A 576716-nucleotide genomic window follows, 5' to 3' on the forward strand; every position below is an offset into this window, starting at 1 on the left:
TTTGTGCAGGATGATAGATATAGATCTATTAGTATTGAGTTTTGTGCAGGATGATAGATAAAGATCTATTAGTATTCTTTACATGTAGATATCCAATTAGAACAACACCATTAGTTGAATATACTTTTATTTTTTTGGTATGGGGAACCACTAGAAAGTCCCATACACAAGGGACATGAGAAGCTCCCAAGACCCAATAGGAATGATATTAGCTGAAATACCCAACAGTGAGGATATGGAACCTGAAAAGACCACTTCCAGTAGATAGACATGGTCCCCAGGTGTAGGATGGGGCCACCAACTCATCTCAGAATTTTTGACCCAGAATTGTTCCTGTGTAAATGAAATTCAAGGACAAAAATGGAGCAGAGACTGAAGGAAAGGCCACACAAAGATTGCGCCAACTTGGGATCCATCTCATGCACATGCACCAAACCCCTACACTATTGCTGATGCCATGTTGTGCTTGCATACAGGATGTTAACATGGTTGTCCTCTGAGAGGCTGTACCAGTACCTGACTGAGAGAGATGCAGATACTTACAGACAACCATTGGACTGAGCCAGGGGACCCATATGGAAGAGTTAGGGGAAGGACTGAAGGAGACAGAAGATTTACAACCCCCAGAAGAAAAAGTATCAACTAATTGGACTTCTCAGAGCTCCCAGGGAATAAACATAATCAAAGACCATGTATGGGCTGGTCTGTAGCTCCTGATAAATAAATAGCAGAGGACTGCTTGGCCTCAGTGGGAGGGGATGCACAGAGTCCTGTGGAGGCTTGTTGTGCTTGAGAAAGGGAATGCTATAGGGGTAAGGTGGGAGAGGGTGGGTGAGAGAGCACACTTTTAGAGGAGAAGTGGGGTGGGGTGGTGTAAGGGGCTCATGGATGGAGGACCAGGAAAGGGGACAACATTTGAAAGGTAAATAAAAATAATAAAAAATAGAAAGTTACTTTAGTGCAGCTTAGCATATGAGTCTTCAGAAGCAAGTTTTAATCTTTTTATCTTTCTCACATTAAAAAATGTCATAATTCAGTAGGTTCTAGAGAATTATATTAGTCTTTTAGGTTTTTCTATTTTAGAATACATTGTTTTTATGTATCAAATTGCCAAATAACAAAATTAATCATTAAAATATAATTTGCAAATCTCTTTCATTATCCTTTCAAAATAGTAATAGCTAGCTCTCATAAAGTTTGATAATTGACAAAAGTATATATTTTATTATGTGGTATAATTTTAAAACCATTTCTTATGTTCTTTTATGAGAGCTTTACAAAACTTCATGATCAGGCCAAGAAAAATAGTATTAGTGTAATTGAGAATTTAGAAGATACAGATGAGATAGAAGTGTGTGCCAGACGTTACTGTCAACTTGATTAAGATGAGAATATTGATTCCTGTAGGAAGCAGATTTTTAAATTTCTTGTAAGAGTAATGTGAAATGTTGAACACTATTCTCTTTAGGTCATTTCAGTCATTGTGGTGAGGGGCTGATTTAAAAAATCTAGAAAGTTTCAGCTTTCCCTTCTCTATTATGTGCCCAGTGTCCCCTGACTGAATACTCTGTTGACCATTTATAGTTTTACTTGCCAGTTCATGTTGGCTGCAAAACCACTCATGCAAATAGCCACCCAATGACAATGGCTTCCTGGGGATCTATTCCAAGCTTCCTTTCACATGTCTAAAAAGATACAACGGTAATTCATTTACCAATCCCAGAAAAGTCATCTGGTTTCCTATAAATCCCAGGAAGAAATGATTAGATTCTGAAATTTAAAAATCAATTCTATTTACCATAGCACTCAAACAAATGAAGAAATTACATCCAGCCAAATACATACAGGATCTATGTGATTACATTCTTTTTTTAATGTTGGCCTTATTTATAACTACAAATAATTTTATTTCATATGTTTTTGGTATATTTCCCAGAGAAAATTTTGTGTGAATAACTTAGTTTTTATCTTTTAAACCTTTATTGTTTTTATTTTGCCTTAGTGAAACAATCTTGAATTCCTAAAATCAAAGTTCTAAGATATTTCATTTCTCTTTTTTTTAATCTTAGAGAGTATGTAGTCATCCAACACAGAGCCAATGCTAAGTACAGCTGTTTGTAGATTTCTTTTTATAATACTGAGGACATTTTCTATTCTTATCTGGATGCAATAAAAGATTTTATAATTAGTGGATGTCAGATTTTGTCAAGTATATTTTTGATGCATAATCATATGATCTTTTTAAATTTTGTTAATGGGGACTATTACATTTGTAGCTATTTTAAATGTTAAAAGAGCTTATATACCTGGCGTTAGTCACATTTGAGCATGAAATTATAGAAATATAGAATTATATTATTGTAATTATAGAATATAATATGCTTTGAATAAATTAATCATCAATCCATCCTTTTCTACTCCTTCTTGGTCTTTTCCCCACATTTACCACCTTAGTTTATGTGGTTTTTTGTATAGACCCACTGAGATTACTTAATGTTGCCTGTGTGTGCCTGGGAGGAGGACCATATTCTGAAGTGTTATTAACCTCTAGGAACCTGCATCCTTGAAGAAAACTGACTCCCTTTATCATCATTTATCATTTGCTAATAGCCACTCAACTGAAGGTCAGACTTCATGAGCTGATTACCCATCCATGCTAGGACTTTGGCAAGTTTGATCCTGTATCGATCCTATTATGTGTACAAGGGCTCTGTCTTACATGGCAAATATTTCCCCTGCAAGTGTCCACTACTTCTGGCTTTCATAATGTTTCTACCATCTCTTCCTTCATGGTCCCAGAGTATTGGGAACAGATTATGATATAAATGTACCATTTAGAGCTGAGCACTCCATAAATCTTGTTCTCTGCAAACTGACCAGCTGTAGGTCTCTGTATTAATTTCCATTTCCTGTAAAGTTTCTTTGATGAGGGTTGAGAGATATACTGCTTCATGGGTATAATGATGAAAACATTGGGAGCAATCTATTAGTATGTTCATGCAGCAGAAGAATAGTATTCATTCCTCTGGGAGACCTATACCCTAGCCAGTCTTGAGTTTTCAGCCAGTTAATGGTACCAGGAATGTGTTTTACTTGTGGAGCATGATATGAATCCAATAAAAAAAAACTATGTGGATTCATAGCTGCTTAATACTGCTGATTACTTTCTCTGAATTTTGCATGCATAGCACTATGAAAGCTAGCCAGCTGGGATGATGCTTTTGGGTTGGTACCAGTTTGATTTCTCTGTGTACTATGTTTAAAATGTCTGTGTTTCAGAATAGTAACTAAGAACAGTGACAAGGGCCTATACAGAGACTAAGAAACCAAATTTGGTCTACAGAAACCAAATATTCAACTTCTGGAAAAGAAGAAACTCATACATGGAATATTATTTGATAGCCTATGATGTCTGGGAGAGGCATTGCCAGCATTATATATACATACATGCACACACACACACACACACACACACACACACACACACACACACATATATATATACACATATATGTGTGGGTATGTATGTATTTTAAGAAGATTCTACAGTAGGTTGACACAGGGAATTTCAAAGGACTTTGCTTTTCTTCCCTATACTCTTCTTTAGACTCTCCTCGTGTCGCCCTCCTCACCTAACCCTTCTAGTTCCATTATTCTCCTTATCTCTTCATACCACCCAAGTCTGCCATCCTTCCTGCTGACAGTGACACTCATTAGGTTCCTGATTTTATGGTTACTCCAATTTAAACCGACATATCTAAATGTTCAAAGCCACCATGCACACATATAAAATGACTGTGATGTTTGTCTTTCTGGATCTGAATTACTTTTTTTTTTAATTTTATTTTTCTTAGGTATTTTATGTATTTATATTTCATATCCCCTCCCACCACCACCCCTGCTTCTATAAGGATGCTTCTACTCCCACCCACCCACTCCAATCTCAACACATTGGCATTACCCTACATTGGGAAACAAGCTATCATGGGCCCAAGGGCTTTTCCTCCTATTGATGCTGGACAATGCCATTGTCTGCTACATATGTGGCTGGAGTCATGGGTCCCTCCATCTGTACTCACTGGTTGGTGGTTTAGTCCCTGGGAGCACTGGGGCGGGGAGGGGTCTGGTTTGTTGATATTGCTGTTTTTCTTATGGTGTTGCAAACCCCTTTGGCTCCTTCAGTCTTTTCTCTAACTCTTCCATTGGGGTCCCCTTGTTCAGTCCAATGGTTGGCTGCAACCATCCTCATCTGTATCAGTAGGGCTCTGGCAGGGCATCTCAGGAGAACCCATATCTGGCTCCTGTCAGCAAGCACTTTTCAGCATCAGCAATAGTGACTTGGTTTGGTGACTGCATATGGGATGGATCCCCAGATGCGACAGTCTCTGATTGACCTTTTCTTCAGTCCCTGCTCCACTCTTTGCCTCTGTATTTCCTCTTTTGAGTATTTTGTTCCCCCTTCTAAGAAAGAATGAAGCATCCACATTTCGGCTTTCTATCTTCTTGGGCTTCATATGATCTGTGAATTTTTCCTTAGGTAGTCTAAGCTTTGGGGCTAATACCCACTTATCAGTAAGTGCATACCACGTGTGTTCTTTTGTGACTGGGTTATCTCACACAGGATGATATTTTCTAGTTCCATTCATTTGCCTATGAATTACATGTAGTCATTGTTTTTAATAGCTGAGTAGTACTCCATTGTGTAATGTACCACATTTTCAGTATTCATTCCTCTGTGGAAGGACGTCTGGGTTCTTTCCAGCTTCTGGTTATTATAAAAAAGACCATTTGTGTTTCTTCTTTGGAAACTCTCACTTGAGTTCCATGCTTCAAGTTTTTTGTCTTTTTTAATTATTGGTTATTTTATTTATTTACATTTCAAATGTCTCCCTTCCTGGTCTCGCCATGCAAACCCCCATCCCATCCCCCCTCTCCTCCACCCACTCATCCATTTCCGCCTCACAGTTCTAGCATCCTCCTACCCTCAGGGTCTTCCACAGGACCAAGGGCCTCCCCTCCATTGATGCCAGATAAGACAACCATTTGCTACAATTGTAGTTGGAGCCCTGGTTCCCTCAGTGTATACTCTTTTTTTTGTTTTTGATTTTTTTGTTTGTTTGTTTGTTTTTTATCTTTATTAACTTGAGTATTTCTTATTTACATTTCGATTGTTATTCCCTTTCCCGGTTTCCAGGCCAACATCCCCCAAACCCCTCCCCCTTCCCTTCAAGCTCTACCAGTTCTTTCTCTGATTCCTTCAACGGGGGTCCTATTCTCAGTTCAGTGGTTTGCTGTTGGCATTCGCCTCGGTGTTTGCTGTATTCTGGCTGTGTCTCTCAGGAGCAATCTACATCCGGCTCCTATCGGTCTGCACTTCTTTACTTCATCCATCTTGTCTAATTGGGTGGCTGTATATGTATGGGCCACATGTGGGGCAGGCTCTGAATGGGTGTTCCTTCAGTCTCTGTTTTAATCTTTGCCTCTCTCTTCCCTGCCAAGGGTATTCTTGTTCCCCTTTTAAATAAGGAGCGAAGCATTCACATTTTGATCATCCGTCTTGAGTTTCATTTGTTCTAGGCATCAATTCAAGCATTTGGGCTAATAGCCACTTATCAATGAGTGCATACCATGTATGTCTTTCTGTGATTGGGTTAGCTCACTCAGGATGATGTTTTCCAGTTCCAACCATTTGCCTACGAATTTCATAAAGTCGTTGTTTTTGATAGCTGAGTAATACTCCATTGTGTAGATGTACCACATATTCTGTATCCATTCCTCTGTTGAAGGGCATCTGGGTTCTTTCCAGCTTCTGGCTATTATAAATAAGGCTGCGATGAACATAGTGGAGCACGTGTCTTTTTTATATGTTGGGGCAACTTTTGGGTATATGCCCAAGAGAGGTATAGCTGGATCCTCAGGCAGTTCAATGTCCAATTTTCTGAGGATACTCCAGACTGATTTCCAGAATGGTTGTACCAGTTTGCAATCCCACCAACAATGGAGGAGTGTTCCTCTTTCTCCACATCCTCGCCAGCATCTGTTGTCCCCTGAGTTTTTGATCTTAGCCATTCTCACTGGTGTGAGGTGAAATCTAAGGGTTGTTTTGATTTGCATTTCCCTTATGACTAAAGATGTTGAACATTTCTTTAGGTGTTTCTCAGCCATTCGGCATTCCTCAGCTGTGAATTCTTTGTTTAGCTCTGAACCCCATTTTTTAATAGGGTTATTTGTTTCCCTGCGGTCTAACTTCTTGAGTTCTTTGTATATTTTGGATATAAGGCCTCTATCTGTTGTAGGATTGGTAAAGATCTTTTCCCAATCTGTTGGTTGCCGTTTTGTCCTAACCACAGTGTCCTTTGCCTTACAGAAGCTTTGCAGTTTTATGAGATCCCATTTGTCGATTCTTGATCTTAGAGCGTAAGCCATAAGTGTTTTGTTCAGGAAATTTTTTCCAGTGCCCATGTGTTCCAGATGCTTCCCTAGTTTTTCTTCTATTAGTTTGAGTGTGTCCGGTTTGATGTGGAGGTCCTTGATCCACTTGGACTTAAGCTTTGTACAGGGTGATAAGCATGGATCGATCTGCATTCTTCTACATATTGACCTCCAGTTGAACCAGCACCATTTGGTGAAAATGCTATCTTTTTTCCATTGGATGGTTTTGGCTCCTTTGTCAAAAATCAAGTGACCATAGGTGTGTGGGTTCATTTCTGGGTCTTCAATTCTATTCCATTGGTCTATCTGTCTGTCTCTGTACCAATACCATGCAGTTTTTATCACTATTGCTCTGTAATACTGCTTGAGTTCAGGGATAGTGATTCCCCCTGAAGTCCTTTTATTGTTGAGGATAGCTTTAGCTATCCTGGGTTTTTTGTTATTCCAGATGAATTTGCAAATTGTTCTGTCTAACTCTTTGAAGAATTGGATTGGTATTTTGATGGGGATTGCATTGAATCTGTAGATTGCTTTTGGTAAAATGGCCATTTTTACTATATTAATCCTGCCAATCCATGAGCATGGGAGATCTTTCCATCTTCTGAGGTCTTCTTCAATTTCCTTCTTCAGTGTCTTGAAGTTCTTATTGTACAGATCTTTTACTTGCTTTGTTAAAGTCACACCGAGGTACTTTATATTATTTGGGTCTATTATGAAGGGTGTCGTTTCCCTAATTTCTTTCTCGGCTTGTTTCTCTTTTGTATAGAGGAAGGCAACTGATTTATTTGAGTTAATTTTATACCCAGCCACTTTGCTGAAGTTGTTTATCAGCTTTAGTAGTTCTCTGGTGGAACTTTTGGGATCACTTAAATATACTCTCATATCATCTGCAAATAGTGATATTTTGACTTCTTCTTTTCCGATCTGTATCCCCTTGACCTCCTTTTGTTGTCTGATTGCTCTGGCTAGAACTTCAAGAACTATATTGAATAAGTAGGGAGAGAGTGGGCAGCCTTGTCTAGTCCCTGATTTTAGTGGGATTGCTTCAAGTTTCTCTCCATTTAGTTTAATGTTAGCAACTGGTTTGCTGTATATGGCTTTTACTATGTTCAGGTATGGGCCTTGAATTCCTATTCTTTCCAGGACTTTTATCATGAAGGGGTGTTGAATTTTGTCAAAGGCTTTCTCAGCGTCTAATGAAATGATCATGTGGTTTTGTTCTTTCAGTTTGTTTATATAATGGATCACGCTGATGGTTTTCCGTATATTAAACCATCCCTGCATGCCTGGGATGAAGCCTACTTGGTCATGGTGGATGATTGTTTTGATGTGCTCTTGGATTCGGTTTGCCAGAATTTTATTGAGTATTTTTGCGTCAATATTCATAAGGGAAATTGGTCTGAAGTTCTCTTTCTTTGTTGTGCCTTTGTGTGGTTTAGGTATAAGAGTAATTGTGGCTTCGTAGAAGGAATTCGGTAGTGATCCATCTGTTTCAATTTTGTGGAATAGTTTGGATAATATTGGTATGAGGTCTTCTATGAAGGTTTGATAGAATTCTGCACTAAACCCATCTGGACCTGGGCTCTTTTTGGTTGGGAGACCTTTAATGACGGCTTCTATTTCCTTAGGAGTTACGGGGTTGTTTAACTGGTTTATCTGTTCCTGATTTATCTTCGGTACCTGGTATCTGTCTAGGAAATTGTCCATTTCCTGAAGATTTTCAAGTTTTGTTGAATATAGGTTTTTATAGTAAGATCTGATGATTTTTTGAATTTCCTCTGAATCTGTTGTTATGCCTCCCTTTTCATTTCTGATTTTGTTAATTTGGACGCACTCTCTGTGTCCTCTCGTTAGTCTGGCTAAGGGTTTATCTATCTTGTGATTTTCTCAAAGAACCAACTTTTGGTTCTGTTGATTCTTTCTATGGTCCTTTTTGTTTCTCCTTGGTTGATTTCAGCTCTGAGTTTGATTATTTCCTGCCTTGTACTCCTCCTGGGTGTATTTGCTTCTTTTTGTTCTAGAGCTTTTAGGTGTGCTGTCAAGCTGCTGACATATGCTCTATCCTGTTTCTTTCTGCAGGCACTCAGCGCTATGAGTTTTCCTCTTAGCACAGCTTTCATTGTGTCCCATAAGTTTGGGTATGTTGTACCTTCATTTTCATTAAATTCTAAAAAGTTTTTTATTTCTTTCTTTATTTCTTCCTTGACCAGGTTATCATTGAGTAGAGCATTGTTCAATTTCCAAGTATATGTGGGCATTCTTCCTTGATTGTTATTGAAGACCAGTTTTAGGCCGTGGTGGTCCAATAGCACGCATGGGATTATTTCTATCTTTCTGTACCTGTTGAGGCCCGTTTTTTGACCAATTATATGGTCAATTTTGGAGAAAGTACCATGAGGAGCTGAGAAAAAGGTATATCCTTTTGCTTTAGGATAGAATGTTCTATAAATATCTGTTAAGTCCATTTGGCTCATGACTTCTCTTAGTCTGTCAACATCTCTGTTTAATTTCTGTTTCCATGATCTGTGCATTGATGAGAGTGGGGTGTTGAAATCTCCCACTATTAGGGTGTGAGGTGCAATGTGTGTTTTGAGGTTTAGTAAGGTTTCTTTTACATATGTAGGTGCCCTTGTATTTGGGGCATAGATATTTAGGATTGAGAGTTCATCTTGGTGGATTTTTCCTTTGATGAATATGAAGTGTCCTTCCTTATCTTTTTTGATGATTTTTAGTTGAAAATTGATTTTATTTGATATTAGAATGGCTACTACAGCTTGCTTCTTCTGACCATTTGCTTGGAAAATTGTTTTCCAGCCTTTCACTCTGAGGTAATAATGTCTGTCTTTGTCTCTGAGGTGTGTTTCCTCTAGGCAGCAGAATGCAGGGTCCTCGTTGCGTATCCAGTTTGTTAATCTATGTCTTTTTATTGGGGAGTTAGGCCATTGATGTTGAGAGATATTAAGGAATAGTGATTATTGCTTCCCGTTATATTCATATTTGGATGTGAGGTTATGTTTGTGTGCTTTCATTCTCTTTGTTTTGTTGCCAAGACGATTAGTTTCTTGCTTCTTCTAGGGTATAGCTTGCCTCCTTATGTTGGGCTTTACCATTTATTATCCTTTGTAGTGCTGGATTTGTAGAAAGATATTGTGTAAATTTGGTTTTGTCATGGAGTATCTTGGTTTCTCCATCTATGTTAATCGAGAGTTTTGCTGGATACAGTAACCTGGGCTGGCATTTGTGTTCTCTTAGGGTCTGTATGACATCAGTCCAGGATCTTCTGGCCTTCATAGTTTCTGGAGAGAAGTCTGGTGTGATTCTGATAGGTCTGCCTTTATATGTTACTTGACCTTTTTCCCTTACTGCTTTTAATATTCTTTCTTTATTTTGTGCGTTTGGTGTTTTGACTATTATGTGACGGGAGGTGTTTCTTTTCTGGTCCAATCTATTTGGAGTTCTGTAGGCTTCTAGTATGCCGATGGGTATCTCTTTTTTTAGGTTAGGGAAGTTTTCTTCTATGATTTTGTTGAAGATATTTACTGGTCCTTTGAGCTGGGAGTCTTCACTCTCTTCTATACCTATTATCCTTAGGTTTGATCTTCTCATTGAGTCCTGGATTTCCTGTATGTTTTGGACCAGTAGCTTTTTCCGCTTTACATTATCTTTGACAGTTGAGTCAATGATTTCTATGGAATCTTCTGCTCCTGAGATTCTCTCTTCTATCTCTTGTATTCTGTTGGTGAAGCTTGTATCTACAGCTCCTTGTCTCTTCTTTTGGTTTTCTATATCCAGGGTTGTTTCCATGTGTTCTTTCTTGATTGCTTCTATTTCCATTTTTAATTCCTTCAACTGTTTGATTGTGTTTTCCTGGAATTCTTTCAGGGATTTTTGCGATTCTTTCAGGGATTTTTGCGATTCCTCTCTGTAGGCTTCTACTTGTTTATTTTGTTTTCCTGTGTTTCCCTAAGGGAGTTCTTCACGTCTTTCTTGAAGTCCTCCAGCATCATGATCAAATATGATTTTGAAACTAGATCTTGCTTTTCTGGTGTGTTTGGATATTCCATGTTTGTTTTGGTGGGAGAATTGGGCTCCAATGATGCCATGTAGTCTTGGTTTCTGTTGCTTGGGTTCCTGCGCTTGCCTCTCGCCATCAGATTATCTCTAGTGTTACTTTGTTCTGCTATTTCTGACAGTGGCTAGACTGTCCTATAAGCCTGTGTGTCAGCAGTGCTGTAGACCTGTTTTCCTCTCTTTCAGTCAGTTATGGGGACAGAGTGTTCTGCTTTCGGGCATGTAGTTTTTCCTCTCTACAGGTCTTCAGCTGTTCCTGTGGGCCTGTGTCTTGAGTTCACCAGGCAGCTTTCTTGCAGCAGAAAATTTGGTCTTACCTGTGGTCCCGATGCTCAAGTTCGCTCGTGGGGTGCTGCCCACGGGCTCTCTGCAGTGGCAGCAACCAGGAAGATATGCGCCGCCCCTTCCGGGAGCTTCAGTGCACCAGGGTTCCAGATGGCCTTTGGTGTTTTCCTCTGGCGTCCGAGATGTGCAGAGAGCAGTCTCTTCTGGTTTCCCAGGCTTGTCTGCCTCTCTGAAGGTTTAGCTCTCCCTCCCACGGGATTTGGGTGCAGAGAACTGTTTATCTGTTCTGTTTCCTTCAGGTTCCGATGGTGTCTCAGGCAGGGGTCCTGCCGCTCCTGGGCCCTCCCCCACGGGAGCCCAGAGGCCTTATACAGTTTCCTCTTGGGCCAGGGATGTGGGCAGGGGTGGGCAGTGTTGGTGGTCTCTTCCGCTCTGCAGCCTCAGGAGTGCCCACCTGACCAGGCGGTGAGGTCTCTTTCCCACGGGGTCTGGGAGCAGAGAGCTGCTGCAGGCCGGGATCCGAGGGTGTGGGACTTCCGGTAAACACAGGACGTGCCCGGTCCTAGAGGAATTCTGCCTCTGTGTGTCCCGATTTCACCAGGCAGCTTTCTTGCAGCAGACAAGTTGGTCTTACCTGTGGTCCTTTCCGTGTCTCTCTCCCTCCTTCCATCTTCCTCAATCACTCTATAGAATTTAAATATCTTAAGAACTCAGGAGTTCTCTATTAGTGGCTTTTCACAATTTTGGAAAATTGTGAAAGACACTTATTTTAAATATTTCTTTTGTTTTATTCTCAATTCTTCTTTAGAGCTGCAGATTATGTGTGCTATGCATGGTGAGATTATTCCACTGTTCTTAATGTTTTATGTTTTCTTTCCTGCTTAGGTTTATTTTGGGAACTTTAAAAAATTATTTTTACTTATTTATATTTCAAATGTTGTCCTCTTCCAAGTTCCCACTCCAAGAGTTCTTCATCTCATTTCCCCCTTCCCCTTTGCCTCTGTGAGTGTGCTCTTCCCTAGCTCATCAACCTCTCACCTTACACTCAGCTCCTCACCTCCCTCCTGGCATCAAATTTTTATAGGATTAGGCACATCCTCTCCCACTGAGGTCACACAAGGCAGTCCTCTGCTACATATGTGATGGGGGTCACGGACCAGTCCCTGTTTGTTCTTTGGTTGGTAGCTTAGTTTCTGAGAGGTCCCAAGCATCTGGGTTAGTTGATACTGTTGATCTTCCTATGGGATTGCCATCCCCTTGAGCTCCTCCAATTCCTCCCCTAGCTCTTCCAAGGGGTCCTCAATCTTAGTCCAATGGTTGGTTGTAAGGATCTACATCTTTCTCAGTCAAGTGCTGGTAGAGCTTCTCAGAGGACAGCCATGTTAGGCTCCTGTCTGCAAGTACAATATGCACAGCTACATATTTCTATTCATTCTCCTGGGCCTTTGGGCTTGTCTCCTGTTTCCCCCGCCCCCAGACTTTTGGAAACTTTATATGCATGAGTAACTTTCAAATTCACTCTTTTATAACTTGTGTCCAGTTCTGAATATTCCATAAAATATAGTCTTCACTTCTGTAAAACAGTTTTTTTTTTCATTAACAAGTTACCGATTTGTAGATTATTCCCAAATATAACTAGGGATTGGATTGCCTTTGAAGTCTGTTGTAGCTGTGGGTACTAAATACATTTGAATTGTTTACTTCCCTTGGAATTTTATTGTTGCTGCTTAATTTGATTTTCTTTCCTCATTGACTTCAGGCTTCTGTTGTCATTTCTCCTCTTTAGAGAGACTGCCCTGATTGGAGGTTCTCTCTTGCAACTACAATTTAGTTATTTTGAAGCCTTCTTTATATATTGGTAAGGTGTATGGAAAGGGAAGTACTTTATGATTTTACAGTTAAGCATTAGGCTTTCAGTGTGTTTAGAAAGTTAACAAAGACATTATTACTTGTCTACCACCACCGTGCTTTCTCCAACTATCACGACTGCAGCATTTCTAATCGATTTCCTCCAGAGCCTGACACTTAGCTTCAGAATGCAAGATTTCGAGATCTGAATGCAAGATCTGGGGAGTGTCTCATAAAGTTTTTTCCTTACAGCCCACCCCTGCTATAAAGAAGACTCTCCTCTTATTATTCACTGGGTATACTTTTTAGCCATTGCTGAAGCTATGAAGGGATTATTCCCAGATTCTCATGAAGAGAACTTGATCCTTCTGGCTCTGCCTCCTTACTGCTTGAATCACACAAACTCATGGATTTGTCCACAATAAGAAAGCACTCGATTGATACAAATCCCTAGGACTGTTTTTTAACTTGCATATTTGATAAGTTTTCTCCCACTGAACTTTGTTCACTTCTTGCCTTGTTATAACTTAATGATGGTTCCACTGGGAAGATCTGATACTAGCATTTATTCTATCTGATTTTATTTAGTTTATGCTGAACTTCAACTCATTTTAGTGAATGCCTTAGTATTTAGGGTTATATAAACTGAACATGTACATTTTAAAGAATATAAAAATTTTGAGAGAATAACTATAGAATATGAGAGAAAATCTGAAGGTCAATTTAAATAATACCTTTCAGGTTTCCTGATTATGCTTAAGCCTTCTTTGAGATTTATAAAACTTTCCAAATCCAAAACAAGCAAAAGGTTACAGGAATATTTTGTGTCAATGTACACAAAGATCGAATGCCAAGTCTACCCAATTAGCTAATACTGGAGCAGATGAACTGTCAGTCATACTTGTTCATCACTGAGTCAGTCTGATCTGAGATGTCAAATTTTGAGAATCTTTTTGTTTAAACTGCCAAAATAAAACAACATTAAATGTCAGAAAAATTCAACATTAGTTCTGCTTTGTTTTTTAAAAAAAACTTTAAAGTTGCAAAAATGTAAACAGAAGTAGAAGACGTTAAGGTGAAAAGGGGCTAAAAAGGATTAGTCAAGAGTTTCACACACACACACACACACACACACACACACACACATACACACACACACTCATTAGTTTTCTAAAGAACAGAAAGAAGGTGTCCCCTGTGAATTGATTTTAAGTAGAACTTTCTTTTTATGCATATGTGAGCAATTTTTTTTCTTTTCTTTTTTTCGGAGCTGGGGACCGAACCCAGGGCCTTGCGCTTGCTAGGCAAGCGCTCTACCACTGAGCTAAATCCCCAACCCATATGTGAGCAATTTTAACTTAATATGTGGACACAAGTCTGTAGACTTGACAGAGATTTTTCACTGTAGATGACCATGCCTAAGAATACTGCAAAAGTTTAATAAACAAGTCACTGAATAATTACTTCCTATGCTGTAACCTACATAGCAGAAGCAACATTCAAATAGACCGAGTTCTTTAATTGCCCATTACATATTACTCTGTTTTCCAGGCTAAAAGAATTACTAGTGATCATAGAGTAAGAATTACATGTCATCAGGGCAAATAATGTCTAGGGATACAAATAGACAAGAATAATCTTTAGTATACTACTTAATAGCAATGACCTGAACTATTTGAGACTGTGTAGTGTTTTGGTGTACTATAAATTATATTGTATTGCTTACAATTCTTGCCTCACTCATAAATATAGAAAACAGCATAAAGTGATATTTTGGAATCTCTAGGCCTTTTGGTATTTCCCCTAGAGAGTTAAGGAAGATAATGTCACATGAAGGGTAAAGTTATGTTTGGTTCACAAATGAATTGAACATTCCATATTGTATGCAATACAATAATAATTTTACCTGAATTTTTAAAACTAGCAAAAACAGTTTAATATCTGAACTTTTCAAAAATAGCAATGGACATTCCTTTGCATTCAAATTATTCATCCAGTGTGCAAATTCTAAAACATATACAAATTTTACTGCTGTTACATTTCCCAGAAAAGCCTCTTAAAGGACCATGAGATTTTGAATTTAAAACGCCATCCCCTCCCAATGTTGAGGAAGTAGGTCAGGTATGAGGAGTACAGCTCAGAAGGAAAGCTGAGTGAAACATTCCAAATACATTCAATGTAACATTTTTCCCCCATTACAGCATGAAAGTGAGGTGATTTCCTTAGAGTGAATGAAATAGGTTATTTCTAGGTAATGGCCTTAATAAAGTATACTTAACCCTCTGAATTGTTTGTTAAAAAAAAAACAAAACTACAAAGCGAGGAAGCAGCAGGGTTCTCACAAATAGCACAATATGTATTGAAACAAAGAAGGAATGAGTAAACCCAACTGTTCTCCAGGGACACCCAGTGAATAAGACCAGACTAAGCTACCTGCCTCATGATCTCTAGGTGATGTGCTCTGGAAAAAAATGGCATCACATTGTGCCTTTCAAGTTCAGCTGTGAGAAGATTCCATTAAGAATTCATTTTATTTTATTTATTTACATTCCAGTCATTGCCCCCCTTCCAGTCCCTCCTCCCACAGTTCCTCATCCCATTCACCCCCCCCAACGCTTGACTCTAAAAGGGTGCTCCCCCTCTCATCCCTCTCACCTCTTATCCCTCTTTCCCGGGGACTAAAGTATTTCCAGGATTTGGTGAATCTTCTTTCACTGAGGTCAGACCAGGCAGTCCTCTGTTGTGCCAGGGACCTCAGACCAGCCAGTGTATGCCGCCTGGTTGATGGTTTAATTTCTTGGAGCTTCCAGGGGTCTGGGTTAGTTGAGACTTCTGGTCTTCCTGTGGGGTCACCCTCTCCTTCAGCTTCCTCAATCCTTTCCCTAATTCAACCATAGGAGTTCCTGACTTGAGTCTAATGGTTGGGTTTAAATATCGGTGTCTGAACGTCTATGCCCCCACCCACATTTGCAAAAGAAAATTTACTAAAGCTCAGTTCAATTTAAAATTGAAGTTTGAAGCAACCATTTTCACAATTGATTACCTTAAAACTAGAGTTTACATGTATTCAAAGAAATTTGGAACATATAGTGCAGATCTCTGTAATTGGCACACATATAGAGAGTGATAATGATGTTGGAGAATCTTCATGGACACATTAATGATTTTGTCAGAAGAAAAATTAAATATCAAAAATTCGAAATAAAATACAATTCCAATAGTGAGAGATGATTCTGTGTTAATATTTAATTTTGTTTTCTGAAAATATCTGTGACTGAAAAAATAAGTCTGTTTGGTGAAAGGGGGGAGGCAGAAGGAAAACAAGTGATGGGAGATGAAAAGAAGGAACTGGAAGAGAAGAAGGGAAGAAGAATGTAAGGAATAGAAAGGTGGAGGAGTTGGAAGAGGAAGAGGAGGATAATTAAGAAGAGGGAGGAGGAAGAGAAAAAGGAGGAGGAAAAATGGAAGACAGGAGATAGATACATTCAGAGATGACTTTGAGAAAGTTGACTTTTAGTAATCTGTATTTCTAGCCATTTTGTGATCTACGTTGCCATAAGAGCTGATTTCTAATATTGGCACACAACAAAGGAATTAAAAGTAGGAAAGAACAAAGATCAGAAGATATTGCATGTCCTTTATTTGTGTTTTGGAGGTAGCAAGAACTCAGTAAGCATTTAGTGATTGACTAGACTTGGAGATCATATTCAGTATCAGTCAACAGCCGGATAGTCTAAAATACCTAAATAGTAGAACGATCCACACTTCCATGAATGTTAAATATTCTAGCCAGTTCTTGCTCAAACATTGATTTTAATAAGTCACCATATGGATACCAAAATTAGATCAATTTGCTAACATATTTTTTTAGTAGCTTGGAAACAGAGATAGCTGGTTTGTATGTTACAAAAATAGCAGAGTAATTGCTTTGGGGCTGTGCCCTGTGGCATGTATTTATTAAATATTGTCTTTGATGTCAATCCTAAGCTTATATAAACCATTACATTATTCATAAAGATTTTTTCCCAGCAAAAAATTCTGCATGATCTTAATTGTGACAAAAGGGAAAGAAACACCACAAATTCACATCATTAATTTCTTATGAAAATGACCCAAAATTAATATTCAGCATAAATTATTTCATTCACTATTTAGAAGAAATGAATATTTTCATTATCATCCCACTATTGAACATTTTTCCTAAACCATATAGCATCAAAAGGTCCTAGTCATTTTTTTATTGTTTTCTTTTTACAAGTATGTGTGGCTGTACTTTTCCATCAAGGGAACTTCAACACTACTGACTGTGTGACCTGGGTATACAATCTGGTTTAGTTTCTCCAGGATTGAGAAATTTTACCCTTTTTTAGGGGTCTGTTTTCTTAAGAAAGGGAAATATTCATTAAAAAAATCATTTGGTAAACTAACCAGAAAGGCTCAGTTGATATTTAACCACCAAGTTTTGAGAAAGAGGCTCAGCAAATGTTTATCTAGACAGATCTACATTAAAATGACAAAGACTGTTGTATCATGAGAAGAAATGTCAAATGGAATGTCATGGATCACATACATCACTGCGGTGATTGAGTAAATTCCAATTTTGATATCCAATCTTGATGCCAAATACTCATTTTAACTAATTTTCATTACCATTAATGGTTGGATACAAAGATAAAAGAAAACCTCAGATTTAATTATATCACATTGTATAAGTCACTCATGCCTTCTGTGTGTCTTTTCACTTGAAAATAGACATTAAACAAATTGGTTGTATGATATCATCAACACTAATGTGCTACAGTGTATTCCAATCATATTCAACCCAAGAGAATTCAAACTCAAATGTGATATTAGGTAAATACTTGAAATATGTAATAAATTCTCAGTAACCTTACAGTTAACAAAGGGCTCTCTTTCACTTTATTTTGAAAATTGCAAGCTCATAAGTGATGGAAGAAGTTAACATTTATAAGTTAGCAAGATATGATTGTCAGAATTATGGTTAGTCACACAGTTACATTCATCACATAACAAAAATGTAAGGAAATCACTTACTATTACAGTGCTAGGAAAGTCAACTAACCTATGGGTAAAACCATTGAATTGGCTCAAAACTTCATTCATGCAGGGCTGTAGTGTAGAGCAATACTTTTGGCTTTTTTAAAGTAACAAGGCAAGTTTTAATGTGCAACCATGTTCTTCTTTGTAGCAATTCCACTTGTGAATTTCTTGGACTTATAAGACATCAACACCAATAGATTATGTATACTATTTAAAGATTGAATTATTATAAAAATGAGAAATTTAGGAGCAGCAAACTCGACTATGCATTTTTACTGAAGGGTAAAAAATCACACACAGATTTAAAACAACTACATTTCTTAATTTTATTATTGCCTCATTATTACTTTATGCTCTGTCAGAAATTCAGATTTACTTTCTATGGACAATGTTTACTTTGCATTTAATTCAAAAGTTGTGTTTCAAATAGTATTTAAATCCAGATTTCCCCAGACTATTATTAATTCAGAATAGATTGTAACTAAGAAGAAGATGGGGTAGGTCATATGTTTTCCCACTGAAGCAATTATGTCATAGGTGTTTCATTTCTTAGTCAGAGCTCAATGTCTGGTGAATTTTATCAAAATTCTAATTGATTATCAACAAATGCTATCCCTTTAAAATGCACAGTAGGACAACTCACAAAGTACATATAAATTGCTTAAATAAAGATTTACAGGAAGCAAACATACAATGTATCATTTAGTATATTTTGAGCTTCACAGGGATAAATATTATGTAATATATGAGTTTCTCAAAAGACAAGTGATACTTCACTGAAAATAGAGTGGTCAAAAGCCAAAGGTAAGCGTGTGTCTGTGAATGTGAGCATGTGTGCTGGTTGGGGTACCTGAGAGGGGGCAAGGGAACCATTATTTTTTTGTCATCTGCAGTGAAGGTAACACTGGCCTTCATTCCCAGGAGTGGAGAGATTTGCTGGTGCGGTTCATGTACTGCGTCTGACAAAGTAACAGTGTCTAAGAAAAGGAAAGAAGTAAAGTATGTCATGATTGCTCATCTCCACAGTGTGGAGTCTCAGTCTCCTTGTCTCCTTATCTAGCCACCATTAGAGCTCTCTCTCTCTCTCTCTCTCTCTCTCTCTCTCTCTCTCTCTATATATATATATATATATATATATACATATACATACATACATATATATATATATATTCCATATCAAGCAGTGTTTCCTGAGCTATACAATAAGTTTGTGGATCAGGAGTAGACTGATCAGATTTCTAGCTCATAGTAATTATGTGCGGTTCTGACAGAAAAGTGCAAACATCACTGTTCTGCATTTTGCCATCATTCTGTCAATTTCTCACATACCCTTTGGTCTATGAGACATGTTCCTCTCAAGATGGTTCTTCTGAGAGAAATCCTGCAGTGGTTTAAAATTAAATCTTTTTTTTCCTGAATTTTGGTTTATAAAATTCAAATAAATACATGAGTTTTTTTGAGACTATGGGTACTTTGAGTGACTTTAAACGGCGATTGAATTTCAACATTTGCACGCCTGCTTACAGCTAGTCTAGTGATATACAGTTCTGTTTACAGAGAAGATTGGTTTTCTATGCTTAGCCTAAAACCATCTTGAGAGTGATACATTTGTACATTATTTGTGTTAACCAACATGAGGATTTCAGATTAATGATGTTGGCAGAGAAAATTAAATACATTAAAATAAAGCTTAATGTGAGCCTAGCCTGTAATGGCTGAGCCATCTCTCTAGCCCAAAATAAAGCTTATTATATATGTGCAATTACTACAGGGGATAGTTCTCTTACATGTGAATTTTTCCTATACAAATATTTACAGGATCATAATAATTAACCTTGAGGAAAAGAGTCTGAAACTTACAACTAAAAGGTGATTTTTTTAAAATGGTTTTCTGATTCATCTAAATTTCAAATAATGTAATAATTTCCAGTTAAATTTATAAGGGAAAACAGGATGTATATGACATCTGAATATAAAATTCTAATCTTTAATATTTTTGAGAATGGAAACTGTGTGGTTTTCATGAAAGATGATGTAGCCATGATGTCATCAGCTATCTAATACATTGTGATAAAAGTTACTGATAATGGTGTAGTAATGTCCTCTGGAGAGATAAGGACCCCTAAAATAATAATCATGGCTATCATATGAGGTGTTAGTGGGCAAAAAGAAGAATGGTAAAAAACAAGCAAAAACAAACAACAACAAAAACATTGCCTTAAGTTTTAGGTTGCTTATTATTTGAGGTAATTAAGTACTGGTTGACAACTAATAAATGAAAAAGTTTATAGCAATCAATGGAGTGAGTTGCTTGCAAGAAAGGTTTTGGGATATCTTGGTGATGAGTCCAAGACAGAAAAGAAACTGTGTAAAATTGAAAGGAGAGCATTCAAGGTACAAGAGCTTAGGTATTCTAAGCCACAGGCCATTTTTCGTTTTCCTCCACATCCTGCTGAGAGATGGGTGGGGCCAGGGAACACTCATGGGGCCTGGAACAGGAGGAAAACATTCCCAGCTGTTTACTGCCTCTGAACAAATTACAAAACCCTTAGGTTTCAGTTTTCTTCCTGGGGAATATAGAATGAACCTTTCACTGTGTATAACCTTTCGATTGCTGCCAGGGTTTAAGCCTATCTCAAAAATGTGTCTGGTTTCTGAAGATTTTTGCACAAAACTTATAAAACCATTTAAGTCATCTTCTCTGAGAATAACTGTAGAAACATTCCAAGCTTCACAATCTTGAATAAGAAAGAATGGGTTCATAGCAGATCCATACACAAAAAGGCAGGTGACCCTTCTAATTCATTTAGAGTACATAAATATCTGTTTCTCTGTGCATACTGTGCATACTGACCAAGTAGTCATTCTCACTGATAACACAGCTTCATGGTGAAATTCCAAAGAAGTTGCTCACAAAAAGCAATTCCAGCATTACAGAATTGTGGTTTACATACCTTCCTTTGTGTTAATTTTTTCACAAATCGAAAGAAGCACATTTGTTGGTAATGTGTTTTCTATGCGAATTATTAAGACATAATATGATTGTTTTTCAAGTGCACATAATGCTAGATGAATACTAGTGAAGAAGGCAAAATCTACCACACAGAAGAAACTCCAACTGTCGGAAGAGTAGTGTCCAAGTGTCATGCTGGTTGTATCAATGGATTCTTTATCATTTTGCTTAAATTATCCAACAGACTAATCATTTTCCATTGACTCTACTTTTTCCATGGGCAATTTCCATAAATTTTATAACCTAAGAATACATCATAAATTTCACAGTCTAGAAATTAATTTGTGTAGCATATCACTTAATTTTAAAACCAAGATTACATACACAAGAAACACTCTTTTTGGGGGGTCTATTTTTGAGAAGGTGGTAATCCAAACATTATAATGATTGTAAAAGGAAGTTATCAATACACTATACTGATAGACACATTAGTAATTAGGAGAGTATACATAATTTTTATTTGGAGCAGTCATAACATTATATGTGTACTTTGTGAAATATTAAGTATTAAAGGCCTAAACCTCAGGACCACTGAATGTATACTGCTCTTTTATTGTGCTGTATTAAAATCGTCAAGACAGGAATATACTTTTTTTAAAAAATAATAATGTAATTACCTTAGTTTGCTTTCACTGTAGCACTAATGGTTATTTTGTATGTGGTTTCAATACTCAAAACAAATAAATTATACATGCTTTCTCAAAACAAAATTTTGTGAGACCTTGGCCAAAAAATGAAGGTTAGACATTAACCTTTATGATAAGATTTTAATATCCACTATAAGGATACCACATGCAAAAAATTGGATTTTAAAATCTACAACTAACAGCGTGTAGGTATTGATCACTCCACGGCTTCTATGTTAGATGGGAGATATGAATGGCTGGTCATTTTATAAGAAGGACGAATGATTTTCAAACAAAATTTCCCAGTGAAGGCAGAAGAATTGCACAGTGGAACTAATAGTCTAGATACTAGAATGAGGAAAGGTTTAGTTCTAATAAATATGCTTCTTTTCATCTCACATGCTCTATCAAACAGCATCTTCCCTAAAATATGAAACAATGGCTTCATTCTGCACCAGCAAAAGGCTTGCTCTAGATATCTATTTAAATTTTATTAAGTTCAAATTGTGGCAGGGGCCAAAAGCTACCAATTCAAAACCACTTCCAATTGGTTTGAGTAAATTAGCTCTAAGTGCAAAAAAATAATTTTGTTGTAGTTATTCAATCATTTAGCAAAAGATGTGGTTTCGTTCCAACCCCCACCCCACCAGAATAGTAAAACAGTGGTCCAAGATCATTTACACTTTTCTGCATATTTAATCCAACATCATGTGTCACAATTTGTATGTATAATAATATTATCACTAAGGTACTAAAACCAACCCCTCCTCATAAAATATTTATGTGAAAACATGTATACCTCCAGACTTTGAGAGACTTTCTCATGCACATCAGCCTCTTTGATCATTTTTTTTACCAACTTGATATTGACAAGGTAACCATCTTCATAGCTCTGTATAAATCTGAGTGGAAGCCCAACTGAGTTACACTCAGAAGGAGAGCAAAGATGTCTTTGGTGCACAGCAGTCTGTCCCTCACAATGAGAAAGTCACATATATATTAAAGGTATAATACAAATTTCAAAGGGAGAACAGTTTGCAAAGTATAGAGGCATCTTAAGTCAAGAACTTACAGGTTTTGGTGAGCTAATACATGCCCACAGCTGTAATTATGGTGGAATGGGTTTTATGAGGCTCTAGGAGACTGTCTTTCCATCTTTGGTTTTTATAGGTTCATCTGTTTGTCTCTTTTTATTACAATAATCACTGCCTCATGTCAAGCGTATTAGGCTACTATAAATTCCCTTACTGTTTTTCTGAGTGTGTTTTGACTTAGCTGAAAATTTTAAGTATACTTGGAGGAGTATGCTAGAATAAAGCTCCAAAAGTATATCATGAAATATTTTACAGTATTATTCTCACTATGGTGAGATTGGTTAAAAGACTAAGGAGGTATGTCTCTCACATACTCTTTTTGTGACACTATTTTTAGGAAAAAAATTACTGGCCTAAACTTATGTGTGATTTGGTTCCTTCTCAATGAAACTCATTGTTAATGATCAGAACCAAATGGTGAAGCTACTTTATGTGGGTACTTGTCTCCCACCAAAGAGACACAAGAGCAGACTCATAATTAGCAGAATCCCACTGGACTTGCTATCTGTGCTTCTGGCACATTGATAAAGCTGAGATGTGAATCAAGACCCCTCAGGGCCTTTCCCCATAAATTCCTTGTAGAAACTTGGGGTGTCTAAGCAACAGCTCGACTCAGTGAGCCAGCAAGAGGCTCGCTCTGATGGCCACACTAGGAACCGTGCTAAAACAGTCTCAGCTCAAGAGTTGCTCTGGAGTATTTACTAATGGCATTTCCTCAGTGGATGCCATGTGTTAAAGACACTCAGAGGCATTAACCCTGAAAAGTGTGATCCCAGGGAAGGCTGTATCCTCTCTCCTCAGAAGGACCCAGTCATTTTCTCTTCTGCTGTGTTAGCAAAATCTATAGTGCAAAGTTTGGGCATTTTTCTTTTTATTTCTGAAGGCAATTATTTTTCACAGCCACATTAACTTGGGGTTTTCATACCTATCTCTGTGTTTTGGGGAGTGTAGGTAGTTGCAGTAAGTGCACATTTATCAAAGAAGGATGTGTAACCACTTCTACTCAGTAGTAATTCACTGAAATGAGTTGTCAATCTGCTCTCCACCTATGAATAAGGATGAAGGAAATCCAGATGGGGATCAGAAAAAGGTCCCTTTGAATAGACTAACTTTGATAGAACATTTTTCTATTAAAGAAAAAAATCAGGTTTTCTTCTTGCTTGATCTTGGCTTGTTCTTTGAACATGATCTGGATTCCTTGATGGATATCTGATTTAGCCACATGACATCAGGTAAGTCAGGCTAGTAATTTATATTTTTACTCCCTAAATGGTCAGCAAACATTTCTATTTTGACCTGAATTAACCAGACCTTTCTTCTTTGAGTGGTATTTCCTATTTTCCTTCAAACTTGGTAGTTTGTCATATTGTCATAGCTGAAAAAAATTTACAAGTAGAACATTTTTTCCTTTCATTCCAGCCGAATAAGTTCAGGACAAGAAAAATTAAAGCCAAGCAAGTTCTGATCCCACAGTTAATGCCAAGCCCCCAATGACAATGGCCTTTGTGAAATACTTCTGTGAAATTTAACATCCTAATATCTACTTTTGTGTAGCATTTGTTCCTCCTCTCTTGACCACAAGAAAGCTGAATTTACTTTAAGTACAGTTTTGTGTCATTCTCAAACATTTTGGAGTTCCCTTTGGAGTTGGAGATTACATCAATTCTTCAAGTATTTCTGATGGATGGCCAAGGGAAGAAGCAATCAATAACAAGGCAACACAAACTAGACACACAATATGACAACCAACATAGAGGACAGCTAGGTTTGTTATCTTGCTTCCAAAATACTTCCCTCTTGTGTTTGCACTCATATTCCTTATAGGATCAGAGTGGACTACAGAAATACTGTTGCTAGTAGGGGGCCTTTTTAATTTTCTAACATTACTATGTTAAAAATAGCTATTTAACATAACAATCTTAATTTTAATGCAACAAATTAGTTTTCAATAATTTAAGTGAGCATATCTTATCACCCTCATCACTGATGAAGTATACTTATTTCTAAATTGATATAGCAATATCCGTGGCTATACTTACACACACACACACACACACACACACACACACACACACACACACAACTACAGGGCCATTCTTAATGGAGTATTCTATTTTTATACCCCCTCAATTGTCATTGGGTGTTTTTACATTGAGAGTTAAGATGCCATCTGTAAAGCTTGCTTGATTTGTTTCTGTCAAAACTGAAAAAGCCACAGAGCCTACAGTGGGTCATCATATGTTTAAAGTCAGGCCCTATGTTCAAACAAAAGCACCTAACCTTAAGGACAAATGTCAGTGCCACCCAGGCTCAAACTGGAGTGGAAAATTTCCCAGTACCAAAACTTCTGCTAATGTCAGACACAAAGAATTTTTCTTATTTAGATGAGTGTTCATATTATTGGATTCTATTTTTTGTAAAACATAGATTTTTCCCCCATAGAAATTCAATAAATAAAGGACTTAACCACTGAATCAAGGAAGCAGAACTCCAGTTTTTAACCTTCTAGTTGGGGCTATGCCCTACCAATGTTAAATTGTACTGCAATTGGTCTTCCAGGAAGCATAGGGCGAAATGACCCCATGGCAGGTCCAGGGTAGACTGTCTTGCTGGTCATTGGTGGCCTCTGTGTGTCATTGAATGAGGCTGGAGCTATAGCTGAATCCATAGCTGCTGGACCGTGACAACGGTGGCTGAGCCTCTTCACTCTGTTCTGGAGCATAGCTGGGAAATGTCTGTGCCCTGGACATCTTTGATGAACCAAACCCATGACCTGAAGAAGAAGAAAGGACAGCTGTACTAAGAAATACACTCAGAGGAAACAAAAGTACATCTTAGTAATGACAGCAAATAGATCTAATAAAAGACTTCAAACCCTGAAAACAAAACTTGTAAGGAAGTGGGCAAGAATCTAGACTTTGGTATCCTGATTCTTCCTTTACCCAACTGGGAACTGAACCCAGGGCCAACTACACAATAGTCAAATCTCCTCTCCTTTTACTTTTTAATTTGAGAGTGAATCTTAGTAAGCTATCAAGGCGGATGTTGAACTGTCTGATTCTTCTCCTGCAGCTTCTCAGTTAGCTTTGATTACTGTCCGAACACCACATCAGGCCTGATTTCTTGATCATTTATGATGTAAAAATATATTCAGACATCAGTATTTTCCCCATATGTATCTTTCCTAGAATTCTGGATACCTATAGAGCTGGGCTAATTTTTAGGACTCTCAACTTTCCTGTCTTTAACCTTTAAAATAAAGGCAGGAAATACTTTCCCTGGAAAACTATTTCTTCTGGAAAGCATAATTTATTTCTTTTCTGTTACACTCACTTTCTGCAACTCAAAGATAATGAAATACTTTATTTAGAGCATCTGTGAACAGGCAAACTGAATTTTACCCTGGTCAGTAATAGCTAATTATCAAAGAAGGTTTTACAATAAGTTAGGGGTTCTGGTTTCCCCAGGAATTTTGTGAGTTCTCCCATAACTGATTGTATATACTGGTTCACCAAGGTAATATGCCTCAATGGTCACTAAAATGCTTTAAGAGTTGAATATTATAGCTAAGATCAAAAACTTCGGTGACAGCAGATGCTGGCGAGGATGTGGAGAAAGAGGAACACTCCTCCATTGTTGGTGGGATTGCAGACTGATACAACCATTCTGGAAATCAGTCTGGAGGTTACTCAGAAAATTGGACATTGAACTACCTGAGGACCCAGCTATACTTATCTCTTGGGCATATACCCAAAAGATGCTCCAACATATAACAATAACAAATGCTCCACTATGTTCATAGGAGCCTTATTTATAATAGCCAGAAGCTGGAAAGAACCCAGATGCCCTTCAACAGAGGAATGGATACAGAAAATGTGGTACATCTATACAATGGAATACTACTCAGCTATCAAAAACAATGACTTTATGAAATTTATAGGCAAATGGATGGAACTGGAAAATATCATCCTGAGTGAGGTAACCCAATCACAGAAAAACACACATGGTAAGCATTCATTGATAAGTGGATATTATCCCAAAATGCTTGAATTACCTTAAATGCACAGAACACATGAAACTCAAGAAGGATGACCAAAATGTGGATGCTTCATTCCTTCTTTAAAAGGGGAACAAGAATACCCTTGGGAAGGGATAGGGAGGCAAAGTTTAGAACAGAGACTGAAGGAACACCCATTCAGAGCCTGCCCCACGTGTGGCGCATACATATACAGCCACCAAACTAGATAAGATGGATGAAGCAAAGAAGTGCAGGCTGACAGAAACCGGATGTAGATCTCTCCTGAGAGACACAGCCAGCATACAGCAAATACATAGGCGAATGCCACCAGCAGACCACTGAAGTGAGAATGGGACCCCCATTTAAGGAATCATAGAAAGGACTGAAAGAGCTTGAAGGGTCTTGAGACCCCATATGAACAACAATGCCAACCAACCAGAGCTTCCAGGGACTAAGCCACTACCCAAAGACTATACATGGACTGACCCTGGGCTCCAACTGCACAGGTAGCAATGAATAGCCTAGTAAGGGCACCAGTGGAAGGGGAAGCCCTTGGTCCTGCCAAGACTGAACCTCCAGTGAACAGGATTGTTGGGGGGAGGGTGGTAATGGGGGGAGGATGGGGAGGGAAACACCCATACAGAAGGGGAAGGGACGGGGCTGGGGAATGTTGGCCTGGAAACTGGGAAAGGGAATAACAATTGAAATGTAAATAAGAAATACCCAATTTAATAAAGATGGAGAAAAAAAAGAGTTGAATATGATATAAAATATATCCCAAGAAAATTCTTCCCACGATTTTGACTGCTTAGCTGATATATTGTGATACAAAACTGTCTATTGCAAACCAAAGCACAGTGATGGCTTAAAATTTCTCAGGATGTTTATAATGTGTAGAAAGAAGTGTACATATTAAGGCTTTAGAAAGACTTTCCAGTAATTGTCTCACATGTTTTTATAGCAGTGATTATTCTTTGTGCTTGAGAATGGTTTGTACCTAGTGGAAAGGCTTAGAGAGACAGAAGAAAAATAGATACTATGCACTTTCCCTTAAGAGTTTATATTGTTATTAAGGGATGAAATAAATTTAATTTAATCTGTGTTTTAGCTGATCTCTTGAGTGTGGAATCCGGAGAAAACTATCTGCTAACACAGAAACATGGGACTTCCACTGTCATACCTATCAGTGGCCTTGTCCTTTTCAATGTCATAGGCTCAAAGCCAGTTTCATTGCCACATGCTTGATGACTCCAAAAATATCCTTGCAGTGTGGAAAGCTTGAGATCCAAGGAGAAAACCCACAGGAATTGTGTAATTAAAGGCTTATTAAAAGTGGTAGAACTGCTTAAATTTAAAAAAAAATGTGAGAAACAAATCTTGCTTTCTATCAAGAAATGGTTTTAACTTTGTTGTTGACCTGATTCTCTTGATGACCAGGGATGGGAGAAGACTATTGACTATTGCTGCAAATCTCAGTGGAGGAAGAGTGTGGGACATCCTTTCTGTCCTTCTCAGGTACATTTGAGCTTTTTTAATTCTTTTTGTTTCTGTAGTTCCTTCCTATGACTGAATCTGTGCTGTGGTGTGATACACAAAATTAATATACATTAATAGTTATTAAAATAGTCTGAAAGTTAAATGTGGACCTGAAAAGTCCTTTACTCCCATTTTCCCCACTTAGTGTCTTTGTGCTTTGGAAGAGGCATATCATTACTCTTGTGTTGTTGTAAAAATATAAAAAATAAAAAGAAGTATTGGTTGTCTTTTATCCTGCTTGGTCTGTTACTGCAGTTCCCCAAGATATCTGCTAGATATCTTGGCAGGAAAACATCCCCACTCCTCGGCGGCCCAGTGTCTCCTGCTGCCTCACACTTTCCTACACTCAAACCGTCACATAAAAGAACACACAACACAATAACCTTTGACCCAATTGGTAAGATATAATTGCCCACTTAAACATACAAAGCCTGATACCATTCATCCCTTAAGAACCTTAATAATAACCTGTGAATACACAGAGCGGAATCTTTACATCAGCCTCCATTGTCCTGCCATGGCTTCTCTGCCTCTCCTCTCCTCTTTGTTCTAGTCTCCTCCTCTTCCTTCAAACTTCTCTCCCACCCATCCTTCCTTCTCCTCCAATGACAGGCTTCCTTCTATCCTGTACCTGGCCCTCACCTGTATTTTACAAATTCAATGGGGAGACGGTTCTGGTGAAGTCACCTGATTCCTGAGTATGTGACTAGGCAACTGTCCTTGGGACAGTGGAATTAGCATCAAAATACAGATAACTTCAGAGCAAACCACAACACTCTTGCTCTTGTGCATCTGGCTTTCTCACTTCCCATTAGCTACCATAGCTTTTCCTAGTGGTCTATATGCAGTCTCTTCACTAAATTATTTTAAATTTTCTGCTCTTTCATGAGGACTCCGATGATATAAAAAGGAAACATGAAAATGAAGCAGAGAAACAGGAAAAGGAGGGATAAGTAAGAGACTTGGGGGCCAATAATGGCAATGCTAAGGTGATATTAAAGAGGGGCTTTGAAAAGGGTAAGAAGTTAAAGGAGTGCGTAGAAATTAAGGGAATGTTAAAAATCAGAATCTCAGAAGTGGAAACACCAGGTATACACATGCTGCTTCTGGTATTTTCTTTTTCTTTTTCTTTTATAGTTAACTTTAAGGGATATTACTTTGCTATGAGATTTTAGGATTATTGATCTGAAATCAGATGGTGATAACAGAGTTACTCAGCTTGTATTTTGGCTTTATTTTGCATGTATTGTGGTTTTAAATGTTAAGTCAGTGAGTTAGTCTACAAATGTTGGCATTCAATCGAAGGTTGTGATTCCAATGTAGTCTCCACGGGTTTCACTGTCCCAGAGAGAAGATCACACTGTCTGCTGGCTGTATGTGCACTAAACTCAACAACACATAGGAGGAACCTGAGACAGCTGTGTGTACTAAATGTTAGCTAGAGCAGTTAGTGAAGGCCTGTAAGGAGGCAGCATCTTGACATGACAGTGATGGTGAAAACTATTGATGTGTGTATGTGTAGTGTGTGTGTGTGTGTGTGTGTGTGTGTGTGTGTGTGTGTATCTATCTGTGTATGTCTTCTGTCTATCTTACCATTGCACAATGAGAATTCATGATTCTTTTAACAAGAAACATTGTGTTTATTAACAATACCAGCTGGAAGTATTAAGAACTTGCTCTTATGGCTAGAGAGATGCTCTGTAGTTAACGTTGTGCACTGCTTTTCCAAGGGACCCCAGAGTTCATGCCAAGAAACTTAATAACTATCTCTAATTTCAGTTCCAAAGGACCTGGTGACGTCCTTCAGGCCTCCATTAGCAACAACGCTCATGTGCACCCCCACACTACACATATACATGTAATTAAAAATTAAGTTTTCTTCAAAAATACACTTTTAGTTTTGATTTTATGCAACTGCTAATAAAATATAAAAACATCTGAAGAGAAAGGTGAGACATATCTTTAATTCATATTATTTGTTACCTGAAAGTGAAGACTTAAGTTGAAAATTAATGAAGATTTTTCTTTTGAACATAGTTTTTTTTAATTCTATAATATTGAGCATAAAAGAGAAGATAATGCAATGTTAAAGGCAGTTTTTAATTTTCTTGTTATGAGTTCTAGGAACAGAACTTGAGTCTCCTGGAAAATAATACAAAGAACATTTATCAGTCTTCTACTCAAAAAGTCTTCAGGAAAGAGTCTTAGAAATGGGAACTCTTACTTTATAGTTCTGATCAGCTGCCCTGAGAAATATAGTCAGGCAAGGACAGCAAACTACAAACAGCAAGTGAATGGTTTGCTCTACCTTTGTTGAGTAGAACCAGAGGACAAGTGGGTGATAAACCCATACATATCATTTCAGCACCCCCACAGTGTGAACAGTGAATCTCACTGTGCATTTCACCACTACAATGAGCTTCAGAAACAAATTGGACTTTGCTGTACTTTTGTGGTCTCATCATCCCATGTTGGGGGATCATATTCTCTGTACGTAGAGTGGAAATTAAACAAATCAACACATAAAGTAGTTAGCAAAAATCCGTAGGTGTGTGCTTAATTTCTTTTCTGAGCAGAGTGGGCTCACAAGCTTATCATTCCCCGCTCAGCACCTGATTTCTCCTACCATCCTAAAGTACTGCCTCTCTCCACGATGATTTGAATGTTATTCTTTTTCAAGGTCATCAGTATATTTTTTCATCTCCTCTGTGAATCATTTTGGTTTAATTGGAAAGTAATTTATGACTTTGTTTTACTTCAACTATTTATTTCAGACAGTTAATAAATTATGCTGTTTAATGCAAATCTGGAAAATAAAATACCTCAATCAGAACTGAATATGTGAAGGCTGTTTGATCAAGAAAACAATAAATGTGAACAAAGGGAGAAAAATAATCAAGCCCCTTTCAGCATTCACTGGAGCCATGCCCTTAGGCAGTGTTGATGAAAGCATGAAACAACAAAAATAAACGGTGAGGCTTAAATTAAAACACTCAGTGGAATAGACTCGTTCACCCTTCTGACAAGCAGTCTAGTGAAATGCTCTGTCAATTTTTCTCCACTTGGCCATATAGACAGATATGGCAAATACACACACAGATCATCTGCACAATGCTATTAATTAAAACAGCAAATATGTTAACAGCAATAAGTCTGTTTAAAAAGCCATCTTAAATTTTGTATTTATAGTCTGCTGTAGTCATGTCTGCTTCAGTAGAAATGATACTTTGCTCAAGTGTTCTGTATGTTCCTACAGTGTTGATGACCATCCTTACCCAGTGGGTTCAAGAACCCTCTGACATGGTAATTGTATGTGTGTCTACTGAACCTAAGCTTCAGATTTTCACTCTGAAAGGAAGATAATATGCTAGGTGTAGAGTCATTTAGTGCATTTGTTTATTCTAACAAAATTATTCAAGGAACTGAAGAACAGCACATAACAATAAAGACACAATGAATGCTTACTTTAAAGGGAAACTTCCCTGCTGGATCCCAAAGTGCCCAAACTCTATGAACTGGAAAAAAATGCAAATGTAGTTGAAAACAGCAGCCAGGCTGGAGTGCTAGAGCAAGGATTCTTACATAGAGAAGGCAAGAGGAAGAGGGAACAAGAACACAGACGCAATATCCTCTTCTCTCAGTAATTAAGAGTGTGTTAGCATTTATTGCAGAACTCCCTCAACCTGATTGGCATCTGGTTTTCTACTTTTACTAACTAATTTTATTTTCAATATAGATTCTAAAGGAATCCCATAAAAGCCAGACAGATTCCCCTAACAAAACTCTTGGACAATAGCTAGTGAGAGGAAATGGCCCTAAGGAAGGCATTTAATAGTCATGTGCTTAAACAATTTGTCAGACTCTGGAGGAACTGAAAAGGTGTGGTTCCTTTAAATACTAAAACAAAAGTTAGTATTACAATAAATTAAGTGAGGAAGTTTCCTGATGAGGAAGAAAACATGTGGAATAAAAGCATTAATAAAAGTTTAGGCTGAATAGTTAGGAGATATGTCTTTAACAAGTACCTTCTTAGTGCTAGCTGCAAGAAGAGTGGGCAGGCTGTACCCATGCACTGGATAGGAAAGGAGATAGTAGAAAAATGGGCGTTACAAAGTTAGGTTGGTTGAGTGAACTCACCACAGTGTCTTGTTGGCAGAGGAGGAGTTTTGCCGTGTTTAATACTTGAATGCTAATCTTAAATGTAGATGAAATTTGAAACCATATTAGACAGCCACAGCTCTACTATATCTCAATAATTATCCATCGGGGATTAATTACGCATTGAAATGCCAACATGAATTGCCAAGTTTTTCCCCTACAAAATGTATTTGAATTTTATTCAATTTTTAATAGTTGAAATTTAAACTGGCATTCTAAGTGAGCTTCTGAGTTTCTCCTGGAGATTCAAGGGTGGAGCTTTATGACCTTGAGAAAACTTTGGGGTTTATCAAGGTTCAGGTTCAACATATTTGATCCATTGGGGAAAATGATAATTGGTCTAATTTACATAAAGAATGATTAAAAAGAATATATAAGCCTCTGCTCATTGAGTACAAATTTCATGACAATCTTATACCAATTACAGAAGAAATGCTGTCCTTAATAAAATCTTCCTATCAGCTTGAGAAGAAGAGATCATGAATAATGTGTTATCTTGACATGATTGATAAACATCCAGATGCTGGTAAAATAATTATTTCCCAGTATATCCTTGGAGGTGCTTTAAGATAGTCAGTAGGTTAAATAAATAAGATCTCCCATCAACATGGGCAGACCTTATCCAGTTCATCTGTATAAAGCAAAGGGAAGGATGAGAGTAATTTCTCTTTCTAAGCTGAGGTACCCATATTTTCTGGTTTTGGATATAGAATTCTTGATTCTCAGGTTTTTGAAGAAATATGTTACTGGTTTCTCTGAGGTTCCAACTTACAGATCCCAGGTTAAGGGATTTCCCTCTTTTAATCAAACAACCAAATTCTTAAATCTGTGCAGAGTGAGGTAGATCCAAGTCCAAGGCCAGCTTGGTCTATAGTGTGACTTCAAGGATACCCAAGGTTACACCATGAAACCATGTCTCAGAGAACCAAAATCAACCAACCAACCAACCAACCAACCAACCAACCAACCAACCAACTACACAAAACACTCTTAGGCATCTTGGGACATGAGCTTTTTTACCTAAAGTATCACTAATTTACACCCTTCCTTTTAGGGTAGGAAAGTACTTTTCTAAAGTTCAAGTATGAGAAATTACATACATCTCAATGATGTTTCCAGTTTTTCTTTTAAATATTTAAATGTTTGTGTTATGTCTCTTTGTGAGTTTCCCAAGTGTGTAAGAGTGTTATGGAGAAGAGAAGATATTAGATCCCCTGAGGTTGGAGTTAAAGGTCCTTATGAGTCACTTAGCTTGTGTGCTAGGAACTGACCTCATGGCCCTTGGAAGAAAAGCAAGTACTTATAACTGCTGCACTATTTCTGTTGCTCCATCATTGATGTTTTCTTAATTTTCTTTTGTCACAAAAAGTTCCTAAAGCTAGACTTAAAAAACAAAAACAAATACAGTCAGGTCTGTTTTTAAGTTTCCTAGGTTTTTGACAGGAGTGTGGCCCTCCCAGAGTCTGACCAATCAGATGAGGATGCTCATAGCCAACCATTAGACTGAGCATGGTGACCCCAATGGAAGAGTTAAGGAAAGGACTGAAGGAGCTGAAGGGGATTGCAGCACCATGAGAAGAACAACAATATCAACTAACTGGACATCCCCCACCAAAGAACTTGTAGGGACTAAACCACCAACCAGAGTACACATGAAGGAACCCATGGCTCCAGCAGCATAGGTAGCAGAGGACTGCCTTATCTGGCATCAATGGGAGGGAAAGCCCTTGGTCATGTGGAGGCTCAATGCCTCAGCATAGGGGGATGCTAGGCAGTGATGACGGAGTGGGTGGGTAGGTGGGGAACGCCCTCATAGAGACAGGGAGAAGGGAGATGCAATAGGAAGTTTGTGGAGGGGAAACCAGAAGGGGAACAGCATTTGAAATGTAAATAAATAAAATAACCAGTAAAAATCTTCTCTTTATAAGAATATTAAAGTATTTCCTTTACCTTTTCCCCCAATATTTGTATAAATTCATTTTCTCTCTTTATCTCTTGAACATAAGAGATTTACCTTGGTTAATGCTCTACATTAAATGTCTTATCATGTAGTGTTCAGTGACTTGAGCTTGAAGGACTACTTGGTTTGAGTGTGCCTAATGTTTCCTAACTACCCAATCCTTCAAGTTTCTCAGAATTGTCTTCATAATAGTTTCTTAAATAGAATATGTAGTAAGTTAGCATGCTGTGCAGTCTAATAGCTAATTACCATATGCTAATAAACAAAGAGCAGAGTCAATACACATATTGGCTCTTGTTTTTTAAAACCTGTTAAGTAGGCCTGTGCCTAGAGCTGGAAGACAGTCTCCAGGAGCACCGCCAAAGCTGAGAGCAGAGGTAAAATCCAGTTTTCTGCTACTAAGTGACTTGCCTGGTGGATTCAGGATACAAAGAGGCAGAAGTCCTCTGTGTCAGGGCACTTCCTGTTCCTGGCTCTGCCCGGAAGTGAACTGACACCATCCCACAGTTCCCTGCACCCAAATTCCATGGGGAAGAGAGCAGACCACCCAGGAGTACAGACATCCAGAGGCCTCAGGGCAGATTGCCGCCTCTGCACACCTCGGCCTACATCACTGGTCCACAGGGAAACTGCACAGTGCCTCTGGACAGAGGGATATAGGAATAGACAGCCACTGGTACCCACAATTCTAGTCTGTGCCCAGGACGACGAACCAATCCGTACAAACCGTTCCATGCACCAATCCCATGGGAGAGAGAGCTGGAACCTCAGAAGTGTGGGTACTCCTGAGAAGTCAGAGGAGAATACCCTCTGTCCACAGTCCAGACCCAAGAGGGAATCACTTAGTGCCAACTGCGCCTGCTAGGTGCAAGGACCTACATGAGCAATCAGGGGCAGGACCCTTTGATTCCTGTCGGTGCGGTGCCTAGAGCAGGAAGACAGTCTCCAGGAGTGCCACCACAGCTGACAGCAGAGCACCTGTTCTCAGGAAAGGCTGAAAGAAAACAGGAAAACAGTTCTACAGTAGTGTTGACACAGAGACTTACAGCAGGGCCAAGTCACTCCCAGAAACAGCAAGACAAGCAAACACCAGAGATAACCAAATGGCTAGAGGCAAGTGCAGGAACCTAATCAACAGAAACAAAGACTACTTGGCATCATCAGAGCCCAGTTCTCCCACCAAAGAAAATACTGGATATCTAAACACACCAGAAAAGCAAGGTTTAGATTTGAAATCACATTTTTTGACAATGATGGAGGACTTTAAGGAAGAAATAAAGAACGCCCTTAGAGAAATGCAGGAAAGCACAAGTAAACAAGTAGAAGCCCTTAGAGAGGAAACACAAAAATCACTGAAAGAATTACAGGAAAACACAACCAAACAGGTGAAGGAACTGAAAATGGAAATAGAAACAATAAAGAAAGCACAAAGGGAGAAAACCCTGGATATAGAAAACTAAAGGTAGACACAAGGAGCCATAGACACAAGCATCACCAACAGAATACAAGAGACAGAGGAGAGAATCTCGGGAGCAGAAGATTCCATAGAAATCATCCATACAACTGTCAAAGATAATGTAAAATGCAAAAAGCTCCTAGCCCAAAACGTACAGGAAATCCAGGACACAATGAGAAGATCAAACCTAAGGATAATAAGTATAGAAGAAAGTGAAGACTCCCAACATAAGGGGCCAGTAAATATATTCAACAAAATTATAGAAGAAAACTTCCCTAACCTAAAGGAAGAGATGCCCGTAAACATACAAGAAGCCTACAGAACTCCAAATAGATTGGACCAAAAGAGAAATTCCTCCCATCACATAAGAGTTAAAATACCAAATGCACAAAACAAAGAAAGAATATTAAATGCAATAAGGGAAAAAGGTCAAGTGAGATATAAAGGCAGACCTGTAAGAATTACACCAGACTTCTCACCAGAGACTTTGAAAGTCAGAAGATCCTGGACAGATGGCATACAGACCCCAAGAGAACAGAAATGCCAGCCCAAGTTACTGTATCCAGCAAAACTTTCAATTAACATAGATGGAGAAACCAAGATATTCCATGACAAAACCAAATTTACACAATATCTTTCTACAAATCCAGCCCTACAAAGGATAATAGATGGAAAACTCCAACACAAGGAGAGAAACTACACCATACAGAAAGCAAGAATATAATTTCCTTGCAATGAAACCAAAAGAGAGACAAACAAACATAATTCCTCCTCTACAAACGAAAATAACAGGAAGCGAAAATCACTATTCATTAATATCTCTCAAAATCAATGGACTCAATTCCCCAATAAAAACACATATACCAAAAGACTGGATATGTAAAGAGGACCCAGCATTTTGCTGCATGCAGGAAACACACTCAGAGACAAATACAAACACTACCTCAGAGTAAATGACTGGAAAACAATTTTCTAAGCAAATGACCTGAAGAAACCAGCTGGAGTTGCCACTCTAATATCACATAAAATTAACTTTCAACCAAGAGTCATTAAAAAAGATAAGGAAGGATACTTCATATTCATCAAAGGAAAAATCCACCAAGATGAACTCTCAATCCTAAATATACATGCTCCAAATGCAAGGGCAACTACATTCATGAAAGAAACCTCACTAAAGCTCAAAGCACACATTGCACCTCACAGGATAATAGTAGGAGATTTCAACACCCCACTCTCATCACTGGACAGATCATGGAAACAGAAACAGAGAAACTAACAGAAGTTATGAACCAATTGGATTTAACAGATATTTATAGAATATTCCATCCTAAAACAAAATGATATACCTTCTTCTCAGCACCTCATGGAACCTTCTCTAAAATTGACCATATAATCGGTCACAAAACAGGCCTCAACAGATACAGGAAGATAGAAATAATCCCATGCATCCTATCAGATCACCATGTGTTAAGACTGGTCTTCAATAACAACAATAATGACAGAAAGCCCACATATATATGGAAGTTGAACAATGCTCTACTCAATGACAACTTGGTCAAGGAAGAAATAAAGAAATAAATTAAAGACTTCTTAGAATTTAATGAAAATGAAGATACAACATTCCCCAACTTATGGGACACAATGAAAGCGGTACTAAGAGGAAAACTCATAGCTCCTAGTGCCTGCAAAAAGAAATAGGAGAGAGCATATATCAGCAGCTTGACAGCACACCTTAAAGCTCTAGAACAAAAAGAAATAAATAAACCCAAGAAGAGTAGAAAGCAGGAAATAATCAAACTCAGAGCTGAAATCAACCAAGTAGAAATGAAAAAGCAACAAAACAGGAGCTGGTTCTTTGAGAAAATCAACAAGATAGATAAACCCTTAGTCAGAACAACGAGAGGTCACAGAGAGTGTTTCCAAATTAACAAAATCAGAAATGAAAAGGGAAACATAACAACAGAATCTGAAAAAAATTTTTAAAAAATCATCATATCCTACTACAAAAGCTTATATTCAACAAAACTAGAAATTCTGGAGGAAATGAACAATTTTCTAGACAGGTACCAGGTACCAAAGTTAAATCAGGAACAAATAAATCATCTAAACAACCCCATAACTCTGAAAGAAATAGAAGCAGTTATTAAACGTCTCCAAACCAGAAAGAGCCCCAGATGGGTTCAGTGATTCCATCAGACCTTCACACCTTCACAGAAGACCTCATACCAATACTGTTCAAACTATTCCACAAAATTGAAACATATGGAGCACTACAAAATTCCTTCTATGAAGCCACTATTACTCTTATATCAAAACCGCACAAAGACCCAACAAAGAACGAACTTCAGACCAATTTCCCTTATGAACATTGACACAAAAATACTCAATAAAATTCTTGCAAACCGAATCCAAGAACACATCAAAGCGATCATCCATCATGATCAAGTAGGCTTCATCCCAGGGATGCAGAGATGGTTTAATGTACAGAAATACATCAATGTAACCCACTATATAAACAAACTCAAAGATAAGAACCACATAGTCATTTCATTAGATGCTGAGAAAGCATTTGACAAAATTCAACACCCCTTCGTGATAAAAGTCCTGTAAAGATCAGGAATTTAAGTCTCATATCTAAACATAGTAAAAGCAATATACAGCAAACAGTAGCTAAGGTCAAACTAAATGGAGAGAAACTTGAAGCAATCCCACAAAAATAGGGACTAGACAAGGCTGCCCACTCTCTCCATACTTATTCAATATAGTACTCAAAATCCTAGCCAGAGCAATCAGACAGTGAAAGGAGGTCAAAGGGATACAAATTGGAAGAGAAGAAATCAAAATATCACTATTTGCAGATGATATGATAGTGTACTTAAGCCACCCCAAAAGTTCTACCAGAGAACTACTTAACCTGATAAACAACTTCAGCAAAGTGTTGGGGTATAAAATTAACTAAAACAAATCAGTAGCCTTCCTCTACTCAAAGGATAAACAGGATGAGAAAGAAATTAAGGAAATGACACCCTTTACAATAGTCGCAAATAATATAAAATATCTTGGTGTGACTTTAACCAAGCAAGTGAAAGATCTGTATGACAGGAACTTCAAATGTCTGAAGAAAGAAATTGAGGAAGATCTCAGAAGATGGAACGATCTTCCATGCTCATGGATTGGTAGGATTAATATAGTAAACATGGCCATTTTGCCAAAAGCAATCTACAGATTCAATGCAATCCCCATCAAAATTCCTACTCAATTCTTTATAGAGATAGGAAGAGCAATTTGCAAATTCATTTGGAATAACAAAAAACCCAGGATAGCGAAAACTATACTCAACAATAAAAGAACTTCTGGGGGAATCACCATCCCTGACTTCAAGCAGTATCACAGAGCAATAGTCATAAAACCTGTATGGTATTGGTACAGAGACAGGCAAGTAAATTAGTGGAACAGAATTAAAGACCCAGAAATGAAATGAACCCACACACCTATAGTCACTTGATCGTTGACAAAGGAGTTAAATCCATTTAATGGAAGAAAGATAGCATTTTCAACAAATGGTGCTGGTTCAACTGGAGGTCAGCATGTAGAAGAATGCAAATTGATCCATTCTTATCACCATGTACAAAGCTTAAGTCCAAGTGGATCAAGGACCTCCACATCAAACCAGATACACTCAAACTAATAGAAGAAAAAGTGGGGAAGAGTCTCGAACACATGGGCACTGGGGAAAATTTCCTGAACAAAACATCAATGGCTTATGCTCTAAGATCAAGAATTGACAAATGGGACCTCATAAAACTGCAAAGATTTTGTAAAGCAAAAGACACTCTCATTAGGACAAAATGGCAACCAACAGATTGGAAAAAGATCTTTACCAATCCTACAACAGACAGAGGGCTTATATCCAAAATATACAAAGAACTCAAGAAGTTAGACTTCAGAGCGCCAAATCACCCTATTAAAAATGGGGTACAGAGATAAACAAAACATTCTCAGCTGAGGCTTATCGAATGGTAAAAATCACCTAAAAAATGTTCAACATCCTTAGTAATCAGGGAAAAGCAAATCAAAACAACCCTGAGATTCCACCTCACACCAGGTAACAGCAGATTCTTGCAAGGATGTGGAGAAAGAGGAACACTCCTCTGTTGTTGGTGGGATTGCAAACTGGTACAACCACTCTGGAAATCAGTCTGGAGGTTCCTCAGAAAATTGGACATTACTATACCTGAGGACCCAGCTATACCTCTCCTGGGAATATACTGAAAAGATGGTCCAACATACAACAAAGACATATGCTCCACTATTTATAATAGCCAGAAGCTGGAAAGGACCCAGATGCCCTTCAATAGAGGAATGGATTCAAAAAACGTGGTACATCTACACAATGGAGTACTACTCAGCTATCAAAAACAATGACTTCATGAAATTCATAGGCAAATGCAATGAACTAGAAAATATCATCCTGAGTGAGGTTACTCAATCACAGAAAAACACACTTGGTATGCACTCATTGATAAGTGAATATTAGCCAAAAAACTCAAATTACCCAAGATGCAATCTACAGACCACAGGAAGCTCACTCAAGAAGGATGACCAAAATGCAGATGCTCCCACTCCTTCTTAAAAGGGGGAAGATATTCATAGGAGGAGATATGGAAGCAAAGTTTAGAGCAGTGACTCAAGGAATGGCCATTCAGAGCCTCACACACATGTGGCCCATGTATATACAGTCACCAAAACTAGAGAAGATTGATGAAGCTAAAAAATGCATGCGGAAAGGGACTGGATATAGATCTCCTGAGAGACACATTCAAAGCCAGTCCAATACAGAGGTCAATGCTAGTTATTAGGAGTCAGTTTAATACTAAACTCATTTAGCTGAGTGGTAGTAATAAGTTTTCTTTAGGGCTGAAAATTTGTCTGTTTACAAGTTCTTGGTCCCAATAATGGTGTCAGATATGGGTTACGCTTTGTGGAGTTCACCATAAATTGAAGCAGAAAGTGGTTAGTTATTCCATAACAGTCACACTATTGCCCCAGTGGATGTATCTTGACAGACTGGTTTCAGATACAGCTCATAGTGTTTTAAATGTTTTTGAGTATTACTCTCCTCTACCTATCCTTTTCCTAGACTTAAGTTGTTTAAATATTTGAATACTGTATTTAAAATGCCAGAATCTAGTTTCACATTCTATTTTTGTTGCCTGAATTTGTTGTGGGTTTTAATTTGTTTAACCTTTACTTCCAAACTTAACAGAATTAGTTAAATTGTAACGCTTTAGTTTAAACTTGTAAAAGTCTCATCTTTTTTTTCTTGTCTTTAATGTGCAAAGATAGGGAAATATAACTTATTGATATTATTAATGGTGCTGTTATCTTTGAAGTTATGGTGTTGTCTCACAGGTAAATATCTGAGTATTCTTTATGCATATCTCTAAAAGTTTTATAAAATACTTAAATTCATAACATTTAGTTTTATGTAGTTCTTAGTTCATAATTAGACTGGCAATTTAAAAAGGATAAGATACTGAAAATCAACATAATGTAGTTTTATTACTACTAAAGATGCTCTAATTTATTAAAATAGAATTAGATTTTAATAGTCATTTCGTAACATTTTTCATAATAAAAATAGTTTTACAAATTTTCTGGTTGATGTAACATCCATTTATTCCTGTTGCTTGGAATTAATTTGTCTTGTATTCTGATTCCTATAATTACCTACCAGGATATTAATTTTCTACAACTGCAATCGCTTTGTGAAAGCCAGCTTAACTCTTTACTATTAGCAGACAGAGAATCCATTTGAATAATTATAGGCTTTACAAACGGTGTATGGCAGCCAATAAAATGACGGAGGTTAAAAAGGAATATTTTAAGTTGAAACAACATGAGTATAGAATACGATGAAAATCCATTGGTGTTGATGAACAAAAGGAAAAACAAACAACCTACAACAAAAAATTCAAGTGGTTTCAAAAGTTTATTCTATCATCATTTTCAAAGTTTATTTATAAAACAGTAAAAAATAAAGTATGTTATATATGTGCTCTTATTTGTGAGTATGTTAGCAGTTTTGGCAAGCAATGAATTTTCTATGATTATAAATATACCAAGTTCAGATAGAGACCTGAACACTATATTCAGTTGTTTAATGCATTCATTGAAATATCACATTAAGGCCAAGCAAATTAAGGACAAGAGAATTCATATTAGCTAATGATCCTCAAAATTATAATTAATAAGTAATGAGAATAAGTAATGGGAAATACTGTTTGCTGCAATCCTTATCTTAAATTAGGCAGATAAACATCTCTTTTTTTTTCTGAGATGGAGACATCCTATGCAATATCTGCTTAGATTTGATTTATGACGGCAGTACTATCTGCAGAACTGTCAAATGTCAAATTTTTACATGGATGGGCTTTCAAGAAGTCATTCTAAATGTGATATCAGGATACTGATTTTCAAATAATAGTTCCGGTTTTCAAACAATGCAGCACATTGTTATTCTGTCGCAGACTGAAAACAGTTTCCACATAGCCTAAAACCTTTAGGTACAATTCATAAGCTCTGCTGCAAAATTTGGTAACACAATAAGTCTAGATTATTCCCCTCACTGGTTCTAGAAGTTTGATATATGATTATTAAAATAATTGTTGGGGTAGAATCTTGGTTAGGACACATGTTTTAATAATTTATTAGTTTGATTTTTTTCTGAGATTTGGGAAATATTGTGATAATCACAAACAAAATCCTTAACTTTGCAAATATTTAACCTAAACATTGTATTTTAAAAATATGCTGCTTGTCAGTTTGAGTGTGTGCATGTGTGTGTGTGTCACAAGTACAATTGCATAGAGCAAGCACCAGGAAAAGTAACATGATTTTGAAAATATTTCTTAGAGTTAAAGTTGCACAATAGAGATGGTAATTATTTTTATGTAAACTACAGCATAATCTAAAATGTTTGCATAACAATCTGAATTGTTTGTATACTACTTAAATATAAATGTCCCCTCCTAAGAACTCTCTCTTTCTATTTTTATTTCCATTTCATAATTCCAGCAGATCTATCCATAAAGGTTTTTAAAAATTTCTTTTTTTATAAGTCATAATTATTTAATTTTTACAACTATTAGAACATAATTAGAACATGGACTGACCCATGGCTCCAGCTGCATATGTAGCAGAGGAAGGCCTTGTTGGGCACCAATGGAAGGAGAAGCCCTTGGTCCTGCCAATGTTGGACTCCCAGTGTAGGGGAATGTTGGGGGGGGCAGGAAGGGGAGGGTAGATGGGGAGGGGAACACCCTTATAGAAGAAGGAGAGGGGTATGGGGTAGGGGGCTTATGTCTGGGAAACCAGGAAAGGGAATAACATTTGAAATGTAAATAAAAAAAATACAAAAAAGCAGAATCACAGACTGGATTTAAAAACAAAAACAAAAATAAAACAAAAACAAAACAAAACAGAATAGAACAAAATTAATCAGCCATTCTGATACATAGTGATGCAGGTAATAACAGTCCTGAGAGGCAGACATGTGTATGATACAGTAAATTCATGGCCTATCTGTGCTACATGATAACCTGCCTCAAAAATAGAGCATAATTTAAAAACTTATATTTATATGTCAGAGTTGTTTTTCCCATCTTTATTAAATTTGGTATTTCTTATTTACATTTCAAATGTTATTCCCTTTTCTGGTTTCCATGCCAACATCCCCTTAACCCCTCTCCCTCCCCTTCTAAATGGGTGTTCCCCTCTAGAGTTAATGGGTTATCTCCACTGTTCTGAATTTTAGACAGAACATGTACACTGGTTCCTAGCTGGATTAGCAATAAAATTAAGATGTTAAAACACTATTTTTTAAAAAGAAAACTTTAACAGAAACTCTATGGGAAATACAACAAATTATGACACAACATCATTTGAGATGCCACTGATTTAATTTTGCATCCTGATGCTGTAACTACATTTTATCTCATGTGCCTCAAAAATTGTGATGGTTGAGATTACATACATAAACTAGTAGATAGAGCAAAGCTTTTATTTCATGAATGTATTTCATTGTTTTCTTGTATCTTTGATTTACTTTGGATAAAATTTTCTCTAAGGAACACAGAAAGGGAAAATGGGCAAGCTTATCAGCTGGTGCTCATGCAGCCATATCATTCTTTTATTACCTACTGGCAAAGAAGAGTTTTCTGAAATGAAGGAAATCTTCATGCTTCTTCAGTTTGGCACTTATCAATGGAATAGTAACGCATGGCCCAACACGAACTTGGCAATTACAAAGTGTATATCACAGATGTTACCATCACTCTTTTCCACAGTTTGCCCTTTCTTCCATACTCACTGATGTGGGGTATAATTCACACATTAACCCTGCAGTCCTGTCTCATGCCTGGGAGACATCTGTGTCCTGGTCTTGTCCTCATCTCTTGTCATGCTGCCAGTCATGTCCTGTGGTGTTTACCTTCTTAGCACCTCCTTGATCCATACATTTTCTTTGTGTTGTCTCTACCTTGATTTTACCACCTAGCTTATTGCTAATATTTATGAAACCCAATTGCTTTCCTTATCAAGTTGGCCACATAAACAATGTATTCTTTGCCAAAGTAACTTCTACTATTGTACTTCTATTGAGAGAATGAAAACTCCCTAACATAGTATTTAAGTTTCTTAGTACAGTCAGAAACATAATTTTGTAACTTTGGGGTTTACAAAATTTTAACCCATAAACTCTACTTCTCTAGCAAAATCTATGTTAAAATATTGTATTTGCTGTGGAAATAATGGTTTATATTAAATATGTCAGGTCTCTTTTCTATGAAAATCGTTATCTTTAGCCAATTCTGTCATGTATATTTATGAACGTGTATTTCATAAATGTATTTATGAACATGTATGTGTGTGTTGTGTATATATATGTATGGATATGTATATATGTGTATGTGCATATATGTGTGTGTATGTAGGTGTGTGCAGGGTTTATGTGTGTGTTCTGTGTATATGTATATATATGTGTGTATGTATACATGTTGTATATGAATATATATGCATGTATGTGTGTGTATATATGTGCATGTTTTATGTGTCTTGTATATGTGTGTATATACATTCTATATGCATGTGTTTGTTGTGTATGTATATGTATATGTGTATATGTGAGTGTGTATCAACTAAAGGTTCTTTAGAAATTTAAATGTGCATACTCTTGTACCCTGGTGTTTTTCCAGTGTCTGTCATACACTCATCTGAACTTTAGCTCTCACCAAGCTAAAGTCTGTATTTTTCTTCAGGAATTCATTTATAAGGGACTGAAGGCCTGCCTGGTTTACTTAGAGAGACTCGGTCTCAAATAACAAAAAAGGGCTGACAACGTGGACCATAAGGTAAAGGTGTTTGCTTCCAAGACTGATGTGCTGGCTAGTTTTATGTCCACTTTACACAAACTAGAGTTGTTGGAAAGAAGAGAGCTTCAACTGAGAAAAATGCCACCATAAAATCAGGCTGTACAGTGGCCTGTAGGGCATTTTCTTAATTAATTAGTGATTGATGTAAGAGATCACAGCCCAATGTGGAAATGCCATCTATTATTGTTGGGTCTGCATTCTATAAGAAATCAGGCCAAGAAAGTCAGTAAGCAGCACATCTCCATGGCTCTGTCAGCTCCTGCCTTCATGTTCCTGCTCTGTTTTCTGAATTATTTTCCTGACTTCCTTTAAGGATGAACTGTGATGTAGAAATTTAAGCAAAATAGATTGTTTCTCCCCAAGTTTGTGGTGTTTCACCACAGCACAACAATAGAACAGTAACAGTAGCTGAAAATCTGGACATGGACCTTTGAACATAGATGATGAAAGGAGAAAACCTTCTCACAAAGTGCATCCATTGACCTGAATATGAGCATTGTGTGCACATGTGCGCGAGCACACACACACACACACACACACACACACACACACACAATGTTTGTGTGGTTTCTCTATCTTTTGGCTAATATTGAGTATAAAATATAATATCTGAGAAGCCTAACTCTGTAGCCTGAATAAGAAGCCACAAACACCTTCCTGTGTTCCTTTAGCATCTGCTACAAACCTCATTGTATCTTTTATCTCTCATGTAGTTTCTCCTTTAAGGTGGTGAAGAGGAAGCTTATTTACCTTTATGTCTTCCCAGTCTTGTAAAATCCCAGGGACATAGCACTCAATAAATATTAATGATTAAAACCATGAAAAATGCATGTGACAGGTCAGTCCTGTGTACACGGAAGAATAGAACATGCAGGGATTAAAGCAGCCACACATTTTGCTTTGCATACTTTTGATCATAAAAAATTACATGTTGAATCAAAGTAATTAAATGATGTGACCTGGTCCTGACTAATGGGGAAATAACAATGAAATTTTTAAAATGAAAATTTAAATCATAACACAAAGATAAATGGGATTGTCTAACATGCATTATAGGTATAAATATTGTAACAGTGAAAACAGGAGTGAAGATACTTTTAAAGGGACACTTGTCCTCTTCTCTTGGCCATCAGACTATAGAAACAATGGTATTCAAGGATTATAAGTTCTCTAGTTTCTTAGGTTTCAGTTGCTATTATAAAACAACATGATAAAAAGCATCTTGAGAAGAAAAGAGTTTCTTTTACCTTACAATGTTCATGCCAAACTCTACTACAGAGAACTCAGGAGTAGAAGCCTAGAGGCAGAAACTGATGCAGATTCCATGGAAGCATGCCGCTCAATAGCTTGCTCCTTATGTCTTTCTCAGCTTACTTTCTTGTAGAATCTCGTACCAGCAGTCCAAGTGTGGCAATGCCAACAGTGATCTAGACCCTCCCATACCAATCATTAATCAAGAAAATGTGTCACGGGCTTGCCCACAGTCCAATCTTGTGGGTCCAATTATCAATTGAGGCTCCTTTACTCTACCCAATGACTCTAGCTTGTGTCAGATTGACATAAAACTAACTAGGACACCTAGGAATTTCGTTCTGGAAAAGGAAAAGACAGGGTGAAACCTGTTGTCATCCAGAGGAAGAACTAAACTTATTTGAGCCCTGTGCAGGGTAGTCTTGAGACTACACAGTGATGGGCAAAACACCTTGACCAAGTCTGTTCAGCTGTGTATACCTCCTGTTCTCTGTTTAAACCTAAACCTTAGTTAAGGCCCCAAACATGGACCAGAGTAGGTATCATTGGATCTCTTTAGTTCCTTTCCATAATGTGGTCAAGTTGAATACATTTCCTTTCTTTACTTTTCATCATCATTTGTCTCTTTTATTGACCTGTTAAGGACAGGTGCCTGAGTCTAGTCTGCTAGCGCTAACAGGGCACAGGCTTTGGCCCTTACAACTCTGATAACAATATAGGAAAGTGCATGTTTGGTTTGGGCTTCTTATAATGAATTCTCTAGCAATGCTAGCAATTTAAAGTATTTTAAAAATTGAAATGGAAATTTATTTGGTGAGAAAATGAGAAAACAAATCTATGCTGCTGCAGCTTGCTCTTAGACAGCTCTGCGGGCCTTTTGCATCTCTGCCTATTTTCTGAGTAGAGACACTGATTATTTTCATTTACCTTTTCAAAGGATTTTTAGAACTCAAAGATTTAGATTTGGTTCTTATAGTACAAGAAAAAATGTCTCCTGGGGACTTTTATGAAGATAGATATAAAATGTAGAGATGTCCCAAACCTCGGGTTACATATCTGTTACATATTTCATTTCCTATACAGGCCGCCGGACCCCTCTTTACGTCAGCCACTGGTAAGAAACAGAACTTTGAAAAACATCAAAGGTACTGATGTAGTGGTTAGTAACAATGCTGTGAGCAGAACATCATTGGATGTCTCTATCCTACATGTCTCAGAGATTCTACCTACAGCCTTGAAATTATGAGTTTACTTTCAATATCATATGTAGACTATGATAGAGATTTTCTTTTTTTTCATTTTTATTGGATATTTTCATTATCTGCATTTCAAATATTATCCCTTTTCCTGGTTTCTTCTTTGGAAACCCTCATCCCATCCTCCGACCCCCTACCTCCATGAGGGTGCTCCCCCACCTACCTAGCCACTCCCTCCCACCTCCCTGCCCAGGCATTGCCCTACACTGGGGCTTCAAGTCTTTCCAGGACCAAGGGCCTCTTCTCACATTGATGCCTGACAAGGTCATTCTCTGCTACATATACAGATCATACTATTTATGATTTTTATGCTAAAGGAAACACTTTCAAAATTTTGATAGATTTTACATTTGGCATTTAGTAAGGTTGTACTTAAGTCCTTCCTGTATCTGAAATAAGCACCTCAATGAGGTAATTTATACAGCAGTGTCATATGGATGGTTTCATACAGCAAAATGAATAACTCCAAGATACAAAATACAATAAATGAATATGGACAATGTTTTTTCCCTTTTTTGGCTCTAGAGAACAAAAAAGCAAGGTAAGTGGTATTCTTATCACTTAAATCTACAGGATTGAAATAGACTATTAATTTCAAGTCATTTCCAATACAGTCAGTTCAGGCACCTCTAAAGAGTTGTTCAAATTATCTCTTATAAAGCAAATTGATTTTGTTATTGTTGCTGCTATTGTTTTGTTGGTGAGAATATCTGTTCTTTAGATGATTGTTTTTTAAAGAATAGCATGCTGTCAACGAAAAGATGAAACAAGAAAAAAATCAGGGAGCTCATTTGATTTTTCACAGGAAACATTTGAGTAGTAACACAAAGCAGAGAAAATGAATGATTCCTATGGTTTTTAGAACTAAGCTTTTATCCTGTTAGAGCCATTGTTAAAAAGACTGAAGCACGTTTTCATTCTGAATTTGGTAAATTGTTCTCAGAAATTTGTAGCTCCCCTGAGTTCCTCTAAGATACGATTGCTCTATTACAATACAGCCATTTGAAAGGTGGAAAATAAAGTAATTGGAGGGTAAGTAGCCTACAAGCTGGGATAGTTACCATATAAAGGACAACTCACTTCTGAATAGATCTCCCATCAGAGCATTATTGTCAAGATCAATTTCTTTCTGTGCAATGTAACAGAAAGTTGAACTGAATGGACAGAGATACCAAATGCTTTGGATGTGCAGTGTTTTAGAATGTTCCATGAAAAGCAGAGAAATGTGGCCACCTAAAGACGTGGATGAAGAGGGTTGCAGCAGCCAGCAGAGACACATCTGCTTAACTCGATTTTCAATCTCCTGCTTTACCTCCGGATTGTAGACCGTCACTAAACACTGTGTGTGATTTTCACAGCATGACAAACCTTGGTTTTATTCTCACAAAAAGTGATGATATGTTTAAGTGGCTTACGTTTCTGTCATTCTGATAGTTAAACATATTTGACTGATTTCACTATTTTGTTTAGTAATAATGGGCTTCAATGATATTCACACAGTACATTTTATATTTAAGTTTATTGTTTAAAATAACCTATTTCTAGATATTCTGCCTTTTGCTTCGCAACCACATTACTATCTTGAAAAGATTCACATAAAGTCTGTATAGATATATAAATCAATTTATAAGTCCGTGTAGTAGCAGCTTGAAAGCTTGTAAGTTTGCTCATTTGGGTCACTTGGATTTGGGTTTTTCACGTACACATTAGTATAGTAAACTACTTGGTTTTTTTTTAATATTATTGGATTTTTTTAAATTTACATTTCAAATGTTATTCCCTTTCTTGGTTTCCTGGACATAAGGTCCCTATCCCATCCCCCTCCCCTTCTTCTATAAGGATGTTCCCCTCTGCATCCATACCCCCCCATTCGCACTCCACTCCTGACATTCCCTTACTGGGGTCCATCCTTGGCAGGCTCTAGTTTTGGTGGAGATCTATATCTATATCTATCTATCTATCTATCTATCTATCTATCTATCTATCTATCTATCTATCTATCTCTGGGGCAGGCTCTGAATGGCCGTTCCTTCAGTCTCTGCTCCAAAATTTGTCTCCATATCCCCTCCTATGACTATTTTTGTTTCCCATTTTAAGAAGCGTGGGCAGCCTTGTCTGGTTCCTGATTTTAGTGCAATTGCTTCAAGTTAGCTACAGGCTTGCTGTATTTGCAGGTTAACTATGTTTAGGTATGGGTCTTGAATTCCTGATCTTTCCAGGATTTTTATCGTGAAGGGGTGTTGAATTTTGTCAAATGCTTTCTCAGCATCTAATGAAATGATCATGTGGTTTTTTTTCTTTGGGTTTGTTTATATAGTGGATTATATTGATGGATTTCTATATATTGAACCATTCCTGCATTCATTGGATGCAGCCTACTTGATCATGATGGATGATCACTTTGATGTATTCTTGGATTCGGTTGGCGAGAATTTTATTGAGTATTTTTGTGACTTCATAGAAGGAATTTGATAGTGCTCTGTCTGTTTCTATTTTGTGGAATAGTTTGGACAGTATTGGTATGAGGTCTTCTATGAAGGTCTGATAGAATTCTACACTAAATCCATATGCTCCTGGACTCTTTTTGGTTGTGAGACTTTTTTTTTTCTTTTTTTTTCTTTTTTTAAATTTTTTTTATTATTATTTTTTATTAACTTGAGTATTTCTTATATACATTTCAAGTGTTATTCCCTTTCCCGGTTTCCGGGCAAACATCTCCCTCCCCCCTCCCCTTCCTTATGGGTGTCCCCCTCCCAACCCTCCCCCCATTGCCGCCCTCCCCCCATAGTCTAGTTCACTGGGGGTTCAGTCTTAGCAGGACCCAGGGCTTCCCCTTCCACTGGTGCTCTTACTAGGATATTCATTGCTACCTATGGGGTCAGAGTCCAGGGTCAGTCCATGTATAGTATTTAGGTAGTGGCTTAGTCCCTGGAAGCTCTGGTTGCTTGACATTGTTGTACTTTTGGGGTCTCGAGCCCCTTCAAGCTCTTCCAGTTCTTTCTCTGATTCCTTCAACGGGGGACCTATTCTCAGTTCAGTGGTTTGCTGCTGGCATTCGCCTCTGTATTTGCTGTATTCTGGCTGTGTCTCACAGGAGCGATCTACATCCGGCTCCTGTCGGTCTGCACTTCTTTGCTTCATCCATCTTGTCCAATTGGGTGGCTGTATATGTATGGGCCACCTGTGGGGCAGGCTCTGAATGGGTGTTCCTTCAGTCTCTGTTTTAATCTTTGCCTCTCCCTTCCCAGCCAAGGGTATTCTTTTTCCTCATTTAAAGAAGGAGTGAAGGCCCAGGAGCGGCAGGACCCCTGCCAGAGACACCGCCAGACCCTGAAGGTAACAGACCGGATAAACAGTTCTCTGCACCCAAATCCCGTGGGAGGGAGAGCTAAACCTTCAGAGAGGCAGACAAGCCTGGGAAACCAGAAGAGACTGCTCCCTGCACACACATCTCGGACGCCAGAGGAAAAAGCCAAAGACCATCTGGAACCCTGGTGCACTGAAGCTCCCGGAAGGGGCGGCACAGGTCTTCCTGGTTGCTGCCGCTGCAGAGAGCCCCTGGGCAGCACCCCACGAGCGAACCTGAGCCTCGGGACCACAGGTAAGACCAAATTTTCTGCTGCAAGAAAGCTGCCTGGTGAGCTTGGGACACACGGAAGCAGAATTTCTCTAGGACCGGGCACGTTCTGTGTTTACCGGAAGTCCCACACCCGTGGATGCCGGCCCAAGCACCTCTCTGCTCCCAGACCCGGTGAGAGAGAGACCCAACCCCCTGGTCAGGTGGGCACTCCTGAGGCTGCAGAGCGGAAGAGACCACCAACACTGCTCACCCCTGCCCACATCCCTGGCCCAAGAGGAAACTGTATAAGGCCTCTGGGCTCCCGTGGGGGAGGGCCCAGGAGCGGCAGGACCCCTGCCAGAGACACCGCCAGACCCTGAAGGTAACAGACCGGATAAACAGTTCTCTGCACCCAAATCCCGTGGGAGGGAGAGCTAAACCTTCAGAGAGGCAGACAAGCCTGGGAAACCAGAAGAGACTGCTCCCTGCACACACATCTCGAATGCCAGAGGAAAAAGCCAAAGACCATCTGGAACCCTGGTGCACTGAAGCTCCCGGAAGGGGCGGCACAGGTCTTCCTGGTTGCTGCCGCTGCAGAGAGCCCCTGGGCAGCACCCCACGAGCGAACCTGAGCCTCGGGACCACAGGTAAGACCAAATTTTCTGCTGCAAGAAAGCTGCCTGGTGAACTCAAGACACAGGCCCCCAGGAACAGCTGAAGACCTGTAGAGAGGAAAAACTACACACCCGAAAGCAGAACACTCTGTCCCCATAACTGACTGAAAGAGAGGAAAACAGGTCTACAGCACGCCTGACACACAGGCTTATAGGACAGTCTAGCCACTGTCAGAAATAGCAGAACAAAGTAACACTAGAGATAATCTGATGGCGAGAGGCAAGCGCAGGAACCCAAGCAACAGAAACCAAGACTACATGCCATCATCGGAGCCCAATTCTCCCACCAAAACAAACATGGAATATCCAAACACACCAGAAAAGCAAGATCTAGTTTCAAAATCATATTTGATCATGATGCTGGAGGACTTCAAGAAAGACATGAACACACTTAGGGAAGCACAGGAAAACATTAATAAACAAGTAAAAGCCTACAGAGAGGAATCGCAAAAATCCCTGAAAGAATTCCAGGAAAACACAATCAAACAGTTGAAGGAATTAAAAATGGAAATAGAAGCAATCAAGAAAGAACACATGGAAACAACCCTGGATATAGAAAACCAAAAGAAGAGACAAGGAGCTGTAGATACAAGCTTCACCAACAGAATACAAGAGATGGAAGAGAGAATCTCAGGAGCAGAAGATTCCATAGAAATCATTGACTCAACTGTCAAAGATAATGTAAAGCGGAAAAAGCTACTGGTCCAAAACATACAGGAAATCCAGGACTCAATGAGAAGATCAAACCTAAGGATAATAGGTATAGAAGAGAGTGAAGACTCCCAGCTCAAAGGACCAGTAAATGTCTTCAACAAAATCATAGAAGAAAACTTCCCTAACCTAAAAAAAGAGATACCCATAGACATACAAGAAGCCTACAGAACTCCAAATAGATTGGACCAGAAAAGAAACACCTCCCGTCACATAATTGTCAAAAAACCAAACGCACAAAATAAAGAAAGAATATTAAAAGCAGTAAGGGAAAAAGGTCAAGTAACATATAAAGGCAGACCTATCAGAATCACACCAGACTTCTCGCCAGAAACTATGAAGGCCAGAAGATCCTGGACTGATGTTATACAGACCCTAAGAGAACACAAATGCCAGCCCAGGTTACTGTATCCAGCAAAACTCTCAATTAACATTGATGGAGAAACCAAGATATTCCATGACAAAACCAAATTTACACAATATCTTTCTACAAATCCAGCACTACAAAGGATAATAAATGGTAAAGCCCAACATAAGGAGGCAAGCTATACCCTAGAAGAAGCAAGAAACTAATCGTCTTGGCAACAAAACAAAGAGAATGAAAGCACACAAACATAACCTCACATCCAAATATGAATATAACGGGAAGCAATAATCACTATTCCTTAATATCTCTCAATATCAATGGCCTCAACTCCCCAATAAAAAGACATAGATTAACAAACTGGATACGCAACGAGGACCCGGCATTCTGCTGCCTACAGGAAACACACCTCAGAGACAAAGACAGTCACTACCTCAGAGTGAAAGGCTGGAAAACAACTTTCCAAGCAAATGGTCAGAAGAAGCAAGCTGGAGTAGCCATTCTAATATCAAATAAAATCAATTTCCAACTAAAAGTCATAAAAAAAGATAAGGAAGGACACTTCATATTCATCAAAGGAAAAATCAACCAAGATGAACTCTCAATCCTAAATATCTATGCCCCAAATACAAGGGCACCTACATACGTAAAAGAAACCTTACTAAAGCTCAAAACACACATTGCACCTCACACAATAATAGTGGGAGATTTCAACACCCCACTCTCATCAATGGACAGATCATGGAAACAGAAATTAAACAGTGATGTCGACAGACTAAGAGAAGTCATGAGCCAAATGGACTTAACGGATATTTATAGAACATTCTATCCTAAAGCAAAAGGATATACCTTCTTCTCAGCTCCTCATGGTACTTTCTCCAAAATTGACCATATAATTGGTCAAAAAACGGGCCTCAACAGGTACAGAAAGATAGAAATAATCCCATGCGTGCTATCGGACCACCACGGCCTAAAACTGGTCTTCAATAACAATAAGGGAAGAATGCCCACATATACGTGGAAATTGAACAATGCTCTACTCAATGATAACCTGGTCAAGGAAGAAATAAAGAAAGAAATTAAAAACTTTTTAGAATTTAATGAAAATGAAGATACAACATACTCAAACTTATGGGACACAATGAAAGCTGTGCTAAGAGGAAAACTGATAGCGCTGAGTGCCTGCAGAAAGAAACAGGAAAGAGCATATGTCAGCAGCTTGACAGCACACCTAAAAGCTCTAGAACAAAAAGAAGCAAATACACCCAGGAGGAGTAGAAGGCAGGAAATAATCAAACTCAGAGCTGAAATCAACCAAGTAGAAACAAAAAGGACCATAGAAAGAATCAACAGAACCAAAAGTTGGTTCTTTGAGAAAATCAACAAGATAGATAAACCCTTAGCCAGACTAACGAGAGGACACAGAGAGTGTGTCCAAATTAACAAAATCAGAAATGAAAAGGGAGACATAACTACAGATTCGGAGGAAATTCAAAAAATCATCAGATCTTACTATAAAAACCTATATTCAACAAAATTTGAAAATCTTCAGGAAATGGACAATTTCCTAGACAGATACCAGGTATCGAAGTTAAATCAGGAACAGATAAACCAGTTAAACAACCCCATAACTCCTAAGGAAATAGAAGCAGTCATTAAAGGTCTCCCAACCAAAAAGAGCCCAGGTCCAGACGGGTTTAGTGCAGAACTCTATCAAACCTTCATAGAAGACCTCATACCAATATTATCCAAACTATTCCACAAAATTGAAACAGATGGAGCCCTACCGAATTCCTTCTACGAAGCCACAATTACTCTTATACCTAAACCACACAAAGACACAACAAAGAAAGAGAACTTCAGACCAATTTCCCTTATGAATATCGACGCAAAAATACTCAATAAAATTCTGGCAAACAGAATTCAAGAGCACATCAAAACAATCATCCACCATGATCAAGTAGGCTTCATCCCAGGCATGCAGGGATGGTTTAATATACGGAAAACCATCAACGTGATCCATTATATAAACAAACTGAAAGAACAGAACCACATGATCATTTCATTAGATGCTGAGAAAGCATTTGACAAAATTCAACACCCCTTCATGATAAAAGTCCTGGAAAGAATAGGAATTCAAGGCCCATACCTAAACATAGTAAAAGCCATATACAGCAAACCAGTTGCTAACATTAAACTAAATGGAGAGAAACTTGAAGCAATCCCACTAAAATCAGGGACTAGACAAGGCTGCCCACTCTCTCCCTACTTATTCAATATAGTTCTTGAAGTTCTAGCCAGAGCAATCAGACAACAAAAGGAGATCAAAGGGATACAGATCAGAAAAGAAGAGGTCAAAATATCACTATTTGCAGATGACATGATAGTATATTTAAGTGATCCCAAAAGTTCCACCAGAGAACTACTAGAGCTGATAAACAACTTCAGCAAAGTGGCTGGGTATAAAATTAACTCAAATAAATCAGTTGCCTTCCTCTATACAAAAGAGAAACAAGCCGAGAAAGAAATTAGGGAAACGACACCCTTCATAATAGACCCAAATAATATAAAGTACCTCGGTGTGACTTTAACCAAGCAAGTAAAAGATCTGTACAATAAGAACTTCAAGACACTGAGGAAAGAAATTGAAGAAGACCTCAGAAGATGGAAAGATCTCCCATGCTCATGGATTGGCAGGATTAATATAGTAAAAATGGCCATTTTACCAAAAGCAATCTACAGATTCAATGCAATCCCCATCAAAATACCAATCCAATTCTTCAAAGAGTTAGACAGAACAATTTGCAAATTCATCTGGAATAACAAAAAACCCAGGATAGCTAAAGCTATCCTCAACAATAAAAGGACTTCAGGGGGAATCACTATCCCTGATCTCAAGCAGTATTACAGAGCAATAGTGATAAAAACTGCATGGTATTGGTACAGAGACAGACAGATAGACCAATGGAATAAAATTGAAGACCCAGAAATGAACCCACACACCTATAGTCACTTGATTTTTGACAAAGGAGCCAAAACCATCCAATGGAAAAAAGATAGCATTTTCAGCAAATGGTGCTGGTTCACCTGGAGGTCAATATGTAGAAGAATGCAGATCGATCCATGCTTATCACCCTGTACAAAGCTTAAGTCCAAGTGGATCAAGGACCTCCACATCAAACCAGACACACTCAAACTAATAGAAGAAAAACTAGGGAAGCATCTGGAACACATGGGCACTGGAAAAAATTTCCTGAACAAAACACCAATGGCTTATGCTCTAAGATCAAGAATCGACAAATGGGATCTCATAAAACTGCAAAGCTTCTGTAAGGCAAAGGACACTGTGGTTAGGACAAAACGGCAACCAACAGATTGGGAAAAGATCTTTACCAATCCTACAACAGATAGAGGCCTTATATCCAAAATATACAAAGAACTCAAGAAGTTAGACCGCAGGGAAACAAATAACCCTATTAAAAAATGGGGTTCAGAGCTAAACAAAGAATTCACAGCTGAGGAATGCCGAATGGCTGAGAAACACCTAAAGAAATGTTCAACATCTTTAGTCATAAGGGAAATGCAAATCAAAACAACCCTGAGATTTCACCTCACACCAGTGCGATTGGCTAAGATCAAAAACTCAGGTGACAGCAGATGCTGGCGAGGATGTGGAGAAAGAGGAACACTCCTCCATTGTTGGTGGGATTGCAGACTGGTAAAACCATTCTGGAAATCAGTCTGGAGGTTCCTCAGAAAATTGGACATTGAACTGCCTGAGGATCCAGCTATACCTCTCTTGGGCATATACCCAAAAGATGCCTCAACATATAAAAGAGACACGTGCTCCACTATGTTCATCGCTGCCTTATTTATAATAGCCAGAAAATGGAAAGAACCCAGATGCCCTTCAACAGAGGAATGGATACAGAAAATGTGGTACATCTACACAATGGAATATTACTCAGCTATCAAAAACAACGAGTTTATGAAATTCGTAGGCAAATGGTTGGAACTGGAGAATATCATCCTGAGTGAGCTAACCCAATCACAGAAAGACATACATGGTATGCACTCATTGATAAGTGGCTATTAGCCCAAATGCTTGAATTACCCTAGATCCCTAGAACAAACGAAACTCAAGACGGATGATCAAAATGTGAATGCTTCACTCCTTCTTTAAATGAGGAAAAAGAATACCCTTGGCAGGGAAGGGAGAGGCAAAGATTAAAACAGAGACTGAAGGAACACCCATTCAGAGCCTGCCCCACATGTGGCCCATACATATACAGCCACCCAATTAGACAAGATGGATGAAGCAAAGAAGTGCAGACCGACAGGAGCCGGATGTAGATCGCTCCTGAGAGACACAGCCAGAATACAGCAAATATAGAGGCGAATGCCAGCAGCAAACCACTGAACTGAGAATAGGTCCCCTATTGAAGGAATCAGAGAAAGAACTGGAAGAGCTTGAAGGGGCTCGAGACCCCAAAAGTACAACAATGCCAAGCAACCAGAGCTTCCAGGGACTAAGCCACTACCTAAAGACTATACATGGACTGACCCTGGACTCTGACCCCATAGGTAGCAATGAATACCCTAGTAAGAGCACCAGTGGAAGGGGAAGCCCTGGGTCCTGCTAAGACTGAACCCCCAGTGAACTAGTCTATGGGGGGAGGGCGGCAATGGGGGGAGGGTTGGGAGGGGAACACCCATAAGGAAGGGGAGGGGGGAGGGGGATGTTTGCCCGGAAACCGGGAAAGGGAATAACACTCGAAATGTATATAAGAAATACTCAAGTTAATAATAAAAAAAAAAAAAAAAGAAGGAGTGAAGCATTCACATTTTGATCATCCGTCTTGAGTTTCGTTTGTTCTAGGGATCTAGGGTAATTCAAGCATTTGCCTAATAGCCACTTATCAATGAGTGCATACCATGTATGTCTTTCTGTGATTGGGTTAGCTCACTCAGGATGATATTTTCCAGTTCCAACCATTTGCCTACGAATTTCATAAACTCGTTGTTTTTGATAGCTGAGTAATATTCCATTGTGTAGATGTACCACATTTTCTGTATCCATTCCTCTGTTGAAGGGCATCTGGGTTCTTTCCATTTTCTGGCTATTATAAATAAGGCTGCGATGAACATAGTGGAGATGTGTCTCTTTTATATGTTGAGGCATCTTTTGGGTATATGCCCAAGGTTGTGAGACTTTTAATAACTGCTACTATTTTTTTAAAGAGTTATGGGATTGTTTACATGGTTTGCCTGATCCTGTTTTAACTTTGGTACCTGGTATTTGTCTTTAAAATTGTCAATTTCCTCCAGACTTTCCAGTTTTGTTGAATATAAGCTTTCATAGTAGGATCTGATGCTTTTCTGATGATTATAAGAGTGGTATTTGGAGATTTTGGCATAAGGAAGGGGAATGGGGAAATAAATGATATAGTTTTATTATAATCTCAAAATTTCCAGTGATAATAACACAACTGAGGGCCAAGGCACTTTCCACACAGCATTTACCCTTGTAAATATTTCAAGCCTATTAGTTACTGAAGTTCATTAGCACAGGTATAAGATCCATCCTTTCTCATCACAACATGTCTCTCACCGAAAATCTGTCTAAAGTCCCTGTAGTCAATTCATTACTTTGCTTATAGAAAACTTAGATTCATTGTGTATACTTCTTGTTATTTAGAAGACAGATAAATACATCACCCAAGAGGTATTAAAAAATGAATCCTATTGGCAGAGTGGAATTCAGGACCATATGCTATGCTACCAGGGCTCAGAGGATCAGGAAGTTTGGAAATGAGCCTGGTAAAGCCTCAGGCCTTTCTTGTCTGGAATTTGACACTGTACAAATTGAGAGCAATTGGGTTGGGGAAGGCTTCCTAATAGATTAATGAACCTGCTTTAATGTTTTAAAAGATATAACAATGTAGGGCTTGAATGAAGATGTTTCTCTGTACCTGTATATTTGGCTCCTTTCCTTTCTCTTAAGTCATAATGGTTTATTTAAAACATACATTTATTTTTATACAAATTAGTATTTTCATAAACCTTAGAAAATATTAAACATAGAATGCAAAAATATAGCTCTATCTTTTCATGTAAGTCTATCAACCAATGAAACAAAACAAAACAAAATTTTAGTCAAATAGTGATTACTGTTATGCTCTATTTTGTGTTCTATCTATCTGTCTATCTATCTATCTATCTATCTATCTATCTATCTATCTATCTATCTATCTATCTATCATCTATCTATGATCTATCTACCTATCTATCTATCATCTACCTCTATTATCTATCATATATCTATTTATCAGCTGTCATCTGTCTCTACTGTTATCTATCATCTATCGTCACCTGTCTTTTATCACCAGTCTATCATCTGTCATATTCTAGCATCTAATATCTACCTACTTTTTATGGTGTATTTAATCTTCAAAACTTCAATTTTAGAGTCATCAACTGAAAAATATTAAATATTTCATTTGGAGTTTAACTAAACAAACATTTATAAAGAAGAACATGTTTAGTATCAGGCTTTCTATCACCTGTCATTTTGCTCCCTTGTATTTAAATTGTTTATCCCTGCAGCCATGTTCTCTGTTAAGCATGACCTTGTATACAGAATGATTGTGTAGCACTAAGTGTATCAACACTTCAGGTGTGTCATGCTTTATACGTAGTTCCACTTAATTGCTTTACCACAATTTATAGAAGGTCTTTCTGTCATATATCATTGCTTATTATTTTGTTTTCTCTTTTAGTTTTAAATGACAAAAAGGATACAAGTCTGTTGAAACAAGTGATATGATACAGCACATGGGAGAGTGATGTAAAGTTCTTGTTCATTCTCATCCAGGCTCACTGAGACATCTATTTCCCCGTGTATTTTCACTTGTGTAGCTATACTTCTCAGGCTTGGGCTACCAGCCCACCTACCTCCTCTCTTCTACAAGAGCTGCCAAAACCTTTGTCACACTTTACCCTGGTATATTCCATACTATAACTACTGCATTTGAATCTTCGTTCTGGTGGCATGAAATAGGCATGAAATGAGCATTTCATTTCTCCTTTCATTATCACGGATGTTGGACTTGACTAAATTGACTTCGTAAAAATTTAGAAATATGAATCACCTTTCTTTGGAAAGTCAGAAAATCTGAGATTCCTTTTGACACTGATAATCTGTAATTGCGTTAATGTCACCCACAGAATGGATAAATAAGACTTAGTTGTCTATAATTCAGGAACACAGAATAATTATCCAGAGTTTTTAAAATATGGACTTCTGGGAAGGGAAAATGATTCAATGGGTATGGCATATGTCATATAGACATGAAGATCTCAGTTTGAGTCTCAGGACCTCATGTAAAAGCAGGGTTGGTCATACTTATCTGTCCATTATCCCAGTGCACCTATGGCTGCTGTAGAGAAAGAGTAGAGGGGGGGGGGGTGTAGAGAACAATCTCTAGAAACTGGAGGCCATAGTCTAGGGAGTCTTGTGGCAAACAATATAATGGCAAAGCAACTCTGGCTCAGGCAAAGTAAAGGACAAGAGCCAAAATCCAAGGCCGGTCTCTGACTTGCACCATGAAATGTTTACCAAAGTGCATGCATGCAGCCCCCATACATTCATACACAAATAAAAATAAATAAATACATCTTTCTATTTCCCCTTCTAGAATTTCTGATTCAGTAGGTTAGGGTGTTTGCAGGGCAAGAACTGGTGTTTCTCATAAGCTGTGCAGAGGTATGTTGATGAGAGTAATTTGAGGTCTATGTTTTAAGAGCTACTGGCCTAGATAATAATCTGAATTTCTATAAATTATAGTGATTTGTGACCAGGAGTAAGAGAATGATCCTTATCAACATACTGCCAATAAACAATGGAGCTTGACACTTCTCATAATTAACAATGAGATGGAGTACTCTTTATATGTCCCCTGGCATTTTCTGACCAGCTTTACATGAAACATTATAGGACTTATAGGAATTTATTATAAGAATTCAAAATTTAATACATGATAGACCTGGTCAGCTAGTGTTTACATTTTAGAAATTTATAAGGCTGTAACAACAATCCAATTTGTGAATATGTTTATCTCTAAACATAAAGAATTTATATAAAAATTATTCCAATGGTGTCTATTTTACCTAGTGTGCCTTGAAAAATACAGATCTTTAAGGTTGATGGTCACTTTCATGATTGGTAAATGAGATTTATACTACAGTCTGGTTGTCATAAATGTAAACTAAAATGTGTATATTTGACCAGAAATTCTTCTTTGTATCCAGGTAAGCACCTGTAAGATTTGTTTCTTAACTATTATTGTTTCAAAGATCATTCACATTGAATATTTGACCTTTTACATTATTAAATGTAATAGGCCAACATTGTTAAGTATTGTGTTGTATAACATACAAAAATAGAAAGAATATTTTATTTAGTTGCCTTCTAGCAAGAATTTAGGCACCCTAATAACACTACTTTCTAAACTGTACGGATTTCATTAATGATAGAAATTGTCCTGCTAACTGTAAACAGAGCAAATAATTATTTTTAGACGAGCCTGTGCTGAACTTGCTGATAAAATGATCCCAGATAGGAAAGACATTTAAAAGAGCAGAATAACATCTTTCAGCTTAAAACCTTGAAATGGACTGAAAAATTCTTGAATATTAGAGGCTATCAACTATCATGTAGCAAGTAGGGGGATATGGGAGGGGTTTGATGGATGATAGCTGGGAGTGCCTGGAGGGAGAAAGGAAAGAGTATTTTAATAAGTATAATACTGTTTACTATTAATTTAAATATTTAAGACAAAAATATAAAAAACTTACTCTCCAAGGTCAAGTAATGAACAGTTAATGTAAGTTGTCAGAACTATTTTTCCTTAATAATAAAGAAAATGTGTTTGCAAGGCCAGATGATTATAATTGCTTTTCTTATAGCTTATTTTGTAAAAAAAATCAGTTAATCCTTCAAATATATAACAACATTTTCACTAAACCGTGACAATTATTAGCTGATAGTTATTAAGTATTGTATATTTGCATATTGCAATGGTTTATTTTAATATCATCTTGCTACACATGAGAATAACTGGAGTAGGGAGCCTCACCTGTAGAATTATCTTTATTGTCTTAATTGATGAGGGAGATCTAACCCCTGAGTGTAGAGTATGATTAGTCTGGTAGGAGCCAAGATTGGAGGGGATGGTACAAGGGCAATTCTTCACTTCACTTTTTGCTAACCTGACCTTCCCTCTTTCTGATGGGTCTTCCCACTTCCCACAGAGATAATTCTCCCTGTTGTTGCTGCTTCCTTTGAGGGTATCAGAAGCAGGGTTTCTAGGCTTCCATCCCCGACTAAGGACCAATGGCTCTTCAAAAACCTCCCAAATTTTGGTTCTAGAATAGGAATGCTGTGGCATCCATCCGTGTGAACTGAGCAAATACCCATTCAGTGTGAGATAGGCTCTGTGGGACTATTCCAGATGATAAGGACACAGCCTCAAGGACTGAGAAACTACAGTGCTCTCAATCTTTCAGATGAGACACAACTTGTTAATACTTTAATGAAGGACTAATAATTCCTTGCCTCTATCTGTCTGCCTCTCTCTCTGATTCTATCTCTCTTTCTCTCTCTCTCTCTCTCTCTCTCTCTCTCTCTCTCTGCCTCTCTCTCTCTCTGTCTGTCTCTGTCTCTCTGTTGCTCTGTTTCTCTGACTCTCTGTCTCACTACACACACACACACACACACACACACACACATATGTATATATATGTATACTTATCCACATAGTAAATTGTTTTATATTCTATCATATTTTATGTGTGATAAAACTGCTGAGAAACAGTATGGCCTGCTATGCATTTTTCTTTTATGCATGAGAAGTCTTAATAGTGTCATATTTTTATGGAATATTAAATGAAGAACACACACCTACAGAAACAGGTTTAATTGCAATTAAGGCACCATCTACTTTGTATGTGGCTATGTTATTTTAAAAATACCTACATTTCTTTCACCTTTTCAATCAGCGTTTTATTTCTTGGGTCATGGCTTGTTGTTACTCATTTTTTGTGACATCTCTCAATAGCTGTCAAGAGTACCTTTAAACCTTGTGCTTTTTGTTCTACCCTCCACTAAAGAACAGGAGAAAATAAACTACCTTACACATATTCATGAACTTTTACCCCTTGAGATAAAAAATACTTTTTCAGTGATTATCTTAATGTCTCCATTGGTTGTTTAATAGTTTAATTATTTTAATAAAGACAGCAGTATGTATGTCTCCTTCATAATCTACAGAACAGGGGCTGTGCCCTTTTATGTCCTGTGCAGCTTCTGACTTATTCACGTCCTTGGTCATAATAGTTGTTCATTAGTAGGTGTCTAACCTCTCATCCTACGACTCCATTTTGGTAATGAAACTTTATTAATCACAGCTTGCTCACATATGTTACCCTACAACCCTTCACTTTCATAGTACAAAAGTATGCCTTATTTACAGAATAGAAGTTTATTTTTACTCCTTATGTCCATCCCGTGGCTACTTCCCTTGGTAGTTAACTCACCAGAATCAAAGCCAGAGAGAATTTAATTCATGCACACCCAAAAGCTGTTAGCAGTCTGGGTGTGATGAGCAAACACTTATTTATGTTAATAGGAAACATTTGATATAAGTTTTTATGGAGTGCTAGGACTGGAATCCAAGGTGCCATGAATGCTAGGCAAATACTCAAAAATAAAGCTCTGTCCACTTATTGCCTTGGGGTTTTCCAAGAAAGGGTCAGAAGTAGTAGAGTTAGAGGCTGAACCAGTTCTGCCCTAATTCTCATACTCTATGCTGTAATTGTGGTCACAGGTTGCAGATAGAAGTAGCAACCACAACAGAAATTCTCCTGCCAAGGGTTCATATGAGGAAAACACATGAACATTAGAACAAGTCACAATTCTATGTGTTCAGGCCACTAACTTTCCAGTGTGCAGACAGAACAGAGGAAAAGTTCAATCAATGAGTAAGGAATTCCTTGGTCTCTCTTTTAAGTCTCCTTGTTTTTAATTAAAATCAGGACTCAAAGGAATAAATGAGAATGTATAACTCTTATTATAGAATATGAAATTCCACAGACCCACAAGTTGTTTACAAAATTTAACTGTTAATAAAGGAACATTTTCTAAACTCCTAAAACATAGACTTTACTTCAATGATCCCAGAGCTGACTTGCTTAGAAACCTTAATTAAGCTGCCATGGGTATCTGGCATAAGGAAACACTAGTCTGCTCACTCGTTGCTTCTCTGAAAGCACTCTAAACTCTCAGAACCTTAGACCTTCATTCACAAAGCTGAAGCAACAGACAAGTTCTCAAAAACTCTGATTTTGTCATTTGGTTTGTTCTCTTTGAGCAGTTTGTCATAAGAAAAGCAACCCATGAAATTTTGTGGGGAGAAGAACAATCTTCTCTCTGAAATCCCTCTGTTTTTATTTGGCTGGATGATTTTTGATTGTTAGAGTTTTGGATAATAATTTTATTTTATTTTAATAGAAATTTTTCCTTAGAAATTTGGGACTAGGTCATATTATAACAAGTATTTGTTAGAAGTAATCTTTTCAAAGGGAAGAAAAGAGTATAATTACTGCCTCTGAGAACTGTGCTCTAGTGTAGAAGTTGGTAGGGCATAGTTAGATATATGTCTCTATCAAGTATAATGTGACTCTAAAAGGGAAAAAAAGATGTGGGTGCCAGGAAAGATCCTTTGGTGTGCTCAGACCATGGTAGTGGTACACAGTGATAGACGGGCCTGCAAGAATTATATTGATGAAGGTGGTCTAGAGAGGGTATAGCTTCAAAGATGGGGTCTGGCAATGGAATACTCTCCTTGCTTTATTTATAATACATCTTGTTATTAGCTAATGGAGAACATTTCTTCTATAAGCCCTGCTGTCTTTAACTTAAATTTTATTTTAAAAATTATAATCATTTTTATTTGCAAAAGGAATTCCAGTTGGAGATACATAATTTTGTTTGTGTGTAGGGGTGTGTGTGTGTGTGTGTGTAGGTATGTATGCGTGTGTGTGTGTGCATGTGTGTGTGTGTGTTCGTGTGTGTGTGTGTGTGTGTGTGTGTGTGTGCCTGTGGAAGCCAGAGAATAAACAGCTAGACACCTAAGGTATTGTTTCTCATGTGCTATCACCTTTAATTTTTTCATCTATCTATCTATCTTTCTATCTATCTATCTATCTATCTATCTATCTATCTATCTATCTATCTATCTATCAGCTGTATGTTCACATGGTGTATGTGTGTGTGTGTGTGTGTGTGTGTGTGTGTGTGTGTGTGTTTTCAGAGGAAAGCTTATAGAAATCAATTCTCTCCTTACACTTAGTGGGTTCCAGGGATTGCAAGTCATCAGCCTTGACTACAAGTGCTTTTACCTGATCTATCTTCCCAGTCCCTTATCCAACTTTTTCTTGAGTAAGTGCTTCTTATTGGCCTAGACTTACATTAATTGGTTAGGCTACTTGGCCAGTGTGCCCAAGCAATCTGTCTATAATTCCCTTACTAATGTTCTAGGATCCCAAGCATCTACCACCTTGTCTAGCTTTTTGAAAGTGGATTCTCAATTTGGAGCTCGGGTCCTGTGGTTGCAAAGCAAGCAATATATTTTCTGAGCAACCCTGTTACCACTGGACAGTGTGACTTATAGGAATTAAGGATTGATGATTGGCATTGGTTAGACAGGAAGCCAATGTGAGAAGACAGGAGGATGAGGGTTGGAAGAAAAATATGCTCCCCAAATGAAGTTTTCTAAGTCCCACAGAGCACATGGGACTTTAAATAGGGCCATCAGTGGATTTTAATCAGTGCTTTAGAGCAGGCAAAATTACTATTACCAAAATTAAACAGACTGGGTGTTGTTGTTGGTGGAGGGACAGATCACAGCAGGGTATAGAGAAGAAAGTTAATTAGAGAGATGCACTATTTGGGTGTTTTAACAGTTCACATCACCCATAAATGTTTGAAGAGCCTGAAATGATCACTTAGCTCTAGAAATTTTGGCTAAAAATTAATTAGATTCATTGCAATTTAGGTTTGCTAGCAACCAAGTCAAGCAAGTCCCCAAAGACAGGAAACAACACATATACCTGACTATGGGTGCTGATTATATTAGGGTAGATATATATTGCATGCAATGTTGTGTAGCCATTATGAATGTTGCTTTATGAGCATTAACAATGCAGGTGCACTCCCAGGACATATTGCTAAGACAAATGCTGATTAAAATGCAGCCTAAGAGATGTGTCCTAATGAGTAAAGTTCTAGATGTGCACACATGAGTACCTGAGTTCCAATCTTCAGTACCCACTAAAAACAACAACAACAACAACAACAACAACAACAACAACAACAACAACAGCAACAGCAGCAACAGCAACAGCAGCAATAACAGCAAAGGGATGCCAGTAACCTCCACACTGGGGAGGGGAAAGCAAGTGAGTACTTCAAACTCACTGGCTATGCACTAGCTAATCGTTGAATAGCAGTTGCATTGTAAGACTCTAAAAAATAATTAAGTGGAAAATGAAATCTGTCCCCACAAAAGATATCCACACGTATAAAGCATGCATGTACACACACACACACACACAAACACACAAACACACAAACACACACACACACACACCATACACACATATATACACACTAATAAAAAAATTTAAAAGTCAGCATTAAGACAGTTTAACATACCATAAATGAATAACTGAAAACAAATCCCAAAAAGATGTTATAACATGCTACCCCCAAGCCTAACACGTTGTCTTTTGAAATTAATTTGAAAATACAATATCTCATTCTATATTTTGTATTCTTTTCCCATATTTTCTTCAATAGCCATATATAATTTTCTATCATATATATACATTTAATACATTTAAAATGGAGTTTGCTTAGACAATGTCACTTATTCCTTCTTTATACTCAGGATAAAAGAAATTATTTAAAGGAATAATTTGATCAAAATAGGATTCTCTTTCAGTTGAAAGGGTAGATAACAGATTTATAAACATAATCTTTTTCAAATTTGCAATTTATGTTCCTCGACTCTTTGCAGACAGGGAAGACCATATGTCAAAATCATGGCATGAGAAAAGGAAATAGAAGACTATATAGAAATCTTGGAAAGATTTTATTCAGTAGTTAAGGAAAACAGGCCCTTTAATGAAAAATATTTCTGCTCTTTCTTTCTTTTTTCTTTTTCTTTCTTTTTTTGTTTTTTTCGGAGCTGAGGACTGAACCCAGGGCCTTGCGCTTGTTAGGCAAGCGCTCTACCACTGAGCTAAATCCCCAACCCCTCTGCTCTTTCTTTTAAGGATGATGTGATGTCTTGGGTTATAGCAGCCATGTTGTGAGCATTAGCTGACAAGCTTGAAGACAAGAAGAAAGTGGAGGAAATACAAAGAAAGACCTTGAGCCAAAACATCATCACTGAATAGCCCACTCAATAGGATCGGACAACTAAATTTTTTCTTAAGGAAAAAGCAAATAAATATCTTGGTGACATAATTTATTTTATGTCAGCTGTTCTTTATGTTAGTTGTAGAAAAAGAAAAAGGAAGGAAGGAAAGAAGGAGGGAGGAGAGAGGGAAAGGTGAAAGGAAGAAAAGAAGAATTTAGAAAAAAATTAAAGAAATCCTTATTATGAGGTCCACTAACAAAGTAGGCTTCTGGGATCTTAACAACTATTTCTTTCTGTACTGTTGTAATTACTTTGCTTCTAAGTTCTTTGTGCAAACAAGCTTGGGAAGTGAGAACAGCTTCCCACAACTTGCCTACCAGAACATACACAGGCATAAGTTATATTTTCTTATACGGTTTCTAAAGTGATGTTTCTCCTGAAAAAGAAAGAAATGTGAGAGTTAACTTATTTTTGCTGGTTTATGAAAAGCAGGAAGTGGCTTACAGTGCCTTCTGAATCATCTGAGGGAGCTATAGCCACTGTGGGCTGTGTTACTGTCAGAGTGTGGGCTCTCCTCAGTTGCTTGGCTGCAGCATGTTGCCTGCTGCTAGGGTACACTTGAATGCCTCTTTTGATTAAATCTAGGACCCCATCTTAATAGTTCAGGAGGAGACTCATTGTCTCAGTGCTCCCACACTCAGATTTGGATAACAAAGCTTGGAGTTCTTTTTTTTTGTTGTTGTTTTTTGTTTGTTTGTTTGTTTGTTTGTTTTTGTTGTTGTTTTTTTCCGGCTAAACATGATAACTTTAAGAATTGAATGTCATGATGTCATAATGCTGAATTTCTATTCTGGGTCATCTTAAGCCTTGAAAACAGGGGAGAACATCTATTTAGAAAAAAAAATTAAGTCACCTGTTAGATTTTGAATTTCAAAATGTCCCCTGAAGACTTGTTAAAGGCTTGGCTGCCACCTGGTGGGTTTTTGAAATGTCAATGGATCCTAGGGGCTCTGACTTCATAATGGATTATGCACTGATGGATTCATAATTTATTGCTATTACTGTGAGAAGCTGAAAGCCAGGAGGCAAGGCATAGGTGGAGAAAGCATTTTTTTTCCTATAACTTATGTCTCTCCCAGAACCTTCGATTTAAATAACAATAACATCTGTGAACATTTTTAAATGGGACAAATTATCAAAGGTATCAAATGTTGGTTCAGAAACCCAGGGTGGCTAGGAAAATGGATACATGCTACCAATCATTATAACAGTTTTATGGAAGTCACTTTTAAAATGTAAAAGAAATGGGATTCAACTATTATGGGAAAGATGGAAAAAATGTGGAGCTTTTGCAGAAGACTTTTTTTTCCCAAATGATCAGATCTGACAAAATACAGTAAGAGGTTTTTGTGTGATGGCAAGCCTATTAGACATGTATGCAAGTAAACCACAATAGATGAATAGTGTTTAATGATAGTACTTAATAGCCTTCCCTAGAACACATGCATAATTTCTTCATGTGATTTCTGGAAACTGGAAGCAAAATAAATGTAGGATGATTTAGCTTCTTTGTATGAGAAATTTGAAAACATGATAAGGAAAGGCAGAAATAAATTGTAATATAGAAAAAATAAAAATCCCATTTAGTGAAAAGCTATTTTGTTAGTTGAATATATAAAAGAAAATGTTAAAATACTTTGAAATTTAGGAAATCTATATATCAGTGCCATTAGAATTGTTTTAGCATTTTAGTGAAATAGAAAAAGGAAATTAAGTTGAATGATTCTGATTGAGTGTCTTTATATAGCATACTAAAAATTAAAAAAAATTAAGAGGCATAGAAATTTTTATCCAGAAACATGGCTGCTTTTGCAATGGATCAAGTCCAAAGACCTTCTAGGTCTGTGTGATCCTGCTGAAATGCACACATGCCACCTACCTCTAATCCCTTTGGGTGGAATACAGACACCTTTTGCACACCTTTAAATCAAAGAAAAAGGGGGGGGGACGGTTAGTTTATAGAAGGAAGCAGTCATGTTTGAAAGTGATTTCTAATTGAGGGATAGACAAAGTGACAAATCAGAGAAAGATTTGACAGAGTGAATCAGAGATGGGATATTTCCAACTCACCAGAGAAGTACACAGGAAAGATTTTACCAGAGCAGTTTTACAGAGACAGATTGCAGATGGAGACAGAATGGACCAGAGAATAAGAAGGAGCAAGAAGATTAAAATAAACTGTGAGAGTAAGTTTGAGGACAAGCAGAGCAATTCAGTGAGAGGCCAAGAGGAGCCAATTTGAAGCAGTCATCTTGAAGAGGGGTTTGGTCCAGAACAGCTGAATTGAACTTGCCACTCAGAGTTCAGAAAGAATTAGAAAGGGTGAGCTTAATGAGCAGCAAGTCTCAAGGATGTCAATTAATCTGATGAATAAAAGTTACTTTTACATAGAAACAGTAAAAGGAAAACTCCAAAACAGAACTCCATATAAATGGTAGATCATAGTGTTTCTTTTCTTGCTGATTGTAACCTATTGTCTTACATTTTATATGCTGGGAGATGAGTATTGTACTTCTTTTTTAAATAATTTTATATTAAAGTTGACAGCTTGGGCAATCAATCTGTGCAGCTAGGGTTAGAGGATTTCTCAGATAAATGGCATTTGAGTTTCTTTTTTAAAGAGCATTTTAGAAAAGACCAGAAGAGCCACACCTTGAGTATATTAGCCCACATTATCCCTAAATGGCTGAGGCAGCCAAGATATACCAGACACAGATTCAGTGTCTTTAAATATTGCATTCATAGCCTATGACATAAAATTGACAAAGCCATTTCATGTAATAGTTGATTGATTTGATAGGAATACTTTTGTCATCTAAGATGCATATTAGAGGAATGCTGAAAGTATTAAAGCAGAGCTGAAGAACACAGTTCCTTTTTTCTTTTTATTCGGAACTTCTTGAAGAGATACTTTATTACATTTAGTAGCGATGGACAGTCTCAGTGATTTTAAAATAAAGGTTTCTTTTCATAAGCCATTTTGTCTCAGGGTCAAGTAAGACTTCATGATTCCATTTGCTTAAGTATAGATTAGGTTTCCAGATTTGTGAATTCTTAATCTCATCACACGACTGTTAGCAAGCTGCTGCTGAGAAAATCTTTATTAAAATATAATAATTTCTAATAGAATGTGGAAAATAATGAAAAAAACAGTTAATATATCAGGAAATAGTTTTGTTTGATTTACAACTACAGTATCTTGTTTTCATGCCAGTAATGGATAAAGAGCAAAACTCTTGGTAACTTTCAGTGAATATAAGTTTATTATATACTAAAATTTTTGATAGTTATATTAAATTCTCCTTATAATACAGTGACTTACTAACAAATACTTGTGTTTTGCACACTAATAAACAGCATCAGCGCTGACATTAAGCTTCCTGCTCACAATTACACTGCCAGCACCAGGTAGAGAATTTCAACAATGTCTACATGGCCAAAACAAGTTCCCTTTACAGTAACAGTATAATTAAGTTAAACAAAATGGCATATCATTAAGCTACTTGTATTTATCACCTTAAAACTTATGTATGTCAGTAAGCTGATAATTCACTCCTAAATTCTATTATTTTTAAAATAGCAGCTATTATTTTAATTTCCTTAAGAGCTTCCAAATTACTTAAAGTTAAAAGAAAATTCTTTTCTCCACAAATCTGGTAAGACTGACTTAAGTTTTAGATAACTAAATTTGTACAGAGATGTGAAAAGATGTAGTTACTTTCTAGCTTTGTGTTAACAATTTTTAAAATGATTACACTGTTTTGTATGTAATACTATACTATAAGTTTAAACAGAATAACTATTTTATTGTATAATAAAATATAAATACAGATATGATGCAAATAAGATACAAAAAGATTCATGAAAGCCTAGCTTCATCTCATAGTTAATCACTGTCAGTTTGAATGAATTTGAAGTCACCTAGGAAATATGAATGTTGATGATGTGCCTAGGGAGTTTTGAGGAGGAAAATGCTTCCTATCTTATCTGCTGGAGTCTTGGACTATATAAAAAGAAGAGAAGAGAGAAAGGAGCTCTCTGATTCTTGGGTATGGGTATAGCTGTCCCATGTCATATATCCCTACCATACCATACCAACATACTGTTAGCCAAAATACTCCCTTCCTTTTTAAAGTTGTTTTTGTCAAGTATTTGGTCATAGCTAAGAGAAAAGCAACCATTATACTCAATAACTTGTTTTAAGCTTATTTATTTCTGTAGTCTTTGAGCCCTTGCAACTACCATTCATATCAAAGCACAAAACTTTGCTTTCCTACCTTGAATACCCTCAAAATGCTCATCCTTACACATTTCACTTTTTCATTTAAAATAAGTAGTCTTCTCACTTTTGCAGTAATCACTTAATTATCAATCTCTATATTTACTTTAGTCTGGCTGCAACCTACTCCCAGGACCTTCTTCTCCTACTCACCACACCACCTACCAACTTCATCTCTTGGTACAGTTCCAGAGCCCCTTACTTTTTTTCTGGTGGCCCTTCCTGTCTTTCCTTCTAGCCCATCTCTATCACTTGTGACTCTGCCAACTGATAAAACCTCTTTCTACCAGAAACTCAAAGCTACCATACGAGGCTGCTACTCTGGTAGTAGACCTTCATTCTCTTTCCTATCCTTCGTACTAATCTCCCCAGGCTTACCCTTAGCTCTGCTGCAGCCTGCCTGATTGAGCTCGCCGCACCCTCCTGAACCCATTTCCATCCCCTTAGAATTTGTTCTCTTGCTTCTGACCCAGGATCTCCACAGCTCTTTCTTATCACTTCTCTTAGCCTTTCCTCTTAGTCTATCTCCCATTCTTTGTGGGTACCTCATGTTCATAACTGTTTTCTACAAAGAAAGCCATGTCTACTATCTTGGGTTAGGACGCAAGGATTCGACAACTGCCATGCTTGACTAGGGACCCAAAGTGAGCATCAGCATTCAAAACACAGAATAACAACCCAACAATGAGACTGGGTATCCACACCAAAAAAAAAAAAAAAAGATTTCAAAAACTATAACTTCAGGTGCCTAGTTCACAACACAAAGCCCAAAACATGAGGAAACTAAAAAATACACCTCCTCTAGAAACTGCAACTGTATTTCACCAGACTCCAAAAGAAGCAATTTAACCAAAGTATGAGATGGGAATTTCAAAATAGCAATTATGGATATTTATGAAGTCCATAAAAAGGATATAAATAAATACCTTGATGAAGGTCATGAAAACACAGAGTTGAATGACATAATGAAGACGATTCAGAACATAAAAATAGGATTTAATAAAAAATAAAATTACTAAAAAAAAATCCAGACTGGGATACCTTCCCACACCCTATAGCCTGTGTGCCTTCCAGGAAGTCCGCAGTAATGAAAGACACAGTGGGAACACACACAGAGCTGAACTGATGAGGAACCTACCCACCCATCTGAGCTCCACCTTCCTTCAGTTCTGCTTCTCCACCTGGACCAGATCATCTGTCCCAATACCCTCCCACCCACTACAGCCTGTCTGCCTCCCTAGAAGTTTGCAGTTACCAGGGGCACAGGAGGTCCACAGTAACCAGGGACACAAAGGGACTGCCTCCCAGGAGGTCCACAGTAACAAGGGCCACAGGATGCGAAAGACCAACCTAAGCAGAGACAGCAGTTCCTGCTGCCAGGGAGGCCAGCTCCAGTCAGAGACAACCAGGTCAGTTAACACCAGAAAAGCAGATGGCCAGAGACAAACGCAAGATCATAAGTGATAGAACACAATGCAATTTAGTACCACCAGAAACCATTTCTCCCACCACAATAAGCCCTAGATAACCTAACACGCCAGAAAAACCAGTGAAAGAAAAGCAAGATAATGAGTCAAAATCCCATCTCATGAAGATAATAAAGGCCTTCAAGGAGGATATAGAGAACTCTCTTCAAGAAATTCAGCAAAACAACCAAATAGGTAGAAGCCCTTAAAGAGGAAACAAATAAATTCCTTAAAGAATACAGAAAATTACAATCAAGCAGGTGAAGGAATTGAACAAAATGGTTCAAGAACTAAAAATGGAAATAGAAACATTAAAGAAAATACAAAGGAAAACAACCCTGGAGATGGACAACTTAGGGAAAAGATCCAATACTACAGATACATGCATCATCAATAGAATACAAGAGATAGAAGAGAGACTCTCAGAAGTAGAAGATTCCATAGAAAATATTGACACATTCGTCAAAGAAAATACAAAGTATAAAAAGCTCCTAACTCAAAATATCCAGTAAATTCAGCATACAATGAAAAAATAAAACCTAAGAATACTAGGAATAGAAGAGTGTGTAGAATATCAGCTCAAAACTGTAAGGAAAAAAGGCCAAGTAACATATAAAGGGAGATTATCAGAATTATACTAGACTTCTCAATAGAGGCTCTAAAAGTCAAAAGATCCTAAAAAGATGTCATCCAGACATAGAATACACAAATGCCAGCCCAGGATACTATACCCAGCAAAACTTTCAATCACCACAAAAGGAGAAACCAAGCTATTCTATGACAAAACCAAATTTAAACAATAAAATTTTATGAATACTGCCCAAAGGAGGATACTAAAAGAGAATCTCCAACACACAGAGGGTAACTACACCCAAGAAAACACAAGAAATTAAACATTTCACTTCACACTCAAAAGAAGAGAATCATACATAAATAATACTACTTCCAGCAACAAAATAACAGGAACTGACAATCTTCTGTCTTTAATATCTCTCAACATCAGTGGACTGAGTTCCCCAACAAAAAATACACAGGCCAACAGACTGGGTACATAAATAAGATCTAGCATTTTTCTATATACAAGAAATATAACTCAGTGAAGACAGATACTACCTCAGAGGAAAATTTTAGAAAAAAGTTTTCCAGGCAAATGGTCACAAGGAAAAAGCTGGAGTGGCCATTCTGATTTACAATAAAATATACTTTCAATCAAAAGTCATCAAACAAGTGGGGGAGGGCACTTCATATTCATCAAAGGAAAAATACACCAAGAAGAAGTCTCAATTTTGAAGATCCATGCCCCAAATGGAAGGGCAACTACATTTGTAAAACAAACTTTGCTAAATCTCAAAACATACACTGACCCTCAAACAATAATAGTCAGGGACTTCAACACCTCATTGTCACTAACAGAAAAGTCATTGAAACAGAAACTAACAAGAGACACAGTGAAGCTAACAGAGGTTATGAACCAAATGGATTTAACAGATATCTACAGAACAACATTTCACCCCCAAACAAGAAAATATACCTTCTTCTCAGCAACTCATGGGACGTTCTCTAAAACTGAGCATATAATTGGGTAGAAAATGTACCACAACAGATACCAGATGATTGAAATAATCCCATTCATTCTATCAGATCACCACAGACAAAGGCTGGTCCTTAGTAACAGCAATAACAACAGAAAGCCCACATACTCATGGAAACTGAACAAATCTGCTCAAATGATAACTTGATCAGGGATGAAATAAAGAAAGAAATAAAAGACTGTAAAATTCAATCAAAATGAAGACACATCACTCCCAAACTTATGAGACACATTGAAATAAGTGTTCAGAGGAAAATTCAGAACATTAAATGCCTTCATGAAAAAATTGGAGAGATTACATACAAGTAACATAACAGCACACCTGAAAACTCTAGAACAGAAAGAAGCCATCATACCCAAGAGGAGTAGACAGCAGGAAATAGTCAAACTCAGGGCTGAGACCAACCAGTTAGAAACAAAGAGAATGATACAAAGAATCAACAAAACTGAGAGCTGGTTCTTTAAGAAAATCAACAAGATAGATAATTCCTTAGCCAAACCAACTAAAGGGCACAGAGATAGTATCCAAATTAACAAAATCAGAAATGAAAATGGAGACATAAACTGAAACTGAGGAAATTTTAAAAAATCATTAGAAACTACTAAAAAAGCCTATACTCTGGAAACTGGAAAATCTGGATAAAATAGATAATCTTTTAGATAGATACAATGTACCAAAGTTAAATCAAGATCAGGTAAATTACTTAAACAGTCTCATAACTCCTAAGGAAATAGAAGTAGTCATCAAAACTTCCCAACCAAAAATGTTCCCATGGCCAGATTGTTTTAGTGCAGAATTCTATCAGACCTTCAAAGAAGAGCTAATACCAATACTCTTCCAAATATTCCACAAAATAGATACAGAAGAACACTACCTAATTCATTCTATGAAGCCACAATTATTCTGGACGTTAAGCAACACAAAGACCCAAAAAAGAAGGTGAACTTCAGGCCAGTTTCACTTATGAGTAGTGATGCAAAAATACTCATTCTTCCAAACAGAATCCAAAAATACCACCAAAACAATTGTTCATCACAATCAAGTATGTTTCATCCAAGGAATGTAGGGATAGTTCAATAAACCAAAATCCATCAATGTTTGTTTATCGAAAAAGTCACACAATCATCTCATTAGATACTGAAAAGGCCTTTGACAAAATATAACACCCCTTTATGTTAAAACTCTTGGAGAGATCTGGAAATCATGGCACATAGCTAAACAGAAGAAAAGCAAGATATAGCAAACCAACAACCTACATCAAATTAAATGGAGAGAAAATAAAAGAAATCCCACTAAAATCAGGGACAAAACAAGGTTTTCCGTTCTCTCCCTATATTTTCAGTATAGTACTTGAAGTTCTAGCTAGAACAATTCAACAACAAAAGGAGATCAACAGGATACAAAGTGAAAACCAAGATGTCAAAGTATTACTACTTGGAGATATTATGATAGTATACATAAATGACCCCCAAAATTTCACCAGAGAACCCCTACAGCTGATAAACAACTTTGGTAAAGTGGCTGAATATAAATTTAACTCAAACAAATCAGTTTCCTTTATACAAACAAAAAACAGGTTGAGAAAAAATTTAAGGAAACAATACCCTTTACAATAGCCACAAATAGTGTAAAATATCTTGGTGTAACTCTTACCAAGTGAGTGAAAGATCTGTATAATGAGAACTTCAAATCATTCAAAATAAATAGAAGACCTCAGATAATGGAAAGATCTTCCATGCTCATGTTTTGGTAGGATTAAAATGGAAAAAAGTGGCCATCTTACCAGAAGCAATCTACAGCTTCAATACAATCCCTATCAAAATTCCAACACAATTCTTCACAGATATGAAGAGCAATTCTTAACTTCATATGGAAGAACAAAATACCCAGGAAAGTCAAAACAATTCTCAACAATAAAAGATCTTCTGGGGTAATCACCATTCTGACCTCAAGCTGTACTACAAATCAATAGTGATAAAACTGCATGGAATTGGTACAGAGACAGAAAGATCTATTAATGGAATAGAATTGAAAACCCAGAAGTAAACCCACACACCTATGGACACTTGATCTTTGATGAAGAAGCCAAAAATATGCAGTGGGAAAAATAAAGCCTCTTCAATAAATGGTGCTGGTCTAACTGGTGGTCTGTATGTAAAAAAATGAAAATAGATCCATATTTATCATCTTGTACAAAGCTCAAGTCCAAGCGTATCAAGGGCCTTTAAATTAAACCAGATACACTGAACCTAACAGAAGAGAAAGTGGGAAAGAGCAGTGAACTCATTGGCACGGGGGAAGTTACCTGAAAAGAACACCAATGACTCAGGTTGTAAGATCAACATTTGATAAATGGGTCCTCATGAAACTGAAAAGCCTCTGTAAGGCAAAAGGCACTGTCAATAGGACAAATTCGCAACCTACAGATAGGGGAAAAATTTTCACTAACCCTACATCCAATAAAGGGTTAATTTCCAAATATATAAAGAACGTAAGAAGTTAACCTCCAACTCCTATATAACCCAATTAACAAATAGGGTACAGAGCTAAACATAATTCCCAATTGAGGAATCTCAAATAGCTGAAAAGCACCTAAAGAAATATTCAACATCCTTAGTCATAATGGAAATGCAAATCAAAATGACCCTGAGATTCTTCCTTATACCTATCAGAATGGCTAATATCAAAAACTCTGGGGACAGAGGATGCTGGCAAGAATTTTGAGAAAGAAGTCTCCTTCGTAGGTAGTGGGATTGCAAGCTGGTAAAATGGTAAAACTACTTTGGAAATCAATCTGGCAGTTCCTCAGAGAATTGGAAATAGTTCTACCTGAAGACCCAGCCATACCACTCCTGGGCATATACCCAAAAATGCTCCACCATACCACAAGGACACTGCTCCACCATGTTCATAGCAGCCTTATTTGTAATATCCAGAAGCTGGAAACAACTCAGATGTCCCTCCACTAAAGAACAGATATAGAAAACGTGGTTCATTTACACAATAGAATACTATTCAACTATTAAAAATGAGAGAATCATGAATTTTTGGATTTAAACCCACCGGTAGAAGAAGTATAAGAAGCAGACCAGCCTAAGTGGGGATACTTCAATCCCACTTGGGGGAAGAAAATAATCATGGGAGGCAGAGGTTGAGAGGAGGGGAAGGGGAAAGGGGAAAGGGGAACAGGATCAAGTAGAGTGGGGGAACAAGAGTAAAGTCCAAAGGGCCAGGAGAATGAATGAAAATAAGCAGCCTCAGAGGCTGTGAGATGGGCATACCCTCTAGAAGGTACCAGGGAACTGGGTTGAGAGACTATCATGTCTCTATTAGGGTAGTCTTAGTCAAAATACCCAATATTAGGAGAGGGAACTTGAAGAGTTTACTTACAGTTGATACATAGGGCCTCAAGTAGAGAAACTGGGTTACTAACCCACAGTTCAAATTTCTGACCCAGAATTGTTTCTGTCTAAAAGAATTTCAGGGACAAAAATGGACTAGAAACTAAAGGATAGGCGATCCAGTGACTGGTCCAACTTGGCATCCATCTCATGTGGGAAGTGGAGGGACCAAGGCCTGACACTATTACTCCTGCTATGATGTGCTAACAGATGAGAGCACAGCATGACTGTCCTATGAGAAGACTATCAGTCACTGACTGAGACAAAGGGAGATACTTAACACCCAACCATTGTACAGAAGAAGCTGAATAACTTAAGACTCCAGGGAGTTCCCAGAGACCGAACTACCAATCAGGTGCATACAAGGGCAGGTTTTAGGCCCCTGGTACATATATAGCAGAAGTCTGCCTGGTCTAACCTCAGTGGAAGAAGATGTGCTTAATCCTCAAGAGAGTTGAAGCCCCAGGGAAGGGGGAAGTCTGGTAGAGGTGGAGCACCCTCTTGGAGGCAAGGGAGAGGAGAAATAGGAAGGGGAGCCGTGGGAGGGGGAAACCAGGAGGGAAAGCAATGAAAAACCTTACTGGTAAATCAAACCAATAGCTGTAAAGATATATAAAGAGTTAACTTCAGGTCTTGAAGACAAGGTAAAAGAAATGGGACATCTTAGTTAAAAAAATTAATATTAAAAACATCCCCACACAGAAAATCAAGAAAATCTGTGAGAATATTAAAATACCAAACTTTATTTGAAGAAGTTATGATTTAGTACTTAAAAGACACTAAGAATGTACCAGAAAACTACAACTGATAACCAGCTTCAGCAACATAACAGGGTACACAATTAACATAGAGAACCCAATATTTTTCAAACTTGCTATTTACAGACTATGAAAGAAATCAGGGAAATAATACCTTTCAAAATAAACTCGAACTTGCATTGTATGACCTCACTTATAGAGGATACTAGCCATAAAATATGGAATACCCATGCTACACTAGACAGACGTAAATAAGCTAACCAACAAAGAGGGCACAAGAAAAGATGTTTGGATTTTACTTAGAAGGAGGGAATATATAGTCATAAGAGGCAGATGGATGGAGGGAACTGGGTGGGAGAGGAGATGTGGAGAGGAATGGGGAGGGTTCTAGATTAGGTATAGGGAGGAACAGGAGAGATGGTCAGATGGTCTGGAAATATACAACTGAAGGGGGTGGGGAGGTGGCAAGGGCATCTCCCAGACCTGTGATAAGGGAGGCACCCAAGAATCAATGGGGGTGACTTTACCTGTGACTCATAGCACTGGCAATAAGGACCTGAGTAGGCCACCATCTTCAGGCAGGCAGGAACAACCCCACTTTCAACACAAACTTTATCTTGTTTACAAAATTGCAGGGACGAGGTATGAAGCAGAGACTGAGAAATGACCAAGCAAAAACTGGCCCAACTTGAGGCCCATCCCATAGTTAAGCACCAAATCTCTGACACTATTTATGATACTCTGTTATGCTTGCAGACAGGAGTCTAGCATGGCTGTCTTCTGAGAGGCCCTACCCAGCAGCTGACTCAGACAGAAGCAGACATCCACAGCCAAACTGGATGGCGTTTGGAGACTCTTATGGAAGAATACAGAGAAAGAGTATGGTCGAGGGAGAGAGGAAGACCAATAAAGTCAACTAACCTGAACCCTTGGGGTTCTCAGAGACTGAACTGCCAACCAAAGAACACACAGTGGCTGGACCTAGGCCTCCCTGCACGTATATAGCAAATGTGCAGCTTTGTCTTTATGTGCGTCCGGAACAACTGCAGTGGGGGCTACCTGAAGAGCTGTTGTCTATCTATGGGATACTTTCTTCTAGCTGAGCTTGTCTGGTCTCAGTGGCAGAGCATGTGCCTAACTTCGCAGAGATTTGATGTGCCAGGGTTTGGGGGAGGGGAGATACACAGGGGAACCCTACTTGCTCAGAGGGGTGAGGGGTAGGGGAAGAGATGTCAGAGTGTGTGACAGGAGGGAGGTCATGAGTGTGATTTAAAGTGAATTAAAAAATTAAGTATAGTTTTCACATGTGGCACAACAGTGGTCATATTACTGATATTTTACAGCACTAATGATATTTCAATTCTGTCAAAGAATGCTAGTTAGATGCTAAGATATTTCGGGAAAGACATGGAATAAACCTTTCTGAGTGGATAACTTTTTTACTTAAATTCAACTTTCCTTGGTATTATGACTGTTACATTTGTTTCTGTCATAACATAATTTGAGTCAATGTAAGCTCATATGTTTGATTTTGGATGTTTTGAATATTTTGGACAATATTATCTCATGTAAATTGTATAAAGCTTATATTTAATAAGCTTTAATATATTTAATAAATAATCTTTAACTTTAAAATAATAGCCTCAAAATATCTTGAGGTAACTCTAACCAAGCAAGCGAAAGACTTGTATAATAAAATCTTTAAGACATAGAATAAAGAAACAGATAGCACCAGAACAGATGAGTAGGCTATCCATGTCCACGTGTCAGTAGTAGTAATGTTTACAGGTTCAATACAATCTCTGTCAAAATTTCAACCCAGTTCTTCATAGGAATTGAGAAAGAAATCCTATGGAAACACACACACATGTTCATATACATACATACATACATACATACATACATACATACATACATACATACACACTATATTAAATTAAATGAATTAAATTTAAAAACCAAGAGAGTCAAACCACTCCTGGCAATACTGAATAATGAAATTGTTGGAGGCATCATAACACTAGCTTTCAGGTTTGCTTACAGGGCTATAATAATAATAATAATAATAATAATAATAATAATAATAATAGTGATAAGCCAAAACAACATGACAATATGTTACTGGCACAAAAGCAGATGCAGACACACTGATCAATGGAATGGAATTGAAGATCTAGACCTCCTAACTATGTATAATAAGTAAATATATATACATGGATCTGATTTTTGACAAAGAATCCACAATGAAGGTAAGAAAACCTTTTCACCAATGGTGCTATTCTAACTGGATGGCCACACATAGATGAATGGAAATAGACTTGTATCTATTTCCCTGAAGAAAACTCATCTCCAAATGGATCAAGGACTTCAGCATAAGAACATGTACCATGAATCTGATCAGAGGGAAATTGTGGGATAGGTTTGAACTCACTGGCACAGGAAAGAACTTTCTAAATAGGATACAGAAAAATGATTAAGCTAAAAAGCGTCTACAGAGCAAAGGACACCATCATTCAGGCAAAGTAGCGGCATACCGAATGGTCTCTTACCCACTATACATCTTATAGATAGTTAAATTATAGAACAAAGAACTAAAACTAAAAAAACCAACACAAAGAAAACAAATAACTCAATTAAATAATGATGTCTAAGGCCAGAGAGTTGTCAAAAGATGAAACAGAAATGACCAAGAGATAGTTAAAAAATGTTCAACATCCTTAGTCATCCGGGAAACACCAAACAAAATTGCTTTAAAATTCCATCTCACTGCAATTAGAATGGCCAATATCGATAAACCCAGTAACAGCACACTGACAAGGACACAGTGAAAGGAAACCCAATTTATTCTGGTGCGACTGCAGGTATGATGTCTGTGGAAACTAGCATGGAGGCTCCTTTAAAAAGCTGAAAATCACATACCACATAATCTAGCTTATCCACATTTGGGCCTATATACAAACAGCTTACATCTGGCTACAGAGATAATCTATTTTATTGTTGGTCTATTAATAACAGCCAGAAATTGGAAACTGCTTAGATATCCATTAACTGATGAATGAACGGTGGAATGTAGTACATTTACACCATGCTAAATACGAAGGGGTGAAGCTCAAGATAAATTGATGGAACCAGAAATGATCCTCAGTGAGGTAACTCAGGCTTCAAAAGACAAACATCGCATGTTTTATCATGTATGCAGAAGTTAGCTTTTAAGCTTTAGATACGTGTTTCAATCAGAACAACCACAGAGGTTAGGTAGCTACTAAGGTAGCAGGCCTTCCAAGGAAGGAGAAATAGAACATAGTGCTATTAAGTTGAATTTTGCTTCATTATTTTCAATGTTTGTGACCTTCTTTGGTTTGAAACTTTTTCTCTTTTTCTCCCCTTTCCTTCAATCAACATTGTGTCTTATTTCTAATTTTAAAATTTCTACTTTAAAAAATTATCCTTTTATTTCTGCTTCTTCAGTTTTGACACCCAAATTTAAAGATTTTCTTATCCTAAATTTAAATTGTTTTTCAAGTATAGCACCATTTTCCATATCATATTTGAAAGTAGAAGTTTAAAGTGTTACTATTAGTAGATACCTTCACTGTCTTTATGGTTGAGGATTCTCTGTTGCTTATTTAAGTTTGCTGAAGTTACACAGGAAGAGCGAACCAGATACCCCAGTGTATGGATGGCCATCTTAAGTGGACTGTCCTACAGAAGATCACAGTATTCATCCTCTTGGTTTCTAAGGTTTTCTGACTTCAGTATATTTTCTTTGCTCTGTATCTTTACTTCTCACATGCTTTCTGATCATTTTCAGTATTAAACCTCATATTCATGCTTTGTTCATTCAATCTCAATTACATGATCTCATGATACACATGAAATGTGAGACTATTATTAAAAGTTAAAAGGAAATAAATATTCCTTGGCTTTCAAGGTTTGTCCCTGCCTAGGTGCAGCTCAGTGATTAGGCAATGATTGTGTTCTCTATTTTAAACCACCAATAAAGCATCTGTTTTCTGTCATTGGTGGAGATTTGTGTGGTGAGAGAACCCATTTAGAATTGATTGGATACGAAGTCTTGCTGGTTCGTTGTACTCTGACATATGTTTTGATGAAAACATGAATAAAAAGAAGGGAATATGAAAACCAGTGATAGGTACCAGGAAAAAATAAACACCAACTTATTAGAGTAAATAATTTTGTAATATTATTTGTAAAGACATCAGAAAAGTAGGATAAGAAAAAAAGACTAAATATACTATCCGTTTGGAATAGAACAAAATAAAACCCTGGTGTGGAAACCAGCAATAAAGACCTGGAAGAACTAAAAGACAACCTGTGCTGATATTTGCCCCAATAACTTCTTGCCTTAATATATGCTTTATATTCCTTAAATTTTATTATATTAAAAATTAGTTATTCTGGTCAAGTGTTTTGTGGTACCTTTAATACTAGTACTTGGGAGGCAGACACAGGTATATCTTCGTGAGTTCAAGGGCAGCCTGATTTGAAGAGTGAGATCCAGAACAGCCAGGCTTGTTAGAGAAAACTTGTTTTGATAACAAACAAAACTAAACTAAAACAAACAAAAAAAGAAAAAAGAAAAAACTAACTAACCAACCAAAAAAAAAGGTATTTCCCCCTAGAACATACAAAATAACCCTCTTATAATTTTATGTTCAGCCTGAATGTATAGGGTTATTTTTGTAAAGGTTAGTGCCATTTCATACTTTAACATCTTGAGTCAACTTGCTAATATTTGTCAGCTTACTGAATAAAAAAATACTTTCTCACAGCCCAGTGGGATATAGCTTTTGAATAGTAATGGTATTTCAGTCCCATGAAATAAGAAGGTAGATTAGTTGCAAGAGATTCAGACCTGTAATCCCAGCACTCAAGAAGTTGAGGCAGGAGGACTGTTAACACTCCTAGGCTACAGTTGGAGACTCTGGCTCAAAAGAAAAAGCAAAACAATGAACAATTTTAAAAAGAAAATTAAAACAACCAATGTATGTGCTTCCCTATTTGTTCATGTCAAGTTTTCTGTGCTCGTTTTTGCATTTTCTTTGTGTAAAGGTATTTAATTCCAATGGTGCTGGGCATTCTGGGCAGATGTAAGTTACAATTTCTTAATTCATTCATTATAAACACATAATTTTGTCCACAGAGAATTAAGACTCTAACATTACATCAATTTCTATGAAACTGGTCCATCAACAGCTTCAGTTTCCATATAAAGGAGTCACTATAGCAGGTGACTCAGGTTATCGGATAGAAGAATCTTCCTAAAAAACAGAAAATTAAAACTGAAACAAAACAGATGTCTGTACAGGCTGGTGCCGTTTTTATCTCTGTCTTAAGACATCCTGCCAGGAAGTAGTTATGAAGCATCAAATAGTTTTAGTCACAGAGACCAATAAGTACCATCACCCACACCTTCATCTAGATGTACAATGTGAGCTTTGGACTGCCATTTCCTGTACTAGACATGTACCCTAAGTCCAGCACCTGCACACCCATGGAAAATGGTTATGGGATACACTTTCAAACGAGAGAGAGAGAGAGAGAGAGAGAGAGAGAGAGAGAGAGAGAGAGAGAGAGAGATTTGTTTTACTTCAGGAGCAAGATTGGTTCTTTGAAATCAATATGTGTATGCTTTGCACATGAAATGTAACTTTTAAATGTATGCAAATATGTATGTTTGTGTTTAGGGGGATGCACACCTGTACACATGTGTGAAAAGCACTAGATGATTTTGACTTTCATTCCTCACGTGCTGTCCACTTTGGTTTTCAAGGTCGTCTGTCCCTGGCTTTCATCTCAACAAGAGGGGTAGTTTGCTGACGTGAAAACTCCAGGTTCACCCTGTCTCCATGTCCAGAGATCTAGAATCATAAATCTTTGCCACAATAGCCAGTGCTGCTCTCTCTCCCTCTCTCCTTCTCTCCCTCTCTCTGTCTGACAGAGAGGCTCTGTCTCTCTGTCTCTTTGTCTCTCTGTCTCTCTGTCTGTCTCTGTCTCTGTCTCTGTCTTTGTCTCTCCCTCTGTCTCTCCCTCTCTCCCTCTCTCCCTCTCTCCATCTCTCTCCCGTCTCTGTCTCTGTCTGTCTCTGTCTTTCTGTCTCTGTCTCTCTGCCTCTGTCTCGGTCTCTGTCTCTGTCTCTGTCTCCCTCTCGGTGTTCTAGAGATATCTTGAACTCAAATATCATGCTTGCAAGGCAAGAATTTTGCTGATGGATATATATGCTTAGCCCTTACCCCCCAAATATTCTAGTGTTAAGGACAAAAGTGTGGCTATCTAGCATTTCTCACCCAGCAGGTTTTCCAAGGGAGTGAAATATCCAATTACTTCCTTAAAAGTCTGACATGCATGTAAAAGCCAAAACAGATCACTGCTATTTTTGCTAGACTCAAGTAATAGACCTTCATATATTAGGAAATTAGCCAGAATTGGAAAAGGAATGGTGTACTCTGTCTATCTTATTACAGAGAAATCCTTAGCCACACTTTTTCATTATGTGGAATTACAGAGCTGGTGATTGGAGGCACCACTTGGGAATATGAACCTCTAAACATTCCCACAAAGGGTGCCAGGCTTGCTATTGTGTTTCCAGGAACTTTCTCAGGAATTCTCACCCTCATCTCGCTAAAATCACCTTGAAGTGACAAGAGAGAGTTGGATCCACCTTCGTCTAATCCAGTAATTGGAACTCTGGCCACGGCAGCTCTTCCTGCACTGTCCACTGCCCGGATAATTGCTGTGACATTTCATTTCTCTCTCTACTGAAAGGAACACTCAGGCAGAAAGCTCATTCTTCTAGAAAGAGCTCCAGGCCCTCAGTTACTGTCTGATTGCAGTTCACAGTTCAATGCCTTGCTCTTTACTTCACGGTCAAGGGCTGCTATCCAGTTTGATTACTTTGAGGTGAAATAAGTCTAGGCAGATACAGCACTTTTTCTTCTTTTCTACTTGTTAGGATGTGGTTAAATGCAGATAAAGCTTCTCATTAAAGGCCTTTTCCTTTGAGTGTGGCAACACATTCTGCCTGCTAAATGGATAAGACTCCCAAATGGGCCACCATTAAATGAACCCATCTGAATAATGAAGAAACTCTGTTACAAGAAAACTTGGTATTTTGTGCAGCACAGAGCCAGTGCTGTTTAAATTTGTAGATGAAAAACACAATGGTAGAAAATGTTCTTGTAGATTCAGAATAAATATTAATTTTCTATATAGTTTCTTTTCCTTGGACCAATGAAAACAAAATACACTCTAAACTGGTATAGAAAAACCAGATATTATCAGAGAAATGTAACAATTATAGATAAGGATACTTGATAGAATTATTTTTAAAAATTAATTTTATGGTTATTCTTTCTCTCACAGAGAGCGGCAAAGATGGAGTCAAAGGCAGATACAGAGACAGAGGCAGAGAGCAAGGCAGAGGCAGAGAGGGAGATAGAGACAGAGATGCGGACAGAGAGGCAGAAGTAGAGGTAGACAGAGATAGTCAGAGGCAGAGGCAGAGACAGAGTTAGATTCAAAGATAGAGACAAAGACAGAGTCAGAGACACTGACACAGAGAGAGGCAGTCATTTATTGTATGTATTTGGAGGTCAAAGGACAAGGTCTGGGGGTCAATTCTATTCTACCAAGTCTTCTGTGAATTTAATTCAGGTCCTCAAGCTTGCGCAGCTTTTCACGGCTTTTGTACAGCCTGTACTTCCTGAGTTCTCTCCCTGGCCCTTGGTAGGACTCTTTACAATTGAATAGTACTGAATACATGATGAACACATGATGGATATTTTATATGAAGGTATGACCTGAATGTCTTGAGAAGTAGGGAAGGTCCTGGTGACAATGAAGGAGACACCTTAGCAGTCTGGGTTTAGTTAAAACTTCATTACCGTTTGCCATGAAATATCTAAGAAAGTGTATTTGTTTGAATTTAATGTCAACGATACCATAGCTTCTCCAAAACAGAAAAGAACTTCTTAACTGCAGTCAATGCAGCTTTTACTTTCCAGTCACATTGCTCCTTAATCCCCTAATTCTCAATGTGGGTGTAAATCTTTTCTAGGGATGCTGAAAGTGTCATTTCTTCCTGGATTCCTTGTTTTTGCTCTCTAACATATGGGGAAGATGATAAGAAAGTGGTGTCAATTCTAGGAAACCTTGAATTTAGTCTTCAGCTGTGAAAGAACTCAGAAATTTTCTTTTGTTCTTTCACTGACCAGTTACATCATTTGTATATTTGTATTTATGTGTATTATGAGTATTTGTGTGTGTGTGTGTGTGTGTGTGTGTGTGTGTGTGTGTGTGTGTGTGTGTGTGTGAAATTAGAGTTCCTGTATCAACTGCCTAATAGTTAAAATGTCCATCTGAAAGTAAGTCTGCATCTTAATGCAAAAATGATCTCTTGTCTTTGGGTATTCATACAATTTTAATTACACTGGAGTTATGTGCAAGGAATGTAATCCCATTTCATGTTTTATCCACTTTTCTTCATCACTGTTATCAAATACCCAACAAAAAGCAAAATCAAAAGAGAAAAGGATTATTTGAGAATTAAGTCAAGAGAAGGATTTGAGGATATTGCTCTGTGATTCTTTGCTTCCTTAGACTTTGTCTGAACAGAAAGCAGGAGGTTGAGTCAGGCTGTAAATCTTAAGGGACTTGGGATCCACTACCTCTACCTATACCCTACTTTCCAAAATTTACATAGTTTCCCAAGACAGCACCTCTGGCTGTCAAATCCCCCATCAGAGTGTTTGAATAATGCTCAAAGTTTAGAGTTCATATGGGATGCTTCACTTCCAAATAATAAAAGTTCAAAACTCTTATGCAGTAATGAATCTGCTTGCTTTTCTGCCCCATCATTATGCACAATGAATACACACTAATACAAATTTTATGCAGAAAAAGACCTTATAACAATTTCAACTTAAATGAATACCACTGCTACTATTTTGCATTTGAAGGAATGTTAATCTTAAGTGGCAAGTTTGTTAAGATGTTGAAGTGATGTCATGTACTCTGTTGTTAGTGTTTTTCTATCCCTCATGCATAGGAAAACATTACCATTCTTCCATGATACCCTCCTGTTAAAAGGGTAGGACAGCTAAAGCAGTTTTTATATTGTTAATTTATAAATTGGGACATATTAAGGAAATAAATGAGACAGTCATTTCTCATCAAGTTGTCTGGCTTCATTACCTACTACAGACCAGGGTGTGTTTAAGAGGCATTATGATGACAATTTACACATTCTGAGTACACTAATGCATACTGCCTTGTGCCAAACTCTTTTGCCAGTGTTCCAAATAATCAGTTATGCCCCTTAGATAGCTTTACTTGCTGTTGGTTAAGTGCCAAGTTTAAATGGATCATATGCTAAACATCAGCTTGATATTGTGATCTTCATCTAACCCTTAATTTTTATTTGTTTCATATCATGGGTAATTTCTATTCTAACTCTCTAATAATTTACACAGTGAAAATGGAACTGAGCCTCTCATTGCTTCACATTACAGGGGTACTGTTTATAGTTTGCGGTGATAGCCACAGTCCCTGGAAATTCAATCACTTGAGTGACAGAGAGGAAGGTATGAGCATTTCTATTACTGATGATTTTCCTATGCGCAGTGGGTCTTGTGCAAGTTTCAATGACCTGATGAGTGTTCACCCTGCTTCATGAGGAAGGAATGCAAATGATTTAATCTAGAGGAGTCTCAGTTTATAAGCCAGTTAATTCTTAGAAGCAGGGCAGATAAAAGTGCTAACAAATGTAGATACCACATGTTTTCAGTCAATATACTCTCTCACAAAAGACATACTCTCCTTCTTGGGCCCCATGATTTTGTAACATTGGAGAACTTGAAAATATCCCAGGCATACCTGGAGACTCAGTAGCTTCATCAGAAATAGTCAGTCTGATGGTGCCAAAGATCTCAATAGAAGTGAGTCAGGACTGGGCTGAATTAGCATAAAGTACTTGTGGGCACAGCATGGAGAACTCAGATTATTTATTATTTTTGTTTGCATTTTAAGGTATGTTTTTTAAAGTTATTTGCTTTTTGGGAGTTCTTTCATGAAGTATATAAGTTTATTGAATTGAATCATTTTTCTCATCTTTCCCTATATTATAGCTCACAAGAACAAATATTTCTTAGATGCCATTCATGGACTTTTTGAGTATGTTTGGAACTACAAATTGTATCTCCAAACTGGTAATTTGAGACTTGCCATTACCAGATAGTTACACTCCCTAGGCAACATTGTATTCAAGGCATGAGCAAATACATTGATGTATCACTCAAATCCCTCGTCACAATGTATGAATAATATATTGTTTTGCAGGTATACCATTCCACATTTTGAAACAGACTTCTTTGTAGAAAAGATATATGTCCACTGAAAAAGAGACAGCATCTTCAACAAATGGGCACTACTTCTGAGTGCAATCCACAGAGGAAGAAATCATGATTGCCAGGTGACAACATTGAAATAGAGGGCTAAAGGGAGAGTAATACAAGAGGCTCTGAAGTGGTGTCTTCCTCAAATACAGCAGGATATTTCTCTGTAGGCATCATAGCTGTAAAACATAGCTGGGCACAGTCTAATTGCTTGGCATAGAAATATAAGAAAGTACAGGTTGAGGGCAATGTATTCTAAAATCTCAAATACAGAATACCTCCTTTACAAGTTACTGTTTTGTGCCTCCATTATTTTCTGAGACTTTAAAAGTCAATAGCTTTTTTATTGTCTAAGTGTTGCTATGACTCATATTTAAACCTGTTTAAGACATTTAAAATTTATGTTTGGGTATTTTTACTAATTTTGTATGAATACTTAAATATTAAATGAATATAACAGGAAAGTAAATGATAAGCAGAAAAATATGTTAACTCTTTTGCTTTGGTGTCTAAACAATTCATCAAATTCACAGCTAAGTATTATGTAGGCCTCAGCTTAGTTTCTTAGTGGGTCCAATGTTCATTAATATGTCCACTAGTGTGTGCATGTGCATGTGCTGACACAGGATTTTACTACATAGTCTAGTCTGAAATGAAACTTAATTTTCCTGACTCAGTTCCCTTAGGCTGGCAATATGGGCACATGCTACCACACTAATGCTTCTGATGTGGTTTTGAGTGGCTTATAAGTTATAAACATGGCTTTAAAAAACCCAACTCCCTATATTCTAAAATTAAATCTCCTTGTACCTTTTCTATTTCAGAAATAAGCTTCAGGATAATTGATGGTTTTCTTTATTAGTGAACAGAAATAGAAGTAGTTTATGAGTTGAAGATTTTGGTTATTTAAATTTCTGATGTGATTATGCTTCCAATAGGAGGAGAAAGGGAGGTACCTACAAACAGGATGAGTTATATTCCAGTTTCCTTTTATTTATCCCCTAGGAGTTACCCTGATTTTAGAAAAGCCTCAAGTTTGGGGACATACATCTTCATATTGACCACTATATTTTTATTAGAATTACAAACTACCATCCAGACTCTTCAAAATGACTCACAGCAACAAAAAGACAATAACAACTATTGGGAAAGATATGAAGCCAATGAAGTTCCATGCTCTTTCTGATGGCATAAAAATTGATATGAAGATTGGGGGAAGCTACCTATACCACTTAAGGCTGAGAGTATAAATACTTGATCACCAAGATGGTCTAGTCCTGAGATACACAATGAACATTCCCAAAAAGAAATGATTGTAACAGGCAAGTATTCTATATACCTCAAATGTCAATTCTTAGTAAATGATGGATAATTAATGTGATATATTCACAGGTACAGTACAATATTATGTAGGAGTTAGAACTAGCCAGTTTCTGCCATATTGAAGCACATAGTAAATATCTTTATTGATCAAAATATCAAGTAATATAATTTGTGTTCTCATGTTGGTATTTACTCATATTTAAAAACCAAGAAGAGGTAAATAAAAGTTGGGATCAAAGCTACTGTCACAGAGAGGAGCAGTAATTGGAGGAGGACTGGAGTAACATGCCTTAGGTTGAATTTCAGTTTGGGTGTTGTTAATGAAAATTCATAGACCTTCAGTGCAGATTTCCTCTCTTTACTTGTTTATAAGATTTTATTTTATGCATTGTATTTTTTTATAAAAATTGAATGACCACTGCATAGCATTTGTCTCCTTATTTGATTTGTGGATGAGTATGTCCAACGTTCAGGTTATATTTTATTTTATTATAATACTAGACTAAGAAACAATATTCTAAACTGAGAAATAACTTGGATTTATTTCATGCAATGTTCTTCTGTGTATTTTTTAAAACATAGAAATGGTCTGCATTTAGTTGAATGCTTGATCCACAATTAGTGACTGTTTGGGAGGTTGTGGAAACTTTAGGAGGTGCAGCCTTGCTGGAGGAAGTGTATTGCTAGGAATATGTTTTGACACTTTGTAGCCTAACCCCACCCATACTTGCTTTCTCTGATTCATGCCTGTGTATGAAAATATGATCTTTCAGCTTCCTCCTCCTGCCACCTGCTGCCATTTTTTTAACCAGGTGTTAAAAGGAACCATAAGCCAAAATAATCTCTTTTTCAAGTTTTTTTTGTCATGGTATTTTATAACAACAGAAAAATAACAAATACATCACCTGCAAAATAATAGAACAGTTCTTACTAGTTACTCTTCCACATCTCCATAAGATGTGAGAAAAATATGTATTTCCTAAAAGTTTGGAAATCATTGTCCAACATATCTGGAAACTGTACTCTGTATTCAGACAATGGTTTGATCTTTTTACTTCCATTACTCTGGAGTTTTGCCTTGGTTAATTCTCAAAATATCAGTGTATGTGTCTTGTTTGGCAATGTGCAGCCAGTATCACCTGCATGACATTTGGTACAACTTTGGCCATTAGTTTAAACATGGTGCCCAATAGGCCTTATCATATCCAACAATAATGAAACTCCAGTTAGAAGAAGTTTGACAAGGTCCTAATCTTCTTTTTCCTTATACATCTGTTCTTAAACTTCATTTTCATGTAGAAAGCGGTCTGTTTCTCTATGTTTACATTATTTCTGATTTATATTATCCCTTTCCTTCTCCCCAAACTGAAAACGTTGTTCCCTTATTTTTACTCTGTTTATACTTTTACCCAGCCACCATGGTTGGCTAAAATTCCGCTCCAAATTTATTTGATTTGGCTTGATTTGGTCAATATATCATTTTTGGTAGAATATGAAAATAGACAAAGGCAGCATATTTTGTTATACACACTATGCATGTTTTTAGTGCTTTTCTTTTGAAAGTTTTGTAGTGATTCAGGGAGTGAAATATTGCAGATTTCCTCACTCCTTCCTAGCTACAATAATTATTACTTCCTTTGATGTTTGAATAGACACTATTGCCAAGATAATCTCTTTCCAGAGTGGCTATTATCCAATTTGGCAATGTTCTCAGTATATATTTAAGCACTTTAGTCTCTATAATTCTATAATTCATAAAGTATTCCAGGTTTGCCTAACTTTTCTCATTAAAAAACTGGAATCATTCTCGTTGCAAAAATGCTTTTTGTGGGAAATAGTTCCATAGGCATAAACAAGTGGCCCATGCCTGCGTTAGATCACTTCAATTGACCTCATAATGACCATTTAATGTGACTTCACAAGCCCTACTAGAAAGCTTTTATCTCCCTTCTTTCTCTTCCTTTAATATAACAAAACACATTATTGACTGCCTTCCTTTTCTTGTATAACTTGTTCTCTTTATTGCTAATTTTTGGCATAGTAAAGGAAATACAAGGAAGTGTAAAAATATTTTCTTAATGTTTAATTTATTCCAATTACATAAAAACAGTCAAGTTGCTGGAAAAGTTCATATATATATATTTCATATGTGTATATATACATATATTTATATTTGAGATAATAGAACAATGAAATAGTTTCTTATAAAGCAATAGAATATAGTATGATTGGTTTAAATATTATATAATTAATAAATCAGGAATAGAATGATGAATGATGAAATTGTCATATATACCAACTATTCCTGTGTGTTCGTTCCTATTACATATACATACTCATGAAGCTTTGGTGCACTTTATTAAGATTTAATTCTTCATGTTAAAAAATACTTCAATGAATTCAAACCACCTTATTTTTTATTATCAATGCTTAAAATTTCAATTGGCAACATATGTTATCCTTGAATTAAAATTATGGATTCTTGAGTGGTTTTATAACCATGACAGGTAGAAGACCATTAAAAATATTAAAGAAGATTTAGTATTTTTTACTCTAATATATAAGGTTGAATATTAGAGCTAATGAAGTGTTAGTGTCCCATTATATTTTACTCAAGATATCTTACAGTATGTTTAGATTGAGTATGTACAATTATGAGGGCTTCAGTCAGGGCCTAATACAAAAAGACACCAAGTATTTTAATGATGTGCTCTCTGCAGTCGTATTTAATAACTGTGTTATAATCCCCTGACTAAGGGATGTAACATGACAACACAGATCATGCAGCAGGAAACAAACCAATTATGGACTGGAAGAATTATTTTATTGTGTAAATGTTTGCTCCACAAGTGTGAAGATCTGAGTTAGGATTTACAAAAACTCTAGACAAGTAGGTCACAGTAGGATGTGACTTAATTGTAATGCTTTCCTGGGGAAAAGAAGTCCTGATATTTGCTGGCCATCATTCCAGCTCAATGATTTAACTCTAGGTTCAGTAAGAGACCTTGTCTCAAAAAAATAAGGAGGTGATCTGTAGGGGAGATGACCTGACCTGATCTTGATCTTTGGAATCTATAAATATGAAGATACATGAGCAAACACACACACACACACACACACACACACACACACACACACACACACACAAGCATTAAGTGAAGTAATTGAAAAATAAAGTAATGAATAAAATTTTGTCAACAAATTGGAAAAAACATAATTAATGGCAAGAAAGAACAATCCAAATGTTGTGATCAAATTTTAAATTTGGCAACTGAGCAGAAACAAGCTTTGTAAGTTACTATATCAGTTGTGAGTAAATATATTTAAAGAAGAATCTCTTGCAGGGAATAATTTAGGAAGAATATTTGTCTATCTTTGATTGAATGTGTTGAGTAATTTCATTATTTTACTTGGCTATCCCTCTCTGTGCTACATTACAGTGGCTTCTACTGCAGAATAAGAATCATTGAAGTGTTTGTTAGAATTGAACAGAGACCACCATAATCAAGTCATCTGAAGAAATAATCATAAATTACCTGGAAAACAGAATCAATTGAATTTTAATGCACAATACGCATAAGCATGTTTATTGTTTATAATGCATAATTATAGGCCTATAGTTTAGAAGTAAATTCTAGGCTTGATGAATGAGTTGTTCAACAAGACATCACCGGAATAACCTTTTCCTTTTGTGACTCCACACAGGTAATCTTCTGTTCCATAATATGTCAACAAAGTTTTACTGATGTTGGGCTGTTGTTATACACAACAAGTTCTAGGAAATGATAGTGCTTGGTGAATTACATATATCATATGGCCTTGATAATGGAAAGCAAACCAGCAACCCTATCATTTTCTATTCTTTCAAAAGGACACTGAATGTACTTTAATTATAGTGAGTAGAATGAAATTATGCTTTTCATTTTAAGTATTTGCCTTCATGTTTATAGAATCAGGTTTTGAATTATTTTCACTGTCACCATGGTTGATAAAACAGTCTGGCTGTGGGTTTCATAATTATACAAAAGAAATAATAAAGTCACTTTTACCTGCATTATGTAAGGTTAAAAAATATGACCACAAAATGAAAAATCTAACGAATATGCTAATACTTCTAAGATACTATTTAAAAACCTTTTAAAAAACCCCAAATGTCCTATTTTGTGGAAATAAATCTTTTTTCTACAGAAAAACTGTTGCTATATTTGTTGTATCCAGAAAAATCTCATAGATTCAAAGAAACAAGTTAATAAAAACTTCACCGGAAAAAATGCAGCCAACCGCAGCACGATGATTGATAGTCATATCAATCAATCAATCAATCAATCAATCAATCATCAATTAATCAATCATATTTTAGGAATAATCATAGTGATGTATGCATACAAATGCACCATGATATTTAATAGTAAGCTAAAGGAGTATGCTTTTAATATTAAAATGCCATGGCAATATGTTTTGCATAGTTAAAAAGATTGCAAAATAGATGGTATTTTATCTAAGAAATCACAATACAATGCTACCGGCATCTATAGTTCATGCCTAAGGATCATAAGATTATCACTTTTGATTTAAAATTTGCCACATGTAAACATATTTTGTCATTTTGTATAAAAATTAACTTATGTTCTGTCATATTAATAACAGTAGTAAAATGATAGAAATAGATTAATAATCCTTTTGAACATCTGTGTGTGTGTGTGTGTGTGTGTGTGTATGTGTGTGTGTGTATTTTTGAGATGGATGTCACACAATTCAGGAAACTTTGATGTAACTGTGTAGCCAAGATTAGTCCTAATCTTGCTTTTCTTCTCACAGGCTCAGGCTCAGATATATACTACCATGTCTCATTTGAATATTTATTTGAAATAAAAATGTTTAAATAATGAAATTTGCATTCTCTCTGAAGCAATGAGTAATATTAACTGAAGAGTATAATGCTTTGGAAACCTTCAGGCTTCATATTTTTCAATTACATCTAAAATAATTCAAGTACAGAAATTAAAAAAAATCATAGTATTAGTTTGGAACTTTTGTAAATAACTAAATTCTTAGAATATTTAAAAGAAAAACACTCAAAAATATGCTGCAAGATACAGTTTAGGTCAGCTTCAGAATTCATTGCCTCAAAACAAAAATTGCATTTGGCTTTGAAGGACAAGGCTGATTGCCAAATGTTTTTGAGCCATACATGTCATAGACTATCTACTTATGCCTCAATACAATCAATAAAAATGCTGAAGGAAGAGATGGTATTGATTTCACCATCAGATATTAAAGGTGAGTGCGTCCGTGGGTGCGTAGGTGTGTGCATGTGTGTGTGATAGTCACAAAAACATTTTGGAGCCCCTGGAGCCTGAGTTCCTGGTGGTTGTAAAATGCCCAGCATGGGTGTTGAAAACTAAATCCTGGTTCTCTGCATTAGCAACAAGTGCTCTTAATTACTAAGTCATCTCTCCAGCCTTGGCAACAGATTTTGACCCAGTCATGTAAAAATATTAGTTCAACATATTATTAATATAAATTTTCTAATGAGATATGTTGTTTATGGTTTTTTTCTCTTTTTTTAAATCTTCAAATCTTCAAATTACAAATATTTTTTAATTCCAACAAGTCAGTGTTTAAGTGCCCAATAGCCATATTGGTTATTTATTGAGTATCACACCCATGCGGCCAACTTCCCTATGCTTTAAACACACTTGGGAACAGAGATAACATTTTCTACCTTCTACCTGGTAGGTTTAGGATGTGGCTTACTTTATTGTCTAGGTTAAAAGATGTTCCTAACCCAATGTAGATCTCTCTTGAGAGACACAGCCAGAACACAGCAAATACATAGGCGAATGCCAGCAGCAAACCGCTGAACTGATAACGGGACCCCCGTTGAAGGAATCAGAGAAAGGTCTGGAAGAGCTTGAAGGGGCTCGAGACCTCATATGAACAACAATGCCAACCAACCAGAGCTTCCGGGGACTAAGCCATTACCTAAAGACTATACATGGACTGACCCTGGACTCCAACCTTATAGATAGCAATGAATATACTAGTAAGAGCACCAGTGGAAGGGGAAGCCCTGGGTCCTGCTAAGACTGAACCCCCAGTGAACATGATTGTTGGGGGGAGGGTGGGAATGAGAAGGATGGGGAGGAGAAGCCCATATAGAAGGGGAAGGGGAGGAGTTAGTGGGATGTTGGCCCGGAAACCGGGAAGGGGAATAAATAAGAAATACTCAAGTTAATAAAGATAAAAAAAAAAAAACAACGAAAAAAAAAACAAAAACAAAAAAAGAAAACAAGAAAAAAAACAAAAAAAACCGGCTGAGTCAATAAATGGGCAATTGTTCTAAACAGTTGCTTTTTAAATGAAAATTACAGATAGCTAATAAGTACATGAAAACATTCACTATCCTTACCTGTTTAAAAAAAAAAAGATGTTCCTAGATCAGTTCTTTTGGTCAAGAAATATGCCACGTCAGGATTGCTGATGCTGAAAAAGAGGGTCTATTTATTGACACATTCCAAAGTTCATAGGCAACAGGATGTATAGAAACTACTGAAATGGGCAACAGACATCGCACAGGGGGTCCCTCGGGTACAGATGCTGGAGAGTATTTTAAATCACTTGTGCCCTATTTTGATGTGTTGACAAAACAAATTATCTTTGCAAGTGGCTTAATGAAATGCAACTTGATATTTAATCTCCCCACAGCTAACTTTCTAGGAGTTTGTTCAGTAAGATACATGACACTTAAGAAAATCAGATAACGAGTTTTTCACTTAGCTTCGGATTTTTTAACTTCCTCATTACTTATAGCAGAAGAGAAACTAACTACCTTCTTTAAAACTGCACTCTTTCTAAATTTTCTCTAACTTCTTGGCATTCCCTTTTCACAGGAATTTCTAAAACTATAGGTCACAACAGAACTATCATTACTTTCTGATTTCTTTTTATATTCCCCTGGCTTATTCACAATTATCAAGAATGAACTGATTTTGGTGGAGCCAAAACAACAACAAGAATAAGAACCTTCTATTTCCCTTAATGAATCCCCTCTCTGTTTTGTTAGTAAGTATATTTTGAGTTGGGGTGATAACTTAGCAAGTAAAAACACTTTCTATCCCTTCAGACAACCTGAATTCCATCTCTGAACCAACATGATGAATGGAGAGAACTGACCTCCTTAGAGTATGCTGTGGCATGTAATACTCACATATACATACAGCACACACACACACACACACACACACACACACACACACACACACACACACATATTAAAATAAAATTTAAAGCATTAAAAAGGAATATCTATGTATTGCGAGCCTTCATTTAAAAGTACATAACTAGGTAGTGTAGGCATCTCAATGCACAGGTATTTTTTCTTTCATTAGCTTTTTTTTCTTTTTTTTTTGATAGAAAGAATCTTATAATTTTTGAAAATTCTCTTCAAGATTTGTAAGATGACTTAAAGAGAACACCTCACATGCTGCCTCAGAATACAGTCTTAATGACTTGAGTCTGATATTACTTGAGTTTAAGTTCATATAAAGGTAGGAGACTGCAAGCATCCGCATCTGTATTGGTAAGGCTCTGACCGAGCCTCTCAGAAGGCATCCATATCCAACCATCGGATTGAGCAGGGGGACCCCAGTAAAGAAGTTAGAAGAAGGACTGAAGGAGCTGAAGGGTGTGCAACCCCATAGGAAGAACAACAATATCAACCAACCAGACCTCGCCCCTCCCCCAGAGCTCCCAGGAACTAAACCACCAACCAGAGAATACACGTGGAGAGATCCATGGCTCCAGCTGCATATGTAGCAGAGGATGGCCTTATCTGGCATCAAAGGTTGGGGGGTGGTACAGTTGTAAAGTTTTGTTTCACAAGTACATGAGGTCTGGAATTTGTTATAGGGCAGACACTTGAAAGGTAGGTGTAGTACTGTGTGTTTGCAATCCAAACACCAGGGAGAAGGAGACAGGTGGATCCCTGGATCTAACTGACTGACAGCCAACCACAATCACCAATTCAAGATTCAGTGAAAGATCCTGTCTCTAAAACTGAGGTGAATGATTAAGAAACATATCTGCCTCGATCCATGCTTATCACCCTGTACAAAGAATCCAAGGTAGTTGACTCTGTAGGTCTTCCTGTGGACTTTCTTTCATCTCTGGAGTTCTTGATCCTTTCTCCAACTCTTCCATAAGACTCCCCAAGCTCTAACTCCAAGTGGATCAAGGACCTCCACATCAAACCAGACACACTCAAACTAATAGAAGAAAAACTAGGGAAGCATCTGGAACACATGGGCACTGGAAAAAATTTCCTGAACAAAACACCAATGGCTTGTGCTCTAAGATCAAGAATCGACAAATGGGATCTCATAAAACTGCAAAGCTTCTGTAAGGCAAAGGACACTGTGGTTAGGAAAAAACGGCAACCAACAGATTGAGAAAAGATCTTTACCAATCCTACAACAGATAGAGGCCTTATATCCAAAATATACAAAGAACTCAAGAAGTTAGACCGCAGGGAGACAAATAACCCTATTAAAAAATGGGGTTCAGAGCTAAACAAAGAATTCACAGCTGAGGAATGCCGAATGGCTGAGAAACACCTAAAGAAATGTTCAACATCTTTAGTCATAAGGGAAATGCAAATCAAAACAACCCTGAGATTTCACCTCATACCAGTGAGAATGGCTAAGATCAAAAACTCAGGTGACAGCAGATGCTGGAGAGGATGTGGAGAAAGAGGAACACTCCTCCATTGTTGGTGGGGTTGCAGATGGTACAACCATTCTGGAAATCAGTCTGGAGGTTCCTCAGAAAATTGGACATTGAACTGCCTGAGGATCCAGCTATACCGCTCTTGGGCATATACCCAAAAGATGCCCCAACATATAAAAAAGACACGTGCTCCACTATGTTCATCGCAGCCTTATTTATAACAGCCAGAAGCTGGAAAGAACCCAGATGCCCTTCATCAGAGGAATGGATACAGAAAATGTGGTACATCTACACAATGGAATATTACTCAGCTATTAAAAACAACGACTTTATGAAATTCGTAGGCAAATGGTTGGAACTGGAAAATATCATCCTGAGTGAGCTAACCCAATCACAGAAAGACATACATGGTATGCACTCATTGATAAGTGGCTATTAGCCCAAATGCTTGAATTACCCTAGATACCTAGAACAAATGAAACTCAAGACGGATGATCAAAATGTGAATGCTTCACTCCTTCTTTAAAAGGGGAACAAGAATACCCTTGGCAGGGAAGAGAGAGGCAAAGATTAAAACAGAGAATGAAGGAACACCCATTCAGAGCCTGCCCCACATGTGGCCCATACATATACAGCCACCCAATTAGACAAGATGGATGAAGCAAAGAAGTACAGACCGACAGGAGCCGGATGTAGATCGCTCCTGAGAGACACAGCCAGAATACAGCAAATACAGAGGCGAATGCCAGCAGCAAACCACTGAACTGAGAATAGGACCCCCGTTGAAGGAATCAGAGAAAGAACTGGAAGATCTTGAAGGGGCTCGAGACCCCATATGTACAACAATGCTAAGCAACCAGAGCTTCCAGGGACTAAGCCACTACCTAAAGACTATACATGGACTGACCCTGGACTCTGACCTCATAGGTAGCAATGAATATCCTAGTAAGAGCACCAGTGGAAGGAGAAGCCCTGGGTCCTGCTAAGACTGAACCCCCAGTGAACTAGACTGTTGGGGGGAGGGCGGCAATGGGGGGAGGGTTGGGAGGGGAACACCCATAAGGAAGGGGAGGGGGGAGGGGGATGTTTGCCCGGATACCGGGAGAGGGAATAACACTCGAAATGTATATAAGAAATACTCAAGTTAATAATAATAATAAAAAAAGAACAATGACTTTATAAATTCGTAGGCAAATGGTTGGAACTGGAAAATATCATCCTGAGTGAGGTAACCCAATCACAGAAAAACACACATGGCATGCACTCATTGATAAGTGGCTATTAGCCCAAATGCTTGAACTACCCTAGATGCCTAGAACAAATGAAACTCATGACGGATGATCAAAATGTGAATGCTTCACTCCTTCTTTAAAAGGGGAACAAGAATACCCTTGGCAGGGAAGAGAGAGGCAAAGATCAAAACAGAGACTGAAGGAACACCCATTCAGAGCCTGCCCCACATGTGGCCCATACATATACAGCCACCCAATTAGACAAGATGGATGAAGCATAAAGGACAAGAGGCTGACATAAAGATATACAAGACATTTCACTTATAACCAATCACAAGTAGAGGGATGATGGTATCAGTGGAGTCAATGAAGTAAAGATAAGGTAATGGGAATGGACATTTCTCCTTGAGACAATCAAGGCCTGAATATCAGAGTCATTGAAAACACTGCAGAGATTGGTAAGAATAGAATAGTCAACATCAGTCTCACTTGAGAAGAATGTGTAGAAATGCTTTTACAATCAGCAAAGATCTAATGGTTAACTCCCATGTATTCTCAGTTGTACACTGTCACTTGTTAACCTAGAATCCTTTAGGGTATTTAATTTAATGTGTTATTCACACTGCTAATTGACAATGTTTTAAATTTAACTTTTATTTTTAAAATATTTTTATATTTGAGTACTGTATTTGGATCATTTCTACCCCCTTATAAATTGTTCCAAGCCTCTCCAAATTAATGAAATACTAAAAATCACACACACTGTATATGTATGTGTGTATGTGTATATGTGTATATTCATAAGGAAATATATAGATATTGAATAAATATTATAAATATAATATATAGTGAAATTTTCTCAAAAAATAATACAGTAGTCCAGACAAATATAATGAAGCAAGATAACAGGGTCCACCATTGTATTAATTTTTTCTTGGCAAAGTTTCAGAAATATTATGCAATAATATTTTAAGTTAAACAATGAGCAAAGAGTAAATTGGAACTGGCGTATGATAAGCTAAGGAAATGACTCAATAAGTAAAAGAGATATGAAGTATTGAATGGGAAATTATAGCATATAATTCAGTGTATCAAGAATTTTGTGGGAACAAAAGGAAGAGCAAAAGTAGTATTTGAAAGTATGTTCTGGAAGTTTTTCAAAATAGTAAAAAAAAAGACTTCTCAAGTACAGCAATAATAATAAATTTTGATTGAAATAGCTACTATTTTTTGACAGACTTAGTGAATTAAGAATGTTTAAAGATAGTGTACACTTGTAATCCTGGCATAGGGAGGCCAACAGACATTTTGAGTTCATGAAAAAATATCCACAGGGAAAAATATGTATTTTCTGAAAAATAAAACAGGAAATACAGAGAGCATCATAAAATCATCCATTTGAGATTACATAACCTACTAAGGAACTTATCCCTGGTGAAAAATTATTTTCTTTTCACAGCAGACATTAATTCCCTGTAGCTTATCATTTAGGGACAGGACATTGTGAATTTTCCTCCAAACATTAGTGGGTCAACCGGTTCCACTATACAGGTTGTATAGGTAAACGTATTGTTGAAACTTCATCTGAAATTTCCTTGTCATATCTAAGAGATAGCAGCTGACATATTAGTCCTCTGTCTCTTATAATTTTCCTGCTACATTTTTGAACCTTTCTTGAACTACAGGCATAAAAGTTATGTTGTAGTTGTCCTTGTGGGATGGTGGAACATCTCTTGGGTACATATGCGCAGGAGTGGTATAGCTGGGTCTTGAGGTAGAACTATTCTCAATTTTCTGAGAAACCACCAAATTGATTACCAAAGTGGCTGCACAAAGTTTGCACTCCCACCAGCAATGGAGGTGTGCTCCCCTTGTTCAACGTTGCAACCAGCAGTTGCTATAACTTGAGTTTTTGATCTTAGCCATTCTGACTGGTACAAGATGGAATTTCAGAGTTGTTTTAATTTGGATTTTCCTGATGACTAAGGACTTTGAACATTTCTTTAAGTGCTTCTCAGTTATTTGAGAGTCCTCTATTAAAATTCTGTTTGGCTCTATCTTTTTTTTTTTTATTAACTTGAGTATTTCTTATATACATTTCAAGTGTTATTCCCTTTCCCGGTTTCCGGGCAAACATCCCCCTCCCCCTCCCCTTCCTCATGGGTGTTCCCCTCCCAACCCTCCCCCCATTGCCGCCCTCCCCCCAACAGTCTAGTTCACTGGGGGTTCAGTCTTAGCAGGACCCAGGGCTTCCCCTTCCACTGGTGCTCTTACTAGGATATTCATTGCTACCTATGAGGTCAGAGTCCAGGGTCAGTCCATGTATAGTCTTTAGGTACTGGCTTAGTCCCTGGAAGCTCTATCTTAATCAGGGTTTCTATTCCTGTATAGAACATCATGACCAAGAAGCAAGTTGGGGAGGAAAGGGTTTATCCAGTTTACACTTCCACACTGTGGATCGCCAAATGAGGTAAGGACAGGAACTTACACAGGGAGGAACTCGGAGGCAGGAGTGGATGTAGAAGCCATGGAGGAATGTTGCTTACTGGCTTGCTTCCCCTGGTTTGCTCAGCTTGCTTTTTATAGAACCTAAGACTACCAGTCCAGGGATGGCACCACCCACAATGCGCTAGGCCCTTTCCCCTTGATCATTAATTGAGAAAATGACTTCTAGCATTTCTTTAAGTGAGGCTCCTTTCTCTGTGATAATTCCAGCTTGTGTCAAGTTGACCCACAAAACTAGCTAGTACAGCTCTGTATTCCCCCTTATTAAAATCGGGCTCACTAGAAACCCATCCCATAGGCAAGTACCAATCTCCGACCTTATGCTTGCAGACAGGAGTCTAGCATGGCCCTCTGAGGGGGTCTACCCGGAAGCTGTGTCAGATAAATGCAGAGACTCACAACCAAACAGTGCATCAGGTTTGGGAACTCATATGGAAGAGTTGGGGTAAAGATTGTGGACCCCGAGGAGGATAGGAACTCCACAGGAAACTAACAGAGTCAATTAACCTGGAACATTAGGGGTTCTCAGAGACTGAACCACCAACCAAAGAGCATTCACGGGTTGGACCTAAGCCCCCTACACATATGTAGCAGATGTGCAGCTCAGTCTTTATCTGTGTCCAGAACAACTGGAGAAGGGATATCTCAAAAGCAGTTGTTTTTACGTGGGATATTTTATATGAGGTGGGCTACCTTGTCTGGTCTTGGTGGGAGGTAATGAAACTTGCCTCCCAGAAATTTGATGTGCCAGGGTTGGAGGACACCACCCTCCCAGAATAGAAGGGGAAAGAGGGGTTCTGTGATCGGGGTTACTGCGGGAAGGGTGGCCAGGAGGGAGGGCATTGATCGGGATGTAAAGTGAAAATAGAAATAAAAAAAATAAAAATAAAAAAGAGAAGACTTGAAAATATGTTATGAAGGAAAACTACATTTTTTCTACAATAAATAAAATGATTTCCTATTGATTAAAAAAAGTCATGCAGAAGATGTATCAGTTGGAACTCTGTACAGTAGGGCCACTCATCTCCATTTTGATTAGTGTAGATCAAGAGGACATAGACCCTAGAACAGACCCAACCACAGCTACTTTTTTGAAACCAACACAATTTTCAACTATAATCTAAATACTTGTGCTTATACACACAGATAAGTGTATCTCTTACCCCTCATCAAAGTGATTTCTTTTATTGCAACAGATGGAGACTTAATGACAATGTTTTAAAGCTGCAATGTGTAGTTTTCATTTTTACCCACTATAGAACTTCCTTTTTGCTATAAAAACATAATGAAGACATAAAGTTTTACTATTCTTAACCATGACCTCTCTTCTCTACCTTGCATGTACTTCCCTGGGCCCAGGCCCAGAATGGTTGCAACATCTTTAAGGCCGTATTTAGCATACGTATTATTTTCACCAATCCAAGTAGTGCCAAGTCAGTTATCTAGTTTACAGTGATTGTGTGTGTTTTTCTCAAACTTTTGACTTCATTTTTGAATTTTGTTGGTGTGCTGGCTTGTTTGCACAGTTTCATGATGTGTTCTGCATTGGCATTGGTTTTTCTGGGATGCTTCTTATTGGACGTATTTGGTGCCCTCTCCATGTTCTTTTGTACAGCTTCTTCCAGTGTGAACATTGCTTGGCTAACTGCTGCATGCCTCGGTACGTCTTGCTCTCTCATCTGTTTCTTCAGGATCTGAGCTGAAAACTAGGTTTCTTTTTGTTTGCTTTGTTTGTTTAAGTATTTTTATAGAGACAGCATTTATTCTTTATTTTAGGAATGCATACTCCCTCAACTTCTATGTCAAACACATCAAGGCAAATTTATTAATCTTTTTTTTTAGGAATTCATTTCTTAGTTATTTAGTCAATGTTGTTATTTCCAGAAACTTGTTCAGGTTATTTTCACCTACAATTTTCTGAACTACAGACTGCTCATAAAACACTTTTATGTGTATGATTCATTGTTCTTTTCAACTGTGATGGACAAGTAAGCTTAATCTATGCCCTTTCCATTGCCTACATTGTCATGGATGTAATAACTCCTTTGACCCATCCTTATAAAGCATATTATTTCCACAATTTTCTACATGTATAAAGATAAAATTTTGGTTTATTTATATTTTCTTTGTTACTTTTTTCTCTGTCTACAAGCAGGAACCATGCTAAATACAGACTGCAAATATTTATTTTTTAGAGAACTGGCCAGCCTTCATTATAACTGATACTTCTGAAGTCTGGGAAAGGAGAAGACATGAAGATGTTTGAATTGGACACATGATCAATCTTTTCAAATTGGTTGGTCCTTTGTGGTAGGTGCTGGACTAGTCTTTGGTGACATGTGGAACAAGTATGGAAGGTGGGTTATCCATGAGGCCCTTAATGACTATAGGTGGAAGATTTGGTCAGTTCTGTTATTCAATTCTCTCTGGTCAATTGTTGCAAAGCAGGATGAGTGTTCTTTTATCATTGAAGACAATTTTAGCTAGGATCATGCAATTCCAAAAAATAATAGATCACTGTCTGCTGTATCATGTGTCTTAATTACCCCCATAGTCCCATGAGTCAAGGCTTGGGGAAGTGGCAGAAATTTTAGAGTTGGGGCATAATGAAAACTCTTTAGTGCATTTGATTCATTATTTTGAGTGGGACAGTTGGAATTTGAACTCCTTATAAGTTTTCCTGTTATGTATTATGGTCACAAGGTGAATAATGATATTCTGCCATACATTTCAGTAATGCAGTGCTACCTAGCCATAGGTCCATAGCAATGGGTTAACTGAATGATTGATTACACCTCCAAAACTCTGAGTCAAATGAACCCCTTCTTTTAATCATTTTAAATATTAACTACATATAGTTATCAGGTACTTTATACAATGGTGAACAATTGATTGAGTCAAAGTTTAGTTACATCAGAGGAATTCTATGTACAAACTGCCAAAACACAGTTCTACCATACTGTGATATACACTGTTCTTGCTACCGGGAGCTCAGAGACTCCTTGATCCATCTTCCGTCATCTCCCATGAGACTTACTAAAATGCTTTTGATAATGGTCTTAAGAAATATTTCAAGGAACCTATATTCAATGGTCAAGATAGAGGTCTTTGTTTTAGGCTTTATGTCTACCACTAAAACAGAGCACAAGTGTTACTAGAAGAAATTCCTTGCTCTTGTGGTACTAGGGATTGAGCTTAGGGCAGCAAGCATTCTTTTACTGCCTTGTATTCCTATACTCATTTTGTTACCATTTATAAAAAATAAAATATCACTAAGTTGCTCAGTATAGCTTCCATTGAACCAGGGTAGCCTTGAGCTTGCCATCCTTCTGTTCAAATCCATCTGCCTCAGTATCTCAGCAAGTTTTATGAGAATCTGTGACTAGGCCAGACTTAGCAGTATTAATGATCTGATTTTCATAAGAAGTAAGTTCTTACCTTATTTGATTTAATTGCTTCATTTGGGCATGTTTTCAAGTTATGGCATGGGTTTTGAAGGATTTTTCTTGTTATAATTTGCCAAGGGTATGCGTCTAGAGTCTTTATCTGAGGAATGATGGGATTAAATTGGTCCTTAGACTTCAAACCAAGAGAAGAGGATGAATTGTAATCTGTATGATATACTGGATTACAATAGCCAAGAGACATGAAGAATGAGAGGCTGCTATTGAGATACATCATGACAGTGGCACTTGACATGAGAAATATTGGTGATCAATACCAGAAGGACTAGACAGAGATAACTACAAGCAATTCTAAGACACACAATACATCATATTCATCTTTATTACTTAGAGCCTGTCATAAAATTGGCATTTATGTGGCATTTAATGATTTTTAAGTAGATGAGTTAATTTGGGGTTAAGAGAATCTGAGAGTGTTGCCAGTTTTGAAATATGGACACACAAGAATTTGGTGATATCAAGAATGTTGCTAAGTAAATAACACAGATTAAAAACTTTACTATGCTAACTACTTTATGGATGACTTATCATAAGTAATTAGGCTTAATAAGATCATCCTAGCTCAAGTTCATGTAACTCACTCAAAATTATGCTTCTGCAAATATGAAATCTTAAGAAGAATAATTGATTAAAATAAAACACTTGTTAATTTACTTACCTTCTGTGATTATCTACAGAAAACAAATTAGCACAAAATGCTGGAATAACAATGGTTCAAAGACATTAATTTTATTTTCATCTTTTTTTTCTAAAGATCTAAGACGATATAAATAGGAGTGAAGTGAACTGATGTGTACCTTATGTAGATTTTACAGGAGTGCTTTCCTCAGAATGGTAGGTTTGATCATTTTTTTTTTCTGGATAATTCTCTCCTCAAATATTGACATCAGGCAAATATATGAGATTAGTGTTCCATCTTGTATAATTTCATAGAATTTCAACAAAGCCCATGAGCTGTATGATGCCCTACTCTACTCCCACCTAGACAGATGCTCTGGACATCGTATCACCTGCACTGTGGTCATGGTCATGTGATATGGAGTCTCCCTCCTTCCATCATAATGCCATAGTTTCCTTTGTGGGAGATGTTAACATATTATGGACCAGTTTGATTTTTTTGTTGACAAACACCATTATGAACTACTTTCTTTTCTGGCCTTCTTATTGTATAATCTTCAGTTCTATTCTATAGAAGGGACAGATTGCATGGTCACATATCTTGGGCTGGTGTGTTTGGCACAGATTCCTCATGAATGCTAAATTTCAGAGGTAAGAGGCCATCTATGAGCATTGTAGTGCATGGAATAATTTTAAAATAATGTGTATGAGTGCTTGTCCTGAATGAATCTGGAAGAGCAACTAGTGCTTTCAACCACTGAATCATCTTTTCAGTCCTACACACACCTTAAAACAGTGAGTATTGTTTTGTACAAAACATTTGTTTGTGTTTGTTGAGATCATTTGGTAGCATTCAGCTTCAAGTCCTTGATATAAAGTAGTTATCTGACACATTATTATTAGACTAGCCTAACCTTCTTGAACTAAACATAATAAAGCTGTGATGTGGGAGATTGACAATATACGTTTTCTTTTTCTACTACTCTCATTTAAATGGAGATCAATGCTCAGGTAATTAATTTTGCTTCTTTAGTCTCCGATAAAGATGCACATTTGTGGTTATAAAACTCCTCCAACTGGTACCTTAACTACATTCCATAGGCTTTGTGTCATGGTCTTTTCATCTTGTAGTTCAATTTTTTTTCGTGAGTTCACCATTACATTTTTGATTAAAGATCATAGAACTAGAAGAGAGAACTAGAATCAGGGGTGGGGTGGGACATCTCTTCAATGAGCTAGATACCTAGAACAACAGAAACTCCCAGGACTCTATGACTATGATCCTAGCTAAGACTCCTAGCAACAGATATGGAACCTAAAATGATCACCTCCTATAACTAAGCAAGACTTCCAATGGAGGGACGGGGACACCAATGTAGCCACAAGACCTCAGATCCACAATTTGTCCTGCCTACAGAGTATGCAGAGATAAAGTTGGAGCAGAAATTGAGGGAATGTCCAACCCTAATTTGAGATCCATGACATGAGAGAGAGCCCATACCTGACACTATTAATGATATTCTCCTAAAATTGCAGATAGGAGCCTAACATAATTATCATCTGAGAGGCTTCACTCAGCAGCTGATGGAAAAAGAACAAACATTAGGCAGAGCTAGGGAAATCATGTGTAAGAGGGTGAGGAAAGATTCAAGGAGCCAGAGGGTTAAGGACACTACAAGAAAACTTACAGAATCAACTAACTTGGGCCCATAGAGGGTCACAGAGACTGAATCACCAACCAAAAGCATGCATGGAATGAACAGACATAGGCCCCCTACACATATATAACAGATGTACAGCTTGGTCTTCATGTGAGTCTCCTAACAGCAGAAGCTGTGGCTATTTCTGACTCTATTGCCTACCTTTGGAGTCCAATCCCCTAACTGGGCTGCCTTGTCTAGTACCTTGATGCACCTAATCCGTCTGCAACTTGATAGGCCAAGGAGGGTTGAAATCTATGGGAGTCCTCCCATTCTGTGAGGAAATGTGGGAGTGGAGAAGAGAGGGGTGGGGGAGAGAAAGGGAAAGCTGTGATCAGGATATAAAGTAAATAATTAAATCAATTAATGAAAAAATACATTTATAAGTTTCAAAAGTTTACACTTTTGATTTTCGATTACCATATTCCCATTTTACCACTTTATGAAAAGAAAACACAAATACATGACTAACCAGTTATCTTATAGATGCTAAGTTATATCTGTGGCTTCATGTATGTTAAGTTTATCAACTGTTTCACACATGTTTAAAATTAAGTAGTCTCTAAGTTTGTTTTTATTGAGCTTTATAATGCTAATCAGTTATCTATTTCTCTGCACATCTTTTAGAGTGATGTAATAATAATAGTTTGGCTATAGAAGAATAGTCTTAAGGGTAAAAGACATAAGAATTATGAGAGGGGTTTATAAGGGTAATAAGAAAAACCAATAGAAAAGATTCTGAAAGATTGGGTCACTGTATTAGTCAGGGTTATCTTGAGGAACAGAAGTGGTGGAATTAATGTGTGTGTGTGTGTGTGTGTGTGTGTGTGTGTGTGTGTGTGTGTACGTGCGTGCGTGCGTGTGTATGTACATATATATTCATGTGTATATGTGTGTATATATATGTATATAAAGGATATTTATTAGAGTGGCTTACAGGCTGTAGTCCAGCTAGAACAAAAATGACTTTTTACCAACAGAAAGTCAAATAATACAGCGATACAGCAATTGTTCCTTAAGGCCTCAAGGTTCTAGAAATTAAATTTAATCATAATCATTTCTGCCTGCAGATGTGGGAATATATTTGGTTAAATTTTATATATTGATTCTTTACTATTTTGTCAGATTTTTCCAAGTTCTATTAAAGACTAGAATAACCACTTTTCAATAGACAATACAAAAATATATATGTAAAGGTACTGCACCTCAAGAGTATTTGCACCTTGGCTAGAGAAACCACTTGAAAAGGCAACGGAGAATACATTGAGACCCTTCTTGTCAGCATTAGTACTTAAAACAAGGTAGAAAATATGCAGCTGGATAAAAAGTGTATAGAAATAAGGAGTGGAGATTGGAGAGTGATTATGAAATCTCCAAAGTAGGACACTTCTAAAGAAGTTGAGAGACGCATTTGAACTTGCTGTCAAGCTTAGTTAAAAGCCTGAAAGGTAATAATGAAAAGTAATTGTAACCCTCAAGGGTCATACCAACTAGTCTACATATACAATGTGCTTTAAACTGTTTCCCCAAAATGAGGCTATGCCCAAACCAAACAAAACTTATCTTTAAACACTAAGGACTTTCCACAAATTGCTTAGATGGCTTCCATCTGGGTAGTCTCATTTAAAGCCCATTTGAGAATAGCTGTTGCCTGTTCTTCAGAGAAATAATTCTTGTAAACCTTGATTATGGTTCAGAAAGAATGTACCCATGCAGAAGGATGGCGACTATAAATGTTTACTTTGTCCTGTCTTTAGTTCTGACAACCCTGGGGTTAGTCACAGAACCACAAACAAGCTAGACAATCAAGATGGCTTGTTTGACAATCCAAATCTTTGTCCTGAAGGAGTTCTTTTGAAATTCTGTCCGTCTGTTTTCTTACTTGTAAAATGGAGACACTAATTGTACCGTTGTCAGAGAACTGATAGGAAGATTAAATATCATGACACAGTGCAAAGTGATCAATGAGTGAGAATAAAGTATAAACATATGACAAAGAAAACTTCAGTCTTTCTTTTTAATTTAATTTAATTTAAACGTATTCCCTTTACATCCTGCTCACTGTCTGTCTCCCTGTGGTCACCCTCTCTCACTCTCCCACAATCCTTCCTCCATTCCCCCTCCCCTTTTCCCCTAAGCAGGTGGAAACCTTTCATTATCCCCTCCCACTCCCACTCCCCACTTCACTTCAAGTCTTTGTGAGGCCAGGCACTTCCTCTGTCACTGAAGCCTGACAAGGCAGCCCAGCTAGAACAAATTCTTTATACAGGCAACAGCTTCTGGGATAAGCTTGCATATCTGTTACATATGAGCAGGGAGGCCGAGGTCCAACCCATGTATATTATTTTGTTTGGTGATTCTGACTCTGAGAGCCCCAAGGGTCCAAGTTAGTTGACTATGTTGGTCTTTCTATGGAGTTCCTTTCCCTTTGGCCTGCAATCCTTCCTCCTATTCTTCCATAAGAGCCTTCAAGCTCTACCCAGTGTTTGGTTGTGGATGTCTGTATCTGTTTGAGTCAGCTGCTGGGTGGATCTTCTCAGAGGACAACATGTTCCTTTCTGTATAACTAACCTTGCCATGTTAACCTTCCCCTGAACTAGTAATATAACCTGTTATTATGTAATTGTAATTTTGTAAATGTAATAATGTATTATGCAAAAAACCAAAGACAATATATGTAATTTCCATAAAACTCAATTGACATTGACTATATGTGTTACTTATATTTATTATAGTTAATTCAGTGTGGGAAGTTTGGTTGGGAAGAAATAAAATTAGGAGCAAATTTTGATTTTACATTTTTTATTTGAAATAAAAATCATAAAACGATTTATTGCAATCATCGTTGGATTGTGCTAATAAAATCGAACACCTGGAAATCCTTAATCTTTTATATCTGCTGAAAAGTGACTTAGTGTCTGTCATGTCTTCAGCATATGCCTTGTGCTATTCCAGCAGAATTCTGCCGTCTCATCCTTAGGTTCAGATCTGGTCTAGTCAGTACTGTGAGACTCCTAAAAATAAGGTCAGCAGTGTCAGATTCAGCCAAGTGAGTACTTGCCAGAGGAAGTATGGCCCCTCGCCACCTAGAATAAAGTGGTCATCAACACTCAAAGATTTTTTTGTTGGATGCTGGTGAGGCAACGTTGTCAGTATGCAGAGAGCCTCTGTTCAGTGATAGAGTAAAGTCCTAAGTTTTGGAGCTCATTGGCTCCAGGAGCTTCTAGATTCCTTAGGCAACCGGACTATATGCTGTAAGGCTAGTAAGGAGTGCCTTCTTTGTTAAGGATGCTGTTCTGCACTCGATGGTGAGAAGAAAAATGATTTCAAGAAGAATCAAGACTGTATTTTTCGGCAGTAATATCCTGGAGTAGATGAGGCTTAGAAACAGTATTTGTAAATTTTAAAGTCAAGAATATTTTTCACAATATGAGATTTTTATGAAGTCTTCAGGGGGAAGAAAAATTCTTTATGCATAAAGGAAATTATAATTCTACCTGGAAGTGAATATTAGAAATACTGTTGTTATTCTGGTCTAAACCAGTGCCCTGAGCAGACCTTGGGCGCTGGCTCTGCATCCACTCCCACAACACCAAGAGGGAGCACGACTCCCAGGTGCTCTAACACACTCAGGATCAGAGGTGAGGAGGCCACAACAACTGCCCCAACACCCAGAGTAACTGGGATACCCGGGATCCAGGAACTGCAGAAACCCCTTCGCAGCCAGTGGCACCGGTTCCTTCCAGTTTGAACCAGTGCCCTGAGCAGACCTTGGGTGCTGGCTCTGCACCCAATACAACGACACTCTGAGGAAACCCTATTCTCGGGGGTTCTAACAGATCCAGAATCAGAAGTGCTCTGAAATGTCCGGGATCACAGGATCACAGGATCACAGAGGAAGCTGGACTCCCAGGAGATCAGACACAATCAGGAGCACTGGACCTCTGACAAACTCAAGATCTCAATTGAGGCCATGTTATCTTTCCCAAGAGTCAGCATAACTGGGACCCCGATAGGAACCAGAGAAACCTAAACCCCACCAGACAGAGGCAGCCGGGTTTCTTCCAGCTTGTATACCTGTGCCCAGAGCAAACCCAGGGCTCTGGCTCCCCGCCCAATCCTGCAACACCCTGAGAAACCTTGACTCCCAGGAGCTCTGACAAAACAGGATCTTAGGAGTATGGTTACACCAGGATTTCAGGATACCAGAGGCAGCTAGACTCCCAGGAGCTCTGACACACACAAGATTTTAGGATCCTAGGAACCCAGAATAATAGGATCACAGAGACAGCTGGATTCTGAGGAATTCTGACACAACACAGGAGGAACAAGCTCCAGTCAGAGATAGAAAGGGCAGGCAGCACTAGAGATGACCAGATGGCAAGAGGAAAGTGCAAGAACATAAGCAACAGAAACCAAGACTACTTGGCATCATTAGAACCCAGTTCTCCCACTAAAGCAAGCTCTGGATACTCCATTAACTGGAAAAGCAAGATTTGGATTTAAAATCATACCTCATGATGATGGTAGAGGACTTTAAGAAGGATGTTAAAAAATCCCTTAAAAAAACACAGGACAACAGGTAAACAGGTAGAAGCACTTCAAGAGGAAACACAAAAATCCCTTAAAGAGGAAAACACAACTGAACAAGCGAAGAAATTGAACAAAACCATCAACGATCTTAAAATGGAAATAGAAACAATAAGAAAGCACAAAGGGAGACAACCTTGAGATAGAAAACCTAGGAAAGAGATCAGGAGTCATAGATGCAAGCATCACAAAGAGAATAAAAGAGATAGAAGAGAGAATTTCAGGGGCAGAAGATACCATAGAAAACATTGACACAAACATCAAACAAAATGCAAAATGCAAGAAGGTCCTAACTCAAAACATCCAGAAAATCCAGGACACAGTGAGAAGATCAAACCTAAGGATAATAGGTATAGAAGAGAGTGAAGACTCCCAACTTAAAGGGCCAGTAAATATCTTCAAAAAAATTATAGACAAAAACTTCCCTAACCTAAAGAAAGAAATGGCCATAAACATACAAGAAACCTACAGAACTCCAAACAGACTGGACTAGGAAATAAAATCCTTACACCATATAATAATCAAAACACCAAATGCACAAAACAAAGAAAGAATATTAAAAGCACTAAGGAAAAAAGTTAATTAACATATAAAGGCAGACCTATCAGAATTATACCAGACTTCTCACCAGAGACTATGAAAACCAGAAGATTCTGGACAGATGTCATACAGACGCTAAGAGAACACAAATGCCAGCCCAGGCTACTGTATTCAGCAAAATTCTCAATTAACCTAGAAGGAGAAACAAAGATATTCCATGACAAAACTAAATTTACACAATTATCTTCACACAAATTCAGCCCTACAAGGGATAATAGATGAAGAACTCCAACACAAGGAGGGAAACTACACCCCAGAAAAGCAAGAAAGTAATCTTCTTTCAACAAGCCCAAAAGAATATAGCCACACAAACATAATTCCACCTGGAACAACAAAAATAAGAGGAAGCAACAATAACTTTTCCTTATTATCTCATAACATTAATGGGCTCAATTACCCAATGAAATGTAAAGAAAATATCCAAGAAAAAATAAAAAAATAAAAGAAATACTCTTATCAGGTAGCAAAACTGCTGCCAGAGAAAGAGAGTTAAATTCTTTGTATGAATTTAACTTACTATTACCCACTGACGTTCACTCACATTTATTGAACATCTTGCCTTAAATAATCCTGTTTATTCAAGGTGATAGGTTCTAGTATGCTTGTTTTAGTGACAAATAAAATGAAGCTTAGAAAAGTTAAGGATATTACCCAAAGTCAAACACTTAAAAGTGGCAAAGTTACCATTAATATCAGGTTTATTTGACTTCAAAATTCAAGAATGGATGCTGCCCTTTTACAAAATTGATCTCCCACCATAGCATAAAAAGGAAACCATCTACAATGTCACTAGATGATAACCCAAGGCATGTAGCAGTGCTTAAGAAAATACTTTGATATGAGTTATGCATTAGTACCTCAGAGAGCAGGAGAGGGGCAGTGCTTAATCATTATTTCAGGGGATAAGAAACATTTCACAGTAGGAATATTTTGTGCATTTTTGTGATGTCCACTTTGGGGTACAACGTATTCATTTGTCTCAAAATAGTGACATGCATAGAGATACCTTTTGTTTTTTACTTACTTCTATTAAGGTAAGGATATTCAAGAAGTTTCCATAAGTATGGTTTAATAGACAAAAAGTGTTGCTTCCAGAAGATAAATCTATTTTGAAGAGCTGTTTCTCAATTGCCAGGAGCATGCTGGTGCCCATGGGGAACACTGATGTATTTAGCTACTTCTAACTGTCCTGCCTTCCAAAAACATTCAGTCTCAACATAGGAGTGAAACAATGTAGACTGTTCTTTACTTTTGCCGCAAATTTATGTATTAGTTTTTAAGCTCAAGAAGCTTTTACTTCATAATCTGGAAAAGGTGTCATGGTGAAATTTTAAATAGAAAAATACCAATGGGAAAATTATACAGAATTGAAAAAGCTGAATGAGCATTAAAGAAGGACAGCGGGTCACAGATAACTGAAGAATAAATAAAGCCTTTGATTCACCTCAAAGTCTATGCTGGAATTCTCTCTAGCATTTTCTGAAGGTTATCTCTAATTCTAATTGTGTGTTTCTGTCCTGTCCTTCTGAGAAATTAGAGCTACAGATGCCCTTTCCATGAGCATCAAATGTCTTTGGTGCAATTAGGTAAGCTTTCGGTGCTGACACCGGTGGTCTGTAGCTTAATTAGAGGCACACAGAGGGCAGAAGAGGGCATGCAATTCAGAGCTGGCATTTGGATATTAATCGGTGTTAATGAAAACAGAACTTCTATAGCTCCCACTTTTACAAAGGATGGAGCCTCAATCATATTTGTTCTAATTGCTTAGAAACAGTGCAAACTGTACCTATCCCATATAATTTTGTATAAAATAAAAGCTTACATATATAAACAACGTATGAATGCCCCCTTGTTAGCATTTTATCTGAGACCATTTCAGCTCCTTTTCCACTACAGTTTATGGAGAAAAGCTAATCTCAGTGGAAAAGCAGCAGATGAAGACTGATGAAATTGAGCTAACAGGTTAAAGGGACAGATTTACTGCATTTCAGAACAGTTTGTGTGCTTACTAAATTAATGACTAGCAATAGGAAATGTCTGTGCTCAATAACAATGTCCCTACCCAACCTTCCCTGCCAACTCCTCTTTCTCCTCTTTACCTTTACTTGAATAACAAGTACTGCAGCTAAAAGCAGCTTTTGTTTGTATGAGTGGTTACCAAGTAACCAGTAGCAGGCTGATCCCTTTCCTCCAATCTTTCCTGATTTTCTTTCCTCTCTCCCTTCTTCCTTATCTATATATACACCTCATTACCTTAAGATTAAATTTACAGTTAATTATGAGAGTAATTTTTAGACATAATTTCAGAGTCAAAAGTTCAAAATCAAGTTTTCCTTCCTTCAACTGTTTAGGATGCTATGTAGGGTGGAGGTGGTAAATAGCTATATATTACTCAGGACAACAGGGACTTGTTAGAAGCTAACGATTTCTTCTCTCATTCATTTGATCCAGACTCCATAAGATCTCATTCTGTCAGAGCACCCTCTGGGGGTAGCACGGAGAGACCAGATTATTCTACTGCACTTATTCTCCAATCACAAAGTCAAATTCTGCTTCTCATTATTGACAGATTTGTCTTTAAAGGGGTGTCTGGCAACAGATAAAGAAATGAACAGAGCAAAACTTAGCTAAGTGCCAAGTGTAGGTGCCGACAGGCAATCGAAGTTTTATGTAAGTTTAATATAGATTAGTTTGTTTTCAGGTCATGAATTTTTTTCAGCTGTAGTACATGTGCTGCTTATTAATGAATACAATCTATCAAACTTGGGGCACATAAACTTTTCTCCTTTTTCTTCTGAATGAAATTTCAGTGAATTTAGTTCACATTGTTCCATAGCGTCTTAGCTCAGATATAAAAATAGGATGAGAATATTTTGAAACAAATTTGCATTCCTAGATCTTTCCAGTGGTTTACTTGAGATGATATCTAGTCTTCATTGCTAGCTTTACTGGGTTTAGAATTTTCATGGTAACACAATCTCTGACTGTGCCCATGACAATGTTTCTAGAAAGGGGTAACTTTAAGAGAGAAGACCCGTCTTGGATGTGTATAAACTTTTCATGTGCTGGGTTTCTGTGCTGAGAAAAAGTGGAAAGCCAGTTCAGAGGAATCTTCCTCTTGCTCTGCATTCCAAGTGAAGTCCCATGTGGCTAGCTGCCTTGTCACATGGTGAATGCATTTCCTTGAACTGTAAATCAGAAGAACCCCTCCTCCCTTCTTACCCTTCTTCTTGTTCACATTCAATGAGATACAATTTACACTGAATAGATCCTATTATTTAGGGTGCAGTAAATTACCTTAGTTAATGAATAATCAGATTATACAAAGCATTAACAAACCATCTAACCAGAAAATAGTGTGATATGGAGATTGTATGCATGTAAGCTTAATGATATACTTGACACATAACATTCACATTGCTAGAGTTTTGTTTTAAGTCTGCAAAGTGCATAATAATAGTCTAGTATTTTCTCATCTTTGTGGAAAAGGAATGATGCCATGTCAGGGTCACAACTAAGGGATGCAAGGAAACCAGATTCGTCTGTGAAATTTTAGTAAAAATTATAGGCTCACAAAAGGATACTGAAGTACATTGCTTCTATTTAATTTCTTCTCCCTTGTTTGAGTAATTTTATTTAACACTGATGCCACTAGAACTTTCCCAATGGGGAAAACTGCCAAGGATTCCTGTTTCCTGCTTATGTATACTGCTTCTACACAATAAGTCATTTCCTTCGAGTGTCCCTATTCATATCTATAACTGTTACCTGCTATCTAACTTCCTTTTGTGTGCCATGTTTGTATCTAACTACCTATTTTATCACTGCCTGAATATCTAAGGTAATTATAACCAATTAAATGTATGATATAATCATAAAATAGGGTTTTACTAAGTGCTAAGTGTGTATTAGTCTATGAAAAGTGCAGTACAGCAGTCAACCCACAGCTAATGAATTGGAAACTATATTGAAAAGTATATTTATTTATGTATATAGTATAAAATAATCAGATAATCAGAAAATAGAATATCAAGGTCATATACATAGATTGACTGACCCTGGACTCTGACCTCATAGGTAGCATTGAATATCCTAGTAAGATCATCAGTGTAAGGGGAAGCCCTGGGTCCTGCTAAGACTGAACATGATTGTTGGGGGGAGGATGGGGAGGGGAACACCCATAAAGAAGGGGAGGGGGAGGGATTAGGGGGATGTTGGCCCGGAAACCGGGAAAGGGAATAACACTCGAAATGTAAATAAGAAATACTCAAGTTAAAAAATAAATAAATAAATAAAAATATGCATTATAATATAAAGATTTTTAAATCCTAACTTTTCTAGAAATTAGTATTAGAGGGATAAAACATGTAAATTGTTGAACACTTAATATCTTGATTTTAGAATGCAAATAAATAGTGTCTTTCAAAGAAGTTTGTGTTTAAAGAGATTTCAATTTACCTTTGTAAATTTAATTATATGAAATTATTTCTTAATTGCTTCTTAGTTGCTTTCCAGTCTAAATATTAACTCCTACAGTGGAAAAAAGCTTTAGTTATATGGTCATGAAAACAACTATTATTCTTATAACCAAATCCATAAACAAAGGGAAGTGTTTATATACTGTCGTCCAACAATATATAATTATTATTAATCGCTTACATTATTTTACTTAGAAACTTAATATCAATTGTTTAATGCAAATATTCCAATTTCCTCTAGAGAATAGCATCTGCATAGACATGTTTATAACCTTAAAAGCATGTTTTCTTCACTAAATAATACTCCATTGTGTAATGTAACACATTTTCTGCATCCATTTCTCCTTTGAGGGACATCTGGGCTCTTTCCAGCTTCTGGCTATTATAAATAAGGCTGCTATGAACATAGTGGAGCATGTATCTTTGTTGTATATTGGAGCATCTTTTGGGTATATGCCCAGGAGTGGTATAGCTGAGTCCTCAAGTAGTGGAAGGTCTAATTTTCTGAGGAACCTCCAGACTGATTTCCAGAGTGGTTGTACCAGTATGCAATCCCACCAACAATGGATGAGTGTTCCTCTTTCTCCACATCCTTGCCAGCATCTGCTGTCACCTGAGTTTTTGATCTTAGTCATTCTGACTGGTGTGAGGTGAAATCTCAGGGTTGTTTTGATTTGCATTTCCTGATGACTAAGGGCTTTGAACATTTCTTTGGTTACTTCACAGCCAATCAATATTCCTCAGTGGAGAATACTTTGTTTAACTCTGTACCCCATTTTTAATAGGGTTATTTGGCGGCTAACTTCTTGAGTTCTTTACATATTGGATATTAGGATGTAGGGTTGGTAAAGATCTTTTCCTAATCTGTTGGTTGTTGTTTTGTCCTATGGACAGTGTCCTTTGTCTTACAGAAGCTTGCAATTTTATGAGGTCCTATTTTTCCATTCTTGATCTTAAAGCATATGCCATTTGTGTTCTGTACAGGAAATTTTCCCCTGTGCCTATGTGTTTGAGGCTCTTGCCCACGTTCTCTTCTATTAGTTTGAGTATACTCTGGTTTTATGTGGAGGTCCTTGATCCACTTGGACTTGAGCTTTCTACAAGTACAAGATGATAAGTACAAATCGATTTGCATTCTTCTACATGGTGACCTTCAGTTGAATGAGCACCATTTGTTGGAAATGCTGTCTTTTATGCCCACTGGATTGTTTTAGCTCCTTTGTCAAAGATTGAGTGACCATAGGTGAGTGGGTTTACTTCCGAGTCTTCAATTCTGTTCTATTGTTCTATTTGGCTGTCTCTGTACCAAAACCACAATGGAGTACTACTCAGCCATTAAAAACAATGACTTCATGAAATTCTTAGGCAAATGGATGCAACTAGAAAATATCATCCTGAGTGAGGTAACCCAATCATAAAAAAACACACATGGTATGCACTCATTGATAAGTGGATAGTAGCTTGGATTATGCAAGATACAATCTACAGACCACACGAAGCATAAAGAAGTTGGAAGACCAAAGAGTGGATGCTTCAGTCCTTCTTAGAAGGGAGAACAAAACATTCACAGGAGGAAATACAAAGACAAAGTGTGGAGCAGAGAGACTGAGGGAAAGGTCACCAAGAGATGGCCCCATCTGGGGATCCATCCCATATACTGTCATCCGACCCAGACAATATTTCGGGTGTCAAGAAGTGCATGCTGACAGGAAGCTGATATAGCTGTTTCCTGAAAGGCTCTGTCAGAGCCTGAGAAATACAGAAGCAGATGCCCTCAACCAACCATTGGACTGAAAACAGGGCCCCCCAGTGAAGGAGTTAGAAAAAGGACTGAAGGAGCTGAAGGGGTTTTCAACTCCATAGGAAGAACAACAATATCAATGAACCAGACCCCCAGAGCTCCCAGAGACTAAACCACGAACACATGGAGGGACCCATGGCTCCAACCACAGATGTATCAGAGGCTGGCCTTATCGGGCATCAATGAGAAGAGGGGCCCTTGGCCCTGTTGAAGGCTCAAGTGCCCCTGCGTAGGGTAATGCAGGGTAGGGAGATGGGAGTGAGTGAATGAGTGAGTGGGTGAGTGGGTGAGTGGATGAGTGGGTGAGTGGGTGAGTGGGTGTGTGGGTGGGTGGGTGGGGGAACACTATCACAGAAGGAGGCAGAGGGGGATGTGATAGTGGGGAAATCAGGAAAGGGAATAACATTTGAAATGTAAATAAAGAAAATATTCAATTTAAAAAGAAAAAAGAAAAAAAAAGGGGGGGGGAGCATGTTTTGTTGTCTTTTTTTCCCCTCTCACAAAGACTGTATTGCCAAACAGGGAGCCTTCATGGGCTTGATGTAGGCTCTGTACACATATGTTATAGCTGTTTAGCTTGGTTTTCTTGTGGAATTCCTAACAGTGGGAGCAGGAACTCTGTGTCTCTGTTGTCTGCCTTTGTAAGCTTCTCCCCACACTGGGTTGTATTCTTAATAAAAAAAAAAAGCAGGTGCCTAGTCTTCCTACAACTAGACATGCTCTGTCTGGTTGATATCCATGAAGGCCCAGCCTTTTCTAAAGAGAAACAAAGGAGCGAAGAAGATAAATTGGAGGAGGTATGGATGGGGTTGTGGGAGAGAGGAGGTATGTGGTAGACTAGGAGGAGAGGAGGGAGGGAAAACTGAAGTCAGTATGTGAAATAAATAAATAAATAAATAAATAAATAAATAAATAATAACAAATATGGAACCAATCTGTAGTATCTTAAAAATACAAACAAAAATAAACAAAAAAAAGTTTTCTGTCCTTAATATGATAAATGCAGACAAAGAAAATCATGAACTATTTTATAGGGCAGTGGTTGGTACTTGATGAATGTAGATATAGGTGAAACTCAGTTACTCATTTTCATCTCTGGACTTTTCCTTTTAAATAACACATTCTTATGCTGTATCCCTGGCTTATCTAGAACTCACTTTGAAATCAAGCTAGCCTCAAAGTTGCATAGATCCTTCCTTCCTTCTGCTGCTGATTGTATCTGTGTTCTATCACATCTGGTCCTTTTCTGTACATTTTGTTTGTTTTTGTTTTGTTTTGGCCAGAGCAGGCAGAGTCTGGAACATTCTAGGCAAGATTTTGTGTACTAAGCTGTATTCATGTTCCCTTTCTCTGATTTTTAACATCCCTGTTTTGTTTGCTTCACATAACTATCAATCTTTATACTCTTGAATGTATTTTCTCATCTAAGTAAGTGACACTAAAAGACATTATATTAAGTACAAGTGTCAAGTTACCCGTACATTTCAATAGCTATTTAAAGTATAAAATGCAATTGTATTTTATGTATGAAAAAAATGAAAGTGAAACAAAGCCACCATACTAACTGCTGATGAATTTTTTTACAGTATTCTGATGTTTAATAAGGTATTATTCTGTATATTTATCAACTTGGTCACATATTCAAGAATATCATTTTTAAGGTTTCATAGCAAACTTGGAATAAATTCAAGATACCAGTGATATTTACGAATCAGGCCAAAATGATTATATGTTTTATCTCACTGTAAAATTGAAAAACCACAAATAAGTAGTTATGCATTCACTAGGTATGTTCTGGGTTCCTGCTACATTCAAGCTGAAGGTGCTCAATAAATGCTTGTCGGATGAGTGTATTTTCATCTGTGTGTGTGTTTCAGTATTATTCTTCTGTGTCTTACTTTCTCTGGGGTGTTCATTTTATTTGAAGGATAAGAGTATTTGTTTAAAACAAAAGAGAAAGGATGAAAGGCTGATGACAGGAATTCTGTGGCTATTATCTCTTATCTGATAACCATTCTAGCTCTCTCATCCCATGTTGGTTAGGTGGTCATTGGGAAAACCACAACGTTTATACATTTATACTCCATCCCTTTTTACATTGTCCCTCCTCAATGAGCCCCTGATAAGACTTGGGCTACACTTGAAAACTTCTGTGGGTAAGTTTGTTAAGCATTTTAGTACCAAGCCTGAAATCAGACCCTGAGCAGATGCTTAATCCTAGGAAGAATGAAGGATGTTGAAAAAAAGTCCTTTGTGAAACATTATAGCATGTATGTATGTATCAAACAATAGCTTTTAAAAAGTAATGGTGAATGTCAGAGTTCTTATTGTGCCCTGAGAAAGTTGATAAGTGGAAATATAAGAAATCAATGCAAATGCACAAGAATTTGCAGGACTCTCCCACAGAAGGAAATAAATGACAGACAGTGAGGCATTGTCACTATGAAGCTACTTGCCTTGCAAGCTGTAGATTTCTCCAACGCTGTTCTGACGTGTAATGTGATGCCAGTATGCACTGCGAGGAAGAGAGATGGATTTCGATAACGTCATTGGTTCAGTCAAGCTTGTCTGAAGCTAAAAGAGAAGGAAAAGGTTTCTTAAGCCTTCTTAGAGATATCAAACTCAAATCAACCCTTTAAAATGGCAAGGATTGCATGTGAATGACAGGAAACAGAATATGTTAGAGATACCCAGATAATTCCCTCTTCAAGGATAGCTGTGTCAAAAGTGAAAATGCCACTGATATGTTTGCCATGCTCCACAGGATGGGCTCCAAAGATGTTCACATATGGACAGCACAAGTAGACTGTATGCAAGAGAGAGAAACAGAGAGGGACTAGGGAGGCAGGAGGTGGGGCACGTTGGAAAGGGCATGCAGGGAGTAAATGGAGAGCTTTAGAGGAGGAAAATAGAGTAGATATAATCATATTTCATTCTGCAAATGTATGAAATTATTTAAGAAAAGGAGACCTCTATAAAAGTGTGAAAGGAGGCAGGGAGAAAGGAAATAGCTAAATGTGTAAAAGACCTTCCTGCATAAGAAGGGATAAATGCTTGAGCAGAATCTTCGGGTCTTTTAGTCTGCTATTGTTCTCCAGGTTTATTAAGCAGCCCTGTCTCAAGGGGATAAATGTGATAAAGCAGGGTACCTGATAGTCCTTTGGCCTCCACACACAGGTGTTCACCTTGGAACACATGTGTATACACCACACACACACATGCACACACACACCATGTGCTACTATAAACATATTAATATTATAACACACATGCAAAACAAAAGGAAAGTATATGAGAAGAATACTTGTTGAGAAATGAAATCTGACTCATTAAGTCAGGGGGGCATTAAGAATCCCAATGGCTTCTTGCCAGTAGAGAAGGAACACTGGCAAATGCCCAGGGGAAAATCAGTCACAGGCCACCTTTGAACTGGTTTGTATTTCAATGATTGAGAATTATTTACATTGCCCACAGTATTTTCCAATGTATAGAATAGCAAACTAATTCAAGGCATGAAGAAGCAGGCTGTCAGAGTGACATGTCCTAGAAAAGGTGACACAGAGAGCCATTTTCAGACTCCTCCTAACACCTCCTCCCACTTTTGTGCAGAGCTGCTTTCCTTTACCGCACCATCCTCTTGCACATACTGAATGAATATTCTCCCTGAGAATCTCCATGATAGGAGAGCTAAAGTTTGAATGTATTGTTTTTTATCTTAGCTGACTACACCACTCCCTGGGGCATATGAGTAACAACAACAACAACAACAACAACAACAACAAAACCAAAAGTGGTATACTTGGTCTTTGAGCATGTTACTTTAACATAACCTGAGCAACATATAAACAGACCGCTTAGCTAACGCCATCACAAAGGCTAAAATGCCATTAGTTAACTTCTGAGGTCTATACCAGAGATATCTCTGCTTTGCTGTAACTTTTCCATCTGACATTACCTACCGTTACATATTTGGAAAATGTCTTAATTTATGCTGTTCTTGGTTCTGTTCCTATAAAAGCTTCATGAAGTGTTATCACACTGCAGCTTGGAATTTGGAGTGATTTGAATTTGCAGTTTTGTACAAGGCCAAAATTTAATGACATTCAGTTTATTGACCAGCTTTGCAGCTGATTCTTATGTATCTCAAATGATAATTTCAAGTTCTCTTTCCTATTTACACATGCGTTCAACCTCCACCTTCTCTATATGCTGGTATCCATAGGAATGTGAAGGACAACGGATTGTGCTTTGTGTGCTGGGGTTAAATAGAGCTTTTTGCACCAACAGCATCCTTGATATGAATGGACATGTTCCGTTCTGCTGCATCCCTGACAGCTAGGAAACAGCTATGTTTAGGGTGAGGTTCATGTTTAAATACCATAAAGTGTGCCATGTAGATAAATTTCATCTTCTACTCCTATAGGAGTAGAATCGGGTTTCATTCATGATGTTATTAGGAGAGGAAGCGAACTTCTCATATAAAACATGGAATTGATTAAGCACATACATCTTTATTTAGTTGATGTCAGCAATGCTCATTAATAACATCAAATAAACTGAATTCATATTCACCATAGTCTTGCTCATTGTCTAATCTTTGTTTTTTCTTAATCTAGTATAATTTATTATTTTCATAAAATAGTTACTGAAATTTGATGAAAGTGATTTTCTTCCTATAATTTTAATTTTGGTAAATATATTTTATACCAAAATGGTCAGTCTTGAGCACCATGGAAACACAATAAGCGTATGGTAAAATTTGAAAATAAATTCCAGGAAATCAGCAAAAAATCCTTTCCCTAAACATCTGAGGCATCACACCTCCCGTTGCGCTAATGCTCCGCCGTCTCCATGGCGTCTATGCCTTCCGTGTTCAATTTCTTCATTCTTTGCTTTTACATTACTTTCTCCTGACTAATAGAAAGAGATATCTGTGCCTGAAAGTTGGTTATGGATTGTTCTGAACCTGTTCACAGATCTTTTTTCTGTACTTTATAATTGCTTTCCTGTACGTCACTACTCACCATCCAAACTATAAAGTACGGCTGTAGAGTGCATGGTTATTCTGTTACTATGCCGACACATGGTAGATATTTAACGTCTGGCCCCAGTTGGTTCGAATTGTCCTTCAGTGTCTCTTACATTCTAGGTGTTGGCATGGCAGCTTTGCAGTTAGGACCTTATTTTGTCGTCAGCACTCACCTAGGTACAAATATTGCTGTCACTGTCCCCAGGACAATAACACTAGCTTTCATATTTGGAGTCCTGTGAGCTATTAAGTAGGCAGTATGCTGAGCACAGTATATAACCCTTCATGTTTGCTTTCCCACTGGCCTAGTGTAGTGAGTTTTGTTATTTTCCCCTGACTGAGTAAAATAAGCATCGTGGAAAAAGATGAATATTATCTTTTCGTTAAAAATGGGAAAATAAGAGAACACGCATTTGTGGTTGTTTGATTTTCATTGTAAAACATTGGAAAGGTAAAATTTAAAAATCTAGCAAGATAGCATAGCCTGCTGAGGGTGGGGGTGTGGACAGAAGAAATATGGAGGTAGTGACTTCACAAGAATACTTCTGTATATTGTTACTAAAGAACCTCATGAGACTATAACCCCTCGTGAAAGTGAACTCATTTTAAGTGCTACTGAATGACTAACATGGCTAGTGTCAAGGAGGCTGGGAGGCAGAATTTCAGTCTAGTTTTCTTGCAGTGCAAACATTGTCTGGGTTTTGGATTTTGGTTTGGGGGTTTTTGCTTGTTTGTTTGGTTTTCATTGTTGGTTTGTTGTTGTTGTTGTGTTGTTTTCTGTGTCAGATCCAAAGAAAATGCCAAGTTCTGGAATTAGACAAAAGCCAGCATTCCTCAGGGACTTGAAAAACTGGTTCCCCTTTGTCAAAGTGATGCTGACCACCAGGCTTCCTCAGTATCAAGAGTACCTATCACACATCACAGAGAAATGACTTGTTCTTCTCACCTCCTCCCCTTCCCTAAACTCCTCCAGCTTCCCTCCCCTTAGGTACTCCCTCTCCATAGAGCCCTGCCTTCTTGGCCACTTTCACTCCTTTGCTTGCTCCCTCTTGCCTCTCTGTCTCCCTCCTCTTCCTTTCTCTGCTCTCTCTTGTGTAGCCTACTATCTCTCTCTGCTCTGGATGCGTCCAGAGGCCTCTGGCTGTGCTCCCTCTCATTTGTACAATAAAAACCTACTCCTTAACTATGTTATGAACTGGTCGTATCATCAGTTTATACATCTTTTTTTTCCCCCCCGCAGCTGAGGACCGAACCCAGGGCCTTGAGCTTGCTAGGCAAGCGCTCTACCACTGAGCTAAATCCCCAACCCCCAGTTTATACATCTTGATACCAGAAACTCTTTCCCAAAGGAGGAGGATTTTCCGGTGACTGTTTTTGTTTTGTTTTTTAAAACAGCATCCCCTCCCTATGATGCATTGCAACTTTTACTAGAGGATAAGGACAGTTGTCTTGTGTACTTATGAATAAGGACTTGGAAGGTCTCAACTCCTGCTGCAGCTCTGCCTAGCTGCATGTATCAGATTGAATGATTTTGCAAACAAAAGCTGAAATTAAATCACACTGACGTGTGCTTGTGGTCACACTGACTTGGACTCAGTGTTTTATGGTTTCAGGCTGATATGGATTGCACTCATGGTCCTCACATAGGTTTTCCATGGTTGCTCCATTTAAAGGGAACAGAAGTCAGTTTGCATAGAGAAACTGTTGTATGTTTTTTATCAAAAGAGGCAACCATCTTAGAACAGAACTACCCACACTTCTCATTGTGAAGTCCAAGGGAAATTCTAATTTCCCAAACTCCTAAAGGCTGTCCATACACATGTCCAGAAATGGCAGTCTAGTCCCAGCTCAGGCTTGAATACAGAAGGATTTCTGGTGGTTAGATAAAAGCCAGCATTCCCTGGGAACTTAAGAAATTAGTTTATCCCCTGCCAGGAATCATTTCCCTTTTCTCTGGCATATAGGACACATGGTACTCCATTAATATACACCATGGTTATATATTAGAGTCCATGCTGCTCTCCGGGCTCCTACAGATGTTATTCATAAGTACATATTACACACACACACACACACACACACACACACACACACTCACACACACACACACACTCACACACACACACACACACATTCACACCCACACAAACCCTCCTTAATGATAGAGTGACTCTTTCAGTGGTTTCTTTACTGTACTCCTCAAATACATTCATTAGGACCACTTAAGGTCCTGCCTTACAGTCTGAATCCCAAGTCATATGTGGACAGCACCTCTATCCAGGAACCATGTTAAGGGTCAAGTCACAGCTCCAGACTGTAACCTCAAGAAATACCACCATGCTTCTCTGTACCCTAAAACAGGAATGGCATCACTGTGGGCATCCAGAAATGCTGAAATGACGTTGAAAGCCCTGTAGGCTGGTTGTGGAAGACTTTGGGCCTCTTTCCTTTGTCTCAGTCTGATCAAGGACTCATTTCTCATCATCAGGAGCCTACCTTCTTTAATCAGATATTTTGGGGTTGCTACCACTGTCCTAAAGTTCAAAAGGTACATCAGGATTCATCAGCAAGGAGAGAAGAGCTTGACTAGGTTTATAGTTATGGCTGTATTGTTATAGTTGTTTAAACCCCCTTCTGCCAAATTTCTTCCTTCCCTGATCTTTTAGGTAAATACCTACCTCTTTCTCCTCCTCATCATGGTATTTAGCAATGAGGTTAAAAGGCACGGTATGCAATATGCTGGACATGACACCAAACAGAACAGAGGACCAGGGTAGAGTACACATTTGGAAAGAGTCCTATGAATCCTGTTCCCAGGCCAAAGAGCAAGTATCCCATGAAATAAAGGCCTTTTAATCCAATGTAGGAAACCATAGTTTTCTGAAAGTAAGAATTTTTTGAGGAGGCTAACTAAGGTTAAAAAAGGCCATAGGGTACAACCCTAGTTCAAGAGGATGATACCCATATAAAAGAAGGAAGACACTACAGGGAATAATATTCATTAAAAAAGAGGCCATAGGATGACACAACTATGGAATGGACATCTACAAGGCAAGCATTGAGACATCAGAAAAAGTAAACCATTTCAGTATTGACTTTGAACTTTTAGACTACAGAACTATGAAAAAGTAAATTTCTGCTGGTTAAGCTATCCACTCTACAATATTTCTTATAACCATACCAGACTAATATAGAAGACTTTAACCAAACAAGGAGGTTGTGTGTTCTCAAATATGATCTTTCCAATAATTTTAAATTTTCTTATTGTCTTTAAGCATGCATTGGAAATTAGCCAATGGATAATCATAGTGACCAAGACAATGCATTTATGGTTCAAGTACTTTTATTAGAAACTACTGCTGATTCTAATTTTAAACTTTTGGTAAAACTTCTTTTGATGATAGAATTCAGCAATAGGATAGAAAGGCATAATCCTCAATCCTGAAGGTAAAAATAGGTCTTAAAATGCTATGGTTGTGTCTTAACTAAAAGAAACTTGACCGGGAAGACATTATGGTAGTTAGAATAAGTGTATAAAAACCATGTAGGGAAAATAATATTTATATTAGAAAGAAAGAAATATGTACATTTGCATATGCATGTAAAAGAAAAATCATGAGACCGTTTGTCTTAGCTCAGGTTTCTAATGCTCTGATAAAATACCATGAGCAAACACCAAAAGCAACCAAGGGAAAAAGGGGTTTACTTCATTTTAAAATGTTTCATCACTGAACTAAATTAGGGCAGGAACTCAAGGCAGGAACCAGAAGGCAAGAACTAAAGAAGAACCCATGGTGGGACACTGCTTACTGACTTGCTGTCTATGGCTTTCTCAGTCTGTTTTCATATAAAACTCAGGACCAATTGCTGAGAGGTGTTGTCACTCCTGGTGGCCTAGCCTGTCTCACATCAATCATTTATTAAGAAATTGTCATAAAACTTGGCAGTAGACAATTTGATGAAGACAGAGGTTTTTGTTTGTTTTTGTTTCTTGTTCTGCTTTGTTTTGTCAGATAATGCAAGCATCTTCAAGGTGAAAGAACAACAAATAAACAAACAAAACATGATACCATTTCTATTATAGGGTTTTAGTACATGAAACAGTATTGATTCATGTTTTCCAGTACTTTTGTTGGGAGAATCTGCTGTATTGCTGTTTATTGTGTTTTATCTAGTGAGAAATTGTTTAAGAATACTTAACTATTAACACTCCAGCAAACAGCATTCACCTGATTCTCATTTTGCATAGGTAGGGTCAGGATAAAAAGGATGCTTAAGCGCAGATGCAGAAATAAATTCGACAAAGGAACAGTTAGTTCAACCCTTGAAACACTTTCCAGTGCTTTCTGCCACCTTCTTTTTTTGTTGTAGCCATTTGAAATAACATTTAGTTCACCGGGAGCCTGAGCAATGAACCAGAAAATGCTTACTTAGTGTCTGAAAAGAGTGCAGGTCGCAGTTCAACCAAGTGTGAAGAGTAGTAGAGATGTCTGTGTTCTACCTGAGAGCACAGCCCACAAGATAAAGCCAAAAAGCGTGACTTAAGTCCAACATGATCTATACACAAATGAAGTTTATGCCTGCCTGAGCAAGTTACCTTAGATCTTATCTAGGCAAACAATTTAAAGAGTTATTTATTCGTATATTTTTGAGATCCATGTATAGGCAATACAAAAACTGATCCTAGTACTATATGCAAAACTGAGCAAGCAAAGCAATGATGCTGGAGCTGAGGACACATTTCTGTTCCAAGTCAAGGTGTCAAGGTGATCTATAGAAGTACAAAAGCCAAGAAAAAATGAAATATTTAATCAATGTGGATGTGTGTGTGTGTGTGTGTGTGTGTGTGTGTGTGTGTCAGAGATGAACAGACCTAAGCAAGCTGTGTATATTCATGGATGTGCATGCATGCTTATGTAAGTTGTTTTGTATACACAAGAATAACTCAAACTAGAAAAGAATAGACAATATCTTAATTTCTTTTCCTATTGATATGATGAAGTATTCTGACAAAAGCAACTTTTAAAAGGAGAAAAGATTGGCTTATAGTTCAGAGGTACAAACATCATGGTGAGAAATTGAGTTATAAACAGGAGCTTGAAGCAGCTGGCCACCTCACAACCGGTCCGGAGGAAAGAGAAATGAATGCTCCTACTTATCCTGCAGTGTATTTATAAAGCCCAGGATCCCAGGCAGGGAACAGTGCCTCCCACATTAAAGAATATCTGGGTGTGTGTCTCTCCTCAATTAATGCAATCAAGAAAATATCCCACAGACTTATCTCTCAGGTGATTCTACATCTGTCTAGTTAACAATTAACACTACCTATCACACCTGTCTGATGAGTTAAATGCCTTAAGGAACATGTGTCAGCATGTGTGTTGGTATGTCTAAACATACATAACAGGACAGAATTAAGAACAATGCTGTAAAAAAGACAAAAAACTAACAATTGCAAAGATACCAATAATCCAAACATAAACTAGTATAACATGTGAAATGTATGTTAATTGTAAAAAGAAAAATATTGGGCTGTGTAGTATAGAAACATGTACCTCCAGTTGAGAATACCACATTTTATTTGTTCTTAGCAAGTTCATAAAACTTTAAAATTGTATGTGAACAGAGACTCCAGGGACAATAAGCCAGCCATGCTTGGCACTGTTTGCAGTCATTAAAACAACTCTGAAGTTTGATGGTTTATGGGCAATTGGTTTCTCATGGACTTGGCTTAATTTTCAGTAGGGGACACCTCACATTTAATCTTCCATTTTATTCAAGATAAATGGGAAGGGATTAGAAGACATTTTGCTGAGTTTGTGCTAAGGTAACAAATAAAATGTGATTTACACAGTCACTTAATAAAAGTTGTTCAATGTCTTTCATTTGATCTTCATAGAATATTATTTAATTTACCTTGAAACAGTGATTGCTACTACTGTGTGTTTTAATTATATGCTAACAAATTATACTTAGGTAACTTTAAAAATACAAAGCAAGCCCTAGAATTAGACTAACGACATCAAAACAAATAATTTTTACAATAATCTTTTATTTTTATAACCAATGGTACCTTTAAGAATGTATGCACATTCAAGGCAGGCTTGGTGCCTGCTGCAGGCTTAAAATCCTAGTATTCAAGGGGCTGAGGTGGGAGGGTCCTAAATTCAATACCAGCCCAGGAAAATTAATGAGACTGTCTCAAAATAAAAAGAAGGAATTGTCACCACCACCAAGGACAATGACATCAAAAAACCCTTGAGATAAGGGTTGGCATGGTGAATTTAGTTCTTTCTCCAACAGAAGACATTAAAGAATATCTGCACATCCTTAGAGTATTTCACATTTGAGGATTAGAGAAAAAATGAATTTACAGATCTACTCTTTGTACATAGGGATGCTGATGAACACATGCTAAACAGTAAAGTTCATGGTTGTTTTACATAGCAAATTTCCTCCTTTAAAACTTTAAGTATACAGTGTTTTATTTAAGTAATGTTCATGTATGCTAAAAGCTTGGATCTATGCATTTTTGTCACTTATGCACAAAACCAATTTCTCTTTGTTAGCCTCTTTATGAATTAGTAATCCCTGAGTTCTCAAGGAAGCCATGCTTTCATTCTAACTCTCTGAAGTAGAGGTTATTGCCAAGTTCCACATAGCCCCTTCTAGGATGAGGCTATTTACAGAGGTAGATAGATTTGTTCATGTACTTGTGAATACCCATGGAGACCAGAAGGAAGTACCAGAGTCCCTGGAGCTGAAGTTGAAAACATTTGTGGTTGCTGGAAACTAAACTCTGGTCTTCTGCAAGAGCAGTAAGTGCTCTTAACTGCTGAGCCATTTCTCTAGATACTGCATTTAGTTTTATTGGATATCATTTACCTCCTGTATATGCATATGATTCCTGGAGTTTTTAAAGCTTCTGTGACTGTATCCAGAGATATCAGTTAAAGATGTTCTGTATATTAACACAGTAAGATGCTTCCAAGTTCTTCATATATTTTTCTGCAGAAAACCTTATCTTTTCTCTGATAATAGAACCTTCTGCATAATGTGTCTAAGAAGCATGTTTTAATGGAATCTTGCAGTGAAAGTCAAAATGCTAAGAATATAAACCATCTGGGAGGCCGTTTAGTTTCTTCAAAAGTTATAAATGAGTATATGCTTACCAGTTATAAAATCATCATTATATTTTATATGCTCTAAATTTTTATCCATTTTTTAAGACAAGAACACCATCATACCAAGCACTGCAAAGGACTGGCTCTTCTAGTCAAATGTTACCTGCATTTGAGTGAGAGCTGCTAAAGCGCTGAAGAAGAAGAGGAGGAGGAGATGACTAGAAGGAGAAGGAGGAAGAGGAGGCGGGAGGGAGGGAGGGAAGAGGGAGAGAGGGGGGGGAGTGAGAGAGGGAGAGAGGGAGAGAGGGGAGAGGGAGAAAGGGAGAGAGTGAGAGAGGGAAAGAGAGAGAGAGAGAGAGAGAGAGAGAGAGAGAGAGAGAGAGAGAGAGAACCAAATCTGTCACCTTGGAATTAATGCAACATGGTAGTGTGTTCTCATGAGTCTGACATGCTATTTAGGTGCTGATAGGGCAGTCCATGTAACTATTTATACAAAAAATTGTTTTGTAGCTGGGCAGTAATGAGTGATTATTAAGTGCTGTAGTAAGGTGTAACTAGAGAAGGGTGAATTCATTAAGTTTCTATTACTTTTTAAATGAATTCACTGAAAAGCTATCTCACTTCTCTTGCTATCTTTTCTTTAATGTTACATTCAAAATCAGATTTCAGAAAAAAGTCTTAGATTTTTTTTTACAAAACATTAAAGTATACATTTCTGTATAAGGAGATTTCAAATAGGATTTTTAGTTACCCGTGATATCGTAAGTTTAAAAATTATAATGCCTGTCTTTTTATTTACTTATTTCTGACAATGTATCAGGAAACCATATTTTTCTTTCACACCTGATTTCTCATTTATTGTTTAAACCATCAACATTTTACTATGACTATAAATTCCCTAACACCATAAAAAGAATTAAAAAGAAATTTTTTTCATTCCTCTTCCTCTTGCTCTTGTTGAGATCTCCCTTCCCCCCAAAACATGTCTGTGTATCTAGGGACATTTTGGCTTCCCTGTCTATCATAGTTAGATAAGTATTCAAATTCAACAAGCTAGAACACAGGGTATGTGTGACTGAAACTCTGATTAATGGTTTCTATACAAGGAATGCAATTCTTGGCACATTCTTAGCATAATATTCTTGGCAATATGGTGGCTTGATAGCACAGCCTCTCTAAGCAATGAAATTTGCTAAATTTCACTAGTTTTGTAAGGAAGAATGTTATCTATGAAACAAAAATGTATTCTAGACATGCCATTCTCTTTAAATATCTAAGTTAAATAATTTGTATATTAGCAACCAGTAATAGCTCCAGTTTAAAATGTACTACCATGCTTAATTCTCCAATGTATCCTAAACGAAATTCTTCTTTTTCTTCCTGTGTTTAAAGATAGTTGCACTAATTCTTTGGGCATTTTATACAATATAGTTTGACTATATTCACACTCAAACTCCTCCCACAACCATCTCCTCACCCTTACCATTCAACTTTGTGTTTCACCACAAAAATAAATAAATAAATAAATAAATAAATAAACTCCACCTTATAAACAAACTAAAAAAAAAAAAAAGATCATCTGATCAAATGTGGAAAAGGCCTTTAATAAAAGCTAACATCCCTTCATGATGTTTTTTAAATCCACCAGGTCCAACTTATGTTGCTCAAATGCTTTTAGGAATGGAGTCTGTCTAAGAGCATGGTAGATCTACCAGGTTACACCTTAAAGTAAATTGATAGCTCCTGTTCCTAGAGCTATCAAATTGCAGTAGCTCCTAAGCTAGGTGTATCGTTTTCTGTTCAGGTTTCTACCTCATGCTGGAATTTTTCTGGCCTCAGCTTGTATAGATTTTTGTGCCTGCTGTCACAATTATTAGTTCATTTGTACAACAGACCAGCCGTATCTAGAATACAGTTTTCTTGTATTCATCCACCAACCACTTTCTGATTTGATTTCAGTCTCCCTTCCTGAGGTGGAAACCAAAAAACTTTACTTTTCTGTATAATACATATTTGGGTCTAAAAACTAAAGAAAATGTTGAAATTACCTAAGATCACCATTTCTACAGAGTTCTTTCTTTTCTTAACAGCAAGGTAGGGCTCAGGAGCAGTGTGAATGACAATGGAAGGAAGCCCTCTTATCTATAAAGAGCATTCTTTCTGAAAGGCCCACAGTCTTCTAAGAAGTTTATTATCTAGAAACTCACTTTGACTCCATTGCCATGACAACATGGATAACCAAAGGTAATATTTTATTGCCCTTTATTAAAATTTTCATGATCATGATGTCCTATACATAGTTACTTAAGACTTGGGCCACTTGTATTTCAAGAAGTAAAAGGACTTGATACATCTCTGGATAGTACAAATTATTTAATCTCACAAAACTGTACACAACCTGAAAGAGAAAACTTTTTTCTTCTCTTGTACACATCAGTACTATTCATTGTGTACCAAATAAGTGCATAATGAGATTGTACCAGTTAATAAGTAGTTAACCTGTATGAAAAACATTATAATTGAGTTAGTCAATATTAATTACTTCATGATCTTTCTCAGTGACTGAAATCAAAATATACATCTTTAATTGTCTTACCAATTTAGAAGGTGTTTTTGTATTGATATTCAATATTACTTAATAGAAAATATATAGTATTTGTATGGCTGAAAGTTTTCTAGATATCAGATTGTTTTTTTTAAAACATTTAACTTACATTTATTTATTTATTTGTGTGTATATGAGTGTTTAGATGTGTGTAAGTATTAGGACATATGCGTCAGAGGATACATTTTTTTTATTAACTTGAGTATTTCTTATATACATTTCGAGTGTTATTCCCTTTCCCGGTTTCCGGGCAAACAACCCCCTACCCCCTTCCCTTCTTTATGGGCGTTCCCCTCCCCATCCTTCCCCCCCTTGCCACCCTCCCCCCAACAATCACGTTCACTGGGGGTTCAGTCTTAGCAGGACCTAGGGCTTCCCCTTCCACTGGTGTTCTTACTAGGATATTTATTGCTACCTATGAGGTCAGAGTCCAGGGTCAGTCCATGTATAGTCTTTAGGTAGTGGCTTAGTCCCTGGAAGCTGTGGTTGCCTGGCATTGTTGTACCTATGGGGTCTCGAGCCCCTTCAAGCTCTTCCATTTCTTTCTCTGATTCCTTCAACGGGGGTCCTATTCTCAATTCAGTGGTTTGCTGCTGGCATATGCCTCTGTGTTTGCTGTATTCTGGCTGTGTCTCTCGGGAGAGATCTACATCCGGCTCCTGTCGGCCTGCCCTTCTTTGCTTCATCCATCTTGTCTAATTGGATGACTGTATATGCATGGGCCACATTTTATGAATTAATTCTTTCCCTGCACCATGCGGATTCTAAGGATTGACCTCAGGTCGTCAGACTTTACACAGAGCACCTTTACCGCTGAACTATCTCATCATCTCTGTTAAATGACAATAGAAATAAGGCACAACCTAGATGATAGAGACATATCAAAATAAAAAGAAATGTTATTAGTAACAGCAAAACCAGGTTTTACAGCAATGTGCTATTAGAAGATCCTGTTGATTTCTTTTTTTTTTTTCAGAAAAATAGCAGTTGACACACAAATTTTACTGTATTTCACACAAGTCTGTAAATCTACAAAGAATGTCTTACTAAACTGGTAAAAATAAAGGCTTTCAGTTGCTTGTAAGCTTATGTTTAGGGCATTCATTGCTATGGGAGTCTTTGGTTACTTACTTATTTAAAAGTATTTTAAAGCATACGAAAATGCCTAAGCATTTAAATATGAGTATCACACGGCCTGGTTTGAAAACTAAAAAGACAAAACATAACATGACAACAACAAAAAAACAATCACCACTGTCATTTTATACTTTTTAGTAGATATATACTGAATACACTACCACGTTTTTACATCTTAGCGGGTCTTATTTTAACCTCCATTTTTTATTTTTGCCTAGTTTTCAAATGTAACTTCATATTGTTTTAAATTGAAAACAGGAATCACACAGAGGGCACTGAAGTGCTCTTTCACTCTTGTTGGAAAGTTTTCCATGAATGGAGGAGGTATATTAAAAAAGAGAGAGGAAACTTCTTCCATGGTTTCAAATCTTAGTGTTTTGAGAAATTATTAAGCTCAGGTAGACTGCTTTTATAAAATTGTTAGACTGGCTTATTTTGAAGAATGGACTAGAAAGTATTTTTATTTTACTAGCATTAATCTTTAGAGATCTGCAAAATTTGTATGGAATTTATCAAAATGTTTCTCTTTACATTTTAATGGTGAATCCCACTGTTGAGCCTTACAAAGTCCATTGTTTGAGCACCCGAACCTCTTAGAGCAGGAATGCACCGCAACTTTAGAGTATCTGGGATCCTTGTACAGGTACCCGTCATCTCTAAGGTTTTAGGGATAACTGTCTGACTCTTGCCCCAGGTTTGGTCCAGACTGTGATAAGAACACAGCAGCCCCAGCTGATGTGAATGAAATTTTATTTATAAAACACAGCTCAAGATTGTTAGACATCTTTGAAAGAGTACGCGTGATAAGTAGTCACTACATCTGTGCTCAATATCTTGCTTTCTTCACGGACATTCGAAGCTAAGTATTCAAAAACACCCTGTATGTTCTGTCACAATCATAAGATGAATGGTGTGTATGTGCCTGACAGCTAAATGGATATTAGGGGTTTAATATTCTGGCTAGGAGTACAGTCTGTTGAACAAGGGTTTGGAATCCAAACAGGATGCCATGTTTCATGGGCAATAATTGTAGTATACTGAAATGACTCTTGACAGTTTTTCATGAAAATATACTTAAAATTCCTCTGTGCTAATCTGCACACCTAGAACAAGAATAAGTAACAAAGTTCAACTTTTGCCTCATTCTCCAAGCAACCCACACAGCTTTGAGTTTCCAAGGTCACATACATATCTATGGAAAGCAAGGCTTCTAAGTCCTAGCCAAAAAGTTGTTTTGGTGTTGAACTATGTATGGTATTACAGAGCTGAGATTGTCCTTTACAGGTTTGACAACAGAGACAGAGCATGGGTTTGCACTATATATTAGACAAATGGACTAGAATATTTATTCACAAGCATTAGGATATTTATTGATTACATAGGATGGCTTCTTACCCGGGCTTTCTGCTCCATTTCTAGCATTAGTCTTTCGTGTTGCTCAGCGATAGCCAGTGTTGCAGAGTGGACCTTCTGATAGATCATTTCTCCTTCCCTTGTTTGAAAAGTGAATAGTCCTTCTCCTGTGTCACACATTCTGTGCGAGAGAGAGAGAGAGAGAGAGAGAGAGAGAGAGAGAGAGAGAGAGAGAGAGAGAGAGATGGGTCTTTGTGGGTTCAAGTGTGTTAACAGTTTTCATAACAAAGATGCCCTTACTCTCAGGTTTCCTCCTCCACGTTACTTCATTCTCAGAAAATCCATCCAATACATGCATCTCTAGGTTGTACATGAGAGGAAACTTAAGGGGGAAGTCTATGTGTACTATGATATGTATCTATGCTTACTACTATGAACTATGTTGAATCATTAAAAATGGCATGCTTAATGCAGGCATCAGAATACTGAGGTTTCCATACTGTTAGAAATAACTACCAAATAATCTACCCTTTGATCAAAGAACAGGAGTTTTAATGTCTGATATACGTACTGTATTTGAATTTAAGAATATTTGGTTTTAACATAGTTTCTGCCAAAACATGGGTAAATTTAAGCAAATTGCTCTCTGCCTCTCTCTGTTTGATGTATTTCCAAAATAGGAATAATAAAACCACTTCATACAACTTTTTTCCTTTTTCTTTTTTATTCTTTTATCTTTTTTTACAGTCCAGACTTTATGCCCCTCCTGGTCCACCCTCTAACTGTTACACATCCCATATCTCCTCTCTCCTCCAAAATGATGTCCCCAACTCCCACCTCACCAGACCTTCCCAATCTCTGGGGCCTAATATCTCTTGAAGGTTAGGTGCATCTTCTCTCATTGGGTCAAAACCTGGCAGTCCTCTCCTGTATATATGTTAGGGGGCCTCAAATCAGCTGGTCTATGCTGCCTGGTTGGTGGCTCTGTGTCTGAGAGGTCTCTGGATCCAGGTTAAGTGAGACTGCTGGTCTTCCTTTAGGGTCATCCTCCTCCTAAGCTTCTTCCAGCTTTTCCCTAATTCAACCACAGGGGTCACTAGCTTCTTTCCATTGGTTCAGTGTAAATATCTGCATCTAACTCTTTCAGCTGCTTGTTGGGTCTTTCAGAGAGCAGTCATGATAGACCCCTTTTGGTAAGCACATCATAGCATCAATAATATTGTCAGGCCCTGGGACCTCCTCTTGAGCTGGATCACACTTTGGGACTGTCGCTGGACCTCCTTTTCCTCAAGCTCTTCTCCATTTTTGTCCCTGCAGTTCTTTCAGACAAGAACAATAATGGGTCAGATTTTTTGACTGTATAATGGCAACTCCAACCTTCCCCTTGATGTTCTTTCTTTATTCTGGTGGCTGGCTCTCTAAGTTCCCTCTCCCCACTATAGGGCATTTCATCTAAGGTCCCTCCCTTTGAGTCCGGAGGATCTCTCATCTCCTAGTCTTTGGTACATTCTAGAGGGTCCCCCACCTCCTTAAGGTTAAAGACTTGGAAAAGAAACACTTTACAATGCTACTTAGCACACCCAGAGCGTTAAAAATTGTTAGGTACTTTCATCCCAAAGTTTGGAACTAATCATGTTTAAAGGTAGTTGAATAAATATTTAGAGAAATAACTGTGTTGATATATGGCTGTAAGATGCAAACAGTTATGCTATTGGTATGATATTAGGAAGAAGTACAATGCAGTTAGTACTATAGGTTATACATATAACAATATTCAGCTTCTTACTAAAAATTCTAGCAAAGATATCAAAATTATTTCATTTTCAATTATTTAATCATAATTAATTGATAGGAAAATCTTCATTGACAAATTGTTAGACAAATTTACAGATCAGTTTTATTAGTACATGTTAATTATAACATAAAATATTATTTTAAATGGTATTATAGCCCCCTTTAATCATAACTGAAGATTATCTATATTTAAATGATATTGGTATTCTGATATGAAGAACTGGCTGGGTTTCTGTGCTGCAGGTTTTTAGGTAATATCATTGAAAGATTTACAGGTTACAACATCAAAATATTCATGAGGTCAAACTATTGGACAATTTGGATTCTTCTGTGTGACTCTCCAAGGGAATTTTAGTAGCAAAGAAATGTCTCAAGAGACTTCTCACATTGCTCAGATTGTGACTGCCATCCCTCAGGGTCCCATCCAACCAGTACTTAGCTTCTGTGAAAGCGATCTTAATAAAATTCACACAGCGTGAAATGGAAAGTCTTTGGAAAAATGAAGACTTTTCACAAAGTGAAACAAATGAGCTATCTTTGTTGATGCAGGGGTATTCGGAAATGCAAAATCCATAGAAAAACCATTGATAAGTCCTGAGCACATCTTGTTTGAGGTGTAGGGTTTGTTCATTGTCAAACATAGAATACTGCTTATTAGCCTCAGGATAGAGATAATGAAGGCAAAATTGTTATTTCATACTCAGTCATTGAGATGTGAAGTGCTGATGCCTGTCCAGTTCCTGAGACTTAATTCTGCCCAGTGGGGGACTCTGAATGCTTATTGGAGTGTTTTCCTAATCTTAAAATAGCTACCATTCACTTTCTTTGAGCCAGGAACAAGGCATTTGAATGTATTATAAAAACTAAAGAAACATTAACTGTAAGAAGCTGCTTCTCCACAGTGATTATATCAAACAAGTTGAAGGTTCATAGTCTCGAATGATAGGCTCATGACTATTGCTTTTGTCAGTCATGTTAACTGGAGCAATTTAAGGCTTCTTGTCTTAACGTGTGCTGTCTGAAGGAGGATAGGGAACAGAAATGTAGACTTTTTCCTATCCATTTAAGCAGTGTCATGGTAGAAAGTCAATAATGCAGGACAGAACAAGGAAGGAGGATGAATAACATGGATGGCTTTTGACTTGCTTTTCAAAGGAGTACCCAGATAAAGCATATCATGCACCATTGCAAAATTATTCAGGTCCTGAACTGTAATCTATATCTTAACAATGTCCCATGTGGTTCATTTGAATGTTAGAAGGCTCAACTTGCTTATCTGAACATACTCTTTCCTTAACATGGGAAGAGCACAAGCAGGGGTGCTCATTGCATTGGACCATCCTGCCTTTATGTGTGTCAACTTGACATTAAATTAAAAACATTCAGTGAATGCATTTATCTTGTGAAAAGGTGAAAACATGGATGGGGTGTATTAGCCTAACTCCGAACCATGATTGTAGGTATATATATTTTTCCAACCTACTTTAATAAGGGTTGAACTTCTCTTCCAGACCACCACCCACCAGAGGCAGTGGAAGGCCAAAGTTATTAGGACACAGGGGAAGTAGGCCTGTTTAGAAATAGTTCTTTGGGGGTGTGTCTAATCCTCACTGTCAGGATATCAGCAGTCCAGTCTTATAGTAAACACCAAATAAGACCAGCAGCTGCAGTCCAGTCCTCTTGGCAAGCAGCCATCACACAAGAACCAGCAGCTACAATTCAGTTCTAAAGAAACTGAGTGGAAGCCCTACAAAGCCTCAGAAACCTTACAAGAAGTTCTTTGGTGAGTTTTATTCTGGCTTCACCACAAGCAGAGCTCAGCAGCACAATGTAAGGCAAACCAATACATGTATGTTGTTAGCAAAGAATAACTAGGAGGAGCAAACCAAACCAATGCCTGAGCTCCCACTGCCTGTGGTGTCATATTTATATTCCTTTATCACATGTCCTTTTACACTTCTGTTATAGCAAGGCATCCTTTAACCTGTGTCTGCTTCAAGAAAACATTTTTTCATGTGTCTTCTTTAGCAAAAAATCCTTTCATCTTTGTGCCCCAATAAAACGTCTTTGACATAACTGACTAAATAAAGATATGGTATCATTTCTCTTTACAGTTAGGATATTTGTTCAGAATATAACTTTTACTAACCAACTTTTAAAAATTAAAAAAATTATTCATATGGGTGTATCTCTGTATAAATATTACATGTTTGCATAGAGGCCACAATGCACATAGTACAAAAGAGGGCATCACCAACGTATAACAAAGACACATGCTCCACTATGTTCATAGCAGCCTTATTTATAATAGCCAGAAGCTGGAAAGAACCCAGATACCCTTCAACAGAGGAATGGATACAGAAAATGTGGAACATCTACACAATGGAATATTACTCAGCTATCAAAAACAATGACTTAATGAAATTCATAGGCAAATGGAGGGAACTGGAAAATATCATCCTGAGTGAGGTAACCCAATTACAGAAAACTACACATGGTATGCACTCATTGATAAGTGGATATTAGCCCAAATGCTTGAATTACCCTAGATACACAGAACACATGAAACTCAAGACGGATGATCATAATGTGAATGCTTCACTCCTTCTTTAAAAGGGGAACAAGAATACCTTTGGCAGGGAATAAGGAGGGACAGTTTAGAACAGAGGCAGAAGGAACACCCATTCAGAGCCTGCCCCACATGTGGCCCATATATATATAGCCATCCAATTAGACAAGATGGATGAAACAAAGAAGTGCAGGCTGACAGGAACCGGATGTAGATCTCTCCTGAGAGACATAGCCAGAATACAGCAAATACATGGGCGAATGCCATCATTAAACCACTGAACTGATAACGGGACCCCCGTTGAAGGAATTAGAGAAAGGACTGAAAGAGCTTGAAGGGGCTTGAGACCCCATATGAACAACAATGCCAACCAACCAGATCTTCCAGGGACTAAGCCACTACTCAAAGACTATACATGGACTGACCCTGGGCTCAACCTCATAGGTAGCAATAAATAGCCTAATAAGAGCAGCAGTGGAACGGGAAGCCCTTGGTCCTGCCAAGACTGAACCCCAGTGAACATCATTGTTGGGGGGGAGGGCGGTAATGGGGGGATGATGGGGAGGGGAAGCCCATAGAGAAGGGGAGAGGGAGAGGTTAGGAGGATGTTGGCTGGGAAACCGGGAAGGGGAATAACAATCGAAATGTAAATAAGAAATACCCAAGTTAATAAAGATGGAGAAAAAAAAAAAACAGGCCATCAAATCCCTTGAACCTGGAGTTACAGCTGGTCGAGAGATGCTGACATGGTTTCTGGGAACTGAACTTGAGTCCTATAAAACAAAGCAGGCACTCTTAACTACTAATTCATCTTTACAGCCTCCCCTTTATCTAAATTAAGCTGTTGAATGTCCCTTAATCTCTGAGGAATATTCTGAGACTTTATAAAAATTCTAAAATGTTAGTAGAGTAGACATATTTGCTTCCTGGTTTGCTTTTTTTAAATATGGACATTGTTTAGAAGCAAATTATATCAGTCTAGGACTCTGGAGATGGTGGCATAAACTCGGATCTTCAGACCATGGCCTGTCATACAGATTTATCATGTATTTTAAGGTCATCCTTGTAAATCAGACCCTGTTTCATGACTGAGGAATTAAACGAGAGAAAGTAAACATAATTAATTCCTAGACTTTTCAAGTAGCTCAGAAAGAAAACCATTGCTTAAAAAGCCCTATAATGTTTTTCCATATGAAATTAAAAAATTGCTCTTTCCATGTCTTTGAAGACTTGTGTTGGAATTTTGATGGAGATTGGGTTGAATCTGTAGATTGTTTTTGGTAGGATGGCCACTTTTACTATGTTTATTCTACCAATCCATGAGCATGGAGATCTCTCCATCTTTTGAGGTCTCTTTTGACTTCTATCTTGAGGGGTTTGAAGTTCTTGTCATATAGATCTTTCACTTGTTTGGTTAGAGTTACCCCAAGAAATTTTATATTATTTGTGACTATTATTGTTGCCTTAAAATTTAAAAAGGAGGTTTCTTTTGTCCCACACGAGTACCAGAACCATGTGACCACATGGCATCTGTTAGATATTTTCATCTTAGTCAACAAGGCATCTCACCCGCTAAACTCTATCCCATATCACACTGCCGATGGCTACTCTCTGAGCATGGCAACAATTTTTCTACAAATCTAGTTCCCAAGGCAGGCTGCCACCATGCCAGACATACACATCCTAATTCCGTGGTGGCCCAGTGTGTCTAGCCACCAAATACTCTCTTGAACTCAATTAAATAGTCCCATGAAAAAACACAGAATAACCTCTGATGCAATTGATAAGATATAATTGCTACCTAGATTAGATGTAGTTTGTTTTCTCACCTAGACACACAAAATCCTGTACACATACATCCCTTAGACACAGAAGGAACACCATTCAGAGCCAGCCCCACATGTGGCCCATACATATACAGCCATCCAATTAGACAAGATGGATGAAGCAAAGAAGTGCAGGCCGACAGGAGATGGATGTAGATCGCTCCTGAGAGACACAGCCAGAATACAGCAAATACAGAGGCGAATGCCAGCAGCAAACCACTGAACTGAGAACGGGACCCTCGTTGAAGGAATCAGAGAAAGAACTCGAAGAGCTTGAAGGAGCTCGAGACCCCTTTTGAACAACAATGCCAAGCAACCAGAGCTTCCAGGGACTAAGCCACTACCTAAAGACTATTAATGGACTGACCCTGGACTCTGGACTCTGACCTCATAAGTAGCAATGAATATTCTAGTAAGATCACCAGTGGAAGGGGAAGCCCTTGGTCCTGCTAAGACTGAACCCCCAGTGAACGTGATTGTTGGGGGGAGGGCGGCAATGGGGGTAGGATGGGTAGGGGAACACCCATAAAGAAGGGGAGGGGGAGGGATTAGGGGGATGATTGCCCGGAAACCGGGAAAGGGAATAACATCCGAAATGTAAATAAGAAATACTCAAGTTAATAAAAAAAAAGTTATATTGAGTTATCCAAAAGAAAAAAAAAAGAATAGTCATAACAACCTGTAAATGTGCGGAGAGAAATTTTAACATCCACCTCCACGTTTGTTCTCCTCAGCTGCTTTCTCTCTCTGTCTCTGTCTCTGTCTCTGTCTCTGTCTCTGTCTCTGTCTCTGTCTCTCTCTCTCTCTCTCTCTCTCTCCAGTCTCCTCCTCTCTCAAACTTTATCCTTGCCCTCCTTGCTTCTTGTCTAATGACAGGCCTCATTCTATCCTGCACCTGCCTTCACCTGCATAATGACATCAACCTACTTATCATGAAGGGTGTTGTTTCCTATTTTCTTTCTCTGCCCTTTTATCATTTGTATAAAGGAAGGCTACTGATTTGTCTGAGTTAATTTTATATCCAGCCACGTTGTTGAAGTTGTTTATCAGAATATCAGGTCATTTGCACAAGACTGTTCTTCTCAGAATTTCAGAAGCTACATCTTTAAAGTTTCATCAACATGATCACCTAAACAAGAGATGAACAAGGACAACAACAATGGCCATGTGGATGGAGAGGAATCCAAGAGGCCTCATCTCTACAGAGATTTTTTTCTTTTGGCTTAGATGAGCACTAAATTCTTGAAGAATATTTAAAAAAATCAATACTGGTGTTTTGTAATTATGAAGTCTTGACATGGCACACAGTATAGAAAAGAAGCTTTTACAGATAAACCTTCGTATTAGTTGTCAAACCTTCCTAGGGGTTGCAAATGAATTGAATTAGTGAAAATTTATTTACCACATAATTTTCAGGCAAGTTTACTCAATGTTGTCTTAGGAGTGTGGTGTAGCTGTTGGGTTTATAATGCTTAGCTCATTCTCTGCTCTTAGAAGATACTTTCACTATGAAACTTGAAAAGTACTCTGCAAATCATCTTAGGAGTCTTTAGTCATTTGAAATTTTAAATCATCTCTCTCTCTCTCTCTCTCTCTCTCTCTTTCTCCTTCTTTTCTCTCTTTCTGTCATTAGTTCTTGGACTTGATTCAGCTGTAAACATACATTCTTACAAGTATTCAGGTGAAATAATTCTTCCATGAATTTGGCCAGAAAAATACTTCTCTTCAATTGCCACACATTTTTTTTCTAATCATCCACCATGTTGCTCCTGGTCTCTACATTTACTTATGTGTTTGAAAAAAATGGATTATATTTTATTCTAATGATATTATCACTAAAGAGACTCTTGGTGCCACCAGAAATTCATAGAAGGAACCAAAGCCAAATGTTAGTTACTCTTAGATGCTGAGCTTGTTAGATGATATACAATATTATGAGCTCTACTAACTTCAGTTTCTTTTTTTTTTAATTTATTTTATTTTATTTTTTTATTAACTTGAGTATTTCTTATATACATTTCGAGTGTTATTCCCTTTCCCGGTTTCCGGGCAAACATCCCCCTCCCCCCACCCCTTCCTTATGGGTGTTCCCCTCCCAACCCTCCCCCCATTGCCGCCCTCCCCCCATAGACTAGTTCACTGGGGGTTCAGTCTTAGCAGGACCCAGGGCTTCCCCTTCCACTGGTGCTCTTACTAGGATATTCATTGCTACCTATGGGGTCAGAGTCCAGGGTCAGTCCATGTATAGTCTTTAGGTAGTGGCTTAGTCCCTGGAAGCTCTGGTTGCTTGGCGTTGTTGTACTTTTGGGGTCTCGAGCCCCTTCAAGCTCTTTCAGGTCTTTCTCTGATTCCTTCAATAGGGGACCTATTCTCAGTTCAGTCTAACTTCAGTTTCAACCCAGAAAAGAGTCCACTGAGGTTGAAGATCCATGCTCCCATAAAACATTTATGTAGGACTCTAATGCACAATTCAACAGAGTCCAGTTTTGCTACTTTGAGTCCATCACCACAAGCTGAATGAACACTGGTGGTTTGAATATGCTTGACCTGTGGAGAATGGCACTATTAGGAGGTGTGGCCTCACTGGAAAAAGTGTGTCACTGTACAGGCAGGCTTTGAGGTCTCCTAGGCTCAAGCTCTGCCCAGGGAGGGAGAGACCATCCTTTTGGCTACTTTCAGATCAAAATGTAGAACTCATGGCTACCAGAGCATCAAGACTGTCTGCACAATTCTGTTTCCCATCATGATGATAATGGACTGAACCTCTGAAACTGTAAGCCAGCCCCAGTTAAATACTTGCCTTCTTAAGAGTAGCCTTGATCATGGTTTCTTTTTACAGCAATGCAATCCTAACTAAGACATGCACTTTTGTAAGTATGGCTCATAAAAGCCTATTTGTCCTTCTGTCATGTGAGAAAATAACACTAAAGGTATCTGCTATGACTGAACTCTCACTTTGGTCTTGGACTTTCTATGCTTCAGAACTGTTAGGAAGAAACGTTTTATATGGTTATCAGGTTAAAATATTTTCATATAACTGTCATAATCATTAAAGACAGAATCCAACAGTAAATAAGAGACATTTATACCAAATTTATCTGTGCACTAGAAATCTTTCTGCTCCAGTCATTTCACTCAAGATCAAGGGAGTTTGAATTAGTAGGTTAAAATCATTTTATGTAGGTGAAATTCATGCTTGGCAAGAAAGCAGAGGAACAGTGTGGGCTGAGATACAAGAAGTAACAACCAAGCAAGAGGTTAAGGAACAGAAAGACAAATGAGAAAGGCCATTGAGTCAAACGGTATTAAATAATCAATAAGAAGTAGAGAGAAAGCGATTATTCAAAAATGAGAACCTTAGCAATATCCTTAGTGCCAGAAAGTTTGTGGGAGTCATTGTGAAGGGAATAAAGGTCAAACCCAGCAGAGAAGGCAAAATCAAATTCAAATCTATGATTTAGTTTTAAGATCCATTCTTTCAGAATATTTTATGTATCTCTCTTATTGTGCATCCTGTCCACAGTCCTGGCTGAGTGTACTGACTGAATTCTCATGAAAACCTGTGCTAGTGGGAAAATTTAATTATCTTCATTGGATGACGTAAGGTAAAGGACACAGGTGCCCTGCATTAGATACTCAGCTGTGAAGGTAAAAATCAGAAGGTGAAGACTTTAGTGAGGGCAGACAGGCTTTTCTTGAGCTCTTGTCTACTCTGATTCATCTGGCAGTCATATTTTGTTTCATGCATTCATAGTTTATAAGATACTCTACCATCACCAGATCATGATATCTCTGTGAGTGGACTAAAATATATTTCTTTAATATCTCCAGGAATACTTGGGATAAAAACAAGGAACACCTGGATAGCGTAATACTGCTAATTAGAATCAATGAATCACTTCTTTAGCTTAGAATTATTAGCAGAGTGAGCAATTTAAGACTTGAATGGAAGACAGCCTTGACAACTTTGGTTTCACAGGCCAATGGAGCCTCATGAAAATATTGTAGGGAGGTGAGGAGGGGGAAAGAATATACAAATTTGCTAAGAGGGGATGACATCAGTATAACATTCTTTGGTATTCTGGCAAGAAATTTGTGAGTTAGTTCAAGCAGCTGGATAGATCCCTTCACATACCTCCTATTGGAGTAGCAAAGCAAGAGTGAGGGAACATAAAATGGTGGGTGCTCCTTTTTCTCTCCATCTACAAACCTTGTACAGAACACAGTTCTGCAAAGGCAGAATGTAAGCAGGTCTCACTGGGACCTTTCTGTTGTTTACGTCCCTGTGCCATGCCAGCTGTTATAAAGAGAACAAAATGCTAAAGGAAAATTATTGCGAGAAATTTACTCTTTTTACCCTTGAGACTTAATGGAAATTCATGTGGTATTACATTTTATCTTATTTTTCTTAATGGTCAATGCCCTTGGCTGTGTATTGTAAATACCTATCAGGGATAAAAGCAATCTTGGTGAAAGATATTCCTTCAGTGTTGCTGGCTGTTAAAGCTCCATGAAATGTTCATTTTAATCTTCTCTGTGAACAAAAGAGTCAGCTGTTAGGTAGTACTGCAGGACTTCACCTTTTCATGGAATATAAAGATGCATTATAGAATCATAGTTATGAAAAATCTTGCATCACTCTGCTGTCTAGGATTCTAAGTGCTAGAGGTGCAAAATTATTTTGTATTCAGACAATTCAAAACTATATTTTTTCTATATCTAGATTGATTCAACAATTCAATTTCCAGTTACTGTCAAAGTTAGTGATGTCAAAAGAATAACTTTGTGTTTCTTTTTAATTGACATATAGAGAGGAATATTAATGGGTTTGCAAGCAGGGTTAACTTGTTTGCTGTACTAGGTTGTATAAGAATAAGACTAATTATGAAGTTAAAATGATGCCCCTGAAAGGTTTGTAGAATCTCAAGGAATGTTGATGAGAAGTTGAAAGATTGGGCTGAGCATTGTCTGCCCTGGAAAAGTCATCTGTAATCCAATTTGAAACTCTGTCTTCTATACTTCAGAGAGTTGTTTTGAGGCACAAAAGTAAATACATGTTGATGTTACCAAGCATTCAGTCAAGACAGATAGCAGCATACTTATGCGACGTGGCTTGACGAAGGCTCTGTACCACATGGAAAGAAATTTTTCTCCAGTGTTTTTTCTTTTATGAAAAATGGTGTGTGTGTGTGTGTGTGTGTGTGTGTGTGTGTGTATTTGTCCATGTATGCATATGGCTATGTATTTGTGTGGAGATATAGTTATATACCTGTGTATATGAGCATGGTTGTCAGAAGACATCATTCCTCAGGTACCTTAAATTTTTGGTGTGTAGCAGGCTCTCTTGTGATCTGGAATTTTGCCAAGTAGGCTAAGCTAGCTGGCCAGCAGTTTCCAAAGATGCATCTGTCTCTGTCTCCCATCTTACTTTTACTGGGGATATAAGCGTGAATCATCCATCCCAGCTTTGCATATGGGTCTCAGAAAACCCATTGAGTGACAAAACTTTTCTTGTGGAGATGCAACACCCACATCCACTCAACCCAGACTGGGATTCTACAACTGACCAAAGTACAGATACCACTGAAGTTCGATTTGGTAAACCAATGAATTTTATTGTGGTTACTTACAGGAATATGGATGAGCAATTACTTTCAGGAGCAAAAGTGACTCAGAGAGAGCTGAATCAATAAGGCCGACTACAACTTGGGTAACAGCACACAAAACCTGAAACCTAGAGCATGCTGCATAGGCCTGAAGGCAGCTCAGTAGATTAGAGAGTATATTTTCTAGGTGCCTCAGTGGTGCAAACCTTTTACAGACAGCTTGACTGATTTCTTTTTTCTTTTTTTCCATGAATCTGGTCTTATCTCTGAGTCTTCTTTGTATTTTAACTCCTCTGTGAAAACAGTTCTATCTGGCTCTATGAACTGGGCTTCAAACACAGCTTCTCTTATTCCTGGTCCTGCCTCTAGCATCTGTCCTTCCTCTGGTTTTTCAACTCTTGATATTTGTGGAGAACTCAGATGGAGATAATCAGGGTTTTAATGGTTTTCATAAGCTAGCCCATCAGGGCCTCATTGCTCTCATACTATCTTATGTTTTGTTGCCTTTGTCATAAGGTGAGATACATAGTTTTATTACTCAACTTCAGTGTCTCTGCAGCAGTCAGACTGATCCCGTCCCCTCCCATGTCCCACAGCCTCACAAGCCAGGCTGGACAAAACTCTTTTATTGCTTGTTTAACAGTTTTCTCTAATTCCAGCAATTCAAGCACAGAGTATTTCTTAATGGCCCTGGTTTCCTGCATTGGACCATGGTTAATGTCCCATCTACAAACTACAAAAGGGATTACAGATTTCCCTCTGTTTTTTCTTTCTATTAAAGTTCAGACATGTCTGTTTGGGGTGTTATCTGTTGCTTTTACCATATTCTCCTCCTCCTCACTCTTCGAATTTTCCTATGGGTTAAGATCTTGGATCATGGGAAGGGACTTTGAGCATCTTTTCTCTTTTCCTTCCCACCCCCAGGCTTTAAAAAACAGCAAGCCAACTCCTCCATCTTCTTCTCTTATTTAGATAATTAACTTGCCAAATCAGTCACTAGCATGGAGGATGCTATCTGTATTTCCCTTGTTGCAATGCCTGCTTTAAACAAACAAGTTCTTGCTTTGACCCCATCTAAGGCCTCAGGCTAAATTTTACACACAACAAAGGCCAGGCAACCTCTGCTGCTGCTTGTTGGCAACCTCAAACCTTATCTGCTAATCTCAAATACTGTAAATTTTCTCTAGACTTTTAACTGTTTTATATCATCTCTGTATTCAAATGGTGAGCTCCATTTTTGAACAGGCTGTGTTATTCCATACCACATTGATGATGACTGCCATCTGGAATTCCTTCCACTGACACTCCTGATATTGATGGCTTAGCTTCAGTTACAGATCTCATTACTCATAGCAACAGCCATGCAAGAGCCGTTGTAGCACAATGGTATACTAATATACTCCATACAGGTGTTGAGGATGAGCAGAAGAAACGTATTCTATATACTACCATTTCATTTTTAGAGTCTATTTAACCTTAAGGAGAAACTAAATTTGAGGTCCCAGGCTCTAGGGGATATGCAGACTTCCTGATAGCTGAACAGCTTCTGTTATAAGGAAACAGATATCTGAATTCAGACATCTCAAGGACAACTTCTCTATTTTGCTTGCAGGGTCAAACTTAGGTCATGTTCCCAAGTCCAGGAACCTACTTTTAACCTGATTGATGAAAACTCCCTTGCTCAACCCTATGTAAAAATTGGACAATTCTACAGCATGCCTCACTCCCCTCAATTTGTGGTCTTATCCTTTAAATATGCTGTGCAATTTCTCTTCAGGGTAACAGTTCAGCTACTGATTGATAAGTAGCAGCTTTATTATGATAAACTTTGGTCATCTGCATTGACCTTGTGTTTGAGTTATACCAGATTTATGTTGGATTTAAGTGGACCCAAAGGAAAGCACAATGCTATCAGAATTTCTCCCACAGACACTCTCCCTTCAGACTTCCTAGGCTCAGTTCAATGCTTTGCTACCCATAACCATGACCATGCACTCACTCCTTCCCAATTTATCTTTGGATCTGTCATGGTCTTGTTCAAATGGCAATTATGTTGTGCGACAAATGTTCCCTGCAAAGATACAATAGGCATATCTACTCACCTCAGATAGGGATAGTATGACAACCAAAGTACAGATACTACCAAAGTCCATCTAGGCTAGCCAGTGAGTCTTATTAGGGTTGCTTACAGGAATATGGGTGAGGAGTTACTTACGAGAGCAGAAATGACTCACAGAATTTGATCATCAAAGTTTATCCCTGCATGGAAGACAGCTCACAAAAGGTGGGGACCTGGAGCACACTGCACAGCTAGCAGGCAGCTCAACAGATTGGAGACTGTTCTTTCCAACTGGCTCTTATCCAAACCTCTTTCAGTTAGTTCTCTAGTTTCCGCTTTTTCCAGGAAGATGGGATATCTTCTTTGCACTTTATCTCCTTTGCAGCTTGACTCACTGAAAGGGATGCTCAGCTTTTATTGCTTATCCTGGCAGGAAAGGACCTACCAAATCTGGTCAGTTTCAGAGACTTCCTGTAACTATTTTGAGTAGTTTACCCTCCTGTTTAAGAAGTGTTCCTTCAGGATGAAATGTTTCAATCTAGGAGGAAACTGTTACACCACAAACTAACCTCAGGTTTTCAAGACAATTTATTTGACGGAGCCATACCTCAACCCCACTCTCTTTAATCCTTAGCAAGACATACTTTTGAAGCCTTGACTAAGTCAGTGCTGCTGGATTTTGTGTTTGGAAATAGCTTCTGTTCTGGGACTTTGACTCACAATGACTCTGATAGGCCCAGTCATAGTGTATGTTTCATTAAATTAGCCCTTTTGCCTTTTGGATAATTCGTCTCTGAAAAAGTATTTCCCCTGGTAGATAGAGAGGGAGCTTTCCACAGAGGCAGCTTCTCTGGGATTCTACTAGTTCACACAGCACTTGAGAAGGGAGCAAAAATACACTATTTCACCAGCTCAGGAAAAGGTCATTTATCAGTGTGTCTTCTGCCCATGATTGTACAGCTCTGGTAATGCTTCTTTTTCAAAATTCAGTTTTGTTCTGGGGCCCATGCTTTCTCCCCCTGCAGCCAGTTTCATTATATTTAGAGCAGCAGAGCGTGCAGAAGATGTAGTTAGAATTGCAGGCAAAATAGCCCACCCCTATTCCTATTGTCAGTTTTCCACATGTTTAATAGAACTGTAGTATGAAAAGATATTTATAGCTGATCAGGATTGAAGGAAACGGAAAGACTTAAATCCTGCCTTTAGATTTGTGTAGCTTTATTCATTTTTCTCTAGGGTACTCTTTTAAACACGGCAATTTTCTTTGGCACAAAGAGTAAGGTAACAATTTCTTTTAGTGAATATACTTTCTTCAGGGTCCCTATATTATTATAAGGTTCAATTCGAACAAGTTTTACTAGTGAATAGAACGATGATCTGTATCTCCTCAAGATCCTATGCTATCATTTGTGCTTTGGGTATCAGATGTTTATATGTAAAGTCTTAAATGAACATACATGAGATAGGATTTTAAACCCACAAACATGATATTTTTTCTAGTTATGCATATATTGGCAAAAAAATAATGCAATACTTTACAATTTAAATCTTGTAGCTTTGTTTGTTTGCTTGCTTGAATCATCACTATAGATTCTATATCTCTAGTTCTACTGATAATGACTTACATGACCTTGAATGTTTGGCTTTCTCCTTAGCTGTGCCTTGAAGTCTGTTCTCATTGTCTTCCGTCTCTCAAACTGGGCTCAGGGAAACTAACCTGTACAGGTTTCTGTTTTCGGATTTGAGCAAAGGAAGACTTATGTACTCAAAAGGAGTAAGAAATTAGGATGTGTTCTCCTGACGTCCATGTAATTACCCTTCAAAGATCCAGGTTGTCTGTGGGTTTTGGTTTCCTCATACCTTTAGACATGGCTTTAGCAAGAAGAGACATGTAAATGTCCCTCTTCTGCTGTCCAGTGAAGATCATTTATACTAAGACTATTTCTTTTCTTTCTTTCTTTTTTTTTTTGGCTATTTTTTTATTTACATTTCAAATGCTATTCTCTTTCCCAGTTTTCCATCCATAAGACCCCTATCCCAACTACCCTCCCACTTTTTCTATGAGAGTATTCCCCCCTCTTCAGTCACCCCCTTCCTGCCTCCACACCCTGATATTCCCCTACACTGGGGGGTTCAGCCTTGGCAGGTCCAAGGGCTTCTCCCATTGGTGCCCAAAAAGGTCATCCTCTGCTACCTTTGCAGCTGGAGTCATGGGTCTGTCCATGTATACTCTTTGGATGGTAGTGTAGTCCTGGGAGCTCTGGTTGGTTGGTATTGTTGTTCTTATGAGGGTTGTAAGCCCCTTCAGCTCTTTCAATCCTTTCTCTAATTCCTCCAATGGGGGTCCTGTTCTCAGTTCAATGGTTTGCTGCTAGCATTTGCCTCTGTATTTGACATGTTCTGGCTGTGTCTCTCAGGAGACATCTATATCTGGTTCCGGACAACATGCACTTCTTAGTTTCATCAATCTTATCTAGTTTTGGTGGCTGTATATGTTGGGGCCACCTGTGGGGTAGGCTGTGAATGGCTGTTCCTTCAGTCTCTGCTCCAAACTTTACCTTCATATCCCCTCCTATGAATATTTTGTTCCCCCTTTTAAGAAGGAGTGAAGCATCTGCACTTTGGTCATCATCCTTCTTGAGCTTCATGTGGTCTGTGGATTGTATCTTGAGTAATTTAAGCTTTTACCTTTTATTGATTCTTGATCTTAGAAAATAAGCCATTGGTGTCGTGTTCAGGAAAATTTCCCCCGTGCCCATGTGTTCAAGGCTCTTCCCCACCCTTTCTTCTATTAGTTTGAGTTTATCTGGTTTTATGTGGAGATCCTTGACCAATTGGACTTGAGCTTTGTACAGGGTGATAAGAATGGATTGATTTGTGTTCTTCTACAACCTCCAGTTGAAACAGCACCATTTGTTGAAAATGCTCTCTTTTTTCCACTGGATAGTTTTAGCTCCTTTGTCAAAGATCAAGTGACCGTGGGGGTGTGGGTTCATTTCTGGGTCTTCAGTTTTATTCCACCGATCTACCTGTCTGTCTCTGTACCAATAACATACAGAGTTTTTGTTTTGTTTTGTTCTGTTTTGTTTTGCTTTGTTTTTTATCTTTATTGCTCTGTAATACAGCATGAGGTCAGGGATGGTGATTCCCCCAGATGTTCTTTTATTGTTGAGAATAGTTTTCACTCTCATGGGTTTTTTTTTTTTTTTTGTTATTCCAAATTAGTTTGCAAATTGCTCTTTCTGACTTTGTGAAAAATTGAGTTGGAATTTTGATGGGGATTGCATTGAATCTGTAGATTGCTTTTGGCAAAATGGCCATTTTTGCTATAGTAATCTTACCAATCCATGAGCATGGGAGATCTTTCCACTTCTGAGATCTTCTTCAGTTTCTTTTTTCAGAGGCTTGAAGTTCTTGTCATACAGATCTTCCACTTGCTTGGTTAGCGTTACACTGAGGTATTTTACGTTATTTGGAACTATTTTAAAGGGTGTCATTTCCCTAATTTCTGTCTCAGTCTGTTTAAGCTTTGAATAGATGAAGGCTACTGATTTATTTGAGTTGATTTTTAACCCAGCCAATTTGCTGAAGTTATTTCTCAGGTTAGTAGTTCTCTGGTGGAACATTTTGGGTCACTGAAATATACTATCATATCAGCTGCAAATAGTGATATTTTGACATCTTTCTTTCAAATTGACATCCTTTTCTTGTCTGGTTGTCGTGGCTAGGACTTTGAGTACTATGCTGAATAAGTAGAGAGAGAGTGGGCAGTCTTGTCTAGTCCCTGATTGTAGTGGGATTAGTTCAAGTTTCCCTCCATTTAGTTTGATGGTGGCTACTAGTTTGCTGTATATTGCTTTTACTATGTTTAGTTATGGGCCTTGAATTCCTGATTCTTCCAAGACTTTTAACACGAAGGGGTGTTGAAATTTGTTAAATGCTTTCTCAGCATCTAATGAGATGATCATGTGTTTGTTTGTTTTTTTTCCCTTTGAGTTCGTTTACATAGTGGATTATGTTGATGGATTTTAGTATATTGAACCATCCCTGCATCCCTGAGATGAAGCCTACTTGATCATTGTTTTGATGTGTTCTTGGATTGAGTTTGTGAGAATTTTATTGAGTATTTTTGCGTTGATATTCATAAGGGAAATTGGTCTTTGTTGGGTCTTTGTGTGGTTTAGGTTTAAGCATAATTGTGTCTTCATAGAGAGAATTGGATAGTGTTCCTTATGTATCTATTTTGTGCAATAGTTTGGACAGAATCGGCCTGAAGTCTTCTATGAAGGTCTAATAGAATTCTGCACTAAACCTATCTGGTCTTGTTTTTTTTTTTTTTTTTTTTTTCTTTTAGTTGGGAGACTTTTAATAACTGCTTCTAATTGTATGTGTAATGGGACTGTTTAGATGGTCTATCTGATTCTGATTTAAATTTGGTACCTGCTCTCTGTCTAGAAAATTGTCCATTTTCATTTCCAGGTTTGTTGAATAAAGCCTCATGTAGTAGGATCTGATGATTCTTTTGAATTTCTTCAGTTTCTGTTGTTATGTCTCCCTTTTCACTTCTGATTTTGTTAATTTGGATACTCTGTGCCCTCTGCTTAGTCTCATTAAGGGTTTATCTATCTTGCTGATTTTCTCAAAGACACAGCTCCTGGTTTTGTTGATTTTTTGTATAGTCCTATTTTTTCTACTTGGCTAATTTCAGCCCTGAGTTTGATTATTTCCTGCCTTCTACTCCTCTTTGGTATATTTGGTTCTTTTTGTTCTACAGCTTTTAGGTGTGCTGTAGAGCTACTAATGTATCCTCTCTCCAATTTCTTTTAAGAAGCACTCAGATCTATGTGTTTTCCTCTTAGCACTGCTTTCATTGTGTCCCATAAGTTTGTGTATGCTGTGCCTTCATTTTCATTAAGTTCTAAAAAGTCTTTCATTTTTTCTTTATTTCCTCCTTGACCAATTTATCATTGAGTAGAGTGTTGCTCAACTTCTATGAGTATGTGGACTTTCTGTTGTTTTTGTTCTTATTGAAGACCAGCCTTAGTCCATGGTGATCTGATAGGATGCACAGTGTTATGTCAATCTTCTTGTATCTGTTGAGGCCTGTTTTATGACCAATTATATGGTCGATTTTGGACAAGTTACCATGACATACTGGGAAGAAGGGGTTTTTTGTTTGTTTGTTTTAGGATGAAATGATCTATAAATATCTTTTAAATCCATTTGGTTCATAACCTCTCTTATTTTCTGTATGTCTTTTGTTTTTCATGGTCTGTCCATTGATGAAAGTGGGGTGTTGAAATCTCCCACTATTATTGTGTGAGGTGCAATGTATGCTTTGAACTTTAGTAAGGTTTCTTTTATGAATGTAGGTTCCCTTGCATTTGTAGCACAGATAATCAGAATTGAGAGTTCATCTTGGTGGATTTTTCTTTTGATGTATGAAGTTCCCTTCCTTATCTTTTTTGATAACTTTTGGTTGAAAGTCAATTTTATTTGATATTAGAATAGTTACTCCAACTTGTTTCTTGGGACCATTTGCTTAGGAAATTGTTTTCCAGGTAGTGGCTGTCTTTGCTACTGAGGTGTATTTTTTATGTGCACCAAAATGCTGTGTCTTCTTTCCATTTCCAGTTGGTTAGTTTATGTCTTTTTATTCAGGAGTAGAGTCCATTTATATTAAGAGGTATTAAGGAATAGTGATTGTTGTTTTCTGTTATTTTTTGTTGTTAGAGGTAGAGTTTTGTTTGTGTTGCTCTCCTCTTTTGAGTTTGTTGCAAGGAGATTACTTTCTTGCCTTTTCTAGGGTGTAGTTTCCCTCCTTGTGTTGGAGTTTCTCATCTATTATCCTTTGTAGGGCTGAATTTGTGGAAAGATATTATATAAATTTGGTTTTGTCATGGAATATCTTTGTTTCCCCATCTATTTTAATTGAGAGTTTTGCTGTATATAGTAGCCTGGACTAGCATTTGTATTCTCATAGGGTCTGTATGACATCTGCCCAGGAACTTCTGGCTCTCATAATCTCTGGTGAGAAGTCTGGGGTGATTCTGATAGATCTGCCTTTATATGTTACGTGATCTTTTTCCCTTACTGCCTTTAATATTCTTTCTTTTCTTTGTGCATTTGGTGTTTTAAGTATTATGTGAGGAGAGTAATTTCTTTTCTGGTCCAGTCTATTTGGAGTTCTGTAGGCTTCTTCTCTGATTATGGGTATTTCCATCTTTAGGATAGGGATGTTTTCTGCTATAATTTTTTAAAGATATTTACTTGCCCTTTAAATTGGGAGTCTTTGCTCTCTTCTATACTTAGAATTCTTAGGTTAGATCTTCTCATTGTTTCCTGGATATCTTGAATTTTTTTGGCTTAGGATGTTTTTGCATTTTACATTATCTTTGATGGTTGTTTTCTATAGTATCTTCTGCCCCTGAGAGTCTCTCTTCTATCTCTTGTATGCTGTTGTGATGCTTGTGACTATGACTCCTGATCTCTTTCCTAGATTATCTATCTCCAGGTTTGTCTTCCTTTGTGATTTCTTTATTGTTTCTACTTCCATTTTAAAATCCTGTATGTTTTTGTTCAATTCCTTCATCTTTTTGGTTGTGTTTTCTTAAAATTCTTTAAGAGATTCTTGTATTTCCTCTTTAAGGGCTTCTACTTGTATACCTGTGTTGTCCTGTATTTCTTTAAGGGAGTTATTTATGTCTTTCCTAAAGTCCTCTATCATCATCATGTGATGTGATTTCATATCCAATTCTTGCTTTTCTTATGTATTTCGATGTCCAGTCTTTGCTTTCGTGGGAGAACAGAGCTCTGAAGATGCCAAGTAGTCTTGGTTTCTGTTGCTTAGGTTCCTGCCCTTGCTTCTTGCTATCCAGTTGTCTCTGATGTTAGCTTGTCTTGCTGTCTCTGACAGTGGCTTGACCCTCCTCTAAGCTTGTGTGTCAGCACTCTTGTAGACATGTTTTCTTTCAACTGGTTCTGGGTACAGAGATCTTTAGGATACATTCAACTCTGGGCACAAGCAGAAACTGGAAGGGTCCTTCACCTGACTGCTCCTAGGTTGCTGTTTTCAGAGGGCCCTAGGCTCATGGGCCAGGAATATGAGCAGATGTTGTGGTCTCCTCTGAGCTCTCAGGATTGTCTGCACTTCTGAGAGTCCAGCTCTCTCCCCCATGGAATTTGGATGCAGAGCCTAAGACTATTTCTTAATCATACTCATACCTCTTGAAATAGTACCTATGTTGGGTTCTTCTTGATTAATCTCTCTGTGTAAAGCCTTTATATCTTCATGAACTTGAATACAATTACTAACAATTTACTGAAACACTCTAAGTCACAGTTTGCTTCTATGTAAAACAGAAAAATAGTAGCTGTTCAGAGGCTGCACTGAAGTGCTATAATAAGAATATTAAGAGTAATCTAATAGTAGATGGCATCTGGGGAAAAAATCCTACTTTGGAGTTCACATTTATACACAGAACCTCACTGAGTAATTCAAAATTTCTCACAAACTACTTTTCATGTACTTTTGCTGTGTTTTTCCCTTTCCTCTCTCCAGTAAGCACCTGTATTCTCCTTGCTTTCTTTCAAATAAGTGTTCTATTTTTAATTAATCATTGCTATGGAGTGTGTGTGTGTGTGTGTGTGTGTGTGTGTGTGTGTGTTCATAAATTCACAGATAAAACTTTCTTAGTATGTTACCTGTATGTTTTCAGGTCTGATAATTTGGTATTGATAACCAGTTGGTATGCTTTTTCTAGGCAAAGACCCCTTTCAGGTATCTTTGGTTTCCTATAGTAGTCCTTTGTCTAGGGTGCAGGCTTTGAGAACTTCCTCCATTCATCATTAGCATGTCTATTAGTGTCATTCTTTAAATAGGTCATATTTAGCCAGTAATATTCATGAGACTTTCCAATCTTTTCAGCCCCTCCTCTGCAATGATCCTTGATCTTTAGGTATAGGATTTGTGTTATAGATGAATTGCTTTGGACTGGACTCTACAACTCTGTGTTTTGATTGGTTATGGTTTTCTGTACAGTCTATCTGTTGCAATAAGTTACTTTGATAAGAAGTAAGAACTATGATTAACAGTGGCTATAAGGCCAAGTATTTAGAAAATTATTAAGGACTATTCTGGTTTAGTGAAGTAGTGGTTGTAAGTTTTGCTCTAAGATTCATGACTTTACTAATCCTAGAATAGGAACCTGAGCAGTTGTCTTTCCAGCTCCTCTCATCAAAGGTGACATTTCTCCTTATATTTTGACTTTGTGTCAGCCTGTCCCTTGTTTTAGTCAGTGGGGAAAAAAAACAGAATGTAACATATAGCCTATAATTGTTCTTCATTTGAGAATGCTTGCTGCTTTGGAATCCCTCCACAAATTAAGACAAGAAATGGCTACTATGTTTCTGTTTTACAGAGAAGAAAACTGAGACTAAACAATGTTAACAAAGCTAACCTTATTCCTTGGTCCACTGGACACTTCAGTCACAGCTATGTTCCCCCAGCCAGTCCACATCAAAGCTAGCTTACTACAGAAAAATGATGTGTGAAAGCTGATCTTTTCTACTGTTGATAATCTAGAGACTTATGAACAGAAGTGGTTAGTATTCAAGCCATTACATTTTAGGATTGGTCTCCAGCAGCAGGTAACTCTCATAGTCATTCTTCATTAATAAAATTTAAAAAGGCTAAATATTTTAAGCATATTATAGAAAAAGGTTATATATTGTTACATTATTGTCAGTGTCATTCTGATGGGGAGAGACTGTCTTAGTGCTGTGCTTTCTGGGGCTACTGCAGCAGCTGAGGAAACTTGGCTAAGGTTTTTGGAAGATGAACAGGAAGATAATTTATAGCATGAGTTCCCAAATGCCTGCTGGCCATGCATATCAAGGGATAATTCTTGAGTATTGCATAATAGAACTAAAAAGTAAAAATATACAAAAGAACAACAAAACAGTAATGAGATGGCAGAAACAAGTTTCATGAATTAAAGTCTTTTAACAATAAGTGTTTATTTTAATCAACATTGATAATTCTAAATATTTATTGGATATAGTGTTGCATTTTGGTAATAGATTATACTCTTAAGAATGAGACACTCAGTTTGGCTGGAGTTAGTAAAGTGTTTTTCCCCTTTGTTTTGTTTTGTTTATTTATTTATTTTTTTGTAAACGTAAAGACATGATTCAGCTTCTAGGACTTATATAAAAATCTGGGTGTGATAGTTTTGACTTATAATGTGAGAATTGGGGAGATTGAGACAGACTTATCCTGGGACTTATGAGCCAGCTACCCTAGCCTAATCAAAGTTTCAGATCCTGGCAAGAAAGACTCTAGCTCAAAATACAAAGTGAATGGTGCCTGAGGGGAAAATGATATCTGATGTTGTCTTTTGGCCTCTAGACGTTTGAGCACATACATGCACATGATAACTCTTAGAAGATAAGAGCAATATGATCATAAATATTACTCAAAGGTTTTTTCTATCCTGATCCATGACTACATAAGAAAAAGGTGCTCATCAATCATATTTCTTAAGGAGTCTTCAGAGAATAGTAATGATTAGGCTTAGAAAGAAAACCTGTTGGTGAATTTTTTTTTTCTTTGATGAGTATGTGGTTTCCTTCCCCATCTTTTTTGATAACTTTTGTTGAAAGTCTATTTCATTAGATATTAGAATGGCTACTTTAGCTTGTTTCTTGGGTCCATTTCCAAGCAAATGGAAATTTGTTCCCCCCAGCCTTTTCCTTTGAGATAATGTCTGTCTCTGTCACTGAAGTATTTCCGGTATTCAGCAAAATGTTAGATCCTGTTTACATATCCAGCCTGTTAGCCCATGTCTTTTTATTGGGGAATTGAGTCCATAGATGTTGAGAGAGATATTAGGGACCAATAATCATTGGTCATGTTATTTTTTGTTAGAGGTGGAATTACGTTTTTGTGTCTCTCTTCTTTTGGATTTGCTGTGTAAAGATTAATTTCTTTCTATATCTTGGGTATAGTTTCCCCACCATGTGTTGGACTTTTCCTTCGATCATCCCTTGTAGGAATGGAATAGTGGAAATAAGCTCTTTAAATTTGGTTTTGTCTTGGAATACCTTGGATTCTCCATCTATGGTAATTGCTAGTTTTGTTGGGTATAATAGCCTAGGCTGGCATTTTTTGTTCTCTTAGGATCTGTATGATATCTGCCCAGAATCTTCTGGCTTTTAGAGTTTCTGTTGAGAAGTCTTGTGTAATTCTGATAGGTCTGCTTTTATATGTTACTTAACCTTTTTCCCTTACTGCTTTCAATATTCTTTCTTTGTTCTGTGCATTTAGTGTTTTAATTATTATATGACAAAAGGAATTTCTTTTCTGGTCCCATGTATTTGGTGTTCTGTAGGATTCTTGTATGTTTATGGGCATTTCCTTCTTTAGGTTAGGGAAGTTTTCTTCTATATTTTTGTTGAAGATGTTTGCTGGCCCTTTGAATTGGAAATCTTCACTCTCTTCTATACCTATCATTCTCATGTTCAGGCTTTTCATTGTGCCCTGAATTTCTTGAATGTTTTGAGATAGAAGCTTTTTGCTTTTTTATTTCCTTGACTGTTGTGTGGATGTCTTGTATGGTATCTTCTACCACTGAAATTCTCTCATTTATCTCTTGTATACTGTTGGTGATGCTCTTATCAATGACTCCTGTTCTCTTTCCTAGGTTTTCCATCTCCAGGGCTCTTTCCCTTTGTGTTTTATTTAATGTTTCTATTTCCATTTTTAGATCCTGGATTTTTTTTTCAATTCCTTCACCTGCGTGATTGTGTTCTCCTGTATTTCTTTAAGGAATTTATGTGCTTCCTCTTTAAGAACTTCTACTTGTTTACTTGTGTTCTAATGTATTTCTTTAAGGGAGTTTTTATGTCCTTCTTAAATACTTCTATCATCTTTATGGAATGAGATTGTAGATCTGTATCTTGCTTTATAGGTATTTTGGGATATCCAGGACTTGCTATTGTGGGAGAATTAGGTTCTGCTGTTGCCAAGTCAAATTTGTTTCTGTTGCTTATGTTCTTACGCTTGCCTCTCACCATCTGATTATTTCTGGTATTACCGGGCCACTCTGTCCTTAGTATGAGCCTGTGATACTGTGATCCTGTGATCCTGGATATGTCAGAATACCTGGGGAGTCAACCTGCAACTGGAGTGTTGTCTGTGTGGGTACAGATCTGGGGTTAGGGGAGGATATTTGAAATGTAAATAAACAAAATAACCAATAAAAAAAGAAAAGAAACATCTAGGCTACTGTTAACTTAGATAGGTTTCAAAGAGACAAGCCTTTGGATAAAAGGGCTTTGTAACTGTCTTTAGAATTTGCTCATTAATGTGATTCTAGTTTTAGATCAAAGAAAAAAAAAGTGAGTCAGTAGGTTTATGTTCAATGCTGAAATCCTCTCTGGTAATAAGGACCTATTTGAATGTTTGAAGGCACTCATTTGAAGAAAAGAATACTATCTTATTGACGTAATCCTCTCTTCCTCTTTTTCAGAATAGTGAACCAAAGTTTACAGATATAAGAGGTGACATTATTTTTTGAATAAATAATGTATTAAGACCATCAAAGCATTTTTAGCTGTGATGAAATGTGTCATGTAGTCTTAACATTTGAATCCATTTTGTAAAATTTATAGCTTTATTTGAAATAACACCATATTATTTTGAGGAAGATTTTAATTTCTTCTAAGTTACTATAAAATTCAACTTTCTTATGTTGAATGCCCTGGATGGACTCTTGCACTCCAAAATAACATAAATTAATTTTTCTGATCACACAAATGTTTTACTAAGTATTAAATATATGTGTATTTCACACTATTCCAAACATATTTTCCATGATCTTTCACTTTGACTCTCTTGAAGACAACCCTGCTTACATCACTTATTTATGTAATTTTCAGATTGTCTTTTGTGACTGAAGAGAAAAATAAGAAGTCTTTTTTATTTGTTTTTTTCTATTTTCTTTTCTCATCAATAAATGCATGAAATACATACTATAAGTAAATTTCTAATAATGCTGCTACTGCATTTTTAAGTTCCTTCCAAGGGAGATAGCTTAGACAAGAACTAATATAATTAGCATTTTTTGATGGATGGCTAGTGTCATGAAATAGCGATGAAACTGCTTATTACAGTTAAAGAATTCACCTGAAGGTGTACTGCATAAACAGCAAAATGCAGAAGACAAAAATTCCCTACATTTTACTTTAAAACAAATGCATGTTGTTTCCTCCTTTTTTCATTGTATTTTTATAACCATATTTCATTGGCAACATTATTAGTATGCTTTAAAAATTCTTATCAGATCTATAGCTTGTGATTTTGGCATTTCTGCTGAATTTGTCATTAATCTTCTTCCATTGAAATAGGAAGTATGTCAAAATAAGAAAATTTTATCAATTACATAGTTGATTGGGATATGATTTTCAAGTAATCAAGTAGATATTTATTGGGACCTTGGTATGTGATAGGGGTATACATGCTTACTCAAGAAAACAGAACAGTTTTCAGTATTGATCCTTTAATACTTGTTAATCACTTAAGAATTTAGGGAAGGACGTCTTAATGCAAAGACTCTCATAATATCACAGGGGGGACTTAGGTCAGTCCTGTCTTCCCTGATAATCCTAATTTTAATGTACTTATAATGAACATTAAGGATTAAATGATAATAAAGTGAAACCCCAGCCTCCAAATATGTCTTGAAGCATGCTACATATAGGACAATATTATTTAAATAATTAATTAGAGATTTATTTACCTTGAATATACTATGCAGCTGAGGCCAACCTTAAACACCTTATCTTCCTGCCTCAACTTTGTGATTGTTGAGATTACTGGAATGAAGCATTACATCTAGCTTTTCAGAGGGATTTTTCTATGTATAAACAAAATATATCTTCCTTTCTGGTCATATTTAATTATGTCTATAGGAACTCAAGCACTGTGCCTCCTTCAATTTTATGCCAGCATCTAAACTCAATTAAACTTTTGTTATTAATAAACTACCTTAAAGGAGTATTTTTTTAAATTTTTAGTGTTTGTTTTTTAAAGAATCATGACCATACAATCAATGTGCAAACTGCATGTGAATTAGAAAACGGAAATAAAACAACCTTTTGTTTAGGACCAAGGGCAAATGCCTGAAACAAAAAACTAGAATGTAGAGACTATTTGAATTGATTAACCAAGAATTATGCCCACATACATAATAGCAAATGATTATATTAAGGTTTCTTTCTGAATGTCTCTCAGAATTTCTGTTAGCATTGAAATTCTGTCTCATTAATGACTGAATTGTAAAAGATCTGCATTCTGGATTGGAATTTTCTGTCTGCCTACTAGCAAGTCTTTGACAATTTCTTCAGTGTCTGAACAATCACATATAAAATTAACATATAGAATCTGTAGGTGACTGCCAACATGGCCATCATTCATTTCCTTGGTAATGACTATTAGCTATAATCATCATTCAGGGGATTTGCCTTTTTTTTTTCTCGGAGCTGAGGCCCGAACCCAGAGCCTTGTGCTTGCTAGGCAAGTACTCTACCATTGAGCTAAATCCCCAACCCCCTTTTTCAGTCCAGAATTTCAGAGGTAAAGTAGTGAATTGCATATTGATCCAATATCATAAAAACAAAATATTATAATAGATATTCACTGAATATTTATATTTTTCAATATGCTGTATGTTAAATATTAGTTTTTCAAGTCTTCAAAAATATTCTAAGTAAACACACACATGCACACACACACGCACACACACACATACACACATAAATACACACATTGTTCTTTGCTTAAATTTCTCTCCATTTTCCCCTCTTATCTCCTTTGCATGCCCTCCCATCAAATCCTTTCTTCTTTCACTTTTTTTTTGGCCTACTTAACTGGGTTTGTTTACCTGAGTGTGATTAGAGGGTTCCTTGGATTATTTCCTCCCACCTATAACCTTTTATTGTCCATAGTTCCTCTCTGAGATGTGGGAACTTATGAGCTCCTCCCTTATGAATGGCATCTAGGAGGTTTTGATGTATAACAAAAAACATACTTATTAAGAATAAAGTTTCAGGCCCTGCCCACACCAGCCCAGAGAGGCTGGAAAAAAGACACCGTAGCATCTGCCTCAGACACAACTGTGATGGATGAACGTATGATTGAGAGATGGAAGAAACAGAATACACCTTGTAGACATAGAAGAAAAGGCAAAACCAAGAGGTTCATACATTGTGGAGAAAGATAAACTGAAGACTCATAGGCAGTGAAGAGCAGAAGAATATTAGGAGATCATGGTGAAGTCCTGGCTTCGGTAACTGCAAAGGCCATGTCTGGTGAGTTTGTTCTATTGCAGTTGGTGTCTGTGTCAATTCAGTGGACCAAGTTACCACCAATGGCCATGCTGACATTTGTGGTATAGGCTGCCATGTAAGACCATGTGGCTATCTGAAGGCAAATTGCCTGGGGGGGAGGGGCATGCTGATCTGAGCAGCCTATACTGCCACCTAAGGACATGGGGACATGTGGGCCAGTGCTGCTGCTGGGGACCATGTCTAGGTTATAATACTATGGCAGCTGGGGTCTGTGTTATTGTCCCAGTCCTGTGTTACCATCAAAGGTCACACAGATGTCTCTGGTCTTGACTACCACCTGAAGTACTGTACTGAGCTCACTCTACCCTTAGCACACCTGGGAGAGCTAATCTCAGCTCTTACCTAGGCAGTTCAGTAGAGCTGACCCTAGAGGCAGGGGTGTGGGTGAGCCACCCTGAGGATGTAAACATGGGGGAGCTGACCCTAAACCTTGCCTGGGCAGCAGAGTAGAGCTGACCCTGGTGGCAGGGCTACTGGTATCTGGCCCTGAGTATGGGCTAGGGAGACCTGGCATCTCCTCTCACTGACTGCAGCACTCAGAAAAGCAGGCTCTATGCTTCTAGACAGCATAGTAAAGTTGGCTTTGGTAGTGGATGTGTAGATAAGCCACCTTAGAGGACTCGATAGCAGGAGAGCTATCCTGACCATTGCAGGATGCAGTACTGGGTGTCTTAACTGTGGCAGTGCTAAAGGGCTCAGCTTGGTGGTGGGGTACAGGACAGTTGGTAGGAAGACCAACTCAGCTACTACTTCCCAGATCCAAATCCAGTGTTTTGAGTTAGCTCACCCTAACATCCACCCCACCAATAAGCTGCTGGAGAATGTGAAAGGGCCAGTCTTGCAGATCCAAAGGTTCAGGATCTACATGACACAGGATAACAGGTTATTCAAGATCAGACCCCATGGGGTTCCAGTATAGAGAGTGTAACAGAAGCCAGAGGCCTGAAAACAGACCAATGATTCATTGCAATGAACATTGGCAAGTAAAGACGTGTGGACAAAAATGGTATACTGTGTGACATACTATGATATCTACAGCTTCCATAACAAGATATTTTCATTCTAACATTTTTTGAGGGAGGGTGGCTATGAAGGGTTTGGGGGATGAGTGGGGTTGACATGCATGATGTGAAATTCACAAAGAATCAATAAAAAGTAGAATAAAATAAAAATTACAACAAAACCATTATAATTGGAGAGAGCTCAGAAACTGCTTATAACTTCAGCTCCAAGAGATTCCCAATCCCATTTCTAACCTCTAATAGACACCTGCATGTACACAGGATACATTTATGTCACCACATATGCATGATTAAAAACTTAAAGAAAATGAAATGTGTTCTTAAAAAATACAATTTTAGCTTCCTGGTTGCTGCCGCTGCAGAGAGCCCCTGGGCAGCACCCCACGAGCGAACTTGAGCCTCGGGACCACAGGTAAGACCAAATTTTCTGCTGCAAGAAAGCTGCCTGGTGAGCTTGGGACACACGGAAGCAGAATTTCTCTAGAACCGGGCACGTTCTGTGTTTACCGGAAGTCCCACACCCGCGGATCCCGGCCCGCAGCAGCTCTCTGCTCCCAGACCCGGTGAGAGAGAGACCCAACCGCCTGGTCAGGTGGGCACTCCTGAGGCTGCAGAGCGGAAGAGACCACCAACACTGCTCACCCCTGCCCACATCCCTGGCCCAAGAGGAAACTGTATAAGGCCTCTGGGCTCCCGTGGGGGAGGGCCCAGGAGCGGCAGGACCCCTGCCGGAGACACCGCCGGACCCTGAAGGAAACAGACCGGATAAACAGTTCTCTGCACCCAAATCCCGTGGGAGGGAGAGCTAAACCTTCAGAGAGGCAGACAGGCCTGGGAAACCAGAAGAGACTGCTCCCTGCACACACATCTCGGACGCCAGAGGAAAAAGCCAAAGACCATCTTGAACCCTGGTGCACTGAAGCTCCCGGAAGGGGCGGCACAGGTCTTCCTGGTTGCTGCCGCTGCAGAGAGCCCCTGGACAGCACCCCACGAGCAAACCTGAGCCTCGGGACCACAGGTAAGACCAAATTTTCTGCTGCAAGAAAGCTGCCTGGTGAACTCAAGACACAGGCCCACAGGAACAGCTGAAGACCTGTAGAGAGGAAAAACTACACGCCCGAAAGCAGAACACTCTGTCCCCATAACTGACTGAAAGAGAGGAAAACAGGTCTACAGCACTCCTGACACACAGGCTTATAGGACAGTCTAGCCACTGTCAGAAATAGCAGAACAAAGTAACACTAGAGATAATCTGATGGCGAGAGGCAAGCGCAGGAACCCAAGCAACAGAAACCAAGACTACATGCCATCATCGGAGCCCAATTCTCCCACCAAAACAAACATGGAATATCCAAACACACCAGAAAAGCAAGATCTAGTTTCAAAATCATATTTGATCATGATGCTGGAGGACTTCAGGAAAGACCTGAACACACTTAGGGAAGCACAGGAAAACATTAATAAACAAGTAAAAGCCTACAGAGAGGAATCGCAAAAATCCCTGAAAGAATTCCAGGAAAACACAATCAAACAGTTGAAGGAATTAAAAATGGAAATAGAAGCAATCAAGAAAGAACACATGGAAACAACCCTGGATATAGAAAACCAAAAGAAGAGACAAGGAGCTGTAGATACAAGCTTCACCAACAGAATACAAGAGATGGAAGAGAGAATCTCAGGAGCAGAAGATTCCATAGAAATCATTGACTCAACTGTCAAAGATAATGTAAAGCAGAAAAAGCTACTGGTCCAAAACATACAGGAAATCCAGGACTCAATGAGAAGATCAAGCCTAAGGATAATAGGTATAGAAGAGAGTGAAGACTCCCAGCTCAAAGGACCAGTAAATATCTTCAACAAAATCATAGAAGAAAACTTCCCTAACCTAAAAAAAGAGATACCCATAGACATACAGGAAGCCTACAGAACTCCAAATAGATTGGACCAGAAAAGAAACACCTCCCGTCACATAATTGTCAAAACACCAAACGCACAAAATAAAGAAAGAATATTAAAAGCAGTAAGGGAAAAAGGTCAAGTAACATATAAAGGGAGACCTATCAGAATCACACCAGACTTCTCGCCAGAAACTATGAAGGCCAGAAGATCCTGGACTGATGTTATACAGACCCTAAGAGAACACAAATGCCAGCCCAGATTACTGTATCCAGCAAAACTCTCAATTAACATTGATGGAGAAACCAAGATATTCCATGACAAAACCAAATTTACACAATATGTTTCTACAAATCCAGCACTACAAAGGATAATAAATGGTAAAGCCCAACATAAGGAGGCAAGCTATACCCTAGAAGAAGCAAGAAACTAATCGTCTTGGCAACAAAACAAAGAGAATGAAAGCACACAAACATAACCTCACATCAAATATGAATATAACGGGAAGCAATAATCACTATTCCTTAATATCTCTCAATATCAATGGCCTCAACTCCCCAATAAAAAGACATAGATTAACAAACTGGATACGCAACGAGGACCCTGCATTCTGCTGCCTACAGGAAACACACCTCAGAGACAAAGACAGACACTACCTCAGAGTGAAAGGCTGGAAAACAACTTTCCAAGCAAATGGTCAGAAGAAGCAAGCTGGAGTAGCCATTATAATATCAAATAAAATCAATTTCCAACTAAAAGTCATCAAAAAAGATAAGGAAGGACACTTCATATTCATCAAAGGAAAAATCAACCAAGATGAACTCTCAATCCTAAATATCTATGCCCCAAATACAAGGGCACCTACTTATGTAAAAGAAACCTTACTAAAGCTCAAAACACACATTGCACCTCACACAATAATAGTGGGAGATTTCAACACCCCACTCTCATCAATGGACAGATCATGGAAACAGAAATTAAACAGTGATGTAGACAGACTAAGAGAAGTCATGAGCCAAATGGACTTAACGGATATTTATAGAACATTCTATCCTAAAGCAAAAGGATATACCTTCTTCTCAGCTCCTCATGGTACTTTCTCCAAAATTGACCATATAATTGGTCAAAAAACGGGCCTCAACAGGTACAGAAAGATAGAAATAATCCCATGCGTGCTATCGGACCACCACGGCCTAAAACTGGTCTTCAATAACAATAAGGGAAGAATGCCCACATATACGTGGAAATTGAACAATGCTCTACTCAATGATAACCTGGTCAAGGAAGAAATAAAGAAAGAAATTAAAAACTTTTTAGAATTTAATGAAAATGAAGATACAACATACTCAAACTTATGGGACACAATGAAAGCTGTGCTAAGAGGAAAACTCATAGCGCTGAGTGCCTGCAGAAAGAAACAGGAAAGAGCATATGTCAGCAGCTTGACAGCACACCTAAAAGCTCTAGAACAAAAAGAAGCAAATACACCCAGGAGGAGTAGAAGGCAGGAAATAATCAAACTCAGAGCTGAAATCAACCAAGTAGAAACAAAAAGGACCATAGAAAGAATCAACAGAACCAAAAGTTGGTTCTTTGAGAAAATCAACAAGATAGATAAACCCTTAGCCAGACTAACGAGAGGACACAGAGAGTGTGTCCAAATTAACAAAATCAGAAATGAAAAGGGAGACATAACTACAGATTCGGAGGAAATTCAAAAAATCATCAGATCTTACTATAAAAACCTATATTCAACAAAATTTGAAAATCTTCAGGAAATGGACAATTTCCTAGACAGATACCAGGTATCGAAGTTAAATCAGGAACAGATAAACCAGTTAAACAACCCCATAACTCCTAAGGAAATAGAAGCAGTCATTAAAGGTCTCCCAACCAAAAAGAGCCCAGGTCCAGACGGGTTTAGTGCAGAATTCTATCAAACCTTCATAGAAGACCTCATACCAATATTATCCAAACTATTCCACAAAATTGAAACAGATGGAGCCCTACCGAATTCCTTCTATGAAGCCACAATTACTCTTATACCTAAACCACACAAAGACACAACAAAGAAAGAGAACTTCAGACCAATTTCCCTTATGAATATCGACGCAAAAATACTCAATAAAATTCTGGCAAACCGAATTCAAGAGCACATCAAAACAATCATCCACCATGATCAAGTAGGCTTCATCCCAGGCATGCAGGGATGGTTTAATATACGGAAAACCATCAACGTGATCCATTATATAAACAAACTGAAAGAACAGAACCACATGATCATTTCATTAGATGCTGAGAAAGCATTTGACAAAATTCAACACCCCTTCATGATAAAAGTCCTGGAAAGAATAGGAATTCAAGGCCCATACCTAAACATAGTAAAAGCCATATACAGCAAACCAGTTGCTAACATTAAACTAAATGGAGAGAAACTTGAAGCAATCCCACTAAAATCAGGGACTAGACAAGGCTGCCCACTCTCTCCCTACTTATTCAATATAGTTCTTGAAGTTCTAGCCAGAGCAATCAGACAACAAAAGGAGATCAAAGGGATACAGATCGGAAAAGAAGAGGTCAAAATATCACTATTTGCAGATGACATGATAGTATATTTAAGTGATCCCAAAAGTTCCACCAGAGAACTACTAAAGCTGATAAACAACTTCAGCAAAGTGGCTGGGTATAAAATTAACTCAAATAAATCAGTTGCCTTCCTCTATACAAAAGAGAAACAAGCCGAGAAAGAAATTAGGGAAACGACACCCTTCATAATAGACCCAAATAATATAAAGTACCTCGGTGTGACTTTAACCAAGCAAGTAAAAGATCTCTACAATAAGAACTTCAAGACACTGAGGAAAGAAATTGAAGAAGACCTCAGAAGATGGAAAGATCTCCCATGCTCATGGATTGGCAGGATTAATATGGTAAAAATGGCCATTTTACCAAAAGCAATCTACAGATTCAATGCAATCCCCATCAAAATACCAATCCAATTCTTCAAAGAGTTAGACAGAACAATTTGCAAATTCATCTGGAATAACAAAAAACCCAGGATAGCTAAAGCTATCCTCAACAATAAAAGGACTTCAGGGGGAATCACTATCCCTGAACTCAAGCAGTATTACAGAGCAATAGTGATAAAAACTGCATGGTATTGGTACAGAGACAGACAGATAGACCAATGGAATAGAATTGAAGACCCAGAAATGAACCCACACACCTATGGTCACTTGATTTTTGACAAAGGAGCCAAAACCATCCAATGGAAAAAAGATAGCATTTTCAGCAAATGGTGCTGGTTCAACTGGAGGGCAACATGTAGAAGAATGCAGATCGATCCATCCTTATCACCCTGTACAAAGCTTAAGTCCAAGTGGATCAAGGACCTTCACATCAAACCAGACACACTCAAACTAATAGAAGAAAAACTAGGGAAGCATCTGGAACACATGGGCACTGGAAAAAATTTCCTGAACAAAACACCAATGGCTTATGCTCTAAGATCAAGAATCGACAAATGGGATCTCATAAAACTGCAAAGCTTCTGTAAGGCAAAGGACACTGTGGTTAGGACAAAACGGCAACCAACAGATTGGGAAAAGATCTTTACCAATCCTACAACAGATAGAGGCCTTATTTCCAAAATATACAAAGAACTCAAGAAGTTAGACCGCAGGGAAACAAATAACCCTATTAAAAAATGGGGTTCAGAGCTAAACAAAGAATTCACAGCTGAGGAATGCCGAATGGCTGAGAAACACCTAAAGAAATGTTCAACATCTTTAGTCATAAGGGAAATGCAAATCAAAACAACCCTGAGATTTCACCTCACACCAGTGCGATTGGCTAAGATCAAAAACTCAGGTGACAGCAGATGCTGGCGAGGATGTGGAGAAAGAGGAACACTCCTCCATTGTTGGTGGGATTGCAGACTGGTAAAACCATTCTGGAAATCAGTCTGGAGGTTCCTCAGAAAATTGGACATTGAACTGCCTGAGGATCCAGCTATACCTCTTTTGGGCATATACCCAAAAGATGCCCCAACATATAAAAAAGACACGTGCTCCACTATGTTCATCGCAGCCTTATTTATAATAGCCAGAAGCTGGAAAGAACCCAGATGCCCTTCAACAGAGGAATGGATACAGAAAATGTGGTACATCTACACAATGGAATATTACTCAGCTATCAAAAACAACGAGTTTATGAAATTCGTAGGCAAATGGTTGGAACTGGAAAATATCATCCTGAGTGAGCTAACCCAATCACAGAAAGACATACATAGTATGCACTCATTGATAAGTGGCTATTAGCCCAAATGCTTGAATTACCCTAGATCCCTAGAACAAACGAAACTCAAGACGGATGATCAAAATGTGAATGCTTCACTCCTTCTTTAAGTGAGGAAAAAGAATACCCTTGGCAGGGAAGGGAGAGGCAAAGATTAAAACAGAGACTGAAGGAACACCCATTCAGAGCCTGCCCCACATGTGGCCCATACATATACAGCCACCCAATTAGACAAGATGGATGAAGCAAAGAAGTGCAGACCGACAGGAGCCGGATGTAGATCGCTCCTGAGAGACACAGCCAGAATACAGCAAATATAGAGGCGAATGCCAGCAGCAAACCACTGAACTGAGAATAGGTCCCCTATTGAAGGAATCAGAGAAAGAACTGGAAGAGCTTGAAGGGGCTCGAGACCCCAAAAGTACAACAATGCCAAGCAACCAGAGCTTCCAGGGACTAAGCCACTACCTAAAGACTATACATGGACTGACCCTGGACTCTGACCCCATAGGTAGCAATGAATATCCTAGTAAGAGCACCAGTGGAAGGGGAAGCCCTGGGTCCTGCTAAGACTGAACCCACAGTGAACTAGTCTATGGGGGGAGGGCGGCAATGGGGGGAGGGTTGGGAGGGGAACACCCATAAGGAAGGGGAGGGGGGAGGGGGATGTTTGCCCGGATACCGGGAAAGGGAATAACACTCGAAATGTATATAAGAAATACTCAAGTTAATAAAAAAAAAAAAAATACAATTTTAAAATTTCCCTACAAACTTTTTTGGTTTTGAGCAAAATATTAAAAGAAATAAAAAATTTGTGAATGGATTGTTTAATGACATAACAGAAAGCTAGCTTCATTGCTGGTGGTATAATTAGTACTAACGTGTTTTCTTAGGTAGTGATATAACTACCATGCAGTTAAAAATAGATTATGGTTAGTGTCCTCACGCTACCCGACTCTGCTCTTATTAAACAGCTTTTTAAAGAAAGTTGCTTCCTTGATTATCTTCAGTCTTCCCTCTATATGCCTTCCTAAATATTTTAGAGTGCTTTTCTGACTTTGTAGTTTCCTTGCCTATGTTTTCCACTGCTCACTCAAAAATATTCTATTTTAAAATTTGTGAACTTTTTTATTTCATATTCTCAAGATTTATGTTGTTATTCTTTCTCATTTTAAGCATTATTTCATATTCTTAATGAAAGTCTGTCATGATTTTCAGAGTAATTACACAATTGGAAGCATGCTTTTAGCCACACAGTTGGGAGTTTGCAGAATAAGGCAGTTCATATTCTCTTCCTTCAATCAAAATTCACTCTTAGATTTTGCCACCCCTCATAGCTTTTGGCTTATTCATGCTGAATAGTGCCCCCCGTATCTGGAAAGACATCAACATATCCCTTTACCTACTCATGGACATATTGGTTGCTTCCAAGTTTTATGATTATAAATAAACCAGCAGAAACACCTGTCCACAGAATTTTATGTGAATATGTATTTAAACCTTCTGTGTAGATATAATAATGCAGGGGATGGGAAGTTATATATGTATGTGTGTATATGTATGTGTATATGTATATGCCATGGCTGTATCTGGAGATTTTGAGGTTCATTATTATTCTCTCTCTCTCTCTCTCTCTCTCTCTCTCTCTCTCTCTCTCTCTCTCTCTCTCTCTCTCTCTTGCTTCAGTTGTCTCACCAAGCTTTGCTCTGGTTTCTTTTTAAATATGCCTCTGGTAGAGACTTCCTATTAAATATATCAAGTTATAAGATAGAGAAGGCTTTCTTTCTACTGAGACAATTCATGTCTAACCTCAATAAGATTCTGCTACTTTAAGTTCTACATGTTGAGTTAGAACTGCAAACAAAATGATCTAGCAGATGAAGAAAATTTCAACAAATTATAGTAGCAAAAATATTGATTGTAACTTAAATATACTGAGAAATAAAGAGATATGAATGAGGATTTAATTTTTTCAATTAAAAACCAATGCATTTTGAAACCACAGAACTAATTTGTTTGTACATACACTGAAATCACAGAGGCTTATGAGTTTAGTACCTGTATTCTTGAGCTTTATTAGTAGGAAGAGAGCTAATTAGTAGCTAGTAAAACTAATTTAAGATAATAGATGCTGGGATATAAATAAGTTTCCATCACTAGGCAATTTCAAAAGAGTTTGGTAATGTGCTGGCAACATCTTGTGACCTGAGGATGACTTGATTATTATATAGAGATTTCTGCACATCTTGAAAAGAGGATGTAAGTGAAGATTGTGGATTAAAGCAATAACTTTGACTGGTATTTGCTTAATAATGAAATTACCAAGTATAAGTAATGCCAATTTGAAGAATTATGGCAAATAATGTGGATAGTTAATAATTATTTGTTATGAGTTGGTAATTGATATTATGCTAATAATGTAAAGATAGATTATGAGAAATTATGATTATAATTGTAACAAAAATTATTTGGAATAATGAAGTATATGATTCAATAAAGCATGTACATGAACTTCATCAATGCAAGTTACATTTGCTAAGTTGTATTTCATGTTCTTCTTTAAAACTACCTACTGTTTGTAAGAATTAATGTGCATGTACAGTGTGCAAACATGTAGGGCCTTTGTATTAACTCTAATTTTCTTTCAAAAATTTTACCACAGTGTCTCCTTTATGAAGACCACAGGTTTATTAAGATCTTAATATATTAAGAATATATTATACCATTGTTTTATAATTTTAATCATTTAGAGTTTATTATAATTAGGGATATATATTCTATTCTTTCTTTTGACATTTGAATTTTTTTCTTCCTAGAAATTAACACTGTCTATAGGCCCATCAAAAAAATCAGGGGAAATTTCTTCATTTACTTCTTGCCTGACCAAATTATCATTGAGTAGAGAGTTGTTTAGCTTCCATGAGTATGTGGGCTTTCTGTTGTTTTTGTTGTTATTTAAGTCCACTCTTAGTCCATGTTGATCTGATAGGATGCATCTGGTATCTGGCTGATTTTCTGATTATGTGGTCAATTTCAGAGAACATTCCATGAGGTGCTGAGAAGGTATATTCTTTTGTTTTGGAGTGAAATATTCTGTAAATATCTATTAGATCCATTTGGTTCATAACTTCTGTTAGTTTGACTGGCTCTCTGTTTAGTTTTGGTTTCAATGATTAGACCATTGGTGAGAATGGGATGTTGAAGTCACCCACTATTATTTTGAGCTTTAATAAAGTTTCTTTTATGAATGTGGATGCCGTTGCATTTGGAGTACAGATGTTCAAAATTGAGACTTCAACACCATCCTTGACCTGAAGCTTTACTACATTGCAATAGTGATAAAAACCACATGGTATTGGTATAGAGACAGACATGTCAATCCATGGGATGACTTGAAGACTCAGAAATAAATTCACACAACTAGGGACATTTGGTCTTTGAAAAGAAGCCAAAACCATACAGTGGAAAAAGAAAGCATCTTCTACAACTGATAATCTGCATGTAGAAGAATTCAAATTGATCCATATTTATCATCTTGTACAAAGCTCAAGTCAAAATGAATCGAGGACCTTAACATGAAACCAGACACACTGAACTTACTAGAAGAAAACGTAGGAAATAGCCTCAAACACATTGACACAGGGGAATATTCCCTGAACAGAACACCAATGGCTCAGTCTCTAATATCAACAATTGACAAATGGGACCTCATGAAACTGAAAAGTTTTGGTAAGGCAAAGAAAATTGTCAATAGGACAAAACAGCAACCAACAGATTGGGAAAAGATCTTCACTAACCCTACATTCAACAGAGGGCTAATATCCAAAATATTCAAAGAACTCAAGAAGTTAGATTAAAAAAAATAGAACAACAAGACAAAAAAACAAAAGAAAATCAAACAAAACCCCAAATAACCCATTTTAAAAAATGGAGTACAGAGCTAAACAAATTCTCAACTGAGGAATCTCAAATAGTTGAGTAGCACTTAAATTGATGTTCAACATCTTTAACAACCAGGATAATACAAATCAAAACAACCAAGATTCCAACTTATACTAATCAGAATAGTTAAGATCAAAAATTCAAGAAACAGCATATGCTGTCAAGGTTGTGGAGAAAGATTAATACTCCTCCATTGCTTTTGGGTTTGCAAACTGGTGCAACCACTCTGGAACTCAATCTGACAGTTCCTCAGAAAAATGAAAGTAGTTCTATCTGAAGACTCAGCTATACCACTGCTGAGCATATAACCAAAAGATGTTGCACCATACCACAAGGACACATGCTCTACTATGTTCATAGCAGCCTTACCAAGCCACCAACCAAATACCATACATGGGCTGGTCTGTGGCCACTGGTACATATGTTTTTTAGCAAAGTACTCCCTTTTCTGGCCTCAGTCAAACGGGATGCTGGTGGGGATGAGATAGAAAAAATATCAGGGGCAAAGAGAGGCCTAGTATATTGGAGAGAAGTATTCACAGTGGTTCTTATTAGGCTCATTGGATTGGTAGAATTCATGAGTATAAAACCCGCCAGACAGGTTCTCTCTTTATGACCTACTGATACAGTAGAAATTGTCTACTTTTTCACAGACAAGGCACGTATTTCTCTTCCCTCTTAAGGATAAATTGGGCCTTCATCATAACTGTAGAAAAATTATTTTTCTAACAATTTTATTGCTTTTTTATTTTCCACCCATGACTCACAATTCCTGTTTTAAATAAAGTATGTCCTTTTATTATTTCAACTCTAATGGATTTCTTGCTTGTTGAAGAGAGGATTGAACAGTTTAGTGTGATATCATGATTAATAGAAATCTGTCTGCCTCAGTGTTTAGTCAACTTTGTGTACTTTACCCTAACTCTTCTCATTAATTGCCTCAAATTACTTTAATTCTCAGTAAAATTCAAAATGCAAGGAAAACAAATTTTATCCCTGTCTTGAGGACTCAGTGCAGATTCCTTAACACTTCTTCCCATTGGCTATGGTGCCTTAGACTTTAGCTATACAAGGCTAGACAGAGCATCTTTCTTTTGTTTTTAATGATATTCAATGGGGTTGAGGAAATAACACCAATGTTAGAAGCACTAGCTACTGTCTAGAGATATAACCAATAAATACCCAGCACCTAAAAGATGGCTTACAACTATATGTAACCTCAGTTTTCTGTGGCATTTCTCTTCTTGCTTCTGTGGGCATTGAACATATATACTATTCAGACAGACATACAGATTAAACAGCCAAATAAATTCTCAGATACTGGACAACTTACCACAAAGTTTATGCTTTTTAAATGTAAACTGACCCATCCAAAGTACCTCTACTCTGCTTTTATTTGGTGTTCCTACCTAAGCCACTGTCCAGCTGCCCTTATTATATTAAAGATAGATAGTAGACAGGAAGGATAGCCCTAAAGTGCAAAGCTAGCCGACAGCATTCAAATTAGCTAATACTAAGCCCCTTTTATTTGGGCTTGTCAGTTTCATATAAGGGCTCTTGCCTTCAGTTTTCCACTTTCTGCCTCAGAGCTGACATGAATCCCCTATTTCTTTTCTACAATCCAGCTTTGCTTTTATCTGTTGACAACAAATGATGTTGTTTCAATTACAATAATCTCTTTATCGCCTATCATAAATAATAATAAAATCAATTAAAACCAGTATCTGTGCCCTCAAAGTAAGTTTCGTTTTAAATAATAAGGCCATAGGAAACATTAATTTTATTTCTTTATTTCTAGTAGTTATTATTAGTGAAAAAAATTATCTTGTTTTTGCTTTTTTATAATTTTTTTTATATTTTCTAAGTTTTTGTCCTACATCTTAAAGAAGACAAATTATAATTAGTATTTGAGAACAGTTTTACCTGACAACTTATGCTGGTTTGACTATGCTTGGCTCAGGGAGTAGCACTCTTAAGAGTTGTGGAATTGTTGGAGTAGATGTGGCCTTATTTAAGGAAATGTGTCACTGTGGGGTTGGGCTTTGAGTCCTTCTTTCTAGCTGCTTGGATGCCAGTCTCCTCCTAGTGGCCTTTGGATCAATGTTGTCGAACTCTCAGATTCTCCAGAACTGCGCTTGCCTGGACACTACCATGCCTCCCACCATGATGATAATGGGCTGAATCTCAGAACCAGTAAGCCTGGTTATAAGAGTTTCCTTGGTCATGGTGTCTCTTCACAGCAATCAAAACCTAACTAAGACACAAGTAAGCTTTTATTACTAAGCTTTCATGCCATGAATTTTGATATGATATGTATTAGGTATACCTACATCAGTTAATAAGAATTTATAGAATAAATGATTTAGTCTTTCACTTTGGTACTTTGGAATCAAAATTCTTTGGTGAGAGAATCTTTAGAATGAATATACATATATCACCTTCTGGTCAAGAGAATAAAATCATTGAATAAATTCACCTGAATCTGTGCAATAATCATCTGACTGAAAGACCTCTTAGGAAGGTGGCCTTGCCTTAAGCCACAATAAATAAATAAAGAGAATTATCCTTTAGTGGGATACTATATTTCTCTTTCCCAGAATCCCCATTCCTCAAACAGTAGGTTATGGAGTTGCAAACTTGCAGCTTTATAAGTCTACTTGTGTTTCTCAATTGAAAGGTTTAGCCTTGCCTTTTCTTTCTTTTCCAAGCAAGTTTTCCTTAAAACTTTTTTTTTCAATATTTGGACTTCTTTATTCTTCCTCTAAAGCTTTCTCCCTATCACATGGCTGCTTGTCAGCCATGTGACTGATATGTAGACCAGCTTAAAGACTTGACTCCCTAACCTCTTCAATTCTCTACTGTACTCCTAGGTAACATTGAGATTTAGAGCTTCCTTGCTCTTAGGGTTTTCTTTTACGCTTTAATAAAATTGCCCTTATATTTCTCTTTGTGCCCATTCCCTTTCCCAGTTTCCCGTCCATAAGCCCCCTCCCTGTCCCATTCCCCTCCTCTTCTTATATAAGGGTGTTCCCCCTCCCTAACCCCCCTTTCCTGCCTCCTGACCCTGACATTCCCCTCCATGGGGGATCCAGCCTTGACAGGACCATGGGCTTCTCCTCCCACTGGTGCCCAACAAGGCCATCCTCTGCTACATATGCAGCAGAGCTTGCAAGTCTTATGAGTGACCATTCTCTTATATAATGTGACAACCATAAGGGACACTAATCCCCCTAACATAATTAATTATTCCTTAATGCAGAATGAATATGTGTATGAATGAATACCCTAAAATTAGGGGGCTGGCAAATGGTTCAGCAGTTAATAGCTTTGTACTACTGTTTCAGAGTCTTACAGTTTGGTTATCAGCACACGGCCGTCTATATTTGCAACTCAGGTGCCTGTGTCTAAGGCCCCCTTCTGGTTTCTATGGGTATCTACACTCACATGAGAATGTGCCCCCAGACAGTTATATGTGCACAATGCAAGATTCTTGACTGGCGACAGGTTAAACAGTTGCAGAACATTCAGCTATACAGGAGAGCATAAACTGTACAAGAAACACTGACCTAATTTCACAAGCATCGGGCTGTGTGAGAGGTGCCAGGCACACAATCATATGAGATTCTATGAAAATATAAAAAGATTGGGGACAAAAGTTAGATCAGCTTTCACCAGGCACCATAATAGGATGAGTAGCAGTGTTTCCTGTGTGCTTATTTAGAAGCTGGAATGAATTCAGAAATTCTTCTTAACAAAAAGAATGAAATTCTACATAACCTTCTGGGGCAGGAATAAAATTTTACAAAAAAAAAAAAAAAAAGGGTAATTCCTGGCTATAGTTAATCATAGGAACGCAGTTTTTCCGTTTCTGCAGAGTTGTCATCCAAGGAAATTCTGGACAAGTTGAGACAGTCTGATCATAATTTTAATGTGGCAATTAGGATCCCAAAGCACAGAAAGGGACGATTTAAGGCAGAACAGAGTAGAAGGAACAAGGTAGCCATATTGCTTAACAAGCAGAATTTATATCCATACAGTAAGACCCAGCTCTTGCAGTAAAAGTCCTCACCAACCCCACAATGTCAAAGAAGTACGAACACTTATCTTTGAATCTCATTGCAACATACTTCAGTTTGTTGTTTATAATTTACAATATTTGCAGAATTTTAAATTACCCCATAGTTATCATTTTATGCTGTCCTCACCAAAACTGTTGCAGTTAGCTGTCCTATAGCCAGCTTCACTGAATACAGTGTGCCAAGGGGTATTTTATAGTGTAATAATTAGAAATGAATGTTCTCTTAATATGGTGCAGATGTTACATGTCAGAATTTACTGTTTTAGCCTGGCTGATACACTTGCGAAAACTAGAAATTTACCCATTTGAGTATAAGTAGTACTTAGTCTGGGATAATGGTGCTAAGACATTTGTTTTTCTTTTGATTACCCTTTCTATTTATAAACAGCTTACTAATTCTAAAAGGACTACTGGTGGTTTGTTTTCTAGATTTGTTTTGAATTGACCATTTCCTGCTACTTTTCTTAATAGTTATATAAGTGCAGATAGAGTGACCCCCAGTATCACCGAGTGTGCTCAGAGTGGTAAGAGGAAAGCAAGTTGAAGGTCAATGGGGACTTTTTTTTTGTCAACAAGACCAATTTAGGACCTTACTTGACTTAATTTATGTATAATACCATTGCAGAGTAATGGAGCATGAGTTGCTGAAATGTAATTTTAGACAGTCCTTATTTTAAAGTCTGTAAGGTTGGAAGAACTCATTTATCCAAAAGTCCCACTACTGTTTGTGTGTTTCTTGTTACCATGAGGACTGTGGTATACAATGCACCTGACGGACAATGTATAATGCAGAACATGGTAGGAGAAGGAATTATGCTCCTACAGCTTGAAAAATAACCAGGTGTGTGTTCCTTAGTTTTACATGCAGGTATGTTGCATCCAAACCTGACTTTAATTTTTCTTCTAAAATGAAAGAATTTGTCTCTTTTAAGTTCATACATGTCTTTGGAGTACAAGAGACATGGCGAAGTTTCAGCTATATCTACGTCTCTCTCACATGCTTGGTACTTTGATAACTTCTTTTGGTGTGTATCACTCATCTCTATCTAAAAACAATTGCACGGCCTGTGAGAAAGCTTCACTTAAGAGGATAAAGCTGATCCACAAAGGAGTAAAAAATATTCAAAGGAAATATCAACAGTAGATCTTACTCTCTAATCTGGTATACACTACTCCATACCATGACAGGATATGAGATCTATACGATGGAAGACTACCAGATATAGTCATAAAATGGTTTGCATTTTAGAGACCTCTGGCTAATGTGGTTTATACATAATATTTATTAAAAGTAATGGCAATTAAGGAAATAGGCAAGATAAGTCACATATAGTACAATTCACACAGACATACTTCGTCTCAAGTCTTCTTAATCTATATGCTTTTAGATAAATTCTGTGCTTCAATAAAGATGTAGCCCAATTTATCTAAGTTTATATATAGATGAATACATTTACTGCTTTTTAAGTGTCACTATGGACATCAAATATTTATTATACAAACCATTTAACAATATTTTATGATGAGGTGACAGCCTTCGAAATCTGTCCTTTCATTAAGCAACTGGAATACATTGCTGTTTATCAACATGTTGTGACATGAATTTATTTACTGTTCAAATATATTCTTCTTAAAAAATTTACTTCTAGGAATTACTTATTTGAAAGGAACAGGAAAGAGACATAATTTCTGTTCAACATTTATTTTGTCAACTTCCTATTGAACTTTATGGTGAATAATGGTGAGTAAGGCAAAAGTGGTCATATTATTATGAATTATTACTAGATATCAACTTTACTACTAATAATATTGATCAAGAAGCACATGAAAGGTAATTAGAGGTCTAGCAAATCCAGAACATTCCCACAGGCCCTTGTTTTTGGCATTAGATATAACTCTCTAACTCAGATACATGAGAACAAGACTGGTGGTAGGGCACAGAGAAGGGAATGTAGGCATTAGGAATGCTTTCATAACACAAAACCTCTCATACCTCAAATGTTTAGTTTAAATGGCATTCTCTAGAACTCTGCCATGTATTGTAGGTTTGCTTGTCATATGGAATCCAAAATGAGGTGTGCGCTGCTAAGAGCATTCCACAGAGAACAAATCTTTTCTTATCTACCTCAGAAGCATGTCTAAACAGGACTGATTATTTTTTTACCACCCCACTTTACTATGACATTACTATCTCAAAACAGTCTTTTATCCTGATTTTAACTAAAAGTTAAAATGAAACTTTCTATTTTATTCTAAATTATAGCTTACATCCTTTGAGATGAACAATATTTATTGTGTTTTGAACATGTTCCTACACTGCCTATATTGTTTTGCCTTTAAGCAAATACAGCTCATTTGAATAGGTTAAATTCCAGAACTCACCAAGGACCAAAAGCCAGAAAAAATTTGGTTCTAGTACTTCTAACCTAAATGAGTTTTTTTTTTATCAACTTGTTACTGTTCTTGTATATAGTATAAAAATAATTGTTATTTGCCACTATTGGTAATTAATTAGAACAGATCAAGTGAAGGATATAACCTTGACACTTTAATTGAGTAAACAGTTGTCAAATTAGATTGGTCAGAATTTCAGAAAGCAGATGTAACTAACTTATTAAATAATATTTGTAATATTCTTTAAGATGTATTGACCATGAGGGCCAGCTCCACTGTGTTGTCCAGGGAAAGTGCAGGGCCCGTTCTCCTGAGTGCTACAGCCAGTGACAGAGCTACTCTCCCACTCTCATACTATTGAGGCCTTAAGATATGCCTTTTGAATTATATGCTACTGTGATCTCCCCCCCCCTCTCTCTCTCTCTCACACACACACACACACACACACACAGAGTATATTATATATGTGTATATTCTCATATATATATGCTTTTAACAGATACTTAAATATTCACGGTGAATTACTATTCTTTCTTTTTAGCATAAGTTTTATTTTTTGTTTTTTTTCTTTTTTTCTTTATTAACTTGAGTATTTCTTATTTACATTTCGATTGTTATTCCCTTTCCTGGTTTCCAGGCCAACGTCCCCCTAACCCCTCCCCCTCCCCTTTGATATGGGTGTTCCCCTCCCCATCCTCCTCCCACTACCGCCCTCCCCCCAACAATCAAGTTCACTGGAGGTTCAGTCTTAGCAGGACCAAGGGCTTCCTGTTCCACTGGTGCTCTTACTAGGCTATTCATTGCTACCTATGAGGTTGGAGCCCAGGGTCAGTCCATGTATAGTCTTTGGGTAGTGGCTTAGTCCCTGGAAGCTCTGGTCGGTTGGCATTGGTGAATTACTATTCTTAACCTAGGACTTATTCAATACAAAAAAAATAACATTATAAAAACAATATAGGTTTGATTGATTTTGTTTTGCCTTTTGCATTTTAGTGTGAGTTTTAACATTTGTTAAAAAATTAGATTGTATGAATATGTATTTATCAACCTGCTACTTTTGAATAGCAAACTAACACAATGAAGAAAATACCTTTAGAGTTAATGATAAGTTCATTTACCTGACTAATTAGGGACTAAATTAAATTCACTTATGTAGTATTTAGACAAGACTAAGTATTCAAGCCACATGTGCTTTTTGGGATGCCTGTAGCTGGCACACCCTACTGTTTCCCAAAGGCTTCCTTCTTGATTCCTCAGATCAGCCTCTACTGGTGGGCATGTGAACCTGCATCTGCTGGATTTAATTAGATTTATTTGTGCCACTCATAGTAGCTTTCAAAAACTTGTTTTGGAGCCCATCATTTACACCTCACATCAGCACACAAGGTGAAAAAGCAAATTTATTTTTCTCAAGTTCTTATGAATGAGAAAATCAGGCCCCAGAAAGGTTAATGGGGTAAAGTGAGCTCACACTGAGTATAAGTAACAGATGGAAAAGTCTCCTGAGTTGTCGGGTTCATTTTTCTTCTTTAAAAATAATCATGACTTCTATGAGAACATTGACCTGGGCATGACATTTATTTGAAATTATTAACCTGCCTAAAAGATCCATATTAAGATGTCCACCACAAAATCACCAGAAAGATGTATCTGAAATTTAAATCTGTGTTTATTTGCTTGCCTTAAGACAAAACTCCCTGCTGGCTATAAGATAAAGTCAGTTCTTTTGTCATGACCTAAAAGCCAATTGCTTCTGAGTTTAATCTGCCTTTTCTTATGTTATCTCTGCTGCCTTTCTTATGCTATCTCTCCTTACTCTAAATCATAGCAGCAGGAGGTGCAACAACAGCAACAGCAGCAGCAACAACAACAACAACAACAACAACAACAACAACAAAACATGAAGAGGCAACAATCAAACCAAACCAAAACACCCAGCGAAGTAGAACATCCATACATTGACCAAGCTCTTTGTTTTTTGAGAGTGATTTGGTTCACAATGGTGATAATTCTATGCATAAGCCTTGACTAAGGAAAACTGAGGAAGTGTATTATGCATGCACACATTAACACACATATTACTAAATAGATAAATCAACCTGTTCTGTCTATATAATGTTGCTTATAGGTATATGTTTTCGGGATTGACCATTTGATATTAGAAAACTAGTTGGTATAATTTTCCCTGTGAAAGGTCTATTCTTCCTTAGTTTTCTCATTGGGTTTAAGAACTGCTCAACAGGAGGGAAATCATGCTAGAAACAGAAACCCACTCAGCTACCCTGGGTGAATGAAGTCCTGGATCTTGAAAAACCTCTGCAACCATCACTTTATTAAACCAGCATGTTCTCAAACTACATTCTGAATATCTGTCATAATATACACAGGGAAGTACAGTACTACCACTCATCAAGGAAACTTCTCTTTGCAACAGATCAAGACCATTACAGACATCTACAACCAAACCAATCAATAAGTAGAGTTGTGGAGCCCGGTCAAATATCACACATTTACAAAATATTGCTGTATCTAAGGCTCAGGGATCATTGGGGGAAGAGGGTAAAAATATGGTTAAGAGCCGGAGGACAACTGTGCTTACCGTAAGATTGTGTCTACTAGGAATGTTGGAAGCTACATCCATTAAGTGCCACTGACATGCGTTGAACATAAAGCCTAAATAAGAGTTGAATGTAAATGATATCAATAGATAAGCTAATGGGAGAAGTGAAACCCCAGGAGACCTCAAGCTTACACAAAGAACTCATGCAACTAAAGAATAATGAGAATGGGAAATATTCTCCCTCAGCAAAGAACATACCAACTATTTATGAAATACGAAATGATCAGCCTTGAAATCATGCACAAAAGTAACATTGTACAGACTGAACAGGGTGTAATTTTGTATTTAGGAATATATATTTATATATAGCACATAATAAATCATATATACATACATATAAATTATATATACATATGTATTAACAAAAATATAAAAAGGCGCATGAACTGAACAGAAAAGAGGGGTGTGTTGAGGGGATTGATGCAGGAAAAGGAAGGAGGAAATGATATAATTATAATGTCAAAAGTAAAAGAGACTTTTTTAAAGCGACAAAGAGAAGAATAACTGAAATCTTTGTAATAGTGTTAGACTATTGGGTTATAAGGAGTTCAAATCACTACTAGTTGTGGATGTTGTGTCCACCATCATCTCTTAATTAGATGATACAATGAATATGTTAACTGAATCATTGCTGAAGAAACCTGATAAAGTCAAGGAACTAACTACATTTAAGACCAAAAGATGGTGGTGGTGCTATTGGTGGGTGGAACAAACAGTCATAGCAAATGTGAATACTATTTCTAAAATAAAAAAATAAAATTTTCCTTAAAATATAAAAATTACAGGATCATATTCTACCAAAGTTTTGTTGGGAGAACCAGACCAAAATGTTGATTAACTTTGTTATTTTTTAAACTTATAATAGACTAATCACTCATTCACAAATTTTATTTAGTAATGTTCACTTCTATTATGCATGGTAACATTTAGAAGCTAGTTATTTTTTTATAGAAGAGAGAAATGGAAATCATTTGCATGATGGCTGCTTTCAGATTAGTTGTGAGCAGTCTTCTGTAAGGCGTATCAGTAGTGATTCATTTCAGTAGACATAATTTACTCAAGTGTCACCATCCTTGCCTAAGAAATAATGCCTATCTGAAATGCCTTATAGCCTCCACATCCAGTAAAACTTTATTTCCAGCTTACATAATAAGTGGTTGATTAACTCTACATTGTCTTTTATACTTGATCCAACAGTTATTATTTTGGTGACAATCATTTTGCCCCAAAGTTTTCTGGACCCAAAATACCACATTTGGCTAGAGTTTTGGTTTTGCTCTTCAACACATAGGAACCTCCAATCTTTCTTGCCCACCTCCTACTTCTATAGGGCTTATTCATTATTTGATATGCCTCAGACCTCTAGCACCAGTTCTCAGGATGCAAGTAGCTCAGAAACCTGCCACATCTGATAACCTTTTTCCAATGTCCATGTTATACATAGTCAAGGAGGGTGATGGGTATTAATCTTATCAAGTGAGACAGGGCAGAATGAAAGTGATAGGGGGCTGAGAAAGTTTCCACCAAAGACAAGAAAGAGGTCATGGATCTTTGTTAGAACTCAGGGTCAGACTCTTGGGTTGTGCACTAAGCATCTTTTCAGAGGTGACTTTTAATCTTTTCCTTCTTAAAGGAGTATTTGCAGTGAAAGCTCCTTTTCTCTCTTAAACTACTGCTCATTTCACAGGCTAGGTGGAGGCAGAAAAATGATCCTGTTAGATCATTCATCTGGAACCACTCTTCTGATTTCTTGAGCTGTTGTTGCCTACATTACAAATTTCCTACTAAACTCTGGCATATAATCTGGAAGTGTGAATTTTTAAGAGGTTCTCTCTCTTATGGGGAAATTGACATGAAGGTAGTATGGAAAAATATTTTTAAAAAATTATCAGAGATATGATCGTGGCAGAGGCATTGATGACTACCAAATATTCTACACACTGCCCATGGTTCCATACTCACTCACAGTTAGATGGAGCTGGTTGAGGCAGATTCCAGATAGTGAGCTATTCAAAGAAGAAGTCACATGGATTAGCTGTGTGCCAGAATATTTAAAGGATGAACATTAGTTATATCAGGCTGTTGTAATAGAATGCCAAAGATTATGAGTCCTAGACCATGAAAATCAGTTTTCACACAGTTCTATAGTAGTCTGACATCAGTAGCCAGCATGGTTGAGTTATGATTCAAGCCTTTTCTTTGCTGGTGGGTTGTGACTTTCTTTGTTTTCACCTGGAGTTTCTTCTGCATGCTGCCCGGATGTAGAAGAGGAGAGGGATCTCTTTCTTCCCCCTCTTTGTATATAATCACTAACTATAAGTCTTACTGGATCATGACCTTACGTAACTTAATTTATGTTGCAATGGCTTCATCCCCACTATGATGATACTGAGGACACTGCTTTTACATATGAATTGTAAAGACACATAATTTAGTCCATAATACCTACTAGAAAATTTTCCTCTCCTCTTTTTCTGCTTTGTCAGATGAGGTGGTCTGATCTGTTTGAACTCCATGATTCTAACAGCCATAGCTCTTTAATCCACCTGCCCTGGCAATTTGGTCAGGCATGTATCACAATAATATGATTGAGAGACAGATGTACTGAGTTTAGTTATTGAATATTATGTTAGAATCATCCTGAGTTTAACTACACTGCATCATTTAATTTTATAATGATATGTAAAGCTCATGGAATTTCTCTTATTGCAATTTTGACATTATACTGTAGCTACTCATACACTCATCTCTATTGCTCCTTGAGGGACATAAGTCCAGTCTGTGTGCTTTTCATCTTTACTTCTCTGTTCTTATCATGGCACCTTACTGAATGAATAGCAACAGTTCAGAAAATAAGACAAGTGTTTTATTTTACAAAAACAAATCATGGCATCCAGTTGGGTTAATCACATAGTAGATAGAACACAGGATTGGGGAGGGATGTGAAGTGAAAAATTATAGTAACAAAAGAAGTATGTTAGGCAAAGCCATTTAGAAACACTGATTTTTTTTTTTTAGAGTCTCTAATTTGGTAAATATCTTGCTATGATAATAGAACTAATTTTTTCCCATAGGATAAAGCATTAATTAAAAGCCCTTAGGAAACCATTCTTATCACAAAATGAAGTCTCTGATCTTAATTTTGCTCCATTAACTCTAAAGTCCAATACATTTTTATTGAACCCTCACATGCTTTAGTGTGAATTGCTTTTTCATTAATTGGTCTATGGGGATCACAGTGACAGTTTTGTTCTTCCTTTCAGGCTTTAAAATTTCCCTTCAGAAAGTTTCCAAACTTTTCTAATAGTCATTAAGTAAAAAAAGTGATTTCTACACTCATGGGGGTAAAAATTCAATAAGGAAACATTTGAAGTTGTGATCTGAACCTCCCACCTTGTATACAGTCATTACTCATGCATACCAGAACAATGATACAACATATTGGGTAGTCCATCCGCCTCATAGATGCACATAGTTTTGCCCATTGTCACTTCTGAAGCTGGGGTCGCACTGTTTTATACTGTTAGTGGTGTCTTACCTGAATTGCATTATTGCTTCTTCCTGCAAGGGATGACAGTCACAGAGTTGATGTCATTTACATACACAAAATTAAACTGTCCTCAGATTGACTGGAACATACACCCACTCTTATTACTGTCTAAAATATCTATCTTGAGCATCCTTTTCTGGATATAAAATTTATCAAAGATTACAGTCTTTACAGAACAAGTATCAATAATTCAGACTACCTTTTTTTCATAAAGACAAGAATCATATTTTTTTTTTGGTTCTTTTTTTTTTTTTTTCGGAGCTGGGGACCGAACCCAGGGCCTTGCGCTTCCTAGGCAAGCGCTCTACCACTGAGCTAAATCCCCAACCCCGACAAGAATCATATTAATAGTCTTTGGAAACTTTTATTTTGGGAGAAGTAATAAGCAAGGCTGGTGATGATTCTGGGTTTGTTTAGAAAAGCTGGATTAGAAATTGTCAGGTAATTTAAAGTTTACACTTTCCAAATAATCAAACAACCACATCTGAAATGTTCAAAATACTGGAACTTTAAGACCTTCAGATAGGTGGGACCTCAATTTGTACAGTGCATTATACACAATAAAATCTGTATTATATAATTATGTATTATACTTCTTTCATTATCTCATACCATGTTTAAATGCTTTTTATTTTTACTTTTCTTTAACTACTGTACTTGGAAGTTGATTAGACAAGACAGGTTTTCTCTCTTTATATGCCTTATGTTATCTCTAAAGTTTAGAGATAAGGTAATTCTGTCGGTGGAATAACGTGATTGTTAATTATATAATACAGTATTTGGTTTCATGAACTACCTCTTCATTTTTTTTCTCATTTCTAATTGTTAAAATTTAGGAAGTAATTTTCTCCAGGCTTCTAAATTCGGATCATATTATCAAAGTTACTGAGACATCTATGTGAAACACTAATTTTGTTCTATTTAACGCTGCATTTAATATGAGACAGTATATTTTGAGCAATAATTTTATAAAATATGGTTTAGTTTTGCTTGAAATTTGCCATTCAGACATGCCACTCATTTGGATTTTTCCTTCCCATATTTATGCAGCTATGTGAAGTGAAATTGCAACATTAGCAGTTTGCAAAGTAAAGTTGTTTTTCATAGGAAAAAAATTGAGCATAATCAAGAGGCCTGTGACTTATTCTGCAGGTCTGGTAAGTTTGCGATATTTTTGGAAAACAAGCTTGCATGGAAAATTGGTTGGTTCTTTTGCTCTTAAAATGCAAAGTTACAATTTTGGTGAAAGAGCAATTGCTCCAAGCTGTCGTGAGAATATGAATGAACACAATTCTCAAATTCTGTGCCTCACCAAGGAAACACTTTTCTCTCTTTGTTTCCCTTCAGCGGTCTTCACCAGGGCATCCACACCCTGAGGCTCAGAATGTATGATTATAACCATAGGGTGAATGAACTAAGCTATCCCACCAGAATCAATGATCGAATACCACGCTGAAGGTTGATTTTCATGACAAAGTGCCACAATAATATCGATTAGTATGTTTTTAAAAGGATGTCTGTGAGAAGAGTACTTTGACTTATCTAATTTTATTACGTACAAACACACACACATACACACATGTGTGTGCATGCTCACACTCACTATACAAAATAACACCTACTATGCAATGGGCTACTAAACTTTCATTCATGTGCAAGAGGGACACTCTCTTCATACTGTTAGCAGGTATATCAGTAGATATTTCTTTGAAAATGATTTACTATATTGTAAATAACATTTACAAATTTCTCATGCTTTGACCCTGAAGTTCTTTTTACAGTCCTTGTTAAGAATGTAATCAGAATTTGCAATTCTTTCCATAAATGGTTTTGGTGATATTATTTATTGAAATTTGTTTTATAAATAGCTTATGTGGAATTAACAATGGGCATAGTTTTATGTTCAGACACCATACTAATCTTGATTAGTATGCCATTATAATCTTGATTGTAAGCATTCTCAATATCATATTAAGGAAAGGTAATGATAAATATTTGTATGACTGTAGATATGACCAGATCTATTGCCTTATGATACCTAGTTCAAAGAATAACACAATATTTCTTTTTATTCCTTAACCACATCCTTTTCAGATAAAGTATTTTATTTATAAAACCTCATTGCCAAATATTCAAACAGTGTGAAATAATATAAAATGGAAACAACAAACCTCTTCCTACTTCCTTTCTTCATGGAGTTTCACATAAGGAAAGTTTGTGATGCAGTTTGCATATAGTTACATGCAAATATGCAATATTTAGCTAACAATTTTATAATTTTCAACAAGGGTAAAGCTGGAAGACAACATTCATTAGTAATGCATCAGAGTCTTCTATATGATGCTCTCTTTGAAAGCAGAGAGCAGCTGAGGTTTGGCACTGTGAAAGGGCCAGCAGAGATCACTGGTAAAAAAGCTTCAGGGGAGATCCCTAGATATTGGAGACAACAAGACTATGGGATATCTGTCAAGAAATGTGACAGATATGGAAAGAAGCTGGCATAAGCTTATCTGAAAATCTACACGTGCTATAAATAGCAGCCTAAGATCTTCAGTATCCAGAAGATCTAGTGTGTTCCAGATGTACGTTAAATTATACTGCTAGACTTTGGTTTTGCTTACATGTGATCGATTTTATGTAGTTTTTTTTCCTCTTGAAAAAGGAAAGCATGTAGCTCATTTTGCATTTTATAAGAGCAACAGTAAAAAAAAAGATTGAAGTCTTAGAGATGTCTTGAATTTATAAATATTAAAATTTTAAAGAATGTGTGACTTTTAAAACGTGGATTCTTTTCAACTGTAATATTAACATGCGATCTGTAAGAATAAGAAATGAAAAGGGTGCAGCTTATCATGAAGTGTTTGTATGACAAAGTTGAAAAAGGTATATCCAGCGTAATACAAACCCCAGACTTATCTGGGGAGAGGGAATCGCAGTAGAGGAATTACGTCCATCAGACTGGCTTGTGGGCATGCCTTTGGGGATTTCCTTAATTGCTGACTGGCTTGGGAGACCCAGAGCTATCTGTTGGCAGGCAGACCTGGTCTGTATAAGAAATGCAGCCAAGAAAAGTCTTTAAAGAATTATTCCTCTTGGGTCTCTGTTTTAGGTGCTGTTACCAGGATCCTGATTGTGTTCCTGTCTTAGCTTCCACCAATATTATACTATGTCATGGAATTGTAAGCTGAAATAAACATTTTGCTCTCCTCAATTGGTTTTTGTTAGTGTTTTATCAGATCAAAAGAAAGCAAACTAGATCACTCTTAATGTTTTCATAAGAGAGCAAATGAATTGAAATAACAATTCTCAAAATAATTCTAAGTGATAGAAATAACTAAATAAAAGGCACAAAAGAGTTTTCAACAGTATTAGTCATAGAAAAATCAAAATCAAAACTAGATCTATTTCACCCATCAATATGGCCATTATCAAGGAAATAAACAACAAATGTATTAAAGATGTGGAAAAACTATCCCTACTGTGAACTAGAATGTAATTAGTGAAAATAGTGTGGAAATCAGTGTAAAGGTTCTTTAGAAACTAAAACTAGAACTACCAGAATATCCAGTTATACTATTCCTAGGAATCTACCTAAAGGGGTATAGCCCGGGGTACTATAGACACTTACAAACCTGTATTTTTATTGTATTAGTTATTGCCAAGTTATGAACAGAAAAATCAAGAAAACAGCATAAATATATATAACTATACACACATACACACACATCCAACACACACACACACACACACTCACATACACACACTGAAGTTTTAGACAAACATAAAGAAGAATACAATTAAGCCATTTGTAAAAAAAAATAGAACTGGAAATCATTGTATTAAGTAAAATAAACTGGACTGAGAATTACAAATATCATGTATTTATTTACACACATTTATTTATATGTAGACAAATGTTTTTAAATTATTAAAATACAAAGTAAATTATGTGGGAAAAGGAAGAGGATTCATGAGAGGTGGAGAAGGGGAAGACTAGACAGAATAAAGGGGGGGAGGTAAGTATGAGCAAATCAGGCTATGCATGCTTGAAATAGCTTACTTAAGCAGATCATATCATATAATCTAGAAAAAAATAAAATATGTGTACCATATGATGCTTTGAGACATATATATGGCATGAAATGGATAAATGGAACCAATTAATTAATCCATCACATCAAGTCTTAATTTTTACTAGTGAAACCTTTATCATTTCAGAATACAGTATATTCTAATCACCTGAAAATTTTCTTTGTACATGAAAACAGCGTATTATCCATATAACTCAAACTTTCTGTCTTCCTGTCCATATAAATTAGTTTAATAGAATTTTTTCAAATGTACTCATATGTGCTGCTTAGAATAATATTCCTTGGCTTAGACTTTGTAGAGTCTTAGAAAGAGATGTTATATTAAATAACACTACTGTGATTGGTGTATCCAGTCAACTTGTTGTAAATGTCATTGTTTCCATTTTGACTACTATACAGAAGGCAACTATGGGCATCTAGGTGTGAATATTCTTTTAAAAGTAAATTTGTAGAAGTAAAATTTCTCTGTCATATTGTATACATGAAAACAGTCAAAGAATTTCTATAAATTGTATGCCAGTTTTCCTTCACATTACCAAGGAAATAAAAATTGTTATGTCTTTGGTTATGAGCCTCGCCTTTAACGGCTGAGCAACTCTCCAGCCCTTCTTTAAAAGGGGAACAAGAATACCCTTTTCAGGGAATAGAGAGGCAAAGTTTAAAACAGAGGCAGAAGGAACACCCATTCAGAGCCTGCCCCACATGTGGCCCATACATATACAGCCACCCAATTAGATAAGATGGATGAAGCAAAGAAGTGCAGGCCGACAGGAACCAGATGTAGATCTCTTCTGAGAGACACAGCCAGCATACAGCAAATACATAGGCGAATGCCAGCAGCAAACCGCTGAACTGATAACGGGACCCCCGTTGAAGGAATCAGAGAAAGGACTGGAAGAGCTTGAAGGGGCTCCAGACCCCATGTGAACAACAATGCCAACTAACCAGAGCTTCCAGGGACTAAGCCACTACCCAAAGACTATACATGGACTGACCCTGGACTCTGACCTCATAGGTAGCAATGAATAGCCTAGTAAGAGCATCAGTGGAAGGGAAGCCCTTGGTCCTGCTAAGACTGAACCCCCAGTGAACTAGATTGTTGGGGGGAGGGCGGCAATGGGGGGAGGATGGGGAGGGGAACACCCATAAAGAAGGGAAGGGGGAGGGATTAGGGGGATGTTGGCCCGGAAACCGGGAAAGGGAATAACATTCGAAATGTAAATAAGAAATACTCAAGTTAATAAAGATAAAAAAATTGTTGTCTCTGCTCGTCCCTCTGGTGTTCTGTTTGGTTTTTGGCAAGGCTGAATGCAGTGGAATTGTTTTCGTTTATCATTACTGGTTTCCAATTTTGTTGGTCATATTTTCTACATGTGTTTCTCAGAGTATCAGTATAACTTCTGTCACAAACTGATACTTTTGGCCCATTTATGCATGGGTTATTTGTATTTTAACTTAGGGTTGTATAAACTCTTTAGGAATTTTGGATGCATCTAATTTCCCAGGAAGGATATGGTTTAATTCTTTTAAACTTTGTTACTGGCTTGTCTTTTCACTTTGTCTAGAATGTCTTCAGAAAAATCTAACGCTTTAGCTTTGATGATACAAAATTAATATATTTCTTATAGATTTTATTTTATTTTAGTATTTGAAAAATCCTTGTCATAATTTTATGGCTAGATTAGAATTTTGTTTCTTCTGTGAGTTCATAATTTTAAACTATGTACTTATGTCAATACTTATTGACCTAGCTTAATTTTTATTACAGTAATAATACCCTTAAAAAGAGAATCTTAGGGAGGGAATAGAAAGTTATTTTAACTCAAAACTCCAGGTTATATGCAATCACAATAGGGAAGTTAAGGCAGCAGGAAATTAAAATAACTAATTAAAAGCAGGGAAGATAAGTGAATACTCTCCCCATGCTTATCAAATCAAGGACCAAAGTCCTGAGTTTGGTGTTGTGCATCTCTAGGCTGGGAGTGGTTTAAGATGCAGAAATTTATGATCCCAGCATTCCAAATGCTCAAGGTCAATATGAAAGTAGTATATGTTTTTACTTTGCATGAAATAGATGTCTTTTTGCTGTGTCTCTATATGACACAAGAGTGTAAGGTGAACAAGTTCTCTAGAGTCTCTTATTTATTTTTAATATTTAAGAATTATTTTTAGTTACATCCCTTTGTGTGGTTATGTGACATAACAGAGGCCAGAGGTGTCAGATCCCCATGGAACTATACACACAGCAGACTGTGAGTTATCTGACAAGGATCCCGGAGATTGAACTCAGATCTGGAAAATCAGAAAGTGTCATAACTCCAGAACCATCTCTCCAGCTCCTGTATCTGAATGAAGATGCTATTATGGAGACCACCCTATATTTATGATACTATCTTAACCTAAATATCTCCCAAGGGCTCTACAAACATGATTACCTTGGGGGTAAGGGCTTCAACATAATTTTGGGAGGACACAGTGCCATCTGTAGATACAAGTTCAATGTGAGTTAAGGTTTCTGACTTGAGGGTGTGCAGTTAGGCTAGCCACATCTTATATAATATGGTGTGATATTAACCTCACTTTTCTATATATTGTAAAAATATAAACATATTTTCATTGCTTTATAGTCTTATTTCACCATAGACAACACTATCACATCAAAAAATCTCATCTCAAAGAAATATATATCAAAGAATTTTTACACATCCCACTGGATCTTGAATAGCAGAGAAACTACTTACTCAAAGTTATGCTCTGAGCATCTGTTATAATAAGGGCAGCCATTTAGTATTTCCCTTTGATTTATTCTCAAAGTTCTTTTGCACCAGTCACATTTTCACAATAAGCCTACACAGGGAACTTTGGCCTCTATTTCTAGAATATTCAGATCTATCTGTCAGGCTTTTAAAAGCAGGTGTTCTCCCAAGTGTTGTGCTTGGCTTGTTTCTACCCAAATTTCTTGTGGTTAAGGCCAAGAGTATAACCTAGTGGAATTTAACATTTTTTTTTTTTGATACGAATTCTTCAAGATGATCTAGAAAGTTCCTAAGAGATTAGACACAGGCAAACTATAAGCCTTCTGAGGAAGAGTTTTAGAAAAATGATTTCACCTATGCCAGTTTTGGGTCAATACCATGCTGTTTGCAGCTTTATAGTCACTAACTCTCTCAGCTTCTTCAGACCCAGCTAGGAAAACACAGTCCCCTATTATAAAGATGAAATTTCAGTTCTGGTATGGACAAATGGCCCAGGCTAAATGAGTTAGAAAGGAAATAGTAATCAAAAGCTAACTCTCTCTAAACCCCAAGACTCATCAATGTGGAGATATGCACATGACTTTTCAATATTGTAATATCTTTTTTTGTGATGTTATTATGGCAAACAGCCAAAACAAAACTGATAAGCCAAAAGCACAGTGAATATTTGGAGAGTATGACCCTTACCTATTCTAATGTGCCGTTGTGTCTTCGTGCATTTTAATACTATTAAAGTAGTCAGAGTCACAGATGTTTAGCATATATTGCCAAGAACATAGTCTGGTTTGGGACTTTGGATGCTAACTTTAAAGCTTTACCATATTTAAAGGTAGGATCAAGAATTACACAGAAGGACATGTGGTAGGAAGAGAGGGATAGGAAAACATGAACAATACCAATTCATTAATTCCAGGAAATATTCCATTTTATTTTTTTAGATAGTCTCAGTATAACTCTTGATAGCCTGTGGCTCACTATCTACACTAAATTGGCCTGGAATCCAGAGACTCAGTTGCCTCTCGAGCACTGAGATTGCAGGTGTGCCCTTTCTCCTCAGAGAAGGGAAGGCTTCACATGGATATAATCCCACTTTGGTATATCAAGTTCCAGAGGGCTACATATATTTCTCCTATTGAGCCTGGACAAGGCAGCCCAGTTAGGGAAAAGGTGTACAAAAGCGGGCAACATAGTCAGAAACAGGCCCTTCTATAGTTGTTAGAAGCACTAAGACCAAGCTACACATATGTGAAGGGACCTAGGTCTGTCCATCCATGTATGCTTTTTGTTTGGTGGTTCAATCTCCGTGAGCCACTATGTGTCCAGTTTAGTTGATTTTGTAAGTTTTCTTGTGGTGTCTTTGACCCCTCTGGCTCCTTCAATCAAAACTCCCCTTCTTCTACAAGATTTCCGTAGCCTCACCTAAAGTTTGGCTATGGGTCTTCGATTTTATTTCTATCAGCTGCTGGGTGGAGCCCTTCCAGGATAGTTATGCTAGATTCTTGTCTGCAAGTATAGCAGACTATCATTAATAATGTGATAATAATAATATGATAATTAATGCTGGCTCTCTCACGGTGTGTGTCTCAAGTTATGCCAGTTTATTTGTTGGCCATTCTCTCAATTTCTGCTTCATCTTTATCCCTGATCATATTGTAAGCAAGACAAATTATGGGTTGAAGGTTTTGTGGCTAGGTTGGTTTCACCATCACTCCATTGTTTGTCTTGCCTGGTTGCAGGAGGTGGCCATTTCAGGTTCCTCATCCTCTATTTCTAGGAGTCTTAGCTTGGGTTACCCTCATAGGTTCCTGGGAGTTTCCCTTGTCCTAGGTTTCTAGTTCATTCTAGCAATGACCTCCACCCCAACCAATCTCAGTTCTCTCTTTCTGTTCTCTCTCTCTCTCCACCCTCCCACACCCAATCTCTCCTGTTCCCCTTCTACACTCTCTCCAACCCTGTTCCTTTCCTCTGTCACTTGCAGAATCTATTTTGTTTCTTCTACTTGATGACTCTGTGGTATTCTTTGTTACTTAGCTTATTTGGGTCTTTCGATGGCAGCATGGTTATTTACAGATAATATCCACTGATAAATAGGTACATAGCATGTCGGCCTTTCTGGGTCTGGGTTACCTCACTCATGAAACTTTCTAGTTCCATCTAGTTGTCTTCAAATTTTATGATGTCATTCTTTGTAATAACTGAGTAGCATTCCATTGCGTAAATCCATTTTTTGGATTCTTTGGTTGAGTAACATCTAGGTTATTCCCAGTTTCTTGCAGTTATAAATAAAGCTGCTATGAACATAGTTGAGCAAATTTTCTTGTGGTATGATTGTGCATCTTTTGGGTATATACACAGAAATGGCATAGCTGAGTCTTGAGGTAGAACTATTGCCAATTTTCTGAGAAACAACCAGATGTATTTTCAAAGTACTTGTATAAGGCATTCCAGCAGCAGTGGGGGAGTGTTCTCCTTGCTCCACATCCTAGCCAGGATGAGATGTAGTTTGAGTTTTTTATTTAGGCATTCTGAAAGGTGTATACTGGAATCTCATAGTCATTTTGATTTGCATTTCCCTGGTAACTAAGGAGTTTGAACATTTCTTTAAGTGATTCCCAGACAGAAGAGATTTCCTTGTAGAGAATGTTTATTTAGTTCAGTGCACTATACTTTTATTCAATGCAGCTTCTATCAAAACTTCAACACGATTCTTTACAGATCTTGAAAGAACATTACTCAACATTGTATGGAAGAACAAAAACCCAGGGTAGCTAAAGTAATCCTGTACAATTAAAGAACTTCTAGGGGTATTATCATCCCCGATATCAAGCTGTACTACAGAGAAATAGTAATAAATGTCGCATGGTATTGGCATAAATACAGATAGATTGATTGACAGAATCAAATCAATGATCCAGAAACAAATCCACACACCTACAGACACTTGACAAAGAATCCAAAACCATATAATAGGAAAAAAGCATACTCAACCAATTGTGCTTGACTAACTGGGTGTTCACAAGTAGAAAATGCATATAGATCTATTTTTATCATCCTGCACAAAATTTAAGTCCAAGTGTATCAAAAACCTTAACATGAAATTGGCTTTGTGAAATCTCATAGAAGAGAAAGTTGAAAATAACCTGGAATGCATTGGTATAGGAGACAAAATAGAGTATCAACAGCTCAGGTACTAAGACCAACAGCTAAATGGGACCTCGTGAAATTGAAAAGCTTCTGTAAGGCAAAGCCATCAATAGAACAAAACAACTACAGAATGGGAAAAGGTATTCACCAACCCTACATATGACAGAGGATTGATATCCAAAATATATAAAGAACTTAAGTCAAACACCAAGAAACCAAGCAATACTTACTTTTGATGAGTGACTATCTAAAAAGATTATCATCTATATAATGTTGTAATTTCAAAACAGTGTACATCTCTAAAAGCATTGTTTGTGTTGAAATTTCTATTTTCAACTATTATGAAGATTGTGATCATTATTGTACTCTGAGTTTCTAGGCAGAGAGGAATACATAGTTGAATGAATTCAGAGTTACTAAGTAAATGCAAGATTCAAGACTCTTCAGAGAAATCAACATGGTAATGTGTAATATTTCCTTGCTGTAAAATTACTTTGTTCTAGGAAAATTACTGTGGCTCAGGAATATTTGCTCATAAATTAAAAAATTCCCCCCTCAAATAAAGTTCCTGCTTCACATACATTAGAACTTCAGTCAAAATTTTTGTTTAAGACTATGAATTCATTTGAACAGTACACTAAATCAATTTTTTCCTGGTAAGACTGATGCATTAACCATCATTCTGTTTCATAGAAATCATAAATCAAGGCTGAAGATATAGCTCACTGACTAGGGCAATCACATATGTATGAGATTTCCTGACATGGAAAAATGTTCCTAAATTTAAGTCTCAGATTAGGTTTATATTTTCCTAAGGAGGTATGAGGATTAAAAATGTTAATTTGTATCATGTATAATTCCACGTATATGAATTGTAATTGTGAACAATCCATTTATTTCAGTTTTTCATGGGCATCAGACATATGCTATGATAAAAAGTCAACCTTTTTGTTTTATGATAATTTTGGCTATACTAAAATATTGTCAGTCATTTAGAATCTTAAGTTGTTTCTAATAGCTGAGTAGTATTCCATTGTATAAATTTAACTTAATCACTAATGTTACCAGCATATCCTGGGAGAAATTTTTATAAAGTTTTATAACTCATCTGAAATCTAAAATGTAAAACATAAATAATCTTAAAACAGCAAAAACAGCATTTTTATACCATTTGCTTTTAATAAACTCACAAAAATAATGCAATTAAGGACAAATTTTGTAGTATAGGGATATTACTGTGTGAAACATGTCAAAATTAGTATTATAGTACTTCAATATCTTACATTATTAAAATAGTTTAGTATACATGTGTGAGGCTGGAATTCTTTTGACTAGAGTAATTAACATTATCATTAATGACTTTTTAAAGTCATTAATAAGAAACAAGAGAATGATACATTCTAACTTTGACCTTTTATACCTTAATGCTTATATGTGGCAATGGCAGCCATAATTTCATTCACAGGACACTTTTAAATGTCTGTTGCACTTTTGTCATGAATTGGAACTTACCTTCCTGACTCGAAGGTGAACCAAGTTGAATCCCGACCATATCTCCTCAGTGAGCTAAGAGGCCACATCACCAGCTTGACCTTGGCATTGTGGATATCCCAGAGATAGATATTCTCATGAGTGATCTGCATTGTGCATTCACCATAAATATCAAGGTTGGGTGTAGGCATAAGATAAACATTGAATCGTTCTAAAAGAAACAAAAAGTATGGAGAAAAATCAATGAAGTGTTCTCATAGACCTTGGTACCATTGCTGTATATTTCAAATAACTAACTCTTTTTGAAAATGTATATAAAAAGTTCACTAAACTGTTATCACTTATTTATTCATTCTCATTGAACAAAACTGTACTGTATACATGCTCTATAGTAAGGATTGCAAAATAATTAAATTGAAAAATTAGGGTTAAACGCTAAGTAGAATCTCTTTCCAAAAGCTACTTACTTTGCTTCTTCACACAGTTAGTTGATTATCATAACCACACTGTTTACAAAAAATTTATTGATTTAAGAAATACTGAATCAGACATTTTGTGACCTGAGGTATTTAATGTACAATCAGAGTGACTCCTTAATCAATGAAACACTGCAAAACAATTCGTTGTACATAAAAAAACATTGTAATACTAGTCAGACTCTGTTTATGGTAATTGTAGATGTTCATTACTACCTTCTACAAAATTTAAGAAATGACCTTGATAAACAAACTGAAGATGCATAATTTTGTTCATTCCAATATATTTTACAGATGAAATCCTATTTTTATGCAGTAATTCTAAACCTTGTTTTGTAATTTTCTGTGCATCTCCAAGGCTATTGCAAAGTTCTGCAGCCCTTGATTCCCATTTAAATGCATTGAATGCACTTTAGTTCAGAAAAAAAGGAATTGTAAGTTCCAGGAAGTAAAGAACCTATAAAGCGCTGTATAAAGTAAGTGTGTTTCCTAGCACCATTTCCATGATTTATAGTAAGAAATAAATAACTTTCTGTCAAGATGTATGAACGAAGTAAATAAGTAATGAATAGAGGATGTGAAAAAGGAGGAATTATGAAAAAATAACATCATATTAAGAAGTTAAGAATTACTGGAAGAGAGGCCTCTGAATGCTATAAACTTAATTGTAGAGAGTGCTGAAGAGGTGGTGTGATTGAATTAATTTTTTTTGAAAGATACACTCAGGCAGCTGCACTTAGAAGATTTATTCTGGAATACGTTGCTATCTATCATACCTTCATGTTCTTTTTCTTTTTTTTTCTTCTTCCATTTTTATTAAATTAGGTCGTTCTTATTTGCATTTCAAATGCTATTCCTTTCCCAGTTTCCTGTCCATCAGTCCCCTAGCCCCTCCCCTCCCCTTTATATGGGTGTTCCCCTCCCCATCCACTCCCCATTACTATTCCCCCACAATCTCCTACACTGTGGGTCCACCCTAGGCAGGACCAAGGGCTTCCCCTTTCTCTGGTGTCCCAACAAGGCTATTCACTGCTACCTATGCAGTTGGAGCCCAGGGTCAGTCCACGTATATAGTCTTTGGGTAGTGGTTTAGTCCCTGGAAGCTCTGGTTGGTTGGCATTGCTGTTCTTATGGAGTGCAAGCCCCTTCAGCACTTTCAGTCTTTTCTCTAATTCCTCCAACAGGGGTACGATTCTCAGTTCAGTGGTTTGCTGCTGGCATTCACCTCTGTATTTGACATGTTCTGGCTGTGTCTCTCAGGAGAGATCTATATCCGGTTCCTGTCAGCATGCACTTCTTTGCTTCATCCATCTCATCTAGTTTTGGTGGCTGTATATATATGGGTCACATGTGGGGCAGGCTCTGAATGGCTGTTGCTTCAGTCTCTGCTCTAAACTTTGCCTCCCTATTCCACCCCAAGGGTATTCGTGTTCACCTTTTAAAGAAGGAGTGAAGCATTTGCATTTTGATCATCCTTCTTGAGTTTCATGTGGTCTGTGCATCTTGGGTAATTTGAGCATTTGGGCTAATATCCACTTATCAATGAGTGCATACCATGTATGTTTTTCTGTGATTGGGTTACCTCACTCAGAATGATGTTTTCTAGTTCTACCCATTTGCCTATGAATTTCATAAAGTCATTGTTTTTGATAGCTGAGTAGTATTCCATTGTGGAGATGTACCACATTTTCTGTACCACATTCCTCTGTTGAAGGGCATCTGGGATCTTTCCAGCTTCTGGCTATTATAAATAAGACTGCTATGAACATAATGGAGCATGTTTCTTTGTTGTATGTTGGAGCATCTTTTGGGTATATACCCAGGACTGAATGTCTACAGTGTGCATACGAATTGTTTAGATAATAAGAATCTTTTTATGGAAGTCATTATACCAGGCAAGGATTTTGTGAAGCAATGAAATGTATTTAGATACTAAGTGGGTTAGATTAACTGAAGCATGAAGGGTTGAACCTTGCTAGCCAGGTAACTCACATTTTTACCCAGTTGTACATTTTTTAAAATAAAAGGTAATGTTTTAACTTTGGTCATCGACTCCTGGAACCAATATGTGTATGGATTTCATATTTGTTTCTAAGGAAATACCAATGAAAATCAGTGCTGAAAATGAAAGAACACTGCCCCATTAGTTATCTACATTGAAAAATGTCAAAATATGTATGCATTCCATACATTATATATATTAATCTTACATGCAGCCATTAAAAACAACAACATTTAGTATTACATCAGTCAAAGACCCACCATACTTCTCCTTCCAGTGGATTGTAAATAGTAAATCAATCAATAGAAAATGAAGATGCAGATTTATGTAATAGTTTTATGTAAATGATACTTGAACACAATGACAATGACTCAGAAATCTAGACAGAGGTTGAACATACTTCCTTAGCCAAGTTCCTTTTCATGAAGTTTATCATTTGTGTCTGTGGTTCACACCACATTTCAGTGGCATCTTTGTGCATAAAGAAATGCTGCCCTAAAAGTGAAAAATAAAATATTCCTCTCTACTTTTCCTTTCCATTAATTTCAATCTGAAAATAGCAAAAGAATCAATATCAGGATGCTAATATACAAACGTTCTCCAATTTACTGAAACAAGCAGACAGAATTAAACAATACCACTACTTAGGGATCTTTAGACTGTTAATAATCCAGAGTTTGCTATCTAAAAATTAGGACACATTAAAAATGACTTTACCAGTGAACAATAAAAGAATGTCATTGCATTTTTACAGAAATATTCATCTGACCAAATATAGGTGATTAAACTTTATACATATGGAATGAGTATCAACTTTTTACAGGTCTTTGGAGATACAGAATTATAAATATATTAATTTAAAAAGAGTTACATGACAAAAAATTTAAGTATTAAAACCATGGAGCCAATTTTTACACAAACACACAAAATGCGACTGAATAACTTATCTCAAAGGCAATCTCCCATGGTCAACTCTAGGCAAGGCAAAGCAGATGGTATTACTCATGACCTTCCATTTCTCTCTCTTGTTCCTGCCTTTTTCCTTTCTTGCCTCTGGCACTTTTTAATCATATGGCTAAAGTTAACTTTTTTTGTTGTTGTTGTTGTTATGGTTTAGAAATCAAAGCCCATTATCTACTAGTGACTGATTTTTAGGAATTTCACTTTTAATTAAAGTGGTGCTAATTACTATTAAAAATTGTGAAGATTTTTGTTGAAAGGTTATTTTAATATGGATCATTTCAATGAGCGTCTCCACACATTTTTTAATGTCCTATTTTTAAATTTTTTGTTTGCCAATATTAAATGTCTACATAATGAATTTTAGTTCTTTTTACCTCTGTCCCTCTCATCTGATCTCACTCTCTGCTTGGAGCCTTCTTCTCAACAATTCCCCATCCTACATCCATGTCTTCTTTTTCTGTATGGCCCACAAGTTTAAATTTTCTTGCCCATGTCTGGGTGAAATGCTATTTTCTGGAGTAGAAGCAATTCATCTGCATTGCTAAGGACAATGACATCATTCACCCAAACAAGTGTATTTACCAACAGTTTCTTAGGAAGGTGGAATGAATACATAAGGGCATTATTTCGAAACATTGTTCAAGAATGTTACTTTTAAATTTAAAGAACCAATGTTTAATTTTTATGATCTTTAGATCTGATGTTCATCAAAATTGTTTGTGAGGTGAATTTAAACAGAATATAGGCTTCATGCAACCTTGACATCAATGCTAGGTAGATCTGAGTATTTACTCATCCCAGGAGATGAGGAGGCTTTCACTTTGAATTCCTGATTTGTTATATTGTTGATTTTGTAAAATTCATCTTATAATATGGCCAAGAAAGAAATAATATTAGAGAAAACAATGCTTACAAAAAGTGAAGCCACTTTCTAGTAGAACAAACTAGCATACTTCCTGTAAAATCAAGCTCTAATGTTTTCAGATTGTCCTCAACTCAAATATCTTGTGACTCACTTGAAAGGAACAATTTCGGAGGCTAACTAAAACAATGTAAATGATATCAAAGGAAAAAAGTTATATGAAAGTTTATCATTTGTAGATGTATGAATTCCTATTTAAATGTGATCACAATAATAAAAATACTATCAACAAAGACAAAATAATCCATTTCTAAGTAGCAAATAAATTAAAATTAAAAGCAATTATCATTCTCACTGATAACAATATGATAAATAAATATAATTCTACACATATTGTCAATGCTGATGAAAGTATGGAGAAAGGATTTTTATGTTATGTAAATGATTATTAAATTAAATGTTTTCTCGAAAGTATAGAATTTAAGAAAATTCTGGCCAGTGCCCAGAGCTGACCCGGACCCACAGCTCTCTATACACAAATCCCTTGGAGGAGAGCGCTGGACTCTCAGAAGTACAGACATTCCTGAGAGCACAGGGGAGACTACCACTTCTGCTCACATTCCTGGACCAAGAGGAACCTGCCTGGAGCTCTCTGGACACAGGAACCAAGGAATAGTCAGAGAGAGAGGATCCTCCCCGCCTCTGCCTGCACCAAGAGCTGAAAGCCAGTCTCTAGGAGTGCTGACAAACCTGAGAGCAGAGGTAAGACCACTACCTGCACCCTGAGCAGACACTGTGACACAGCTCTCAGTACTCAGTTCTGCTGGGAGAAAGCTGGTCTCCAAAAGTGCTAACACAGAGGTATAAAGGAGGGTCAAGCCATTCTCAAAGACAGCAAGACAAGCTAACACCAGAGACAACCAGATGGCAAGAGGCAAGCATAGGAAGTTAAGCAACAGAAACCAAGACTACTGGGCAACATCAGAGCCCAGTTCTCCCAACAAAGCAAACACCGGATATTCAAACACTCTGGAAAAGTAAGATGTAGATCTAAAATCACATCTTATGACAATGCTGGAGTACTTTAAGGACATAAGAACTCCCCTAAAAAATACAAGACAACACAGGTAAACAAGTAGAAGCCCTTAAGGAGAAAACACAAAAATCCCTTAAAAAGTTACAGGAAAACACAACCAAACAGGTGAAGAAATTGAAAAAACCGTACAGGATCTACAAATGAAAATAGAAACAATACAGAAATCGCAAAGGAGATAACCCTGGAGATAAAACACCTAGGAAAGAGATCTGGAGTCATAGATGCAAGCATCACCAACAGAATTCAAGAGATGGAAGAGAGAATCTCAGGGACAGAAGATACCATAGAAAACATTGACACAACAATCAAAGAAAATGAAAAACACAAAAACCTCCTAACCCAAAACATCCAGGAAATCCGGGACACAATGAGAAGATCAAACCTAAGGATAATAGGTATAGAAGAGAGTGAAGATTCTTAAATTAAAGAGAGAAAGGAAGGAAGGAAGGAAGGAAGGAAGGAAGGAAGGAAGGAAAGAAGGGAGGAAGAATATTAGAAGCAGTAAGGGGAAAAGGTCAAGTAACATATAAAGGCAGACCTATCAGAATTACGCCAGACTTCTCACAGAGACTATGGAAGCCAGAAGATCCTGGGCAGATGTCATACATACCCTAAGAGAACACAAACTCCAGCCCAGGATACAATATCCAGCAAAATTTTCAATTAACATAGATAGAGAAACCAAGATATTCCATGACAAAACCAAATTTATATAATATTTTCCCACAAATCTAACCCTACAAAAGATAATAGATGAAAAACTCCAACACAAGGAGGGAAACCACACCCTAGAAAAAGCAAGAAAGTAATCTTGCAACAAACCCAAAAGAAAAGAGCCACACAAACCCAATTCCACCTTTAACAACAAAAATAACAGGAAACACTATTTCTTAATATCTCTTAGCATCAATGAACTTGAATCCTCAATAAAAAGACATAGATTAATGGACTGGAGACGTAAAGAGGACCCAACATTTTACTTCCTACAGAAAACACACCTCAGTGACAAAAAAAGACACTACCTCAAAGTAAAAGGCTGAAAAACAATTTCTAAGCAAATGGTCCAAAGAAACAAGACGGAGTAGCCATTCTAATATTAAATAAAATTGACTTTCAACCAAAAGTTATCCAAAACGATAAAAAAGGACACTTTATATTCATCAAAGGAAATCAACCAAGATGGCCTCTTATCCTGAATATCTATGCTCCAAATACAAGGGAACCTACAACCATAAAAGAAACCTTACTAACAGTCAAAGAACACATTACACTTCACACAATAATAGAGGGAGAATTTAACACCACACTCTCAGCAATGGACATATAGATCATGGAAACAGAAACTAAACAGAGACAGAAAGAAAGTAACAGAAGTAAAGAACAAAATGGATTTAACAGGTGTGTGTGTGTGTGTGTGTGTGTGTGTGTGTGTATGTGTGTGTGTGTGTGTTTGTGTGTGTATAACATTTCATCCTAAAAGAAAAGAGTATTCTTCTCAGCACCTCATGGAACCTCCTCCAACATTGACCATATATTCATTACAAAAAAGCTCTCAACAGATACAAAAAGATTGATATAATCCTATCAGATCACTATGGATTAAGACTGGTTTTCAATAACAACAAAAATGACAGAAAGCCTGCATACACATGGAGGTAAAAACAACACTCTACTCAATGATAAATTTGTCAAGGAAGAAATAAAGAAATTAAAGACTTTTAAAATTTAATGAAAATGAAAGCACAACAAGCCGAAACTTCGTGGGACACAATGAAAGCAGTGCTAAGAGGAAAACTCATAGCTCTGAGTGCCCCCAAAGAAACTGGAGGGATCATACACTTGCAGCTTGACAGCACACATAAAAGCTTTAGAACAAAAAGAAGCCATTACACCAAAGAGGAGTAGATGGCAGGAAATAATCAAACTCAGTGCTGAAATCAACCAAGTAGAAAGAAAAAGGACTATACAAAAATAAACAAAACCAGGAGCTGGTTCGTTGAGAAAAATCACCATGATAGATAAACCATTAGCCAAACTAACCAGACAGTATCCAAATTAGCAAAATCAAAAATGAAAATGGAGACACAATAAGAAAATTGAAGAAATCCAAAAAATCATCAGATCCTACTGCAAAAGCCTATACACAACAACATTGGAAAATCGGGATGAAATGAACAATTTTTGAGACAGATACCAGCTACTAAAGTTAAATCAGGGTCAGATAAACCGTCTAAACAGTCCTATAACTCTTAAAAAAAATAGAAGCAGTTATTAATAGTCTCCAAAACAATAAAAGCCCAATACCAGATGGGTTTAGTGCAGAATTCCATTAGACCTTCATAGAAGACCAATAATGTCAAAATTATTCCACAAAATAGAAACAGAAGAAACACCACCCATTTTTTAATGAGGACAAAATTACACATATACCTAAACCACACAAACACCCAACAAAGAAAGAGAACCTCAGACCAATTTCCTTTATGAATATCCCTGCAAAAATAATTAATAAAATTCTAGCAAACTGAATCCAAGAACACATCAAAATGATCATCTATCATGATCACATAGGTTTTATCCCAGGGTTGCAGTGATGGTTCAATATATGAAATCCATCAACATAATCTACTATATAAACAAACTAAAAAAACAAAACAAAACTCATGATCATCTCATTGTATATTGAGAAAGCATTTGACAAAATTCAGCACAGTTTCATGTTAAAAGTTTTGCAAAGATCAGGAATTCAAGGCCCATACCTAAACAAAGTAAAAGGAATATACAGCAAACCAGTAGACAACTTCAAACTAAATGAAAGGAAACTTGAAGCAATCCCACTAAAATCAGGGACTAGACAAGGCTACCCACTCTCTCCCTACCTATTCAATAGTGTTCAAAGTCCTAAGCAGAGCAATCAGACAATAAAAGGAGGTGAAAGGGATGATAATTGGAAAGGAAGAAGGAAAAATATCACTATTTGCAGATGATATGATAGTATATTTAAGTGACCACAAAAGTTCCACCATAGAACTACTAAGCCTGATAAACAAATTCAGGAAAGTAGCTGGATATAAAATTAACTCAAACATACCAGTAGCCTTATTCTACTTAAAAGATAAACAGGCTTAAAAGAGGAATTATGGAAAGAAAGAAAAAAAAGAAATTATGGAAAAAACAATCATCACAATAGTCACAAATAATATAAAATACCTCAATGTGATGCTAACCAAGCAAGTGAAAGATGTGTACAACAAGAACTTCGAGTCCCTGAAGAAAGAAATTGAAAAGACCTAAGCAGATGGAAAGATCGTCTATGCTCATGGATTGGCAGGATTAATATAGTAAAAATGGCCATTTTGTCAAAAGCAATCTACAGAATCAATGCAATCCCACCAAAATTCCAACTCAATTCTTCATATTGTTCAAAAGAGCAATTTGCAAATTCATTTGGAATAACAAAATCCCAGGATAGTGAAAACTATCCTCGACAATAAAAGAACTTCTGAGGGAATCACCATCCCTAACCTCAAGCAGTATTACAGAGCAATAGTGATAAATACTCTATGATATTGGTACAGAGACAGGCGGGTAGATCAATGGAATAGAGTTGAAGATCCAGAGTGAACCCACACACCTATGGTCACTAGATCTTTGACAATGGAGCTAAAACCATCCAGTAGAAAAAAAGGTAACATTTTCAACAAATGGTGCTGGTTCAACTGGAGGTCAGCATGTAGAAGAATGCAAATCAATCCATTTTTATAGCCCTGTACAAAGCTAAAGTCCAAGTGGATCAAGGACCTCCACATCAAACCAGATACACTCAAACTAATAGAAGAAAAAGTAGGGAAGAGCCTCGAACACATGGGCGCTGGGAAAAATTTCCTGAAGAGAACACAAATAGCTTATGTTCTAAGATCAAGAATTGACAAATGGGATCTCATAAAACTGCCAAGCTTCTGTAAGGCAAAGGACACTTTCATTAGGACAAAATGGCACCCAACAGATTGGGAAAAGATCTTTATCAATTCTGCATCTGATAGAGGACTAATATCTAATATATACACAGAACTCAAAAGTTAGACACCAGAGAATCAAATAACCCTATTAAAAATGGAGTGCAGAGCTAAACAGAATTCTAAGCTGAGGAATATCGAATGGTTTAAAAGTACCTAAAGAAATGTTCAATATCATTAATCATTAGAGAAATGCAAATCAAAACAACCCTGAGATTCCACCTCTCACCAGTGAGAATGGCTACGGTCAAAAACTCAGATGACAACAGATGCTGGCAAGGGATGTGAAGAAAGAGGAACACTCCTCCACTGGTGGTTAGATTGCAAGCTCGTACAACCACTCTACAATTTAGTCTGGAGTTTCCTCAGAAAATTAGACATATTACCTGAGGAACCAGCTATACTACTCCTGTGCACACACCCAAATGATGCTCCACCATATAATAAAGACACATGCTCCACAATGTTCATAGAGGCTCCCTGGTGGTCTAGTGGTTAGGATTCGGTGCTCTCACAATGTTCATAGAAGCCTTATTTATAATATCCAGAAAGTTCAAATAACCCAGATGCAATTCAACAGAGGAATGGTCACAGAAAAAGTGGTACATCTACACAATGGAGTACTGCGCAGCTATTAAAAACAATGACTTCATGAAATTCATAGGCAAATGGACAGAACTAGAAAATGTCATACTGAGTGAGGTAACCCAAGCACAAAAACCACAAATGGTATGGATTCACTGGTAAGTGAATATTAGCCACAAAGCTTCAATTCCCCAACATACCATCCACAGACTACATGAAACTCAAGAAGGATGACCAAAGTGCAGATGCTTTAGTCCTTCTTAGAAGGGAGAACAAAAATATTCATAGGAGAAGATATAGAGACAAAGTTTCAAGCAGATTTTGAGTAATGGCCTTTCAGAGCCTGCCACCTTGGGGCAGATACATACAGCCACCAAACCCAGACACTATTGCTGATGCCAAAATGCATGGTGACAGGAGCCTAATATAGTTGTCTCCTGAGTGGCTCTGCCAGAGCATGACAAATACAGAGTCTAATGCTTGCAGCCAACCATTGTACTGAGAATGGTGTCCATTGGAGGAGTTAGAGAAAGGACTGAAGTTGCTGAGCGGGTTCACAACCTAGTAAGGACAACAATACCAACCAATCAGAGCTCCTAGGGACTACGCCACCATCCAAAGAGTATACATGGACAGACCCATGACTCCAGCTGCATATGTAGCAAAGGATGGCTTTGTTGGGCACTACTGGGAGGAGTAGCTCTTGGTCCTGACAAGGCTGGACCCCCTGTGCAGGGGAATATCAGGGCAGTGAGGCAAGAAGGGGTTGGTGGTTGGTCAGTGAAAGGGGATAACATTTGAAATGTAAATAAAAATTATCCAATTAAAAATAAAGAAAATCCCCCTATAGGAAGAACCACATCAACCAACCAGATGCCCCAGATTTCCCAGGGACTAATCCACCAACTAAAGAGTACACAACGGTGCACCCATGGCTCCAGCTGCATATGTAGCAGAGGATGGCATTGTCTGGCAGCAATAGAAGGAGGTCTTGGTCCTGTGAAGGCATTTTCCCTATGAAGGGTAATGCCAGGGTGTTGAGGTAGGAGTGGGTAGAAGGGGTAGCATCCTCATAGAAACAGGGGGAGGGGAATGAGAGATAGGGCAACCAGGAAAGGGGATAAAATTTGAAATGTAAATACATAAACTACCCAAGAAAAGGAAAGGAAACTCTCCAATCTATCATCCATAAATCTACATCTTGATGTAGTTCAGAGTTGTAGACTAGCTGGTGTACAAGAACACGTAACTTTATTTGAAATGTCCAAATAAGAAACAAAACTGAGTTTTGATTTAAACTAGTTTGTGTAACAAAGATGTGTAATGGAATCTTCAAGTATATTTTCTAGAGCATTTCACACAAGAATAAAAACAAGAGGTCAAATGAGCAACAAAAAAAGCAAACAAACACAAAACTAAACCATGCCTAAACATGTCTTTATTCATGGCTATAAGGTTACAACCTTAGTAATCATCCAGTAGGTATTATAAAATGGATTTGAATGGTTTTGGTCAGATGATGGTAGTCGTGGTCAAGAAACATGATCTGCATGAAGGATCCCAGTCAGACTATGTAACAGAATGGGTCATTGGTTCACAGAAGGGATGAAGTCTTCCTCAACTTATCTGGTGGGGCTTCGAATGGATCTAACTAGTATATAGACTAACCAGTGTATACTTATTTTTTTAAGTATTGGGTATTTAGAGAAGTAGAGCTTACAGCTGCAGAAGCAATTAGTCAGAGATATCATCTAGTGAGTAGAATTAAATAAGCAAAATGGAGCGAAATTACTTAGTCCTTTTAAATAATACTGCTTTTATTATTATTGATCATCCTAATAGATAGAAATATACCATGGCAAATAGCAAATTTCCATACACCTCTTTTCTTTACTTTTAATTAATACTTATTTTTGAGAATTTTACACTTTTTTATTTTTCATTCCAACATCTTCCCTTTGCGGGTCCTCTGAGATCCACTCCAAGTTCCTATAACCCCTTATTACAATTTCTGTTGTTTATATACTTCTGCATGTGGAGCCGTATACCAGAGTGTTGATTACCATGAGTCACAGCTTTAAGGAAACTGATTCCCTTCCACAGAAGCTTTTCTATTATGGGGTTCATGAACTTTTTCTTCCTTCATCCTAAAATGTTACTTGTTCTGATCTTACACATTTCTCGTACAGACAGTTCAGTTTATGTGGGCCTAAAAGTGAAGTGGTCTCTCTTATCCCAAAGATGGTGTTTGGCTTCAGTCATTCTGAATATCTAGCTCATAGAATCTCTAAGCCTTTCTGGGAGGGGGGGGGGTGATACTGATGTTCCATTTGCGGCAATGTACAACGCAGTCAGTTTTGTAGTCAGCCTGGAGTCTCTATATTAACCATCATCTACTGAACAAAGAAAAAAATTTTGATGCATTTTGAGAGCTAGACTATAGGTAGAGACATGCAAATTTAAAAGGCAGTTTGAGACTATGTCCAAAGATACTACAGTTCTTCTTTGCACATCTTCCCCTTCCTATGGTACCACAATAATTCCAATTTTTCTGGAGATACAAAGCACAGAGAGAAAACAGACAGAAAAATAGCCACATCCAGTTGCCAAATTTGTTTTGTAATAAATAGTATTTTCAGAAGGATTCTTTGAAGTTTTTATCTAAAATTCATGCACTTAGCATGTTGCTAAATCAAGTGCTTTTGTGAGATCATGGTGCTACCATTAGTTTAGCTTTGTTAGAATAAGTTTGAGAAACGTTTGTTGGATGCTAATACATTATTTTTTGTCAAAATTATTCTTTTCATTAGCTGATTGCTGGTAATTTTTCTCTACTTTATCTCATTGCTCCCTGTTCTTCGGATGTGGTGAATCTGGATATGATCAAATATAGCATTAAATAACCTACAAATCTAGAAGCCAAGAGAGGCTCATGTAATAAAACTCATCCCACCTTCCACAGTATTTGATTAAATTTAACAATAATTTCCAAATGGAATTCCTTATAGTGGCATATCTCTTCCTCTTATTTAAATAGTGCTCAGAAATATAAGTCTCATAAAATAAGTCATTCTTTAGATCTTAGATTTTGAGTAATTTTCAAGTTTTATCTATAATTTCCATTCTGCCTATCAGTCTCAATTTCAGTTTCATTGTGTCCACATCAAAAAGTAGAACCCTTATTTATTTCTAACAAATATACATTTTATTAATAAATAAAACTAAAAATTATGTGCATTTATATATAAAACTAGTTATGAAATGGCTATGACTATGCAGTCATAAATGTTGATGTTTTTGAATTTTACATGTTTTTCTATTAACTTACGATTTTATGAAGTAAAATTTGCCCTATGTACAGCTGTACTAAAATGTTTTTAAAGAATTGGCTAAGATTATTTATAAAAGAGAATATATAAGCTAAATTTATTCCTGTAATTAGTTCAAAACAGATGGAGATTTGGCAAGATGTGTTTTAGAAAAAACATAGTTTGTTTTTCTCCTTTCCTTGCTCCATAATATCACTTTATTATCCTCTTCTTGTTCCTGACATTACCTCAGCACATGCTCAGTGCTTAGTTCAGTGGCATCCATGAGGATAGATACGTCTTCATGCCAGAAGTGACTCAGCCCTGTGATCTGGATTTAGCATCTCATTCTCCCTTCTGTCATGGGAAGTCAGTGCCTTGGAACACACAAAGTAGTTATTCTCATTTGATCCAGCATAATCCCTTTGGTGCTAAGTGTCTTAGGAAAGGGAATAGAAAAAATGGGGAAACCTTGCAAATTAGATGCTAATATTGGAAGTTTGCTTCTGTAATGTTGTATTCAATGAACAATTCAGTAATTGACTGTGTTTTGGAGGGTACAGAGAGTGGAGAGCATTTCAGAAAACTATTACAACATCCAGACCATTTCAGGGCTGTGCACTTTCATGAAAGAGTCTCATTCCCATACAGGTCCAGGAATTGTTCCTTTTGGCTCTAGACTTCCATTCTCTTTCTGCAAAAGACATTTGGCATAGCTAGGCAAGTGTTGTGGTGTGGGTCATGTCAAGATAAGTCAAAGGGGCTAAACATAGGTATCTGATTGTTTTTTCAAGAAAATCCATGCATGATTGAAGCAATCAGTGTGGAACTATGGTCCACTGACTGATCAGCAATCTGTGTATTTGACTAGCATAAGTAACTAGTTCTTCTTATCCCCACACTTAGACCTGTCATGAGGAAAACAAAAAAACACTTTAGCTCTAAACAAGTGCTAACATTCTCTACTCTCCAAAGAATTGTGTGTAATAATTCCCCATCATGGTTTAACTGCGTTTTGCCCATTATACACAGCTCTTTGGCTGTTGGATCTCTGAGCTCCAAAATCCTATTCTATAGTTGTAATTTCAGAATTGTGAGATACCATTTGTAAACATGATATTTTTGTAAGAATACAAGGAAAGAAGGAAAGGAAGAAAGAAAGTAAGAATGAATGAATGAATGAACAAAAGAAAGAACGAAAAAAGGAAAGAATTTAGTCGATACTATCCAGGCAAAGGATCAAACACAGGTGTAGCATGAAGCACTGAGGGAGGAGTAAGCAACATGAATCCATGTGAAGAAATGAGCAAACACTTTAGATTTAGTACTCATATCTACCTGGGGTGGAATGTGGGTTCACTCTGTTTTGCGATACAATCTAACTTAATTTACATGAATTGATAAAGAATTAAAGGTAACCTCATTTTACACAGAAGAGAAGACAGTGCTAACCTATTCTATTTTACATAAATCTTTTTTAAAATTTCTACATGACAGTGATATTGCAATGGTAACCCCTTAATTCAGGACCATAAGAGACTGAGACACAGGAGGAAGTCAAATATATATCCAGATACATCTTTAAATAATTAGCAGTAAAACAAAACATGACTTACACTTGTGAAAATTTATAGATCTTTTTGGAAAATATGATTTCATCCCTACTTAAACTAGCAGTTTATCAAAATGTTTTATTACAATGTGGTTATAAATTGCATTTCCTGTTACTATCTTCTCAATCCACAGGCTACTGGGGAGCACTCAAATACCTGTATTTCTTTAATTAACTAGCACTTAAAATTCTTGATGATTTCTAATGCCCCAGTCATTTCCAAATTTTGCAAAACCTGACTGATGACAGAATTTTCAAAGTAAATCAAGTTTATTCAATAACTGAAAATAATTTAAAAATATAATTAATTATTGTTATTTCTTGCAGAGGTAATTAATCTCCATTTAGAGTGAATGTTGTAATAGCTGAGTAGTATTCCACTGTGCAAATGAACCACATTTTTAAATTTATTTTTTAGTTGAGGGACATCTAGGATGTTTCCCATTTTGGGGTATTAAGACTAGATCTGCTATAAACATAGATGAGCAAGGGTCCTTGTGGAGTGATGGAGCATCTTTTGGGTATATGGTCCAGGAGTGATATAGTTTGGAAACGAAGTAGATATATTCCCTGTTTTCTGAGACATGCCAAAATAATTTCTAAAGTGGTTGTACAAGTTTGCAGTTTGCACTTCTAGCAGCAATGATGCGCATTAATATGTATACATAGTAATATAAATTAAAATTATTTTTCACATAAAATATTTAACATTTTCACACTTATTATAGTGTATGTCTTTTCATATGCTATTACTTATTCCCTGGGAATAAAGCCTCTAATAAATATAATGTTTTATTTTATAAATATACTAATATTTGGTGATTATCCATTTAAAAAATGCTGGTTAAGCCAATGTTTTCTAATTTATAATTAGCATGCAATTATGCTACTTTTAGCTCAATTTTTTGATAAATAACTTACTTAGTTTCACTGATAAGATTTGCTTTATATTTGTGTATATATTATAGATAGTTTTAAACATCCTTGATTACTTTATTTATTGAACACCAAAATCTGAATCATTGGACTGTCACAAACTTTCAAGAATTGCTTGTAGTAGCATTGCGAATCCAAATATATATTTTTTTCTTTTAATTGTGTTGTTGATTTGGGTGTTCTGCACATGAGGACCTTTTATTATAATATGATAAATATAGCTCATATTTTTATTAAATATTTTTTGTCATTTATTAAAAATTAGGAAGTAATTTTAATGCCATTATTATTAATAGTGAATTCTTGATTTTGGGAAGATTATCCCATATTTTGACATATAATGCAATGTTTACATCTTTTGTTTTTTAGAATACTGGGACATGGAATATTTCTGTCAAGTCAGAACATTCACTTCTACCATGTTCTAACTACTCATCGTTTAGAAGCAAGCAACACCTGGTTTTTAGCACTTGGGATATTTTTCCTATAATAGTAGGCTCTTGTGAATTGACAGAAGCCAACTTTAGCAAAGCATTAATTTCTTCCATCGGTGGCTTTCTTTTTTTATTTACTTTACCTAAAAATATTGTGGTGATTTTGGCATTTATAAATTTGATTTTTGTTGGATTTTGGCTGATTTATTTTTATAGTTCATCATTTTAGTGTTATGTGTAAGTGGGAGTTGTCTTTAATTTTACCAATCTTAAATTAATGCTTGAGCATGCTATTCACTAGAGAGTATGATTTTGTTGTCCGACAAAACTTTTCTTGGGGATCCCATGACAGATCAAAGTATGGACACCACAAAATTTCAACTTGGTTAACCAGTGAGATTTAACATGGCTACTTAGAGAAATGTGGGTAAAGGGTTACTTACAGGAACAGAAATGGCTCTAAGACAACTGTATCATCAAAGCCCACCCCACTACAAGTGACAGCTCTCAAAATCTGGGAACCTGAAACATACTGTACAACTTGCACACAGATCAACAAGTTGGAGAGTATTTTTTCAAATGACTCACTTGATCTAAAACTCTTCCATTCTACTGGACTTGTCTGGGAATCTTCTTTGAAGCTGACTTCACTATTTGAGGGGACGCCCAGCTTTTATTACTTACTCTAGCATGGAGAGTACTAATGAATCTGTTTAGTTTCAGGGACTTTTTGAAACTACTTTAATTGTTTACCTTTCTGTTTAAGGAGCTTCCCTGGAGGAGGGAGTGTTTTGATCTCAGAGGAAACTATTGTACAACAGATTCATACGATTTCATATATATATCTAGACATATATATATGCCATTATTCTAGAACACTTTTTTTAATTCCTTAATTTTCTATGGCTACCTGAAATAGTACTTATGATCTGGAGACTAGGAAATTTGAAAAATTGAAATCTAGACATGTACACTTATCATGCTTTCTCAGCAACATTGTTGGAGGTCTTGGGATAGGTTTGTGTGGAAGAGGAACACAGAGACCTAGACAGAAAGAGACAGAGATGGAGAGGTGCGGGGTGTATTTGTTTAATATTTCTTATTAGTTATAAAGTACTCTGACTCAATGTGGAAGTAGTTGACAGTATGAAACAAAGATGATCACAGTAAAAAAAAAAACCTACAACCACTCTTATCTCAGCACCCACATTTATCTTTCACCTTCAAAATCATTTGTATAAATATCTATTCTTAGCGAGCTTAAAAGCACCCCAAATTGTATGAAGAGTTGACAATAATGGAGAAGAAATAGCAATTCTGAAGGCAAAATAAGATGCAGTCAAAACCAAACAGTTTGACTTTCCTCGATTGTGATCAACACAAACTACATTACAATAATTTGTTATGGAGTTTGTAAATCTATAGTCCTTATATCTCAGGATGAAAAGTTCCATGTAAACCTAAGTTTGCTATTGAATATTAAACACAATTATACTTAGAAAAATAAAATGATTTATAATCTGATATAAAAATAAGTTAAGGGTGAAAAGTACTAAATCTATAATGGCAAATCTTTCCTAAATGATTTATTTGAATAAATAAAAATTAATAATTTCACATTGACCAACAGGCCACAATTGAAACTCCCAAACAGCAGAAGTTGTTCCCAACAACTCTTCACAAATTGATGGCAAGGTCTTATTGCTGAAAAAACACATTTATTTCATTGAACACAGAGAACTTGAACTTGTGTCTAACTAGTAGCTAAACCCCTACTGACTAGCATTCATGTTCCTGGAAGGCACTCTGTAGACTACCACGGGGAAAAGGTAATCATTATTAACCCAGCTACAAACTTCATGATATACAATAGGAGATGGCCAACATTAACAATTTCATTTGTAAGTTTATAGACATACAGTTTGTACTGTATTGGATTTCTTTCTCATATTGGTCTTTTGCTTGTATATTTTGTGTCTATGTGAAGTGTGTGTGTGTGTGTATGTGTGTGTGTGCTTGTGTGTTTTCTAACTTTTGTTTGATTTTTCAAGAGAAGAAACATTAAGTTTGGTGGATATAGAATGGAGGAATTGAAGGTGAGGAAAACAATATTCAAATCATCTTGTGTGAGAATACTTTTATGATAAGAAAAACCTCAAAAATTGAATGACTTCAAGGAGGAAATAAATTAATGATTCCACTTATTTTGAAAGTCTTTTATGCTTAAGAACAATTACAGTGATTAAGAGTAAATTAAAGGAAAAGCCTCTTTAAATATGTAAATTGTAAAGATTAATTATCAAACTAAACATTAAATATCCACTTCATAATTTTTCAATAAAATAACTCAGTATACATCTATGGAATAGATATTTCCTTCAAGTCCACCATCAAACTCATAGGAGAGGATTCATGCTAGATAGAAACTCACCTTAATGTCAACTTGACCATAAAAATGTCTAGACTTCTAGTTTTTATCTCATGAAACTCTCTAATCATTATCATTTACACAGCAGCGAGTTACTGACAAGGAAGTGAGAAAATTGAGGGATATATTCAAGTTTCATGGTTTCTAGTCTTATTAGTAATTATCTAGTCACAGTATAGTCTGTGATCTTATTGTGTTGAGTTGTATTATTTTATTGTCTTCCTGTAGGAGAATGAATAGAGATTTTCAAATATTTTTGCTTTTCTTAATCACTAAAAGGAATAAAAGATAAAGGAATGCAGACTCTTAGTACCTTGAACAATAGCTATTCTGGAGGGCTTAGTAGTCAAGGGAAAGATGATTTGTAGGGAAAGAAAATACTCCAACCCACAAATTTTCTTTTTATTGATAAATACTAAAGTATCTCAATAAGATTGCATGCATGTGTACATCCAGAATGTGTGACAAACTAATATTGTTTTGTAGGGTGATGCTAGATTTAGCTTCAGATGTCAATGTAAGACAACTCACCCATTTTGGAAGAGAAAATATCAATTAAAGAATTGCCTAGATAATATTGACATTTTGTTACATTTGTAAAAATTTTTACTATAATTTCCTTTCCTCCCTCCATATCTTTCCACATCCCTTGCTCTCTAACAAATTCAAGACGTTTTCTTTTTCTTTAATTGTTGTAGCATGAATATATATGTTAAAAATATGATCATATATATGATAAGTTTATTATTAATGTGTGTACATATATTTCTTAATCATATTTTAAGGAAAATAAGAGAGTATACTGTCTATAGAATATGTGTTTCCTTCAAGACCACCACAAATCCTAAGAGTAAGTATCCAAGCTAGTTAAAAACTCACTTTAGTTTTCAGTATAACATTTGTAGCTTTCTGTTATTTATCTCGGAGAATCTCTCAAATCAAACACACACACACACACACACACACACACACACACACCTCATTCTGTACAACACTACTTATTTGTCTGTTTTTAATGGGTAAACCATTTGATAGTGAATGAGCAATTGTTGCACTCTTCCCTGGAGAAGACTATTTCTTTCATTATCAGTATTCCTTAGTTGCTTGTAGATCTCTGCATAGGGTTGAGGCATTATGGTCTTTCCACTTGCAGGTTGATACATCTATTGTTTCTCATCAACTCAAATTTAGCCAGTTTTTTACACAGTGTTTTATCACAGTAATAGAAAGCCAATAGAAAAGGCAACATGCATATTCTGTCATTTAAATGAACGTATAATCACATTCTCCAGTTCAATAATCATTATAGATTGTGAAATAGATAATTAAACTATTTAAAATTACATATACAAATTCCATGTTTAATATTATCAAAACTTATTCTCAGGCAGGTCTTCTTAGCTATAGTGGCATTATAATTTCAAGTCCGTTATAAAGTTTATAGTTGAATTGTTTTTGCTTTATTTGTATTTCTTTTAAAGAGAAAAAATATGTATTTATTATAATGCTCTTGTATATAATTTAATGCTTGGAAATTCTGGAGTCCAAATTGAATTTTTTCTTTCACATTACAGAAAAATCCAGAGAATCTTCAAACTGAAACAGAATTGTAGTGCGCCGAAGGATTACATTATCCATTTGGATGGAACCCATATGCAATTACACTTATTTGATGTGAAGCCACATAGTTTATAATAGATACACATCATGGTAGGTATTTCTATCCCCAAGCTTTATTTATATATTTTCCCTATTTCCTTATGCTCTTGACATCTTACCACTCATAGTTTTAACATCTTAGACTTGAATGAGTAGTGTATATTACACAACACAGTTATGGCTGTTCTGTACTTACAACAGCTCCCAGAAACAATCAGAGAAATGGAAATCTGAGTGAGTGTGGGAGTGAACTGAGAACATAAAAACTTACAAAAGATTTTCTGAAATTCTTTGTTAAAAAAACTGTAAAAATGAGGCAGCCTTTGACATAAATATCTAGATGCATATGTATATATATTTTTGATCAGTCAGCAAGAAATGATTTAGTTTCTCATTTTAGCAGCAAAGAAAACAGTCTTTTAATAGACTGTCAGATAATGATGCTTGTTAACAACATTGCTCTCTGTAACAACAAGATTGCTACATGCTTTTACCTGTGCTACTAATTTATGTTAACCTGTAACTCCTCAAATTCTTGTTAAAAAGGAGCATCAAGTTTATCCAATAATACTGATTGAGTACCACCGAAATGTTTCTACTTTCATGATACTATATTTGTTGCTTGTAATGATAATTTTTCAGTTAGATAAAAGGGGTTGATGATGCATTAAAAATTGTTACAAATATAGCCTAAAAACAACACATTGAACAATATATTGCTAGATGAATCTGGCTTCATTAACATTACTGACCAAGTCTATGAAACTCTAGATATCATGCGATAGCGACATAACTATGAATTTAAATACTGTAGCAGGTAAACACAAAAGCCACCTTCTCAGCAAGAGAAATACTAGCCAAATACTCTACAGATTTAATATCCAGATAAACCAAATGTGTTAATATAAACTGTAATCTCTATCAAACATCAAAGAAGATAAAATAATATTATTCATTCTAAAGCCATATGCACAAAACATAAAGACTTCATAAGTTTTTAGACATGTGGCTTTGTCACTAAAAAGAAACCAGGGATGTGTGTTGAACCTTAGAACTTTCTAAAGATGCTACCTCACCACCAAATATTTCTAAATAATGTATTAAAAAGTTTTCTATCTTTTTCCAACTTTTTATTAATTCTTAGAGAATTCCATATATTGCTTTTTGATTATATTTACTCCCCTCCTGCAACTCTTCACCTTGCTTTCATAAACACCAAACTTTGTGTCCCCATTTATTATTCAGTCTATTATTTTTAATTTGTTCTGTTCATATGCTCTTGGATGTGTTGCTTTCATGGGAGTTCATTCATGACCAGGGGCCACAAACTTAAAGAAAAGAACTCCCCTAAACATGAATTTTCTTCTCCAATGTCAGCCCACCTGACAAAATAGAAGAGTAGGTACTCACCATTCTGTTCCCGCTGCACACCAGCTGCCAGCAGGTCAGGCTCCCCTAGGCTGATGTCATTCAGCCTTGTCCCCAGGCATTCCATGCAAAGATGTTTGCACCATTCCTCAGCCTCCAGCTCTGCAAATAAGCACACATATTAGGATAGGGGTAATATAGTAGGTGAATGCTTCCTGAACTTTGCTCCGAGAAGCTGGTAAGGACTGGACAAAGAAAGCTATATTGAAGCAGGAAAAAATTCTCATAGTTGCTTCTCATTATTTTGTTTTCATTTTTATTTGTCAAGTGTTTGTGTATGTTTGTGTGTGTGTGTGTGTGTGTGTGTGTGTGTATGTGTGTGTGTGTATGTGTGTGTGTGTATGTGTACCCCCCAATAGAAGCCAGAAGAAGACATCAGATTCCGAGGTGCTGGAGTTGTAGCTGGTTGTAGATTGCCTAAAGTGTATGCTAAGAACTGAACTTGCAGCCAAACATTGAACTGAGAATATGGTCCCCAGTGGAGGAATTAGAGAAAGGACTAAAGTAGCTGAAGAGTTTGCAACCCCATAAGAAGAGCAACAATATCAACCAACCAGTCCCCCCTCCCTCGAGTTCCCAGGGACTAAGCCACCAACCCAAGAGTATACTGGGATGGACCTATGGCTCCATATGTAGCATATGTAGCAAAGGATGGCCTTGTCAGGCATCAGTGGTAAGAAGAGTTCTTGGTCCTGTCAAAGTGCGATGCCCCAGTGTAGGGGAATGTCAGGACAGGGAAATGAGAGAGGAGCACGTGGGTGGGTGGGGGAGCACCCTTATAGAAGCAGGGGGAGGCAAGGTGGGATAGCAGGTTTCTGAAATGTAAATAAAATGTAAATAAAAAATCCAATAAAAATATCAAGTTTGGAAAAAACTATATAAAGAAAATTAGGAACATGCTTCTCTTGGCTGACTTTAAGTAAATAATGATTTTAAAAAAACTGGAAAAAAAGAACTGAACTAAAGTCCTCTGAGAAAAGCAGCACATATGCTTGACCACTGAGTGAGCCATTTCTCTGGCCTCTAATTCACATTTTGACACTACATTACAGGCAGTTTTATGTATTAGTCATAATGATACTCATTCTAGACTATTGTAGAATGAGTTTTTGACATAAATTTCTTCAAGTAGTAATTTTAAAATATGGAAATATACATGTGAATGGTTTAAAGAAAAACTATATGAAGCATGCAGCTCTTTGGCTGATTTGCTTCTGAAGTGTGTGGCCTGAAGGTCAAATCCCCCATTCAAAAGGAATTGCAATGGATCATGAATCTGCCATAGAAAAGGATTGATCTTGTATGTATTGGTTTTCCTTTACTAAAAAGAGTGGGCAGGTGCCATGCTCTTATCTTGATTTCTATGTAAAATGTGTTCGATGAGCTCATATATTTGAACACTTAGTCCTTAGGCAGTGGCACTATTTGGGGAGGATATGCAAACTTTTGGGATTAAACTATCCTTTCACAGGGGTCACCTAAGACCTTCTTCATATCAGATATTTACATTATGATTCATAACAGTAGCAAAATTACAGTTATTATGTAGCAAACATAATTTTATGATTAGGGATCATGATACAAGAAACTACATTAAGGGGTCACAGTATCAGGAAGGTTGAGAACCACTGCTTTAGAATATGTGATCCTGTTACAGGAAGTAGTTTGTCTAGAGATGGGGCTTGAGGAATTAAATGGCCTTGCTTCCAGTCAGCCAGAGGCCCCTGGCCTCTAATATTTAGTTAGCATCATAAAACAAACAACTACCCAGCATTCTCACCACTGAGGTGACCATGACCTCAAAATTGTGAAGGATTGATAGATATTTTCTGAAACATAAGACAAAATAAGTCAATCCTCCGTTTCATTTAGGTTTTCTGTCAGAGTAATAATAAAAGTGACTACTGTATGCCTCCAATGTATCTTTCTAATCATTTAACCACTGATTAGATCATTATTCTTGTTTGTATTAGTTCACAAAACCTTTATAGTCACAAGACTTTTATTCATAGGTAGAAATAACAGAGTTTCTCTCATATGTCCAGAATCCTTGGGCTTTCATTTGCATAAGTTACTAAAGTTCTAACATGAGGTCATTAAAATTGAGAGTTCAAGGTGATGACTACTTAGGAGTCAAGTAGCCAAACTACCTTGCAAATGTTTGGAAAAGACATAAAGTTTAATATTTGGAAGTAGTCTCAAATATTACAATAGAAAAAATGGACCAAAACTTTTTCTTTGGCACATGCCCAGAGAAGTTTCTGACTTTTCCATGCAGCATAAATCTGTACTGAAACTGTGTAATATAGATTTCCATCAAATCTCTTGCTCTTTGTGGATGACATTTCAACCTTTGGCTTGACATTTTAAACTCCCCATAAAAAGTTATCTGTGGCAGGTTTTCTTGACTGCAGAAATTTAAATATTAACTTATTTAAGTGGCCAACTCCAGAAAAGTCATGTGATGCTTCCCTCCTGAGTCTGGTCACACTGTCCTAATATCAAAAATAGGCTTTATCAAGGTGATGTAAAGACAGATTTGCTTCTTCTATTGAGTTTTATGTTAACCACAACATTCACTAGAACAGAAAGCAGAAAGATTCTCTATCGTACCTCATAATAAAAAATGGCTCTGATATTCTAATAATGAGAGGTGATTTATTTACCTGTAGAACTAATGAGATACTTCAATATTTATGACTTTATTTTGTATGTGTATTACAAGAGTTTGATTCCTACTGATCACTGAAGGTTGGTATGTTGGTCATTTAAAGAATATTTACCAAAAACTGGTAATCTCCTTTCTTCAAGACTGAAGACACAAAGATAATAGGAGCCAAGTCTCAAAAATTGCATGGATTCTCTACTTAAATCCTGTTGAGGAGAGAGCTGGACTCTTAGAAGTGTGGACAATCCTGAAAGTTCAGGAAAGACCACTACTTCTGCTCACATTCCTGGCTCAAGAGGAACCCAACTAGAGCCCTCTGGACACAGGAAGCTAGGAACAGTCAGGGGCAGAACCCTTCTGGTTTCTGCCTATGCCCAGAGCTCACCCAGTCCCAAAACTCTCTGAACACAAATCCTGGGATGGGGAGAGCCGGATTCTCAGAAGTGCAGACAATCCTGAGAGCTCAGGAGAGACCATTATTTCTGCTCACATTCCTGACCCAAACAAACCCTCCTGGAGCCATCAGGAAACACAAACCCAGGAGCAGTCTGGGACAGGACCCTTCAGGTTTCTGCCTGTGCCTAGAGCTGACAGGGTTCCACAGCTCTCTGTACCCAAATCCTGCTGGGAGAAAGCCTGTCTCCTGGACTGCTGACACAGAGGGTTACAGGAGGGTCAAACCACTGTGAGAGGCAGCAAGACCAGCTAACATCAGAGAGAACCAGATGGTGAGAGACGAGCACAGGAAATGAAGCAACAAAAACCAAGAATCCTTGGCATCATCAGAGACCAGTTCTTCCACCAAAGCAAATATTAGATATCCAGTGGAGAAGTAAGATTTGGATTTAAAAATCATATCTCATGATGATGATAGAGGACTTTAAGAAGGACATAAAAACCTCCCTTAAAGAAATATAGGACAACACTGGTAAACAAGTGGAAGCCCTTAAATAGGAAACACAAAAATCCCTTAGGGGATTAAAGTAAAACAACAAAACAGGTGAAGGAATTGAACAAAATCATCCAGGATCTAAAATGGAAATAGAAACAATAAAGAAATCACAAAGGGAGACAACCCTGGAGAGAGAAAACCTAGAAAAGAGATCAGGAGTCATAGAATCAGGCATCGCCAACAGAATATAAGAGAGAAAAGAGAATCCCAGGGGCAGAAGATACCATAGAAAACATTGACACAACTGTCAAAGAAAATGTAAACTGCAAAAAAGTTCATAATCCAAATCATCCAGAAAATCCAGGACACAATGAGAATATCAAAGCTAGGATAAAGGGTATAGAAGAGAGCAAAAAACTCCCAATTTAGAAGGCCAGTAAATATCTTCAACAAAATTATAGACGAAAACATCCCTAACCTAAAGAATGAGATGCTCATAAAGATTCAAGAAGCCTATAGAACTCCAAATAGAATGGACCAGAAAAGAAATTCCTCCTGTCACATAATAGTCAAAACACCAAATGCACAAAACAAAGAAAAAATGTCAAGCAACATATAAAGGCAAATGTATCAGAATAACAAAAGACTTCTCACCAGAGACTATGAAACCCAGACGATCCTGGGCATATGTCATACATACCCTAAGAGAATACAAGTGCCAGCCCAGGCTACTATATCCAGCAAAACTCTTAATTAACATAGATAGAGAAACCAATATATGCCATGAAAAAAAACAAGTTTACATAATATTTTGTCACAAATTCAGCACTACAAAGAATAATAGATGGAAAACTTTAACACAAGGAGGGAAACTTCACCCTAGAAAAAGCAAGAAAGTAATCTTCTTGCAACAAACCCAAAATATACCCACACAAGCATAATTCGACCTCTAACAACTTTCTAGAATTCAATGAAAATGAAGGCACAACATACCTAACTTTATGGAACACAATGAAAGCTATGCTAAGAGGAAAACTCATAGCTCTGAGTGCCTCCAAGAAGTAACTGGAAAAAGCATACATTAGCAGCTTGACAATTTACCTAAAATCTCTAGAATAAAAAGAAGCAAATACACCCAAAAGAAGTAAAAGGCAGGAAATAATCAAACTCAGGGCTGAAATCAACTAAGTGGAAACAAAAAGAACTATCAAAAGAATTAACAAAACCAGAAACTGGTTCTTTGAGAAAGCCAATAAGATAGACCCTTAGCCAGACTAACCAGAGGGCATGAAGACAGTATTTAAGTTAACAAAGTCAGAAATGAAAAGGAATACATAACAACAGAATCTGAGGTAATTAAAAAAAACAGATCCTACTACAAAAGCCTATACTCAACAAAATTGGAAAATCTGGAGAAATGGACAATTGTTTAGACAGATACCCGGTATCAAAGTTAAATCAGGATCAACTAAACCATCTAAACAGTCCCAGAACTCTTACTAAAATGTTCCCATCCTAAAAAAAAAATCTCAGGATCAGATGGGTTTAGTACAGAATTCTATCAGAACTTCATAGAAAACCTAATAACAACACTGTTAAAACTATTCCACAAAAAAGAAACAGAAGCAACAATTTCCAATTTCTTCTATGAAGCCATGATTACACTTATACCTAAACTACACAAAGACCCAACAAAGAAAGAGAACTTCAGACCAATTTCCTTGATGAATATCCATGCATAAATAATCAATAAAATTCTCAAAAACTGAATCCAAGAAAACATCAAAATGATCATCCAATATGATCAAGTAGGTTTCATCCCTGGGATGCAGGAATGGTTCAGTATACAGAAATCCATCAGTGTAATCCACTATATAAACAAACTCAAAGGAAAAAAACATTATCATCTCATTAGATACTGAGAAAGCATTTGACAAAACTCAGCACCCCTTCATGTTAAAAGTCTTGCAAAGATCAGGAACTCAAGGCCCATACTTAAATATAGTAAAAGAAATATACAACACACCAGTAGCCAACATCAAACTAAATGGAGAGAACCTTGAAACAATCCCACTAAAATCAGGGACTAGACAATGCTGCCCACTGTCTCCCTACTTATTCAGTATAGTACTCAAAATCCTACCCAGAACAATCCAACAACAGAAGCAGGTCAAAGAGAACCAAATCAGAAGGGAAGAAGTCAAAATATCACTGTTTGCAGATGATATGATAGTATACTTAAGTCATCGCAAAAGTTCTACCAGAGACCTACTAAGCATGAAAACAACTTCAGGAAAGTAGCTAAATATAAAATTAACTCAAACTTATTAGTAGCCTTCCTCCACTCAAAAGATAAACAGGTTGAAAAAGAAATTTGAGAAATAACACCCTTCACTACAGTCACAAATAACATAAAATACCTCGGTGTGACTTTAACCAAGCAAGTGAAAGATCTGTATGACAAGAACTTCAAGTCGCTGAAGAAAGAAACTGAAGATCGTAGAAGATGGAAAGATCTCCCATGCTCATGGACTTGCAAGATTAAGATAGTAAAGATGGCCATTTTGCCAAAGGCAATCTACAGATTCAATGCAATCCCCATCGAAATTCCAACTCAATTCTTCATAGAGTTAGAAAGAGCAATTTGCAAATTCATTTGGAATAACAAAAAACCCAGGATAGCAGAAACTATCCTCAACAATAAAAGAACTTCTGTGGGAATCACCATCTAACCTCAGGCTGTATTACAGAGCAACAATGATAAAAACTGTATGGTATTGGCACAGAGACAGGCAGGTAGTTCAGTGGAATACAGTGAAGGCCTCAAAATGAACCTGCACACCTATGGTAACTTGATCTTTGACAAAGGAGCTAAAACCACTCAGTATAAAAAATATTGCATTTCCAACAAATGGTGCTGGTTCAACTGGAGGTCAGCATGTAGAAGAATGCAAATTGACCCATTCTCATTGACCTGTACAAAGCTCAAATCCAAATGGATTTAGGACCTCCACATCAAACCAGATGTACTCAAATTAACAGAAGAAGACTTGGGGAGGAGCCTCAAACAAATAAGCACTGGGGAACATTTTGTGAACAGAACAAAGACTTTTGTTGTAATATCAAGAATCTACTAATGGGACCATAAAATTGCAGTTTCTTTAAGGCAAAGGATACTATCATTAGGACAAAACAGCAAGTGACAGATTAAGAAAAGATCTTTACCAATCCTACATCTGATAGAGGTCTAATATTCAATATATACAAAGAACTCAAGAAGTTAGACTCCATATAGTCAAATAACCCTATAATAAAAAATGGGGTACAGTGCTAAACAAAGAATTCTTAGCTGAGGAATATGAAATGACTGAGAAGTACCTAGAGAAATATTCAACATCCTTAACCATCAGAGAAATGGAAATCAAAACAACCCTTAGATTCTACCTTACCATAGCAGAATGGCTAATATTAAAACTCAGGTGACAACAGATGCTAGCGAGCATATGGAGAAAGAGGAACACTTCTCCATTGTTGGTGGGACTGTAAACTGGTACAACCACTCTGGAAAACAGTTTAGAGCTTCCTCACAAAATTGGTCATAATATTACCTGAAGACCCAGCTATACCTCACCTGGGCATATACCCAAATGATGATGCAACATGTAACAGGACACATGCTTCCTCATGTTCACAGCAGCCTGATTTATAAAAGCCAGAAGCTAGAAAGAACCCAGATGCTCTTCAACAGAGGAATGGACACAAAAAATGTGGTACGTCTATACAATGGAGCACTACTCAACTATTAAAAACAACGACTTCATGATATTTGTAGGCAAATGGATGGAAATAAAAAATATTGAGTGAGGTAACCCAATCACAAAAAAACACACTTTGTATGCATTCATTGATGAGTGGATATTAGCCATAAGCTCAAATTACCCAAGATACAATCCACAGACCACATGAAGCTTAAGAAGATGGATGACCCAAGTGTGCATGCTTCAATCCTTCTTAACTCAGGAACAAAAATATTCATAGAAGGACATTTGGAGACAAAGGGTGGAGCAGTGACTGAAGCAATGGCCATTCAGAGTCTGCCCCACCTGGGGATCCAGCCCACATACATACAGCCACCAAACACATACAAAATTGCTGTTGCCAAGAAGTGCATGGTGACAAAAGTCTGATAAAAAATAAAAAATAAAAAATAAAATTCTGAGAGGCTCTGCCAGAGCATGATATATACAAAGGCAAATGCTAGCAGCCAACCACTGAAGTGAGAACAGGGTCCCCATTCAAGGAGTTAGAGAAAGGATTGACGGTGTTGAAGGGTCTTGCAACCCCACAAGAACAACAATACCAACCATCCCGAGCTCCCAGGGACTAAACCACCATCCAAAGGGTACATATGGACAGACCCATGACTCCAGCTGCATATGTAGGAGAGGATGGCCTTGTTGGGTTGGTAGGGGAGGAGAAGCTCTTGGTCGTGCCAAGGCTGGACTTTGCATGGTAGAGGAATGTCAAGGTGGGGAGGCCGGAAGGGATGAGTGTTTGGGGAGCAGGAACACAGTCATAGAAGAAGAAGGGGGAATGGGATAGGGATCTTCAAGTCATTACCTGAAACCTGCAGTTACCTTGAATTCCAGAAGCAAGAAACCTGTAAGCAGATCATTTCCTTATTAAGTTGCTCTTCTTAAGTAAGAACACCTAGCACATAATGGGAATAACTGCCCTATAATGGAACAATTAAGGCAATAATGGGAACAGCTGCCCCATAATGAAACCAACTGCTCCATAGTGCAAAAACGTATCCATGTAACAGAGGTTGCTACTGTGTAACAGTAATCATTTCAAGATTAAAAAAAATGGCTTGTTCCTTTAAATCTTTCTTTATAGCCCGTTAGCAGCAGCAGCAACAACAAAAACAATAAAAACAACAAAAGCCAGACCAAGCCAGTACTTACGAATGCCCCTGCTTTAGTTCTTCCCTGTTTAATCCAATGGTTATACCAATTCTCCTCAAATGAAATAAAGATTAAGTTCCATCTTCCTACATGCTCATATTGAGTCTTAAATTCCTTTCCTGTCTTCAATGTCTCTATTTTCGTTTGATTTCTGGGAGTCAGTTGCAGCATATGATTTATTAGGATCTCCCTCTCCTCAGAATTGAGCTTCTGGCTTGGGGCTCTGGTAAAACACTCAAATGGATTTTGAGTTGTGATGGGGTATGTGAGTTGTACTACCCAGCCAAAACCCTCTTTCCAGGAAGTTCTCTTCTTACTTTCAAGTCTACAGATGAGTGTAGCCCACTGAGTTTAAAGGTTTTCTCACATACGCATGAATGGAAGATTATTTCTTAGTACATGGGCATCTTTTGTGGTTGCAACACTGACAAAAGTCACACCCCTTCCTCTACCCAGCATTATGAATGAATGTATCCTTGTTGTTCTTAAGTAAGGTCTCTGTGTTGAAATATTTTTATTTAGATTAGTTTAATTTGCTATTTTATTTAACTAGTATTTTCTGTGACTTCTATTTTCATAAGAACCCATGACCTCATTTGATTTAGAAGAGTACTTTACAACTAGGCTATACTTTGTTTCTCTGCCTCTGTCTATCTCTCTCTTTCTATCATCCCTTTCTTATTCTCGTTCTGTATACATATTTCATTTTTTGTTTTTTTAAAGGAGCTGAAGTTTATTACAAATGGAATTGCTATAGATCATATGTCATTTGTTTTCCGTGTCAAATTTCTTAGTCTACAAATAATGTGCCAATAAATAAATTCCTTTGTGGATGAATTGACATTAACTGTTTTACAAAATTTGCCCTATTTTTCTCTGCATGAATGGAGTGTTTTGTTTTGTTTTTTTCATTAAGTGACTTTAACTTACTAGATAAAGCTCTGAACTCTACACTAGAAATTAAAATATTTCATGATGGATTATGTTAAGAGATTGGAGGCACTAGGGAGTTTAGATGTCTGGTATGGTGGGTGGGGTAGGTACATCCTTGTGGAGACAGGAGGGGTCAGGTAGGAGGTATGGGGTGTGGAACAGTAGGAGGATGGACCAGGAGGGGAGTAAAATCTGGAGTGTAGTAGTAGTAGTAGTAGTAGTAGTAGTAGTAGTAGTAGTAGTACTACTACTAATAATAATAATAATAATAGAAAATTTCTGTTTTCAAAAGGAAAATTAAAGTGTATAGGAACAGAAGACAAGGGAGAAAGGTGAAAGATGTGAGAAAATTTCCCCCCTTTGTGCAGGGATGTGATGGGCAAAACAAAAAGGGTGGACCAATATGTTCATTCATATCTGGGCATCTATTTATTTTGCTTCATCTATACTGAGATCTAAGGCAGCGAGACTGCAACCCTTTTAGTAAAGAAAAATGTCTTTACATAGCATGTCCTAATACAGGACTTTTGAGTAAATGAATACATCAAGCTTTAATGCTTTCATTATATCTGAGCTTAAGATAATGACATTAAAGTTAAATGATCCAAAATATGATGTACTTAAAAAAAAAAGAATTCCATCAAATGTATAGAAATATTTCTATCAGATAAAACTCCCAATGCAGAATTAAAAATCATGGTATTGGTCACATGCTATTTTAGCATGTGATCTGGCCTAGAGTAATTTTATGTGGTAATCTTAAATCATTGTAACCAGCCCTCACTGCATTTAGCTTGTAGGACAAGTCTGAGGAAAGAACAGCTAAAGTACTCTTGTTGTTCTTCGCATCCTTCAATTTTCATTGTATCATCTTTTTCAGCATTTTCTATGATTGGGTGATCAAGGTTGTCTTCATACTTAGTGAAGTATTAAACATGTGCTTTCCTGTAACTGAAGAAAATATTTCTTTGTAGCCTATTGAATGTCGAGCTTTCTCTCATTTTTATGTAAAATATAGGAAGAGGTATACATTTTGGTGAATGTCCCATTCTTGCAAAAAGTTCATTACACTTAAAACATGAATACTACTTCAGCAGACACCAAGTGACTGCATCTCCGTTTAGCATATACAACATATCATTTTACTTCAGTGTCAGATTTAAAGAACTGATCTGATCAGAGATGGGGCAAGAAAGATGGGGCACTTTCATTTTCTCCTTTTTTGATATTTTCCATAAAATTAACTCCCCTATTTTTTCTTTAAAATTTGGCTTAAATGCATCCTTCATTCGGATCCCTAGATCCAATTAGGTTGTAATACTTTTGTCTATTTGCATTTCTGTGTTATATTTTATTGAAGACCAAATATGAAAGGTGATAACATTTGAAATGTAAATAAATAAAATATTTAAGAAAAATAAAGTTAAAATGAGGGGAAAATAACATCTATTTGCACTTCTGTGTTGTATTTAATTGAAGCCCAAATGCTACTCACATACTTTCTGCCTTTCCTAACTAAGATAATTAAATATATAGGTTTTTAGGAAATTCACTTGATGTAGTGCACTGAAAGCATAATTTCATAATTTAGCACATAAACATGGACAATAGTAAGTATATGAGGCACACATAAATAGAAGTGATTATCGATTATTTCATTGATATTGAATACAACTTATAGAACCATGTGAAAATAATGTATGAATAAAAATCTTTTGTAGAGTGTTTTGAGGTCAATGTTGATTTTGATGTGGGCCTTATAATTTTTGCCTACGCACTGCAGGCATATTTAGATAAGAAAGATCATTGCTTAGTAAAGAGAAAAAACATCAAATATCTTTGTCTACCAAATGACAGAGTGCTAACTATCATTCAGTCAAATTCTTTCTTAATTTTATTATCTATATTTTCTTTTGGCTTTATTAGAGATATTTATTCCACCATGGGAATAATACATAAATTCTATTTGATTTGGCATGTAATAAACTAGTGGTCAAGGTTTTATGTTCTATTTAGACACCTCAATGAAATTATTGAAAAAGATCAACAGAGAAACAACACAGTAGGTTACTACTTAAGTGTATACAATGTTTACCAAGATAATCACAATTTTTTTTGGCTTAACAGAAGCTTAAAATAACAAAGCTTTCAAATCAGTATTGAAAACCTTAGTCTGTTATTTTTTTCTCTTTCTGAATTGTAAGAACTTGGTTTGGCTTCCAGACAGCCAAAGAGAAATTGTACCTACTTGTTTTACAGCATAACAAATGACATATAGCAGCCATTGACTGAACAATCAAATGTGATATTCTGCTGCCTGAGAAGAATGCATTGTATAGTACTTTGATACGGAGGTTAGCAAATGACACAAAAACTTACAGATATTGAAAGAACACAAAGAACAGAAATTAACACATTTTGGTGATATGAAATCATTTTGCAGAAGTCTACGTATGATTGTACAGGTGTGTGTATCTGAGGATCCATATGTTTCTCTATATGCTTGAATGGATATACACATGTACATATGTATGGATGCATGTGTGTGTCATCTGGGTGTGTCTTTTAGATATGGGAGTATGATGTTAAAACATTACTGGGAAGCATTATCTCAAAGGAAGTTGGGACCATGGCAGCAAGTGACATGTTTGTTTCTTTCTGATTCATATGACAATGTCTTTTGAGCAGTTTCAATGATATCTTAAAATGATACATAGTAATTAGAACTCTCTTATAGAAATAAGAAGGGTAGGTGGGCACTCCTGAGGCTGCAGAGCAGAGGAGACCACCAACACTGCCCACCCCTGCCCACATCCCTGGCCCAAGAGGAAACTGTATAAGGCCTCTGGGTTCCCGTAGGAGAGGGCCCAGGAGCGGCAGGACCCCTGCGCCTGAGACACCGCCAAAACCTGAAGGAAACAGACCGGATAAACAGTTCTCTGCACCCAAATCCCGTGGGAGGGAGAGCTAAACCTACAGAGAGGCAGACATGCCTGGGAAACCAGAAGAGACTGCACTCTGCGCACATCCAGACGCCAGAGGAAAACACCAAACGCCATCTGGAACCCTGGTGCACGGAGGCTCCCGGAAAGAGCGGCGCAGATCTCCTCGGTTGCTGCCGCCTCAGAGAGGACTTAGGCAGTAGTACCCCACGAGCACACTTGAGCCTCAGAACCTCAGGTAGGACCAACTTTTCCCCTGCAAGTGACCTACCTGGTGAACTCAGGACACACAGAGGCAAAATTCCTCTAGGAACCGGCACTTCCTGTGTTTACCGGAAGTCCCACACCTGCGGATCCCGGCCCGCAGCAGCTCTCTGCTCCCAAACCCCGTGGGAGAGAGACCTCACCGCCTGCTCAGGTGTGCACTCCTGAGGCTGCAAAGCGGAGGAGACCACCAACACTGCCCACCTCTGCCCACATCCCTGGCCCAAGAGGAAACTGTATAAGGCCTCTGGGTTCCCGTAGGGGAGGGCCCAGGAACCTGAAGGAAACAGACCAGATAAACAGTTCTCTGCACCCAAATCCCGTGGGAGGGGGGGCTAAAACAACAGAGAGGCAGACACGCCTGGGAAACCAGAAGAGACTGCACTCTGCGCACATCCAGACGCCAGAGGAAAACACCAAACGCCATCTGGAACCCTGGTGCACGGAGGCTCCCGAAAAGAGCGGCGCAGATCTCCTCGGATGCTGCCGCCGAGGAGAGGACTTAGGCAGTACGCCACGAGCACACTTGAGCCTTGGAACCTCAAGTAGGACCAACATTTCCCCTGCAAGTGACCTGCCTGGTGAACTCAAGACACAGGCCCACAGGAACAGCTGAAGACCTGTAGAGAGGAAAAACTACACGCCTGAAAGCAGAACACTCTGTCCCCATAACTGGCTGAAAGAAAACAGGAAAACAGGTCTAAAGCACTCCTGACACACAGGCTTATAGGACAGTCCAGCCACTGTCAGAAATAGCAGAACAAAGTGACACTAGAGATAATCTGATGGCGGGAGGCAAGCACAGGAACCCAAGCAACAGAAACCAAGACTACATGGCATCATCGGAGCCCAATTCTCCCACCAAAATGAACATGGAATATCCAAACACACCAGAAAAGCAAGATCTAGTTTCAAAATCATATTTGATCATGATGCTGGAGGACTTCAAGAAAGACGTGAAGAACTCCCTTAGAGAACAAGTAGAAGCCTACAGAGAGGAATCGCAAAAACGCCTGAAAGAATTCCAGGAAAACACAATCAAACAGTTGAAGGAATTAAAAATGGAAATAGAAGCAATCAAGAAAGAACACATGGAAACAACCCTGGATATAGAAAATCAAAAGAAGAGACAAGGAACTGTAGATAGAAGCCTCACCAGCAGAATACAAGAGATGGAAGGGAGAATCTCGGGAGCAGAAGATTCCCTAGAAATCATTGACTCAACTGTCAAAGGTAATGTAAAGCGGAAAAAGCTACTGGTCCAAAACATACAGGAAATCCAGGACTCAATGAGAAGATCAAACCTAAGGATAATAGGTATAGAAGAGAGTGAAGACTCCCAGCTCAAAGGACCAGTAAATATCTTCAACAAAATCATAGAAGAAAACTTCCCTAACCTAAAAAAAGAGATACCCGTAGGCATACAAGAAGCCTACAGAACTCCAAATAGATTGGACCAGAAAAGAAGCACCTCCCGTCACATAATAGTCAAAACACCAAACGCACAAAATAAAGAAAGAATATTAAAAGCAGTAAGGGAAAAAGGTCAAGTAACATATAAAGGCAGACCTATCAGAATCACACCAGACTTTTCGCCAGAAAGTATGAAGGCCAGAAGATCCTGGACTGATGTCATACAGACCCTAAGAGAACACAAGTGCCAGCCCCGGTTACTGTATCCTGCAAAACTCTCAATTAACATAGATGGAGAAACCAAGATATTCCATGACAAAACCAAATTTACACAATATCTTTCTACAAATCCAGCACTACAAAGGATAATAAAGGGTAAAGCCCAACATAAGTAGGCAAGCTATACCCTAGAAGAAGCAAGAAACTAATCGTCTTGGCAAGAAAACAAAGAGAAGAAAAGCACACAAACATAACCTCACATCCAAATATGAATATAACGGGAAGCAATAATCACTATTCCTTAATATCTCTCAACATCAATGGCCTCAACTCCCCAATAAAAAGACATAGATTAACAAACTGGATACGCAACGAGGACCCTGCATTCTGCTGCCTACAGGAAACACACCTCAGAGACAAAGACAGACACTACCTCAGAGTGAAAGGCTGGAAAACAACTTTCCAAGCAAATGGTCAGAAGAAGCAAGCTGGAGTAGCCATTCTAATATCAAATAAAATCAATTTTCAATTAAAAGTCATCAAAAAAGATAAGGAAGGACACTTCATATTCATCAAAGGAAAAATCCACCAAGATGAACTCTCAATCCTAAATATCTATGCCCCAAATACAAGGGCAACTACATACGTAAAAGAAACCTTACTAAAGCTCAAAACACACATTGCACCTCACACAATAATAGTGGGAGATTTCAACACCCTACTCTCATCAATGGACAGATCATGGAAACAGAAATTACACAGAGACGTAGACAGACTAAGAGAAGTCATGAGCCAAATGGACTTAACAGATATTTATAGAATATTCTATCCTAAAGCAAAAGCATATACCTTCTTCTCAGCTCCTCATGGTACTTTCTCCAAAACTGACCATATAGTTGGTCAAAAAACGGGCCTCAACAGGTACAGAAGGATAGAAATAATCCCATGCGTGCTATTAGACCACCACGACCTAAAACTGGTCTTCAATAACAATAAGGGAAGAATGCCCAATATACATGGAAATTGAACAATGCTCTACTCAATGATAACCTAGTCAAGGAAGAAATAAAGAAAGAAATTAAAAACTTTTTAGAATTTAATGAAAATTAAGGTACAACATACCCAAACTTAGGGGACACAATGAAAGCTGTGCTAAGAGGAAATCTCATAGTGCTGAGTGCCTGCAGAAAGAAACAGGAAAGAGCATATGTCAGCAGCTTGACAGCACACCTAAAAGCTCTAGAACAAAAAGAAGCAAATACACCCAGGAGGAGTAGAAGGCAGGAAATAATCAAACTCAGAGCTGAAATCAACCAAGTAGAAACAAAAAGGACCATAGAAAGAATCAACAGAACCAAAAGTTGGTTCTTTGAGAAAATCAACAAGATAGATAAACCCTTAGCCAGACTACCGAGAGGACCCAGAGAGTGTGTCCAAATTAACAAAATCAGAAATGAAAAGGGAGACATAACTACAGATTCAGAGGAAATTCAAAAAATCATCAGATCTTACTATAAAAGCCTATATTCTTCAAAACTTGAAAATCTAGAGGAAATGGACAATTTCCTAGACAAATATCAGGTTCCGAAGTTAAATCAGGAACAGATAAACCAGTTAAACAACCCCATAAATCCTAAGGAAATAGAATCAGTCATTAAAGGTCTCTCATCCAAAAAGAGCCCAGGTCCAGACGGGTTTAGTGCAGAATTCTATCAAACCTTCATAGAAGACCTCATACCAATATTATCCAAACTATTCCACAAAATTGAAACAGATGGATCACTCCCGAATTCCTTCTATGAAGCCACAATTACTCTTATACCTAAACCACACAAAGACCCAACAAAGAAAGAGAACTTCAGACCAATTTCCCTTATGAATATCGACGCAAAAATACTCAATAAAATTCTGGCAAACCGAATCCAAGAGCACATCAAAACAATCATCCACCATGATCAAGTAGGTTTAATCCCAGGCATGCAGGGATGGTTTAATATACGGAAAACCATCAACGTGATCCATTATATAAACAAACTGAAAGAACAAAACCACATGATCATTTCATTAGATGCTGAGAAAGCATTTGACAAAATTCAATACCCCTTCATGATAAAAGCCCTGGAAAGAATAGCAATTCAAGGCCCATACCTAAACATAGTAAAAGCCATATACAGCAAACCAGTTGCTAACATTAAACTAAATGGAGAGAAACTTGAAGCAATCCCACTAAAATCAGGGACTAGACAAGGCTGCCCACTATCTCCCTACTTATTCAATATAGTTCTTGAAGTTCTAGCCATAGCAATCAGACAACAAAAAAAGGTCAAGGGGATACAGATCGGAAAAGAAGAAGTCAAAATATCACTATTTGCAGATGATATGATAGTTTATTTAAGTGATCCCAAAAGTTCCACCAGAGAACTACTAAAGCTGATAAACAACTTCAGCAAAGTGGCTGGGTATAAAATTAACTCAAATAAATCAGTAGCCTTCCTCTACACAAAAGAGAAACAAGCCGAGAGAGAAATTAGGGAAACGACACCCTTCATAATAGACCCAAATAATATAAAGTACCTCGGTGTGACTTTAACCAAGCAAGTAAAAGATCTGTACAATAAGAACTTCAAGACACTGAAGAAAGAAACTGAAGAAGACCTCAGAAGATGGAAAGATCTCCCATGCTCATGGATTGGCAGGATTAATATAGTAAAAATGGCCATTTTACCAAAAGCGATCTACAGATTCAATGCAATCCCCATCAAAATACCAATGCAATTCTTCAAAGAGTTAGACAGAACCATTTGCAAATTCATCTGGAATAACAAAAAACCCAGGATAGCTAAAACTATCCTCAACAATAAAAGGACTTCAGGGGGAATCACTATCCCTGAACTCAAGCAGTATTACAGAGCAATAGTGATAAAAACTGCATGGTATTGGTACAGAGACAGACAGATAGACCAATGGAATAGAATTGAAGACCCAGAAATGAACGCACACACCTATGGTCACTTGATTTTTGACAAAGGAGCCAAAACCATCCAATGGAAAAAAGATAGCATTTTCAGCAAATGGTGCTGGTTCAACTGGAGGTCAACATGTAGAAGAATGCAGATTGATCCATGCTTATCACCTTGTACAAAGCTTAAGTCCAAGTGGATCAAGGACCTCCACATCAAACCTGATACACTCAAACTAATAGAAGAAAAACTAGGGAAGCATTTGGAACACATGGGCACTGGAAAAAATTTCCTGAAGAAAACACCAATGGCTTATGCTCTAAGATCAAGCATCGACAAATGGGATCTCATAAAACTGCAAAGCTTCTGTAAGGCAAAGGACACTGTGGTTAGGACAAATCGGCAACCAACAGATTGGGAAAAGATCTTTACCAATCCTACAACAGATAGAGGCCTTATATCCAAAATATACAAAGAACTCAAGAAGTTAGACCGCAGGGAGACAAATAACCCTATTAAAAAATGGGGTTCAGAGCTAAACAAAGAATTCACAGCTGAGGAATGCCGAATGGCTGAGAAACACCTAAAGAAATGTTCAACATCTTTAGTCATAAGGGAAATGCAAATCAAAACAACCCTGAGATTTCACCTCACACCAGTGAGAATGGCTAAGATCAAAAACTCAGGTGACAGCAGATGCTGGCGAGGATGTGGAGAAAGAGGAACACTCCTCCATTGTTGGTGGGATTGCAGACTGGTACAACCATTCTGGAAATCAGTCTGGAGGTTCCTCAGAAAATTGGACATTGAACTGCCTGAGGATCCAGCTATACCTCTCTTGGGCATATACCCAAAAGATGCCCCAACATATAAAAAAGGCACATGCTCCACTATGTTCATCGCAGCCTTATTTATAATAGCCAGAAGCTGGAAAGAACCCAGATGCCCTTCAACAGAGTAATGGATACAGAAAATGTGGTACATCTACACAATGGAATATTACTCAGCTATCAAAAACAATAGCTTTATGAAATTCGTAGGCAAATGGTTGGAACTGGAAAATATCATCCTGAGTGAGCTAACCCAAACACAGAAAGACATACATGGTATGCACTCACTGATAAGTGGCTATTAGCCCAAATGCTTGAATTACCCTAGATGCCTAGAACAAATGAAACTCAAGACGGATGATCAAAATGTGAATTCTTCACTCCTTCTCTAAAAGGGGAACAAGAATACCCTTGTCAGGGAAGAGAGAGGCAAAGATTAAAACAGAGACTGAAGGAACTCCCATTCAGAGCCTGCCCCACATGTGGCCCATACATATACAGCCACCCAATTAGACAAGATGGATGAAGCAAAGAAGTGCAGACCGACAGGAGCCGGATGTAGATCTCTCCTGAGAGACACAGCCAGAATACAGCAAATACAGAGGCGAATGCCAGCAGCAAACCAATGAACTGAGAATAGGACCCCCGTTGAAGGAATCAGAGAAAGAACTGGAAGAGCTTGAAGGGGCTCGAGACCCCATATGTACAACAATGCCAAGCAACCAGAGCTTCCAGGGACTAAGCCACTACCTAAAGACTATGCATGGACTGACCCTGGACTCTGACCTCATGGGTAGCAATGAATATCCTAGTAAGAGCACCAGTGGAAGGGGAAGCCCTGGGTCCTGTTAAGACTGAACCCCCAGTGAACTAGACTGTTGGGGGGAGGGCGGCAATGGGGGGAGGGTTGGGAGGGGAACACCGATAAGGAAGGGGAGGGGGGAGGGGGATGTTTGCCCGGAAACCAAAGAATTATTATTAAGTATTAAATAAATTTAAAAAAACAAAACAAAAAAAAAGAAATAAGAAGGGTATACCTTTAAGTCATCTGGGGCAATAGATTATTTTATAATTTTATAATTTTTTTATTATTGTGAAACACCAATATATCTATCTGATTGTCTTCCTTAGCAATATTTAATATCTAGCATTGATCCAATGCTTTGATATACTGTATCCTTACAAATTACCATAGACCCACCAAATGGAAGTCGTTTTTACATATTTTCTAAGGCATTTCAGAATGTATTTTATCACTAAGACAATGGTCTATTTGCATTCTCAGCATCCAGTATCTCCATTCCTGTCACCGCATTTAATAACCTGTGTGCTTGTGTCTGTTGTGTCCTTAACTTTACTTGTAGCTGCTTAGCCAAACATACAGTTGGTCACTATGGTCAATCTTCTATTCCTCAATGATTAATTCTTAAATTAAATCACAAAAATTATTATGGCAAAATCCACGCAATAATATCACGTGCTCCTCTTTTTCTGAAATAAAAACATGTGAGCATTGGTTTTCATGATACTTTTGTTATTTCTCTCAAAGAATCTGTTCTTCATATTTTTAGACAGCAAGGCATTTGGAAGATAACTAGTGAATGTATGTAGTCGTGATTTTTAAAAATCAATTTCGATACTAAGAAACATCTAATGTAGCTTTTTACATTTGAACAGGTCAGTGAGAAAAAGAGCATCCATACGTCAAAGAGATTAGAATGGAGTTGTCAAAGGACATATGAAACTCAAATCTTGGTACTCATTGATAGCTAAAATTCCATCACAGACATATTGTATGCCACATGGTTCAGTCATTTAATTATAGGAGCAAAGAAAGTGCTCAAACTGTATAAATTTGTTTTCATCAAGTTTTCAAATATTTGTAGTGGAGAACCTACCATCCTTAAGGGACTGAGACAAAAGTAATATTGCTCTCAAGGGACCATTTTCTCTATCCATTGCCTCCAATAGGTTATTGGTAATTATCACTGTTGCTACAGCCTCATTTTTGTAACATCTTTGTGATTCTGTCGGAGATAGTGGGATAAAAGAACTATTGACAAAAAGAAATGGCCCATTGACATTTTAAATTGGAAAACTGAAATTTATACATCAATAAAATACATTGAGACTCACCATGCTGTATTGTTCTGTATTCTGAGATATAAAAAGAAGATGCTTAAAAAATATTTCTGTCTATGAAAGAAAGAGAAGTACAAAAAGATGCTATGGAAGAACCTAGTAAGTATCACTGAAATATCAGAGGGCCCCTTGTTTCTATTGAGGGTAATTAGCCAATGAAACAGTCCTTGGTTACAGTGTCTTTTTATGTTGATTTAGATTAACATGAGCTTCTATGACCATTATAACAATAGTTATGGTTCTAGAAGCCATTATTTTAAATATTATAATACTATAATTTTTAAAATTTTATCCTTTTCCTATAAATAGGTACTCCATGTTTTAATCCATGGAAGTGAGTCCAGATGCTCAGATGAAATAGGCACTTTTTGTTTGGAGGCTCAGGAATTTCCAGTTTAAAAAAAACAAACCATGGATGTAGCAGGTGAGGACTTAGATGTCACATTCAATCCTGCTTCACCTTATGTGATTAATATTGTATTAAGAGTTCTTACTAATTTATATTTTAGGCATAACGGAATTCTAGAACTAATTCCAGAATTAGAAGAAAATTAGGTCAAAATCTCTCATTAAATGGTAGATTAACCAATTTTTTTCATGTACTTGATTAACTTTTCCTATATAGAGTGTTCAACATAGGTTTTTTTTTTTTTTTTTTTGGTTTTGGTTTTTTGTTTTTTGTTTTTTGTTTTTTGTTTTTTTTTTTTTTTTAGTTTTTCTGGTTGTTGTTGTTGTTGTTGCTGCTGCTGCTGCTGCTGCTGCTGCTGCTGCTGTTGTTGTGTGAATGTGATAGAAAAAATGATATATTACCTAGACAGGATCTAGAATCACTTAGGAGACAATATCTGAGGATGTCTGTTGAGAAGCTTTCTTGACTGAGTTCATTGATGTTGGGAGGCTTATCCTAAAAGTGAATGGCTTAAGAACAGGAGCTAACATGTGTGGTTATCACCAATATGTAGGGTAGGGTTCTAGAGTGAATAAGGAGAAAGCAATCTGAGAATTAGCATTCATTCTTCTCCACTTACTAGTGCAGATGCTCTGTGACCAGTTTCTTCATATTCTTGCTGCTATATCTTCCCACTTCCTTGCTATGATGATTTGTGCATTCTTAAACTGTAATTTGAATTAAGTTCTTCTTCTCCTAAGTGACTCTTTATAAGATCATAGCAACAAGAAATCCCATTAAGAAATGAATAAGGATTGAGGGCTTTTAAAGAAGTCTCTATAATATTACCTTCAAAACTGTAAATTAGTTTCTTTGGTCAGCTTCCACCTATGCTCTTTATCAACAAACTTAGGTTATGCTATGGTAAGAACTGTCCCAGAAATTTTGTTATTTCTTTAAAAAATATTCTCATTAATTCTTCGAGAATATCATGCAATATGTTTTTGATCATATTCAACATTTATTCTTCAACTTTTCCAAGATCCAACCCCATTTCTTTACCCATCCAACTTTTTGTTTGTTTGTTTGTTTGTTTTTCCCATCATTGCCCAGTAGTGCTACCAAAATATTCTTGAATACTCTCTGGAGTATGGAGGCTACACACAATGTCACTCCCCCTCTCCCAGCAGCGATCATTTTCCCTAGTTTTTTGTTTTCAGTGTATTTCTCCATGCTGGGGCTTGGGCAGTTTTGTGCATTCACACCACTTCCTTTTGTGTGCTTCTTAACTTTCTTTTAGTCATCAGAGGAATAATGAGATGAGGAATATCGCATATTTACCCCATTAAAGTCTGAACACTCCAAAGTCGTACATCTCAATTATTATTTAATATAACTTAAAAATCACGTTAATATGGTATGCACGTGGGGAAATTCTCAAAAATTTTGCAAAATTAAGAGAGATAAATAATCACTCTCAAATGTAAATTTATCTTGGCTGTTACTTTGTTAAGATTAATGAAAATAAATTTCTAGGCCTTCTATCACCAATTATTTCTAAACTATATACTCATATTTTTCTGCCATTGTTTTCAAGTCTTTTTGTTTATATTTAATAAGTCATTTGCAATAACATGTCTTTCTGGTGGTAGATGTCTTGCTAGTTGGCTTAACATAAGTCTGGAAAATACCAGTTTTATATTATTGGCTTTAAAAAAATTTTATTAGATATATTTCTTTACTTACATTTCAAATGATATTCCCTTTCCGTCCTGTCCATAAGCCCACATCCCCAACCCCTCCCCCATATGGGTGTTTCCCCCATCCACCTCCCTTACCATCCCCTCCACATTCCCCTGCACTGGGTGTCCAACCTTGGCAGGACCAAGGGCTTCCCCTTCCACTGGTGCCCCAACAAGGCTATTCTCTGCTACATATGCAGTTGGAGCCCTGGGTCAGTCCATGTATAATCTTTGGGTATAGTGGCTTAGTCCCTGGAAGCTCTGGTTGGTTGGCACTGTTGTTCTTATGGGATTGCAAGCCCCTTCAGCTTTTTCAGTCCTTTCTCTAATTCTCCCAAAGGGGGTCCTGTTCTCAGTTGAATGGTTTGCTGCTAGCATTGACCTCTGTATTGGACATGTTCTGGATGTGTCTCTCAGGAGAGATCTATATCCGGTCCCTTCCAGCATGCACTTTTTAGCTTCTCAATCTTATCTAGTTTTGGTGGATATATGTATATATATATATGCCATGTTTCTTTCTTTTTTTTTTACTTTTTATTAGATATATTTCTTTACTTACATTTCAAATGTTACTCCCCTTCCTGGTTTCCTGTCCATAAGCCTCCATTCCCTTCCTTCCCCTCCCTATTATTGGCTTTTAAGCCCATAATGCTGTTATTAACATTTTTTTTATTAACTTGAGTATTTCTTACATACATTTCGAGTGTTATTCCCTTTCCCGGTTTCCGGGCAAACATCCCCCTCCCCCCTCCCCTTCCCTATGGGTGTTCCCCTCCCAACCCTCCCCCCCCGTTGCCGCCCTCCCCGCAACAGTCTAGTTCACTGGGGGTTCAGTCTTAGCAGAACCCAGGGCTTCCCCTTCCACTGGTGCTCTTACTAGGATATTCATTGCTATCTATGAGGTCAGAGTCCAGGGTCAGTCCATGTATAGTCTTTAGGTAGTGGCTTAGTCCCTGGAAGCTCTGGTTGCTTGGCATTATTGTACATATGGGGTCTCGCATTTAAATGATTTCGTATGTGTCCCACTTACTGTTATTCCTTACATAACAAATCCTGTCTCATATACTTTAGATAGATGTGGAACATTCTCAGTCTTACATCTCTTAATATTACATAAAACTTTCTTATATATTAGAATAACTTTTTTATATTTTGTGCTATTTTATGATGATTTCAAAAGGTATATCATATAGCTAGTAATGTTGTAGCCTAACATTTAAATTCTTTATGTTTTAATGGTGCTTTACAATATCTTAAATTTTTCTGGTTTATTTGCTTATATCCTGTTTTTATTATACTATGCCATTCTAACATGGTATTTACTAACTTATATTTATTTTAAATATAACTATTTTTTGTTAATCTTTATTCAGGTGTTAATCTTTTCTCTTTTGATGCCAAAAGTTCCCCTCACTGTGTGTTATCCAAGGGAGGGGAATCTGAGTGTTTGTGAAAATACTACAATAAAACCTCACTTTATTTACAAACACAGAATTGTTCATGGAATGTCCTTTCATGTCCCTCCCAGCTACAGTGATAGGAGTGAGCTTACTTTCAGATAATTCATTACAATTGAATGTTGTTTTTTGTTTATACGTCTCCACAGAATAACACTATTTTACCATATTGGGCTTGGCCACCATATATGTAGTCTTGTCTGCCATGTGCATGGATTTGTCTGCCATATGCAAAGGCTTGTTTTGTCTTTGTGATTCCATATACTACTCATGCAACTCTTTCGTTTAACTCATTTATCTGCTACATTATTTCAGGTCCCACTACCTCTAGAGCAATGAAAATATATTATCATCTCTTTCTTTAAAGTCCATGTACCAACATTTCAAATTCATAAGAAGTGCTTGGTTTTTTCTTCTATTTCAATTATTTTTAAAAGTCTGAATCTTTTCTGAAATTTGTTTTAGTTTTCATCAAATAAGTTCTTTGATACTTTTAGGTCTGTTTTAGGCAAACAATAACTTCCTGTTTTATAGACTTGCCTGAAAGCAGCATTACTCAAAAGATGATGCTCAGTAGTAAGAGAAAAGCACTTTCAATTTGCTCAATTTGAGTAAGGACAAGCCTAGGAGATAAGTGCTTTAGGAAGTCATTATAGTCCTAAGGAAAGCTAATAACCAAGGTCAGCTGAAGGATTCACAAGGGCAGTTTGTCACCAAAGGCCACTGCTCCTTTGTGTTTCTTGTTAACAAATCAATTTCTATTTCAAACTAACAAATTAGTTTCCCTTTTTATTTTGTCTTAGATGCTGACTGAATAATAAAACAACTTAAAATATTTCTTTAGTAAGATACCTTGCTTGACTGGTCTCTGAGAAGATGGTTCAGAAAAGAAACTGGAGTAGGTGAGGGGCTGAGGATATGGGAGGGACTTTACTGTAAAGGTGAGGAGAATGACAATATGTGTCCACAGGAGAAAAGTTTCATAAAATTTTCAGAAATATTGGTCACATAGCTCAGTATCGAATGCTTGCCTATATTAAGTGAGTCTACCATCAACTCTTGGAAAAAGAGAAAAAAATGTATAAATCTGATCATTTACATAATCTTAAGAAGATATATACAATTTGGAAAAAGCTGGTGAATTACACATGGGATATAAAGAGATCTCATCCTGCAAGACGATGTTAGAGAATGGTAGTATGGTACTGACTTTTGTTTTGCTGTTTTGTATGTATTGTTAGACATTTCATATTAATACTGTATATCATAGTGTTTTCAACAGTATGATAAAAATATTTCAAAACTTCAATGAATAATATCTGGATAAGGAGCATTCATTAAGTAGCATGATCATTTAGTTATAAAATGTAACATGAGACATTAGCAAAAGAATCATGAAACAGTTGGAAGGCAAATTTGAGAAAATCAATATTGTACAGATTAGGCCAAGATGTTAAAGATAAGTGATAAATTATTAGGCTCTGTTATGGTAGTTAAATGTGCAGATGGTAGGATAAATTTCAGAATCATCTGATTGAAAATAGAACAGAAGTAATTACCAAGGAAATACTGCTGAAGTCATAAGACTTTACAATAACTGAAGAGGAAGAATCAAATGACCTTTCAGAGCACCAAAATTAGCAGTGACTCAGAGACCTTTCAGCGGCAAAACCTTATTTTACACATAAGAACTACTTGTCAAAAATGTTTTATGTTTCTCAAATACCATATTAGAATTGAAGATTGCAAGTTTATGAGGATTCTATACGTAAACATTACGGATAAATACTGAAAAGAAAAACAATGGCTTTTTGTAATGTATTCTGAGAACACTTATTAAAGTACCATGAGTTTGTTCTGGACTTTTCACTATTGTTCACTGGTTTATTTTATTCTTGGCTCTTTCAGCATATATGAAATAACCATGAGTTTAGTGTTTATTTCATTTTTCATTTTTTGGCTTATTTACATTCATTTCCTTCAATATGAGAGCTATCCTCTTAGAATTATCAGTTTTTCATATAGTGTTTTTAACTGCAAGTAGAACATTTAAAATCAGGTTTCTAGAACTAGCTTATTTTTCATTCACAGCCTAAGTTTTGTGTCTGTTTGAAGGGTCATCCCATGGTGCATGAATACATGATGTGGTTTAATTAAGAGACTTAGAAGGTGGGAGAAGCCTCTCCATGTTTTTTAAACCCTTATGAAATGTCTTATCATTTACTGTATTATTGCTTCTTTCCTAGGTCCCAGGTCTCATGTGATTCTCCCTATGTATAAGTTACGTTTCTCCTTATTAAGACAAAATACTCAACAAAAGCAATTTAAGAAAAGAAGGCCCTTTTTGCTTTGGCTCTTAGTTTGAGAGAGTCTGCTTGGTTAATAAGATTGGACAGCAGGAGCCAAGAGGAAGAAAAGATGAATGTTGTTGATTGGTTTGCTTTCTCTTTTTTAATTAGTCCAAGATACAAGACCACTGTGTGGTGTGTCCACATTTAAAATGTGTATTGGTTACTTTTCTATTGACGTGATAATATACCATGGACAAGGCCATTAACAAAGGCAAAAGATGGTTTGGGGCATACAGTTCCAGAGAGATAGGAGTCCATTACCACCATGTGGGGAGATTGAAGAGGCAGGCATGGTGCTGGACTGGAGCAGCAGCTGAGTGCTCACATCTTTAACCACAATCAGGAGGCAGGGAGAGCACCAAGCATGGAGTGAGGCTTGTGAAGGTCCCAAACCTGTCACCCATAATATACCTCCTTCAATAAGCCACACTTTCTAATCTTTCTCAAATAGTCACTGACTGGGGCTCAAATTACAAAGACCTAAGACTTACAGGGCATTTCTCATTCACAACACCACAGGGTATGCATTCCCTCTTCTGTTATGCCTTTCTAAAAATACCTTCAGAGGCATGCTAGAGCTGATTGTAAATCAAGTACACAAGATTAACCATCAATTGTTATGCGGTTAATGGCTGGGTTTCTCAGATCTGGGAACATATTCTAGTGCTCTAGTGAAGAGACCCTATTGCCCATAAACAGAGAAGGAATTTACCTTGATACGCTTCTCATTCTAATTGAGAGATTGTTCCTCTCATACATTACTCCACCCACAGGAAAGGAATAATTTTATGTATTCCCCTGAATCGTAAACAAAATATACCAGACATTTGAAAAAAAAGTAAGAATTAAAGCTAATTTACAGAAAATTTAGAATTTTTGAAAATCATTAAGTCATGTCAACTATCACATTGGGACCTTAAAGCAGAAGCAAAGCAGTGAATACTACTTTTATATACCTATTCTTGTAAATTAAATTAGTACAAAGTAGTTTTCTGGAGGCTTTGTGAGAATATTGGTCTTAGCCCCAAATAAGTGGCTCTACAAAAGAGAGATAAGAGAGATCTAGGCTCATAATTAAATTTTATTTTACTATTTTTGTAAATTTTAAATTAGTAGCATTTACTTTGCTCACAAAGGTAAGTGTAAGAAGACCTGACTTTTTAATATTTTGTATACATTCAGATTCTCTGATACTGTTACCATTACAGAGTTTATATAAATTTATTTGTCCCTGACTTCCCAATTTCTGTTGTTAATATTTTCTTTCCTTTTTCTAAATATGCATGATGGTTTTGAGTGTAAAACTTTGATATCTCTGTCCGTTCTTTCTCCCTTCATTGCTTTTAATATTTTTTGAGATTATAATTACACTATTTCTCCTTTTCCTTTCTCTAAACCCTTCCATGTAGCTGGATTTTATCAATGATAGATGTTGAACAACTCTTAAAATCTTTCTCATTTTGAGGGTTTCCATGTGTCTTGAAGATGAATATGTTTAAAGTCTTTTAACACAAAGTATGTGGATACTAACAAAAGATGAAAAAAATCCCTTATAATGGGGAATTCTTAGGGTTCAAGAATTCTCCATCTGTATGCTATGCCCTAACAGTATACTCTTCAGTGGCATTTTAAACTTAATTGTTGCAAAATGCACTCATCAAAGTGGCAGTCTCAGCATTTTTCCTGTTTGTTTTTCCTGATTGGGAAAAAAATCAGCTCATGCCCCTTTTCTTTTTTTTTAATTTTAACAACACTATACACATCTGAAAATTTCCAGGGACTTAATCTTCTGTATAGGCACAATACTAGTATTCCCAACTGCATCGATTTTATTGCTGCTGGGAACAGCATGGCTGTAAAGATATTTTTCTGTTTGTTTGTCATTTGTTCGTTTGTTGTTTTCTCTTTATTGGATATATTTTATTTACATTTCAAATGTTCCCATTTCCCAGTTTCCTGTCCATAAACTCCTTATCCCATGCCCCCTCTCCCTGCTTCTATGAGGGTGTTCCCGCACCCAACCACCCACTCCTCCCCCACCTCCCCACTCTGACATTCCCCTACATTGGGGGACCAGCATTGGCAGGACCTAGGGCTTCTCTTCTGAATCGTGCCCAACAAGGCCATCCTCTGCTACATATGCAGCTGGAGTCATGGGTCTGTCCATGTGTATTCTCTGGATGGTGGTTTAGTCCCTAGGAACTCAGGTTGGTTGGTTGGTTCTTATGGGGTTGCAAACAGCTTCAGCTCCTTCAATTCTTTCTCTAACTCCTCTAATGGGACCCCATTCTCAGTTCAATGGTTGGCGGCGAGCATTCACCTCTGTATTTATCATGCTCTGGCACAGCCTCTCAGGAGACAGCCATATTAGTCTCCTGTCAGCAAGTACTTCTTGGCAACAGCAATATTGTCTGGGTTTGGTGGCTGTGTGTATATGGGCTGGATCCCCAGGTGGGGCAGGCTCTGAAAGGCCATTCCTTCAGTCTCTGATCCAAACTTTGTCTCTGGATCTCCTCCTATGAATATTTTTGTTCCCCCTTCTAAAGAGGACTGAAACATTCTCACTTTGTCCATCTTCTTGAGCTTCATGTGGTCTGTGGATTGTATCTTGGGTAATCTGAGCTTTTGGGATAATATCCACTATTCAGTGAGTGCATAGCATGTGTTTCTCTGTGATTGGGTTATCTCACTCAGGATGATATTTTCTAGTTCATTCCATTTGCCTATGAATTTCATAAAGTCATTGTTTTTGATTACTGAGTAGTACTCCATTTTGTAGACATACCAATTTTTCTGTGTCCATTCCTCTGTTGAAGGGCAACTGGGTTCTTTCCAGCTTCTGTTATTATAAATAAGGCTGCTATGAATACAGTGGAGCATGTGTCCTTGTTATATGTTGGAGCATCTTTTGGGTATATGCCCAGGAGAGGTATAGTTGGGTCTTCAGGTATTACTATGTCCAATTTTGGGAGGAACCTCCAGACTGATTTTCAGAGTGGTTGTACCAGCTTGCAATCCCACCAACAATGGAGGAGTGTTCCTCTTTCTCCACATCCTTGCCAGCATCTGTTGTCATCTGAGTTTTAGATCTTAGTCATTCTGACTGGTGTGAGGTGGAAGCTCAGGGTTGTTTTGATTTGCATTTCCCTGATGACTAAGGATGTTGGATACTTCTTTAGGTGCTTCTCAGCCATTCAATATTCTTCAGTTGAGAATTCTTTGATTAGCTCTGTACCCCATTTTGTAATAGGGTTATTTGATCCTCTGGAGTCTAACTTCTTGAGTTCTTTATATATATTGGATATTAGTCCTTTATTAAATGTAGGATTGATAAAGAGCTTTTCCGAATCTGTTGGTTGCTGTTTTGTCCTAATGACAGTGTCCCTTGACTTATAGAAGCTTTGTAATTTTATCAATCCCATTTATCAATTTTTTTATCTTAGACCTTATGCCATTGTTGTTATGTTTAAGAAGTTTTCCCCAGTGCCCATATGTTTGAGACTCTTCTCCACTTTTTCTTTTATTAGTTTGAGTATATCTGGTTTGATGTGGAGGTCCTTGATCTACTTAGACTTGAGCTTTGTACAGGGCTCTAAGAGTGGGTCGATTTGCATTCTTCTACATGCTAACCTTCAGTTGAACCAGCACTATTTGTTCAAAATGCTATCTTTTTCCCACTGGATGGTTTTAGCTCCTTTGTCAAAGATCAAGTGACCATGGGTGTGTGCTTTCATTTCTGGATCTTCAATTCTATTCCATTGATCTACCTTCCTGTCTTTGTACCATATTGCTCTATAATACAGATTTTACTGCATTGATTTTATTGCTGCATTGATTTTATTGCTGCTGGGAACAGCATGGCTGTTAAGATTTTGTTTTACAAATTTCATTTATGTATAAAGTATATGAGTATTGGCATTTAGCCCCTGAAGCTGTACATAAGGGTGAAATAGTCAATAAAAGGAGGTGTTCTGAATAGGGACTTTTAGTGGACATTGAATACATACTTTTAATATGTTTTTATCCTCTACTTGCAAGCCAAAATTCTAGCATGGTAATAACCTATTTATTATGATTATTTTATATTTTCTGTTAAAAATAATTCCTTTTTAAATTTTCTTTTATTGGATATTTTCTTTATTTACATTTCAAATATTATCCACTTTCTCCATTTCCCTCCAGAAGCCTCCCATCTCAATCCCTCAGCCCCTGCCTCCATTAGGGTGCTTCCCTACCCACTCACCCAACCATGTCCTCCTGCCTCCCTGCCCTGGCATTTCCCTACCGTGGGGCATCAAGCCTTGACAGGACTGAGGGCCTCTCCTCCCTTTGATGCCCTACAAGGCCCATCCTCTCTACATATGTGGCTGGAGTCACAGGTCGCTCCCACACATGATATGTACTCACTGATAAGTGGTTATTAGCCCAAAAGCTTGAAATATCCAAGATACAGTTTACAGACCACATGAAGCTCAAGAAGAAGAAAGACAAGAGTGTTTATCAGTACTTCTTAGAAGAGGGAACAAAATACTCACAGGAGGACATATGGAGACAAAGTGTGGAGCAAAGACTGAAGGAAAAATCATCCAGAGACTGCAACACATGGGGATCCATTCTACATGCAGTCACAAAACCCAGGCACTATGAGGGATGTCAAGAGGTGCATATTGACAGGAGTCTGATATAGCTGTCCACTGAGAGGCTCTGCCAAAGCCTGACAATATGGAGGCAGTTGCTCATAGCCAACCATTGGACTGAGAACTTGGTCCCCAATGGAGGAATTAGAGAAAGGATTGAGGTAGCTGAGGGAGTTTGCAACCTCATAGGAAGAACAACAATATCAACCAATCAGACAGCCCAGAGCTTCCAGGGACTAAACTACCAACTAAAAAGTCATTCTTAACAATGGGATAGTAAAATATCCTAAATAAAACACCTATCTGAAACTAAAATCTTTGTGATGTTATAAATAAAACCCTGGTTTTGTTTTGTAAGTATGGAAAATCAGAGTTAATTTTTTATAAGTAGTCTTACATTAAAAAAGAAAAGTGTATGTCAAGCTTCATTTTTAAAACAAAGCATGTATTTGATAGCCTGTAAGTCACTACAGTGTTCAAAATGAGGTCCTTATTAGACACAGCCTAGTGATCTCCATGGTGAGCAAGAAGTAAGGGAAGTACTGTGCTTGGCACTCATCTAAATGGCAGTCTCAGTATTTTTTTCTGTTTGTTTTATACAAGATGGCTGCAAGCTAATCTCTGAGATATCCATTTGTGAAAGTCTTTATATAATCAGGAATACACATTTCCACAATCTGAAAATACTATGAGGCTTTTCATTCTTCCCCTTTCTGTACTCTTTCTAACAGTTACTGGGAAACACCGGCAATATGATGTGCTCATACAAAATGTGAATAAGATTGCAATACAGTGTGGTACATTACACACTCATTCTTTTCTTTGAAGCATGATCTCCTTTAAAGTCATAGATATTTTATTTACCATTGTAATATTTATGTCTTGCTTTAGATTTTCATTTATTTATGCAGTCACTTACCATAGTGATGTAAAAAACAGAGTTTAGACACTCACAGATCTTTGCAGGGATGGAGTGTGTCAGTCACCTGAAGATTTCTGAAAGTTACAATATTTCCCCTCATATCTTCAAGCATCATGCCTCTCATCAGAACATACAAATCATCACCCATAATCTTCTAAGTATAATTAGGAAACAGTAAATATTGTGAAGTTCACTTAACAGCTATGAAAAGTAACAAAAAATCCAATAGATGATAAATGATGATGATTATAGATGTGTAAAAGATATATATATATATATATATATATATATATATGGTATAAAGATATGGATATATAATAGATCATAGGTAGGTAGATAAATGGATAGATAGATAATAGATAGAAGATAGACAGATAGTGATTGTGTGGGGAAATTAAATACTATATTATGGTCACTCAGTTTACTTCTGGCAAAAAGAAGCCCCATACTGAGACAAAAAGAGAGATAACATGCCTGAGATTTAATGGACAAAGAAACTCCTTGCTCCCAAGAAATCATTGGGAAGAGTTTTGTAAGGTTATGGTATGTCAGAGGGCAGCTCCATGAAAACTCTGAGGTATAGGAAAATGTGCTTTAGAGAGTTAAAGCAAAAAGAAGAAAGTGCTAAAAATAATTCAGCTAAATAGCAAAGGAGCATGAGAATCAGCAGCCCCCACTAACATCAAGTGGACACATGGATAAAAGGCTTCAGAATTAAACCAAATGAGACCATCAAGCCTTCAATCCCTGCACTATGGGCTCTTAAAAAGTACATTATTTCAAAATTAATAAATTGCATAATATAAACTATATACTACTATTAAAATGAATAAATTAGGAAAGAGAATAAAGACATATGAATCAATATATTTTCTTTAAAGATAATAAAGGCCAGAGTTCAAATCATCAGAACCCATGTCAAAAACAAGGTGGACAGATGGCACATTTGTAATCACAGACCTGGCAGGCAGACATAGGTATTCTTTGGGCGAACTCTTCATTTGATTTAGAGTATATACCTCAATAAGGTAGAAGAGTGATACAGAAAGATTTTATGCACCAATTTTAGACTACCACGTACATGCATATACATGTGGCAAAACATTTATATATGAATAGACATACATGAAGGCAATACAGAGACATATAAACAGAACATAAATTTTAAAAGGACAGCAGAGTAAAACTTTAATACTATACTTATTTCTGCACATACACAAATATATTAAAATCATATATTTATATTAGAAATTTTTAGAAAAAATAACCAAAACCATGGAAGAAATTTGTTAATTGAAATCATGGTGCAAGTAAATAAACAAACATCAAAACTCATTATCTTTGTGAATATTCTAGAGAAGTACTAAAAATCAACAGCAATAAATTGATTGATTGTGAGTGTTTGATGTATTTAGCTATATACTGTAAATGTATCTACAAAGCTAATTACCTACTAAGACATACAGCCACAAAAATGAACAGAATACAAATATCTCACAATGAAAAACAAAAATAGTTAAATAGCATACATGGTAAATAAAACAAAATTAACGAAAAACAGGAACATGAGCTGTAGCAGACTTTTTTGGACATTAAGAGATAAAACATGTATAGGTTTGTTTACAATCAACAAAACACATATAGACATTTTTAAAAATATAACTTTACCATTTGGCCCACTGGTTCAGTACTTATGAAACTTTATGTCAGGAAAATTAAGGATGAGTAGCAAGATTAGATGAAAACATATCTTGATACTCATATATGGTTAAATACTAAAGATATAAAAGACTGAACTATGGACATTAAAAGATATGGATGACTATGCAGAAAATGCTGTTCAAACTCCGTAAACTACTATGTTGTTGTCAAGGAGATAGCTGACAAGTAAACCTCACTCTGGGATTCACTGCATTGTAGATGTTCTGACCTCATGTCATGATGAGGTGAATAAATCTAGCCAACCATCAAATGTATGTATTCAGGAAAACAATATTTTAAAATCAATTGAGGATTATTGTCATGGTATAACTATTTATTCCTATAAAATGGAACTCTGTGTTCTCCTCCAGCCTTAAAGAATTAAAAAGCATAGCAATGACTTCAGAATCTTTTTATAGGATCTGTCCCATATCACCAATGATCTAAGATATGTGAGCAAGTGAAATAAACTGTTATTCAAATATAAAAAGAGATGTAATTAAATTTTCTCAATATACCTTTTGCAATCAGTATGGATAATAATTAGATAGGATTTGTTCCTGTATTCCCTCTTCCTTCCCCACATTGTGTGTGTCTGTGTGTGTGTTTGTGTATATAATAGCATTAATATCACTTCCTATTTCAATACTGAGGTAGAAATAGACTTTTATAAAGAAATAAAAACATGTTTTGTGGCAAACAATTATCCTGACACATTATTGGAGGAGGCTGGCAATGTTTAAAATAAACCACTAATAAGAGAATACTTATAATACTTGGTGAAAAGCACTCAGCAAGAGATATGATTCCTGAATGGGTTTATTTATCTGGAAATCCATGTAATAAGGAAAAAAGCTTTTAACATCTTAGTCATTACAACAAATAAAAATAGCCATCCAGTTTAACCATTCCTTTAAAGAATCATGATTCTCCATAAAAAGAATATTATCTGTAAACGAAGCATCCCTTTTCTCTTGTATCCTCATCTCTTGACACTATAGTTTGCCTGTATCATCTTTATCAAAGTCACAGATATATAAATTTACACTGCAAACAGAAACATTTTGTTTGCTGACAGCCTTGTGGTTGTAACTTAAGGTCCTGCTGATTGAGACCACAAAGTAGATTTGGACAGAAAGACTGCTAATGGACTAGTGCAAAGACTAAGGGCTCAATGTAGTAATCTACAGTAGTCTTACTCTTTTTTTTTCTTTTCTATTTTTCGGAGCTGGGGACCGAACCCAGGGCCTTGCGCTTGGTAGGCAAGCGCTCTACCACTGAGCTAAATCCCCAACCCCAGTAGTCTTACTCTTATGATCATCTTATACAATTATGCCTTCCATAAAATTATGATGAGATAAAAATCACATAATGACATAATGTGAAGCCAGGAACACTTGTGAAAGTTTAAGGACTTGTATTCTATGAGATAGCATTTAGAGAACACAATTTAAGAGACATAATGGAAACCAACAAAAAAAACATGTGGGGATTCCAGATTGAGATAATATTTTTTTCATATTTGTAAACTACAATTTTGCAGGCCACTGGCAATGGTAAAGAAAAGGATGAGGTGAAATAGCCAGGCCTTGCCTGGCATGCAGAGGCACAAAGGCCAGCCAACGCTTTAGGCTCTATTAAGCAGCATACAGACACCATAAGCTCTTCTTATTTCCTTGTTGGAGCCATGCTGTAGGTTAATCTGACATTTGTGCATGCAGTGAGTAGGCAGAAAAGATTCAGACAGGGAAATTAGCAAAAAATGATGCCTAAAAATAAAAGTTTTTAGCTCCTGGTGTCTGTGGGGATACAATTGAACTGCATCATCAATTAATGGGGCCATATTCCAGGTGTAGCAGAATTGAACTTGAGACTTTGGGAAGCATGGTTCTATTTTATTTTACTCTATTATTTTATTTTATTGTTTAAGGACACGAAAGAAATAGATAAGCCATGGATAAAGTACTAAATTATATTTGCACTACCATTTATTATAAAAGATTTCTTTCTTCTCTTTCTCTACTCATATGCTGCCTTTTCTTTCCCTGCTTATATTTTATTTTTCATATTGATGAAATCATATGTGCACATCAGATCCTGTCTTTGGGGGAAGCCTTTACTGGTAGGAGTCAACTGAGCAAAGCAGGCATTTTTCTAGAATCCCATAGTCTCTTACATGAGAAAGGGTCACATAGATACTATACTTCAGTCACCATGAGAAGGAGACTGAAGTCCAGATACTAGTGCTTTCAGGATGCATTGCAGGGTCACTCGAGAGACTACACTTGTCACAAGCAAACCAGATCAAGCATTCTTAGCATATTCTTCCTTTGAATCAGCATCATTCTTTCCTCCAAAGTCTCTGTATCCTCAAATGTGAACTCTTTATGTATGATAAAGCAAAGAAGATCCTTCAATGCTATGAAGAGGGTTCTCCAGGAGCTGATGATCAGCATGTACTTACATCATTAAGGTTTATTTCTCAATGGTAGAGAAGTGTTCACTGATTCTAAGATCCAGCAAGGTGGAGTGGCTTGCACCTGCAACTCATCCATTCTGGCTCTTAGTAGGCTGAGACAGGAGCACTGGTGCAAATTTCAGGTCAGCTTGTGTTCCATTGTGAGTACCAGGTGAGCTTTTGTTAATAATTAAAAAAAAAGACCTTCTCAAAAAAATCAAATCAAAACAAAACATTAAGATCCCATCTCATCAGAAAACTCAGGGAACTCTTCATGTGTGGACCCCCATAGAAGATTTGAACTCATTTTTATGAGTTAATCTGTTATGCTTATATTGATTCTTCTTCCTGAGCTATGGGAGAAATCATGATGTCTTTTATTTTAACAAAAAGAAAACCAAAGGCTTAATTTCTAGAATTTTTATTACTGTCTTTATCTAATGCAAACAATCACATCAATATCAGTTATATTTTAACTCCTGTATAAGAACCCATTCTCTTACACAGCCATCTGCTATGTTGTTATCTGTCTATCAGTTGATGTGCAGATGCATTTACACTTGTATATCTGTGGAAGCCAGAGTTCAAAATCTGGTGTTTTCTTCAGTTGATCTCCATTTTATTGTTGGAAACAGGGTCATTCATTGAACCTGCATGTAACTGACTCAGATTGGCTGACTAGCAAGCCTTGAGGGGTCATCTTGTCTGATTCTACCAAGAATGGGGATTATAGATGTATATCAACACACCCAGTGTTTTACATTCGGGCCAGAGGTCTGAACACAAGTCCTTATACTTGTATGGCAAGGTTTTGGCTAATCAAATTACCCAGCAGCCATAGGTTACAGGTCCTGTTTTGAAAATTCTAGAAATCTCTTTGTGTTACTTTCATCTTTAAACTAAAATGAAACAATTACAAATTGTTCATGAGTTAAATAACAAATATGAACAAAAACTAAACTTAGGTGAATGACCAAATAAAATTGTGTCAAGCCAAACTGAAATAAAATATTAAGGTTCTCTAACTAAATGTTGAGTTAGCACAAACTTCTAGTAATTAGTTAAACCTAGAAATAATTCTTTGTAGTCCTCTAATAATATAAAAAAGACAAAATCATCAGATTTGAAGAAAAAATTGCAAATTCCTAAGCCTTACTCTAAACAAAAGTCAAAAAAGAAACAATGGAGTCCCTGTGTTGCCCACAAGTCAGTTAAAAGATACATTACTTAAAAAATGTGTTCTAGAACAGAGTACACAAAATGTGTTTCTTACTAGATCCTGCTTGTTTCTTCTTTTATAAACAATAAACTTTTATTACTATACAATTGTAAGACTATTTGTTTGGTTATTCCATAATACTGTTTTTCTATGATAATACTCAAGTTAAATAAAGTGTATAGTTGCCATTCAATGCACAAAAATGTCATATTCATTGTTAGATTCTTAGGAGAAATTTTCTGGCCTGGAAAACTGTAAAAAAACAATAGAAGCATTATTGACCGGGGATTTACGATTTCTGAAGTCTACATAACAGTAGCAAGTCTTAGACAAGATGCTCAAGTGGTTCAAATCAGTGTAAGTTAGCAGAAATCAGTAGATGCTGGGCACCATTAGATCACATACACTTAGGAGATCTCAAACAAGAATTTCTTAAAAATCAAAACAACAGAAACATTAAATTTTGGCCAAAATCTGTTATCATGTGTCTTCCAAAGAATTACTGAACTACCAAAAAAAGAAACCCCAGTATCATTTAATGTTAAAAAATGCAAGAGAAATCACTATTTTCTAGCTTCTTAGAATGTATCTTTCAGAGCTTGTATGTAGGGAGATTAATAAAAAAAATCTCTTTTGGTGATAAAATATTTATGTAGCACTAGACCATGATTGTGGGCTAGCAATTATTCCCTATGTGCCCCACCACCATGCCAGAAGCTATTTCGAATGGAGAACAGGTCCTTCCAACTCTTAAATTTTGTGAACACAAATGTAACACATGAATGCTTCACGGTTATTGGGATCATGATTCTTCCTCTGTGAATGGTGGGAGGATGAAACATTTCCAAGCAGTAGGGGATTTAAAAGAGATATAAAATGGAGTTATGTAGGCTCATATGTTTGGTAATTACTGAATTAAATAAGGATAAGAGTAGCTTTTTATTGCTTTTTACTCATTTTAAATTCTTTAACATGTAATTGTGCTTGATAAATCTTCAAAGAGAAGGCATATAACATTGTATTCCCCAAATTCCTCTGAACATAAAAAAATAATTTCCTGAACATTTCTTGTAACCTCTTAAATAATGATGACTGGCTGGTTTTCAATGGGTAAATTTATGACAAGTGCTCTCAATGGTAATTTGATTGAAGGATGGATCAAAAGGCCTGGGAAGATCCAAATAGACAAGGCCAAGTCGGTAGAATCTCTTCTGATGCTTCTGCTAATAACTCAGCAGACCAGAAGTGAGAGCTCTGCCTTTATGTCTAAAAGTTCCTTTTACAAAAATAGGTTATATTTATATGTCTAATCACCCTATAAACACAGTATCTAATTGTAATATCTACTTGTCTGAAGTCAATTCACTTTATCTACTAGGTGGCTTACAATTTTATCTCTGTATTTTCTGGTTTTGCCTTTAATCCAAATTTGGACTTCACTGATCTGTGTTCCATTCATCTAAGTATATGTGATCTTCAGTCCTAGGACACAGAATCAGATAGATAGATAGATAGATAGATAGATAGATAGATAGATAGATAGATAGATAGATAGATGGATAAATTTTGTTCATTTGGTCTCAGATCAGAGGTTTACTTGAATACTGATAATTACAAGAAACAACAGCCCCTTTGTACAAATAACTTTCAGCTGAAAAGTAATATGCAGTGTTGCTGTGCCCATTTCACTTAATATTTGCTGTTTGTAATAATTTCTAGCTCACTAATAGAGAATCTTGTTTCATGCATCGTAATTATCTTTGCTTGGCTGGTGTATGATTTTAATGTAGTAAAATTAACTTTGCAAATTCAGAAATGTTTTCTTCTAAAACTATTTAAAGATATGTAGAATGAATTTCAATATATCTTACCTTAAAAATATAGCTTGATTACCAGATTACAGAAAAATAACTAAGGGGTCTTAAGTAATACAGAGTGTAGAATTTGTTCTCTCAAATTCTGACAAAACATGTCCTGAGTAGAGACATATGATCATGAATAGTTTGTTAGAGAGATGATTGTAAAGAAATACTACAATTCAAAACAAAACAAAAAGCCCTAAACTAAACAATTTCTTTTATGTTGCTTTAATCACAATGTCATATTAAGATAAACAAATGACAGATAATATATATGATTATTATAAATGTAAATGGGCATGAGTGTGGGTATAAGAAGTGAAATTAGAAAGGAAATCATTGGAAGAGAATAAGGTATTGAGGAAGTTGGGGCAGACAAAAGAACACATGAAACATGAAAGCTGAAAAGACATTATGAGGTGGATGAAGGGGTGCAACGATGATTCAAAGGGATGGGAGAGAATGAGAAAAATAATCAAAAGTAAATTTCATCCAACTCAATTCTTCATAGAGATAGAAATAGCAATTTTCAAATTCATTTGAAGTAACAAAAAACCCAGGATAGCGAAAACTATACACAACAATAAAAGAACTTCTGGGAGAATCACTATCCCTGACCTCAAGCAGTATTAGAGAAAGAATGATAGAAAATGTATGGTATTGGTACAGACACAGGCAGATAGATCAGTAGAATAGAATTGAAGACCCAGAAATAAACCCACACCTATGGTCACTTGATCTTTGATAAAGGAGCTAAAACCATCCAATGGAAAAAAAGATAGCATTTTCAACAAATGGTGCTGGTTCAACTGGAGGTCAGCATGTAGAACAATGCAAATTGATCCTTTCTTATCACTCTGTACAAACCTTAAGTCCAAGTGGATCAAGGACCTCCACATCAAACCAGATAGACTCAAACTAATAGAAGAAAAAGTGGGGAAGAGTTTCGAACACATGGACAATGGGGAAAATTTCCTGAAGCAAACACCAATGGCTTATGCTATAAGATCAAGAATTTACAAATGGGACCTCATAAAATTGCAAAGCTTCTATAAGGCAAAGAACACTGCTTCAACATATTGGGAAACAATCTTTACCAATCCTAAATCTGATAGAGTGCTAATATATCTAAAATATACATAGAAGTTAGACTCCAGAGAGCCAAATAACCCTATTAAAAATGGGGTACAGAGCTAAACAAAGAATTCTCAGCTGAGGAATATCGAATGGCTGAGAAACACCTAAAGAAATGTTCAATATCCTTACTCATCAGAGAAATGCAAATCAATAAAACCCCGAGATTCCACCTCACACCAGTCAGAATGGCTAAGATAAAAAACCCAGGTGACAGCAGATGCTGGCAAGGATGTGGAGAAAGAGGAACACTCCTCCATTGTTGGTGGGATTGCAAACTGGTACAACCACTCTGGAAATCAGTCTGGAGGTTCCTCAGAAAATTGGACATTCCACTACCTGAGGACCCAGCTATACCTCTCCTTGGCATATACCCAAAAGATGATCCAACATATAACAAAGACACGTGTTCTACTATGTTCATAACAGCCTTATTTATAGTAGCCAGAAGCTGGAAAGAACCCAGATGCCCTTCAACAGAGGAATGGATACAGAAAATGTGGTACATCTACACAATGGAATATTACTCAGTTATCAAAAACAATGACTTTATGAAATTCATAGGCAAATGGAATGAACTAGAAAATATCATCCTGAGTGAGGTAACCCAATCACAGAAAAAACGCACATGGTATATGCACTCATTAAGGAGTGAATATTATCCCAAGAGCTTGAATTACGTGAGATGCAAACCATAGATCAAATTAAACTCAAGAAGGGTGACCAATATGTGGATGATTCCACACCTGTTTAAAAGGGAGAACAAAAAAATAAAGGGGGAACAAAAATATCCAAAGGAGGGCATATGGAGGCATTTAGAGCAGTGACTGAAGGAACGGCCATTCAGAGCCTGCCCCATATGTGGCCCATATATATATACAACCACCAAAACTAGATAAGATTGATGAAGCTAAGAAGTGCATTCTCCTGAGAGACACAGCCAGAGTACAGCAAATACATAGGCAAATGCCAGCAGCATACCACCGAACTGAGAACGGGACCCCCGTTGAAGGAATCTTAGAAAGGACTGAAAGAGCTTGAAGGGGCTTGAGACCCCATATGAACAACAATGCCAAGCAACCAGAGCTTCCAAGTCTAAGCCACTATCCAAAGACTACATGGACTGACTTTGGGCTCCAACCTCATAGGTAGCAATGAATAGCCTAGTAAGGGCACCAGTAGAAGGGGAAGCCCTTGGTCCTGCCAAGACTGAACCACCAGTGAACGTGATTGTTGAGGGGAGGGTGGTAATGGGGGGAGGATGGGGAGGGGAACACTCATATAGAAGGGGATGGGCAGGGGTTAGGGGGATGTTGGCCCGGAAACCGGGAAAGGGAATAACAATCGAAATGTAAATAAGAAATACTCGTTAATAAAGATATAGAGGAAAAAAAAAGAAGTCCATGCTAACAGGAACTTGATATAGATTTCTCCTGAGAGACACAATCAGAGCATGTCAAACACAGAAGAGAACGCTAGCAGCAAACCATTCAACTGAGAACAGGACCCCCATTTGGGGGAATTAGAGAAAGGACTGAAGAGCTGAAGAGGCTTGCAACCCCATAAGAACAACAATGCCAACCAACCAGAGCTTCCAGGGACTAAGCCACTACCCAAAGACTATGTACATGGACTGAACCAGGGCTCCAGCTGCATATGTAGCAGAGAATAGCCTTGTTGGACATCAGTGGAAGGAGAAGCCCTTGGTCCTGCCAAGGTTGGACCTCCGTGCAGGGGAATGTTAGGGGGCTGGCAAGGGAGGATGGATGGGGGGAAAACACCCTTATGGGGGAGGGGGAGTGGATAGGGGGCTTATGGACAGGAAGCTGAGAAAGGGAATGGCGTTTGAAATGTAAGTAAAGAAATATATCCAATAAAAAAACTTTAAAAACAGAAAAAAGTAAATTTCATGTGAAAATGTAAAATGAAACCTAATACTGTGTATATCAAGTAAAATTAAAGAAAAAGTATTTAAAATAAATCAATGAAGATTATAGAAACATAATCAAGGTAGGAAAGGCAAGAGGTGTGTGGTTTCCCAAGAGTCCATGTATAAAATATAGTCTGAGAATCTCTGGTTTAAAATTGTGAGTTCATTACTGTTTCTGCATGAAAGATAGAGATGGCTCATGTCACTGTGATCCAAGCTGCTCCTAGAACCTCACAGTGATTCTGGCTACAGGGGATGATATCTCATCAGAAGGATTATTATGGGTAGTTATGTGTTATAAGTAGAGTCAAACAAAGCAGGGTGGGGAAGAAAATATGCTATTGTTGTTTCCTGAATTAGCTAGATGCTAAGGTTGCTCTCTCCTTACTTCAAACGAGCTTTACTTTATACATGTTGTTTGGGGATTTGTGGAATATATTCCGCTGTTGACTTCTCAACAAACACTTTAAAGAGAAGATTGCAAAGCAGCTTATTGATACTGTGTGCTACTAAATACACCATACCATATTTAAAGCAATTTCAGTTGTATTTTTTCAAACAGTTCATAGGCTCATGCCATCTCTTAATAAAAAGATTATTAGTTGACCTAGTCTACTGAGTAACATTAGAATTTAATATTTATATATTTGTGAGGATGCACAGACAACTTTCATCCTATATTGTAGATAACATCCTGGCATGCCAGTTTCTTCATGGGACATTGAATATTTTCATCCTATTTTGAAGGTGTTTTTTGAAAATATTTTGAATAAGTTGCATTATTTGAATCCAGGACTTTGAAAAAATTAAAATGATTACTCTTAAAATTCATATTGCCTTCAATGGGAAGAAGGACTGTATAAACCAGAGTAGTCAAGGACACCATAAGAATGCAGCCCACAGAATGAACTAATCAGGGCTCACAGAGATTCACAAAGACTGGAACAAATATCAGGGAGACTATATGGCTATGACCTTGATCCTCTCTGTTATGCTTACATAGCTTAGTGGACTGATGAAACTCCCAACAATGTGAACATGTCTGTTTCTAAATCTTTGTCTTGATTTTGGGACCCCTTTCCTCCTAATGGTTTGCCTCCTCCACTTGTTATGCCATGTTTTGTTGATATCCCAGGGAGGTTTGTTCTTCTCTCAAGGGAAAAGGAGTAATAGATCTGTGTGACAGGAGAGTTGTGGTAAAGGCTTGGAGGAAGAAAAGGAGAAGAAACAGGTGTTGGGGCAATATTAAATCCTAAATACAAATTAAAGGAAAAGAGAAAGGTGTACAAAGGAGCAAGTCTTACACACACACACACACACACACACAACCACCAGCAACATCAAAATAACAGGAATTAACAATCATTGGTCATTAATATCTTTCAACATCAGTAGAAAGATCAATTTCCCAATAAAAAGACACAGGCTAATAGGTGGATATGTAAACAGGATCCATCATTTTGTTTTATATAAGAAACACACATCAGTAACAAAGAAAGAAATTACCTCAGAGTAAAGGAATGAGAAAACTCAAGGAACAGCACATACTAGTGAGGATGAGGAAGAAAGTAAACACTCATTTATTGCTGTTGGGAGTGGAAACTTGTACAACCACTCTGGAAATCAATTTGGCTGTTTGTCAGAAAATTAGGAGTAGTTCTACTTCAAGAACCAGCTCTACCACTCCTGGGCATATACCCAATAGATACTCCACCATACCACAAGGACACTTGTTCAACTATATTCATAGTAGCTTTATATAATATCCAGAAACGGGAAACAACCCAGATGTCCCTCAAAAAGAATGTAAAAAGAAAATATGGTTCATTTAGACACTGGAATGCTACTCAGATATTAAGGACATTCTGAAAATTTAACAGGTGAATACATGGAACTAGAAAACATCATCCTGAGTAAAGTAACCATATCCAAAATGATATATATTAGCCATAAAGTACAGGTTATCCATACTACAATCCACAAACCCAAAGACGCTAAATAACAAGGAGGGCTCAAATGAGAATGCTTGAATCTCACTTAGAAGAGGAAACAAAATAAACATTGGATTTGGATGGAGGTGGGAACTGTGTGGGAGCAGATATAGGTATAGGGAGAGGATCCAGATGAGGGGGGATTAGCCGTAGGAGAGCCAGGGAGACAGAGTTCGGGAGAGTGAAGAGATCTTTGCAGTGGCTAGGGGTGGGGTGAAGGTGGGTGGGTGGGGCCAGAAACCTGGGATGGCTGAGGCTCCAAGGAGTTTATGGCAGTCAGACTCTGGCTGTGTCTCCTAGCAAAGAAGGATATGAATCCTAACTGGCCACTTCCTGTAGACAGGTAGGACTCACAGTGGAGGGATAAGGACAGCAACCTGCAAACCCAAATTTGTCCTGCCTACTAGAAGTACAGGGACAAAGATGGAGCAGAGACAGAAGGAATGGCCAAACAATGACTGGCCCAGTTTGACACTAGTGCCATGGGCAAGAACAAATCCCTAGCACTATTAATGATACTCCATTAGGCTTGTAGGCAGGAGCATAGCATAACTGTCCTGTGTTAGGCTCCATACAGCAGCTGGCTAAAACAGACTCAGACTCAGACCCACAGCCAAACAGATGAGGCTGGGAGAGTCTTGTGGGGGAGGATTTGTGGGAAGGACTGAGGGATTCAAAAAGTACAGGATCTCTGCAGAAAGACCAATAGAGTCAACTAACCTGGATCCTTGGAAGCACCCAGAGACTGAAACACTAACCAAGCAGCATACGTGGATTTAGGCCCCCTGCACATATGAATTTTGATCAAAAACTGGAGTGGGCCCTTATCCTAACTTTGTTACCTACCTGTTCCCCTAAGTGGGCTGCCTTGTCTGGCCTTAGTGGGAGAAGATGTGCCTAGTCTTGCAGTGACCTGATGTACCAGGGAGGGTTGGGTACCCAGGTGGTTCCTCCTCCTTATCAGAGAAGAAGGGGAGGGGGAATCAGGGAGAGCTATGTCAGAGGTATAGGAGGAGAGGGGGCTGCAAGTGGGATATAAAGTAAAGAAATAAATTAATGGGGATAAAATATTAAATAAAAAGAAAGAAATAGAAAAAAGAAAGACAGACAGACAGAAAGAACAAAAGAAAGAAAGAAAGAGAGAGAGAGAGAGAGAGAGAGAGAGAGAGAGAGAGAGAGAGAGAGAGAGAGAGAAAGAAATTCTAAATAGAAATTTCAGGAAAAGAGAAAGGCGCACAACAAAAACCATTCAAGTCCCATACCCTAAGAGAACTAACATATTGATCATAGTCTAGGTGATACTATAGTTATCAATATAGAGAATTTCCCATATATCAGTGAGGAAAATCTATATTCTACAGAATAAATTAAATACTTTGTAAGAAACAAGAACCCAGATGTCCTTCAACAAAGGAATGATGTAAAATATGTGGTACATTTACACAATGGAATACTACTCACCTATTAAAAACAATGACTTCATGAAATTCTTAGGCAAATGGATGGAGCTTGAAAATATCATCCTGAGTGATGTACGCACTGATAAGTAAATATTAGCCCAAAAGCTCGGATTACCCAAGATATAATTCACAGACCTCATAAAGCTCAAGAATAAGGAAGGCCAAAGTGTGGATGCTTCAGACCTTCTTAGAGGGGGAACAAAAATACTCATAGGAGGAAATACAGAGACAAAGTGTAGAACAGAGACTGAAAGCCCATGCAGAGACTGCCCCACCTGGGGATGCATCCCATATACAGCCACCAAATCCAGACAGTATTGCAGATGCCAAGAAGTACATGCTGACAGGTGCCTGATATAGCTGTCTCCTGAGAGACTCTGCCAGAGTCTGACAAATACAGAAGCAGATACTTATAGTCAAACATTGAACTGAGAACAGGGTCCCCAGTGGAGGAGTTAGAGAAAGGACTGAAGGAGCTGAAGGGGTTTGCAATCCCATAAGAAGATAAAATTAACCAACCAGACACCCCAGAGCTCTCAGGAATTAAACCACCACCCCAAGAGAACACAGGGATGGACCTATGGCTCCATCCACTTATGTAGTAGAGGATGGCCTTGTTGGGCATCAATGAGAGGAGAGGCCCTTGGTCCTGTTAGGGCTTGATTCCTTAGTTTAGGAGAATGTCAGGGTGGAGAGATAGGAGGGAGTGGGTAAGTGGGTGAGGGAGCACCCTCATAGAAGCAGGGTGGGGGGCAGATATCGAGTTTCTCGAGGGGAAACCAGGAAATGGTATAACATTTAAAATATAAATAAAAAAAAAGAACATACCAGGTTTTCAAATTCATTATTCGTTTTTCAAAAGTGCATGTCATTATGTGACAAAATTATGGTAAACATTTCTTTAAATTCAAACAATTGATATTTAATCATGTAAATAACAAAGCTTTCAAAGCAAGTGATTTTAATATTGATTTAAAACAGATTAGAGGTGAAGGGAAGTAAATTTTGATTAACAAAAATATACATTCATGAAATATTCAAGGTAGTTATTTGACTTGTAGAAATGTTTTTTGAATGATGTTTATTTGCATTTGTTAGTGGAAATTTAAAGCCATTTGGCTCTAACGGTGAATATTACAAATTTTTGTTTGTATACATCTAATATCAAGCATCTGATATTATTGAGAAATATGATAAATTCTCTCTGGTGGCTTCTTTTCATAATGGGATGTGCTGACACTGCTCACACTGCTCACTGTGGTTCAGTGAGATCTCTTGAAGGTGGAGGAATGTTGGTTAGGGCATTGCATTTCCAGTGTGATATGGGGCAAATTATCAATTAAACAGACTGAAAATTTGTTGGCTGGCAATTCTCTAGAAGATACAACAGCCTGAAAAGACACCATGGTTGTTTAACAATATGAATTTTGGAGAACTCCCTTATACAAAAGGCAATTAGAAAACATTCTTTATATATTTATTGTCTGTGTTCATATAGTTTTTTGTAAGAATCACTTGATCCTGGGGTTAGGCATATATAGATATAGATATATATATAGATACACACACACACACACACACACACACATATATATATATATATGTGTGTGTGTGTATATATATATATATATATATATATATATATATATATATATATATATACATATATATATATATCTCCCAGAATTAGTCATTAGGATAGAAATAATTTCCTGTTTCTGGTAAATAAACATATATTCTAATTAAACAAAGATTATAATGTCTTCAACATATAGTTTAATAACTTGCATAATTCTTCAAGTTGCAGCATTTCAGTTACTCAGTTATGAATGCTCAAAACTCTTGCATCTATGCAGTCTTATGACTATAACATAACAAAAGGCTAATAATTTACGTTTTTTTCTGGGTAGCAAAAGTATTCAGCAATTTAAACAGTATCAAGCGACTTTTAGGGAAGCATTTCATGGGAATTCAACAAAAATGTGTAATATCAATGCAATATATTAGTCTGAGTACAATTTGACCATTCAACAAAGAACAAGGAAATCCAAAATTATGACTAGAGCATTGGTATGGAAATGCATATAATGATTAATGATTTCTGCATCTTGGGGCACATTTTCCTCAAGAAGAATTACAGTGCTGCCCCATTATTATAATTTCATTTTTTATAGTACTTTACATTGCAATAGCAACCTTTTTACACTGAGCTTAGCCCTTTGGCTATACTCTGGCAGTCTGTGTTTTGATTTTATGAAAACAAATGACTGAAATGACAAAAATATAGCTTGTGTTATTTATGCAAAATAGTTTAAAGTAAAATAGGCTTAAACATAAATGTTACTGGGTTATTTTTAATCCAAGGCTTTTAAAATCTGTTCAGATAAGCTATTCCTACTTCTGATTTTGATTCATTTCTTCCTTACTTCCTTTCTTTTCTTTTCTTTCTCTTCCTACCCCCACAGAAACGAAACACAGTGTCACTGAATCTAAAGACTGTTTTCTATGATTTTGAAATAAACCAAGTAGGTTACATCCTGGTTCTCTTCATGACAAGTGTATGTTGATGCTCAGCACGGGAATGCGTGCACGGAGAAAAATTGCAATGGGCGGTTCAAGTCTCGGGGAACTTTGGGGAAGAAAAAAAGCACGAGCTTGTGGATCAGAAAATATACAACAAAAATATCTCTTCTGAATATGGTAATGATGAACTCATGGTTATAAGACAGAGCTCCAAGACCCCACACCCTCCTTAGGGACTATTAGTCTTTCAATGTTCTAAGAGAGTGCAGTTTTCTTCAGTAAGTAGTATAGTGCCTAACCAGTTGCCCTTGCTCCAGTAAATTACCTCCCACTCAAGTTCAGGCAAGAAACTAACATAATTTAAACTCAGTGAGCCACACAGAGAAGACTCAAAATCAAGAGGACTTATATTTTGGCTAATTTTATGTCAGCCTAACTCAGGTTAGGGTCATCTGGGAAGAGTAAACTTGAGTGACAATTCTCCTCTCTTACACTGTTCTGTAGGCAAGACTGGGCAGTTTCTAGGTTAGTGACTAATGTGGAAGTATACAGCCTACTGTGGGTGGCGTCTTCCTTTGGTCAGGTGCTCCTGCATGACATAAGGGAGCAGGCTGAGCAAGCAACGAAAGATACCCAGAAAGCAAAATTTCCCCATGGCTCCTACTTCAGTTCCTGCCTCCATGTTTGTGTTCCTATCCTGACATCCCTCAGTGATAGAATGTGACCTAAGTGTTGTAAGAAAAAATACACAGGTTCCTTCCCAAATTTCTTTTGGTCATGGTATTTTATCACAGCAAAGAAGCCCTGACTTAAGCACTTAGATAAGTTTCAACAGGAGAGGGAAGAAATAATGGAATGGAAGATGTATGTGAAAATGACCAAGATTCATTATGTACACTTGTGAAACTGTCAAGCAAACACTAAAAATATCCTGTATTACCTCACAGGCTGTCATTAGGGATTAACAAATTGCTTTAACACTACTATTAAATGCTATTGCATTTCCATTGAACATACACTGATATATTCAGAGGTACATAGAAGACAGCAGTGACAAAGGAGGATCTTATTTGGAATGCAGAGATCTATGATATTCTCACCTCTGTGGGGCTTAGTCTTCAAAATAAAATCATTAGTGTTCAAAAATGAAAACTGTCCTTTAAACATTAATTGGAAAAATAAAATCACTTCTATCATATTGACTCATTTTTCCAATGCCTAGACTTAATGATGCTTTCATTCTGATTCTAAATAAATTAACACTAAACTCATTTTTTGCAAATTATACATTTTAAAAAGTGACATATGCGAGAAGAGAGAGAAACATGTGGGAGAGCTAAACCTGTCAGACTTCTGCTTTTTAATTAGATACAATATGTGGGAAGTGAGACATGTCAGTACCTAGTTTAATATATGGACATTTAATATGATCAAAAGAAAAAGCAACAATCATGTTTGATGTCCTATTCTAGACTTCAGCAAGTATCTGTCTGAACTCCTGTATACTGAAGCAATCACAGAAACATTCCATGTTTACTCTGTGTTTCCAAAGACTTCATCATCTTCTAGAGTGCTCTGATCACACCAAGCAGTAAGGGTCTGTGGGAGAGTTTAGAACTGGTTTGAAAGGCCTTGGATCAGCAAGAAGGCTAGATTTGCATGGTCCATGCTCCACAAACTACCAGATTCTCAACATTACCTCCAAGTGTCTAGGGAACCACTAAGATGTCCAGCCCTTGTTACTAAATTAAGGCACATTTTTCTACCATATAACACCTCTCCTGCCAGGAGCTAGATGCTCTCTGAATCCTGAATGTGATCTTCTGATAAATACTTATCTGAGATTGTCCACACTTTATTTTGATTTTTAGGATTAAATGTTGTTTATCTTATATTATCTGTTTCACTTATTTTACTTCCTTCTTGATAAACTTTTGCTTACAATGTATTTTTTTTCCAGTATGGAAATTTCTCTGACTACTTGCAACATATCTTTAATGACTTGAAGCATCCTGATTAACACCTCATAAAATTTTTGTGGGCTTCTGAATAAAGAAAAAAATCAGAGAACAGTGAAAGACCCTTTGGTCTGGCAATCATCAATGAAAAGAAATGCTGATCAATCGGATAGGATTTTGAAATGGATACAGGGATAGGATGTATACATTGATATATGTTAGTGCTCAGATGACTTATCTGAGGTCTTGTATGTTGAGTGTGACATGGATATTAATATTAACACAGAGATGGTTTTCCTTTGGTCTAGGAATTTAGGGAAGATTCCAATCTTTCCTAATCTGTATTTCAAAATCTGTTGGATTCACCAACAAACGTTAAATTTTAGTTTACCCTTTTATTAGCACTACTGTCAAAGAGATGACACTGGCAAATGAAACTTTTGGAACAGTTAACAAGTTTCAGAATATTCAAGCCTGGGTATATGAATATTTTCTCATGGAGTTCTAGTTTTAGTAGTATCAACCTCTGAGTCAAAGAAATAATAATATAAAATTGTCATAATTGTGAATCTGGGAATTAATCAGCCAGTTGATTTGTATATTCTCTAAAGAAATTATGATATACATTTGAAAAAGTCAAAATACTTGAATATTTTTTCTTTCTTTTCTGAATACAAATTTACTTTATAAATGTGGGCATCCAGTCTTAAAGTTTCAGAATAAGATTAGAAATTCATTATCAATAATAGACTTGAGGTTTCTAACTACAAAAGTGGCCTTGTAAAGAATCTCCCTTAGTTTTGGCTACTACGCAATTTATCTTTAAGAGTCAGAGTCTTCATAAGTCAGTTGAAGGTGAGTCATCCTCCCGTGATGCACCTGAGAACTTGATCAAGTTACAGATTTTATATCCATGACAAATTATAGACAAACTTAGTCTCTGGCCATAAAGTATACTCTTCTTAGAATTTTAAGTCATGAGCATGTAATAAAAACAACTATAAGTTGTGACCTTAAAATGAATTCTAATTTGGTCTTGACACTCATAAAGAGTGCACCACATTCTCAGGTCCTTCACTGCATGACTTTATAGCCTCTTAAATGACAATGGACATTTACTTATACAGCAAGGTCATGGAAGACAATAGACTAACTTAAAAAAATACAAGTAAGTTTCATATCTTGCTAGCATTATTTGCTAAAGTTGTTCAAGAATCTAGTTCAGCCTTCAAAATATTTTAAAGCAATTACCTTAAGAAAGAAATGCAGCATAAAAATGTTTGTTGCTTTTCTTACAATTCTAGCAGTCCTTAAAGTTGTACTATACTACTTTACATGTTTTATTTAATAGATATTTGTGATATATCTGTTCATTATGTGTATGTCTCAAAATTATAGTCTGTTTACATCCTTTGATATTTGTAAAAATATGCCATACAGCTTTCACTAGTAAAATACTCTATTTCCTAAAGGTTACATTTGTAAACATATACCTATTTGATAAATATGATTCTAGCTCATTCATGCTTCACCTCATCTTCTCTATGTGGTATGTATCTTTCTTAATTGGCACTCAGTCCAGAACTTACATGGGAATGTACTTAAGTGGAAATCACAAGAAGGTAGATAGACGTCCTGAACTTACATGGGGATGTACTTAAGTGGAAATCACAAGAAGGTAGATAGACATGTCTTCTAAAAACAGAAATATTTCCCCAGGTATCTTAAATACATATGCCCTAAAATATTAAAAACAAACCCTTATAGATAACACTTAGACTGCAGCATGTTACGTACATTCACAATAGCCTGGACCTTCAAAATATTTAAAAATATGCAAAGAAAAATGACAGTGCTTGATAGGATAGGCATAAATCATAACTTTAAATAAAATGATGTGAAAAACACTATTTTATAGATGCAAGTTGGGAAGGAATTAACTTCTATGCATGGCAAAGCAATTCAAACCAGGATTCATTATACATCAAATATTTAATTACAGTTTGCCGTTAAAGAAGAGCACACTATAAAATCATTTAATTAATTTTAAAAATTGACTCCAGAGATCAAAAAAGATAATATTTTTATGAAATATTTATGAGACTAAATTTTAAATTTGGTAATTGAACACGATCTAAATATGTAGTGATATGAAAAATGGATACATTTTTATTTATAAGCAACACAAAACACATTTCAGCAAAAGTTTTATTATAACATTTAATTTTCCTGTAACCACAGACAAAAGTCAATGGATTACCCACTGGTTTTAGATTTTGAGTGCTTAAGACTTGAATTATAATCTTGTTAGCAGGTTTTGTAAAAGATATGTGACACAATTGGTGGTATCCTCACATAGGAGGCAAAAGTAAATATTACATGAGTATATTCAATATTCTGGGCACTGTGGGTGACATAAGTGGGTAGGATGAGGAAGGTGAGGACAAAATATCCTTAAATATTTCAGGGTTTTAAAAGAGGGTAGAGAAGGGTAGGGACTAATTTACATCACAAGTTAATTCCTGAACTCTTTTCAGATTACTCATTATGAAATCCTAAATGGTTTAAATATGTTTCTCATTTATATAAAAATTAATAAAAGTGTTAGCTATCTCAGCATAGTTGTCAGAGGGATCAGTCATAGTATTGACTGAGTAACACATACTCTGTCCCTACTGTATATAATTATTCTAACTAATGAGAACTTTTGCAGAGGAAAACAAGAGAGCTAAAATGTGTGCACTTACAACAACAATGAGTAGAGGATTTTAAGTAATATTCCCTGAATATATACATTTCCAGTGATTACAGAAATCATGACAATTACCTATATTTCAATGACTCTACCATATGGGTGCATGGGGAAATGTCAAATAATGATTTTGCAATTAATATGATTAAATAAGTTCATATGCACAACAATACAGTCCCAGGCACACAGAAGCATTCAATACATACATTTCTGAGTCACCTCTAGAGAGATTTGGTTGTTTGGCTAGTGGCATAGGCTTTATTATTTTTCTGTACCTGGATTCATTAATTTTCACTGTTCAATACAGTGTTATTTCCTTGAGACTATTTTTCTTGAAATATAATAAATTCAATGCTAGTATGGTCTAAAAATACAGTTGTTCAAATATATTTAAACCAAAATTGAATTTTACATCCCTAGGTACATTTTAGGTAATTTTATTATATTTCTTGACTATATACTGAAAAGTTTCCATGAGTTCTGTTTTTAAAATTTTGAGCCTTATTTTTATTTTACGTGTATGGCTGTTTTGATTGCATTTATGCCTGTCAGAGATGTTTTTGAGTTTCCTGGGCAGATGGTTATGAGCTGTCATGTGAGTACTGGGCATTAAACCTAAGTCCTCTGGAAGACCAGCTGATACTTTTAATTATTGAGCCACTTCTCTAGCCCTAATTGCCATTAGTTAATATACTGGATATGAAAATAATGAAATGTTATTTCTAACTCTGATTTTTTCTATGTCAAAGAATAGAAGTAGCAGACACACACACACACACACACACACACACACAAACCCCTGCGTTTTTTCCTTTCTAGCAAAAAATCTTATAAACTATAATCATCCTCTAGTTCCCAAGCAGAAACTGGGGTCAGTTACATTCATTTCATTTTCATTAATTTATTTCACTTTTAATATTGTGTGTGTGTATTTGTGTATGTGTGCATGAGAGAGTGTGTGTGCATTTGTGTATGTTTGTGTGTGTGTATGAGTGTGTGTGTATGCGTGTGTGTATGAGTGTGTGTGTGTGTGTGTGTGTGTGTGTGTGAGTGTTGAGCTCTGGGAGGTCAAAGGTATTAAATCCCCTGGGACTTGTATTACAGGTGGTTGTGAGCATTCTAACATGGAGCTGGAAATCAAAGCCAAGCCCTCTGCAGAGAAAGTATGACTTCTTAAACCATTCCTCCAGACCCATAATAAATACATTTAAAAGGTGTTCATATAATATTAATTAGATAATGATACTTACTATTCGTAATCATTGGTCATTCCTCCAAATCGCATTTTTCATGTATTCCTGGATTTTCTACTGAATGATTGCAACTATAAGTACTGAGGACATAGTGAGCTGCATTAAGTCTGACGTTATATTTACTGTATTTATTAAATATTTATATATTTACTGCACTCACTATAAATTGAGTCAGAGCAGATTAGCAAATCACAGCTGTATTCTTGGGAATATGTTTAAGAACAAGAAAATAAACCCCACTAGTGGACTAGTGCAGACTGAAGAAAAAAGCTTTTGGCTGCAGGCACTTATTATATATTCTTTGCAAAAAAATAATAGTTATCAATTTCTTCAAATGTTAGTGTCCTATGATTCTATAACACACAGTATGAAATCAGAGCAGACAAAACTTTCTGATCAGTGATATAGTCCATTATTCCTCAATTTTTAGAGTACTAGACAATCTTCCAAATATAAGACATATAAGCTTATAAGTTTTGAAGCTTTTGAAGAACAGCTATTACAGAACACACTGCACACTTTGGTCACAGGTCATAGGGAATTAAATGAATACTGAACCAGAAGTGGGAGGTTTTTCCCTACTGGCTAGCCTTCATACTGCTAGAAGTTTCTGTGCATGCTGGTGGGGAAGAAAACTCGTCGTCACTCTTACCTAGACATGAATCTTGTTAGCTATAATAATATCTAAGAGATGAGTGGAATAGGCCTTCTATTGCAATAGTGACATGACTTTTAAAGGGATAATTAACAGTTTTCTGATTTTACTTGATTTTCATGCCTTTTTTATGAACTTAGTCAACAGTCAGAGGCTAGGCAGCTCATAGATCATAACAGGGAACCTATTATTATTATTATTATTATTATTATTAACAGTTATGCCATTTGACTACCTTCTACATACTCATGTTTATACTCATAGAAGGCTTCCTGCCTTTTTTGCAGAAGCTTCTTACTACAGAGAAAAATAGTTAATACAAAAACTCACTGCTGATTAAAGTACTGAAAATAAGTGATGTTGGGGTTCTTAGCCCCAAATGGGACAGCTATCAGCCCCTTTGAGACTCAGGAACCATTACAGACAAAGGGATTGACATACTATAAGAACCTGAGGGTCTGAGGATGATATGCAGCAAAAAACTCTTCTGGATATAGCCCAGTCGTTGCACTCATAATCTCACTGATTATCTACACCAGACTTGTACAAACTTGGTCTCATGAATTGCAGGGAGGGAACTATATGGCCTATCTATTCCTGAGTGATGCCATTGCTCAGTGATAAGTGACCAATAAGTTTCCCTACCTCCAGTAAATAGTCTCCTATCTATATAAGGCAAGAAATTCTGATCAAACTCAGTGAGTTATCTAAAATGAAAACACTCGAAGTATAATGCAGACTTGTTACAAAGAAGGTTGAGAAAGAGACAGAGAAGGGGGAGGAAGAGGAAGGGAAGGAGAAGAATGAGGAAGGGAAGGAGGAAGCAGAGATGAGATTAGTCGAATAAGGAAAAGAGTGCTAAAGTTCAGGATATAAATGTAGGAAAACAAAATAATTAAAAATACATTAAATGTATGTTAAATTAACTTTCAATTATATAATTTTAACACATTGTGAGGTCACCTCTCTCTCTAAAAACACACTACTGTCAGCTGTCATTGTTTCTTATGTGTTTATAATTTACAACGCCTTATCTTCTATTATTGAGGATTAACTGTCCAAATAGACAATGTTTATGTCTCCCATTAAAACTGATTTCAACGGAACCCTCCTGTGACATGGTGAAAATGACACTTCTATAACTACCATGAAAATATAATTCTTAAATTAAAAATTAGAACTATCGTTTGATTCATGAATCCCATTCCCATGTATTTTTCCAAACTGAAGCAATCATGTTTAGAAGGTATTCTCATGTTCTTAGCAGGGCAATTCACAGCAAACAGGAAAGGGAAACAATGGTGTTTATGTAATGATGAATGGATAAGGTGTGATGTCTCTACACAATGAAGCATTAACAACAACTGATAGAAGAAATATTCTGTGTGCAGTAATGCAACCAAAGACAAATATGTTAAGTAAAAATATGCAAATCTCAGAAAGAAATGCACAGTTTTGTTCACACACAGAATTGTTAAATGTGGCTTTATAGGAACTGAGAGTTGAATGGTGAATACCAAGAAGTTAGGGGAAGTAGTAGAAAGAAAGGAATGTATAACACATGACAACGGTGGTCTAGTCACATTGTGATTGGAGTGAGAAGTTCTGGTGTGCTAGAACAAAGTTATGTACGGGAAGATAACTACAATAACATATACTTGAAAGTTTATAAGACAGTAAAAATGGTTGAAGTTATAAATACATTTGACCTGTATTGCTTGTTATTCGGTATTTCAAAATATTACATTATCTCATTGGTAGCCTCTTCTTATTGTGATGAAATAAAACTGAAAATCCGTGATGTGACCAAAAAATTTACTTATTGTATTGATTAAATTTAACTTATTTTTTTCTTTTTTTATTCAAACATAGTTTATTTAAAGTTAAGAACACAGTATGTTAGAATCCCCCCTTCCAAAAAATAAATGATTCTATGTATGTTTTTATTTACATGGTTAAATAAGAGGCTACCAACCTACTTTTTAATGTGTAGACATTCACAGCAAAAAAATCAAAATTATCACACTACCAAAATAATGTCTATGTTGTTATTGTTGTCATGCTAATCCTACAATGATTGCCACTAGCATCATCACCAGCATCACCCCTGCTGTAGTCATCATCCATCATTGTGTCAGAAAAACATTTCTTGAAAAATGAGGAATATAGCAAACCTACTACTTTACTTTTAACTTATTCTTTAAAACCGATTTCAGGAGTGTCTACTGTCTTTTCCATTTTTCCACTGAGCCTGTTACTCAGTGTTATAGTGTTTCAGCACTATATGTTGATAATATTAAAGCTTTGGACCCAGTGTGTTGATCTGCCATATTTTCAGGCTCAACGATACCTTCATGACATCTACCCTTTGATATTCAGTCTAAAGTCAGTTCTTAGAGTTGTATCCATGATAAAAGGTAAACTCATCATCCAACCTGGCTCCTCTGTTTTCATGAAAAAACAAGACAGAAAAATTTAACCTTTCTACTAAGCTTATACCATGTGAAAAAGAAAAGGATAAAAATACACAACATTAATAATGAAGAGAGTGAGTAATATATATGAGTTAAAATACTAAGATGTAATAGTAAAGTCTATGACCACTATGAAACTGTGACAAGTGATTATATTCTGAAATTATCATTAAAAAGAAGTCAAGACCAAATATTCTAGAATTCAAACAACTTTCCCCCAAATATGTTACTGATAGTGGAGGACCAGAATTTGAACATATACAGCTGATACCTGAGGCTATTATTTTCGCCACTTCTATTAAGAATACTGAAATGCAGAGTGAAATGGATATGTTCCAAAAACACATACTATTAGAATATATTCAAATACAGGTGCAGAAAGCCAGAGTGGCTATTAAATTGGTAAAAGAATGTCTTTATAAAACCTGACAGTAAGATGGATTAAAATACAATATGGAAGTTATGTTGTACTTGTTATTTAAATTGTTCTAGAGTTTAGAAACTGGAACAACTTGTAATCTTGTTATGTAAATACAATATTCAGATTCTGAACCCTCAGTAAGAAATTACAGCACATTTACAGACATTCTTAAACTAAGAACAGGATTATGAAAACCAAATACATTGTAAAGATAAAGAACCATGCTTCAAAACAGGTATCTGCACCCATTCTTGATGAAGATAATAGTGCTGTCATTTATCAGCTAATTAGCATATCAAGTACTTTATACAAATCTTTTTTACAAGTCATAGATGAAGGTGGGTTTTTTTGCTTTGTTTTATTTTAGAGTTTTGTTCTGCCCTCATTTATGTGGAATTGCTCAGAGCCCCAGGAAAATTCAAGCTCACCCTCTGGGTATAACTTTGTTGCTTAATGGTTCAATACTAGAAAAGGTACTGGAATAATTTAGCATAATGATTATTTTAAAAAACAATAACATACAGTTATATACATGAAGGAAAACTATAAATGAATATATATATTAAGAGTACATTTCGGGCTGGAGAGATGGCTCAGCGGCTAAAAGTACTGAAAGCTTTTCCAGAGGTTCTGAGTTCAAATCCCAGCAACCACATGGTGGCTCACAACCATCTATGATGAGGTCTGATGCCCTCTTCTGGTGTGTCTGAAGACAGCTACAGTGTACTTATATATAATGAATAAATAAATCTTTTAAAAAATACATTTTACTCTAAAATACATAATGTTCTAGTAGATAAAAGAAAGGCAATAAACACTGAATATTTTAGAATAAAAAATTTAATGGACGTATTACTCATGCTTTCACAAAATGTTCTGCTCAATGAGGTGAATTTTTTTGAACATTATGTCTCATGGTACTATATATATTTATATCATTTGCCTAGAAATATATATATATATATATGTTATGCAAGAGTGCTTACACACAAACACACATGTATCTTATGCAAGTGTGCTTACACATATGCTCAAAGATGTGGTATCTTCATGGTATGCATAGAGAACTGAATTTTCTCTGGCCACATGGTATGGATCATTTCACAGCAAGTAATAAACATCTGCATCATTAGTTTTAATTTCTGAAACATTTTTGTATCTGTAACAAACTAATAATTTATTGCTGCATTATATTTTTTTGTTTTCAGAAACAGAATTGCAATAATTACTCTAAGATGCAGCTTTATTTTCCAACTACGAGCTAGCATACTTTTTATTTATTTTTTATTTTTGCTCATGATTTTGGTCTTTTTTCTCTGGTGAATACATTTGCATGTTTCAGAAGTTGCATGTAAAGGGTTGCACTGTGCACTGTGCACATGCATCACTGAATTGCCAAGCCTGGTTTATTTCAGATGAACTTCTCTTGGAATCATGGAAGTGGCATAAGGAAACAGTAGCCAGTGAGGGACAGTGGACATAGATGTTTCCATGGAAACCTAGCTAGGAAAAGAATACCTTGTTGTTTTCCTTTGTTCCTATTAGACTTTTCATTATCCAGTTCTCCATAAAAGTGTGCAAAGCCCTTTCCTCAATGTATTACAGCTTAGTGTGCCTTGTGAATCTGCTGTCATGGTTGCTGAAATGCACCAATGACCTGCATTTATTACTGAGATGAGCATTCACACCCACACCCAGGTTAGTCATTTTGGAAATATTCTTAACGTTTTATCCTCTTTTAATACCTCAATTCATTCCAATATGTTAGATATTAATTATCTCCCCCCAGACATACTGCCCACCTGTTTCTCCAGGGCCTAATCTGGTGATTTTTCTGTCCTCTTCAGGCCTTCTGCACAAACTGCCAGATCTATAAGATGAGCATTTCTTTAACTGTTTCTTCTTACTTACTTAATACACTGTGTTTTGCACTGTGTGATTTTTCAATTCAAAAACACTGGTGTCATTTTGCAGACAGAAACCTTTTGACAATCAGAAATGTCTATGCAAATATCTATGAAGTAAGTAAATTTATGGGTGGTGTATATGTGACTCAATGATAGAATCCTTGCTTATGTAAGGCCCTGGGTTTAGAAAAAGAAGAGTAAAATTTAGAAATTAAAAAGATGTAGACCATTGTGTACAAAAAATTCAAAGATCTTCTATTTCCAACCATTTCCAATTTCCAAACTGATTAATTTAAAGGATAAAGGAGTTTCATAATTGTTCAGTCACAGAGTGACTTACATCTCTACCTGCTAAAATTCATTTAAAACTCTACAGATGGGGCTTTAACAATCTAACTTTATCTATCTAATCCCTATATAACCTATTCTTACACCTAGATACAGGTATAAATGATAGAAATATAGATAATATAGCTGTAGATATTTTAAACTAGGTGTTGGTTTACATGCTTTAATATCAGCATTTATAGGCAGATGTGAAAGGATTGCTGTCAGTTTGAGTCCAACCTGGTCTTTGTTATAAGTTCCAGCCCACCCAAGGCTACTTAGTGAGACCTTGTCTCAAAAAACAAAACACACACATGCATGAACACACATGTATGAACTCAAGTATTCATGCACACATGTCTGCATTCACATACACACACTCATGCAAATGTTTATGTTTTATCAATTTTTGTATTAAGTAATTTATTTTTAACTAATACAGAAAATATATTATTGTCTATGGAGTACCACAAGATGTTTAAACATACATGTAGGTTGTAAAATATTTGAATCAGTGTAAACATATCTGTCTTCTGAACATATATCACTGCACTGTGGTAAGAGTTTCTCAGACCTTTTCCTTGCTTTCCTGAAATGAGCAATGCAGAACTGTGTCCTCAGTCACTATGCTATACCCAATGGACCAGATATCATTGTTTCTATGTAACTAACTTACCACCCACAGATCAAGGATTTGAATATTACTTGGAGGCAGTCTTTATACGATAGTCATGACAAGTTATAAATGGATAGTATGAGACAATCTATTCTCTCATAGTTCTGAAGTGTGTGTTAGCAACTGCTGGTTTCTCCTAACTCCCAGCTTCTCTTGACCCTGACTGGCATGCCTTGGTTGTAGCTTCACCTTTCTAGTCTCTGTCACCATCCCCCGGTTCTATTTTCCATTCTATGTTTTGTCTACATTTTCTACATTTTCTAATTTCCCTTTCACATCTCTTAAATATACCATTTATTGTTCTATGATGGCAAGATCCAAAGTAACTTCATCTTGATTATTACTGCAAACCCTTATCTCTAAGGTTATATTCACATTTGAACACACACTGTAGGAATGTCAATTATTACAATGAAGATTCTATTGTTGCTCTCTGTAAATACTCCAAACATCTACTTGATCACATCATTAGATTTTCACATATATATTTTATAAGATAGATATTGGCAGAGGTAAATTCAGTCTTGATGTTTTTTGTACTACTCAATACTGTCAAATTTTTCCTAGATAATTTAAATGACAGTCTTACATATCCTTGTGAGTTTTTTCAGATACATAGTTAATGAATTAGCAAATTCAAGACCTCATCAACACTATAGCTGAATCAGATTTTTTCTTAGTATAAAAATATTCAAACCATTTTTCTGTGTCAAGGATTTTAGCAAGTTTGGCTCTCAATTATACATAGCTTGATTCCTTAGAAAAAGTACTGTTCTTTAAAACATACTAGCATATGGTAAAATTTCAGAGTGAAACTCAAAGGTAATGATCTTCATGTAAATTTTGAAACCTAAAGTGAAAGTACACTTCTTAATGTTATTTACATAATTTTAACACAGCTTTTCAATTTTTTTTTCATGGAGTCTATCGTTCTAGAATTACTTCGTGGAGTTCTGATGCTTTTGGAGGAGACATACCTATGCCGCTTAGAGATGTATCATGCAGGTAATCTGGGCTGCCCTGTTTGAGTGATATAATGATAGCCATGTAGTTAGAATGGGAACACATGTGTTGGCATGGATCACCAGCATGGATAACGTCTAACATTGACTCAGCAGATGGCCACCAAGTAAAATAAAATAGCATCTGGTTAACACTGAAAAGGTAAACTATTGGAGTTGGGAGCAGAAGGCAAAAATTCATGATATGCTCAAGCTGTCACAAAATTATTGAGTATTCTGGTATGGTGTCTAGTAAGAGATTGAAGCAGAATGCACTGAATTTTTACATACTATTCTTAATAGATTCCTTTCTTATTCCAAGGTTCCAACCTGAAAAGCCCATTAGGGGAATGACATATTAGCCATACTCATTCCAGTGGAACTAGTTCTTCCCTGTCCTGACTGTGGTTGCTCTTCTGTGATTACTTCAGAGTGATTTTCCCACTCACAGATATCCTTTATTCACCAGAGCCCTAAATCTGCAAAAGAAAAGGCACAATAAAGTTTCTTTTTCATGTCAGTTTTCTCTCTAATTAATTATCCTGCCAACCTGACCAAATAATGCTCAGAAATCATGCAAATAATTTAAATTTATGTGAGGTACTAATCATAATATGATTTAATATTATTTCTTAGTGTGAGTCTGTGAAGAACAGTAAAAATTCAGTCTCATTACTTTGTCATGACTGCACACATGACACTTTCACTATAGAATTAACTCCCCGACTTCCCCACGTGTTCCAGGTCATGTTAGGTGAATCTGTTCTTTTGACAATTTTCTGCAATTCTCTTAGCAGATAGCTAAGAAGCAGATAGTTTTAAACCAGCAATGTGATCTTATACAATGGAATCAGCAAACAATCAAGGTTGTTCCTACTTGGGTAAAGTTGCCTTTTAGATTGAAGAATAGACAAACAAAAATGTCTTTCAGGATCCCCCAAATAATGAATGGGTCATGAAAATGCAGGACAGATACCCTCGGAGATAGAGAAATCCTGTGTCACAGACCATGTCACTCTGTAGATAGCATGAGGATTCAATGTCTGTCTTAGTTAGAGCAACAGGACCACACCTACCCCAACAAAGTCACACCTACAAATAGTGCCACTTCCAGGGCCAAGCATATTCAAACTACCACAGTCTCTAAGAGCACATCCTAATCTGGCTTCTTAAAAACAATAAAACTGATTTCTTCCTTTGTCTTGGATATATAGGAGCTGCTGCTTTGAAATAAACATGGCAAACTCACATCATTCTGTACTTGAACATTTAATATCAAAATCAAAAATATATTAATTGTTTTATGGTCTTATTTTCATTAAATCAGTTCTATGATCAGAAAGATAAAATGGTCTGTAATCTAGAGCATTGAGTTGTAGAATCTTTGTAGGAAGGAACATTTCCTAAATCTGAAGTTCACTCTAAGTCTTTTGTTTTTTTTTTTGTTTGTTTGTTTTTTTTGTTTTGTTTTTTTTTTTTATTAACTTGAGTATTTCTTATATACATTTCAAGTGTTATTCCCTTTCCCAGTATCCGGGCAAACATCCCCCTCTCCCCTCCCCTTCCTTATGGGTGTTCCCCTCCCAACCCTTTTGAAACCTGAACAATTTACATGGTTCAAAAAGAATTTCTCCTAAGAAAATAAAAATATGAAAAAAATAAATACTACTGATAAATTTATACTAATCTTCCCACACAAAACTGCCTTCACCATTTATTTGTTTTATAAGTACATGTTATACTTAATTACTTCACAAAATATCCCATTACCTAAACTTTTTTTGTTTCATTGAAAATAATTTATTTCATACATTATAATCTTATCATGTTTCCCTTCCCCATTTCCTTCCAGATCTTCCCTATTCGCCAATCTATCCAACTCCACACCTTCTCTTTCCTCCATCGCCAGTGGGATTGCAAGCTAGTACAACCACTCTGGAAATCAGTCTGGCGGTTCCTCAGAAAATTGAACATAGTACTACCTGAGGACGAAGCTATATCACTCCTGGGCATATCCCAAAAGATGCTCCAACATATCACAAGGATACATGCTCCACTATGTTCATAGCAGCCTTATTTATAATAGCCAGAAGCTGGAAACAACCCACATGTCCTTCAACAGAGGAATGGATACAGTACTAACCAGCTATTAAAAACAATGACTTCATGAAATTCATAGGCAAATGAATGGAACTAGAAAATATCAACCTGAGTGAGGTAACCCAGTCACAAAACACACACATGGTATGCACTAATGATAAGCGGATATTAGGCAAAAAGCTTGGAATACCCGCAATGCAACTCACAAACTTTCTGAAGCTCAAGAAGTAAGACCATAGTATTCATGCTTCAGTCCTTCTTAGAAGGGGTAACAAAATACTCAAGGGAGGAAATACAGAGACAAAAATGTGGAGCAAAGGTTGAAGAGATGTCCCACCTTGGGACCCATTCCATATACAGACACCACACCCAGACACTACTGCAGATGCCAAGAAGTACATGCTGACAGGAGCCTGATATGGATATCTCCTGAGAGGCTCTGCCAGAGCCTGACAAATACAGAGGCAGATGCTTGCAGCCAACACTGTGCACAGGGTCCCCAATGGAGGAGTTAGAGAAAGGTCTGAAGGAGCTGAAGTGGTTTGCAATATCAACCAACCAGACCCCCATGAGTTCCAAAGGACTAAACACCAACCATAAAAGTACACATGGAGGGATCCATGGCTCCCACTGCATATGTAGCAGAGGATGGCCTTGTGAAGGAAAGGCCCTTGGTCATGTGGAGGCTTTATGTCCCAGCATAGGGGTCATAGGGAGATACTAAAGCAGTGAGACAGGAGTGGGTGGGTGTGTTGGAACACCCTCATAGAAGAACGGGGAGGGGTATAGGGAGTTTATGGATGGGAAACTGGGAAAGAGAATAATATTTGAAATATAAATAAAAATATCCAATATTAAAAAGAAAAGAAACCTAAATTAAAAATAAAACAAACAAGCAATAAAAACAACTAAGTATAAAAACCAAGAAAAACACAAAAGACACACACACACACACACACACACACACTTTAGTCTTTAACTAAAGATTTACAATATCTCCAAAAATAATTTTTTAAGATTTGCAGGTTCTTGACCACAAATCAGAACCAATATATGCTTGGCCATTATTTTAAAATAGCCCATCTTAAGAATTTTTGTAACAACTACAACAAAACAAAAATTATATCTAGAAGGTGAGAGGAATATTAATTATCTTGTTAGTTATGACCATTACTTAATTTATATATGATTTAAAGCATAAAGTTGTGCAGATTAAATACACATGAATTTTATTTGTCAAGAATCCCTAACAAATGTTAAGAAATACCAATTAAATTAGCTGAAACACATGCTTAGCATCCTTTTGTGCTGAATTCAAGGATGATTTTTATAGATGGTTTCAGATAGAAAATATATTTGAATCATGAGAATTATAAAACTACATAGAATCTTTGAAAAGTACTCATGGTAAAAGGAATAATAGACCCATATGATAAAGAACTATGACACTGATCAGCAAAAATAATTATGCAGAAAACATACTACTTAAGAAAATAACATTCTCTTTGTAAAAAGACACATGTAAGCCATTCTCTTTGTAATGTTTATTTCGTTTAAGTGCATTTAAAATGAAATCTACTTTTTTTATTAATCATTACATTTGTTTACATTTCAAATGGTATCCCACTTCCCAGTTCCCCCTTTACAAGCCCCACCCCATGCCACAACCTCCCTCTTCTCCCTCCCATTTGCCTCTATGATGGTGTTCCAGCCCCACCCATCCTTTCCAGCCCCACCCCTCCACCACAGGATGGCTTTGTTGGATATCAGTGGGAGGAGAGGCCCTTGGTTCTTAAAAGACTTGATGCCACAGTGTAGAGGAATGCCAGGGTTGGGAGGTGGGAGTTGGTGGGTGGGTGGGGGAGGACTCTTATAGAAGCAGGGAGAGAAAGACTAGGATAGGGAGGTTCTGGAGAGGAAACCTGAAAAGGGAATAACATTTGAAATGTAAATAAATAAAATATCCAATAAAAAAAAGTATTATCAGACTGTCTCCACTTGTCTAGAATTTCCTATAGAAATGGAAAAACTACTTTCGTATCATTAATTACAGACAGGAATTAGCCTTAGTGATAGAGTGTGACCTGAAATTTATAGATAAAATAAACCCTTTTCTCCCCAAGATACTTTTGTTCATGGCCTTTTTATCACAGCAATAGAAACCATAACTAAGGTATCCTTCTACTGATCTGGTGTTTAATTTATTTTTGAAACTCAGAAATTTTTAAGAGATCATCTCCCATTATTAGTATCATAAAATAATAAAGAAATTCTTGAAGTTCCCTGTTCTGGGGAGTGGATAGAGGTACAGCTCATACCAGAAAGGAATACTTCTTATTTATCTTTAAAAAAAGTTTATTTTTTATACTGGCAATTCATTCATGTGTTTAATAATCTGTACAATGTCTACATGTTACATTCAGTTAAAAAACACAACTCTTCAAATATGAATATTTCAATTTGTGGTGTACTATAGCTTAATTTTCAAAATTAATTGTAAAATAATTTGCAAAAAAGTAAATTTCTTGTTGCAGGTTTCAAGTCCCTTCTTTTCCACCATCAAAATCCTTGAAGTCAATTGCCAAGGTCCAGCTCAGCACTAATGTGCTGAGGAAGGCAGTAAGGGTAGCACTGGAGGTGGCCAAAAGCAACTTAAATATTCTTTCTGGCAACTTAAATATTCTTTGCTATTTAGGGGCTCAAAGCTGATAGCTTCTGATAATTAACTCCAGCTGATAGCAGCAGGGGATTAAGAAAAGAAACTTGGTTTCTTGGGATCTTTACTCAGGGCTCAGACTTCCTTAACTCTTCATGAGACAAAGTGAAAAGAAAAGACAAGAAAAAAAAAACAAAAACAAAACAAAACAAAACAACACAAAAAAACACCAGGCACACACAATGGATGAAACAGAAAAGTACTATACTACCACTTTATTTTTCTTAGTATTTATACCTTTTCAGGATAATTGATCACGTGCTTTTATATTCACCTTTACATAAGTTCATTGTAAATTTAAGCTAATAGGTCATAGGTCAATACGACTTAAGTTATAGCAGAATTGTTTAGATGCCCTTCTATTAAGAATAGTATGTGACAAGAAAGGATTGAAGTTGCTGAAGGGGTTTGCAACTTCATAAGAACAACAATACCAACCAACCAGTGCTCCCAGCGACTAGACCACCATCCAAAGACTACACATGGGCAGACCCATGACTCCAGCTGCATATGTAGCAGAGGCTGGCCTTGTTGGGCATCAATTGGAGGAGAAGCCCTTGGTCCTGCCAAGGCTTGATGTCCCAGTGTAGGGGAATGTCAGGGTAAGGAGGTGGGAAGGGGTTGGTGAATGAACACCCTCATAGAAGCAGGGGAAAGGGGCATAGGATAGGGGATTTTTAGACAGGAAACCCAGAAAGGAAATAACATTTGAAATGTAAATAAAAGAAATCCAATAAAAGAAAAAATCCAATAAAAGAATAGTACCTGACTAAACATTTGTTATCTATATGTTTAAAGGAATAGTTTTTGTTGCAATTAACATGGTTTTGTCAGAAGACAGATCATCTGCCTTGTGTCTTGTTATATTGAAGTCTTATATCAATGAACTACTCCATTTATTTTCTTTCTTTGCACCTATAATAAATTATTCATTCCTAGTTTATGACCTTTAGTTAGGTTAGGCCTTATTACAAACCTAGAAGAAATACTTTCCTTGATTGTAAATTTGTTCCAAGCCTGTTTCCTTTTCCTAGTACAATTAACCTGTGACACATAAAGACTTACAGAGATCCATTCACTACTTTTATTCTATAGGAGGTTTGAAATTACTTGTATCAATTTGGGAGTTCTACAGAATCATTATCAGGAATTATAAAATTGATTTGTCTAATACATGAAAGTTCATCCTCATATTCTTTCTGCAGATCTTCCCAATAGTGTGGGCCGACGCTCAGGAATCCTTAGGATATGTAATAGAGGCAGGAAAATGACATCACCATGGAGAAGCAATCCTAGGATGAAGTCTCTAGGGACTTTGTCTCTCGAGTGCACCCACAGCAGCCATGAAAAATAGTAGGCCATTTCCAGAAATCTCACTTGCTTACCATAGCCTTTCCTAAACGCCTTTTGACAGTCAAAAGTTAAAACATTAAGACATTATTTCTTATACTCCTTAAATGACTAACTGCTAGCAGGCTGCTTCATTCTCACATTAAAAGAATTTTTTAAAAACAAATGATACTTTAAAATAAGTCATAATTTAAATTAGTTCAAATTTCTATAAGTTTAAATAATTTGGATCTGTCTTTACAAGCATAGGAAATCGTTTTCTTAAATTAGACCACATTGTTTTAGAGAGCCCTTCATTTCTCAATAATATTATATGAACCATAAAACTATCATAAACTATTAAAATTTCAGGCCTGGATTGCTACTGAGTCTGTAAATCTACATATGACAAGCATCAGTATTTTTCAGAATGGATTGTGTATACAAGGACTGAATAGAGCTTTGCCTTGTGCTCTTGGAAATCATAGAGATTTTATTAGTAGCATTTTGATCAAACATTTTTATAATTAATAATGGTGAGATTAAAAACTATGAATATTCTTTGATTATCTTAAAATGATTAAAATTATTTAGTTTAAATAACATACATGAGGTTTTTACTGTGATTTTGTGAGCCCTTCATGTGGCAGTTCTGACTCAGAATGTTTTTGTTGTGAACGTGATGTCTAGGTTTTGAAGCTGTAAGGGCCAAAATACATTAACTGTGTCAGTAGCAGTTCCATGAAGCAGGTCTTAAAAGTGGGAAAAAGTCTAACGAGATATGTTGTAACATTTGAGTCCATATGCTTTTTCCCCTTATGATTCCATTTGGCATACATTTTGCTTAGATAAAAACCATGAGGCATGATATATTTTTCCACATTATAACAAAGGGCTTATCATTATGATGTATACTAGATTAGTCAGCTAAGTTAGAATATCAGTCTCCTTTTATACCAAGCTTTTTTTTCACCTACTTCCCTTTGGAATAAAGTCACAATGAATATATCACATTTGAAAAGTGATGAATTGCATGTCACTTTCTAATTAAAGGTTCTTCTGCAAGGAATATTTTTCTATCCCTGCCCACTTATTCGTTTAAACTTTTTATGTCAACATGGTCTCCAGATATTTATAACAGTTTATAATCCCACTCTATAATTGTTGCTCAAATTCTGTGGATTTTCCTGACTGGTACTCCTTTAAGAGTTTGTTTGATTAGTTAATTAATTAATTTCTGTAGTTTCAGCTTTATAAGATGCTCTGAGTTAACCTTGACTAGTACGTCCCTTTCATCCTAGAATCAGTAAGTTCTCTGTGAATCCCAGTTAACCCTTTTTAGAAACCAAGTTCTAGATTCTTAGTATACTTGGGCATTTATTTTAAATTCTGTTGTTTTCTGTCTCTCCTGGAAATTGCTTAAGTGCACAGTTTACTGAGAACTGTGCTCTGTTGGTACTGATCCTCATGTACTGATGTGATGCTCAGGCTAGAGGACATGGATGCTGCCTGTGTGCTGTCACTTTCCTCTAGGACACATTGCTGCGCTGATTCCTAGAGTTCAACTAAAATACTCATTTCAAGGTCAATACAAGAAGAAGCACAGATGCACACATGGGCTGAGTCTGGGTTATGAACATGAATGTTTCTGAATCACTGTACCAGTATTGAGACATGAAGAAGTTGGATGTTATCAGTCTAGGAATATGGCATGATGCAAGTACAGAATGCATGTGTAGTATTGACTTAATACAAAGTCACCAAAATGCCACTTAAGAACCAGAATACAAAGAAATATTTACTTTTCCTCTGTCCCTCTGGCATATATCCTTTATCAGATAGGGGAGGTGATCGTGGGTTATAAGAAAGAATGACATTAAGCAGCAAGAATCTTTGAGAAGAAACTGGGTATACATGTCCATATATTTGTCTGAATATTGTGTGATAGACTATTTCTGAAGAGATGAGACACACACATGCTAACTTATTCAAGACAGAAAGTCCATGAAAGATTAACAATTCCAGCAATGCCAAATTTGGGAAAGCAATGAGTTTTGAATTGGGGCTACAGATAAGAGTATGGGTGAGGAGATACAAGTATCAGGAATTATACAAAAGCAGCCATATCACCAGAAAGTTCACATCAACATGGGTGATGTCTTCAAAAAATGCAACTGTGGAGCACTCCATGGAGCCTACCATGGTCTAAAAAATGTTTTTTCAAGTTTTACTGGTGAAAGTCTCTATTCACAACAACTGTTCTTTCCCATTTACATTGTTGGGTAGAGACCCTCAATAACATTTCCAATTTTTTTCCATTTTCATCTATGACCTTTGGTGACCTTTTGTTTATCTCCTCTTTCCTCCTGGAGCAAACATTGCACCTTCTAGATAATGTGGCAGTTTGGAAGTACAGGACACACACTACATGCATAAGTGTAAATATTGAACACTCACTTAGTAACTTATAAACACCAGGGAATGTGTACTCACAATCATTTCAGAAAACTGAAGTGTGAAAATGAGCAATGTTGCATGCTTTCCCATAATTTTGAGCCCTACCTTGAAAAAAACAACGATAGGAAACTGGAGTGCGATTTATAGCTAATTAAATTACAAAAGCCATTTGACTAAATATGTAAAGGGACTTGAAGTATTTCTTCTATAAGACTAATAATAAGCCTCAGAGTCAAAAAGATAGTATATTGAATTCATTGGGAAATTAAAGGAACATAAACTTTGGGCTAATGTTTCTCCAAAAATTCCAAATAAGTTTTTTACTAAATCATCGTAAGTAACACCATTTTTTGAAAATTGACTCTACAGTTATTTATACATCTCCAATTCTGATTATTGTAAAGTTGTAAACACCAGGCAACGAAACATTAAAATTAGGAAAATTATTTTTGTTGCTTTTTAAAGACTACTGAAGGGCTGAAAATAAAGGTATCCAATAAATTAACTATTTGACAAATTGCAGTGCAGTGCAATGAAGCTCCTATAAAATTCGATAAGGAGTTATGAATCATTTCTATTGACATTATCAGTTTTAGTACATTTCCTTGTATTAATTAAATGTGTAAACCTTTAGCCACATTTTCCCTGGAAATGATACCAAATCTTCCCTAAAATCCTCATTCTTGTTTTAAGTTCACATCTCTCCAGGCTTTGGACATTTTGCCTGTATCCTTTCTATAAACCCCCCTTTTCATTGAGCTGAATCTTTAAAAGGCAATAGGCCAACTAATATGTTACACAGCACAGGGACTGCTCCATGAAAAATACTGCAGGTTCAAACGACAAACTGCCTGTGTCTCCATAATGTCAAAGTGTTTTATGAACTTAGATGCTAAAATTCAATCTAAAATATATTGACTTATAGTAGTATTCTGATTCCATGAAAGCAACACATTACTCAAAGTTATGATCTAAAGTGTCTTGGGTGAGCTTTCACATGTCAGCAATACTACTACACCAGAAAACGCTTCACAGCTATACTTTGCCAAACACAAAATACAAGTCACAAGCTGATCCTGAACATCTCCCAGGTATTGTCTACTAAATTCTCAAAGCTTGAACCAAAGACCCAGGAGTCTCAGACCACCGGGGAACAAAGCTTCAGACAAAGACAAGATAGCAGAAATCCAAAACATTTGTTTTTACAGCATATCAGTATGTTGAGCTTCTTATAAAGCTTTCTACCACACATTCTCATTACAATATGCCATCCTATTCAGACTTCCTTTGCCTTCATCTGTGTGAGTCATTGTCTCTGAAGCAACTCAATTTCCTCAAGCTGTAGATGGGTCTGAAATTGCTTACCTGACTCACAAGCAAATGTCTTTGACGTTTCGTCATGAAAGATAATTGCCACTGCATGCTTCTTTGTCTCTCGAGGCAGCCTGGTTATATTTTTGATGTTGTGCAGTTCAGTTACCTTAAAAGAGAAAAATATTTTTTCTTTTTACTTTTGAAGTCCTGGGGATAAGCCCCCAGAGTCTTGTTTGTGATAATAAAACATTCTACCACTGAGCTACATGTACAACAATTATTACTTTTTATTTTAATGGATTGCATATGTGCTACATACAGTGCTTTAAACAAAATGGCCAGTTATCTCTACCCTAAGCCCCTAAGCATTTTCCAATGGGACATTGTACTGAGTTTGAATTAATGCTATCCACATCAGTAAAAAAGAAAACAAAATGTCTTCCATTAAACTTTCATTTTTGGTTATATTTCATGTTGATTACTGTATTTGAAATAGTCTAATGATAATGCATAATAGCTTCCTGGCAGTTGTGCTGTTATTAAACTTGTATCCAGAATAAAAGAAATATCAATCTGGTACAAAGAGAGCTCTCCATTAAATATCTGTTGAATATTGATGAGGTTTAGTAACAAGTCTCTTCCCCAACACTCTCAGAACCACACAAGACTAAGTCACTTAGCATCAGACACTGTCTATGGGATAAATAAAAAATTCAACATTCCAGGTCTCCAGTGCTTGAAAGAATAGTTTTGGAATGTTGTGTATTGAGAGCATGAACACAAAAGGCATAAAGTTAATGATTGCTAGCTCTCTGGTACCAAGACCACTGAAGCAGTTTGAGAATGAAATTTCAGCCTGAGGCAGGGTATTAATGCATGCTGAACTTTCCTTCGTGATGTTTTTGTTTATTTATTACAAACAAAAATAACAAAAAACACTTGACAGCTTTGCACATGTGCATAGAACATTCTGGTTACTTTTCCACCTCTATTAAAAATTTCAATAGCCACATTACTATTGTGGGAATAGGCTTTTCCATGTTTAGGATTGTTAGCATATTTAGTATCTTGAACTTACACAACTTTGATTAGTCCTGATGAGTTAATGTTAGCTTTATCCTTGTAAGAAAGATAAGAAACTTGATGATCAGAAGATTTAACTGTCTTAGTTAGGGTTTCTATTGTAGCAATAGAAACAACATGACCCAAAAGCAGGTTGGGTATGAAAGAAAAGTTTTGTTTTGTTTTGGTTTGTTTTTGTTTTTGTTTTGCTTGTTTGGTTGCTTTATGCTTCCAAATTGCTGTTCATCAATGAAGGAGGTCAGGACAGAAACTTGCATAGGACAGGATGCCAGTGACAGGAGCTGATGCAGAGGCCATTGAGTGGTGCTGCTTGCTAGATTGGTTCCATTGGATTTCTCAGCCTGCTTTCTTATAGAATCCAGGACAACCAGCATAGGGTTGAACAGGCTACATCCTTCCCTATTGGTCACTAATTGAGAATATGCCTTATTGCCAGATCTCATGGAAGCATTTCTTCAACTGAGAGCCATTCCTCTCTTGATGACTCTGGCTTGTGTCAAGTTGACACACATAACCAGCCAGTACAATGACTAGCCAGTGATACAGGTGGAATAGACCTGGTTCTAATGTGCAGGTAGACACCCACCTTCTCTTGCTATTGGTCTTTAGAGTGTGATCAATGGGAAGAGTATCTTCTTTGATCAAATAACCTCTCTTCTGACTCACTAGTATAACAAAAATGCTTTTACTTTACCATACATACTTCAATTGTCTTGGAGAAGACTAATGAAGGAAACAAGCCTAATTCCATTCATAACTTAGAACCTACCAAATAGAGTTTAGAACCATTAAACTTAGAACTACTAAAATCAATTTTGTAGTGCTTTAAGCAGAATACACATGCATATGTCATATATTTCAAAATTTCTCCCTCATATTTGAAGATAACACTGTTAGCATAGACCAGGATTTCACAGTGTAGATCTAGTTAAAGTGGTCACTTCCTGACCAAAACCTGCACTTATATCATCTAAAATAACATATACAAAATAACACTATGTAATGTCATTTTAAGAGACTTATGCTCTACTTATTATCTATTCTTTGAAGATTTTTAGTGTCCTAAATTTGTAATACCACATGCAAATCACTATCAACTCTAAGAGAATTTTCACATATCATTATCAATGTTTGTTTTACTCTCTGCTTATGATAATCTTGATAAGGTTGATATGCAACATTAAAATGGTACAAACACTTTATAAAGTTGTCTTTATGTATAAGTGTGTATTTTGATGTGTGCATACACACTCCATCAATTTATAAATCTACCTATATATCATCTGACTGAAAGTCGGCAAGAACAACACACTCCAATTTCTTATTATTTTTGAAGAATAACACTTTGTGGAGAAAGAGAAAAATTCTTCTTTAGAACAGAGTCTAATATATTATAGTTTAACCACATCGAGCATGTTCTCACATAAGGTAAAACTTTTGGATTTTAAAAGGAATAAATAATAATTGAGTCAAATAATGTTTAAACCCATTTTGCTCTAAGATAATAAATTGAAGTTGTATTTGAGAAGAGATATTATTTCCAAACATTATTAATCTCACCTAAACAAATAATATCAGAACTGAGTCTAAAACCAAGGAATATGTGTTTTTAAGAATTTATGCAAAATGTGAGTATATAGTTATATACTGCTATAGAGATATATATTGCCTATATGTACTAAACAAATATATAAAAACACAATCTTATTGGGGCTTTTTATAAATATTTTATTTTTAAAATGTGGAATAATTCCAGAACAAATATTATGGACTTTATATATTTTTTAATGTCATACCAAAAGCTAATCAATTAAAGTGGTAGATGCATCTGAGATATGTCCTAATCACTAAGGAATGCCTAACATCAGTGCCCAAGCATTCTGACAGCTGATGCAGTTCAAACAAAGTGCTTACTCTACTGGAAAATTTACATTTAGAAATGCAGAAAGCCTTAGCAAGCAGTCCCCGTTCCTATGGTTTCTGGAATAAATCAGGGTTTTGTTGATCAACAGTGTGGTAGCTTAACCTCTTTCACTTAAGAATTTAAAGAGAGTTCAGGTCCCTGAACTGCATTTCCTTTCTCTTCTCCATTTTTGTCCCTGTAGTTCTTTTAGACAGGAACAATTTGGAGTCAGAGATTTTGACTGTGGGTAGTAACTCTGTCAAAGAAGGAACTCTTAACCTTAAGACATCAGATGGTTTTAAATCCCTGAGGAGAAGAAAGAGCTGCAGCTTAGTTTAGAAATAGTAATGTGGCAGTATATGGGATGGATGCCCAGGTGGGGCCGACTCTGGATGACCTTTCCCTCAGTCTCTGCTCCACACTTCCAACTTGGGATCCATCTCATGGGGGTGGGGCACCAAGGACTGACACTATAAATGATGCTATGATGTACTTATAGACAGGAAGGAGCCTGGCATGGCTGTTCTCAGAGAGGCCCAACCAGCAGCTGACTGAGACAGATGCAGATACTTACACTCAATCATTGGACTGAAGTTGAGGACCCCTATGGTTGAATTAGGGGGATGATTTAAGATGCTGAAGGGGAGAGCAACCCCATAGGAAGTCCAGCAGTCTCAACTAACCCAGACCATATGGCATTCCCAGAGCCTGAGCCACTAACTAGGAGCATACATGTGCCAATCCCAGGCCCCTGGCACAAGTGTAGCAGAGGTTATGCCTCAGTGGGAGAAGATGTGTTTAATTTCTCAAGATTTGAGGCCTCATGGAAGGGGGAGGTTTGGTGTGGTAGAGCAACCTCTCAGAGGCAAGGGCGAGGAAGAATGGAATGAGAAACTGTGGGAGGGGAAGTAAGAAGGGAGGAGGCAACACGTGGCATGTAAGTAAATTAACAACAACAACAATAATGATGATGATAATGTCCCTCATCTACAAGGACAAAAACTTTAAATGATAATTTAAATGATAATTATTTATGTAAATCTAGTCTCATGCAAATCTACCACTTTAACCTAAATATCCTAATTATCCTGAATATAATAGTGCAATTTAAAGGGTTTTTTAGCATTCTACTTGACACCCCTAGTTCCTATTTTTTTGAGTCAGATACAAAATCATTCTTCAAAGTCTTCCTGTTTTAATTTATTGTCCTCCTGCTGTGACAAATATTCTAGAGAAATTAGTTTTTTTTTTAATAGAGAGAAAGGGTTTTATTCCCATCTACAGTTCAAGGGTACAGTACATCATGAGCAGGATGTCAATGCAAAGCAGCAGAAGCTTGAAGCAGTGTAATATCTTTACCATCAGGAAAACAGATGAAAGTATGCAGTTCCTGGCCCACTTTGTCTTTGCATATCCCTTACTCCCCAGGGAGTGGTATTTCCCAGAATTAAAAAAAAGGTCATCCCACATCAATTAAAGTCATCAGGATAATAATTTACAGTTATCCCCAATAGCTCATTTTCCAATTAATGTTAACCGTCACACTTTCTGAGAGACTCGTGCAAAGGAATAAATTGTTCCTAACGGGTCTTTCATTTTGTCATTTCATCTTCACCTACTAGGTGTAGTCTTGGCTTTGTATGAGTTCTGTTCATTTCACACTCATGACTTAGTAGTTGAAGACAGCGATTCCGTTAATTCATGGCCTCTATTTTTAATTCTTTACACAGACTTCAACACAGAATTTTTAATGGGGGGCTTTTGATCACTTTCTCTTCGCTATGAAGGCCAAAAGAAATTTGAAAACATTTGGTGAAGTAAAAATGTGAAAAGCATGACTTACCTTCTTGAGATCCATGCTCAGAGGAGAACATGTGTAGACATTTTTTTAAATAACCAGATTAATGGTCAGTTTTACCCCTTAATATAATTTTAATAAGATAAAACCCTTACAGGTGTGCCCAGCTGCATGGGCTTTAGTTAATTCTAGATGTGTTTAAGTTGACAATGAAGAGTAGATTTCTATTCTCTCCTATCTTGCTACAAATAAGAAATGTTTCTCCCCTCTTCAGCACATGTGATTTGTAGACATTTTAACAGTTATAAATAAATAAACAAACAAATAAACAAACAAATAACTAACTAAATAAATAAATAAATAAATAAATAAATAAATAAATAAATAGAAAATATCAGGGGAAATCTGTTCCTACAGTCCACATAGGTAAATTCGGTTGTACTGGGACTGTCAGTGAACTGAAGGGATTTGCTATGTTCTGGGAACAAGGTGATGTTTTCTTTCAATGACCCTTTGAGTTTTAAAATGACTTTATTTACATGCATAATGTCATTCATAATAAATAAATTAATACTAAATAATCAATTTAAAATTCATCATAACATTTATATTATGTATCTTTGCTTTAGATTGGTGGCAAATTAAACTAGATATAAGAATGTAATGTCAATACTGCTTTTAAAAACTGTAGGTACATTTTTTACACATGATTATGTGACAAGTATGATCATTAAAAACAAATACTTTACGGTTTACTTCATGACAGGTAAAAAAAGATATCTACCCATATAAGTGTTTAAAACTTCTTATGATAAACCTGTCTCAGGAAAATCTAAGAATGTTTATTTTTAGATTGAAAATAGATTCAAATTGGCAGATAAATCACATTCTTCTCCTTCATCCTCTTAATGAGTATTATTCCTGCACTTTACCAATCTTTCCCAATTATTTCAATTGAGGAAGTTATTTTATATTTTTCTTTTGTTTTGTTTTGTTTTTGAGAACAAGAGTTTAGAGCTGAGTTTCACAAAATTTTATTGGGATAGAAAAATCGATTTTGTAGTAATAATATATGGGAATTTTATGATTTATTATTACTACAATGATTACCTCAATTAATAAATGTCACTGTCTCTATATTCTATTCCCAAGATTTCATAATAATAATTTAAATATTTGCATCACTTTGCACAGTAAAGTGATTCAGACACTTCATATGCTTCAGTAACTTCCTGACAAAATTTCCATTGAAATATTTTGGTTATTTTTCAACAACTATATTTGTATTCATTTCCCAGTAACTGCTTCCTTAAAATGAACTCTTTTCTCAGATAAATATGAATATCCTTCATTTCAAAAAATGTAATTCATTCTTATATACACTTTTGACATACATCATGTGCTCTGACTCATTTTTCTCATAGGTATGTTCCTTTATGAATATTTGAGAGTGTTCATTACCAGTATCTACAATATTTCTCTTGTATATATCTGGCCAATGTGAAATATTTTAAATACTATACTACATTATATAATACAAATTGAGAAATGAGTCATTATTGATGCTGATATGTTATAGCTGACACTATCTGAAATTTGACCTCTACGTCTATGTGCATCTGAACATTCAGCAACCACAAACTGAAAATGCCAAAAAGTATATTATGTCTTTATGGAGCATCTAGGCACTTATTATTACTTTGAAATCCACATGCCACAATGATATTTACATGGTATTTAAATGATAATAGGTAGGGCAAATAACTTAGAAACCAGGGAGTGTTATTAGGCCCTGTTGGAGTAGGTGTGTCACTATGGGTGTGTGTTATAAGGCTCTTATCCTAGCTGCCTGGAAGTGAGTATTCTGCTAGCAACCTTCAGATGAAGATGGAGAACTCTCAGCTCCAGCTGTACCATGCCTGCCTGGATCCCACAATATTTCTGCTTTGATAATGGACTGAACCTCTGAACCTGTAAGCCAGCCCCAATTAAAAGTTGCCCTTTTTAAGACTTGCCTTGGTCATGCTATCTGTTCACAGCAGTAAAACCCTAAGACAGAAGTTGGCACTAGGTAGGGACTGTGGTATTGCTGTGATAGGACTGGCCATGCTTTTGTTTGGAAGGATGTGGATTTGGGGACTTCGTGAAATGCTTCAAATGAGGCTTAATGGGCTATCCTTGTAGGAATATGGAAGACTTTTTTGCTGAGGGTAACTTGAATTGTGGAAGTCTGGCTCTAGAGTTTTCAGAGGAGAAGAATTTTAATATGTGGCCAAAGGACTGTTTTTGTGATATTTTGGTGAAGAATATGGCTGCCTTTTGCCCTAGTCTGGAGAGTGTACTTACAGCTAAGGTAAAGAGATTTATTAACTGCATTGACAAAGGAAGTCTCAGAAACATCCAGCACAGACTGTTCTCTGGTTAAGTTTCATGAAGAGTGTTTTGAAAAAGTGTAGCAAGCTGAGCAAGGAAAAAAATATAAAATACATGGTTTAAATAATAAAGTGGCTCTAGGAAGTAGAGTAAAGCTGAAGCCTATGTTCTAGGAGATAGAAGATTAAGGGAATAGGACTTTGGGGCAAGATTCTACACAGCTAAATTTAGATCCATGCATGGTGGTACACATCTTTAATCCCAGGAGATAATACCAAACAGATCTCTCAGTTCAAGGCTAGCCTGGGACAGAGCAAATCCTAGGTGAAGAAAAGCTTAAGTCCAAGTGTGGTAGTATACATCTTTAAGTCCAGCATTGCTAAATTTGAACAAGAAGGGGCCATGTTCCTGCCCCAGCAAGCAGCAGACCACAGCAGTTTCACCCATTTGGAACTGGCCTTAGAGTCAAGAATAGAAGAGACTACTGGGACAATTGATTCTGGTTAGCCAGAACTAAGAAATTAGTGGTGATTAAGAGGATACCAGCATCACTTAGGTGAAATCTTCAGGAAAGTGTTTTCTGACAGCCCAAAGAAGTTGTGTTCCTCCAATAGCCAAGGTTGTACCTCCTGCAGCAGTTGTACTTGGTAATTTGTAAGAGTCAACCAGGTGGTACTGGTTTTGAAGGCATGAAGGCATCATGAAGAACAGTTGAGGCTTGGCACTGTGCGAGGGCATGGAAGGCCATTGGTGAAAGTGCAGCCTCAGTTACAGTTGATGGCCCAGGACTGAAGGGGTTAGGCAAAGGAGTTGAGGCTTGGCCCCATGAAGAGAGCCTATGAGAGGCTATTGGTGAAGCCTAGTTGCAGCAGAAGACCCCAGTATATTGGAGATGCCAGTATCATGGGAAGATCACCAAGAACAGCAGCTGCAGTGGAGTGGATCAACCTGAGCTTAGAGTGCTACAGAGGGCAGAGCTGGAGAAGTGACTCCAGCCCTTTGGAGGAGCCCAAATTATGTGTGGATCTCAGACATTTAAACAAACTGATTCTACCTTCTACACAATTAGACTAAATTTAAATGGTTTTAAGCTAAGAAGAGTGTGAGAATTTGTTAGGCAAGACCCGGGAAAGAAATATAGATGTATGTGTTTATTTTATGATAACTTTTAATATTTTATCTCAAAGTTAACTTTCTTAAACAAAGTAAAAATGAGAGAAAGTCATGAAAATTTATATATGCCCTATACTCTTAACAAGAGATACATCTTTCCTTGCTTCATGTTCCTTAAAGCCCTGCGTTTAATTTTTTCTTTGCTTTTGTTAACAAAATCTCCCTGTAGCTCTCTCATGTAATTTCCCCAGAGCCTGGACCAGTGACTGATGCACAGTCACAGGAAAAGTGGGGATCCACTCAGGCAAGACCTCCCTGTCAACAAGCTTTGTCAGTATTTCAGTCCTGTGGGAAAGACAGTGGCAAGGTGACAAACTATAAAGCTTCTTTTAGAAAACAAACCTGCTGATATTTGATGGGATCAACAGCAAGGTTGACCTGCTACTGAGCTGGTGTGCTATTTTTAATTAGGGAGCTGGTTACAAGGAGTGGGGGACATGTACCTGAAGAACAGGTCATTCCAAGATGAGGATGAGAAGGACTAAATATTGCTCCAGAGGGTCTGGTGACACACTATTCCTTGTGCATACCCAATAATTGCTTTTGATTATAGTTTGATTTTGTTAGTATAAAGCAGAGAAATGATGCTATATGGGATTTGATAGCAACCTGAAAAGCTAAGCAAAAGAACCCTGGGAAAACTATTTTGAGTAGTATACTCTCCCTTGAATAAAATTATCAGATTATATTACAAATACTTGTTGGCAAAATTCTTTTCTATCTTTCCATGATCTATGGTTTTAGACTACAAAGTTTTCATGGGAACATCCCAAAATATGTGCCTTATGTTTGAGCATATTATGTTAATTATTACTTTGTAGAAACTGGTTCTTAATGACACTTTTGTAATCAAGACATAGGAATACTCAATGAAGGTTCAATGTTTAAAGCATGTTTCTGACATTGGACAAAAACTAAAATAGTGTAACCAGGATTGCTGGCACTAGAACTATTATCACAGTAATAGGGCAGGATAGGTAGCAATAAAAAAATTATATCTCTAGTGGTTTGCTGTAAATGTTCTTTCAGTTGTTGGACAGAAACAAGATTGACTGGAGAGATGGCTTGGTACTCTTCCTTCCTTCCTTCCTTCCTTCCTTCCTTCCTTCCTTCCTGCCTGCCTGCCTGCCTGCCTGCCTGCCTGCCTGCTTGAAAAGTCCATTTATTGATTGATTGATTGAATAATTTAATTTACATTTCAAATGTTATCCCCTTTCCAGGTTTCCCTCCATAAACCTCCTATCCCATCCCTCCTCCCCCTTCTTCTATGAGGGTGTTACCCCACCCATCCACCCACCCTTTCCTGCCTCCCTGCACTGACATTCCCTTATACTGGGGGATCAAGCCTTGGCAGGACCAAGGGCTTCTCCTCCCATTGGTGCCCAACAAGGCCATCCTCTGCTACATATGCAACTGGAAACATGGGTCTATCCATGTGTTCTCTTTGGGTATTGGTTTAGTCCCTGGGAGCTATGGTTGGTTGGTATTGTTGTTCTTATGGGGTTGCAAACCCCTTTAGCTCCTTCAATCCTTTCTTTAACTCCTCCAATGGGGACACAGTTCTGGGTTCAATGGTTGGCTGCAAATCTCTGTATTTGTCATGCTCTGGCAAAACCTCTCAGGAGACAGCTATGTCAGGCTTCGGTCCACATGCACTCTTGGCATCTGTAATATTGTCTGGGTTTGGTAGCTGTGTAGGTTACATGTTTGTTTCCATGCACCCATATCAGCTGGCTTACAACCTTGTCTGTAACACCAGCTCCAGGAGGATATGCCATCTCTAGCTTTTGTGAGCATTTACAGACACATTCACTTAATTAAAAATAATAATCATTTAAAAATACACAGGAATATAATTATTTGCAGACTATGACTATTCATATTATAACAGAAGTCTGAGAAAATGAAGCATAGTAAAATATTATATTATCCAATATTAGTTTTCAAATTCATATCTTAGTTGCATGGATGTCCTTCTAATTTGGCTCTTTGTGTATGATTATGTAGTTGTTAAACGTAGCATAGTAAAGAAAAGGCATCATGAATAGTTTATATGTAGCGCCAATTCCCTAATACAATGCTATTTTCTTAAAAATCAGATTCTATAGAAACACATTGCTTCACCCAGGAAATTATACTGGCAGGGAGAACAGGAAAGGAAAATGTGATGTTACAGTTAATTGCAGGAGACTAAATTAGCTCATCTTTAATAGAAAGTTAAGTGGATTATGTATCTCTTTCATAAGCAAACAGATGAAACTGTTAAAAATTCAATTAATTTGGTCAAGACAATTTATATCATCTAAGTAGACCAAACCATATATATCTACTATAAACAGAAAAAGAAATGAATTTTTCCAGAATAGGTGGAGTACTTTCAAAATTGTAAAAGTAACAGGTTGCAGGCACCTTTAGTAAATTTAAAAGGATAAAATTATTCCATTGTTTATCATTAACATAATTAAAATTAATAAGGTATACATAGATAAATTAAATGGTATATCCCTAAAGAATGGGTGAGTTAAAAGGAAATTAGAAGCCAAATGGAAAAATGAGTGGTAAAGTCAAAAAACAGTGAAATCAAGAAAAAATAATAAAGCCACAAATAATAAAATCAACTTCTAACACGTTAGATTAGACAAGACAAAGGTAAACTAAGTACCAAGTGATAGAGGAATGAACAAGGACTCTAGTCACCAATAGAAAGCATACACTTGACTGCATACTAATAGGTATCTGCAAAAACATAAAATATTATCATTGTTAGCAAAAAATACGCAAAAATTGTATACGAATATGTACATCTTTTGAAAGCTCACAGTCACAGGATTTCAAAACAGAGTTTTATAAATATTTTAAGAGATTGTGAGCCAAATATTCCAGAAAATAACGAATATATTTAGATCTTATAATATGTGACTTTCAATCCATTTTAAAATATTTTAAAATTTATAGCTACATTTATATTAGAATAAAACCCACAAAATACAAATATGAAAAAGCACTTATTGTGGGAGAAAATATAAAGATCAGAATATGTATGAATATACTTCACAAATTTTTAGATTATTCTTTCAGGAAAATCATCATGAAAAAAAACAATACTTTCTATTAGAAAATGCTTTCTGGACCCGCGGATCCCGGCCCGCAGCAGCTCTCTGCTCCCAGACCCGGTGAGAGAGAGACCCAACCGCCTGGTCAGGTGGGCACTCCTGAGGCTGCAGAGCGGAAGAGACCACCAACACTGCTCACCCCTGCCCACATCCCTGGCCCAAGAGGAAACTGTATAAGGCCTCTGGGCTCCCGTGGGGGAGGGCCCAGGAGCGGCAGGACCCCTGCCAGAGACACCACCGGACCCTGAAGGAAACAGACCGGATAAACAGTTCTCTGCACCCAAATCCCGTGGGAGGGAGAGCTAAACCTTCAGAGAGGCAGACAGGCCTGGGAAACCAGAAGAGACTGCTCCCTGCACACACATCTCGGACGCCAGAGGAAACAGCCAAAGACCATCTGGAACCCTGGTGCACTGAAGCTCCCGGAAGGGGCGGCACAGGTCTTCCTGGTTGCTGCCGCTGCAGAGAGCCCCTGGACAGCACCCCACGAGCAAACCTGAGCCTCGGGACCACAGGTAAGACCAAATTTTCTGCTGCAAGAAAGCTGCCTGGTGAACTCAAGACACAGGCCCACAGGAACAGCTGAAGACCTGTAGAGAGGAAAAACTACACGCCCGAAAGCAGAACACTCTGTCCCCATAACTGACTGAAAGAGAGGAAAACAGGTCTACAGCACTCCTGACACACAGGCTTATAGGACAGTCTAGCCACTGTCAGAAATAGCAGAACAAAGTAACACTAGAGATAATCTGATGGCGAGAGGCAAGCGCAGGAACCCAAGCAACAGAAACCAAGACTACATGCCATCATCGGAGCCCAATTCTCCCACCAAAACAAACATGGAATATCCAAACACACCAGAAAAGCAAGATCTAGTTTCAAAATCATATTTGATCATGATGCTGGAGGACTTCAGGAAAGACCTGAACACACTTAGGGAAGCACAGGAAAACATTAATAAACAAGTAAAAGCCTACAGAGAGGAATCGCAAAAATCCCTGAAAGAATTCCAGGAAAACACAATCAAACAGTTGAAGGAATTAAAAATGGAAATAGAAGCAATCAAGAAAGAACACATGGAAACAACCCTGGATATAGAAAACCAAAAGAAGAGACAAGGAGCTGTAGATACAAGCTTCACCAACAGAATACAAGAGATGGAAGAGAGAATCTCAGGAGCAGAAGATTCCATAGAAATCATTGACTCAACTGTCAAAGATAATGTAAAGCGGAAAAAGCTACTGGTCCAAAACATACAGGAAATCCAGGACTCAATGAGAAGATCAAACCTAAGGATAATAGGTATAGAAGAGAGTGAAGACTCCCAGCTCAAAGGACCAGTAAATATCTTCAACAAAATCATAGAAGAAAACTTCCCTAACCTAAAAAAAGAGATACCCATAGACATACAGGAAGCCTACAGAACTGCAAATAGATTGGACCAGAAAAGAAACACCTCCCGTCACATGATTGTCAAAACACCAAACGCACAAAATAAAGAAAGAATATTAAAAGCAGTAAGGGAAAAAGGTCAAGTAACATATAAAGGGAGACCTATCAGAATCACACCAGACTTCTCGCCAGAAACTATGAAGGCCAGAAGATCCTGGACTGATGTTATACAGACCCTAAGAGAACACAAATGCCAGCCCAGATTACTGTATCCAGCAAAATTCTCAATTAACATTGATGGAGAAACCAAGATATTCCATGACAAAACCAAATTTACACAATATCTTTCTACAAATCCAGCACTACAAAGGATAATAAATGGTAAAGCCCAACATAAGGAGGCAAGCTATACCCTAGAAGAAGCAAGAAACTAATCGTCTTGGCAAAAAACAAAGAGAATGAAAGCACACAAACTTAACCTCACATCAAATATGAATATAACGGGAAGCAATAATCACTATTCCTTAATATCTCTCAATATCAATGGCCTCAACTCCCCAATAAAAAGACATAGATTAACAAACCGGATACGCAACGAGGACCCTGCATTCTGCTGCCTACAGGAAACACACCTCAGAGACAAAGACAGACACTACCTCAGAGTGAAAGGCTGGAAAACAACTTTCCAAGCAAATGGTCAGAAGAAGCAAGCTGGAGTAGCCATTCTAATATCAAATAAAATCAATTTCCAACTAAAAGTCATCAAAAAAGATAAGGAAGGACACTTCATATTCATCAAAGGAAAAATCAACCAAGATGAACTCTCAATCCTAAATATCTATGCCCCAAATACAAGGGCACCTACATATGTAAAAGAAACCTTACTAAAGCTCAAAACACACATTGCACCTCACACAATAATAGTGGGAGATTTCAACACCCCACTCTCATCAATGGACAGATCATGGAAACAGAAATTAAACAGTGATGTAGACAGACTAAGAGAAGTCATGAGCCAAATGGACTTAACAGATATTTATAGAACATTCTATCCTAAAGCAAAAGGATATACCTTCTTCTCAGCTCCTCATGGTACTTTCTCCAAAATTGACCATATAATTGGTCAAAAAACGGGCCTCAACAGGTACAGAAAGATAGAAATAATCCCATGCGTGCTATCGGACCACCACGGCCTAAAACTGGTCTTCAATAACAATAAGGGAAGAATGCCCACATATACGTGGAAATTGAACAATGCTCTACTCAATGATAACCTGGTCAAGGAAGAAATAAAGAAAGAAATTAAAAACTTTTTAGAATTTAATGAAAATGAAGATACAACATACTCAAACTTATGGGACACAATGAAAGCTGTGCTAAGAGGAAAACTCATAGCGCTGAGTGCCTGCAGAAAGAAACAGGAAAGAGCATATATCAGCAGCTTGACAGCACACCTAAAAGCTCTAGAACAAAAAGAAGCAAATACACCCAGGAGGAGTAGAAGGCAGGAAATAATCAAACTCAGAGCTGAAATCAACCAAGTAGAAACAAAAAGGACCATAGAAAGAATCAACAGAACCAAAAGTTGGTTCTTTGAGAAAATCAACAAGATAGATAAACCCTTAGCCAGACTAACGAGAGGACACAGAGAGTGTGTCCAAATTAACAAAATCAGAAATGAAAAGGGAGACATAACTACAGATTCGGAGGAAATTCAAAAAATCATCAGATCTTACTATAAAAACCTATATTCAACAAAACTTGAAAATCTTCAGGAAATGGACAATTTCCTAGACAGATACCAGGTATCGAAGTTAAATCAGGAACAGATAAACCAGTTAAACAACCCCATAACTCCTAAGGAAATAGAAGCAGTCATTAAAGGTCTCCCAACCAAAAAGAGCCCAGGTCCAGACGGGTTTAGTGCAGAATTCTATCAAACCTTCATAGAAGACCTCATACCAATATTATCCAAACTATTCCACAAAATTGAAACAGATGGAGCCCTACCGAATTCCTTCTATGAAGCCACAATTACTCTTATACCTAAACCACACAAAGACACAACAAAGAAAGAGAACTTCAGACCAATTTCCCTTATGAATATCGACGCAAAAATACTCAATAAAATTCTGGCAAACCGAATTCAAGAGCACATCAAAACAATCATCCACCATGATCAAGTAGGCTTCATCCCAGGCATGCAGGGATTGTTTAATATACGGAAAACCATCAACGTGATCCATTATATAAACAAACTGAAAGAACAGAACCACATGATCATTTCATTAGATGCTGAGAAAGCATTTGACAAAATTCAACACCCCTTCATGATAAAAGTCCTGGAAAGAATAGGAATTCAAGGCCCATACCTAAACATAGTAAAAGCCATATACAGCAAACCAGTTGCTAACATTAAACTAAATGGAGAGAAACTTGAAGCAATCCCACTAAAATCAGGGACTAGACAAGGCTGCCCACTCTCTCCCTACTTATTCAATATAGTTCTTGAAGTTCTAGCCAGAGCAATCAGACAACAAAAGGAGATCAAAGGGATACAGATCGGAAAAGAAGAGGTCAAAATATCACTATTTGCAGATGACATGATAGTATATTTAAGTGATCCCAAAAGTTCCACCAGAGAACTACTAAAGCTGATAAACAACTTCAGCAAAGTGGCTGGGTATAAAATTAACTCAAATAAATCAGTTGCCTTCCTCTATACAAAAGAGAAACAAGCCGAGAAAGAAATTAGGGAAACGACACCCTTCATAATAGACCCAAATAATATAAAGTACCTCGGTGTGACTTTAACCAAGCAAGTAAAAGATCTGTACAATAAGAACTTCAAGACACTGAGGAAAGAAATTGAAGAAGACCTCAGAAGATGGAAAGATCTCCCATGCTCATGGATTGGCAGGATTAATATGGTAAAAATGGCCATTTTACCAAAAGCAATCTACAGATTCAATGCAATCCCCATCAAAATACCAATCCAATTCTTCAAAGAGTTAGACAGAACAATTTGCAAATTCATCTGGAATAACAAAAAACCCAGGATAGCTAAAGCTATCCTCAACAATAAAAGGACTTCAGGGGGAATGACTATCCCTGAACTCAAGCAGTATTACAGAGCAATAGTGATAAAAACTGCATGGTATTGGTACAGAGACAGACAGATAGACCAATGGAATAGAATTGAAGACCCAGAAATGAACCCACACACCTATGGTCACTTGATTTTTGACAAAGGAGCCAAAACCATCCAATGGAAAAAAGATAGCATTTTCAGCAAATGGTGCTGGTTCAACTGGAGGGCAACATGTAGAAGAATGCAGATCGATCCATCCTTATCACCCTGTACAAAGCTTAAGTCCAAGTGGATCAAGGACCTCCACATCAAACCAGACACACTCAAACTAATAGAAGAAAAACTAGGGAAGCATCTGGAACACATGGGCACTGGAAAAAATTTCCTGAACAAAACACCAATGGCTTATGCTCTAAGATCAAGAATCGACAAATGGGATCTCATAAAACTGCAAAGCTTCTGTAAGGCAAAGGACACTGTGGTTAGGACAAAACGGCAACCAACAGATTGGGAAAAGATCTTTACCAATCCTACAACAGATAGAGGCCTTATTTCCAAAATATACAAAGAACTCAAGAAGTTAGACCGCAGGGAAACAAATAACCCTATTTAAAATGGGGTTCAGAGCTAAACAAAGAATTCACAGCTGAGGAATGCCGAATGGCTGAGAAACACCTAAAGAAATGTTCAACATCTTTAGTCATAAGGGAAATGCAAATCAAAACAACCCTGAGATTTCACCTCACACCAGTGCGATTGGCTAAGATCAAAAACTCAGGTGACAGCAGATGCTGGCGAGGATGTGGAGAAAGAGGAACACTCCTCCATTGTTGGTGGAATTGCAGACTGGTAAAACCATTCTGGAAATCAGTCTGGAGGTTCCTCAGAAAATTGGACATTGAACTGCCTGAGGATCCAGCTATACCTCTCTTGGGCATATACCCAAAAGATGCCTCAACATATAAAAGAGACACGTGCTCCACTATGTTCATCGCAGCCTTATTTATAATAGCCAGAAGCTGGAAAGAACCCAGATGCCCTTCAACAGAGGAATGGATACAGAAAATGTGGTACATCTACACAATGGAATATTACTCAGCTATCAAAAACAACGAGTTTATGAAATTCGTAGGCAAATGGTTGGAACTGGAAAATATCATCCTGAGTGAGCTAACCCAATCACAGAAAGACATACATGGTATGCACTCATTGATAAGTGGCTATTAGCCCAAATGCTTGAATTACCCTAGATCCCTAGAACAAACGAAACTCAAGACGGATGATCAAAATGTGAATGCTTCACTCCTTCTTTAAATGAGGAAAAAGAATACCCTTGGCAGGGAAGGGAGAGGCAAAGATTAAAACAGAGACTGAAGGAACACCCATTCAGAGCCTGCCCCACATGTGGCCCATACATATACAGCCACCCAATTAGACAAGATGGATGAAGCAAAGAAGTGCAGACCGACAGGAGCCGGATGTAGATCGCTCCTGAGAGACACAGCCAGAATACAGCAAATATAGAGGCGAATGCCAGCAGCAAACCACTGAACTGAGAATAGGTCCCCTATTGAAGGAATCAGAGAAAGAACTGGAAGAGCTTGAAGGGGCTCGAGACCCCAAAAGTACAACAATGCCAAGCAACCAGAGCTTCCAGAGACTAAGCCACTACCTAAAGACTATACATGGACTGACCCTGGACTCTGACCCCATAGGTAGCAATGAATATCCTAGTAAGAGCACCAGTGGAAGGGGAAGCCCTGGGTCCTGCTAAGACTGAACCCACAGTGAACTAGTCTATGGGGGGAGGGCGGCAATGGGGGGAGGGTTGGGAGGGGAACACCCATAAGGAAGGGGAGGGGGGAGGGGGATGTTTGCCCGGAAACCGGGAAAGGGAATAACACTCGAAATGTATATAAGAAATACTCAAGTTAATAAAAAAAAAAAAGAAATCTGTTTGTCAACTTAAAAAAAAAAAAAAAAGAAAATGCTTTCTGTATGAGAATTACAGAACAGTTTTCTGTAGGTCAGACGTCATTGACCAAAACCTATTCTATTTTAGGAATAAGCATCAGGGACCTTTTATTACTGGAAGGTTTACAAGAATGCTCTCCATAGAGCCTCTCTTATGTATAAAGAAGAGAGCAGAAGATGGAGAAATTAAATTATCAATATTTTTAGGCCTGTAATTAGTAGAATATGGACATTAATAGGTTACAGAAAACTAATGAGAAATAACAATCATTTACTAATGGAATCACAAGCTGTCAATTTAAAATTAGTTTTCTGCATTAGCAGTTATTAGAGGTGAAACTAAAACAATGAATTCACAACAACAAGAAAACATAATTTAGGTAGAAATTTCCTTGTAGAGGAAACATTAGAAAGAGGCTGAGATGGTACATATAAGTAACATTATACAGACTTAGCAGGTTGTATTTATGTATTTAGGAATGTATATGTGTATATGAATATATGTGTATATATACATACAAATATGTGTGTATACACACACACACTATACACACACACACACACACACATATATATATATATATATATATATATATATATATATTGAAAAAGAGGTTGTAAATTTGAAAGAAAGCAAAACATGTGTATGAGAGGGTTTGGAGAAAGGAGAGGAAATTGAGAAATGATGGTATATTACAACATCAAAAATTTAATGAAATGTTGAAAGAGAAGTTGCTAAAAGAAGGGCTTTTTGATAAGATTTTTAATTTAATTTACAAAGGCCGGCCAATTTATTGTTAAGAAAACACTTAGTTACATTATTAAATGACACGTGCCTAGTTAAAATAAATGGATAACTTGTGGTACAAAATCATGTGATTTGTTAACTTAGAAAAAGTGTGTGTGTGTGTGTGTGTGTGTGCATGTGTGTGTGTGTGTGTGTGTGTATACAATGTTATCTAATATTTGGGTTTATAAAAATCAATTTTTAAAGTATCAATAATTAAATAATTTAAATATTTTTAGTATCAATAATTAAAGCTCAACATACTTTGAACTAGGGGAATCACTGCACAGGTAAAATGTTTTCTGTGCAAGCTTAAAGACCTGACTTCATATCCTCACAATGCAAACTAAAGCTGGTTCTAGCAGCAAGTGTCTGAAAGTCCAGTTCTTGTAGAGGTAGGTACTGGTGTTGTGCCTTGCTAACCAGATAACTCCATGTTGAGTAAGAATTCCTGACTAAAAGAAAGAAATGGAGAAAAAGCACAACATAAACATCTGGTCTCCATGTGTACATGGGTTGGTGAGCATACACAAGTACACAACATACATCAAGCACATGAACACAGATATATATATTCACAAGTCTAAGATTCCTAACTGTGTTAATATATGGAAATTGCAGATATGGAAAACAAAAATACTGAAGTAAAAGTTCCATGCTAATTGAATAAAATTTGTGGCCCTTAAGAACAAAGAAAAACAAACAAATGCAAAACATTTAATTATCACATTACTTGAAGTAAGAAGATGTCGATAGTTTATTGTTATTAGGGAAAGAAAGAGTATGGCACAGTGAAACAGGGAATATATTATAGCAATTAGGAGGAAAGCCATGTCGCTCTTTCCTTAAAGTAGTGTGAATAAAACTAAGAAAGAATGAAGGTCCTAATACAACAGTACTTGTGTGGATTAATAATGCTGGAAATATGTATAAGAAAGCATCAATGTACATTCATACAAATCCCATATATGCAAAGAGTTCTGCTGAGAGAATTAATACATATCATCATAAAGTATAACAGGATTACTATTGTTTAAGAGAAATTCTTCCAAAAATGTCTAGTTTCACTGGGAGTTTCCAACAGAAGACTTTTCTCTAGCTTGTCACTGAAGGAGTCAGCGATTCAAAATTTGGGAGGACTACCCTTCCTTGCTGACTTGGGGAGGGAGAAAACACCATGTCTAACTTTGAAGCAGGATTCAGTTACTGCTATCCAGGTGGTGGAGAAGGAAGGCTAAGCTCTGAAGCCTCACTGCCACTCACCTGGCCTCTTTGTTCCCAGAACTTATGACTCAGACACTTAATTATAAATGACTAAATGCCTAGGCCATACACTTGGGCTTGTTCCTTGACTAGATAATAACTTAATTACCTATTTATTCTATTCTAAGCCCTACCATGTGGTTATTTCTCCTGGGTTTCATGCAACCCTGTTCTTCAGATTATGGGTGAATCTACTTGTTGGTTCTATGTTTTGAGTACCACATGGCTGGTTACCTTCTTTTCAGTTTCATACATCTGTCTCCGTCTGTATTTGGAGCAACCCCCCTTCTACTCCTGCACTCCCACCCTACCATCTGCATGAACTCCCACCTCCTATTTCTTTCCTCAGCTCATTGGCCATAAGACTTTTTATTGACAGGTAATGGATCCACACAATAAGTAGATTCTTTCTATAGAACTTGACCCTGTGAGCTGTGAGAGTTCTCCCACCTCTACCTCATGATGTGGCTTAACAACATGGAAGATTCCTTCCAGCAAGCTCCTCCACAATTTAACTTCAGCCCTGTGAAAGTCACACACACACACACACACACACACACACACACACACACATATCTGGGTATGCTTTGACATACACAGTGTGTTCATAAATGAATGCTCCACCTCTGATTATGATAATTGGTTATTCAAAAGAAGAAAATTGCACCCCAAATCTTGTCAGTGTTTTAACTTTGTATTAAACTCGGGTTGGCAGTTGTGGGGATATTAATCAGATCAGTTCACTTGTAGAATCCAACTGGATTAAGCTGCTGGCCCAGCTCAGATAAGGCAAGCAAGCATAGTTTTAAGATGGGCAAATACAAGTTGGAGGTTAATTCTTACAAAACTTTCTGAAAGGACAGAAAAAAAATAGCAGAAATAAAGTTAAAGTCCACTTTTACTGTATATGCAATGGCTAAATTGGCTGGACTCAGAAAAACAGAAATGGGAAAATTGTCTTATTATCGCAGATATTTCTAATAGGTAAAAGTTGTTTGTGTGTGCTTGTTGTCCTGCTTAAAGAACACTTATCTCAAATATTTCCACTGAATTAACAAAATCAATTAAACTAACCCAAATACTTAGTTTTTCTAAATACTATATAACAAGAATGTATGACATTTCTTCAGGTTGTAATTGTAGGATCAGACTATAAACATCTGCAAGCCATCCAATACATTTTCCTGAGTCTTAAAGGCAACAGTATTTTTAAAATGACTCATTTTCTTGTCAATCAAATGTATTATGTAGTTGCTCCTGAGTAAGAAAAGAATTGTTCAAAGGCCGATAAGATTTTTACTGTTGTTTTTTATGACGCTTATTAACTTTAGTAAGTCCAAATAGTAAATCTATCAAAATAAATGCAAAGCATCATTGTTATTCAATAAATAAAATATGCTAAGTAGGCATTTATAGTGAGGTAGAGTGTACAACACAAGAAAAATTTCTCATTGTTGCATTTTCCAGTTTCAGACTATGGATAGATATGTGTTCATTTCACAAAGGCAAAAAATATTATCCTCTTGGACACAGCATTTCATATGATATATGTGCCTGATATTCCACAATTAGGCTGATGTGACTGAAGGACAAAAATAGGATCATTTTAAGAGCCAAAAACCCTCAGAATATTCTGAAATGGTATTTAAAAGTATTGGCCTGGGCCTGAATCTGTGAAATGTAGAAATGCTACAGCAATGATGAAAATAACGTCTAAATAGAATTGTAGTCTTGCATTTTTCCTTTACATTATCTGATTTACCAAGCAAAATGACTCTTGAAGTTAAAAGGTACTGTTGTCATCCAATTTAGTGTTGGAATTGTGGAGCTGGCATGAGTTGTTCTTCTGATTTCTTACATGAAGCGGAAATGAGCTGAACAGATGACCCTGGTACTTTTTATGTCCTATGAGCACTGTCTTCCTACTTTTTATACTAGGTTATTATTTGCATTTACATAGGGGAAATGTAAGTCAGGCTATATATTTTTTTCTTCCATAGAGGCCATTATAATAAGTTGTGTTGATCAAGAAAGGAAGCAGACTACTTACAACTTAAATAAGGCTGAGAATGGAATTCGATGGTAGAGCACTTGGTAAACATGTGAAGGGCCTTGATTAAATCCCTTTTATCAAAATGAATAACCAAAATACTCCACCATACTCTAAGTCCATTTTAAACTTATTGTATAATGAATTTGACCCACATATGTTGTAATGTGAAAGGTTATAATAAAAAAAATCCCCCACTTAAATTTCGTTCTCAGGCATTTTTTTTTTTTGAGCTACATGGAATAATTCTTACTGGAATTCTCTCAGATATGGGGGAATTTTCACTGGCCTAAATTCAAATGCTGCAAATATAAAACTAAGCTCTGAAAGCTTCCTAACATTTTTAGGTCACATATTCGCAGATTTGTTCTGGTCCCCTTCATCCAAGGGCCTCACACCTGGTTTTCTACGTTTAAACTTAGAATTGTTCATTCAAATACTTCACAAATAGATAATCATACACTGACTTTTCTTTTCTTTTCTTGTTCTGCATGTAACTAATTTTCCATATTTATTTTCAGTACATGCTCCCCAAGTAATTGGCACTTGTAAATATGATGAAGACAGTCAATAATAGAACAAAACTGTCCAGGATAACAGGTGAGGTCTATTGCTGAACCACTGTGTTAGTAGCTGTTCTTGTTCAAGAAATGGAAATGTCTTATAGCTGGAGGTATGTATTAATATGAGAGAGAATAAAGCAATACAGGATTTTTCTTATATAAATGACGTTCACTCCAGAATTTCTTATAAGATTCAAGGCACACCAAGCCATTGAGCATAATCTATCGTACATCACGAATGTGACCATCCAAAAATGGAGCCCTGTCCTCATGACACCAACAGGAGAAAGTTAACATGATGTGAACATGTCTACACAAAACATGCTTGCTTTGAAGGGTAAGTTGTAAAGGCAGAATCTTTTATTTATTTTTATAACAAGGCAGCTTTCACCATTTCTTGGACTCTTTCAGATGTTTGCTTCAAATGCAATAAATATTCTGCACCAAGGAGTGGTAAGAAAAAGGGACAATATTTTCTATACCACGTAATGGTGGATTTAATTGAGATTAAGGAGGTAAATGAGGTTTAGTGGCAGTACAACTGGGCTACCATGAAAAAAACTCTGAGTTCAATAACCAGCAGTTCAACAAGTAGAGATAAAAATGAGATTACTAGTGATAAAAACATTTTTCTAACATCTCTGAAACCTCAAGCCATTTTATCTCCATTCATCTTATTTTATTGGTTTTTTTCTCTTTATGGACAGCATTCATATTTGTATCATTAACTTTCTTTAAATGGCTTCTTTGTCATCTGTTCAGAAAATTAAGGAAAATTTATTAGCCGGTCTCATGTAAATTTCTCTTGTTCAGTTTTCATCCAGGATAAATTTGTTTTGAATATCTATTATGACAATTATGTACAGCCACATTCTCAACCCTAATGCATCTTTAATAACTTCCTTCAGTAGCTAGTGATTTGAAATTCAAATTTCTTTCTACTAAGTTTAAAAAGTATATACCATTTTAAAATTGTTTGATATAAAATTGATATATGCAGTAAGATCTCTTGTACAGTAAACATGTTAAGTGTGTAAATGAGAACATTAATACTTGTAACCATATTTCAGAGAGGGCCTAGCACACAGTTTAAGTTGAAAAAAACTTTGTATCCTTAGCTTATTTTTAGTAACCCTTCAGTAACGTTAGAACTGTTTTAAGCTTATTTGATTCATTATTTTAATTTCTGGCTATTAAGCATGACTGTGGCTTTAGAGGACATGAAAATAACTATTTTTTTTAGTTTAAAGAACTTATAAATTAATAAATAGAACATATATAAAAATTATAATCATTTTAAGCTTTTCCAAACCTCTCTGTGACTTATATGACAAAGCATCAACTTCTCTGCAAAGTCTTCATGCTCTTTCTTAATTCTAGGTCATCTTTTCATGTGCTGGGTGTTCTTAGAAGGTTTACTAGCACTAAACTAATTGAACTCTTTTCTAATCTACTGACAATGTAATATTTATTATTCATATTCACACATTTTCCTCTATATAATGCATTTTTCTCCATCATTTTGCTCTGTGAAAACTCTGATATTTGAGGAAGTTCCCTCATATACAGTTTCTCCTTATTAACTTCTAACTATCAGAGGTAGAATTAACTATTATCATCTGTGAATCATCATTTATTGTAGTTAACTATTTACAAACCTTTTCTTCCCTAGGTTGCAAAATGTTAAAACAATAATTAGTTACTATGCTACTATGCCTTACTATTTAAGACTTACTCCACTATGTGTGTGTGCATGTGCATCTGTATATATGTGTGTACGTGTGTGTGTGTGTGTGTGTGTGTGTGTGTGTGTGTGTTGCTCATTCATGTAGTCCATATGTACCTAGTAGCCAGAAGTCAACTTTCTTTAGTGTTGTTCTGTAAGAATACTTCCACCTTGTTTGGGAGACAATCTATGTTGAGACCATAGGCAAGGTAGTCTAGGCAGGTTTGCCAATGTGATCCTAAGATCTTTCTGTCTCCACCTCTGCATCTCTGGGATTACAAGGTAGTAAAACCACACTCACCTTTTACTTGTGTTCAGGGAAAAGTAAGTCTTTTAATGAATTATTTTGCAAATATTTCTAAAAACTTTGTGCACAGTATTTTATTTATGCATCAGAGAAGGTCCGGAGGTTGTTAACCACTGTTGTCCTTGATGCATGGACAAAACCATCTATTTGTATCGTCTTATATCTCTCCTGAGAGACAGATCCAGAGCATGTCCAATACAGAGATCAATGCTAGCAGCAAACCACCGAACTGAGAATAGGATCCCCTTGGGGGGAATTAGAGGAAGTATTGAAAGAGTTGAAGGAGCTTGCAACCTCATAAAAACAACAATGCGAACCAACCAGAGCTTCCAGGGACTAAACCACTACCAAAAGACTATACAGTTGACCCAGGGCTCCAACTGCATATGTAGCAGAGAAAAGCCTTGTTGGGGCACCAGGGAAAGGGGAAGTCCTTGGTCCTGCCAAGGTTGAACCCAAGTGCAGGGGAATATGGGGGGCAATAAGAGGGATATATAGGGAGAATACCCGTATGGGGGAGGAGGAGGGGAGAGAATGGGGGCTTATGGACAGGAAACCAGGAAGGGGAATAACCTTGAAATGTAAGTAAAGAAATATATCTAATAAAAAAATTTAAAAAAAGAAATATTGCCTATTTTCATACTGAACACAACAGTCTCACAGGAATATATATTGTATTTAGAGTATATGTTAGCTTCTATAACATAATGCTCATTACATAGAAATAGTGGCCCATTGTGGTTTTATGATCAGGTGGGTGTCTGGATAGTTTCTTCATGACAAAGTAGCAATTATTCTAAGACAAAAACACACTGCAATTCACCCATGTTATTCTGTGAAAGCACATAGCACAGTGAGGTTTATAGTGAAACATGCACACTTAAGTTACCTAAAAGCACCATGATTTTGAGGACTTGGAAAAGCTATCATGCTTAAGTAATAAAAATATCATTGTAGATTTATAATAAAGGATAATGAGTAAGTGAAATCTAAGTGCGTATCTGAACGGAGAAAAGGGCAGATGACATTAGCATTGAGTTAGTTACACTATAGCAAGAAGAAAAGGATGGAAATGATGTCAGAGTGTGGTTGTGAGAGCATCAGGTTTCTGAGCAGGTGCATTAGGCTGCACAGTTCAAATTAACCCAAACTGAGCAATTGGACTGGCAGCCTAGCTTCTTGAAAATGAAACTTAACATAGTAACAAGGAGCCACGATCTAATTGTTCTCTTAATCCATGCCAGCCAAAATTCCCCGTTTCAGCTTCCAGTCAATCAAAGGAAAAAGTGTGGTTAAATTTGTGATGAGTGTCTTAAATGCTAGATTGTAGGTCAGGCCTGCCTATGCTATAAAGTGTTGCAGTAATAAAATCTTTAGTCTTTATAGTACTGCTGTGAGAAAATGATATTTGCCTCATCACATACACTAGGTCTTTAGTAATAGGCCTGAAAGCCTGAAGGTACAGTAAATAAAGTTCATCTATTTATGTAAGATAATTTCCAGGACAAGAAGTTGGTTCCATCAGTGTACTGTCTGGTTTTGTGTGTCAACAAGCAGGAGTTATCACAGAAAAAGGAGCCTCCCTTGAGGAAATGCTTCCATTAATTCCAGCTGTAAGGCATTTTCTCAATTAGTGATCAAGGGGGAGTGCCCTTTGTGGGTGGTACTATCCCTGGGCTGGTAGTCTGTGGTTCTATAAGAAAGCAAGCCAGTAAGTATCATCTCTGAATGTCTCTGCATCAGCACCTGCTTCCTGACCAGCTTCTATTCCAGTCCTGACTTCTTCTGGTGATAAACAGTGATGTGGAAAGTGTAAGCTGATTAAACCCCTTCCTCCATAATTTGCTTCTTGGTCAGGGTGTTTTGTGCAAGAATAGAAACCCTGACTAAGACAACAATAAAGTGTTCACCACACCAGCATGCAGGTCTGAGTTTGCTTTGTTGTTATAAAGCATTGACCAAAAATCAACTTAGGAAGCAAATTTTTTTTTTGGCTTATATATTACTGTCTTCCATGGAAGGAAGTAGGTTCAGGAACTTAAGATAGGAACCCTGAGGAAGAAATTGAAACACGGACTAAGGATTGTTGGGGAATGCTTTCTTGTACTTTGTAATCAATTGCTGATTTCTATACCCCAGAAATCTGTTTGCAGTACGGACTTGGTATTGCCAGTATTAAGAAACATTTCCTGACTCAGCATTTTGTAAAACATTATTTTCCATCATCTTCTGATTGGGCAATAAAGAGCTGTCTAGCCTATACCTTGGCAAGAGAGGATAAGGTGGGACTTCTTTGCCCAGAGAGAGAGAGAGAGAAAGAGAGGGTCTCAGGTGGGCCAGAGAAGTCACCATCAGGACACAGATGAAGAAGGCCAGGTTGAGACTAAGATAGCAATTAGCGGGACTCATGGTTGGGAAGTGGCTGGGAAGTACTCTAGCCAAGTATAGTTAGGTGAGCATAGCTAAGTATCTGTCCAACTATGGTGAAAGAAGTTTATCAATAACTATCAAGATCTCTGTGTCATTATTCAGGAACAAGGGAAAGCATACGAAAAACCCATGTCTTTACAAATGGTGAATACTGCTTACTGGCTTGTTCCCCTTTGCTTGCTCAGCTTTCTTCCTTAAAAATCCCAGGCCTATATGACAGATGACAGGGAAAGCATAGGGGGATAGATTTTCCTATATTAATTAGCATTTTAAAAAATATCTCACAAACCTGGTCATAAGTCTGTCTCCTGGGAGAAAATTTCTCAGTTGATGTTTCCTTTTCACAGGTGTATTGAGCTGGCAAGCAACACTAGCCATCTGTACTGGCTGGTTTAAGTGTCAACTTGATACAAGCTGGAGCTATCACAGAGAAAGGAGCCTCCCTTGAGAAAATGCCTCCGTGAGATCCAGATGTAAGGCATTTTCTCAATTAATGATCAACAGTGGGGAGGGCCCCTTGTGGGTGGTACCATCCCTGGACTAATAGTCTTGGGTTCTATAAGAAAGAAATCTGAGCAAGCTAGAGGCAGCAAGCCAGTAAGTAACATCCCTCCCTGGCTTCTGCATCAGCTTCTGTTTCCTGACCTGCTTGAGTTTCAGTCTTGACTTCCTTTGGTGATGAACAACAATGTGGAAAGTATAAGCTGTATAAACACTTTCCTGCACAACTTGCTTCTTGGTCATGATGGCTGTGTACGAATAGAAACCCCGACTAAGACACCATTATAACCATTCTTTTAGCCATAAGCTTCTCATTTGTTTTGGCTAATTTTCCCATTTTAATGCTTTTAAAAAGAATTCTTTCCTGCATTATCCTTCTAACTTTTCAATTTTTGCAGTACTATTTTCCTGCTTCTCTATCCTCTCTTTTTATTTTATTTATTTTTGTTTGTTTATTATATTTGTTTGAGTGTTTTGCCTGCATGTATGTCATGTACAATGTATCTGCAGTGCCTACTGAGATAGAAGAGAATGCCTGATCCCATGGAACTGAAGTTATAGACAGTTGTGAACCATCACAGGGTGCTGGGAACTGAACCTTGGTCCTTTGAAAGAGCTGCCAGTGCTCTGAACGACTGAGCCATATATCCAGACTCTGCATTTCTCTCTTTCAAGAGGACCTCCTCAAATGTTATATCCTACACTATTATCAATGCCAATGATAATCAATGAGGACCTTTAAGATGATATTTTCACTTTTACTTATATAATCAATTACTAGAAATTATGAGAGTGTTTTATAAATATATCTTGCAATATCCAAAGTAGAAGTTTGTGATTGCTAAGTACCATATTTAACAGGCTCTATTATAGCACAAGTTGCACCATTATTAACCATGTTATTCATGTTCAAACCCAAATAACCCATGACCATTTCCTTTCACTGGACAGACACCCTACATCTGGTCTATAAATGAATACTGGCCACTTTATTGGTGACATTCTAATCTTAAATTTTCACAAGAAACAAGAAGAAATTGAAATATATTGATGGTTAAATAGCTAGTCTAAGTTGAGACAAGCACTACATAAGCAAGGTGTATTCTAGGTCCATAGTATACTCCTGTGATAGCTTGAATGACAATGGCATAGACTCAAATATTTTAATTATTATTGAAGGAGAATTGAATGACATAGGCTCATATATCTTAAGGCTTGATCTCCAGATAAAGAAACTGTTTGGGAAAGATTAGAAGGTATGGCCTTATTGAAGACAATGTGTCACTGCGTTAGGACTTCAAAGTTTCAAAAGACCATGCCATTCCCAGTTAGGGCTCTCCCTCTGCCTCATTCCCTCTCCCTCTTCCTCTCCCTCTTCCTCTCCCTCTTCCTCTCTTCCTTTCCTTCCTCTCTCTCACTCTTCCTCTCCCCCTCTCCTCCTCTGTGTGTGTGTGTGTGTGTGTGTGTGTGGTCTGTCTGTCTGTCTATCTGTCTGTCTGTCTGATGTTTGTTGTATCTACATGTTAGCACTCAGGCATTGCTTCACTGCCATGTATACCATGCCCCATGACATGATGTGCAAATGTCCCTTTTATTTCCTCAGATGAAGTGATGAAATGAAAAATTATACCCAAACTGTGTGGGATGAGCCCAGAGTATTTCATTCTCTGTTTTACCTATCCCTAGGCCTAGACCTAGAAGCATCTACTTTCCATACAAGCTAATCTTCTTAGTTGACTGATTCAATCTAGCTTCTCTTGGCTTCTGATTGAATTGTTCTGCCTGTCCTTATATTTTGACCACATGTTGTTCTAATCTTGTGGCTCCTTCTCTTTCTCTGGCTTGTTTTGTCTTCACCTGTGTCTAGCTTGTTTTCTCTGTAACCTGTCTCTGTAAAACTGTCCTGGTTAAACTGCCATACACATACACCACACACCATACACCATATACCAAAGCCTTTTAAATCTCTCCCTACTCCTAAATAGCCTCTCTTCTTCTGCTGTTTTCCTGTGAGTTGGGAATATCCTATAGTTGAATCATTCTGTCAAATCTTTTTCTAATTCATTATTTTTGTCTGCTCCTCAATTAGATGTCACTTTCAAACATGGTTGCTTACTTGTACATACTTACCTTACCTTCATTATTAGGGATTAAATATGTGTACTAAGGGTGTGTCTGTATTCTGCAGATCATGCTGTAATCCAGGGTGTGTCTGCATTCTGGTTTGATCATATCTTTGGATATGATCCCTTGTCCAGTAGTCTTGTTTCTGGATTAAAATTTTTCTTCAATGATGATCATGCACTCTAAACTTTTGAAACTGCAAGTCTCAATAAACTCTTCTATAGGTTGCCTTGATCACAGAGATTCTTCACAGCAAGAGGAAATCCCATTATGCAATGTGGTTAGAAATCTTTATCTTCCTCAATAATATAATTTCATGGTGGCCTTTTCATTATTAATTAAGGGTAATAAGACACAGAACCAAAATGTATTCATTTAAAGTAAACAAATCAATGTTTTTAAATCTGTATAAACTTGGAACAATTATCATCATAAAATGAAAACTGTTTCCACGTACCGAAACCCCGACCAAAACAGTTCAGGCTCTTACAGTCTATCCCATACACCAGTTTTACTTTGCCACTTCACAAAGTTGTATAACAAACCAAATATTTTGTTACTGTAATTGCATATGAATACATTATAAGGAGCATTGATTTAGGTCTGGCTTTAATTCCACCTAGAAAGTCTGATATTCATCTGATATTTTGTATGTAAGATAGTTTTTGTGTTCCTTTGTAGTATTTTCAAAGATTTGTGAATTTTATATTTCCCCTTTAGATTATTCACAACTGCTATTACAAATGTAGTGAACATTCCTACAATATACTTATGTGAAACTGTTTTTCACTTGTATTACATTATCTTCTAAAATGTAGATGGCTGGTTACCTATAACATTTTTTAGTAAAACTGAAATATTGATTGTACAATTCCATAATTCATTTATTGTGACTCTTAGCTGCTCTACAGTTTCACAAATTTTAGTTTTTCCACAGTCTTCCTTTTTACTATTTTAATGTAATGTTGGGAGGTGTGTGTTTACAAGTTCATAATGTGTCTATTTTAAGACTTCATCATTGCTTATCTTCTTCTTAAAATGTGAGATTTAAGTAGCTATGGGAGATTTTTGTGTCCTGTATGCTTTTTGTAAATTTTTTTCCTAGTCAGTAATCTGCAGTTAAAATACAAAATAGTGATTTGAATGGAAAGTGTTTTAAATTTTGATATATTTTAAATTGCACTTCAGAGTTTTAAGATACTTTGCTTGTAGAAACTTTGCTTATAAAACATTTTTTCTTTTGCTTAATTCTGTCAGTTTTATACTTTTACTGCCTAGCTTAGAACAATGATGGTCTTTGAGTTTATACAATTTGTAGTGTGGGGTAGTGTTCATTTTATTTAACATTCAGTTGTTTGTTGAAAAACCTTCCCCGTTGACTTGTCTTTATTGACTAAATTAGATTGATCACTTAGGGTTGGATTTGCTGCTCACCTTTTTTTATTAACGTCCATTGAGCTATACTTGCAACCACATTCTTCCATCACATGGCCATGATTTCTGCAATTTTAGAATGTTTCAACAACTTCAGCGATTCTAGCTTTGCTCTTGTGTAATATTAAGCCTGCTTTGGTTAATTTATGTTATATACATTTTCATTTTAACTTATTATGTCAGTTTTCACGAAACAACCTAACTTTTATTAGAATTATGTGGAATTATTTATTTATTAGATATAAAGTTTAAGATAAGGACAACCTAGTAACATGGACAAGCCACATGCAGTCATTTCATTATGCATGTCCTGTTTTTGCTTTATTCTAAATTAATGTCCATAATTTTCAGCATGAAGGTTTTTTATGTGGTTTTATGAATTCACTCATAATTATTTTTGGCACTATTTTTAAACCAGTTCTTTTTAAAAATGCATTTGACAAGTGTCATCTGCTCCTATGTGAAATAATGCAATTGATTTTTTTTATTTATTTAATACTTAATAATAATTCTTTGGTTTCCGGGCAAACATCCCCCTCCCCCCGTCTCCTTCCTTATGGGTGTTCCGCTCCCAATCCTCCCCCCATTGCTGCCCTCCCCCCAACACTCTAGTTCACTGGGGTTGCAGTCTTAGCAGGACCCAGGGCTTCCCCTTCCACTGGTGCTCTTACTAGGATATTCATTGCTACCTATGAGGTCAGAGTCCAGGGTCAGTCCATGTATAGTCTTTAGGTAGTGGCTTAGTCCCTGGAAGCTCTGGTTGCTTGGCATTGTTGTACATATGGGGTCTCGAGCCCCTTCAGGCTCTTCCAGTTCTTTCTCTGATTCCTTCAACGGGGATCCTATTCTCAGTTCAGTGGTTTGCTGCTGGCATTCGCCTCTGTATTTGCTGTATTCTGGCTGTGTCTCTCAGGAGCGATCTACATCCGGCTCCTGTCGGTCTGCACTTCTTTGCTTCATCCATCTTGTCTAATTGGGTGGCTGTATATGTATGGGCCACATGTGGGGCAGGCTCTGAATGGGAGTTCCTTCAGTCTCTGTTTTAATCTTTGCCTCTCTCTTCCCTGACAAGGGTATTCTTGTTCCCCTTTTAGAGAAGGAGTGAAGCATTCACATTTTGATCATCCGTCTTGAGTTTCATTTGTTCTAGGCATCTGGGGTAATTCAAGCATTTGGGCTAATAGCCACTTATCTGTGAGTGCATAACATGTATGTCTTTCTGTGATTGGGTTAGCTCACTCAGGATGATATTTTCCGGTTCCAACCATTTCCCTACAAATTTCATAAAGTCGTTGTTTTTGATAGCTGAGTAATATTCCATTGTGTAGATGTACCACATTTTCTGTATCCATTCCTCTGTTGAAGGGCATCTGGGTTCTTTCCAGCTTCTGGCTATTATAAATAAGGCTGCGATGAACATAGTGGAGCACGTGTCTTTTTTATATGTTGGGGCATCTTTTGGGTATATGCCCAAGAGAGGTATAGCTGGATCCTCAGGCAGTTCAATGTCCAATTTCCTGAGGAACCTCCAGACTGATTTCCAGAATGGTTGTACCAGTCTGCAAGCCCACCAACAATGGAGGAGTGTTCCTCTTTCTCCGCATCCTCGCCAGCATCTGCTGTCACCTGAGTTTTTGATCTTAGCCATTCTCACTGGTGTGAGGTGAAATCTCAGGGTTATTTTGATTTGCATTTCCCTTATGACTAAAGATGTTGAACATTTCTTTAGGTGTTTCTCAGCCATTCGGCATTCCTCAGCTGTGAATTCTTTGTTTAGCTCTGAACCCCATTTTTTAATAGGGTTATTTGTCTCCCGGCAGTCTAACTTCTTGAGTTCTTTGTATATTTTGGATATAAGGCCTCTATCTGTTGTAGGATTGGTAAAGATCTTTTCCCAATCTGTTAGTTGCCGATTTGTCCTAACCACAGTGTCCTTTGCCTTACAGAAGCTTTGCAGTTTAATGAGATCCCATTTGTTGATTCTTGATCTTAGAGCATAAGCCATTGGTGTTTTCTTCAGGAAATTTTTTCCAGTGCCCATGTGCCAGATGCTTCCCTAGTTTTTCCTCTATTAGTTTGAGTGTATCAGGTTTGATGTGGAGGTCCTTGATCCACTTGGACTTAAGCTTTGTACAGGGTGATAAGCATGGATCAATCTGCATTCTTCTACATGTTGACCTCCAGTTGAACCAGCACCATTTGCTGAAAATGCTATCTTTTTTCCATTGGATGGTTTTGGCTCCTTTGTCAAAAGTCAAGTGACCATAGGTGTGTGGGTTCATTTCTGGGTCTTCAATTCTATTCCATTGGTCTATCTATCTGTCTCTGTACCAATACCATGCAGTTTTTATCACTATTGCTCTGTAATACTGCTTGAGTTCAGGGATAGTGATTCCCCCTGAAGTCCTTTTATTGTTGAGGATGGTTTTAGCTATCCTGGGTTTTTTGTTATTCCAGCGAATTTGCAAATTGTTCTGTCTAACTCTTTGAAGAATTGGATTGGTATTTTGATGGGGATTGCATTGAATCTGTAGATCGCTTTTGGTAAAATGGCCATTTTTACTATATTAATCCTGCCAATCCATGAGCATGGGAGATCTTTCCATCTTCTGAGGTCTTCTTCAATTTCTTTCTTCAGTGTCTTGAAGTTCTTATTGTACAAATCTTTTACTTGCTTGGTTAAAGTCACACCAAGGTACTTTATATTATTTGGGTCTATTATGAAGGGTGTCGTTTCCCTAATTTCTTTCTCAGCTTGTTTCTCTTTTGTGTAGAGGAAGGCTACTGATTTATTTGAGTTAATTTTATACCCAGCCACTTTGCTGAAGTTGTTTATCAGCTTTAGTAGTTCTCTGGTGGAACTTTTGGGATCACTTAAATAAACTATCATATCATCTGCAAATAGTGATATTTTTGACTTCTTCTTTTCCGATCTGTATCCCCTTGACCTCCTTTTGTTGTCTGATTGCTCTGGCTAGAACTTCAAGAACTATATTGAATAAGTAGGGAGAGAGTGTGCAGCCTTGTCTAGTCCCTGATTTTAGTGGGATTGCTTCAAGTTTCTCTCCATTTAGTTTAATGTTAGCAACTCGTTTTCTGTATATGGCTTTTACTATGTTTAGGTATGGGCCTTGAATTCCTATTCTTTCCAGGACTTTTGTCATGAAGGGGTGTTGAATTTTGTCAAATGCTTTCTCAGCATCTAATGAAATGATCATGTGGTTTTGTTCTTTCAGTTTGTTTATATAATGGATCACGTTGATGGTTTTCTGTATATTAAACCATCCCTGCATGCCTGGGATGAAGCCTACTTGGTCATGGTGGATGATTGTTTTGAAGTGCTCTTGGATTCAGTTTGCCAGAATTTTATTGAGTATTTTTGCGTCGATATTCATAAGGGAAATTGGTCTGAAGTTCTCTTTCTTTGTTGCGTCTTTGTGTGGTTTAGGTATAAGAGTAATTGTGGCTTCATAGAAGGAATTCGGGAGTGATCCATCTGTTTCAATTTTGTGGAATAGTTTGGATAATATTGGTATGAGGTCTTCTATGAAGGTGTGATAGAATTCTGCACTAAACCCATCTGGACCTGGGCTCTTTTTGGTTGGAAGACCTTTAATGACTGCTTCTATTTCCTTAGGAGTTATGGGGTTGTTTAACTGGTTTATCTGTTCCTGATTTAACTTCGGTACCTGATATTTGTCTAGGAAATTGTCCAATTCCTGTAGATTTTCAAGTTTTGTTGAATATAGGTTTTTATAGTAAGATCTGATGATTTTTTGAATTTCCTCTGAATCTGTAGTTATGTCTCCCTTTTCATTTCTGATTTTGTTAATTTGGACACACTCTCTGTGTCCTCTCGTTAGTCTGGCTAAGGGTTTATCTATCTTGTTGATTTTCTCAAAGAACCAACTTTTCATTCTTTTGATTCTTTCTATGGTCCTTTTTGTTTCTACTTGGTTGATTTCAGCTCTGAGTTTGATTATTTCCTGCCTTCTACTCCTCCTGGGTGTATTTGCTTCTTTTTGCTCTAGAGCTTTAAGTGTGCTGTCAAGCTGCTGACATATGCTCTTTCCTGTTTCTTTCTGCAGGCACACAGTGCTATGAGTTTTCCTCTTAGCATAGCTTTCATTTTGTCCCATAAGTTTGGGTATGTTGTATCTTCATTTTCATTAAATTATAAAAAGTTTTTAATTTCTTTCTTTATTTCTTCCTTGACCAGGTTATCATTGAGTAGAGCATTGTTCCTTTTCCAAGTATATGTGGGCTTTCTTCCTTATTTGTTATTGAAGACCAGTTTTAGGCCGTGGTGGTCCGATAGCACGCATGGGATTATTTCTATCTTTCTGTACCTGTTGAGGCCCGTTTTTTGACCAACTATATGGTCAATTTTGGAGAAAGTACCATGAGGAGCTGAGAAGACGGTATATCCTTTTGCTTTAGGATAGAATGTTTTATAAATATCTGTTAAGTCCATTTGCCTCATGACTTCTCTTAGTCTGTCTACGTCTCTGTGTAATTTCTGTTTCCATGATCTGTCCATTGATGAGAGTGAGGCGTTGAAATCTCCCACTATTATTGTGTGAGGTACAATGTGTGTTTTGAGCTTTAGTAAGGTTTCTTTTACGTATGTAGGTGCCCTTGTATTTGGGGCATAGATATTTAGGATTGAGAGTTCATCTTGGTGGATTGTTCCTTTGATGAATATGAAGTGTCCTTCCTTATCTTTTTTGATGTCTTTTAATTGAAAATTGATTTTATTTGATATTAGAATGGCTACTCCAGCTTGCTTCTTCTGACCATTTGCTTGGAAAGTTGTTTTCCAGCCTTTCACTCTGAGGTAGTGTCTGTCTTTGTCTCTGAGGTGTGTTTCCTGTAGGCAGCAGAATGCAGGGTCCTCGTTGCGTATCCAGTTTGTTAATCTATGTCTTTTTATTGGGGAGTTGAGGCCATTGATGTTGAGAGATATTAAGGAATAGTGATTATTGCTTCCTGTTATATTCATATTTGGATGTGAGGTTATGTTTGTGTGCTTTTCTTCTCTTTGTTTTGTTGCCAAGACGATTAGTTTCTTGCTTCTTCTAGGGTATAGCTTGCCTCCTTATTTGGGCTTTACCCTTTATTATCCTTTGTAGTGCTGGATTTGTAGAAAGATATTGTGTAAATTTGGTTTTGTCATGGAATATCTTGGTTTCTCCATCTATGTTAATTGAGAGTTTTGCAGGATACAGTAACCTGGGCTGGCACTTGTGTTCTCTTAGGGTCTGTATGACGTCTGTCCAGGATCTTCTGGCCTTCATAGTTTCTGGCGAAAAGTCTGGTGTGATTCCGATAGGTCTGCCTTTATATGTTACTTGACCTTTTTCCCTTACTGCTTTTAATATTCTTTCTTTATTTTGTGCGTTTGGTGTTTTGACTATTATGTGACGGGAGGTGTTTCTTTTCTGGTCCAATCTATTTGGAGTTCTGTAGGCTTCTTGTATGTCTATGGGTATCCCTTTTTTTAGGTTAGGGAAGTTTTCTTCTATGATTTTGTTGAAGATATTTACTGGTCCTTTGAGCTGGGAGTCTTCACTCTCTTCTATACCTTTTATCCTTAGGTTTGATCTTCTCATTGAGTCCTGGATTTCCTGTATGTTTTGGACCAGTAGCTTTTTCTGCTTTACATTATCTTTGACAGTTGAGTCAATGATTTCTAGGAAATCTTCTGCTCCCGAGATTCTCTCTTCCATCTCTTGTATTCTGTTGGTGAAGCTTCTATCTACAGCTCCTTGTCTCTTCTTTTGATTTTCTATATCCAGGGTTGTTTCCATGTGTTCTTTCTGGATTGCTTCTATTTCCATTTTTAATTCCTTCAACTGTTTGATTGTGTTTTCCTGGAATTCTTTCAGGGATTTTTGTGTCTCCTCTCTATGGGCTTCTACTTGTCTATTTATGTTTTCCTGGAATTCTTTCAGGCATTTTTGTGATTCTTCTCTGTAGGCTTCTACTTGTTCTCTAAGGGAGTTCTTCACGTCTTTCTTGAAGTCCTCCAGCATCATGATCAAATATGATTTTGAAACTAGATCTTGCTTTTCTGATGTGTTTGGATATTCCATGTTCATTTTGGTGGGAGAATTGGGCTCCGATGATGCCATGTAGTCTTGGTTTCTGTTTCTTGGGTTCCTGTGCTTGCCTCTCGCCATCAGATTATCTCTAGTGTTACTTTGTTCTGCTATTTCTGAGAGTGGCTAGACTTTCCTATAAGCCTGTGTGTCAGGAGTGCTGTAAGACCTGTTTTCCTGTTTTCTTTCAGCCAGTTATGGGGACAGAGTGTTCTGCTTTCGGGCATGTAGTTTTTCCTCTCTACAGGTCTTCAGCTGTTCCTGTGGGCCCGTGTATTGAGTTCACCAGGCAGGTCACTTGCAGGGGAAAAGTTCGTCCTACCTGAGGTTCCGAGGCTCAAGTGTGCTTGTGGGGTACTGCCTAAGTCCTCTCCTCGGCGGCAGCAGCCAAGAAGATCTGCGCCGCTCTTTCCGGGAGCTTACGTGCACCAGGGTTCCAGATGGTGTTTGGTGTTTTCCTCTGGCGTCTGCATGTGCGCAGAGTGCAGTCTCTTCTGGTTTCCCAGGCGTGTCTGCCTCTCTGTAGGTTTAGCTCTCCCTCCCACGGGATTTGGGTGCAGAGAACTGTTTATCCGGTCTGTTTGCTTCAGGTTCCGGCTGTGTCTCAGGCGCAGGGGTCCTGCCGCTCCTGGGCCCTCCCCTACGGGAACCCAGAGGCCTTATACAGTTTCCTCTTGGGCCAGGGATGTGGGCAGGGGTGGGCAGTGTTGGTGATCTCCTCTGCTCTGCAGCCTCAGGAGTGCCCACCTGACCAGGCGGTGAGGTCTCTCTCCCACGGGGTTTGGGAGCAGAGAGCTGCTGCGGGCTGGGATCCACGGGTGTGGGAGTTCCGGTAAACACACTGATTTTTTTTATATTAAAATTCCCATGTGTATTGTTCACCGCATTCATTGGTTCTGGTATTTCTAGTTTAACAAGCATTTACAACAAATAATTATGTTGTCTAAGAATAGAAACCATTTTTCCTTTTCTTCTGGAAGAACTTATTAGAAGCTCTTTTCCAAATTGTTGAAGCTTGCTCTATTGTTGGTTTATTGAGAGCTATGTATAATCAATGCAAGTTAAATTTTTACAAATGCTTTTTCCTGTATTTCTTTAAACACCCTGTGACATTTTCACTTTTTATTGCTAATTATTCCATTAAGTTTCAAAGAAAACAGTAGTAAACTGCTGTTTATGTTAACAGTTTTCATACAATTCTATTTATATTTCTGTTAATAGTCTGCTAAGAAATTTTGAGATTTACAGAAAATATTGGTAGTTTTCTTTCAAAGTATTTCTCTTATTTGGCATTTGGGTACTACTGACAAAATTAATTAGAAAGAAAAAGAGGCTAGAAATTTTAGGTGGGGCGAGGAAGAAATTTATGGGAAAGAGGCAGCCAAGAGGAGTTGGAGGTAGGAAATGAAGGTGCTGAATGATGAAAGTGATATAATTCTATCTCAGTTAAAACACATTAAAAGAAAAATAAATAATTAAATAAGAAGACCAACTATTATAAAAATAGTTAATAAAATATAAAATGTAAGATTGCTGTTGGAGGATTCAGAAATTATGCCACTTCAGTTTTCTCATTCTGTGGCTCATGCTTTAAGTAAGATACATAAGCCTTAGCTACAAAGTAATCTCTGTTTGCCAGAGTTTATCTACCTCACTGTTACCCTCATCGGCCCTGTGCTGAGCATATGTGTGTCTGTGAGGACACCTACCACTGGCTTTCTTTTTTGAAGTGTGTCTTTCTTACTCTCTGATAGCCTAACATAACCAAAGCCAGCTACTTTCCCTATGCTTTCTAGCTTTCCTGTTATAGTAAGTCTTCCAGTGCCAGGGCCGTTACTACCACCCCCATGACTACCACTGCCCTTAGTGGAAAGGTGGACAATTGTTTCGATATTCATTTGTTTCTTCTTTACAAACAGTCTTGGTTCAGAGACCAAGGCTGTATCTAATTTATTCTGTGTTTTGATGTAAAAGTTAGGAATTACTTATGTATTTTGGCAATGGAAAGAGAAATAGGCATTTGAACACAATAGTCACATGACACACTCTCTTCTCTAAACCATTTCATACATTTCCATCACTTTAGGAATATATTTCAGTTCTTTTTTCGGAAATCTAATTTGTCACACTTTTGTCTCAAAAGTCTTTTGATCTTGTGCCAGATTTTTATTCTTTGTTTATTGAATGATCTTCTATTACCTCTTAGAAATTCTCATGGGCTGCTTTTTCTAATGCTTCATCTTTGTCACTTCAAGCTATAGCTGTTTATATTTTATTCTGATTCTGTTACAATAAAAATTTATTTCCACAACACTTTCTTGGTCACGTATGCTTAAGACTAATGGTAAACAGATGTAGCATTTCATAATTTTTCACCACTGCATTCCTTGGTGCAATGCAATATTTCTAGTGCAACAAACAATATTACACATATAACAAGGTTTAGAAAATCAGGCACATAATGGGCTTGAATTCTAGGTCAGACTGATGGGCAGGGTAGCTCAAAGACGAAAATGTTCTTAAAACCTATCTGGTCACAGTGGAAATGAAGAGATTTTCAATGAGCAGTATCCAAGACAGATCAGAGTAAGCATGTACTTTGTCCCTAAGCATTCCTACAGAGAGCATGTGACTGCTACTGTAGTATAAAAATAAATTAAAACTGGAAAAGTCAGCTTATATAAAAAGGAGAAGTTTCAGTTGTGATGATTCATGGCTATAATTTTAGCTCCTGAATATCTGAATTCAGAGGCTCATAAATTCACAAGTAGATGGGGCTGTATAGTAAAATTTGATCTCAAAAATAAACAATACCTATATGAGAAGTTACAGACAATTAATGACCAGGAAGAGAGATGGACTTAGTCTGTTCCAGGAACAACCCTCTGATAATTTGTCCAGTCTCCAAAAGTTACCTATAATCATCAATACATATGGGTAGTACTAAATAAACTCAGTCTATGGCTAAATATTTTTAACAGTAATAAGTAAGGAACAAGAAACTACAAGTATAATAAACAAGTAAAACACCACCACCACAACAACAAGATAAATAAGAAGAAAGGGGAACGGCTTTCTATGCCTTAAAAAGATGACCACATTGCAGTAAGAGATGGAGACATTACTACCAAAACATCCAACACTCAGCTGTCATGTTTGCTAAGACATTTACTTGAATTCCAAATTCAAGGGAAATACATGGCTCTCTAGGACTTCTGGCTGTGTTATGAGCATATGAATTTTGTCTACAGTAAGATTCAAGGTTTTGGGAGTACAATGGGTTTGTCTTATGCAACCTTACATGGTAGCCACGAATAGACTGTCTGTCATAGAGCAGACATCTAGTTTGTATTTGTATCCAAATTACCAGTCTATATAAGCAGTTGAAATCCTAGAGAAGATGCATCTTTTTATATAAAACACAGCTAAGACCAAGCATAATATAATGTCTCATTAAGAATTTTGCTTGTTTAGGAGAAAAATGTTGAACTAGGTAGAGTTCCAGTTAGTGTGTAGCACTGCTGAACAGGCAGGTTGCCCTATTCACTCTTCTATTGGCTTGATAGCACACCACAACTCTTATAGAAGAAAGAGTTTATTTGGGCTTATGAAACCAGAGTGATTAGGGCCCATGATGATAGAACAGAGACATGGTAGATAGAGATGGATGTCAAAAAGTTAGATCTGGAATTCTAAACAAAAAGCAGAGAAAATAGACTGGAAATGGCATGTCTTTAAACTCTCAAAGCCTGACTACAATGACATATCTCTTGCAACATGGCCATGCCTGCAAGACTGTTTTAGGATTTCTATTCTGTGAAGAGACAGCATTATCCTGGCAACTCTTAAAAAGAGAAACATTTGAGTCTAGTTTATAGTTCAGAGGTTTAGCTCTTTCTTCACCATTTTAGTAGCACAGGCAAACATGATACTAGAGAAAGGTACAAGAGTTCTACATCTAGAGCAGCAGGATGCAGGAAGAGAGAGGGAGGGAGGTAGGGAGGGAGGGAGGGAGAGAGAGAGAGAGAGAGAGAGAGAGAGAGAGAGAGAGAGAGAGAGAGAGAGAGAGAGAACACGTTGGGACAGAGGGACGAAGGGAGGGAGGATCTGGCATGAGTTTCTGAAACCTCAAAGCTTAACCTCAGTGACACATTTAGGCCAAGAAAGCCACACCCACTCCAAAAAGGCCATGTGTCCATTCATATCTGTCAGCATATTTGATGATCATTTTTTCCTAATATGCCAAATAAATGGCTAATAGTATTTATATTAACAGTGTCATTGACACTGCTAAAGCTTGTCTGATAAATGCTATTTCCTAAATACTGTCCATAGTTTAAATCATAGTAGCAAATGCACAATTAACCTGAAAAGAGGGAAAGTGCCCACTCAGCACCTTAGAAAGGACCGAGTTATAACTCATCTCATTTTACAAAGTCGCCATAAAAATGAGCCTTATTTCATTTTGCAGAAGTATAGCTGGGATTTACAGCAGATGATTAAGATAAGGAAGAAAAATAACTTTTGCATTTTATCAGAACAGAAACATTTTATCTTAGCCATGAATTTTTCCCTCTGTAGATTCCATCCATCAAAAAAATGTCTTCACAAGTTGTCAAGTGCCCAGTTGTTCCCCAGGGACCTCTGTGTATGTGACTTACCTTGTGAAAGTTTCTGAAATAAGCTGCCTTTTCATCTGGAAACTTTTCTAGCCTTCTGGGTCCCTTGCTAGAAGCCTTCTTAAAAACTAACCAGCATCGTCTGAATATCTGAAAGCAAATAAAGGAATCTGATTATCCATCATTTCCTATGAGTTTACTGGCATTTGGTGTTTTATCTATTAAACTATTCCATTGGGGATGAGATTCTAAAATTCGCTTTACTTCATAGAATGATTTCATTAAAGGGAAGTTTGTGACTAATAGAATTGCAGCACAATTTCATAACATAATGCTCCATGTAAAATTCAATGTATCAATCTGTGTCTATTAATTGTAATTAATAATTTTTAATGTAAATAATCACTTGGGTGTCAATACCGTACACATGATGGCAAATTTTCATTTCATTTCACACTGCTTTGAGCATTTGGTTCAGGTAAGTGAAATAGATACATTCTATTAGTTTTGTACATTCTAATAAAATAATAATATTTCTAATTGTCTGACTCAAATTGAGGATTTTAAACAAATAGTCATAACATAACTTAGAAAACTGCAAAAATATAGCTTTATTTTGGAATCATTGATTCCCTTGTCTTACAATAACTAGGATATATTAAATATTTATTATGTAAAATACAATATATTTTGAATTTTTATTTACACATTAATTTTAATAACTACTGCTGTGAACAGGTACTACTATTTTCATATTATAATAAATTTAAGAGACTGGTCAAGGCTTGAATACATGAATTTCTGAATCTTTTGAATTAGCTTTTAAAATGACCATTAATTATGTAAACTGAGTTTATTGGTTTTGGACCATGCTCTTTTTATAATGGAAATAATCAATGCCAAACTGTGAGGTTGGCTTCTTGTTTTGGCTGTATAATATCACACATTCTCTGTAGATATGTTGAAAAACAAATAAATAAAATACATTTTTACTTTTCCAGTAATTGAACTTGTTTGGTATTTCAAAATGGCTACAGCTTTTGAATTTATAAATTTAGCATATTTTATTCCTGGAATATTTTTCACTACCAGCGTGAGGAGAGATTTTAAAAAAAAAAAGGCAATTTCAGAAATGTTAGTCACTGTGTTTTTATTCTGTGTCTTTATTCAAACTACAGAATTGTCATAATCCTTTTCCTGCTAGTAGAAGACAGAGTGTAATTCTTTCAAATTATTCCCATGAGCATTGTTTCTTACTGAAAGACAGCATTTTCCATGTTAAAAAGCACTCTCAGAGCTATCACAAAAGACTTTTCCCACTAAAAGCAAAATAAGTAAAGTAACAATGTGAAGACACTCCCAGTGCTCCTGTTGACTTTCTTAGATCTTCTGCTGTAGTCTTGAAAAATACATCAAGAATGAGGTTGAGCTCCAAGCACACAATAACATATCTGCCCCTCTCTGCAATTAGATATATCTTTCTTACCAAAGGGTTAGCAGCCATACAACTGCAAACAAGGAACTGCTCAATTTCTTTAAAATTACCAGTGTTTGGCACATTGTATTTAGCACATGGCATTCTAGTTCTTTTTTATTTGTTGGACTTTCACCAATCCCAACTTCCAAATGAACTCCTGTTAATATTACATTATGGAATCAGCACAAGATTTCTTTGGCTTTAATAATGAATTTTAGTCATTATACCCCATCCATTTCTCATCTCTGTCATTCTCCTGCTGAAAGTGTTCTTTCCAATTTTTCTATTTACAAGTCTTTTTTATGCAAGATTCATTAAACTTAGTCTTTTTCCTCAGCATAGGTGGGAGGCAGTTTATTGGAACAAAGGAAAGTTACCAATGCCTGTGGAAGTGAAAAGATGGCACCCTCTACCTCAGAAAACCATACAGGGACAGTGGTCCCTCAGGAAGGTATAGAACCTCAGGAGTCCTTCCATAAATCATACAAAATTATATGGTAAATGCTAACATATAAGAACTGATAGATGGGGGAAATTGTTGAATCTTTTGTATTGATATCACAGCTCTTTTATCTACTCATCACACAACCTGCACAGATTATTTAGTGGTCAGCTAATAAAGAAGGATAAAGCATAAAATTGAGGGGGAATTTGAAAAGATGGGACAAAGTTTTAGTGTACAGAAAATTCTTCACAAGGTTCTATCCTCTGTCACTTTATCTTATGGAGTAAGTATAATTTGCTACACATGACAAGGCTGTATATAATGTCACTTTATTTTTATTCTAGGAATCCCAATTCTAACATATATCCAAGCAAAATAATAAGATACAAAAATCATGTCCATATTAGCTTACAATTTAAACATTTCAAACAGTACAATAGAAAAAAATAATAATGATTTCCCATATGTGGAATTTAGGATTTAACAAAATGTACTTGAAATTTCACCTTACTGTTTGTTAAACATTCACATTTTAGACAATCTATCAAGCTCTTTAGGCGTGTGTCCTTAAATTAGTCAAGAAAAATTAATGATTTAAGCTTAGGTTTAATAGTATAAAGAAACTAAGTAAATGAACTTACTACCACAGTGCATACAGAGGAGTCATTGACTAACACAGGACAACAACATACAAAACAGACAAAATTCTCTTAGCATAGCCGTGATTAACCACACTTCTGAAGATAAGCATATTTACCTATATTTTGTTATTAAAAACTGGCTTTTACAAATAAAATTTTAAAGGTCTCCCGTGATTTTGATATACATAAATTAATATATGACCAATCAATACATGTTCAAATATTCCCTTGAATACAAATATAGTTTCTATTAATATTTCATGACAATTCAAATATTGTTGAACCACAAAGCTGTGTGTGCTTACATTTAGCAATGTATATTAAGAACAAATAGAAATGAAAATTTGTTCTGTTCTTAAAATCTTCTCTGCACCAAATAACATGAAGTAATTTTGTGCTAAAATCATTTAATTTAGGCTTCAATCAAACTGTTGTATTAAAATTTGGAACCTTGTGTCATAATGTCTGAGAACATAAATAACTTTTATGTGAGTATTTTATAATTAAATGTCTTGTCTCAAATGATTTATTTAGCTTATCTTCTATTTTAAATTTTGCATCAATAGATTCCTATCCATCTACTATAGAACTTGCCCATTTAGATTATAAGAGATGTCCTGCAGAAAACCTGTTATTTGGAGATATAATAGTACTATATGGGTTTGTGGAGGTAAGTTTTGATGGTAGAATTAGGGTTTCGTGAGGATAGTCATGACAGTCATGCTTCTCTCTCCCACCTCTGCTTATCAAAAAGGAGAGAGATATGAGCACATAATGAGAAAAAAAGTCAACAAGCCATGAAGAAATCCTCATTAGACCCAAACCATGTGGGTACCCCTGGTCTCAAATGTGCATTTTAAAGAAAAAGAATAATATAGATTTCTGTGATTAAAGCTACATTATATTTGATACTTTATTAGGGTAGCTTAGGCTTATTAATATAGATGTCATAAAAAGTATATAAGTAGATGATAGATAGATGATAGATAGATTATAGATATGTAGCTTGGATAGTAGATAATAAATGATAGGTAGATAGATGATAAACAAATATATGAAAGATAAATGACAAATAACATAATTATAGAGAGATTATAGAAGATAGATATAGAGATGATAGGTATATAGATGATAGACAGATGGTATTTTATTTGTAGCATTGATAGGATAGTGTTTATGACCATAGTGTAACAACAATAATGTGTGAGTGAAAAATCATCCCTATGAATCTGGGCAGGAATTTAATGGTTATAAGCACTAATACAAATACAATGTGCTTATAATGTGGGATATATGTGGATTAGAAATAATTTTCCTACATGGTATGAATGCATTGAGACTCTTTGCTTGAAAGAAATTGAGACGCAAATCTTTGGTAAAACTATTTTTGTTCTTTAGTACTGAAAAATGGTTTTGTCTCTATTGGTCACTTTATTGACTACAGCTTCATAATTATCATAATATCAAATGAGACCTTAAATTATTCATAGAAAACCAAATCTATGAAGGCATTGCCATGTTTAATTTGTATTACTATAGTGAGTTTAATTTAAGGTTGAATTAGGGAAAAAATGGAAGAAGCTGAGGAGGAGGGTGACTCTAAAGGAAGGCCAGCAGTCTCAACCAACCTGGATACTCCAAGATTTCTCAGACACTGAGCCACCAACAAAACAGTATACACCAGTTGATATGAGGTCCCAATACATATACAGCAGAGGACTGCTGGGTCTGGACTCAGTCAGAGAAGACATACCTAACCCCCAAGAGACTTGAAGCCCCAGTGAGTGGGAAGTTCTGGTGGTATTGGGTTGGGGCATGGGGACATCCTCTTGGAGACTGGGGAAGGAGGTATGGGATATGGAACAGTCAGAGGATGGACCGGGAGGGGGATCAAGTCTGGACTGTAAGATTAAAGAATAATAATAAAAAAGAAGTGAGTTTAATATGAGCTAGAAAGTCTTTAAGTGTTGTTGTTTAAGCATTCATTATTATTGCAGAACAAGTGATAACAAGGATGTAGAACAAGGGGAACATTTCTCTACTGCTGGTGGGATAGCATACTTATGCAATCACTCTGGAAATCAATCTGGAAATTTCTCAGAAAATTAGGAATAGTTCTTCCCAAAGACCCAGCTCTAGGTTATGTGCCCAAAAGATGCTGCTCCATATCATAATGCTATACTATGTTCATAGAAGCTTTTTGTAATAGCCAGAAATTCCCAGATGACCCTCAACCAAAGAATGGATACAGAATATGTGGTTAATTTACACAATGGAATACTACTCCACTATGAAAAACAAGGGCATAATGAATATTGTAGGCAAATGGATAGAGCTCGAAAATATCATCCTGAGTGAGATAACTCAGACCCAAAAGGACGTGCATGGTATGTACTTACTTATAAGTGGATATTAGTAAAAAAAAAAAGCTAGATACCCACACTACACTCCACAGACCCAAAGACACTAAAGAAGAATGAAGGACCAAGGGAATATTTTTGACTTTCTTAGAAAGAGTAATAAATGGTTTTAGGAGGCAGTTGGAGAGAGGAAGTTGAGTGGGATAGTGGATTGGGCATTTCAAAATCAAGTGTTTGGAGAGGTAGGAGAGGGGTTCAGATGGCAAGGGGAATGAATGGAAATCATTAGCTGGTAGGGGAGAGGGGTTGGGGGTGCATCTCTAGGACATGCCAGAGACCTGGGATGGGGGAGGTTCCCAGGAGTCTATGGGAGTAACTTTAGCTGAGACTCCTAGCAGTGGGGATATAGAACCTGAAGTGGCCATCTTCTGTAGCCAAGCAGGACACCCAGTGGAGGGATAAGGACAGAAAAAAAAAAAAAACTTCCAACCTCAAATTTGTCCTATCTACAAGAAACACAAGGTCAAAGATGGAGCAACAACTATAGGAGTGGCCAACCAATGACTGACCCAATTTGAGACCAATCTCACAGGCAAGAACTAATCCAAGACACTACTTATGATACTTTGTTATGCTTCCACACAGGGGCCTAACATATCTGTCCTCTGAGATCTGTCCTCAACCCAGCAGGTGACTGAAACAGATGCAGCAACTCACAGCCAAACATTGGACAGGGCTCAGAGCTCGGGGAGTCTTTTTTTTTTTTTTTTAATTAACTTGAGTATTTCTTATATGTATTTCGAGTGTTATTCCCTTTCCCGATTCCGGGCAAACATCCCCCTCCCCCCTCCCCTCCCCACCCTCCCCCTATTGCCGCCCCCCCAACAGTCTAGTTCACTGGGGGTTCAGTCTTAGCAGGACCCAGGGCTTCCCCTTCCACTGGTGCTCTTACTAGGATATTCATTGCTACCTATGAAGTCAGAGTCCAAGGTCAGTCCATGTATAGTCTTTAGGTAGTGGCTTAGTCCCTGGAAGCTCTGGTTGCTTGGTATTGTTGTACATATGGGGTCTCGAGCCCCTTCAAGCTCTTCCAGTTCTTTCTCTGATTCCTTCAACGGGGGTCCTATTCTCAGTTCAGTGGTTTGCTGCTGGCATTCGCCTCTGTATTTGCTGTATTCTGGCTGTGTCTCTCAGGAGCAATCTACATCCGGCTCCTGTCGGCCTGCACTTCTTTGCTTCATCCATCTTGTCTAATTGGGTGGCTGTATATGTATGGGCCACATGTGGGGCAGGCTCTGAAGGTGTTCCTTCAGTCTCTGTTTTAATCTTTGCCTCTCTATTCCCTGCCAAGGGTATTCTTGTTCCCCTTTTAAAGAAGGAGTGAAGCATTCACATTTTGATCATCCGTCTTGAGTTTCATTTGTTCTAGGCATCTAGGGTAATTCAAGCATTTGGGCTAATAGCCACTTATCAATGAGTGCATACCATGTATGTCTTTCTGTGATTGGGTTAGCTCACTCAGGATGATATTTTCCAGTTCCAACCATTTGCCTACGAATTTCATAAAGTCATTGTTTTTGATAGCTGAGTAATATTCCATTGTGTAGATGTACCACATTTTCTGTATCCATTCCTCTGTTGAAGGGCATCTGGGTTCTTTCCAGCTTCTGGCTATTATAAATAAGGCTGCGATGAACATAGTGGAGCACGTGTCTTTTTTATATGTTGGGGCATCTTTTGGGTATATGCCCAAGAGAGGTATAGCTGGATCCTCAGGCAGATCAATGTCCAATTTCCTGAGGAACCTCCAGACTGATTTCCAGAGTGGTTGTATCAGTCTGCAACCCCACCAACAATGGAGGAGTGTTCCTCTTTCTCCACATCCTCTCCAGCATCTGCTGTCACCTGAGTTTTTGATCTTAGCCATTCTCACTGGTGTGAGGTGAAATCTCAGGGTTGTTTTGATTTGCATTTCCCTTATGACTAAAGATGTTGAACATTTCTTTAGGTGTTTCTCAGCCATTCGGCATTCCTCAGCTGTGAATTCTTTGTTTAGCTCTGAGCCCCATTTTTTAATAGGGTTATTTGTCTCCCTGTGGTCTAACTTCTTGAGTTCTTTGTATATTTTGGATATAGGGCCTCTATCTGTTGTAGGATTGGTAAAGATCTTTCCCCAATCTGTTGGTTGCCGTTTTGTCCTAACCACAGTGTCCTTTGCCTTCCAGAAGCTTTGCAGTTTTATGAGATCCCATTTGTCGATTCTTGATCTTAGAGCACAAGCCATTGGTGTTTTGTTCAGGAAATTTTTTCCAGTGCCCATGTGTTCCAGATGCTTCCCTAGTTTTTCTTCTATTAGTTTGAGTGTGTCTGGTTTGATGTGGAGGTCCTTGTTCCACTTGGACTTAGAGCTTGGGGAGTCTTATGGAAGAGTTGGAGAAAGGATCAAGAACTCCAGAGATGAAAGAAAGTCCACAGGAAGACCTACAGAGTCAACTATCTTGGATTCTTGGGAGCTCTCAGAGACTGAACCACCAAGCAAAGAACATCAGAGACTGAACCTAGACCTCTGCACATATGTAGCAGATGTGCTGCTTGGTCACTCAACAGCTGGAGCAAAGTTTGTCAGTAAAGCTGTTGCCTGTCTGTGGAATACATTCCCTTAACTGTTCTGCCTGATCTGGCCTCACTGAGAGAGGTGAGATCACCCTGCAGAGATTTCATGTGCCAGAGTGGGGATATATCCAAGGGGAATTCTACCCTCTAAGTTGAAAAGGGGAAGGGGAACAGAGGAGGGGACTGTGTGAGGGAGAGACCAGGCCTGTGGGGGTCAGTGATGGAGATTTAAAGTGAATAAATAAGTTAATTAATGAAAAAAATTTGTGTATAAAGTTTCAATATATTTAAACCAGTTTTTAATATCAAAACCCTAAGGAGACTTTTAAATGAAGATACTCATATTGGCAAAATACAAAATTACTGATAAATATGTTAAGCAAAACCAAATTTAATTCAGAATTTAACTCTATTTTCCTTATCATGTTCTATTTCGGGGACCAAGTGAACAATTTAAAATTCCAATCTGTGATAGTTTCTTGGACATTTGAGTTTTGTTGTTTGTTTGTGTGTTTGGTTGGTTGGTTGGTTTTGTTTTTTATAACCTTGAAAGATTTGAAGTGTACTAGTCAATTATTTTCTACAAAATTCTTTAATTTCTGTTTTTCTTGTGTGTTGATATTTAAACATCTAAGGAAAATCTGACAGCAATGTCATTAAAATATATTTTATGGTGAAAATATAAATAATATAAATCATGGCTACAGATTCATTATTTTTAATATAATTTCTAATTGAAAATTTAAATTTGAAAATAATAAGTATTGATTTTTTCTCTTTAGTCATAATTTTCAAAATGCTTTGAATTTAAATAAGAGAATATAATAACTAAGACCATAGTATGGAGAATTTCACATGTCTCCTGTGTTATTAATGTGAAACAAAATTAAGTATGAGTCAGAAACTAAATCCCTCCTCCACACAGGAGTAGGAAGCAAATGGGAAAGAAACATCTTCCTTTGACCTTTTCATCAAACCAGCTTTTGTTAGTGTAGCACAATAGTGTACTGTAGAACTAGAACTAATGCCTAAAATGAGTATGCTGGAGAATTTCCAGATATGATCAGGAAAAATGATTGGTTGAAATTAGAAAATCATTGCTAAGAGGGAAAAAACTATCTGTAAAGAAAATGTTCTATTTTGAATATTTAGATGTTCTATTTAAATGAAAAGCCTAAAATTTTTGAGAAAATGAAAGAGAATCGCATGAATGAATGAGTCACTTTAGTATCTTAATGTTTTTGCACCCTATGAGAATGAACATCAACTAATGACCTTTGTTAGTCTGGTTTAGAAAGTGGGAAATTGTTCTATTCTCTTTAGATGCTTCTTGCATTTCAATGGCATAGATATTTGGTTTAGGCTCTGTAATGACAAAATTCATTGCTTGGAGACAGCCTCCTTGTCAAGTGTGTTCCTTGGCAGTTAACATTACTTTAGTTTCCACCTTAGTTTAGGGAATGCTGTGCCTTCTATTTTGGAATAAGAACTGAGAATTTCACCTCCTCTTTCAGAAATCCATTCTAAACAAGCAGGTTGCCTTAGCAACCAGGCTAAAAGATGACCTCTGGGTCTCCTTATAGAAAATGGCCTGTTGCTGCCAGAACTCTAGAAGTCCCACGGATCTCCAGCTGGCCCTTTCCAGCTTGCCATAATCACATGCCCTTTTCTTTTGATGAAAACTTCTTTTACTACATGACACTTTTTTCTTTTAGCATTTTCATCATTTCAAGGTGATTTTTTTATATGAAGCCTTCTTTTTCCAGTTAAGACTCACCAGGAAAAAGTAGATGGTAGATTCATTGGCTTTACTTCATAGCTATAATTATATTATTTAGCAAGGACTCATTGGCAAGTTTAACATACTCAACATTAGATTTAATAGACCTATTTCATCACAAGCCATTGACCTAATGAAACTTGCATGTCAAAAATAGGGTTTCAGTACTTGGAGGAATTTCTAATTACAGCGATTGTCAAAGTTGACAGTTTATTGCAATAAAGGAATTAAGAAAATTTCTCTAGAATATATGTATATATACATATATATGTGTGTGTGTGTGTATGTATACCTGAGTACTTTTGTGTTTTCTCCTGAAAGTAAGTTTCCTTCACCCTGCACATATACACAGACGCATACATACACACACAGACACACACACACACACACACACACACACTCACACACTTACTAATACACACATCAATGATACAATGACATATGAGATTTATTCAAAACTGTGTATTTGATGGACATAAAATAACAAATATGTAAAGCTGACCCTGACATAGGTATGGCAAAATTAATCTGTAACTTCCAACTGCTAGTTGAAAATATTTGTCCTACCACAGAAGGTTGTTTGCTGCGTGTGAAATGTAACCATTATTATAAATAAGCTTAATCACCTAGTGCATTTACATTCATTATGTTTAATATGAATGTAAGTCTTGCTGCTGACTTATACCTAATCGCTGTTATGCATGCTTGAATGCCAGAAATTCACTCTTCTATGTATCCATCATCCATCCACCCACCTGAAAACAGATGCCACTCGATAAAATCCTTTGCATCACAGAAAGGTGGCTTGGATTTTCTGTTTCTCAGATTGAGATTCTAATAACTATAAATTGATAGAATCATTTTTGATTCTAAACTAGATGGTTCGTATCTTGCCTGAAAACTGAAAATTTCCCAACTACTCCAAGAGCTACAAGATACCCAAAGAGTGAACAGGGAAACCAGAGTAAGAGAAAGATTTTGCATTTGTGGGAGTGGCTTATGAAAGGATCTTGTTTTCAGTTCCTATGTGATGTCATTAGAAACTCGGAGTAGTCATATTTATTGTAATACCAGGAAATGAGCTTTAAAAAGTTATCATTGAGGGCAATGCCAGCCCAAGCATCAAAGGTAGAAGAATGGGAGTTGATGTTGAAGTCTCAGGAGACAACAGGGTGGTGGACCTCATGGCCTACATGGCCTCTAAAGAGTAAGAAGCCCTGGGCCACCCACTCCAGCAAGGATACTGAGAGCAAGACAGAGGCCCTCAGTTGCTGAGGAGTTCCTGTCCCAACTCAGGCCCCAGACACTGAGCATCTCCCTCACAGTTTCTATCCCAGATCCCCATAATCACAGGAACAGCTGAGGGATCCCTTCCTACTCTCTCAAATACCTACAATAAAGTTCGCTGCACCCACCAAAAAGACAAAGAAATTCTGAGTAATTACAAAATATGGTAAAACTTAAATGATAACAAAAAAGCAACTGCATTCCCAACGTGGACATCGAGGTAAACTGTAAAGTCAGAGACAGAGACACTGTACATAATCAGAAGTTACTGCAGCAGAGTGTATGAAAATTTCTGAATTTTTGAGCACTTATATGTGTAGCCTTCACATTTAAAATAAAAAACTGACAAAAAGCATTTTTAAAAATCAGATATTGCTAAAATATCCCTACAGATTCTATTTTTAAAATGTAAAACATACCACCTCTGTTTAAACAACTGTTCCAATGATAGCTGAATACCAATTCTGCTCTTTTAAAAAATACTTACTTTTATACACATATAAATATTTATCTGCATAATCGCATGCATGAAGGTGTTCATGCTGTCCAAAAGAGTGTGTTCAAATCCCTAGAGCTGGAGTTACAGGCACATGGGCTGCACAATATTAATGCTGGGAGTCAAATTCAAGTACCCCGGAACAGAAGTTATATTCTTAACCACGGAGCCAATTTTCAAGATTTTCCCCATCACTTCTTTTAAACATAAGTTACTTGTTTTTTCACAATGATGTTACACAGTTTCAGTCATAGAAATCAAATGAATACATGACACAAATAGTCAAGATTTGGTAAATGAAACTTTAGTAAAAACAAATACTAATTACTATGTCAATGACCTCACAGAAAGAAAAAGAGCACTAAAATATAAGAAGAAGAGAAAAGGAGGAATTTAAGTAACTGAAGATTTATTGTTATGTCAGGAGTGAATATTCTAAGAAATAAACATAAAGGAATTGATAAGGTCTTCTTCGTAGACATTAGGCCAAAACTCACATTTCTCGAATAAGTAAGGAACTCCAAGAATTTCAAAAAACTATCTAATTCTACAAAGGGCATGATACTTTAATTGACACTTATGAAAAGGGGACTTTACATGTGCCTAGTAAGTTTATGAATGTGCTAAATCCTTAAAAATCCAAGTAATCTAAAGTAGAAACACAAGGAGACAGCTTATTCCTAACAAAACAAAAGAAGAAAGAGAACAGTTTGGGGTGGGGGTCGTGGGCTTCTCTTTCCTCTGGAGAGAATCTGTGTAGTGAGTCCGGAAGATGCACAGCTAAGGGAAATCTTGTGATGTCTCCACAAATCTGCATAGGCCTTAGCAATTCTGCTCTGTGTGATGTACCCAAGAGAATAATATATGTTGCTTTACAACATCATTTGTGATAGGATTACTCATAATGGTCTCAGATGCAAACACTATGATTCATGTACACACCTGAACAGTTACACTCCTGAGAGTGTTTGAGCTATTGATACACAGAAATCAAAATCGTCACTTGAATAAAATCCTAGTAAAAGATGACATGTGAAGATCCATATATTCACCTCCATCCTCCAGGTTGCCTAGACCCTGCTGTGCTGTGCAAGCTATATTTAGAAATAGAGTACCAAGAGTAGGAAAGAGACTTCCATCATAATCAGCACAGTGACTGCTTCATTAGGAGGTTCAGGCATGAGAGGAAGATCCATGTTGGAGATCCTTCTTCATTACTAGAAACACTCTGGCTACCTGATACCATGTATACCAATATTTGCTTTTAGGTCTGTGTGTAGAGTTTATGCCATTTCATCAGGTTGTCTTAATTTGCTTGAAGAGTTTTATGTACTGTTTCTCTCCCTCCCTCCCTTCTTCTCTCCCTCCCTCCCTTTCTCTCTGTCTCTTTCTATCTCTGTCCCTGTGTTTGTCTGTCTGTATGCCTCTCTGTCTCTCTCTCTCTGTCTCTCTCTGTCTCTCTCTCTGTCTCTCTCTCTCTGTCTGTCACTCTCTGTCTCTCTCTGTCTCTCTGTCTCTCTCTCTGTGTCTCTCTCTCCCTGAGTGTGTGTGTGTGTGTGTGTGTGTATGTGTGTGTGCGTGCGTGCGTGTGTATGAATGTGCATAAGAAAGCCAGAATAAGACAATGGCTGTCTTCCTCTGCCACTCTCCCCATTATTACTTTGAGACAACTGTTCCACTGAAAGTAAACCCCACCATCTCTCTATCCTAAATGGTTAGTGAGCACTTGAAATTCATCTGTTTTGCCCACAATACTGGAGTTACCAGTAGGCTCAGCCATGTTTGACTTTGTCCATGAGTTCTGGGGATTCGAACCCAGGTTCTTATTCTTGCTGAGCAAGCATTCTTACCCAATGAGCTACTTCCCAAGTCCCTTACGATTGTTTTTTTTTTCATCTTTATTAAATTGGGTATTTCTTATTTACATTTCAAATGTTATTCCCTTTCCTGGTTTCCAGACCAACATCCCCCTAAGTTATGAAATACCATGTGTTCAAGTTTACAGAAATGTCAGTTTACACATTTTACTTTTCTTTCTTTTGTGGCTCCTTTTCTAAGAAGAAAATTAAGTAACATATAGTCACAGAGGAAATAATACTACTAGTATTTTCAGCGGAACAGATGGCAGACATTGATAAGTGCACTAAAAAGTGTTAGGCTCAACCATTAATTAGGCTGGACATAGTAAGGAAACAGACACCATGAAGCTTCTGGTACTTACGTCTAATACTACTAAGTTGAAACAAAATATCCTGGCAGCTTTAGGTTATCTATTAAAAGTCAGTTAACAAAAACTAGCTTTTCACTGGTGCCTCTGAAGGTGGGAAAAGTCAGGACTCTAACTAAGGAGAGTTTAGATGAACACCTGCTCTCTAGTGGTTAAACCCTGTCTAAAACTTCACATAGAATTGCATATTCTATGAACTTGCACTCAAAGAAGGGGAAGTAGAATTAACCTGTTCAATCCCAGCAGTTTTTCAAAGACTATTAACCCCACTGGAGTTATCAAAGTTCTCACACACTACTGTGTTTTCCTGGGTTCAAGGTTTGTTTTCTGGGCTCATATTCTGTAATCTATAGCATTTGTGTATGGATTGTCTGTAATATTAACTGACCTATACCTGACACATGATTATACTTACAAATGAATGATCAACATACAAAAAGGAAAACATAATTTACATGTTACTCCTCCTGTATGAAATAGCAATCATGTTCAGTTTTCATGCAGGTGTGGAGTGTGAGGGCAATGTGTATTCATGAGTGTTCAGTTGGGCACTTGCCTCTGCAAACACATGGGGAGACCAGATATTTACTTCAGGACCTCCCCTACAGCCCATCACCAGATATTTGAGAGAGGAGCTCTCACTAACTCTGGAGCTAAGCTGGATAACCAGTGACTCCTCAGACCAACCTGTCTTTCCTCCAGCATTGGGGTTTCAGGTAGGCTACTTCACCTGTCTTTTACAGGAGAGCTGAGGATCTGAAGTCATACCTTCATGCTTATACAACAAGCACTTTCTTACTGGGCCATCTCTCCAGCTCCAGTAATACTTGTTGAGAGTGTACTGTGATTAAATTCATGACATTTGACTTTGTTTTTCAGTTAATGTTTCACTACCTTTCCTGCTGAGTTTGAGAGAAAAAGCAGTTTCCCTTTTCCTGCTTGTAACAATATTAGCTTTCAAAAAATGAGATAAGTTAACTCCTTCACTGCAGAATGACTCTCACAGACAGCTCATTTTCTTAAATACCCAGCCCATTTCCTTGTCTTCTGCTGGATTCACAGAGTAGCTATAGCAGTGTAGAAGCAGCTGGAGGTACCAGAACTTGAATTTTTCAGTCAGGTGACTCAAAAAAAATCATGGGTTCAGGTGCTAGCTGCCCAAGACAGAGCATAAAGATGATCTGTGTAAGAAGATTTGAAGAATTTTAAAAAGTATCATTTGTCCAAAATTCAGTAAAACATTTTATTAATTAAAAATTTGTTGTGGATAATCACTTGTGCTAATATTTTGAAATAATAACTTAAAAATTTAACTTTCTCTATTTCTTAAATAATGCATTATAACAAGAAGCAAATTGGAGAACATTAAAAATTAATGGAGACACAGACTTTTTCCATACATATGACCTTTAGTGGATATACAAATTTGTAATTTATTCAGTCCACAAAGTTCTCCCAAATATCTAATGCTTGTCAGGTTCTTCTCCAGTGAGATGATGTGAATCAACAAGCCAAAAACATGAGGAATAACAAAGACCCATAGCTCCATGTAGACTCTCACCTGGTAATGGCAAAGGAAGCATACAAATTGAATATGAATAACAAATAAGAATGAACCATTAAATGGTACAGACTGGTGAGTAGGCAGAACCTAACAGACAGGGGGAAATTTACCTCAGGGGGACTTAAGGAGGTGTCACTATGATGTCATCCAGGGGGAGTAATGGAAGTCTCACTATGATGTCATCCAGGCTCATCACTATGATGTCATCTGCAACTCACCATGTAGACCAGGTTCACTCTGAATATTCTCCAATTTGCAGAGATTTATCTGCATCTGCATTCTTAGTGCTAGGATTATATTTATGGCCTACCATACATGACAATTATAACTTTCTTGTGTAAAATAATCTGAACTTCATGCCTAGTTCCCATACACTCACACACACACACACACACACACACACACACACACACGCATACTTATATGTGTATATGAATAAATATGAATATATATCACTCGAATGACAAAAAATAATTTTTACATTAAATATTTATATGAGGTGTCTGAGTTACAATTTTTAGTATAAATTTTTCTTGAGTATAAATTTTGAATACGAATCCTTACAAAAGAAAAAGCAACTACATGTAATTACTTAGTATATTAATGTCTTCAATATATTCTATTATATATTTGAAACATAAATTTACGTATTTTATATTTCTATTTCCTAGCATCTAAAACCTCTTTTTAGAATATGATAATTTTTTCAAAATGTTTTAGTCCTCTACAAATACAAAAAATTCCTAAGTAGCTTTCTGCTTAATGTATTCATGAGACAATGACATTCTCCAATGCAGAAAATGTTTTCATTTAATCCTGTGCATCAATTTCTCAATGCCTTCCAGGAAAGTGATTTTTAATTATTTTATTTTTTGAGAGAGGATAAGAGCCAGAGGACGAGGAAAGTGGTTTTTATAATATCCTCAATATATTTAGCAATCATTCAAACTATTTTCTAGGAAACCAGTAAACTTAATAATAAAGGAAAAGACTTTCAAGGGGATGAGACTTGAATAAATAATCTAGAACTTTAATAAGAGTGGGGCATTTTGTAATTTTTAAAATTTTTTCCCATGGAGACTTCAACAAGATATTGTTTAAATTAGGATAAAAATATTCTCAATAAATTTAGTGAATTCAAAGTGTAAACACATCTTTGTCTGTAAAGAGTTTAACTTCCATTTCAAAGCCTCATGGATTTCCTCAGAAGAAAAACTGTGGCATTCTCTTTTGTATAAGTTTATTGTTTTCCTAAGTGTGGTTTTTACTTTTCATGTCTGACACGGAGTGTTATTATTTTCGGTTCTGTTTATAAGGTATTAATTCATGCAGGCATACTGATCAAAACATTTATTGCTTAAAAGACATCTGTATTCAAAATGGAGTGCCTTATATATTGATTATCAAGATATTCACATTGGTACTATTTGAATTGTAAGATCGCTCTTATCACCTATGTATAGACGGCTTTGTCTACAGTGCCTCAGAGAGGGTTGGAAGGAAGTGACTGCATCGTGAAGACTTGGATCTCATCAATGGGACAGCCAACACTGGACTCCAGCACTGGAGGTATGTCTCTCAAGGATACATTTGGTTCTCAGGTTTTTCTGGACTTTCTGTATTTCCTGGTTGTCATAAGTTAAGCAAACTTTTCCCATCACAGTTTACTTCAGAAGTTCTGCCTTGCCACGGGCACAGAAAGAAATGAAACACATGACCCTGTACTGGAACCTCTAAGTATGTGATCCAAAATATTCTCTTTTTGCTGATTCCTTTCAGGTTGTAAGTAAAAGAAAGCCAACTAACACACTAACATCATTTCCTTCAAAGTTTGTAATTCAAGTAAAATTTTTCTCCTTGGGGTTGTACATTGCAGCTCAATTCTGAGTGCCATGATAAAAATAAAACCTACCTTACTTATGCAATTTTTAGTTTCTGTAACTATATAATTTTTTTCAAGATTTATCATATAATGTCTTCAGAGGAGACTTTTGCTATTAATTATTTATTTGTACATACCTTTATAGCAGAATGATAATGTCACTAGTTCACCAATATGTATCTTTCCTATTTTATGATTTCATGGATTGGCAGGATTAATATAGTAAAAATGGCCATCTTGCCAAGAATAATCTACATATTCAATGTAATCTTTATCAAAATTCCAACTCAATTTTTCATAAAATTAGAAGAGCAATTTTCAAATTCATCAGGAAAAGCAAAAAACCCAGGATAGTGAAAATATTCTTGACAATAAAAGAACTTCTGGAGGAATCACCATCCTGGATCTCAAGCTGTATTACAGAGCAATAATGATAAAAACTGTATGGTATTGGTGCAGAGATGGGCAGGTAGATCAATGGAATAAAATTAAAGACCCGGAAATGAACCCACACACCTATGGTCACTTGGTCTTTGACAAAGGAGCTAAAATTATCCAATAGAAAAAAAGACAGCATTTTCAACAAATGGTGCTGGTTGAACTGGAGGTCAGCATGTAGAAAATGTAAATTGACCCATTCTTATCTCCTTGTACAAAGCTCAAGTCCAAGTGGACCAAAGACCTCCACATAAATCAAATATACTGAAACTAATAGAAGAGAAAGTGGGGAAAAGCCTCAAACACATAGGCACAGGGGAAATTTTCCTGAACAAAATATCAATGGCTTATGCTCGAAAATCAAGAATTGACAAATGGAACCTCATAAAACTGCAAAGCTTCTGTAAGGCAAAGGACACTGAAGAAAAGGTCATCCAAAGACTGCTCCACCTGGGCATCCATCCCATATGCAGCCACCAAACCCAGTCACTATTGCTGATGCCAAGAAGTGCTTGCTGACAGGAGCCAGATATGGGTATCTCCTGAGAGGCTCTGCCAGAGCCCTACTGATATAGATGAGGATGGTTGCAGCTAACTACTGAACTGAACAAAGGGACTCCAAAGGAGGACTTACAACAAATACTGTAGGAGCTGAAGGGATTTGCAACACAATAGGAAGAACAACAATATCAACCAAATAGACCCTACCATAGCTCCCAGGGACTAAACCATCAACCAATGAGTACACATGGAGGGACCCATATGGCATTGTCCAGCATCAATAGGAGGGAAAGCCCTGGGTTCTGTGAAGGTTCACTTCCTCAGTGTAGGGTAATGCCAGGGCATTGAGGTTGGCGTGGGTATGTGGGAGTGGGAACATCCTCACAGAAGTAGGGGAAGGGGAAGGGGATATGGGAGAGGGGAGAAAAGGGATATCATTTAAAATTTAAATACTTAAAATATCCAAGAAAATAAAATTATAAAAAAAGAAGCAATGTAAAAAAAAAGAAAGAAAATTTGTAAATGTAAATGTTTTGGCATGTAACTAAGTTTAATATAATTACTGAAAAACACTGTCACAATACAACATTAAATAAGACATGATGTTTACTGTTCACAAGCACATGAAGCTATTTTACATAACTTGACTACATTGTGTAATTTAATTCGTATTTTTAGGAAGAAACATTCCAAAGTTGTAGTAGGTAGTAGACTAATATATGACCTGGTGCTAATCTGTGCTGTATAAGAAAACAAAGTTTCCTGTGTATGAGTAGAACATTGGATTCACTTGAGTAAATCCTCTTTTGGATTCAATTAGGAAATCACAAAGCATTTAAAACATGCATTGAGGAAAATGAAGCTTATAGTATACTCCAAAGCAACTAAAGCATATATCTCTTTGGCTTTCATTATAATTTATTTATCCCATTATTCATTTTTATAATAGAATTTTTATAAAATAAAGTATTTTTTTCTTCGTTTGAGTAAGAAGAAGAAACTTCTACCAGTACTGTCTCTAAGAAATCTTTTCCTATAGACAGCAACATTATGTAAAACTGCTGGAAATTTTTTGTGTACTTATAATAAAAAACAATATTCCTTAATTTCAGAGAGCCATGAGGGACTGAAATAAAAAAAGTTAACATGTCATTAAGGAAATAAATGATAATCTATAATTATTTCTTTTTTGTCTAAAACATTTACAAAACTATAGTACAACTATTTGCCAATATGCTCAAAACACATAATGACGGATACAATCGCCATGGTAAAATAAGTATTTTCCATACATTAATAGTACATAGAAGAAATGGACCTAATTCTGACAATCATTCTGTTCTGGGATATTCCTGGGTATAGACAGTGGCATTTATTTCTTAGATTGAAGATCTAAACAATAAGTATGACAAATTTATTCAAATAACATACTTTGTTTAGTAAGCTTTACAAATTATAAAAGCCTTAGCTTGTAATGCTTGGAAACTAAGGTGGAACGCTTGTCCACTGGAGGCTTCTGTTTCTTTGAAATATTCTCCGACAAAAATATTGAGCAAAGTCCTGCTCTTTGAAACAACAACAGCAGCAGCAGCAACAACAGCAGCAATAACAATAATAAAAGCCCTCAACAACAAAAATCTACACGATAAATTAAAAATTAATACCTTTCAGAGAACTGACAACCAAAAGTAGATACAAGGTCTATCTGTAAGTTAAGCCACTTATATTTTTTAAATATAATAAACAAACAAACAAATAAATACTGGTTCAAGAATACCTGATATTCAAGCTATTTTTCTTTAATAATTTAAGAATATTTTTGATGATCATTGTGCTTTTGGTTTATTTAAGAACAGAGCACACCCCGAGGGTTGGGATGAGAACAGTCTTACTGTTTTTCTCTGTATATATCTACATATTTACATGCATTAATTTTGCTTTTCAAATTCAATTTCTATACTCATATAAATAATACCCACAGGTATATTATATCTAAATATTAATTTTCATAATCACATAGTTAGAAAGATCAAAGCAAATGTTACTCTTTGCTCCTTTTTTGTTTCTTATAGGCTATTATCTCTTTATATTAATGGTGAAAAATATGGTGGAAATCCTAAATGACCTAAATGATTCCAAAATGCTATCTGGTGGTAAATTTTGAGGCCATCTAAAAATTAAAAAAAAAATCTCCCAACTATATGGAATTCTTCTGCACTTTTTTTTTCTTTAACCAGTTCATCAATGGAATAGTGTGAGACAATATTCACATGGTTTAGAGTCACAGCCAGAAATGAAATGTGCATTTCTCTTCAGGTGCAAGTTTGGGGTAAGAACTGGAAGTTATCATCATCTTGTGCATGTAGAGCTCATGCTGGGCAGTTACTCAAGCAAAAGCAGATTTTAGAAACAATCACTGCACTCTGGGCAAACTTCAAATTACACCTTTCAGCATCTGCTTTGAAATAGATAGGCATTGATGTGATAATGGAAAAAAAAAAAACCTTCCCCTTGCTTCAACCTGTCTTCCGTTATACTGGTTTAGGTTTTAGTTATATTAAATCAGACTATACGGGCATCATGTGAGCTTAGACTTTTTGAAAAATAAGTTGTAGAGACAGAACCCAGAGCTTAGGACTCCCATTAATCAGCAGGCTTGTTTTTAGTTTATGGACATTAGTAGAGGTCTTGCTCCCATTGAGATGAAGGTCCGGAAGAATCAAGTTCTGTGTTTAGAGTGATCCTCAGAAAGACATAGTATTATAGATATCCCTGGTATGTAAATCTTCTGAAATTCTTTTTTTCACCTTTGCAGACATTTATTTTTTGTGGCTCTCCTCTACTGACATTTTAATGTTTCAACACTTCGTCTTCTTTTGTTTCTTAACATGTTCTTATGCTTGATCCTTTTCATTACTTCACATTCCCTGCTTGTGATTTCTCCCATGAACCATTTATTAAGGCAAAAAACACCAATTCATCAGGCAGTAGAAGCTTCTGCTTTTAATATTAATCAAATTCTTACTTGGTTGGTTGAGCAAAACTGAAATGTATTTCAGAATTTATTGTTTTCCCTCGGTGATTTACTACCAGCAACTTTAATTTTGTAGTTCCATACCCAACACTAAGATCATGGATTTAAGTATAAGGAGTTCAAAGCAAATGTGTAACTATTATTTGTTGGATCACAGATTCTTAACTAAGTGACTATCATAGCCTTTATAGGCTTCACATTTTTTAATTAACCAGGTCATCAATAAAATACTGTGAGAGAATATCCACTTGGTTTAGAGTCACAGTCAGAAATGAAATATTTCCCTCCAGGTACAAGTTTGGAATCAGAAGTGGAAATGTCATGGTGAATTAATGTGAGGTATACTGCTCTATTATGGGATAATTGTAAAGGTATATATACATATACATACATATATATGTGAGAATGAAATGCATAACCTGCTTGATTGTTAAGAGTTAAAAGGATTCATTTGGATGAGAGAATCAATGGTATCTTGACAAGCTTTCATGAACTTTATGATGGAATATTCTGTATGAATCTAGATTACCAGTAAGTGACATTTTTATATATCCCATAACACCAAAGTTATCTAAACATTTCGGAGATTATAAAACTATAATATTAACATCCAAGAGATGTGTCAGTTAGTAAATGAAACTGCTGTCAAACTGACAACAACCTGAGTTCAGTCTTTAAAAAGAGACAATTGATGCCAGCAAGCTTTCCTCTGATCCCCTAAGAGAACCATAGGATTTGCACCCACACAATAAGCATACACACACACACACACACACACACACACACACACACACACACACACAAATAAAAGTGAGCCAAAGTGAAATAAAATGTAAAATATAATACTAAAATATTAATAGTTGTTTGATCATAGATCAAAATGACATGAGGTTCTATAGGAAATGTTCCATATATAAATTTTCTGTATGACTAGTATGTTTTCTTGTGAATATTTTCATCTCAGGTGTCTGTGATTTTTCAAATGAACATAAAGTAAGAATGAGTCCATAATGGCACTGGCAATTCTGGAATGATGTTTCATAAAGAAGTTCAGCGTTTAAACATAAGATGAAGTATCAACATCAGACCCCATGTTGAGCAGGAAGCAAATTGCAGGTTAAGGTCGAATTTCCTGTGATTGGAGACAGCAGAATCCAGAAGGTAGATTGTCCAAAGTCAGCCAAAAGAATAATTATATAAAAGCTTAGTGACAGGTTTAGAGGCCTCTTGAATGTTAACTGTCCAACACTTGCCCTGAACTCTGACTACCTGGCAGAATTAAAACATTCTTTAATTAAAACCTAGATAACTCATTGGAAAATTAAAAACTCAGGAAAAGAAAGAAGAGGAGGAAGGACAAAAGGAAGGAAAGAAGGGAGAAAAATGATAAGAGCATTGTACCCTGCTACTGCTAGACCACTGGAACAGAATTTGGAAGCAATGCTCTTCTTGGAGATAGCCACAAACTGATGCACCTTAAAGAAAGCCAGCTGCATATGTAGAAGAAGATGACCTTGTTGGGCACCAATGGAAGGAGAAACCCTTGGTCTTGCCAAGGCTGGACTCTCCCAGTGTAGGGGAATGTCTTGGAGGGGGGTGGAAATGGGGGCGGATGTGGAAGGGAACACCCTTATAGAAGAAGGGGAGAGAGGTGGGTTAGAAAAAAAGAATGTTTTACTGTAATATATTGACATAGTTGCTTTGAGGCATTGGCTAACAAGTTATCTTTATCATTTTTTGGTTATTCATAAGACTCCTAATTTCTAATAAATTTTCTAAAACTTAAAAAAAAAACCTATCCAAGCCTACAATTAGGAGAGCAGGGAGGGGTCTTAGAGTACAGAAGCATAAAAAATTCTAATGCTGCACATAGAGTTTCTACATGAATATTTATAGCACTTATAAAAAATCCATAAAAAATTTATACATAATTACTCCTTATGTTGTTCATTTTTTACTATATTTTGATGAAGGTCTATTTATATTTCAAATATATTTATGTGCCTAAGGGGGAAAAATTGAATACACCAGTGAATAAGTAAAGCAAAACATTAGTGGCTTCAGGGAACTTAATTTTATTTTTCTTCTTTTGAATATAGATTCTTTCTTCATACAATATAACCTATTATGATTTCATCTCCCTCTACTCCTTCCCAGTCCTCTCCAACTAACCTTCCCTCAAGATTCACTCCCTTTATGTCTCTTTTTAGAAAAGAACTTCTAAGAGACTTCTAAAAGGCCTCTTAGAGACATTAAGAAAACACAGTATAAAATATTATAAGATAAAATGAAACCATCACATCAAAATTGGACCAGGAAAACCAACAGAAAGAAAAAAGCCCTAAAAGAAGACCCAAGAATCAGATATTCACTTGTTCCCATACTCAGGAGTACCCTAAAAGAAGCAGGATTGAATTGCATTCAATTGACTTATTGGCCAAGGGACTCCCATGGAAATCCCCAAACAACCCAAGCTATTGGCAAGACAATGAGTTACTCTTCACAAACTGACAGCTCAGCCCCATTTCTGAGGACCACACAACACAGTGAAAATGAAGAAGTTTTGTTGGTGCCTACATGGAACTTTTATTCTTATGTTCTAATGTCTTTGTTGTAGAAAGGTACTACTCTGCAGGCTAGCAAAAGAAAAAGGTAAACACAAACCCTTTGACCTACATTCTGTCCTATCTTCAAGAAAGGATAGCACAACTATGGCACAGAACTTATGAAAGTAGGCAACCAATGTCTCATTTGACTTGAGGCTCACTCCACTATATGCAATGCATATTCGACACTGCTTAAGTGACCAAGAACCAGGGACTAGGTAGCCTGGAAACCTAGGGTGAAAACAAACACCCTAGTTAAAACAAAAACAAACAAACAAACAAAAAAAACCAAAACCCAGCACCAATAAAATGATTCCTAATGATATTCTATATATTCGTAGGTCAATGCCTTATTCAATCATAATGAGAGAAGCTTGCTTCTGCAGACGATGGGAAGAAATACAAAGACTCAGAATACTGGACATTATGCAGAGAGTGAGAGTATCCTTGGAACACACAACTCTAAATGGAATGTCTCCATCAAATCCCTCACTTCAGAGCTCAGGGAACTCTGCGGAAAGAGTTTAAGAGTTAGGAGCACTTGAGGACACCAAGAGAACAAGGCTCAATAAATCAGCTGAGCAAGGCTCAAATAAACTCACAGAGAAAGCAAGGATGATATAACCTTCATTATAGGAATACTCTTTCACAGTCTATTATTTAAATGAGAATTAGTCTACTGAAAACTGTGAAAGAACAAAAATGTTGTCCAATGTTTTACTGTTAATTATTTTAATTCTACTTTGATACATGTACACTTTTGTTCCTTGGATTCACTGCTTACTCAAGAGAATTTTATTTATCTGCTATATAGAATCTGTACTAAGGACTTACTTCTATGTATTTGCAGTAACATTTTCATTTATTCTCACTTTAATAAAACAAAACTGTATTTGGGGAAAAAAACTCACAGAGACTGAAACAACAAGTGCAAGGACAATGAGAATTTGCACCAAATCTTCTGTGTATATATTATAACCCCAGTTTAGTATTTTTATGAGAACATTATTAAAATATGTTTAATTTGTTTTCAAATAATCATACATGTCAAAGGACAGCTAAAACTTATTATTTGTGGGATCATACAAAAACCATTACTGCAGAGGTGGCTGCTGCTGCTTCTTTTTCTCCTTCTCCTTCTCCTTCTCCTTCTCCTTCTCCTTCTCCTTCTCCTTCTCCTTCTCCTTCTCCTTCTCCTTCTTCCTCTTCCTCTTCCTCTTCCTCTTCCTCTTCCTCCTCCTCCTCCTCCTCCTCCTCATCCTCCTCCTCCTCCTCCTCCTCCTCCTCCTCCTCCTCCTCCTCCTCCTCCTCCTTCTTCTTCTTCTTCTTCTTCTTCTTCTTCTTCTTCTTCTTCTTCTTCTTCTTCTCTTTCTTCTTCCTCATCTTTTGATTTTCATATTCTTTTTTATTGGATTTTTTATTTACATTTCAAATGTTATTCCCTTTCCCAGTTTCCAGGACATAAGCTCCCAATCCTATTCCCCTTCCTTTCTTCTATAAGGGTGTTCCCCTCCCTGACCACCCCCTTCCTCCCCAACCTGATATTCCCCTACACTGGGGATTCCAGCCTTGGCAGGACCAAGGGCTTCTTCTTCCATTGGTGCCCAACAAGGCCATCCTCTGCTACATATGAGGCTGGAGCCATAGGTCAGTCCATGTATAGTCTTTGGGTAGTGGTCTATAGTCCCTGGGAGCTCTGGTTGGTTGGCATTGTTGTTCTTATGGGGTGCAAGCCCCTTCAGCTCTTTCAATCCTTGCTCTAGTTCCTCCAATGGGGATCCCATTCTCAGTTCAATGGTTTGCTGCTAGCATTCTCCTCTGTATTTGACATGCTCTGTCTGAGCCTCTCAGGAGACAGCTATATCAGGTTCCTTTCAGCATGCACTTCTTAGCTTCACCAATCTTATCTAGTTTTGGTGGCTGTATATATATGGACTGTATACCAATGTGGGGCAGGCTCTGAATGGCTGTTCCTTCTGTCTCTGCTCCAAACTTTGCCTCTATATCCCCTCCTATGAATAATTTTGTTCCCTCTTTTAAGAAGGAGTGAAGCATCTACACTTTGGTTGTCCTTCTTGAGCTTCATGGGATCTGTGGATTGTATCTTGGGTAATTAGAGCTTTTGGGCTAATATCCACTTATTAGTGAGTACATATCATGCGTGTTTTTCTGTTATTGGGTTACCTCATTCAGGATGATATTTTGTAGTTCAACCATTTGCCTATGAATTTCATGAAGTCATTGTTTTTGATAGCTGAGTAGTATTCCATTGTGTAGATGTACCACATTTTCTGTATGTATTCCTATGTTGAAGGGCATCTGGGTTCTTTCCAGTCTCTGGCTGTTATAAATAAGGCTACTATGAACATAGTGGAGCATGTGTTTTTATTGTACATTGGAGCATCTTTTGGGTATATGCCCAAGAGAAGTATATCTGGGTCCTCAGGTAGTGCAATGTCCAATTTTCTGAGGAACATCAAGACTGATTTCCAGAGTGGTTGTACCAGTTACTGCAGAAGCTTCTTAAAAGACATTCATTTATAAAAAGAAACTACATAAAATTGCCAAATAACAGGAGAAACAAGAGGTTAATTGGACATCTTTCATTATGAAATGAAGCTTTCTGTATAGAGAATGTATTACATCTTATCTTATCAAGTTGTTGGCCAAAGGAGCCCATGGAAACCCTCAAATAATACAAGTCATTGCCAAGGACTTTATTGTGGAGGACAAGACTGTCCTCTACAAACTGATGGTAAGTCTCTATTGCTGAAGAAACAAAACAAAAACAAAAACTATACAACTCATTGACTAGGGCTACCAATAGAGGCCTTACCCATGTAGATTCACAGTACCAGAAGATACACTGCAGAGTACCATAGAAGAAAAGTAAGTATTAATTCATCTTTAAACACTTCAATTCATAAATGGTTTGCTTGCAAGATATGTTAATGCAAATGTGGCACCAAGCCACAAAGTGGTCACAGAGACCAACCAATATCTGATTGGATTTAAAGCCCACTCTGTGAGGTGAGGCCCATGCCTGACATTGCTCATGTGGCTAAGAATCTGAGACCAGATAGATCAGAAACCTGAGGGAAAATCAAATACTTACAATCAAATGAAGTTTTAAAACGACTCCTAAGGAAATTCTGCTATACTCTGAGATCAGGGAACTGATTAAGCATCATCAGTGAATCTTCCTTTTATAGCAGATGGGAACAAATACAGAGACCCATACCCAGAAAATGTACTGGGAGAGAGAGAGAGAGAGAGAGAGAGAGAGAGAGAGAGAGAGAGAGAGAGAGAGAGAGAGACTTTTGAATAATCAGTTCTAAATGTATGTATTTATCAAATCTCTCTCCTCTGGGCTCAGGGAACACTGACAAGGGAGGAAAGATCTTAAGAATCAGAGGAGATGGTAGACATCAAGGAAACAAAGCCATCTAAATACAACAGGAAGTACTCAAGTATGAACTCATAGAAACTGAGGTAGCACACACAGGGCCTGCATGGGGGGAGAGACAGAAGGGGAACCAGCAGAGAGAAGTGGACCCAAGGACCCATCCCTAATCCAGAAGCTATCTCCAATTAATAATCACTCACAAATGAAAAAGTTAGTTCTTTTCAACTGAATTTTACTGGGGATACAAACACAAACAAATCTCTTTTTTAAAAACTTTATTTTGTTTACTTATTTACTTTACCTCCCACTCATTGCCATCTTCCTGGTCACCCTCTCCACAACCCTTCCCCCATCTCCCCCTCTTTCTCCTCTGAGACTGCAGGTACCCCCTTGGGTGTCTCTCCATCTTGGCACATCAAGTCTCTGCAAGGATAGGCCCTTCCTCTCCCACTGAGGCCAAACAAGGCTGCCAAGAAAGAGCATAACCCATGTACAGGCAACAGCTTTTGGGATAGCCCCCATTCCAATTGTTCAGGACTCACATAAAGATAAAGCTGATTGAATGCTTTAGAGCTTCTTTAGCATAATTTGCATACTAGGAGTAGTTGTCCTAGAAGTAGCTGGCCTACACAAATTAGACTCCATGTTTGTTTATTTTTCTTTTGATTTTAAGACAAAGAATATGAAAAAGGTAGGTAGGGAAGTGAGGGAGGATCTAGGAGGAGTAAGGAGAAGGAAAGGAATATTCTCGAAATAATCAAAATATCTGGAATAATTTCCTCAAGAATAAACATTTTAAAAAGGTCATGAGTAAGAGAGTGTCAAGAACTATACTGTGGGGTATTTGAGGACATGGACATTTTTGTAGCCTCAGAAGGAGTCAATTATTAGTAGCTGATGGTTTTCACCTTATACATGAAGGAGGCTTGAAAAATGTGAACTGACATCTTAAGGGATGACTGATTTCAAATACATGAAAATATCTGAAGTAAAACACCTTACACAAGCTTTTGTACATAGAAAGTAAATAAACTTACAGAAAGTACTCAGTGTTTCCTTCCTTCTTAATATTTTATTTAAGTTATTTTCACACACTTAATTTTGCTTGCTATTTTAAAACAGCATCAGCTTGTTTGGAACTCCACAATTAGATGAGAGGGCTTTGTGTTTGTCTTCATATTATTTTGGTGCTATGATTTAACCTGACTTCTCCTGGGTCAGCATTCTGGGCACTACTGCATGTATAGCAGCAGTGACCTTAAAATTTCAATATCAATAACTGTCACTTTACATCCATTTGTCCCCACTGTCCTAATAGATTTGTGGTTATTAACATAGTTAAAAATGTGCCTCACAATAATAAGGCACTATACTTATTCAGTTTATAGGATGAACTCTTTCATAAACATGTCTAATATCATTACTTGGCAGAATATTTATTGTTGATCCTTGAAAGTGACTTCCTCTGGTTTAGATTTTATTCTCATTTATTCTACATTCTACCACCAAAATAACCTCTTCAGATTTCTTGGGCATATATGAAGGTTTCAGTGTATTAATAAAATAGTTAAAGTTGTATAATTCTAATATTAACATATAAGTCATTTCATCTATTCAAATGTTTACCTGTGACAATATCTCTCCTCTTGTTCATTCACATTAAAATTTCTTGTGCCTCAAATAACTTACCCAACATGCACTTTATGCTTTCTTTGTGTCCTGATTTTGATCCAGATGATTTTTTTTTGATACTGCACCGTGATGTAGTAATCTCATGAAAGAACTCTGTGTGTTGATTTTGGTTTCCTGAAGCATTGCAATGCCTCTATTGTCCATATTTTATGGTATTATAGGCAACACGCAGGTACTGTGCCTACCTGATTTTAACAAATCAGTATAATGAAAGTTCATTTCTCCTATTAGAGTCATTGTCCATGGATGTCAGATATCTATGACAGTTTGTTTCACAATATAATCACACAGGGCTTCAATGTATATGGGTGCAAAGCATGAGTTTTTACCTTATATTCCTTAAAAATCAGTAAAAATGTCCCAACTCTACTGTGAAAGGTCAAGTTTAGCTCATGAAAAGTTTACCTGTTACTTTTAATAAAAAATATATTTCATTAATGCCTAACAATGATTAAAACTACTGACTAAAATAATGTATTCAAAATATGTAGATAATTTAAGTCTTGCTTGAATGCCTGAATGCCATCTATTGTTACCTTTTATTTTACATTCTTACATATTTGGCCGTTATGAAGGGCATAGATTCTTCTATGATAAACAAGAAGGCATTTCTTCTTAGAAATTATGTTAGAGCATGAGAACAAATTACAGCAGGTTGCAATTTCAGAGGCTTAGCTTATAATTGGAATTGCATGGTAAACACTTGTCGACATCATGCAAAGCATCATAATAATGGAGAAGGAAATTTATAATTGTATTCAAGGGGAAGAGGGAGGAAACTACTGAGCTTCATAATGGAATAAGATTTGTATAGCATATATGTATATATGTATACACACAAATATTGGAGTGAAGGGGATAAATGATTTTGAAGAAACCTGAGAAAGATCTCTACAAAGTAGGGGCTGAAATATACTTATGATTAAAGGAACTACTGTATAGAGAAGTCTCTAGAAACCAAACTAAAAAGATCACAAACATTTGAAAATTCCTATTGCAGACCACAGAAGGCAGTGAATATCCAATTCAAGAGAAATGGCATTATTAGACCATTACTGACCTAAGCTATAGTCTAGTCTAACTACTTATATTTTCCACAATTCTTTTCACATTTCATCCATGAAGATTCTCATATATCAAAATAACATCTATTCTCAAAATCCAGTTGTTCTGGCCATGAGGGCAGTTGGGATAAGAGCCCATCTACCTTTGATCTCAGTAAAACAAGTATAAGCCTGCAATGTAAGATTTTTCATATGTCACAATCATAAAATATCAAATTGAACATGACAGTTTTATTTTAAATCTCTGCTTAGATTCAAATGCTTTTTGAAAATCCTTCAATCATTCTTTTAGAAAAAATACACATACAGAAAGCCTTCCAAGGAGCTTATTTTAACAAGGAACCATATCTCTCATTCAATGGGGACTTGTTGAACAATTCTTTAAGACACGGTGTTATAAAACTATTAAAGCATGGAGAATGCCCTCTATACAAGAGCTTTTAAAAGGATCTTGGTCAAGTAACTACTAAAACTATCTTTAAAATATATTTTCTAGAAGGAATTGAAAAATTATCCTTTGATCCAAAACAGAAAATTAGAACACGGCAGTAAGCACACTTGTATGAAATCCATACATGACTTTATACAGAGGAGGATGAATCATTTCTTATTAATCTTACTCATATGTTTTCAACAGTTGGTGGAACGTAGATGATAAATGTGTGCAATATATAATTAGTTAAATAAAGCTTCATAGAGCATGTTTTGTGCAATGCTTGGCATTGTACAACATAAGGAACTTGAAAGATGGCAGTGAAGCAAAGGAGAGCAGCATTCAAACAAATAATTTCAAATAACACTAGAAAGGGCTAAGAAATGATCTCAGGATGAGAACAATATTTTCTCTTTGGGTATCAAAGAGAAAATCAGGCATACAAAGCAAATATTAACTTAATAAATCAGAAATTTTTTATTTTAGAGTAATTCTTTGGAGTACATGCTGTTTTATTAGACTTTTTAAAAAAGGAAGTCTACATTATGCTGAACTAGATGTACTGCATATGTGACATTTCTCAGCTGAATGTGTGATACTTCAGGATGTAGAACATCTTCATCAGTTTTCAAAGTTGATTGACATTATGATTTTATAATCAGTGCTAAAATATCACTTCATATAAACAGATTTGAAAAATCAATAGAAATTCTACACTATTACATGTAAAACTTCATTAATATTTTTACTTTATGACACTTAAGGCAGCAACTCAAACAGCAACTCTAAAAGGCTAACACGATAGCATAACACACTCTAAAATATACAGCTTGAATCTTCATATCCTGAGAAATAATAGGAAACATTGTTGTTGTTTTCTGCAGTAAATCTATTGTATTTCTATAAAAGCTGATAACTTTTATATCAGTAAAAGTAAAAACTCTGCAATTATAACATTTAATAGTCTTCAGTTGGAGCAAAGTTTTTCATGCATCCTTTGCTGCCACTGTATGGCAAGAAAACAAGTGAATAGCAAAGTGTGCATGTGTATTCACATTTACAAGGTATCTTGGGATAAGACATACATGAGTTCTAGATAAAACACCTCAAACTGTTATGAATGGTGTATAGGTTTAATTTTAAATCATTCCACATTTTTAATGATTTATTGCTACAACATTTTTTTTAAAAACAATCACATTCAGGTACATGATTCCCTATTGACTCTAGAGCAACAATTTAAAAAGCTGGTACTTAGAGAAAAGGACTTTCAATTTAATTTTCCCAGCTTAGAAGGGTAGGAAGTACAAGCAAATCACTGAACAAATATTCTCATCTTAATGAAATCCTCCTTTTATTTCTATGGAAAAATGTTTCTTCATTGTGTCCTGCCGTGGTAGACAAGAGGTGCTCTGAGTAAGGATATTAATTCCTTTATGGAGTTTACATTCAGGATTTTATTTAAACCAACCACCTACCAAAGCTAAAAATTTCTGTGGATAAATTGAATGAGAAATATTCTTTCTCAGGCTCCTATATTTGAATGCATGGTCTCCGTTTGGTGGCATTGTTTGGTAAGGTTATAGATCTTTTATAAGATGCAACCTTTCTAGAAGTATATCATTCTAAGCTGGATTTGAGAGTTTATAGATTTCCATTCTTCTTTTTGCTTCCTTTAGACATGCCATATATTCTCTGTCATTATGGACAACTTTTAGGAATTATAAGTCACATAACCTCTTTCTCTGAGGTTTTGGGGTACTGTTATATACCTCTCCTTTTGGGCATATACCCAAAAGATGCTCCAACATATAACAAGGACACGTGCTCCACTAGTCATAACAGCCTTATATATAAAAACCAGAAGACGGAAAGAACCCAGATGTCCTTCAACAGAGGAATGGATACAGAAAATGTGGTACATTTACACAATTGAGTACTACTCAGCTATTAAAAACAACAACTTCATGAATGGAACTAGAAAATATCATCTTGAGTTAGGTAACCCAGACACACACACACACAAAAAAAAAACACATGTTATGCACTCACTGACAAGTAGATTTTAGCCCAAAAGCTTGAATTACCCAAGATAAAGTCTACAGGCCACATGAAGCTCAAGAAGGACGACCAAAGTACACATGCTTCAGTCCTTCTTATAAGGGGGAACAAAAATATTCATAGTAGGAGATATGGAGACCAAGTTTGGAAGAGAGACTGAAGGAATGGTCATTCGGAGCCTGCCCCACCTGGGGATCCAGCCAGCAAACCCAGACAATAATGCTGATGCCAAGAAGTGCATGCTGACAGGAACCTCTAAAGCTGTCTCCTGAGAGGCTCCGCCAGAGCATGACAAATACAGAAGTGGACACTCTCAGGCAATCATTTAACTGAGAACTCCATTGGAGGAGTTAGAGAAACGATTGAAGGATCTGAAGGGCTTTGCAACCCCATAAGAACAATACCAACTAACCAGAGCTCCCAAGGACTAAACCACCATCCAAAGAGTACACATGGACAGACCCATGATTCCAGCTACATGTGTAGCAAAGGATGGCCTTGTTGGGTACCAAAAGGAAGAGAAGCCCTTGGTCCTGCCAAGGCTGGACCCCCAATGTAGGGGAATGTCAGGGCAGGAGGCAGGAAGGAGTGGTTGCTTGGGTAGAGGAATTGGGGATAACATTTGAAATATATCTAAATAATATCCAATAAGATAAAATAAAAGTACAGAAAAGTACATTTTGCTATGGATTTTGTTTTAAATAACACCTTAAATTTCTTAAGCAAATGTTATCTAGGATATAATATTTTTCAGAACTGTCATTTTATAGTTCAATATTGATTTTTCTTTTCAATAGAATAAATATGAAAGTATTATTAAAAAGGAAACTATGCATAGAAATGGCATTCCTCCAAGTTAGAAATATAAAATATTTTATTATTTCTTTCTATTTATCTTAACTTTCCTTTGAAAACATCCTAGCAGTACCTGGCCTCTCAATTCCCTCATTAATGTTGCAGAAACTATGAAGTTTATCACGCTGGCTGCGTGTCTCTGGGACTGAGGTTAATGGAATAATATGGTAATTCTGAAAAAGGACACACAGTCTTTCTGGGATTTGTTTTACAGATATAGTCCATAAACATTTGCAGCATCACATAGTAATTTTCTGTTAATCAATAAAGCACTATAATCTGCAGACAGGGGTCAGATAAAAGAAGGCAAAGTTAAAATAGTGCTTCCTTATGTTTATGAGAAAAAGGATGACTGGTAAAATCAGAGATCTATGTTCACTGGTATGTGGGGTCACTGTTGGGCAAAAGGATGGTATGAGCAAAGAGGTTTAATAATATCTCATTTGGCCCAAAGTTGGTGCCTGATAGAAGTAACCAGTGAATATCAATTTAAGAATATTAAGTAACTGATAAATATTTTCAACCCTGGACATTACTAGAATCCATGAGACAGTATAATAAAGCATCTAAAGAAATAATATTAATTTACTTCTAAAACCAAGTTACTATATTTGCTGGAGTTGTCATAGTTTAGTCAATGGATGAGCATTAAAAAGTATGTGGGGATTCATAACAGAGTCGAGCCTTGCTCGACTCCCACATTAATTCTGGTGTACATGAAATGCTTAAGAATGTGGTGGTGCACAGATATGATCAATACAAATTACATAAATATGTAATAATTTAAAGTCATTAAAATAGAAAATTCTGTTTTGGGGAGCTTGGTAGATAGCTCAACTTGGAAAGTACTTGCCTTGCAAGCAGTTGGGCCTGTAGTAACATGCCTAGAACTTCATAAAATCTCTAGAACATTTAATCCCAGCACTGTAGTGTGGCAAGATAGCAAGACAGAGATAGGAATATTCTTGAAACTCAACAATCCAGCTTGGACTAATCAATGTCCTTTGTTGATGTCCATTTTCATTTAGAGATTTGTTAGAAAGAGGAAAGGAGTAGAGCAAGAGAAAAAAATGAATTAAAGAACAGAAAGAAAATTAGAGAGCTATTGAGGAAGACATAGGAAATCTACCAATTTAACACACATAGGCATATTCACAAAATCACATTCAGACATAGACACATGCACACACACACACACACACAAGCACACACAGAGGGAGGGAGGGAGGAGTGGGGAGAGAGAGAGAGAGAGAGAGAGAGAGAGAGAGAGAGAGAGAGAGAGAGAGAGACTTAAATCCGGCTTGAGAGTAGGATATACTTTCATACTTTCATGATATTTTTACGCTTTGGGGTATATGATATTTAAAATGAGTCATGGAGGGGGTGCTAGAGTTTGGAACTAATGTCACCCAGTAATTAAAAGACAATGCTAGTCACTAGAATACCAGTGCTGCATATGGGAAAATAAATGTAAGATGAGATTTCAAGGCAATTGCTTAATAATCTAACTTAAATCTATTCTTTATAAATACTATAATGCCATTGCTTTAATTCATTATTTGGTCACTAACAACATAATCAGTGAACAATATTAATATATTTTGACTGTTTTATATTACTATACATATTTATTCTTAAAGTAACATTATGCTGAACTATAAAGACTCTAGTTTGATTAAGAAGTACCATTTAACAAATATTCCCAATACTGCTCAGATAAAAACAGATTACATACTCTTTGATTCCTTTCTTGGGATGCGAAAACTGTTAAATGAGATAACCTAAGTAAAGATTATCATCAACACCATCACTTGTGGGAAGAGACTTTGCAGAACTGTGAAATAAGAATCACAAGATCAGTGAAATGTCTTGGACTTGTGGGCCACAAGAAATCTGCTCCTTCCAAGGAACTTTCTGTAAAGCTCACTAACTGATAAGGACTTTAATGACTGTGAGTGTTTGAATGTTGCTGGTCCAGAACCAAATTATCTCAAGCCCTCTTTAACCCTCTTAATAGGCATTCCTTACCCTCCTCTTTACCTGAGCTAACAGTTTTGTGACCATTAAGTAAATCATATGAATGTACAAACATGACACTAGTTTTCCTCTGGAGTGTTCTAACTTAGCAGATCAGTAACTTTTACTTAGCAGATCAGTAACTTCTACCAACCAAAACTTCATAGTGTTACAAGATAGCAATGAAGTCTATAACAAAGCTGTGCCTGCTTTGATATAATCCAGATATCTTTCAGACTTATGTCTGTGTTTGTTGATGTATTGGATTTTTTTGTTTGTCGAGTAAAAAAAAACCTTGAATTTGGGTGGATAGAAAGGGAGAGAGGATCTGAAAGAACTTGGGGGGAAAGAAATTATGATCAAAATATATTTAAATTATAACTTGTTTTGAAAAATAAGATATTATAAAAAGAAAAACTTTTACATAATGTTCTTTCACTTCAGAAAATAGATAGGCATGAGTATGAATTGAAGAGGGATGGTGCTGAATCTATTGGCTACACTCATTGCAAATCATTCCCCCTTATTCTAGAATTTAGGTGATTCCCTTCACCGTGTCTGTGAAGCTTTGATCCCTTGTGATCTAGACTCAACCTACATAGTTCTATGGACCTATCAGGGCAAAATAAATACACCCTTTTTTCTCTTTCTGTTCTAAAAGTGTTAATAAGACAATAGAGGCACAGCCAAGTGCTCCAAAGTGATGCTGCTTTTGAGTTTCAACCAAAGGGGTTATTAAGTAATGTTACATAAGTAATGAGTGTGTTGAAAGTGATTTAATGAGTTCTTGGTAGTGCTACAGACTGGGTGATGGATCTCAGTCTAAAGAGACACAAATTTTTTTACATTTTACATTTAAATAGAAAGTTTGAGTAAATACTGGAAAAGAAGGCCTATTTATAGTTTATTGGCATTGTAAGAACTTGTAATATTTGAGCTTTTTTTGGGAGAAGCATTCTTACTAGAAAGAAAAGTTTGGATCTACTTCATTGAATCCCATGGAAAATGTCAAGTACAGGAACCAAAATTGTCCTTGGATAACTTGTCCCAAAATCAGAAGAATGACAATGTGTTCCAAATGATTGCTGAGTTTCCTACTCCCTCATGTTAGTAAGTTATCTGCTCTTACCAAATCTACGTTCCTTTAGTTATGAAAATAACAATAAAGAACACTGATTGTGTTTTATGATAATAATTATGTATAATACAACACAGGAAAGGACAAGGAACAGACATTTGATGTAGAAAAGGGGCTGAGAGTTGTACTCTGTCAGTCTGTAGCCTTTGCACTGAAAAGTAGTCTGATTACATACAAGCTTAGTTTTCTCTAACAGGAACTGCCATTTAGCTTCATTTAAATAAATAGAATCTCCTGTTGCAGATATAAGGACAAACCAATAAAACCTCAAACACTTACTTATTAAAGTACTCTCAAGTTTTGCACTGTAGTTTAGTCACAAGCATGTATATCCAAGATGGAATGCAAAATGTGAACAAATTGTCTACTTATTTACTACAAATAAATAAACACAACTTCACTGAAATGAATATGCACTTAGGTATCAAATTAAATAACTTCATAAAATAGTAGATTCTGGAAGTCTTAAGGCAATAGTGTATTCATATGTGTTGAATCTGAGAAACTTCTCCATAGACATACAGTCAAACAAACATGAACCACATACACTGATGACAAGCAATTCAGCAATAGATGCTTAGCTGTGAAAATTGCATGTCTCATTGTTGCAGTGAGAAGTGATGGATAGTCAAAGTCAGGGGACAAATTGATCCATGATTGAGAAGTGGAGATATCAAGAGGAACTCATAGTTATGTATGTAGCTTCATATTGATACAGATGGTGATACATGGAAATATTTAAGACATATATGTGTTAGTATATGCACATTTCTCTCCTTGCTATATCACTCAGCTATTATATATATATATATATATATATATATATATATGGACACATGGATTGTTTTACATACAACACCATATTCTATATGAAACTCCATGTACACCACACTATGGTGAAATTAGAAGCCAATAAGGCAGGATTTTTAAAATTTCGACTTACTAAGAATATTCATATGACCGAGTAAACCTACTCTCACTGATGATAAATGAAAAGATATGACTTCACAAACAGACACGCAATACCAAACACTGTATGTAATATAGAAGTAATACAAATATTCATCATCTGATGAATACATACAGGGTTCATATTTACCCAATATAATATTATTAAACAATAAAATGAAAATAATATGGGAGCATATGTCAAGTGAAATTAATGTTATAAAACATTAAACTCCTGATGTAAACTAATCAACTCCTGGTTGTTACTGAAGTTTGACAAGCAGAGTGGGGAACTAGAATGAATATTTATGATTTTGGAATGTTTTATGGTGATAAAATTCTTCTACAATCGATGGTGGTAACAAACATCTGTAGGAATACTGAAATCTACTGACATGTGCAAATTAGGTGTGGGAATCATATTCCATGACTCCATCTCAATATAACTGGTACAAAAATAAGTAAGGAAAACACTAGTTCAGGTAGATTTAATTTAAATTGATGTTTACATAATCAAAAAATTCTAAACTGAATGTTTGATTTTATAAATTACATTGTAGATATGTTGTGTTATAAGAAAAATATTGAAGGCAATATTAATGTATGACATAGAGATATAATAATAGTTTTTTTTCATTTGGATAACCTGGGAAATCATGAAAAGTGTGAATTATACAAAATTCAAATATCATTTTCTGTATAACTTTTATAGGCGCACAGCCACATATTGAAATGAAGTTTTTCTGCTTTAGAGCAGAGATATGTAGTCGTAAAGGAGATGTTATGACCCACATAGTGCAAAATATTAGAGCTCTGCATTTTTAACAGAGAAAACTGGTCAAATCTCTACTCATGGCAAAGCAGAGAAATGAATTGCCAAGTGTTGTAGTCTGTGTTTAAACTAAAGTGGGAACACTGATGATAGGTGGTGGCATGGGACCCAGTAAAATTACTCTTTGGTCTTTCCATAAGTCTTATCCCTCCCCATGGTCAGAATCTAATTTCTATAACAATTACCAACTTCTATTTCTTCAGTGATTATCTAAACCTTTGCTATGAAATAGAACCTCTATAAATTCTGCACAACTACTCAAAAATGCTTTAAAATTAAATAACCCTTTATATTTAATTCTTTAAAAATTTTAAGTAAAACTGTATGTTCAAGTAAGCTCTGTATCTTTAAAATTGAATGACATTTCAAGATTACGTTACCCATTGATTATGATCAAGTTGATGTAGACTTCAAGATGTACCAAGAGAAATGAAAAGCTATGATCACACCAAAAATGTCCTTGAATGTTTACAGCAGTATTATTTATGCATTTATGCTCATCGCCTGATATCTGCAGCATGACTATCTGGTATATTTGCACAATATCATATGGTTCAGCAACATAAAGGAATTTGATATCCATACATATCTTAATAAATTCATGATGTCAAGTGAAATAAGTTGATAATAAAGCAGCACAAAAAGTTCAAAGAGAAACTATCCTCATAATTGTATATTATAGGAAAGATATGAAGATTATTTTTTAGAACCCAAAACTATATTTGTAAAGCAGCTATCCCACTTCCATGCACATGGCCAAGGGAAAGAGTGGCAGCATACTAAAGAGATAACATATTCCAATCTTTGCACAACATAATTCACAATAGCTAACATCTGGAATCAGTACAGGGACTCATTTACAGAGATGGATGCAGTGTTATAAGTGCTAATGAAGCAGTATTTTCCTGACTTTGTGCTTTACTGGTAAACACTTACACAAACATAATACCAAAGACACAAGGAAAATAGAACTCTGTAATGCAATGAAGTATTTTTCTTGGTATCAGATCAATAGTTAGAAAGTTTGAGGAAGAAAACACTATGGTCAAATATTTTAACATTCAAAAGGAACATATACTTTGAAACAAAATATAAAAAATTATGACATTTCATAACCTAAGTTAATTGCAGTTTCTTTGATTCATTGAATAAGCTATTTTCAACTGAGTTAAATAGTATCTTTACTCTTTATTGATAAAAATCAAGAAACATTTATGGGAAATCAAAACTTGTCAATATTAAAATAAAATATAGTGATAAAACCAAATTCTGTAGAAGCAAACTCTATGATATTGATCCTTCATGAAATCTGAAAAATATTCTTTCATGTAAAAAAGTACTTGTATATTCCAGAGAAGTATAGGGGGGACTGTGAACATATTCAAAGGATATACATTAGTATTTAAATAGGCATGTGTTCAGCAAGGTAACTATTGTTTATTGGCAGTATACTGTGTTCTTAAAAATAAGGCTGGTATGGCTTTTCCCTGAGAGTATCTACCAGCACCTGAGCAAAACAGATGCAGAAACTCACAGCCAACCATGAGACTGAGCACGGCCAGGGACCCCAATGGAAGAGTTAGAAGAAGGATTCAAGTAGCTGAAGGGGATTGCCACCCCATAGGAAGAACAATATCAGCTAACTGGACCACTTGGAGCTTCCAGGGACTAAACTACCATCCAGAGATTATACATGGAGGGAGCCATGGCTGCAGATAGATATGTAGCAGAGGATGGCCTTATCTGATATCAACGGGAATGGAGGCCCTCGATCCTGTGGAAGGTTGATGCCCCAGAGTAGGGGGATGCTAGTGCAGTGAGGCAGGAGTGGGTGAATAGGTGGGGGATCACCCTCATAGAGGCAAAGGGGAGGGAGAGAGAGGGAGGATGGGATGGGGGGCTTTGTGGAGGTGTTAACTAGAAGAGGATATCATTTGAACTGTATATGAATAAAATGATTAATAAAAATGTAAGTGAATATCAACTCTTTCAGCACAAAAATGATAACTTATGATGTAATAAATTGGTTAATTATCTAAATTTAACCAGTCCTAGATGTGAGGAGGAAGAGGAGAAGGAAGAGGAAGAGAGGAAGGGCAGACAATGAGAATAGAAAGGCATGGTATGCAGTTGTGTTCAGGTGTTCATAATCATGACTCATTCAAAACTGAGGTAGTGTGAAAACAAGTTCTACTTTACCACAGCAGCAGCATTTTCCTGAAATTAAGGAATGATGAACATTTTTCTTTGTAAGAAATTTTGTAATGTTCATGACAAAAAGTAATCATGTTATGAATTATTAAGGAATTATGGAAGCTAAGCTGTCAGCAGCCATTGAAGAGAACTACCAAAGGGACAGGTAAAAACCAGGACTTTCTAGCTTGTGTATAAAGCTATTGCCTAAGAGAAGACTGAACTGCTGCTACCAGCATTTATCATATTTATTCCTGTAGCTTGTGATGTGTAGAGTGCCTGCACAAGACAAATCAGACTAAGGGGAGTTCAGAACCATATAAAAAAGACAACTCCTTGGACAATGGGACACAATATGCACATTACTGTTACTTACTGGTTAGAATGCATTACCTCTAAGAACATATTATGAAAAATTAAAAATGACCCAAGAGATATAACACCAATTGAAAATGGGGGTTGTACTCAGTTCAGAGGCATCTAAAAGGTTATTACTTAGTCAATTGATCTTTAAAAATGGGACATCATGAAACTGAAAAGCTTCTGTAAGATAGAAGACATCAACAATTTTACAAGAGGCTTCTTACAGAATGGGAAAATATTTTCAACATTTCATCCAACAGAGGGCTAATATCGAAATTATATAATAGTTCAAGAAACTAGACATCAACAAACCAAGTAATTCAAAACGGGAGAGATATCTAAACAGAGATATCTTTTTCTTTCTTTTTTTCTTGGATGTTTTATTTATTTACATTTCAAATGTTATCCCCTTTCCCAGTTTTTCCGCCAGAAACCGCCCTATCCCTCAGTAGGATCTTAAATGTCTGAGAAACACTTAAAGAAATGTTCAACAGCTTTAGCCATCAGGGAAATGCAAACCAAAACTACACTGAGATTTATTCTTATACATGTCAGAATGGCTAAGATCAATAACACAAGTGACAACTCATTCTGGTAAGAATGCAGAGCAAAGGGAACACCCCTCTGTTGATATTGGGGGTGCAAACTCATACAGTCACTGGGGAAATCAATGTGACAGTTCCTCAGAAACTTAGAACTCAATCTACCACAAGATCCAGGTAAAATACTCATGGGCATATACACCCAAAGATACCCAATCCTACATCAAGGGCACTTATTTAACTATGTAAGTAGCAGCTTTCTTATTAATAGCCAGAAACTGAAAACAACCTAAATGTTTCTCAGTGAAGAATGGATATAGAAACTATGGTACATTTATACCACAGAATATTACTGAGCTATTAGAAAAAAGAATCAACAGAACCAAAAGTTAGTTCTTTGAGAAAATCAACAAGATAGATAAACCCTTAGCCAGACTAACGAGAGAACACAGAGAGTGTATCCAAATTAACAAAATTAGAAATGAAAAGGGAGACATAACTACAGATTCAGAGGAAATTCAAAAACTCATCAGATCTTACTATAAAAGCCTATATTCAACAAAACTTGAAAATCTACAGGAAATGGACAATTTCCTAGACAGATACCAGGTACCGAAGTTAAATCAGGAACAGATAAACCAGTTAAACAACCCCATAACTCCTAAGGAAATAGAAGCAGTCATTAAAGGTCTCCCAACCAAAAGGAGCCCAGGTCCAGATGGGTTTAGTGCAGAATTCTATCAGACCTTCATAGAAGACCTCATACCAATATTATCCAAACTATTCCACAAAATTGAAACAGATGGAGCACTACCGAATTCCTTCTATGAAGCCACAATTACTCTTATATCTAAACCACACAAAGACCCAACAAAGAAAGAGAACTTCAGACCAATTTCCCTTATGAATATCAACACAAAAATACTCAATAAAATTCTGGCAAACCGAATCCAAGAGCACATCAAAACAATCATCCACCATGATCAAGTAGGCTTCATCCCAGGCATGCAGGGATGGTTTAATATACAAAAAGCCATCAACGTGATCCATTATATAAACAAACTGAAAGAACAAAAACCACACGATCATTTCATTAGATGCTGAGAAAGCATTTGACAAAATTCAACACCCCTTCATGATAAAAGTCCTGGAAAGAATAGGAATTCAAGGCCCATACCTAAACATAGTAAAAGCCATATACAGCAAACCAGTTGCTAACATTAAACTAAATGGAGAGAAACTTGAAGCAATCCCACTAAAATCAGGGACTAGACAAGGCTGCACACTCTCTCCCTACTTATTCAATATAGTTCTTGAAGTTCTAGCCAGAGCAATCAGACAACAAAAGGAGGTCAAGGGGATACAGATCGGAAAAGAAGAAGTGAAAATATCACTATTTGCAGATGATATGATAGTATATTTAAGTGATCCCAAAAGTTCCACAAGAGAACTACTAAAGCTGATAAACAACTTCAGCAAAGTGGCTGGGTATAAAATTAACTCAAATAAATCAGTAGCCTTCCTCTACACAAAAGAGAAACAAGCCGAGAAAGAAATTAGGGAAACGACACCCTTCATAATAGACCCAAATAATATAAAGTACCTCGGTGTGACTTTAACCAAGCAAGTAAAAGATTTGTACAATAAGAACTTCAAGACTCTGAAGAAAGAAATTGAAGAAGACCTCAGAAGATGGAAAGATCTCCCATGCTCATGGATTGGCAGGATTAATATAGTAAAAATGGCCATTTTACCAAAAGCGATCTACAGATTCAGTGCAATCCCCATCAAAATACCAATCCAATTCTTCAAAGAGTTAGACAGAACAATTTGCAAATTCGCTGGAATAACAAAAAACCCAGGATAGCTAAAACTATCCTCAACAATAAAAGGACTTCAGGGGGAATCACTATCCCTGAACTCAAGCAGTATTACAGAGCAATAGTGATAAAAACTGCATGATATTGGTACAGAGACAGACAGATAGACCAATGGAATAGAATTGAAGACCCAGAAATGAACCCACACACCTATGGGCACTTGATTTTTGACAAAGGAGCCAAAACCATCAAATGGAAAAAAGATAGCATTTTCAGCAAATGGTGCTGGTTCAACTGGAGGGCAACATGTAGAAGAATGCAGATCGATCCATGCTTATCACCCTGTACAAAGCTTAAGTCCAAGTGGATCAAGGACCTCCACATCAAACCTGATACACTCAAACTAATAGAAGAAAAACTAGGGCAGCATCTCGAACACATAGGCACTGGAAAAAATTTCCTGAACAAAACACCAATGGCTTATGCTCTAAGATCAAGAATCGACAAATGGGATCTCATAAAACTGCAAAGCTTCTGTAAGGCAAAGGACACTGTGGTTAGGACAAAACGGCAACCAACAGATTGGGAAAAGATCTTTACCAATCCTACAACAGATAGAGGCCTTATATCCAAAATATACAAAGAACTCAAGGAGTTAGACCACAGGGAGAGAAATAACCCTATTAAAAAATGGGGTTCAGAGCTAAACAAAGAATTCACAGCTGAGGAATGCCGAATGGCTGAGAAACACCTAAAGAAATGTTCAACATCTTTAGTCATAAGGGAAATGCAAATCAAAACAACCCTGAGATTTCACCTCACACCAGTGAGAATGGCTAAGATCAAAAACTCAGGTGACAGCAGATGCTGGCGAGGATGTGGAGAAAGAGGAACACTCCTCCATTGTTGGTGGGATTGCAGACTGGTAAAACCATTCTGGAAATCAGTCTGGAGGTTCCTCAGAAAATTGGACATTGAACTGCCTGAGGATCCAGCTATACCTCTCTTGGGCATATACCCAAAAGATGCCTCAACATATAAAAGAGACATGTGCTCCACTATGTTCATCGCAGCCTTATTTATAATAGCCAGAAAATGGAAAGAACCCAGATGCCCTTCAACAGAGGAATGGATACAGAAAATGTGGTACATCTACACAATGGAATATTACTCAGCTATCAAAAACAACGAGTTTATGAAATTCGTAGGCAAATGGTTGGAACTGGAAAATATCATCCTGAGTGAGCTAACCCAATCACAGAAAGACATACATGGTATGCACTCATTGATAAGTGGCTATTAGCCCAAATGCTTGAATTACCCTAGATCCCTAGAACAAACGAAACTCAAGACGGATGATCAAAATGTGAATGCTTCACTCCTTCTTTAAATGAGGAAAAAGAATACTCTTGGCAGGGAAGGGAGAGGCAAAGATTAAAACAGAGACTGAAGGAACACCCATTCAGAGCCTGCCCCACATGTGGCCCATACATATACAGCCACCCAATTAGACAAGATGGATGAAGCAAAGAAGTGCAGACCGACAGGAGCCGGATGTAGATCGCTCCTGAGAGACACAGCCAGAATACAGCAAATATAGAGGCGAATGCCAGCAGCAAACCACTGAACTGAGAATAGGTCCCCTATTGAAGGAATCAGAGAAAGAACTGGAAGAGCTTGAAGGGGCTCGAGACCCCAAAAGTACAACAATGCCAAGCAACCAGAGCTTCCAGGGACTAAGCCACTACCTAAAGACTATACATGGACTGACCCTGGACTCTGACCCCATAGGTAGCAATAAATATCCTAGTAAGAGCACCAGTGGAAGGGGAAGCCCTGGGTCCTGCTAAGACTGAACCCCCAGTGAACTAGTCTATGGGGGGAGGGCGGCAATGGGGGGAGGGTTGGGAGGGGAACACCCATAAGGAAGGGGAGGGGGAGGGGGATGTTTGCCCGGAAACCGGGAAAGGGAATAACACTCGAAATGTATATAAGAAATACTCAAGTTAATAAAAAAAAAAAAATCAAAAAAAAAAAAAAAAACAAAATTGAATGCTTCACTCCTTCTTTAAAAGGGGAACAAGAATACCCTTTGCAGGGAATAGAGAGGCAAAGATTAAAACAGACACAGAAGGAACGCCCATTCTGAGCCTGCCCCACATGTGACCCATACATATACAGCCATTTAATTAGACAAGATGGATGAAGCAAAGAAGTGCAGGCCGACAGGAGCCAGATGTAGATCGCTCCTGAGAGACACAGCCAGAATACAGCAAACACAGAGGCGAATGCCAGCAGCAAACCACTGAACTGAGAATAGGTCCCCCGTTGAAGGAATCAGAGAAAGAACTGGAAGAGCTTGAAAGGGCTCGAGACCCCTTATGAACAACAATGCCAAGCAACCAGAGCTTCCAGGGACTAAGCCACTTCCTAAAGACTATACATGGACTGACCCTGGACTCTGACCTCATAGGTAGCAATGAATATCCTAGTAAGAGCACCAGTGGAAGGAGAAGCCCTGGGTCCTGCTAAGACTGAACCCCCAGTGAACTAGACTGGTGGGGGGAGGGCGGCAATCGGGGGAGGATGGGGAGGGGAACACCGATAAGAAAGGGGAGGGGGGAGGGGGATGTTTGCCCGGAAACCGGGAAAGGGAATAACACTCGAAATGTATATAAGAAATACTCAAGTTAATAAAAAAAAAAGAAAAAAGAATTTACAGGCAAATGAATGGCCTTGAAAGAGTTCAGATTGAGCAAGGCACTCCAGACCCATAAAAGTGAACATGATATGTACTTACTTATATGTGGAAATTAGCTGCTAAGTAAAGTATAAACACACTTCAATCCATGGACCCAGAGTTCATAGATAAAGAGAAGTCTAGGGAGGACACATGGATCTCCCAAAGAAAGGGAAATAGAATAGATTTTCTGGGTGGATTGGGAGGTGGGTCAGAATGGGAACAGAAGGGTACATATGGGAGAGGTGGGGCAGATGGAGAAAGCACAGAGAGAGGGAACTGCAGTAGGGGGCACTTATGGAGTGATATGGAAACCTAAGGCAGTAGAAACTTCCTGAAATCTATAAAGGTGAACCTACAGATTTGGATCTTGAACTGGTCATCTTCTGTAATGAGGCAAGCTTCCAGTTGGAAGTACCAACCCAGCAGGAAAACCTTTGATCTGCAACCTGTCCTGCCTGACAGTTGAACTGGGGCAATGATGGCTCAGAGTCGTGGGAATGGCCAACCAATGACTAGTGAGAGGAGGCCCAATCCACAAAGAGGAAGCCCATGCACAACATTGCTTGTAGAGCTAGAATTGTAAAGCAAGATTGTAAGGCCAGGTGAGTAGTGTATACCTGTAAACTCAGAAGACATGTAAAGACAGGAAAAGCCCTGAGGTTTGGTTGGTAGGTGGTCTAGCCACATTAGTGAGCTTCAGGTTTTGGTGAAGAACCTTGTTTTACAAACTAAGATATAGAGTGAATGAGAACAACATCTAAAACATCGATCTCTGGCTATCACACATACTTATACCTGCATGTGCATTCTCTCACACACATATATATATACACACAGAAACACAAATAAATAAAGATCATTTTTAAAAATGAATAACTAAGATACTAGTATTTTGTTTTCCTTATGCACACATCATATTCCATATAATCTAGTCAGGAATTCCCTCACAGTGAAAGCAATATTCATTTAGTTTCCTTTTTATATATGCTGATCTAGGAATCTTCATATACTATTTAACGTTTCACATACTTGCCAAGTCTTTTCTCTGAGTACATGTCTGCAAATATAATGGCAATATTACAACAGCATTCTCCCTGACATTTAAATTTGTGCAAACTCAAAATTTTTATAGATGGAGAAAGAAGAGACCTGAAATATGATTTGATGTGAAAAGTATGATTACATAGAATAAGCAAGATGAATTTAAGAAGATGGATTAGATAATATGTTGCAATTATAAAACAATGATGACTTCCAAAAGTCTTTCTGAAGAATTATTATCTAATGAATCTTCCTGTGTGTTTCGTTGCTTTTATTTACACACCTTTTTTTTTCTCTATGTCTTTGGACATACTTTTGTTCATGTCTCACTAGGAAAAGTCACTGGATACATTTATAAAATGGTAATTTTTAAAGACTCCAAAATTCCTGGAATTTAAAGTTTTCAAGGGTGGAGAGCACCATGTAAGCTATCCCAAGACTTTATAGGTACATGAAAATCACCAGATAGTCCCCTGCTCATAATTGAAGGTTTCCTGTAAATGTAACTAGAATACACTTGTAACACATGTTGCAAATTACCAAGTAACAGAGCAGTAAAAGTTGATTAGGATTTTGTCATTCATGAAAATGAAATAGCTATGTGATAGTGAAAATTTACCTATCTTGTAACTTTGGGTTTAAATTATGAACTGAGATATTCACAGAATGTTTTAACATGGTTGAAAACGCTAAAACTTCTCACAATCTGGAAACAATCTCCAATTAAAACCTTCTCCAAATTTATGTGTTCATAAAGTATGAATCTATTACTCTGTGAAGCCATTCTAACACAGAAATACCTTTCTCCTCCTTGGTTGACATAAATTACTCAACCAAGTTAAGTATGAAAGGAAGGATATCATCAATATATTTCTTACTTCAGAGCCATTCTTCTGTAATGTTGAGGATTTTTTATTTTTATTTAATTTTTTCATAGGCTATAATTTATCTTTCTCCTTCCATCTCTGTGTATACCCCACTTCCTTTCTACACAACTCAACTTTATGTTCTTCCCCTCACTGTCTCAGAAAACAGAACAAGAACAAAACAAAAAAAAATATTAAATAAAAACACAAGACAAAAATACGCCTACATAAGATAAAACAAAAAGTACACAAAACTTTGTAGTTCAGTTTGTATTGGCCAAAGACTCCTGTTCATGTGACTTGCCCTGGAGTGTATTTGATATACCCAGTGACACTACTTTGAAGAAAACTAATTTTCTCTTTCCCCTGCAGGAATAAGTTGCAAATGATTTCTTGGTTAGTGGTGGAACTAAGTCTACACTTCACCTTCTTTGTGTTGCTGTTTTGTTTTTGTAGTTTGAACCTATATAGGTATCGAACATGCTGTTATGGTCTCTGTGAGTTCATATGTGTATTAGTTTTGTTTTCTAGGGAAGATGCTATTTTACAACCTTACACACTATACTAAAGTTTTTCCACCTCTTTCTCCATATAGATTTTAAGGGGATATAAAGACATATTTACAGCCGAGTGATCCAAAGTCAAGTCTCTCTTTTTTTTTTCTTTTTTTTTTTTTTTCGGAGCTGGGGACCAAACCCAGGGCCTTGCACTTGCTAGGCAAGTGCTCTACCACTGAGCTAAATCCCCAACCCCTAAAGTCAAGTCTCTCACATAGTCCTGTTGCTGTATTAATTACCATCTATTACAAGAAGTATCTCTGATGAGTACTGAGCAAGGCTTTGATCTAAACATTTTATATTTTAATTCTTCATAATGACTGAATAATATTCTATTGTGTAAATGTACCACATTTTCATCATCAACTCTTCAACTGATGGACACCCAGGAGGTATGTAAGTTTTTACTTAGACCCAGCCCAATATAGTGAGGGCCTGATAGAGAACAGACAAGGTTGGAGTCACAATAAACGGGAGACAGACTAGAAGGAAAGGCTGAAAGAACAAAGCAGGAAAACTAGGGGGACCTTGGGTCTGGCAATAAAAGACCCAACACTAGGGAATCGAAATAATTTAGAGGAATGCAGTTTTACACAGTCTCTTTCAAGACAAGATTTTTATTTTAAAAGACCCTTTAATTGTTGCCTCAGTCTGAACAATTACAGTGGAATGATAAAAATGGCATTCATGCTTTTAAGTTCTTGATTTTCAGTGTGCTTTGTGTTGCTGAAATACTCAACTTTCCCAGATACAGGAAGAAATAAGACAAATGATGGACCAGGCATGAGAAAAAACAAGGTTTTCTATGTATATTAAAGATTACTGAAGCTGACAACACAATGATTATATTAAAGTATTCACCTTAAAGTTGGGAAAATATGCCTGACATTTTTGAATCAAAATTATAAAAATCATAGCTGACAAACATATGTTGCCTATGTGTAATAATTAAAATTTTCATTCTTCAAAGAAAATTGGACTCTGTGGTCATGAGTGTTTCATGGAACACAAGACACTGGATACTTCATTATGTTGGAGGATATTTCTGATGTCAATTTCCAACATTGGAACATGAGTCATGTTTCTCACAACTTCATATACCCTATGTCCTAATATAATCCAGTTTGTCTGGCCACTATGGTCATCTGCATTCACATGCATATGCCCACCAAATAATATGCACATATCCAGCTAACCAAATACACATATACAAAGTTAATGTGAAAAAGCTAAAAATAACAAAATGTTTTTAATAAAATGAATTGTAAAACTATCTTCATGTACTGAAATCAAAATTATAACAGAAATTATATACTTATGGTTGATTGGTCATAGTCACACTTTGATCCACCATTTAAATTAATGAATCAACTTCCTACTTCTTTATCACTAACACAGAAATCTTTAAAGTGTCTAAGTAAATCAACTGGCTTACACATCAGGATTCAGCCAACTAGTTTAAAAATTACACAACATTTTTCAACATGATATCAAAATTTTCAGGACTATTACTTTTCCTTTCTTGAAAATTTACCATGGCTAGATTTTAATATAACTGTCACTGTTATGATAGCAAAAATTATTTTGAACTTTTTTTAGTCATCACTTTATTTTTTATTTTACTTTATAAATTCATTTATATTTTTGTTAACGTTGAACAACTATATTGATCTCAAAATAATCAGAAAAAATAGGACACAGATCCATCAATTCTGGAATTGCACACAAATAATGAAAGTACTGGAAATAGAACAATAATTGCAGGAATAATGTGGACAAAAATCAATGAAAAGGTATATTGCATCTCATCAATTTTGAAACTTTTGACTTAGATTATTATTACATCTTTAAAAATATAATTATGTGCATAGGTAGAGTCAATACATAATCAGACATGTTTTTTAAATCAAAATAGGGTCCTAAAATTTCATTACATTTTTAATCTATCAAATGCTAATATAAATTATGAAATATGCTTTATTAGGGAGAACTTAACTTTCAGGAGATAGACAGTATTTTAATTATGAAGTACACTTTTGCCAGTTTAATATTTGAAAAACTATAATGTTTTAGTTTTATAATACTAAAAATGTTGATCTCTTGACAAGTAGAAATTTCATTTATTTACTGCTAAGCAATTTAACCAAACAATGATCTTGTAATGAACTCTGTAATACTTATAGATTGTTTTGCTGTCTTAGAATTCTGCCATGATGCAAAAACTGCCCAAAGCAACTCCTATTCCTGTTAAGATTTCAAATAATAATGTTTGCAGGATTGCTTATATTATTCTTCTACTCAACTGCTTAGCTTCATCTCTGACTATTAACATTTATGTGTTGAAATTTAACCAGGTAAACAATTTTTTAGTAAAAAGGAAAGAGCTAAAGATGAAGCTGAAACCAGCTTTACAATTATTAAAACATTGTGAAGCTTCAAATTGTTGTTGTTTGTTATTGACACAGTGCCTCATGTAGCACAGGTTGGCTTTACATTATCTATACAGCTGAAGATGATCTTGAACATCCAATCCTTCTCTTTCTACAACCCAGTATCATTCTATCAATCAAATTCAGAGCCTTGTGTAGGCTTTGAGCTATATCCCTGCCCAAATCTAACACATCTGTTAACCATTTTACTACTAAACTATATTAACTGACAAATGTAATTTTCTGTTTTAAAAATACCAGTTTAGAATCCTAAAATGCCATATAGAGTGCAGTCAAAACAATTCCATTCTTGTTTATATCTTGTGTTTTCCAAAAATACTATGTGTATATTATTTTGGGGAAAAGGCAAACAAACTGATAGTATGCACTTCATTTTAAAGAAATGGGAAATTTAAAATACTTGACCTCATATTTGGTAACTATGTATAAAAAAACTCACTAACAAAATTGTTTTCCTTTAGGCAGAATTGGCAGTAAATATAAGGAGCTCAAGATTATCCATTGCTACTTAGTGAATTTAAGGACAATCTGGGCTATATTAGACATTGTCTCTAGAAAACACCAGCAAAAATAACAACAAATATATCTCTATTTTAAATATTATTGGCCAGTGTGTTCCTAAAAATAATTAAAGTGATATTTATATGAAAAGTAATAGCTCATATTTACATGACCCAAACTGATGATATGAACAATGAAAAGTAAGGTATCATGCTAAATGATTAAAGATGTTTAGAGTATGTAATGCTAATACTAACTAAAAATAATCCTTTGCAATTCTACTAAAAAAGATACACAAAGTAAGAAAGATTTAAACAGAGTGTAGTAGTTCCAAATCATTGTAATAAACTAACATTTTATTGCCTCTTATGCCGGAAATCATTTGTTTCAAATATTTTTCACATTTTACCAAAATGACTCTAAACAATAAAAAAGTTTCTAAAGCATAAATTAGAGTATTAATCTCCTAGGATAGTGATCAGAGGGTGAAAGATGGCACTAATCACCATTTTCCATTAGGCCTGTGTGCTTCAAGAATGATTTAATAAAGCTGACAGGAAGCTAGATCAAGTTGATTATCACTAGTAGGAATCTGCTCCTGCTATTCCTACTGCTGTGTTTGCACCAAGGATTGAAATAATGAACTCATTTCCCATCTACTTGCTTTAGTATAAACATGTATCTTCCCACCCCAGACTCTAAACAATATCAGAACTACATTTTGCATTCACCAAAGAATAATATTACATGGGAATAGTTCTAGTTTAAATACAAATAGCCAGATGCACTGAGTAAATATTAATCTCACAATGTATTATGTTACTAAGATGAAGTAAAATAAAAGTCTTGCTATGAGCTATTCATAATTTGGCTGTTAAACATGAATTTTTGATTATTTCCATAAATTTTGCCAAGGTTTTAGAAGACAGTTGGATTTCAATATGGAGGAAGAAATTTTTAAAGGTTAAAAGAAAGTTAGTAAGGACAGACTATAGTTTGAACTGTGACTCAGTTAATCTTGAAGAACAAAGATAAGGATAGGTCCTGATAAACAGAATTCTAAAGACCTGTGCTTATGACCAGGAGAACAAGTTTTCATAACAACAGGCAGGGCCTAATCTTGGCTAATATTGGAAACATGATGAGGTTGTTAAAATGTATAATATCAGCTCTTTAAACATTGAGTATATTTTATTGCTTCACTTAAAGTATATAAAGCAGAGCATTAGAAACATCAACAACTTCTTAAATCATCAATGGATTCTTGCCTAGGTGAATAACTGTAGCACATGCCTGCCACCAGTAGCTTTCCACCTTACTGGTTACTACATTCATTTCTCTTTTCCCTGCATATATCTTCCACCATGCAGTCATAAATTCCTGTAACAGGTTGCACAAGAGTCAGGATAAAGCCTGATGGCAGAACAAATATCCAGCTGCCTTTTGCAAAAGTTATGGAGATATATTAATACTCTCATTAAATGGACTGAACAATGTGATTTCCTGCTATCATGAGAATTTGCACATTATTCAAGTTTTAGTCAACTATTCTTGGTTCAACTACCTATAGTGACACCAATCTTTTTTTCTCTTTTTCAAATTATTTTATTGGATATTTTATTTATTTATATTTCATACACTTTTCCTTTTTCCCCTTCACAAATCTCCTATCCCAACCCCCTCTCCCAGCTTCTATAAGGGTGTCCCCCCGTCCACCCATTAACTTCCACCTCACTGCACTGGCATTCTCCTACCCTGGGGCATTGAGCCTTCATAGTACCAAGGGTTTCTCTCATTGATGCCTGACAAGGCCATCCTCTGCTATATGTTGCTGGAGTCATGGGTTACTCCATGTGTATGCATTGGTTGGTGGTTTAGTCCCTGGGAGCTCTGGTTGGTTGGTATGGTTGTACTTATGGGGTTGTAAGCTCCTTCAGCTCCTTCAATCCTTTCTTTAACTGCTCCAATGAGAACCTCATTCTCAGTTCAATAGTTTGCTGCTAGCATTTGCCTCTGTATTTGTCAGACTCTGGCAGAGCTTCTCAGGAGACATCTATATCAGTATCCTATAAGCAAGTACTTCTTGGCATCCACAATAGTGTGTGGGTTTGGTATTTGTTGTGGGATGGATCCTCAGGTGGGGCAATCTCTGTATGGCCTTTCCTTCAGTCTCTGATCCACTCTTTCTCCCCATATTACCTTTAGACAGGAAAAATTCTGGATTAAAAATTTGGAGATGAGTGGGTGGTCCCTCCACTAACCAGAGGTCTTGCCTAACCTTTAGATATGGTCACTATAAGTTCTCCGTCCCCTTTGTGGGTTAATTGTAGTCTATAAAACACCAATATCATTCATCAAAACAAAAGGCATAGGAAAGTATGACTATCAGTCAACCTTCTCAACCTGATTAGCACTGTTTGTGAAAAATCAATATTTAACATTGGATGTAATAGCAAGAGAAAAAATATTTTCTTCTAGAGTCATGAACAGGTCAGGGATGTGTTATATTGATGTTCTTCTATCTATCTAGTATTATAGAAGACAGTGTACACACATACACACACATACACACACACACATATGTATGATAAGAACTACAAAGTAATATTGAAAGAAATGAATGAGGAATTAAGTACATTCAGGTACACATAATCTTCACAGTTTAACATCTTCCATATAGGTTCTTTACATATCAATACTTTTCTAGAATTTGACAAGTAGAATCTAAATAATATAAAATAACAAAATAATTGGAAAAATTTTTTAAATTTAAAAATAAGAAATGTAGTTGAGTGTTTGTGCTGTAACAATGTGGTCCAATGCTTAGCAAGTATTGTTAGATCCTTGGGTTCAATTTTCAGTACAAAGAAAAAAAAAGACAATCTCAGTTTTTAAGCAATGAGTATAGAAAGACAAAATAAAATCAAGTATACTGTTTTAGTAAGTCTAGAAAAAATAGAGCCTCATTATTTCTTGGGTCTAATTTATATATTTATATCTTAAATTGTATCCCTCTTTATTTTCTATGACATTTAGTGTAACTGGATTTATGTGGCAGTCCTTAATCCATTTGGACTTCAGGTTTGTGGAGGATAATGACTAAGGATCTATATTCTTTATTCTACAAATAGACATTCAGTTAATCGAACACCATTTGTTTTTGAGGATGCTTTTCTTTTTGTATTGTATCATTTTGCCTTCTTTGTCAAAAATAAAGTGTCCAAGGGATTTTGATTTATTTCTGGGTCTTTGATAATATGTTGGTACAGAGGACAATTTCCTGAACAGAATAGGTGGCTCAGGCTCTAAGATCAATCATTGACAAATGAGACCTCATGAAACTAAAAAAAAAAAAAAAAACATCTGTAAGGCAAAAGACATTGTCAATAGGACAAAACAGCAGCCTCTTCACTAACCCTACTTCCAGCAGGGGGCTGATATCCAAAATATATATTTATAAAATACTCAAGAAGTTAGACTCCCACAAACCAAATAATCCAACTAAAAATGGGATACAGAGCTAAGCAGAATTCTTAACAGAGAAATCTCGAAGGGACGAAAAGCACTTAAAGAAACATTCAACATGCTTATTCATCAGGGACATGCAAGTCAAAATGACTCTGACATTCTACCTTACACCCATGAGAATGGCTAAGATAAAAACTCAGATGATAGCACTTGCTGGACAGGATATAGAGAAAGAGGAACACTCCTCCACTGCTGGTGGGATTGTGAACTGGTAAGCCACTCTGGAAATCAATCTGGCAGTTCCTCGGGAAACTGGAAATAGTTCTACCTGAAGCTATATCACTCCTGGCAATACATGCAAAAGATGCTCCACCATATTGCAAGGACACATACTCCACTATGTTCAAAGCAGCCTTATTTATAATAGCCAGAAACTGGAAAGAATATCAATAGAAGAGTGGATACAGAAAATGTGGTACATTTACACAATGGAGTACTACTCAGCTATTAAAAACAAAGACTACATGACATTCCTAGGCAAATGGATGGAACCAGAAAATATCATACTGAGTGAGGTAACCCAGTCACAAAAGAACACACATGGTATTAACTCACTGATAAATGGATATTAGCACAAAAGCTCGAAATCCATAAGAAACAATTCACAGACCATAAGAAGCTAAAGAAGAAGAAAGATCAAAATGTGGATGCTTCAGTCCTTCTTAGAAGGGAGAACAAAATACACATGGGAAGAAATACAGGGACAGAAGAAAAGGTCATCCAGAGACTACCTCACCTGGGGAATCCATACCATATGCAGCCACCAACCCAGTAACTATTGCTGATGCCAAGAAGTGCTTGCTGACAGGAGCCAGATAGGGATGTCTCCTCAGAGGCTCTGCCAGAGCCCTACTGATACAGATGAGGATGCTTGCAGGTAACCATTGGATGGAGCACAGGGACCCCAATGGAGGAGTTAGAGAAAGGACTGAAGGAGTTGAAGGAGTTTCCAATCCCATAGGAAGAACTACAATATCAGTCAATCAACTAGACACCCCCATCCCCAGAGCTCCCTGGGACTAAAGCACAACCAATGGGTATACATGGAGGGACTCATGGCTCCAGTCGCGTATGTAGCAGAGGATGGCATTTTCTGGCATCAATAGGATAAAAAGCCCTTGGTCCTGTGAAGGCTGATAGGCTGTGTACTATATACAGCAGGAAAGCTGCAGTCATGAAATTCCAACAATATATTAGATTATTTAAGACTTGAGCAATGACAAAACTGGTTGACATGGAGAAATCTTGAAAGGTTCCACTCCTGAGTGAAGAGTTATAGGCAATTAGTGACTGCTAAGAGAGGGATAATTAGTCTTTCACAGGATTGAACCCCCAGAAAGTTAATTAATACCTGTGATCAACTCTTTATGTAGCAGATCACCCTTGCTATCTAATACCAGTGAATTTTTTGTTTTGTAAATATAATCTGTTTTAAAACTAAAAGAATCAAAGCAGTGTGAACATAGCTCTAGTACTTTGAGCTGGTACGTCTTTGAGAAGCACTCCATTTCTCGAGGGCCGCAAAAGCACTCTTCACCTGCTTTCCTTCACCTCTTTCAGTCCCAGGTTTTGCCAGTTTACTTACTCTCTCATCTACTCAAAACAAGAAGGGTTCTATCCTTAGGTTGGTAAAAACAATTGTGTGGTAAGAGGATAGGCACACTCTATTGGACTCGTATCAAATTATGTTATAGAAGAGGGGCCATATACAGCAAATGTGTGCTATGAAAAAATACAAAAATTTTTAAACATCAAGTTTTGCTTATCATTCCAACAGCTTCATTCTCCCAGTGGACAAATAGCAAAAATGTCTTTTTTGTCTGGTTTTTTTTTTATGTTTGGTTGGTTTTTTTTTTTTGTTCTATTTACATGAGACACGTATTCCGTATTTGTAAGAAGCATAATGGCATAATTACAGGAATAAATTTTTAATATTTTCTTACCATCATTCCTTATTATATAAGCATGACATTACTATATCCTTAAAATGTGCTATTAGAAGACTTGATTTTAAAAACCAATGTTTACGTGTAAAAATCATTATAGAAATTAATGTTCCTTTTTAATTGGGTATTTTCTTTATTTACATTTCAAATGTTATGCCCTTTCCTGCTTTCCCCTCTGGAAACTCCCATCCCATCCCCCCACATCCTGTCTCCATGAGGGTGATCCCCCACCCACCCACTCCTTTCTGCTTCTCCACCCTGGCATTTTCCTACACTGGAGCATCGAGCCTTCACAGGACCTCTGCTTGGAAATTGCAGACTTAATTTTAGTTAGTTATAAAGTGGAAAACAAGTTTTTAAATAATAAAGTATGACATTATTGTAATACATTTATTTCAAATATCTTTATTAAAGGAAAAGTAAAATAACTGAAATAATATCACCTCTCCTTTACTCTTTATTTACTTCTATTAATTGCAGAAGATAGAAGGCTTAGAAGAGCATACAGTTAGTGCAGACTAGATATAAATATGGGATTCAATTTTAAGTTTCTAACTTCCTACTGCTACAACTTGTTAATTTAGAAGCTGTTATTTGAGCTTTGCATTGTGATCTTTCCCATTTCAAAGACAACTAACACTTTCTTGATATTGAACATCCGTAGGGAGATGTACCTGCTACACAGTCAAATAAACAGATATTCTACATCTCCGTCTTTAACTGAAGGTGGGGACCCCATTTTAGCTCAGGTAACTGAATGACTTTGGGTGACCATAAGTAAAGTAGAAACAGAAAACGTTTCCCAATCCACAACCAAAAATTGTTTCCAAACTATGAAACCAAGGTATTACTGGCAACGTCTGTTCATGTTGTGTCACAGAACATCATTGAAGCCTTTCTTCTGAATACACAACATAAAGACTTGGCGGAGCTCATGCTGTCATGACATGAGAGGCCTACATTGTTTAAAACCTTCACTTGGATTTAGGTTAAGACTATTGTAGGTTACAAATTGTGGTGGTTTTTGTTCCTAATATAAATCATTGTTTACTTATGGAAATAGAGAGTTTTAATAGGTTTATGGCATTATTTCTTAGCATGAAACTATTAAATTAGTATACCTTTGGATTGGATTAGAAACATTATATATTCCACTGAACTTTTTTTTCTTTTTTTTTTTTTTATTAACTTGAGTATTTCCTATTTACATTTCGAATGTTGTTCCCTTTCCCTGTTCCGGGCCAACATCCCCCTAACCCTTCCCCCTCCCCCTCCCCCTCCCCCTCTATATGGGTGTTCCCCTCCCCATCCTCCCCCCATTGCCGCCCTCCCCCCAACAATTACGTTCACTCGGGGTTCAATCTTGGCAGGACCAAGGGCTTCCCCTTCCACTGGTGCTCTTACTAGGCCATTCATTGCTACCTATGAGGTTGGAGCCCAGGGTCAGTCCATGTATAGTCTTTAGGTAGTGGCTTAGTCCCTGGAAGCTCTGGTTTGTTGGCTGGCATTGTTGCTCATATGGGGTCTTGAACCCCTTCAAGCTCTTTCAGTCCTTTCTCTGATCCCATTGAACTTTTAATTACTGACTTGAATCATTAAAACTTCATTTAGTAAGTTTTGGCTTAGGATTAGGGCAGAATTTCCAACAGTTTTTGAGATAGCCATAAAAATACTTTTGCCATCCTGTATTATATGTTGATGAAAAAATGACATTTTGGGCACTGACAATTCCAAAATTAAAACCCATTTATTTTGAAAACGGTTTTTAAAAATGCCATATACACTCTAGTATCAAATATTCTGAAAAATATTATTAATATAAAAAAGCACATTTCTCATGAGTATGAAAATTTATTTTTACTTTTAATAAATGATACTTATATGCTTGGCAGAGTTTAAAAAGCCCTGCTTGACAGTGTATTATGCAGCCATGAATAGGCTAAGTCTATTAAATCCACCTTCAACCTATTATACATTTATTGGTAAGCTAAGAGACATCCACAAATGGTTGCTCATAGTTTATCTGTGCACATATGACACAGATATGTGTTAAAACAAATGGATTATATAAAAGATAATAATGTATTTTTTAGCTTATGCCTGTTTTAACAAATACCTCTAAATAGACCTGATGCTACAATCAATAAATTAATTAATAGCTCAGTATTTTACTGTTTTCTATTTTTCTTTAATTGAAAATATATTTTTTCACGCACTGTATTCTGATTATAGTTTCCCGCCTCAGATTTTTCCAAAATCCTCCCACTTTACCTTTCTAGATGAGTCCACACCCTTTCTACTTCTTCTTAGAAAAGAAACAGGAATCTAATTGATAATAATAAAATAAAACAAAAACAATCAGAACAAGACAAAAAACAAACAAAACAGAGTCAAAGACAAAACACAAGAAAGACATATAGATTCAGAGACACATGCCTTCATAGATAGAGGAATTTCATAAAAACAAAGTCATAATATATAGGTACAGGACCTATACATTGGAGAGAGAGAGAGAGAGAGAGAGAGAGAGAGAGAGAGAGAGAGAGAGAGAGAGAGAGAATGAAAGGGGGAGGGAGAGAGAAATGTCTCTGAGGAAAGCATTATGGGACATAGAATATCCAAAGATGACATTTAGTTCAATTTCTATTTGTCATCTACTGCTGGAAATGGGTCTGGCCTTTAAAGTAGTTTGTTTCCCCAGTGAGACTTGCTTGAATTAAACTAAATTCTAATTTGCAAGTAGTTATTAATTAGAGATAGCTTCTGGGTTACTGGTAGGGGGCATAAGTCCTTTCTTTAGCTGTCGGACATCATTTAGTGCAGATCAGTTCGGGGTCTGTGTATGCTGCCCAAGTCTCTGTGAGTTTATATGTGCATTGGTCCTGCTGTGTTTAGAAGGACTTATTTCTTGGTGTCCTCTATCCCCTCTGGCTTTTACACTCTTTCCAAATCTTCTTCCAGAGACTTCCCTCAGCACTGAGAGGAGGGATTTAATGGAGACATCCTATTTAGGACTATTTGAAGGTCTTTCACTCTCTCCATATTGTCTATCCATATGGGGGACTCTCTATTTTGGCTAAGTATTATTTTAAGGCAGTGAAATGACTCCTTAAACTAGGGAACAAAATCTCTGTTCTTTTGCTGCTAGCTCCTAAAAAACTGTATTTGGAATACCCCAATTACATAATATTCCTGCTTCTGGGTACCAGGAAGATATCAGTCCTTGTGTGTAAGTTTAGGATACGATAGTAGTGATCCTTAGAGAGAAAATTAACACCATAAATATTGATTGACATATACCATAAGTCTAATACTTTATTTATTAATTTAATGAATGATGTGTAATCCTCATGGAAACCTTGATCAAATGCAGAAAACTGTAAGGGATTATGATGTAAAGTAAACAATCACTTGCAGGGGTTGATGAGTGTGTAAGGCAGGATTTGAACTCAGGACTGCAGACATATAGCCATCATTTTTCCTCACAAAGTTTAGCATCTGCACCATTCCAGCAGCAGTATATTTTAATATAAATATGGCTATCTAAAAGCAGAAATAATAGAAGAAATAGTAGAATCAGGGTTAGAGGAACATAAGGAAGTATTGAAAACATGCTATCAAGTTACAATAACACAAAGAAAGTTAAGAAATTAGAGAAATACAGCAAAATATACAAAGTAAAAATAAGAATATTTTATGACCATTGTAGATATAGGTACACTATCTTCTTTTCAGTATAATATATACTCTTTGTTTAAAATATTTCTATACCTAAATTCCACTTATTAAAGCAAACAGAAAACATACGTCTTAATGATTTTTTTTCTGAGGTTTCTGATTTACCATATACATTATCTTTGTGTTCCAACTCCTCAGTTAATCAGTGCACCAAACAAGTTGATATATCCACATCACAACTCAGGTATCTGTGGATCAGGAATCATTGGGATCAGAAAGATTATAAGAACCAGAATACCAGGAAGTCCTTTGTGAAAGTTTCTTCTAGAAACAGCTCCATAAAAAAGATAGGAACAATGGCAATATCAATGGATATATTAAAACAGAAAGAAAAAAACTTTGTGGGATCGGTTCCCAAACAAGAATTATAGGAAACTAATGACTGACTCGAGATAAGAATTAACCTTCCCCAAGAGTGAAGCCCCCACTGATTGGCCAATGCAGAGTGGACAGCCTTGAAAGTATATACACAGACAATAAAACAGAACACAGCGGGCCAGGTTTATACACATATACACATATATTCATAGATGTATATATAGCAATGATAGCCAGAGAGTTAAGGAATAGAGGGAAGAGAGTGAGGGAAGTAACATAATATTGATAGCATCTGACTAAAAGGAAATATGTGAAGTGTGTGCCTGTGTGTATATGTGTGCGTGTGTGTGTTTGTGTGTGTGTGTGTTTGTGTGTGTGTGATATGTGTAACTTGTCAGTATATAATTTTGTTGATATAATTTTAAAGCTACAAAACTCATGTTTTCTCCTTTAATTGCGTGCATCTTAGGTGTCAAATGATAGGATATCAACAAAAATCTTCCACAAACTATTGCATTTCTTTTTGTCTTCTTCCCCCTAATACCTTCTACAAATGAACCTATGAAGCATATTATAATTATATGCAATGAAATAATTTACTTATGAGCTTTCAATGGTACAAGACTCACTATAGAGCTTTTTAGATATCAGTTCTATTGTTTTAAAATACCTGGGAGGCAAGAGCCTCTCAGGACTCAATGGGAGTGACCTTCGATGAAATGATCAACAGAGGGGAGAAGGTAATCAAAGAGTCCACCTCCATTAGATAGATAGGGCCTCAAGTGGAAGAGGAGGTTGCCAACTCGCAGTCAAAATTTTTGATCCAGAATCATTTCTGTCTAAAAGAACCACAGGGATAAAAAATAGAGAAGAGACTGAGGGAAAGGCAGTACAGTGACTGGAACAACTAGGATCCATCTCATGGGGAGGCACCAAAGTCTGACACTATTACTGATGCTATGCTGTGTTTACAGACAGGAGCTTAATTACGTCTAAGAATCCCAACCAGCAGCTGACTAAGTCAGATGTAGATACTTACACCCAGTCAGTGGACTGAGGTCGAGGACCCCCGTGGATGAATTAGAAGAAGGACTGAAGAAGCTGAAGAGGAGGGAGACCCCATAGGAAAACCAGTAGTCTCAACTAACCTGGACCCCTAGAAGCTTCCAGACACTGAGTCACCAACCAGGCAGCATACATGAGCTGGTCTGAGGCCCCTGACACAATAGAACAGAGAACTGCCTCATCTGGCCTCAGTAAGAGAAGACATGCTTAATTCTCAAGAGACTTGAGGCCCGAGGGAGGGGAGGCCTGATGTGGGGGGATCATTCTCTCAGAGACAGGAGGGAGGAGGAATGGGGTGAGGAACTGTGGGAGGGGGCCTGAGAGGGGGAAAGAACTGGATTGTAAATTAATAAAATGGATAATAATAATAATAGTAAATAATAATAATAATAATAAATAGAACAATTTTATGGGTGGGTCAATATTTAAGACTATTACTATTCTTCTAGGGAACCCAAGTTTTAGCATCCATTAAAGGCACCTTACAACTTTCTCTAATTCTATGTCCAGGAGATCTATGCCTTTCACCTCTTTAGATACCTGTACTCAAATGAACACATTCCCACAACTACTCCTAAATTATAAAGTTTTAAATCCATTGTATATGATTTTCTCACGAATATTTAAATTCAGAAGCCAATCTTATGAGAAAACAAGGGAAAATATGGGCAAGAAGGCTTTTGTTGAAGCAGTCCTGAATTCTGTGTAAATACTGTCCAAATGACAGAGTCATAAAACACATCATAAGAGATCGGGAAAGCAGGAAGAATTACAATCATAGGAATAAGGGTACAAGTAGAGACTGAATGAAAAACAAGTCATTATGACCCCTTTAGCCCATAACAAAAATGCTGAAATAAATTAAGAATATGATGTCTAAACACAATGCCATTTTTTTTACCTACTCACCTCCCTGAACCATTCTTTCAAGGAGAAATATCCACTCTTTTATACAAAGGATCACCTTTCTTGGACATGTTCCATCTACCTATCATATACATTCTTACCATTCCTATTTGTGCTTTATGCAGAACAAAAAATGTGAAGAAGAGACAGTGAAATATTTCATTTATTTCTCAGTAGCCATCAGCGAATCCTGTTGTGCCTTCTCATGCCTAATCTACCTCATGCATGTCTATTTTTTTCTACAACTATCCCTGATGTTTTCAGTTTCACTACTATTTCATTTTCTTAATTGCTGTATTTTGAATATTTTTCTGAGGTCTAAAATGACTCTATGGCTCCAAAATTCCTCAGTTCTTACATTCCTAGAATCTCTCAAGCACTAGTACTATATATAAATGACCATTCCTGTAGTGCCTTTGCTGAGAGTCATTAATTAATAGAATTTAAGTGTTGCATTTTAGGAGCAAAATAAATTCAGTTGTATTAGAGATTATCTAATTAACTATACTTAATCACTTAATAGTTGAGAATAGTAAATGAATTGGAAACAAAAGAATGATATGTAATGCGCTATCCTTTTCAGACACTTTGCAGTTTCTGTTCAGATGCTACAAGCCTCATTGTGAACCCACAAATTTTATGCAGAAATAAATATTACATATGGTATAACCAATGACATTCAAGCAAACATATTGGTGAATATAACTTCATATTCATCAGGTGCAACAGAAGTGCTACACTGTAGACAGAGGATAATGCACTGTGAGAATTGATGAAGCTGCTAGGAATTCCATTAGCTGTCCTGGAAATATTAGTAGCTTGTCATCAGGAATGGAGAGAAGACAGGGATTCTGGCTTGCTGCCTTTCCACTCCAATAATGTCCAAATCATAGAATTTCTTGCATTCCATAGTGCAAATATTTCCGCCAGTGTGGCTGATTCCAGGCTGATAATGTGAAATCATGAATTAAGCATAGGTAGGACTTAATCTGCTTAATTTTGTCTATCATCTATGGCTGATGGACTTCCAATATTTGTCAAAGTTTCTTTATATTTGGAAGAGAAGCACTGTCATTTATGTTAGACCAGATATGGAGTTAATTGATCTTCTGTGTTTTCACAGGCTGTTTTCTTCTTTTTCTAAGAGTCTAGAATATTTCTTGGAATAGATATTTTCCCCCTCCCCCTGCTTTTATGAGGGTGCTCTACCACCAACCCACACATTTCTGCTCCCTCACCCTCGTATTCCCATATACTGGGTCATCAAGCCTTCTCAAGACCAAGAGCTTCTCCTTCCATTGATGCCCAACAAAGGCCAGCTCCTCTGCTACGTATGAAGTTGGAGTCATGGGTCACTCCATGTGTACTCTTTGGTTGTTGGTTGAGTCCCTGGGAGCTCTGGGGTGACTAGTTGGTTGGTATTGTTCTTCCTATGGGTTGCAAACCCCTGAGCTCCTTCAATCAGTCCAATGGTTGGCTATGAGCATTCACCTCTGTATTTGTCAGGCTCTGGCAGAGCCTCTCAGGAGACAGCTATACCAGGCTCCTGTCAGCAAGCACTTCTTGGCATCCACAATATTGTCTGGTTTTGGTATCTGTATATGGGATGGATTCCCAGGTGGGGCAGTTTCTAGATGGCCATCCCTTCAGTCTCTGCTCTACACTTTTTTTTCTGTATTTCCTCCCGTGGGTATTTTGTCCGCCCTTCTGAAAGATATTTAAAAATTGGCATTCCTGACTATGTTAATACCTAACTTGTTTGACCACAAAAGGGATTTATTTATTTATTTATTTTTTTATTAACTTGAGTATTTCTTATATACATTTCGAGTGTTATTCCCTTTCCCAGTATCCGGGCAAACATCCCCCTCCCCCCTCCCCTTCCTTATGGGTGTTCCCCTCCCAACCCTCCCCCCATTGCCGCCCTCCCCCCACCAGTCTAGTTCACTGGGGGTTCAGTCTTAGCAGGACCCAGGGCTTCCCCTTCCACTGGTGCTGTTACTAGGATATTCATTGCTACCTATGAGGTCAGAGTCCAGGGTCAGTCCATGTATAGTCTTTAGGTAGTGGCTTAGTCCCTGGAAGCTCTGGTTGCTTGGCATTGTTGTACTTATGGGGTCTCGAGCTCCTTTAAGCTCTTCCAGTTCTTTCTCTGATTCCTTCAACGGGGGTCCTATTCTCAGTTCAGTGGTTTGCTGCTGGCATTCGCCTCTGTATTTGCTGTATTCTGGCTGTGTCTCTCAGGAGCGATCTACTTATTAATTTAGAGTCAGTTTGGATGAATGGGCTAAGGGTTAGTGTTAGTTGTCTTTGTCAAATTTCTTCCAATTCTCTTACATGTGTAGCCAGCATTCTAGTTAGAAAAACTATCATCTGTATTTAAATTCACAGAGTTGTAACAGTTTGGGCTCCCTATATCCCTTTCTGGCATTTTTCTGTTCTTGTGACAAAGTGCCTGAAAGAAACTATTTTAATAAGAGAAAATTTGATTTTTACCCCTAATTTCAGGGGTTTTAGGTGAAGGTTGGCATGCCTTGTGGCTTTGGTCCTGAAAGAAGGAAAGGTATTGTTGTCTTGGAAATGTATATTGAAAGAGGAAGCTCACCTCAAGATGGTCTGGATGCAGAGAGGCTGAAAGAAAACACAGAGGCCGAGACATAACTCCAATGACAGGCCATCAGCAACTAAAGTTGCTTCCTCCAACTAGGACCCAATGTTCCATAATGTAATCAAATTAAGCGTGCATTGCTTGATTTATCCACTGATTAGAGCCCTCACTCCCCCACAACCTCTGAATGCAAACATACTTCCTTGGGCAACATTAACATAGTTAAAATTTTAATAATTTTTATTTTTTAATGCTTATTGAATTTGTTCTTTGGCAATCAGACATATATAAAGTGTATTTTGGTTATTGTACTCCCTAACATCTCCCTGTTATAGACCCAACTCCATCCTACAATTTCCTCTGAAGCTTTAGACCAATTGAGTTCAAACAATAACTTCTTAGCAATTTAAACTTGGTGGGCTCCTCAAAGGATGCACATCTGAAGAGCGTAATGATATGTAAATGTTCCTCGACACATAGAAACTTAATTTCCCCCGTAAGGATGAAGGATAGTTACAAAAGAGAGGACATAAAGAATCCATACTAAGGGCTCTGAAATACTATTTGGTCATGACACAGCCAATCCAATCCTAATTTCTCAACAGCTGTGGCTATAAAAATAGGTGAGTATAAGACTGGGTTTATACCAGTCAATTATAATTTTGAGAAATATCCAAGGAGTCTTATCTCTCTCTAGAAATCAATCTTTTAGCGCACAACTGGTAAGAGGAATACAGCATTTTCACCAAATGGTGTTTTTTTCAACTGGCTGTCAGCATGTAGAAGAATGCAAATCAATCCCATTCTTATCTCCTAATACAAAGCTAAAGTACAAGTGGAACAAGGGTCTCCACATAAAACCAGATACACTAAAATTAATACAAGGGAAATTGGGGAGGTACCTCCAACACATAGGCACAGGGGTAAATTTCATGAACAAAACACCAGTGGCTCATGCTCTAAGATCAAGAATCCACAAATGGGATGCCATAAAATTGCAAATCTTCTGTAAGCAAAGAATACTGTCATTAGGACAAAACAGCAGCCAATAGATCGGGAAAACATCTTTACCAATCCTACATCCAATAGAAGGCTAATATCTAATATATACAAAGAACTCAAGAAGTTAGATTCCAGAGAACCATATAACCCTTTTAAAAAATAGAGCATAGAGCTAAACAAAGAATTCTCAGCTGAGGAATATTGAATGACTGAAAGCACCTGAAGAAAGTTCAACATCCTTAATCATCAGGGAAATGCAAATCAAAACAACCCTGAGATTCCACCTCACACCAGTCAGAATGGCTAAGATCAAAAATTCAGGTGACAGCAGATGCTGGCAAGGATGTGGAGAAAGAGGAACACTCCTCCATTGTTGGTGGGATTGCAAGTTCACACAACCACTCTGGAAATCAGTCTGGAGGTTCCTCAGAAAATTCGACATTGCACTACCTGAGGACCCAGCTATATCACTCCTGAGCATATACCCAAAAGATGCTCCACTTGTGATAACAAGGACACGTGCTCTACTATGTTCATAGCAGCCTCATTTATAATAGCCAGAAGATAGGAAGAACTTCAACAGAGGAATGGATAGAGAAAATGTGGTACATTTACACAACAGAGTACTACTGTGCTATCAAAAACAAGAACTTCATGAAATTCTTAGGCAAATGGATTGAACTAGAAAATATTAATCATCCTGAGTGAGGTAACCCAGTCACAAAAGAACACACACAGTATGTGCTCACTGATAATTGGATATTAGTCCAAGAGCTGGGAATACACAAGATACAATTCACAGACCATACGAAGCTCAAGAAGCTAAGTGTGGATGCTTCAGTCCATCTTAGAAAGGAAAACAAATCCCTCACGGAGGGAAGTACAGAGACCAAGTCTGGAGCAGAGACTGAAGGAAAGGCCATCCAGAGACTGCCCCACATGGGGTTCTATCCCATATGGAGCCACCAAACCCAGTACCTATTGCTGATGCCAAGAAATGCTTACTGACAGGAGCCTGATATGGATGTCTCCTGAGAGGCTTTGCCAGAGCCTGACAAATATAGAGTCAGATGCTCACAGCCATCCATTAGACTGAGCAGGGAACCCCAATGGAGGAGTTAAAGAAAGGACTGAAGGAGCTGAAGGGGTTTGCAACCCAATAGGAAGAACAACAATATTAACCAACCAGACCCACCCCCAGAACTCCCAGGGACTGAACCACCAACCAAAGAATACACATGAAGGGAACCATGGCTTCAGCCACATATGTAGCAGAGGATGGCATTGGGTGGCATCAATAGGAACAGAAGCCCTTGGTCATGTGATGACTTGTTTCTTCAGTGTAGGGGAATGCCAGGGTTTGAAGTGGGAGTGGGTGGGTCAGAGGGAAAGGATCCTCACAGAAGCAGGGAAAGGAGATGTGGGAGAGAGAGGAACTGAGAAAGGGGATAACATTTGAAATGTAAATGCATAAAATATCCAATAATCAAAGAAGAATACAGCATATCCAAACCACAGCAGGTCTCAGTAGTGACTATAGAATCAGAGTACAGATCCAGCTTCACTTCTCTCTTAACTTGCCATGGCTCAGTGAGTATCAGTATCAATTCTAGTAATTTAAGGTAGTGTGACAACAGGTTTAAGACAAGTGGTAAGAGAACACTGCCAGTGACTTGTAAGAGTAAACAAGCATATATTAATTCTGAAGTTTAAAGGATCTGGGTGTACTATTGGGGACTGAGGATATGGGTAGTAGTCCCATTTAAAGGAATCATGATGCATATAATGAATATCTATTTCCCTCAAATTATATAGTTAAGCCTTACCCTCAATACAATGGTAGTCTGAAATAAGGCCTTTGGAATGCAACTGGGCCTATATGAGGTCAGAAGTGTGGGGATTCTCAGGATGGTTGCTGATTACAAATTAATAGAAGATTAAATAAAACTTATTATCACATGTATCACTGGATCCAGCTCCATTTTTATTAGAATAAATTACTGCTATGAAGGACAACTTGTCAATGTCATTTTTCTGTGGTAGACTGAGCAGTTAAGAAAAGGAGGCTCTATGTGAATAGAATATCTAGACAGCTTGTGGACCTCTGAAACACAAAATATACCTAGGAACTTTATTATATGATAAAGTGCATTGTCAATTTGATAAATAACAGACAGGACATACAAAGTCACAAATTTTTAAATAATCTGAATCTTTATCTGACTGCCAATGTTACTTTACCTCATTTCATGCAGCAACTATAATAAAATGTGACTTTATTTCTAAATACTTTGAGGTTGAAACTATTGAATATATATAAATATCTATTATATTTTATTTATATATATATAAATAAAAGACTACAAATTGTCATAGAGTATAAATCTACTATCTTCAAAAAGAAGAGATGCTATTATCAATTTATCAGATAGTTTGCTTCATATTTAGAATTTTATTTCAGTGTACTTTAAATAATAAATAAAAAATACAAACAGAGGAAATAAATGTCAAAGACATAAAACCCATTACAGTAATTTCCATTAATGATTTAGATTTCACTGTCAGATATTTACATAGTTTGAATGAAAGTAAAAAAATGTAAATTTAGTGTGGTTGAAGTGGCATTTTTCCAATGGATAATTTTCTTTAAAAGCTTGCTCAAAATATATTATAAAAGCTTTAATAAGCCTCCATTATTGCAAAGCTTTTCATCCATGTTTCTGAAAGGTATCTCCTCCTAACATTTTTCTAAGGACTCTACATTTTTAAGATAGTTTTATTTACCACATCACATATACATAAAATTTTATATTATCTGTACTGATTATATTAACAACTCTTATTATATTAACTTGATTATATGAACAACTTTTAAATTGTTAAAATGTAGATGTGCAATTTCTATAATTAAGAATGTTAATTATTATTGATTTTGTCATGAACAATCCAATTACCAAATGCAGAGGGATATAAAATTTAAAATGAGAAAATGTATTTTGATTACAATTAAATTGTTAACATACTACAACATCAAGTTGATATTCTTTCTTACTGAGAAGCAGCTAGATGTTAAATATTTATTTTTATATTCTTTTTTAATATTTCAGGGTATAATATGCTTTGATATACATGCCCATTGCAAAATAATTACTACAGCCTCTATCATTCTATATTTTCATTATCTTATATTAACTTGCTTTATCTCTTGTTATCTTTGAAGTACCTGTGTAGATGTGTAGGGTTCCAACCACACAATGCAAACTTCACTGTTCCACTAATATCAGGATTACTGCCAGGAATGAATATATTTTATGTTATGAATAAAAGGTTCAAACAAAATTACAATTCCCCCAACCCCAAATTTATCATTCTTGCCCCTAATTGAAAGCAGGTCACAAGGCATACAATGACATCACTACTAAAAAGGATCTTCAGGTTGTTGACAAGTACTCGGTCTCAGCACCTCCGCTTGTCTGGCAGAGGTCCTTTGCAAGACTTTCATCTGTTCTTCAAATCACCTATGTCTTTCTTTTCAGGCAGGATCATCTCATGTCAGTAATAACAGCAGGATATGTGACTTTCAGATCCTGGGGTAGAAATACCCATGTGATAGGATTCAAGTAGGACATCTATTTCTAATTGAATGGTTTCTATCACAAAGGACTCTGATTAACTTGGTTCCAAGCAGCTGTACAGAGAAGAGCTTCTGGCCAACATGAAATATTTATAATACATGTTTGCTCAAAATTCAAATAGAGATAAAGCTCTACTATTCATATCATTTGAACCTTTAGACACATTTTTGACAGCATAAGACATGGACCAATAGTCAGAAATCTATTTGGAAGATCTTTTTAAGCATTTGACTGAACTAGTTATTTACATAAGCCATTTGTCTTCTTTTGAACTGTTTTTAAAGAATCTGTCTTTCAAACAAAAAAAAAGTGATAGAAGGTGAATATTAGACATGATTGATTGATCAATGACTGATATAGATAAATATAATAAGTCACATTAATGAGTGATTTTTAACATTTTACAATTTAAGTAATTATGAAAATTCATTCATTGACAAACACATTGATTCAATATATATGTATATGTATATGTGTATGTGTATGTGTATGTGTATGTGTATGTGTATGTATATGTATATGTATATGTATATGTATATGTATATATATGGTGAAATCAATGGATGGTGAAACATTGAATATAAATTAAAGAATAATATTGTTTGTGTGGCAATCTTGAACTTTTTATTAATCCTTTAATTCCATGGGAAAAGAAATAAAGTATATTTGAAACTGTCACTGAAATAATTAGAAATACATTATTATTGTATTTTCTTTAACTTTTGAGGAGGAAGATAGAGGGTACGTAAAACAATGGTTTATGTTCTAAGTCCAGGGCACTGTGTTCAGTTTAAATTTTCTGTGGAATCAGAAAATAGTATATTTACCATAGGAAGAACAATATCAACCACCCAGCCCCCCTCTCCAGAGTTCCCAGGGACTAAACCACCAACCAAAGAATACACATGGACAGACCCATGGCTTCAAGTGCATATGTAGCAGAAGATGGCCTTATCTGGCATCAGTGGGAGGAGAGGCCCTTGGTCCTGTGAAGGCTTGATGCCTGGCATACGGGAATGCTAGGGTAGTGAGATGCAAGAGTGGGATTGGGGGTAGGAAGGAAGCACCCTCATAAAAGCAGGGAGTAGGGGGGATGAGATAAGAAATTTGTGGAGGGGAAAGCAGGAAGTGGGATAACATTTGAAATGTAAATAAGTAAAATGACCAATAAAGAAATAATAAAAACAGTGTATTTAGTCCCTTAAACCCAATCATAATGATGACTTTATTCCTATTGATCAACAAGGCTGTCTAACCTAACAAAAGTAAAGAGGATAAGGCAACAATCAAATCAGGCCTGGCTCTATTCTTCTAAAGAGCCTTAATAATGGAAATCAAACCAAAAATGGTAAATCTTTCCCACACACAGATTTTGGAAGGAGGTGTCTTAGGGTACCAGTGGCTAATGAGTATATTAGATGACGGGTGTTCTGATGCTGTGTTCTGAGTTATATATGATCTAAAGCAATGCCTCTCCCATTATGGTAGTTGTCTTTCCCTCATTTTTCCTTCTCATCTGCTATTTGCTCAGAAACTTTATAAAGTATATTAAAATGAATTAGTCAACATATCTTACATAGAAAACTCCTTTAAAATAAATCAGATTCAAAAACCTAAAAGCAGTTTGTCCAACTGCTGCAAAGACTCTGAATATGCATTTTCACTATCTGCCTCAAATCATTGTTGACTAGGATATGATGAATATCATTGTGGGACCAGGGTTTGTATGAAGTATTGCTTCCAGGATTGTAACCCACCTCCCCTAAAGAGCAGTAAAGCTATAATATGAAAGATAATTGGTATTCTTGTGTGTGTGTGTGTGTGTGTGTGTGTGTGTGTGTGTGTGTGTACAGTGGATTTTCTAGTTTATTTACTGACTAATTTTCATGGTCTTTCTCTCATCTGATGTAATTATATATAAAAAGCAGAGACAATATGAAAAAGTACTTTCTAGGGTACCTAAATGAGAAGGCTATGATATGCCTATGAGAAGATATATGTTATATAACCGATGTACTGGCTAGAGTTACAATATTGAGTGTATAAATAAAAACTTATATTAAACGTATTGAAATGAAAGCACACTCAGAAGTATAAGCACTGATGTGTTGATGAGTATATTAGTTTGGGCTTTGGAAAGCTGGCCCTTTCCTCTGTAAGGAATGGTTCAGCAGTTGTGATGACAAAGCTTAAGGCCAGTCTAGATTTTTAAAATATTAGTTCTTTAATTCATTGATCAAACATGAAACACAAAAACTGAAAATATCTGTATTTCAGGACTATATAGTAAAAGTAAAATGACTTCTAAATTTAGGCTTTCTTCCTTTCACCAAAAATAAATCATCTATGCTTCTCTATGCATACTTAAAAAGCTGAGACATTTATTTTTGGATTCTTTCTATAAATGAAATATTTTAGTTACTTAAAACTAGAGAAGTTTCGGACTGAAAAAGCATAATATGATACAGCAAAACATTGATCAAACTGCTAAAATTTATCACTGTTTCAGCTATACGGTGATTTTAAAACCTAGCAAAAATTTGCCTTAGTGTTCAAGGTAGTTGCTTAAAACCTGTTATTTACAAATCAAGAAAATAACAATGTCCTTTTCATAAGGACAGCACAGATATCACCTATGAGTAGGATCCCTCAACATGTTGGCAAAAAGAGGCTTATTAAGGTGTTAATCCTGCTTAATAATTTGAAAACTAAAAGTTTGAAATTGAAATTAATTTAGGATATAGATAAAGAAAGATAAAACTGAATCAATAAAGAAAGCAATTAACTAAAACGTTCATTCTACAAATATGAGGAAACCTAAAGATTAGAGAATTTTTCAAGAACTTCCCTATCTCAATTTTGTCAGCACAAGCTAAAGTAAAGCCTAAAGTTTTCTGAAGGTTTAACGTGAAGAAGTGTCTCCTTCTCAACTTATTACTGCAATCTAGAGGAGCTCCTTGAGGTTTGAATGGCAACCTCAGTCTCTAGGGGAAAGAGCTATAGTTCTCCAAGGGATCAGAAGAGATAACAAGAAGGGGCATAATCAAAAGTAAACTTCAAGGAGGTGCTGCACAAACATGATGGAAAGAGGAATGTGATGACCAGTGCTCCTAGAAGCCTCATAGAGCTTCTATGAAATAAGACTTATTAGATTCTGTTTTAGAATAAGAATGAATGTCCTAAACAGAGCACCTCAGGATTCCTGGATTGAATCCTATAATAAAAGAATAGCAATCAGCAAGAAGAAATTCAGATTATCCATGTTTCATAGGCAATTTTTTGGTTTCACTGATAAAACTCCTTATCTTCTAGAATAATTTTTCAGATATAGTAGAAATATATGTGTTCAAACAACCTAAAATTCTAAAACATGTTCTTCTCGTTATTATAAATCATTAATATTTTTGACACTTTCACTTTTTCTTACATATTCCTAAGTAACCAAATGAGTCCATTTCTTAAACATATATGACACTATTCTGAATCCATGGAATATGAACATAAATGAATATAATTGGGCATCACTTCTCTCTTAAATTCATTATCTTAAATCCATCATGTTCTATTCCATTTACAGATAAAAGGCACACCTCTATAGGTGTAGGTGGTGGCACACATCTACACAATCTGAGAACACTACTGATATGGAAACAGAATCACCAGGATTTTTGTCTGCTTAGCAAGTTAGATGCAGTCTAGAGCATAAAACGAAACTGTCACATAAAAACAAAACTAATAACAAAAAGTAAGAGATAAGGAAGGAAGGAAGGAAGGAAGGAAGGAAGGAAGGAAGGAAAGAAGGAAGGAAGGAAGGAAGGAAGGGGGAAAGGGAGGGAGGGAGGGAGGGAGGGAGGGAGAGAGAGAGAGAGAGAGAGAGAGAGAGAGAGAGAGAGAGAGAGAGAGAGAGAGAGGAAGAAAGGGAGGGAGGGAGGAAAGATCGAAAAAGTTGGTCCAGCATATGCTAAAACCCTCATGCATTGTTTGATTAATGCTTCACTTTTAAATGAGTCTCCAGAATGTGAATGAGAAGGGACTTGGCAATTTCTTTCTTTTCTTTTATATGTACCTGGTATGTGAAGGTACTAGACAGATTAGATTGAAGCTTAATGATAATAGCCTTGCCTCATTCTTCTGCTCAAGAGGTTACACGGTTGGAAGGTGAATGGATCTTTTCCTCACTATGACATAAATACAGAGGTGGATGCTCACAGCCAGTGACTGGACTAAGCACTGACTCCCCAATGGAGAAATTAGACAAAGGATTGAAGGAGCTAAAGGGGTTTGCAACCCATAGGAAGAACAACAATATCAACTAATCAGGCACCCCAGAGCTCCCAGGGACCAAACCACCAACCAAAGAGTACACATGGAGGGACCCATGGCTCCAGCTGCATATGTAGCAGAGGATGGCATTGTTGGACAACAATGAGAGGAGAGGACCTTGGTTCTGTGAAGGCTCCATGCTCCAATGTAGGGAAATGCCAGGGCAGGGAGGTAGGAGTGGGTGGGTGGAAGAAAAAAAAGTAGGTGTTGTGATTTTCTACATTCAATCATCAAAGACCATGCCTAAGATCTTCATAGCATCCTAAAGAGCCTTTCCTATGAACAAGACCTCCTAACTTGCCAGCCTTGGTAGTAAGCACTTTAAGAGCTCTCAGTATTTGAACTGTCCTCAGTCCACCTTCCTGTGATTTCTTCAAGAGCCTTTGTACCTTTAAAATTCTTTCCAGGACCTGTGTTGTATCAAATGCATTTCTTATTTCAATGAAATGATCTCCACCAATTCAATATAAGGGTATTATCAAATGCCAGTGTATCAACTGTTAATGATTAAAATTTTCAACAGATCAAATATCTTTAAATAGTGTGATGTAAGTTTAGAACATTATATGTGTTTAAGAGACTATATGTACTTTAAATGATTTTTAAATATTTTAGAAATATTTCATATATTGCTAAGACCTCATTTTTATGCAATAGCTTAACCAAGGATATGTAACAAATGACAAATGTAAGTTCTTGTCATTATTACAGTCCGTTAATAGCCATATTGGTGGAATCCCTCTTTCTATTTCAAAACTTAAAGACTTTAGAGATGGTTTAGTAGTTTCAAGTGCTTATTGCTCTTTCATTAAAACAGGCTTCAGTTTCTAGGACCCTTGCTAGGTAGCTGACCAAACACATATAACTGCAACCCCACTAGATCTGATTGTCTCTTCTAGTTTCTAATAAATGTGCATATATACATTCAGTGTACACATGCACACAAACTTTTACACACACACATTCACATACATTCACACACTCTAAAACCCACATGGTCTTTCTCATAATTGAATAATAAACTCATAACAATAAATTTTGAAAACTTCAGAAAATAAAAATAAGCAAGTCCACAATGTATCATTTATTAGCTTAGACTTATAAGTTATACATGCAGAAGAATACTTTCAGACACAAAACTTTATAAATTATCATACAAAAAATGAAGTTTATCATTTACTTTAGAGTTAAATTATTTTAAGGTCATTATTTTAATTATTTTAAGTCATTATAACTGTTAATTGATACTTGGTATAACATTTTTATTTGACAAATAGGAGGACATTCCTCAATAACGATGCATCAATAAATATAGTGTCTGAAGAATTAAAGAGTTTTGAATGTGTTAATTTATTAATAATTTTTGAAATTGATTTGCTCTTGATTGTGTCTAAATTTATTAGTGGTCCTGATATTAAATTAAAATTAGGTCACTACTGCATACTCATGAGGGATGAAACACATGCAAAATAAATGTTTAATTACATGTGTCATCCTTCATTCAACATCCTGTATAGAATCATAAGAATTTCATTAAGTTGTTTTATATCTGCATATAAGAGTTTTAAATGAACTTTCTCCTCATGAAAATAGTGATAATTTTATTCTGAGACCACAAATATCAAATGTCTATCCTTTTATAGTAAATATATGCTAAAGTTAATGAGTTTATTACATTACTCAGAGATGAGTGTTTTAAATTACATAGTATTAATGCTTGTTAGTAGATCATATTCTCGCCAAAGAATTCCCAAGCACATTCTCCAAAAATGTGTTATAATGCTCATGTCTCAAGAAATATCTGTAGTAGAACAAAACCTGAGGGTAAAACTATACTCCAGTTCCTTGAACCTTAAAAATGTGACTTGGTGTTTTCCATCTCTCAACCAGCTCATTGTCTGTTATGTATTGTAGGCAAGAAATGGAAGCATTATATGATACCTTATACTACTTCATCTTGCTAAATGCACTCCATTTGCTAGATTTTATGTGAACTTGTTTCATTTTCTGTACACAACTTTCTATTAACTGTTACTTTTCTGTTTATGTTTTAATGGAACTCTTTGATCCATACTTGCTCACTTGAAAAGATCACTCCTCTTTCAGAACAATTGGCAGTCCCTGACCTTAGGGTTTACCCTGTCTTTCTGTATGGTCGCCAACATTCTGAGAATACCCAACAAGAATTCATCTTTTAGTTTCAAATTTATTTGCCTCCCAATGTAAACATCACTTAAGATACTAATCTATTAGTTAATAGTCTAGCAAAAAATTAAATAAGTATGTATGAGATCTGTGTCTAAAATGTCTTATTTTTTTAAGTGAAATTGGCTCAATATTGTGAAAGTTTTTTCCCATTGTTGGAAAACAGTAATAGATTGAAATACCACTCAACACAATTCTCTCTTCTAAATTTTATCACAGAACAGCAAAGAGCTATCAGTGAAAAGCTCATGCCATGAAAGTAAGATCTAAAGTTCACTCGATAATAACACTGACATGAGTTTCTTAGTTTTGCTAGCTCACGTAAGATGTTAGCTCTACCGACCATTGTTTCAGTACAAACATTATTCCAATATTATTGTAAACAAATTACATATCAGCTTTCTCAATTATAATACTGATACTCTGTTCCCAAATACACAAATAAATTGTATTTTGGAAATAATGCAAAGGTAACTTTATTTATATTAGTATACAGTAAGATTCAGAAGGAATAAATATGAATCTTACAATCATCCTCAATAAATCTCTTCCCAGAAAAGTGATAAAAAATAAGAAAATTGTAATAAGAGAACTTGAATATTTATATTTTCTCGACTTTTTTAAGTATAGAAATAGAAAATATTTCAAAGTGATTGTTTTCCAATAATGTCCTAAGTAAAGAAGGGAAGAAAGTGGAAGAGAAAAACGTAAGAGGAAAGAAATCAAGTTAGCAGGGGTCAGATCAGAAGACAAAGTTCCAGAATAAGCATACAAGAAAATTCATGACTAATGAAACATTCCAATCAAATGTCCTGCATTAAAATGAGGCTGTGTGTCTTTCTCTGTCTCTTTCTCTCTATCTCTATCTTTGACTCTCTCTAACTTTCTGTCTCTGTCTGTCTCTCTCAGAAGCAGTTTTCCTTTTCATTTGCTAGTATGAACGATTTCTTTTTATTTGCCTTTCAGTATTAACATATCTATTTCCAGAATTAGCATTAATGAGATGAAGTCCAAAGTGAAGTCTGATGGTTCCTACTGAAATCTCAATCCTTAGGAAGCTCACACAGGAGGACTGCTGAGAGCCTGAGGCCAGCCTGAAATACATACTGAGTTGAAGGCCAACCAAGACTACAGTGTGAGAATATGTTGAAAAAAACAAAGCTGAAGTAATAATCTTTTTCACTTTTTAAAGGCCCAAGCAACAAAACTTAGGGAGAATGATAACATGATTTAAAGTTAATTTCATACTAAGGTGTAGGGTTACCATCTTGTTTGTTGTGATGCTAAATGGATACTGATCTAAAAAAATAATCAGTTTTTAATTGTTTTCTTTGAAATTGCCATGCAGTTTTATTACTCCTAATAAAAGCCAGAAATTGGATCAACTTTAATTTCTAAACATATGTGGATCCACTTCTTCCAAATATATTTGATTCTATGCTTAAAAATGAAGCAAAATGCTGGAGAGATGGCATAGCCATAAAGAGCCTTTTATAAAAGTAAGGATCTGAGATTAATTCCTGGCACCTATATTAGGCCACTAAAGACTGCCTATAACTCCAGCCCCAGAAGATAACTCTTCTGGCTTTCACAGGTACCTATACACACATTGCAGTTGCACAGAGACATATGCAGACACACAGATATAATAAATCTTTGAAATAATTTTCAATTTCAAACCAATAGTACTATTTTAGAAGGACTGAGTTAATACATCATTAGTATTTAACCTTTCTGAACAATCAGATCTCAGTACTATTGAAGATATAACTAGACAATCCCTTGTTTTAAGCTTTACATATTTAGGCAATGGTGCACAGATAATCCATGCAAGATAAACATACTGGTTCTCATCCAGATGAAACTTCAAAGCCACATCTTTAAAACAGCATTCATGTTCCCAATCTCTACCGTCATAGCCTCCAGGGAAAGTAAGTAGCTTAACAATTGTGAAAACTAGTGCCTCTAACCCTGGATGAGTCTGTAAAGCTTCTTTCCTAACCTGAAAGTTTACATAATTTCACTAAATATGAATGTTTTCCTAAACTTTGAATTTCAAAGATGTATTTCCAACAGTTATCATTATCATCATCCTTCATCATGCTCCTGAGAATAATGGTAGATGCTCTTCATGATATTAAATCACCATTAACAAGGCTACATGCATGCTGCCAGTAACTTATTTATGAGAGAGTGGTTAATGGAATTTATTTAAAGTGTATATAAATCAAGTTGTTCTATAATATTTTCTTCATCCACAAGCATGGAGATTATGTTCTATTTTCCCAGTTCTTCTGGATTCCTCTTGCTGCTCTATAGCTTGCTTTATCCTGGATACTGCTTTCTTTAGGGACTTCATAAAATTTCTAGCATCTTCCTTTGTCTTAGCACTGTGCTTGGGATATAGACACACATTGTCACGTCCTGCTTTGATATTGATGGCAGTAATCAAATTCAGGCCCTCATGTTTGTGCAGCAAGAACTTCGTTCAGCAAACCATCTCCCTAGCAATATATGTTTTAACCCAAGACAATCCAGGCTGGGGAATTCCTTCTGAGAGATCACAGAAAAATATCAAGGAGAAAGTTGAGTAATGCATGACTGTTTACTTGTTCCTTTCATAAGAGAAGGCTGTCACTGGCTCTGATACATTTTCTTTTATCCTTCTTTGTTTTAGACTTCTAATGTCGGAAGAATTATTCTTGCTATCTCATTGTGGATCAATTACAAAAATCCCAGTAGGAATTCACAAACAGGGTTGGGATGTTTCCATGGGATCCACTCACAATGCTAATTATACTGTGCCCTAGGAAGCTACTTAGACTCTTGGTGAGACGAATTTTTTTTCCCAAATTTCCCCGGAAAAATTAGATTCCAATATTAGCTTTTTCTTAAAAACAATTTTATTATCTTCCGAAGTGGCTAGATAAGTTGTACAAATGTTGCTTTTCTTTATACTGAAGTAGATTAAAATATGGAGGTTTATGAGTGCTGTTACTTCATCACCATATTATCCCATCAGGAGGGAGCTTTTGAGTCCTTTTCTTGACATGCTAAGAAAATGCTGCAGTTGCAACAGCCAAAACTTAAATAGAATATGTAGTTGGTTTAAGCTTTATTTTGGGAAAGCTGAAGTATTTCAAATTTTAAGATATATATTAAATATTATTTAAAACATTTGAGACACCATGATGCAACTTTTAATACAATTCAAGATTTTGCTTATAGGTTTAATCTCATAGATTATATTTACAGTGATATTTTGGTTACAAGAATGGTATGGCTCTATTCATTTAGTTTTTGACAAGATATTTTGGCTTTAGGTATGCTGTTTTATTTTGCCTTATGAAACATTTTTAGCTATGCTATGGCCAAACATGATCTTGCCAAGAGAAGATGTAAGTACTTTTCCAGGGACTTCATTATAATTTTATTAGACAATGAAAAATTATAATTAAAAAATTGACTCATTTTCCAATGAATATATTTGTAATATATTAAACCATGTAAGCCTCCCATCAAAAGTTCATGAAATTTGCCAGTACATACATATTTCGTTTTAAGGATCTTCACATATATTTTATTCATGAGTCTAGAGTAAATCAACAAATTAGATTCAAAAGAATTAAGGCAATCCAGAATGTGCCTTTAACTGAAAATTCAGCTTAAAAATTGTCCTGTTTTTCAAAAAGTTTTCTTCACCTACAATTTTAAATAGCCATAGAGCTATTATGTTAGAGTTTAAGAGAGAATGTAGACACAGTAATAAAGCCAAGAATGAAGTCAAATAAGAAATCTAGCAGATACTGGACTTGTAGGTATCTACAGACAGTAAGAAGTAAGGTGACTGTCTCATCAGGAACCAAGGGGGCTTCAAAACTACAGATGTCGTTCTAGTTTCTGGAATATATCAGGAGATATTTCATTATGTAATTATGGGAAACAAGTAAAGGTATTTTAATATTGACTTAGTCATTTCACTAAATTATTTCATAGTTAGGATTGTCAGGTGTGCTAGTTAATAGTGTCACCTTGACATGAGTTAGAGGAGAATCTTCCTGGTGTTTATGTGAGGGACTTTTAGACTGGCTTCAAAGAAGGAAGACACAGTCCAGTGTGTGCAGCGCCATTTGATAGACTGTGGTCCTGGACTGAATAAGTGAGTGAGGATCTATCTATCTCTGTTTCTTGACTGTGGATACAATGTGACTAGCCACTTTCATGCTCCTGCTACCCACCCTGGCATCCTTGCCAGGCTGGACTGTAGCCAGTAAACTTTAAATTGCTTGAAGTATTTTATCACAGCAATGAGGACATTAAACAAACAAAATTATTACATCAGACATATTTTTAAATTTAAAAAATTAATTTATAGTTTTCCTGAAATTAAAATTAACCATATGTCTTATATTCTATGTGGCAGTGTCAACTTATAATTGCATTGCAATGGTAAATTGTTTGCTTTCACTTTAGGAAAAATGACTGTATTCATTATATAAATTTAGCCATGCCATTTTTATCAATCAACTTTTAGGTTTCAAGGTTTGTTCAAAATACACTTTTGTATTTTGGGACAAGAATGGGCTGGAGACATTCTACTAACAGATGATGTTTTTTATATTTGATAAATCAGAGAGACAAATAATATTGAAAGGCACACATGTTTATGGAGGAAGCTAATGTGGCTTCCATTGTCAGCCTCCATTGTCCTGCCACGGCTTCTCGGCCATCCTCCTCCTCTTTTCCTCTGTCTTCGTTCCAGTCTCCTCCTCTTACTTCAAACTTTTCTCCCGCCCACCCTTCCTTCTCATCCAATGACAGGCCTCCTTCTATCTTGTACCTGCCTCACCTGTGACATCATCCCACAACAGGTCTTTTGCCTATATATTATGTTTCCTAATTTTATGTCTTTATGGGTTTGGGTTAGGGTTAGGGTTATGGGATTTTCTGCATGTGCAATATGTGTATCCCCCTATCTATGTGTTTCTTCTTTTTTTGGTCTCTTTTTCTGTTTGTTTGTTTGCTTGTTTGTTTGTTTGTGTTTTCTTGCTCAGGCTTTTTTATAATTTTTATTTTATCTTCTTTCATTTTACTTTATTTCTTTAAAAGAAGGCCTATTCATTTCTAATGAAAGAGAGCAAGAAAGCATGTGTGTGTATTTGGGTGAGTGTGGAAATGGGGAAGTTCTGGGAGAAGTTTGAAAGGGCAAACCATAGTCAGAATATACTTTATGAAAAACATATTTTAATTATAAAGAATAACTTTTAAAAAGCATAATACTTTATTGCTTCCTTCAACTTTTATATGATTGAAGGATACTAGAAATATCAAAATTATGAGCTTCTATTAATTTACTTATTATAGTTACATCACAAAAAATAAACTAATAAATTTAGTTTTCTGTTAGGATAGAACTACAGAATAATCAATTTCCAGGTTCATTGTTTTATATTCCAAGAAAATGAAAGTATATCCTCTTCAGGATAGAAAGAAGAAACACTACACACAAAAATATCATGCAAATTGGTAGTTGTGTGTGTATATTAATATTATATCTTCCTGTACTTGAATTTAAGTTATCTTAGATTTCAAGAACATTAAACTGAATTGAATGAGCTGATGTTTAACTTATAGTGGTAACAAAGGTGTTAATAAAAAATTAAGTTAAATAAAGATACTATAAATACAAGTAAATCATCCAAAGCATAGTTAATTAGAAGTATTCCACCTGCCAATGCTTTTCTATCCTGATAAATTCTCTGTTAATTGCATGCAGTCATAGTGTAAATCTTTTACTATTCTGTAGTTTTCATTATTCCTTCATTCAGACAGGATTCATAATTGACTCCAATCAGAAAGATTTTATTTATTAATATATGATGTCTATCCAAGAAGTTGTAGCTACTTGTGTAATTGTGTAGACTACTTTCTATTGATAATTAAGTTTGCAAGCCCCATAATTTAATATCATTCTCCTAGAAGACAAAGGATGAAAGAATAGCATTGTTATTTATGTGATAGCTTTCTCTCATTAGCTAATATGAAGCCTCGGATAAAAAACATCACATTATTATTACCAGACTGTCGACACATGGGAAGATGGAAATGCTGGCAGCATTGTCCACAGGTTCAACAATCAGGAGAGTGAGCCATAATAACGGGACAAAAAAAGAAAAAGTTCCTCCATTAACATGTACATCTTGTTCATAGTCTCCTAGGACAAGTTTTAACTCAAGAGATTTTGAGGGATACATAAATCCCACATCAGGATAGGTGACAAATTAAAGGAATTCATACTGATTAAATGATTTCTTTCATATGTGAGTCTGTTATTAGGAAAATGTGTTTATGAAAACAACATGCATGCTGTTAGGTTATTATCCTCATTAAGTGTGCTACAATTTGCAATTTTGCTGGAAGCCCAGGGAAAGCTGTGCATTAAAAAATGGCACTTCTATAGATGACCCATATTTTTATTCTTTTAGGTTATAGATTATAAATGATAGGCACACAGAAGGAAGCAATTTTAGTAAAAAAATTATTGATAAAATTTAAACTAAACTCTTGAAACAGAAGCAGCAGAACTTGTAATGATTGCAATTTAAACATTATTTACAACAGTAAGAATCTAAGGACTTTCTTGATAAAGCTGATTCATTTTCATAATATTGATATAAGACTGAGGCTACAACTGGAGCTACTTTCCACATAGACAAATATTCTCAATGACATGCCAGCAAATATTCATGCTTGTACATACATATATGTGGCAGACAATGTGCTTGTCTGGCATCTGTGGGAAGATGGCATCTGGGTCCTGTGAAGGCTTGATGCCCTAGCTTAGGAGGATGATATGGCGGAGGGGGAAGGTGTTGTGGGTGGGTAGAGGAGCATCCTCGTGGAGGTAGGATGAGGGGGTGTAGTGGGGGATTTTCGTGGGGAAATCGGGAGGGAGGATAGCATTTGAAATGTAAATAAACAAAATAAACAATAAAAATATAGTTCTATATAAAGGCATATTCATCCTAATTCACAGTCCTTTTCAGCCAAAATTACTCATGCACATAGAAGCACAGAGAAATGTAAAAACATTCATTCAAGCATGGGCTTCACCAACTTTCATAGACATTAGTTCAAATACAGATTCACAGGTGAAATGTAGAGAAACATAAACAAACACAGATACATACACATAAACTCACATGCAAATGTCCACATGACTATGCATATTTAAGCATTCATGTACAGACAAACATCGTCAATGACAAAGAAACCAGTACAACAGAAAAGGCACACAGATATAGATACACACTTGCACATGTACACACAGACACACACAATGAACTGTAAGACCATACGCAATGAAGTGTATCTTTTCTGTAGCAGCTAATAACTTAAATGTGTTTTGTGGACTAATTTCTTTTTGTTTTGTTTTGTGGAGTTTTGGTTCTTTTACTTTTAAATCCTTTTTATTTTTATTGGTTATTTTATTGATTTACATTTCTTTTTTAATTTTATTTTTATTGGATATTTTATGTATTTACATTTTAAATATTATCCCCTTTCCCCCCTAGCCCTTACACCCTCACCCTCACCCTGCTTCTATGAGGGTACTTCTCCACCCACTCACACATTCACTTCCTCTTTACTGCTCTAGCATCCTCCTACACTGGGGCATCAAGCCTCCATAGGACCAATGGCCTCCCATAGATGCCAGATGAGTCAGTCTTTTGCTACATATGCAGCTGGAACCATAGGTCCCTCCATGTGTACTCTTTGGTTGGTGGTCTACTCCCTGGGATCTCTGGGGTGTCTGTTTGTTGATATTGTTGTTCTTCCTATGGGGTTGCAAACCTCTTCAACTCCTTCAGTCCTTCCCTAACCCCTCTGTTGGGGTCCTGATTCTCAGTCTGATTATTGGCTGGGAGCATCCACATCTGTATTGGTCAGGCTCTGGCAGAGTCTCTCAGTGGACAGCTATACAAGGTTCCTATGAGCAAGTGCTACTTGGCATCAGCAATAGTGCCTGGGTTTGGTGTCTGCAGATTAGATGCATCCCTAGGAAGGGTAGTCAGTCTCTGGATGCCCTTTCCTTTAGCCTTTCCACACCTAATCATGCCCCCAATTTCCCTGCCTTCTCTTTCCCTCCCAGATCCCTCCCTCTCTCTACCTCCCATGATTATTTTGTTCCCCCTTCTAAGTAGGAGTGAAGCAGCCACACTTTTGGTCTTCCTTCATTTTGAGCTTCATATGGTCCAGGAGTTGTATTTAAAATTTAAAAGTGAAATTCAACAACATGTGTTCTAGGTACAATGCAGAACTCTTATGAGCACAGTTGGACTATCACTTGAAGGAATAGCTGTCTCCTGAGAGGCTATGCCAGATCCGGACCAATACAAATGCAGATGCTCCAAGCCAGCCATTGGACTGCTGACAATGGAGGAATTAGGGGAAGAACTGAAGGAGCTATGGCCTTACTGTTGGGCTGCCCTAACTTGCCATGCTAAAATATTAATTTTTATGCTTATGGTATATGTAGATGGAACCTCCAGGCAATGATTAGGTAAAGAAGGCAGAACCCAAATTTGATTAGGGAAGTCTGAAAAAGACTTCAAACCTATAAGAGCATTTAACTAGAAAGACAATCAGTGAATCAGAAAGAAAGCCTTCATGATAACAGAATCTACTGGTGAATTGGACTCCCAGTCTCTAGATTTCTGATAAGAACATTTGTACTATTCATAAGCCTTATGATTACTTGTAATAGAAGTCCCGATGAACTAAGACATTTGTTAAATGTATCCCAAAATTCTTGGCCATATTCTACATTTCAAACAAGAGTTTTGTAGTCATGAATGTAATGAACAACAGGCAAAACAACTTTTTCAGGCTGGTCCCTCCTGGCTCAAAGAATTTAAAAAGCAGGATGATCCTTACTGGCTGTAGTTACTTGGAGGGATATAATTAAAATAATTGATCAAATTCCCAAGAGAAAAACCCCTTTGTAATTTTTAAGCTGTATTAATCTGGATTTGCTGAATCCTGCAAAGATTTGAGTTTTTTAATCTTTTGGCAAAAGAATTAATGAGATCATACTGTACACAAATTCTTTACACAAATAATTTAAAGTCAGAATCATTTACTAAAGTTTTTAATACCAATGAAGACAAAAAATAGTACAAACAGGACATTTTTTAATCATTCTAAAGAGTATGCTAAATAAATATGACTTTAAATACTTAGGGCATTTAAAATTTAATAACAAAATTGAAAGAAGTAATAATGTAATGAACATATTCATGGAAAGCTGATGTCTGAAAATACATTTTGTAAATACTCATAACCTCCTCATCCCAAAGGGAAATTTAAGAACACACACACACACACACACACACACACACACACACACACACACACACACACACACGTCTATGCAGGAAGCCAAATAGCAGGTCATTTAATCATTTAGTCGATGGCTAGTTATGACTTCTACTTAATAGAACTTAATAGATTGAGAACACATATATTTAAGAAAATACAAAGAGTACTTGGCTTTTAATCATTATGGTAGTAGATATATGGCTAATAAGTTTTAATTCCACCATAGTTGTAAACAGTGGTTATAATTAGGACTACAGGAGCTTGCTCAGTGAATTGCAATTCATGGAAGAATTTCAAGACAGATTTTCTAGAAAACTGATGCCTATCTCCATGAAACATTGATTACAGCCAAGCCAATAGGAGCAGGAGAGACTGCAGAGTGGAGTGTTTTAGATAGAAAGAGGAACCTGGATTAAGTGTCAAACGATGAGGAAAAGCCATAAACAAAATCTCAGAACTAGTTCACCCATCGGAGCTAGAGCAGAACTATGAGAAGCAAGCCAGAGAATAATATAGGGCACCATAGAGAGTAAAGCTTTTGAGTGACACTGGGGATGCAAAAGTTTTTTTTTAATTAGACAGAAAGGGTGAAATATAGGATGATGTCACAGGTGAGGTAGGTACAGGATAGAAGGAGGCTTAGGAGGAGAAGGAAGGATGGGCAGAAGAGAAGTTTGAAGGAAGAGGAGGAGATTAGGAGAAAGGAAGAGACAGGAAGAGGAGAGGGTGAGAAGCCAGGGCAGGTGATGTTAAGATTCTGCTCTGCGTATTTATAGGTTGGTATCAATGTTCCTAAGGGATGGATGGTACTGGGCTTTGTATGTTTAAGTGGGAAATTATATCTTATCAATTGAATCTAAAAAAAAAAGAAAAAAAAAGACAGTAGGGATTCACTGAATGACTAGGTCAGCTATATGCAAAGTAAAGAGAAGTAAAGGAGATATATATTATATGGTCATTTCTAATCCAGATTTTTTCTTTTTATTGAAAATAAATTCTTTTCTCATACAGTATATCCTGATTATAATTCACCCCTCTACTCCTCTGAGTTCTTCCAGATCTACTCCATTTCTGTCTCTCATTTGAAAAGAAAATGCTTCTCAGAGATACAGCCACATATGACAAAATGAAATATCAAGATAAAGCAAAAACTATCATATGGCAATTTGGACATGGAAACCCAATTAAAGGAAAAAAGATCCAAGAACAGACACAAGAGTCAAAGACCCACTATTTCTCAGTCAGGGGTCCCATAAAAATTCTAAGCTAAAGACAATAATGTGTATGACATATATGCAGGGGACCTGGTATAATTCCTTGTAGACCCCATGCTTGCTGTCTCAGTCTCCATGAGGGCATATGCACTGTGCATGGTTGATTCAGGGGGCTTGATCTCATGGTGTCTTCCGTCTGCTTTGGTTCTTACACTGTTTCTACCACCTGTGAATTTCCTGCGCTCAGGGGTGAGGGACTTGATAAAGACCTCCCAATTAAACTCTCCCATCTGCTGCCAGAGAAAGCCTCCCTGATGATGATGGGATAAGGGACTGATCTATGAGTTTAGCAGAATGTCATATCATTGGAGACATTGTGATGGTACACTTCTTTTTCTCCAATAGTGTATGATTTTACCCTAGGTCTCTGAGTTATCTAGTCTCTCATTGTTGTTTATCCAAACAGTGTTGGGTATAAGTTCCTTCTCCTAGAGTGGGCTTTAAGTTAAATCAGACATTGATTGGCTACTCCCACAGGTCCTGGGCCATCGTTTCCTAGCATATTTTGAAGGAAGGAAAAATTGTAGGTCAAAGGTTTTTTTTTTCCTTGGTTTTGTGTTTATTTCTCTTTTGGTAGCTTACAGAGTACCTTGCCACACTAAACAGACTAGAGTGTAGGACTGAAAGCTTTGTGTATGCACCAGCTCAACTTCTCCTTGTTCAATGAGTTGTGTAGGTGTTGTCATCAACAATGGGGCCAGTTTTCAGTTTTTGGAGAGCAACCTTTGTCTCAGCAACAAACCTAGGTTGTTTGGGAATTTCCATGGGAAATTCAACAACTAAATTGAATGCAACACAGTCCCACCACAGGAAGCCTTGGTAACAAGGTACAGCCAGTTAGGAGTCCTTATTACCCATTACTAGAAGCTCTCATTGGGATCACTTTCATATATTCCAGGAAGTCTCCACTACACTATTTTTCAACATCATACTCCAAATGCTCAGTCAATTCCAGCCTTCTCTCCCTTCATTCTTTTCCTCCACCTGATCTCCCCAAACACCTACTACCCTCTGTTCCTTTCTCCACCTACCCCAAGTCCATTTGTAAAATCCAATCCAATTTCTTCCAGGGAGATCCATGCATTGCCTCTAGACTCTGGATCTATGGATTATATCTTGTATAACACTTATTAAATGGCTAATATTCATTTAACACATGTTCTGTATTCACAGTAGAGTGAATATACTGAAAATTCTTATCTTTTATGGGGAGGGAAATGTAGTCTAAAACTGGAAGGCAATATGTGATTGAAATGTTTTAGATTTCACATTTAGATAGTCTTCACTAGGCATTTATATTAGTGAAATTGAAAAGGGAGTGGGAGAAATAATTTAAAGATGAAATGAAATAAACAGATTAAATAAGATCTGTCCTAATTTGCTATTCTGTTTCTGTGTTAAACATTATGACCAAAATAAACTTGAGGAGGAAAGGGTTAATTTGACTTTCAAATTGTAATCCATTGACATCCATTGTTGGAGGCAGCTGTATCAATTATGGCTTTTTGCTGTGATAAAAACACCATGACCGAGGAAACTTATTTTTTTTTTTTGGTTCTTTTTTTTGGAGCTGGGGACCGAACCCAGGGCCTTGCACTTCCTAGGCAAGCGCTCTACCACTGAGCTAAATCCCCAACCCCGGAAACTTATTAAAGGAAGGGTTTATTTGGGTTTATAGTTCCAGAAGGATAAGAGTCCATAACCATCACAGTGGGAAAGCATAAAATCAGAAAGGTATGACCACTGGAGCATCAAACTGAGAGTTAACATCTTAAACTGCTAACAGGAAGCAGAAAGAGACAACTCAAAAATGGCACTAGTCTTTACACTCTCAAACCCTGTCCCAGTGACATTCTTCCTCAAGCAAGACCATACTTCCTAGCCTCTCGAAACAGAATAGACTGAGGAACATATATTCAAATGTCAAAGGCCATAGAAGACATCTTCTCTAACACAGAAAACAAAACAAGAAATCCAGCAGGTATCTGGAGGCAGAAACAGAAGCTAATAATACCATGGAGAAAGACTGTTTTACTTCCCCTGGATTATTCAACAAGCATTTTTATTCATCCCAGCCACATCTGCTCAGAGATGGCAGCAAGGACAGTGTACAAGGCCCTTATATGTCAACTAACAACTAAGAAAACTTCCCACAAACATGCTCACTGTAATATAATATAATGCCAATATAATGGAGGCAATTCTTTAGTTAAGAGTAGCTACTCCTGGTCACTTAATGACATCATGTTCATGTCAAATTGACAAAAACTAACCTGTACAATATTTCTACATAGGATGGACATGAGAAAGGCTGAGAGAAATTAGATTGGACAGGAGTATATAAACCTTGGAGTGGGATAGGCCAAGTAAAGGCATGTCTAGAAAACAGTACAATCATAAAATATTTATTGGCAAGCTGAAGAATCCTTGTTAGATATTCTCAAGGTAAAGTAAGAATTGAGATTACTGCTTTGAATTAAGAAAATGATGTAGGTCAGGGGCTAAAGGAAAGAGAAGAAGGCTGAAATCAATTTAAAAAAGTACTTTTCAGGCTCCAGATGAATTTCAAACCCTTCCAGAAAGACCTGTGTGTGTGTGTGTGTGTGTGTGTGTGTGTGTGTGTGTGTGTGTGTGTGGTGTGTAAGAGAGGACAGCCAACCTGTACCACACACACACATGTACAAACATGGAGAGACAGAAAATGAGAGAACCTATATGCATGTGACTCATGTAAATCAGAAAGAAGAGTTAAACCTTATTCATTATAATAACAGTATTAACAATACCAGAATTCTATAAATATTCAGCATTTCTTATGAGCAAGGCTATAAAGAAATTGAGAAATAAGGGTAGTTTAAGAATTTTCTATGCTTTCCTTATGAAGCACAATCTTTTTACATTTTGCACATGTGCATTTATGTACATGTAAAAGCAATAAAATTTAAAATTTACAAATGTGAAGCAGAAAGGACTAGTTCTCTGGAAATTCAGGAGTGAACCTGTTTTAGTTGGTAATAGGAAGCTTCAAGAAAGGCACAAGCAGATTTTTAAAACATTAGCCACAGGGTATTGAGGATAGACTCGATTAAGTGCAGTGCAGGCATCTGAACATGAGCTTTAGTATCAGCACCCACAGACAAATCTGGATGTATAATGTAATCACAGTGCTGGGGAGGCAGCAGCAGGAGGAGCATCAGAACTTTCTCGTCCACTGGACTTGTCAAATTCATGAGCTTCATCTTTAAGGAAAGACCTTGCCTCAAAAAACACAACATAGAGTGAAATTACGGAAGATATCAATCTCCTCTCTCTCTCTCTCTCTCTCTCTCTCTCTCTCTCTCTCTCTCTCTCTCTCTCTCACAAACACACACACACACACACATGCACGTGCACACACACACACGTACACATGCATGAATGTTTAACCACACAAATAATGATTGCAATATGAAGAGACAATAGGTTACCTTGTAGAAAAAAAAAGCACCTTAATCATCTGTACATGGTAAAATATAAGAGATTGGTCACATCTGTAATTTTAGCTGCTGGTGAGATTGAAGCTTTGACCTCAGCCATCTCAGGACAATCTGAGAAACACATTAATTCAATGTATACCAAAATATATAATAGATCCCATAAATTAGCTGCAAAATAATAAATTCACTAAATGTCTCTCAGTATAATCGTTTCAAAACAGTGAATTTACCTACAGTTTGCTACAATTTTTTTATCTATCCATAAAAATATACGCAGGATTTAATATTAAATTATTATTGCTTCAAGTTCTATAATCTGTATGTTGAAGCATTAATATACTAATGTACAAGCATAATCAAGGCTAAACTGCACCTTTATATAAAATATAAACTCTCTCTCACACACACACACACACACACATACACACACACACACACATGTTTACTTGTACCAAAAATTATTGGCATATGTTTATAAGCTCATATACTATATCCAGGTATCCTATTTTGGGTACATTACTGATACTTTGACATACATATCTTCTTGTTATTACATTGTACCGGGACATGATGGTACATATGATAAATATTTTTGTTACTTAAGGGGTATTTATGATTTTACGTTTTCACCCAATTATCAGTTATGCTTTGATTATTCAATAATTTATTTAGTACTTGTAAAAATCACTATCATTTATTTTGCATTTCTTATACTTTTAAAAAGAGCTGTCTATATTATCCATGATTTAATCATCACACAATCAAATGCATAATTAAAATATTAATTAGGACTACATAGATATTCAAAGGCTTTTATTTTTATATTTATTTTCTATCATTTTAATCAGTCTATATGTGTGTGGGCACATGCACATTTTGGTGCTTATAGAGGACAGAAGATGACATAAGATCCCTTGGCACTGAAATTATAAATGGTTGTGAGTGGCCATCTGAGTACTGGGATCTGAATCCAAGTAGCTTGCAAAAGCAACAAACAATTGGCAACCCACATCTCCAGCCCCAATAGATACGTAAAGTTTCAAAGTTTTGCATGACATCTAAAAATAAATAAGATAAATAAATATAAGTAAAGAGGAGAACATTAGCTAAAATTTAAATTCTCCAACATGACCCATACATGACAGTACAGAAATAAGGAATTTATTTTTAAAGGTAGGTGATCACCCGAAAAGGAAGCTACTTTAGTAACCTTTTCCTAAACACACAGCATCAATACACAATTATGCTACCAAGATTTATTTGAAATGTATATATTATATTAGTTATGCATATTCAAGCCAAGTAACAGATATAATCAGCAAATTGCTTTCGAATTTCTTTTGGAGGATATATAAGGTGAGTAATTAAATATTATTCCATGTAAACTTCTAATTAGAGTGATGCGATATTATTTATGGAGAATATCAATGTGGAAAGAACAGAATAGTTTATATGGTTACCATCAAGGCAGCTTATATCTACTTTCTACTCAGAAGCATCCACCCCTCAAATTTAAGAAGTGAACTATTAAATATCAAAATTCCAATAAATAAATAAATAAATAAATAAATATCAAAATTCCAAACTAGTGACATATATTACATATCCAATAAATATTTTTACAATGAAAACTAGTGTTATCAGATACATATGAAGGCCAATGAAGTTATCATTCAGAAAAACTGTTGAGCCACAAAACAGATTCAGTATTAAAATTAAGTGGTAAGGAGGCTCAATTTTCAGAGTTTGGAGTAGGATAAACTAAGTAATACCTAAACGAAATAATTATAATTTCAAAGCACCCCTAGAATTAATACAGCATTTTGATATCAATGGGGAAAAATAAAACATGCTTTACTATTCTTTGCCACAATAGGTGAATAATAAAAGCTTATCTTTATATTGCAGAAAAATTGAACTCATGTGTTTCAAATAAATTTAAATTTTTCAATGCCTCTTTTAAATTCTGATTTTTAATTTGGATAGGCTGGAGTCTATAGATGTCTCTTTAGGGAACTGACATTTCAAACTAGTTGTTCATTCTTTGGGGGGAGATTAATTTTGCCAGTACTCGCATGGACTTAAAAAAAGATAAATGAGTTCAAATTGCCTATAATTTAGTTCTTTTTTAATTTAAATGACAAGTCATCTGTTAATACAGCTGCAGGTAATTTTACTGAAAGAGAAGTATTGCCAATATTTTACACTTTATGTTGTGGCATTTACCCCCAAATGTTACATGCTGTTTATCTACTATCAAATAAAATCTGGAATTCTGAAGACTCTTACCTCACATCACTAATGCAAAAACAAACTCCCACATTGATAAGCTACTTCTCATCAAACAAATGGGATACCAAGTATAATACTGTAATGAGTATGCCACATGTAATATAAATAAGGAAGATGAAAAAAGATAGAGAATACATGGTAAGAAAATAAGAATATCAAGAATAAAATTCAGAATATTTACTATGGACTGTGTAAAACTAAAGTGATGTAAATAAATATCCTTCAGTGCAAAGATCTTACTCAGTTTATATTATTCAAAGGAATCTAACAGTACTACTCAAGGCATGTACAAAAGTATTCACAGTAGCTCTACTCTGTTGATGTATTTGAGAATCCATGCATGCATATTGTATTTGCATCAAGTCCACCCTTCCCAAACACTCTCACTGAGAGAGAGGGGCGGGGGAGGGGAGGGGAGGGGAGGGGAGGGGAGGGGAGAGGAGAGGAGAGGAGAGGAGAGGAGAGGAGAGGAGAGGAGAGGAGAGGAGAGGAGAGGAGAGGAGAGGAGAGGAGCATTCTCACGGATGTACATGACTTAACTCAGTAATTATTACCCAGCATGTTTGCGAAGGATAAAATCCTGAAAAGAATGATGAGGGAATGCTCTCTCACAGAATCACAATTCTGGCTAGTGCTGGTGCTAGGCTTAAATCTGAGATGAGATTACTACATACACTTGACCATAATGCCATGGTACTTTTGCCAGGTTTTCATGTATGAGCCATTAAAGAATTTGGGTCAAGGCTGTACATATAGTGCATAAATATGAGCTTGTGTGTGGGGTCTTAAAATTGACACTATCCTGGGAAATAAAGAGAGATCTGGTCTCAAAACCAATAAAAAAAAGTCTCTCTATAGAGTGATTGCTAGCAGGGAAGCATTTATCAGACTAATCAAATCTCAAACACTAAAATTTATTAAAACTTCACATATCTACTCAAATTGATAGCATCATTGTATAATGCTTGCAAATTTTGACTTCATAATATATATCAGTTTTGTGATTGAATGTATACATTGTTGTGAATTAGACAGCCATTTTTGTATTCTCACAATGGCACCCAAAAATATTGACTCATCCATTTTTTTTAAATATGGGGAGTTTACATTAACATTTCTTTGTAAACAATCTCAACAGACAGCTGCTATGTGTTAACTTTGAGCTGTGGGAATATCCTGAGAAGTGAGAAGTGATTGCCATCTTGTGGAACTCACAACACCAATGTAAGGATACTGGCAAGGTGAAATAGTCACTGAGATATACAGTTAAATTGTAAATATGACCGGGAAAGGGAATAACACTCGAAATGTATATAAGAAATACTCAATAATAAAAAAAGAAAAAAGAAAAAATTGTAAATATGTAGTATGAGGAGGAAACTGCAAGAATTTTACTTTTTATTTATTTTTAACATTCTTTTTATATTAGCTCTGGGGTTCTGGTTGGTTGATATTGTTGTTCTTCCTATGGGGTTGCAAACCCCTTCAGCTCCTTCAGTCCTTTCTCTAACTCCTCCATTGGGGGTCCCCATGCTCAGTCCAATGGTTGACTGAGCGCATCTGCTTCAACATTTGTCAGACTCTGGCAGAACCTCTTTGGAGACAGCTATATCAGGCTACTGTCAGCAAACACATTTTGGCATCAGCAATAGTGTCTGGGTGTGGTATCTGTATGTGGGATGGATGCCCAGGTGGGGCAGTCTCTGGATGGTCTGTCCTTCAGTCTCTGCTCTACTCTTTTTCTCTGTATTTCCTTTAGATAGGAGCCATTCTGAGTTAAAAATTTGGAGATGAGTGGTGGCCCTATCCCCCAACTGGGTCTTGCCTTACCTCTGGATAGGGTCTCTACAGGTTTTTCCTCCCCTTTGTTGGGCCTTTCAGCTAATGCCATCCCTGTTGGGTTCTTGGACTTTTGCTTTCCTGGCATCTGGGACTTGCTGGTGGCTACCCCCAATTTCTCATGCCCCATTGCTATACACCTCTGTTCAAATTCCTGACCCTCTTTCTATCATCCCTGTCTCTTCCCATACCTGATACTGCCCTTCCTCCCTGCCCCCTCTCTTCCTCCCAAGTTCCTTCCACCCTCTAATTTCCATGAGTATTTTGTTCCCCCTTCTAAGACAGACTGAAGCACTCACATTTTGGTTTTCCCTTTTCTTGAGCTTCATATGGTCTGTGAATTGTATCTTTGGTATTCTGAGCTTTTGGCCTAATACCCATTTATCAGTGAGTATATACCATGTGTGTTCTTTATGACTGGGTTACATCACTTGGGATGATATTTTCTAATTCTATCCATTTGCCTAAGAATTTCATAAAGTCATTGTTTTTAATAGGTGAGTAGTACTATTCTGTCAAAGATAGCATTAACTCCCTATTATTGAAAAATTAAAAATATTAAGTCCTCAAAAAGTCTTTATAAAATAATTATCAATAATATTACCAGTAGTAATATTACCAGGGTCCCCTGCAAAACAGGGACCCTGGGGACACAGGGGATGCAGGAACCTCTGCCCAGCCAGAGGCACATGTTCCCTCAGGTTTGTACCTGCTCCTGGAGAATTCTCAGGACTCTACCATCCACACCCTACACACACACACACACACACACACACACACACACACACACACACACACCCCACATACTCCTACAACACCCAGAGAAAGCTTGACTCCCAGGAGCTAGGCCATACCCAGGACTCCAGGATCCCAAAGACACCTGAACTTACAGGAGTTCTGACAGAACCAAGCTCACAGGAAGGACAGGCTACACAAACATATCTGACAAGCAAAATTCAGATCTAAAATCCCATTTCATGAATATGATAGAGGACTTTAAGAAGGACATATATAACTCTCTTAAAGAAATTCAGGAGAGCACGGGTAAACAAGTATTAAAATTCTTAGAGAGTGAAATTGACCCTAATTTGAAGTGAAAGATCAAGTAAATGCTCATATTAATGCTGGATTTTTAAAAGTTGAGAAAACAAAAGGAAAATGAAAACATAATTATGCATGATTTGTGTACTATCAAATTATTCACACCCTCTGTATCTTTGATTTTGTTCTATTAATCCATTTCAGCATCTTTCCTTGGAAACTGCCTAGGAATTCCTAACTTAAGCATTATCTCCTTTCAGAAGTATTTTCCCCAAGTCTGCTCTCTTTCCAGGCAACACAACTTGTTCTTTTGTCTCAGCATACAACATACTTCTTGTGTCTTCCTTGAGGTGCTTATCCAATAAGATTATGCAGAGCATACATTGATGCTTTTCCTGTACCACAGTGCCATGTCTTTAAAGCATGGGATACCTGTGGTGTGCTTTTCACAAGGCAACAGCTGTTCCATGAACAATTCTCCTGTGCATCCTTGGCTGCTATTATGCAAAAGAAGAATATATTTTTATCTAAATTTATTACTGCTGTGTCCGAGTATGTTCTGGTGAGCCAAAGATTGCAATCAATCCCACTCAGAAATGCCCTGTGGATTCAAGCTATCTTTGCACCTGCTTTTGAATGCACCACTGAGCATAAGTAACAGTATTGCTGTGAAAATTTCTCATCACAGAAAATATAGTTTTAAATGTGTCTCTCACATGTTGGGATTTAATGTGAACTATCTCCCACAGACCTAGATATTTTATCTAAGTCCTCTGGTGGTGACTGTGTTTGAGAAGGTCGTGGAAATATTAACAGGTGGACACTTGCTGGAGGGTTTAGAAACTGTCTTGTATCTTGAGGCTCAGACTATTTCCTTTTAGATCTGTTCTAGTTCCACACAGATAGAGGGACTGTAAAGTCCTAGTGGTATGTGCTTGCTACCATATATTTCCTAACATGATGGAATGCATCTTCTGAAATGCAGCTTCTACAAGAGTTCTTACATCTATGAGAGGGGAGCTAATATATCCCATTCAGTTGAAGAATTACAGATATTCGAGAGAAATGTCCCCTTGAAGGAAAATTTTCTTGATTTCTAATGCCTTCAATTGCAAATATTTAAAAATGTGAAAGAAATGACATCTCCAAAGGAGATGCATACTGAAAAATCATTATGTTTGTAAAATATTGGAACAGGAACAACCTAATTACCAAACTATATAACTAAAATTATCATAGTAATTTTATAATATTTATATTTTGCTAGTATAATTTAGACACTGATAGTGTATTGGTAATAAATGTAGCAAAATAGCACCTTAATGTATTTGTGGATTGTTATAAGGGGTGGGTTCATTTTCCAGATGAAATAACTGAAAAAAATATGAATCAAAGCACACATGCAAGCACAAACACAAATGCATACTTTACTAGGAACACAATACATAGAATTTGACAAGCTTATCTTTGTATCCTTTTTCCATTATAATGCAAACGGTTTGAAGTAAGTAACTTTTAAATATCCTCTTAAACATCAAATAATTGGAATTGAAAGGTTTCCAGAGACTGCTGCAGCTCACTACACACTCACTCAGCTTTTGTAGTAACCTCTACATTGACAATGAATGGTTGTTTTTCAATTCAAATATTGAAATTACACATAAAGACTATATTTTTCATGTTCAACGGTCCTTACAATTACAGAAAACAGCCCATTTTTAAAAGAACAGAAATATCAGAAAAATGTTAATTTACAAAACTGAGGTGACAAAAAGAGCAAAGATGTTTGTCAATGCTAAAAGGTAGTAAAGTTTACCTTTTTTAACATTTGAATATTCATTTTATTTCTTTTTTAAGCATCTAGGTGGCTTTATTTTTTAATTTATTTTTTATTGGATTTTTTATTTACATTTTAGATGCTATCCCCTTTTCCAGTTTTCCATACATACTCCCCCATCCCATCCCCACTCCTTTTTCTATGAGGGGGTTCCCACCCAACCACCGACCCCTTCCCACATCCTTGCCCTGACACTCCTCTACACTTGGGGTAGGAGGTCCATCCTTGGCAGGACCAAGGGCTCTCTTTCCATTGGTGCTCAACAAGGCCATCCTCTGCTACATATGCAGCTGTAGCCATGGGTCAGTCCATGTATAGTCTTTGGGTAGTGGTTTAGTCCCTGGGAGCTCTGCTTGGTTGGTATTGTTGTTCTTATGGGATTCCAAACTCCATAAGAACAACAGTAAAGGATATTTTAACCCACCCTCATGGCAACACTCCAGATTGACTTCTGTAATTATGGAAACACTCAGCTCTAAGAGAACATATACATCTCATCTCTTACTGTCTTCACGGATCTATCTACTGTTAAAAGGTTAGAGTCCATGTAATCTGAATATGTTCCAAGATAAAGGTATCAGCATGGCAACACTGTGGTAGTGAATTCAATTTACATCCCAATTTAAATTGCATCCCTGAAAGCCTATACAAATATTATGTGTCAACTAGAAGGAAGCACATGAATGCAAATTCACAGAATTAATCTTTGAATTCACAAAACTATAATTATCCTTCAAAATAAGCTTATTTTAAAAATTGAGCAGAGACATAACTAAAAATGTGTGTTAGTTGTCTCAGCAGGAGATAAAGGGACATTCTCCTAAACATTTGTACCCATAGGCTATAAATAATGCACTTTTAACCAAGAAAAAAAGAAGATGCACCTCAGAGGGATGATGTCAAAAAGGAGAGTGGGAAGAAGGAGAAAAAGGTATGGCTTTTTAATATGTAAATATTTGTATTATTTAAAATAATGAGTTTCAAATGTTATAGGCAAAAGATTTAGAAAAGTAAAAGATTTTGAGAAATGTTCACTAAAATGTGAGGATAATACTTAATCTTATTCTAAATTTTATACTATTTTATCTGTTCAGAGTATTAGAATAGTCATTTAGCCTGTAAATGACTGGCCATATGGTAAGCACAGGACTGTAAAATACAGGTTCAAGATCAACATTATTAAAGAATGTTGCAGGAATACTTTCACTTAGTTTAAAAAGAATTCTCCTTTCGTGCCTTGTAAAACTTGGAACATTCCTCCAAGAACCCACAGATATTTTAGTTTACCAAACTATCCACTGAATTAAATACACTCTAAGTGGAAGGAAAGGTTCATTTCTTACTGTCATTACATCTCCACCAGAGTGTAAGGCTTAAGTATTTAATAAATATTTTTGGTTGTGAGCCTAACCTTTAAAGGCAGCCACCAAACCCAGACAATATTGCAGATGCCAAGAAGTGCAAGCTGACAGGAGCCTGATATAGCTGTCTCCTGAGAAACTCTGCCAGAGCATGACAAATACAGAGGCAGACACTCACAACCAACCATTGAACTGAGAATAGGGTCCCCATTGGAGGAATTAGAGAAAGGACTGAAGGAGCTGAAGGGGTTTGCAACTTCATAAGAACAACAATACCAACCAACCAGAGCTCCCAGGGACTAAACAACCATCCAAAGACTACACATGGACAGACCCATGGCTCCAGCTGCTTATGTAGCAGAGGATGGCCTTGTTGGGCACCATTGGGAAGAGAACCCCTCGGTCCTGTCAAGGCTCGACCCCCTGGTGTAGGGGAATATCAGGGCAGGGAGGTGAGAAGGAGTGGGTGGATGGGTGGGGGAACCACCTCATAGAAGAAGGGGAGGGAGATGACATAGGGGATTTATGGATGGGAAACAGGGAAAGGGGATAGCATTTGAAATGTAAATAAATTTTTAAAAATCAAATAAAAAGTATTTAATAAATAAATCATCTTTTAGACTTTAAAAGCAAAGGATGTTGAAGGGTAGGAACAACCTAAGGCTAGGAACTCACAGGTGAAAAGCTGTGCAGATAGGCTTCTGGGGCTCAGTGTGCCTGCCACAGCTCTTTTTATTTAAACTGGATATTTTATTTATTTACATTTCAAATGTTATCCCCTTTCCCATTTTTCCCCTCTGAAAACCCCCTATTCCACCCCCTACCCTGCTTCTATGAAGGTGCTTCCCCACCTACCTACCCATTTCTGCCTCACTACCCTAGCATTCCTCTACATTGATGTCAGATAAGACCTCTTCGGCTCCTTCAGTCCTCCCCCTAACTCCACCTTTGGGGTTCCTGTAATCAGTCCGTTGGTTGGCTTTAATCATTCGCATCTGTACTGGTCAGGATCCTCCAGAGCCTCAAAGGAGACAGCTATATCAGGTTCCTATCAGCACGCACTTCTCGCATCAGCAATAAGCAAGCGTCTGTGTTTGGTGTCTGTTTGTGGGATGAATTCCCAGGTGGCGCAGTCTCTGGATGACCTTTCCTTTAGTCTCTCTGCTCCACTCTTTTTCCCTGTATTTCCTTTAGATAGGAGCAATTCTGGGTTAAAATTATGGAGATGGGTGGGTGGCCCTGTCCCTCAACCAGGGGCTGGGCCTGTGTACCGGATAGGGTCTCTACAGATTCTCCATCCCCTTGGTTGGGTATTTCAGCTAATGTCATCCTTGTTCGGTCCTGGGAACCGCTTGCTTCCCTGGCATCTGGGACTTTCTAGTGGCTATGGTCTTGACAAGTTCTCCCTCCCCTTTCTTAGATATTTCAGCTAATGACATCCTTGTGAGGTCCTGGGAGGCTCACACCTCTTAACAGTATACCAGCTCTAAAAAACTCTGAGGTGCTGCAGACACAGGATCCAATGTAGATCAATCTCTTCCAACAATACCACCGTCTTCATCCCCTTACACATATAACTCCTAAGACTAGTCACACAAAACCGTCTACATTCAGACTTTCAGGTACATTCAACATTGGGGCACAACAAGCCCCTTCCATTTTAATTGGGCCCCAATCCAATCAACAGGGCAGGAATTGTTTTCCTTTCATCACCAATGAGTTGTTAACAGTGCTTTTTTTTTTTAATTCATTAAAAGACACGGGAAAAGTATATGGCAAAAGAATCAATCAAGAGGAAAGCAAAGAGGCTAAAGGTCTAAGGCACCTGAAGAATTGATGAAAACTTGGAAACATGTTTCAACCACAACTCTGCTATGCTACCATCTCAGATTATAATAAAAAGGTTCAACCGCATAGTGAAAAGTGGAATTTTCTATCTCCACCGGAAATATTTGAATAGAAAATGTTCCTGTCATTTGATTGCAAACTGCATGATTGTGCTGGCTACTCTCATATCAACTTAACAACTGGAGAGGAGAAAGCCTCAACTGAGAAAATGCCTCCATAAGATTAGGCTATAGGCAAGCTTATAAAGCATCTTCTTTTTAAATTGGATATTTTATTTATTTAAATTTCAAATGTTATCCCCTTTCCCTGTTTCCCCTCCAAAAACTCTCTATACCATCCCTCCTTGCTTCTATGAGGGTGTTCCTCACCCACCCACCCATTCCTACCTCCTTGTCCTTGCATTCCCCTACACTGGGGCATCTAGCCTTCACAGGACTCTCCTCCCATTGATGCCCTCTGCTACAAATGGGGCTGGAGACATGGGTCCCCCCCATGTATACTCTTTGGTTGGTGGTTCAGTCCCTGGGAGCTCTGGGGGTGGAGATCTGATTGGCTGATACTGTTGTGCTTCCCATGGGATTGCAAACCCCTTCAGCTTCTTCAGTCCTTTCTCTAACTCATCCATTGGGGACCCAATGCTCAGTCCAGTGGTTGGTTATGAGCATCTGCCTCTGTATTTGTCAAGGCTCTGGCAGAGCCTCTTAGAAGACAGCTATATTGGGCTCCTTTTCTTAATTAGTGATTATAGGTGAGGCTACCTCTAGGCAGGTGGTTCTATAAGAAAACAAGCTGAGCAAGCCACAAGGGGAGCAAGCAAGCCAGTAAACAGCACTCTTCCTTAGCATCAGCTCCTGCCTCCAGGTTCTTATCTACTTGAGGATGAGGACAGTAATGTGGAAGAGTAAACCAAATACACCCTTTCCCCCCACATTGCTTTGATCATAGTTTTTCATCACAATAGAAACCAGAACCAATGATGTTGTATTATTATCATGGCCATGCTTTGGCAGAGCTTTATTTCGCATGTAGTAATCTGAGGTAGAAAAGTACATATGACAAAATCCCATATGTGAGTTAATATATTATATAGTTTATATTCATACTGTCTAGAGATTTTTTTGTTAAAAAAAAGAACTAAAACTTCAACAGCTTCTGAGAAGAAACACTACACACACACACACACACACACACACACACACACACACACACAGAGGTCTGCTTATATGCAGGAATTGGAGAAAATAACCCTTGGGGTCTTGTTCTTTTTGGCAAGTACCAGAGCTTGGCAAAGCCTCTAATTTTTTGCTTTTGCATCTAATTCAATCCTACTCAGAGCAAAGAACCAGAGTGGGAGTACTTCCCAGCAATGAGCTCTCTGCATTGTTTTCAAGACAGCATGAGAGTTGGATTACAGGCTTTAACTTTATTTGGAATAATTTTCGGCTGCTATTTTGGTTTAAATATATTTTATTGCATTTTTATTAACTTGCACAATTTACTATAATAAAAGTAATGATTGCTTAAATGTTATTTCTAATGCTTTATTTCTGCTGCCATGTGCCAATAGTTCTCACGGAAAGTCAGAGAGAAAGCTTTTCATATGCTTAAGCTATTAGGTTTTTGCTATGCCATTAAACTGTAGAATGTTTTTAAAATTTTCACCAACCATCAGAAAAAGAAAAGCTTAGAGACAATCTGAAATTTAGTTTTGAAGTCTAGCTTACTCACTTTTCTTCAAGCAGAAGTCTTTGTTTTACTTCAGATTTAACACTGAGGGATGTAAAACACCTGTTTGTAATTCGTTAGACTTTCAAGACTGAATTCAAGTGCTATTAGTATAAAATAATAAACTTGGTTCAAACCTAGAAAAGCACACACTATCAAGCTCTTTACATTGGACTAAATGAGGTATTGGGAACTTAGGTTTTAGTGTTACCACAATTTTTACATCTACTACTCCCATGACTTAGGAGTCGTCATTACCATTAAATGAGCAAATCACTGTGCTATGAGATTAAGAATGCACAGCTTAGCCTTTAAGTTTTGACTTATATGTCAACCCTGAGTTTGCCAGACATATAATGTATACCTCTCATTCAGTATTCAGTTAGAACACATATAAGAATAAATATCATCTCAATTTTAAAACATTATATTTGTGTATTAAGTGGTTAACATCAGGAGTTAGACATATATTTACTTAAAATAACATATATTAAACTATGAGAACCTGTGTTCTCATTTTATTTTTGATTATAAAATCCTAGGCAAGAGAGCTCTTTAACTCATTTACATATTTCAAACACAAGAAAACTTAGTTTCTTAGTGTGATATTTTACTATATTAAATTATGCTTTAACATTTGTAAATTTATTCCACTGATAATTTATATTTTTGAAATGCACATTTTAAACACATAAACCTTGAATATTAATTTATAGGCATTCAAATGACCAAAGCATTACTGATGCTGGTAATTATTATGTAATTAGTCAAACTGTGAATGAAATTGATCTCCATGCTTAACCTCGCTGAAACACAGAAATGTATTTGTTCCTCTCTATTTTCAAAAATATTTATGCTAAAAATCTCATCAAATGGTCATTATTTCACTTGGCTTATTGACAATTATAGAGTTGTAACCCATCTCAGAAGAACTGGAAATAATAAGTTTATTTTGTTTAGCAATTTAAAAAAGCAATATCTAAGGTGAACTATGTTTTAGAATATTCTGGAATTTTACTATAATTCAGTTTCAAATTCTTTTTTCATTGTCATTAAACATAGGTTTTCATAGTATAGTAAATATCAATCTAGGTAAATATGTCTAAATCTGAGATGTAACTAATTAATACACAAAATATAGTGTTTCAAAAATAAGATATTTATTTTTATATATTTTATAGCTGAATACTGAATGAGAGGTATAAAAACTTTGCAGTTTTACAGCGTTTTACTAAGCCTAAATTTATTTGAAATTAAAAGGTTAAAGGACCTTTCATCTTTAATTCTATCAATAAGACAGGATCCATAGGTAAACGCCATCAAACAAGAATCTGTACTTAGAAAATTATATATTATCCACAATCATACCTATTCAAAATGTGTGCCCCTATATTTATTGTGAGGTATAACATTAGATTGAATGTTTAAATGTTCCATTTGTTGGATTAGACTAAAATATAAGTTAAATGCTACATGGAAAGTAAACAGAAATAACTTTTTTGAAGATGCTACCAACATAGTAGCGTACACATGTCCTTTTGTCAATACTATTTATCTTTTCGCTCAAAGCCTGTTATGACACTTTTGTGTGTAAGAATAAAACCACTTGCCTGGAGATGCTGTCCCTTTGACTTAGAGAACCAAGTACTACCCCTGGCACCAAGATACAGAGATTCAGTTAAGAGGATGCTACACACATTATCTCATAGGCAGTTTGGGTTTGTTTGTTTGTTTGTTTGTTTGTTTGTTTTTGTAGTTTTCATGAGGAAAGGACTGGGTGTCTATCCAGCCCAAAATTAATGCTTACCTATTTTAATTGTTCTTTTCTTGCACATGTAACAATTGTACTTTACTTACATTTTACATAAAATATAGTATTTCCTTAAACAATGTCAGAAGCCTAGATTTCCCCTCCTGAGTATCACCCATTGCAATGAAAGTCAAAACCTGATTTTGCCTCATGGTAGAAAAATTCCACTGACTGTATGGTCAATATCAGTAGGCTGTTAGAAAAACAGACACTAGAAAGAAAAAAAACTGCTTCTTTATTTTTTTAAGTAGAGAAAAGCCTATAAAACAATTGGGAAAACATCTTTACCAATCCTACATCCAATAGAAGGCTAATATCTAATATATACAAAGAACTCAAGAAGTTAGACTCCAGAGAGCCAAATAACCCTATTAAACAGATGGGGTACAGAGATAAACAAAACATTCTCAGCTGAGGAATATCGAATGGCCGAAAAGCACCTAAAGAAATGTTCAACATCGTTTGTCATCAGGGAAATGCAAATCAAAACAACCCTAAGATTCCCCCTCACACCAGTCAGAATGGCTAAGATCAAAAATTCAGGTGACAGCAGATGCTGGCAAGGATGTGGAGAAAGAGGAACACTCTTCCATTGTTGGTGGGATTGCAAACTGTTACAACCACTCTGGAAATCAGTCTGGAGGGTCCTCAGAAAATTGGACATTCCACTACCTGAGGACCCAGCTATACCTCTCCTGGGCATATACCCAAAAGATGCCCCAACATATAAAAAAGACACGTGCTCCACTATGTTCATCGCAGCCTTATTTATAATAGCCAGAAGCTGGAAAGAACCCAGATGCCCTTCAACAGAGGAATGGTTCAAAAAATGTGGTACATCTACACAATGGAATACTACTCAGCTATCAAAAACAATGACTTTATGAAATTCATAGGCAAATGGGTGGAACTGGAAAATATCATCCTGAGTGATGTAACCCAATCACAGAAAAACACACTTGGTATGCACTCACTGATAAGTGGATATTAGCCCAAATGCACGAATTACCCAAGATGCAATCCACAGGAAGCTCAAGAAGGATGACCAAAATGCGGATGCTCCCATCCTTCTTAAAAGGAGGAAAAATATATCCATAGGAGGGGATATGGAAGCAAAGTTTAGAGCAGCGACTGAAGGAATGGCCATTCAGGGCCTGCCCCATATGTGGGCCATATATATACAGCCACCAAAACTACATAAGATTGATGAAGCTAAAAAGTGCATATTGAAAGGGACTGGATATAGATCTCTCCTGAGAAACACATCCAGAGCATGTCCAATACAGAGGTCAATGATAGCAGCAAACCACTAAACTGAGAACAGGACCCCCTTTGGGGGAATTAGAGGAAGGATTGAAAGAGCTTACAACCCCCTAAGAACAACGATGCCAACCAACCAGAGCTCCCAGGGACTAAACCACTACATGGACTGACCCTAGGCTTCAACTGCATGTGTAGCAGAGGATGGCCTTATTGGGGCACCAATGGAAGGAGGAGCCCTTGATCCTGCCAAGGTTGGACCCCCAGTGCAGGGGAGGGGGGCGGTAAGGGGGTTGATGGGGGGAACATCCGTATGGGGGAGGGGGAGGGGATGGGGGCTTATGGACAGGAAACCGGGAAAGGGAATAATATTTGAAATGTAAGTAAAGAAATATATCTAAACAAACAAACAAACAAACAAAAAACCAGAAAACAAAAATAAAAAAATGTATACACTCTGATACAAAAGTACTTATGTATTTCACACTGGTGAAACTATAAGTTCTGTAAAATCGGCATGATGACCGCAATTCTAATGAAAAAGGAATGGCTATAGGGTGGGTACTTCCTTACAGTTTTCTATGTTGCATGAATTTTATCTGAAAAATGAAACATTTTTAAAAACATAGAAATTTACCCAACTCAAGTGCCAAACAGTGGTAGATGAAAGTATTCCGCATCTAAAATCTGAATTATCTAAAGGTAATAAAGATCCCAACATAAATTATGTGGGGATTTTCTCCTTTGCTTTTTTTTATCAGAATGCCTAAATGAAAATTATTAGATGAAGTAATATCTTAAGGTTGCCTTTTACTCATTTAAGATAATTGACAGAATTAATACAAATATTTCAAAATTACACTTCTTGTTTCCACTCCACTACCATGAAATCAACTCCATATTCTGAAATGCATAGTAGAACTGATTGTTACAACTTTGCACTGCCTACTAAGTGATTCATAATATTTCAAAATATTTAGGTCAATGGTGGAAAATGGCTCTATCATCCTAGGACCATTTAAGAAGGAAATTCTATATTATAAATGCTCTTGTGTGGTTTTAAGATTGATATTTTCAAAGGAAAAATTCACTAGATAAAGGGGCTAAATTATCAGTATTGTATTACCAGTCATAATGGTACATAACTAATATCTTAATCAGTTTTACAATAGACAGATTTAAACATAAAAGGAATGGTTATAAAACCCTGTTTAAGTAGATACAATTGTGGTTTCTCTTTTTTTAATGGCCTTTCATTGTTACTTTGAAGTCTAAAATTATAGTCATATTGATAGAAAAACAGTAATCATTATAGACTTTGCATTCCAAGCATGTCAGGAGACAAGATAAATTATGTGTTCTATTAATAAGTAATATCCACATAACAGATACAGGCATGAGAATCCTATTCAGCCACTTGAAGCCTATTATTTCTAGTACTTGATCCATCAATTAAGCAATCACAGCTTATTTTATTTTAATTAACTTTTTCTTTGACCTTTATAGCTCAATAGTTTTTCATGGTGCTGTTATAGAATTATACATTTATTCTTTGTTTTTCTTGTCCCATACTTTAAAAATTAATTCATTTATCTGCTTGAAAGTAAAATTTCACGTTATTGATTAATTAGAATAAGCTTTAACTCTCAGGAAATAATTATTTCTGGCACAGGAAGTACTAAATCCATATTATGGGCTATTGGAATTAATGCATGAACTACGAAATTTTTAAGATTTTTTTCAATTCATCACAGTCTTTTTTACTTTTTTTACTTTTGTATGCTGCCTGGTTGGTGGTTCAGTGTTTGAGAGATCTTGGGGATCCAGGTTAATTGAGACTTCTGATCCTCCTACAGGGTTGCCCTCCTCCTCAGCTTCTTCAAGCTTTCCCTAATTCAACCACAGTGGTCAGCAGCTTCTATCCATTGGTTGGGTGCAAATATCTGCATCTGATTCTTTCAGCTGCATGTTGGGTCTTTCAGAGGGCAGTCATGATAGGTCCTTTTTTTGTTTTCTTTTCTTTTTTTTTCAGAACTGGGGACTAAACCCAGGGCCTTGCACTTGCTAGACAAGCTCTCTACCACTGAGTTAAATCCCCAACCCTGATAGGTTCCTTTTTGTGAGCGCTCCATAGCCTCAGTAATAGTATTAGGCCTTGTAGCCTCCCCTTGAGGCAGATCCCACTTCGTGCCTGATTCCATACCTCCTTTCAACCAGAGGAGTCAGCAGTTTCTGTTCATTGGTTGGGTACACATATCTGCATCTGACTCTCTCATTTGCTTGTTGTGTCTTTTGGAGGACGATCATGATAGGTCCCTTTTTGTGAACACCCTATAGCCTCTGTAATGGTGTTAGGTCTTGGGGCCTCCCCTTGAGCTAGATCCCACTTTGGGCCTGTTGCTGTACCTTCTTCTCCTTAGGCTCCTCTCCATTTCTATCCCTGAAGTTCTTTCAGACAGAAAAAATTATGGATCAGAGTTCTGACTGTGGGATGGCAACCCTAGTCCTCACTTGATGCCCTATCTTTCTGCTGGAGGTGGGCTCTACAAGTTCCCTCTCCTCATTGTAGGGCATTTCATGTAAGGTCCCTCCCTTTGAGTCCTGAGAGTCTCTCACCTCCCAGGTTTCTGGTATATTCTGGACAACACCCCAACCTCCTACCTCCCAAGGTTGCCTGTTTCCATTCTTTCTGCTGGCCCCCAGGACTTTAGTCCTTCCCCTCTCACTGAATACTAGATCATGTTCCTCCCCCTTCTCCCAATTCACCACAGTTTTACAGTGTCACCAAGGTCAGAGATTGAATTAGGCACTGCTGCACTGAGAGAGAAATGATCATTTATTCTACACATAATAATGCATATTTTGTGTAAACTTAAACTGACTGTATTTTCTAAATGTTATTATCTAAATTGTAATAAATGGATATTTATTCTATATACATTATATATATTTATTATATGTATATTATTTATATATTAGATATAGAACAAATGACTACTTTTTTTAAACCATTAATAATTCTCTTCCAAGGGAAAATATTTGCCAGTAATTTTTCTTGAGTCTTCCCTTTTGTTATTTTCATGGCCTAGTCATTATTTTCAGTACTTAGTATCATATTCTGAATTTTAGTCACTTTTCTTTTCACTTAGGACTGTTTTTTTAATATAGGTGATTTGAATTCTCTCCCCTCACTTTTATATCTGTAAATTAACCACTGAAATCTAGTAATGTCTTAAACCCATGAGACATTGTACTTAAAACTTTTAAATCAATACATTCTAATTAATAATTCAGTGGGATGTTTGTTAATAAGCATATCTTAAAATGCAGATGACAAAATTAAGAGGTAATGAAATCTCAGACGACTTTGGAAGGAAAAGAAAAATGCAGGTGAGGTAAGATAACAAATTCTTTTCACCCTGATGGGAAAATGAGATAAACTACAGAACCCAAACAAAAGCCAGATAGGTGTGGTACATAAAAATTAGCATTAAATATGATTGGAACAAAGATAGGCTAATATATTATGGTGAGAAAATTGGTTGAATATATGGGAAAATTGAACATATATCAATCATAAATAATTTCAGGTGAATAGTCTATATTAAGACCTTAAACTCTTATAGTAAAATGTACATGACTATGATCTTAAGAGATAGAGAAATTTTAAAAACATGTAACTATACATGTCTAGCAATAATATGCTAATGTTAAAATATCTTAAAAACAGACTTCAGTTACTCTTTAGCATATCAATCAATAACTATAATAAAATTGAAGAAATCAGGAAAGTACACCCTTACCCATACATAAGTATTCTCTAATTGATTCAGCATTTAAAAATCAGAAAGGCTTTAATTCAAAATTATAAAGTGTCTACCCAAAGATTGAAGAACATCTTTTTGCCTAAAATTGGAGTTCTTTTAAAAAATAATGTTTAAATGATGTGCTAGGAATCAAAAATTTATAATTAAAGCAAAATTCTAGTTTACATGTGAGATTTTACAAAATAAATTCATGCTTGTGAAATTATTGAAAATAAATTATCTATGGGAATGCATATAAGTAAAATCAGAAAAAATATGTAAAGCATTATACGAAAAAAGAGTGCAGGACAGAAGCCAACATTATTTCAAAAGGTACAGAAATGAAAGGCATTTTAATATGTCATCATAGGGGAAATAGAAGAAATTACATAATTTAGGCAAATATAATTGAAATACCAGAAGAGGAAATTTAGCAATCCATTTTGAAATGATTATAAGCAAAACATAAGGTACTCAACTTATTGGCTAGGACAGCATGGCTCTTCTCTGTTTATTACCCAAGTTCTTCATACATTGTCAATGTTTTACTACTTCTACATAGTATTTCTGTCTCAAATTCTGACCCTGACAATCTTGACAAGACCTTTCCAAAATGATTAATTAACAAGAAAACGTGACATATTTTACACACTCGTGGCCATGAGGAACTTTGTGCTCCACACATAAGTAATATGTAGCTTCTACAGCCCTTTCTCTCTTTTTTTAAACATTTTTATTGGATTTTTTAAATTTACATTTCAAATGTTATCTCCTTTCCTGGTTTCCCATCCATAAATGCCCTAACATACCCCCTCTCCCCTTCCTTCTATGAGGGGTTTCCTCCACCAATTCACATCCCCCCTTCCTGCTTCCCTGCCCTGACATTCCCCTACACTGGGGGTTCTGGCCTTGGCAGGACCAAAGGATTCTCCTCCCACAGGTGCCTAACATGGCCATCCCCCTGCTAAATATGCAGTTGGAGCCTTTGGATGGTGGTTTAGTACCTAGAAGCTCTGGTTGGTTGGTATCGTTGTCCTTATGGAGTTGCAAACCCCTTCGGCTCCTTCAGTCTATTCTCTAACTCCTGAAATGGGGACCCCATTCTCAGTTCAATGGTTGTCTGGTAGCATTTGCCTCTGTATTTGTCATGCTCTGGCAGAACTTCTCAGGAGACAGCTATATCAGGCTCCTGTCAGCATGTATTTCTTGACATCAGACATCAGAAATATTGTCTGGGTTTGGTGGCTGTGTGTGTGTGTGTGTGTGTGTGTGTGTGTGTGTGTGTGTATGTATGTATGTGTGTATATGTAGATATGTATGTATGTATATGTATGTGTATATATATATATATATATATATATATATATATATATATATATATGTGGGCTGGATCCCCAGGTGGGGCAGGCACTGCTCCAAACTTTGCCTCCATATCTCCTCCTATGAATATTTTTGTTCCCCCTTATAAGAACTATAACATCCACAATTTGGTCATTCTTTTTCTTGAACTTCAAGTAGCCTATGGTTTGTATTTTGGGTAATCCGAGCTTTGGGGCTAATATGCACTTATCAGTGAGTGCATACCATGTGTGGTTTTTCTGATTTGGTTACCTCAGGATGATATTTTCTAGTTCAATCCATTTGCTATGAATTTCATGGAGTCATTGTTTTTAAGAGCTGAGTAGTACTTCATTGTGTAAATGTGCTACATTTTCTCTATCCATTCCTCTGTTGAAGGACATCTGGGTTCTTTCCAGCTTCTGGCTATTATAAATAAGGCTACTATGAACATAGTGGAGTATGTGTCCTTGTTATATGTTGAACCATCTTTTGTGTATATGCCCAGGAGTCATATAGTTGGGTCCTCAGGTAGTACTCTGTCCAATTTTCTGAGGAACCTCCAGACTTATTTCCAGAGTGTTTGTACCAGTACACAATCCCACCACCAATGGAGGCATGTTCCTCTTTCTCCACATCCTCACCAGCATCTCTTGTTACCTGAGTTTTTGATCCTCGCTATTTTGACTGGTGTGAGGTGGAATCTCAGGGTTGTTTTGGTTTGCATTTCCCTGATGACTAAGAATGTTGAACATTTCTATAGGTACATCTGAGCCACCCAAATTTCCTCAGCTGAGAATTCTTTGTTTAGCTCTGTAACCCATTTTTTTGTTTTTTTATTTTTATTATACTTATTTTATTTTTGATTTTTTCTCCATCTTTATTAAATTGGGTATTTCTTATTAACATTTCAATTGTTATTATGTTTCCCTGTTTGCAGGTCAACATCCCCCTAACCGCTCCCCATACTGCCCCCATTACCACCCTGTAACCCATTTTTTAAAATAGGGTTATTTGATTATCTGGAGTCTAACTTCTTGAGTTTTGTATATATTGGATATTAGCCCTTTATCAGATGTGGGATTGGTAAAGATCTCTTCCCAATTTGTTGGTTGCCAATTTGTCCTAATGACAGTGTCCTTTGCCTTAGAGAAGCTTTGCAGTTTTATTAGATCCCATTTGTCGATTCTTGATCTTAGAGCATAACCCAATGGTGTTATGTTCAGGAAATTTCCTCCAGTGCCCATGGGATCGAGACTCTTCCCCTCTTTTTCTTCTATTAGTTTGAGTGTATCTGGTTTTATGTGGAGGTTCTTGATCCACTTGGACTTGAGCTTTGTACAGGGTGATAAGAATGGATAGATCTGCATTCTTCTACATTCTGACCTCCAGTTGAACTAGCCCCATTTGTTAAAAATGTTTTCTTTTTTCCACTGGATGGTTTTAGCTCCTTTGTCAAAGATCAAGTGACCATAGGTATGTGGGTTCATTTCTGGGTCTTCAATTCTATTCCATTGATCTACCTGCCTGTCTCTATACCAATACCATACAGTTTTTATCACTATTGCTCTATAATATAGCTTGAGGTCAGGGTTGGTGATTCCCAGTTCTTTTATTGTTGAGGATAGTTTTCACTATTCTAGGTCTTTGCTTCTCCAAATGAATTGCTCTTTCTAATTCTATGAAGAATTGAGTTGGAATTTTGATGGGGATTGCATGGAATATGTAGATTGCTTTCAGCAAGATGGCCATTTTTACTATATTAATCCTGCCAATCCATGAGCATGGGAGATCTTTCCATCTTCTTTTATCTTCTTCAGTTTCTTTCTTCAGGGACTTGAAGTGCTTGTCATATAGATCTTTCACTTGCTTAGTTAGAGTCGCGCTGAGGTATTTTATATTATTTGGGACTATTGTAAAGTGTGTCATTTCCCTAATTTCTTTCTCAGCCTGTTTATCCTTTGAGTACAGGAAGGTTATTGATTTCTTTGAATTAATTTTATATCCAGCCACTTTGCTGAAGTTGTTTATCAGGCTTAAGAGTTCTCTGGTAGAACTTTTGAGGTCACTTAATATACTATCATATCATCTGCAAATACTGTATATTTGGACTTTTTCCTTTCTAATTTGTATTCCTTTGACCTCCTTTTGCTGTCTGATTACTCTGGCTAGGACGTTGAATACTATATTGAATAGGTAGGGAGAAAGTGGGCAGCCTTGCCTAGTTCCTGATTCTAGTGTTATTGCTTAAACTTTCTCTCTATTTAGTTTGATGTTGTCTACTGATTTGCTGTATATTGCTTTTACTATGTTTAGGTATGGGCCTTGAATTCCTGATCATTCCAGGACTTTTATCATGAAAGGGTGATGAATTTTGTCAAATGCTTTCTCAGCATCTAATGAGATGACTATGTTTTTCCCCCTTTGAGCTTGTTTATATAGTGGATTATGTTGATGTATTTTTGTATATCGATCCACCCCTGCATTCCTGGGATGAAGCCTACTTGATCATGATGGATGATTGTTTTGATGTCTTTTTGGATTCAGTTTCAGAGAATTTTATTGTGCACTTTTGCATCAATATTTGTAAGGGAAATTGGTCTGAAGTTCTCTTTGTTGGGTCTTTTTGTGGTTAAGGTGCAAGCATAATTGTGGCTTCATAGAAGGAATTGGGTAGTGTTCCTGCTGTTTCTATTTTATTGAATAATTTGGAAAGTATTAGTATTAGGTCTTCTATGAAGGTCTGATAGAATTTTGCATGAAACCCATTTGCTTCTGCTTTTTTTCGGGGGGGGGGTGTCAGGAGACTTTTAACAATTGCTGCTATTTGTTTAGGAGTTATGAGACCATGTAAATGGTTTATCTGATCCAGATTTAACTTTGCTACCTGTCAATAGGATATGATGATGTTTTTAATTTCCTCAGATTCTGTTGTTATGTCTCTCTTTTTCATTTCTGATTCTGTTAATTTGGATACTCTCTCTGTGCCCTCTGTTTAGTCTAAGTGTTTATCTATCTTGTTGATTTTTTCAAAGAACCAGGTCCTGGCTTTTTTTGTTTGTTTGTTTTGTGTGTGTGTGTGTGTGTGTGTGTGTGTGTGTGTGTGTGTGTGTTTGGGTTTTGTTTTCTGTTTTTTGCTTTTTGTTTTTTTTGTTTTGTTTTTTTGATTCTTTGTATAGTTATTTTCATTTCTACTTGGTTGATTTCAACCCTGAGTTTGATTATTTCCTGCTGTCTAATCCTCTTGGGTGTATTTGCTTGTTTTTGTTCTAGAGCTTTTAGGTGTGCTGTCAAACTGCTAATTGAATCCTTTCAGAATCATTTTCTGAGCCTCTTCCATGTATAGTCATCCACCAACTTCCAACCCTTTGGGAACTTCTTGGTTCTCAGTAGCAGACACTTTTGTACTTTCCCCATCATCTTTCCCCATCCCGGGCTTGTGTGCGTCTTTCCTCATACCAACTGTGTATTTTTATGGTTAATACTAGAAAGTGAAGTACATGCTGCTTGCATTGGTTCTTCTGAATACCCCCAAAATGCAACCTATTAATATAATCAATATGCAATTGGGACTAAGTACAATATTGTTATATGCTAATGCTACCAAATAGAAAATGTAATTTGGGGAAATTGCTCATTCAAAGAACAAACATTGTAAACCTATAACAGTTAATATTTAACATGTAGTTCAACATTCAAAGCTAGATTTATATAACAAATTTATTCATGACAATATTTAGTATAAGTAAAACTGCCTATCTCAATGAAAATAAGCAAGTCATAGATTTAAACATTAAAAAAAAAGATCAAGGCATTTAAGACCTATATGTGAAAAAGTTGAAATAGCCTATTCTACAGTTAGAATTGGAAACTGTAATTTATTTTACCACAGAGAAAAGCTTCTTAAAGAAGACATAAAAATGTAAATCAAAAACAGAACCCATAAGTGCCTTTTTATTAATGTGTAAAATATTAGTAACACACTTTATAAAAAGTTTATAGACAAACCCTAAGAAGATCAGACAATGGTAACATCTATGACTAAGAAAGACTAGTATTCAAAATATGGATACATCTTCTCTGAGCAGTGAGGTGGTTTAGTTTTTAAAGGACAAGTGTAAAGACCTTCAGAACCTAAAAGCCAAGTAAGGCTGAACCCCTCTGTAATCCCACCTTTAGGGAGGGACATTGAATGGTCTCTAGATCTTTCCAGCCAACTAGTTTTAGTGCTCAGGTGATCTCCAGATTCATTGAGAGATCTAGTCTCCAAATATCAAGTGATGAGAAATAGAGAAAATCAGACTTGACCTCGAGTGTCCATACTTGTGTGCAAACATATGTGCATGCACTCACATACACAAATTAATATGGTTTTCTAACAACACACACACAGACACACACACACACACACACACACACACACACACACACACACTACACACATGGTAATGAATCCATGAACTCACAAGACCAGGGCAGAGCTTTTCCATTAAGTTACAACCATATCCCACTGAGTACAATTTTGCAAGCTGAAATCCTTCAATGTCCATGATTGAAGGGTGGTTTATTCATAGAAAATCAGGTAACATGATTATTGAAATAAAAAAAATATACTGGGTATTTTCACATTTGTAAATTCTCCCTAAAACTCTTCTGCATGATTTTTTTCCAAGCGATTCTAATGGGTTTTCAAGTTTCATGTTGAACAACAACAACAACAACAACAGAAAGAAAGGAAGAAAGAAAGAAAGAAAGAAAGAAAGAAGAAAAGAAAAGCAGAGAAAAACAGAAAAAGAGTACTGAACAATGATTGTAAATGTGGATAGTTTATACACAGCGGTTTATAATTTTTTCTAATTTCTAGTATATTTAAAATATTATACTAGAAACAAAATGCAACAATGGCAGGCATTGTGGGCAGCTTTGCGTTGCCATTTTAATTTTAATTAGTACCCAAGATAATGAGAAATTGTGGGAAATGTTAAGAGGGGAGGGTGAATTACAAGTTTCTAACTGAAATTTAGAAAATTAGTCTTGCCAGACATATAAGGGTAACCCAAAAGATAGCTGAAAACAAAACAAAACAAAAAAATTAAAGTCATGGCATCTGGCAACTCCTGAACTTTTAAGCTGGAGATGCAGAATGTTTCTCTGTGAAAAAATTATAATATTTTAAGGAACTGTAGGAAAATACAGCTCCCAGTCTTCGTTATAACACCAAAAGAGTTTTAAAAGGGGAGATGGGACTGATTCAAATTGATAATGCATTGTACTTAGAGTCATGGTAACAAGGAGTACTGGGAAGGAATTACTTCACAGAAATTTGGTCATGCAAACCTGAAAACTGAAAGTGTGAACAATTTTTCTTTCAACAGAGAGTTGTTAGGTTTCCATGAGTTTGTAAGCTTTCTGTTGTTTCTATCATTGTTGATATACAACTTTAATTCAGGGTGGTCTGAAAGGATGTAAGGAGTTATTTCAATTTTCATGTATCTAGTAAGACTTGCTTTGTGGCAGAGACTATGGTCAATTTTGGAAAGTTCCATGTGATACAGAGAGGAAGGTACATTCTTTTGTGATTGAGTGAAATGTTGTTTAGATATGTTGTCTATTCAGGGAACCATGAGAACAAAATCCTCAAAATCAACTGAGCAAAACTAATATGAGCTCACAGACTGAAGCGGCCAGCATGGCTCTGCACCTGATCTCCTCTCTCTCTCTCTCTCTCTCTCTCTCTCTCTCTCTCTCTCTCTCTCTCTCTCTCTCTCTCTCTCTCTCTGTGTGTGTGTGTGTGTGTGTGTATAATAGCTTTCAGTCTAGTATTTTTATGTGAATGAGTGGGTCTGATCCTTGTCCCTTCTCTTAAGGCATTTTTCCTTTTGTTGATGGACCTTGTCAAACTCTGATGTGATGAGTTTTGTTTTAGCTTAGTATGCTTTCTTTTCTGTGTTTACTGTTATCTCTTAGAAGCAAGCTTGTTCTCTTCTAATGGGGGACAGAAAGTGCTGGATCCTGATGGGAGTGGAGGTGGAGAGGAACTAGAAATACAGGGAGGAGGAGCTGTAGTTAAGGTATATTGTATGACAAAAGAACCTACGTTTAATCAAAGGGGAAAAGAAAACAATAAAGTCTTTATTAGGAATAAGAGGGGAAAGGTGTGAACGAAAATTAAAGTGCCTAATTCATGTTTTATGGGATGAAAACAAAACTATCAGGAATTAATAAATAAAACTGTCAGAACTAAAGTATCCTTAGAAAAATAGGAAATGGTTTTCAAGAGGAGACCAGTGAGAGCATTATTACAATAGTTCAGGAGGAGGGATCTTGGCCACCTAGGACTATGTAATCACCAGGTGCCAGCATCAGAAAAAAAAAAAACCCTTAGAGGGTTAATAGAAGAAAATATACACATAGAAGACTTCCTAGGTGATACTGTACTTCTGGAGGATGCCACTAACTAATAAAAGTGGCATTCAAAAAATACTTGTAAATAACTGAACAATGTTAATAAGGCAAAGGCCTGTAGCCCCTCCATTCCAATTTTTGCTGTCTGGAAGTCTCAGTCTAAGATGAAACCAAGATTTATCATGCTAGCAACTTCCACACAGGCTCTGCCCCTTTCTTTGCAGGCACTGATCCATGTGTATAACATTGTCACAGTAATATGTCAGCAACACTTGGCCATGTAATTTTAACCTACCTGCTGTGTTGTGCTAAGCATAAATCCAGCAAACATTGTTACTCAATGCAAAGAGAATTTATGTTCCAGTGAAGTATCATCCAATATAGAACATTCCAAAAATAGTGATACTGCTTAATTGGGAAGTCAAATTAGTATTTGTTACTTTAAAATTTCAATAGCAAAAGGTTAAAGGATATTGAGTGCTTTGTGTCTATAATGTACTGCCATTTGTAATTTGACATTTATAATTGAGGTATAGACCTAAAATTTCAATAGAATCCCCAAAATGTTTCTCTTGGGCTTTTCCTCTGTACTATATTTTGATCTCTGAAAAGATTCATATACTTGAGCTATGGCTCATACATAGCAACAGTCATGAATCAAAAGATTTTCTGAAGCAGAAACATGTTCAAATTGCTTTAGATACAAAAATTCTATAGTCAGAAATAAAAGGGGGCAGATTGAAAAGTCAAATAAGTTATAAGATCACATGCTAAGAAAGGAAAGGACACCTATTTTAGAACCATAGTTTTTCTTAAAGGAATACTTCTATAAAGTATTGGCATGGAATAAAAAGAAAAACATAAAATTATATAAAAAAGCCATTTCTTATTTGTATGACAATCAGCAATGTAAATATCATCACTTTGCCATTAGAGCTGGTGAATGAAATAAATAACACTGGTAGTGATAAAGAAAGCTGAGGAATCACTGATGATGTTACCCTCCACATTATGAATTGAAAAACCTCTATTTATGTGTTGGAAGGTATAAACCACACTAAAAGAAAGCTAAAGCAATAGAAGTACAAGATAGTCTGATGAAGTCAGATTATAGTCTAAAGTATCATCTTCTGAGCTCTCCAGGAATCTTTGTCATTCAGAGTGGACTGTATCTCCATGCAGTGTGTACATCAGTCTCCACAGGGACTCTGATACAGAACCAGGATTCAGGGTAGAAGAACTGACCTTTCTGAATCAATATATGATCTTACCTGTCTGAGATTCACTGTCTCCCTACATAACAGTAAAATGTTAAATGGCGTGTCCATGCATTAGTGTTTGATATGGTGGTGTTAGGCAGCATGTTAAACCCATTGCTGAGTTGTAAAGTAAACAGGACTTAAAATCTATGCTCAAATTCTTAAAAGTAGTACAACTCGTTGGAAAGCTTACTCTAAGATTTCAATTTTTAAAGATTTATTGTTAAATTGTTTTATATGAACATGTGTGAGCTTGCCTAAGTTTCTAGGCATCACATGTGTACAGTTGCTTGTAGAGGCTGGAAAAGCATGTTGGATCACCTTGAACTGGAGTTGCAGGCAGTAAGAAACTGTGTATCAGGTACTAGAAACTAAACAGTCTTTTGCAAGAGAAGTAAGCATTATTAAACTCCGGAGACATCTTTCCAGCTGAAAAGACCTTAGTTTACATACTATTTGAAATTTTATGCTAAAACTTAAATGTAAATAAGTATATAAAAATAACCCAAAGAACAGCTGAAGCAAAGACAGCTCAACATAAGGCAAACATCTAAAGCTAATATCCCAGAGTCTAATGGAGTTTTAAATTAAAGTAAGTTCTTCCACCAAATTTGTGTTCCCTCTGTCCTTTCTCAATAAAAGGCCAACACACATTTTTGTTTGTTTTTGATTTATTCTTAATAAAGCTAATCTTTGTGCTTAAACAGAAATTTTAAAATGGCTATTATTAAGGTTATAAAATGTTTGTTTGTTTGTTTGTTTGTTTATTTTTACAGTCCAGATTTTATTCCCCTCCTAGTCTACCCCCTGACTGTTCCACATCCCATACTCCAGTACCCCACAGTCTCTACAAGGATGTCCCCATCCTACTCACCTCACCAGACCTCTAAACCTCTTGGGGCCTCCAGTCTCTTGAGGGTTAGGTATATCTTCTCTAACTGAACTCAGACCTGGGAGTCCTCTGCTGTATATGTGTTGAAAGCTTCATCTCACCTGGTTTATGCTGCCTGTTTGGTGATCTAGTGCCTGAGAGATCTTGGGGAGTCCAGGTTAATTGAGACTGCTGATCCTCCTACAGGGTCACCCTCCTTCTCTGTGTCCTTCAGCTTTTCCCTAATTCAACCAGAGGAGTCAGCAGTTTCTGTTTATTGGCTGGATGTACATATCTACATTTGACTCTTTCAGATGCTTGTTGGGTCTTTTGGAGGATGATCATGATAGGTCCTTTTTTGTGAACACCCCATAGCCTCAGTAATGGTGTTAGGTCTTGGGGCCTCCCCTTGAGCTAGATCCTACATTGGGCCTGTTGCTGGACCTTCTATTCCTCAGCCTCTTCTCCATTTCCCTCCCTACATTTCTTTCAGACAAGAAGAATTATGTGTCAGAGCTTTGACTGCGGGATATCAACACCATCTCTCACTTGATGCCCTGTCTTTCTGCTGGAGGTGGTATCAACAAGTTCCCTCTCCCCACTGTAGGGCATTCTATCTAGGGTCCCCCTCTTTGAGTCCTGAAGGTCTCTCACTTCCCAAGTCTCTGGTACATTCTAGTGTGTCCTTTCAACCTCTTTCCTCCCAAGGTTACCTGTTTCTATTCTTTCTTCTGGTCTTCAGGGCTTCAGTACTTTTTCCCCACCCAATACCAGATCATGTTCCCCTCTCCCCCCATCCCCATTCCCTTTCCCTTCATAGTCCCTCCCTCCCTCCCCTCTTATGGTTGCTTTCTTCTTTTTCTCAAATGGGATTGAGATATCCTCACTTGGGCCCTCAGCTTGTTGACCTTTTTGAGTTCTGTGGATTGTATCTTGGGTATTCTGTAATTTTTTATTTTGGTTAATATCCACTAATTAGTAAGAACATACTGTGCACGTTCTTGTGGATCTGAGTTACCTCACTCAGCATGATATTGTCTAGTTCCATCCATTTGCCTGCAAAACTCAGGATGTCCTTGTTTTTAATAGCTGAGTAGTGTTCCATTGTGTAAATGAACCACATTTTCTTCATTCGTTCTTCTATAATGAGACATCTGTGTTGTTTTCATCTTCTGGATATCACAAATAAGGCCACTATAAACATAGTGGAACATGTGCCCCTGTGTTATGGTGTGGCATCTTTTGGGTATATTCCCAACAATGGTATCTCTGGGTCTTTAGGTAGGTCTATTTCCAATTTTCTGAGGAACCTCCAAATTGATTTCCACAGTGGTTGTACTAGTTTGAAATACCAACAGCAATAGAGGAGCATTCCTCTTTCTCTACATCCTCACCAACATGGTTTGTCACCTGAGGTTTTGATCTTAGTCATTCTGACTAGTGTAAGGTGGCATCTCACGGCCGTTTTGATTTGCATTTCTCTGATCACTAAAGACTTTGAACATTTCTTTAGGTGCTTCTCTGTTGTGAATTCTCTATTTACTTCTATACCCCATTTTTTGATTGGGTGGTTTGGTATTTTTGGTGGTTAGCCTCTTGAGGTCTTTATATATTTTGGATATTAGCCCTCTATTGGATGTGGGGTTAGTGAAGATTTTTTCCAATCTGTAGGATGCTGATTTGCCTTGTTTCCTATGTCCTTTGCCTTACAGAAGCTTTCCAGTTTCAAGAGGTTCCATTTATCAATTCTTCATCTTAGAGCATGAGCCATTAGAGTTCTATTTAGGAAATTTCCTCCTGTGCCAATGAGTTCAAGGCTCTTTCCCACTTTCTCTTCTTCAGTGTGTCTGGTTTTATGTTGAGGTCTTGATCCACTTGGACTTGAGCTTTTTGCATGATGACAAATATGGTTCTATTTTCACTTTTTGACATAAGACAGCAAGTTAGATCAGCACCATTTATTGAAGATGCTTTCTTTTTCCCATTGTATAATTTTGGCTTCTTTGTCAAAGACCAAGTGTGCATAAGTGTGTGGTTTTATTTCTGGGTCTTCAATTCTATTCCATTGATCAACCTATCTGTCTCTGTACCACTACCATGCAGTTTTTATCACTATTGCTCTGTAGTAGAGCTTGAGGTAAGGAATGGTGATTCCCCAGCCATTCTTTTATTGTTAAGAATTGTTTTCTGCATTCTGAATTTTTTGCCTTTCTAGATGAATTTGAGAATTGTTCTTTAATGTATTTTATGAACGATTAAGCATTAACTAGCTCCTTTTAGCTAAGGTGTGGAATTTTCTACCCAACATCTCTCCATACCACACTACATTCTCTAAAAATTCACTGAGAATAACTCTCATAATTTATTGACATTTTATGAAATATAAAGCTATCAGGCATCAAAATAAAAGACAATTTCCTTAGAAATATAGCAAAATATTCTCCCAAATTAATAAAGAAACATCAAACATAACTAAATTCAATAAAAGCATGGGTAGTATTCCAAGAATGTGGTATCCATGTAAATATAATCAATACACATTTGTTTATATTTATATCCTTTCAGCAATCAAACTAAAATCACAGATTATCTAATGCTTTAAGACCTGGAAATAGTTAATGAGACCAAAGGGAAATATAGAGGATTATGATCTTAGAGGACTTTAAATAAGGTTGAAATAATGTGGACAATATCAAGACCACATTTATATCCTAATCTTTGTAGCTACAGCTATTTGGGCATTCACTGTGTCCAGAGCTCATTATGATATTAGTTCAGTGCACAAATAAGTTTTCCATGAACCCAAAGATAAAGAAACGGTGAGGTGTTAGATGAAATAGATGAGACAGTTTAGTGAGGTTAAGAAGTAATTACTTTGTTAAACATAAAACATGTTAAACATGAAATGTTAAAACATTTCTTAACCATGCTCCTTATGTGGTTCCAGCTAAATTTCTTGGACAATTAAGGTAGAAGATAGAGACTCATTATTAACTAAAAAAGAGCCATGTTTGTGTTCAATTCTGTTATATGGCAAGGTGTTCTAGTTTGCTTTCTACCGCTGTGATAAACAAGTGCTATGACCCAAAGCAACTTGAGAAGCAAAGGGGTCATTTGGTTTACAGCTTAGAGTCTATCATTAGGTTAAAATCAAGCTCAGCCAAAGAGCCTGGAAGCAGGAACCAAAGCAGAGATCATGGAGGAAGAAGATTGCTTATCCACCCTTCTCAAAATTTTAACCCAGAATTGCTCCTGCCTAAAGGAAATACAGGGACAAAGAGTGGAGCAGACACTGAAGGAAAGGCCATCCAGAGACTGCCCACCTGAAGATCCATCACATATGCAACCACCAAACCCAGTCACTATTACTGATGCCAAGAAGTACTTGCTGACAGAAGCCTGATATGGATGTCTCCTGAGAGGTTTTAACAGAGCCTTACCAATACAGATGAAGATGCTTTCAGCTAACCATCAGAATGAGTACTGGGACCCCAATGGAGGAATTAGAGGAAGGACTGAAGGAGCTGGAAGGGTTTGCAACCCCATAGGAAGAACAAAACATCAACCATCCAGACACCCCAGAGCTCCCAGGGATTAAACCACCAACCAAAGAGTACACATGGAGGGACCCATGGCTCCAGCTACATTTGTAGGAGAGGATGGCATTGTCTGACATCAATAGGAGAAGCCCTTTGTCCTGTGACAGATGGATTCCCCAGTGTAGGGGAATGCCAGGGAGGTGAGGTAGAAGTGAGTGGGGGAGCATTTTCATAGAAGCAGGGAGAGGGGTGGGATAGAGGGGTTGAGGAACAGGGTGTGGGGAAATCAGGAAAGGGGATAACATTTGAAATATAAATACATAAAATATCTAATAAAAAATTTAAAAAGAAGAATGCTTACTAGCTTTTTGTCCTTGTTTTGCTCAGACATTATACAGCTCAGGCCCACATACCAAAGGCTGGTACTGCCCTACAAGAATGCATGAATTTATATGGCAATTTTTTGGCCACTTGTCATTTTCAGACAAGTGCATGCACACAAACATTCCTCCTTCTCCCCTCTCCTCTCTCTCTCTCTCTCTCTCTCTCTCTCTCTCTCTCTCTCTCTCTCTCTCTTTCTCTGTGTGTGTGTTTTAAAAATCCAAATACAAAAGAAATTCAAATAACAATACAAATTCAAATAACAATAAAAATAAAACAAGTACCTCAGTTAAAAATAGACAAGTTTATGAGAAAATTCTCATAACAGTTAACAATTAACAACATGTAAATGAAAATATCAATGACATATTGCTTCTCATATATTAGAAAGATTAATACCAAAAAGACAGAAGATAATAAGTACTGATGAGGTTAAAGATACAAGACAATCTTAGTAAATTATTGGGAATGAAGAACATAAAGATACAATGACAAAAGGATATTTTAATCATGATATTGACAAAAGAACTCCATCATATATCACTCTTACTATGAGATACACATCCAAATGAAAGAATATCATGTGTCAAGGAGACATCTGTATTCCTGTGTTCCTTGAGGCCTCATTCACAATGGTTTATATCAACCTCAATATCAATTAATAGAAATATGTAAATGAAAGCATAACAATATTGAATACTCTTAAGTGAGGAACAACACAGATAAACATGGAGGGTGGTAGTGCATAAGAAATAAGACAGAAACAGACAAATGTGGCCTGGTCTCAGATGTGCAACCTAAAAGAGTCAAATACATTGAAAGGAAAACAGTAATTGCCAGAGTTTGAAGGAAAAAGTGTAGAAGCCATTGCACATTGGTCAAGGTGTACAAAATTACATTTATATATTAAATATAAGCTGAACAGACAAAATACATCATGTGGAACCTATGTGATACCTTTGCCTGGCTGCTTAAAACTTCCCCCCAAAGAGAAGTTATTCAATGTTTTCTATATACACTCAAATATGAGGTGATATGTGAAGTGATAGAAGTGCTAATTAGTTCAGTGGTGGCAATCACCTTACATTGGATACATGTATCAAAACATCACCCTACTTAGCTTGAATGCACACAATTATAATTGATTATAACTTAAAGATTGTGTTTTTATAGAAAATTTTGAATTGTCTTCTAGACGAATGTCTGAACCATTTCAAATTCTCACTAGCAGAGTCTGTGAAGGCTGGTTTGGTTGTATCCTTGATGATGTTTGATGACATCATTGATTTTTATTTAAGTTTTATTATCTGGTATTCAGTCATCCATCACGGTTGAAACTTCAGCCTCATAATGGTTAATGATGGTAAATGTCAAATATCTGTTCATCGATTTGCTATTAATATTTATTTTTGGCTTTTTAAAAATTTCATTCATGTTTTCACTTTCATGTATGAATATTGTATTTATGTTATTTCCCTCCTCCCTCCAACTTTTACTATGATAATCTGTTCCCTCTAAAACTCATGCCTTCCTTCTACTTAATTATTATTTTTACATATATACACATATACAAGTATATAAATACAACATTCAAAGTCCACTTGGTGTTGCTTGTATGTATGTTTTTAAGGCGGACCACTTGAACTATACATTGACTGACCCATGGCTCCAACTGCATATGTACCAGAGGATGGCCTTGTTGGGCAACAATGGAAGAAGAAGCCCTTGGTCCTGCCAAGGTTAGACCCTCAGTGCAGGGGAACGTGGAGAGGGGATGTAGGGAGGTGGATGTAGAGGGGAACACCCTTATAGAACAAGGCCAGGGGGAGGGGAAAGGGGGCTTATGGACAGGAAACTGAGAAAGGGAATAACATTTGAAATGTAAATAAATATCCAATAAAAATGAAATGTAAATGAAACAATATAAAATAAAATAAGACTGACCATTTGATATTTGATAACCAATTAAAGGGCTTGTCCTTGGAAAAGCCTGATTCTCCTTCTCTCATCAGGCATTAATTACCTGTAGCTCTCCCTCTAAGGGTGGGCTTTCTGAGATTTCTCCCCTCTACATTAGCATGTCAACTGGTGTTGTCATTGTTCAGTTCTTTTTTAGGCAATCATATTGAGATTCCATGGGTTTAGTTTCTTGTCAGATATAGAAGACATAATCACAGAGCAGAAATCCTTGTCCTCTGGAATTTTGAATCTCTGTATCTCCTCTTCTAAGTTTTTTTCTGAGCCTTAGGCATAGAGAGTGAGTTATAGTCATTGATCAATTAGTATGGGACATTCTGGGATCAGATGTTTTATGCAATGTACTTCATATGCTACAAAAAGAAGGTTATTTGGTGAGGAATGAGACCTGCAATTATCTTTGGTGTAAAAATATGTATTAAGGGTGCAGTTAGACATTGTACTGGTTTGACCAAGTATAGAGGAATTTTAATCCAGCAACTTAGTTGCTCTAGCAAAGGATCACATCCAAAAGTATGATTTGTCTGGAATGCAGATACACCCTGGATTACAGTATAAACCATCTGAAATACAGGCATACCCTTAGTTCACAAGTTTAATGCTAAACAATGAAGGAAAATTAGTTTATAGAGAAAGCAGCCATGTTAAAAGTGACATCTAACTGAGGAACATACAAAGTGACAAGTAAGAGAAATATTTGACAGAATGAGTCAGAGATAGGATAGCCCAATTCACATGAGACTAGCAGAGGAAAAGAGGGTACTTAAGAGCATCAAGATAGAAAAAGATGTGGTATGGTATGGTATGGTATATGGTAGGTGGTGTGTGTGTGTGTGTGTGTGTGTGTGTGTGTGTGTGTGTGTGTCTGTGTGTGTGTGTGTGTATCTAAGTTTTACTTGAACAGATTTACAGAGATGTGTTACAGGGAGAACAAACAAGACACAGATGAAGACAGAATGAGTCAGAAATGGGAAGGAGTCAGAAGATTAAAACATATTGTCAAAGTTAGAATGAGGCCAGGCAGTGCAATTCAGTCAGAAGCCAAGAGAAGCTGGATGAATCAGTCAGCTTGGAAGATTAGATTGTATGGAGTCTAGAGGCTCCCAGGCTGTACTGTTTGGCTTTGTGTGTCAACTTGACACAAGCTTGAGTTATCATAGTAAAAGGAGCCTCCCTAAGGAAATGCCTCCATGAGATCCAGCTGTAAGACATTTTCTCAATTAGTGATTAAGGGTGAGAGGTCCCATTGTGGGTGATGCCATCCCTGGGCTGGTAATACTGGGTTCTACAAGAAAGCAAGCTGAGCAAGTCAGGAGAAGCAATACAGTAAGCAGCACCCCTCCATGGCCTCTGTGTCAGTTCCTGTACCCTGTGTGAATTTTCATTCTGACTTCCTTTGGTGATGAACAGCAATGTGGAAATGTAAGCTGAATAAACCCTTTCCTCTCCAACTTGCTTCTTGTTCATGATGTTTTGTGCAGGAAGACAAATCCTAAGACAGGCCTAAGCCAAGGGACAGTTAGACCAGAGAGGGAAAGGCAGTGGGCTTAACCAAAGCCAAATATTCACACAGCTTGGGCACAGCTCCCATCTTATCACTTCATCTAAGGAAATAAAAGTGACATTTACAGAGAAGGAGCAGCAGTACATTATCTTCTAGGTTATGTGGCCTCACCAGTCATGTTATCAGTACCACACAAAACTTCCCTCATTCTGAGCAGACCTTATGTCCAATTTGTTTATATTTCAATAGAATTTGAAAGATTTTTTGGAAGTGGAGGATTAGGGGTTTTTTGTCAAAGGCATTTGTAAATATGTCTATCAATATCAGTCTATGATCATAGTAGGATCCTTCAAGGCACAAATGTTTTATTTCTGATGGAATGAATGTATCAAATTGTCCTTTGATGGATCTTGCTTTGGCATGATGTATGATCTTTTTGTTTGTCTTACTTTCCAATACGTTTTTCCATGCTTTTATGAAATGTTTTAGTTTTAAGTTTCACACATATATCTGCAGTCTCTTATGAGTTTCCAAGTGTTAAGTTGATGTTGATCTTCACACAGTTTGTTTATGTATGTCCAATCACAGCAGCAGCACAATTGAACAGGTATCTGTCTATTCATCCTTAAATTGTCCTTAAACCTTGTCAGAAGTATGAGATTGTGTGAGAATTTCTCCTTTTCTAAAGTTCTGGAAGCTCAAACTACAGCTTCAAACATTTCTATTAATAATATCTGTTTGTTTCAAATCTTTTATGTATCTCCTTGAATGAACATGATTTTAATAATTGTATTCTTAGACTTTAATAAAATCAAGTACTGTGTGCAGGGAAAAATAGTTTCTAATGACCACATCTTTCTAGGAAAATTATTTAATACTCATGGTTCAAGATACTACTTTAATATAGTGATTCCAAAATTTGATTTTCCTCCATTAATGCCATCTAGTCATTCCTATGCATTTGTTGCAAGCAACAGAATATGTCACTGTCAACAAAAAGGAATTTCTTAGATTTCACATTGTTTTTAATTAGAAATGGCTAGATGGCAGTTTAAGACTAAGTAAAAGCAGACGACTACAATAGCTTTCAAGTGGTTTGATGATGTTTTTGTCTTTTGACAGTGGCAACAATGAGCCATATTGCTTCTATAATACTTTTGCATAAACAAACTGATATGATAGAAATGCTTGTTTTGTTTTTCCACTGTTAAAACCTTCTTTTGTTTTTAACACAAAAGTTTCCCTGGGTTCATATGACCGATAAATTCCAGCTTAAGTTATCATGCCCTAGCTACAAAGTAAGTAAGACAAGAATACAATTGGAGTTCCTTTTTCTATTCTGCAAAGCATGCTTACTTAGCTACCTTCCACATTTCTAATATTAAGAGTACTTACCGAGGAGCCAGACACTTCCCCTTTGTGCTGGTTACTTCATTGTTTAACATCCCGACCCTAGCATCACATGGAAAACACCTGTAGAAAAAGCTTATTCCTGCTTAGATGCCAGGCCACTTCCATGAGAAAGGATCAGGCATAATAATAAAGCTTTATAATTAAGTACGATGTGTAAACATGTTTTTTTAAAACTTAAAAAGTATATAACGAAATACAGTGTAAGTAAAAATAAAATGTAGGTTTATGTTGGAACTTAGTCCATTAACAAAGAGCTGTATGAAGAGATTCCTGAGATCCTGTGAGAAAACTCCAAGTGAATAAGACCAGAGTCTTTTAATCTCAGTTCCTCTATGACGTGATTCGTTTGAGACTGTGCTTTTGTGCCCCTCCCAGGTGTAGTGGATAGGAGTGAGCTTGCTTCAGATTACTCATTACAGCTGTATATCGTTATTTGTCTATATGCCTCTATGGAAAAACACGGTTTTGCCATGTGTGGCTTATCCTTGTGATTGCATACTTTGTTTTGGCAAGAAATGCTCTAAATAAAGTAGATGATTTCATGAGACTTTAGTCTGTTTCAATTTTAGGCCCTGCTTTCCCAGGTTCACTCTGACAACAAGAGCAGTAACAGGTTTAGTCTTGTTCTGAGTTCCAAATTATTCTTAAGTGCTATATATATTTCATTTGTGCCCATACTTAATGGATCCTATTTATTCTAAACATCATGAATAAGCATTACAATACATTTGCCTAGAGAACATATCTGTTCAATGCTGAAACATTCCTAAGCGTGGGATAGTAGAGTAAAAAGAAAAATAACAGATAATTTCAAAAACATTGGTTCTAGGTCATTAAAGCACTCAGGGAAATATGTTTATATTTGCTGGAAAGCTAAACTACAGTAAGATATGTTTGTCAAAGTAACTTCAATTAGGGAAAGTGTACATTTACTCTAATTTTTTGCTATACGAGAAAAACTTCTGGATTTGTTCTATTAAACAAAGCTAAATATCATATTTCATTGATTTATCCCTTTAAAAATAATAGTGACTTGGGAAATTATACCAATTGTCAATTTTAGACTATTCTACCTATTTTGTTTTACAAAATAAGGAATAGTTCAAGCATGCAACAATGTATAATAAAATTGTTCCTAGTGCCCTTCTAAAGAATTTTATGAAAATTTCTGAACCTGTAATAGTGGTAGGAAAAAGTACCATTTAATAGTTTGCATGTCATTGTATTCACAGGTTATTTGAAAATAGATACATTATTATACTTAATAGTATTATATCGCTGTTTAATATGTGTAAATTATGTATATATGTATGCATATACCCATAAAGATATATACATACATACATTTAAATAATAGTGAATAGTCAGACAAAATCACTACCACATTTACAATTAAAAATTAAGAAATATTGTACTAGATGTCATATTACTCCATATTATTATATCTATAATATATCCTATTTAAATTTATTCAGGTAAGATAATTATTGATAATTAAAAAGAAGAAAATTATTAGAAATATTAATTAAATATCTCGGTATCACTATCTGACCCTTAAAATCAGTAAGATTAATATAAACAAGCCAAGCATAGTGTTTTAGATAAACACATGATATAGTACAGGGTTTAATATGCTTAAGAACTTGGGCTCCATTGTTATATCACTTGCTGTGTGATTACATCACCAAGAACTCCCTATTGATTTCTCAGATCTCAGTAAGCTAGTGTAATTTCTAAACAGATTTTTTTTAAATAAGTCCACTTCCATTCAAATGTATGTGAATGTAATATTTTATTTAATCACCTTAAACAAAAGATCATATTCATAAACAAAGATTTGGTGTGTTTTCTATTGCTGTGATAAAATACTACAGTCAAGGCAATGTATCAAAGAAAGCATTTAATCGGGTTTCTTTTTTCAAAGTTAGGGTCCATGATCACATAGTGAAGCAATGTCAGCAGGTGGCCAGCTGAACACCTGAGAGTTCATATCCCACAATCAAGAGGCAGATAACACTGGGAATAAAGTGAGGGTTTGAGCCTCAAATCTACCAGACTGTAACATATATTCTCCAACAAAGCTACATCTTCTAATCTTTCTCAAACATTTAAACCAGCTGAGAATCAATACTCAAACATATGAGTCTATGCTGTCCTTCAATTCCAATTACAGCATTCTAGTCCCATAATTATAGGCTTAGTGGCCATATCACAACACAAAATACATTTAAACCAACCTCAAAACTCCCCATAATCTTTCACAATCTCAATACCATTTAAATCTGAGACTCAAGGCAATATCTTAATTGAAATTCCAGTAAAATTAAAAAGCAAATTACACATTTCCAACAGGCAATGGCAGAGATTGTACAGTACCATTTCAAAAGCGAGGAATGACACAGGGGTCGGGGTACTCGACACTAAAGAAACAAAGCAAGACCAAAATCTTCAAACGGGGTAATTCTATCTAGCTGGCCCTATCACTCCAGCTTCTTTGTTCTTTGCCTACAGTATAATCTCTTTCTTTGACTGGTTCCACTTCCTGCTTACAGCCCTCTTTGGTAAATACTCCATGACTATTAGGGACTTTGTACACTTACAAAGATTTGGTGTGTTTTCTATTGTTGTGATAATATAGTACGGTCAAAGCAACGTATCAAAGAAAGCATTTAATTGGGTTTCTTGTTTCAAAGTTAGGGTCCGTGATCACAGAGTGAAGCAATGGCAGCAGGTGGCCAGTGGAAACACCTGAGATACCACATGTTGTGTGACCTCAGCTGCACTCCTTAAATGTTGAAGATTCTAAAACCCTTTTACTAGCACATCATTCATGATTCTAAAGCCAAAACTCCATGGATGATGCTGCCAAATTTGAAAATCAACTTCTGGTAAACCCTGCCACCCTTGAACCACATTTGCCGCAGCTCTAATTTTTTGTTGCTTTTTTAGGAGCATACAGTTCCTCAGGCCTTTCCTTTTTCTAAGTTAGAAGTTTAGCTGGGTAGAGTAAGACTCTGAAAGCACCCCACCCTTTACTCCATTTCAAATCAGGTCCCCTCTCAAACTTCTTTTCTCTGTCAGTCAAAGCCATGGCTCCAACATTAAATTTTCTTATGCTCTTTTTCTCTTCAAACTTTACATTTTGTATTTCTTTTTGCCCAAGTTTCTTCTTTATATTGTAGACCTGCATAAAAGTGACTACTAATAACCACACAACAGACCCACTATTAGACTGCTCTACCAAATAAATTAGTCTGTTACTTTTAAATTAGCCTCAGGCAAATTCTTATGGCAGAGGAATAACGAATCTGCATCCCCCACCCCCGTCACCCATCCACACAAAATATCACACAAGAACAGTCTCTAGCTCAGTGACTAATATTCACTCTTCACCTATGAAACTTCATCCTAGTAGAAAACTCCTACTACAATGGCCCATTAAACTCTGCTGACAATGTTCAACCTCTTTCCTACTCCAAAGTTCTCAAATCTTCACATTTCTCTACTAAAAACAGCGTGGTTAGAGTCTTTAAGGTCCATTTTTTTCCATCTTTATTAAATTGGGTGTTTCTTATTTACATTTTTTGTGCTTATATCTCTCGGCCCTTTAATTTTTCCCATCTTTATTAAATTGGGTATTTCTTATTTACATTTCAAATGTTATTCCCTTTCCCGATTTCCAGGCCAATATCCCCCTAACCCCTTCCCCCTCCCCTTCTATATGGGTGTTCTCCTCCCAAACCTCCCCCCATTAACTCCTCCTAAGAAACCCTAAGAAACCCTTTCACTGGGGGTCCAGCCTTGGCAGGACCAAGGGCTTCCCCTTCCACTGGTGCCCTTACTAGGCTATTCATTGCTACCTATGCAGTTGGAGCCCAGGGTCAGTCCATGTATAGTCTTTGGGTAGTGGCTTAGTCCCTGGAAGCTCTGGTTGGTTGGCATTGTTGTTCATATTGGGTATCAAGCCCCTTCAAGCTCTTTCAGTCCTTTCTCTGGGGGTCCTGTTCTCAGTTCAGTGGTTTGCTGCTGGCATTCGCCTATGCATTTGCCATATTCTGGCTGTGTCTCTCAGGAGAGATCTACATCCGGTTCCTGTCGGCCTGCACTTCTTTGCTTCATCCATCTTATCTAGTTTGACTGTATATGTATGAGCCACACGTGGGGCAGGCTCTGAATGGGTGTTCCTTCAGCCTCTGTTCGAAACTTTGCCTCCCTATTAACTTCCAAGGGTATTCTTGTTCCCCCTTTTAAAGAAGGAGTGAAACATTCGCATTTTGGTCACCTGTCTTGAGTTTCATGTGTTCTGTCCATCTAGGGTAAGGCCCACTGCCAAGTACCAACTTCTCCATTAGTTGTTTTTTTATTGCTGTGAAGAACCATCATTGTTAAGGCAACTTATAAAAAAGAAAATATGTAATTTTGCTTATGGTTTTAGGGTGTTAGAATTCATTATGGTGCCTTGAAGGAATGGTGCCGGCAGAAGGAACAGCAGCTGAGGGTTCACATCTCACAGGCAGAAGGCAGAGGGAGAACACCGTGAAGAATGTTAGGTTCTTGAAGCCCCAAAACCTACTCCAGTGATACACATCCTCCAACAAATTTACACCTCATAACCCTTCCGGAACAGTTTCACTAACTGGGAACCAAACATATAAACATTTGAGCCTATAGAAGACATTCTTGTTCAAATTATCACAAAGGTAAATATATGTTTTATATTTTAAATGTTACCACACAGGTAAATATACATTTAAATGTATTTTAAATGTTTCAAACTCCACTCTGACACAAACAACTCATATGGGGCCCTAAATGGCTTATTTGAAAGGATAATCTAGGCAAACGTGAAACCACAATCAATGCATATGAACTTGTGGCAGTGCTGAGTGGTGGCCTTAAAAAATATTTCTAGAAAGCCTTTTAGTGTGGCTTTCTCTAAAGTATTCTTTGATTGCATTCAATAAATTTGAGCACTATAAATGACAATGGTAGTTTTATACCATTTGAGTAATGAGTGTGTGTGTGTGTGTGTGTGTGTGTGTGTGTGTGTGTGTGTAGCTATGGAGGTAGCTCAGTTGGAAGAATGCTAATTGTGAAAGCATGAGGACCTGAGTTTAGATGCCCAGAGTTATGGGGACTCTTGAGTTGTAGGCAGTTGCAATTTAGAGCTGTGGTGTGGCACAAAGTAGAATGCTAGATCACAATAATCAGACAGATCACTAGAAAGATTCAGTGAGAGAGCTTATTACAAAGTTGCAAAACTCCCATATACAAAAAAAGACTTTATTTTAAGGGAAAATGTATTTATTTTGGGGGAGTACACATGAGTGTGTTGTTTTTGACGTTTGTAGCAAGATGGTAACTATTACACAGTAAATGAAATGCTGAACTTGAAGTTAAAACCTTGTTTTCAATGTAGCAAACCCACACACACAGCATGAGTTTCTATAACCAATTGACACATTTTGCTTCTTTATATTTTAGTTCATAAGTAAAATAGGAATAAAAATAAAATGTACTGACAAAAATACTGTTGGAAGAATTACATAAGATATCTGAGAACTTTTTATGAAAATTGCAGAACACGCAAAAAGCCTGACTGAGTTCTATATTATTACGTTTCAGATCAACATGAGCTCTGATGCATTTGTGTGCTTAGTAATTGTACTAATAAGTTTTAAGGAAGTATTTATAATGAATTCAGTAAAAGTAAGAGAGCACATGCTCAAAAATTACAGTCACTATTAATGAGTTCAAACATTGTGAAAAAAAAAACAGTGTATATCTTTCCGTTTCCCAAAACCACCATATATCATTTAATTTGATGGGCAGACATGATATTCTTATTAGAAAATAGTGTAAAAATAAACAATTGAGCATCTTAAAACCTAGCTAATAGGGGTTTATGTGGAAAGTTAATGAAAAAAAGTCCTCAGTCTAGGAATTGTGATCTCTGTGGACAAAATTATGAGAATCCAAAGGAAAAAAGAGAAAAGAAAAGAAAAGAAAGGAGGAAAAAATATCCAGTAAAGAGAGAGGAAATAAATCTGAGTCTACAGAAATTACACTTCATTTTCCCTTGTAATAAATTAATAGAAATTTGATAGAAATTCCTTTTTCTTTTAAGCTAAAATTTCCAAACATGTAATGTCTATAAATCATCTATGATATCTTTAAATTAAGGAAAAGGTAATTTTTGTTGTTTATGTTGCTGATGCTTTATCTTCTGGTTTCTATGATGCAGTTGATGAAAACAGAATAGTCCAAGGTCTGGATACTTTCTAGTTCTGTACAGGTATATCTTTGTGGCTTATTATTGTCCAAGAAAAAATATCAGTAAAAACTACTTCAGAAAGACGATACCTCTAGAAAACATATAGGCTTTGCACTAAACAAATCCTTTACATTTCTACATAGCCTCCAGAATATCAACTGTAGTTATGTGTCTCTGAGAATATTTAAGAAAATTGAGAATGTATATATTACAAAGATATGTGAACAGAGTATCATAAAATTGTTAATAAAATTGGATTTCTTTTAGTACTTAGAGTAGAGGCTCTCAACCTCCTAATGTTGTAACCCTTTAATACATTTCTTCATATTGTTGTAAGTCCCAACCATAAAGTAATTTTTGTTGTCACTTCATAATTGTAATTTTGCTACTGTTGTGAATCATAATGTAAATATCTTTGTTTTCCAAAGATCTTAGGTGATGCCTCTAAATGGATCATTCAATCCCCAAGGGGTTGTAATCCACAGGTAGAGAAACACAGGTTGAGAAACGCTGTCTTAGAGTAACTGATATCTGAGGAAAGAAATAGTATTTTCAATTTCACCAAACTATCAGTGATGTGTAAATCTGTCAAGGCATAAATGTAGCTATGAATCTTCATAGTCTCCTTCCTAAATTCCAGTTTTCTATGTATTCTATATCTTCGATCACATCAGATATAAATTCAACTACATATCTAGGTTTGTTTTCTCTCTCTCTCTTCCTCTCTCTCTCTCTCTCTCTCTCTCTCTCTCTCTGTCTCTCTCTCTCTGTGTGAATGTGTATGTGTTTCATTTTCATTTTAAAATTCAATGATATCGAGTATGCTCATATATACATTAAGACTAAAATTATAAAAGTAAATTAACTTTGTTACTATAGATGCCATCTTCTAAGTCTAGTCTATGTATTATGCAATAGTATGCAGAGAAAATAATGTATAATAATTAGATAAATATGCATATGGTCTTTAATTTGAAATTTAGGAAAAGTTATTTGCAGATACATGTATACAAACACAAAAGTAATTGACAGAGTGTACATACTATTGTATATTATATAATAGTTAACATGTATGTGCATTGTGTGTATAAATATGAAAACACCTACAACAGATATCATAATTGGAAATTTTAATACATTCTAAATCTGTATTTAATAAGAAAGAATTAGTTATAGATAAACATGAGTATCATGGATCTGTTTCTAGCAATGTTCAAGACACACAATAGTATGAATACATATTTAAACAAAACAAATAACAATTATATATCTTAAATGAGTGTTTAAGTATTCTTATTCAAATGAGTATTCTCATCTGTAATATTTTTGAATGTTCATGCTTTTTAAATTTCTGATAGTCAAGGTCATTTTCTGTAGTTTGCATCTTAAATTTATCTGTTGGTAAGTGACTCCAGTTGAGCTGATGTGCTGAGTAATACAAAGGATTTATCATAAATAGTGCTGACTTAATACAACATGGCTGTGTAATGCACACACACAATTACACAAATCAGTGTATGCCATTTGATGAACTATATAGACTGAATAACCACTTGATTATTTGTTTATTGTGGATAATTACACACACACACACACACACACACACACACACACTGAAATATAACAAGACACTTTTTTGTACTTCTATGTACAAACATGAATCATTAACTGGGTTTTGAATAATGCATAGAAATCCAATTCTAAATAAAGTATTATATGCTGGTATATAATGTACTTAAGGATAGTTACTTCTATGAATCTGTTTTATATTTTTATAAAATGCTTGGGACATAAAGTGTTTCATATTTGATACACACATAATGGTAAGATGACCCCAAATTTAACTCAATCATTCATTTATGGTGTATAGACAATTTTTAAGTCTATTTTAAATATAAGGTGTAGGGCTATATGTAGTTAACACTTGTATGGCTGGTACCTGTACAGAGAAAGACAGGGTATTCACTAGTTCTGAAGTTTCAGACTGTTCTGAGCCTCCCCGTGCATACTGGAATTGAACTGGGTTTTATAGAAAAGCAATTAAACACTGCACATTCTCTCTGGTCCCTACATACACATTATTTACAAATTCTCTAAGGCAAGTTTATATAGTACTTTTAGAATGCTTGCTTTTTGAAGAATACTAATCACATGGAAATAATATGGAACCTTTCACTTGTGGCTATGACCTTGGCACTTAAAAGATTTATATGTTGCATAATTTTTGCCTTATGATAATTTATGACTAGGGATCCTCCATGTGTTTTAAATTTTTTGACAAAAAATATTGTGATGTCTGAATCTAGAATTAGTCAAATCAGCAATCTTAACTTTGTTCAGTCAAGTTCATGGCAAATGATATCGTTCCGTATTGCTATACTTATTTTGATAGATGACTCAGTAGTCAAGATATCCAGTCACTACTGATTTTAGTGACTAGTTTCTTAGTTTACCCCTAATCAAGAATATTCTGTAATGTATGCCTTGATAATCTGTCAGAGTCCAAAAGAAAATGAGAAGTCAAGGTTTAGAGATAAATACTACTCATTAGCATGGTTTTATCTTTATTATTGTTTTCCAGCAGTCTATCTTATGAATTATGAAAGCAATTGTTTAATAGAAAAGTAAATAGAGAAATGAGACAGTTTAAGGATATGAGAGTGTTGTTAAAGATCAGACACACACATTCATGAGGATATGGAAGTGTGGTGAAATATCATATGCACATATTCATAAAACAATGACGTTTGTGCAGAATTTAAATAAAGTTCTACAATTTACAATATTCACATTTATAAATTTTACCTATAAAATTCAGTGCTTTGACAGACACTTTAAAAGAAACATGGTGAAGGTTGTATAAATGCTCATATTTGTTTCTGAAAATAAATGTTTATGTTTTGGTAATGTAACTCAATTAGCAAAATTCTAGCTTGATATCCCTGACCCCTGGACCCTGAGCATTACATAGCAGTACATGCTAGTAAAGTTCTAGCACTCTGGAGGTGGAGGCTGCAGTATCAGAAGTTCAAGATCATCCTCAGTTATAATACTAGTTTGAGACTAATACAAAAGCACCTTCACAAAATTAAAATGGCAATGATTGATTAATAATAATAATAATAATAATAATAATAATAAAATCTTTCTAAGTGGAAAAAAAGATTGTTGATGAGTCAAGACAAATCTCAAAGCTGACTCGATGTTTCTTTATAAGTGATTGTCCAAATTAGTAGACTATCTACTAAAAAACATGGGGAAAGACATCCAGCAACTATAACCTGGAACCAACATACCCAAAGAGCAAAAAACACTTTAATTTACCCTTAGCTTAGTGCTATGGCCTCATTTAGAGGAAGAAGGGGGTGTAATAAAATATTTCATCAAGAAATGTGTTCTTATGCCACAGAAATGCAGTATGCAAATAGCCATCTACAGTGACTAGTTTTCAAAAGGATTTTATAAGATTTGATTCCTGAATGTATGACTTCTTATAATTTATCAAATAGCACAAATTCAATTATAATTATTTGTATGTTGAAATAAAGTGCTCATTACAAGCCACATAAGAAGTAATATATATATATGCATATATATGTATATAATATATATATATCACTAGAATTTCAAATTGTTTGCTTGGAAGACTGTATAGTTTTGAGTTCATAAATTAGAAATATAAACCATTAATTGTGAAAATAAGTATTAATGAGTATCCAATTTTTAATTTCTATGACTTTTGGCATGACGATATGTTTAAATTCTTAAGTGCATGCACTGTTTTCGTTACTTAGGGTTTTACTCTCGTGGGACCCGGTTATAAACTGTCACAGAATTATCAATATCAAGCTTTGCCACTTCAATTTATTCTTTTGAATGTAAGACTATCCTTCTTGATCATAAATATATATTATGAAGTTTCTTTAATAAGTTATGTCTTCTAAAATGGTAAGTAATATTTAAAAGGTTTCAAACATTAAATGTTAAAGTTCACATTCTCTAAACAGAGAAGAAGATAAAAATAGTTTGTACATAGTTTCACTTTTAATGTTTTTAAAGAAGTCTGTCCTTTAAAAGAAAGTTTAAGTAGTTGGTTTAGCAAAAGAATAGTTTGCTCTAAATATTCATGAGCACACATGTTTTGATGAAAATGGTGTCCTAGAGAGACACTTCACAGGCCTTTAGTGCATACTTAACCTAGAGGGATTGGTGGTCTTTCTATAGACTTTATGGTGTAACTACATATCTAGGTTTTATAGTATGGAATCCTAGATATCATAAATGGAGGAAGGGGATAATACCTAGAAAATCTTCTATGGAGGGGAATCTCTGGTTATCAGTTCCATTTTTCTTGACTGAGAGAAGAAATAAATTTTACTGAGATAGGGAAGGGGTCTTAATTCTTCCATTAGTTTATACATTTGGGAGACTCAGATAAAACTTGAATTTAACGGGAATGAAGAGACAGGTAAGCACCAAGAGCCATGTTAGAGTAGAGGGAGTCAAAGGCTAAGGAAAGAAGACTCCAGTCCATCAGGACTTCTATTTATCTAGCATTTCTTGGCTGACAGCTGTGGGAAGCAACTGGCTCCTTGTATAACTACTGGTTTTCACCTGGTCAGCCCCTATCTCTAGGAGGGAAAATGAAGCATGATCTTCCAAGAAAAGCCTTTCAAACCTTGTCCCTCCCTCCCTTGAACAGGTGGGGAGCTAGCATGGGGGATGGGAACTAGGGATGTTAACTTTGTTGTCCTACCTAGGTTTCATTTCTTGCTTGTTAAGCATCCTGGATTTAGTAATCTGCTTAAGTTTGAGAAGGAATCCCTGTGTTCTTTTTGTCCTGTCTGCCTTCAGTGAGAATGCCAGCAGAGGCAGCATAAGGGGCAGCTTGCTGTCTCCATTCCATCACTTGCCTCCAGCTAAAGGTTCATAAACCATTTCAGAATTCTAGGATCATCTCCCTTCTTTTCCTGGTTCCTTTATACTTTTCTTCAAGACCCAAAGGCACATAGCTATTATTTGCAAATCTAAGATCCCCCTTCTATGCATAAATTTACCACCACCATCCTCCCCTTCAATCCTTTCCTTTTTACAAGTTGCAGAGTTCACTCATCCAGTAAAGAAATCGTGGAACTTTCCACCTCCAAACCAGGATTCTAGAAAGTCTCAGGGTAGCTACTTGTGAACTTAGCAGAGCAGAGACAATAGGCAAAGCTGCAGTCTCTTGTACATTGAATGACTTTTCCTTTCCTCCTGTGGCCAGGTGAACCCGGGCTTGCCACTGTGCTCAGTTGTGGACTTGGGGATGCCTCCTGCAAGTTAGTCCGCTCTCATTCATATCTGTCAGATCTGGACAGCTCCTCCCTAGGTGTCCGCCCATCGTTTCCTGTTCATTCCATCTATATCCCAGGTCTTTTCAGGACAGTCCCTTTAAAATACCGATCGAATCACCAAAGAAGTATTGTCTTTCCTTTCACCTCCTGGCATAGGTCTATACTGTTATCTCCCAAGTCAGACCAAACATCTCTCAAGAAAAAAGTAAGATTCTTATAAACTTTGCCTCCACGGACTTTTCCTCAAGGGTGGGCGAGCGAATACACCAACGCACACTTGCCTACACACTGGGACAAATACACATGTCCGGGAAAACAGCGGGCGAGGCAGCCAGACTGGGGGAACTATTAAGGACACGTTAAAGTCCCTGCTGTAGCCAAAAGGAATGCGCTGCGCTGATGAGGCATCAAAGGAGAATTTCGAAACTGGCTTGGAGAAAGAAGACCAGAAAATGGTGAATATGAACGCACAGAGAAATACACCTTTTACACCTGCTGTCAGCACACAGCAGTTCTCCCCAGAGTCACACACTTTTGAGAGAAATGGTTGTAGGTTGCACCGAATGTAATAGATCTCTACGGCTCATATATCTTTGGAACTGACAATCCCTGTGTTCTGTTGGACTTCTCGCTGTGGTCACCATGAGCCCAGCGCACTTGAGGATAGGGACCTAGTCGCTCCAGAGCCTACACCTCCGTGTGCAGAGTATCTCAGGCAGGTACCAAGCGCTGGTCGGGTCAAGCAACAAGCGGACTATCTGGGCAAGGCCAGCTGCCCTAGAACCCGCGCGGGTCACCTCTCCCTGCCCCCATCCCCAGCAGCCCTCCTGGCCGCAGGGGCAGAAAAGAAGGAGAAAGCCGAGTTAACCACTCACCCCGAGCTTCCTGCTGCGGATTTTCACGTATCCCTGCTTGACTATGTCGTTAAAGTTGGAGGCCATGGCCAGCGCGGTCGGGCTCCTCTGCTGGGCGATCCGCTCCCCGGAGTCGACAACCGCTGTCCGCCGCCCGGTCCACGCAGGTCTCGCATCCAGCCGGCCGCCGCCAGCAGTCGCGCCGCCGCTGATTTCTCCCCAGGCTCCTGCTGGCGCGGACCCGGGGTCGATAGCTGGGCCGCCACACACGGAGGCAGGGGATCCGGGCCCGGAACTGCTCAGCAGCACCAGCACCTCGCGACCCGTCGTCACCTTCGCCCCTGGCCACAAGCGGAGCACAGCGACCCGCGCCGCCGCCAGTTGTGCCCCCCTCCGCGCCGCCGCCCCCGGCAGCACCCACAGGCTGGCGCCTCACTCGGCGGCGCACAGCTGGCCGGAGCGCACCATCGCGGCTCCCCGGCGCGGAGGAGGGGGAGGGACGGCGGGGCGGGCCGTTGCGCCCGATCGGCTCCCTCCCCCTTGCCCGCGGGGTGGCAGGGCTGGAGGATGCTGGCAAGATGCACTCCATCACTCTCTTCTTAGGCAAGGAGCTCCGCCTGCCACCCGCGCCTAGGATATGGCTCCCACCGTAGCCCTGTGCTGGCACCATTCGCCCAGGCGTGGATTCCTAAGGACAAGGCTCCTCATTCCACCGCTGTTAACCTAGCTTTCCCAAACTGGACAGTGTGGACAGAGCAGTGGGGGGACTTCACAGGTTCGCAAAAGGCAAAGAGGAGTGAGACAATTGTTTATTTCAGAGACGGTGTCTATAATACATTTTTAGTTCTAGGCACACGTGGCCTTTCCCGGTCTTTGCCCTGTTGGGAAGTGTAAATCGAAGCCCTTCCTGGTGCACACACAAAGAGACCAACCCTGCGCATGTGTCTAATCCTCAGGCTGCTGAAGTCAGAAGGAATCCTGGAGGCAGCAGGTCTCAGATGTCCTTTACAGAAAAGACTGTGATGCCTGGATTGACAGTCCCGTTTTAGTTAACTAGGGCTCAATGTGCTACTGGCATTTCTTCTATTCAGGAAATAAAAGGCAGAATGGTGATCCATGGATGTGCTGTAATGTTCAACTTGTAAAAAACAAAGGAATGAACTTTCTCCTCTTAATCTACGAAAACATACTAAAAATATGTAAATGCAAAGACATAATTGTAAAGTTATATTTAAAGGTGGTTCAAGAGAGAGAAGCATTGAATATTGGCGGGCAGAAATTTATGGACATTTAACTATAGTAAGGAATATTTACAGCTTAAGTCGCTATGGAGGTTGATAGTTAAGAAAAAAAATGTGCAAAGACTTCTTCATTTGTGAGGAATTTATATTTAATGGATTTTCATAAGACCACATTTAATTCTGCTTACTTCACAAGAAGTATTTTTTTCTATGTTCTCGTTTAAATAGTCTTATCTCTATTTTCATCATAATTACTTAAGAAAGGTCCAAAGCTACATTTGAGGGGAGAAAAAATAATGAAAGTCTTAAGAACAAGGTTATATGCTCTTCATTCTCAGCCAAAGAGGCATCTTTAAATGGCACAGGAGGGATGCTGGTCCCATCCTTATCAAGAGGTCCCATTTAAATCCGTACCCAAGGGACATGCTAGCATACCTCACAGTATATACCCAGTCTATTTTATTTATGGGGTAACTCTTCTCCTCTCTATTCGTCTTTTACCCCTCCCACCATGCAAGCAAGCTGCAATATAAGTAAGTGTTTAAAATAACCAAACGAACCCAATCAGTTGTTACTGTGGAAAGAGATCAATTCTGGTCTTCCTGGAAAATTCACCTCTTCTTATTAACCTCCGTGGTTATCGCCTTTAAAACTAGGAGCAGTCTTTTCTCCACTCATTTTCACATACTTCATTTCATTTTAAAAGATGCTGCAATGAGTGCCTCACACATTAATAAATGAATTACTTCGTGTGATCCTCTTTGAATCAAAAATGTCAAGTGAAACATACTCCCCATTTATCAGGAAAAACCATTGAGGCTCAGAAATGCTCTGTGATAGGACAAAAATTTCAAGGTTGGAGTCAATAAAAATTTACATGATCATAAACTCTTTCATTTACAAACCTGTGTAATAGTTGCTTTACTCATTGCTGAGACAAAGTACCTGACAAAAGCAGGGGGCATAAAGGTCGTTCAATGCTGTACCCAGTCACTTAACAAAGGGAGAAGGATGATGGTACTCAGGTTGTTTCTTCTGTTTTTCTCTGATCTAGGGCTCCAGTCCACATTCCCAGTGTGTCTTCCTGTCTCTGCAAACAATCCCACAGACATGCTCCAAGTTATATCTTCCAGGTAATTCTAAGTCTATTCAATCTGAGGGCGAAATTTAGCCATCACAATCTATTTTCATAAAAATCCAAGAGTTTTTCTCAGCAACCATTTTAGAGCTTAATAATATTCAGTTTGGGTTAGTAACCATAGCTAGTAAGGAGCATTTACCTATCATCTATAATCACACTGAGCAAGGTGTTTCTTACAGCCTTGATTATAAGGTGAGCTGATATGTATAACATGTTATATTTATTTATTATTTATTGGTGGACGGTCACCTGCATGCCACATTTGAATCTGTGAAGGTCAGGGTGCAACTTTATGGGTTTATTTCTCTCCTTCTTTTATGCGAGAATATGAAGATGGAGTCAGGTCATGAGTTTTGGTGGCAAGTGCCTTTACCCACTGAGCCATCTTGTGTCAGCTCTGGAAATAAGTTTAAATGATTGGACTATTCTCTTGTACTTATTTCCATTGAAAGTCTATGACATAGTAATTTGTTTGGTCCTTTGTCTATTTTAATATTGCTCCCTTATCTTCTATTTGAAAATAGTAGATTGCTATTTCATACTCTTCAGTTCTTGATTTGTGTGATTTTATTCTTACAGTGCCTCACTTAAGTTGATATTTTCCATTAGAAAATAATATGACTGAGAAATTAGGTTATATTATGGTTTTTGTTTGCAAGAATAATTCATGAGAAATGTGAACATCCTACTGAATCAAACTGAATGGAACAAAAGGTCTAACTGTAGAATAGATTAGAAGGCTGAAATGTCAGCCTGATCCACACTTTATAAAATGCATAAAGTACATATTGAAGAAAATAAAAATTTAAGCATGAAACTAGAAAATTCGTCACTAGCCTCCCCTTTAGTGATGATGTTTAAAGACATCATTTCATTCGAGACTCCACAGTTCTAATTGTCTAGTTGTATTCATCTCTTGGATGTATAAGTTTTTATTCATTTACTGAAAATGAAACAATCAAGCAAAAACACCTTCCTTGAAAAATTAGAGAACTGTGGAGTTTCGGGTTTATCAACCAGGTTTCAGAACTAATGAAGGAGTTCCAACAAGTTCCTAATGAACCCCTGTCCTTTCTGGAATGGCTGTATATTAGTACATCTACAACTTCAATCCTTATGTTCTTTGTGGTGACTAGACTATAAAGGGCTTTGTCAGATGGTATTCTTCAAGTTTCCCCAGTAGGTACTCAGGGATTTACTAGCCTTACTATGTACATGAGTTAATCTAAGTTTATCTTGTATATTTTCAATTCCATATCTACTGAAAACTACTTTCTCACTTCTTCCTCTCTGCTCCCAAAGACTTTGTAAGAAGAAATCACTATAATTAATAAGTAAATATATTAATTGATATGTTCAATACAAAGATAACCTAGAATGAAAAGAGCTATTCAGGTCCTCTGCCAATATTCCATTGGCAGAAGTCAATCTGACAGAATCAACTGTAAAACTCAACTAACTTGAAAAGGTGAAGACTATGGGAGAGGAGAAGCAAGTGCATACAGGTTAGAAAAAGAATCAGAGTTAATCATATTCTGACCTTCAGTATTATTCCAAGGATTTTCAATGTTTCTTGTCAGAATTTCAGAATTATTATTATTATATAGTAAATTATATATGTCTTTCATTTTTTTTCATTTGTGAACAAAAATATCCATTGGGCTAATGCCATGTTTGCCTTTTGGATTTGAGGCAGAGAACTCTTTTGTTTCTAACCTTTAAGAAAAATTCATATTTAAAAAATTATACCTAAAGTTTTATGGGAACATGTTTCATAAAACAAAATTCTATGCTTTGAGCATATGTGAGATAGGGTCACAATTTGAGGAGCGTTGATGGAGGATAAGCATATTTTGCACACAAGCCATATTAAGTGTGCAGGTCCAAAGGTAGAGTGCTACATGCATTTTGTAAGGTGAATCCCAACTTCATTCTAATCTCTTTCTCTGACTTATTTTTACTGAATGAATTATAAGGCACTACGACAGAAGAAATTTGATGCTATTTCTGCTGTTAGGTTTTCAAAGGAATGTGAGTGTGTTCACTGGATGTTTCTTGGCTTTCCTATCATTTGTAAAACAGGCATGCTGTGCATGGGTGTCACCTGAGAATGCTATCCATCCAAGTCAGAGCACTCAAAATACACACATTTTGCTTGTGCTCATTTTTTAGTGAATTTTATTGTATTTGATTTATAACTTTAGTTTTGTCTGGGGAGAGGTAATTTAGAATAGCGTTGGCATTTTTTTTTTTATCTTTTACCACAAAATTGTCACAGGAGGAATTTTATTGCAATTGTCTTTACTTTTAGTTAGTATGCTATTAAGGGATTTCATATATTTTTGTTGGTTTAATTCCCATACAGCCCTTAAGACATTCTCTTCCTCCTAATAGCCATAGCAAATATATATCTAATTCATTGGCTTCTTCAAACTTACTTCTTGATCATCTTCACCAAACAATATTTGAATCTTAATTTCTGTCCTTCCCCCCACTATTCTTAGACCTGTCTTTTCAAGGCATGTTTTAATATCTCAAGAATCTATGGCCACTTAATTTCATGCTACTGTTTGCGAGTGGCTATATTCTCCTTTGTGGAATATTCCATGTTCTGTCTTGCCAGCTAGTTACATTAAGGGGTTCCCAAAATGAATACAATCTTATGAAATACGATTTTGACCATTTTTATTCCCTCAAATCAATATTTAGTTGGTAAGATTTAGTAATTCATTTCATCAAATACAAATTTGATGCTGTAATAAATTTTCTATGTTTACTGTGACCTGTTTGTGAAGAACTGGAAAAATGTTATTTTTCTATTTCTGTGACATTAAAAGTAAAATATTTTATTGAGCTCTAGTAGTATCATCATTAGTACATATTATAGAAGTTAGTTGTATCATCACTTCAAACAAGTTTAATTAGCCCCTCAAGTTTTTGATGTCTTTTTCTCATGGATAAACAAGGGCTGAGCTCAGTTATATTACATGCCCTGCACCTCTCTTCATAGGCTCCAAATGCTCATATTTGTTTTATTATTTTTTATTTCCATTCTTGTTTCACAGAATTGTATGACCTAAAGTGTATCATCTAAAAATTTACAAATTAACATCCTCGGGATATAATTATATTTAAAGAGGTAACAACCTTAAAATCAAATTATTAGAGTGGCTCTAATCTAATATGACTATGCTCTAAATTTGTACATAGCCTAGTAGGGAAGATATTTATTAAGAGGTCACAAGCCATTTATAAAGGTCTTAGAACCAATCAACTCTGTTGAAACTTTGATCGCAGGGTATCAACAAGTAACATTGCAAGAAAAAAATTGCCGTGCTTTGAGTCAGCAAGTTCATGGTTTTTCATTATGGGAGTCAGAACAAATAAATATACTATATTACCTTAAATGCCTAATAGTTTTCTAAGTGGTGATCTTAATATATTTCCTTAAATTTTTTGCTTGGTATATTTTCTGGTTTTTTTTTTTGACCCAAACTAGACACATCTGAGAAAACACCCTGGTCAGATTTGCTTGTGGGCAAGGCCAGAGAATATTTTTGATTGACCATTGCTGTAGGAGCACCCAGGCTACTGTGGGCTGTGGCATCCCCGGGCAAGACAGTTGGTCTTGAGATGTATAAGAAAGTAGGCTGAGCAAACCAGAGGGTATATCAATAAGCAGCACTCCTCAATGGCCTGGTTTGAGTCCCTACCTTTTACATTCAGCCCTGCATTGAATTCCTGCCTTGGCTTCCCTCAGTGGACTATTTAGGATAAGTAAAATGAACCCTTTCTTCTGTAAGTTTCTTTTGCTTTTTTTAAAAAATTGTATCAATAGAAATGGAAACTAAAATATAATAAAATTTATATTTCATGTAACTCTAAACAGTTGTGTTTGCATATAAATATATTGACCTTATATTGATATTTTGACCTCGCTGCTGTTCGCCTGTTAAATCTGTGTATTTATTTCCAAAATAGTGTGGTTACCCCTATGTTCACCCCATTTTTTGTAGATTTAAAGTAGATGTATAACAAAGGACAATTTTGTGGCACGTGTCTGGTATCCTAGCAACTTTGGCAGGTGGAAGTTATACGATCACTTAAGCCCAGGCGTTCAAAGCCATTATAGGAAAGATTTGCCATCTTTCCCCCCATTTGTTTCTGTTTTGGTGGACTTTCGTTTTGTTTCTGTGTTTTGTTTTGCTTTTAGTGAAGAGCTGGAATCTTGGTCCAGTGATAAGGGCACTTACTATGCAAGAATGAGGACCTGAGTTCAATATTGATTGCCTGAATAAAAAAGAAAGGCATGACAACATGCATGACCTTGTAGTGGCAATACTATGGAGGACAGAGACAAGAGGATTAGTGAGGCTTGCTGCTTGCTAGAGTAGTTTAAGTTTTGGGGAAAGCCCATGTCTCAGAGGAACAGGGCAGAGAGTGATTCATGATGTGTTTCCTGAGCCTCAATCTCAGTGCACAGGCACCTGAGACCCATGCCCAAAACACGCACACGCACACGCACACGCACACGCACACGCACACACACGCACACACACACACACACAAACACACACACATACACACACACATGCACACTATACTCTCCATATATGTATACCACATAAGTAGTCAAAACAACATCACATATATGAACTTCTGGTTTTTGAGTTAAAAATTGAGGTGGGTATGGTGATATATTCTTATAATCTCAGTACTCACTCACGTGTCTGAGGTAGGATGGTTGAGATGAGTTTAACAGTGGCTTAGGATACTTTATAACAACTCTGCCAGTTCTTCATAAAAAGAGCCTGTCTCAAAGACAGGCAGACAGGAAGGAAGGAAGGAAGGAAGGAAGAAAGGAAGGAAGGGAGGGAGGGAGGGAGGGAGGGAGGGAGGGAGGGAGGGAGGGAAAGACAAGCAGACAGACAAACAGAAAGAAAGAAAGAAAGAAAGAAAGAAAGAAAGAAAGAAAGAAAGAAGGAAAGAAAGAAAGGAAGGAAGGAAGGAGGGAAGGGAGGAGGGAAGGAAGGAAGAAAGAAAAGCAAGGAAAGAGGGGAAGGAAAGAATGAAATAGACAAAAAAGAGAACAATTGAATTGTATCTCTTTTCCTATTCTTATAGCTCTTTTCTTTCTTTTCCCTTAACTGACATATTGTGAGTTAGGCCTACTCAATAATATTAAATTAGAAATGGCAAAATTGGATACCTTTACTGTTTTCTTATTTGGAGAAATATTTTAATATTATAACATTAATTATAATCTTAACTTCATAAGTAGCATTTTTGTGGAGATATGTGTATTGCTGGCATTCTGTCCAATTTTTATCATGAACAGATGCTGAACTTGATCAAACAGCAAATGGTTTTAGAAGGAGACCATGTTCCAAACACAGCAAGACTACAATCTGTTATTCATACCCAGAACCATTCCAACAATGCCATTTAGTTTCTCTTTTCTACAGTCTTGGCCTAGTGCTGGGAGCAAAGTAAAAATTCCCAGTCACCAAATGGATCAGAATAGCCAAGTACCCTTAGGGAAATGTGGCTGTTTGCTGGTGATTTCACCATGTTTTCAAACATTTACCTGTGAGTAGTATTGCAAAACCCTGATGAATATCTGGCTTTAATAATACAATAAGTTGCTTAGATATAGAATTTTTTTTCTTTCACCTTTAACCAAGAGTATATATCCTCAAAATTCAAAACATACTATTGGGGCAAAACTGGCCAGATGTTTGTGGACTTTCAATTCTACAGTCCATCAGTACTCAAGGTTGTTTTGGGATTTTTGTTTGTTTGTTTTTATAATTCAGCTAAGCACTTTTGATACATATATGAAAGATTCTCCTCTTAGTACTTTGTAGATGAGAAGGCTAGGCTGATTCCATGACAGACTTCAAATTGGCCATTAAGGTGACTAAGCCTAAGAACTGGGCAAGTCCAGGCAAGACCTGGCAAGAAAAAACCCCAGGCTCCAAGCTTTCACACCCTGATAATGGTTCTGGAATGCTTAGAGATAGGGTAAGATAAAGCTTATATACTCTGGACTTCCAATGTGCTTTAAATCAAGCCTGCAAGCTCACCTGGTGATCTCTTTCTCTATCTTGGTAATGGGAGACCCCAGCAAGCTGGGCTTCTTCAAAATAAAATACTCTTTGTATTTACATACCATTTGAGTTCAGATGTCATTCTTCAGTGAATCATGGACCCTTACATAGGGATTTCTATATAATTAAATTCTACAATAAGGATTGGAGAAATGGCTTATCTGTTAAAAAACAAAACAAAACAAAACCAAAAACCTGGCTGTTCTTTATGAGGACCCAATTTGATTCCCAGCACACTCATGGCATCTCAGAACCATTTATCTCTACACCAGTTGCAGGGATCTGATGCCCTCTTCTGCCTCCAAAGGAGCTATATGCACATGGAACACATATATAAATGCAGGCAAAACATTCATAAAAACAAAAATAAATAAATGGAAAGGTTCAATTCTCCTACAATAAATTATTAATTCATTTTTTATAAATTTATTAACTTAAAACATGAACTGTAATCATTAAAAAGTAAATCTGCTTTTAAGGCTTAGTATGATTTTTATAAGTGGACAAACACTTAAGAGATGGTGATTCAAATGACCGATCTTCTCAGCTAAGCTTATGTTTTTTACTATTTGGTTGGATAGGGTTCTTTTGTTTGTTTTTTTCTGTTTAACTTTAAGAAAGGCTTGCTGGATCCTTTCAGTGTATCATTTGAATGGTTGGTGAAACCAATGTAATAGAATTTTCATTTACTTATACATTATATGAATAGAACTTTACATTTAATGCCTAGTCTTATTGGAACTTGTTATGCACTCAGATATGACTGGGGAACCTTATATTTTCTGAAGGGAAACAGGGGGAGTAGATCAGGGAAAGAGGAGAGGCTGAAGGTAGGTGGTATGGGAGGAGGGAGAAAAGAGAACTGTGGTCTGGATGTAATATATGAGAGAAGAATAAGTAAAATAAAATAGAGTAGACCACATGTGAATCAGAAACATTCTTAGATATGTAACTCTCTATCCTTTAGATCAACAATAATTTTTACACATTAAAAGTATACATGTGGATTTTAGTTCTTATTCTTTTCAATTGCAGAGAAAGTGAACAAAAATTTAGTAGAGGATTTTAGTTATTTACTTTAAACTTAGTAAAATTTTAAAGCAAAATGATAAAGCCAAAACTATGTTTCATCAGTATTGTGGTAAAATTAATAAGAGGTTTCTTTTTAATCGACACTAGTTCTGGCACCATAGTGCCACATAGCATCTGTTGGATATTTTCATCTCAGGAAACAAAGCGTCTCACCCACTAAACTCCATTCCATATCACACTGCCCATGGCTACTCTGAGCCTGGCAACAATGTTTTTACCATCTCATTTCCAAGACAGGTTGCGACCATGCCAGACATACTGATCCCAATTCCATGGTGGCACAGTGTGTCCAACCACCACACACTCACTTGAACTCAATTAAATTCCCACATGAAAGAACACACAACACAATAACTTCTGATCCAATTGACAAGTTATAATAACCCACCTAGATAACATACAGTTGGCTCATCTAGATACGCGAAATCCTGTACATATCTATCCCTTAAAAATATTTATAACAACCTGTAAATGTGCAGAGAGAAATATTAGCATCCACCTCCATGTTCTCTAGGCTACTCTCTTCTCTCAAGTCTTCTCCTCTAAAACTTTTCTCCTGCCCACCCTTCCTTCTCGTCCAATGACAGACCTCATTCTATCCTGTACCTGCCTTCACCTGCGTAATGACATCATCCTACACATCAGTATAAACATGTTGTTAAAATAAATAGGGATGGCTCATGGTACTGAATATTTTCTTGGCAAAATTATATGAATTTTTAAACTTAAAACTCTAGGGCTATAACTGAGATTAAGATAACTGGTGTGGGTTTTTTTTAGCAGTTCAAAGGACTGTGGTCTTCAGAAATGCTTAGCCATATGACGTGCTATCTGGACTATTTCTCACTAAAGATTCTTCTTCTGATATATATTCTCTTTACATCCAACCCAGACAAAGTATAAGACCTTCATTAGCTTTTGTAAGCACTGTGGTGTCCATCCACAGTTGAGAAATGTGGTCTATTGTTGTAAATACTGAGGCAAAATCTCAAAGCTGTGTTTACCAGCTATGAAACACTGTATTTGGAATAGGACTCCTAACAGATGTAACATTTCTTTCCATACTCTAACTACCCTGTTCTCTGATTAAAGAGGCTTCAGATATTCTGTCATCAAACTCACAGGTTTGGGAAACTATTCAGGATACACAAGTAGTATCCTTGGAATGTTGCTAGACAGTCATAAAATGGCTCAATACAATTATATTTTTTCTTTAAATTGTCAATTAAGATGCTGACTTTAACTGAGTTCTTTTTTCAAAACTCCCAGGTTCCTTATGAGGGAGTTTGGTGCAGCAAACAGCTGATCACAAACTCACTTTATCCTTCTACAGGTCTAACCAATTGTGCAACAATATTTAATTTTATTAAACAATCCTTAAGTTAATCATTGTGTTAATTTTTTCTCATTAACTTCATCTTACAGTGTTCCCTACAGCATCGTAATAAAGAAGACCCAATGGTTGATTCTGAATTTATAGTGACTAAAGGAAAAACATCTCAGCTTTTCTGCCAAACCAATGGTCTTATATTTTGTAATCTCTACAGTGGCAAAATTCATCAATCTTGCTAACACCTACAAAAAGTTTACCAGAGTTCTTTAGATGGTTTTCTTGTCTATTATCTTCCTCTAATAAAGACAAAATTTCCTTGGCTATATTCTTTTTTTAATATTTATTTATTTTATGTGTATGAATACACTTTAGCTGTCTTCACACTCACCAAAAGAGGGCATCTGATCCCATTACAGATTATTATAAGATACCATCTCGTTGCTAGGATTTTAACTCAGGACCTTGGAAAGAATAATCAGTGCTCTTAATTGCTAAGCCATCTCTCTAGCCCTGGTATTCTTAACTAAACTTTCAGTAGGAATTGGAGTAGTACTTACCATACAGTATTTACTGTCTTACTTTCTGTATGATACAGATATTACCTCATTTGCATAGCATGCTCTAAGAATACATATTATCACCAAATTATTCTCATATGTTCCGGACCTTTGCCATCTATTGCTATTGCAGCCCCTACTTTAAAGCACTTTATCTGTTACCCTTTCTTAATCACCCCTTTGTCAGATCGAAACAGTTAAAAAAGAAACATGCTCACAAAACTCTTAAAGCAGTTTGTGTGACCTCTGTAAAGGAGTTAATGGGTTATCTAACTCATTCTTCTACTTACTACTCTTGGATATTTTTCAGAAGTAAAACAGCTGTAGTAAGATTTCTTTACATCAGCTAACCTCTCTGTCTCACCAGGCCTCAGGTAACCTTAAAGAAATCTCAGATCATCTTAATGCCTTTCAAGACCAACTTGATTCATTGGCTGTCACGGTATCCCAAAATTAAAGAGGATAAGATATCCAGACTACCTCTGAAAGATGGGATGTCTGCTCTTCTTCAGGGACAATGCTGCTTCTGCACCAATAAATACAAACTGGCTCAAGTTGTGGCCTGAAATATAGGGAAAAGTCATCAAATTCAATGACATTCAATGACAAGACTTCCACTTCAGATAGGCTTTTGTTTCCTACCACTTTGCCCCTAACCATTACTCCTTTTCCAACTATTATCCACCTATTTAAGTTTTTATTCATCTTTTAAATGTTCTAATTACTGAACCTGCCTCCCTTAAAATAACCAGATGAACCTCCCCCTTATTACTGAATAGCAATATCCCTATTTAAGTTCTCTTAGTGGTTCTTAACTTACAACAATTCCATCTGTTCCTGATATATCTGCAAGAAGGTGTTTTGGATGCTGTGGAGGAGCTTGGTCTGCAAGGAATCTTCATTCCTTTCACCCCAGTTCAGAATTCTTTTCATTAGTCCATTATTTTTTCCTGATATCTTCTACCCAGGTTCTGTAACTCCCTGTTGCTTTTCCTAGTTTCATTTGTTGCTAAATTTCTCTGGATGTGAAATTGATCACTGTTACCAGGTTAGACTGGATCTGTAAGAAGAATTTCTCCTAACATTCTTGTCCAGATTTGAACTACAACCCTTGGCTTCATACACTGCCACCCTTACTTTTACCCCCATCTCTACCTTTCAAAGTGAAACATCCTTTCATTAGCCACAATCACTTTATTTTATCCTTCTCTCTTTGATGGTGATTCTCCTATGGACTCTGTCTAACCTCTCCCCTAAATCTTTATGTATGAGAGCTGGATACTCCTCTTAAACAGAACCCACAGGTTCTTTAATGTAGCCAGTTCCACTTAGTCATCGGCTGCTGAGTCTGTTTGTTTACTAAGGTCCAGCACTCCTAGAAGGATTCTGCCTCCTCATCACCCTAACGATAGACCCATTATGAGATTATGAAAGCCAGAAGATCCTAAGAAGGTGTCACACAGACCCTAAGAAAACACAAATGCCAGCCCAGGCTACTATATCCTAGCTGGAAAAAACAAGATATTCCATGATAAAATCAGATTTACACAATGTATTTCATAAATGCAGTCCCACAAAGGATAATAGATGGAAAGCTCCAACACAGGAAAGGAAACTACACCCTAGAAAAAGCAAAAAAGTAATCTCCTTACAACAAACTCAAAAGGAGCAAGCCATACAAACATAATTATACATCTAACAACAAAAACAATGGGAAACAATAATCCCTCTTCCTTAATATCTCTTAATTTTAGTGGGCTCAATTCCACAATAATAAGACATAGACTAACAGACTGGATATGTCAAGAGGACCCAGCATTTTGCTGCACACTGGAAACACACACTTCAGTGACAAAGACAGACACTACCTCAGAGTAAAAGGCTGGAAAATGGAGCAAATGGTCCTAAGAAAAAGCAGGAGTAGCCATTCTAATATTGAATTAAATCATTTCAACCAAAAGTCATCAAAAAAGATAAGGAAAGACACTTCATATTCATCAAAGGAAACAGCTACTAAGATGAACTTTCAATCCTGAATATCTATGCTCCAAATGCAAGGGAACCAAAAGGATTTAACTGGTAGACATTTCAACCTAAAACAAAATAATATACCTTCTTCTCAGAACCTAGTGGTACTTTCTCTAAAACTGACCATATATTTGGTCACAAAATAGGCCTCAATAGACACAAGAAGTTTGAAATAATCCCATGTGTCCTATCAGATCACCATGGATTAAGACTGGTCTTCAATAACAACCAAAACAACAAAAAAGCCGTTTGGAAATTGAACAACACTATACTCAATGATAACTTGGTCAAAAAAGAAATAAAGAAACAAATTAAAGAATTTTTAGAATTCAATGAAAATGAAGGCACAATATACCCAAACTTATGGGACACAATGAAAGCAGTGCTAAGAGGAAAACTCATAGCTTTGAGTGTCTCCAAAATGAAACTGGACAGAGTATACATTAGCAGCTCCACAGCAAATCTAAAAGCACTAGAACAAAAAGAAGCAAATACACTCAAAAGGAATAGGCAACAGGAAATAATCAAACTCAGGGCTGAAATAAACCAAGTAGAAACAAAAGAGAACTATACAAAGAGTCAACAAAACCAGAAACTGGTTCTTTGAGAAAATCAACAAGATAGATAAATCCTTAGCCAGACTAACCAGAGGGCACAAAGAGTATATCCAAATTAACAAAATCAGGATCGAAAAGGGAGACATAACAACAGAATCTGAGGAAATTAAAAAAAATCAAATCCTACTACAGAAGCCTATATTCAACAAAACTTGGAAATCTGGATGAAATAGACAATTTTCTAGACAGATACCAGTTACCAAAGTAAAATGAGGATCAGATAAACCATCTAACCAGTCCTAATACTCCTAAAGAAATAGAAGCAATTGTTCAAAGTCTCCGAACCTAAAATAGCCCAGGACCACATGGACTTAGTGCAGAATTCTATCAGATGTTCATAGGAGATATCTCATCATACCAATACTATCCAAACTATTCCACAAAATAGAAACAGAATTTTACCCAACTCCTTGTATGAAGCTACAATTAGACTTATACCTCAACCACACATAGAGCCAACAAAGAAAGAGAACTTCTGACCAATTTCCTTTATGTATATCCATGCAAAAATACTCAATAAAATTGCCCAAACTAAATCTGAGAACACATCCAAATGATCATCCATCATGATCATGTAGGCTTCATCCCAGGGGTGCAGGGATGATTCAACATATGGAAATCCATTAATGTAATTCACTATATAAACAATCTCAAAAAAATAAAACCCACACATTATCATCACATTAGATGCTGAGAAAGCATTTGACAAAATTCAATACCCCTTCATGTTAAACGTCTTGGAAATATCAGGAATTCAAGTCCCATATCTAAACATAGTAAAAGCAATATTCAGCAAACCAGTAGCCAACATCAAACTAAATGGAAAGAAACTTGAAGGAATCCCACTAAAATCAGGAATTAGACAAGGCTGCTCATTCACTCCCTACCTATTAAATATAGTAATTGAAGTCCTAGCCAAAGTAATAAGACAATAAAAGGAGGTCAAATGGATACAAATTGAAAAGGAAGAAGTAAAAGAGTCACTATTTGCAGATGATATGATTGTATATTTAAGTGACCCCAAAAGTTCCACCAGAGAACTAAGCCTGATAAACTTCAGCAAAGTGACTGAATATGAAATTAATTCAAACAAATAAGTAGCCTTCCTCTACACAAAATATAAACAAGCAAGAAAGAAATTAGGTTAATGATACCCTTCACAATAGTCATAAATAATATAAAATACCTTGGTGTGACTCTAACCAAGCAAGTGAAAGATCTGTATGATAAGAACTTCAGGTCTCTGAAGTAAGAAATTGAAAAAGTTCTCAGGAGATGGAAAGATCTCCCACGCTCATGACTTGGCAGGATTAATATTATAGAAATGGCCATCTTGCCAAAAGCAGTCTACAGATTCAATGCAATCCCCATCAAAATCTCAAGTCAATTCTTCACAGAGTTAGAAAGAGAAATTTGCAAATTTATTTGGATTACCAAAAAAAAAAAAAAAAAACCCAGGATAGACAAAACTATTCTCAAAATAAGAGAACTTCAGGAGGAATCACCATCCCTGACCTCATGCACTATTGCAGAGCAATAGTGATAAAGACTGCCTGGTACTGGTACAGAAACAGGCAGATAGATTAATGGAACATAATTCAAGGTTCAAAAGTGAACCCACAGACCTATGGTCACTTGATCTTTCATAAAGGATCTAAAACCACCCAGTGGAAAAAGAGCATTTTCTTTCAGCCAGTTATGGGGACAGAGTGTTCTGCTTTCGGGCGTGTAGTTTTTCCTCTCTACAGGTCTTCAGCTGTTCCTGTGGGCCTGTGTCTTGAGTTCACCAGGCAGGTTTCTTGCAGGGGAAAAGTTGGTCCTACCTGAGGTTCCAAGGCTCAAGTTTGCTAGTGGGGTACTGCCTAAGTCCTCTCCGCTGTGGCAGCAACCGGGAAGATCTGCGCCGCTCTTTCCGGGAGCCTCCGTGCACCAGGGTTCCAGATGACGTTTGGTGTTTTCCTCTGGTGTCCAAGATGTGTGTGCAGAGTGCAGTCTCTTCTGGTTTCCCAGGCGTGTCTGCCTCTCTGAAGGTTCAGCTCTCCCTCCCACGGGATTTGGGTGCAGAGAACTGTTTATCAGGTCTGTTTCCTTCAGGTTCCAGCGGTGTCTCAGGCTCAGGGGTCCTGCCGCTCCCGGGCCCTCCCCTACGGGAACCCAGAGGCCTTATACAGTTGCCTCTTGGGCCAGGGATGTGGGCAGGGGTGGGCAGTCTTGGTGGTCTCCTCCGCTCTGCAGCCTCAGTAGTGCCCACCTGATCAGGCGGTGAGGTCTCTCTCCCACGGGGCAACGTGCACTTCTTAACTTCATCAATCTTACCTAATTTTGGTGGCTATATATATATGGGCCACATGTGGGACAGGTTCGTTCAGTCTCTGCTCTAAATTTTGCCTCCATGAGCCCTCCTATGGATATTTTTGTTCCCCCTTTTAAGAAGGAGTGAAGCATCCACATTTTGGTCATCCTTCTTGAGTTTCCTGTGGTCTGTCGATTGCATCTTGGGTAATTCAAGCTTTTGGGCTAATATCCAACTTACCAGTGAGTGCATATTATGTGTGTTTATCTGTAATTGGGCTACCTCACTCAGGATGATATTTTCTAGTTCATTCCATTTGCCTTTGAATTTCATAAAGTCATTGTTTTTGATAGCTGAGTAGTACTCCATTGTGTAGATATACCACATTTTCTATATCCATCCCTCAGTTGAAGGGCATCTGGGTTTTTTCCAGCTTCTGACTATTACAAATAAGGCTGTTATGAACATAGTGGAGCATGTGTCCTTGTTATATGTTGAAGTGTCTTTTGGGTATATGTTGTGGTTTGTCCTGGAGTTATCTGTATTTTGATGCTAATTCCACTGCCCCAAGGACAGCTGCCTAATCTCGTACTCAGGAATCAGGTGACTTCAGCAGAAACTTCTCCGCATTGAATTTGTAAAATACAGGTGAGGGGCAGGTACAGGATAGAAGGAGGCCTGTCACTGGATGAGAAGGAAGGATGGGTGGGAGAGAAGTTTGAAGGAAGAGGAGGAGATTGGAACAGAAAGGAGAGGAGAGAGGGAAGAGAAGCCTTGGCAGGACAATGGAGGCTGACGTAAAGATTCCGCTCTGTGTATTAACAGGTTGTTATTAATGTTCTCAAGGGATGGATGGTACCGGGCTTTGTATGTTTAAGTGGGCAATTGTATCTTATCAATTGGGTCAAAGATTATTGTGTTGTGTGTTCTTTTATGTGACGGTTTGAGTGTAGGAAAGTGTGTGGCAGCAGGAGACACTGGGCTGCCGAGGAGTTGGGATGTGTTTCTGCCAAGATATCTAGCAGATATCTTGGGGCACCGTGGTGCAGGACTAGCGGGGTAAAAGAAAACAATACCTTTTTTATTTTTATATTTTTACAACAACAGGTATATGTCCAGGAGTGGTATAGCTGAGTCCTCAGGTAGTGCAATGTCGAATTTTCTGAGGAAACTCCAGATTGATTTCCAGAGGGGTTGTACCAGTTTACAGTTTCCGTTTTCTTTATGGATTATATTTTCCATTAAATTTACTTTCATACATTATTGTTTTCATTATATCATTTGTCTATTCATCCCTCTTTATAAATTATGATATTTTCCTATTAACCGAACAACATTTGTGTGTGTGTGTGTGTCATGGGTATAATTATTACTATTCCTATTTTCTATGTTAAAATTTTCTGTTTGCTGGTTATTTGTTTTTCATGTTCTGTGCCAGTTGTTAATTTATAGAAACCAATATTTTGGGGGAATGATATAATATCATTCATTATTTAAAGTACATCAAAGACACACACACGTAAGTATGGAATTCACTAACTAATGGAGATACATTGAAATACTACCTTTACTTCTCTTCCTATGTTCTGATGTTTTATATTGGTTTGGTTTAGAAATTTTAACTTTTGCTTATTATTACTGTGTGTGATTTTATAATGTGTATTTGTGTGTGTTTGTGTGTGTGTTTGTGTGTGTGTGTTTGTGTGTGTGTGTGTGTGTGTGTGTGTGTGTGTGTGTGTGTGTTTGTAGGAATATGGAGGTCAGAACATTTCAGGAGTTGGTTTTGTCCTACATTTTTGTTTGTCAAAAATAGATTCCCAAAATAAAAGTAGAAGGATTGTGGATTGTTCATATATTCACACTTCTCTTTAGGCTATATTCATGTAATGGACTGTTCCCTGAGTTGAAAACTTATAGACACTTGTGAAGTATAAATGTGATATGTGTTAGCATTTAGTCTAAGCTCCACCCCACAATTACCTGGCAACAGCAGGGTAAGCCTGACTCGCTTGCCCCCTCTTCTCTCTCTTTCCTGCTCTCTTGCTCCTGTTCTTTATCCTCTCTCCCCATTCCCCTTCCCTCTCTCTCCACATGCTCATTAGAGGCCTCTTCTCTCTCTCTCTCTCTCTCTCTCTCTCTCTCTCTCTCTCTCTCTCTCTCTATCTCTATCACCCTCTCAACTCCCCTCCCTATGCCCTGAATAAACTCTATTCTCGGGGGAAGTGATGCCTTGGCATGGGCCCACAGAGGCATCCCCTTCCCCCACACCATACCGTGCCTCCACCAAATATAATCCTTCCTTTCCAATCTTTTTATAAAACAGAATATATATATATAACATCCATGTCTAAAACTCTCTTAAAACATAATAGAATAATTGTGATTTATTTTTCTGTATAAATGTAGGAATTGACCATATACAGATGCTATCCTGTTTACCAACAGTAGACATCTCTGAATTATTGATATCCTCTTCATTCACTAGGCATATGTAGGAGTTGTACTACTGCCTTGCTCTCAGGTGCGTGCTGCTTCTTCAATGAAGTTCTTTTCAGAGACTAATGATCTCTAAAACTGGAAAGTTAAATATTCTAGGGATGAATCATTACCAAATATTTTTCATGGAACAATTTACAGACAAACAAGGAGTGCTTAAAATGTCTTAATATCTGACTTAATATGTTAATTGTTAAAAGTGACAATGAGTGTAGAAAGGGGACTTAGAGAAAGGACAGTGAAAAGTAATAAAAATGGGAGGGAAATAAGATGAGGGTGATAGTACTCAGAGTGCTTCATATTATTATGAAATTGTCACTGAAGAACCATCTTTCCTGCCCCTTTTGTTTATTTTGTTTTTACATTTATCGTTTTTTGATTTAACTATGTGTATATGGGTGTTTGCCTTATTTATGTCCATGGCATGCCTGGTGGCTGAGGTGGCCAGAAGGAGGCATTCCAGTTCCTGTACTGAAGCTATGATTGTGAATCACCATGAGGGTATTGAGATTTCAACCTGGGTCATGCAGAAGAGCAGGTAGTACTCTTAACTTCTGAGTCATCTTTTCAGACACCCAGTTTGTGTGTGTGCGTGTGCATGTGCATGTGTGTGTGCATGTGTGTGTGTGTGCGTGTGTGTGTGTATGTAATCTTTACTAAGGAGAGATATGTAGAAGTTTGTTAAATAATATGGTAATTCTCTTAAAATTTATTTATTTAATATTAAATTATTATTATTATTATTATGAATGTAGTTTGATCTCATTTTTTCTCTCCATCTCCTCCTCAATCCTCTATACCTTCTTACCCAACCAACCACTCTCTCTGTCTCTCTCTCTCTCTCTCTCTCTCTCTCTCTGAAGCAAAAAAAATAAATAAAATATCAAAAACTAATAAGAAAACAAAACAAGACAAAATGATCTCAATTTTGTATTTCTCCTTCTTGTTTTCTTTAGTTTGCTGTGGGGTTTTTTTTGGAATGTTATTCAATAAACACTGTCTAAACACACTTTCTACAAAATAGATGGACTCTATTTTAAGGGCTTTAAGTTCAACACTTCTGTTTAAATTCTATGTTTTATTTTATATGTGGAGGTTTAAAATGTATATCTGAATATGACTGTAACTGCTACAATCCCTGGTTAATACTTCTTTGAAAATTATTGGTGATTCTTATACTCAGTACTAATAAGTTCTAGCTTTACAGCACAGTGGGGTATCATCTATAATATATAATAACCTATTATATGCTATATGAATAACTGTATGAAGGGATTTAAATTTTCTAATTGCAGAATAATGACAAGAATATAGATGTTTTAATTATCTTAAATTTTTATACATATACATTGTATATATATATACCAACTTATTATAATACACCCCAATGAAGATGCATTATTAAAAATTTAAAATAAAATTATATTTAACATGAGGGTAGACTTCAAAAATAAAGTAAGGATTCAGTACAAATAAAATGCCCATATAACTTGGATGATAGTTAAATACTAACTGAATGTAATTAATCTGAACTTGAAACATGCTATAAATATGACTTCAGTTATTATAGAATATTATATTAAATATTTAAATGTTATAGAATATTGTAGAATATTTGAAAACTACTTACAGAGTAGAGTGAGCATTTACTTCATAAAAGTCTGCCATTTGACTCTGTAAGAAAAAGAAACAGATAAACCAATAATGTTTTGTTTCTACGGACCGAATGTTCAACATAATGAACAATAGTATGAAACTTAAAGACATTATTTCTAAAATTAAAAAGTACTAGTTTTAAGGGGAAATAAAACATGTTAAAGGTTATACTTAGGTAAACAGCACAGAGACTGTCAGGATCTTCTTCTTTGCTCTGCAAAGGCTCTGTGCTGTTTCAGGTAAGGAGAGGCTTGCTCTCTTGGTGAGCTCTTAGAGGTTCTACAGATAGCATCATGGAAACCCAAGAAGTGTTTTGTTTTCGTTTTTATTTTGTTTGTTTTTTCAGGGAAGACTCAGTAGTATTTTAATGGAGTTAATATATAGGTAACAAACCCAGAGACTGCATTATTCTGAATCAAACTCAAGTAGTGGCAGAAGTCAGTCATTAAAGCAGGAGAAACAGGATTCTAGGATTAACAAGTTAAGGCTTTAAATGAACAAGTTATAGCCTTAAAAGCATAAAGCTCTCTTATGTTCAAATAATATTCATTTGATTATTTATTTACTTACTTGTTTTCTTTATGGTTTAGTCACTACAACATAATTTCCAGCTTCACTGAGGTAGGTAGCTCACCACATCTACAACCAAAGCTGCCTCTAAACTGAAATTCAGTTACTGAGTCAGCCCTAGCCTCAGCATTCTTATCAGCACCAGGGGCCACAGCACTCATTATGTAGGTGTCTCTGCCTGACCTGCCCCTCTTGTGAATCTTTTTTCATTGGATATTTTCTTTATTTACATTTCAAATGTTATCACCTTTCCTGGTTTCCCCTCCAGAAACACCCTATCCCATACTCCTCCCCTTGCTTCTATGAGGGTGCTCCCCCACCCACCAACCCACTCCTTCCCACCTCCCTGCCCTGGTATTCACCTATACTGGGGCTTCAAGTCTTCACAGAACCAAGGGCCTCTCCTCCCATTGATGCCCAACAAGGCCATCCTCTGCTACATATGCAGTTTAGCCATGAATCCCTCCATGTGTATTCTTTGGTTGGTAGTTTAGTCCCTGGGAGCTCTTGGGGAGGGGGGTCTGGTTGGTTGATATTGTTCTTCTCCTATGGGTTGAAAACCCCTTCAGCTCCTTCAGTCCTTTCTCTAACTCCTCTATTGGGGATCCCTTTTTGAGTTCAATGGTTGACTGTGAGCATCCTCCTCTGTATTTGTCCGAATCTGGCAGAGCCTCTTAGGAGACAGCTATATCAGGCTCCTGTCAGCATGCACTTCTTAGCATCTGCAATAGTGTCTGGTTGGCGACTGCATATGGGAAGGATCTCCAGGTGTCATCTCTGGATGACCTTTCCTTCAGTTCCCTAAAGAAGCTTCACTTTCAAATTGAAAACTTCTGTAGGAGTGGTTAACTTGTTAGAACAACAATGATTATGGGGAATTTAACTATATTGGCTGTCTTTAGCCCCTAAATTAGCCATTCTTCCCCAACTTCTTATTATACCTGAGATCATGTGACTGACAGATAAAATGTTTGAAGTATATTTATTTAATAAGGTGAAGTTCCTACCAACTAAAGGGTAAAGTCATAGCATCTGAAGCCCATAGCTAAGTTTTTTCTGCTTTGCTCTAACCACTGCTTACTTGACATTTCTACCTATATATCTGAAAACTGCCAGGATTTCTTTGTTATATTATTATAAAAACTTCATAAATTTACTTCTGCATTAGAACATAGAATTTGGGGTAACCTAAGACATGGTCAATCATATTTGGTGCCAGAATAAACTATCTCTTAATCTTTGTGTGGTGAGTGCTGTGTTTTCATTCCAACATATCTATGCATTATGTCTCAGAGAAACAATTTCTCACCAAGGCTAGGCAAAACTTAATTTGTGAGTGCCTTTCTACTCTCTACTTCTAGCAACATTACAGCAATTGCTTTAACCAAAGAGTTGTATCATTTTCTCATGCTTTTAGAATTTTAGATGTCAGTTAGAACTAGTTATTATTAATGTACAGGGGATATCAAATTCACTGAATAATATGCAATATAAGCAAATAAATTAAAGGTATATAAGTGGGATACCTCTAGAAAAGGTCTGGACATTCATAAATATTCTATAACGTCAGATCGATGGAAGGTAATCAGAGAGTGATGTTGGGTCATTTCTTATGAAATCTTGAAGTACTATGAAGTGGGTCAAGGATCCAAATAAAAACAGCTTAGGCTTTCTTTCCTAATTGCAGGTCTATGATATTTTTTAAAAGTCTGATATTGTTCTTGAGAATTCCACCAAAATAAATAACATCTTTCTGAGTTGTTTATGACATCAGTATGTTTGTAAAAAAAAGTGAGTACTTTCTGTAACATACATTATAAATAATCATGCTCATTGCATGAATTATTTTGTGATGTTATCACTGTCTTAAATATTTGATTTAATGTACTGAACACTCATTTAGAACAAGAGCGATGTGTAATTTTCTTTTTCATTCATACAGTCTGCATAATGACTTGGCATCACACATGCTTAATATGAAATTCTGAAATAAATTATTGTGACAAATTTTATAGCCTCAAAACAAGATGGAAAACAAATCTAACATAGGAACCAACATTTTTAACAGGAATACTGGGCTTTGAGAAAGTTTGTCATGTTGGGTTAAGCACAGAATTGAACTTTTTTGAGTATAGTTTGGTGCAGAACACATGGCTTCCCCCTTATGGCTGGGTGTCTGGTGTGAAGGTTTTAAAACTATTTTTTCTTGAGTTCTATTGATTTCATGACAAAAAAGTTAAGTATGAAGGAGGAGAAAAGGTCTTCCATATGTGTACCATTGGTTGAAATCTAGAAACACTGTCTGTCAAAGAATAGAAACAAAGTTAATAAAAAAGAATCAGCTGTTTCTTGGGAAAAAATCCCTGTAAAATGTATTTGGAGTCAGATTCAAGTCACTGTATAGTAAAACTACTGGTAGCATGCACTTAAAATTTACATCTAAAATATAATTATAAATATCATCAATTTCTAATTCTAATATAGACATGGAAAAATAAATATATTAAAGAGGAAAACCCACAACTGTCAGAAACTTTGGTAGAGCAAGGCTTGTCTTGTATACGAAAGGAATCTAGCCAAGCCACAATATAGAAATGACCCAGCAGGAACTGTAGACACAGAAATAGCCTAGAGGAAAAGAAAAGCAGTATAAACAAAAGAAAACACAGACAAACAAAAGCAGAGGGAAGATCATATGTGATGTATCTAAAGACAATTTTGCTAGTTTAATCTCTATTTTTAAATGCAATTTTGGATTAGTTGTTTTGATAAATTAAGAGTCACAATTGTGGGTTGGGGATTTAGCTCAATGGTAGAGCGCTTGCCTAGCAAGCGCCGAGGCCCTGGGTTCGGTTCCCAGCTCTGGAAAAAAAAAAAGAGTCACAATTATTATGTTAGTTTTGTCTTTTGTAGTCATTTTCTTCCAGACTGAATCATTCCACCTTACAGGGAAGCTCCTTAAGACTGAAAGTAAACATTGTAAAATACATTAAAAAAAGCTCTTCAAATTATCAGACAGATTCACTAGGGTTCTCTTTCACCCAGAGTATTTAAGCAGCAAACACTGGTGAGAATCATTGCCAGAAAAGCCAAGCTGCAAGAATATTCTATGAGGAGTCAAGAAGCCTGAAAGAAGCAGAGACCAGCTGAACTGTCTGGAAGAAGGTTAAGCTAACTGAGCCATCTGGAAAGGTCACTACAAATGGTTGAACTGCCTGAAGGCTGCTTAGTGTGCTGTTCTCAACTTTTGTGACTTTTTGATGGCTTTTGTGATCCAGCTGTCTTTGAGCCATTTCTGCTCCTGTAAGTAACTCCTCATCTATAGTCCTTGAAGTTGTCTCCTCAGAAGAAAGGTCTCTGCTGCTTGGGAAAAATTTCTTTGATGTCTTCCTCCACCATTGTTATCATCTTCCTCTCCATGATGTTCCTCTACTCATCTCTATGATGTCCATTTAATTCACTCAAGCCAACACCACTGCATTTTGTTTGCTTGTTGTCTGTTTTGAGTCAAGGTTTCAAGTAACCCAAACTTGCCTCCAATTCACTGTGTAACTGAGGATCATAAATTGTTCTTGCCTCCATCTTCTAAGTACTGTTATTACTGTCATTTTCTACCACCCCAGCTGCTTCTTCTCCCTTTTAAAACCTCTTCTGAGTTTGTTCCATACCTTGAGCTTGCATGTGTTTACCTCTTGCTTGGCCTACTTTTACTTCTTTATCAACTTATGTAACCCTCTTCCTCCATTTTTTTTCTAATTTGGCTTCAGGAGTCAAATGCCTCTATTTCCTTACTTCACAGATAATTAATTAAGCCACATTCTTAATTGATTACTGAGTATGATGTAGCAGAGAAGAAGATATAACACCGTTCATACGTATATACATCTAGACATAAAATTGGTTCAATCATGACAGTAGCTTTTCAAACTACTAATGTTTCTGGTGATATTATAGTCTTTATTTTTATGTTATTTGAATATAGTTAGAGTTTTCCTTGCTAGAAAGATGGCTCATCGGAAAAACAAACAAACACACTGTGGATACACGAGTTCAGATGGAGAGAACTCATATTCAGAACATAGGCTAGTAGCACAGGCTTGTAATCTGAGCACTGACAAAGCAGAGTCAGCATAGTTCAAACTGTGTACTCCAGACTTGGTGAAAGAACATCTCCAAAATTATGTGGAAAATGACTGAGGGTGACACTGACCTGTGATCTACACACACACACACACACACACACACACACACACACACACACACACACACACACGAGAGGGAGAGAGAGAGAGAGAGAGAGAGAGAGAGAGAGAGAAATGGAGGGGGAGAGGGGAAGAGGGAAAGAGGGAGAGAGGGAGAGGAGATAGCATCTACTCAGGAATTGTACAGCAGATGAGGCAAGCTAAATGGATTTTCATGCCTAGCACCCACATTTAAAGCCTCTGATAATAGCACAGATTGTAATACTGTAGATGCTTCTGGAAACCTCTCAGAATTATAGAAGTCCTAGTAAATTGTAGGAGTCAAGGTGCTTAGGAAGCATAATTTACAGTGCTGTTTAATAGGTTCTTCAGTTTCCATCTGTTTCTCAGAAAAATACTCTCTCTGTCCTTAGAAACATCATTTCAACGTCCAATATTTTGTCAGATGTCAAGGTAGACTAAATAATGTCTCAATATGTATCCTGTGTTTTCTTAGTTTTCAGATATGTCCCTTTCAATATATATCAGGGAGAAGCATAATTTCAACATAGAAGACAGTGGTTAAGAAAAACTGACAAATTCCCACCTCTGAAACAAAGAAACAAAAGGGGTCACTTACAATCCTTTCGATGCTAAATTTTAGACAAACTAAAACCAAAGAGACATGAAAATGTTTTTTAAATGACTTCTGGTAATGACCTTCGATCTCATTCTGAGTCTCATTAAACGGGTTAAAGATTGAAACCTTTTGTAAAGCCAGAGGTTCTGAAAGGCACCATTACGTCACCACATACATATTACTGCAGTGGGGACCTCTCTCGCTTCTGTTCCACTTTCCATTGATAATTAATTTGTTCCTTTATGAGTGTGAGTGTATAATTACTGATATTATGGGAATATTTGCGATGGTATTAGAGTCACATGGCAGTTTCTGACTTTCAGCTGAGGCACACATTCAAATGTGATAGCATGTCACCTTGTAATAGCTACACTGTCCACCTCCTAGTGTCTTAGCTAGTGCTCTGCAGTACAGACCATGGGCAGTAGTATCTGTGCCTCCCAGATTCATTCTTGCCCAGCCCTATCTTGTTTCACTTTCTGATATTTCCTGCTAATGTTGGGACAACCAGTACAAAAACAAATCAAAGCATGTACTAATACAACTTTTGTCAGGGAATAGGGATAGCCAAAACGTCCATCTTTGCCACTTTGTTCTTGATATTTTTATATGCCTTATTGTCTACTTATTATTGCAATAGTAGAATGAAAGTGGGGTTGGGGATTTAGCTCAGTGGTAGAGCGCTTGCCTAGGAAGTGCAAGGCCCTGGGTTCGGTCCCCAGCTCCAAAAAAAAAAGAACCAAAAAAAAAAAAAAGAATGAAAGTACAATTTCAGATTAATTTGGAGAGTTGAACTTGTATGAAATGACTCGTCCAACATCTAATTGTGTCTATCATTCCACCCAGTATATGAGCTCCTTAATATTTCCCTGCTATTCTCAGCACAGAATATCACCAAGACAAGTGCAGATGACCTCTTCTACATGGCTCTTGTAATCTAGATGACCTCAGATGATTGGTAAGGGGAGACTGCAGGAAAGGATTCTTCTCTGTCTCCTTTTACTTTCTGGTCTGGTTTCAAACCACTTTTCTTGTATGATGTGAAAAGGTCCAGGGATGAGGGGCATGTTTAACTCCACAAATAGAGCCTATTTATATTGTTACTATTTTGTGAAAAAAAATTCTTATTTACTATGATTTGATGGTTATACTTGTATAAAGCAAATTTAAACAAGATTGGACACAAACAAAGTGGTTGACTATAGACTTTTAAGGCAAATTTAATGTTTCAGTTTAAAAGCCAGATTCAGAAACTATAAAAACAAATAAAATTTATACTTCCATATCTGAGGCCCAGAGGACTGGGAATATAGGTAACAAGTCATGGGTAAGAATGACAAATTTGAAATAAAGATGTAAAAATAATAAGCCCCTATGTTGTGAAATAAGAGTAATATGGGATATAAAATGTGTAGGTAAACAGACAGTTGGCTGTATATGAAATACATAGTGGTAGTGATAGTATGGAGTTGGCTTATGTTATCTTTATTTCATCATGTGCTTTTTTATTCAGAGTTGTAGTGCTCATGAATGAATTATGTGCTTTTTAATTGGTGCCTAGAATACTCCACCACATAATAAGTTTTCTATAAACATTTAATTGAACCTTTATTCAGTGTCTAATGCAGAAGCACTCAAAACTTAAGCATTTGTGTGTGGATAATTTTTATAAAAAGGGCATTAAATTATAGTAGAAAGAACAGAGTGTTTTAACATTGGTAAACACATGTGTGTACTTTTGAAGGTTATTTTTAAAAGCCCATTATCATTCTCTTTAAGAGGGCAGGAAATTCTGAATGCATTTAGCCTCATTGCTCTTCCAAATGAAAACAGATTTTTTAAAAAATCAACAAAAAATATAAGCAAAAACAAATGATCCCAGACTTCTATTTTCCACAATGAAAATAAGAAATTGACATTTGGCTGGAATCTATAGGGAAGTGAGTTCTAGATATCACTTATTTTTTTAGGTGGAAAAAGGTCCTTACAATATGTTTTCTTATAAAATACTAGGAAAGAGAGGAGTCACATTGAGATGGAAAATGTTATGAGATGCTGGTGAGATAGAAATGAACTGAACTGTGTATTCAGGAAGGGTTCTGACACAAAAAGTAAACTAAATGCAGGAAAAAAATATGAAACGAGCAGTATCACCACAACCATGTTTATATTGTGTAGGCAGGGTTCCATATTTCCAATTAATTAATTTCTTAATTAATCCTTGATATATCAAAATTAGTGCCTATCACCAACATGAAAGGCTACCTCAGTGTGAAAATCAAGATACATTTTAATATAGTTGACTTTAGGTTGTCACAAAAGTCTTCAAGCCATTGTTATTGAATGTCAAGTGTTAAGCACGAAACAAGATTTCATAGTAAATCACTTTCCACTTCATACAGCATATTCCAACACTCAAACAGTACAGACTTGGGAGTACTTTGGACTTTTATTATAGAGATCCCTTCACCTATCATTGTACTACTATATCTCATAGAGACTATGTAGTTATATTTTTAGAACTAGTAGTTTAAATAATGAATATGCCTCAGAAATATCTTAACAGTTCAGTTTTATTCAGGTCTATTGTTGATTGCCACACTTAGTTATCCAGCAGTAGTAGACTCATTTTTTTCTCATCATTGTTTAAATGCAAATGACTGCCTCTCCCATGCCTTTGCTATTACAGATGAGGCGATTCAAAAGCATGCAACCGTCATGACTGATTATCAGTCTTGTGTTAGGCATTGCACTGGTCTCACACAAGTTTCAAACTAGTTCTAAAGTTCTGTGCATGACTGACATAACAAAGGTTACCTATAGATCTATTATGATTTTAGGCCTTGAGATGTGAAATTTAACCTGGATTACCTGGATGAACCCTATTTAATCATCATTTGCTAAAAGCACAGAACCCTCCCGAAGATACCTGTAGAAGTGTAAGGTTAAAAAATTGAAGTCAACCATTTGTTGATTTTGAGGATGGAGGACAAAATACACAAAAGAGATGCTGAAATTTTAGAGGCTGGGACTATTTCTCAGATCAGGGAAAAACAGAGCAAGAATCTCATTCCTATAGCCTGTAACTTTGAATCCCACAAAAATCATGGTCAAGCCAAAGTAAGCTAAATATCCTTGAGTCCCCTAGAAAGAAGCAGAAGGGTGTTAACCTCTGGATTTGGGTGACATTTTAGACCTTCTGATATACAGAACTGGAAAATAATGAATTTATCTTGCTTTAAGCTATTGTAATGATGATGGTGATTTGTTATTTCAGAACTGAGAACCTGGACTAACTATAAATCTGTGACTAGAAATTGGAATGTAAATGCTGCCCCAGAAATCCTACTGTCTACTCCAGCACTTTTTATGTAATTACAAGTGTTTAATGGCTTCTCTACTCTCAAAATTATATACCTTCTCTTCCATATTCATACACATCCCGTAATATCATGGCCTCTTACTTTGAGAAAAGAGAGGCATTCAAAAACAGCAGTTTTCTTGTAGCACCCACCTACATTCCTGGATGAAGCCAATCTCTGGGATTGAACAATGTGTTTCTGTTTATCGGAAATTCAATTCTTAACAAGGCAAATTGTCCTCATTATTTTACTTTCTATTTTCTCAGTTTCACCTGAACTTCTTATTGTTGAACTTGTACAAGTGTGTGTGTGGTAGAGTTGTACATATGACTTATGTGAGTCCCGAGTGACAAAGAATGTTTTCATTGTCTTCCTATCATAAGTAAGTCTGGCCAGCAAATTTTCATTTCAATGGAAACAACTCCCCTGGAATACATGAGTTTGGAATCCATGGTCTCATTTGTTCCTTGATTTTTCTCAACCAGGTCTCCTTTCTATATGTCTCCAGTTTTTCTTTTTGAAAAGCAGATAAGATACAGAAGCTAAGGGTGCTCAGTGCAAACCGAGAGGATATAAACTGCAGTGTGTTGCTCACTTCCGAGCTTATTTGTCATTTAACTATCCCTTATTTGAGCATTTTTGGCAATAAATACTTGGGGAATGACAATATCACACCAGGTTATATAATTTATAGTCATCATGTATTCTTTGGAATACATAGAACTTATATATGAATCCTATGCATAGGTCTATTCACATTTAATAGTTTGGAAACAGTTTGCAATCATTATTACTACAGATGTTTTTTAGCAGTTAGACATTTCTTTTTGAGGCAGGATCATACTCTGATGCCCACACCCACTTCCAGCTTATCACCGGCCTTGTATCTGAGCTTCTGAAGAGCTGGAGTTTCAGGTTGTCCTCCAAATCTTTAATGTTTGTTTGGGCTTTCTATATATAACTGCCTGGTTTAGTATTTCTTTCCAAGCTTTAAGCCTTTCCCTAGGACTTCTACGACAAAATTTCCCAAGCTTTAATGACTAACAGTTATCTCAGGGTTAATCAACAATCTCCCCACAACTGTTTCCCAACGTTCTCAAACTAAACTTAGTTTAATGGCAAATCAAATTTGTTATATCTTTCCAAACCCAAGCTTGGTTTTCTGGTAAGTTTGGACATTTTGCGAATCGGAGAAATGATCTTTTCTCATCCTTTAATAGTGAATATTTTAATGAAGTCACTATCATTTCTACATAGGATAAAGATTTCATTATTATTATTACTATTATATTATTATTATTATTGATGTTGTTGTTATTTAATCTTTTTTGCAGTCCAGTCATTATCACCTTTCCAGTCTGAGTTCTCCATTCCAAACCACTTCCCCCATCTCCAAGAGGGTGTCCCCACCCCCCCTCACCCTGACCCCACCAGACTTCCCCACTCTCTGGGGCCTGATGTTTCTCCAGTGTTAGGTCCAGCTTCTCTCACGAGGCCATACCAGGCAGTCCTCTGCTGCATGTGTCAAGAGCCTTATATCAGCTGGTGTACGTTGCCTGGTTGGTGGCTCAGTGTCTGAGAGAGCTCAGGGATTCAGACTGTTTGAGACTGCTGGTCTTTTTACGGAGTCTCCCTCCTCCTCGGCTTCTTCCAGCTTTTTCCTTTAATGCTATTAAGTGTACTTATACTAACTGTAAACTTCGAGATTTATGTGTATTTTATGTATCAATATAAGGTGAAACACTCCTTCCTGGAGTAGGGAAGTCAATCTTCTAATACTCTGAACCTCAGAAATCTCCAAAACTACCAGATTCACAAGGCCCTTCCCCAAGGTTAAAGCAATTCCAAGGAAAGTGAATACTCTCTTCAGTGAACTTCTACTTGTTCATGGAACTCCACTGATACACTTTTTTTGTTTTATCACCTATGCCGCAGAGGCCTTTTATATGATTTAGGTTTTTACATCCCTAATAGTAACCTCTTATTATGCTTTTATATATAATCTCAATGAACTGTTCACGATCCTATACTTGGGTGAGTTGAACAATTGGTTTGCTTTCTATTCGTTATCTACAGTAAATAGATGTTTCCTTACAAGCCCACAAAAAAAGTCACACAACATGCTACAATGGTATCATAATTAAAAATTAAGGAAAAATTTAAGTCAAATATCTTGGTAGTTAGTAAGCTATTTATTTAATGGCAAATTTATTTTGAAAATTGTAATTAGAATGAAAACATTGCTGTGAAGTTTTTCTCTTTTAAAGACAGATAATAGATGTTTATGCATTAAAACAAATTTTATAAGATTTGGTTATGTTTGGTGTTTCTATACCCAAGAAACTGCAGTTGCAGTGAATAAGACATCCCATCCCTCATAGTGACTTCCGTCTACTCATTTAGAAGACGTTTTCTTCCCACTATGGTCTTCTTAGGCAGTGGCTGGTCATTCACCCTACTCTTTGAATAAACCTTCTTCTGCTGAACCAAACATGAATTCTGCAGTTGTTAGGTATGCTTTATAAACCACTATCACACGTAAATAGTTGTTTTATAACATAAATTTTAATTAAGTTCTCAATTGGGAGAGATATGCTGAAGTAATGTGCCATTGTAGCGCTGTAATGTAACCTTCATTGTAAAATTCTGCCCATTTTTATTTCACCATTTTGAAGTTTTGTACCTATAGACATATCTATACATTGTATGGTTATATAACAACTTCTCGTTTTGCCATCATGGAATAAGCCTTTTTTATCTTAGGTGAAATACTTCATCCTCTAATCTCTTTTACAAATGGTAATGTAGTTTTCCCAATAGCTCTGACCTTACTCTTTTTTATATGTGACATTTTTCTTCAACCATTTACTTCCAAACCATCTGACTTTATTTAATGTTTCTTTCTTGTAGACAGCTTATATTAGACACAATTCTTATTTGTTATATCATTACGGTTTCTATAAACTCTAGAAATAAGAATGGACAAAATGACCTTTCATAGTTAATACTTAGAATTAGTTACCAGTTTAGTAAATTATATAACATATCACCCATCTTCTAGATCCCCCCTACTGATGTTGATACTTGTTACTTGCATTATATAGATACATATCGAAAGGCCTATCAAGCAACATTGTAATATAATATTTACTATTAAATCTTCTCTATATTTTCCTTCTTTTGAGACAGGATTTCTCTGTGTAGCCCTGGGTGTCCTGGAACTTGCTCTGTAAGCAAGACTGGCCTCAAGCCCTGAAATCTGCCTTCTGGATTAAAGTATGTATCACAACCAGTAAATTTTCAAGAAATAAAAAGAAAAATAGCTTTCTTCAAGCAGAAATTATTAATATATTTTATTCCTCCATTTTAAAATTTCTATCTGACATCTTGCTTATCCTTGAGATAAACTAATTTCTTCAACGTAGTGCTTGCCTTTCATTTAGGTTTGCTGGCCAGCCAGCCCACTCAATCTTACTGTATTTGTATCCTTTCTACCTCTCCAGTATTCTGATACAAATGTATATGACCATACCTGTCTTTTATTGTAGGTTCCAAGGATTCGAATTCAAGTTTTCGTGTTTATGCAGCAAATACCCTCACATACTGAGCAATATCCTTAGTCTCAGGACATGGAATTTCTTTGGAAGGTTTGTCCATAAGTACTCTCCTGATATTGAAGATATGGGATCTATCCTAGGACACTATAAAAAGAGAAAAAATACTAACACAAACTCACCCAAATCCACCTCTTAGTAATCTGTTCTTATTAACAAAAAATCTCTTGGAAATTGACATTTTAAAAAATATTTTGTCTAGTGTATTTAATTTTCATTAACAAGGTACATACAGTAGTAGATAAGCCACTGTGTCATAACTGCCTTGAAACACTTTATAAGATGATGAAATAGAAACAAGAAGTCAGCTACTAAGAAAAGGAATGAGAAGCCCACTATCTGTAATCAACCATTGCTTCCTAGCACATTCCTCTGACTTCTTTTCACTTTTCACATACCATTGTCTGCTTTATACAGTGAGTTTTCCCCTATCCTCAATGGTCTTAACTGAAACCCATGATACAGAGATATCACATGGGTCTTGTACAGACAGGGAAAACTAATAACTTAAACAACTAAACAGCTAGGAATGTACTGAGGATGCATAGAGTATAGACATTTCTTTGTCATCATTGCTTCCTCAAATTTTAGAAGGGTACTATCTTTCATCTCTCAAAACAGCTAGTGAATTTAATTATAAATGTGTTTCTGGAACTTGATGAATTTTCTCTTATGTGGATTATGTTTGCACAGCTTTCTCTCTCCCCTCTTCAATTTCATGCCATTTACCTTTTTGCCACATAAAATACCACACTCAAAAAGGAGAAATGCTTAATTAGATGGGTAAAATTGGGATGGCTTGGAGGAAATTTTACCTCCTGCTCCTTGGAATACACATTAATTGGTTTTTCCATTCTCATGAACTGTCAATTACTGGACTCTCAGTTATTTTTAAATGGCTTTGTCATGAAACCTTTATTGGCTTTCATTTTTACCAGTGACTGACAAGTCTGGCCTCGTCTTATGTTATATAAACAGCCTACACTCAAGTGAACTTTTCAATATACTAGCTACAATTTTCTTATGAAAATTTCTACTCCCAAACCACTATCTAATTTTAACCTTAGCAGGAATTCATTTAAACTCATCCTTAACTTCATATTCAGTCATATACTATGTTCAAATATTTCAACTTTAATTACTTCTCAAATGTAATAATAATTTCTTATCTCCCTATAACCACTTGGACAAACTATTTTAAAGAATACTGTCTGAAGGCAGAAGTCATTTACAAAATAAATTATATTTTGATGGACAAAGTAAATTCTACCATAGTCAAGGGATAGTTACATACTATAACCGTGTTCTCAGTTTAAAAGAAGTCTGTGTTAGCAATTTCCCAATACTGATATCCATGTCCATAAAATAGAAGAGTGATACATTAATTTGTATATTTCTGAAAGGGTGGTGTCTAGAAAGTCTTCTATTTAGATTCCAAAAGTGCCTATGAATATCTTCCCTAGCTATGGCAATGAAAATCAACTGGAGCATAGTAACAGATTGGTGCTGGGTACTTGGTGCTATTTTAGACACAAATACTTGCCTATGTCTGTAGTGAATTTTTACTTAAGTTCTTGGCAGTTACACTGAGACATTGCGTGAGTTTACATAGAAAGAGTATGGTCTTGGATATCATGTCTGATAAGATAGACCCTGAGATGATGAACATACACATGTGAATATGTGTTTTTAAACTAGAGAGGGCTCATGGTAACAGTACCACAAATTCATCACACGAAGGGATGCAACATATGAGAGAGTTAGTTTATACTGGACTGCCAAAGTTGACTTTTATTTTATTTGCTTGCTTACCTTAATATTCATACATTTTATGGACAGTTATTTGTAGACTTAGATGTTTTCAAAACCTACTTTATTTGGGATTCTTAAACATTTCAACCTACCTTCTAACTCACTGACCAGAGGTAGGGGGAAAAGAAGGTAAATAGGAAAAGAGTGTTGTGAACCTATTTAGAACTAGTTCCTTGGGGTGACTCCACTCTTTATTGTCAGGGTACCAGCAGTCAAATTCAATAATAAACATGAAACACAAATCAGTAGCAGTAATACAGTTGAGCAGAAACATCAAGACTCCCCCAAATCAGCAGGACTCAGTAGAAGCTGCCAGAATCAACCAGAATACCACAAGAAGTTCTTTGGCACATTTTTCTCTATAAAGTGAAGACCACCAAAGACCGCCAAAACCAGTGAAAACCAATGAAACGTTGCATGGTATAACAATGGAACAGCATCCTCTCATTGCTTGTGGGATTCCATCTATATTCTTTCTAAATATTACATGTCCTCTCATGTGTCCATTTTCAGCATGATGTCTTTCTTAAGACATCTTCCAGAAAAACATCACATGCCATTACTGAGTTGTTAAAGAAAGAAAAAAGTTTCCTCGTAGGTTATTTTAGCATATGTTATTTAGAATAAGCTCTTATTATCCTATTCACTGATAATGAAAGTTTTATTTTAACTTTTAAATCCATGGGAGAGAAAGAGGAAAGATTGTAGAAGAGCAGATGGAGGACACCAGGAGGGCATAGCACACTGAATCAACTAAGTAGTAATCATAGGGGCTCACAAAGACGGAAAGGTCAAACACAGGCCTGGATGGGTCTGCCCCCTGTCCTCTGTTTATGCCGTGGCTTTTAGGTTGGTGTTTTTGTGGGACTTCTAACACTGGAAATGGGGTTGACTCTGACTCTTTTTACTGCTTTTGGAACTTTTTTTACTCTTATTGGTTTGCCTTGTCCAGACTCATTATAAGAGATTTTGTCTTGTCTTATTGTATCTTGAATTGTCATGTTTTGGTTGTCTCTCAGGGGTCTCTTCTTTTCCGAAGGGAGGGAAGAGGAGTAGATCTAGAGGAGAAGTGAGGAGGATCTGGTAGGAGTGGAGAAAAGGGAAATATAGTTGAGATGTACTGTATGAAAGAACATTCTATTTTCAGTAGAAATAAACATTAAAAAATAAAAATATTCAGAGAATCACTATTATGGTATGATTTTGTTTTATATTCTCATTATTTGAAAGAAAGTAATATTTGTTTTCTTTTCTCTCTTGCTATGCTTACTTTTCTAAACTATCCATCACTTGCATCCGAATATGTCTTGTAATATTTTTAAAATCAGACAACTTCTGTTTAATGCACAGATATTGAATGCACAATAAGTCCTGGTCCTTTGATTGATAATCTCTTGCATGACTTGGCTCTATGCCCCTTTATTCATGTCATCTCACTTCCTCTCATACACTGCCAGAGGAAGTGTGATCAGTTTTAGCAGAGAAAACAATTTGGCTGGATATATTAAAAGCAAAAAGCATAAAATAATTTTAGCATATCTTCTTATTTACAAACATAAATAGGAGTAACTGATCTGATAATAAAGGATATTTAATGCATGAGTAATTTAGCTCAGTAAAAATCAATTAATGGAACAAAATATATCCTTAAAATAATTAATTATTCCCCAGTTTAGGTACAAAAGCAACATAGAAATTATTCTATGAAAATCATTGTGGCCAACTCTAAAATGTATTTGGAGTTGATTTGGAAATGTATTTATATGGATATCCAAACGGGATTGCCAAGAAAAAAAATTGTATGTAAATCAGTAAAATGGAATTACAATATTATGCTGAGAAAATGTTTCTCTGGCTTAACATTTCCAATGTGATTATCTTTTCTCTATTTCCTAAGACCTTCCTGCCAGCAACACAACATCTATGCTAGTGCAGACAGTGCTATTTATTCTAGTGTCAGTTGTCTCAACCTAGCACTAATAAAATAATGCTTACACCTTGAGACTCAGTGGCCAAAAGGAAACAAAATGAAGAAAATATAGAGAAAGACATAGTATCAATAGAGAAATCTAAGAAACAACCTAAATAAGCAAAGGAACCATGGTTGAGTAACAAAGGTTTCTAGTAAATCAAGGTGTGATGTAGTTAAAAAATATTGCTGGGGTTGGGGATTTAGCTCAGTGGTAGAGCGCTTGCCTAGGAAGCGCAAGGCCATGGGTTTGGTCCCCAGCTCCAAAAAAAAGAACCAAAAAAAATATTGCTTATTAAGGAAGTCTATATCATCATTTAGATTATCACTGAATGAGGATTATCACTTATCCTTGAGCCAAATGCGACTTAATTTAATGTCACTGTCCATTTTGGGTTCCTGTAACAGGAATTCATGAACTATAGAAGTCTATTTGTTTCATATTTTGGAAAAAATAGAGGTTAAAGGGGTCTACCTTTTGGGGTATTTCTTGCTGTATTATCTCATAGCCAAAGATAAAGAGGCAATGTATCAGAGAGAGAAAGAGAGGGAGAGAGGAAGCAGAAGGAGAGGAAGATGAGAGAGAGGAGAGAAGACAAGCATATTACTTTGATGTTAAATCCATATTGTCATAATGACCCTTTGATGTTTTGAGAGTGAAATTATGATAATGAACCCCCTTTAACAAGTATAACCCCAGCCACCCCATCGCCTAATCACCTCTGTGAAGTTCTACCTGTCATAAGGTTGCATTCCCAATTAAATGGGACAATTAAATTCTCAACTAAAGAACCTTGAGGCATGAATCCAAACTAGAGCATGTGAACAATCACTAAAATATAAATTAAATCTGCTGTATGGTTTAGATTACCATTGGATGAGGGTAAAATATGCCCAGGTATATTTTAATTTACATATTAGCCATATTAATAGTATACTTGATATTTTCCTTAAATCTGAAATATGTGTTACATATTTTCATTTTTCCAATACTTCTTTCCAATGGGAGTAAAACCCCAAATTTGATGATTTGTGTAGCAACAGGCTCCATTTTAGTATTAAATTAGAGTTTTGAAGATTACCATAGCAGTCCTAAGGGATAAAAAAAGGGCAGAGGGATGAAAGAGGCGTATTTTATGTGCATTCAACATTGTATTTAGAAAGACAGGTTAGAATTTTGGCTCAGAAAGACAGGCTGATTTCTGCAAAAGAGTTCCCTGTCAGCTCTGCTTGGAGGCTGTGAAGGGATTCAAGAAATATTTGTTCTGACAGTTGTCTGAGACTTCAGCTGATTTTTTTAAGCCAGGAAAGTTTAACACTCTCTGGGTGTTTCAGAAGTCAGCCTGTCTGAAATTAAAGATCTTATGTTCTTCCCCAGGACCTTAACTGGGGTGAAGTTTCTATTTAATTAGAGATAGCATTGTATACTCACATGTTTTGAATAGCAAACTGTAATGCATCATAAAATAAACTAAGCATGACTATATATCACTAACTTCCGTTTTGAAACTAGTTTTATTTATTTCACTCTAATATTTGTTTTAGGATGTCTGCTTCTTAAAATAGAAATACACAGAAGAAAATAGTGTTAATATGTGGGAAACAAATCAAATAGATGATGTGTTTAAGGGAAATGTAACCAGTGAATCCCTGGGAAATAATTGTGATCAGCAATGTGAGCTTGAGATTTAGGTTTTGGGAATTTTGACCTGGATGAACTATAGTGGTTTCTTTCAAGAGAAGTGAATGTTAGTTGACTCAATTTTCACTATAGGATTTTGAAATGCTTTGAACCATTTCTTCTTAACTTGTATTGGTAATTATAGTTTATAATGTTTCTTTCAATGTTTTTCCACATTAATTTTGTACTCCCTTTGGTTATATACTTCACAGTATCTTTAAAATAGGCAGTAAGTTATCAGAAAGATGCTGTGAGAAGCTTTAAGGAAGCCTTGGTCATACATGTCAGAACTTGCTCATTTATGGGTCTAACAAGCAAATACTACTGCTGTTTCAGAGCATCATGCAGTTAAGAAACCCTGGAGGGAAGCTATCATGTCTTGTTTGGATCTAGGCTTCATAACATGTAGCGTTTTCCACACAAACTAGTAGAGATGCTGATACACAGACACATCACATAGTGAAGTTCTCGGCTTGGTGATTTAATTATACTAACTGTAAAGACCTTAATTTTGTGATGTCAAATTAATAATAATATAATAGTAATTTCTAAATAAAACTTAAGTGTATCCCTTTGAGTAAATCATCTTGGTATCACAAAACTCTGTATATTACTCAGATTTGTATTACTCTGACAAAATCCTATGAAGAAATAACGTAAGAGCAGAAGGATTAATGGAAGCTCAGAGTTCACAAACCTCTGATGATTTGGGCCCATAATGAAGCCAAATACCATGGCACCAGGAGCATTCCTCATCAAAGATAAGAATAAGAAAAATAAAACGTCAAGTAAACCTTTCTCCTTTGTCCTTTTATAAGCAGGTGAGCTGCCAGATTATATAAAACTAACATTCATTTTCTTAGCAGGTTTCAGTCCTTGAAGATCATTTCTTAGTTGGAAATTTGATATGTGGTAATGTCCTAGTAATTTATAGATCAAGTTGATATTGAAATCAATTATCACTAAATGTAAACAAATCATGAAAATTAGTAAATACTTTGAGAAGAATGCTTGCTGTCATAATTGAAGGAGTAAAACAATATAAATAATGAAAGGAAAAGATGTATTGAATAGCACAATTTCCCTTGCAAAAGAGTAAAGATGATAAGACACTGTGGTGGTTGAATAAGACAGCCTCTATAGACTCATATGTAGAATGCTTGGTCCTTAGTTGCTAGAAGTGTTTGGGAAAATAGGAGGTGTACTTGGAAAAATGTCACAATATTCATAGTAAAGAAATCAGTATTCATAGTAAAAAAAAGCATAATTCAGGAATCAAGATAATGTGCTTCCAACATGGAAATTGATAAGAGAATGTATAAGAAGGCCACTTTTTAAATACAGTAAAGCAGGGCTGCACAGATTCTCTACTGGGTAAAATACTTGTTTTGAAAGCATGAAGACAGAAATTTAGATACACATACACACACACACACACACACACACACACACACACAATAAAAAACAAATAAACAAAAAGACAACAAAGCTAAACAATAAACAACAAAACCAACATCCTCCCAAAATAGGCATTCAGAACATGTCTACTACCCTTTTACTAAAGATAGAGGGAGGACCTTGAAGTGACAGGATCCCAGGAGCTAGATCTGAGTTATCCTAGCCAAATAGTGAACACCGTGTGCAGAAGTTGATGACAGATATTTTCTTCTATTGCTTTCTGCTATATTTCTTCCAAAAATATGGTGGAAAAAAATAGAAGAAAATGTCTGACGTTAACCGCTGCCTTCTGCACATTCAAACATGGAATAGTTACACTTAATTATATGCTCACTCACACATACACATTTTTTCACTAATTAACTTTTAAAGGATTGTAATAAGACTGGAGAAATCCATGGCTCAGTGGCTAAGAACTATTGTTGCTTTTACAGTAGACCCTTAATGAGCTGCTTATAACTACCTATAACACAACTTCCATAGGACCTTAAGTCCTCTTTTGGCTTCTGTCTGGACAAGAATGTACCTGGTTCATATTTCAAATATGAGTTATTTGCTGATTATCTGTTTACCTGCATTTTGTGTACTTCTAAGAAGCAAGATACATTTGGTCAAGGATGGTCACACATACACATAAAATTAAAAATAAATCTCAAAACAAAAAGGTTGTTGTAGTTTTTCCAAAAATTATTGGTGCATCTTTATAGAGGAGACTCAGAATTCCAATACAATGACCTAATACTAAATATAAATACTATAAAGTATCCATGTACTGAAAAAGTAAAGAAACTAAGTTAAAAACAAGAATAGTTTCTTTTAGGATGATGAGGAAATTCAGGTGAACTAGGTGATTTCAAGTAGGGTAGTCATGAAAGGTCAGTAAGCAGTTTGCCTTAGCAAGCTACCTGACACACTTCAGTAATTAATACACTGGTGGTGTCATGAACCAAATGGACTTAACAGATATTTATAGAACATTCTATCCTAAAGCAAAAGGATATACATTCTTCTCACCAACTCATGGTACTTTCTCCAAAATAGACCATATAATTGGTCAAAAAACAGGCCTCAACAAGTACAGAAAGATAGAAATAATCCCATGCATCCTATCAGACCACGACTGGCTAAAGCTGGTCTTCAATAACAATAAGGGAAGAACACCCACATATACATGGAAGTTGAAAAATGCTCTAATCAATGATAACCTGGTCAAGGAAGAAATAAAGAAATTAAAGACTTCTTAGAATTTAATGAAAATGAAGGTACAACATACCCAAACTTATGGGACACAATGAAAGCTGTGGTAAGAGGAAAAGTCATAGCTCTGAGTGCCTGCAGAAAGAAACAGGAGAGAGCATATGTCACCAGCTTGACTGCACACTTAAAAGTTCTAGAAGAAAAAGAAGCAAATACACCCAGGAGGAGTAGAAGGCAGGAAATAATCAAACTCAGAGCTGAAATCAACCAAGTAGAAACAAAAAGAACCATAGAAAGAATCAACAGAACCAAAAATTGGTTCTTTGAGAAAATCAACAAAATAGATAAACCCTTAGCCAGACTAATGAGAGGACACAGAAAGTGTATCCAAATTAACAAAATCAGAAATGAAAAGGGAGACATAAATACAGAATCAGAGGAAATCCAAAAGATCATCAGATCCTGCTACAAAAGCCTATATTCAACAAAACTTGAAAATCTGCAGGAAATGAACAATTTCCTAGACAGATACCAGGTACTGAAGTTAAATCAGGAATAGATAAAACATTTAAACAACCCCATAACTCCTAACAAAATAGAAGCAGTCATTAAAGGTCTCCCAACCAAAAAGAGCCAAGTTCCAGACAGGTTTAGTGTAGAATTCTAACAGACCTTCATAGAAGACCTCATACCAATACTATCCAAACTATTCCACAAAATTGAAACAGATGGAGCACTCCCGAATTCCTTCTATGAAGCCACAATTACTCTTATACCTAAACCACACAAAGACCCAGCAAAGAAGGAGAACTTCAGACCAATTTCCCTTATGAATATCGACACAAAAATACTCAATAAAATTCTGGCGAACCGGATCCAAGAGCACATCAAAACAATCATCCACCATGATCAAGTAGGCTTCATCCCAGGCATGCAGGGATGGTTTAATATACGGAAAACCATCAACGTGATCCATTATATAAACAAACTGAAAGAACAAAACCACATGATCATTTTGTTAGATGCTGAGAAAGCATTTGACAAAATTCAACACCCCTTCGTGATAAAAGTCCTGGAAAGAATTGGAATTCAAGTCCCATACCTAACATAGTAAAAGCCATATACAGCAAACCAGTCGCTAACATTAAACTAAATGGAGAGAAACTTGAAGCAATCCCACTAAAATCAGGGACCAGACAAGGCTGCCCACTCTCTCCCTATTTATTCAATATAGTTCTTGAAGTTCTAGCCAGAGCAATCAGACAACAAAAGGAGGTCAAGGGGATAGAGATTGGAAAAGAAGAAGTCAAAATACCACTATTTGCAGATGATATGATAGTATATTTAAGTGATCCCAAAAGTTCCACCAGAGAACTACTAAAGCTGATAAACAACTTCAGCAAAGTGGCTGGGTATAAAATTAACTCAAATAAATCAGTAGCCTTCCTCTACACAAAAGAGAAACAAGCCGAGAAAGAAATTAGGGAAACGACACCCTTCATAATAGTCCCAAATAATGTAAAATACCTCGGTGTGACTTTAACAAAGCAAGTAAAAGATCTGTACAATAAGAACTTCAAGACACTGAAGAAAGAAATTGAAGAAGACCTCAGAAGATGGAAAGATCTCCCATGCTCATGGATTGGCAGGATTAATATAGTAAAAATGGCCATTTTACCAAAAGCAAACTACAGATTCAATGCAATCCCCATCAAAATACCAACCCAATTCTTCAAAGAGTTAGACAGAACAATTTGCAAATTCATCTGGAATAACAAAAAACCCAGGATAGCTAAAACTATCCTCAACAATAAAAGGACTTCAGGGGTAATCACTATCCCTGAACTCAAGCAGTATTACAGAGCAAAGAAGTGCAGGCCAATAGGAACCGGATGTAGATCTCTCCTGAGAGACACAGCCAGAATACAGCAAATACATAGGCGAATGCCAGCAGCAAACCACTAAACTGAGAACGGGACCCCCGTTGAAGGAATCAGAGAAAGGACTGGAAGAGCTTGAAGGGGCTCGAGACCCCATGTGAACAACAATGCCAACCAACCAGAGCTTCCAGGGACTAAGCCACTACCCAAAGACTGTACATGGACTGACCCTGGACTCTGACCTCATAGGTAGCAATGAATAGCCTAGTAAGAGCACCAGTGGAAGGGGAAGCCCTGGGTCCTGCTAAGACTGAACCCCCAGTGAACGTGATTGTTGGGGGGAGGGCGGTAATGGGGGGAGGATCGGGAGGGGAACACCCATAAAGAAGGGGAGGGGGAGGGATTAGGGGGATGTTGGCCTGGAAACCGGGAAAGGGAGTAACAATCGAAATGTAAATAAGAAATACTCAAGTTAACAAAGAAAAAAAATACACTGGTGGTGAAAAATGACATCAGGAGTAGACAGACAATAATATGGAGGGATTATCTAGTTCATAGAAGCAGATAGAGCTGCATAATTCTTAGAATATCTGGAGGCATTTCATTTTAAGGACACAAATATAAATCATTGTGATGAGAAGACAGATGTTTTAGTCACAAAATCATAAAAGTAAAATATCAAATAGTCCTAGGTTATATTTTAAGATTTTTTTTCCTAAGGAGAAAATAACAACCATCAGATAAGACAGCAATTAAGTTAAGTAAAAATTTTCCAAATAAAATTTTTTCCAAATAATTTTTTTCCAAATCTAGTTTAGAGCGGACTAAAGAGGAGATTATTACAAAATAACACACAATTGTGTCACTTGAATCCCCAACACAACTTGGAAGGTGACTTCAGTAGAGATTTTTATTTCTTAGAGAGATTGTTTCTAGTGTATTCAAACTTGTGGAGGAATCTGTTGAGTCTTGTGAATTCCATGCATTTCATACCCTCAGGAGAGACTTTTTCAATTGTCAGGAAATAGTAACATTTCACTAATGAAGCAGGAAATTTCATATTGTAAACATCCATCAATATATCACATGTTATAATATTACATGTGGCTAAATATAATTGCTCAACTAAAAAATAAAATTTGTAGCATCTATCTTTATTATCAAAGTAAGAAAATGAAGTTAAAAATAAGTTATGCAAGTCCTGGGTATGCATATAATTGGTTTTTAAAAGGGGGAGCAGCATCATAGAAGCAGGGGGAGGGGACAGTAGGTTCCTGGAGAAGAAACTGAGAAAGGGGATAACATTTAAAATGTAAATAAAGAAAATATCGATAAAAGAAAAAATGAGCACCTGTCAAGGAAGACAGGTGCTTTAGAGAGAGAAAAGATTTGTTTTATCAGCTAAGACTTATTCATAGTGGCCTTGAAAATAAAATCTATTGCTATTTTAAAAAAGAGCTATGGAAAAGCAAAGAGAATATAGCAGGAGGATGCATTTGATAGTTCTTGGAGGAGAAAAGTATTGGAATAAAAAAATCATGTTCTTCAATATTTAGGACGTCAGAAAGTGTACAGCAAGGATGTGTGCTTCATAGAACTTGTAAAAGAATCAGTTATAGGTAAATTAAGGCTCAACTTTCAAAAGCATCAAATTGCAGCTCCAGATCAGAATATGAAAGTAATTTTCCCAACAACTAAATGGATGGAGGAGAACCAATTATGAGGAGCAGTTTCCACTGGATTTAATTTGTCCCATAACAAGAGGTAGCAGACTTAGACAATGTGGCCCAGACATGAGAAAACTATAATAGAAAAACAGAGGACACTCTCTCAGATATATGCTAACATTAGTATAATCCAGAGTCTGCAGATAATAAAAAGCCTACTTTTGGTTCTAAAAGAAGGAAACCTCGAAGACAATATGTTGACTGGTCTTGTTCGTTTGATTTTTAGACTTGTAAGAAGCTATACAAAGACATGAAGTTGGAGGATTGGAAGGACTCTTAAGATCTTCTCCATCAAGCTCTCTTCTTATTCAGTTTCTGCCATGAACTTAGCATAGCGCTGGGTTCTGAAATACTAACTTATTTGGGATAACTGTTAGAAGCAGTAATGATTGTCTTTTTGTGGGTGTTATCTAGGGATAGAGGCAGTAAATTGATATTACTCTGTGTTTTGTGAAGATGTTTTAAAAGTTTTTAAAAATATTTTATATTATAATACAATTACATCAAGTTACCTTCCTTTTCCTTCTAAATCCTAGATTATTCCTCCTTGCCCCTCTTCAAATTCCTGAACTCTTTATTTTTTAATTAAAAATCTTTTCCCCAAAAATGAGCCCCCAATTAATTATCCAAGACTGAATAGTCAGCCCTGAAATCATTTATGTCTAATTTATATTATATGGACATAGCAGATTGTGAACACACACACACACACACACACGCATACACATACACACACCAGCAATTAAAAAAACTAGCAGCTACAGGTAATGAATTCTATAGAAGGCAAGAAGAGGAAGTACTTTGAAAGAGGTTGGAGGGAAGAAATGAAAATGAGAATATGATGCTGTTATAGTTTAATGTAAAATAAAAAACAAAGAAAAAGGAAAGAAGGAAGAAAGGAAGGAAGAAGAAAGAGAAAGAAAGAAAGAAAGGAAGGAAGGAAGAAAGAAAGAAAGAAAGGAAGGAAGGAAGGAAGGAAGAAAGAAAGAAAGAAAGAAAGAAAGAAAGAAAGAAAGAAGGAGAGGGAATAAAGAGGAAGCAAACATTACAGTAGGATGAAATAGGGTGAGGAACTTAGAGGGTGATTTAAATCCCACATAAAATAGTTGCTCTTTATATTTTTAGCTTTGAAGAACACAGTGGTGTTTTTCAATTGCTTTGGACTCATTATGTCTGAATTTTAACTTGAATGCACCTAAATATTTTCTACTTAATTTCTTCTTGGGGATTTTTAAAGAACATAGCATTAGGAGAGGGCCAAGTGCAACTGAAATTATTAATTGGAATTTATGATTTTTATCTTAATGTTCATTGCTCAGGTCACTGTACAGCTTTGCTAAGACTTGGTTTGGAAAGAAAAGGTATAGAACAGATGTGAAAGCTGCTTTCGGTGAAGATCAGAGAGGTAATACCTGATCCTCACAGCACAGGTTCATCAGGGTAAGCATTGGGCACAGAAGTCCTCAGAACGAAAGTCTCAGATGGACTTTAACCATGTCTAACTGGGGCTTCCACGTCTGTGAAGTGGTTAATAACAGGGAAGTGCTCAAAAGTATACAGTTGTACAAAGCTCAACTCTTATCCTTTTTTTTTCTTCTCAGCATTGATATCCTATAATGAGGTCGCATTTTGTTTTCCTGTCACGAAGTAAAATTACACAATTCTGGTTTAGTCTCTCTTTTACTAGGCCAACCACTACACTTCCATTTATCTCAAATAATCCATTGCTATTTGACATAAATGGTTAAGTTATTTTAGGATCTGATAGAGTCAGGATCTTGATTTACAATCCTCCCTGAGAAATGCTCAACAGTATACATTGTTCAGTTTACACCTTAAACTGTGTGGAAGATAGAAGTGGAGGGCTAAAATTAAACGTGTGAACTATGACTTAGATCCATTTAATCTTACACGATGATAATTTCCTAAGACTACATTACCTTTCCATGATGAAAACTGTATAATCTTGTAGCAAAAACGTTACCAGTTAGTACCTTCAATTAGAGGACAAAACTTGTTTAAATTTGTTTTTATTGTGAAATTTTTTGTTTCACTTTTGGCTGTATTTGTAATTCTGCTGGCTATTGTAGTCTAGGCTAGTATCTGACAGACTGTAGAACATCCACCCAGGGCCGTCTGGCTTTCAAAGCCTTCACTGAGAAGCCAGGTGTTATTCTGATAGTTCTGCCTTTATATGTGACTTGGTCTATTTTCCTTGTTGCTTTTAATATCTTCTCTTTGTTCTGCACATTAAGTGTTTGATTATTATGTGACATGGAGAGTTTCTTTTCTGGTCCTAGTTGTTTTCCTCTTATACTTTGATAGCTAACTCATTCTTTAGATTGGGGGAATTTTCTTCTATAACATTTCTAAAAATAATTTCTGTGCCTTTGACCTGGATTTTTTCATTTTCTTCTATGCTTGTTATTATTAGGTTTTGTCTCTTTTTATAGTGTCCCAGATTTCATGGAAGTTTTATGCCTGGTGTTTTCCCCCCTACACTTCTTTCATTGAAATACCCTCCTCTATCTTTGTCTTCAAGATTTGGTTCAATGTCCAGCACCCACATGGTGGCTCACAACCACAGGTCCAGGTCCAGGGTAATAAATGTTCTCTTCTAGCTACCACAGGGACTGTATACATTTGGTACACATATGCAGGAAAAACATCAACATACATCAAATAAAATTTGAAAATATAGAAATATAGAAAAGACAGCAATAATAATGATGTGAAAACTCATCAAGGATAGTTCAAGAAGGATAGTATGGGTTTAGAGTGGCCTAGTTGAGACTTGCTTCTTTCCCCCCTCTTCTTGAGTTTTAGGAATTTGAGTGTTAAGTGTTGAGTGCTTTTCTGAGTTGCTGAGCTAGTAACAGATCTTTGTTTGTATCTCTGCATACTGGATAAGTTTCTGGAAGATAATATTGTTAGATACTGAGGAGAGAATAGAAGTTCAGGATCCTTCAAAACCTTTAGCCCACAGAGATCTTCAAAAAAGAAATAGCAAAAGCAATTCACTCTCTGTGTGAATCCATGATATTCCTAATCTCCAAGATCCTGGGAGCTGACAAAAAATTTAGGATAGAGACCCAAATCATATGTAGGTTTCCACTACTGAGAATGTTGCACATGAACAACAATAGCAACCAACCAGAACCTCCAGAGCTCCCAGAAACTAACCACCACCCAAAGAGTACACATAGAGGGACCCATGACTCTAGCTGCATATGTAGCAGAGGATTGCCTTGTCTGTCATGAATGGGAAGGGAAGCCCTTGGTCCTGTGAAGGTTTGATGGCCCAGCATAGGAAAATTCTAGGGTGGTGGGGCAGGAGTGCGTGAATGGTTGGGGGAGCACCCTCGTGCAGGCAGGGGGAGGTGGGGTGAAATGGGAGGGAGAGGAAATCTGGAAGGGGAATAACATTTGAAATGTAAATAAACAAAATAGCCAATAAAAATTTCTTAAAAAGACTCAGTCTGGCATGCCAGTCAATAAGCACAAAAGTTCATACAATCAGGTAGAATATATAAACAAAATAAGGGCTGTGGTGGGGTGAGCTGACAGCCTAGGCTGCATATATTAACTGTAAGTACATGGTCTTCTTGTACTTTTGAGTTATGATTTTAAGAATAAAACCCAGTCCACAACTTTGTCCTCATTGATCGGTCCTATGATAGTAACTTTAACCATTTAAAACCTTCATTAATATATATATATATATATATACATACATATATATATATTCCTTCTGAATACATAACAGCTGTGTCTGAGACATTTGTTATATCTTTAGTATACTTTGCCTTCAATCTTGATATTAATCCTGTTTCTTTAGTCTTAAAATAAAACTCTCTAAGCGATGCAGTGTACAATATCGTCATTAGATTACTTTAAATGAAATTTCTGTCTGCTTTAATATATAAAGTACTTATGGCAAAAAAAGACACAGTCTGATAGCATTAACAGAGAAATTAAAAAAATCTGCAGAAGCCTGAGTGAAAAAACATAGAAATCATAAGTATAAATGGAAAACTGATTGAAAAAAATGTGTGACATGAGCAAAGTAATAATAATAATACCTAATAGATTCTACTGGAGATATCTCTCTCTCTTTCTCTCTCTCTCTCTCTCTCTCTCTCTCTCTCTCTCTCCACACACACACACACACACACACACACACACACTCACACACACACTTTCAAATGCATAAAAATTATTTAAAATATTAGAGAAAATAGAAACAAATAAATACAGGATTCTCTGCATGTCACTTCTGCAGCACCGCACTGCATGGCAGCATTCCTTTCCATGCCTGGTAGGAAATTGCTATGTTTTCTTTCTATCATGTTGGTTTTTGGGATCAATCTCAGGTTAATAGGCTTGGAGACAACCACCTGGGCCTACTGAGCTACTGGCCGGCCTCAAGGATTTCTTAAAATATTATATTGCATGTGTGTATATAAATAAAAAAGATAAAACTGTATCTGTTTCTGCTTATATAATATAGACAAAATATTAAAATAAATTATACTAACACAATAATAAAGGTACATATGGCTTGCCACACTTGGATTGGCAACATTTTAAAATTTAAAGTCATGTAAAAGAGCTAAATAAAGCAATAATTATGTTCTCTAGTGATGAATGTGGCACAGTCATACTTTTGAATTTATGTGAAATCGTTTGTGTGAATTCAGGCAAAACATATCTCTGTAGCATAAATGCACATCTTATAAAACTAATTTTTAAAAAAATTCAAAATCGGTTTCTAAATATTTGTAAGATAATTATTTAATAAATTGCAATGGTTTCATCTGTAATAAATTTTAACATTTTTATAAGAAATATGGAAAAGAATGGCGGTAGAAATGAGAATGAATAGAAGGAGGCAGAGCACTTTACATCTATCTATGCATCCTCCCCTCTAAAGAGGACTTTTTCAGCTTCAGAGAGTTAGGGATGGATTCCTCTGTCCTCTCAGAAGACCTTCAGGGAATCTGGAGCAAATCTGGTGGTGTGGTCACACTCATCTGGATCCAAAGAAGGTCTGATTTGTTCCTGGATGCTTGGAGGTGGAGATGATTCAAATCCTTACCTGTTCCCTTCCCCAGATCTTTATCTGTTCGGCAGTTACAAAATCTTCTAAGAAGAAACTCCATAATTTAAGCAAGCAGCCTGTTTCTTGTTAGGCTTTAACCAGCTCTACTGTACAAACACCCAACATACACACCCAACACACACACACACACACACACACACACACACACAAAATTGGAAGTTTACAACCATAGCCATTTTATATTATTTAAAAGGATGACCTGGATATAAATAACATAAGCTTTAGCTTTTGGAATAGTAGAAATACTACTGCACTCTAGGCAAAGTGCTCTTCTCTTTCCATTTCTAACACAGATGACAGCTTCAGTGTCTTACAAATCTTGGTTTAGTTATGTTGTTTGCTTAAGCAGACTGTTTCAGTTTGGATTCAACATGATGCAGACATAGAGACAAGCGTTTTATTTCTATGTGTTCTATAGGAGCAGATTCAAAAAAGCAAAACGTGTCAGTGAAGGGGAGAGTAAAGATCAAGGGTTGAATTGTTAATAATTCAACACCACAGTCCACTAGGGCTTTTACCTATGAGATACAGATATAGGGTATATATGTTTGATATATAGATGGAAAAAGGAGGCATACACATAGGTATTCCCTAATTTTAGTCATTTATATCCAGGAGATTAGTAATAAGATCCCCTTGGATCAGAGAAGGAATGAGCAGTCAGTGAAAACTCTGAGAAAGAAGCTTATTATAGCTAGAGTCAGAAGTCATAGGAATGATGAATTCTGAGAATATGTGGGTGGACGTCAAGGGCATACAGTCAAGGTCCTAGTAGAAATCACAGGAGTCCTCTGAACTGAGTCATTAGCAAACAATATTGATCTGTTACAGGATACTTTTGCCATATAACTGCCCTTCTCTTTTAAGGCTGTTAAACTATGTAATTAAAAAAATAGAACAAGTTACTTATATAAACAAAATTCATTTCTTAGCTCTAGACATTAAAAAGTCAAACATGAGGTACTAGCTGATTTGATATCTGATGGGACACGGTATTCTGATCATAGATAGCAGCCTTCTTACAAAATGCTCCTCTCATTCAATTTTCATATAAAGAAGTTAAGTCTATATGAAGGCACTACCATTTGGACACCATCTAAACTTAATTACTTTCATAAAGATTCCTCCAAATAATACAACAGTGGGAGTTAGGAAAATTTGTAAATTGGGAGGTAGGATCATTCAGTACACAGTGGCATCCATTTCTGTTTGGATGGGGTAAAATGGTATGTGGAATTATTACAGATGTAATCAGTTGGAATGATATTGTATGGAGCTGAACGGATCCATAATCTAGCAAGGCTAGACATTTCCAAGGAAGACGAGAAGTTAAACAGGAAAAACTACTTGGACAATGGAGACAGAAATGGGACCGATCTATCCACAAGCTAAGGAACACTGCATATGGCTGGCAAGCATTTGAAATTTGAAGCAAAGGGATCCTCTCTAAGCCTCCCTGGATACACAGCTGTGCTGACACCCGATTTGGGATTGACAGTCTCTAGAATTCTGGGATGATATATTTCTGTTGTCTTAAGCCACTTAGTTTTGTGGTACATTTTTATAGCATCTTCGGGAAATTGATTCATATAGTGTCTGCTCTACCATCTTGGCTCTAGTGAAGATAAATTGAAGAAGAATTTTCAGATGCCTTGTAAGAGGAAACAGCTTGAGCAGAAAACAAATCATGATTTTCGTTGTTTTTGTTTTTTGAGAAAAAGTCTCACTATGTAGACCAGGCTGGCCTTAAATTCATAATCCTAACATTCTTTTTAAGCCACTAAAATGTCAGTAATTTCTTTTAACTACAAATAATAGTCTATCCTGAATTCCATAATTTGAAGTTGTAGTTTGCTACTTAAAATAATCTATAAAAAATGTGACTTGAACTAAATGGAAAAAAAGGGGAGAACTGGTCATGGCTAAATTGGCATTGATAGGAAAAAATAGTACCACGTTCCTGCATGAGTTAAGTGTTTAAGGTTTACTAAATTCTATTGCTCTTTTCCCTCAGTGTATCAAGCTCAGTATCAAGTCCCATTTAATTAATTATATAGTGTGATCACTTTTAAATGCTTTAGTATAACTCATGCCTTAACATTTATTATGCTAATAAACAGTGATTTTAAAATTTACAGCATTTATGAAGAATTCATCCATGGGCTGGGCGATTTCTGCCAGTGTTGTTCCTGCTGTTTTGTTTCACCAAATTCCAGGGAAGTACTTTGCTTTTTGAAGGTCATTATGTCTTCCTCATACATTGCTCTCAAAGATACAATTCAGTTTACCAAGTTATAGCCAATAAATATTTTCTCTTCACTCATTCTGGAGAAATAGGCCCAATTACAATCAGTCTTACACAGTCAATTACATGACACCTATACTAACACAGAGAATAAAATTTCTTATCTTACTAGAAATTTGACAGCAGGGAACAAAGTAATTGGTCAATTCAACACCTTCCCCAGGGTTCATCATGTTCCCTTTCCATTGCCTTCTGTGGATTATCACAGTCCAAGCTAATATCTTCTTCAGTTTGCATATGTCTATGCTGTCAGCAACTAAGACATAGTTGATATATTATCCCTTCTGGGATTTTAGTTTTCATAATTGTACTATGTTGGAATCCTCTAAGATATCTGGATGAAATATGATGTGAAGAAATGTGTATCTAAAGATGGAAATGCGTCCATGGAATATATCCCTTAACATTTTCATTTATATTTCTAGCCTCCGATACTTACACAGTCTGTGGTCTCAGGCAAGTTCCTCAAACTCACAGTGTTGGTTGTCTAAAAAGGATGAAAGTTACATTTATTTTCTAGGCTGACTAGGATGATTCAAGGGTAAATCGAGGAAACATAAGCTTCTATGAAAGATAGGAGGAAAAGTAATGACATCATTAGTTTAATTTTTCCAAAGACACTTCAGTAAGTGAAAGAGGGGTGATTTTACAATACAGTACTCAGTAGGAGCACACCTCAGATAATGTCAAGTTTTGGAGAACATTTGATTGTTTCATTATGTTCCTGATTATAACTGTAAGACATAGCTTGACATTTTTTATCATTAACTATACTTTGTTGCTTTATGGAGAACAGGATTAGTTATTATATGAATCTCCAATGCTGTCTCTAACTGGCAATATGTTGGAATAGTTTATGTGTATTATTTATTATACTTTTGTTTTATTACATCTATGACATTAATTTTTAAATTGTTGTTTGAAATCATTACATTTCTATGCAGAACAGAAATACAAGAGTAATTTTATTTGGCTAATTGAACCAGGATTTTGCATGAAATGTGTAAAGATGTTATACCCACTCTTTTTTAATGCTATACTCCTGAAGAAAGTGATAAAGTAAAGGACAATAATACAGAGGTCACCAAAATGAATATAATCTAGCAAAATATGACAGGGATAATAGCATTGTATACATAAAATGTGCAATGCCTTGAGATCCTTTGTGACTGATTAAGAATCAATCACTTATAAATTCAAATTATAGTGGTAAGAAATAGGAGAGTAATTTATAAACCCTGTCTGTAATTTATAATTTTTAGCTTCCTTTAATCGGTATGCTTTAAGGGCAATGTACATTAAATCTAATGCACTACTACATAGATTAAAATATTTCAGTGATATTGCAATCATTTCTCAGGAGAAAAAAAGCATGATGAATATAATCAGTTCTCATAAAGCAAACAGAATCCACAGTCTTTAAAACAGAGTTTTCACATTTGTGTTCTGTGTTTAATGTATTTGTTTTTATAATTGTGACAAACACCTGAGAAAAACAACCTAAACGGAGGAATATTTAATGTTTTCTTAAAGTTTCCAAAGTTTCCCATAGGATTGGCTTTTTTGTTTCTGAGCCATGGTAAGGTGGAGCATCATACAGAAGTATTACAGATGTATTTCTCACTTCATATTTGTCAGGAGGCAGATAACAAGTGACCAGGTGTACACTTCCCACTTCCCAATATTATGAATCTGAGAAGAGATTCATCCACTGATTAGGTGAGATTTCTTTTTTTTTTTTAAGACTTGAGTTTGGCTGACTTTTTTTTAAAGATTTATTTATTTTATGTATATGAGTACAGCAACAGTGTACTCACACACACCAGAAGAGGGCTTCAGATCTCATTACAGATGGTTGTGAGCCACCATGTGGTTGCTGGGAATTGAACTCAGGACCTCCGGAAGAGCAGTCAGTGCTCTTAACCACTGAGCCATCTCTTTGGCCCTTAGGTGAAATTTCTAATGATCTGATCCATTAAATATGAGCCTACTTTTCAACATATTAACCCTTCAGCTCACATTTAATTCATAAAAGATATGTTTTTCACTGTTCCCACACCTATAAAACTATACCAATTGTTTTATTTTCAATTAATTAATTAATTTGTTTATATCCCATACATTCCTCCCCTTCCAAATCCCTTGCTTACCAAGTCACTTTCCCCAAGGCCCCTCCCCTTCTTCTCTGAGAGGGTGGTATACTCTCCTGGATATCCCCCAACACAAGTATCTACCACATTAAGTATCTACCAGAGTAGGCACATCCTCTCCCACTAAGGCCAGACAAGGCAACAATAAAGAGTAAGCTGTCTGCCTGCTACATATGTGCTGGGGTGGTCTTGTTCCAGCCCATGTATGTTCTTTGGTTGGTGCCCCAGATTCGGAGATCTTTCAGGGATTCAGGTTTGTTTACTCTGTTGGTGTTCCTGTGGGGTAGCCATCTAATTCTGGGCCTTTCGTCTTTTCCAAAAGTCCTCCATAAGTGTCCCCAACCTCCATCTGATGTTTGGCTGTGGGTATCTTCTTCTGTTTCAGTCTGCTGCAGGGTAGTATCTCTCAGAGGACAGTTATGCTAGGCTCCTGTCTACATCATAATAGAGTATCATTAATAATGTCAAGGATTACCCTGGGCATATGCCCAAAAGATGCCCCATCATGCCACAGGGGCACGTATTCTATGTTCATAAACAGCCTTGTTTGTGATAACTAGAAGCTGGATACAACCCAGGTGTCCTACAATAGCAGAATGGAGACAGAAAATGTGGTTCATTACACAATGTATTATGATTTAGGTATTAAGAACAAGAATAAATGAGTTTTGCAGGCAAATGGATGGAACTAGAAAAAATCGCCCTGAATGAGGTAACTCAGATCCCAAAGGACATGCATAGTATGTACTCATTATTAAGTGGATATTAGCCAAAAATGTACATAATACCTAGGATACAGTACACAGAAATCAAGAAGTTAACAAGTAGAAGGACACAGGGGTAGGAAGGTACAGAGGGAGGGAGGAACCAGGATGGGAGAGGAGATAAGGACGACTAAAGGGGAATATAATCAGGTATTGGGTGGGGGAATATAATCAGGTATTGGGTGGGGGAATATAATCAGGTATTGGGTGGGGGAATATAATCAGGTATTGGGTGGGGGAATAAGACTGAATCCCTGAGGGGCAGCAGAAATAATGGAAACAGACAACCTCAGAGATAGGAAGTGGGAGGTCCTTCTAGAATGCACTAGAGACCTGGGAGGTGAGAGATGCTCAGGACTCAGAGGGAGGGGAACTTAGAAGAAATCCCCAACAGTGGGGAATGGGAACTTGTAGAGTCCACCTCCAGGAGAAAGACAGGGCATCAAGTGGAGGGATGGGGTTGTCATCCCACAGTCAAAAACTCTGAATTGTTCCTGCCTGAAAGAACTGCAGGGCCAAAAATGGAGAAGAGACTGAGGGAGAGGAAGTCTAGTGACAGGCTCAAGTTGGGATCCAGCTCAAGGGGAGGCTCCAAAGCCTAAAACTATCACTTAATGCTATGGTGTGCTTACAGATAGGAGCCTAGCCTGGCTGTCCTCTGAGAGGCCCAACAAACAGCTTAAGGAGTCAGATGCAGATACTTACACCCAACGAATGGACAGAAGCCAGGAACCCCTGTGGTTGAATAAGGAAAAGGCTGGAAGAAGCTAAGGAGGAGGCTGACTCCACAGGAAGACCAGCAGTCTCAACTAAACCCCGAGATCTGTCAGACAGTGCTCCACCAACCAGGCAGCGTACACAAGCTGATATGAGGCTCCAACACATATAAAACAGACAAGTGCCTGGTCTGGCCACAGTGAGAGAAGATGTACCTAACCCTCAAAAGACTTGAGGCATGGGAGGTGGGGTGGGGACAACCTCTTGGAGACAGGGGAGGAGAAATGGGATGAGGAACTGTTGGAGGGCAGAATGGGAGGGGGATAAAGACTGGACGTAAAAAAAAAAGAGTAAATAATAATAATTGAAAAGTAATGTTAAGGATTGGTGCTTGCCCATGGGATGGACTTCAAAATGGGCCAGTTATTTGTTGGCCTTTCCTTCAGTCTCTGCTCCATTCCTGAATTTCTTTTAGACAGGACAAATTTGTAGTTGAAAGTTTTGTGGTGGGTTGGTGCTCCTGTCCTTCTACTGCCAGTCCCGCCTGGGTCTTCAATTCTATTCCAGTGATTGACCTGTCTGCCTCTGTACCAATACCATGCATTTTTTTTATCACTATTCCTCTATATTACAGCTTGGGGTCTTGAATGGTGGTTCCTCCAGAGGTTTTTTACTGTTCAGGATTATTTTGGCTCTCCTGACTTTTTTGTTTTTTCATATAAAGTTGAGAACTGTTCTTTTAAGGTCTGTAAAAAAATTGTGTTAGAATTTAGATGCAGATTGCTACCAATTGTTTTAAATGTTTACTCTTTACAAAGTTTGTAAGCCGATAATGCTTAGTACAATAACCTTAATATACCCACTAGCCTGTAAAATGCCTTAAATTATTCTTTGGAATATAATTTTATATTTGTCAAATATTTTTATATTTGTTCATTTTATAAGATGATACTCCCAGGGCTCTCTTAATTGTTACTAATATGAAAGATACACAATGTTGCACTATTTGTAAATCAGAAAGTTTTGGTAAAAATCTTTCTTAGAATTACCCTGTGACTTGGATGGAGATATAACTTAGAGGTTGTCATGATTTGTACATGGTTGGCCCAGGGAATGGCACTATTAGAAAGTATGGATTTGTTGGAGTAGGTGTGTTACTTTGGGCATGGACTTTAAGACCCCTACCCTAACTGCCTGGAAATGAATATTCTGCTATCAGCCTTCAAATGAAGATGTAGAAGTCTCGGCTCCTCCTCAACCATGCCTGCCTAGATATTGCCATATTCCCATTTTGATTCTAATGGACTGAACCTCAAATGTTGTCCTTATAAGAGTTTTCTTTGGTCATATTGTGTGTTCACAACAGTAAAATGCTAACTAAGGCACAAGTTGGTACCAGGGATTGGAGTATTGCTTTGATAGGCCTGACCATGTTTTTGTTTGGAAGAATGTTGATTTGGGGACTTTGGATTTGAAAAGCCACGGAAAGCTTTGCATGGGATTTAATGAACTATCTTAGTAGGAATATGGAAGAGTTTATCACTGTGAGTGCTTTGAACTGTGTAGACCAAGCCCAAGAGGTTTTAGTGGAGAAGAACTTCAGTATGTGGCCTAGAAACTGTTTTTATAGTATTTTGGTGAAGAACTTGACTCCTGTTTGCTCTTATTGGAAGAGTCTGCCTAAGGCTAAGGTGAAAATACTCTTATTAATTGCATTGACAAAGGAAGTCTCAGAAATTCCCATCAAAGATGTTGTTCTCTGGTTAAGTATCATGAAGAGCTTTTTAAATAAGCATAGCAAACAAGCTTAGAAAATAAACAAATATAAAATATATGGTTTGAATATTAAAGGGACACTAGGAAGAGAAATGGAGCTGAATCCTGTGTTCAAAGATATTAAATTAAGGAAGTGGTGACCTTGGGGTAAGATTCCCACCCCCCTCAGTTAAATTTAGGTCTAGGCATGGTGGTATACACCTTTATTCCCAGGAGATAAAGCCAAGCAGATCTCTGAGTTCAAGGGCAGCCTTAAACAGCAAGTTCTAGGTAAAGAAAAGCTTAAATACAGGCATGGTGATAGATGCCTTTAATCCCAGGAGACAGAACCATGGAGATCTCTGAGTTCAAGGTCAACCTACAGGACAGATAGATTTAAGCAAGTTTCAAAACAGCCAAGCTTAGGTAGTGAGGGAGTTAGAAAACAGAAAGCTGGTAATAGATTAAAGAAGGCTATATTTCAGCCCCGGCAAGCAGCAGAACATGGCAGTTTTGGCCATATGGCTCTCACTTTAAGGTACAGAATTAAAGGACTACTGGGACAATTGGTGCTGGTTAGCTGGAGCTAAGAAATTAGTGGTGATTAAGAAGAGATCACTCGGGGCTGGGGATTTAGCTCAGTGGTAGAGCGCTTACCTAGGAAGCTCAAGGCCCTGGGTTCGGTCCCCAGCTCCGAAAAAAAGAACCAAAAAAAAAAAAAAAAAAGAGATCACTCTCACTGAGGTGAAGTCTTCTGGGAAGTATTTTCTGAGAGCACAAAGAAGCCATGTTTCAGAGATAGCCAAGTTTGTACCTTATGCTGCAGTTGTACTTGATAATGTGAAATTGTCACCCAGGTGGTACTGGTTTTGAAAACAGGAAGGGGTCAAGAAGAGCATCTGAAAGCTTGGCACTGTTAGAGGCCATGGAAGGCCATTGGTGAAAGTACAGCCTCAGCTGTAGTTGATGGCCCAGGATTGAAGGGGTCATGCAAAGGAGTTGAGGATTGGCACCAGGAAGAGAGCCTATGAGAGGCTATTGGTGAAGCCTAGTTGCAGCTGAAGATCCCAGCTTATTTTATATACCAGTATCACGGGTAATCACCAAGAACATCAGTGGCAAAGGAGTAGATCAACCTGAGGTTAGAGCACTACAGAGGGCAGAGAAGAAGTGACACCAACCCTCTAGAGGAGCCCAAGTGTTCATATGTGGATCCCAGACATTTAAACAAGAAGCTGTAACTATAAAGTTGCCTTGGGTACCCCAAGATGTTTGAGATGCCAGAGAAGTGTTTTATCTGCTGAGGAAAGCTGCTAATAGGAAGCAGAACCAGCCCAGGAGAGAGAAGTTTGTTGAAGTCAACAAAGATGAAACAGGAGTTGGAGATCTGAAGGCTGCTTTGACATCAGACGTGGAGATGCAGAGTTTGGAGTTTGCCCAGCTGGTTTCCTGTCTTGCTTTGGGGATTACAATTAAGTGATTGAATGAATATCAGAATAGACTTTGAATTTTGGATTTTTAACATTGTTGAGATTGCTATAAACCATGGGGACTTTTGAAGTTGGACTAAATATATTTTGCATTATGCTATGTTTATGTTTGCTCCCCATAGACTCATATGTTTGAACAAGTCGATGGGGACCAGGGAGTGGAATATTATGTTTTGTATATGCTTGGCCAAAGAAGTGGCACTATCAGAAGGTTTGGACTTGCTGAAGTATGTCTTTCACTGTGGGCATGGGTTTTAAGACCCTTATTCTGGCTGCTTGGAAGTAATTGTTCTGCTAGCAGCCTTCAGAAGATGGAGAACTCTCAGTTCTTTCTGAACCATGCCTGTCTGGATGCTGCCATGTTTCTATCTTGATAGTGGACTGAACCTCTGAACATGTAGGCCAGCCCCAATTAAATTTTGTCCTTATAAGATTTGTTTTGGTCATAGTATCTGTTCACAGAGGTAAAACCCCGACTAAGACCGGTTAAGATCAGTTTTGCTTTCTCAGGTGACCTAAGTTTGGCTTCAAGCAGCCACATGGTGTCTTAGAAGTGTCTGTTAACTTCGGTATCAGGGCATCTGGCATCCTCATCTGCCCTCTAGATGCACCTAACATGAAAAAGGTATATATCCAAAACTGCAGGTTAAATATTAATACACATAAAGTAAAAATAAATAAATCTTTAAAAAGAATTGGTACCCCATAAAGAATACTTTTCATTATCAGTTCTGCTTCAAGATTCCTGTGGCCAGATGTACATTAATTTTTAGATTTTAATCTTCAGCATGTCCTTCTGACCACAACAAATGCTTACAGAGAATGGAAGACTGGAGCTTTATCTCATATTTTCTAGAAGATTAGTGAGGTAGTCAGAGAAAATTTCTCCACTCCATTCCCCACACACATAAACAATTGTTCTAATTCCCTTCTAATCATGTAACTCTGAGTCTATGTTCAATAATACATATGGCAGACTCTCCTAGCTAAGAAATGTCTTTCTAGACTTTGCTAATTAAGTGAAAGTATGGAAGTAAGTTAGGAATGTTGAGAAATTCATATACATAAAGAGGTATATACTTTCCAGTAAAAATAACCTCCATGAAATAGAGTTAACTTTTAGAAAAAAATAGAATGTTTTAAAGCATTATCAATCGACAAGGTAAGGAAACAGAACATGACCTTAGAGAAAATAAATGTACTATGACAAATAATTCACATTCTTGGAAATTACAAGCAAGATAATTGCTAAAAATAAATCACTTTAAAAATTAGTTGCATAGCATGATAGACAGGTCTATAGTGAGTTAGCGTCAGGAACTTCTCAAATCCACAGTGTAGAGATTATATTGGAAAACAAGTGGGTGAAATTTAAAAAATACTGACATTGTAAAACCCTCACCATAAAGAAGCTGGTAATAAAATAAAAGGACTTGTAATAATCATTTAAAACAAGATAATTTTGAAAGAAGCAATTCAGCATTCCTAACATTCATCTTAAGTGTCTAAAGAAATTGAGGTAAGGAAAAGAGAAAAAATAAAAACAAAAACTCTGAGCAACACAAAGAATGATTCATATCTTTCTATATATTTACCTGTTGATCAGTCTGGCTGGCTGGCTGGCTGCCTTTCTGTCTGTCTGTCTGTCTGTCTATCTATCTATCTATCTATCTATCTATCTATCTATCTATCTATCTACCTACCTACCTACCTACCTATATAGTATCATCACAATCTATTTATTCATTTATGTAATGTGAAAGAAAGAAAGCTACCAGCAGAACATAGCCATTCCTAACTGGGACTAAGAAGTAGCTGCAATATTTCTGTTCTTGTTATTAATGCAAAATTCTAAAGGAAAAAATGAAGAAAAATTGTATTTCTGAGAGAGAAAGAAAAAACAGGAATTGTATTCTAGAACTATTTAAACAAGTATGTGGTAGTGAAGAGAAAGAACTTATTTGTATATATAAAGCTAGGAAATACTTATTTATGAATTCTTGACAAAATGCAACAGAGAATGATTCCATTCAAATGCCAAATAATTCCAATAAAAGGAAACTTCAAGATGCTGAAAAACTGTAAAATTCCATTTCACCCAGTCAAAAAGGCTGTCATTGAGAAAATAAAAAATGGCTCAGAGAAAGTTCAATCAATAAAGTACTTATTTGCTTCACAAGCATGGGGTCTGGTATTCAATCCCAAGAACCCAAATGTTGACAATCATGGTATACACTTGCAATCTCAGCAATGGAAGGAAGAAACAGTCAGACCTCAGAGATGTCCTACTCAGAAAGTCTCTTCTAATTACGTCTCTTCTAGTTGGTGGGTTCCAAGTCAACTATACATCTTATTTCAAAGGAGATAGGCAGCACTCTTTTGAATGATTATTGAAGCTGTGTTCTGGCTTCTACACATGAGCACACACAAACTCACACAGACACACACACACACACACACACACACACACACACACACACACACACACACACAAGAACTTACCCACAAAGCTATACACACAGCACTGTACAACATAAATATAAAATTGACTGAGTGTAAATGTTTATTTTCTCAGATGAAGGGCTCAGATGAGAATTGTAGCCAAATTTTGTGAATATACAGCTTGAGCTGAGCCCAGAGGATTTCTATCTAACTATTCCTTAGGCCTAGCTCTGGAAGCTCCTAACCTCCATACGAATCTAATCTTCTGCAAGCCCAGACTTTAAAAGTTTCAGTTTACAGCCTCCATCTGCTAACCTAGGCCTAGAATGTTTCAGTCTCCAAAATTTATGGCTGATTAAACTCACTTTCTTTGTTTCTGAACTCTGGCTACATAGCTCAACTCACCCATTCTGGCTCAAACTCCTCCATAAGCTGACTGAGTCAATCAGCTTCTCTTGTCTTCTGACTGGATTGCTCTGCTTGGAAAGACTGCCTCTGATCTCCATGAAGCTTAATTGCTCCAAACTTCACTGAACTGCATCAGACTGAACTAGACTGAACTGAACTGAATCAGATTCAACTGAATTAAACTGAATTGAATTGAATTCTCACTCTATCACTGCTCTTTAAGTAGCCTCTCTTTCCTATCTTTTCTCGTGAGAATTGGGCATAGCCTGTTTTGACTCATTCTCTCAAATATACCTCTGAATTTTCACTTTGCCTGTACCTCTATTAGACATCACTGTTTGGGATTAAAGGTATGAACTAAAGGCATGTCTATATCCCTAGAGGGATCACTTGTGTGTTCCAGTCAGAGGGATTAAAAGTATGGATTCCATCCAGACAGAAAAGGTATGTGGCATATCTGCATTTCAGCCAGGTTGTATCTTAGGGTATGATCCCTTGCCAAAGCATCTGTGTTGCTGGATTAAAATTCCTCTACTCTCTAACTAAACCAACTAACCAACCAATCAAACAAAAACAAAACCTAAGCACAAGTTTGGCATAATGTTGTTTGTCTTTAATCACAGCACTTTACATCCAAGAGGATTTCTATAGGTTTGTAGTTAGCCTGATTTACATAACTTGTTCTAAATTAGCCAGGGCTACATAGAAAAAAAGACATTGCTTCAAAAACAACGAACATACAAATTCTGGTGAAAATAGGGAAGAAAGTCAATACTCTGTGAAAATATACATCAGTCCAGCCATTGCCGAAAGTGTGGAAGTTCAAAATATTAAAAGTAAAATTACCTTATGATCCTAACATTATTTAATTCTATCCTTCTGCCAGAAATCAGTCCAAAATCAGTTTAGACTACAGATTCCCACACATTCATTATTATATCACTATTTACAACAGTAAAGATGATCATGATTCCTATCATTGTACCAAGAATTTTATTCAGATAAAAAAAGACTATGCTGCTTACAGGAAAATAGATGAAACCTGAAACATAATTTGAGAGCATAATTTGAGGAAAAACATGCCAGATTTACAAAGGCAAGTATCCCATATTTTATCTCACATGTGGAATTTCAGAGAAAATAAGGAACATGAAATAAATGGGGCTATTTAAAATATAGAGGAACGGGAAGATTAAGAAAGGTAGGGAGGGAAGAAACACAGTCAAGGAGTCTTTGAAATCTATTAATTTATGAAAATATGATAACAAAGTCAATCACCCTATATAATTAGTATATTCCAGTAAAACAAACAAAAGGGGTAACATATCATTAAATGTGAATTATTGTTAGAACAAGTCTCAATTTAATATAAACAGTGGCAATTATAAACAAACATAAACAAAATGTCCACAAACGTTTAAAGTTAATGACAATTACTACATAGGAAAATAATGACTTTCTAGTAGACGCCAAGCTGTGGGTTTGATACCTAGCACTGCATAATATTAATGTAACTCTGGGGAAGTAGACATAGGAAGATCAGTAGTTCAAAGTCATCACTAGGTACATAAAGAGTTAGTGGCAAGCATGAAGTACAGGAGGAACTGTTTTAAAAAACAAAAATTAAGGAAATAAGTTGAAAAAGATAGAACTACACCAGTCTTACTCATTAAATAAGGATATATTTTATCATAAAATGAAAATACAGATTAGTTGCCGAAATTATATATAGATGCTAAAAAGCCTCTAAAATTTTTGAAATGCTAAACTATGTTTTATTTAATAACTGGAAATGAAAATCACTAATTATTATATTTGTTACCTAGAGAACTACAAACATAAGCATCACAGTTATAGAAAAAACAAATTAAAAATAATAAAATAAAATTATTAAATTAGCAAAATAATGATAAGAGTATCTGAATGTAGGTAATAGGGAAGAATTAAAACAAGTTAGAAATTCAATACATAACCATAGTCTTTACTGGGTGATCTAGAAAAAAATGCAGAATCATAAGCAAATCTTTAAAATGATGGAAGCCAGTGTACATGTAAAAACACCGAAACAATTTGTGAATTGCTTTGAAATATCTATGCCAATTCACATGTAATTAGAGGTGACTTGGCATAATTTTATAATAATAACAAATGAAAAACACACATTAGTTCATTTATGGATGGTACATCTTTCATAGACTCATCATTCATGTTTCTTGTCAATTTAGTCATGCACAAATTTGCCTGGTAGAAAGGCAATTAAAACACTAGGGAAGAACACAGAACAATGTTCTCCCTGTTGGAAAAGATAAACTTAAAACAGTACTAAGGAAAACGACCATTGTTCATGAAATACTTTTATGTCTAAGCATTGTTCTCAATGATCAGTCTGGTATATTTTATAGAACACAGTTCTATATACAGATCTCTTTTATTTCCATATGAAAAGTAAGAAAACAAAATATACTTGGGGGTTATTCTTAGTATATATGACTAGTAAGAAGAGAAAGGAAGGAAGGAAGGGAGGAAAGAAGGAAGGAAGGACGGAAGGGAGGGAGGGAGGGAGGGAGGGAGGAAGGAAGGAAAAGAGGGAAAGAAAGAAGGAAGGAAAACAGTAAGAAAGAAAGAGGAAGCAAGCAAGTAAGAAAGAAAGGGAGAAAGGCGATAAACAAAGGGAGAAATAAGAAAGAAAGGGAGGTAGAGATGAAAAAAGAAAGGAGAAGGCAGGAACAAGAATTATAGCTTCCAGGAGAAAGGAAAGAACCTGGGATCAGGGGAGGGAAGAGAGAGAGAGAGATGGGACAAGGACAGGGAAGCTGGTAAACTGGCATGAAATGCTATTATCTCTTAACAAAATATCGGAGACATTTTTTGACAAACTACTTAAGCTAACATTATCTGATTTCCTTGGCTTAACTGGTGGTGGTGATTCTGAAAAGAAAAAAGAGAGTCTGGTTATGCCAGGCTTTTATCAGGATGCCTTCGGTTTGGGATTGTATTTCATTAGTAAAATTATAGAGTTCAGATCTATGAGACTTGACTAGAATAACATGTAAATACCTATACATATAAAGGATTTCTTTCATACCCTAAATTTGTCCAGAAATAGGAGACAAACTAATCATCTCATCACCTTCTAATCATCTCATTTCTTATAAGCAAAAGGTTTTTGTTTGTTTGTTTCTTTGTTTGTTTTAGGAAAAGGGACCCAGGGAAGAAAATTTTGGTGTCCCAGACCATCAAGCTTTAAGTTAGGTGTCTTGATTATATCTTGGGAAATTTATTTATTTATTTGATGGATCAGATCTGGCATTTTTGGACTTTATTAGACAGTTTTATTCTCTATATAATAGGTGGTAAATGGAATTAGATCCTATCCTCTAAAGGACTGCTTAGCCATAAATATATTTCTCTTATTTATGTTAATTTTTCTTTTCATTCAAGTTAATTATTTACTATAGAAATATAACCAATCAGAAAATAGCAGTTTATGGAGATTCTAAGAGAACTCACTTCATTTCTCTTACATTTGACAACATCGATCACAGCATAAATGAGTGTTTGAAGTAAAGATAATCTTGGATAATGAAAACTAACTCAATAACAAGCATTTAAAGTACATTTGTCTTATTAAAATTCAGCTGTCCATAGATTTTTAAAAAATCTCCTTCTAGCATTCCCAAAAGAAATAATTAATATCCATGTAATGCTTTTTAATCTATAATAAATTACATATAAACTATCTCACTGGCAATGCATTGAATGAAGTTTTGTGAAACTGGTTATAATTTTTATTAAGTATTGCATTGTGACTTGTAAATTTTCATTTATCTAGATGTTTATCTGTACTGAGACAATTTAGATAATATTTACCAATCATAATATTTAACAACATTTATAGAAAATTTAACCTTCTCATTATGAATATTTGTGTATTTAGATGCTATTTTATCTGGAACACATTAAAAACAAGAAGATGTAAACAAAGAAATCCATATTTTTATTCCTATTTTAATTGAAATAGAGAAACAATTTTAAAAGGTTTTAAATGGTACAGGGAATTAAACTGTAATACAAATTTTGTCCTTGTTTTTATTAAATTTATGAACCTTATAACCTAGAGAACTTTCTACCTTTATTCTTTTATTACTAAAACAGATATAACTGAAAATTGTAAGAAAAGGGTAAGCAAAAAGGAGAATAAAAAGAAATGAGCCATTCTCTTAGTTTAGACTCTCAATCTTTACTTCATCTGTATCTAAAAGTATATGAATTTGCCAAATAATTAAAATAATTATAGTGTGCCTTAAAATATGTTTATTTGTATCTTTAATTAACTCTAATAAATATAAGTAACAACACAATAAAGTATTCAACTGGCTTCGCTTCTGTAACTTTCCCTTTCCTCGTCTTTATCTAGTCATGCAATGACCTACCATTCACTAAATGAACGTGAGAAATTGGGACTGAAGGAGTAGCCTCTTCTATAGCACAGATTTTACTTATAACATACCCACACATGCACACACACACACACACACAGGGAATGGGGAGGGAGAGTTCTATGAATATATGAACTAGAAACACTAGAAGACATTTTTGAGATTATATAGAGCAACATGAAGCTACTTGTTGAAACTTCGTGAATTTGAGATGTACATGTAGTAGAGGGACAGGACCAATGACAATAGCAACTTTTTCTGGGACAAAGTAGAACTTTGTGATCTGTGTTATGTTAGTCCCAGCACAATATTCTATTACTTGAAAACTCTGTAGTTTTAGCAGCACCTATCATACAGCATAAAAGACAGCAGGAAGTAAGACAGAGAAAACTGTAGTGGAAGTGAAAAGACCATTAACATTGTAAAATGAATATTCATGACCTTTGTGTATCTTATGACAGAGACAGAGGTAATTTGTTTTAACTTGTACCAGGCACGTGTACACTTCTAACTGTGTTAATTAATTTATTCTGTGATTGGTATAGTGATCTTATCTTTGATTTCTGGGAACTTCGTCCTCAGTGTCAATGCCTCTAATAAGTATTTGAAATAACTTTCCTTTAACATTGACTGTAGAGTGACTTGTCTCTGTCTTTCAAAATTTCTACTTAGTAACTGAAATCATTCACATCACGCAAAATAATACTTCTCTCCTTTCCTTGTTTCTTGATGTGATTAGTCAGGAACAACCAATAAGCACGAAGCTTTAGCTTCCATTGGATAAAATCATTGTTATATCCTTGAAGACTTCGTCAAGAACAGAGATATGCTAAATGAATTAGGGAAGAACAAAACAAAAGCAAACATACAAACATACACTAAGAGTTGTGAGTGGATTATGAAAAATAACACTGAGATGACAGACCTGTACTTGATTTATGTGTCATGCCAATGAGAAGACATCACGATTTAGTCATGAAGTCAGTGATAACTAAAGATTACTTTTTTGTTTTTGCTTTTTGCTTTTTGTTTTGTCTTGTTTTTGTTGTGGTTTTGATTGTTGATTTTTGAGAAAAAGTCTCTCTGTGTAGCACTGGTTGTCCTGGAAATCATACCTGTAAACAAGATTGGCCTGTAACTCATAGAGATCCACCTGCCTCTGCCTCTCAAGTGATGGGATTAAAGGCATGAGCCACCAGGTCTAGCTCTAAAGTCTTAATTAATCTCTTTACTCAATTGCCTGTACAAGTCCATTTGAAGTTGAATATTCTGTTTGTTACTATAATCCATTTTTTATTATATTGTATGTGGTTAAACCAGTGATGTGACTAAGATTTATTTTTGTGAAATATATACATATATATATATTCAGAAGACTACTATAAAATATGCCTAAATATAGAGATGATAGTATTGTTTTGAAGAAACTAAACATTATGCTTTAAAATGGCCAATCTGAATAAGGGCACATTTATTGCATCAAAAGTTATAATTTTCAGCCTCCATAATGGAGGTAGGGAATTGTATGCATTCTGCCACCAACTGCTAGTTTCCCTGTAAAAAGTAACCCTATGATGGCATTGTAGGTTTGCTTTCTAAATCCAGTTTTTGCACATTGTCAAGTTATGGATCACATTGCTAATTATTGTCTACTACACAGAGAAGCTTCTCAGTGTGAGGGTTGAGTAAGTAACTGATTTATGGATGTAGCAATACATCATTAGGAGTCATTTATTGCTATGTCCTTCTAGCAGAATAATAGTATTAGACTTTCTCTTAGGCCCATGATTTATCTAGTCTCAGGTTCATGGCCAATTTAGCAGTGTCTTGTATGGATTTCATCTCATGGAGTGGCCTTTAAGGCAATTGGAAATTGCTTGGTTTGTGCCACAATTGCACAAACTTATCTTACAGGCTGGTTGCTGTTGTAGATTGCTGTGTTTGTAGGTAGTTGATACTGATGATTACTTTTTTCCTCTAGTAGAATAAAAATTGCCCTCCTGCACCATGAATGCTAGTTAGTTTGAGTATTGTTTCCAGATGGCTCAATTTATTTCTTCATGTTTGATAACATAAGTTAAAAGGTACCTTCCTCAATAGAGCCTATCAAGAGCCAATAGCTTTAATAATACCCTATTACATTTGGGTGGTGTACAAGTCCCTGTGATTAACAACTCAGTGAGATGTAATTCATCCCAAGCAGTGATCATTTTACTTGATTGCATTAATTCCTTAGTTGGATCATTGTCTCCCCCATTATATTGTAACTACATTTAAATTCTTTTCATGTATGTATCTGTTTTAAGGAACTTTCACAATAGTAGCTTTCCATATGGCTTTTCAGAAGGCCTTTGAGAAGTTGTCTAATTGCCTGCCTTCCCATCTCCATTTGATCCTTTTAAACTAGTTTACCCTCATCTCTTTTTTGAGTGAAAATATCAAAATTTATTATATAGGGAAATATCTGTACATTAACGAGATTAAGAATATACCTCTAAATGTTAACTCTCGATGCCAAAAGACGATTATTTACTTCAAAAGGGTTAACCACTTTCTTTTAAATTATAGGCAAGATTTTCATTTTAATTATAAAAATCATTTTTGAATTGATTTTGAAGCAGAGTATTCTTAAGTTACATTTCAATTACTTTGTATTGTTAACATTTTACATTGTATCAATTTCCTACTTTATCAAAAAGAGATTTTTTTCATACAATATATCTTGATTACGGTTTCTCCTCCATCTGCTCCTCCCAGTTCCTTCCCACTTCACCTCACATCTATATCCATTTCCTTTCTATCTCTCATTGAAAAAGAACAGGATTCTAAGAGATAACAATAGAACATAATGAAATAAAATATAAGGTAAAACAAACACCATCACATTGAAAGTTGGATCAGGAAAACCAACAGATTGAAAAGAGCCCCAAGAGAAGGCACAAGAGTCAAAGAAGCACTCATTCCCACACTAAAGAGTTCCATAAAATATTAAGTGGAAGCTATTATACATACACACTTATAATACATTATGTATAATATATATAGTATATAGTTATAGTTATAAAGAACCTTGTCCTCCTGGGGTCCTCCATCTATTTTGGATCTTACACTCTTTCTGCCCCCTCTTTTATAGGGTTCCACAAAAAGAAAGTCTTGTTCTGTGCCAATGAGATAAAATCTATTTCATACTTTTTCTTGTATCATATCCAGGATATATAGTTTTATGCTATGTTAAGGTCTTTAATATATTTTAGTTGAGATTTGTGAAATGATAAAATGTAAGGATGTATTTTCATTCTTTTCTTTTGAAACTTCATATACTCCTTTATTTTAGAACTGAACAACAGAATGAATTCTTCACTAGAAAAAAAATCTCATGTCTGGATTCAGAGCTAGAAGTTGTATGATTCAGAGACTGGCCTCTTTCACCTCTTTCTCCCCCGGAACAAGGAATTCACAAAATACTGTGATTCATGATTTGCCAGCAAGTACAGTTTGAAATGTGGGAGGCATGGGTAATGCATGCTTTTGTCTTTTTCTGCATGCCAACTATGTAGTTTAGAACAATTTCTCTTTAATGCTTAATTAAGTTCTACCATATGAGGGAAAAACTAATTTTCCACATGAAATTGATTTATTTAAGCCCTGTATAATTTCTATTTTATTAATTAATAGATTTATTTATTTACTTCAGATTTCAATCTCAGCTTCCTGCCCATTCTCTCCTCCCACCTCTACTCTCTGTCCTTCCCTCCCTCTCCCCCATCTCTTCTCTTCAGAGAAGAAGCATCCTATAGATATCAACCTGACATATCAAGCTCCTATTGAGCTTGTCTAATTCCTCTGTCTTCCCCAGATTTGAACTCTCCTGCTCTATCCCAAAGCCCTCCCTCAACCCTCAATGACTGTTCTGTATCCCCTTCTCAGTGAGATTTGAACATCCTCCTTGTTATTTAGCCTTTTGGAGTCTGTAGATTGTAGTATGGTTATTCGGTACTTTATGACTAATATACACTTATATGTGAGTTCATACCATGCCTCCCTTTTGTTTCCGAGTTATCTCACTTGGAATGAATGATCTTTTCCAGTTTCATCTACTTGCCTGCAAATTTCATGATGCCATTGTTCTTGATGGCTAAATAACAATACATTGTGTTAATCCACCACATTTTCACTATGCCTACTTTGGTTCAGGAACATCTAAGTTGTTTGCAGTTTTTGACTATTACAAATAAAGCTAATATGAGCATAGCATGGGCAAGTGTCCTTGTGGTATGCTGTAACATCCTTGAGTATATGCCCAGGAGTGGTATAGCTGGATAATGAGGTAAAACCATTCCAAATTTTCTGGGAAACAGACACATTGATTTGCAAAGTCATTGTACAAGTTTACATTCCTAACAGTAATGGAGGAGTATTCCCTTGCTCCACATCTTCACTACAATGAGATGTAGCATGAGCTTTTGATCTTAGCCATTCTGATGGGTGTAAGGTGGAATCTCAAGTTGTTTTGATTTGCATTTTCCTGATAACTAAGGATGTTGAACATTTCTTCAAGTGCTTCCTAGCTGATAGAGATTCCTCTCTTGAGAAGTTTCTGATTAGATTTGTACCACATTTTTAAATTGGGTTATTTGGTTTCCTGATATCTAATTTCATGAGTTCTTTATATGTTTTGTGTCCCCGCCAGCGGGGACCCAGTTATTCAGGGTCCCAAAGAGGCTTTCTACCTGTGGGCCAAAATGGGGGTGAAGAGAAGGAGACCAAGCAAAAGTTCTGTTGTCAAGGTCTCGTTTATTGAGAGAAATGTACAGCATTTAAAGCTCTGAGGCAGGAATAGAAGCGGGAACTGAAGCTTAGGGTGGGGGACTTTGGGAAGTGCCCAAGGATATAAGGTGAATCACTACACTGCAAGATATCCTCCTATAACAAAGAGGCAACAGTCTTCCGGGGACATGTTCTTTGAGAAGGTCGAACCCTTCTTAGGAATCTGCTCAGGGACATCCGGTGTTTTGCTCAGGCTGAAACATCCTGTCATTGCTCCCAGGGTCTTCCTGGGAGAGGCTCTTAGTTCAACAATCTCAAGTCTGTATGGCAGTCATTTCAAGGTTAAACCTCTGAGGCCATGCAGCCCAGAGTCAAGTAGCCACCTGGAGCTATGCAGTCACAAAGCGGCTAGGCCCAAATCCAATATGGCTCACTGCAGTTTTGGATATCAGCTCTCTGTCATATGTAGGGTTGGTGAAGATCTTTTCACAATCTATAAGCTATCATCTTGTGCTATTGACTGAACTTTGACTTACAAAAGTTTTTCAGTATCATGAGGTCACACTTATTATTAATCTTAGTGCCTGAGCCCTTGGTGCTCTGTTCAGGAAGTTGTCTCCTGAACTGGGGAGTTCAAGGCTATTCCCCACTTTCAGTTCAATTAGACCTAGTGCACTGAGTTTTATATTAAAGTCTTTGATCCATTTGGACTTGAGTTTTGTGCCAGGTGATATATATGCATCTATTTGTATTCTTCTACCTACAGACCTCAAGTTAGACCAGCAGCATTTGTTGAAGATGCTCTTTTTTTTCTATCCTATCGTTTGGCTTCTTTGTTAAGAAATCAAGTATTTGTAGGTGTGTGGGTTTATTTCTGGGTCTTAGTCTCAATTCCATTAATCAACCTGTCTATTTCTATACCAATACTATGCCATTTTTATTACTACTGTTCTGGCATCGCCACAGACCATGTGAACATGATCTGACTTAAGCAAGAATAGTTCATTGAATGCACACTACACCATAATGCTGATCTGATCAGGACTACAAAAAGGAGTCAAGAACTTAATTGTGGTATGAACCTGTTCTGAGGGCAGGCTTATGAAGTAAAACAAAACAAAACAAAACAAAGCACAATGACTTAATATGCAGGTGCAGGAAGTATTACCTGGTGATCAACTTTCACTCAAACCATTTTAGACACAACAAAAGTTCCTACTGACCTTTAACTTGATGTGTCTTATGCAAAGCCTTGTGGAATTTAAGATTAACGAACCTCATGAAGAACATACAGAACATAATAGGATATGTGATCAGCCTGACTCTCAATCAAGGTCTTTTTCTGTGTCAATGACTGGCAGGCATTTTACCACAACAATATGAAATAGCTGGCAGGCATGGAACAAAATGGTTACATCTATTCTTTGGGGTGGAGTGGGGTGTCAGACCATAACATGTTTGTCTCTGGTAGAGAGGTGTTCAGTTGTCCATCGAGTATCACAAAGGAATGTAAAATCTCACTTTTATTTCATCAGATGAAGTGATAGATGAGAGCTATACCTAAGCTGTATGAATACATGGCTTGGACTGAGCCCAGAGTTTTTCCTTTTCTGTTATAATTATCCCTATGCCTAACCTTGGAAATTTCTAGCCTCCATACAACCTAGTTTTCTAAGCTGACTGATTCAATCTGTTTTGTCTCAGCTTGTGACTTAATTGTTTTGCCTGGCTTCATACTGACTTTAGCAATATGTTCTAATCTTCCAACTCCTCCTTCTCTGGATAGATCAGTCTTCACCTGTGTCTAGCTTGTTCTCTCTGTAACCTGTTTGTAGAACTGTCCCAGTAACCAACCATATACATGTACCACACAACACTACCTCTCACACCTTTTTCTCTCTTGCTGATCTTAGACTCTCTTCCTCTCTTGTTCTCATGTGAGTCAGGTGTGTCCTCTCTCTGACTCATTTTGTCAAATATTTCTCTGATTTGTCAATTTGTCTATCCCTCAGCTAGATGTCAATTTCAACACAGCTGCTTACTGCTTCCTTCTACAAACTAATCTTACCTTCATTGTTAAGGATTAAACATGTGTACTGAGGGTGTGACTGTATTTCAGTCAGAGTATATTGCAATCCAGGGCATGTCTACATTTGAGAAGGATCACATCTTTGAATGTGATCCCTTGCCAGAGCATCCATGTTGCTGGATTAAAATTCTTCCTCATTTTTTATAGTTTCAAAGAGAAAGCAGCAGGTCTGAGGTAAAGACCTGAGTTCCAGAGAAGTAGAGCTTCTATTTGTCCTTGATAGAGAGGTGTTCAGTGAGTCCACTCTGAATAACAAAGAAAATGAGATGGGCTAAAAGCAAAGGCTGAAAAGTGAAGCATGGATTGATTGCGGGGATGCTGGACCCTGTGTCTTTTCCAAGTGCCAAAATCCTAAATGGATGAAGGCAGGCTGGGCACCATCTCTTTTGTTGATTTTTTATAGTATTACATTTTCATTATTTAGCTTTCTAAAGTTTTGTATGATTATTGAGCTAGTTAATCTTTTTTTTGACAATTTGGCAACAATTAAAATTACCTTAGAAGACGCCTCACCTGTGGAATTGCTTTTAACTGATTAACCTGTGGGAATATCTATGTGCTATTTCTTATTTATTTGGTAGGACCTACTCCACTGTGGGCTGAATGACCTATGGGCAGTTGGTCTTGGGTTATGTAAGAAAGTAAGTGGAACAAACTATGAAAAGGAAACTAAGAAAGTGCATGCCTCTATGGTTTCTGCCTCAGCTCCTGCCTCTGGGTTCCTGCTTTCAGCTCCTGTACTGGCATCCTATAAACTACATCCTATATTCCAAAATAGCCACCTTTTCTCATAAGTTGCTTTAAAGAAGAGAAACCTAACCAGAACAGCAGTTTGTTTTTAATGTTTGTCTTGTAAAATATATGTGATGAGGTTTAATGAATTTACTATTTTTATAAAAGGTAATTCGGCACTTTCAAATACAATTCTATTTTATTAAAATGAAGTTCTCACAAAAAGGGACCTATCATGACTGCCCTTTGAAAGAACTAAGAAGCAGCTGAAAGAGTCAGATGCAAATATTTACACCCAACTAAAGAAGCTGCTGACCCCTGTGGTTAAATTAGGGAAAAGCTGGACGAAGCTGAGGAGGAGGGTGACCCTGTAGGAGGACCAGCAGTCTGAGAGAACTTGGACCCCCCAAGATCTCTCAGACACTGGACCACGAATCAGGCAATTTACACCAGCTGATATGAGGCCCCCAACACATACATACAACAGAGAATTGACAGGTCTGGGCTCAGTCAAAGAAGATGCACCAAACCCTTAAGTGAATAGAAGCTCCAGGCCATGGGGATATCTGGTTGGGGGCTGGGTGGGGCTCCTTGTGGAGATGGTGGGGGAGGAGGTATGGCTGTGGAATAGTCAGAGGGTGGAGTAGGAGGGGAATAAAATCTGAAGTGTAAAAATGATTAAATAAAATTTAAAAAATATTGCAACACTTACATCTTCTATTTCTTTTATTATAGTTTACATAATATTACTATAACTATCTTTCCTTATATACTTCTGTATTGAATCTCTCATTATTTTAATTAATCTAGTTAGTTCATATGCATACAACAAATGTTTTATATTATCTTTAATTTTATTTATGTATTTATTGTGTGTGTGTGTGTGTGTGTGTGTGTGTGTGTGTGTGTGTGTAGGTATTTGTGTGTTTATATATGTCAGTACTCAAACCCTGGGTATGAAGGTAAGAGAACAACTTATAGTCGGTTCTCTCCTTTTTACCATGTATGTCTCAGGGATTAAGTTCAGGTTGCCAGGCTTGGTGATTTGTATCTTTGCACACTGAGCCACCTTACTAACCTAATCTTTGTACTAGTATTGCATCTGTTACATAATATTACCTTCATTTCAATTTTATATTTGCTTCATATTGTTTTTTATTGTCAATAGTTATTTGCAACCATAATTGTTTTTTTGGATGGAATTATGTATAGAATTATGTAATCCAGCAACATAAGTGCTCTGGCAAGGGAGCACATCCAAAGACCTTCTAGGTTTATGTGATCTTGCTGGAACGCAGACATGGCCTTAGTGTACAACTTTAATCTCAAACAATTCATGTGAGGTTAGTTTATAGAAGAAAGCACTATGTTAGAAAGACAAAGTAATGAATCAGAGAAAAATTTGCCTTAATGAGTCAGAGAGATGATATGCCCAAGTCTCATGATAACAGGTAGGAAAAAGAGGCTAATTAAAAGAATAACACAGGGAAAAAAAGAAGGCTTAAGAGAGGAGTACACACATATGCAGACACACACATACAGAGAGAGAGAGAGAAAGAGAGAAAGAGAGAGAGAGAAGAAGAAGAAGAAGAAGGAGGAGGAGGAGGAGGAGGAGGAGGAAGGAGGTAGAGGAGCAGAAAGAAAGAAACAGAGAAAGAAAAGAAGCAAAGAAACAAAGAAGGGGGGCAGGTTTACTAGGACAGTTTTACAGAAACAGGTTGCAGGTGAAGATAAAACCAGCCAGAAAATGAGAAAGAGCCAGAAGCTTAGAATTTATTGCCAAAGGTAGTATGAGGCCAAGCAGAGTGATTCAGTAAAAACCCAATAGAAGCCAGTTTGAATCATTCAACTTAGAGAGGAGTTTGATGCCAAAGAGGTGAGTTGAACCAATCATCTAGAGTTCAGAAATGACTAGAAAGTGAGTTTATTCAACTGTCTTTAAGACAACAATTACATCAGGAGAGAGTAAGGAGTGTAGGAAGAGAGTAGGAAGATTAAAGAGAGGGAAGAAGAGAGTGGGGAGAGGGAACTAGTAAAGCACACCTCTAGCAGAAAGACAGGGCATCAAGAGAGGGGTGGGGTTACCATCCCACAGTCAAAAACTCTGACTCATAATTGTTCATGTCTGAAAGAACTTCAGGGACAAAAAAAATGGAGAAGAGCCTGAGGAAATGGAAGTACAGAGTCAGACTCAAAGTGGTATCCAGCTCAAGGGGAGGTCCCACGGACTAACACTATTACTGAGGCTGTGGTGTGCTCACAAAGTGACCTATCCTGACTGCCCTCTGAAAGACCCAACAAGCAGCTAAAAGAGTTAGATGCAGATATTTACACCCAACAAATGGACAGAAATTGCTGACCCCTTTGGTTAAGTTAAGGAAAAGCTGGAAGAAGCTGAAGAAGAGGTCAACCCTGTAAGAGAACCAGTAATCTCAATTAACCTGGACCACTGAGATCTCCCAGACACTGGATCACCAACCAGGCAGCATACACCAGCTTAGATAAGGCCCTAACACATATACAGCAGAGGACTGCTGGGTCTGGGTTCAGTCAGTGAGGATGCATCTAACCCTCAAGAGACAGGAGGCCCCAGGGAGTGGGGAGGTACGGTGGGGTGGAGGCTGGAGGGATAGGAACATTGTCATGGAAATGAGGGTGGGGGTAGGTACTGGATGTGGAACAGTCAGAGGGTAGACCAGGAAGGGGATAAAATTTGGAGTGTAAAAAAAAAAAAGGAAATAAGACCAGGCCCAATGCCTAGCAGTAGATGGATGGCACAAACTCAATGATCTTTTTGGAGATTCTTTGTCTCATAATATTGAGGGTTTTTTCTTTGTAGTACTGCACATATATATTATGAATTCTTTTAATATTAGAGATTTTTACTTGCATAAAATGTATTTTAATAAAATCTGCCCTCATTCCCTTTCTTTAAATTCCTCACTTTACCTTCCCAACTTCATTAGCTCCGTTTTTAAGCCCCACGAACCCATTTACTACTGTATATGCAGTTTGGGAACTGTCCTCTAAGACCAAGCATAACCTCTCTGGAGAGGTAAAACATGGAATAAAAATTAGCCTTTCCAAATAGCTATTGTCAATAATATTTTTGCTAGGGAAGGGAGGCTTGATGAGGCTCTCCCACATCCATACTGGGAATTTTGGCTTGCTTGATTTACTACAAGACCCACATACATGCAGACACAGCCACTGCAAACCTGTGTGTACAACAGCGCCATCATAGCTAGAAAATAATATCTTATTGCAGACATCCACCAAAGTTGGCTTTTACATTCTTGACCCATTTTCTGTGATGATTATTGAGTCATGTAAGAAAGTAGTGCGATACAAGTGTCCTATGATAGTTGTTATTGTAGCTTGCAGGGCTCACGGTTGGGTAAGACTGTCAATTTTCTCTCCCATTAGTGTACACTGCACCTTCCAGTACTATGAGAGCTAGCCTCCAGGGGTGAAGCTTCCTGGTCATTACCAAGTTCATTTCTCCTTGTTTTATACTAAAGTATATTATGTCCTTAGCCATGTGTCTTTACCATTAAGTTATAGAGGAAATAGCAGTAGCCTGTCATGTTTGGGGATATAAGGGATCTAGTTTGCAAACAACTAAAAAGAGGTAGTCTGTACTTGGCATAGGGCTTTTTATTTGGTAGCCTCTGATATTTGGGAGAGAAATTGTCCCCTGATATAATATGTGGTGTTTTAAATGAGAATGGCTTCCAGTTGGTTCTCAGCTGGTGAGCTGTTCATGAAGGATTAGGATGTGGCCTTGTCAGAAGAGAAGTCAATATAGTGAGCTTAGAGTCTTCCAAGCCCACGTTAGGACCAGCATTGCTCATACCGTCTGCCTGCTGTTTTTGAATCACATGTGAGTTCCCGGTTACTGCTCCGATGCCATGCTGTCTACTTGCTGTGATGATGTTTCTTGTTATGATGACCACGGAGTAACCCTCTGACACTGTACTCAAACCTCCATTAAATATTTTCTTATATAAGTTGCTCTTGTTATACTGTCTTTTCACAGCAATATAATAGTGACTAAGAAATGGGGCAACTCTTCTTAAACTCCTTTATATAAATAAGTACATGTTAACATTTCTGAAAATTTTTGCAGTAGTAAGCTTTCATAGAGCTGCTAAAAAGGTATTTAACACTAGTTATTCCTTACGACACTCTATTCCTTCCTCTATTCTACTCTGGGATTTCTCTCTCTCTCTTTCTCTCTCTCTCTCTCTTTCTCTCTCTCTCTCTCTCTCTCTCTCTCTCTCTCTCACACACACACACACACACACACACACACACACTTAATAGAACTTCTGTTCTATGTCACTTCACTTGAAATTTCCCACATACACCATTAGTTATTTTCTTACTTCTATTTGTATTACCATCTAAACACACACACACACACACACACACACACACACACACACTCACACACATACAAACTTACATTTCAAAGCTAGCAACCCTATGACACAGAACATATAGGGCTTGTCTTTCTGAATCTGTGCCGTCTAATTCAAAGTGATTATTTCAATCCACATCTATTTACCTTAGAATTCCACAATTTTCCTGTTCTTTAAGGCTGGACAATATTTTATTTTGTATACCTACAGCATTTTTATAATCCATTTATCCATCGGTTGATACAAATGTAGATTGTTTCCATCCCTTTGCTGTTGTAAATAGACGCAAAACAAACAGGAGCAACTGTTATTCTCTGGAACAGTTTTATCTACCTGTGGGTCATGACTCCAGGGGTTGAAAGACATTTTCTCAGGGGACACCTAAGATAACTGACAGACACAGATATTTATATTATGATTAACAACAGTATTAAAATTACAGTTATGCAGCAGCTCTCTGCTCCCAGACACCGTAGGAGAGAGACCCAACCGCCTGGTCAGGTGGGCACTCCTGAGGCTGCAGAGCGGAAGAGACCACCAACACTGCCCACCCCTGCCCACATCCCTGGCCCAAGAGGAAACTGTATAAGGCCTCTGGGTTCCCGTGGGGGAGGGCCCAGGAGCAGCAGGACCACTGCCTCCGAGACACCGCCGGAACCTGAAGGAAACAGACCAGATAAACAGTTCTCTGCACCGAAATCCCGTGGGAGGGAGAGCTAAACCCTCAGAGAGGCAGACAAGCCTGGGAAACCAGAAGAGACTGCTCTCTGAACACACATCTCGAACGCCAGAGGAAAACACCAAAGGCCATCTGGAACCCTGGTGCACTGAAGCTCCCGGAAACGGCAGCGCAGATCTTCCTGGTTGCTGCTGCCGCGGAGAGCTCTTGGGCAGCACCCCACGAGCAAACTTGAGCCTCAGGACCACAGGTAACACCAACTTTTCTGCTGCAAGTGACCTGTCTGGTGAACTCAAGACACAGGCCCACAGGAACAGGTGAAGACCTGTAGAGAGGGAAAACTACACGCCCGAAAGCAGAACACTCTGTCGCCATAACAGGCTGAAAGAAAACAGGAAAACAGGTCTACAGCACTCCTGACACACAGGCTTATAGGGCAGTCTAGCCACTGTCAGAAATAGCAGAACAAAGTAACACTAGAGATAATCTGATGGCAAGAGGCAAGCACAGGAACCCAAGCAACAGAAACCAAGACTACATGGCACCATCGGAGCCCAATTCTCCCACCAAAACAAACATGGAATATCCAAACACACCAGAAAAGCAAGATCTAGTTTCAAAATCATATTTGATCATGATGCTGGAGGACTTCAAGAAAGACGTGAAGAACTCCCTTAGAGAACAAGTAGAAGCCTACAGAGAGGAATCACAAAAATGCCTGAAAGAATTCCAGGAAAACATAATTAAACAAGTAGAAGCCCATAGAGAGGAGTCACAAAAATCCCTGAAAGAATTCCAGGAAATCATAAATAAACAAGTAGAAGCCCATAGAGAGGAGTCACAAAAATCCCTCAAAGAATTCCAGGAAAACACAATCAAACAGTTGAAGGAATTAAAAATGGAAATAGAAGCAATCAAGAAAGAACATATGGAAACAACCCTGGATATAGAAAACCAAAAGAAGAGACAAGGAGCTGTAGATACAAGCTTCACCAACAGAATACAGGAGATAGAAGAGAGAATCTCAGGAGCAGAAGATTCCATAGAAATCATTGACTCAACTGTCAAAGATAATGTAAAGCAGAAAAAGCTACTGGTCCAAAACATACAGGAAATCCAGGACTCAATGAGAAGATCAAACCTAAGGATAATAGGTATAGAAGAGAGTGAAGACTCCCAGCTCAAAGGACCAGTAAATATCTTCAACAAAATCATAGACGAAAACTTCCCTAACCTAAAAAAAGAGATACCCATAGGCATACAAGAAGCCTACAGAACTCCAAATAGATTGGACCAGAAAAGGAACACCTCCAGTCACATAATAGTCAAAACACCAAACGCACAAAATAAAGAAAGAATATTAAAAGCAGTAAGGGAAAAAGGTCAAGTAACATATAAAGGCAGACCTATCAGAATCACACCAGACTTTTCGCCAGAAAATATGAAGGCCAGAAGATCCTGGACAGATGTCATACAGACCCTAAGAGAACACAAATGCCAGCCCAGGTTACTGTATCGTGCAAAACTCTCAATTAACATAGATGGAGAAACCAAGATATTCCATGACAAAAACAAATTTACACAATATCTTTCTACAAATCCAGCAATACAAAGGATAATAAATGGTAAAGCCCAACATAAGGAGGCAAGCTATACCCTAGAAGAAGCAAGAAACTAATCGTCTTGGCAACAAAACAAAGAGAAGAAAAGCACACAAACATAACCTCACATCCAAATATGAATACGACATGAAGCAATAATCACTATTCCTTAATATCTCTCAACATCAATGGCCTCAACTCCCCAATAAAGAGACATAGATTAACAAACTGGATACGCAACAAGGATCCTGCATTCTGCTGCCTACAGGAAACACACCTCAGAGAAAAAGACAGACACTACCTCAGAGTGAAAGGCTGGAAAACATCTTTCCAAGCAAATGGTCGGAAGAAGCAAGCTGGAGTTGCCATTCTAATATCAGATAAAATCAATTTTCAACTAAAAGTCATCAAAAAAGATAAGGAAGGACACTTCATATTCATCAAAGGAAAAATCCACCAAGATGAACTCTCAATCCTAAATATCTATGCCCCCAATACAAGGGCACCTACATACGTAAAAGAAACCTTACTAAAGCTCAAAATACACATTGCACCTCATACAATAATAGTGGGAGATTTCAACACCCCACTCTCATCAATGGACAGATCATGGAAACAGAAATTAAACAGAGACGTAGACAGACTAACAGAAGTCATGAGCCAAATGGACTTAACGGATATTTATAGAACATTCTATCCTAAAGCAAAAGGATATATCTTCTTCTCAGCTCCTCATGGTACTTTCTCCAAAATTGACCATATAATTGGTCAAAAAACGGGCCTCAACAGGTACAGAAAGATAGAAATAATCCCATGCGTGCTATCGGACCACCACGGCCTAAAACTGGTCTTCAATAACAATAAGGGAAGAATGCCCACATATACGTGGAAATTGAACAATGCTCTACTCAATGATAACCTGGTTAAGGAAGAAATAAAGAAAGAAATTAAAGACTTTTTAGAATTTAATGAAAATGAAGGTACAACATACCCAAACTTATGGGAAACAATGAAAGCTGTGCTAAGAGGAAAATTCATAGCGCTGAGTGCCTGCAGAAAGAAAAAGGAAAGAGCATATGTCAGCAGCTTGACAGCACACCTAAAAGCTCTAGAACAAAAAGAAGCAAATACACCCAGGAGGAGTAGAAGGCAGGAAATAATCAAACTCAGAGCTGAAATCAACCAAGTAGAAACAAAAAGGACCATAGAAAGAATCAACAGAACCAAAAGTTGGTTCTTTGAGAAAATCAACAAGATATATAAACCCTTAGCCAGACTGAGAGGACACAGAGAGTGTGTCCAAATTAATAAGATCAGAAATGAAAAGGGAGACATAACAACAGATTCAGAGGAAATTCAAAAAATCATCAGATCTTACTATAAAAGCCTATATTCAACAAAACTTGAAAATCTGCAGGAAATGGACAATTTCCTAGACAGATACCAGGTACCGAAGTTAAATCAGGAACAGATAAACCAGTTAAACAACCCCATAACTCCTAAGGAAATAGAAGCAGTCATTAAAGGTCTCCCAACCAAAAAGAGCCCAGGTCCAGACGGGTTTAGTGCAGAATTCTATCAGACCTTCATAGAAGACCACATACCAATATTATCCAAACTATTCCACAAAATTGAAACAGATGGAGCACTATCGAATTCCTTCTATGAAGCCACAATTACTCTTATACCTAAACCACACAAAGACCCAACAAAGAAAGAGAACTTCAGACCAATTTCCCTTATGAATATCGACGCAAAAATACTCAATAAAATTCTGGCAAACCGAATCCAAGAGCACATCAAAACAATCATCCACCATGATCAAGTAGGCTTCATCCCAGGCATGCAGAGATGGTTTAACATACGGAAAGCCATTAACGTGATCCATTATATGAACAAACTGAAAGAACAAAACCACATGATCATTTCATTAGATGCTGAGAAAGCATTTGACAAAATTCAACACCCCTTCATGATAAAAGTCCTGGAAAGAATAGGAATTCAAGGCCCATACCTAAACATAGTAAAAGCCATATACAGCAAACCAGTTGCTAACATTAAACTAAATGGAGAGAAACTTGAAGCAATCCCACTAAAATTAGGGACTAGACAAGACTGCCCACTCTCTCCCTACTTATTCAATATAGTTCTTGAAGTTCTAGCCAGAGCAATCAGACAACAAAAGGAGGTCAAGGGGATACAGATCGGAAAAGAAGAAGTCAAAATATCACTATTTGCAGATGATATGATAGTATACTTAAGTGATCCCAAAAGTTCCACCAGAGAACTACTAAAGCTGATAAACAACTTCAGCAAAGTGGCTGGGTATAAAATTAACTCAAATAAATCAGTAGCCTTCCTCTACACAAAAGAGAAACAAGCCGAGAAAGAAATTAGGGAAAGGACACCCTTCATAATAGACCCAAATAATGTAAAGTACCTCGGTGTGACTTTAACCAAGCAAGTAAAAGATCTGTACAATAAGAACTTCAAGACACTGAAGAAGGAAATTGAAGAAGACCTTAGAAGATGAAAAGATCTCCCATGCTCATGGATTGGCAGGATTAATATAGTAAAAATGGCCATTTTACCAAAAGCGATCTACAGATTCAATGCAATTCCCATAAAAATACCAATCCAATTCTTCAAAGAGTTAGACAGAACAATTTGCAAATTCATCTGGAATAACAAAAAACCCAAGATAGCTAAAACTATCCTCAACAATAAAAGGACTTCAGGGGGAATCACGATCCCTGAACTCAAGCAGTATTACAGAGCAATAGTGATAAAAACTGCATGGTATTGGTACAGAGACAGACAGATAGACCAATGGAATAGAATTGAAGACCCAGAAATGAACCCACACACCTATGGTCACTTGATTTTTGACAAAGGAGCCAAAACCATCCAATGGAAAAAAGATAGCGTTTTCAGCAATTGGTGCTGGTTCAACTGGAGGTCAATATATAGAAGAATGCAGATCGATCCATGCTTATCACCCTGTACAAAGCTTAAGTCCAAGTGGATCAAGCACCTCCACATCAAACCAGACACACTCAAACTAATAGAAGAAAAACTAGGGAAGCATCTGAACACATGGGCACTGGAAAAAACTTCCTGAACAAAACACCAATGGCTTATGCTCTAAGATCAAGAATCGACAAATGGGATCTCATAAAACTGCAAAGCTTCTGGAAGGTAAAGGACACTGTGGTTAGGACAAAACGGCAACCAACAGATTGGGAAAAGATCTTTACCAATCCTACAACAAAAGAGGCCTTATATCCAAAATATACAAAGAACTCAAGAAGTTAGACCGCAGGGAGACAAATAACCCTATTAAAAAATGGGGTTCAGTGCTAAACAAACAATCCACAGCTGAGGAATGCCAAATGGCTGAGAAACACCTAAAGAAATGTTCAACATCTTTAGTCATAAGAGAAATGCAAATCAAAATAACCCTGAGATTTCACCTCACACCAATGAGAATGGCTAAGATCAAAAACTCAGGGACAGCAGATGCTGGCGAGGATGCGGAGAAAGAGGAACACTTCTCCATTGTTGGTGGGATTGCAGACTGGTACAACCATTCTGGAAATCAGTCTGGAGGTTTCTCGGAAAATTGGACATTGAACTGCCTGAGGATCCAGCTATACCACTTTTGGGCATATACCCAAAAGATGCCCCAACATATAAAAAAGACACGTGCTCCACTATGTTCATCGCAGCCTTATTTATAATAGCCTGAAGCTGTAAAGAACCCAGATGCCCTTCAACAGAGGAATGGATACAGAAAATGTGGTACATCTACACAATGGAATATTACTCAGCTATCAAAAACAACGGCTTTATGAAATTCGTAGGCAAATGGTTGGAACTGGAAAATATCATTCTGAGTGAGCTAACCCAATCACAGAAAGACATACATGGTATGCATTCATTGAGAAGTGGCTATTAGCCCAAATGCTTGAATTACCCTAGATGCCTAGAACAAATGAAAGTCAAGACGGATGATCAAAATGTGAATGTTTCACGCCTTCTTTAAAAGGGGAACAAGAATACCCTTGGCAGGGAAGAGAGAGGCAAAGATTAAAACAGAGACTGAAGTAACACCCATCCAGAGCCTGCCCCACATGTGGCCCATACATATACAGCCACCCAATTAGACAAGATGGATGAAGCAAAGAAGTGCAGGCCCATAGGAGCCGGATGTAGATCGCTCCTGAGAGACACAGCCAGACTACAGCAAATACAGAGGCGAATGCCAGCAGCAAACCACTGAACTGAGAATAGGACCCCCGTTGAAGGAATCAGAGAAAGAACTGGAAGAGCTTGAAGGGGCTCGAGACCCCATATGTACAACAATGCCAAGCAACCAGAGCTTCCAGGGACTAAGCCACTACCTAAAGACTATACATGGACTGACCCTGGACTCTGACCTCAAGGGTAGCAATGAACATCTTAGTAAGAGCACCAGTGGAAGGGGAAGCCCTGGGTCCTGCTAAGACTGAACCCCCAGTGAACTAGACTGTTGGGGGGAGGGCGGCAATGGGGGGAGGGTTGGGAGGGAAATACCCATAAGGAAGGGAACGGGGAGGGGGGAGGGGGATATTTGCTCAGAAACCTGGAAAGGGAATAACACTTGAAATGTATATAAGAAATACTCAAGTTAATAAAAAAATTACAGTTATGAGGTACTGACTAAGAACTGTATTGAAGTATTGCAGAATTAGCCAGTTTGAGAAACACTGCTATAGTAAGATATAGTGTCCTTTGGGAATACAGCCAGGAACTGTAAAGCCAGTTCACATTGAGTGGGGAAATGTCTGATTTTATGATTTCTAGAGAGATAATATAGTCTAGTATCAGATGGTAAGTCAGAATATTCTAAGTGAACCTAAGAGATCAATGAAAACTGGAAGCTGAGGTGTAATAGATGAATAATTGACTATTACTGTGATGGTGCTTGAAAAAATTAACAGTAGAAATAGTCATAGAGTGGTTATAGGCATGTTTTCCCTGTAATGGAGAACAAAATGAAAAGCATTTTCTTCTCTTTTTTATTTTAATGATTTTGTTTACAATTTTAATTTCATCCAATATATTTTTTTTACTTTTTTTTTTTTGTTAACTTGAGTATTTCTTATTTACATTTCAAGTGTTATTCCCTTTCCCGGTTTCCTGGCAAACATCCCCCTAATCCCTCCCCCTCCCCTTCTTTATGGGTGTTCCCCTCCCCATCCTCCCCACATTGCCGCCCTCCCCCCAACAATCACGTTCACTGGGGGTTCAGTCTTAGGAGGACCAAGGGCTTCCCCTTCCACTGGTGATCTTACTAGAATATTCATTGCTACCTATGAGATCACAGTCCAGGGTCAGTCCATGTACAGTCTTTAGGTAGTGGCTTAGTCTCTGGCAGCTCTGGTTGCTTGGCATTGTTGTTCATAAGGGGTCTCGAGCTCCTTCAAGATCTTCCAGTTCTTTCTCTGATTCCTTCAACGGGGGTCCCGTTATCAGTTCAGTGGTTTGCTGCTGGCATTCGCCTCTGTATTTGCTGTATTCTGACTGTGTCTCTTAGGAGATATCTACATCCGGCTCCTGTCGGCCTGCACTTCTTTGCTTCATCCATCTTGTCTAATTGGATGGCTGTATATGTATGGGCCACCTGTGGGGCAGGCTCTGAATAGGTGTTCCTTCTGTGTCTGTTTTAATCTTTGCCTCTCTATTCCCTGCCAAGGGTATTCTTGTTCCCCTTTTAAAGAAGGAGTGAAGCATTCACATTTTGATCATCCGTCTTGAGTTTCATTTTTTCTAGGCATCTAGGGTAATTCAAGCATTTGGGCTAATAGCCACTTATCAAGGAGTGCATACCATGGGTGTTTTTCTGTGATTGGGTTACCTCACTCAGGATGATAGTTTGCAGTTCCACCATTTGCCTACGAAATTCATAAACTCATTGTTTTTGATAGCTGAGTAATATTCCATTGTGTAGATGTACCACATTTTCTGTATCCATTCCTCTGTTGAAGAGCATCTGGGTTCTTTCCAGCTTCTGGCTATTATAAATAAGGCTGCGATGAACATAGTGGAGCATGTGTCTTTTTTATATCTTGGGGCATCTTTTGGGTATATGCCCAAGAGAGGTATAGCTGGATCCTCAGGCAGTTCAATGTCCAATTTTCTGAGAAACCTCCAGACTGATTTCCAGAATGGTTGTACAAGTCTGCAATCCCACCAACAATGGAGGAGTGTTCCTCTTTCTCTGCATCCTCGCCAGCATCTGCTGTCACCTGAGTTTTTGATCTTAGCCATTCTCACTGGTGTGAGGTTAAATCTCAGGGTTGTTTTGATTTGCATTTCCCTTATGACTAAAGATGTTGAACATTTCTTTAGGTGTTTCTCAGCCATTTGGCATTCCTCAGCTGTGAATTCTTTGTTTAGCTCTGAACCCCATTTTTAATAGGGTTATTTGTCTCCCTGCAATCTAACTTCTTGAGTTCTTTGTATATTTTGGAAATAAGACCTCTATTTGTTGTAGGATTGGTAAAGATCTTTTCCCAATCTGTTGGTTGAGTTTTGTCCTAACCACAGTGTCCTTTGCCTTCCAGAAGCTTTGCAGTTTTATGAGATCCCATTTGTCGATTCTTGATCTTAGAGCATAAGTCATTGGTGTTTTGTTCAGGAAATTTTTTTCCAGTGTCCATGTGTTCCAGATGCTTCCCTAGTTTTTCTTCTATTAGTTTGAGTGTATCTGGTTTGATGTGGAGGTCCTTTATCCACTTGGACTTAACCTTTGCACGGGGTGATAAGCATGGATAGATCTGCATTCTTCTACATGTTGACCTCCAGTTGAACCAGCACCATTTGCTGAAAACGCTATCTTTTTTCCATTGGATGGTTTTGGCTCCATTGTCAAAAATCAAGTGCCCATAGGTGTGTGGGTTCATTTCTGGGTCTTCAATTCTGTTCTATTGGTCTATCTGTCTGTCTCTGTACCAATATCATGCAGTTTTTATCACTATTGCTCTGTAATACTGCTTGAGTCAGGGATAGTGATTCTCCCTGAAGTCCTTTTATTGTTGAGGATAGTTTTAGCTATCCTGGGTTTTTTGTTATTCCAGATGAATTTGCAAATTGTTCTGTCTAACTCTTTGAAGAATTGGATTGGTATTTTGATGGGGATTGCATTGAATCTGTAGATTGCTTTTGGTAAAATATCCATTTTTCTATATTAATCCTGCCAATCCATGAGCATGGGAGATCTTTGCATCTTCTAAGGTCTTCTTCAATTTCTTTCTTCAGTGTCTTGAAGTTCTTATTGTACAGATCTTTTACTTGCTTGGTTAAAGTCACACCGAGGTACTTTACATTATTTGGGTCTATTATGAAGGGTGTCCTTTCCCTAATTTCTTTCTCGGCTTGTTTCTCTTTTGTGTAGAGGAAGGCAACTGATTTATTTGAGTTAATTTTATACCCAGCCACTTTGCTGAAGTTGTTTATCAGCTTTAGTAGTTCTCTGGTGGAACTTTTGGGATCACTTAAGTATACTATCATATCATCTGCAAATAGTGATATTTTGACTTCTTCTTTTCCGATCTGTATCCCCTTGACCTCCTTTTGTTGTCTGATTGCTCTGGCTAGAACTTCAAGAACTATATTGAATAAGTAGGGAGAGAGTGGGCAGTCTTGTCTAGTCCCTAATTTTAGTGGGATTGCTTCAAGTTTCTCTCCATTTAGTTTAATGTTAGCAACTGGTTTGCTGTATATGGCTTTTACTATGTTTAGGTATGGGCCTTGAATTCCTATTCTTTCCAGGACTTTTATCATGAAGGGGTGTTGAATTTTGTCAAATGCTTTCTCAGCATCTAATGAAATGATCATGTGGTTTTGTTCTTTCAGTTTGTTCATATAATGGATCATGTTAATGGCTTTCCATATGTTAAACCATCTCTGCATGCCTGGGATGAAGCCTACTTGATCATGGTGGATGATTGTTTTGATGTGCTCTTGCATTCGGTTTGCCAGAATTTTATTGAGTATTTTTGCGTCGATATTCATAAGGGAAATTGGTCTGAAGTTCTCTTTCTTTGTTGGGTCTTTGTGTGGTTTAGGTATAAGAGTAATTGTGGCTTCATAGAAGGAATTCGGTAGTGCTCCATCTGTTTCAATTTTGTGGAATAGTTTGGATAATATTGGTATGAGGTCTTCTATGAAGGTCTGATAGAATTCTGCACTAAACCCGTCTGGACCTGGGCTCTTTTTGGTTGGGAGACCTTTAATGACTGCTTCTATTTCCTTAGGAGTTATGGGGTTGTTTAACTGGTTTATCTGTTCCTGATTTAACTTCGGTACCTTATATTTTGATCACATTTTTCCACTAACTCTCAGATAGTCCTCCTTTATTACCTATCCAACATTATGATATTTCTTTCTCTTAAAAAAAACAAAAGTAAAAACCATGGAGTCCAAGTTGATCTTGCCAACTATTTCTGGGTATGGTGCCTGTCCTGTTGTGTGGATGATATGGACAGTGCCACTCCACCACAGGAAACTGACTTAACCATTTGCATCAGGTTTTAATTGCAAAGGAACAAGTTCTTGGTTCAGTGTGGGACTTTGTGCCCACTTTATGGTTTTCATGCTGGGGTTTTGCATGGCTTTCACTTGTGCAGGTCTTGTGCATACTGTCACAATCTTTGTGGATTCATATGTGTATCTGTCCTATGATGTCTGGAAAATGTTGTTTTCTTGAAGGAATTTACCACTACTGGCCACTACACTCTTTTGCCTCCTTTTCTTTACAGATACCTGAGCCTTCATGTGAGAGATATGACAAAGCCATCCCATTTAGGGTTGTGCCCTCCAAAGTCTCTAAGTCTGCATATTGTCCAACTGAGGACAGATATATGCCAAAGAATTCTTATTAAACCACAGAAAAACAGTTTAACAAGAAGATACATCTCGGAATAGCTTAAAGCCAAATTATCAATGAAATCACAAAATGACAATTGAAAAAGATACTCACCAAGTCTCATTGTGTTTGTTCTCACTTTGTAACATCCATTTAGGTCAAGGGCTTAATGTCAAATGAAGACAGACAATGGAACTGTATGGAGAAGGGAGAGTAATTTGAATGAAAAAATTTAATTACAATTTGAAAAAATAGTAAAATAAAGAATAAATCTATTTTAAAAAACAGTAAACAAAGTAGGTAGACCAAACACAGAACAAAAATAGTTTCTTATTTTGCTCACTTGACATCACCAGTGGCATACCAAAAACATGTACTAATTTTGAAATATATGTGATCGAAACAGTCAGATGTAATATAAACAAAGATCTTTGAAATGTATACTTTTTGAAAAAGACCAGAAAATGGATCAAAATTTTTCAAAATACTAAATTAAATATTTGTAAGGTATTTTGTATACCAAGAAATCTCATGAACTATTGATGTGAATACAAAATACAATTTTGTAAAACAATATTTAGGGTTCTCGTACAACTAAACACACACATACATACATACACACATCCATATGTATGTACGTACGTACAGACACACAAACACACACACAGTATAAGGTCCCACAACCATGCTCCTTTATGTATTTTGAGTTAAAAGAAAGGATTTATCATGTTATAAAAGAATCATGAATGAAACTGCTAATTATTAAATGAATGGAACCAACTCACAGTGTTTCACAGTCTCCAAATTTAAATAAATTACATTCAGTACAGATAGTAAAGGGATTGTTGATTGCCAGAAATTATGAAAGGTATTGAAGTATATGGAAAAATGTTTGGATTATAAAATTCTCCATATGGTATTATACTGGTTGATATATGTTAAAATCATCAAATATATGCAATGAATATAACTAAGTATTCCCTTAATATATAATTCCATTTAGTATAGTTTTATCAATTAAATTAAATATAATGATTGTTGGCAATAGAGAAGGATATATGTACATGGGAACATTCATGAATTCTCTATTTTATTTCTCATATTTTTCTATAAACATAAGTCTTTAATCTACTTTATGAATTGTCATGGTTAGTTTTTGAAAAAGTGAGTAAAAACCCTTGTTCAGTGGATCACAGTGAAAATACATTTAGAAAATTTAGAATCAGGCAGCATAAAAAATACCATTAAATTGGGGGACTTCATTTGAATATTTAGATCTGAGTCTAAATGTATGAACAAATTCAAAAGCTGATAATATAGAACCTTTTGAACTTTCATAATGTTCTTAGTTGAAAAAATAACCCCAAAATGAGCTGGTAAATTTGTAACTTCTAAATACACACACACACATACACACACACACACACACACAAATGATAAAGACCTAGTAATGAAAGTGAATAAAGAATTCAGATTTCAATAAGAACATATTCAATGTTGTTAAGACAGCTATGCTCCTCACGTTAATCACAGATTCTACTTCATCCTGGTCATAGTTCTGTGAGTCTTTTATGAGAACAAAAGTTGCCAATAATACTAAACTCATATAGAAGTGTAAGGCTAAAGCATTGCCAATGTGATCTTGAACAAGAAGACATGATTGGAGGATTTTTTTCTTTGAGTTTCAATATTTCAGAAACTGTGTCAATTAAGAACATTTGGCATCAGACCAATGGTAAATGTGTACATACATCAAGTCCAAAGGTAATCCAGACATCAACTTTTAGTTTATCATCAGTTTATGTTCAACATAAATGCCAAGATAATTAAGTAGGAAATAGCATTAATAACAAATGGTGACAACTAGAAATCCACCTGTAAAAGAATGAATTTGGAGAACTTTTTGATACTCCACCCAAAGCTCAACTCAAAATCAACCCCAGGGTTCAACATCAGAGATGAATATTTTATCATAAAAAAGCAGACTCTATAATTATTGGCCAATTATTTTTTAGATCTTATTTCAAACACACACACACACAAAGATCAACTTTACTAAAATTATTCAAAACATTCATTCAGATCATCATTAAAAAATGACAAAGTAATAGGTTGTAGGAAATATTTGGAAATTATGCATTTAATAAAGTACTTATACAAGGAAAATACTGAACTTTTAAAACCCAATGCTAAAAGACAAATAATCCAAGTCAATAAGAAGAATTTGAACAGCCCTTTCTTCAAAGAGGATACATAAGTGGGCACTGATTACATCATAAGATTTGTTTTTAAATCATCAGTAGGCACAAGGATACTGGAAATCTAGTCCATGATGCAGCAGTGATCCATTTATGCTCAATGCCTAGAATAAAATGGTAGGGAGTTTTGATAAAAACCATCTAAATGAGAATACTTATGTATTGTTTCAGGATAAGAGAATATGGCAGAGTCAGTTTTGAAAACAGGCTGTGCATTACTGGAAGTTTAAACAAATAATTACTGTAATACCCAGTAGGTTTTTCCCTGCATACAAAGCCAAGATAACAGCATGCATGTGCCAATAACCACAAAAATAGAAGTTTTAAGTATATAAAATGAAAATGATATGTATGCATAAATAGAAGTAATAATGATTTATAGCAAGAGTATATTCACTAGTTGAGACTTTGTTCATTTGAAAATGTAAAAATGTAGTTTATAAGGTTTCATAATATGTAGAAAGATAAGAAATATGATCAAAAGTACCAAATAATCATTTAATTTGGTGTATAATACATATCAAATGACCATCAAATCTATGCATAATTTAAAAAGTTGTGTAAATTAATGGATAAAGAGACATGGTTTGAGGTTTGAATAACTTGGCAAAGCAAGGAATCAGAAGCATGATGTCTATATTTGAGGACTGTGAGGAATCTTGTGTGAATCTCTGGATGACTTATGGTAGAGAAGGTGTACATTGGGGAAAAAACTATAAATAAAAGTGAACTCACACTCTCAGACATTGTCTGTAGATGTATGTTTGTTTTGCTTCAATTTCTGGTTGATATAATTACAAAGAGGAATTTATTTAATTTCCTGTCACATGAGATTGTTTCAAACAAACAGTTCTATTTCTGTCAGAAATACATATTAAAGAAAACAGAATCTTTTGTTCTGAAGTGATTTTTCCAAGTACATACATATCTAAGATTTCACCAGGGATTGATTCTTCTTACTATAATACCATCACTAGGACTGGTGTAACATCTGCATATCAGGCACATGAATAATCTAAATTGAATGAAAAAATTTTAGAAACCACCAACTAGACATTTGTTTTATTTTTGTTTTTGTTTCTGTTTTTTTGTAAGTTGTGCCTACCTTGGAATGGGGATTAGCCAGAGGTGACCAACGGATGTTCTAAAAAGCAAGATATAAATTTTAAGGGACCCTCAGCTTGGACCGCACTTAGACAAGGCTACCAGAATCCACTCTGCCTAATTTTTAGTGAAAATTTGTTCATTGCCGCTAATATAAATTAACTGTCTATGAAATATTTTGAGATATCTGAGGGTTTGACATTGAAAAAGAATCATTCTTTTATTTCTGAGGATTTCACATTCAAGCTTACAACACAGAAGGTATTGTAAGTGAATAATGATGTGTAATGGTAACTTCTGGGAACAAAGCATATAAAGGAAGATGATGATTGTGGAACACTGATTGTTATTCTATGAAATTAGACAGTAAAAGCCTCTCTAGTGATGGGTACTGAGTAGATGACTATTGAAAGTAAGGCAGTGCTTTGGGATGCTAGGGAAATATCAAATTCAAAGATGTCAAATTGTGAGGTATCTAAATGTTTTCAAGGAATATCATCAGGCCAATGTTTCCAGTGACAAGAAATCACAGTATGTATAAGCAATATGAAAGCTGACAATATACACTTTATGGATTGATACTCAGGACATTTAGTAGTCCACAATATGAATAGTTTAGGATTATTCTGATTGAACTGAGAGGCTACTGGGGGGTGGTAATTTACAATAGAGATAGCTATAATGTGAAGTCTTCCTTAGAGAGAACTGTTAGGAGTGGAGGGAGGAGAAGCTGTAGTCTGAATGTAATATATGAGGAAAAAATAAAAAAGTAAAAAAAAAGTAAATGAATTGGACATTTATAGAGATGGAAAAGACCCCAAAATCTGTGATATTTAATGTTCTTTTTAAATTCTAAATTTTTCAGAGCCATTAGATTCCCGTTAGGCACTGGATACTCAAATATTTTATAAAAATATTTTATTAATTTTAAAGTATTTTGTCCACTATTCTTTGATTATATTTATTCATATCTCCAACATCTCTCAGATTTAATCCCATCTCCTTGTTTTCTTGTCTTTTATTGGATATTTTCTTTATTTACATTTCAAATGTTATCCCCTTTCCCAGTTTCCCCTCTAAAACACCCATTCTTATCGATCTTCCCCCTGCTTCGATGAGGTGCTCCCCTACCTACTCCCTCCTGCCTCCTTTTCCTGACATTCCCCTACACTGGAGCATCGAGCCTTCACAGACCAAGAGCCTCTCCTTCCATTGATGCCCAACAAAGCCATTCTGGCTACATACGCGAATGGAGCCACGGGTCATTCCATGCGTACTCTTTGGTTGGTGGTTTAGTCCCTGAGAGCTCTGTGGCGTCTGGTTGGTTAATGTTGTTGTTCTTCCTATGGGGGTTGCAAACCCCTTCAACTCCTTCAGTCCTTTGTCTAACTCCTCCATTCCGGACCCTTTTCTCAGCCCAATGGTTGGCTGTGAGCATCTGCCTCTGTATTTGTTGGACTATGACAGAGCCTCTCAGGAGACAACTATATCAGACTCCTGTCAGCATGCACTCCTTGTCATCCTCAATAGTGTCTGGGTTTGTTGACTGCATGTGGGATGGATCCACAGGTGAGGCAGTCTCTGGATGTTTTTTCCTTCAGTCTCTGCTCCACACTTTGTCTCCTTATTTCCTCCTGTGAGTATTTTGTTCCCCCTTCTAAGAAGTACTGAAGTCTCCACACTTTTGTCTTCCTTCTTCTTGAGCTTCAAGTGGTCTCTATATTATATCTTGGGTATTCGAGCTTTTGGGCTAATATCCACTTATCAGTGAGTGCTTACCATGTGTGTTCTTTTGTGATTTGATTAACTTCACTCAGGATGATATTTTCTAGTTCCAACCATTTGCCTAAGAATTTCATGAAGTCATTATTTTTAATAGCTGAGTAGTACTCCATTGTGTAAATGTATCACATTTTCCCATCTCCCTTTTATTTAACTTACATTTCTCCTTCAAACAAACCTACCTGAAAATACACTTACAAATAAGTATAGAAGTGTGTCTACTAGATTATTCCAAATCTCGCCACATTTAAAATGAATTAACAATCATACTGGCTAAGTAAAAAAATAGTTTTTGACTATCTTAGTTACTTTCTCCTTGTGATAAGACACTATGACAAATGCAACTTATTTAAGAAAGAATTTAATTTGGTTTATGGGTTCAGGGCTTTAGTGAGCCATAGATTCTATGGTATCAGAGTGGACTCAAGGCAGCAACTACATCTGAAAGCTCACATCAAGCAGGAGGCAGAGAGAGGACACTGTTTCTTTGTTTTTCTGTTTTGTTTTTGCTTTGACCTCTTTAATGCCAGTCCCTAATGACACACATCCTCCAACAAGGCCACATCTCCTATCTTTCTCAAATGATTCCACCAACAGGGGATCAAGGATTAACATGTGGCACATTTGCAACCATTTACTTTCAAACCACCACATTTCACTCTCTGGTCCTATTTGGAGAATGGCCATACCATAATGAAAAATATTTGTGTAGTACAACCTCAGAAGTTTTCTTGTCTTTCTGGTACTACACATTTTAAAAGTCTAAAGTTCGAAATCTCAGACTCAAAGCAATCTCTTAATCTTTTACCCCAATAAAATAAAAAACTAAATTGCATACTAGAAATATTGTTCTAAAGCAAGACTGAAACCCTTGAGAACAAACTCCAAATATCATGTACGATGTCAGAGGGCTTGCATGGTTATATCTTTATGCCTTTGATGACTGCATAAACTTCCCTCCCTTGAGCTGGTTCCACTCACTATCTTTGGCTTTCCTTGGCAGACACCTCATGATTCTAATTTACCCACATGTTTGTGTCTCCACCACAACACAGACCTCATTTCATATTCACTGTGCTCTCAGGGCCTCCATGCAGTGACTCCCCTGCTATATGTCTAGCCTCGTAGGCTTTCCTTAGCTTCAGAGGAAGACATTATGACCCTTTTATTCCTGTATCCTTCATGATTCTAAAGCCAGAACTATGTGTGCAATGGTACCAAGTTTAGCTGTCTGCTTTGAATGGAGCTTGGCCTGTGTTTAAATCACATTGATGCAAGATTTTCTTTGTTGCTGTGTTTTAGGAGCAGAAAATTAATTCCTTAGGCATTTCCACTGTAAGCTTAGCTGGGTAGGGACCTACCCTCAGGATATAGAAGGTTAATGGACCCAAACTTGGAAATAAACTTTAAAATATTGCTAGCCCCAGTTTTAAAAATAAATGGAATTAAAGAGAGCCCTAGTAGGCATGTACTTGAGGATCACAACTATTTATTATGTGTCTATGGTTCATTTTTCTGCTAGCTCAGCAGATAATAACCGGTACCCTTTTATGCTTCTGTAAACCATCAGTCTACATGTGACTATGTGATTTTTATAGATGTAATTATCCCACTGGTGACACAAGAGAGAACATGTTGCTTTCTTGAAAATTGCTAAGATAGTAAATTTTAAATTTCTCATCATTCTCTCTAAAATACATAGATAAGTATATGAGGTAATAGACATGTTAATTATCTTGATTTAGAGATTCCAAGGCTTTACTTATTCCAAGATACGTAGCTCATTTTACTCTTCCCCCGTAAAATGTGCTTTAGAGATGATTTTTATAGGTATTAACCTAATTATCTCTTCATCAATAATTAATGTTCTTATTTCTATTAATTTAAAATGTCATACTTTAATATATTAAATAATCTCATATAAGAAATACTACAAATACTATTTCTGGACCTTATGTTTCTCTTATTGATGTATAAAATACATCAATAAGGGGACAGAGGCAGGACTGACTTGACATCAATGCCAGCCTGGGCTACAAAGAGTGTTTCAGGCCATCAAAAGCTATACAATGAGTCCTTGGCACCAAAAGAAACAAAACACAAACCTCCAACACATTTTAGCAGAGTTCTCCCAACACATTTATCATGTAGTGCAAAAGCGGTACAGGAATCAACCAACAGTAACCACCAGTTTCTAACAATAAAAGTATCAGCCACTTCTAGAGTACACCACCGCTTCACAGCCGGGTGGACCTCCTGCAGGACTTCGGACTGTGGATCAGGCAGGTACCAAGCATCCCTTCAGTCAGCTAAAGTACCACGTGTAGGCCCCGCCTGCACAACAAACCCCGCACCCCTACACCAAGGTTGTGTCTCTTAGGTCTTGCCACGCTTCTTCCACTGCAGTCTGGAGGTTGCCATCGTGCTCCTGGACTCCAGCCCTCAAGTCTTCCTGCGAACAGTTTCACGTGCTGTGTTAGCTCGTGGTCACAGGGGCAGTACTGGGCAAGGGACGAACACGGTGGTGTCTGCGCACTTGGATGACGACATCTCACTCTAAAATAGTATTTAAAGGCATTTTTCAAAAAATTCTTTTTAAAAATTCTCTATATCTTTGAATATATTGTATTTTAAAATAATTTCATATATTTTATTTTGATCATATTTTGACCCCTTCCTTCGACTCTTTCAAGATCCAATTCCACTTGTTACCCATCCAACTTTCTGTTCCTTTTGCTTTATAAATATATCAAGTTCCAGTAGTCTTGCCTACATTCTTTTGAGTGTGTGGTAACACACTGTTTCATGTTTAGCCACCCACAATATTAAGAACATCATTAATGACAGAAAACGCTCCCTCTCCAGCCCCCTGTCAATTTCTCATAGTTCTGCATAGAAGGGTGAGACTTCGTGCCTATGAATCTTTATGCTGAGGCATTTTGTGGATTGAGCTTCCATACAAATGTTTTTATTCATGCTGTCATAGCTATGGGTTGATATGTGTATTTGACATATAATGTCTTCAAAAACAATGTTTCCCTTATAATCTTTATGCACCCCTTGCTCTTTTGCAATGATATGTGAGTTTTAGGTGAATAGATTGTGACATAGATTGAAACTTCCATTTAGGGATGAGTACTCTGCAGGCTTTTATTTTTCTGCACCTTGACCAGTTATGGGACTCTGTTAATTGCCAACTACTGCAAAAGAGACACTTTCCCAAAGAGGTTTAGAAGATTTACAAAATTTTTAAGTACAACAACAAGTCAAAAGAATTGATTTAGGGGTTGGGGATTTAGCTCAGCGGTAGAGCGCTTGCCTAGCAAGCACAAGGCCCTGGGTTCGGACCCCAGCTCCGAAAAAAAAAAAAAAAGAACCAAAAAAGAATTGATTGAAACCTATGCATATTTAGCATAGTAATAGTAGTGTGTTCTCACTTAGGGTCTGTAACCTGTAACCAACTTTCTTGGCCCAACATTGATGCCAGTACAAGTTCCATTCCATGACTTAGACTCAAATCCAATCAGAAAGTGTTTGGTTTCTTTGATAATGTTTGTGCCACTACTGGAAGAGTAGGACTGCCTTGTCAGTTGATCATTATTCTAGTTCGAAGGATTCACAGCTGGATAAAGTTGATAGTTATCTACCCCCTCTATAAATGTACTACCTTTCAAAACTATGAGAATTAGCAAATAGGGAAGAAGCTTCCAGGTCAACGCCAACCTTATTTTTTGATGTTTAATGACTTAAGTAATTGTACATGTCAGCTTTCTACAGGTTTTCCAATTTATCAAGATATGAAATATTTTAAAAGTTTTCATAAACTTTTATTTCTTCATTGGTTTTTTGCTAGTACTAAATTTGGAGGCTAGAGTTAAGAATTAAAAAATAAACGTTGAAATGAAGCATTAATCAAAATTAGTTGATACGTTACACCATCCCAGCATCTTTGGAATGCAACTGACTTGAGTATGATAGATAATCTTTTTAATGTGTTCTTGGATTTAGTTTACAAATATTTAATTGACATTTTTGTTCCTATGCTGATAAAAGATATTTGTATTATATTACTTTATTGATTATTTGTCTGGTTTTGGTGTCAACATAATGCTAACTTCATAAAATGACTTTGAAAGTTTTTTTTTCAGTATCTACATTTTTAGAAATTTCTGAGTAATATTTGTGCTGATTATTCATTGAAAGTCTGGTAGAACTCTACACTGTATTCATCTTGCCCTGGGCTTTTGATTGTTTAGAGGATTTACTTTTCAGCTTAGACTTATTATATGTTGTGGGCCTCCCTGTCCTGGGGATCATTGGCCAATATGGATCAGTCCATGAGGGCAAAGGGAGCAGAGATGACAGACATGGGGTTTGGGAGCCCTGTGAGTACATACGGAAATGACAAAACAGTCAGCTGTGGGGCAGCAGATCAATTTTACTTGGGGTGATTCAAGGCTTATATAATTTGTGGGATGAAAGTCAAAATACCCAGGATGAGCAAAAGTCATCGGGTGAAGGCTTATGGTACTGAAATTCTTCATTAGCAAGGACGGGCATTTCAGGAATCTCAGATTCTAGCTGAACAGGTTCTTATCAGGAGAAAGGAAGTTGAACCTTAATCTTAACAGAGTCTCTCAGGGGACATCCACTTCAGGCTCCTGTCAGCAAGCACTTCTGGCATTAGCAAATACCAGGGTTTGGTGGCTGTACATGAGATGGACCTCCAGATGGGGCAGTCCCTGAATGGCCCCTCCCTCCGCTCTATGTCTCTGCATTTCCTTTAGACAGGAGTAATTTTGGGTTAAAATTTTGTGAAGAATGGGTGGCCCATCCATGCCTAACCTCTGGATATGGTCTCTATAGGATCTCTTTCCCTTTGTTGGGTATTTCAGCTAATGTCATTACCATTGGGTTCTGGGAGCTTCTTGCTTTTCTGGTATCTGGGACTCTCTGGTAGCTATCCTATGTTCCCCATCCCCCATTGCCACACACCTCTATTCAATTTCCTGACCCCCTGTACATCTTACTTGTCTCCTCCCACACCTAATCCTGCCTCCCCTTTTCCCCCAAACCCTTCTTTCTTCCTCCCAAGTCTCCACTCCAAGTAGGACTGAGGCACCCACACTATGGTCTTCCTTCTTCTTGACCTACATATGATCTGTAAGTTGTAGTGTGGGTATTCCAAGCTTTTATCCTAATATCCACTTATCAGTGAGTAAACACCATGTGAGTTCCTTTGTGAATGTGTTACCTCACTCAAGATGATATTTTCTAGGTTCATCTATTTGCCTGTGAAGTTCATGAAGTCATTGTTTTTAATGGCTGAGTGGTAGGTACTCCATTGTGTAAATGTACCATATTTTCTGTATCCATTATTCGGTTGAGGAATATCTGGGTTGTTAGCTGCTTCTGGCTATCATAAATAAGTCTGCTATGAATGTAGTAGAGTATGTGTCCTTGTTATATGTTGGAGAAACTTTTGGGTATATGCCCAGGAGTGGTGCAGCTGTGTCCTCAGGTAGTACTATGTCCAATTTTCTGAGGAAACAACAGACAGACTTCCACAGTGGTTGTACCAGCTTGTAATCCCACCAACAATGGAGGAGTGTTCCTCATTCACAACATACTTGCAAGCATCTGCTATCACCTGAGTTTTTGATCTTAGCCATTCTGACTGGTGTGAGGTGGAATCTCAAGGTTGTTTGATTTGCATTTCTGTGATGACTAAGAATGTTAAACATTTCCTTAAGTGCTTCTCAGTCATATGAGATTCCTCCTCAGTTGAGAATTCTCTGTTTAACTCTGTACTCCAATTTTGATAGGGTTGTTTGGTTCTCTG

General features: G+C 36.8%; 1 protein-coding gene across 2 annotated transcripts; it reads right to left on the minus strand.

Moving 5' to 3' along the window:
* Nucleotides 1-24659: 24659 nt before the first annotated feature.
* On the minus strand, nucleotides 24660-476771 carry Dok6 (docking protein 6). Of its 2 annotated transcripts, none has more exons than NM_001191943.1 (8): nucleotides 476302-476412; nucleotides 336079-336186; nucleotides 294283-294397; nucleotides 222872-222991; nucleotides 201106-201295; nucleotides 137584-137722; nucleotides 122750-122867; nucleotides 24660-25203 (listed from the first exon to the last, which is right to left on the minus strand). In NM_001191943.1, the coding sequence occupies exons 1-8, from the start codon at nucleotides 476365-476367 to the stop codon at nucleotides 25064-25066; spliced, it is 996 nt and encodes a 331-aa protein (NP_001178872.1). In that variant the 5' UTR covers nucleotides 476368-476412; the 3' UTR covers nucleotides 24660-25063. The 2 variants fall into 2 exon arrangements, with proteins under 2 accessions (NP_001178872.1, XP_087449405.1); XM_087593279.1 differs by lacking the exon at nucleotides 24660-25203 and adding an exon at nucleotides 111610-111838 and having other exon boundaries at nucleotides 476302-476771.
* Nucleotides 476772-576716: the final 99945 nt, after the last annotated feature.

This window comes from Rattus norvegicus, chromosome 18, assembly GCF_021556685.1.
Source record: "Rattus norvegicus strain SHRSP/BbbUtx chromosome 18, alternate assembly SHRSP_T2T, whole genome shotgun sequence".
In the NCBI taxonomy this organism is placed as follows: domain Eukaryota; kingdom Metazoa; phylum Chordata; class Mammalia; order Rodentia; family Muridae; genus Rattus; species Rattus norvegicus.

Bases quoted from the DNA above. Each gene is read 5' to 3' on its own strand.
- Dok6 (NM_001191943.1), bottom strand. From the start codon at position 476,367: ATGGCCTCCAACTTTAACGACATAGTCAAGCAGGGATACGTGAAAATC. The intron at 336,187-476,301 runs GTGAGTGGTTAA...ATTTGCTTTCAG, and splicing joins TCCGCAGCAGGAAGCTCGGG to ATATTCAGACGATGCTGGTT. The intron at 222,992-294,282 runs GTAAGCAATTTC...GCTTATTTGCAG, and splicing joins GACATTTGCTTGTGAGTCAG to AGCTGGAGGCTGAGGAATGG.